Source organism: Pelodiscus sinensis, chromosome 5 (assembly GCF_049634645.1).
Source record: "Pelodiscus sinensis isolate JC-2024 chromosome 5, ASM4963464v1, whole genome shotgun sequence".
In the NCBI taxonomy this organism is placed as follows: domain Eukaryota; kingdom Metazoa; phylum Chordata; order Testudines; family Trionychidae; genus Pelodiscus; species Pelodiscus sinensis.
The window spans coordinates 35,570,862-36,147,577 of NC_134715.1; the positions used below are offsets into that span (position 1 = coordinate 35,570,862).

Consider the following 576,716-nt stretch of genomic DNA (forward strand, 5'->3'; position numbering starts at 1 on the left):
CATGACCCAAGCACACACTAAAAATAAAAAGCACCCCAAATGTCTGGATTTAAAAACATATTTTAATTCAATCGTGATTTGTAAACCAGTCTGATTATTTTTGGGGATGTGACCCATCCTCACTCTTCAATGCTTGGGTTTGGCAATATGGGATTAGTGGAAAGTGGCATGTGCTGAAGTACTTTACTAATAAGAGTCTAATGGAGGACATGCACTGCTTTCATTACATATTTCAAACTTACAAACATTAGAAAGACATTAGAGAGGAAATAAACTCAGCATTAAGTATTACTTTCTATGTGCCAAAGAAATAAATTGCCAATTCTTTATTCCAGTTTATTCAGTCAACTATTTGCATGCCATACGTACCATTTTCCCTTAGTCTTTTGAATACCAGAAAACAATTTGAGAATGCATTGCATTCTTCCTTTGAAGTACAGGCAGTCCCCGAGTTACGCGGATCCGACTTATGTCGGATCCGCACTTACGAACGGGGCTCTCTCGCCCTGGAGCTCGCAGGCAGTGGGACCGCCCAGAGCGCAGTGGTCCCGCCACCTCGACCTCTGGGGCGAGAAAAGCTGCTCTGGGTGCCCCTGGTCTGCTGGGGACTGTCTCAAGCAGACCAGGGACACCTGGAGCAAAGCCAGGGAGGCAGAGGGGTTCCGCGCCTCTAAGGGTTTGCTCTGGCAAAGCCTCAGAGGCGCGGGACTCCGCCGCCACTGCGGCTTTGCTCCCCGTGTCCCTGGTCTGCTGGAGACGGTCCCCAGCAGACCAGAGGCACCGGGAGCAAAGCCGCAGCAGCGGCGGGGTCCCATGCCTCCCCGGCTTTGCCACAGCAAAGCCTCAGAGGCGCGGCACCCCGCCGCCGCTGCGGCTTGCTCCCGGTGCCTCTGGTCTGCTGGGGACTGTCTCCAGCAGACCAGGGACACGGGGAGCAAAGCCGCAGCGGCGGCGGGGTCCCGCGCTTCTGAGGCTTTGCCAGACCAAAGCCTCAGAGGCGCGGCACCCCGCCGCTGCTGCGGCTTTGCTCCCCGTGTCCCTGGTCTGCTGGGGGGGAGGAGCGCAGCTAGTGCGCCCTCCCCCCCAGCAGACCAGGCTTTTGTTGTGGACCCTGGGGTAGAGCAGCTGGGGTGCTGCCGGGTTCTGTCCCAGGCTCGAGATTCAGCCGCTGTTGAAACTGATCAGTGGCTGATTCCAGGAAGCTGGGGGCAGAGCAATTCTGCCTCCAGCTTCCTGTTGTCAGCCCCTGGTCAGTTTCAGCAGCAGCGGCTGAATCTGGAGCCAGTTCCGACTTACATACAAATTCAACTTAAGAACAAACCTATAGTCCCTATCTTGTACGTAACCCGGGGACTGCCTGTATGTCTCTTGCAATACCATGACATCTTACACTGGCAATATTTCAGGCTAAAACTCTCTCAAATTCCCCAGTTTTTCCAACATTGGTAATCTGGCTGTTCTCATCAAAGAGAAGACATTTAAGGCCTTGGCAGAACTCTTAAGAACTTCAGAAACCTTTCTTTGAACTTGCTTTTTCTTGAGTGGAGAAAGGGATAATAACATACCACTAACATGAGGATGAAATTGTTTTAAAAAAGGTAAAGCACATTTACTTCAAAAATTTAAACAGTGTCAGGCGTCTGACTCCTTGAAGGTTTTTGTTTGTTTGTTTGTTTTTTGAGAAGACATCTAGCTGACCTGTTTACTGGGTAAAGGGACTATAAATGAGAGTTCAGTATGATAATACAAGTATCAGTTTCCAAGTGGATGTAGCACAGCCAGGAATACACACAGAACACTTTGCTCCTTTATGAAAAGTTTAAGACCTGTGGTTTCATTCTTTAGGTGCTTCTCCTTCAACCACAGGCAAGCTGTTTATGACACTATGACATGTACCAGTGTCATAAACAGCTCAGTGAATTGTCACATTTTTAACCAAACTGTTCAAAAGCAAATCAAATTTTAAAAAACCTTCTGGCCACCCTTTTCAACTACTGGTCATCTCAAACAGCAATTACATGTATGAAATTCAAGCAGCAGAATAACAGTCAGATTAAGTCACAGGCACCATGGATCTCTGCCTAGGGCCTCAATCCCTGAAGTCATGTGATTATATCAGAATCACAGCTTTCATTTTTTTTAACATGGTACCCACCTGGGTATGAAGGAAATCTTACAAGTATGACATGAGTGTAAGTGATGCAGTGATGTCTACCAGCATCTGCAGAGAACCTGATACAACAGCTCTGAGAAGGGTTGTAAGCAACTACACTCACTACCAGAGCACTCTCTTGCATCTGGGCGTGTCATTGCAGGAGCTTTTGTTCCTATTGCCCTGGCTGACTTTCATTTTGATTCCAGAGTGATCAGGCTGTATATAGAACTCATCCCTCTGGCCCCTCTGGGCTATTCCTTGGCTCATCTTTTAGGCCTCTAGGCTAAATAATTTTTACATGGGGCTCATATGCCCTGCCCTCAGGGAATCCAGGACCACTCTCTGTTCTGGATTCCAGCCCAAAGACTCTGGTTTACAAAGCTAAATCTGCTCCTTCAGACTCACCGGTGTTTCCCTAGGCAACTTGCTACAGCTATACCCCTTGTGCTGCTTCCCTAAATCCTGTGCTTCCCACAGTCCTTCCTCTGGTTCTCAGGCCTCTGGTTTCTCCATCTTGCTCCTTTTCCTTCTTTCTCTGCTGGAACATCCATTCCTGACAACTGCCTCTCTGTGCCTTACACCCTTTCTAAGAACCAGCACATGAATTAATCCATCCCCATAGCTTTCTTCAGTCTGCCTTTCCTAGTGAGTGGAACTAGGGTTTCCCCAAAAATACCAAACACACGTGCTAAAAATCTGCAAAAAAACCAAAACCATAAATACCGAACACACATGCTAAAAATCTGTCGAGCTAAAAAAAACAAAACAAAAAACAAACAAAAAAAACTCCATCACAACTATGCTTAACACTGAATGGGGACTTTATTATAAACAATCAACAGTTTACACCATATATTCTGATGACATGAACCTCCCAGCACGCAGGTTCCCACCTGGCAACCCTATTGCCAGGCTGAGCTAGCCTCTCAGAGCCTTTATTCAGCTGTGGAGGGGAGTAAACGGGGATTCAAGCCTGGCCCATATTCTGGCCATGACAAGAAGTGGATTATATGCCTGAAAATCTGTGGACGAGAAGTGGATTATATGCTTCCTAGAACTGATCGCAGCCCTGCCTCCCCAGCCACTCCCCCCACCCTTGACAGGCTTCCGTCGGGCGCCCAGCCAGAAAAGCAGAAAATACCGGACATTGCATATGTTCAGTATTTTCTGAATTTTTTTTATTGGACAGAGGGCGCAGAAAATGGACTGTCTGGTTGAATACCAGATACCTGGCAATCCTAAGTGGGACGTTCTTGCCTCCTTTTTCCTGGGTCCTTTCTCTAGTTTTTCTAGGCCCTTTCACAGGTGGGATAACTATTTACAATTAAGTTGCCAGATCGGGACAGCTAAGATAAAGCTACTATGCCACAAGCAAGAATAATCCTGACTCCCCCAAAGGTTAAGCAGTCCTATGACCACCTCAGTGCAGGGGGTCCTCACAAACCAGCACAGTGCTGTTGTATTTGGGTTGCATTCAGTGTTGGAGAAGGTTTCACCTGAAAGAAAAAAAAATAAACTCTTTCTCCTTCTTAAAATGTATTTCTAACTTCACATTAGGTTTTATAAATACCCTCTTTATGTTATAAACAAAAAATTATTTTTATAACTAAAACCAGAATTACAGGCCTACATACTGTATGATTTTGCCTCTTACGAAGGAAGAAACCCCCAGATTACTGCTGTCAAAACCAAACCTTTTGTTCAAGTAGGTCACGCTAAATTTGTGTGAGACAAGTGTTCAGATTTTCTAGCAGGTGAGGTATCTGTCAAAGAAAATGCTTCAATATATTAGAGGGAAAATAAACATTGACAAGAGCTGTGAAGGAAAATGTGATAAAGTCTCTGGATAAAACACTGAATTACATAATCAAACAGGAAAAAAATAGGCTTGCTTTGTCAATTTGTTTCTTGACATATGGAAAAGTATCGCTTTCTAAGTATCCGCCTCTATTTACATTAGTTTCACTCCTTATTATGGACAAGTCATGTGACTTTGGCATAACAATACCTATGTGCTGGGGGGGAAGGGGTGAATTATCAGTGGAGGAGTGAATCTGTGCGTCAAACACAGATTTGAGTTTTCCATTTGTGGTTAAAAATTTACCAGTTTCATTGCTGGCACAGGTGGGAGGAAAAACTGAAAAAGAAGACAAGAGTGAACATTTTGTTCTGGAGGGAAGTCTACATGTCCCTTATGCTTATGCTGCCTTTCTGATTTCTCACTTCTTACTTTCCTTTTTATCTTATCTTTTATTTTGCTTTTTTTGGACCATACTACTTAATTTAGACCAGCGGGTCCCAACCTTTTCCAGATGGGGACCCATTCTGGCAATTCAGGAAGACTTGGTGACCCAAGGCAATTCAAAAACAGAGGGAGTAGAGGGAGCACAGCCACCTGGGGAGACACTTGGTGACCCTTTTGAAATGTAATGGCAACCCATATTTGGGACCCGACCAATAGGTTGGGAAACTCTGCTTTAGACTGTAAAACTGAAGACAACTTTAAAAAAATTAACTCAAAACTGAAAGACAAAATGCAAAATCAAGGAACAGTCAAAAATAAAACAAGTAAGTTTGCATTTGTCTTGTCCGTCTGTCTATGATTTTCAGAAAAAAACAACAAGTGGTCTGGTAGCACTTTATAGACTAACAAAACATGTAGATAGTATCATGAGCTTTCGTGGGTACAGCCCATAACTCCAGCCATCTGATGACCCTTGGTTTTTGGATTGTATGAAAAGGTAAATACAACTTCTCTATTTACTTTCTACACATCACTCATGATTGTTTATATCTCTGTCATACTCCAAGACTCTCCTTGTATGGGAGACATTCTATACTCTTGATCAACTTTGTTGACTTGCTCTGAACCTTTCTGAGATGGAAAAATCAGAATTGGACACAGTAATCAAGGTGTGAGTATACCATGGATTTATATAGTGGCACAATGTTATTTTCTGTCTCATTTTTATCCCTTTCCTAATATAGTTCCTACATACTATTAGTCTTTTTTGTCTGCAGCTGTGCATTAAGGAGAAGTTTGCAGAGGATTATCTGCAATAACTCCAGGATCTCTTCCTTTGGTAGTAATAGCTAATTTAGACCACATCACTATAGATCGTGATCTGAGATTATCTTTTCCCATGGGAATTACTTTGCACTTATCAGTGTTGAATTCATCTGTCATTTTTTTATCCAGTCACCCAATATTGTGAGATCCCCATTTTGTGAACTTCTCAGGGACTGCTTTGGACCCAACTGCTTTGAATAATTTTGTATCATCTACAAACTTGCCACAATTCACCCCACCGTTTCCAAATCATTGAGTAATATGTTGAACAGCATAGCTCCCAGTACAGAGACTCTGGGAGACCTGCTGTTCCTCCCACTTCTCTGTGAGATTTGACCATCTTTCAACCTTTTACTGACTCATGAGGAGACCTTTTATCTTATCTCAGGAATACTTTGTTTCGTTGAGAGCCTTTCGTAATAAATGTTGTCAAAGGCTTTCGGAAAATTCAAGGGGTACTGACACAAGCTATGCTCCATACAATCGGACCACCTTCACAGTCCCTCCACCCTCATTCCACCTGCTTTCCAAGCTCCTCTGCTTTCCCCCTTTTCTTCTTTTATGGTGTATAATGATGGTTTGAAAAGGTTTTTTTAAGTGTATGTGCTTGTTTGTTTTGTTTTGTGGAGAGGTTGCTGTTGAGTTTGTGGTTTGTTTTTACCTTTGGAATCTCAAGTATATCAAGTCTGGTCTTCCCAGATTTTGCTGGAGGACTTGGTGAAGATCTCAGAGAAAGAGGGAGTTCTCTGGGTCTTTTATTAAATGGGTAATAGGCATTGAACCATTGGCAAACATTTTTTTTCCTTGAGTGTTTGTTAAGGCATCCTTTTATCAGATGTTTGAATTCTTCATAAAAAAAGCAATTGAATTACTGTTAAGTATACTAGTAGGAGGTTTCTTTGACTCTAACAAGGATTAAAAATGAGCCTCACTCATGGGCAGAGGGAACTACAGTTTGCAAGAGAGGTTTTACAGGGGTCAGCTTCGGAAAAACCAAACTTGAAGAGAAAGCTTAGGTTTATGTTTCTAAATATGTTTGAATTTTATACAGTGTGGGGGGAAGGGGGGAGCTCTTGCTTACAAGGTACTGTATTAACAATTATATATTAGCTTTAAAGAATCTGATTAAAAATCACATCCAAACTCAATTATCCAGATTTCACTTCCTTTGTGCTGTAATTTCATAATGCTACCAGCCCTCTACTGAGTCTTTCAAGGAAGCACGCAATTTCTGATGAAAAAACAAGCAGAAAACAGAATGTCTTTAGAATAAAAGCCCAACAAAAACAAAACCAGAAAAACAGCATCTTAATCTCTTCTCCCTACCATTACAGGTACATTTTGTACACAGAAATGGCAGGAGGAGCACAACCCCAATATTTTCTTTAGCAGGTGGATAAGGTAGGTACTGACCTGGGATACCTGTCATCCTACATATAACACATTTCTAGGATAAAGCTATACAATATTTTGGTATTAATGGATTCTAAATTATTGCAGTTTTATGAAATCAGTTTTAAAAACCATTCTGAAATAAATTATTGTACTGTTTCTTCAGACAAACTGTAGTCTACTGGAAAAGTAGTGTCTTAATAAAAATAACACTGCAAATTTGGGATTTCTTTTTAAGAGTAGGCTTTGTACATCAGTCATCTGCCACTAACTTTAGTCATCAGCTACTATAAAGGCACGGTTTTATCTTTCACTGAAGGATTAAGCCTGTTCTATTCCCATCAAATATAGTCTTTCTTATCCATGTATTTAGCGCCTTATTTTTAAATGCCTTTCCCCTGGCTATGACATGGAGATTATTATTCTTCAAGGTGATGATGGGACAATCTGAACAAGTATGAAGGGAGCATTCCATGAAATCTCCCAATAAGCTCTCGAAGAGATAAACTCTCTTTGTGGTGGGTACAGCGGAATCTTTTCTGTTCTCTTCTTTCGCCAGGAAGATATGACTAGCTGAAGTGTTGTTTCTATATATAGCTAGTTGATGTCAGCTGGATGCCAGTCTCTTTAGAGAGGGTCAGCCCCCAGTTTGTCTTCGTGCTAGGTACCATGCAGACCCAACCAGAAGGATAGAAACCATCCAGGACAGGCAAATCATCCCCATTCATAACAAACTACAGAATCTTCACCAAAAGGGGTTGGGATTGCTTTTTTCTGCACAACAAGGCCTAACAATAGGGTAAGTGTATTGTTTCTTGAAATATTTTAACATTGTTTGTCCTGCAGACTATTGCATAGAAGACATGTAGGTAACATCTTACCTCAGGAATAAAATAAGATGTAAATTTTCAGTGCTGGGAATCTACTTTCTTTTCTTATTTAAAGATGCTTTAGCAACCTCATCAACCTTTTTGCTGTCACTTTAAGAAGTTTGCCAGAATGTACTTATTTTTGAGACTATAGATCAAGAGCTAACAAAATAAAGCATTTGAAATAAACCACAGATTTGTATTTTTTTAAACATAGTGTATGGAAATGAGAAGGCCCAGTCTACTGCCACAGATCTGGCTATAGAATTTGTGTAGCCAACCGACAGTATGCCACTCAGGACTTCTTTTACCTGAGTAGGAGAACATGTCTCTGATGAGATGTCTGTAAGGAATGATTGCCAGTACCTTTGGCAATGTTAATAAGGCAGATTAGCCAAATGAGAAATAAGTATATCCCTCAATCATTCTGAAGACAATGATAGAAATAAAAGTCAACTGGATTCTGCACCCTGACTCAATGTAAAAAATGTGTTTTTTTTTTTCAGTGAGGAAAACACCACCAGATCAATCACAATGTTATCACATTCTGCCATGGTCAAAGAGAGGAAACAACAAGCATCAGACATTATGAAGGAAATCCACAGAAATGGTATAAAACTAAAACCAGTTACTGTATGTCAAAAGTGCTTCTTCCCCATCCTACCATTTCTTTTTAATCTTACAGTTTAACTCTCTTACAGCTCTGTCTCTGGGTATTCTGCCATAAATAATCCTCTGAGTGTATCATGCTGCCTATGGTAACTAATCCTTTTGTAGTTGTCTCTTTTCATTTGAAAGCTATTTTCAGATGAACAACTGTTGTAAAGGAATGAAGTAATCTAACAGCTGATGTACATTCTGTGTGGATAGCCTTTCAGAATATTAATTTGGAGCTAATATTATGACTGGATTCCATGTTATGAGACTATTCATATACAAAACATGATTGTCTGTCCATATCTTTTTTCCTGTTTTTCATTTCTTTTAATATGCATAATCAAAAATATTTGTATCAATTTATTCTCCTTTCCATCAAAGCTAGCAATTGGAATTAATAAACCTTACTTGCTGTTGTCAGATCTCTCCAATACATAGTCAATGGCTGCTCTTTTATGCAGCAATTCAACATTTCTGTTGTCACGGTGAGGGTATTTAAGGTTATGCTCCCAAGGTGAGACTTGCAAAAGTGTTTTGTGATTTAGGAGCAATCTGACTTCCATTGGGATTGTGCTCCTGACTCAGATGCTTTTAAAATCCCACCCACAGAGCTTTATTTAAGTGCCTAAATAAGAGGCATAATATTCAAAATTGCTAAGCGGCTAGCAGTCCCCCTTGAAGTCTGTGGAAGTTGTTTAACTCTCTGCACTTTTGAAAATCAGGCCATTTCTTTAGGTGCCTAAATATGCTTTAAAGACTAATTTTAAAATCTACTTATGAAACGTTTTGGCTTTATTTTCCTGCTCACATGTATAGTGACAACTTAGATAACTTACTGACAAATAACCTGCTTAGAAAATTCATTGACAAACCTGATTCCATGGAATGTAGGATCAGGCCCTTTGTATATGTACAAAAAAGGTTCTCCCAGTGTGAATGCCTGCCCATTCCTTTCAGAATTCCTTGTAAATATACCTTTTAGATTTTTTTAAATGCAGATATATTAAACAGGTTAGTATCTAAGTGACATTTGCAATATTTTTGTAGATGCCATTTCTGGATTCCATGTGTATGTATGTAAAGACTATGTGAAACAAACTATACTGAAGCCAACTAAGGATTATTTACATGCTCCACATATGATATAATTGTCTTTGAAGTATCTTATAATTAGATAACTCATTTATCAAAGTTGATAGCAGCGATCAGTTAAATCATCCAATGGATCATTTAGGCATTTGCTGTGGACTACATCCAGTTTTAATTCAGAATTCGTTAAGGGGCCATATTTTTAAATATAGAGAATTAAGATCCATGCTCAGAAATGTGTATGCCTACCTTCACGTGTATTGACTACAGATCAGAAATTTCTGCATGCAAAGGCATGTGTAAATACCAGTTACAAATGATCACATTTTCACACACACCACTGAAACTCTCTTTTTAACAATTGACTCTAGATTAGACATGGGGAACTGCTATAAAAAAACAACCAGTGCCTCTACCTGAAACTGGAATTGATTCCATAGATGGATTAAGACCAGTGTTATTGGAACTGGGAAGTAGGACTTGCAACAGGAGAAGGCCTGAACAAGGCAGAGGCAGAGTAAAAGGCAGCAGGAGTGGGAGAACAACTGTCTGTGGGAGGAATCTAGACTAGGGAAGTAAAAAGTTGTTTTTTTAAAAAATGTAACCATGTAACTTAAAAATATTAGCAGTTACATGTGCTGCAGGCTCTTCAGTATAAGGCTTATACTGCACCAGCTCCCAGCTGCTGGCCCTGCTCCTAAGGGAGTCTTATACTGCAGAGCCCTCAACTCAGGGTGGCAGCTGGTGCAAGCTGGCAGAAGAGTTTATCTAGAACAACTAGAACAGATAAGCTGGTGCTTATCGGTTAAATGGTTAAACACTTACATACCTAATCTAGGATAGCTTGTGCATCCTTCTCACTGAATATGTGGAGGAAAAATAGGCTAGGAGAAAGATATTCTTTAGAGGGTGCTGAAAATTTTGGGGGACAGGACACAAAATGATGTTATTACTGAACATGTTGTGCATTCATACAGCTTGAACTGAATTCAGGATTTTTTCTTTTGACATTCAAAGAAGTTTAGTTAACATATTTTACACACTTCTGCCTCTCCGCCTGTTTTCAGCTTGGAATATAAACTGAAAGACCAAAACACTATGGAAAGCTGCCCTCTTGGCTCAGCCCAAATCTGGTAATACTAGCAATCTTGTGAAGTCTTCTGTCATGAGATTTCCAGCATTTCATCCAAACCAGTGATGTTCAGACAAGTTTTGCAGAAGCAATCAAATTATCTTAAGATTCACTGGTCAATATTTTAATTAATAATAACTTTTAAATCCTGGACATTTTCTAGACATCTGGGGAAAATTGGGTTTGAATGTGAATTTTAAATCCTCTAGCTCAGATCCATGGATTTGTACTGGGTGCTGGGATCTTGATTTGGCCTATCTTTTTGCCCTAATTGCTGGCCTGCAACCTTAACCTGAAATCTTAAAAGCTAAGATGTTTTCTTTTTGTTTTTTGTAATAATGATTCTGCAATGGAATTTAGCTAACAATTCAATTAATTTGCTTGAGCCACAAAAGAATCCCACTCATTCTCCAAAAAACAGTGTTGTCTCTGTATTATTAACTGGAGTAAAAACCAATAAAAATATATTTTACTGAATAAAGTTAGTTATGGCTTGGACTAGTACACATGAACCATTGCATAAAGAGGACCCATTTTTGTTCAATCACTTTTCAATAACCCTGTAAAGTAAGTACAGCTGCTCTCCGAGTTATGAACAAGTTACGGACCAACACTTGGTCTGTAACTCTAACTGTTCGTAACTCAGACCCCATTGAGTTACACGCGACCACACTCTTCATAAGCACAGGTCGCGTCCGTAACTCGGGGACCGCCTTTACAACCACTCCATGGGAGCTTTGGTCGTAAGTGCGAACGGTTGTAACTCGACCGTTCGCAACTTGGGGAGCGGCTGTATTGAGACAAACTCTCTGTAAACAGAGTCATACCTAGACACATGGGGTGTGTCTAGACTACATGGCTCCATTGACGGAGCCATGTAGATGAGTTTACTAGACATAGCAAAATGAAGTGGCGATTTAAATAATCGCTGCTTCATTTACATCAAAATGGCCGCAGCGCTGTGCCGAGCAGCTGTTTGAAACGAGGCTTATAGGATCTGACAACAAAGGGTGCTGGGGTTGGCTGATCCCCGTCTAGACTACCGCGCTGTGCCGACAAACAGCTGCTCGGCATAGCGCGGCGGCCATTTTGATGTAAATGAAGCAGCGATTATTTAAATCGCCACTTCATTTTGCTACGTCTAGTAAACTCATCTACATGGCTCCATCGACAGAGCCATGTAGTCTAGACACACCCTTATATCTGATAATACAATACAAAGCCACTAGCTCTCCATCACTGTTTCAAATCTGGGTCATCTTGTCAGAGGCTGAAACCTGTTACCACTCACCAATCTTTAGTGGTTTGTGTGAAATCACTTTGGGTTGTTATTCCCGTTCCTAGCGGGCTGGGTCTACATCAGGAAAACACTACAAACATAGGAACTAATAGGCATCTCTTCTGTTCTCTCAAGAGAGAGTCCAGGTATTAAATGGGTGAATGTTAACTCTCACTCACCTTTTCTGGCTCTGCAGTTAAGGATGGAGGGTATGGGCAGAATGATGGTGAAAGACTTGCTCTATGCTAAGCCTATTTTGTAGAGGGCTTTACTTTCCGGGCCTGGCAATCTTCATCTTTCACAAATGCTGATTTCACTGTAAAAGGTATAAATGAGAGTAGAAAATGAATTCAAAATGTTTTCCAGACAGGCTGCAATCTAGTTTACTTTTAAAAATATGAAAAAAATCCTTGGCTCATTAATTTTTTGAAAAATACATTTTTTGTAAAGGAAACCCATGATATCTGTTAATTACTCTTTGCTCACCTTTTAAAATCTAGTTTCCAGTTCTATATACAGTAAACTTCCGATAATCCGGCACTTTTAGGACCCAGGGAGTGATGGATTATCAGATATGCCGGAGTACCGGAAGGGGGGCTATAATGGGTCGGGGGAGGGGGGGGGAGTTAGCAGGGAACTGCGCAGCGTGGGAGACGGCGGCGCTGCGGGACCAACCCAGCAGCACCCCAGCTGCTCTGCCCCCGGCTTCCCAAAGTCCACTACCGGTCAGCAGTGGCTGACTTGTAGAAGCTGGGGGCAGAGCAGCTGGGGTGCTGCCGGGTTGGTCCCGCAGTGCCGGTCAGGCGAGAGGCGGTGCTGCAGGATCAACCCGGCAGCACCCCGGCTGCTCTGCCCCAGGGCTTCCCGAAGTCCACCGCTGCTGAAACTGACCAGTGGCGGATTTGGGGAAGCCGGGGGCAGAGCAGCTCCAATTGTCTGGTTGGCCGGAGCACTTCCGGGTTCCAGTTGGTGCCGGACTATCAGGAGTGCTGGACCACTGGATGCTAGACAATTGGAGTTTTACTGTAACATCTTCAATGCATACTTCAGCAGTTACATGTTCAACTTTTTGTGGATGCTTATAGTTTCTTATTTCTGGTTATGTGACAAACATATATTATCTAATATTCATGATTAAAATTTATAATCTACAAGAAGATATTTAGAAGACTTTAAACTGGAAGATTAAAAGAGATTAGGGGTGGATGACGGAGAAAATACGCAAATCATATTTAAAATTAAAGCTGTTATGATTTTAAGGGAGGACTAGACAGGAACAGAGAAAGAACTGAAGCTAAAAGGTTAAGATCAGGATTAAAAGCATAAAGCTGCAGATTTAAGTGCCCATTTATGAATTTTTAACTTTTTCATTTGGAGATGATGCTTTTATCTTCCTCCAGGCACCTCTTTTTCCCCCTTCTCATTACCCTCATTGCATGGACACCAAAGCAATCCCAATGTACATCATTAAATCAGGCAGATTAGATTTTAATTTGCAGAATACTAGAGTAAAAATCTCACATTTTCATTTCCCAGAAGCTGCCTAGATGTACCACAAAATACACCATTGGTTACAGAGAACTTTGAATCCTAGCTCTGCAGGATTCAGATCAAGGACAATGTGTGTCTGAGGGAACAGCGGGGCCCAAAATATTTAACATTCAGAATGGAGCAGATGATTGACAGAGGATCAGATGAACTGAACTGAATTTTCTCCACTTTATTCCCCCAAAATTTCAACATGGGCCAAGTTCTAGGCAGTAGACTAAAAGGTGAGCAAAGGCAGTTTTGCTTTACATGCAAATATTGATAGACTAAGAGGTAAAATTGTTAACTCTAACCATTCAAGATGCCTGCTGAGATATGCCCCAGATTCAGATACCTTTGACCTGGGCTGTGGGGGAATTTTCTCTCTGTGTGAGTTAAAGGGAAATCCAGATTTCCAATAGCCTAGGATAAATATTTCATGTGCCTGCGTCATTTACAAGAGATTGATATTTGCCAGAATATCAAGAATTCATGTTGTTTATATTCACTAAGCTTCCAGGAGGTATTACACAATTAATTAAAAATGACAAACTATAGAAATTCTGAAAATAAATATTATCATCTCCATTATTTTTTTTCAATTCTTTATTTAGTACCAAATGTTACCATACCTTTTACTGGGCCCCTATTGCAATCAGAAATGCAAAATTAAATTGTATTCTTCTGTGTAATGTCTTGGAAGAAATGTACAAATTCCTACACATAAATTGATTTTTAGTTCATTTTACTATATTGCATACATTTACAGACTAACTGAATCCTAGATATTCTTTAGTTCATAAAAATAGTGAAAGAATTGGGGCTTATTTCAAACACATACCAAAATGCCACTTTGAATAAGCAGAGGAATGATTCGCATTGGAGCCTCAATGCAATTTTGAATAGCATGATATTACTTCACATTTTGTCCTGAAGCTTATAAACACACACAGAGACTAATTCAATTATTAAAATGATGAGCATAGGTAAGTGTAAATGACAAAGGAGAAGAAGATGCTAAACAATCTTATTTTTACTGGGTGATCTAATCACAGCCACATCTGATAAGGGCTACTTTCCAAGTTTTGGCAGAATGAAATTAATAAATAGTTTGTTAAGCATCAAAGTTATCATGTTTTAAAGAGTAAACAAGGGCTTTAAATTGAAAGCACCAGACAACAGAGTTCTTCAAATCAATGTCAGCATACCCAGTACCACCCACTTCCCCCTCTACCACCATGCATGTATGCAAATTCATTATCAAAGTGCTCCAGAAGTACAATATAAAGCCAAGGAAGTGGTCTTTTTTTCCAAGCAGAGATCTAAGCAACATCAACAGTGGTAATTAGATTTCTAGCACTTGTTAAATCTTGCATGTAATTTTTCTATTAATGAGAATTTTTACACAATAGCTGTGGAAAAATAGATAAGGAATCATATAAAAAGGTTTAGAATCATATTTTAATTCACTGTTAAGTCATTTCCAGAAACTGGATCTTTATTCTGAAATTCTCTAAATAAAACTGTTATCTCGGTTACAGAACATTTCTAAAAAATCTGAATGTGAGTGAAAAACTATTGCAAGCAATCAAAAATAGCAAGATATATGTAAAACAGGCTGAGGAGTTCTTTATCCCTGCAGTCTAGGGATATAACACTGATTTATGAAATGTCCAGGACCAAACTGCTGAGCTCAAGGGGAATTGTGGCACAGACTTCAGGGAAAGTAGGATTTTACTAACCACTAGTAAATTATATCGTAAGATATCAAGGTTCTGATTTTTGAAGGAGCTCAGCTCCTACAACTCTAATGGAAGTCAAAAGGATCTGTAGGTGCTCAGCACCCCTGTAAATCAAATTGTAAGTAGTTTAGAACAGGGTGGGCAATAATTTTTAGGGGAGGGAGGGAATTCACACATTTTTGAAGTGGCCCCAGGCCGCCCCGGAAGAGACAGGGGCTCAGGCAGATGGGACAGGGCTAGGATATTTCAATGCACCCTTGCCCAGAGACCCTGATTGGCCTAGGATCTGGGGGCGAGTGTGTAAAGTCTTTGCCCCCCGCCCTCCGCCCGCACCTAGAAAGAACCGTCAGCTGTTTTGAGCAGATGGCGGTTCCCTCTAGGCGCCATGCACAGGAGGAGACTTTGCAGAGGAGTGCGTGAAGTCTCATTCCCTGCCTCCACCCTGCAAGGAGCGCGCGGCATTTAGAGTGGACCACCCATTCAAAACAGCTGGCAATTCACCCAAAGCACTGTACACTGGGAGGAGACATCACTTTCTCCTCTGTCCCCAGGTCTTGACTGGCCTGGGGGCAGGGGAGCAGCAGAGCGTCCGCAGGCCGGATCAGCCCACCTGGGTGGCCGGATCCAGCCCACAGAGGCTCTCTTGCCTACCCCGGTTTAGAAGCTCATTCCAGGCTATGGTGGACTTCATAACTCCATGAAAAAATAACAGATTTCACTAATACAGCACGAAGCATGAGGCTATGTGTCACTGAGGGACTAGGATGCTTTTCTTGTTGGACTACAGATATAGAGAATATATCAATATTGAGCAAACCAGCTGAGCTTGTCTGATGTGTTGCAGAGTCAGATGGCCTAGACCTTGGAAAGAAAATCAGCATCCCCAGAGACATCATGGTGGAGGAACTATCAATGCTCAGCAACAGAGGTGCAAGACTATTTAAGATGCGTCAAAGGAGATCTGACAAGTACACCTATGAAAACTATCATTATTTAGCAAATAAGCAAAGGAATGTGAGTATTTTGTATTACAAGTTTCTAAATAAAGTACAATGAGACCAGTGTGAAATTAACTATGATTTGCATGATACTGCTTGCAAGAATTATCAATAATTTTAGGAAAAGATGTGAACTCAATGATGACCTGGAACAAGGCCAGTCATTGGAGCTGTGTCATTTGAGATTTTCTAGACAAATTAAAAAGGCTCAGATCAGGGTGCTGCTTTTAGTCTGGCCCATCCTGGGAGCAGTGGGACAGCCAACACAGGCTGCCCTAGGGATGGAGCTGGCTCCCGCATTAGGAAGGCAGGATTAGGGACCCTCTACGGGTGGAGTGGGTTCTTGAGTGGCCTAGAGGATAGGGCATTTTCTGGGGAGCACAGGGTTGTTCCGCAGAATGGAACAACAAGGTTCCAGGGCCTTACATGGAAAGGATTCACATCGAAATCTGATTAAGGTCAGCAGTGACCAAAAGTCATTACCATGTGACAGCTAAGTGATGATTTAGGAATGGGCAAGGATTGCAGCTGAGATCTTTAAAGATACAAAGTTCTGTATAAACAGCAAGTATTAATATTATTATTGTTATTATTACTATTTGGTGGCTTTATTCCAATTTGTAGTCAGTAACAACACCTGTGCAATTGGCACTAATAGACTTCCTTGCTGGCATTCTCAGAAAAGGGATAAAGGATTAAATGAGCCATGGGGACAGACCTGCCTCTTCAAGTGGCCCTTAAGAAACAACGTTGAGGCACATTGGTAGGGTGGTGGGAATTGCAGAGTAGGAATTAGATGCTCCTATGTTCTAATACTGGCTTTGACATTCATTCCTTCTGTGGCCCTGGGTAATACACCTAATCTTTCTGCCTCATTTTCTGCATTTGTAGAAATAGCGATAATTATATTTATAGATTCATCTAGCTCTCAGGTGAGTTGTGAAGTTTAATTAGGGCTCTGTCCTGCAAGGTTCTGAGCATTTCAATCCCAATCTAGGAAAACACTTAAATGCATGCTTCACTATGAGTGAATAGCCCCACTAACTCAGTTCCAGCCATACTTCCCCAGTGATTTCAGTTATGAAAGCATGTGACAAAGGATCAGAATTTGTCCCAGCATCTTTAAACTGCTTTGAAGATGAAGAGAGCTGTATCAGTATACAGAAGTATAATTATTAAAAATTAACCTAGAAAACATTTATTGGTAAACAGAAATGCCCATCCATCAACAGATTTTAAAACTTAATTTAAAAGACTGGCTCTAATGCTTTAGTGGCCAGTCCAATTGTTATTAAATCAAGACTTCCATTGCCTTCACTAGGAGCTGGATCTGATTCTTCATTTGGGACAAGTAAAATTATATATATGCTATTGGTGTGATGTAGTATAGTATTTTCATTGGCATGAGTATGAGAGGAGCTGCACATTACTCAGGAATTTCAGAGGGGTAGCTAAGTTAGTCTGTAATAGGAAAAACTTAAACAACTAATAGTCTAGTAGCACCTTAAAGACTAACAAAACAAGAGTGGCAAAGCATCAACTATCCAGGAAAACTCTATATTGTACCTCAGCATGTATTTTGTTCTGAGAAGCTATTTTAGCAATTCTTTTAAAGTTGTAATCATGGGGGGAGAGTTGGGTTCTACAGTGAAGCCAGGACTATGAACTGGTCTCAGAGTAACAGAATTATTAGTACTAATAATTCATCAGAAAAAAATGCAATAAAAAACAGTATCATCTGCTGGATTCCAACAATCTTTTGACCAGTTCATAATAAAGAACTTTGGGTAGCAGACCAGTAGAAAAGCCTTTCCTATTTTCCACTGCCCATATTAATCAGAATGCTTAAGTAGCCCATGGCAAAAAGATAGTTTAAGGTTATATTAATGTTCAGGAGTTGAAATCTTCAATATCATGCCTGAACTCCCCACGATCTTGCTTTGTTACCTCTTCAAGGAAGAAATCTTAGCTCTGTGATGGGTTGTTGCTCCTGTCTTTTTAACTCAATAAATGGACTTTGCCCAGAGATAAGAATCTGTTTCAATATCCTGTCATATACAGAAAGATAAGATTTTATATACATTTTTGTGATGAGTAGAAGGAAAACAGCTGGTAACTGGAGCCTCCCAATTTTAATTCACTCAGTCAAAATTAAAATGAGCATTAGGGCCAAGTTTCGATGTACCAGAAGTGCTGATTTCCAAACTTACTGAATGCTCAGCATCCCTGAAAATGAGGTAATTTATTTACATCTTAAATATAGATACAGATGGGAGTTTCAAGGGCACTCACCAGTGTCCTAGCTGATTCTACTAACCTCAATAGTAGCAAAGTTATCTGAAAGCTGAACACTTTAAGAAATCCTACCCTAAAGTGTCTGATTTTAATATTGACCTCCCATAAGTGTCTGTTTGGCCAGCAGTTACGTTGCCTTGATCCACTCCATGCCTTACACTGGAGTGGATGATTTTATCTGTTATGATTAAAGTGATCTTTCCAATGTACCGTAAGAGCATTCTAAAACATACTAATATGATCAAAATATTTCCTTTGTTTCAAGTTTACAAAAAAGTATGTGTTTGTTTTTTTCTATCTTAAGGAAATCCTATTCCAACACACTCTATATTTAAGCTTCTTGTAGACTGTGTCATTGCTAAAATAAGTTACTGTTTTTTTTATAAGCCTCTGATTCCGTAGTTAAAGAAAAACAACAATTAAAGCTCTGGATGTTTTCTTAAAAGTCATGATCTGATGAGTATGTGGATAACTCCAGCCTATCAAAAATCCCTAAGATGGCTTGCAATGAGGTTGTTGTGACTGCTACAAAACAAAACAAAAAATCAGTCCCACAAAGGAGTACAGACTTTTTGCGTGGCTGATGCATTTTCAATTAGCATACAAAAAGTATCTCCAGAGAATCAATGGCTTTTACATTATCTTACCAGATTGCTTGAATCCTAGGATAGGAAGGATGATGTAGAGCAGTATTTCTCATTCAGTGGGGTTGTGACCTGTAGGGAAAGGAAGGTGTAATGAAAGACAATAGGAGGGCAGGGGTCCTAAGGCATTTAAATTTGTATTGCACTCTAAAGCAAAGAAAATCTTGCTCCTCCACCCCCATACACTCTTACCCTTCTTCAAGGTCTAGTATTCTCTGTCAGCCTCTTGAAACACAGACACGTCTAAATTGTACTTTTCATTGTTCTTATTGATAATTTTTGCTGTTACTTTCATAATTCACATGGAGTCTTTCGCAAACATTTTTGCATTTGAATAAAAGGTCACCAACATGAAAATTTTGAGATATACTGATGTAGTACAGTGAAAGCTGTGTTATCTGGCAATCTGTTAACCAGAAAACGTTGTTAACCAGCATTGTCCCCAGTCACAATACACATCTTCAGGTGTGTGTGCCCAACTCCCTCCTGTCCAGCCAGCTGTTGAGGCGCTTCTGAAAGCTTACTCTCCTGGATGACCTCATCAGCTGGCACCTCCTTCCCCCTCAGCTTGCCTTTTTGCTCTGCTCCCTCTACTCCCCTCAAATCTGCTGAGGAAGTAGAGGAGGCAGAGCAAAAAGTGGTTGTGTGTGTGTGTGTGTGTTTTTATCCTGCACATTCAATTACCTGGCAATCCCCTTTCTCCATAAGTGCCAGATAACAAAGATTTCACTGTATTTAGGTCTTAGACTAGTAGATGAGTTCAGTTCTAAGCTCTACACAGACTTCCTGTGTGACTATGGGCAAATCACTAAGGATGTGTCTAGACTGGCCAGTTTTTCCGAAAATCAGCCGCTTTTCCGGAAAAACTTGCCAGCTGTCTTCACTGGCTGCTTGAATTTCTGCAAAAGCACTGACTTCCTACTGTAAGAAATCAGTGCTTTTTGCGGAAATACTATGCTGCTCCCATTTGGGCAAAAGTCCCTTTTGCGCAAAATTTTTGCGCAAAAGGGCCAGTGTAGACAGCTGAGATTTGTTTTGCGCAAAAAAGCCCCGATCGCAAAAATGGCAATCGGGGCTTTTTTGCGGAAAAGCGCATCTAGATTGGCCACGGACACTTTTCCGCAAAAAGTGCTTTCCGTTAAAAGCATTTCTGGAAAATCATGCCAGTCTAGACGTAGCTTTACTGTATACCCTACATCAGTTTTCCATCTGTATATTATGAAGATAATACTTCCCTACTTCAGAGTCACATAACATCTTTTGGCACGCACATACCATCAATAGTATCTGTTTCTATTCTAATGCAGCGCAGTGAACCCATGCAAATTCTTAAAATGGAAACTAGAAATGCTGAAGTCAGCCAACAGCATGCACCAATGACACCTCCTAATACACCTGACCCACGGAGCCCACCAAATCCTGAAAGCATTGCACCAGGTAAAGTACAAATTACTGTAAATTGTGCGTGTAGCGAGTACTCAGCTATTTCACAGAACAAAAAACAGCAGCACATTTTTTTTTACATTATCATTACTAGGATATTTATTAGGGGTCTGCAAATTTATTGAAATGAGGTTAGAAATAGAGAATTTATATGAATCTTCATCTGAAAAGCAAATCAGAGTACTGAGCTTGCTTCAGTGTGGTTTATAAAAATTTTCACACACCTCTGTAGTGTCTCATGTCACACACAAGTAGAAATACTTAAGATACGTTGAAAGAAATTATTCTCTAGGCATCTATGACCATAAGAATGCCACAAAACAATAGAAATCCCATATGATGTTTAGTTTTATTAAATGTTTAGTCTTATTAAATCCTGATATCCAGCCCAAAGTATTTTTGATAATTTTGTATTACCATCTGGGGCCAGATCATCAGACTCGAAATCTGCATAACCCCATTGATCTGATCCTGTCAAGGTTAATTATTTATCCTCACCAAACTTTTCTGCCATATGAGATTCAGCATCACTAGTGGACTACTGCTTTTAAATGTGAATCTGAAGTCACTGCAGGTTCTCAATGACCCCTTTATTTGGGAATAAAGAGGAAAATTTGTCTCTCTGGCTACAGTGATACTTTTCTATTTTAAAGACCTTGGTTGCAAGGATCCCATTTTCTTTACTTAAAACCCTAAGCTACATGGAAGCCTTGCTGGTCAAATAATTTGTGACAAATATTTTGTTCAGAAAATATAGCTTATTCCTGGTTGTGAATTATTGATAAGCAGTCTGTGTTTTTTACAAAGTCAGTCTTTGGTCAGCATTATTTAGTGCATGCATGTTTTGAGTAGACTTTTTCCAGCCAACATAAACTGGATCAATGCCACTCTATCAGTGATTTCCAAAAGTACTAGGAGCTTTAGTACACTGTGTATCCACAAGCCCAATACAATGTGAATGAGTGCAAGCTCTGTTTCCAAAGCTGAAGGGTGATATACGAGCTCTTTGTCTGCAGAAAATATTTCTCTGAATTCTGATTTTCTTTCTGATTTGGAAACAAAGCAGTGTTTTTATGCAAAAATGAAGCAATAACTACACTTAGGGTACATCTACACTGTGGAGCTATTTTGGGATACCGGAAGTATCCCAAAATAGCTATTCCGTGTCTATTGAAGCAGCCCATTATTTCAAAATAAATTTCAAAATAACGGGTGGCTTATTTCGACATCCCGGTAACCTTTGTTCCACAAAAGTTAAGGGAAATTTCAGAATAGCGAGTTATTTTGAAATTTGGTGCTGTGTAGACAGCGTCAAATTATGAAATAAGATATTTCAAAGTAGCACTGAAATAAGCTACACAATTTGCTTAATGCAAGTTGCATAGCTTATTTTGAGGTAAGGGTGTGGTGTAGATGCACCCTAAGGGTACTTCTACACTGCATGCTTATTTTGAAATATGCTATTCCAAAAGAAATAGTCCAAATAGCTTATTTTGAAATAGCACTTCTACACTGCAGGGAAGCCTCAAAATGAGTCCGATGCAGGCTTCCCTTATGTAGATGTGCTATCTCAATTTTGAGCCCTAGAAGGCACTGGGGAGGAATAACTTAGAATGGCCCTGGTGAAGAGCTATTTTGAAATAGCAGCAGTGGAGCATCTACACATGCCTTATTTCAATATCGTTTTTTCGGAATAGGTGTTATTCCTTGTAGAATGAGGTTTATGGATTTTGGAATAAGCCATATGTTGTTTTGATTTTTTTTCAAAATAATGGAATGGCTGTGTAGATGGTCACATTGTTATTTTGAAATAACGTTAGTCTCAAAATAGTGGTGCAGTGTAGACACACCCCGAGAGAATTAGAAACTTAGTAAGATAAAAAATTAGAAATAATTTTCTCTCTTCTTCCAACAAATAGTTTGGTTCAAAATTTAGGACAACCCCTCGTCGTTTTGAAAACTTTCAACTATATATTAAGGGCTAGATTCTGCCACCCTTACTCCTGTTCTGTAGTCCCTTCTTATAGAAGTAATTCCACTAAAGTAAATGGAACTACTTATGTAATAAGGTACTGATCATCAGGAGTAAGAATTAGTCTAAATCTAAAGAATGGATTCTATAATAACCCTCACTGGTAAGGGAGAGAATGGTTCTGATTCTTCACTTGCTTGCATGGTGCAAAACAATGGAGAACCAGACATACGCTAGATTTTCAAAAGTGGATCAGGAGCATAATCTCACTGAAAGACAATGGGACTTGTGCTCCTAACTCTGTTTTAGGGCTTTTCTAATGCCCCCAAAGACTAGCCTACAAACAGAACTGAACTGTTTTAACTAAAGGTTTGATTTTAAACTCATTTTAGCTAAGCTAGTGCAAGCTGTGTGGACACTCATATTTTGGTTTAAACCAGCTTAAACCAACAAGAAACAGTTTCAAGCAAAACCAAAATAAACCATTCTTATACCTAAGTAAGAGCACCTACAAAGTGCTCTTTTTCACTGGTTTAACTAAACTGGTACAAATCCCCTATGTTTGGTTCATATTTCTAAGTAGTCTTGGGCAAATAACTTAATCCTCTCTGTTGTTCAGCTTAATCTTCTATAAAATGTGTGTACAATATTTCTTATCTAGTACATAGACCAGTAGTGAAAATTAATTAGTGTGTGTAATTGCCCCTTGAAATATTTGGATGAAAATGCTATAAAATGCAATGCACGATTTATAATTATTGACCCTTGAATTATTTCCATGTAGGATATTCTGGACCACTAAAGGAAATTCCTCCTGAGAGGTTCAACACTACTTCTGTGCCAAAATATTATCAGTCCCCCTGGATAGAAGCCATCAGCAATGACCCAGAGTTGTTGGAGGCTTTATACCCTAAACTCTTTAAGCCTGAAGCAAAGCCAGAGCTACCTGACTACAGGAGCTTTAACAGGTAATTTAGGGAGCAGGATGAATTTTAGGTAAAAATACATATGTGAAGTGGATTTTTTAAACCAAGCTCTAGGGAAAGAAACTAGTTCATATGTGTGCACATGCACACAAGCACACACACACACACGGATGATTTTTAAAGAGGAAAGCACAATTAGTCTAAATCTAAAGAATGGATTCTATAATAATCTCTAGTATAAACACCACAAGAGGAAGGTCATAGTAAGAAACTAAGAAACAATTAAAGAAAGAAAAGGATAAAAACCCAATATCCATTTAAATGATTAATTTGAATAGCTGTTGGAATTACAGATGCTGAGGATGTTTATGTACCTGTGGCTCCTGGCCTGAAGTGGTTTCTGTCATACATTGGGTATACAGTTTGGTTCAGTGGCTTTCATCACTATACAAATTATCCCAGAACCCCTGACTTGATGGAATAAATAGGCTGAAGCAAGGACATGATCCAAAGCTTGTTAGATCTTTCCAATGACTTCAATAACCACTGGATCCGGCCAGTGAGCATTGGTTAGAGTTTTTTTCATAAGCACTATCACAGGAACCATCAATTTTTGTTTCTTTATATTACAATCCATAGTCGACAGATTTGTGTTTTTGGGTCTGATCCTGCAAAGAGCTGAGAGCCCTTAGTCCTCACAGGGGCTATTCAGCTATCTGAAGCATCAGGCCCTCCATCATGTTTAACAGGCCATTGCAAACTCTATGAACATCTTAAACTAAAAGATTTCAGTTTTAAAACTGCAAAATAGGGTCACAAAAACAAAAGCTAGGCAGCAAATATAAAATGCTGTGTGTGAAGCCAGCAGGGAGCTGAATGAGAAATTATTTACACAGTAGCTGGTGGACTGTGGTTTTAATTCGAACCTCTTGTTATGTTGACATTGGTTGGCGCTTGGAACTATTTTGGGAGCTTTAGAAAACATCTAGATGGTGCCTCCCACCTTTATTCATATTGTACACAATATCTTCTTTTATTCCACAAACTTATTTTTCTTAAATGGCTCCTGTTTCGCTCCAGCTGACTAAGCCATGCCAAAAAAAACCACACCAAAAATAAAAACAAACTCGGCTGTGTGGCAATCTACTTCCACATAAAATGGCAGATACTGGCAATGTAGATCTGTAGGAAATTGTCAAGATCAACAACTCCATTCAGAAGCATGGAGGTGAGCAGGTACATCTAAATTATGGTGGCGAGGAGAGGAAACATGGCTGTCTTATCATGGCACTGCATAGTCTCCCCTGAATCTGTTTCACAACAACTGTGCATCACCGCCGGATGAGCAAGCAGTTATAGCTACTGACCTGGAGGAAGAGCTGGGAAGTTGTATGCCATGTTCCCCTCAGAAAAAGATGCAACAGACACTGACTGGAGAGCTCATGTGAGCACATGTGCCACTGTGAGAACAATAGCAGCACAGTTTAGCTACTATGGTCACTAGTACTACAGAAAACCTGACAGACACTTTTTTAAGTTTATGCTGTACAGACTAACTCGGCTACTCCTCTGAAACTTAGATATCAAACATCCTGCTATTGTTAGGAAAGGGAAGAACTAGGGGCTGCACTAAAGCAGAATTAATATAAACATGGGTTCTGAGGCTTGGCTGATATCCAGTGGTGTCTGCTGTAAATTTTCAGCCTTCTCAGGGAGATTAGACTTTGCTCACTGCCCACTTCTTATTACTATCTGTCTTATTTTTCTATGAGGAAAACTGCATCTTTTGGGATATATACTCCTATTTTGTGCATTTCTCCATCGGAATATCATTGAAACCTGCCACTTACATTCAGGGTTTGGTCTTAGACTTGATCCAGAAAGTTTTAAATGGTGAAACTGGTAAATACAATATACAAGGCCTTGCCCCATCTGGAAAAAGCACCAAGTTATACTCAGCCTAGAAAGGCTGTTGGACATGTACACTACATCTATATTTATGACATCTAGTCATTATTAGGGCAGAAAGTGTCTAGATAATTGCTTTGTTTCATTACAATCCTGAAAACAGGCAATTGATAAAATATTGAATATATGAGTTGTGATGTCATAATGACATCACTGAGTTAGCTAGTATCAGTCAGGTTTTCCAGTCTGACTGTGTCACTCCAGGAAGAACCACTTTCAGGATTTGGTAATTCCAAGTACATGCAACACATAGATACATTCACCATTAATCATTGGGAGAAGGTTTGATGGCATCCTTGATGCATGGGACTCCGAACATGGTGTTCAGATTGTATTTTGTGAATTCAGATATCTTTGTTTAAATGACAATCTTTGATTTTAGAGACCAAACTTAGGATCCTTTCAGATCTGAGCACCACTATCAATGAGATCAGTGGGAGTTTTTCCTGACTGAGAAGTGAGTTAGATTTGCTAAATAAGACTTGGACAAGGGTAACTTTAAAAAAGGACAATTTTAGAGGTGTACTGAGGCAAGAAAAGGATTCAGAACTTTTTTGTGAAAAAAATGTATCATTTGTCTCTTTTAAATACAGGGCCCAATCGTGACCACATGTAAATTGATTCTATCAATTCTCAGGCAATTATACAGTTAGTGGCCTTATTTGGGGTTAGGTTTCCACAACAGGAATGAGGAAGCACCAGTAAGTCCACCAAGAAGGAGGCTGTAGCAGCAAAAAGCAACTAAACTTGCCTCCCTTTTAAGGGATTATAGATAGCCAATGCAATCTGACAGATATGGAGTTGAGTGGATAGTCAGGGGGGACCAGAATTCACTGGCTCCAAGGAAACCACCAGCAGAGTATTGGTAAAGATTTTGTGGAGCTGCTGGTGAAAATTAGAAGGACCCTACTCTAATTGACACTAGATGGGAAACAGCAAAAATCACTTGCTTTCCTTTAGAGATGAGTCTCAAGTGGAACACAAGGAGAATTAACTAGCACAAAGGTAAGAATGCCATCTTAGAAGAATCTATATGGAAAAACCAGTGTGAATTATTTTTGCTAATTAGTCTATAATAGGAAATTAACTTAACCCCTCCTTCCACTCTGTTTCCAGTGGAAAATGTCAACATTAGAATTATAGATGACCAATAAAGCACTGCAGCATGCCTGCATCTAACAATAAGCAGGTTTGACTGGTTCTTCCTCTCCAACTAGATCAGGTCTTGCTCAGGCCTCTCCCTTCCCAATCTATTGCTTCCAAAACACTAAGGAATCCCGTCCATCTGGCTAGTGCTTTGCTTTACTGATTTACAAACCCTGGATCTGATCCTGCAAAATGCTAAGTGTCTCCTGCCAAGTGTCAAGTGCCCTCAACTTGCGGGAGGCAGGCACACTCTTAGCACTGTCTAGCAGACAGCCTGTGTTCCAAAGAGCATACAATTTAAACAAACAAGACAGACACAGAATAGGGGAAAGTGTGTAACACACAAGCAGACAGCCCTAAACATAATATCAGTGCCATGATTTATCTATTTTTGTGACTGGGTTTAGTTAGGAGGGAAACAGTTAAATTAAAGGGAAAGTAAAGGGAGAGGGGCAATGAAGAAAAGGGGTTGAGAAGTGTGTACAGGGACTAGGAGAAGAAAGTAAGAGGAAATAAAGCGGAGGTGAAGAGATTGTGAGGAGGGGAGGTCAGGAACAAACAGCTAATCAGCACATACATGAGAAAGTCCAGTGGAAACTGTAGAAAGATCTTTGGAATATCAAAAGCTTTGGCTGCTTCTTCAGCTGGTCCTACCCTACCATGTCTCTCCATGATTCCCCTCTGGTTTTTCACTGAGACTTTCTGGTGGCATTGGGGTATAACCAGAGTCCTACTTTCTCCAGAGTGTGCATAGGTGTATCAGGGGCAGGTCTCCACTGCACAGCTCTAGGCAGAATGTTCAGCAAATGTTTACATTTTTAAAGAACTCTGGGCAAATTAAATTTTTTGTTACTACTTTAATTATACATCTTTGGTAGCTAAGTCAGCATAGTTAAAACTTTCTGTCTCAATCTTATAACTCCCCAAAAATTCAGATAAAAATCCTCTCCTTTATAGGAACAATTTAAGAATGATTTTAAATTGATCAAATAAATAATGTGCACATATATAGCAGGGGCCAAAATAAAAAATACAGGTATGCACTATGTTTTTACATTAGCCATCAACTTTTTTGGAATATTCCAAGTGAATATTAATCTACCCCTAACTTCTTGGTGCCACTACCTAGAACCAGCATTTTCTCGCCTATAATATATGATGACTATCTGGAATTTTTTAGGCACAGATTTTGGGTTATGAACAATTAATCAGAGCTCAGGTTATTTGCTCCGTTTCCAGACAGTGTAGCACATTACAGCACCTTGTCATGATACAGTCTGTTGCTCACAAGAAAATACATTGATGCCCTGAAGGACAAATTAATATTCATTAGCTAATTACTGTACTCTCTTTTATGCATATCATCATGTATTTCTGCATAGCACATGAGTACATGTTAATGTATAATCTAGCTAGGCCAATTTTTATATAGCTGTTATTCATTTTTGTAAGTTCAAAAGAAGTTTAGTGAATTTTCATAAAACATGCACACTTGAATATATTATCTATACTTATGTGCTCTAAATATAGCTAGAATTATAACGGAAAATAATTATTTCAAGAAATTCAAAGCACAAATGCAAAATTAACATTGCTTATCCTTTTGTTAATTTACAAATCCATAAACATTAAAGATTGCATGAACACTGCCACTACATCTTAATTAGGGCAGCAATTAAAATGATTATTATTTTCAAGATCATGTATGTCACAGCACTCACTCAGTGCTGATTTAAAGATAATTATTTTTAATCCATAAGGTTAGTATAGAATTTGTCATTTGGAACCTGGAAGAAAATTTCCAGACTTGCATAGACCATCAGTGAGTGTGAAAAACTCCTATTGATCTCAAAGGGTATGTCTACACTACCACCCTAGTTCGAACTAGGGTGGTAATGTAGGCAACCGGAGTTGCAAATGAAGCCCGGAATTTGAATTTCCCGGGCTTCATTTGCATCTTGCCGGGCGCCACCATTTTTAAATGTCCGCTAGTGCGGACTCCGTGCCGCGCGGCTACACGCGGCACGGACTAGGTAGTTCGGACTAGGCTTCCTAGTGGAACGAGGAGTAACGGTAGTTCAGAATAGGAAGCCTAGTCCAAACTACCTAGTCCGTGCCACGTGTAGCCACGTGGCACGGAGTCCGCACTAGCGGACATTTAAAAATGGCGGCGCCCAGCAAGATGCAAATGAAGCCTAGGAAATTCAAATCCCGGGCTTCATTTGCAATTCCGGTTGCCTACATTACCACCCTAGTTCGAACTAGGGTGGTAGTGTAGACATACCCAAAGAGACTCTGATGCATGGAGTGGCTGCTGCTACTAAATCTGATCCTTTATGTATCAAAAGATGTAGTTTTGGAGCCTGATCCAAAAAACACCCTCCATTTTTCCAAGTGTGGGTGGTTAGAACCTTTCACTAGGCACTTGCCATCTTTCTAGGATCAATTTTTTGAAGCAGAGTTAGCTATTTGGGAGACGCACCTAATTGAAAAATTTCAGTGAGCAATTTCTATGCACCACAAAGAGCCATCTAGTAGTCTAGATCTAGAAAAGTAGATCTTTTCCTTTGATTTTTGTTTTGTTTTGTTTTAATCTTGGGGTTTGCACAGTTGGTAGTGAGTTTTGTTTTACCATGTATAACCTGCTAAAAATACCAGTAAAGTCTTCCATACTTCTCTCTTGGTTTCTGCTGGTGTTCAATTATTTATTATGGTCTGCACTGGACCAGTAACCACAGGAACTTTAGACAATGGATCCATTACCTTATTCTGTATCAAATTCAGAAAACCAATGGGGCCAACTTAAAGCTCTCTGTTTTTAGATGGAATTAACTTGGGTGTGCCACTCTTTATGTTGGTTTTGTGGCAACTAAGAATCAAAGTCCAGTTAACAAATCTTAATTGCTTCTTTACTTGTGATTATCTAAATATACCTCAGGAAACTATTTGTAGAGCCCTGCAAATCCACTGATACCTGCTTTATATCTGAGGGTATACACATCCACAGATGAGGATATAGATCCAGATATCCTCAGCTCATTTTTGCAGATATGGATGTGGATTCAGATACAAGTTTTGTATCTAGTAGTCTGCAAATTTGCAAATATTCACTTTATATCTGCAGGTATTCACATCCGTATTTGTGGCTCATTTTGGCAGATACACATGTAGCTACGGATACAAAATTTTGTATCCATGCAGGACTCTAGCTACTTGATTTACCAACAATTATGGCTACATTTGGTATAATTTATTTCTGTTTGTTCAGATTTGTTTACATCTGTGGTTCTGGAACCACTAACGGAAAACTCTGTGCCCAGGAGTCTGCCAGTACAGGTTGGACCAAACTGGTCCAACACCCTCAGGAACTGACTGATACCGGATGATGGATTTTGCTTGACCAAAGGAAGTCATTTCTGGCCCCTCTGCCGCCAGCCCCCTCCAGCCTACTGCGTGTGGGGCTTCCACTGCCCTTTCAGGAAACCCCACTTTTGTGTGTTGGGCTCCTGCTGCCCAGCTAGCCTGCAAGGCTCACAGGTGCTAGCTCTCCACTGGAACTTTCTGGTCCTGGAACATCCATGGTCCCAGCAGCAGATAATGGGCTTGGTTCAGTCTGTGTTTCTTCAAGTCCCCACCAAAAGAAACCTAGGCAGGCCCTTGAGGCACAAAGCCTGCTTCAGAGAGTAGGTTTCAGCTGCAGCATTGTTTTCACCAATTTAACAAAGCCAGTTTCTAAACAAACTGAGTTAAATCAGTACACCTCCTGTGAGTAGATAAGGTCATACATTGTTAATCTGCTGACTTTAACCACAGTACCTCTGATTAATAGCAGTGTGAGATCAGAATCAGATTCTTAATGCTTTAACCCACCTTCTTGAGGTCTGTCACACACATCGGGAACTAGAACATGCCCTTAGTATGTCTAGAAAACAACATGTTCTGACTCTCAAAATATGAGGGGAAGAGGCTGGAGCATACAGAGTCATCCTTACCCATGGGCAGAATATGCAGTTCCTAATAATGGGTGATTATGATTATGAGAAGCTGCGACTAAGCAGGAACAAAAAGAGGAACAAAAGACAGGTATTGAAGAGAATTTTCTAGAAAAATAATTAACGTATAATTCCTAGCTTTCTGAAAAACTTTTGGAAAAATCATATTACAGTAAACTTCCGAAAATCCGGCACCTTTAGGACCCATGGGGTGCCGGATTATCAAATATGCCAGACTATTGGAAGGGGGGGGGGGGGGGCTATGAGGGATCTGGGGTGGAGTGGGGGGGATGCGCCCCTCAGCGCTGCAGGACCAACCCGGCAGCACCCCAGCTGCTCTGCCCCGGGCTTCCCCGAGTCAGCCGCTGGTCAGTTTCAGCAGCGTCGAGGGGTGGCGCTAGGGGATCAAGCAGCACCCCAGCTGCTCTGCCCCAGGCTTCCTGGAGTCAGCCGCTGGTAAGTTTCAGCAGCAGCTGAATCCGGGAAGCTGGGGGCAGAGCAGCTCCAATAGTCCGGCTGCCTGGAGCACTTCCGGGTTCCAGATGGTGCCGGACCATCAGTAGTGCCGGACCATTTGATGCTGGACCACTGGAGTTTTACTGTACTATACTGAAAAAAATCATAAAAATCAAACCCAATTAAAACAAAACTACATCATTCTTTTTCAGCTCTTGCAGCAAAAGAAAAATGGGTATTGTTAAAATCAAATTTCACTTTTATTTTTCCCACCATCTACAGAGTTGCGACTCCATTTGGTGGTTTTGAGAGAGCATCAAAGCTGGTTAAATTCAAGGTACCAGATTTTAATCTACTTCTGCTAAATGATCCCAGGTTCATGATCCTCGCTAACCCTCTTTCTACAAGGAGGTCCTTTAACAGGACCCCTAAGGGATGGACGTCTGAGAATATTCCCATAGTGTTCATCCAGCCTTCGGATTCCAACACTGTTCCAGAAACGGATGACCTGTGAAAGGGAAGCTGTTGTTTTATATTTGATACAAAATGCTGAAAGCTGACCATAAAAATCAGCATGTTATTATTTTGACTTTAATAGAACCTACTTGCCACAGCCTCCCCGGTAGCTGGAATCTAACTACTAACTTCTGATACAGTAACCTTTTTCGTGACTTTAATTTCATCTACAGACCTAATATAAATAAAATAATTTGGCAACTATTCATTGAAACTTTTTTGATTTTTGTCTGTCTATGCATTTTATTTTTTTCACTTGTATTCTTTAATAAAAACTAGATGTTGTTTCAAACCTTTGCACTGCAACATTAAAAGCAGTTGTGATAAGGAAAAAGTGACTCTGACCACATGGCATTTCATGTCTATTCTAGTCCTAGCATGTCAGATTGATTCAATATCCTTGCTGCTTTATCCTGGGATTTGGAAATAAAGTTTGGGCTCCGATTTTCCCCCCTCTAATGTTAAAACCAGTTTTGCTATTGGCATTAGTGAGAGCAGGCTTATCGCTTACGTTTTTGCTGTCTCTTGTGTCACCACCAAAAGTAAATTTAGCTGACCAAAGAAAGACCATATTTAAAGACAGCATTCCATGGCAGAGCTTTCAAGCCAGACTCTGTCTCTCCTCTAAGACTTTCTCTCTTATATTTTACATTGCATTAACATTAAGGGGAGAAGGGTTTCCATGGAACATTCTTTTTTGTCATATTAAAAAGAAATAAAATGAATACATGTGGTCACTGAAACTTAATTTGTGATTATTTGACTTGACACCTCAAGAACACAAGCCACCAGGAACTCAGGCTGTTCTGACCCACCCTCAAGAGTGAGGGCAACTTGAACTGGCCTCAGAATTTAGATCAATACTAATGTTCTAAGCTGATATCTCTTCTCAGAGAGAGCTAATGGCAAATTCGGCTGCAAATGCATAACATTTCCTATATACAGCAGTGTGGCAGTGCCCAATTCTCCTCAGTGATTCTTCCTATGGTGTGGTTGGTGCCTGGAGTACATACAGGTTGGACCTCCTTGGTCCAGCACCCTGAGGACCCGACCAGTCTTGAATGAGGGAATTTGCCTGATCAGGGAAGGTTCCCTGCCACCGGCCTCCCAGGACTCTGACCCTCCTTCCTGCTCACTCTGCTCCAGCCCTGCTGCTACAGGGCTTGGGGCTTGGCTCTGGACCACTTCTACCAGCTGGCTGGAGTTCTCCAGGAATGGATCTCCTCAGCCACCATGGCCCAGCTTCTGTCCCATCTGGACGGGGCTTCCCATAGACAGGGCTCTGCAGCTGCCCCACTGCTGCCATGCTCAGCTGGGGCTCCCCAGGATGGGGCTCACCAGTCTGGATGGTGGGGCTCTCCTATCGCTGGACTCCCGACCGGCTCGCACTCCCAGGTGCCAGGGCTCTCTGGTCCAGCAACATCCATGATCCTGATAAACCATGAATGTTGCTGGACCAGAGAGTCCCGGATTTAGGAGGTTCACCCTGGAGGAGTTCTCCAATGGTTTCTAATTATTAACTGTAGTTAATTTACAATCTTCACAAGGCAGACCTCAGGGTTAGCCTGAGTGATTTTCCTAAGGAAACCCCCCAGCATATGCAAACACAAAAAACACATTTCATTGCTCCCATCATTGCTCCCATCACTGCCCTTTATTAGGCTGGTTCCTGGTTGCCAGTCTCTGCTCAAACAGCAGTAAAAACTCAATATTTCACATATAAAAAGAACAGCTCTCCCCTTAGGGGAAACCTTTTCCCCTTTCTGTCTCTTACCTTCTGCAACATCTTTCTTGTCCCTCCTCTCCTTTTTCTTTTTCTCATCAGAAGAGGGTTTTAAAGGTTATCATCAGTCCTTATTTGGGCTCTGGTGTTCCTAACTAGCCTGAGGCCACATTTTAACTCATAGGAACAAGGGCTTTAATGTCTCTAAGGCTGATACACTTGCCTTCAATGTACATGGCCTTCAATAATCATGACTGGTATGGAAAAAGTGAATAAGGAGAAGTTTTTTACTTATTCCCACAATATAAGAACTAGGAATCACCAAATGAAATTAATAGGCAGTGGGTTTAAAACAAACAAAAGGAAGTTTTTCTTCACTCAGCGCACACTCAACCTGTGGAACTCCTTGCCAGAGGATGTGGTGAAGGCTAGATCTTTAACAGAATTCATAAAAGAGCTAGATAGATTTGTGGAGGTTAGGTCCATCAATGGCTATTAGCCAGCATGGGTAGGAAAGGTGTCCCTAACGTCTGTTTCTCTGGAGGTGGGTGACAGGGGAGGGATCATGTGAGGATTACCTGTTGTGATCTCTCCCTCTGGGACATCTAGTATAGGCCACCGTCAGCAGACAGGATATTGGGCTAGATGGACCTTTTGTCTGACCCAATATGGCCAGTCTTATGTTCTTAAGGTCCCGTAACTGTCTGGTTCAACTTTGCTGAGCAGTCATAATTTTAATATTGCCGATTCCCATTTTTCAATGTTGTTTAACTTCTTAGATCTCAAGGAGATCTAGAAATCAAGTCCAGTCTGGTGTTTTCAGCTATACTGGGAGTTATCCCCATCCAAATTAACTAATCAGAACATATTGAAAAAGATATGTGGATTTTTACAGACATGCATGGCTCAGTTAAAAAAAAAAAAATCACCTTTGAGCTGACAGAAAGAATGTAAAATTTCAGCCCAGGAGGAAGGACTGTGACAAATGTATGAGCAACTGAAAGAGATGGTTAGAATAGAATTCTGATTTAATTATAGGAAGCACCACTTGTGCAATATAGACACGTGTAGAAAGCATATAGGAGATATAGTTATAAGAAAGAGACTATGTAATGGTCTGGAGGAACAAAGGTTATACCTGCATGAGTTTCAGGTGGCTCTGTTATTCACAACTGCAAAGACATGAATGAGTGAAGTACTCACCATGTACTAATAAAACGAGATAGGTCATTATCTCAAATGAATATCCTGCTTGAGGAATCCTTCCCTAGCTCTTCCACAGCCATAATGTATATTTGCATAATTGGTTTTTCTATTCTTTCCAGTGTACAAATTAGAATTGGAGCTTATTATAGCGTGTAAGAATTTTCTTGCATGTTGCAATAGAAAGCCTCGATGTATTAGAAAAATGAAGAACTGGGATGAAAAGAGGTTGATATGATTCAGATACAGACAGTGCAAATTGAGTAAGAAGGTGCCATATTTACTGTGTCATTTTTCAAATTACAACTGCATTTTAATGAGGCAAAACATCAATTTAATAACTTTTTTTAATTAATATCTTTTGTTTGAGAAGGATACAACATTGGCATGTTATATTTTTAAATACACAATCTGGTAACTTTATATTTTGATACAGAATAAGAATGTGAGTTTTACTGAACAGACTATAAATGTTAGCTATTAAAGCTCTCTTTTAATATGTATTGAATCCATTCTTAATGGGTTTATTGGCGTTTGAGAGGAGTTGTTATAGAAAGATCCTGAGAATAGGATGGATGCAGAAGGTCACCAACGAGGAATTATACAGGAAGATACAGCCAAAAGAGAACCTTCTGCAGAAGGTTATACAACGGAAGTTACAACTGTTCGGGCATATCTGCAGAATGAACGACGAGCGAAAATTTAAGACCGTGGTATTCGGCATAATGGATAGGAATAGGAGAAGCAGACTCCACAGAGAATGGGTAGATGATATAGTAGATTGGTGTGGAGCTAGTCTACAGAAACTAAGCCACTCTGCACTGGACAGGGAAAGATGGAAGGAAATAGTGAGGGAGGCATTGGACATAAATGGGCGTTGAGCCCATGGTTGTTGATGATGATGATGATGAACTCACATTAACTTTCTGATCAAAAATATACAGGTTCACATCATGTTTTTCTTGGGAAATGAGCTGATGTGTATAAAGTTTTACAAGATCCACAACTATACACAGTCCCAAACTTTAGATCAGAATTAAGCCCACCCTATGGCTATGGCTACTTTAGAGAGTGTACAGTAGTGCAACTGCACAAATGCTGCTCTGCTGCTGTAAACTCTGCAGTGTCACTGCTCTAAGCCAACAGGAAATCTCCCATTGGTTTAATTACCGCAGTCGCTGTGAGTGGCCATAGCTTCTCCAGCCAACATAGCACTGTCCACACAAGCGCTTAAATCGGCATAAGTTATATTGGCTAACTCACACCCCTGAGCAACATAACTTATGTTGACTAAAGCTGTAGTGTAACCATAGTCTATATGATGTAGCAATAGCTAGGCAAATGTAACTTTTCCAAATAGTGCTGATCCATAATCGGTTCAGCTATAAAAGTGAGTGATTCAGCGAGAATCAAATGTGACTCAGGTAAAGAGTCGTGGAATAAGAAGTAAAATGGAGAGATTGGAAGGCTTAAGAGAGTCAAAGAGTATCCACAGGTGGTTAACATTGGGAAAAGATCATGGACATGCATTTCCAGATGAGTTGAAGCCCACCCTCCACTTTCATGCTTGTAATTTGTACCTGAAAACATTCAGGCATTTCAATTGTGGCGTCAAGTCAGGTATCTTGGGGCACAAATACCCTGATTTTTCAACTGCAATAGATTTTGTGGCACAACAGTGAACACGACATTTACAGGTGTCAATTGTGCCTACCAAATCGAGGATGGGCCTTAGCTCATTTGAAAATTTAATCCTATCCAGCCCAGGAGTTAGTTTTAGGACAGTTTATTGTTAACATGTAAAATGATATGGACAATGATACTATATATGTGCTTCCTAATTCTGCAAGAGTCACAAAGAGACTAAAAGTAAAGTAAATAATAAGGAACATTACAACCAGATTCAAAGTGATCAGGATTGATAAATGATTAGACCAACATATGACAAATATATTTCAATGCATAACATTGCAAAAAAGAAAAGTCTGTGTGCATGGGTCAAGTCAGGGAAATGTAAGCTAAAAAAAGACTGATCCAGCATCTTGATGAGTCAAAGGATTTGCAAATTAGTCTTAGTCTACACTACAAATTTATGTCAGTATAACTAGCCACACCCGAGTGGTGTATATATCTGGTGGCTTCTCCTGTTGATATGGAGTTGGGGTTCCTACACTGACAGAAGAAGCTCTCCCATTGGCATAAGTAGAGTCTTCACTAAACATTATGGCAGTGCATGCAAGTGCTGTAGGCATAGGGTTGAAAGTCACTGAAATCACCAATTCAATATACCACTGCATTTGTTAACTGTCATATTCCCCCTCCCATCCAAAATCATGTTATGATAATCTCAAATGTGAAAAATAGTCCATCTATACTGTGTAGAGTTCCAATAAAGTAAACAAAACTTCATACCTACGTAAAGGTCCATTCAGGAGCTTCAATTTGTCCATTCAGGAGGTTAGGACCTTTCAATAGGGGCTTGTCCTTGCTGATAAAGAACTGGCCTTAAGGTGACGGAGTAAAAGTATGCAGGTACTGTCAAAGTCAAGAGAAACTTTTTTTTTTTACATCAAGTCTTCTAAAGCTAAGGAACATGGCTGACAAAATGGATTAAATGAGGACCTGAAGTACAGCTGCTTTATGTGTAGGTAAACAACCTTAAGGAATATTTTACCAGCAAAGGTAACTTAAGCAGAGTACAAATGAGTCCATGGGACACTTATATTTGTTTCCAGAAAAGGAGACAATAGTAGGATATGGTAAAAATGCAGGAAGATAGAGGAAGTAAGGACACATTTTGAAAAAGACTAGAAGGCCATTTCTTGTGTCTGAAATATTTTGTGATTTTTTTTTTCTCATTTATCCCAGGCATCTTTACACTGCCAGAGTAGTGTAAAGGAGCTTAGTTTAAATAAGAATCAGGTTCCCTATTTTTCAAATTATGCAATACATGCAATATATTTTCTGTGATATTCTCCTACTAGCATATACAAAATCAAGGGGAGGGAGAGTACTGGCATGAAAAATTCCTTAGAGTAAAAGTCCTCAGTCATAAATGCAGCATATTTCTATTTATCCGGAACAGCTGTCACGAAAAGTCAGTGTTCATAGTCTCCAATGGCTATACCAGGCTGAGGATATGTTGGTATCAGCTGTAACTATAATGTTATTTGTACAGAGATAGAGTCAGAGATAGCAATAGATATGTTTTGGAAAGAAAACATGAAAGCTAGCCTTAAATCCATGCAGCAATTTTCTTCCCTGTTTCAATAAGATTTTTAGCCAATTTTTTCTTCTCATGGCTGCCTAAAAAGTACCTTTGATAACTGGTTCTAGGAAATGAGAATGTGCCTCCCATATTACTGTCTTAAGTTACCAAATATCTGCCTTTACATTTTCAAGAAATGTTAGACTGGAGTTCTCGTATTTATACCTAATTCTGTATTTTGATGTATAGTTCCCCAATTACATATTCAGTTTTCAGAAGTCCTGACTATATCGCTTTGTCTGATGTGTCTTCCTTTTTAATCCAAATATCTCACTACCTATATTTTGGAAATAAATCCAGATTATATTGGCCATAGAAATGTGTGCTTGAATTCATTTAATAGGATTATGCTTTGAGCAAATCTTAGAGGCAGAAATTACCTGGTTAATCTGAAGATAAAACAAAATATCAAGGATTGAACTTCTGGCCCCATTAAAGTTAAGTGGAATTTTGCCACTTATTTCAGCGGAGCCAGGATTTCATTCTACCTGTGGTTTATTTTTATCAGATCAGAAAGTATGTCAAACAAATATTTCTAAGTGAAGTTTATGCCACTATTTAATCCAGTATGTACCTAAAATCAGAACTAATATTGCAAGAATAGAGGACAGGGCTAATCATATTGGTAGCTGTACAGGCAGTCCCCGGGTTACGTACAAGATAGGGACTGTAGGTTTGTTCTTAAGTTGAATCTGTATGTAAGTCGGAACTGGCGTCCAGATTCAGCCGCTGCTGAAACTGACCGCCAGTTCTGACTTACATACAGATTCAACTTAAGAACCCCAAGTCAGCTGCTGCTGAAACTGATCAGCAGCTGATTCCAGGAAGCCCGGGGCAGAGCAACTGTGCCTCGGGCTTCCTGTAGTCAGCGCTGGTCAGTTTCAGCAACGGCTGACTTGGGGACGTCTGGGGCAGAGCAGCTGGGGTGCTGCTGGGTTGGAGCAACCCAGCAGCATCCCAGCTGCTCTGCCCCAGGCGTCCTGATTCAGCCGCTGCTGAAACTGACCAGCAGCGGCTGAATCAGGACGCCTGGGGCAGAGCAGTTGGGGTGCTGCCGGGTTGGTCCAGTAGTGCCCAGAGCGGCGCTGCGGGACCAACCGGCAGTGCCCCAGCTGCTCTGCCCCAGGGTCCACAACAAAAGCCTGGTCTGCTGGGGGTGGCACACTAGCTGCGCCCCCCCCCAGCAGACCAGGGACACAGGGAGCAAAGCGGCAGCGGGGGGGGGGGGGAGAGGGGTGCCTCGCCTCCGAGGCTTTGCTCTGGCGCCGGACCGCTTTGCTCCCAGTGCCCCTGGTTTGCTGGAGACAGTCCCCAGCAGACCAGGGGCACCGGGAGCAAACCCGCAGCCGCGGCGGGGTCCCCGCGCTGCTGCGGGTTCGCTCGCGGTGTCCCTGGTCTGCTGGAGACGGTCCCCAGCAGACCAGGGGCACCGCGAGCGAACCCGCAGCAGCGGCAGGTTCCCGCGCTTCTGAGGCTTTGCTCTGGCAAAGCCTCAGAAGCGCGGGAACCCGCCACTGCTGCGGGTTTGCTCCCGATGCCCCTGGTCTGCTGGAGATGGTCCCCAGCAGACCAGGGGCACCGGGAGCAGCTTTTCTCGCCCTGGAGCTCGAGGTGGCTGACCGCTGCCTGTGAGCTCCGGGGCGAGAAAGCCCCGTTCGTAAGTCGGGGACGGCCTGTACTGGAGTAGTACATTAGTAAAGACGGGACTATAAACCTTCCTGATTCTTCCTCTAAAAATCAGTTAGACTGACTGAAACCGGAATAAAAACCAGAATTCTACAACAAAAAGAGGAATATGATATGACAGAGACAAATTCACCAACAGAGATTAGAAAGAAACTTGCTTAATAGGCCGGTTATTCCATAATTGTCCACATTTGTGGGTTTTGCACCTTCCTCTGAAGCAGCCAATACTAGCCACTGTCACAGAAAGAACTATGAATTAGATGGACAATGAGACTGAATCAGTACAGACATGTTTTGGTACTTGAGAAGTTTTACTGTTTCCAGCTCCGCTGCTGTACACCCAAGAAGCTACTGACCAGCTGCTGCCATTCCTGAGACACCATAGTAACCTGCACAGAGTATTCTAAGACAAGACATAGGACATGAAGATAACTGTCCTCTCAAGGAATAATAAAAGCTGTATATGGAAAATTAAATATTATGTAAGCTAAGGCAGTACTACTCAAACAGTGGTCCATAGGTCACAACCAGTCCATGCAGCACCTATTGGAAGCCCCCAGAGAGTTGGATGGTATGGGCTCCCCATTATTTCCAGAGGTTTGTTGAAAGGCATCTACAATATACTAAGTCATTTCCTAATATTACTTTCCATATCTGTAATTGTCTGTAATTGTTGTAGATGCCACCGAGATATTATATGATTGTGAGGGAGATGGAAAGGGCTCCAGTCAGAAGATAATTTCTATATTAAAATGTACTCAACACTGATAAAGTTTGGGAAGAATGGTGTTAAAGTGTCATTGGCCATCTATGAAATGTTGTTTACATGGCATACTCTCTTATGCCAAACTCACATAAAAATACATGCCAGAAGTCCAATTTTCAGTTAAGGATACCTCCATACAACTGCAAATCCTTCATTTGGATGAGGGTATTTTGGAACATACATTATAAACATACATAGCTAAGTGTTACAATGAACATCCAAATGTGGAATTTGGACATTGTATTAAGTATCCTTCTACATTATGGATGTGATTCTGACCAATATAAAGTCAACAGCAAAACTTCCAGGGTGAGATCCACAAAGAGAAGTTGACATTGCAACCCTGAGCATTGCAGCACCAATATTTTAGGCACCTAGAAAAATTAGAAAAATAACATTTTAATTCACAAAGCCTAAGGGTGCGGACTCTGATGACATGAATGGGGAGAGAGAGGCACATCCGAATGCAGTTCACAAACCCAGCAAATTAGGTGAGAGCTTCCCCATGCCAATGGAAGACACTGACCAGAGGGATGTGTACTAAGGACCCAGAACGCTCAGCTGCAGCTGCGGTGGAGGATGGAGCCCTAGGCCCTTTTAATTGTCACTGAGGGCAGTCTGAGGGTTGACGGGGGAGGGAGTAGGGGCATTCCCAATCCCATCCCTTTTGCCAGATTCTCCTCCCCTTCCAGAAGCATGAAGCTGTCCCACCTTGCCCCGGGGTTTGGAAAGTCTGTCTGCTCCCCATCTGTGTGCTAGGTGAAATGTGATAAAGGACATTCTCCTCCTCCTCTCCCCACTCCTACCTGTTTTGCATGATCCTACCAGAGAAGACCAATGTAGTAGGTAGTGTCTGACCACACCAGCTTGACTGGGCCACTGCATATTACTTAGATGGTTGAATGCCTGTCTTTTCTGGTTTGTGAACTGCTCTGAGGCTTAGGCAGGAGATATGTATCCAAAAACCTTCTTGAATGAGGCACCAGTGTGCATTCTAAGAGGCATTCACATAGGAGCCTTGGGAACTTTTACTACAAAAACTTAGGCACCAAGTGAGTTAAAGCACCTACAGGGCTAGGTGACATTCAAGCAGTAGTTTTGTGGACTGTAGTGGTACCTAAAAATGGGACTTAGACACCTAAGTACCTTTGCAAATTGCAACCCTAATGATTACAATGGGACAGATTTCTACTCTCATTGTCCACACCTACTGACTATAAATTACAGAAATTAAATTAGAAATTAGCTTACTTTGAGTGAAAGGCCCTGTTTATTTATTGATATGAATGTTACATTTACTCCACAACATTTACAGAAAATGGAACTAAAAATACAAAAAAGCTCTTGTGTGACTAAATGGCAAGGCTTGGAGTAAGGAAATCAGGGTTCTGTCATAGGATGATTTGGGGGAAGACATTTAATTTTTATGTCCCTCAATTCCCTCATTAGCAATAGAGGGGTTATGCTTTTTCCCTAACTCATATGGAGAGTACATTCAATAATATTTGTGAAATCATTGTAAGAGCATTAGTAGCAGAGAAAGAAGTGAGCCAGCTATTCTTTCAAAAACAAGTAGAGATCAAAATGTTCAATAGGGGTTGCAGAAAGAACATTCTGAACTCTGCCAAGTTTGAGATGATTGTACCAGCAGACTTATTAATGCAGGAATTTTTTCACACTGCTGTTTCTGAAAGACAGAATTTAGTGCATTTTCTGGAATGGTTACTTGTTCTTGTTTAATCTCCAACGGTAATACTTTAAATATCCTTTTTCTTAAAAATGAAAAAAAGATACAAATAAACTATAACCAAAGTAGCTACAAATCTTTCCTTTCTATGGGTGTAGAAGCACTCTTTGGACAGAATTAGTGTATTTTTTCTGAGATAGGAAGGGATAAAAGAACTAACAGGATTCAAGGGGATTATGCAGGGAGTAAGAAATCCCTATATGGCACAGAGACCAAGTCCCAATGATGTCTCTGTGTGCTGCCACCCTACATCTGTGTATATTCAGTCCTTTCAAATCCCATAGTGGATAATCAATGGCTGTGGAGTAGCCAGGGAGACTCATTTTCTTTTCTGACTGTAGATTTCCCCTATACAACTAATGTGCTGTCATAATCAAGATGATTGGCAATCCACTATAAAAGAATTTCAAACGAGTAGAAATAATGTGTAAGCCATAAACAATGTCTGAAGTATGTCAGAATCTTCCAAAGCTTGGCGATTGTAAGCCAGGAAGATTCACAGATGCTACCTCATTAGGGGAGATCATACTAATAATGACAGTGTTTAACTGTCCTTCTGACAGCTAAATTCCAGCACTTGGTCATCCCTTGTTTTTAATCTAAGTATTTTAGATATTTTCAGGAACACAGAAAAACAAGAATACTGTACTTAGTTTAAATAGGCAAAAGGTAAGCAAGCAGACCACTTACAGCTGGTGTTTGTTTCTGAACTAAACTGGAACATGCTTATTTTGTGCGTTAGCTTTGTAACGTCTGAAATATATTTCACTGCCTGGGAGATGACAGGGAGAAAACAATGCTGAAGCCAGAATGTGAGGGAAAACACTGAGAGTCTGAAGAAGAAGAAGAAAAAAAAAAACCCCATGGCTTATCATTTTTCATGGTACTTCAATCTATCATTCTACCAGATAGTTTTTCATGAACAATAACAATGGTGAAGGGAGAAGCAGCAAGGGAAGGAAGGAAGGTGGAAAGCAGCAGAATAGAAAAGGGAGGATACTTTCGGTTTGAGAATGAAAACATGAGGGAAGAAATTGCCGTAAGCTGGATACCACAGGAAAATTCCAGTGGTCCAGCATCCAATGGTCCGGCACTCCTGATGGTCCAGCACCATCTGGAATCCGAAAGTACTCTGGGCAGCCGGACAATTGGAGCTGCTCTGCCCCTAGCTTCCCCGATTCAGCCGCTGCTGAAACTGACCAGCGGCTGACTCGGGGAAGCTGGGGGCAGAACAGCTGGGGCGCTGCTGGGTTGGTCCCGTAGCATCGCCCCTCAGCGCTGCAGGACCAAACCGGCAGCACCCCAGCTGCTCTGCCCCAGACTTCTCCAAGTCAGCCACTGCTGAAACTGACCAGCGGCTGACTCCAGGAAGCCCGGAGCAGAGCAGCTGGGGTGCTGCCAGGTTGGTCTTGCAGCGTCGAGGGGCACATCCCCCCCACTCCACCCCAGACCCCGCATAGCCCCCCCTTCCTATAGTCTGGCATATCTGATAATCCGGCACCCCATGGGTCCTAAAGGTGCTGGATTATCGGAAGTTTACTGTATTGAGTTTCTCTGATAAAAGGGAACATAAACCATACAGTACTTGATATAAGTCTGGAAACTTCTGAGTACTACAAGGCAGCAGCACTCACAGGCTGCGTCTAGATTGGCATGATTTTCCGGAAATGCTTTTAATGGAAAAGTTTTCCGTTAAAAGCATTTTCAGAACAGAGCGTCTAGATTGGCACGGATGCTTTTCCGCAAAAGCACTTTTTGCGGAAAAGCGTCCGTGCCAATCTAGACGTGCTTTTCCACGAAAATGGCGATCGAGGCTTTTTTGTGATCAGGGCTTTTTTGCGGAAAACAAATCTGAGCTGTCTACAATGGCCCTTTTGCGCAAAAGGGACTTTTGCCTGAACGGAAGCAGAATAGTATTTCCGCAAAAAGCACTGATTTCTTACAATAGGAAGTCAGTGCTTTTATGGAAATTCAAGCGGCCAGTGTAGACAGCTGGCTAGTTTTTCCAGAAAAGCGGCTGATTTTCTGGAAAAACTGGCCAGTCTAGACACAGCCATATTCTCTTCTTATAGCACAGTGCATCTATCATCCCTCCCTAGGACATCAGTTTGAGATTAACTCAGTGAGCGTGTATTTGATGTCCATGAGTGCATGCATTTACCACAGGTTATTGAAACCAAACAGAATAGGAAAATTTTCCTGCAAAAAAAAAAAAAAAAAAAAACCCTTGTGGCTAAGGGATTTAAAAAATGGGTCCCTAGAGTTTGATTGTTAACTTTTATTTCAGTTTCTAAAGAAAGGGCTGATGAGCACTCAGCAGTCCATGGGTACTGCTGGCTGCTCAGAACCTTTAAAAAAATCAAACTGTTTATTTAGAGGCCCAAATATAGATTTAGGAGTCTAACTTTAGGGATCTATATTTGAAAATCTTGGCTTAAGGTCCTTAAAAATAGTAAATTAATAAACTTTAGATGACTTCAGGGAAATGGCTCCTGGCACAATGGTTAGCATTTTCAGGGAAGTTAGCGCTGTTGATAAATAAACTGGAGAAATATTAACAATCAGGTAGTGTAACATGAAACAAATAAAGGAAAAAAAAGTTTACTGTGTGTGGTTGCAGTTATGTCTAGAAGGAAGTGAGGAAGAAGAAAAAAGGAAATACGTGTTTATGCTCTGTGAAAGCTCTCCTAATGAAATAACTCCTGTGATTCTTCATGGCTTACAGAAGCCCAGCAGTTTACAGTGAAGACATACTTCAAACATTGTTTATAACTAACACACTATTTCCACTCATTTGACATTATCTTTCATAGTGATTTACCATTAATTTTGAGTGTGCTGGTACATTAACTGTATTGAGAAAATCTGCATTAGGAAAGGAAGAAGTCTACTCCACAGCCACTGGAGTCTCCACTATGGGATTCAGAACATTCAGGGTACATCTACACTGCATCTCTAGTTCGAACTAGGGATGCAAATGGAGACAACCGAAGTAGTTAATGAAGCGGGGATTTAAATATCCCGCGCTCCATTAACATGATCTCGCCGGCGCGCTAGTTCGAATCACAGCTGATTCGAACCAGGAAGTGCGCGCCGGGACGCGTTAGTTCGGACTAAAGCCCTTAGTCCGAACTAATGTTACTCCTCAAAAAATGAATAAGTAGATGCAATCTTTATGGATTAAGTATTTGAGATGGTACCTCGTTAACACTACTTATAAAATTAATTTAGATTAGTGTGGAAGAGAACAATGTCATACACAATGAAACTTTATAGGCACAAATTAATGGAAAAAAATGATTCATGTATCAATTTAGTGTCTAATAGTACACTCTAAAGCAGGAACCTCACACTGAATTTACTTTAGAGCCAGTCCTCAAATCCTTCTTGCAGGCCAGAATGTACCCTTCTCTGACAGGGTCCCAGCAGTGTGACTGTACATCTCCTAGCCTCATCTGCTGGCCCACATGCTCCCCCCCCCCCCCCCCCGTCTCCCAGGCCCACCTGCCACTCTCTGGTTGATTTAGCACAGTTTGGTGAAGTGGAGTGATTAGGCAAGCCTGGAAGATGGCAGCGGAGTGGAGCTGCTGTGTTGCTCTGTTTCCTCATGGTTCCTGCCCCCGTGGGGAGTGCATGGAGGCTAGACTTCTGCTATCATCCCATCCCTAGCACTTTAAGGCTGTGTCCCTTTAGGGAGGAGACTTGAGGGAAACAGTGCAGTGGCGGGGGAGGAGGGCAAAACAGGGGTGAAAAGAGGTAGAGTGGGTGTGGAGCAGAGGCTGGGCTTGGGGGAAGGGGAAGAACATCACACCAAGGCTTCAGGGACTCAAGTGCCAGCAGTTATGTGCAGGGCAGATTGTGGAACTGCTTGGGCCACACGTGGCCTCCGGGATGTGAGTCTAAGACCCCAGCTCTGAAGGATCGGTGTTGGGTGTGATTATATTTAAAATATTACTTAATTATTTAGAAGATGGAGTGAACAGCATGATAATTAAATATGCTTATGATACTAAACTGGGAGATGTTCCAAATATTAACCTAGAGAAATATAGCAACTAGAAATATGGAAAGATAACAAAATTAAAATTTTGAAAACACACCAACCAGACTGAGGGAGGAAATCCAAACCACAGATAGGTCAACAGAACAAAACTGGAAAACAGTAATGCTAAAAGTAAAGAGCTAGGAGTCTTTTTTGGACCATACATTAGAAAGGAGCATTCAAGTCCAATGAAATTTTGTTTATTTTGTTCCATGTATTCTGAACAATCCATTATGGGTCAAAGTAAAAGTTATTTGACTTCACTTAGATTACTGATTATTTCTGAGTATCACACTTACAGGATAGTTACTAAAAGATTGAGCTAAATTCTACTGCCGTCAATGGGAAGATCCCCCTTCATTGCAATGGGATTTTATATTAATCACTAAGTAAAAAAAAATACATGAAGCTCAAAAACATGACCTTATATTAGTGTCTGCCTGAGTGGGTAGATACCTTGAAACAATACCTGAGTAATGTAAAGCGGGCTGGCTTCCACCAAAACTTTCTCAACAGAGGCTTTTGTGGCTATGTCGAGGAACTCAAACAGGATTTGGCCAGGCTTGAATTTACAAACACATTAGTTAATTGCAGGGGCGGCCCGTGAGCCTAGGCGAGCTAGGCAGCTGCCTAGGGCGCCGCTGGCCCGGGCGGCCGATGATGACGTCACGGCCATTAACTGCCATGCAGGCAGGGGCACCGATTGCACCGCCCCGCCTAGGGCGCCAGCTGCTGCAGCCGGCCTCTGGCAGCTCCTGATTAATTGATAATCAATGACTTAGGGCTGGATCACCAACTCTGGTGGGTGGGGTAGGGTAAGTGTTTTGGGGCTGGGGGACAGGGTCTCTCATTGCTACAACCCTATCATCATGACTCCTTTAGTTCCCCCACCCCCTTACATCCTGTGCTGAAAGTTGTCCTGGTATTTTCTGTTGGCCTAGTTTGGGGGCAGGGAGTAGAGGGTAGTGACCCTTCTCTCCCTTTCCCTTCCTCTACTCCGCTTTTGTTTCCTCCCTCCCAGTGATTATTCCTGTCCTTTCCTCTTGATGGCAAATGATTGGGGGAGGGGAAAACCCCTACCATTTCTCCTCTCCTGTTCTCTTGTTCACCTCAGCCACCTCAGGGCCTACTAAGGTGCTATTTGGAAACCATGGGAGGGGTGGGCAGATGCAGCCTGCGCACTTCTCAAAGTCCTTCCCCTAGCCCTGCAGGAGGGACGACTAGACCCAAAGTCCAACTCATTTCTGGGGACAAATAATGTCAAAAAGGATCAAGGTGTGGGGGTCACAGGTTTAAAACAAGAGAACTGGACAGAGAACCCCAGACAGTGCTCACTACTCTTCAAAGCTGTTGATGGAGCCAGTGGACAGGGCCTACGGAGACTACTGGGCTGCCCATCCTTGAGGTGGCAGTGGGCACAAGTGGAGACTCCATTTAATAATAATGGAGATTGCCTATCTCTTAGAGCTGGAAGGGACCTTGAAAGGTCATCAAGTCCAGCCCCCTACCTTCACAGCAGGACCAAGTACCATCCCTGATGAACTTTTGCCCCAAATTTCTACACAGCCTCTGCAAGGATTGAACTCACAACCCTGAGTTTAGCAGGCCAATGCTCAAACCACTGAGCCATCCCTGCCCCTACCACGCCAGTGGTGCCTTCAGTTCCCTCCACCTCTGCCAAGCATCCCCTATGGGCAGGAAGGAACAGGGACCCAAGCAGGGCAAGAGCTCCGCCCAGAAGACAAAGTCCCTCGGCAGTGGCTCTCCCCCGCCATACCCTCCCCCCCAGCCCCGCGGCCCCTCCGTCGTCTCTGGGGAAAAGAAAAAAAACAAGAAAACCATGACTCCTTTAGGGGGCGCATGCCCAGTTAACAGGGCCCTCTCCACGCCAGACTCTTGCCCCGAGGCCCCAGCCTGGCTTAACAGACAGGGAGCAGGCAGGGAACGCTGCCAGCGCTTGTGAGTTTATCCCTCTCCAGCAAACCTCTCGGCGCCCCACAGGTTGTACTCACAACAGGTACTAACCGCGCATGCGCCTTTCCGCGGCGCCCGCCCAGCTCTCTCCGGCTGAGGTGGTGCCCGACGTTGTTTTTGGTTGGGCGTGTTCTACGTCACTGTCCTGCTCCACCAATCGCCTTCAGGAAGCTTTCAAGTCCCCTCCTCTCCCCCCTAGTCGCGCAGGCTGTGTCTTTCCCCACCTGCTTCGCGTGCTGGAGGTCGCTGCGGTGTCGGCAGATCCGGGCCACAGAAAGAAGGCGCGCGAGACGCCTTCGCCTCCGCTCCCCCGCCCTTCCCTCACGACGCCGGCTCTCGGGCACGCGCCGCCTCCCTCCCTCAGCGGTCACGCGCCAGCCGCGGAGCATTGGAAGAAAGTTGCCAGCCGAGGGCGGGGTAGAGACGCGGCCGGGCGCTGCGCGAGGGGCTGCCCGGGGCTGGAGGTGAGTCCGTTGGAGCCGTTGGCGGGGGTCGCTCTGCAGCCGGGAGCGCGGGCGAGCGGCCACTTCGCTAGCCCAGCCGGCGGAGGGGTGCCGGTTGCGGGGCCCGGAGCTGCGGGGGGAGCGCTGGCCCTGGGATGGAGCTGGGCGGCAGAAGGGGTAGGGCGATGCCGGAGCGGGGGAGATCAGCCCGGGCGCTGGGCCGCGGCACGGTCCGTCTGCCCCGGACACTCACCCCTGGCGCTGCGGGGCTCCGGCGGTGCGTGCGGGCCAGCTCTGCCCTGGGGTGGCGGCTGTGTCTCTGGCCGGGGGGAAGGGGCGACCTGCCTGTCGCGGTGTTAAGCGGACCCCGGAGCTTCCCCACCTGTTTGGCAACTCGCGTTGGCTTCAGACTTTTCCCGCCCGTCCCCTTCTCCCACCGCCACGGCTTGATCCCTCCTCGCTCAAATGTCTCTGAGTCACTCGTGCCAGCCCGGCTGTAAACAGATGCGAAGGTTTCGGGCTACGGATTTGGCATAGTAGCCTCTCCATGTTTCGGCTAAGAGGCATGGATGGGGTGGGGGGAGGTGGCCTTGTGGTGCGACTCGGGGTTAAATGTTACTCTGCCCCTGTAACTTGAGAACAGGGGTTTCTTGATATTCTGTTTAGACGGATCCTAGAAGGAAGCTTATTGGTTTAGATCCCCTCCTAATGTGATGGACTGTACTATTCAATCACTGCACGCGCATATTTATGTATGTAAATGTATAATGTAAAGTTAATGGGCATGTGACCGGTTAAATATTAAATAGTATTTTATGGATCTCTTGTAAACATTCTTTGGAAACAGGAAATGCAAGTACGAGTACAATAGGGTGGATTTCCACCTCTTGAAATTTGATCACTTGTAGCATAATACAGGGCTCCTCAATGTTTTTCTTTTTTCCAAGAATGTTTCAGAAGCAATGCCTGAACTGCACGCTCAGTGCCTGAGATGTGGAAGTTATGTAAATTTATTCCTTAATTTGACATACTAGTTTACTTTTATTGTCTGAGGAGCTTTTCAGACTCTTAAGAACAAACATTTAAAAATTAGTTGTATTGTCCATTCTCTCTCTCAAGCATCATTTTCCTGCTGTGGTTAGTAAAAGAATACATGCAGCATCTGCTAGATATATTTACTTAGACTATAATCACATAAAAACATACACATTTACTTAACTTTCAAGCCAGTGGGACCAGGCAAAAAGTAAAGCACAAATCTTTTGCATGATTAGGTCCTCTTCCCTTCTCCACCCCCACCACCCTGCCACTCTGGATTATTGAAATTACTATACATTTGTGAATCTAAATATGGCTGATTTATTTTTGTGTTACTTTTCTAATGTTGCAGAATAAAAGCAAAACTTGAGAGAATAAGAGGGTGAGAGTTGATATGTTTTGAAAAGTAACGTTTTCCAGCTTCTTAACAAAGTGGTGCTATTTGGTACCAATGAAGTTTGTTATAATAAAAGTAAGCAGTATTATTATTAAAGTCACAGTATTTTATCAACAAAATTTTTTGTTTTATAAATGTGTATTGTGGGCAATAAAAATCCTTTTAGGGATACATTCCCCCTCACATTCAGTGAAGTGTGCACAGTTTTTAAATGTGTGGTATATAAACATTTTAAACAGAATTCTGTAGAAAGCCTCCTAATGAGATTGCATTTAGTATTCCCATCATAAAGCATCTCAAGCTTCACAAGAAGTTAAAAATTGATGGCACCTAATGCAGAAGAACCTTTTGCATTGTTACTTAAGGAAATGAGAAATTGTTTATACTAATATCTGATTAGTTGAACTGTTTTCCTCAATTTTGCAAAAAAAATCTTTTTCCTGAGGAGCTCAAAATATTGTATAAAGCAGATAAACACTAAAATGTGCAAATTTCCATTACTTGGGGTATGTTTACACTTTCGCCCTCCTTTGAGAGAGGGATGCAAATGCAGCTGAGCGAAATTGCAAATGAAGTGCGGATTTGAATTTCCCACCTTTCATTTGAATATTTGAGTTATTGCACTATTTCATTGTAGCACTATTTCGAAACAACTGTGTCTACACAGCATTTGTTATTTCGAAAGAAAACCCTTCTTCTGAAATAACCCTTATTCCTCCTACAATTAGGTTTACCAGTTATTTCAGAAGAAAGGTTTTCTTTCGAAATAACCGCATCTACACAGCATTTGTTATTTCCAAATAGCGCCATAACACAAATATGCAAATGAAGCGCGGGAAATTCAAATCCGCACTTCATTCGCAATTTTGCAAAGCTGCATTTGCATCACTCTCTTGAAAGAAGGTGAAAGTGTAGACATACCCTTGGAGAATGGTGTTTGAGCAACTAATGCATAATACATGGGGAATGGAACTCTCAGCCTTAGACACTGAAGCCTTTTCTTACTGATATTTGTGAGTGTGCTCCCTGTCTTACGTATAGTATATTTATTAATTAATGGTGCTTAAACAGGAATAAGCCATTTCTGGTCTTGTCTTCTACTAGAATGGAATCTGCTTTCTGAAGGTTATATGGCAGGCATATCCAAAGTCCGGCCCGCGGGCCAATTGCGGCCCGTGTTCCGGTTTAATACGGCCCCCGCTTCCTCCCCCTCTCCTGGCTCCCTGGTGCTCTTTTGAACTGGCGTGCCCAGCGCGCCGCTTCCAGCCGCGCTGCCGCCGCCGCCCATGGCCTCCGCGGTCCTAGAGCCTGCCCTGTAGGGCACGTCCGCAGCCCCGCTCCCCTGCTCGGCTGCGGGTTCGCCCTGCCCCCCGGGCCGCCGTGAGGCCGGCATGCCCTGCGCTCTTCGCCCACCTCAGACCCCGCGGGCCCTCCGCCTTGGGGCTGAGAGTGCGGGGACGGCCCTCACGCATGTTCACTTCTTCAAATCTGGCCCTCTTTGAAAAAAGTTTGGACATCCCTGTTATATGGCATCATGAGCTGATAACACATTTCTCAGGAATCCTTCTAAATATCATTAAACATCTTCATATGATTAAATAGTCAACTTTTATGTAAAATTAACCTTTAAAAAATCTTTAGCAGAAAAAGATCTTGCATGTATAGTAGTGGTCAGTGATTACGATGCAAACTATTTGAATTAACTTATTTGGAGACATGAGATTAATAATATCACCTTAAATTAGATTGTGTTGATGAGTTCTGTTGAACAATGTAGCACATTCTTAGTCTAGGGAACTCTTGAAGTTCTTGTTTCAACGTTATTTGGAGTAATATCTAGAGGCAGAGCCCTGCAAATTGATGGATATCTGCTTTATATCCTCATCTGGGGATGTCAGTGCCAGTCTCAGTGGCTCATTTTTGTAGATGCGGATACAGTTTTTTTTGTATCCCTGAAGGTAGGTTCTACTTACCTAGGGGATACCAGTCATGGATCAGGATTTCTTTGATCAAGGCACCGTACAAATTAGGAATGTAAAAAGGTGTTTAAAAATGTAACCGTGTAACCACTAAAAAATCCTAGCAGTTATACAGTTATATACACTGCAGTCTAGGGATGTAAGCAACTACTCGATTAGTTTAGGCTTATTGGGTAGTTAAGTCACTAGTGTGGCGGGGAGGGGAAGGCAGAGCTGCAGCAGTTCCGTGGGCTCTGCAGGACTTGAGTAGCCTCCTGCCCAGGGCAGGTGGGAATTGCTCTAGCCCCTACCAATTAATCTCAACCTTGCCGAAAAGAATAAAAGAGGCAACAAGTTAAAACAACTAACAGCCATGGATAGCACAAAATAACAGTGAAACTATTCAGATTAGTGTAATAAACAGCAAACTGGTTTGTCATGCCAAATGTTGTGAGCATCATAATGTGAGTTTTAAGGTGGAGATGCCAGGGTTGGGAGAATGCATAAAGTGCTTGTTGGAAAACTTGGCAGGTATTACTTGTCAAACAGAGGGTTTTTTGTGTCTCTCTAACATACTCTATAAATAATTTGTTCAGCAGGACAAAGCTTTGTAGGATTTTACAATGAAGGCAAATAGTTTGTCCTTGATTCAGTGGAGATATGCAAATTGTGGGGGGATGCTGTGCGTTTTTTTTTTTTTTTTTTCAGATATGGTTTGAATGAATGGGGAGCAAGATTGCATTTGTCAAAATCAAAAAAGGGGATATTATAGTACTGAAGCTGTAAGATCAGGATTTGGACCAGAGATATAGCTGTATGGATAGAGAAGAAAGATTGGATCATAAATCTGTCATGCATGAAGAAGTGACAACATTTACACTTCCACACTCAAGTCCATGTTGAGAAAGTGGTTTGAGTGAAAGATGGATTCCCAGATTACAAACCTGAGTAGGGTTGATGGCATAAGCAGGGAGAGTTGGTTAGAGGGAAGATGAAGATCTCAGTTCTGACTGTGTTGAGCTTACCCAGATAGCTGGGCATCAAAAAGGATATGTCAGACAGGCTTGTGAATCATCAATGTAAAGGCTATAGCTAAAGGCATGACTTTGAATAGGATCCGCAAAAGAGGATGTGGTATGAGAAGAGGAAGGGGCCAAGAATGGAGCTTGGTAGATGTGCACTGAAAGCTGGAATAAGGATTCTGAGACCAAAATGCTGATTAGAGAGGCAAGAAGATAGAAGAGTCTTGGCAAGAATTTTTTTTTCAAATGAGAGCATGGCTGACTGTGCTGAATGTAATTGACAAGTCAAGGAAGGCAAAGAATGCCTGTTCTGAGACTTGAACAGAAAGAAGTTAAGAGACTTAGGTGAAAGCTGTTATATTAAACTGCATGCTGATATTTTGAAGGTGACCTGTTGCTGTGAGGAAGTTTTGCTCAGCATTCCAATGATGGGTATTTCTAAATTGGAGTCCTAATGAAATGTTACACTAATTTATAAATCATAGAGCAGTATACAAATGAGAAATAGGTGTTAAAGTATTAGTTAAGAGTAGACTATTGGGACATATATGAGAATTATTGTACTTTATAATAGAGATATAAAATCCCATTTAATTGGCTAACTGGTTGAACATACTGTTTGTTTGGCTAACTGATCAAAAGGGGGTGAGTGATGAGGTTGCTCCAGCTCTGCTGCAATGTCCCCTCCTCTTCCCCTCCGCCCCAGCTGGGCTGGAACATGTATTGTCCCCTCTCTTTCCCTCCACCGCAGGCAGGGGCTGCTCCAGGCTGGGGATGTTAAATTTTGATTAATTAACTCATTAAATAATTAATGAAATTTCCATTGACCATTCATTTAGTCGATAAGGGCTAGCGCAGCGTTCCACCTTTAAAATGTACAAGCGCCCTGGTGGGGACTCTTGTACATTTCAAAGTTGGACTGTTGCCACTGCACCCCTGCCCACTCCCACAGAGCAGCAGGGAACCAGCTTTTAAGTCGGCTCCCCCCAGCACTTCCTCCTCTTCCTTCCCCTTCCTGCTTCTTTCTGATAGAGGCAGCAAAGGGGGCCAGGGGGGAAAGCAACTAGTCGATTAGTGCATCAGCTGTCCGATAAGCTTTTGTTTATTGGATAGTTGACTAGTCAATTCGTCACTTAAAATCACTACTCCAGCCTGGCCAGAGTAGCCCTTGCCTGTGGCCTCTTCCCCTTCACCTGTGGTAGGGAGCTGCTCCCTCCCCATCAGTTAACCTTAACCAGTAAGCCTCATCCATTAAGGGTCCAGAGTGATCTTGAATAACTGGAGAATTGGGTCAAAAGAAATTTGATGAGGTTTAACAAGGACAAGTGCACTTAGGACAGAAGAATACCATGCACTGCTATAGGCTGGGAACCAACTGGCCAAGCAGTAGTTCTGCAGAAAAGGACCTGGGGATTATAGTAGACAAGAAGCTGGATATGACTCAACGGTGTGTTGTCTTTGCCAAGATTGCTAATGACATATTGGGCTGCATTAGTAGTAGCTAAGCAGGTTGACGGAAGTGATTATGCTCCTGTATTCGGCACTGGTGAGATCACATCCAGAGTATTGTAGGGATGTTAGCATGTAATTGAATAGTTGTGTAACTGCATCAAATTTTAGTGGTTACACGACTATTCAATAGTCCCCAGGGGTGGGCCAGCAGCCCCACCCTTGGTGAGCTCCCTGCTACCATGTGCTGCTGCCTCTAATACAGAGGCAGCAGTGTGGGGGAGAGGTGGCAGATGGGAGCTGCCCATGTAGCTCCCCATGCGGACCTCTGCTGCCCCGCATTGCTGCCCCTGTTAGAGGCAGCAGTGTGGGGCGGCAGCAGCCCTTGTCCACAAGGGGCCCAAGCTCCCCACGGACAGAGGGTGTGCTGGCATCCACGGAGCAGCCTCCGTCCATGGTGAGCCCAAGCCTGCTGCAGACAGAGGTTGCTCTGTGGCACCCTGCCCTGTACTGCTGAGGGGGATAGGTAGGAGCCGGTGCTTAGGGGGAGCCAGCTTTTAAGCTGGCTCCTGCCTGTGATGCCATCTACCCTCCCCCGCTGCCACTGTGGGAGTGTATACCTTCAGGCAGCAGGCTTCAAACCTGGATTTCCATGTGTACCAGCTCCTCCCTGCCTCCCTCACCCTCCATGCTCCATGGCCTCTGGTGCTTGTGAGGAGCCAGCGGGGAACCAACTGGCCAAACCCAGCTCCTTGCTGTAGACTTACCCTTAGTGACTGTGCTTAAATGGAGTATTTCTTTATTACTGTTACAAATCAGAACAGTTGTTAAGGCAAACTTAATGTAGTTCAAAAGCAGACTGAATCTGCACCTCGCATGGAACTTAAACCTTTTCACTATACTCAAGAGTTGAGATGAATGCATGAGGTTTATACAGCCAGAACAAATGGTTTCAGTCTCCTTCTGTAGTTTCAAGATGAGGCCTCACTCAGTTGTTTCATATTTGCAAAGAGATTAGATTGGGGTTTTGAGCACTACCACTGTACAAAGACCAAATAACCAGTCTCATTTTTTTTTAATGACAGTTTATATGCTGCAGGGAACACTGAAGTTTGGTCTGTTTTGGATTGCATGATTTGTGTCATTTCCTTCTAGTAGAAAAAATGACAGTATCTGCTATTACGTAGTTAAATCGCTAGCCAAAATTCCAGTAGCATTTCCCCACTTCAAATTAAACTCATTTAATTTATTTTCTTTCCTACTCTTCTTCTAATAATGCATTTATTTGGTGGTTGTGTCTTTTTATTCCTTGTACTATCAATAATCTTAAAACATGGACTTAGTTAAATAAAAAACAACAAATAGTCTGGTAGCACTTTATTGACTAAATCAGTTTAGAAACTGATAAAATGCACCCTCTTGTGCTAACACTTATTTTTGTGTCATTTCAATCTATCCTTGTTGAGAGAAACTAAGTTGATATTAGGCATTCCTAAACTGAAATGAGTATCTGCAAGAGTGGGTGTACTGAATTAATAAAATCTGTTTTTTAAATCTATTTAATTAGTGGAACAGATTTTCTTTTGTAGACAGTAGGCTTCATTGTCACATCATCACTAAAGCTTTCCCCACCTGTACCCACCAGCAGATAGCCCACTGTATGTCTGGAATTCAGTCCGGACGCGGGAAAGGCAAGTGCTAGCACTATGCAAATGAGATTCAGATGAGACTTGTCCTTTGCTATGTGTGACCTTACCACTACCAGTAGGATGGTTTAGTGCTTGGAAAAGGTTAGCTTGTAGAAAGGATAGATGGTTGAATCTGAATCCAGTACAGGATATTCACTAAAAAGATGTTTAATATTTAATCCACTTAATGCTTAACACAGTATTAACAAAAAGAGTGAAGGCTTTTGTGCCAAAATAGGGGAACAACAGGTTAAATGATATTTACGTAAGTTTATATATATTTAAGTCTGATGAAATTCACCCTACAGCATTTAAGGAACTAGCCAAAGCAACAACTAGTGTTTATCTTGAAGGTAAACAGATAATATTCAGACTAAAGATGGGTGAGGTCTCAGAGGACTGGAGTGTGCAAAAAAACATAGCTCTGCCTTCAAAAAGGAGACTAAAAAGGAACTGAGCAATTAAAGACTAATTGAATTAACTTTGTTTCCCCTGATGAATACTGGAACAACATTATAAAAGTTTGTTCAGCCTGGAGGGTAATAAGGTCATAAGTATTATCCAGCATTGATTTGTCAGAAACAAATTCTGCCAAACCAACTATAGTGGATGGGGAAAGCAATAAACATGGCCTGTCTGGACATTGTAAAGCTTTTGACACCGTCTTATAAGCAGACTAGGGAAATATTTCATTCTAGACTGTTACAGAAAGTAAGTATACACCTGATTGAAATGCTATACTGAAAGACTAGGTATTAATGTTTCTCTATTAAACTGTGAGGGGCCTGCCGTGGGTCTGCTACTATTCAGTATTTTACTTAACTGCTTGGATGATGGAGTGAAGAGTGTATATAATATTTGCACATTCCACCAAGATAGGAGGGGTTGCCAGGGTTTGGAGGACAGAATTAGAATTCAGAATCATCTTGATAAAGTAGAAAAATGGCCTGACATAAATAAGATGAAATTATTAGACAGGTTTAACGTACTATGTTTAGGAAGAAAAATAATCAAGTACAGAACTATCTTCTAGACCATAGTACTTCAGGAGGTTGCAATGGATCATAAATTGAATGTTAACAATGTGGCGCGTGTGTGTGCGCGCGCAACAGAACCAATGTCATTCTGTATTCACATACTACAAGGCATGGACTAATGGAGGAGACAGAATAGACTTGCTTTCTTGGAGATGGTGTATGGCATGGGGAATTTGATCAAGGGGTGCTGACATGGTGTACGGCATGGGGAGCTTGATCACGGGGTACTGACATCAGGATGCCCTTCTCATCTGTCCCTGCTTAGCATCCTTGCCCCCTCCGCATTTTCCTTCATCCCCCTCATGCCCCCACATCCTTGTGCCCCCAGGGTTGGCCTGCTAAACCCAGGATTCTGAGTTCAATCCTTGCGGAGGCCATTTGGGGCAAAAATTTGTCAGGAGTTGGTACTTGGTCCTTCTGTGAAGGCAGGGGACTGGACTTGATGACCTTTCAAGGTCCCTTCCAGTTCTAGGAGATAGGCAATCTCCGTTAATTAATTAAATTCACCGGCAGGGAAGCAGTGCTGGGACTTGCAGCCACCCAGAAGCAGTGTTGAGATGGGGAGAGTCTCTTCCATGCCTGCCCAGCCCTTTGCCTGCAGACTGCAGCTCCAGGGCTGGGGCAGGCAGAGCCTGGGGCTGTCCAGATGCAGAGGGGCGCAGGGAAAGGGGCTCCCCAACCCTGCACACAGCCCACGGGGAACAGCCTGGGCCTCAGCACGTCACATGTTCTGGCTGCCTAGCCCAGGCTCTGCAGAGCAGGCTGGGCTCTGCCCCCTTCTGAAGCAAGAAGCTTGTAGCTATGAAGGGAGGGGGGAGATTAACCCCTATGAAGGGAGGGGGGAGATTAACCCCTTAGCTCCTCAGAGCTGCACACCCAAGCTGGGCAGGGAAGCCCCAATGATGCATGCATGCCTCTCCCCCTCTAAACAGGAAGCTGGAGCTAGTGATCCAGCCTGCAGCTGCACGGCTGAGGCTGGAGCTGCAGCAGCAGCTCCCAGCTGTGTGTGGGGAGGGGTGGAGATGAGCTCCTGCCCCACGGGAAATCAGCTCTCATGCTGCTTGTGGCATGTGTGCTGCAGGTTGCTGGCCCCTTGTGTAGTCAGTAGGAGAGGAAGCCTCAGTCTTGGCTCGCGCCCTGTCCGAGAGCTACCCCCACTGTGGCTTTGCGGTTTAAATGTAGTAAAAGCCGGACAGACAGGCAGCACAACTCCTACTACTTTTAAACTGCAGAGCCACAGGAGGGGTAGGTACCTGAGCCAGGACTGAGATAGTTCTAGCAGCCCCTGTCTGCAGGGGGTCCCAGCGGGGAGCTCGGACACCCCATGGCCAGGACTGCTCCGCAGGATGCTGAGCAGCACCTGCCTGCGGCAAGCCTGGGCTCACTGTGGGAAGAGGCTGCTTCATGACAGTTTCCCCTGACCCTCTCCCCTGTGCTGCTTCCTCTGAGAACTGTGGAGAACTGGCTTTTAAATCAGCTCCCCCCCCACACCAGCTCCTGCTTCCCCAGCCTCTGCTGCCTCTGATAGACAGGCAGTAGGGGGGGATGCGAGTAGTCGACTACTCACTTCCATCTCTAGTAGTTTTCTCCCCCTTAGGGACAGTAATAAGATAAATGAGAGCAGGGAGACCCTGGTGTAAGAGGTGGGAGGGTGCTTAATGGGAGAGTCCAGTGTTTGTGTTAGAATTTCAGTGGGTTTCTGCACCCGCCTCTCAAATCACCTACACAGGGCCAATAACCCCACCCCCCAACCAAATATCTTTTCCTCCACATCTCTTCCAACATACCTATTTGGTCCCCATTTGATGCCACAAATGTCTTTGTGGCCTGCTCGTTCTGCACCCCACTAGGGATGTTAAATTTAGATGAATCAAGTAGTCAATGGATTAGAAAATAAAGGGAGTGCTCGCTATCCTGCTGCAACTCCTGCGTTTGAAATGTACAAGGGCTGCCTGTTGCCCTTGTGCATGTCAAAGGAAGAGACACAGCGGAGAACACGCGCTAGCAGGGACGAAACAATGCTGCGCCTCTCCCTTTGAAATGTACAAGAGCCGCCCACAGCTCTTGTACCTGTGATTCTTGTGCATTTCAAAGGGAGAGGTTCAGCAGTAGGGATGCCTCTGCCTCCCCTGTCCCCCTATGGAGATAGTGGTGGGGGAAACAGGCTTTTAAACTGGCTCCCCTCCCCCCCAGCACCGGCTCCTGCTTTCCCCACTTTGCTCCCCCTCTCTGAAAGAGGCAGCAAGGGGGTGGGAAGCGACTAGTTGAGTCACTACCCAACAAGCATATGCTTATTGGGTAGTTGACTAGTCGCTTACATTCCTACCCCTGCCTCCACACTTGTTCTCCCACTGGAAGCAGAAGGTGATGGATACAGGAGAGAACTGTGGGAAGTGTGTACTGCAGGGAAACAGTCTTTGAAGGGCTTCCCTGGCACTATTGCATCTGCTTTCCAACATACAGAAGCAGCAGCAGTATGGAAATATTCTCTCTCAGGTTTGAACTATAGGTTCATCGGGGGAAATCTTTGCTCTGAACTGCTACCTTAGGCTGTGTCTACATTGGTGCGATCTTGCGCAAAAGCAGCCTCTTTTATGCCAAAACTTGCTGCCTGTCAAAACTGGCCACGAGTTCTTGCACAAGAACACTGACGTTCTAATGTATGAAATCAGTGCTTCTTGCGCAAGAACTCTGATGCTCCTGCTCAGGAATAAGCCCTCTTTCGCAACTGTTCTTGCGCAAGAAATCAGTGTAGACAGGCAACATGAATTTTTTGCGCAAGAAAGCCCTATGGTTAAAATGGCCATCAGAGCTTTCTTGCTCAAGAGAGCATCTACACTGGCAAGGATGCTCTTGCGCAAAAGCACATCTCTTATGCAAAGGCACATGCTAGTGTAGACTCTCTTGTGGAAGAGTTTTTGCACAAGAACTCTTCTGCAAAAGAGTTCTTGCACACAATCGTGCCAGTGTAGACATAGCACTTGAAGTGCTGATTTCTTGGAGTAGTGAGGTTGGTCTCCCAAGCATGGATGTCCCTGCTCACTTTGACTTTCTTTACATCCTTAGTGCAGTGTTCCATTATTTGCTATTTATATATAACAGTAAAGTTTCCAACTGTAGCAAAAATACTTGAGAGATTTTACTTTAATAATGATGTGCATATTTGTCACTCTTGCATGCTTTAGCTTTGCAAGTCCTTTTTCATGTTGATTTGTACCATGCAGTTACCTTCTCCTCTGTCGTCTTTTACTTCCATTTCACTTGCTCCTTTTTGGAAGAATGGCAGTTACATAACAAAGGACACATTTTTCACTATAATTCTAAGGCCATGATGTCCTACATGCTAGCCACTAACTGTTTGGTCAGCTGAGTGTGGCTACTGCTTCAGGACTGGTTGGACACCACTGCTCTAAGGGGAGAGTCTTTTCTCACATTGAGATACTTTGTTTTAATAATTTTCTTAAACTGATATGTATATACAATATAATAAAAATTGTAGCTTTTTCTTTTGGCTATATTTAAATAATCTTAAGGAAAATGAAATCATCACTTTAATAATCTATTGCAATAGATTTTGATGCTGGTTTTAAATAGAGATTTAATTTTCATCTTTAAATCTCTAACAAGTTCTTTGCTCAATGTAAATGTGGATCATACATCTTGTTGTCTGCATTTTTAAGATCCAATTACTTATGATTGAGTTACAGTAACATCAGTAAACAAAAAGCATGGGGTTATGCACTGGTCAACACAGACTTTTGATGGGAAGTTCCAGTTATTGATTCTTACTAATATAGAGCATCAGTGTGTCCTTTAAAAGATGGGACATCGGAGGGGAGGATCTTTAGGCATTAAAAGGAAGATAATTTTAGGGGTGCAAAGATTTTTCTTATTAGGGATGTTTTTAATAGGCATATTTTAGTTCTATATGAGGTCTCATTTCTTTACAGTTTAGCTAAAGAATTCAGCTTTTAAAAATGTTTGTTGGGGCTACATAATTGGATGACAACTTTGTGTTCTTTACAGCATTCTAAACAAAAATTGTAATCCTCAATTGGCACATGACTTTTACATTGCCACGCTAGAGGGGAAAAGATGATTATAGGGATGAAGCTGCTTTTTTCAAACCCTTTAGTGCAGGGCTACTCAACATGCGGCCCGTTTGTTTGCGGCCCACTGTGTGCTTTGGGTTTACGTGGGGCTCCACATGTGGCCCACGGTTAGGATCCTTTGAACATGGTCTCCACTGGGAACATGCTCCACAATAGCGAGGCGTCTCCCAGGTGGGTTGAGCACTGAAATATGCAAGCATACAGGCTCGCTGGAACAGGCAGATACAGGGTGTTGGTCTTTCTAGCCCCAAGGGAGGAGGTGCTAGGAGCACTGTGTCATTGTGGGAAGTGCTTTGTATTCATGCCCATCAGTGTGACATAAGCTATTTGCATATATTTGCATGTATATGCAACCACACTTAGATTGCAGCCCTCGGCATGTGCTGTGAGTATCACTGTGGACCCTGGGGCTTCCACAGTTGAGTAGCCCTGCTTTAGTGTGTAATTTTTAGTAGCTCATTTATGTGCACTTCAACATCTGGGGGAAAATTCTGGACTTCTGGTGCCACTGCTATCTCCAGGTTCTTTGCACTTTCTGTGCCTAACTTTTCTTGCCTAGTAGATAATCTTTGGGTTTGTTTTGGGCTAATATATGAAATAAGTAAGTTGTAGTGTGCAAATGGATTTTGCAGATCTAAATGGATAATCCAGTATTTTGAGTTTAAAATTTTGGCTCTGAATTAGGGATATAATCAATTAGTTGACAAGCATTTGCTTATCAGATAGTTGAGTAGGAACTCAACTAGTTGTTTTCCCTGTCCTTGCTGCCTCTATCAGAAAGAGGCAGCAAGGGGGAGGAGCAGGATTGGTGCTGGAGGGAGCTGGCTGAAAAGCTGGCTCCCCTCAGCACTGTCTCTGCAGAGAACAGGGGAGGCAGAGGGCAGCGGGGAAATGGCGTGAGCTGGTCCCGACTGCTGCTCCTCTCCCTTTAAAATGTACAAGAGCTGCTTTCAGCTCTTGTAATTTTCAAAGGAAGAGGCACAGAAGGGAACCTGCACCAGCGGGGACTGCTTTGGTCCCTGCTAGCACAGGTTCCCACTGCCTCTCCTTTTGAAATGTACAAGAGCTGCCCACGGGAGGTATCCCAGAAAAACTCTGCCGTGTCCAGGGAATGCAGCTGGTCTTCAGAATTTTTTTTTTGGAAGAGCAGATGCACTCTTTCGGAAGCCCTGTAAATCTCATTTCACGAGGAAGAAGGGCTCTTCTGAAGGAGGAGGTTTTTCCGAAATTTGGTCCAGTGTAGATGGACCAAATTTCAGAAAAGCCTCTTCTGGAAAAAAGATTTGGAAAAAGATACCCGAATTGCAAAGTGCAATTTGCATACCTTTTTCCGAAAAATAAGTGTAGTGTAGACATAGCCTCCCCTTTGTAAAGTACAAGAACCCTCCTGTTTTTCCCTTTGTAATGTACAGGAGCTGTGTGTGTCTCTTGTACATTTCAAAGGGAGAGTCACAGCAGTATAGCAAGTGCCCCGCTTATCAACTAATCGAGTAGTCAGTGGAAATTCCATTGATTACTTGATTAGCTGATTAATCAAAATTTAACATCCCTCCTCTAAATATGTAACATTGACAACATTCTTACCATCATGTAATACATGACAACTTTAGTGGCTGGAATTATGATCTGTCTAGTTTTCTTTAAAAACAGAGAAATATTTCATACATATACAAACATTGGAACTATCCTATCAAAACATTTGAGTAGTGATGAAGTACAATTTATCTAAGGCAAGCCAGTATTCTCCTTTGAGAACCTAAATGAGAATAAAACAGATTTCCTTCATCTGTTCTATATGGTTTTATACAAGCACTCTTTTAAGTACAGGCAGTCCCTGGGTTACATACAAGATAGGGACTGTAGGTTTGTTCTTAAGTTGAATTTGTATGTAAGTCGGAACTGGTACATATTGTAGGGGAAACTCTAGCCAAACATTTCTCCAGAGCTCAGTTTTATTCTCCCACACCTCACTTCCCTCAGTCCTTTATTCTCAAGCTGAGGTGTCTGCTGAGAAAAGCCACTCCACGTCTCCCTGGTCTGCTGGGGGGAAGCAGCTAATGCGGGGTGCCTCCCCCACTGTCGCCTTCAAACTCCAAGTATAAAGAGGTGTCAAATTGCCAGTAGTTTTCTTTTTCCTTTCTTTCCTGTTTTTTTTTAAAGGGATCCATCAAATGTAAAGAGATGATGCAAAGTAATTTATATAGGATCATATTAACTATGTACATGACTTTAATGCAAAAATGAAAGCCCATTTCTCTTGTGTGTTTTCATACAGAGATACTTATGGATGGATTCTGTGATTTTGACAGCATATTAGGTACTGAGGTAAAAGCACAAGGAAAACGCGGTTATTTTATTCATTTATATTTTTTCTAAGTATGTGCTCTCTCGTACAGGAATTACTTGAAAACGTGGATGAACCAGCTTTCTGCTAAAAAGCAATTTTACTGGAGGAGGTTTCAGATTTGTTAGCCAACCTTTTGATTATTTGATTTTAATTGTATTTATTTATTTAGTAAGGTTAAACAACAGGGGCTCTCAAATATTCTGTTCCTATTCAGAACAAAACTCCACAATTTCAAAACTCTCCATAAAAAGCATTGAACCATGCCTCTGGGGCGTTCTGCATGGTGGGCTGCCCCCGAACCTTTAAGCAGTCCACCTGACAAGCTGCTGGGGATTCGCCGTGGAGGATGCGGGCAGCGGGACTGCCGAGACGCGCCGCGGTCCCGCCGCCCGCATCCTCCGCGGTGAGAAAAGCCTGGTTTGCTGGGGGGGGGGGGTTAGCTCCGCGTCTCCCTGGTCTGCTGGGGGTGCGCAGCTAGTGCGCCTCCCCCCCAGCAGACCAGGCTTTTCTCACCGCGGAGGACGCGGGTGGCGGGACCGCCGAGAAGCGCCGCGGTCCTGCCACCCGCATCCTCCGCGGCAAGAAAAGCCTGGTCTGCTGGGGGGAGTGGGGGGAGGCGCACTATCTGCACCCCCCGCCAGCAAACCAGGGAGATGCGGAGCGCCTTTTCTCGCCACGGAGGATGCGGGCGGCGGGACCGCGGCGCGTCTCGGCGGTCCCACCGCCTGCGTCCTCCGCGGCGAGAAAAGCCTCTCCGCGTCTCCCTGGTCTGCTGGGGGGGGGGGGGGAGACGCTAGCTCCGCGTCTCCCTGGTCTGCTGGGGGGAAGCACCCCCTGTGCCGCCGGAGGTGGTGACAGTGGGGGAGGCACCCCGCACTAGCTGTACCCCCTCCCCCCCGTTCGTAACTAGGGATCCGACGTAAGTCAGATTGACATAACCCGGGCTCTTCCTGTAATCCCATTATGGTCTCTGATTGAATAACAAACTGGACTATGATGAATACTGAACTATTTGAAATTTGACTTATCTATCTTAACACTTTTTCCCTTTAATAATGTTATAAAGGGCTTATTTTAAAACTTTTTTCCTGTTGCAGATTTACTGACAAAATAATGAAATAAAATATGGAGTCTTCTATCCTGGAATATATTTCATGGACCATGGGGGAGAGAGCCTGTGTTAAAAGGAAAAGGAAGACTCAAGGAAACGAGAGAACAGCAATATAACATCAGAAAATAATTTTCTATTTTTGTATTGTATTATGGCCATAGTATTCAAGAATTATCTTCCAATATATCTTCTAATACTTTGATTCAAAAACATCTTTAGAAGGAAAAATCAGATACTGTGGCTTGCTCAGCAAGACTTTCATTCCAACAAATCTGGATCTTCAAAATAGTTTAATTTGAAGGGGACCTCATCATTTTGATGGGTTTTTCATTTTCTTTTTTTTTTTTCTTCTTTTTTTTTTAAGTCTTCAAAGTTACAAAACTTTTTGTGTGGTTCTAAGTTTAGTTGACAAGACTGTTCCTGATAAAGAATTTTTCGACAACAGCTGTTGGCTATACAAGTGGAAGCCACATTATACTATCTGAAAGTATGCCATGAGTTTAAGGCACTTCTCATAAGTCCTCCTCCTTTGCCTTGTACTTGTCATATCCTTAAAAATATTAAATTGAGCTATTTGCACTCTTGTATAATTAAAAAAAAATGGCGTGGGTAAAGTTCTTGCGGAAGCCTGCAGGTAACCTTGGAAAAGTATATCAGCCTGGAAGTATGTTGTCTTTGGCCCCTACCAAAGGCTTGTTAAATGAACCAGGGCAAAACAGTTGCTTTCTTAACAGTGCTGTACAGGTAAGGAAAATGGTCCTCACTTTTACACTTGTTTTACCAAAAAAAAAAAAAAATCAAGTTGATGTTTATAGCAGCTTAATTGCATAATGAACATATACCTATTTTTTAAAGGATATTCTTAAAGCTGTCCTATAATTAATGAGTTTTGCACTGTAGAAGTACAGTAAGATTTTCATTTAATGGTTTTGACTGTGTTGATGCTTTTCTTAATCTGTTTGATAATGATGCTGCAATTCTGCTAAAACTAAAAGATTGGATTAGCATGATTATAAATCTTTTGCTAACAAAGTAGATTGTGGAAGATTGAACAAATGAAAGAAACAAGATACTATGATAGTGGTTGGTGTTCTATGGATTTCTCTTAAACAGCCTAGATTTATCTCAGATCTAGTCTTCTCAAGTTGTAATGAACAGTCACACTCAAACATCTATTCTGCCATTTTATGTGCAAGATTTACGAACAGGCATTTGTCTTTCAAATGAGAGAGCTATTTATATGCACATACTGAACCTTTAAAACTTGTATGATGGCAGAAAATGTTTGTAGTGTTCCTGTGTGGATAAAGAGTTTATCTTTATTATTTTTTTAACTTAAACTAATATCACTTGAGAATTTAGTACATAAATCTATAGTACTCAATCCAAATTCGTTTTGTTGGTACCTTGGTCTGAATTCTGTCTTATTATGCATGATTTTATCAAAGATCTGATTCTAATCTCATTTATGTATATAGCAACTTCTCTGTATAGTACAACCTCTTCCTGATTTACAAACCGGTTACAGACCAAGAAATTGGTCGTAACTTGGTTCATTCGTAAGTCGGACCCCATAGAGTTACATGCGACTGCGCTGTTCGTAAGCACGGATCGCGTTCGTAACTCAGGGTCCGCCATTTATAACAGCTTTGTTCATAACTGTGAATGGTCGTAAGTTGACCGATGGCAACTCGGGGACCAGCTGTATCTATGATCAGAAACTTGTTCCATTTTGTCAAAGAAATAAAACCCAGATTTGTTTTTACTGTATAAAAGCATATATTTCAAAAAGCTATTTTTTACATATGTATATCTTGTTATAAACTGCCATGTTTATCAATTAACTATAGATCTAAAACAACATGTTCTGAAGGTCATTGTAGGTTCCAAAATTGACCTTGAATTAAACTTAGACATTCTCCTGGGATGCTGTATGGTAAAAAACTTCCTTTCAGAGTGCACCTGAAAGGAATATAAATATAGGGGGCTTTTTATATAGTGTAGGCTAGTCCCCCAAGTACACATTTTTCTCCTATAGAGGAATGCCAGTCCAATTTTTTTTTAAAAAGCCCATGGTAGGGTGGGAAAAACATACTTTCATAGTAGAAGATAACATTTCCTGTCTTGAGAATACCAATACAACTAATTTCAAAATAGTGTTGGAGCTCAAAAAGTTTTGATGTCAAATAAAATTTTTGGTTAGATTCAATTTTTAACATGCCTGTTGTTGTGTGTTCTGTTTTTCCTTCATTATCCTGCTGTGGGGCATCTTTCCTATTCTTGATATTACATTTAACTTTTAAAAGAATGAAGGGGAACATCTCTCTTATTGCACTACTATGCTTTAGTGAGATCTGCTATACAACAGTTTCATACAAAAATCTAAAACACAAACACAAAGGTGTATAAATATATTGCAGTTCTTCTTTGAGAGATATCCCCGTGGGTGCTCCACATTAGGTGCACCGCAGAACCATCGAATAAAGATTTTAGAGCAGTGTCCCTGGAGCCATGCATGCATGCATCTTCAGCCATACACTCCTAGGTGGCAGGCATCGTGCATGCGCAATCTCCCCCCCTTCCCCTCAGTTCCTTCTTTACTGCCTCCGGCCAGAGACAATAAATCAGCAGCACTCCCTGTCTTGTTCGTGTTTTTAGATACTAATCACTTTTAAAACCAGGTTTTTTCTTGCTGGTTGATCAGTTTTCGGTAGCTTACTTTAGTTCATTTAAAAAAAACCCCAACAACCTGTTTTTTCTCCCAGTCTATCCCCTTCTTGTAGTTAGATAGCCGGGCATGGTGCTGAAAACCAAGCAGCAGCAATTCCGGTCCATCCCATTGGACTGTGAAAGCAAGAGACTTGATTCATTTGGACATACGTTTTATATGTCTTCCACCTTACAATTCCGTATTTCCAATTATGCTGCTTTATTATGTAAATATGGTGTAATTTCTGTAGTCAAACTCAGTGATTTTATTGCGGACATTCCTGAGGAAAAAAGACAGCGGTTAAGACCAATGTTTTTCACCAGCCATTGTAATAAAGAAGATGCACACTATAGAATAGTCTGTGAGTACAGCTGGTCCCTGACTTATGAATGCATCGTTTTACGACCATCCACACTTACGACCAATTACAGCCGGTCCTCAACTTACAAACGCACGATCTGCACTTCTGAACAGTGCGGCTGTATGTAAAAGCATGTATTTCCAATTTACAAACAAATCGAGTTACGACCAGGTGTTTGGAACATAACCCATTCGTAAGTCAGGGACCGGCTGTATATGAACAGTGTTCATCATACGTAACTATTTTTTTTATTGTCATCACTTCATTCTCCATTTGAAAGAGTGCATTGGGAGGGTGGAATAAATTAAAAAGTCAGAGGAAGACTTCTACCTTTTTTGTGCATTTTCTCTAATATTTACTTTTAATCTGCCATCTGTTTGCCATAATGTTTGCCATAATGCCTGTGACCCTGCCTGTATCTGCCACTTACTTTAAAAATGTGTGTTGTCATTTATTCAGTAATTACAGATATTACGTACACCCCTTTCCATATGTGCAATATCTGGGATCATTGTTCTTAAAATTAAAAAATCTGAACATGTTTTCATATATGTATGGGAGGCAATAAATGCTGGTACCAAATTAATGGGGCGGGGAAGGAAGGACTGTAATTTTTAGTAATTAACATGCTAACGCTGAACTTGCCACAAAGTTTAAAAAAGTCTAGTAAGTGTGGTTAAATTAACCTCATGTTTTTAGATAAAAATCTTTATACTAAATTCCTTATTTTCTGTTCACATTTATTTTTCTTGTAGGTTTTATGGCAGCTTGATATATTCCGAAGGAGCTTCAGAGGCTTAACTGGACATGTCTGTCAGGGTGATGCCTGCATATTTTGTGCTTTAAAGGTAAATATTGAACATTTGAAATGTTCTTGAATCAGTTTGTATTTCCAGATTTTCTATCCATTTTATGACATGGGGACATCACATTTCATTAGAATAAAATAATACTTTTCAGACATTAATTGTTGGTACAGGTTGCTCCTCCCTTAACTGGGACACCCGGGCCTGGCAACATCCGTGGTCTAGCATGGACCATGGATATTTCTGGACCACAGAGCCCAGGAAGAGGGAGGTCTGGCAGCGAGCAGGAAGGCCGTAAGGGGCACTATTGACTCAGTTGAGGAGCCCAGTGTGTGTGGGTGGGGGTGGGGGTGGGTGGGTGGGTGAGAGGAGGACGGACAGCATAGCAGGGACCTCCGGCCCCAGCAGCGGCCGGGGAGCTCTGATCTCACCTGTGGAGCCAGGCAGCAGCGGAGCTCTACCCCGGCTGCGCAGCTCGGGCCATGGCAATCTGGCCCTGGCAATAGTGGGGCTACAGAGAACCCCGGGGGGCTGAGGCAGCAGCGGGGGCAGGCTGGAGTCCTAGCCTGGTGGCACCATGGCTATGAGGGGAGGGACCTTCCCTGGTCTGGCAAATCCCCCCCATTTTGGACCAATCAGGTCCTAAGGGTACTAGGCCAGCGAGGTCCAACCTGTACACATATTCAGTCTGCTGTAGAAAGAGACCTTAATCATAAGGTGTTGATATCTAGGGGTATTTCACGAGGCATAATGGAGTGGTCGACAAAAGCTTCCCTTGTCGATTGCGGCGAGTCCAGACTGCCCCACTGTGCCACCAAAACAGCTGATCGGCACAGCGCAGCAGCCATTTTGATGTAAATGAAGCAGCGATTATTTAAATCGCTGCTTCATTTTCCTATGGCTAGTAAACTCATCTACGTGGCTCCGTCAACGGAGCCATGTAGTCTAGACATACCCCAAGGTGTGTGAATATTGCAGCCAGTGTTTCCAAATCTTATTCACATCTGCATTGCAGAGGCATATTTATTTCTTCTCTGAGGAATGTCCCTGTGGGTGCTCCAGTGTCTGGTTTGCTATTGCACCTGTAGTCGGAGAATTTAAGTAGCAGTACCCTCGGTGGGCTATGCACGTGGAGCAGCCGGCAAGTGCCACTGCAGCTACTCCGCATGCACAGCCAGTTGTTCCTTCAGTTCATTCTCTGCTGCCACCAGCTTCAGTTGGCACTGAGAGCTTCCCTCTGAATAGTTTGTAAATCTCATTAGAGTTAGTCTTTGTAGCTTTTTGTAGTTATTACTGTTAGTTGTTAAGCCGTTGTAGTTAGTATAATTTTTTTTTTCCTTTTCTCTTGTTGAGACCCCTTTCCTAGTTTGCCGTTTTTTCTTCCTCGGATGCCTGGTTCCCGGAGTTTTAAGCACGACCTGTCTTTCAGGCTTTCAGTTCTAGTGTCCGACAGACATTCACAGTGCTTTTAGTGCCTGGGGCAAGCTCATGCTACCTGCCAGTGTCAGCACTGCAAGCACTTACGGCATGCACGAGAGAGGCTAGAGAACTTCAACTGAAGTTGCTGTTACTAGAAAATACCGTGCATCCGGCATCAGATCGTGAGCGTTTGATACTGCCGAGGCAACCGTCCTCAGTGGCAGAGTCTGATAAAGGTGCCCCTTCAGCCTCCAGCTCTAAGGACTCTGCTTAAGACTAGCAGTCCAGGAAGCGAGTCCATTCAGCAGCTAGAGGTGAATCCTCTTCAAAGAAATGGGCAGCACCTCATGAAATCCCTCTGGCACCAGCTGCAACTAAGGCACTGGAGAAAGAGGTGCCGGGACTGTCAGGTACCAACGGGTCCTGAGTGTCTAAAGGCTTCCCTAAGACTAGCTCTAAGTCACTGAGCAAGTCAAAATCTAAGTTGGCACTGCTGGCACCATCCGACTTGATGTTGGCACTGAAGAAGCTATGACCTTCATCATTGACCAAGCCCCTTTCACCCGACACTGAAGAAACGTATACATATGACACCAACAGCACCACAGATCCCTGCCAGCACCGACAGCTATGGCACTGCAACCTTGTGACTTCTGAAGAGCTGGGAATCACCTTGGTACTGACAGTACACCATTCTCAGCCATATGTAGCCTCTCCATGCCAGCAGGCTCAGTGATGAGGCTCTCCAGTGATAAGGATGAAGAGCCTGTAGTGGGTACTCATACCCCTAGGCACTCTTCCCCTAAGCAATCCCAACCACCACCTCAATGGCAACTACCGTAATAGCTGTCGCCTTCTGTTCTAATGCCCACCATCTGGCCCTATTGGGATCACTGAACGATATATAGCACAGCAGCAACAACAGCCTCAGCCACCCCACCCCCCGGTACATCTCAGGCTCCATCTCTGTCCTCCCTCGACAGGTCTGTATTCCAAGAGGAGGAAGAGTTGGCTTAAAATGAGGAGATTTCTGCTTCCTCACCACCTCCCACTCATATTTCATCCTCGTCACCTGATGACCCTATAATGCCTCCTCCACCCCCATCAGGAGATGACTTCAAGTTGTTTCAGGAACTATACAAGTGGGTGGCGGACAGGCTAGAGGTCTCCCATGTGAGCTTGTCTGAGACTCAGCACAAGTTAACTAGCATCCTGCATGTTTCTACCTCAGCAAAATTGGCATTGTCAATGTACCCAGACCTGATGGACCTTGCCAAAGCCATCTGGCAGACACCTGTCACTACCCTGCCAGTCTGTAAAAGATCAGACAGGGAATACTAAGTGGCACCGCAAGAGGCTGATTTTTCTGTGCTGCTTTGGGTGATGTCTCTGTGCGTGCTCCACTGTTGGTGATGGGTGATCCCCGGAGCTGCAGTTTGGAGCTTTTCGTAGCAGTTAACAGTTGGGCTGCACACGCGCAGGAAGCTCCTCACACTGCTTGACAAGTTGGCGCCTTGCACGGCAGCCTGACTCTCTCCCGCCCCCCCAAGTTCCTCTTCAACCGCCCTCTGGTCACAGACGGAGCTCTGATCGCTCTTGCCTCAGGCATTGTTTCGTCATACTTGCTACTTAATTGCTTTTCCTTATGGGCTATCTCCCTTAATTAATAAAGTGATACAACTTCAGAGAGAAAAATGGCAGAGAGAGAACACGCTGTTCCAGCTGACAGATGATCTCAGTGGCAGCAGCTTTGATTCCCCTCACTCCCCGCTTCACTCCCTCACTCCTCTTTACTTTTTTTTTTTTTTTTTAAAGACGACAAAACAAGGCACCCAAGTCTTAACAAGACCCAATCATGAGACATCTACCCGACTCCAAGAGGCCAATTCTCAAGGTGATCATTCATGAGGGACACACCATCGCCTGCATTGCTCTATTAGCACCCATAGATGTTGTGGATACAGTGGCCAGAATGATGGTGTTGAGAAGATCTTCCTGGCTACATGCAGCAGGGGTGCCTAAAGAGTGACAGACGAAAGTAGAAGATCTCTCTTTTGATAAACAAAAGCTCTTTGCAGTGAACACAGATGAGATCCTGCATAGTAGCAAGGAATCTTGTACCACGCTTGGCATGTACACACCACCATACTGGAGAAAGAGATGCACTCCTTATAACAGAAATAGGGACAACTATTTCAACCGTCTCCAGCAAAAACCATACGAGTATAACTGACCCAGGCAGTGACCCCAGGGAAGTGCCCACCTCAAGCACGCTCCTTCGGATTGCAGACCAAACAGTAAATTTGAGGAATTGGTCAAGGGTTTGCCCGACCTCTAAAACCATGCAGTGGCAGTAAGCCAGGAATGCCTCTTTACTCACAGATTGCGCCCCTTTTTCCATCTTTGGGCCTCAGTAACATCAGATCTCTGGGTATTGGAGATCATTCACATGGGATACCCCATCCCCTTCACATCACTTCCTCCATTTTCCCCCCTGTCCCTCTTCTGGGACCCCCTCTCATGAGACCCTTCTTGGGTAAGAAATCCATTGCCTCCTCCAGAAAGGCACAGTAGAGAGAGTACCCAAACACTATAAAGAAAGGGGGTTCTATTCAACCTATTTTCTCACCCAAAAGTGGATGGGGTTGGAGGCTGAATTTTTTTTTGCTCTTCGCAGGCTAAACAAATTCTGACACAAGCAGCATTTTAAGATGGTCACGCTGGCTTCAATAATTCCAGCACTGGACAAAGGAGACTGGTTTGTAGTCCTCAACCTACAATATGTGAACTTGCACATCACGATACATTCTTTGCACAGGTGTTACCTCCGTTTCACGGTCGGAGATGACCACTTTCAGTACACAGTCCTACCCTTCAGATTTTCTTCAGCCCCCTGCATTTTCTCGAAGGCTGCTGCTACTGTGAGTACCTATCTTCAACAGCAGGGGGTCATCTTTTTTCTGTATCTTGATGATTGCCTCATCAAGAGGCCATCACGAGCAGAGACATCCAAGATAGTAGCCAAGTCCAGAAGGTTATTCAATTATCTCGGACTCATCATAAACATGAGTCAACTTGCGAACCAACTCAAGACATCGAATTCATCAGAGCTCGCCTCAATTCTATATCAGCCAGAATATACTTACCAAACCAATGATTCAACGCACTCTGGGACTTAGCGACTTCTCTAATCATGAACCCACCGTCGACTGTACATATGTCTTCAATTGCTAAGCCACGTGGCAGCCACTACGTATGTTGTACAGTATGTGCATCTCCATTTCCGTGTGATGCAACGTTGGCTGACTTCTGTCTACAAACCTTCCCAACATCCTATTGGGAAGCGAGTCGTCATTCCAGCATGTGTACTAGACTTCCTGAAATGGTGGACTTCGCACCACAACCACCTTGCCGGAGTTGCCTTCCTACAGCCTGAACCATTAGTACAAATTACCACAGATGCCTCACTAATAGGATGGGGAGTGCATATGCAATGGCACAAAGTTCAGGGAAGACGGTCATCACACAAAGCTATGTTGCACATCCTCCTCGAGCTTCAAGTGGTCAGAAACATGTGCAGACACTTTGCTCCTGTCATTACGAACCGCGTTGTACGGATCCTAACAGACAACACAATGACTATGTTCTACATAAACAGGCAGGGGGGCGCTCATTCTCAATCCCTCTGTGTGGAAGCTATCTGGCTCTGGAACTGGTGCATCTGGCATGGGGTTGTCCTCAAGGCATCTTACCTACCTGGAGTCTGCCATGATGTTGTTGACACTTTGAGTTGCAGTTTTACCAGAGACCACGAATGGGAACTACGCCCAGTGGTTACGGAGTCTATCTTCCACACGCGGGGCTATCTAGCAATAGACTTTCTTGCAACCCAGAGGTAATTCCAAGTGTTGCCGAGTTTGCTCTCAAGCAGGACAGGGCGAGGAATCTATGGGTGATGCCTTCCTAATCATTTGGAACAAACCTGCACACTATGCATTTTCCCCAGTCCCACTAATCCCCAGGATCCTGCGGAAAATTCAATATGACATGGCTCGAGTCATCTTAATAGCCCCATCATGGTCTAGACAGACTTGGTTCCTGTACCTTCAGCGCATGTCAGTCGAACCATCTCTCCCACTACCAGCTCAACGCGACCTTCTGTCTCGAAACAGGGACAAACTACTTCACCTCCAACCCCACACCTTACATCTTCACACCTGGCTTCTTTATGGTTCCAGGGTGCCGAATCTCAATGTTCAGAGCAAGTGAGAACCATCCTCTTTCATAGTAGGAGGCCGTCCACTTGAAGGACCTACCTGCCCAAGTGGACATGGTTCATGTCCTGGTGCCAACAGGTACCGATGGACCCCTGTATGGCCTCCCTCGATCTCATCCTAGACTATGTATGCCATCTGAAAAATGGGGGCCTATCCATCTTGTCTATCAAGGTTCACTTAGCAGCGATCACCGCATTCCATGAGCACAGCAATGGAGCATCTGTGTTTGCCCACCCAATCACAAAAGAGATTCCTGAAAGGCCTCCACAACTTTTACCCCCCTTGCAGGAAACCAGCACCTTCCTAGGAGCTAAATCTAGTCTTGGACTGTCTCATGAGGCCTCCCTTTAAACCTATGGCCACCTGCCCACTCCCATTCCTAACTATGAAGGTGCTGTTGTTGGTGGCCGTCACCTCTGTGAGTTAGTGATATAGGGGCTCTCATGGTGGGCCCTCCATATACTATATTCACAAAAGACAAAGTTACTTTAAGACCGCACCCATCGTTCATGTCTAAGATCAGCCCCTCCTTCCATATTAGCGAGCCCATAGTCCTGCCTACATTCTGCCTGAAGCCTCGTGCATCCCACAGAGATGCTACCCTGCACAACTTAGGCGTTCAGCGGGCTCTAGCCTTTTACATCGATAGAACACAGCAGTTCTGTAAATATCTGCGTCTTTTCTTGTCCCTCGAAAACCACTCCAAGGGCACTCCCATTTCAACGCAACGTATGTCTAAGTTGATGATAGTCTGTATGCTACATTGCTACTCTCTTCAGAATAAACACTTATCAGCTCTGCCTAGAGCACATTCCACTCATGCCACTGCGACATCCACCGCCTTTCTGAACAGTGTCCCCTGAAGGACATATACCAGGCGGCCACATTGTCATCTGACCACTCCATTGCTAGACATTATGCTATCATGCCTCAAATAGCAACTGATACAGCAGTGAAAGATAGCACCACTGTAGCCACTGCTCAGCTGTAACTCCAAGACCCACCATCCTTACGGAATTCTGCTCTGTAGTCACCAACAGTAGAGCATCTCATGGGGACATCACCTGAAGAAAAGGAAGTTACTCGCCTTGTACAGTAATGACTGTTCTTCAAAGTGTGTGCCCACGTGGGTGCTCCACCACCCTTACTTACCTTAACCCTCCCCTCTACTCGGTGTCTTAGTAGCTCGGGCGTAGATGAAGAACTGGATGGGAGGAGGTCAGGCTGCTGCATCAGGTGCCAACTGTCAGCGGTGAGAAGTACCTCTTGTGAATGTGTAGCCCAATTGTAAACTGCTACAAAAAGCTCTGTACTGCAGCTCTGGGAATCACCCATCACCAACAGTGGAGCACCCATGGGAACACACACATTGAAGAACAGTCGTTACTGCACAAGGTGAGTAACTTCTTTTTTTCCTCACCCTCTCCCCGAACTCTTTGGTTATAGATGCTGTTAACCAGAAGGGAAAGTAAACTGCCACCAGGACCACCCCATATGACAAGGAGTGGAAACACTTGGACTTAATGGGCAGAAAGGCCTACTCCTCTCCATCCCTGCAGTTACAGATCACAAACTATACTGCCCTCCTAGCAGTAAGGTTGTGTCTCAACTTGATAGGAGTAAACTGTATATTGGATCATGTCTCAACCAAAATGCAGAAATGGGATAGTTTCCTTCCAAACCAATCCGTTAATTTCAAAATATACAAATGCAATATGTTACTGAAAGTGTTGTGTATGTATATTCCCGTAGTATTTACAGTAGTTTTATTTTTAGGAAGGGTAATGGCATTTTTTTACTTGCCTAAAGTGAATAACACAGTTTTGCAAGGTTAATATGAAAAAAAAATGCCAGTGATACCATCAGTCATTTCATTTTCTTTCAGACAATATTTGCACTGTTTCAGCACAGTCGAGAAAAGGCACTCCCGTCAGATAATATGAGGCATGCCTTGGCTGAAAGCTTTAAAGATGAACAGCGTTTTCAACTTGGCTTCATGGATGATGCAGCAGAATGCTTTGTGAGTATTTACAATTGTTATTTTGTCTCTTAGGCGTTTTTCTTAGGTTTGTTTTGTACATTGCAAAATTGGCTCCTTACATTAAGCTCTGACAGTTTACTCTTGTAGAGTGGTAGAATAGAACCTGAAGGATGTATTGTATGTAGTTAGAAGAGTCTTTATACAACACAGTGTTTGGGGGTTGTTTTTTTTTAAACTGAGTGGACATCATGCTTTCCCAGTGACTTTTTCCCCCCCTCAAGCTCCAGTTCACAGTGCCATCATACACAAAAAAATTTCAAAATAACCTGTTAAAAACAGAGAGAGCATTGATCCCAGCCAGCAGTTCTAAGACTTGAACTATGCTCTTCAGTCTACCCAACTGAGTTGCTATTTTAATGTAATGAAATAACCTCTTGATCAATGAAATGTGCTTGACACAGGGAAAGAAACTAACATTTTCATTATGTTTAATGACTGTGTCATAGTTCATCCATGAATTACAAACAGAAATGGCTAAAAAATGGCTAAGAAATATTTCACTGGCCACATCAAATAGTCAGCTGTCCTGTGTTTAATTCATTCAATATGTGAGGGTTGTCCACCAAAGATAATTACTTAAAATATTACATAACATGAAATGCTGCTTGCTGATCATAGATTTGAAGTATGAGAGTATATGTCTGAGGGATGTAAAAGCGACTAGTCAAATAGTGACTCAATTAGTTGCTTCCCCCTTGTTGCCTTTATCGGAGAGAGGCAGGAAGGGCAGGGGGGAGGGAAGCTTCTAGTTGAGTCACTATTTGACTGTCCAATTAAGCTTATGCTATCAGAGAGAGGCAGCAAAGGTGGGGAGGGGGAATAGGAGCCACAGGCAGGGGCTGCTCTGGTCTTTTCTGCTGGATTAAGCGTGAGCTGGGACCAAGCAGTCCTGGCTCACACTGATCTAGGAACTGCACCTCTGCATTTTAAACGTAAGAGCCTGGCTGCTCTTGCTACATTTGAAATGCAGAGCCGCAGCGCGAGTGGCTCCTGTAGCCAGCACGAGCCAAGAATGCTTATTCCCGGCTCCAGCTGGGTTCTGGAGCTGCAGCTCTGCAGAGCTGTCCTATTGACTAATCATATAGTCAATACAAATTGTATCAACTATATGATTAGCTAGGTAACCACAATTTAACATCCTTAATATGTCTGTCTTTGGACTTACCTACATTGACCCTTTTCTGAAACCCACTTTTTGTTGGCTTAGTACCAGAGCAGTACCAGCAACAACTATGGGAATGTGAGTGTAGACAGACATGCAGACTTTTTTACCATGGTGTCATCTAAATCTCAGAACGTTGTTGGGAAATCACCGAAAAAATTTTAGTCCTAAGTATTCATGTAGATCCTGTCATCTCTGTTGAGGCACACTAAAATTCCAATAGCTTAAAATTGTTTGTTTCTAATGTAATGTAGAGTCAGTGAATTACTTGCATCTTCATTGTATTTCAACTCCTACGTTTTCCAAATTTGAGAATTGCTGACATATTTTCTACACTTTCTGTTTTTTGTAAATTGACGTAGATTGTAAGCTCCTTAATGAAAATAAATCACATTTTGTCTTATGTAGTGCTATGTGACTGTCCCGATATGGTTAGGATTTTCAGAGCAGCTTTATAACAAATTACTGATTACTTCTTTTAAGTTGTCACCACTGCTTCATATTCCATAATGAAATTGATGGCACTAGACATTTTGAAACTTTGGGAGCCAAGTTCTTGTGTAAATTGGCACACCGCCATTGAATTTTAAGGAATTGGCCATGTTTCTCATGCTCTGAAAAACAATGAAAAGATGGCTTAGAAAAGCTTCCTTGTGTTTAATCCATTGATTTGGTATCTGATTGCATGAAAGAAAGTGATCTAGTAACTTATTATAGTTACTGATTGCTGAGATGCTGTTTGTGTCGATTAACACAATTGGTATCAAGCTTAAAATCATTTTGATTAATGTGATGGCCTACTGGAATTAAATTTTTTTTTCTGCAAGGAGCATTCCCAATCTGTAACTGGACTACCATTCCTCTTGTTTGTAGCTTGACTAGCTCTACCTCCTAGTTGTTAGACAACTTGAGCATTGACCCTTCTTGCTGAAAAGTTTGTGATATTTCCTCAGTTTCTAGCTATTTCGCAGCTGATTAATAAGCACCTTTCTGGAGAAGAGCATTGCCATGAAGCAACATTTTCAGCTAGTTACTTGTGGTAATAACTACCCTGGCCTCATCCACAGGTGTTTAAGCTCTGGAATAGGCTTCCCAGGATGGTCATGATGTCCCATTGTTGGAGTCTTTTAAAACAAATTGGACAAACACCTGTTAAGGGTGGTCTAGGTTTACTTGGTCCTTGTCACAGCTCAGGGGCTAGACTTGATTTTTGAGGTCCTTTCAGCCCCATATTTCTATGATTGTGGGATACTTTTGAGAGATTTCTGGAACTCAAATTGAGGGATCTTTGTCTACATGACAAAGCAGTAGAGCTTGAACCCTGGTTGCTGGCTTGACTGGCTCAGACCCAACATCATTGAAGGATTCTAGCACATTTGGGCTGAGTCCTGGAGATCTGCATGTAAGTGGAATGGAGGTTGGACTCAAGCCTGAGTCTGAGTATTGGTCTACATTGCAGTGTAGGCATATCCTTAAGATACTTCTTGCAGAAAGGTGAACTTTGATTCCAGCTTAATTGACTTTCTACAAAGGAGACGGCATGTCTGAAGGCCACTTGTTAGCTCTCATTCTATTTTGTTAATATTAGAAACTGTCTGAGAAGAGAATATAGGCTGCCATTAACTGGGACGGTGATAAATACATATTTCCTGCCAACAGTTAGGAAGTAAATTTCCTGAAGCCATTAGGAGAATTGGCCAGAGTAACACACTATTGGTAGTATTTACAGAAAGTGAATTGATAAGAGATGAAAATCCATCTATTTAAAAATGTCGTCATTTTGTTTAGGAAAATATACTTGAGCGAATTCATTTCCACATCGTGCCAAGCAGTGAAACAGACATGTGCACTTCTAAATCCTGCATCACTCATCAGAAGTTTGCTATGACACTATATGAACAGGTCAGATCTTTGTGAATCAGCTTTTTCTGCTGTTTTATTGCCAATTTCGTGAAGTAGTGAAAATGAAAAAAATCTTGTTTATTTGCAGTGTGTATGCCGTAGTTGTGGAGCATCATCTGATCCCTTGCCTTTTACAGAATTTGTGCGCTATATTTCTACAACAGCCTTGTGGTAAGTTCCTTTTTATCATTTCTCTGTCCAATTTCTCCCTCCACATAAAATGCAATAAATGTTCCTATTTGTTTCTTTGCTAAAATTGACATATGACAAATTTTCCAAATATGTATACAAATTTTAGATAGTAAAGAACATAGAAAGGACTTGATTGGTATTGATTGGCTTCTGCTTAGCCTATCAATGAAAAAGGAAGTAATCTAAATTGACTGTCCCTTAATTTTCAAGTAGTATACAAAATACTTCATGCTGTGCTTATTCCATCTGTCATTGACTGCTGCTAGGGTTGCCAGATGGTTGAAAAAAAAATACTGAACCCCCCTCCCCACTCCCATCCCCTCAAAAAAAAAAAAAAAAAAAAAAACACCCACCAGAAAAAATTCTGTTGAAGGGGGGGAAAAAAAGGGGGGGGGGAGGAGACCAAAGTTGTTGAGCCACCCTCCCCACCCCCCAAAAAATTAAAACAAAACAGCATGTTCCCTTTAAGAGTGAGTGCAGGGATAGGAACAGGGGAGAGCTTGAGCACTAAGATCCAGGGGAAGCCTTGGTCAGCAGCCTTTTTGTGCCGGCAGCCTTGCGGAACCAGGAAAGCATGGGGGCTGGGGGTGTTGGGAGGCAGAGGCCGGGCGCTGTGTGTTGGTAGGGTTGCCAGGTGCCCGGCATTTTTGCCTCCTGGCCGGGGAAAAAAAATCAGAAAATATCAGACATTTTAGGTGTCCGGTATTCTCTGAATTTTTTTACCGGACAGGAGGCAAAAATGGCAGACTGTCCGGGTGAATACTGGACACCTGGCAAACCTAACTGCTGCAGAAGGATCAATCGCGTAATAGAATTAGCTTTCTGAGAAGGATGGAAAAATTATGGTAACTAAAATAAGAATAGTAATGCAAAAAATTCCTCTGCTCTACCACGAATTACTGTATCTCTTTCAAATTCTTTATTGATAATTGTACAGGTTGTACATCTATATGCCAGGACTCTCTGGTCTGTCAACATGTACCAGGATCAGAGAGTCCTTGCATGCTCCAGGGAGGAGGGGACTGAAGTCGGAGGTGATGCAGGAGTAGGGGGGCAGGAGGCCAGTGTGCAGCCCACCTGGGCTGCTCATAGGACTGGGAGCTGGAAAGCTGCTGGTGTGCAGCTCAGCTGAGCGGGTGTTGGTGATGGGAACTGGGAAGGCCGACATGCGGCTCAGTTGGGTTGTGCAGGGAGAGCCGGTCTGCGGGAGGGAGGGAGGGGGCATGGGAAGCCCAGCGTGTGACCCAGCTGGGCTATCTGGGGAGCTGGGAAGCCCCATGGGGCAGCAGGGCAGGGGGTGGAGATGGCAGCAGGAGCCAGGGAAGCTCATTTCTGGCCCCCAGTAATATCCCTCATCTGGGACCAGTCAGGTCCCAAGAGTGCCAGACCAGGAAGCTCCAACCTGCGTACGTGTTTCGATATATTTGTTAGAACAACAGACAAGCTGGTCTGCTAGCAACAATTGGATGTATTCTGGGATATTACAGAAAAGGCAGGAAGGTAATATAAGAGAAGCATGTTTCAGTAGTTTGAAGAGTGAGATGAGCGGGACGAGACAAAGTTTTAGTCATGATAATAGAAAGTAAACTGATGGATTTTTGGAGAAGTTATAAATGGGGGAGGGAGGGAAGTAACCAGATTTACTTTTGTGAAGAAAGGAGCTGAAAATAACTAGGTTGTGAGCTCAGGTGAAAAGGAAAGATGGTGGATTCTTAAGTGAAATTGTGTTTTTATATATATATATATATATATATAGATAGATAGTATTTATATAGATAGATAGATAGTTTGCATGCCAGATCGAAAGTTTGTCGTATTTTTTTTTCTTCTTTTGCTTTTCCTTGAGGTATGAGAACTTTTTTTTCTGACTTTTAGCTTTAGAAATATCAACACATTTGTCAAGTCTGGTCTCCTTTGTTTTGCAGAAGTATCTCCAGCATGTCTCTGTGTTGGTTTATTTTGGTCAACTTTTGTGATTTATCTGAAAGTGGGGCTGTTTAATTGTGGGGGTTTTTTGTTTTGTTTTTTGTTTTTTAGTTTTTTGAGGGAGAGAGCTTTCTTGAGGTTTTTATAATATAAGGAATCCCTCAACAAACAATAAAAATAAACTCTTCCAGCCTTCTCCGTACATCAATAAAACCGTACATAGGTCACATCATTTTTTTAAATGTTCTCCAGGTGTACTAGGAACTCATTGTTGTGCGGAAATGAGATGAAAACTTGAGCAAACTCCCTGCATTATCTTCCTTTCATGATTGAAAACAATTAATGTTAACTCACTTTTTGCTTCTATCAAGGCCGACAGTAACTTTAACCTGTTACTGAAATTCAGTACAAAAATTCTGCTATTCCACAGTCTCTTTACCATGAAATGAGTTGATCTAACTATCGTTCCTAACAGATTGATAACATCAGAGTACCCATGTTTTGCATCTGATAATCTAGCAATTTAACTGCCCTTTTACTAGTAATATAATCATTCTAGTCAGGTTTGAGGCACATAGCAGTGCCATTGTGGGGAAACTTGCTTGTCTGCAGTCCACATTATAACCTTCTCTGGGTAGAGGGCTTTCAGGGTTGATAAGCTACCATTTCAGGAGAACTAAATTCACTAAAGAAAAAAAGGGTAAATATCAGTTAAGAAAACTGGGCAATCATTCATTACATTTTAGGTATACATTGCCATGCTAAATTTTTGAGAGATTTCTTGTGAGCGCTTAAATCTGTTTACTATTAAAGTGGGTGATTTCTAGTTAAATGTATTCCTATTTCATATTTACAGCAACGAAGTTGACAGAATGATGGAAAGGCATGAGCGTTTCAAGCCGGAAATGTTTGCAGAATTGCTACAGGCTGCAAATACTACTGATGACTTTAGGAAGTGTCCTGTAAGTAGACAGAATAAACAGTTACTATATTTCTATGATTTGTATATAGGGGATAATTTCCTAGTATTCAGAGTCTGTCATATTTTGAACAGCATTTGTGTGCAGCTCAGGTTTGAACATACAAATACTTGCATCTACTCTTAGATCAACAGCTGGGTTTTGTTAGCTAAAACTCTTCACTTACTAACAAATCGTATAATTTGGTTGAACTTGATAAAGCTCAATGACTAAATGCAACTTCCTTTTAATGTGTTTAGTATTGATATGATTTGACAAAATAGGCTGTCTTCCATCTGGTTCTTCATGTACATTTTCCTCTTATTTCTTGCTTATGCCTGCCTTCCTTTCTCTCTCTGTCTTGTGTTTGCCTTCTTGTTCTAGTACTGTTTGTTTCAGAGCTACTGAGAAATATTCCAGAAGAATCCAAGATATTGACAAAGCAGCACGGATCAGAGAGAAGAAAATTATAATAAAGTCAAAGCCCTCCATCTCAGAAATTTGCCATAGCGGGAGGGTGTATGAAGTCTGTCTGACTTTGGAGATGACATGGTCAAGATGTATCTTGTGTTTTTATAATAAAATGTGATTGCTACTGTCAGTTTAGAAATAACTAAATTTAAACTTGAGGTTTAGAAGGAATTGTGAAACTGCTTTATTTTTACTCTGGTCACCCAGTAACTCTAATTTTCTTAATTTTTGGCATGCTCCATCTTTTCTCTCTTTTTTTTCTTCTAGAGTAACTGTGGTCAAAAAATAAAAATCCGTCGTGTTCTCATGAATTGTCCTGAGATTGTGACAATCGGTTTAGTCTGGGATTCAGAACATTCTGACCTGACAGAAGATGTCATACGGAATCTGGCAACACAACTTTATCTTCCTGGGGTATCTGAATTAAAACGGTCTTGTTCAAAATTTCAGTCCAAATAGCAAATGCCCCATGGTCATGCCCTTCTTCATATCTTTTGTTACTTGAAATAACTTTATATACAACTAACTTTAGAATTACAATTAACACTTAAATATATTCCCTGATCTATTTTGTGTGAGCTAATCTATTAATTTTCACAAAACACCTATGGGATGAAGTGGTGATAGCTCCATTTTATGGCTGGGGAACTGAGGTGTTGAGTGTAATGGCAAGATTGTCAAGTGTCTGCTAACTTGAGATGGTGAGGGCCTGTTTTTCAGACAAGTTGGTGCATTTTATAGCACTGTATATGTTGAAGGCACAGGTCTAATGAGCATTGAGTACCCAGGAAATGAACACTTAAGTGGCTGCTTGTGAAAAGCTTGGTTTAAGTGATTCCAATGTATCACGTAGGTACTCTTTGGGAGAGTTTTTGAGGGGTGGCATTCAGCTGCCTTAACCATGAGACCATCCTTTTTTATGTAGATAAAACTTCTGCAATAAATGAAGATGCTCCTGCAGATTTCCATGTCTCATTACACAAGAGATTAATCAGTTCCCTGAGCACGGGTCGTCATGTACACAGAATGAGGCTGAGATTTAGACATTACATGTTTATGTAACTCCTGTCATAATACAGACAAACACAAGAAAACATGAATGCAACCTTAACTCTGACATTTCTTAACTTTTGAGTGCTTGACTTTGGAACCTAAACTTTAAATCATTTATATGTATTATTTATATAAAGGACTTTGTCTCTAAGAATTGTGCATACAGATTCTCCACTGAAAATACCTTCTTTAAAAATGGAAAGTAGCAGCAGCCAGATAGATAAATGATACACAGCATGCTATACAAATGTAAAAGTAAATTTTGATAAAGGCATTAGAGCATAGCTCTTTCCTTATCAAAAGTGTCATGGAGTCTTGAATGCCCACACAAAGCATATATTCCCTTTTCAAATACTCCCCAGAGATTCTCCAATACTATAATGGAATTTTCTTTTGGAAAGTTGAAGGGCTGGCTTGTTTACCAGGATTTGAATCTATAGTCTGTCAAATCTGGTTTTTAGAATTTGTGGTGAAGGGAAGGAAGTAGTTAAAAGGTTCTTGTATAACTTTTGCCTATCTGTTTGCCTTCAGTGTTGTAGCACAGGTCCCCGTAGTGGTCACTAGCCAGCATTCCTGTTTGACCAGCATTTCATCCATGTGAGAGAAACCTAACAAAATTGTGTTCATTAATCAGTTTTAACTGAGACCTTTTTCACACAGTATACTTAGGAAGTGACAGTATTGAATAACTTCCTATACCAACAAAATCTTACCCAGCTTCTCCACTAAGCTACAAAATTCCTAGAATGTTGATGTATTTGTTCACAAAGCATTGTCCTACTAAACAAACCTACATATTTGGGAAGTATTTTTGAATATTTAAAATATTGCTTTGGAACTGTGTATATACATATTTTAGTGATAAAATGTGAGTATTAAAATCCTAAGTATTGGTAAAATTGGTTAAATTCTAAATCTTCAGTATTGTAGATTATTAATTTGAAACTTAATATTCATGGAATTGCTTTCAGACAAATAGTGGCTATGGAATATTAGTGTTAACTGAATCTAACTTTATCCTTTCATGTATTTTTCTTTAATCTATACATAATCACTTTTACAGCTATTCTATAGAGTTACAGATGAACAGGCCAAAAATAGTGAACTTTTTCTCGTGGGGATGATTTGCTACACAAGCCGACACTATTGTGCCTTTGCCTTTCATACCAAGAGCTGCAAGTGGGTGCTGTTTGATGATGCTAATGTCAAAGAGGTAGGCTTTGCATTACTGCTAGTAGATTTAAGTACCTTGATTTTTTTTTAAATGGTCTATTGTGCCCAAAATATATTGTTTCCTACATTTTAGGCCTAATTCATTCTTTTCTTGCCAAACTTAAAACACAAACCAAATTTCCTTAGTTTAACAAAAATAGTCTGACAAGTCAATTTTAAGTAAAAAATATATGCACAACTTCACTCTTCTAAAATGAACATTAATTTCATTGAACATACTAAGAAAATCATATTAATAGATTTAATAATTAATATGATGAACTCTTGATGGCTATATTTGTAGTGTATTGATGATTAGCTTGCAAATGTTTGCTTTTCTCCTCTAACTTGCATAAATTTAAAATGAGTATTACTTCTATAATTGTGTTTCTAGGATGAGATATTCAGTTTGTGTAATGTCTTCAGTTTATTTATGATGCTTATAATGGAGTTGAAGTATTAGATATTTTTATATTTGCAAAAATATGGACTTTTTCTTATTAGATTGGAACAAAATGGAAAGATGTGGTCTCCAAGTGCATTCGGTGTCACTTTCAGCCATTGCTGTTGTTTTATGCTAACCCAGATGGTACAGCTGTATCCACAGAGGATGCCCCTAAACATACCATTCACTGGTCTCATTACAAAGCAGCTGGAGGAAATGCAGATGATTTGGGTAATGAAGTCTTGACTAATATCATTAACATGACCAGCATCAGGAGTTAATTAGCTGTCAAGTTCTGAAGTGCCTTGATGAAAAATTATCTAAACGTCTTTGATAGCGTGTGTGTGTATACTTTACACATAATGTTTTGTTGTAAATGTGAATTGAGACATGAATAAAGGATTCCTAACTAGAAAAATTTTTTAACTATGAAAACACTAATGGCTAAAACACACTAAAATTACACAGAAGGGTAGCCATGTTAGTCTGTAACTGAAAAAAATTAAAAAACAACATGGTCCTGCAGCATCTTAGAGACTAATAAAGAATGTTGATAGTATCATGAGCTTTTGTGGTCCCAACCCACTTCTTCAGATAAACGGAACAAAGGGTCCAGAGTTACAAATAAATAGCAGAAAAAGAGGGGAATGGGAGAGGGAAGGGGGGAGGGGGAGAAATCTTGTCAACTAGAGTGTGCTAAATGAGGCTAATAGAGTGGTCTGTTTAAGTTGGGGGCTGTAGGTGATGCTTAGTAGTGTTCGGTTACTTTGTTAGTTGGTCCTGTCTTGAAGAAACTGATGCCTGGGTACTCGTCTGGCTCTGCCAATCTCTTTCTTTCCTCACTTCCCTGAGAGGGTATTTAAGTTTTAAAAATGCCTGATAGAGATCCTGTAGGTGTTTGTCTCGGTCTGTGGGATTGGAGCACATCCAGTTGTATGTTAGGGCCTGGCTGTAAAAAACTGATTGGGAAATGTGTTTTGGGTGGAAGCTAGAGGCATGTAGATAAGTCTAACAGTCAGTAGGTTTCCAGTATAAGATGGTGGAACTGTGGTCATCGTTTAAGAACATAAAGTCCCTAATGGTTCAGACCAAAGGTCCATCTAGCTTAAGGATGTTAATTAGCGGTTAATTGACTAGTCGATGGAATTTCCATCGACCAGTAGATAGACACTTCTGCATTCTTCCTTTTGAAACGTACAAGAGCCCCTTTGTACATTTCAAAGGAGGAATGTGGAACTCCGTGTGCAGCCCAGGGCCAGCAGGAAGTCCCACTGACTCGACTGCATGCAAGTGCCAATTTTGAAATGCACAAAGAGACCCCAGTGGGGGCTCTTGTGCATTTCAGATTGGCAACGCAGCATGGAGCCTGGGGTTAGTGGGGGACTCAGAGTCCCCCGCTGATCCCAGACTCCATGCTGCTCTGCTGCTTTGAAATGCCATGCAGAGCCAGGGACAGCTGAGGGCTCCCCAACTGATCCCGGGCTCTACGCATGCAGCGCCGCACAGCTGATCCTGGGCTCAGCTGTGTGGCGCTGTCGCTTTCAAATGCCTTCTTTGCCCCCTCCCCCTTTGCTGCCTGTATCTGCAAAATTAGATTTGGCCTGTTTCCATTTGTTTCATGAACTGCTACCTGATTGTCTCAAGGAAGACAATCAGAAATGAACATCATCACCATGTTTATACTGGGAAATTGAATGTGTAACATGTTACAAAAAATCTTAAGTAAACTGTTATATAACATTTAAAGTAATCCAAAACTATACTTTTTAATTCTTGAAATTAAAAATAAATGTGGTCAAGATGTAAATGAGCAATAATTTCATTTATGAAGATTGTGTAATTTTATAGGATTTGAGAAGCCAGCTGTTCCAAAATCAGATCTCACAAAAGAGAATGGATTTGGAGAGAGTGCTAGTCAAAAGAGCAATACAAAATTTCAGACAGACAATTCACCATTTAGTAGAAGCCATATTCAAGCAAGTAGTGGTAGAGGGCCAGGTATGTACCTACTTAAATATCCAATTTACTAACTTTTTTTTCTCAGCTGTGTAAGTTTGGCTACATTTTCTTTGGTTGCAAAGCTTGTTCTGAAAAAGTTCCATCATAGGTGGAGAATTCAGTACCAATCACAAAGGATGATTAAGTGACATACGAAAAATGATATTTGAATGTAATCACTTTCTGACTATACACACATACCAGTTCTCCACTGCTTTCTCCCCTATAAAATCTCCTATTATAGTATGTTGGCCTGTAGTTGTTGTATGTAATTCTTTGCTTTTTAATCTTTTCTTATCATGTGTTTGAAAGCATAAGTAGTAATAGTCACTTCCTTTTCATAGTGTCTTTCTACTGCATTTGTTAAAACATCAGTCCATTTTCATATATAAATCAGATTTTCAAGTTAAGACAGATTACAAAATTCTCATATCAGGATGTCAACATTGGATGATGCCAATGCAGGAAAGACACAACTTGCCCTCACTTCCACCTCTTTTTCCCTTGTTGAGTTACAGGCAGTTTTCCCCTTGCCAATGTGGCTTACACCTTAAAGTCCAGTAAGAGAAGGAAAGATCTAGCTAGGAGAAACTGGTACTGCTTAATTGAGATTTATTTCTCTTCTGTGCTAATTACCCCCGCTTGTCTACTAGCGTCTAGAAGATATAGATATTAGCTAAAATTATTTTCTTCATATATCTTGAAGCCTGACTTGTTAGCTGCTGCTATTGTTGTTGTTTAATTTTAAAAATGTTCAACTTGCTACTAACTCACTTGAGACTAATGGTGACATAAAAATGGACACTGCTCTTTGATTGGGAAGCATCAATTTCAATGAAACAGATTCTTTATTGAAACTCAGTTGCATTCTCAAAAACAGAGCCTTGCTTTAGATGCAATAATTAGTATTTAAACTCTCTCTTCAGTGTTTTCGTGTTAACCCTAAAGGTTAATTCTTTAGATCTAAAGGAAAATGTGTAATATGTTCACACCTACAAATAAACCTTGTTTTCATGAAGCATAATGTACACATTTTGTCAATTAAATGTTATACCTTGTCATTTGTAAGGATTCCTTTCAGGCAAGTATTATATTTAAATCCATTAAGGTTTTCTCTGTGCAGAATGTTCTGGGCTTCTAAAATTTGAGATAAATAAAAGATGGTATAATATTTGTATGTAATTCTGTTACTAGTATCTGAAAAATGAAGGTATAATAAACAACTGTTTAAGATGTAATAATGACTATTTTTGCAGTTAAGTTAGGATACAGTGATCAAAAGGACAAATTGAAGGACATTTCCAGAGAGTGTGCTCAGAAGGCAATTGATATGAAAAACGTTCCATCCTACCTAAGAAAAGATGCAGAGAGAGGACCAAGAAGAGACTCTGGGAGACACAGAGGTACACTTAGACTGTCATATCTAAAGCTTGATTTTTTTTAAATATCAATTTGTCTAGATTAAAAATGTCAGTTGTATGCTAAATTTGCCACTTTTGACAAAGGAAGAACCTAAAATCAAAGTCTCTACTTTTACAGACCTTTTTCAAGTATATGGCATTTGAGGTGTAGTTTCTTCAATTGTAATGGCATAGCAGGAATACATAGCTGTCTTAGGCAAAAAAAAGTCAGACAGGGACGTTTTTATTAAAAGAATGTACTGGAAGGAGAACTTATTTAGAGGTTTTTGTTTTGTTTTGTTTTTCATTTACAAGATCTAATAGGGGATGACCACCCTCACTTTAAGTCAGGATCCCCTCCTGCCGGAAATGGATATAGACCCTATGCTGATCAACGCCAGTATGGTAGCCAGGGAAGAGGACCTTATAAACATGAAAGAGTACTGACCCAAACAAGGCCTACTGCACAGGTGTTAGGGTCAAATAAAACAGAAGCTTTTCCTGCTGGGGAGAAAATGATGAGCAGGACTAGGGCTGACAGTGCCACTGGCTATGATACAGACTGCAGCCAAGACTCTAGGGACAAAGGAAGTGTCACCAGAAGCAGAAACAGAGGTTGGAAACCTATGCGAGAGACCCTGAATGTGGACAGCATTTTCAGTGAAACTGAGAAGCAGCAGCATAGCCCACGACATAAGGCAAATCCAGGCAGTAAACCTAAACATGAAAAGGAGCAGAGCTTTAACGTTTGGCCAAAAGAGAACCAGACCCAGAAAGGGTTAATGACTATCTATGAAGATGAAACAAAACAGGAGACAGGGAGCCGGAGTTCCTTGGATTCAGAAGGAAAAGGAAATACTGAGAAAAGTAAAGGATTTACAGAGAGAAGAGTCCATACTGATAATTGGCAGATGCAAAGAACTGAATCTGGATACGAAAGTAGTGATTATATCAGCAATGGATCTGCCAGTCTGGATTCACCTGTTGTTGAAGGAACCAGCCCGCTGGACATCAAGGTTATTAAAGAAAATGTTTCCCTCAGGTAATGCTAAAAATACTCTTTAACATACAAAAGAGCCTTTGCCAGTATAAATTGTCTTAATGTTATGTGGTGTTTTCTGGATTGTGGGTTAAGTTTACTATGTGAAACGTTCCATCTTTTATTGTAGACAGAATCTGTAAAAACACTAAGAAAAGCTGAAGTTTGTTCCTGGAGGGTCGGAAGGGTTGAGTAGGAAACAAATGCAAAATCAAATGAACTTTTTAATTATGAATTTTATATATAAGTGCAATGAACACTGTTCAAAATTCTCATTAAATTCTCGAGTCTTGTAAGGACTGCAGAATCGAGCCCTTAGTGAATAGAATTTGAGAAGATTAATAGACAAATCTGTGAGATTGGTATGAAATCAATGTTGCATATAATCTAGAATGAAATATTTTATTTATGTAGAACTCTAGATGTACATTTTGCAGTTCACTGTGTAAAGTGCACCAAATACATCTGTGCCTGAAAGATCTTATAATGTAAATGCACAGGCATTTTAAGCAATTTTTGTTCCCAAATAACATAAGATGTGATTGACAATCACCTTTCACATTCACATCATTTGTTTAATCACTGATAACATGGAGAACCAACTGTGTATTCTGCTCATCAATAGAATATTCTGCTTACACAGTAAGACTTGTACATTTTGTAAGGAGACATGCTCTAAATTAGTGTTTGTAAAGCAAATGTTTTGTACTATATGGGTACGTCTACACTACAACGTTAATTCGAACTAACTTAGTCCGAATTAGTTAATTCGAACTAACTTAGTTCGAACTAACGCGTCTAGAACTAAAAACTAGTTCGAATTAGCGTTTTGCTAATTCAAACTAGCAAGTCCACATTGAGTGGACTCTGAACAGGGCTTAAGGATGGCCGGAAGCAGTGCCGGCAGGGAATCAGAGGAGGACTTAGAGCATGGAGATGCTGTCTCAGGCTAGCCGAGGGCTGCGCTTAAAGGGTCCCGACCCCCACCCCGGACAGACAGTTCTCAGGGGTGCCCTGCTTGCAAAGCAGTCCTGGCTTGGATTGCCCGGAGTACCCACACTGGGCACATCACAGCACTCGGCCATCAGCCCGGCTGCACTTGTCTCAGGCTGCCATCTGGGGAGAGGGGGCAATTGGGGGGCTGCAGGAGAGCTTCCACCCCCAGAAGCCCGCAGAGCCAGCCCAGTCCTCCCCATCAGGGGCTCGTACCCCATTCCTCCCTCACCTCCTTCCACTTACCCTTCCCTAGCCCCCCTTCTTATTGATGTACAAAATAAAGATAACGTTTCTTCCAACATTGACTCTGTCTTTATTGAACAAAACTGGGGGAGACTGGGAAAAGGAGGTGGGAGAGGGGAAGAGAAAGGCTGGGAGAGGGGAGGGCAACTAACATGATCAGGGGTTGGGAACAGGTCCCAGATGAAGAGAGGCTACAGAGACTGGGACTGTTCAGCTTAGAAAAGAGGAGACGGAGGGGGGACAGGATAGAGGTCTCTAAAAGCAGGAGTTGGGTGGAGAGGGTGCATTCAGAAAAGTTCTTCCTGAGTTCCCATAAAGAAGGACTAGAGGACACCAAAGGAAAGGAATGGGTAGCAGGCTTGAAACTAGTAAGAGAAAGTTGTTCTTGCCAAAGCAAATAGTTAACCTGTGGAACTCCTTGCTGCAGGAGGCTGTGAAGGCTACAACTAGAACAGAGTTTAAAGGGAAGTGAGATCAAGTCATGGAGGTTGGGTCCATGGAGTAGTCTTAGCCAGGGGGTAGGAGTGGTGTCCTTGCCCAAAGTTTGTGGAAGGCTAGAGAGGGATGGCACAAGACAAATGGCTTGGTCACGGTCTTCGGTCCATCCCCTCCAGGGTCCCTAGGGTTGGCCGCTGTCGGCAGACAGGCTACTGGGCTAGATGGACCTTTGGTCTGACCCAGGACGGCCATTGTAAGCTCAGGGCTCAGGGTCGGGGGTCTCAGTGGACCCCCTTGATTTTCATGCACACCTGCTCCTGGGTGGCGAGGCTGGCAGCTCTCCTGCCCTAGCCGGCCACTTTCCTGTGCCTAGTGCGGAGATCGTGGACGAGGTCCACGATGTCCGCACTAGCCCAGGAAGGTGCCCGCCTCTTGCGGTCCAGGGCAAGCTCCCGGGAGCCGCCAGCCTGGTCCCGGGAAGAGGGGGTGGGCTGGGGGACATCGGGTGGGTGGCTCTGTGCCGTGCCAGGTGCAGGGTCTGCTGGCTGGGTGCTGGCAGGCTTGCACCTGGCACGGGCACCGTAGCCAGCCCGTGCCCCTTTAAGGAGTCCGGGGCCGGGAGGGGGGCATAGAGTTTCCCTAGTGTTGGCCAGAGTGGCCACCAGGGAAACCTGGGGAGGGCTAGCCTCCCACTAGTTCGAATTAAGGGGCAACAGACCCCTTAATTCAAACTAGTAAGTTCGAACTAGACTTAATCCTCGTAAAATGAGGTTTTCCTAGTTCGAACTAAGCGCTCCGCTAGTTCGATTCAAATTCGAACTAGCGGAGCGCTAGTGTAGCGGCTATGAATGTTAGTTCGAACTAACGTCCGTTAGTTCGAACTAACATTGTAGTGTAGACATACCCTATAATATTTTATACTTACATATATGGGCAGCAGTGATTGTGCAGTAATATTTAAGTGTTTAAACTACAAGGTCTGTTTTATTTTTCAGCGACCAGAATGTATCAATCAAATGTGCTGAAAGTGGTTTGCCATCTACCTTCCAGCAAAACAGAAGCTATTTTGATGGTGAGGATTTTAACGTTTATATCTCCTACAAACTTTTCTAAAGAATCTCTAGATTTGCAGTTTTGCAAAACTTTTAATAACATGTAAAATGTTGAAAAGTTGGAGATTTTACATAGTTAACTTCTCATTTTGCAGAGCCCTCCTTTATTATGATTTTTTTTTAAATAAATGAAAACCCCTCAAGTATGTTGGTACAGTTCTTGTTTTCTCCATAATCAGGGCTTGACAAGCGGCGGCGAAAACCGCTCGCCAGCCCCGTACTGCGCATGTGCAAGACCCACATTGAGCATGCGCGCGCCGCCGGTAAACAGGGTGTGCGGCTGAAATCTACTCTCCATGGGCGAGTAAATTCTATAGTTTGTTGAGCCCTGTCCATAATGTTAGCCAAATATGCAACTAAAATAAGCTTGGGAGACCTCTTTCACCCCAATCTGGTCATGAGGATCATCAGACTATAAGGCACCCATATATTAATTATCACTTAAATCCATGTTTCATTGTAAATCTGAGTTGATGGTTACATAATTCAGATTGCAATGCATTAGTGCAGTTTTTTGGTTACCCATGCCTTTCAGTATGCTGAATTAGACTGTGTGTTTCGGTACTTAGTTAGCTTTCATACCTTGATTTTCACTGGTAGAGCCCACTAGCATTTTTCTATAGATGGGGAAAATGAGGTATAGAGAGGAAGGGACTTGCTGAAGGTCACCCTGCAGACCAGTGACATAACTGGAAATAGATCACAAGTCTTCCGAATCTCAGCCCAGTGCTCTAATAACTAGGTCACACAAACAACTTCCCTTCCTTGAGTATACTATACAAAGGTATGGCTGAATTCAGTTTTATATATTTTAAAAATTGGAGCTTTTGAATTTTTATGCATTTAAATGTTCATAGCTATGGAAAATCATGCGTGGGGGTGGGGAAGAGAGGGTGGAGTTTGAATCTCAACAGAAAGTTACTGATCAAAGAGTTAAAGCAGGAGTGGGGAGCCTTGCCTGGATCCAGCCCTCGAAGCTGACCCCTCTCCCTGCTTCTCAAGGGGGGCACAAAATATATTGAGCTGAGGCCCCCCTAGGTTCTGGTGTGCAAGGTGAATGTGAGAAGTCGCTCTCAGTTGGGGGCCATGTCAATGAGGGTTGGGGTTTGTGGGTATGTGTGTGTTTCTTTTTTTCTTCTCACTTCTATACATTCCCCGACTGATTTTTTTTTTCTTTTGTGGCGTAGTGGTGCCCCACCCCTGAATTAAAGCTTCATAACTGTTTAAGAAAAGGTCACCATCATGTCAGAATATACAAATTATCCTTAAACTCTTAGGTTTTCACGCAGTATTATTCTGTGACTATCTGTAAATTTCAGTTATTGCTGAAAATATTTGAGGGGGGGTTGGGCATGGCTGTTGGTTATGCTTCCTGGGGTTGTGAGGCGCCTTACTGCTGCTTATCCTTAATATCATAGAATACTAGAACTAGAAGGGACCTCGAGAGGTCAAGTCCAGTCCTCTGCCCTAATGGCAGGACCTAGTACCATCTAGACCATCCCTGATAGATGTCTGTCTAACCTGCTGCTAAATATCTCCAGAGATGGAGATTCTACAACCTCCTTAGGCAATTTATTCAAGTGTTTAACCACCCTGACAGGATGTTTTTCCTAGTGTCCAACCTAAACCTCCCTTGCTGCAGTTTAAGCCCATTGCTTCTTGTCCTATACTCAGAGGCTAAGGAGAACAATTTTTCTCCCTCCTCCCTTTTAGATACCTGAAAACCACTATCATGTCCCCTCTGTCTTCTCCTTTCCAAACTGAACAAGCCCAGTTCTTTCACACTTCCTTGGTAGGTCATGTTCTCTAGACCTTTAATCATTCTTGTTGCTCTTCTCTGGACCTTCTCCAATTTTTTCACAACTGTCTTGAAATATGGTGCCCAGAACTGGACACAATACTCCAACTGAGTTCTAATCAGCCCAAAGTAAAACGGAAGAATGACGTCTTGTGTCTTGCTCACAACATTCCTGTTAATGCATCCCAGAATCATGTTTGCGCTTTTTTTGTTTTTGTTTTTTGTTGTTTTAGTTTTTGCACAACAGTGTCACACTGACTCATTTAGCTTTTGTGGTCCACTATGACCCCTAGATCCCTTTCTGCTGTACTCCTTCCTAGAAAGTCGCTTTCCATTCTGTATGTATGAGACTGATTGTTCCTTCCTAAGTGAAGCACTTTGCATTTGTCCTTATTAAACTTCATCCTATTTACCTCAGACCATTTCTCTAGTTTGTCCAGATCATTTTGAATTATGACCCTATCCGCCAAAGCAGTTGCAGTCCCTCCCAGCTTTATATCATCTACAAATTTAATAAGTGTACTCTTTATACCAATATCTAAATTGTTGATGAAGATATTGAACAGAACTGGTCCCAAAACTGACTCCTGCGGAACCCCACTTGTTATGTCCTTCCAGCAGGATTGTGAACCGTTAATAACTGCTCTCTGAGAATGGTTATCCAGTCAGTTATGCAACTCAACTTATAGTAGCCCCATCTAAGTTATAGTTGCCTAGTTTATTGATAAGAATATCATGCAAGACTGTATCAAATACCTTACTAATGTCTAGGTATACCATGTCCACTGCTTTTCCCTTATCCACAAGACACTTTATTGTATCAAAGAAAGCTATTAGATTGGTTTGACATGATTTGTTCTTTACAAATCCATGCTGGCTGTTACCTATCCCCTTATTTGCAGAGGATTTCCTTAATTACTTGCTGCATTATCTTTCCTGGCACAGAATTTAAACTGACTAGTCTGTAGTTTCCTGGGTTGTTCTTATTTCCCATTTTATAGATGGGCACTATATTAGCCCTTTTCCAATCTTCTGAAGTCTCTCCTGTCTTCTGTGATTTTTTTTCCCCCCAAAGATAACTCCTTGAGTATTCTAGGATGCATTTCATCAGGCCCTGGTGACTTTTCTAAGTGATTTTTAACTTGTTCTTTTTTTTTATTTTATCTTCTAAACCTACGTCCTTCCCACTAGCATTTAATGTTAGGCATTCCTTCATCAAGAGACTTTTAGGTGAAGACTGAAACAAAGAAGTCATTAAGCACCTCTGCCATTTCCAAGTTTCCTGTTGCTGTTTTTCCCTCCTCACTGAGCAGTGGGCCTACCCGGTCCTTAGTCTTCCTCTTGCTTCTCATATATTTATAGAAACTCTTCTTGTATGAAGCTGCCCTGTCTGTGTGGCTATGGATGAGTTTCCCAACACCACCAGCAAGGTTCCTGTGAACTGTGCCACAGCACCACCCCACAACTGCTCAGGGCTGCCATGCAGAAAGCTGCCTGGCTAGGGGAGGGGCACTTCTCCTTCTCCCTCTCCTACAGCAGCACCTCCCTGCTGAGAACAGAGCAGGGAGTCTCTCCCAGCTGGTGCTGCTGCTCACTGTTCTGTCCTTAGCACAGAGTTGCAGCTGTAGCTGAGGAAGAAGTGCAGGGCTCATTAAGCAGCTGTGATGCCATGCAGCTTACAGGGAACCTTGACCAATAGTGTCTGGCAACCCAAGAACTCCTTTCCAGGCCTCCCTCTTTCATTACAGGTTAATGAGGTACACTCCAACCCCTAAATCTTTTAGTTGTCTCTTTGGAGTGCCCAGCCCCAGTCCAGTGTGCACTCTCAGAATTCCCAGATCTCTGTACCCAAAGGAACAATACATCTCTGCTTGCCAGTTACTCCATAGAACACAGCTCTGCTTAATACACAAGAACTTAGATTTGTTTGTAGAGATAACAAGTTTATGTAACATAGAACAGTCACATGATCACATGTAGAAATATAGGAAACAGATATATATGAATGAAATAAAATCATTGCATGCATACTAGAGGCTAAACGTAATTAAAAAGAGATTTTTGTGGGTCAGAGCATAACCTCACCTAAAATTCTTCCACTACATTACAGCCAGGTCTGGCTGAGATCTTCTTTCATGAAACAAGCATGCTGTTGTCTTGCCTTCTCAGTGGAAAGATTGAGGGGTTTTTTTTCTTGTCCCTATAGTTATACTTCATTTTCTACACTTGCAGGCAGGATAACTCTCACGGCATGTACTTATCTCCATTGGAAACTTCATAATCACTTAGAATTTTTGATTACACTGTAAATGGGTGTCCATTGTAAACCATACAATACACAATTTACATTGCCAGATGGATAAACATAAACCTGTGTTACCACCTCTGATGACCAGCCCCAAGACTGAGAATTTAAGAATTATAATTTTCAGTATGACACATACTTAACTCCTTACATATTATCCATGTATGTGTTTCACTATCATTGAGTACCTGTATGAGGCCAATGTTCACTAGAAACTTTATATGGCTTATTTTGAACTTGTAAGTAAATACCAGAGCCTGAGATGCCTGTAGACTTGATGTACTGGTGCCCCCCTTCCCTCCCCACTCCCTGTTGACACCAAGAGGCCCTTTGGTCACAGATATGAAATCAACATTTACCAATTAAAAGTCTGGTTCTTCAAAGCTTAGTCCGTAAACTGGGGTGGCTGAATCTAAGTGACCCTGTGAGCTCTATATGACAATTTTAAGAAATTGAAGAATCAGGGCATACCTCCTTTGGCACAGGTCTTCAGCCCCATCCCAAGGCTGGGTTGATTAATCACTTGTGAAGTTTGTGAACAGGTGAGTGCTAACAGGGAGTTTAGAGAGGGAGTTTGGAAGGGGAGAGGGAAGGGCGTGAGGTTCTCTTGCCTTTCTTTTAAAGTCTCTCTCCAGGACAGCAGGGATGGATGATGATGGGTCTACTGCTGCTGTTACCTGCACAGCATGTGCCATGTTAGTCTTCCTCCCAGAAGAAAGAACGGATTTCATCTGCACTAAGTGCAAGTAGGTCACCATTTTGAAGAAAAAATTAGAGGGTTGGAGGCCCAAGTGTTGACCCTATGCTTGATCCAGAGAGGATGAAGACTCCCTCGATAGAAGGCAGCGTTTAATACTGCAAGCACGGCAGGCAGAAGAGCCAGAGAGGGCAGTACGGGACCAGGAAGAGTACTGGCAGCATGTAACTTCTAGAAGGGGAAAAAGGCCAGCACGGGAATCCCCCAGTGCTATAGAAGTAAGTAATCACTTTCAGGCTTTCTCCACAGGCTCTGCAGTGGTGAATGCTTTGGAAGGGACGTCACAAGGAAGAAACTGCAAGGGTATGTCTACACTACCCTCCTAGTTCGAACTAGGAGGGTAATGTAGGCATACCGCACTTGCAAATGAAGCCCGGGATTTGAATTTCCCGGGCTTCATTTGCATAAGCGGGGAGCCGCCATTTTTAAATCCCCGCTTGTTCGAACCCCGTGTAGCGCGGCTACACGGGGCTCGAACTAGGTAGTTCGGACTAGGGTTCGTGGAACGAGGTGTACCGGTAGTTCGGAATAGGAACCCTAGTCCGAATTACCTAGTTCGAGCACCGGGGATTTAAAAATGGCGGCTCCCCGCTTATGCAAATGAAGCCCGGGAAATTCAAATCCCGGGCTTCATTTGCAAGTGCGGTATGCCTACATTACCCCGTTAGTTTGAACTAGTGGGGTAGTGTAGACATACCCGAAGGGAACGCCATCTACTGGAAGGCATGGGATGCATAGTCCTAGGGATGGGGGTTCCACGACCACTACCCCCAAAAGAAGACACCCTAAGAGGGACTGGACCATCTGCCATCCAGACCTGGAATCTCGAGAGGTGTGCTGATTACTGGGAGTTTGAATTCAGGATGTGACTGAGAGGCTTACCAAACTGATCAAACCTTCGGATCGCTATCCCTTCCTGCTTCTCCACATGGGAACTAACGATACAGCCAAGAATGACCTCGAGTGGGTTACTGCGGATTATGTAGCGCTGGGAAGAAGGATCAAAGAATTCGGCGCACAAGTGGTGTTCTCGTTCATCCTCCCTGTTGAAGGGGAAGGACTGGGTAGGGATCGTTGAATTGAGGAAGTAAATGCATGGTTGCGCAGGTGGTGTCGCCGTGAGGGCTTTGGTTTCTTCGACCATGGGATTCTGTTCCAGGCACAAGGATTGGTTAGGAAGAGATGGGATCCACCTAACCAAGAGAGAAAGGAGCATCTTTGTGGACAGGCTTGCAAACCTAGTGAGGAGGGCTTTAAACTAGGTTTGTCGGGGGATGGTGACCAAAACCCTGAGGGGAGTGCGAAGTCGGATACCGGGAAGAAATGCAAAGAGGAACGAGCAAGAAAGGAGGACCCCTGATTCAAATGGAGAAGATAGAGTGATAAACTGCTTATCTGAGGTATTTGTACAGGAAGCCTGGGCAACAAACAGGAAGAACTGGAGGCACTGGCCCAGTCCACGAAATATGATTTAACTGGGATAACAGAGACTTGGTGGGATGACTTGCATGAATGGAGCGCTGTCATGGAAGGGTATAGACTCTTCAGGAAGAAAAGGAAGGGGAGAAAAGGAGGAGGAGTTGCACTACACGTAAGAGAGCACTAAGATTGCTCAGAACTCCAGTATATAGAGGTAGAAAAACCTGTTGAGAATCTATGGGTTAAGTTTAGAGGTGCAGACAGCAGCAGTGATGTTGTGGTTGGTGTCTACTACAGGCCACCGAATCAGGTGGATGAGGTCGATGAGGCTTTCTTCGGGCAACTGAGAGAAGCTTCCAGATTGCAGGCCCTGGTTCTCGTGGGGCACTTTAATCACCCTGACATCTGTTGGTAAACAAATACGGCAGTACACAGGCAATCCAGGAAGTTTTTGGAGAATGTTGGGGATAACTTCTTGGTACACGTGCTGAAGGATCCGACCAGGGGCCATGCCAGCTTGGCCTTCTGCTCACAAACATGGAGGAACTAATAGGGGAAGTAGAGGTGGGTGACAGCCTTGGAAGCAGTGATCATGAGAGAGTAGATTTCAGGATCCTGACCAAAGGAAGAAAAAATAGTAGTAAAATACACACCTTGGACTTCAGAAAAGTAGATTTTGACTCCCTCAGAGACCTGATGGGCAGAATCCCCTGGGATGCTAACATGAAGGGGAAAGGAGTCCAGGACAGCTGGCAGTATTTTAAAGAAGCCTTATTGAAGGCACAGAAAGAAACCATCCTGATGAATAGCAAGAGAGGCAAACATGGTAGGTAACTGGATTGGCTTACAGGGGAAATCGTTGGTCAACTTAAGCACAAAAAGGAAGCTTACAAAAAGTGGAAACTTGGACAAATGACCAGGGAGGGATTCAAATGTATAGCTCAAGAATGCCGAGGGGTTATCAGGAAGCATTTGGAATTGCGACTGGCAAAGGATGTGAAAGGTAATAAGACAGGTTTCTACAGGCATGTTAACAAGAAGAAGGTGATCAGAGAGGGATGAAGGAGGTAACCTAGTGACAGATGATGTGGGGAAAGCTGAAGTACTCAATGCTTTCTTTGTCCGTGAAGACAGAGGCAAAGTCAGCTCCCAGACTAATGTGCTAAGTGATGCAAGATGGGATGAAGGAGGATAGCCCTTGGTGCGTAAAGAACAGGTTAGGAACTATTTAGAAAAGCTAAACGTACACACATCCATGGGTCCAGACTTAATGCATCCGAGGGTACTGAAGGAGTTGGCAAATGTCATTGAGGAGCCCTTGGCCATTATCTTTGAAAAGTCATGGAGATTGGGAGAGATCCCGGATGATTTGGAAAAAAGCAAATGTAGTGCCCATCTTCAAAAAAGGGAAAAAGGACAATCCAGGGAACTATAGGCTGGTCAGTCTTACCTCCGTTCCTGGAAAAATCATGGAAGGGATCCTTAAGGACTCCATTTTGAGGCACTTGGAAGAGAGGAAAGTGATAAGGAATAGTCAGCATGGATTCACAAAGGGCAAGTCATGCCTGACCAATATGATTAGCTTCTATGATGAGGTAATTGGCTTTGTGGACATGGGAAAGTCAGTGGATGTGATATACCTTGACTTTAGCAAGGCTTTTGATATGGTCTCCCACAATATTCTTGCCAGCAAGTTAAGTGAATGTGGATTGGATAAATGGATGGTAAGATGGATAGAAATCTGGCTAGAAGGCTGGGCCTAGTGCGTGGTGATCAACAGCTCGATGCGAAGATGGCGGTCGTGCCCCAAGGTTCGGTTCTAGGACCGGTTTTGTTCAATATCTTTATTAATGACCTGGATGAGGGGATGGATTGCACCCTTGGCAAGTTTGCAGATGACACTAAGCTAGGGGGAGAGGTAGATACACTTGAGGGCAGAGATAGGGTCCAGAGTGACTTAGACAAATTGAAGGATTGGGCCACAAGAAATCTGCTAAGGTTCAACAAAGACAAGTGCAGAGTTCTGCACTTGGGACGGAAGAATTCCAAGCATTGTTACAGGCTGGGGACCAACCAGCTAAGTACCAGTTCTGCAGAAAAGGACCTGGGGGTTACACTGGATGAGAAGATGGATATGAGTCAACAGTGTGCCCTTGTAGTCAAGAAGGCTAATGGCATATTAGGTTGCATTAAGAGGAGAATTGACAGCAGATCCAGAGAAGTGATTATTCCCCTTTATTCAGCTCTGGTGAGGCCACATCTGGAGTCTTGTGTCCAGTTCTGGGCCTCCCACTACATAAAGGATGTGGACGCATTGCAGAGGGTCCAGCGGAGGGCAACCAAAATGATTAGAAGGCTGGAGCATATGACCCATGAGGAGAGGCTGAGGGAGTTGGGATTGTTTAGTCTGCAGAAGCGAAGTGTGAGGGAGATTTGATAGCAGCCTTCAACTTCCCGAAGGGAGCTTCCAAAGAGGAAGGAGAGAGGCTGTTCTCAGTTGTGACAAATGGCAGAACAAGGAGGAATGGTCTCAAGTTGGGGTGGGAAAGGTCCAGGTTGGATATTAGGAAAAACTATTTCACTAGGAGAGTGGTGAAGTACTGGAATGGGTTACCTAGGGAAGTAGTGGAGTCTCCATCCCTAGAGGTGTTTAAGTCTCGGCTTGACAAAGCCCTGGCCGGGTTGATTTAGTTGGGATTGGTCCTACCTAGAGCAGGGGGATGGACTTGATGACCTTCTGAGGTCTCTTCCAGCTCTATAGTTCTATGATTCTAAGTTATGCTGCTGTGCAGAGTAGAGGGAACACTGAGCATGACTCAAGTGGGAGGTGGAGTGGGGGGTTGACTTGAAATTCTCCCCCAAGCAGGCATCAGTTACCTCTGGCAGAAGCACGGAGCCCATCACCCTGCTACAGAGCATAAGACAGGAAATTCCCCCTCTTAGCTATGGGTCGTCTGCTCCTTATAAACTCAGTATTAATTCAGTCTTAAATAGCTTTAGTTGGGATTGGTCCTGCTTTGGGCAGGGGAGTGCTAAGCAGGACCAATCCCAACGAAAGCTATTTAAGACTGACTTAATACTGAGTTTATGACCTCCTGAGGTCTCTTCCAGCCCTATGATTCTAGCTGTTCACATCGCTCAGAAGCGCTTTTGTTTTCATCAGATATGTAGCATTATTAGGAGGAAATACTTATGATAAGGAGCTTCCTGTACATATTAAAATGTCTGGATTTTTATAAATCTGATAAATGCCTTGGTGCATAACTATTACAGGAAATAGTATAAGGTCAGCCAAAATTGCAACCTAATGTCAGTGAAACAATTTACATTTTTTGTACTTGTCAAAAATAATTTTCCAGGGCTGATGGCAATGAACATGAGGTCACTTGCTCAGGAGGTACTTGATTGTTATAGTTATCTAGCTATTTTTTAAATTTTCTGTTCAACTGGAATGGATTTTGTTTTTAACTTTAAATCTAAATCTATGGTATCTTCCATTTGTCATTATTCTAATTGGATATACATTCTTTTTAAGTCTGGTTTCCTTGTCACATGAAGTGAAATAACATAAATTGCCAGGTATTGTGTGGGATACCTAGAATATACTTGCCTTTGACATTTTATGCTATAGCAAATTTTTGTTGTATTGCCTTTGTGTACTAGTGGGAGAAGGGTTGTTGTTGGTGCTCACTGGCAGTAGGAATAAGCTAGTGACAGTGTATCATAGGATACCTCCAATACTGTCCTAAGGCAAGTGAGATGTAACTAAACAATAGTTGAAATTTTCAGTTGCTGAAGTATTATTCAAAGGTTATAAATTGTTCAAATACTGCTAAATTTAAAAATATTTGTATGGCAGCATTTTTTTCAAAATACATCAGTTGCAAATTATTCTGAGGTCAGATTTGCTGATGGTTTGTATACAGAATCCTAAATATTCCACTTCAGTAACTAAACATTTACTCAAGTATCAGAGGGGTAGCCGTGTTAGTCTGAATCCGTGTTAGACATGCATCTGACGAAGTGGGTCTTTGCCCACGAAAGCTTATGCTCCTACACTTCAGTTAGTCTATAAGGTGCCACAGGACTCCTCGTCGCTTAAACATTTACTGCTAAAGTACTGAGGAACTTTTTTGGGTAGGGAACTGCTGAACCAGAGAAGAATTAGTTGTGGGACACACACAAACCACCACCACCCTCACTGACATGGCCCTTGACTGAAAAGGAGAAAGATGCTCCTCACATTGCATGCCAGAACTTAGGGGGGCCCAGCTTAGTAAATTTTGGGTGCTCGTGCCTCACAGTAAAAAGGCTGACATGCCAGCGCAGGCTCTCCAATGCTATGGGGAGCCCTGAGCCTTGGGGACTAGATCCGCTCCCCCCAGGCCTGAGGTTCCCCACCTCTGTATTAAACTATTCAGAGTCCATATACTCTCTGAGCTCAAAATGGGTGTTTACACATTACAACAGATTTGTTACTTTTAAAAGCAAGTGTAATTATGTAAAGTGTAATTAAGGGGTATTGTGCATTCTAACTGCTCAATTGGGGGAGTAATGTTGGGATAATAGCAGTTGGGGAACAACTGAGCTTGGCATATTGTCATTCATATATAGGTGTGTGTAACCACAAACATGCTGGATTGTGAGGGACTAGTTGAGGTTTTGTGTGTGTGCGTGTGAGAGAGAGGCAGGCATGCAGGCGTTACCACCAAAACTGGGGAAATATGGGTGCCTTCGTCTTTTTAAAGGAACTTGTTAATTTTAAATTGTCATTTAAAGAAACTTGTTAATTTTAAATTGTCATTGTCAAAGATTCTATTTAGATTTCGTAAAAATATTCATAACGATGTCTGTGTGGCACTTCATGTACATTTGTGAATTAGGCTAAGAAAACAAGTAGTCAAACTAAACCAGCCACCTCCTCCCATCAGTTATTACGTGAACCTCTTGGGGATAGGGTGTATAAGAAATAGACATTTAGAAAGCTACATGTACTCTGTACAGAAAAACAGAATTCAATCTAGTTGAGATTCCAGCTTTCACTATTTGTTTCAATTTGGGCAAATCACATGTTTGTCTTCCGCCTCTGCGTGCCCCCCCATCTTTATAATGAAATGATCTTTGGTTTAATTCTACTATCAGTTAGACAAGTGTTGAATAATTTTAAAAAGCCCACCTTTGACTCACAAAAGTGTTAACTGATCAGTTTTAATATAGTAATTTCAAGGTATTTTGTACTTACTAAATAATATGAATTACTGTGTGGTGAATTGAGCGTTCATGAAATTTGCCAGCCTGACTCCCAAGAAATTGAAGTCTTTTTATTTCACAAGGGAGAGATAGCATAAGAAGTGGCAATGCAAGCCTCCCAGTTTGTCCTTACAGTATTCCTCAAACTTCTAAGCTGAAGAGACATCCTTTGGGGGTATGGGTGTAACATTTTGATTAACTGGCTAATCAAACAGTCGGTGCAGTTTGCATCGACTATTCAATTAGTTGATAATGGCGCCTCAGCCTTTGAAGTGTAGCAACAGACCTAGGACTGTTGCTACACTTCAAAGGTGAAAGCGCTGCAGGGAGCACGGAGCCAGCGGGGGACTCAGGCAGTCCCCCGCTGGCTCCATGCTCCCCGCAATGTTTCAAAGCAGCAGCACCGCATGGAGCCTGGGGTCAGCTGGGAACTCAATGCGGTGCTGCTGCTTTGAAACACCACATGCAGCCTGGGCCTGCTGGGAGTGCCCCTTTGAAGCACCCTCCTCTTCTGCTCCCCCCCCCCCGCCTCTTTCTGTTAGAGGCGGGGAGGGAGGGAGAGGAGAGCTACTAGTCAACTAACATGTTGACTATCCGATAAGCATTTGCAGAGCACCCAGAGGGACATCACATCACCCGAAGAAGAAAAGGAAGTTACTCACTTTGTGTAGTAACAACTGTTCTTCGAGGTGTGTTTCCCTGTGGATGCTCCATGACCCTCCCTTGTACTCTTAAGTCTTGGCTACTGGAAGGAGAAGAGGAGCTGAAGGGAGAGGGTGGGCCACACACACAAGGCGCCAAGCTGAACGCAGCGCAAGGCCCGCTGACAACTGCTAATAAAGCTCTGCTCCGTGGCTCCATGACGTTACGTTCCTACACCATATGTTGAGCACCCATGGGGACACATCTCGAAGAACAGTTGTTACTGCAGAGTGAGTAACTTCCTTGTCTCCACCTGAATCCTGGGGGATGAGTATCCATGGAATAACTGCTCCTTCAACAGTCTTGTGGCAGATGCTAAGGACTGAAGAATGGAATTACCTTGTCATCCTTGATTCTGCCCTTCTTAGAATGGGGTTTTGAGGCTATAACAGGGTTCATTACTCTCTGTTGGCATTCCTCCTCGGGGCTTATCTTGGGAATAGCTCACACCTGGTCAGACGCACCTTCCTATGGTTGCTCAGCTGTTGTCATAGTCTCATCCTCCAAGACTCAGGGTAGCAGTCTTCTCTGAGACTCAGGCTGCTTCCTTTTTATGATGTGGCCCTCTGGCTAGGTCACAGACCCTTTCCAGGGTCTGTAAAGTCCCTCTGGACTGACTCCTTGCCTTTCCTAGCAATTCTCAGTTCTATGTCCAAGAGTGTGCTGTTTCCCCACTTATTGGAGGGAGTGTGTAGGTCCACCCTATACTCCACATTCTAGGTATAGGGACCATGTGTTCTGCAACTATGGTCTGCTTTCTCCCAGACCTGCTTGCTATTTTCCTTGGCTCTGTCCTGCTTCCTCCTGCTCTCTGGCGCCACGGGGCATCCAAACTTCCTCTGCTCTCCATGGCTCCTTCCCCATCTGGCTTGTTGCCAGACCCTGTAACCTCCACCACTCTTCTCTCTTATCACAGAGTGACTACAGATGACTTGCATCTTACAGTCCCCTCCTGCTCACAGCCTCTTAGCTTTAAAGATATGACTTTTCTAGCCCAAGTGAACATCACTCTTAATTAAGCAGTATTGAGCCCTCTTCAGGTGCAACCTGTGTAGTTAATTGACCCATCTAGCCTATTCAGGACTGGTGTGGGGTAACAAGCAGTCTCACTGCTACTATAAGGAAATGTGAATTTCTATGCCTATTTGTACTTTTAATTTCCAGGGTTTTTTTGTTTGCGCTTTTTTGAGTACAGTAATGTGCTTTTAAAAAATCTTGGTTTATTAATCACTTTGTCCTTTACCTCCTTCTGATGGCATAGGTTACTGCAGAAATTATACCAACTCACATTGTCACAGGACATTATGGAGTAGTTAAAATCCAAACTTGATCTGACCATGCTTCTCTAAACTGTTATAACGTGACAAAATTCTGGATTGTAGGTATTTTGTGGGTTTTTAATCTGCCATTTCCACCATTAATTTTAACTTTATTGAGAATAGAAAGGGTTGTGGAGCATTTCTTTATCCTTTCGGCTTTGTATCCACAGTTGACAAGTATCTAAAATGCATTTTTGCTCTATTTTCATGGTAGTATGAAACTCTTTCTCCGCTGCACCTTACAAAAGTTCATAATCTTTTCACTATTTGATTTAAAATGTTAATTAGTAGGTCCTATCAAATTCACAGCCATGAAAAACATGTCACAAAGTGTGAAATCTGGTCTTTTATGTGCTCTTCCCCTATGCTGTACAGATTTCATGGAAACCAGCGTTTCTTAGATTAAGGGTTGTGAAACTTCCGACCACCACCTCCACAGCTCCCTTTTGGGGCTGAATGTTATTTTAGAGGGGATTGCCACCCTTACTCCTGCGCTGACTTGAGAGCTAGGCTCTGGAGAACAGCGCTGCTGGGAATGGAAGCCCAGCTCTGAAAGCAGCTCCCCACGAGCAGGAGTGTAGAAGTAGGAGTGGCAATAACATACCATGCCAACCTACAATAACCTTGAGATTTTCCCCCTCCCCCAACTCCTTTTTGGGCAAGACTTTTATAAGTACAACATTGACCTTTAAAGTCATAAATAAAATCCTATGATTGTAAAATGGACCAAAATAGACTGTAAATTTGGTAGGGTCCTGCATAATAAGATCTGTCATTCTCTACTAATATAGATCTGTCTTCTGTGAATTTGTAGCCAGGAATAGCAAGCAAACGACAACTAAAAAAACCCAGCATTTTTATACATATGTCATTATAAAGTATTTCATCCTCAACTGGTATTTACCCTTCAGATAATGGTCTTTAAATTTATTTTTATTTAAATAACAAGTTCCAGACCCTTTGAAGAAAAGGTTCAGGGAATAAAACCATAATTCTTAATCAACTGAAGGTCTCTTATTTGACGTTCACAGTAGTATACACAGAACATAGCACCACTTTATTCCAGGATCTTGAAGGGAAGTGCTGCAAGCTCTACAAATGAATGAAGAGAGTTAAGGGTAAAAAACTAATAACACAGATCTTCAATTTTTGGCTCCCAAATATGTTCTCTTTAAGAATTACCTACTAATTCCTTGAATTACTATAGCCCGCAGTGCTTATTAAATAAAATGTTAGCTCTGTCATGCTGCAAGTATAGTGTCTCATCTATTGTAAACAGTTTTAACAGCATTGGACAACCCCAGTTGTTTGTTTGAAACCCAGTTGAACTATAAGTGAGGAAAAAAATGAATCTAAATATATGGCTTAAATTGTTTCTGTTCATTTGAGGATAGGTATAGCCTCAAAACCATTTTTTACTCAGGGGAGATATGTCTCATTTCCCTAGAGAAAATTCCAGTGGAAATAAATTTACATAGAAATCATAAATTTACAAAGGAAGAAAGGAGTTTAAAATTTTGTCCAAATGAACCTTACATGTTAATCTTTGTTTCTTTAATGAGTTCCAGTTACTGCCTGTAAGCACACAGTATATGTATATGACAGTCTGCCACCTTTTATATCCACAGATCTTTGCACTGAAACGTACAGCTATTTATTTGCATAATGTGAAACATAGACTATAAAAAGGATATTTGTTTAGAGTGGCTTCAGTTGTGACTTACTCCATATTTAATTGACTAAAGTTTTCCATCTAGACAAATATAGTTAAGAGGATAAAACATGTCTAGTGATGATAAATGTGATTATCTGTTAAAAGCCTTTTTTATACAGTTACATCAGTGCAAGTAAGTGTGAAATTATATCCAAATCTCTAATTTTGAATAACAAAAGAACAAGATTTTAATGTATCCCTTAGTTTTTGTAGCGGGCAAGAAAGATGTAGTCTATCTGGTAACATTTATAAGAAACACCAGTTTAAAATCCAATTTCAGAGTCATTGGAAGACACCCCTCCATACATACTTTTATCCATTATTCTGTCTACATATGTACTTAATTTCTTACTTTTGTTTATCCCTTTTTTTCAGCCAGGCTGCTATTTGAACCCTTCCCCTCTCCTCCCCCCCTCCCCCCCCCCCCACACAGTCCTGCTGTTATGTAGTTGGATTTGCTTGAGAAGGAGGAGATGAAACCTTTCAGGAGTGTGCAAACCTGGGGTTGTAAAGAAACAATGTATCCTTCTTCTGCATATAGGAAAAGCTCAATGAAAAGAGGATCAGTTCTCTCCTTTTTTCCCCTTCTATGGAGAGTGGAGAAAAGTAGAACTTAGAACGGCTCCAGGTGAGAGAAGCAATAGAGCCAACACTCTTCTCCATCCTTTTTCCTATCCTACCCCACCCTGCCCCACCCCAAATGAAGAGGAGCTATTTTAATCTAATACATGCCAGTTACAAATTTTAACTATTTAGGGGGCTTTAAAAATCATACTCTCAGAAGCCTATTTAAAGATTGGGACTTGCATTTTTTTTTAAGGTCTCTTTTTTGGTTCTTTTAAACTTGAAAAGAGCAATTAATAAATTCCCAAAGATATTTTGTAGTATATTTTCTAGTATGAAGATAAATGGGAGAAGCTGCTCACTAGGGAAGTCAACAAGTAGTCGACTAGATGATTAACCAATAAGCCTATCAGAGGCAACAGTGGGGGTGGGGCCGGAGGAGGCTGTCGCGAAGCAGCCTCTGTCTGTGGGGGCTGCGAGCTCCCTGCGGACTGTGGCTGTTCCGCATCTCCCAGAGCAGCCCCTGCCTGCAGCGAGCCTGGGCCTGTCGCGGGCAGAGGCTGCTTTGCGGTAGCAGTCCCTGTCAGCATGGTTCTGAGCTCCCTGTGCACAGGGATGCTGCCACTTCACCCCACTGTCTCGGATAGGCTTATCAGCACAGAGGGGCAGCACAGCGTGGCAAGGAGCTCCTCGGAAGTGGGGCTGGGAGTGCACTGGGTGCTGGCCCTGCCCTTGAGGATTATCAAATAGCTGTGTAACAGCAAAGATTTCATGCAGTTACTTGAGTGTTCAGTTACCTGATAGTGAACATCCCTACAGCCTACTAGAACCCATCTACTCTAGCTAATGCCCACTGGAGAAAGTGGTGGGAGAAGGTAAAAATAATTTCTGGAAATTATTATTAAATAAAAAATGTGTATATGTAGTGGAGGTAAGGAAACCTTTAATTTACAGCTTTCTGAGAGGTCATGGAGTATGTGCAAATGGATTACTTGTAAAATTAAAAATACTTTGATATTTTAATTGGGGGTTGAGTAGAATGAAAAGTGTGAAAGCACTGTAAAACCTAGCATGGATCATGCAGGGGCAAGATTAAACTAATTCTGATATATTAAGCCTTATCAGATCTTTTTATAAACAATGATTTCTAAAAGAACATAAAACAATCGTGATGTACATTTCCTAGTGAAGGAAGGACATATAACAGGTGTGGATATCTGTAAATTACAAAGGTCCATCATTTCATTTCTATTATTGAAACATCCATGACAGTAGTCAAGGCTCATTCTCAAATTAATCCTCAAACATAACCTTAAAAAATAACCTGAACCTCATTTATCACACAGAAAATACTGCAGTCGTTATACTTTGGCTTCTTACTAGTAGCTCTACGTTTACTCTAAAAATGTATAATCAGATCTTAGCTGTTGAACACACAGCTAATAAACATTCTAGGAATCCTCACATAGAAAAATGAAGGTTTTTTTTGTGCTGAAAATGGACTTTGTATATCTGCAATATGTTGACAGTACCATAGAAAATGTATTTCTACGTGTTTCAGAAAATCTTCATCTTTTGTGGATGAGTGGAGTTAGATTACTCAGTGGATAGAAGAATGGCTGTTGTAGTCTTGTAAACAATGTTGTCTGTTCAGATTCATCTTAAGTGATAGGGTCAGTTCCAAAAATCTGACCAGCTATCATTTGAGAAATGCCAAAATTATTATTGTTTGAGGTTTTTCTTATGGTGATGAGGTGTCTGCTGTGCAGTATGCTAACATATACCATATTTAGGTTTGCAAAGAACCTGGAGCCAAAATTCCCAGTAGACTCTCTGGTTTTAACCATGCATGGATCTCCATGTCAGCAGAAGAGAAAAATAACACATCTATTTTTAAATTAGCTGGAATTCCAAAGGCACAAACTTCCAGTGCCTATGAATGTCTGTGATTGAATGCCTGCCCTGGTGACATTCAAGTAATTGCTTGCAAATCTCTGCTGCCTCCTTGTGTCCAGTTTCTGTAGCAGTTTCACAGAAGGACTTCACAGCTCATGAAACAAAATTCAGTAAAGTAATTTATTGAATTGTTGAGGTTGGTACTGAAGTTTACATTAGCCATTTTATGGGGCGTAAGGAGCAATTGTGTGGAAACATAACTAGACAAAAAATAAGAACTAAAGGACTTATAGGTAAGCTATGAATCCAGTTTGCATGTTGAAATGGAAAAAAACCTAGTAGCAACGCATAGACTAAAATGTATGCTAGCATATTATTTTTAAAAGATAAAACTACTTCCATGCCTATATCCTAACTTTGGATCTAAACTTTTCAATGTATTGACTTGAAAATATGAGATTAAGGGGGAAATCTTAATGAATTCAAGACACAATTTCCACTTTTTTTGTATTGAACCAACATTAAGGCATTTGTGGCTGTGAATGTCTTTTAAAGAATTTTTTTCCCTCTTTGGACCCATATTCCTGCTCCAAGAAGAAAGTGCAAATGTGAGTAGCCATCTTTCGGCCAGCATTCCTGTACCTGGTGTTACTCAGATAAAAGAAAACATCAGATCAGGTAAAGAAGACATTCAGTTGTAGGCAGTCCTCTTCTGTTTCCTCTCTTTTTTTTGCTTTTCAGTCTGGGGCTGTCATCAGGCAACACATTTGATGGAAGCCTGTCGAAAGCCTGAATTACAATTTTTTAAATATCTTGGCCTCCTATTGGCAGGCACCTCTTATTTTCAGAAATCTAGGGCTGGGATTACCTTGGACTGTGTCTTGGAAATTATAGATGAGGCATTGTATTCAGTTCTGATCCCTTTTCACCCCTTCACCATTCCTTTTTAGCTGACCCCTTTTCACAATAGACAAGTAGATTCCCTTTTGCAAATGGGAGTAGAGGAGGTGATGCCTCTGGAGTTATGGGTCAGGAGTTTTCATTGTCATTACTTTCTTATCCCAAATAAGGAAAGGGATTGATGACCCATTCTGGACCCAACATCTTCATGTGCTAGAGTCATCATCCTGAACTTTAGCCTTCCTAATCCCCTCATTAGACTGGTTCACAGCTTTTTATCTGAAAAACACCTTTTTCCCAGAGCAGTTGATCCATCCCAAGTGAAAACATGCCTGGCTTCTGGGACATATGGCTTAAAGCAACTGCAGGACATCTTTTGCCAGATTTCACTTATGATCCGTGTCAGTGTTGAAATCAGCGTATCTACAGTAGACACTATTTGCACACAATGATTGTGGTCCCACAAGAAGTCATCTCTTGAAATTTAATAGAAAGACTGTCTTATTTAGAATGCACCTCCTAGATCAGCACTTTCACAGCTTTTAGAACATCTTAGCTGAAAGCTCTTGGACAATCAGGAGTGGCCTGTGAAAAATTGAGTCCTATAGAGAATTTTTGCTAGTGAGGTTTTATAGAAACGCCTGCCACAGACCAGGTCAACGAGTGACAGATATTTTGTTCCAAAGGAGAGGGAGATTGAGCCCAGTTTCATTAGCAGATGCCTTTCATCTTCTGGATGCCTAGACTGACATGTGCCTTTCTTCCAAATCACTGATATACCTAGGATTCTGAAGAGGTTGAAGCAAGAAACAGGACAGAACATTTGATAGCTCTAGCATAGGATAGGCAGTCCCTTATTTGCAACTGATGAACCTTTCAAGATAGACTGATTTGGGGGAAGCCTCCTGTTGTCCTACAGAATAGTGCTTATCCTGTACCCGAACACAGTGTCATTACATCTGTCAGCCTGGATACTGTCATGTGGAACTCAAATCTATCTGCTTCCTAGTTTTCTGTCCCAAACAGAAAACCCCTGGAGAAGCTAAATTTCACACACAATTCATGTAGCAAGGGGAACTATCTTCCTATATCAACTGGGCATATTCTTGAATGATTTTTACTCAATCTAGTCATAGTCTTTAATGATAGTAAACTCATACGCTCACAGATGTTATGTGAGTGGGATCTCCAGCTTCAAGAGGATTAGTTATGAATTAGCAAGGTTATTCACCTTTCTCCATTCGAGCTCATGTATCCTCTACTGCTTTTTTGAACAGTAGTGTTCTCTCTGCAATCTGGTATGCAGGTATGTGGAGTTTGGCCCACACCTTACACTGTGCCTTGATAAAGGCTTCCAGAAGGGATACCCATTTTGGTAGGGCTATCCTGTAGTTATTGATTAAGTAGGAACTTCAGTATTCCTTTTCCCGCACACAGGCAATTGCTTGGGTAGTTACTGAGTGACCATGTAAACAATTGCTTTAAAAAATAGTTGCTTACCTAAAGGAACTGATTCTCGAAGATGTGTTGTCCATGTGGACTCCTCAGCACTCTTTCCTTCTTTGCTGTCCATCTTTCTATGATTCTCTATTTGTGAAGGAACTGTCAGCAATTGAGCATGCTCTCCTTTTTATGCCATTGGACATCTGGGGCACAGGCATGGTCCCAGTTAGGGATGTTAAATTACGGGTAATCAGCTAATCGTTGGAATTTCCATCAACTACTCAATTAGTTGATAAGGGGGAACTGTAGTGCTGCAGTGAATTAGCTCCTGGGCTGGGAGCTAACCCCACTGCAGCTCTGCCTTTTAAATGTATTAATAGCAGCCAGACTGAATCAGCTGATTCCCAGCTTGTGCTCGGTTCCCCACTACACCTCTACCTCTTTTGCCCCCATGGAGATGGTGCTGGGGGAACCAGCTTTTAAGCCGGCTCACCCCAGCATAGGTTCCTGATAAAGGCAGTGCTGGAGGAAGCGACAAGTTGAGTCACTACTCGACTACCTAATAAGCATATGCTTATCGGGTAGTCAACTAGTTGCTTACATTCCTAGACCCAGTAGATACGGATGGCCAAAAGAATCTGACCTTATGCACAAGGGGAACCTCTCTATGGAGCCACAACATCTAAAATCTCAAAAATGAAATGTATCCATCACTTGCTTGGTGTTTAAGTTTGTGGTGGTGATCAGAAAAAACTTAAAAACCAACAAATAGTCTAGTAGCACTTTAAAGACTAACAAAACATGTAGATAATATCTTGGATCTGGACTTCCAACATTCTGGTCACTTGAAAAAGTGGGTTGTGCCCATGAAAGCTCATGGTACCATCTACATGTTTTGTTAGTCTTTAAAGTGCTAGACTAGACTATTCAATGTTTAACTCTGAAGCAGAAAAATCAGAGTACATTTTTAGTAACTAAGCTATTCGGTATTTAGATATTTTAACATCTTTCTTATTAAAACACCTTTTTAAATAAATTCCACTTATGAATAAAGATGTGGAGGATTTTTAACTGTAATTTACTTTTGCTGACTCGTATCCTTTTCATTGTAATTTTGAAAATAAATGAGGCTTGTTTTGTTAGTGTAACTTATAAAGACCATCTAAGAAAGAAGAAACGTTTTATTGAAACTGGGATGTGTTTTTTTTTTCTAGACTTGCGGAAAGACCAAATTAATATGCAAGCTAATTACAGACCACACACTGACTTTTCTTCAGAATCTCAATTGCAGATGCACAGTCTGCTACTAAAGAGGTAATTTAACTATTTTTTTTACTATAAAACTTGCTTATCTGAAATACAATGCCTATGTTAAGTCCCATTGTTAACTGGAAAATTATATATAATATGTCCAAATACTTTTCAAATACAGTCTTCTGACAATGCTTTAATTTTGTACCTGGTATATCAAAATTATTTAGCTGACAAATTTGTTTTGAAAAACATGAAAACTTGATCGTTTAAAGACAAGCCAACAAATAATTTTTAGTCGGATTTTTAAGATATGTAGGTGCCTAAAGAGTCATACAGACATCTAACTAGCATTTAATAATCTGGCCTTTAACTTGGTTAAGAATTTAAAGTGATCTAACTTATCCATTCATACAACAAATAATTATTTGTCAAACTGCCTTCTGAAAACTCTAGTTAAAAACAGGATAGCAGTTACCTACCACCTAGAGCTGCCTTTCTGAAGTGATGATGTGTGCCCACAGCTCCAGCTAAAGTTACTGGGAACTGCAGGTGCCTAGCATCTGAAACTCAGGATCTGGAGTGTCAAACTAGGCACTCAGAAGTAGTGGACACTTTTTCAAATTGTTTACATATCTGACTTGCCTAAACATCAGTCTGGTAGGACTAGGAAAAGAACCTAGAGCTGACTCCATTCAATGTTTTAACAAGATTCTTTCCTTATTGGGCGGGGGAAGGGGTGAATCTTTTGAAGAGCTTTGTTAATCCTTCAAACTTCTTATGGAAGAAAATCTGCAGTGATTTGATATACCTGTTTTTGAGCTTAAAAGAAAAGTTAAATAAGGCTCTGAATCCTTCAGTCAGATCAAGGGTAAATGTGATATTTAAAGTGTCTCCAAGAACACCATTTAAAAAAACATCCACAGTACTTGGAATTAATGGATGGTTTTATGATTTTAAAAATATATGTAAACATTTGTGAGAAAATGCCTTCTGACTAGTCCCCCAATACCTGTGCATGTTTATATTTTAGAACAGAGATGCCAGACAAGAAATGTTTTCCTTCATCAACTCTACAGCCAAGTTTTAAGGACCATGTTAAGAGAGAAACAAAGTTCAGCAATTTAAATCAGCAGACCTCATCAGAATGGCTTAATCTAGATAAATTTGAGAAGATTAGTATGCCAGTATATAGTGTTGACAGTTCAACCCGCCCGTACAGCACTGAACACTTAATTGTGAGTGCAAAAAGAGTGAACAACAATGAATTTCTCTCATCTCAGCCGCCTCATACAAAAACTACTGGATCAAGGTCAGAGCTTGCATTTTTAGTACAACAGAATCTGTTAGATCCATGTGGGACTGTTCAGTCCTCATCTGGTGAACATGCTGTTCAGTCATTTGGTAGGACTAATAATCTTCCGATTCCAGAAGTAGTTTACCAAAATCTTCCTCCTCCTTTACCACCAAAGAAATATGCTCTGAATGTGTTGCTAGGATCAAAAAGTGATTCCACAAGTGAGGTAAAATTGTCAGAAGTGTTTCAGAATAATCCTTCAAGTTTCGAAAGGCACACTACAGCTACCGCTTCAAAATCTGCATCAGAAGGTGCATTTACAAATGAAGAAAGATTTAAAGAAACGTTTCAAGAGAATGAGCACACTTTTCGCAAACTGGATTCAGCACCTAGCTCATCAGCTAATGACTTTCAGACTGTATCTGGCAGTATATTTAATAAAGGATCTCAGCACACAGGACAAAGTGTTATCTCTCCTGATGCAAATGATAGCGTATCTCTAACAACCTATTTTTCAGTGGATAGCTGCATGACGGATACGTACAGGATGAAATACCATCAAAAACCCAAAATGTATTATGCAGATGGTGGTGGCTTCCACAAAGAAAAGCATCTCCCACCAACTGGAATAGAACTGAGCACTGTATACCATGGTACTCTTGATTCTAGTCATCCCACATCTGAACAGAGATACAAATCTAACATGGAAGGCATACATTGCAATAGGTAGACAGTCAAATCAATTATCTTCTGACGCATTTCACATGGGCTGCTTATTGGCAGGAAGCATGGAAATCTCTGTGGTGAGATGTCTAATTGAGGATGACACAACTACTACACTGCATACTTTGGAATCCTGCCCACTATGCTTTTAAGAATATAACTTCAATTAATTTTGCAAATATAGGTGAGCAGGGGAATAGGTGCTAAGATTTTGGCCCTATGTTCATGAATTTGTCATTTTTGCCTTAACAATGTTTACCTCCATGTGATGATACAAACGTATTCAACAAGTCTGTTACAAATGGTCCTTTTAAAAGTGTGTGCTTTTAATACCTAGGAAGATCACCATATGGGATAAATACAGGTTGTTCAGAACTTAATACACTTGTTCACAAACTGGATTTTGTGCTCTCAGACTGAGAAGATATAAATTAACCTGTAATCTCTTTAAATTTAGCTAGTGATATGCTGACAAGTACAGTCCCAATACATAGCATGGTACACTAATTAGAACAGTATCTGTTTTATGGAACCATTGTTCCTAGTGGGTAACAATAGGTGTTACCTATTTTTTCATCTGACTTCTGTGAAAGTCTAACAATTTCCTTTTAAGTGTCTTTAATGAAATTTTATCCAGAGAATTGGATTTTTAGTACTTAGAATGATGCCTTAATGAATGACTTCACATATAGACTTGAGTAATTTGTAAACTACAAACAGAACACTGTTTGAGATTTTTAAATTACCTGCAAACTCCAATTCCATATTGTGCACTTTAATCCAACTGTTAAGGAGCAAACTTAAATTATGTGTTCCACAAGCAAGGCTGTGATAAACTTATTACTGCAATTTAATTTAGCTATGTATGTAAGTAACAAATTAATAGAGTAGACTGCAATATGCTTTAAGATATGCAGTTGTTACAAGTAAACTGCAAGGGTACGTCTACACAGCAGGGTTCAATTGTATACTTTAAGTTGAAATAGCTTAACTCGACTTTTGGCACTGTACGCAGCAGGAAGTCGAAAGAAGAACACTTCCTTCAACTACCCTTACTCCTTGTAAAATGAGGATTACCATGAGTTGGAATAAGCATCCTCCAGCTCACCATTATTTTGAATAATGGCTTACTATGTAGACACACACTTTGTATTTTGGAATGTCAGTTATTCCAAAATAATGCTACTATGTAGACATAGTCTAAAAGGTTAAATTTAAGAAACAGTACACTTACATTCAAGACCTTATTCAGATCAGATTAATTTTTTTCAGCTATATCTAAGCTCAACTGTCTGTGTACTGAACTGTGTTTTGAAAATACATCACTTTGGCTCACATAAACCTGAGCAAATGTATGGGATCAGTCACTCTGATTTACTGTTACAGAACTTTGTCCCTAGCTAGCAGTCTCCCACTCAAACTTCTAGACAGTGTTTTCAATGAAAGGGTAATCTACATCCTCTTTGGATAGGATTTTAATTCAACTTCACTGGCATCTGTAAATGCTTTGTACCATGTTAGTCATTGAAAAAATGTAACTTGTAATAATGTAACACTACCAAATCAGGACTGCGTAAAATGAATAGTTGAAACTCATGGCTTTCTTAAATTTAAAGGAAAGTGCTTAGATGTGTTTAAATTGGGTGATATTGGTTACAGTTAAGTATAAATGCCTTTAAATTCTGAGTTTAATGCTACAAATGTATGTTGTGCTTGCGGTGTGGTCAAACAAGTTTAAATGTTTATGTACATTATGTGTATTACAGTGCTTTGACCAAATTGTGACAATCATGCGTAATAGTTTTCCAAGGTAAAAACAGAAGTTGTGGTTATTTTGCCAATGTCTTAACATGAAATCAAACTAAGATCTGTCATTTTTAATAACAAACATGATAGGCAGCAGACCAAATATGTCAGACCAGTGTCTTTACACTTTTTAGTAACCCAGTAGCATTTGAATGAATAAATTCTGGACTTGGTATTGTTACATTTAAAGCAAATACATTCAAGGTGTATGGATCTGAATGCAAATGGAACTTAAGAGTACTAGAACTTGTCAAGCTTTTCTAGAAATCTTGTATTTAAATGGAAGTATTTCAGTGTATAAACAGTACCACAATGTTCTTATATGTGCATAGCAAACATTCATATTACTTCCCAAAGGAACGATGTGAATACCTATTAACATAAACAAGTGAACTCAGTTTCCAGAAAGCTACTGAGCACAATTGGTAAGCTTGTTTAAGAATGTCTACTTAAGTTCTTCCAGAGATCTGAAATGCAACAATCTTCATTTGAGTCCCTTAGATTAACTTAGGTCTTTTCTTGCTTTGCTTGATTGTGTCTTTCCAGGCAAAACCTTTTGTATATGACTTGTTTACCTGATGAGTTGTATGTGCACTATTTATATAAATAACTGACACCTTCAGTTTTTATATTTGCTCTACAGGCTCTATGTTCAATATTTAATGTGTGATCTGCCATTGATTTTAGCTAGAGTGCCTATTTATTTTTTTATAAATGTTCTCTTCTGGTTATAGATTTGTACAAGAACAGACATTTTGTAATGTTTAAATGCATTTAACAGGTATTGTAACTATTTTCTGGTCTTCAGAATTTTATTTTCATGCAACGTTGCATTTTTCTGCTTGTTCAGACCATTAGATTAAAAATTAACTACTTTTGTGGCTGCTACTTTATTCCTTTGTATTTTATACAGGTAGTCATTTGATTGGTATTCCAGAGTTTTGTTTAACTATTTTAAAAAGTATTTGCAGATTAGCCAGATTATGGGTTCAAGTCCCATCTAGGGTAAAGAGCAGCCCTTCCAGGATGAGTTCTCTGTCTAGCCAGCTGACTTTTTAGCTCAAGCTGTAGAGGCTAATGCATTAAGCTCCAGAGGTCCCAGGTTTGGTTCTTACTGTCAGTGTTACACTACCTGGCAAACAATTGAAACTACTCCTTTCTAAAAGCCAGCTGGCTCCTACACTAAACTCCAGAGGTCCCAGGTTCAAATCCACCTGGTGGTGGTTACACTGAGATTGGTCATCAAACAACAGAGAAGTAAAATTAGTGGTGCTTAAGAGTAGTTCTCACCTATTTAACTTGAATGGATGAAACATGTTAATACCTTGTTTTAAAAAAAGTTTAATTACTTAACATTGCAGAGCATAAATATTGAAGTTTCTCAGATCTTTCATGATCTCTTAATCCAAGTGAATGATGATTGAACCATCAGTTTTGCTATAATTGCGAAAGTGGAATTTGCTTTCTCTTAGTTGCATTCAGAAGCTTTCCAGCTACAAGGCAATCTCTGTTCCTCACTTTAAGATATCAGCTCTTGACCATTTTAAAAAATCTGTATTAAAAAAATACCATTAGCATTCTACTATTTTGTATGGGGTTCAAAAGTAAGGTTTATTTCTGCTTACCTTTATAGTTTACTAAAGGGTGACTACACTAGCAGGAAGCACACTAGTGTAAAACTTTCATGCATAAAGACAGCTGCTTTGGTTGACATCTGTTTGTACAGCTGCTGGTACTACCAAAATAGAATATAATGCAGTTAAATATTTCAGCTCAACTTTGTTTAAAAAGGTTTAGTGACCAATGACTGAATTATACTTGAGATTTTCTTCTATAGTAGAACTAGTTGTTCTGTACCTGTGCCATGTCCCATGATGCTCTTAGGCAGTTATAAAAAAAATAATCACCAAAAACAGTTCAATGAGGTGAGCTACAGTTCCTACTGTTTTTCCCATAGGTTCCTTCTGCTGGTCCTAGGTCACTTGAACTCAGAGGAAGCAGCCACATCTAGCCCCTTGTCTTTTTTCACTCCTCTAGATCCCCTTAAGCCTACATGCATTCTTTTAAAGCTCAGCTGTTAAAGGACTAGTGTAGTCCTGCAGCACTTCCCTTAATTATTTCAGCTAGCCTAGAGATAGGTGTGTCTCATTTAGTGTTCAGTGCATGTAGAGGCTGGGATACAAATACAGTGAAGATACTGTAGGAGCATGCACACGTTTGGTCCCTATCTCTCTAATTGCAGGGCAGCAGCAATGAATTGGTCTAGTCTTGTCCGTACAAACCACTGAGGCTTAGGTGGTTAGTAAACTGACATAGGTTGACTTTAAAAAAATGTTAACATGGGCCACTGTCTCCCCTAACCCTGGCTACTGCCTCTTATGCCATCAGGAAAAGATCCTCCCTTTGGTGTAGGTAGCACCTTCACTGAAGCACTACAGCAGTGGTCTCCAACCTTTTTACACCCAACATCACTTTTTAAATCTCAGAACAAGTGAAGATCTACTGCCCCTTCCCTTCCTTGAAGCCCCGCCCTCTCTATTCTCCTCCTTTCCATCAATTGCTATCCCCAGCTCTTATACACTCTACACTGCCACTTTTTCCCCTCCCCCCCAATTCTTATGTAGGAAGAGGTTTTTCCAACATTTGGCAGGGCTAGACTGGACCAAATGTTAAAAAAAACCTTCTTTTGGAATCCCCCTTACTCCTCATGGAATAAAGAACATAGGGGTTACTGAAAGAGCATGTTTGCTCTTCTACTAAAAAAAGTGGAAGAACATCCCTGGATGCAGAAGAGTTTTTCTGGGATATCTCTGGAATCCTGGAAAGGCTCCTGCAATCTAGCTGTACCCTCAGTGGGTTGAGACAGGATGTGTGGGCTCGGGTGTGGGAAGGGTGAGCGGTGCAAGCTCTGGGAGGAAATTTGGATTCAGGAGGAGTTGGAGAAGGAGACACTGGCTTGGGGAGAGGGCTCCAGGCTGGGGAGTGTGGGGGTCAGATGGAGGGTTGCAGTACTAAGCTCTGAGGATGCAGGAATTTCAGTTGGGGTATGAGAGGGGCTTAGGGCAGGGGATTTCAATGTGTGAGGGGCTCAGATCTAGGATCGGAGGGGAACAGGAGTGTTATATGCTGCAGCTAGTTGGGTGCTTGGCCCCAATTGGGGGTTTGTTGGCTAGACTTCATTTTTAAATAAAATACTATGTTCAAGTTTTTGCATTGCCTTTCTTTATAAGGACAGGTAACCTGTTTTTAGTCAGGGAGTCACTGACCCACAGAAAAGTCAGTTGGGCCATACAAGGGAGATGACCAAAAAAACCCACCTCCCACAAAACCCCCAAGCCTCACTACTGTGGCCCCACCTGTGCTGGTGGGAGCAGGGTGAAGAGAGAAGAGGGAGTCCCCATCCCTCCTCCCCTGTAGAGGAGGGAAACCCCCCTCCTGCAAAGCACCCAGCCTACCACAGACCTAGTGGAGGGGAGCAGCCAGTGCACTTCCGGAACCCCCACAACTGGTGTGAAGCTGCAGGACTTCCATCCACGCTGCAGGAAGCCAGCACTGCTGCCATTGTTGCTGGAGGTAGGTCATGGTGCTTCTCAGGGATGGGGGGAAAATGGGAGGGCCTGAATACCTCGCCATCGACCAGTTGGTGACTGCAGCACTACAGTGAGTTATGAGGGGCTTTAGTGTAGAGGTGGGGAACCACAGGCCTAGGAGCCAGATTCAATTGCCAGGTTGCCTGGATCTGGCTCCCTGAAGTTCAGTGCTCCCCCTTCCTCCCCCAGCAGGGGGGAGCCTGTGCTTGCAGTCCAGTCCCCTACCTGGGCTAGAATATACAAAATCTACTAGCCTGGGCACCTCTAAACTAATGTTCAAGGGAGAAGTGGGGAGTTTTTTTCCTCCTCAGCTGGAGGCCATGTCATCAAGGAGGTTTTTTTCCTCCTTTTTCTAAATCTCCCCTGAGTGATTTTTCTGTGGGGCAGCAGTCCCCCCAACCCTTGCCCCTGCTTTAGAGATTAACAGATGAAAACCCTTCAAAATACAGTCCTGTGTACCTACAGCACTACAGTATCAGGTAATTTGACACCAGTAAAACCTTACCTGTTTCTGGGCAGAACTCCTCTAAACAGCCTTAAAGATAGGGGGAGATGGAAGTGTGCAAGAAGGAACTGATCTGCCAAGAAAAGTATGTCAATCACCTGACCTAACAAGAAACCAGGCAATCCTACAAGATTGTTTAAATGCATCTCTTAAAGAGACAGGGCTCTTCAACCACCCATCCTGTTTTTTGTGTCTTTATTCAACCACTTAACATATTACATGAGAGAGAATCCATTCTACTACCCTGGCAACTCAAATTTTAAGTAAGCAAGCGTAAGGCACAATTTACATCATCATTGAAGTAAACTGGTTATAGATGAACCAGACCCCCTCAGTCAGTACATCCAGGAATGGAGCAATAGGTATCCCCAGCACTCAGTGGCTTAACAGTTTGGAGACTCATTTCCAGTTGTTGTGCTTCATATAAAGTCTTCCTCTTCCAAAGCGTGCTTTCACAAAGTTCATCATCTTGAATAGGAACTACCACTGTGGAATGGAAACATCAAGTTATTTTCAGCAGTAGGAGGGGATGAAATAGGTACAGGGTCAACACACACATACTACATCACTCCAGGTTATGAAAAATGTTGCACCCTGAACACCAGTGGCAGGTCAACCTCTGTGATGATGGGGCCAAAATTACTGCTTCTTAATTCACTACTTAAACTACACTGATAGTTAAATCCCTTCCCATCAATGTAGGAAACAGCTATAGTACAGGTTGAACCTCCCAAATCCGGGACTCCATGGTCCAGAAGAAAAGACCATGGATGTTGCTGGACAAGAGAGCCCCGGAGGCAAGGCGCATGAGTCCTGCAGGTGCTGGGGAGCCAGGGTTGGTCCTTCAGTAAGTGGGGAGTTCAGCCCTGGTGTGCCCCTGCAGTAGCTGAAAGGACTCCCCAAACCCAGCAGGGAATCCAGGCAGCAGCTGAGCTGGCAGTGGGTGTGGGAAAACCTCAGCCAGGAACCCCAATGGAAGAGGGGCCTGTGGCATCTGGGGGGATTCCCAGCCTCAGTCCAGAACCCCAGCAGAGAGGGGCCAGCAATGGCTGGAGGGAAATCCCACCCTGAGGAGGCTGACCCTGGGAGCCCCAGCATGGGACCAGCAGTGGAAAGGGAAGCCCAAGCTACACAGATGCCCGCAGCACAGAGAGGAGCCTTGACCTTCCCTGGTCCAGCAAACTCCATGGTGTAGGACTACTCAGATCCTGAGGATGCCGGAACAGGGAGGCCCAACCTGAATGATGCTGTACCAGATGCACCCAGACACAGTACTGTTTTCTTCAACACAAATGTACCTCAGACTTAGGGTACGTCTAGACTACATGCCTCTGTCGCCAGAGGCATGTAGATTAGGCTACCAGACATAGTAAAATGAAGCAGCAATTTAAATAATCGCCGCTTCATTTAAATTTACATGGCTGCCACGCTGAGCCGACAAACAGCTGATCAGTGTAGATGTACCCTTATTGAGCAACTATTTTTCATGTTCTCATTGTTGGATGTCCAGTCTCATGCCTTATTTCCTGCACCTTAATCAAATCCTACTTTAAAGACAGCTTCATTAAATTGTCATGGGCTTCTCATAGCTATAGTATCAGAGTTTTCACAGTATTTTATCATCTTAGTACTGCCTCATTTCATAGAATGGTATGATCTCCTTTTTACAGATAAGAAACGGAAGCACAAAGATTAAGATAAAAAATATCCACTAATTTTCAGTGCCCAGTGTGAGGTGCCTAGGACAGGACTACTCAACAGGCAGTCCGTGGTGCAATTTGGGTTTATGCGGGATTCAACACGTGGCCCGCAGGTGGGAGCTCAAACAAAGTAGTCAATACAGTGGTCTTCTGTTGATATGCATTTTGGTAGTTAAATTCCTGGACTGTCATTGCTCATTAGAAGGGCTGCCATATGGGTGGAAATCAGATAAATATTGCATTTTATTAATACCAACAGAACTGACTTAAATGGGGCCTGTGTGTTGTGTAGTCTTTCCTTCATCTTTGTATTCATGTTGTCAGTGTGAAAAACTATTTGCATGTACATGCAACCACACCTAAGTTGCAGCCCTTGGCATAGGGCCGGATATCTCTGGGTACATAGCATTACGTAGCCCAGCTCCCACTGACTTCAGTTCTGAGTGCTCAGTACTTCCACAAGTCAGAGTGCAGGGATTTTAAAATCAGGCACCTTGCCTAGTATCATACAGGAATTCTGATAGAAGTCAGTTCTCCAGAACAACATTCAGATGCCTTAACCAAGAGACCTTCCTACAGTCTCTCCTACATCATTCACTACACACCTTCCAGCCTCTGTCAGTACAAAACTGTGATTCATCCCCAAAGCAGGTTGAGCCACTGCAATGAGTTATATAGTATGGGATCATATAATTACACACTATTATTGCATATGCACCAATATTTCCTGTAATTTGTCCATCTGCAGAATGAATTTTGTTACATGCACCAATATGGAGATGTGAGACACACCACCTCCATACTGGTACACATAGCAAAATTCATTCTGCAGATGAATGATCTGTGTCAGGACTAAAGCCAAGTAATTTGAAGTCACACACACAAAGGCTCAGAGCCATGGGTCTCCTCCAGCTGCAGCAGCTCCCTGCTAGAGCTAGAGGAACTTGCTTCTTCCCCAGCCAAGGCTTGCTCCTCCACCCCAGCAGCAAGATTGAATTAAAAAGGGGGCTTTAGGAGCTGCAGCCTGGGACTCCAAACTGCACCTCTTAAAGCCCAAATCCTGGGCCAGCCCTTCCTGGTGGGCTGGGAGGAGCCACAGGTATCCACATCTGTGAATGTGGATACCCACAAATATAAAGTGGGTCTCTGGAAGCGTTCAGGGATCTAGATACAAACATATCTTCAAAACTGAGCTGAGCATATCCACATCTGCATATTCCCATGGAGTTGCAAGCTCTACAATTTGACTCCCCCTCTAATTCCTGTCCTGTATTCCTTTCCCAATAAACTCTCACCCCTGCAATTCTGGCTCTTGTTCCCACTGTATTCCTCCCAGCTGTCTGGGCATAGCAAGAAGCTACTGAGAGTAAAAAGAGGGAGTCTCTTAGCTCTCAGGTCTGGTACCTGGATCCTCAATAGACTGTGGCAGCCCAAAACTACAACTGCAAGAAAAAACAACAAATGGTCTGGTACCACTTTATAGACTTATGAAACATGTAGATCAGTGGTCCCCAACACTGTGCCCACGGGCCCTATGGTGCTGGCTAGGGCATTTATGTGCGCCTGCCTAGTGACCAGGGCAGCCTGAGCCATTCTTGCACCCTGGTCGCCCAGTGCATGCACGGCCCCCGCCCCGGGCGCGCGGCACATGCGCAGTGCTGCTCCCGGGCGTGCGGCGCATGTGCGGCCCCAACCCCGGGCACCTGGCAACCCCAAAAGGTTGGGGACCACTGATGCAGATGGTATCATGAGCTTTCATGGGCACAGCCCACTTCTTCAGATGACCGGAGTTATGAGTTGGGGATATGAAAACTAGAAATAAACAGGAGGGGAGAGGGGAGAGAAAGAAAAAGGGAGGGGGTGGGAGACAGAGCATCATTAAGTATCTGGAGAATGGGTACTTAAACCTAAGCAGATAAAAATCAAAGTCAATAGATAGATTCCTAAAACAGGAAGGATACCATTAAGGTGAGGTACGCTCAGAACCTTCCCAAACCTTAGCTGCAAGCTGATAACAAGCCTCTACTGCCCAAACTGCAGTGTTTCAAAAGTTTATAATGCGGGGGCATTTTACCACCACAAGGCCGTTATCGGACCCCTGGCTGCCCCGTCCTAGCCTTCGAGTCCTTGCTCCAAAGCCTGACCACTCGTGAGACAAGAAAAAGCAACCCGATTGTTTTTAACCTGGGCAAGGCAATACACAGCGTCCCCCAGCCTCCTTCCCAGCCTCAGATGAGCCAGGCTGGCGGCCGCTTGCCATGGAAAGGTAGCCTGAGGCACCGCGCAGTTTACACGGTACGGACAACGCCGCTGGGCAACCTCCCAGCAGGGCCGGGGCTCACTCACCGGCCGACTCAGGGCAGCAGGTAGATGAAGACAAGCAGCGCCAGGTCGAAGAGGATGAAGAGCCACACGTCCAGCCAGTAGGACTGCCCTGAGAGCGACACGGGGCGGCTGCAGTCGCCATTGGCTCTGGCCCGGGCTGGGCCCTGCTCCCCGCCTCTCTGCTGCTGCTCCGGCCCCTCTGCCTCCATGGCTCGCTCTCCGCCTCACTTCCGGCTTCCGCCTACCGGGACGGAAGCGGCCGGGCGTGGAGCTGGCCCAATCGCGCATGCGCAGCTATCACGCGCCAAGCCCGCCAGCGGGGCGGGGCCGGTGGGCGCCTCTACCTGTCACGTAGCGCATCTGCCCAACGGCCGGAGCTCGCGGCTCGAGCTGCCAGCCCCTGGGGAGGGCGGGGCTGCTGCAGCCTCCGCTCGGGCTGGACCCGGCCTGCCCCGCCCTCCACGTGGGGGCGTGGTCAAAGAAAGACTGAGTCAGGAGCTGCCCCTGCAGTAGCTGCGGAAAACATCTCCCACGTGCTTCAGGCGTCCACTCAGTGGGGCCTGCATCGTTCTCCTGGGCTGAGCCTGTCATTCCACCTGATTAGGCCCCTGGGCATAGGTGACTCCTAGTAACACTCGGGAGGTGCACAGCCCCCCAGGCTCCCGCCAACATTTTAATTGCAAAGTGGGGTGCCCCCAGTTGTCCCTCTGGCGGTCCCTGCACTTCATTCCCCCAGCATGAACCAGTCACGCCTGCTTCTGGGACAATGCATACAGGCCTTTGCCAGACTGGAGAATGGACTAGAGGAGGGATGACAGCTGTTATCTGATAAATAGATGCTTTATGTTATCATTAATATTTTTAAAAGAAATTGCCAGCTAAAATATGCAATATCAGTGAAATATTGCTTGTCTTCCATCTCTCCCACCTTCCAAGATGTGACCATGATAGAAGGTGGATTTAAGAACAATGATCCCCAGCCCATGAAAGGAATTATGTTAGCCCAAAATAGATCATAGATAGAATCATAGAGCTGGAAAAGACCTCAGAAGGTCATCAAGTCCACCCCCTGCTCTAGGACCAATCCCAACTAAATCAATCCGGCCAGGGCTCTGTCACTTAAACACTTCTAGGGATGGAGACTCCGTTACTTCCCTAGGTAACCCATTCCAGTGCTTCTCCACCCTTCTAGTGAAATAGATTTTTTCCTAATATCCAACCTGGACCTCTCCCACCACAACTTGAGACCATTGCTCCTTGTTCTGCCATCTGTCGCCACAGAGAACAGCCTTTCTCCATCCTCTTTGGAAGCTCCCTTCGGGAAGTTGAAGGCTGCTATCAAATCCCTCCTCACTCTTCGCTTCTGCAGACTAAACAGACCCAACTCCCACAGCCTCTCCTTGTAGGTCATATGTCCAGCCCCCTAATCATGTTGGTTGCCCTCGGCTGGACCCTCTCCAATGCGTCCACATCCTTTTTGTAGTGTGGGGCCCAGAACTGGACAAAATACTCCAGATGTGGCCTCACCAGAGCTGAATAAAGGGGAATAATGACATCTCTGGATCTGCTGGCAATGCTCCTCTTACTGCAACCTAATATTCCATTAGCCTTCTTGACTACAAGGGCACACTGTTGACTCATATCCATCTTCTCATCCACTGTAATCCCCAGGTCCTTTTCTGCAGAACTACTACTTAGCTGGTTGATCCCCAGCCTGTAACAATGCTTGGGATTCTTCCATCCCAAGTCCAGGACTCTGCTCTTGTCCTTGTTGAACCTCATCAGATTTCTTGTGGCCCAATCCTCCAATTTGTCTAAGTCACTCTGGACCCTATCTCTGCCCTCCAGCATATCTACCTCTCCCCCTAGCTTAGTGTCATCTGCAAACTTGCTGAGGTTGCAGTCCGTCCCCTCATCCAGGTAATTAATAAAGATATTGAACAAAACCGGTCCTAGAACCAAACCTTGCTTTTTAACCTTTTAAACATGGTTTAGTTTTGGTCTCTTCTAGCCCAGGAAACTGCATCAGCACCTTTCCAGGAAGAGCCATATTTATAACTGTGTCTAACAGTTTTCCTTGAGGACAGGACTCTCAAGAAATAAACTTTCATAATATTTCAACTGTCAAGCACATGCTTGTATCAACAGAAGTTCATGGAATCTGAGATGCTTTACAAATGTCTTCATGTAGCTGAAGCTCGGTGTGACTTCTACACTATAAAAAAACCATCAGTTGTCTGCACCTCTCCAGTAAAATTACTGCTAAAACTATGTTTACAATCCAACCTGTTCTACCATATGGTAACAAAGTTAGGTTCAGTTTAGACATAAATCCTGGTTGTCACCTAGCAAACTACACCACAGTGAAATGTGCAAACCTGAGGTGCACTCTTACCAAATATAGACTAAGGCCTTGTCCACACTAGAACTTTACATCAAATTTAGCTGCATATAATCGATATTCTAAACAATGCATCCACACTACTAAACCTGTTGCATCAACTGTCAGGGCAGCTGAAGTAGGAGGAGTAACGCTATTCCCAACCTTGTATGGTTGAGTTTATGGTAGTGCAGACACAGCTGAAGTGATCACAGATTAGAGAGTGGAAAGAGGCACATACCAAACACAATAAACAAAGAGAAGAAACACTATGAAGCCAATGTGAGGGAGGAATTCTGAGATGAAACGTTTTCTATAATTGTATGAAAAGAGCAAAGAAATTGTTCACAATGTTAGGAATTAGAAGACTTTGAACAAAAAAGTTACAATGAAAAATTGTGCTTGATCATCAGAGAAAGGAACAAGAGTTGGCAGAAATGGTATTATGCTGCTTAGAATAATAGAATACTAGAATTGACAGGGACTTGAAAGATCGAGTCCAGTCCCTTGCCCTCACGGCAGGACCAGGCACCCACCTAGACCAGGGCTACTCAATTTTGGGAGCTCCAGGAGCCACAATGATACTCACAGCACAGGCCGAGGGCCGCAACTTAAGTGTGGTTGCATATACATGCAAATACATATGCAAATATTTGCAAATAGCTTATTTCACACTGACTAGCATAAATACAAAAAATAAGGCAAAACTACACAACACGCAGGCCCCATTTATGTCAGTTTTGTTGATTTTAATAAAATGCAATATTTACCCGATTTCTACCCATCATACAGCACTTTTAATGAGCAATGACAATCCAGTAATTCAACTACTAAAATACATATCAGAAAACCATTATATTGACTACTTTTTTATTTTGGCTTCCACCCACGGGCCATGTATTGAGCCCCACCAAAACCAAAACTGTACCGTGGGCCACAAACAAACAAACCTCTTGCACAATGCCGTTACGTCAATTACTTTTCAGGAAGAACAGCATTGCGCAAGAGGGTTTTTGTTGTGCAAGAAGGGGCAGTGTAGACAGCTCCTTCTGGTGCAAGAGCCTCTTCTGTAAAAATGGCGGCTCATTAGGTATGCAAATGAGGCTCGGCAATATTCCACGCTTAGCCTCATTTGCATATTTCTGGAGCAAGAAGCCACAAGTGTAGACATAGCCATGAAGGGGAAACCCACCATGGGCCAGGAGCTTAGTTACAAAGGAGAGCAAAACCCATTTTAAATGCACAGACATCAGATCCCATTTCCCAAACCATAAAACAATAAAACCTAGATTTATCTAAACTTTAGATTTATCTAAACTTTACCCTACTTACAGAAGAGTGAAGAGTCTATTCTTGGAGGGAGACATTCTGTCTGACTCCCTCAGTAGCTGGAGAGAAACTGCCCAGGGACAAAGGAGAGGGAAAAACCAAAAATTCCTTTGTCCCAGTTTGAAATACCTACCTACATTCCTATTGGCCAACTCTACCCCGGTTAGGTATAGTTAACCCTTTAGTTCCCAGGCTGCTGGCTAACCCTCATGATCATGATCAGAGTAGAGTGGAAGAATGACTTCTGTTGTCTTGCTCACAACACTCCTGTTAATGCATCCCAGAATGCATCCAAGAATCTCTGGCCCCTGGCTAAAATCCCCCCGACCTCTGGTCAGACAGCCTGCCCACTGGGCGGGCACCCCCTGGCCTCTAGCCAAGTAGCCTTCTCCCAGCCTGCTCCTGCCCCTTGCCCAGGCAGCCTCCCCCCTGGCCAGACCTCGCACCCTCACCCCCTCTTTGCCCCACCTCCTGCCCAGATCCTACACTCCCATCCCTATCCCATTCACTGGTAGCCCTGTCCTACACACTTCATGCCTCATTTTTGGCCCCAACCCAGAGCCTCGGGGGGGTCCCACAAAATCCTGCTTAACAACCTGCTGTTAGATTAGGAATTAGGATTGTCCTAGAGTCTAGGAATTAAAGATTAATATTTAATTAAAATTAATCTTTAATTAAAAATTAAGTCATAATGAAGCTTCCAGGAATCCATCTAATCAAAACTGGTAAGTCTATTAAGAATGGACATTAATAATAAACTGACTCAAGGTTAAAATCCAAATATTGTGTCTAATCATCACCTGATAGATTTTTTTTCCCTTGCACTTGAACTAGACAAGTATTGTCAGTATTGTCAATGAAGTCTCAAAGAAATGAACTAATATTTCTCTCAGTTAAACCCACTCACTCTCCAAAAAGGCAATGGTAACACAGATCTACCTATGACAGAAAGCTCAAACTGACTTTTCACCAAATTGTGCTGAAAGGCTTTTAGAGAAATGTGCCAAAGGGGAGGAGCAGGGTCTGAGCTCTTTGCAATGCCCCCCTGGCTGTGGCACCCTGGGGTTGGACCCAGATTGCCCAGTCCAAAGGGTAGCCCTGTGTAGGCTTGGCTTCTCATCAGCCTTGCTCTGTGACTTGTGGAGATGTTAAATATCAGTTAATTGAATAGTTGAGTAACCTCATGAATTCTTATCAGTTAGTTGACTATTCTATAGTCCCCAGGGGTGGGGCTGGCAGCAGTGTGGGGTGCCAGGTGGGAGCTAGTCCGTGAGGGGAGCCAGTTTAAAAACCAGCCCCTCTTGCAACCAGCCCCGGCTGCTTGTTGCTCTGTGCTGCTGCCTCTGATAAAGAGTCAGCGGTGTGGGGTGGCAGCAGCCCCTGTTTGAGGGGGCGGGTCTGAGCTCCCAGACCCAGTGCAAACCAGAATTGAGCTAGGCTTCCTGCCTGCCCGGCTCCTAATACACTTTAAATGCAGAGTCACAGTGGGGATAGGTCCTGGATCCGGTGTGAGCCAGAACTGAGCTGGGCTGCTGGACAGCTTGCTAAAAAATTTACTGTTTGGAGGGGAGGGAAATGCGTGTAGTCTATAGCATTAACCTATAAGCTTTTGCTTATCCGTTAATCGGTTAATCAACAACACTATTACATCTCTAGTGACTTGTCACATTAGTGGTAGCTCAGGGGTTGGCAACCTATGGCTCACTAGGGAGCCTTCTGGAGCTACAACTCAGCCTCCCCCTTGCTCTCCCCACAGCAGGGAGCCAGCGTTGGCTCTACAGCCTTACTGTCCCCTGCAAGATTGGAGCGTCAGAGCCAGTTTCCTGCATGGGGTGGGGTGGGGTTGGGGTTAGAGTTGGGGGGGCAGAAAGCCCCAGATGAAATCTGCAAGGACCAAGCAAAGCTAAACATGGATCAGAGCGACAGTGTTTTCCTTCCCTCTGCGTGGGGGAAACCAGGAACCAAAAATAGCTCCCTGCTTACTGCCATTTCCTTCCCAGGGGAGACACTTCCTGCAGACCTCCCCTGCAGTCCTTCCTGGAAGCTTCCTGTCAGCGAGAGGGAGCAGCAGGTGTGTTACATGGTGTCTGCCGAGCAGCACGAAAACAAGTAAGTGCCCCCCATCCCCTCATGCCCAGACCTGCACCTCTTTACTCATCCCCTCCCCCAGCCAGACAGCCTGCCCCAGGCCAGACAACCTGCCCCCCGGCTAAAATCCCTTCTGCCCTCTGCCCCCTGACCAGACACTCCCTACCTCTTGGCCAAAATCCCCCCTGCCCTTTGGCCAAAGAGCCTCTGCCCTCTTCCCTCTGGCCATGCACCCTCTGGCCCCTGGCTAGGTAGCACCACACCTGACACCGGGCTCCCCACAGTGTTTCAAAGTGGCAGCACCGCACAAGCCCAGGGTCAGCTAGGGAGTCCCCAGCTGATCCTGAGTGCCACACAGCACTGCCTCTTTGAAACGCTGTGAGAAGCCTGACGCTGGGCTCTCCACAGCGTTTCAAAGCAGCACCACCCATGTTGCCCAGGTCAGTGGGGGAGTCCCCAGCTAACCCCGTGGACTTTCACCTTTGAACAGCCACTAGGGCTGTTGCTACACTTCAAAGGCCCTATCGAATAGTCAATGAAAAATGTATTGAATATTCAATTAGTTAATGACTTGATATTTAACATCCCTACTCAAAAGGGATTAGGGCTCTGGCTGCCAGTGCTGCTGCAGTAGCAACAATGTCAGCCAGAGCTCTGGGCCCTTTAAATTGCCTCCAGAGCACTGCACAGCATGCTTCAGGTGCCTCTGAGGGCTGGATGGAGAGTGGCACACTCTGGGTGGCATGAAAGGCTGGATGCCTCTGGCTCACCCCTTCCACCTGAGGCCCTGTTCTTCTGGGAGTACGGAGCCGGTCTTCCCCACATACCTTGCTTAGGGGACCCTGGAAGGTGTCAGCAGCCTTGACTTTGGTTCTCCCCAATCCACCTCCCCAAGCAAGAAGCAGTAGCATTGTCTACACAGGTTCTTAGGTCATCTTAATTATGCTGCACAGGCTATGGATTTTTCATACCCCTTATAACAGCTCAAGTTCCTTGTTTAAATCGAGGTATGCCCATTGAAAAGGGGGTCCAATTATGTTTGTTAGATGTGATAACCATTTTGTTTGATTATCACTACAAAAGTCCGCCATGTTGTGCAAGATTCTTTTTCCTCTCAGAGGAGAAAAAAGGCAGGAAGGCCAGAAAGAGAAGGAAAGGCAAAGCAGGAGTTGCTAGGAAACGGAAATGCATATAAGGGGACTCTTTCTCTCACTCAGGGTTTTTCTAGATTGTTTCTCAGAGGAAGTGGGCTCACGGTAGCTAACTCCTTGAGGCAAACTGTCTTTCTCTCTTTATGGTAGCTGTCAGCCTGAAGCAGCTGCTCATTAGTTGAAGTGGAACATCTCGTTGTTATTTTACCAGGAACACACTCACACTTGCAGATTTATTCTGGTTAGGTAGGAGTCACCCGCACATAGGGCAGCTCAAAGGGGGATATCCTGATCCACCACTGTTCCAGTAAACCTCAGTATCATCGTCCCAGAGGAGGTGGTGATCACTGGCAGTCCACGACACCAACATCCATGAGGCAAAGTAGAAATTTTTAATCATTTCTCCATTTACCTACCTGTGTGTTTGATGAGGGACAGTTTTATCTCTCCGTTTTCATCCTCCCTTCCCTTTCTGCCTCGGTTCCTTGTATTCGTCCATCCCCTTCCTCCTAGTAAATAAAGAGATGTTGTTTCAACATCTGATGTGGCTTATTTTGTTTACTAGGTCGGCTCTGAGAGATGGGCTAAAAGAGGGAACCTTAGAAGGAGGCTGTAAAACTTGACAGTCTTCTGATCTGAGCCTTGACCTCAACCTTTACACCCTGACTGATGGAGTTATGTGGACCTAATTTTTAGTGTAGACTAGGCCTCCATTTGGATCTATGGCCATGTGTACACTTGCACTTTTAACAGCGCATTTTTTGTGCCTCAGAAGAAGAAAAACAGACCCCCAAGTGACATGTTTTGCCAGCATAAGTGCTCATGTGCACAGTGGGAAATGCTCTCCCATCAGTATAAGTACTGACCCTCATTGTGCTGGTTTTATTATGTCAACAGGAGAACTCTTTCCTGTCAGAGTAATGTGGGAAACATGACTTTTTGTACAGCTGTACCATTGCAAGTTTGTAAGTGTAGACATGGCTTAAGACATTGTTAACTGAGATTTTATTAATTAAGTGGAATGCCTTCTAGACAAATGAAAACTACAACATCAATATATGTGTTACTCAAAAATTAAACTATAGATCTAGTACAGAGTCTTTTTGTGGATAAAGCCTTTCCTGAGGTAAATCATTTTTTGAATGAGTTCTGAAATTATGGATCTCTGGCTTATTCTGTATAGAACACCAGAAGGGAACAGAGTTCCCTAACCAAATAGATGATGTTACTCATTCAGTTATTATGAATATGGGGAGAACTGCTTTATTGCTCATATAATACTTCATTGTCACATATCGGCTTGAGCATGTGATTGTATTGTCTTTTTTGGCTTTCAAAATGCTTGTCTGTGCTAATGGAGAGTCTCAGCTCAGGTGCTAGAAATTTGGAGGTTTGAAGCTGAAAGATCAGGATTTGGGGATTTTATTTGACACCACAATATACAGCCTACAAGCATAGGTGGCTGACTGCTTTACTAAATTTGTTACATAGTTTCCAGTGAATATTTATGATAATACCTCATATTCTGTCTCACTTATTACCTGAGGATTTCATATATAATATGTATAAATCCAGTGATACACAGTCTTCTTTCCCTGGGTGTTCAGTCGCAGTAAAGCAGTGTCCCTAGCAATCACACCTCACGTGACAACACTTTCAGAAACACTTTCCAAACAAACAGACAAGTCCAAACAAACAGATCCTCTATCCTAGTGGTAATATTTTGCACTGCCATGTAGTAGATACTTATGTAACAGTCCTGTGTGTAGTACAAATAATTAGGTCAGTAGAAGTGCTCTATGTAGCTCAGAAGTTAATTTTTTTCGCCAACAGAAGTTGATTCAATGTAAGATATTACCTCACCTACTTTGGGTCTCTAGATCAGTACACTGTGTGGGTTGGAGTTCTATTGCCATTCTCCCACTTCCGTAGTCAGAAAGGTCTCTGGCTGGAGTGGCAGCATGCTCAATTCAAGAGGAAAGGAACAGGGATAGCAAGAGAATCAGGATTTCTCTCTTAGTCAATGAGGGGAGAGTTTGTGGGCTCAAAAAACCCATATTTAGTCGGAATCCTTGAAAATCTTAAAGCCTGCTAATCTGTTCTGTTTTTTACACTACAGTAGTGATATTGACAGCATGCCATGCATCACAGGTTAAACTCTGCAACAAGTTTTTGTGATTAGAGTTCCAATCTTACAATTGGTAGGAAGGCTCCCATACCTCCATAGATCCCCATTGAAATTAATAAGGTTTGTATAGGCACAGGAGTTAGACCAGGGGTTCCCAAACTTTTTGACACAGGAACCAGTAAATCCATTTATGAGCTTTCGGAGGACCGGTAACATTCATTTGCATATTTGCATATTCATTAAGCAAATTGCAAATATGGTGGTTTTGGTCCTCCCAAAGCCCCCAGAGCCAGCTTTAGCAAAACTTTTGATATGGCCATCCACAATATTCTTACCAGAAAGTTAAGGGAATATAGATTGGAAAAATGGACTGTAATCCAATAAAACCCTGCACCACCACATCATGTACTGAAAAGGGGCTCATTTATTTTCAGAAAGTTGACACCATCTTTGGAATTTTTTATCCATATTCTCATTCCGGATGGTGAATGCACCAGGTTCTCTCCATTCTGACACATTGTAGTGCCTTTAAACCTCACTGTCAGCAGTGGGGATATTTAAAAGGCACTGCTTTTAAATTTTATTTAGGATCTGCGTGCGCCCTGAACTGTTCTGCTCACCGCTGGCCGATTCTCCCTCTCCCCCCCACCAGCCCGGCTGTCCCCGCCAGCCGATTCTCTCCCGATCTCTCCTGGCAAGCCCTGCTGCCCCCACAAGCTGGTTCCCCCCCCCCCTCCACCCCATGATCTCCCCTGGCCCAGCCAGTTCCCCAGCCAACCTCACTGCCCCCGCAAGCCAGTTCCCACCCCTGCGATCTCCCCTGGCCAGCCCCACTGCCCCCACCCACCAACCCTGCTTCCGCCAGCCAGTTCCCCAGCCAGCCTCACTGCCCCCGCAAGCCAGTTCCCACCCCTGCGATCTCCCCGGCCAGTCCCACTGCTCCCACCCTCCTGGCTAGCCCTGCTTCTGCCAACCGGTTCTCCCCCAGCCCCCCTCTCCCGCGCGATCTCCCCTGGCCAGCCCCACTGCTCCCGCCCCCCGGCCAGTCCTGCTTTTGCCAGCCAGTCCCCCCGCGATCTCCCCTGGCCAGCCCCACTGCCTCCCTCCTCCCCCTGGCCAGCCCTGCCCCGTGATCTCCCCCAGCCAGCTTCACTGTCCGCACTAGGCAGTTCCCACCCTTGCAATCTCCCCTGGCCAGCCCTGCTTCTGCTAGCTGGTTCCCCTCCCTGTCTCCCCTGGGCACCTCCACTGCCTGTGGCCCATATCCAACCCCTCCTCCCCCCTCCACAGCCAGCAATAAGAGCTCGCCTAGTAACCCTCAATATGCGTCTGCCGGGAGCCTGAAACATACTGCTGCATCCACCCAGCCCGGCTGAGGGCTTGGGGAACCCAGCACTGCACGGACAGTCCGGGAGCCCGGAACACACTGGCAGCCATGCTGAGGCCTGGTATTTTTTTTCCCGCTGCCCAGTACCGGGCTGCGCCCCATAGTTTGGAAAATGCTGAATTAGACTATTCATCAGAATCTCATTGCCAAATGAAGACCTTAATTCTTTACTCCTCATTTTTCTTTAAAGGACATTACATTTTACCTATGAGTGTACACAGTTCCATCATATTCAGTTTTGGTCTTGTAGATGGATTTGAACCAGGGATGAACTTTGTTTAGTTCTACATACTTTCAGTATCTAGTCTTACATATTTCTATACATGTGATAAGTCCCATTTAAATTAACATCACCACCTTCGTAATGTATACTACTCCAAAATGCATATTTTTGTCTGGTCTGTCCATCAATTTGGATACAAAACAGTCACCCAAACCCAACTCTGTGTTAGCCTTCCTAGGGTACCTCTACACTGCAGCGCTATTTTGGGATACTTCTGGTATCCCGAAATAGCGTATTCTGCGTCTTAACAGCGTGCCCATTATTTTGAAATAGCTTTTCCAATGTCCCTGTAAACCTCATTCCATGAGAATTAAGGGACGTTTTGGAATAGTGGTTTATTTCAAAATTGGGTGTTGTGTAGACACACTCGAAATAAGCTGTGCAATTGTGTAGTTTATTTCAAGCTAAGGGTGCAGTGTAGACACTCCCCTACAGCGGGTCTTTTATTCCCCTGTTACACAAAGATAGGATATATGAAAAGTAACAAAAAGTAAAGTTCTGACCTGGATTGATACTGAAGTTCCTTCACTCCCTAGTTGCTTAAGTTTTACAGTTATCTTTAGCATCAGGGCAGACCAATCCTTTGATATTACTCAAAAAAGTTTTCTTTCCCGCTCTCTCTTGGGAACCTTGACGCTCTTATGGTTTGGTATCAGAGCCAATCACTAGCTGCTGCCAGTTGGATCAGCTGATATCCAAGAACACCTGCCTGCTGAGCTTCTGCTTAGGTCAAGGCTTGTTGTTCACTCATCCCACAAGCCCTTAAAGAGGCAAGCTACCCTGTTATATACCTGTATTTGTATGATTAAATAATTGATCTCCATTAGTATATTAAAAGAAATTTTATGTCAGCATATGGAAATAAATTTAGCTAATCCTTAATATAGATGTGTGTGTCCTTTATGGCATATCCGTCTGTAAACTAGTTAATGAATCTGACTTACTATTTTTAAAAATGTTTAATCTAACCAGCAGATGGAACTCTCAGATTCTTTGGAAAATAATAGCTAGAGCCCTGAGTGGATACAAAATTTGTATCTGCAAAAATAAGCCACAGATATCTGCATTGACATCCGTGGCTGCAGATACCCACGAATATAAAGCAGATATCCACAAATTTGCAGGGTTCTAGATACAAAATTTGTATCCACATCAGTATCCATAGCTGCAAAAATGAACTTTGGACAGTCACATCCACATTCTCAGATGCATATATCCACAGATATAAAGCAGATATTGGTGGATTTGCAGAGCTCTCATAATAGCGCTGGGTAAGTGAAGTTACAGGAACTGCCAAAATATTACCTAATGATTTTTTTTATTAATTCCCAGACGGAAGAAAGTCTAGGAGGTCTCCAAAATAAATAGCCAGAATAGTTACTGTGTAATAGATATTCCAAAATTCATTAACCTTATCATAGGTGATTTAAATGTACCTTTTCTGGAAAGTATTCTTGGAGAATCCTTGGAATTTGGAGGATCTTAGAAACTTTAAGATGCAAGTAGTACAATACATAGCGGAATGTTGGCTAGTCACCTACTGCCATCGTAATGCTTAGGGAGTAGATGCATCTAGAATCCAACATGTTCACCAGAATCCTAAGGAAATGCTGTGAACCAATGGAAGTGGGGCATGTTCATAATAGCTAGGAGGCAAGCAACTCAAGAGTGAATAGCACACAGAGGTTGCTACCATGGTAGGTGGTAAAAGTTTGTGGAGCCACTTCTAGTTTGGTCTTAATACACCTTTTAGCTTTTTTTAAAGAGATGGATGACTCAAATTCAGTATCTTTATCAGTGGTGTAGGAAAATCATAAAATCATTATTGCTAAAGTTTGTACATGACACAGATTAATGAAGTAGACAATTTTGTTGAACACAGGTCACTGATACAAGGAAATCTAGATCTTTTGAAAAACTGGGAACACCAGATAAGTGTGTTTTAATACAAATGCAAGGTCATATATTAGGAACAAGAATATAGGCCATATCTATGAGATGGGTGATTTAATCCTGCAAATCAGTGACTCTGAGAAGATTTTAGAGACCCTTGTAGGGATCCAACTGAATATGAACTTGTGGTGTAATGTTGTGCCTATAAAGACTAATATGATCTGTAAATGTAAACAGAGGGAATATTGAGTAGAATTTGGGAGTTCTACTTATATTTGCATGTGCATTTGTAGATAGCATTGGTTAGACTGGAATACTGTATCCAGCTCAGGGGTCAACACTTCTAGAAAATTGTGGAAACATTATAGAGGATTCTGAGAAGAGCTACAAGAATGATCTAAGGCCTTAAACAACTGCCTAAATAAATGTGTTATTGCCTTTAATAAATGTGTTATTAAATAGAAAAAGCTAAGAGAGGTCTTGATCATGAAATATAAACACTTATGTAGGGAGAAGATAGTTATCTGTCAGTAGAGAGCTTTTCAAATACCAAACAAAAACATAATAAGATTCAGTGGATGGAAGCTGACATTAGAAAAATTTAGATGCAACATTTTAGCAATAAGGAGACTTAACCATTTCAACTGCTTATCAAAGACTTTGGTAAATTCATCACCACTTGGAACGTTTATGTAGATTTTGGATGCCTTTCTGAAAGAAGTACTCTAGCTCAACCACAAATTTCTGGGTTTGATTGTGAGTCTCAAAGGGGTTACCATGTTAATCTGTAACTTTAAAAACAACAAATAATCCTGTGGCACCTAAGAGACTACCAAAAAATAGATATGATCATCAGATGAGCATTGGGATCATTCACTTACAAAGTAGGGAAGAATTATTTCTCAACTGCCGGAATTACTAGGTTAAATACTATAGTCTGAGGCCAGACAAGATGATCACAGTGTTCTTTTCTGGTTTTAAAATTTTAAAATATATAAACATTGCAAATAGTTGCCTAACTTATCCATATTCATGTTCCTTGAGCATTTAACCAGCCATTTCACATCTGCAGATGTCAGAAGTGCTCAGGGGCCTGTGCTAGAAGAGATAATCAGCTAGTTTTACAACCTGGTCAACAGAAACCTCAATACTTTCCTAAAAATCCTGCTGGAAGAGAGGATATGTCCCAGCTCTCTCCTCCGTGGTCTCAGCCTGAAGAAAGCAAAGTTTGTCTTCTGTCAGGTCTAATTCCTTAGAGTTCTCAGAGGGTAAGGAAGATATTTACTGGTGCATCAGTTTCCCAGGGCTCCTTGGCCTCTGATTCCTGGACAGTCCAGGGGAAGAAAATGTTGACTTGTGCCAAGACACAATCTTCTCCCATAAACTTCTCTAGGGATCAGTCTATGGACATGTTTCCCCTATTCTGATTCTTTAGGGAGCCAGTCTGGTATGGCTGCTCTCCTCAACACTAGATTCGAGCATTTACTGAATCTGAACAGCCTCCCTTTCACTGAGTTCTTCTGCAGCAGGACATAAAGCTAACTTCTAGGTCTTGCAGTGGGGACTGCTGTCTTTTTTTTTTTTTTAGTCTCAGAGGGTATGTCTACACTACCCTCCTAGTTCGAACCCTAGCTGACCCTGGGTTCTGTGCAGTCCTGCCCCTTTGAAATGCTGTGACAGTCTTTCAAAGGGTCAGAACCACACAGCTCATCCCGGGCTCCGCTCGCACTGCAGCTGCAGCGTTTCAAAGGGCTGCATGGAGCCTGGGGTTAGCTATGGCGGCATTTCAAAGGGGCAGCACAACACAGAGCCTGAGGTCAGCTGGAGTCTTATTATTGTTTAACCACGTGATTAATTGTGATTTTTTTATTCACTTGACAGTCCTACAAATTACAGATATGGTGTATACAGCCTGCTCCAGAATATTGTAGTAAAAATATTAGAAAAGAAACTACGTAGAAACTACGTAGAGTCCCCAACACGGTGCCCGCGGGCGCCATGGCACCCGTGGGGGCATTTGCATGCACCCGCCAGGTGCTCGGGGCTGGCCTGGCCCCGGGCACATGGCGCACAGTGAGCGCCGGCCCTGGGCACGCGGCGCTTGGCGGGGGGAGCGCCGGCCCCGGGCGCGCGGCGCTTGGCGGGGGGAGCGCCGGCCCCGGGAGCGCGGCGCTTGGCGGGGGGGAGCGCCGGCCCCGGGTGCGCGGCGCTTGGCGGGGGGGAGCGTTGGCCCCGGGCACGCGGCACTTGGCAGGGGGAGCGTCGGCCCCGGGCGCGCGGCGCTTGGTGGGGGGGAGCGTCGGCCCTGGGCGCGCGGCGCTTGGCGGGGGGAGCGCCGGCCCCGGGCGCGCGGCGCTTGAGGGTGGGGGCGCCGGCCTCGGGCGCGGGGCTATGGGGGGGCCCTGCCCTCGGGCATGCAGCTATGGGGGGGGCCGCCCCCGGGCGCGCAAGTGTCCCCGCCCCCTGGCACCCGGCAGGCGAACGGCCACGCCCCCTGGCGCCTGACAATCTCAAAAGGTTGGGGACCACTGACGTAGAGATATGGGCCTCATAGACCTCTATTGTTTGCTATTGCATGATTTGTATGAAAAAACAGATCAGGTCTGTAAATGTAGAGTAAGGGCCTGATGCAACTTCAGTTGACATCAGGAGTTGGATTCATTTATCTGAGGGATGAACTAGTATCAATCTTTACGGTTACAGACACATAAACGTCCGGATGTTATACACATGAAAGGGCAGCAGGGTGTCTGGTATTTTGTTTTTTGTTTTTTGGTTTTTTTTGTATGAGGAAAGGTTATTTTGTTTTGTTGATTGGTTGCATAATTTTAAACAATGTGATTCAGTGAACAATACACAGAGAAACATTATAACCACAAACATCTTTTATGATTTTAAAGCAACTTGCCACTTGAAAATCAGTGCAGAATCAATATTTATTTTCATTTACAAAATGTAAATAGTCTTCACAGCCCTTAATAATGCTAATAAAACAGTTATTGACATACAATACAAATATGTAATATTGGGAAACTGGAAATGCAAAGGTTGAATGATCCATCAGTAACTTGGTACTTGTTGGGAAAGGAAAACAGATGCAACATAATTCTTCTCCATAAGATTTCTTTCTGGGCTTGAAGTTTAAGCTCTTTTAAAGAATCTCTTGGCTTCAACTCCTTCATATATATAAGTCTAAAAGAGATTAATGAAGAGGAAAAGGCTTTTATCACTGACCATTTCCACTGAGATTTATTTTACAGATCCCATTCACAAAGTACTTATTATCCATCACAAGTTTACAACCTAAGGTCTCAGTCCAACTACCACTACATCAGTAACCCTCACTCATATGAGTAGTTCTATCAAAATCAATGAGAAAGATTAAACTCAGGACTGTGGATTTTTAAAATCTTATACTCCCAGATCTATACTCCCTTACTTAGGCCTGATCTAAACTAAAAGTTAGGTTCTCAAGGTTATGTTGCTTAAGAATGTTAAAGATCAACAGGTCTGAGCAATATAGGTAAACTGATTTAACTCCTAGCATAAACAGAGCGAGGTCAACAGAAGAGTTCTTCTATCAACCTCAATACCGCCTTTCAGGCTATGTCTAGACTTCATCATTTTTGCGGAAGAGGAAATGCAAATAAAGCGCTCGCCATCATTTCTCACGCTCACATTTGCATAGTCTCTTCTGGTCCTTTTTGTGGAAGAAGTTTTTGCGGAAAAAAACACAGTATACATGGGGCCATTTTTCACAAAAAAAACCTTTTGCGCAAGATCCTTATTCCTAAAAAAATGAGGTTTACAGGATCTTGTGCAAAAGGGTTTTTTGCGAAAAATGGCTCCGTCTACAAAGTTTTTTTCTGCAAAAACCTCTTCCGCAAAAAGGATCGGAAGATACTATGCAAATGAGAACGTGAGAAATGCTAATGAGCACTTCATTTGCGTTTCCTCTTCCGCAAAAACGATGCAGCCTAGATGTAGCCTCTGAGAAACAGATTATCTACATTGATCTATACTGCTGGTGTATACTGATGTGTTACAGTGGCACAGCTTCAGCACTGCAGCTATGCCATTGTCAGGTTCAAATGTGGACAAACCCTCAATCTAGGCTTGAAGGTTAACGTGGAGTTCGTGCTTATAACATAGGAGCAGATCTCAAAATATCAGCGTTCAATGTGCAGCTCTGCCATAGACATCTTGTGTGATTTTTGGATGTCATTTAATAGAACAGTTTTTCAACTTCCTCTCTCTACCTCACAGAGGCATGTGAAGATCTATTCATTACTGGTTGTGAGGAACTCAAGGCTCTTCCCACATTAGGATCTATTAGCATCTAACAGACAAAACCGTGGTTTTCAAGCCTTTGGTCAGAATGAGCTTGGACCCAGCAGGAGGTTCCTTTAGACATAGCTCAGGCTTCACTCAGATAGCTGAAATGAATGCAAGTGGGCATGAAAACAGAAAGATTAGAGCAGGTCAGAAAAGTTCAGTATTTGAAAGTTGATGCTTTTTTCAATTTCAAATTTCAATTTCAAATGTTGACTAAAATGTAGGATTAAAAAAATAAATAATGAATATGCTTCCCAGTTTCATGCAGCTGTTCTAGAGGACTCAGTTCTTTATAGTTTGATACTGTGCATAAAGGGAAATGACTTTTTAGCTCACCTGAATCATTTCATCTCCTACAACTTCTCTGAAAGCTTTGAGCTCTTTCCCATTATCTTTCCGGTTGAATTTTCCTATAAGCTTATTTCCTTCCAGTGTCCAATTTCCCTGAAGCATAAAGAGAGAAAAAAATCCAAAGTATTTATGGCAGGCAATGTTGATACTGTATATGTACTGTCTGGCTTTTTTAAAAAAATGCCAAAGAGCAAAGAGGTAAATACTTATCAGGTTTGCATTCTGTCAGCAGCCCTGTAAAATGACAGGTACAGTAAAGAAGTACACACTTCTAATTTTGAATATACATATAAAACTACTTAGCTTGTCACTTTGACTATGTCACCTCTCCTTACATTTCTTCAGTGGCTCCCCCTTCTCCTTTACATCAAACATAAACTGCTTGTCTTCATTTTCAAGGCCCTTCACAGTCAATGTCCACTCTCTATATCATCATCTTAGTCACTGTCAAGCTGTCTGCGCTTGCCTCTGATCAACCCATGATGCAGCCTCCACTGCCTACTTGTTAAATTTCCAGACAAAGCTTGCACACATGGGATCCTATGTGCTATTCCTAAACCATCGCAAAGCCACTTCATTATCCATCTTCAAATCCCTCCTCAAATTTGTTTTGCCTTATGGATACCTAAAGTGGTCAGGCTGCTAGACTGCTCAGACCACTGCCTATCATGCAGACCAATATTGTCTCATTGTTTTCTTGTATCTTCCCACTTCTCTGTATCCATCTGGTTTTTTTCTTGTATTGTTGTTATATTGTAAGCCTCCTTGGGCAAAGGACATGTTTTTGTTCTGCATTTTATACCCTTTGGCACAACAGGTTTGTGCTCCAGGACTACGGCTCCTAACTGCTACAGCACTATAAATAAAAAATATTTATTGGGTGGATATCATTCTTTTCACAGAGCTCAGGGCCCATCCACAATTAAATGAAAACATGAATCTCTGTCTCTTTCTCTGACATAGAAAGAATAGTTCCTCATAAATAACCAATTGCATTTCATTCTCTATCAGACCCTGCTATGGACTTTAATTCTCCCTACTTTTCATATGCCCGAGAGAGAAAATGCACTCAGAGGGTATGTCTACACTACCCCCCTAGTTCGAACTAGGGGGGGTAATGTAGTCATACGAAGTTGCAAATGAAGCCCGGGATTTGAATTTCCCGGGCTTCATTTGCATAAAGCCGGCCGGCGCCATTTTTAAATGCCGGCTAGTTCGGACTGCGTGCCGCGCGGCTACACGCGGCACAAATTAGCTAGTTCGGATTAGGCTTCCGAACTGGCTAGTCCTTGCCACGTGTAGCCGCGCGGCACGGGGTCCGAACTAGCCGGCATTTAAAAATGGCGCCGGCCGGCTTTATGCAAATGAAGCCCGGGAAATTCAAATCCTGGGCTTCATTTGCAACTCCGTATGACTACATTACCCCCCCTAGTTCGAACTAGGGGGTAGTGTAGACATACCCAGAGAGACAAAAACTCCTTGCTTCACCAGACCAGCTTGTATAGAACAAGTGAATATTCTATTATTCAGTCTTTTTAAACATTAGGCCAGATTCTGCTCTCTGCTATACGGGTTCACGTTCCCTAGACAGAGTCAAATTTAAAATTAAATCAGAATAAAACATCCCAGCAATAATCGTATTAAATACAGGCTTATCATATGAAAATGGATTTCTTACATTGAGTTCAGTCCCATCAGCCAGGCTATATTCAAAATTGACTCCCAGAGTGAATACTATTTCAATAGAGCGGAAAGTACTTGTTTCCTTGATAGTGAATTTCTCTCCCTCCTGCTGAATAATGATCTTCAGATTGTCGTGAGCTCCTAGCTTTCTCTTCATTACGTTAATACCTAAAAAAGCAATTGGACATCAAGCAACTTAAATTGCAGTATCAGATTTGTACCTTTTCCAGTGAATGTTTTGGGGCAAGTGAATGTAATAAGTTAGGGGCCTTATTAGAGCTCTCTGGTCCAAGTTTTTCACTTTTGTCTGTCATTGTATGTAGTCATTTTCACCTGGGCAAAGTTGGTCCAAGACACTGCCAAAAAGACTGTTTCCCACCCACTTTGTCTAGGCTTAAATGACTACACAAGATGTGAGGCAATGACGAATCAGTTCCTTTGTTGGACTTGTCATGTGTGCAGAACTTAATCTCTGCTTTTCTTTTCCTGTTTTAGCTCCAGGTTCCTCATCTTTCAGTCTTGTGCTTGTGTGTGCACTTTGAGTTGCATGGATCAAACTTGTTATAGGCATAAGTGAGCCTAACTTTAGTGGGATTTGCTTCTTTAGTCTTGTGGCCAAAAAAAGCAGGAAAATTCTCACCCTCTCTTTTTTTCTTCAGAGCTCTTAAATTCATCAGAAATAAATTAGACACCAGAAAACATAAATGATTGCTTGATATATAATGTCTTCCCTATTTCCAAAACTGCAAATGAAAACTCTTTTTCACTCTTCCAGATGCTGAAGCCATCAGGCATAATTGGGAACATTTTCAAAAGCTTTTTCAAAAACATTTTCTAAAGTGAGGAGCACAGTTTTAGGCTCCTAAGTTACAGCTCTTTTCCAGTTGGTATGTTATTCACAGAACTTTACATTTCAATGAATATGTAGTTTTCTGAAATTACTAATTTCTGAATTACTGAATTTTTGCAGTAATCTACCTTGCTCTCTTTCTGAAATTATGGAAAAATCCTATAGAATTTAATGGGGATGGAAACAAATGCAGTTTATAGGAAACAAATAGGTTGTCTAGCAATTGGTCTAAAACTTGTAGATTTTAAGAGAGAATGATCTTTCCTTTTAAAATGTAATAGAAATCATATCCTTGCTATAGAATTATACAGAAAGAGTATAATTCTTCCAATTCTCTACAACTTTTCCATAATGAGGGAAAACCTCAGTGAAATGGGAAACATTTTCTCAGTTATGGCATTAAGAGAATTAATCGAGAGATCAGAATCTGCCCCTGTGTCACGATGAGGTTTCTGCAGTGAAAAAAAATATTCTGTAAGAAAATATGAGGCAATCAACAGGATAGCAGAAAGACAGTTAACAGAAGGAAGAGGGCAGCACTAGCATTTAGTGAGTGCTCTTAGGCAAGAACGAGGCACTGGAAAAGTAAAACTTACCCATCTGCTCCATGAACTTTTCATAGTTTTCACTTTTGTCTACCTTCCAGCTGCCATCTAATGCCATTTTTCTGACTGAAAGGGAAGTTTCCTTGAAGAAGCTTCTTGTCAACCTGAGATGTAGCTCAGCTTTGCAGAGGGAATTTATAATCTGGTTTATCTTCACAGAATGATGTGGCTGGCTAAAGCTCAAATCATCATGTGACCTCTTCAAGGTCAAGTTATTGGATATTCAGCTGACCTGTCTTTTCTCCTCCATCTTGTCAAACCCCCTTTCTCCCAAGTTATGAAATGCTTGAATACTCTGTCTTAAAGATACAATAGTTGCTATGTAATGTCACATATACTATGAACAATGGTGGTGAAAAGTGGCAATTCACTGGAGCAACGATCTGACACTTTCAATATATGGCAGCTTTTGCTTCTGGGAATGTCTTTCTATTACTTGTTTAGCCAAACACAAAATTCAACTCAGCCTTGCAAAACTTCTTGTGATAGAAAACTGTTCTATTATATTGCAAGCAGGGGCTGAACTACTGCTTATCATCAGCCAGCTAAAAGGAGAGAACAGCCCTGGGCAGTGGGTATGCTCACTCCGTTTGTTTGGCTCTGCAAGATATTTAACTGTTAACTGTTGATATGTAAATACAGCTCATGCCAGGAGGGGGAAGGAATCCGAGGTGTGGCTATGTAAATCTAGTTCAGCCAGGGCTGATGGAAGATCAGTGTTGGAGTGGAATGTGGTGTACTGTAAATAATTTGGGGCTGTTGTGGGGGTCACAAATCATGCTACCCCTAAATGTGGGAACTGTAAACCATGACACCAGTGCTTTCAGGAGAGACACCATCATTGTAAGAGGTCTCCGAGGAACAAGCCTCCCCACTTCCAGAGTTGAGTGGACTAAGCTGGGAAGAAGGGTTTGAGTCAGAAAAGTTTTTGCAGAAGAGCTCTTCCACAAAAGAGTTTTTGTGTGAGAATGTGCCAGTGTAGATGTAGCCATAGGGAAAGGGGCAGGTTGGGCCAGTCTTACAGCTCACATATGGATACCTTATTACCGTAAATATGTATAAAGGACAGCAATCAAGTACCTATCTCACTGTGGACTTACACTCTATATGTCAGGAAAAATATTCTTCAAGGCTATGTCTAGACTGGCATGATTTTCCGGAAATGCTTTTAATGGAAAAGTTTTCCGTTAAAAGCATTTTTGGAAAAGAAAGAGCGTCTAGATTGGCACGGACGCTTTTCCGCAAAAGCACTTTTTGCAGAAAAGCGTCCATGGCCAATCAAGATGCGCTTTTGTGCAAAAAAGCCCCGATCGCCATTTTCGCGATTGGAGCTTTTTTGCACAAAACAAATCTCAGCTGTCTACACTGGCCCTTTTGTGCAAAAGTTTTGCGCAAAAGGGACTTTTGACCGAATGGGAGCAGCATAGTATTTCCGCAAAAAGCACTGATTTCTTACAGTAGGAAGTCAGTGCTTTTGCGGAAATTCATGCGGCCAGTATAGACAGCTGGCAAGTTTTTCCGGAAAAGCGGCTGATTTTTCGGAAAAACTGGCCAGTCTAGACACAGCCCAAGAGATTATGATAAGTTTACCAGCCATCCAGGACTGTCAAGATACTCTCTCTCTGAGCTATTTTATCTGTAAAGTGAGTGAATGGTAGTTGCCTTGATTACAGTGAGAGAATGAGGCTATGGCTAATAGAGGTTGTGAATAGCATAGAAACATTAACATGAATTAGTGGAAGAGCTCAGCACACATTCCTCTTTATTGTGAGTTGTTTCTACACACACACAAAATGTGTGTGGATGTGTTTGTCTAATGTGTGTCACGCAACATGCATGACATTTGACACATCTCTGAATGCGAGGAGGGAAAGGAACACTCATACTAAGCAAGAAAGTCACAACATTTTGGATCAAAGTTACTATCCGGCTCAGATGACTTGTGTCAGATGGCTGAGTATTAACTCCAGGACTAGCTAGATTGGACTTTGGCCGATACACTGCATGATTGATTGCTCCCTACACAGTGAATTATAACAGTGCCAGATGTCATTGCAATAGTTCAAGCTCCTCTACCTTTACAGAATGCAAGACAGAAGGTAAGTTTTCATTAAAAGTGTAACTTCAAAATCAATTAAGATAATCTTTGGATGGTTATACCATATAAGGTAGAATGGCTGTTCCCTCCAACAAGTTTCTGTGTATTTATTTAGCTAACATACCAGAGAAGCAAAATAAAATAGCACAACTCACATAGTCCTTCTTTTACACTAAAAATAAAATGTGAACCACTTTGAGGAAAAGAAATACAAAATATGGAGCAAACCCACCCTATTCTATCTAGAAGGATGGTGGGAGCTTAACATGCAAGTATCTATAGTAATGTCTACATGCATATTATTGTTACATAACACTCATGGAAAAGTTCCAAACAAATTTGCAGAAAGCAACAACACCAAAAAGCAGACACTTTTGGGATAGAAAATATTGTTTCCAGCACTGATCAATGCAACACTTTTTGCATGAAGGACAAAATTAAGACTGTACAGCTCATGAGTAAGGCAGTTAGTCTATTAGGTCTTAGCAGATGGAAATCAGTCTCCCCTTCTCCTCACCCCCCATGCTGGCTTTGTTGTGATGCCTGGAGCACTGGGGTTAGAGGCTTACTATTTTATGTGCTGTGTTTACAAGGCCTCAACAATGAATTACTCTTCTTTTGCAAGCAGATATACTAATTATCTTTTTATTATACTGGAATTTATCTTTGACTTACAAAGTTATCAGTCTCCCTATATGTCAAATGCTATAGGTTATGTTTATAGATGCTTCGTGTCCGGTTATAGTTCATAGAAGTTTAGTGATAATTAATAAATTATTAACTTTATTTTCTTCAGAGTTTTTGTGGTGGTGAGCCTATTGCCACTGGCTAATGCAACTTCTGAATAATGTATATTTTCTATTCAACCCCAAAATATAGAAAGCTTCTGCAATGCTTCTTCTGCAATCTCAAATTCAAGTCCAACACAATACATCACTTCTTTATTGTTACCAACTAGCAAAATTGAAAATGTTCCATAGAAACAGTGGAAAGAAACCTTTAGTTTACATGATTTGGAAGCATATGAAGTCCAGCAAATAGGCATACTATTACCATTTCTTTGAGGCATTCTTGAGAGACACAGCCTACTTCTTGGTTACATCCTGCTGTGTGAAAAACAGCCCACTGATTTCACAGTGTCCCAGCCTCCCAAGGAAGTAAAATGTGAAGCTAAAACAAAGAAATGTTTGTTTTGCCATTTAGTACTTCTTTGTGCTGGATAAAGATGACTTCCTGCATTTTTAAAAGGTTTAATTACACTTATTTTTTTCACATCAGAGGTATCTGTCAGATTCCCCCTTTTCTTTTTCTTGCTGGAAGGACTTGTTGGTATCTTTGGAAGACCTAAATATTGATGTCACATGTGGTTGTAACTTGAGCTGCATCTAATAGAATTTCACTTTGACAAAAACCTGCACAAATCAGATCATGGAGCACTTGGCAGAATTGCTTGAGGGGCTGTACACTGAATTTGCTTCAATCCCATTTCTCCACTTTCCCAAGTAATCAATGGCAAAAATATATTTTAGGAAATATCGATCTGAGCATGATAAATATGCCATTGTTCAATTTTCGTTTTGTACATTATTGCTGCTTGACAGACCTACCTCATTACTATTAATCACAGCTCAGTCAGTAAAACATCACGGTAATGTGGTTTAAAGTAAAGGGTTCAGAAATGTGGCTAGTCCCAGGAAGGCGCAGAAACAGGCAAACTATTACTAAATATCTTTTAAACTTTTATTAGAATACTTCCAATTATAGTTTTTCTTTATTAGTCTCTTACATGCGTGGCCGCCAAATAACTATTAGTAGGAGCAATAAGAAAAGTGCAATACAATAAATGAAAATTCCCTGAGCTTTTTCTAAGTCCCAATAGTTGTCAATAAGGCTATGTCTAGACTGCAGGCTTCTTTCGAAAGAGCCTCTTTCGAAAGATCGCGTCTAGACTGCAGGCGGATCTTTCGAAAGAGAAATCCGCTTTTTCGAAAGAGAGCACCCAGCGAGTCTGGATGCTCTCTTTCGAAGACGGCCTCTTTACATTGAAGAACGCCTTCTTTCAAAAGAGGAACTTTCGAAAGAAGGCGTTCTTCCTCGTGAAACGAGGTTTACCGCCATCGAAAGAAAAGCCGCGTTCTTTCAAAATAATTTCGAAAGAACGCGGCTTGAGTCTGGACGCAGGGGAAGTTTTTTCGGGAAAAGGCTACTTTTCCCGAAAAAACCCCTGAGTCTGGACACGGCCTAAGGGACCAGAGATTATCAACAGTTATGTTTACATTAATCTTACTCATAAGTCTAATTACTTATCTAAAACTCTTAACAATACTACTTAACAAAACTTTTAACTAAGTTTAGATAGCAATACTCACACTTAGAAAAAACACAAAGTACAACAGCATAGTTGGTATACGTTACGCTCTACAGGAACTCTGGTTTGGTGAGCGGGAGGTGGCCTTCGGGTGATCAGTCCTTGGGCCTGGCTCGTATTCTGCCATCCAATGTTTATTCGGGATTCCTCAATTTGATATAGGAGGGGTAGCTGTTTTATAGAGAGCTTTTGCGCACTTTTTGTGATAGGCTAGCAGACCCTGTCTGCTAAGTGACAGGGGTAAGGGGGTGAGATGGTTTCCTGTTTTTCCTTTTCTGCCTTATTGGGCATGGCACAGTCAGCACAACCAGCATGAACTTTACATGAACTTTTTAGGTCTGGTTTTGGTTCCTGTTCGTCGCTGACCTTTAAGTTACATAGTGTAAGGGTTTTCATCAAGGGGAAGTTGACCTTTTGCATGGATGACAATACGCGCGAGAGGCCTGGCCAGCAAAGAGCCTGCTTCCACAGGTAAGTGAATTATTAAGAAAGGGATAGAAAATAAGACCTAGAATATCTTACTGCCCCTGTATAAAACTATGGTACGCCCACATCTTGAATACTGTGTACAGATGTGCTCTCCTCACCTCAAAAAAGATATTTTGGCCTTGGAAAGGGTTCAGAAAAGGGCAACTAAAATGTGTGCCCAGAACTCCAGTTGAGGCCTAATCAGCACAAGTAGAGGGGAAGAATTACTTCTTGTTTCTTACTTACATTATTCCTGCTAATACACCCCATAATGGTGTTCCCCAGTTTGTACAGATCATTTTGAATTGTAACCCTGTCCTCTAACATATTTGCACCCCTCCCAGTATGGTATCAGTCTCAAATTTTGTAAATGTACTCTATGCCATTGTCTAAATAATTGATGAAAATATTGAACAGAGCCAGACCCAGAACTGATCCCTGCAAAGCCCTTCCAGCACGACTATGAACCATTGATAACTACTCTCTGGGGTTATGTCTACACTTGCCCCCTAGTTCGGACTAAGGAGGCAAATGAAGCATACCTAAGTTGCTAATGAAGCACGGGATTTAAATATCCCGCACTTGATTAGCATATTTGCGGCCGGTCGCCATTTTAAAATGCCGGTCGCCCGATTTAACTTGCCGTGTGTAGACACGGTAGTATGATCCAAAACCCTTCTCTTGAATTAACTGTTACTCCTCGTGCAAGTTAAATCGGGCGACCGGCATTTTAAAATGGCGACCGGCCGCGAATATGCTAATCAAGTGTGATATATTTAAATCCCGCACTTCGTTAGCAACTTTTGTATGCTTCATTTGCCTCCCTAGTCCGAACTAGGGGGCAAGTGTAGACATACCCTAGGAATGGTTATCCAACCAGTTATGCATCCACCTAATAGTAACTCCATCTTGGTTGTAGTTCCCTAGTTTGTTAATGAGGTCATGTATCAAAAGCCTTACTAAAGCCTATACCACATCTACTATTTCCCCCACCCCCATCCACAAAGCTTGTTACCCTGTCAAAGAAAGCTATCAGTTTGGTTTGACATGATTTGTTCTTGACAAATCCATACTGACTATTTCTTATTTTATCTTCTAGATGTTTGCAAATTGATTCCTTAATTATTTGTTCTATTATTTCTCCTGGTGTTGATGTTAAGCTGACTCATCTGTAATTCCCTGGGTTGTGTTTATTTCCCTTTTTTATGGACATGATATATTCCCTTTTCCAGTGTTCTGGAATATCTCTTGTATTCCAAGATTTTTCAAAGATTATTCAAATGTCTCTTCATTTGACATTTCCTTAAGCATTGTCAGCTCCTTAAGCATTCTAGGATGCATTTCATTAAGTCGTGGTGATTTGAAGACGTCTAACTTGTCTATGTAATTTTTGACTTTTTCTTCCCCTATTTTAACTTCTGATCCTACCTCATTTTCTCTTGCTTTCACTATGTTAGGTGACTAATCACCACCAACTTTCTTGTGAAAACTGAAACATAGTAGTCACTGTGCACTTCGGCCATTTCCGCATTTTCTGTTATTATTTTCCCATTTTCTTTGAGTAACAACCCTGCCCTGTCCTTAGTCTTCCTCTTTCTTCTTGTAGAATGTTTTCTTGTTGCTCTTTATGCCCTGGTCTACACAGGGGAGTTATTTCAAAATAACTCACCTTATTTCAAAATAACAAGTGGAACATCAACACTACCAAACCCGTTATTTCAAAATAAGGGGCTGGTTATTTCAAAATAACAACTCCTGCTTTTCTTAGGGAATAAGCTTATTTCAAAATACTTATTTTGGGAGTTACTATTTCAAAATAAGTTATTTCAAAATAATTTCCTAGTGTAGACATGCCCATTATGTCTCTAGTTAGTCTAATCTCAAGTTGTGCCTCGGTCTTTCTAATTTTGCCCTAACATTCTTGTATTATTTATTTATATTCATCCTTTGTAATTTGACCTTTTTTCCATATTTTGTAGGACTCTTTTTTGATTTGTAGATCATTGAAGATCTTCAGGTTAAGCCTGGTAGGTATCTTGCCATACATCCTGTCTTTCATACCTAGCTGAATAGTTTTCCCTTGCACCCTTAATAATGAAAAACTGGCAGCTATCTTCAGTTGTTTTTCCTCTTAGACTTGCTTCCCATGAGATCTTACCTACTAAGAGTTTGCTAAAATCTGCCTTCTTGAAATCCATTGTCTTTATTGTGCTCTTCTCACTCCTACCATTCCTTAAAATCGTGAACTCTACCATTTCATGATCACTTTCATCCAAGATGTCTTCCTCTTTTACATTCTCAACCAGTTCCACCCTATTTCTCAAAATCATATAGGCTGTGTCTACTCTGGGCTCTTATTCCGGAAAATCAGCCGCTTTTCCGGAATAAGCTGCGAGCTGTCTACACTGGCCCTTGAATTTCCGGAAAAGCAACGATGCTCTACTGTACAAAATCAGCCGCTATTCCGGAAAAACTATTCTGCTCCTGCTCGGGCATAAGTCCTTATTCCGGAACACTGTTCCGGAAAAGGGCCAGTGTAGACAGCCCAGTAGTCTTTTCCGGAAAAAAGCCCCGATCGCGAAAATGGCGATCGGGGCTCTTTTCCGGAAAAGCGCGTCTACGTTGGCCACAGACGCTTTTCCGGGAAAAGGGCTTTTCCGGAAAAGCAGCCTGCCAATGTAGACGCTCCTTTTCTGGAAAAACTGAAAACGGAATAGTATTCCGTTTTAAGCATTTCCGGAAATTCATGCCAGTGCAGACACAGCCATATTGAATAGCCTCTCCCCTGGTAGTTTTCTCCACCTTCCAAAATAAAAAAATTGTCTCCAATACAATACACCCAATATATAAGAGCTGCCATAGGGCCTATATTTGTGGTGTTCTGTGGTGTCTGTATACCCGCGTAGCACTAATGGCCATAAATAGCCATTCACTGTTGCTCCGAGGACTAGTGGTCTTTCAGCACTAGAACATGCTGTATTTTCTCCCCTCACACTTTACCTACTCAATTCAAGAAATTTTATACAGTAAAATCTGGTCTTGATTTTCTCACAGGTAAAAATTATACCAGCTTTATTAATCTTAAAAGATTTTCTAGTGTGGCTCTTATAAAAGTTGCTTTTTGTTTGTTTCACCCCCAAGGAGGCCTCAGACAGGCCTTTCTTGTTATGCCAGTAGTCCCATGGTTGAAGTGTTGCATATGCTTTTTTGTCATCTAAAAGGTTGCCTGTGCAATTTTTGGACACCAGTGTTTTTGAATGTGAAACCAGTTTTCGAGGATACTATTGAAATATCTGCCCCACAGCATGGCTCATTACATTATATTTTGTAGCACAGAGTCCTAACTAGTTGAATTTGGGGCTTCTGGGTGAGGCTTCCGATACAATAACTTTTGCTCTGATCTGTATCAATTTTAAAGTGTAGAAAATAGACTACATAACATTTTAACTTTGAAGTTTGATCTGTATTGCTAGGCACTGACCTCTAATTGAGGTTGGTGGAAAGAAATGATTAACTAGCACAGCCATCTAATCATGCCATCGCTGATAGTCAAGAACATATCATAAAGCTGTACTATGGAAATGGAATGACATTCCAAAGATCAGGGGGACATGCACATGTTTACAATAGCTGACATTCTGCTATCCCACTGTTGGGCATGCAGCATCTCTCTCCTTATCTTATCTGCACAGGTGGCAGGTATCTTAGGCAGGGGAAGGCAATGCCATCTATGCTCTATTGGAATCTTCTATGCTTCTTTCTCCAGCCTACTCTTGCATAGAAGATTCCACCAATCTCAGAGACTGAGGCAGGCAGGCTGGGGAACTGCACTGTGCCTCCAGTCCTCCCAGCACTAGGACAGCTGTCCCGGCTAGAGGGAGGGAGGCCTTTCTGTAGGAGTCCAACAGGCATGGCATGGGGAGGCTGAGGCCGTGCGTCTCGGCTCTCATTTCCCCAAGTTGTAGGGTCACCCACCACCCTTGCTTGTCAGTCCTAAAATATGCTACCATTGTTGAATGCAATCTAATCAGAGAAAGTATAATCTGCAATGCTACTTTTCCAACAAGTGGATCTAAGAACCTATGACTATAAGAATCATTTGGATAAATTGTTCAATGGCTGTGGGATTTGCTTGTGGGTTAAACATTTCTGTTGAACTGGTTGGTTCTTCTCAGTGTTATTCTCTTTTTCAGTAGACTTTACATTTTTGTCTACATTGCCCCTTTATTTCTATGTGAAATTGGCTATTCTTACCTAGATAGCCACTACCCTAATATCCATGGTTTGTTTGGAAGGCTCTTGGTTACTTCTTGTCCAACCACTATTTTGCTTTATGAATCACAGTTGCTAAGATGTGTGCTGTAAGAACACATGCAGATTTAAGAGGTAGACATAAGTTGGGTCACTGTTACCACAGTGAGGATAAGCTGTGAAATAATGCTTTGGCCCACCAACATCCCTGTCACTACCTTAGTCAATCCTTTGCAAGGAAAGGACTGATTGGTCAAAAAAGACAGTTACCTGTTGTATAATGGGTGTTCTTTGAGATGTGTTGCTCATGTCCATTCCAGATTGGGGTGTGTGTGTGTGTGTGCTCGGCAGTATCCGTAGGGGCGCAGTTCTGGAAAGTTGGAAAGTTCTGGAAAGTCTGCTGGAGTGGTGCCCCCATGGCTCAATTCTAATGCTTCTGAGGGTGCTGAGAGAGTTGGCTGATGTGATTGCAGAGCCATTATCATTGAAAACTCATGGTGATCAGGGAAGATCCTGGACAATTAGAAAAAGTCAAATGTAGTACCCATCAGTGTTCCCTCAAATTTTTTCCATCATGAGCAGAATAAATTTTATGATGTGCACCAACGCATGTGCAGATATGCACCACCAGTAAAACACATGCTACTATCTGTGGGTGCTCTGCTAATTAGCTGGGCAGCATTTTAATGTCTCCTCAGTGGTTGTCCATGTACTTAGTTTACAGGGAACACAGGTCTGCCCATCTTTTAAAAAGGGAAGAAAAAGAATCTATGGAACTACAGACCAGTTAGCCTTACCTCAGGCCCTGGAAAAATTATGGAGCAGATCCTCTGTCAGAAATTCATTTTGAAACACTTGGAAGAGAGGAAAGTGATCAGGAACAGTCAACAATGACTCACCTGATTGCCTTCTATGATGATATAACTGGCTCTGAGGATATGGGCAAAGTGGTGGACATGGTATAACTTGACTTTAGCAAAGTTTTTGATATAATTTCTCATAGTATTCTTGCCAGCAAGTTAAAGAAGTATGGCTTGGATGAATGGACCACAATGTGGATAGAAAGCTGGTTGGATCATCAGGTTCAGCAGGTGGTGATCAACAGCTCAATGTCTAGTTGGCAGCCAAGTATTAAGCAGAGTTCCCCAGGGGTTGATTCTAGGGCCAGTTTTGTTCAATATTTTAATTACTGTAATGATCTGGATGAGGGGATGGATTGCATCCTTAGCAAGTTTGCAGATGATACTAAGATGGGGAGATGTGAATACGCTGAAGGACAGGGATAGAGTACAGCGTGAACAGGACAAATTGGAGGATTGGGCCAAAAGAAATCTGATGATGTTCAAGAAGGACAAGTGCAGACTCCTGCACTTCGGATGGAAAAATTGCACTTAGGATGAAAGAATCCCATGCACTCTGCAATCTGGGGACCTACTGGTTAAGCATGAGACCTGCAAAAAAGGACTGGGGATTACAGTGGACAAGAAGTTGGATATGAGTCAACAGTGTGCCCTTCCTTACAAGAATGGGCTGCATTAGTAGAAGTATTGCCAGCAGATCGAGGGAACTGATTATTCCCTTTTACTCAGCACTGGTGAGGTCACATCTGGAGTATTGTGTCCAATATTGCCCCTATAGAAAGGATGTGGACAAATTGGAGCGAGTCCAGTGGAGGGCAATGAAAATGATTAGGGGGCTGAGACATATGCCTTCTGGGGAGATGTTGAAGAAAGTGGTCTTATAGCAGCCTTCAACTACCAGAAGGGGGATTACAAAGAGGATCGATCCAGGCTATTCTCAGTGGTGGCAGCTGACAGAACAAGGAGCAGTGGTCTCAAGTTGCAGGAGGGGAGGACTAGGTTGGATATAAGGAAAAACTATTTCACTGGGGTGGGAGGTGATGCACTGGAATGGATTGCCTAATCTCCCATCCTTAGAGTTTTTTATGGGCAGGTTTGACAAAGCCCTGACTCCTGGCTAGAATGATATAATTGGGGTTGGTCCTGCTTTGAAAAGGGAGTTGGACTGGATGACTTCCTGAGGTCTCATCCAACCCTAATCTTCTATGAGCACCACCGGGGGAATGGTTACTGTCTTTTTCAGCTGATCCCTGGACTTGGAATATATTAAAACCAGCCATTGTTGAAGAAGTCATATATGAAATCTAATGCTGGACCATGTATGTGCATGTCACCCCATACCCCGACAGGCCCAAGTACACCGTGGCCATGATGCCCAATAGTGGTTTAGTGGTTTGACCTCTTTCATCCACACAGACTTGGGGGATTATCTCCTGCGAGGATTCAGGCACTTGAGGGGGATGAGCTGCTGAGGCCTCCAGCCTATCTGAAACTCCCAATGCTAAGCAGACAATTTGGGAGGGCCAAGTGAATCCCATAGCGTCCAGGGATACCACAGGGATGGCCAGTGGGCTTGGGGCCACTGTGCAGTTGTTGGTGCCATCGATGTAGACAGTGCTGAGTCCCTGGGAGGCTGAGCCACTGAGAAAGAGCCTTACTCCATACTGGAACTATATCCAGAATGGTTGGCACCCAGTGACCAGGATATGCTGGAGCATCAAGTTTTCATGCAGCGATGCCCTCAGGAGAAGAGGTTGGAACAGGACACATGCCTCTTTAGGGACCTCTGTCACCAGTGGCACTTGGCAGATCTTCAGTGGGAACTTGGCAATCCATGTCTTGTGCTCCGAGACTGGTATTGGGACAAGGATTGAATCTGGGAGGTATTGCAGGCCAATTTTCAGAGGGACTGTTTGGCATGTGATTATGCCCATTTCAGGGACCAGCAGAGCATCCCAAGGTTCCTGTCCTCCCACCAATCTTGGGAACTGTAATGTCAACCTGGTGATTAATGAAGTTAGTCCTGAGAGCCATAAACTTCCAAGGGTCTGTGCCAGATAACCAGCGAAACGCATCTCAGCTTCTGCCAGTGCCCAAGATGCAGTGGCTCCAAAGGGCTCTTCTGTGACTATCTAATCAAGTCTGAGGCATGTTGACTTCTTGTGGGTGATTTGTCCTTGGACATCCCCACAAAGGGAATCATGCTGCCAGAGTGAGGGAGGATGGAAGGATCCCAAGGGAGGCTTATCCTGAGGTCTGATCACCTACGGGGCTGGTGTGGACAGCACTGAGAGTGACAGGATCTCCTGCACAGCCTGGAGAGCTTCACCTGTCGACAGCACTTGATGCTGTTAGAGGGCCTCCTTTGTATCTGGGCTTTCAGGCTCACACCAATGGGATCGGCTGCGCCACTCAGCATGAGCTCAGCCCAACTTCCTGAATGGGGAGATAAGCTGCCCAAAACGGGTCTTAGCTTGCCTCTGGCCCTGTTGGTCCCCTCATGGGCAGTGGGAGACTGACCCCTAACAGCCTTACTGGTTTTCCTGGCCAGAACTGCAGATGGGCATCAGTGCCAGCTCAAGGAAGGCACTAGTGGGGCACTGCTTACTGACATCATGGTGCTGAGTGACAAATTGGACCTGTGCTCTGGTGCCAGGGCGAGCTCTGACTCCATCAGTAGTGCTCTAAGCAGATCCGTCCCATCCATGGGATGGTTTGGTGTAGCTGCCCAAGGCCCTGGCGGGGGGTGGGTGCATGGTTGCCGTCTCAACCATCCTATGCTCGGGATGGACTTGTGGCAGCAGCAGGAGTCACCTCTGGGTGCGCCGCTTCTTGCCGCTGAGGAGAAGCTGGGCACAGCAGGACAGGAGAGGATGGCGGTGGAGCAGAGCAGACTGCCAGGCTACTTCAGCTCCCGCTGCCATGGTGAATGCGGGGGGGGACTCCTGCTGCCACCTGGCCCCTGGTAATCCCCCTGGCTCACATTGCTTGGGTGAGAGGGGCCAGGGGACAGAGCAGGGTGGAGTTTGGGGGAAGGGGTGGAGGCAGGAGCAGGGCAGGGGTGGAGCAATAGTGAGGTGAGACCCATGCGGGGGTTGCCCTGGGCCCTACACCCCACAAAGGACAGCCCTGGTTCTATCTGATTTCTAGCTCCTTAGTCCTTGGCTTAAAGAATTTACAAATGCAATATTTGTTGCTTGTGTGTCCTTCACCCACACACCCAACTACTATGCAGGTCACGAATGGGCATAGGGCATTTACAGTGGTCAGAGAGCTTAAAGCCTGGGGACTGGGGCATGTCCTGTCCCCCAGCTATGTCCCAGGTGGGATTAATGCACTGACTACTGCTACAGTACTAACATTAAAAGTAACTCTTTTTCACAGCAACTTTATAAAGCAGGAGAAGTTCCATTTTACAGTCACTGGCAACAAGAGGGAACTGAGGGTTGTGGGAGCACACCTGTATGCCATGAAGGTGCCACTCTGGGGGATTCCAGAGCTGTTCCCCTATGGATAATGCTGAGGAAAAATCTTCCAGTACTGATGCATGTGGCAAGCACACACACATAGAATAGACATGAGCAAACACTTGAAGAACTTGGAGTTTTCCTTCCCTGGAGATTCTCAATTAAAAAAAAATTGTTCCATTTTGGAACTAAAAGGAATTTAGAAATTTCACACAGAAGGGACATTTCCCAAAAAATTAATTTAAAAAGAATTACAGTAAACTTCCGATAATCCGGCACCTTTGGGACCCAGGGGGTGCCGGATTATCAGATATGCCGGACTATTGGAAGGGGGGGCTATGAGGGGTCTGGAGTGGGGGGATTGCCACCCGAGACCCCTTATAGCCCCCCCTTCTGATAGTCTGGCTCTTCCCCAGGCGTCCCTGATTCAGCCGCTGCTGAAACTGACCAGCAGCGGCTGAATCGGAGACGCCTGGGGCAGAGCAGCTGGAGTGCTGCCGGGTTGGTCGGGGTAGCGCCGATCCTTGGCGCAGCGAGACCAACCAGGCAGCACCCCAGCTGCTCTTGGGGAAGCCTGGGGCAGAGCAGCTGGGGTGCTGCTGGGTTGGTCCTGCAGCGCCGCTCCTTGGCGCTACTGGATCAACCTGGCAGCACCCCAGCTGCTCTGCCTCAGGCATCCCCAAGTCAGATGTTGCTGATACTGATCAGCAGCTAACTCCAGGAAGCCCGAAGCAGAGCTGCTCTGCCCCGGGCTTCCCGGAGTCAGCCGCTGGTCAATTTCAGCAGCAGCTGACTTGGGGACGCCTGGGGCAGAGCAGCTGGGGTGCTGGCGGGTTGATCCAGTAGCGCCAAGGAGCGGCGTTGCGGGACCAACCCAGCAGCGCCCCAGCGTCCCCAAGTCAGCCGCTGCTGAAATTGACCAAGAGCTGACTCCAGGAAGCCTGAGGCAGAGCAGCTCTGCCTCGGGCTTCCTGGAATCAGCCGCTGGTCAATTTCAGCAGCGGCTGAATCAGGATGCCTGAGGTGCTGCTGGGTTGGTTCCGCAGCCCCCAGGGACAGCGCTTGGGGACCTACCCGGCAGTGCCCCAGCTGCTCTGTCTCCGGCTTCCCCGATTCAGCCGCTGGTCAGTTTTAGCAGCGGCTGAATAGGAGAAGCTGGGGGCAGAGCAGCTCCAATGCTCCGGCTGCGGAGCACTTCCGGGTTCCTGATGGTGCCGGACCATCAGGAGTGCCGGACCATCAGATGCCGGACCATTGGAGTTTTACTGTAGTTCCAAAAATTGAAAGTGAAATTCTGAAAAAAAAAAAATCTAAACATCTCAGAAAGTTAGAAACCTTGGGACACCAGATTGAGCCAGGAGCCAACACTCTTAAATTTAGCAGATTTAAACAGGTTTCTCCTGTACAACTTTATATAGTAGTAGGAGCTTAATATGTACATTATCCCTACGAAGTAAACTGGTGTTCCGACAGGACAAGTTTATCTCTTTTTCCGTTCCCATCAGATATTCTATATTCTTCTGTGCCTAGCTGTAGTATTAAAATCTTACATTTATTTTTAAATGCTAATAAAATTTAACAGCCAAATATTCCATATGTAGGGCATTGTACTTGGATATTTGTTGGAATTCAATTAAAAAAATTCAAGGTTGCACATTATCGGTTATAGATAAAAGAAGGAATATCCATCTATTACTCATAATAAACTCTCGATAATGCATTTAAGGATTAAGATTTCATGGGAGCAGTTTCCTGATAGCAAGTTAGTGATTAGATTAGTCGTATGTAACATGAGATTTTTAAAGAAGATAACTTGTCATCATTCAAACTTGTTTGGAATACACACAAGTAATTTGTTTATTGAAAAAACAACAACCCAAAACAGACTAAACTGAAGACCCTGACATCCTTTCCTTTTTTCTCCCCATCAGTAATAAACTTTCATAAGGATTGTAAAACTGGGCCCCTTACTGGATCAGGCAGTAACAAACTTGCATTTCAAGAACTAGAAGTAATTCTTTGTTGATAAGAGGAATGTGTTTGATGACTGTACAGGTCTTTTGCACTGATAATGTATGGCCTATTTTCTCCTTGTTATCAAGAAGAATTTCCACAGTTTTCAGGCTGTGGTCCCATAGAATGATTCAGTAAATTATCTTCTACACAGCTATTATTCTTGCACACGGCTTAAAATAGGTGTGTGTATCTTTTCTTGTTGTTTTCAGTGCCCTTCTGCAGGGATGGAGACTCTGGGGTCCAGCCTGGAAAGGCCATAAGTGCCCTCTGGGGGGAAAAAAGCCTCCACATACTGCAGCTCCATTTTTTTCCCTCCTCTGTTATGGCCTTCCACCATAAGCACTTGGCTTCTTCCTTGTTTTGGAGATGCTTAACCCCTGCTCCTGCCCAGGCCTCACCTCCACTGCTGTGCTGGCCCCCACCATTTCCCACCCGACTCCATCCCTTCCCAGCCAGTTCTGCCCATTCCTGAGCACATTCCATCCACACCCCTTTCCCTCCCTCCAATGCCTCTGGCATGCCACGGAACAGCTAATCACAGCAGGCAGCAGGCGCTGGGAGGAGTTGATTGACAGCAGCAGGCTGCCCGTGGGTACTAAGCATCTGCCGATTTTTTTTCTGAGTGTTCCAGCCCTGGCCCACCACAATCCACCACTATCTATTGCACCCACCTTTTATGAGGGGGACTCACCTGCAGTCTTTTACCCTCCCCTTATATCAGAGTAATCTTGTGTCCACATTCCCCTCCCTCACCTTGTAACATGGTGCACCACTCGCTGCTAGAGCAACTCTCCTCCCAACTGTTCTGTGGATTAGCTTCCCACAATTGCATGACATCTCTCCGCCTCTCTCCAGGGGAACTGACAGCCCCCAGGATCCTGGGCAACTTGGGGAGCTGGCTCTGTGCTCCCAGAAGGAGCAGGGCCACTGCTGGAACGGGTGGAGACCCAGGTAGCCATCCCTTAGCACTGCCCAGACCACAGTGTCCACCGTCCAGGGAAATACTTCCTGGAGTGCATGGCAGTTTCCTGAGAGGTGCCTGGAGTGTGCCATGTGGTGCTCTGACACTGATTTAAAGGGCGTGAGGACCTTTTAAATCATGAGGCCCAGGGCAATTGTCCCCATTGTCCTCCCCACCTGTTGGCACACTTGCCTCTCAGGGTTTACAGCCCCTATCTTGCACCATGAACTCCTGCTTCCTTTATGTGAGTTGGCCCTCTAGCCAGGTCGTTCAGCAGCTTCCCCTACCTACCAGTGTACTGAAGTCCCCTCTTAATAATGACCAGCTGACACCACTTTCCCAGTGCCTGGCAGGGGAACCCAGGCCTGCCATTGTGTCCACATTCTCTAAGCATCTGCTAGTCAGCAGCTAAATTCTGTTTCCTCTTAAGCTTTTCCTCTGTACCCTTTTCTTACCTTCTGGGTCTCCCAGAGGTGCCAGCCTTATATTTCCATCATCCCAGAGAGGCTATCGCCTATTTCCCAGTAACCAGTAGAGGCAGAAGCTCCCCCCCCCAAAAGGGGGAAGGCCACCAGCACTCAAACTGTGTCCCCACCTTCCCAGGATACCCCTTCTTTACCCCTTACATGCAAAGGTATGTTTCTGTGGAGCTTTCTCTGGAACTTGTCAACACTGCTGTTGAATGGACTGTTAGGCTGTGTCTAGACTGGCCAGTTTTTCTGGAAAATCGGCCGCTTTTCCGGAAAAACTTGCCAGCTGTCTATACTCGCCTCTTGAATTTCCGCAAAAGCACTGACTTCCTACTGTAATAAATCAGTGCTTTTTGCGGAAATACTATGCTGCTCCCGTTCGGGCAAAAGTCCCTTTTGCGCAAAATTTTTGCACAAAAGGGCCAGTGTAGACAGCTGAGATTTGTTTTGCGCAAAAGCGCATCTAGATTGGTCACAGACGCTTTTCTGCAAAAAGTGCTTTTGCGGAAAAGCGTCCATGCCAATCTAGATGCTCTGTTCCGAAAATGCTTTTAATAGAAAACTTTTCCGTTAAAAGCATTTCCGGAAAATCATGCCAGTCTAGACGTAGCCTTAGTGCAGTGGTCCCCAACCTTTCAAGGTTGTCGGGCGCCAGGGGGCGTGGCCGTTCGCCCACCGGGCGCCAGGGGGCGGGGACACTTGCGCCCCGGGGGCGGCCCCCCCCATAGCCGCATGCCCGGGGGCAGCGCTCCCCCTGCCTTGCGCCGCGCGCCCGGGGCCGGCGCTCCCCCCGCCATGCGCCCGGGGCCGGCGCTCCCCCCGCCAGGGCTGTGCCCCCGGGGCCGGCGCTCCCCCCGCCAGCGCTGCGCGCCCAGGGCCGGCGCTCCCCCCGCCAGCGCCGTGCGCCCGGGGCCGGCGCTCCCCCCGCCATGCGCCCGGTGCCAGGCCAGCCCCGAGCACCTAGCGGGCGCATGGAAATGCCCCCGCGGGCACCGTGTTGGGGACCACGGCCTTAGTGTATTATGATATGCTCCTTCAGTCTTCTGCTTCATAGAGGCCAGCCTGCACAGTTCAACCTATCAAACTGTAGGAGTAGCAGTAGAGACCACAGCACACGCTGGGTATTTCATTTAGTTTCACACTGTACAAATTGTAATTGGGAGTTATGGAAAGGAAACTCTCTTCTATCCCTTATATCAGTGTTTCTCAACTTTTTTTATAAAGAACCCCCCTTTCAAAAAAAATTACAAGTAACCCCTTTAAAAAAAAAATTATAAGTACACCCAGTACCTACAGTTTTCAGACACACACAATTTTTTTTTACCATTGCAACACATTTGTTTAAACAACTTAATCGTAGCTGGGCAGTCGATGAAATTTTTGGGTGTAAAAAGTACAAAAGTAATAAATCACTGTAAAACTTAAAACAAGAATTTAGTTTCCTCCAAATTTCAGTTGTGTTGATGTATCCCCCCAGACTTCTCTCGAGTACCCCTACGGGTACTCGTACTAGTGGTTGAGAAACACTGCCCTATATAACCAGAGCCATCTGGTGGCTGTCAGGTGTATGTAACACCAGTACTGACAAACAAAAATAGTGGAGCTGTTTGGAACATGGAATTTTTATCCCACAGGAAATTTTGAAATTAAAGTCCGTTCCAAAATAGAACTGAAGTTTGAAATATTAAAACATCTCAACAAAAACATTCTGAAAACTTTTGAATCAGAAATGTTGACATGAAAAACTTTGACATCATTAACTGAAACAAAACAAAGAAAAAACAGTTTCTTGTCATTTCAACCAGAAAGGACATTGTCTTAACAACTTGATTACAGGCAGTCCCCGGGTTACGTACAAGATAGGGACTGTAGGTTTGTTCTTAAGTTGAATCTGTATGTAAGTCGGAACTGGCGTCCAGATTCAGCTGCTGCTGAAACTGATCAGTTTCAACAGCGGCTGAATCTGGACGCCAGTTCTGACTTACATACAGATTCAACTTAAGAACCCCAGGCATCCCCAAGTCAGCTGCTGCTGAAACTGATCAGCGGCTGATTCCAGGAAGCCCGGGGCAGGAGCTTCCTGTAGTCAGCCACTGGTCAGTTTCAGCAGCGGCTGACTTGGGACGCCTGGCGCAGAGCAGCTGGGGTGCTGCTGGGTTGGTCCAGTAGCGCCGCCGCTCCTCGGCGCTACTGGACCAACCCAGCAGCACCCAAGCTGCTCTGCCCCAGGCTTCCTGATTCAGCCGCTGCTGAAACTGACCAGCAGTGGCTGAATCAGGACGCCTGGGGCAGAGCAGCTGGGGTGCTGCCGGGTTGGTCCAGTAGCGCCCAGAGCGGCGCTACGGGACCAACCGGCAGCGCCCCAGCTGCTGTACCACAGGCGTCCGGAGCAAAGCCGTGGAGCACGGGGGCAGCGGGACAGCCCAGACGCGCCGTGGCTGTCCTGCTGCCCTCGGGCTCCGTGGCTTTGCTCTGCTTTGCTCCCCGTCCCCCTGGTCTGCAGACCAGGGGGACGAGGAGCAAAGCGGCGGAACACGCGGGCAGCGGACAGCCCTGTCCGCTGCCCGCGTGTTCCGCCGCTTTGCTTCCTCTCCCTGGTCTGCTGGAGACCAGGGAGAGGAAGGGCCCCGTTTGTAACTGCGGATCCGACATAAGTCGGATCCGCGTAACTCGGGGACTGCCTGTACCTGCATCCTGCTTCAAAGACCTTTTCAGACCACACTTGAAAGAGAATCCTCTGAACTGTCATTCATGCTTAAATTCGACACTTTACACTTAGGTTTAAACAAAGACATTAATTATCTTACCCATTACAAAGATAGATTCCCCAATTATCACCTCTAATATCATTAGCTCACAGACATTTACCTTCCCCCCATCCCCCTTCTGTTCTGAAATTGATTTGTCCTTTTCACGTGTTCATTTTTTTAAATTGTATCCTTTAGTATATATGGTTGTGACAATTTTCTTCCACTATTTGATCTGAGGAAGTGGGTCTGGCCCACGAAAGCTCATCACCTAATAAACCATCTTGTTAGTCTTTAAAAGTGCTACATAGTCCTGTTTTTTGTTCCTGAACAAAAATGGTCATTCTATATCCACTTTTTGACCTAAAATGAAAGTTTCCTTATCTTTACCCATTACAAAGATAGCTTCCCCAATTATCACCTCTAATACCATTAGCTCACAGACATTTACCTTTCCCCACCTCTAATATCATTAACTCACAGACATTTACCTTCCTTCCCCCCTCCTTCATCCCCCTTCTGTTCTCAAATGTGATTTGTCCTTTTCATATGTGTTCATTTTTTTTAATTGTATCCTTTAGTATATATGATTGTGACAATTTTCTTCCACTATTTGATCTGAGGAAGTGGGTCTGGCCCACGAAAGCTCATCATCTAATAAACCATCTTGTTAGTCTTTAAAGTGCTACATAGTCCTGTATTTTGTTTAAGATATCTTGTGACAGCCCTGGTATGTGTAACTGCAGTGCTCTCTAGTGGGAAATAACAGCCAGTTTTCTTTTTTCTTTCTAGTTTTGTTTGTTTTTGTTTTTAATGAAGGGGTAGGAGAGGAAATAATGTGCCACTTATGTTTAGGGAATTTTCTAATACTAAAGCAAAAATTCTCTAATGTGCCAAAGCAGGATCTTCAGACTCTCAACAGAGTTTAATAAACAGATGCAATTACTTACAATACCCAAATTATTAGAGGCAATTTCTTGGATCAGGATGATGACATTGCTTTGAAAATGTATCCACAATAAAATTAATGACCAAACAGCAAAACATAGCTGACATCTTCCTTTTTATTTTACAAAGCATGAAAAACAATACAAAGAGAATGAGCAGTAGTTGAGTAGCAGTTAGATCATAGAAAATTAATTAGCTGTATACTCTTTGTTTTATCAACTATACAGTAACAAAGACAAACAATTCTGTTAACTAGCTGAAGAGAATTATGTCGAATAACTGTGTAGTAGGGAAAATTGAAGAAGCAAGAACAAGCCAACATTCAAAAGACTTTAACGCTACTTAAAAACTGAACCTAATATACACTGTAACCCTGTTAGCCTAGTACAAAAATACTGTGCTCAGAAACTAGATTTTTGTTAAAATATTTGAAAATGTAGAAGAATACAAATAGACATGCTCAGTGGCAAGTGACAATTCATTACGATTCCTTTTATTAAACTATAATAGAAATTTATTTTTAAACTATGTACAGTGCTTTTCACACTACATTCTTTAACAGACACATGCATGTGTCTAACATGTTTATACATAGAGGGCTCAAATTCTAACTTCAGTTACACCTGTATGGTACCATTGAAGTCAGTGGAGGCTGGTTGAATGAACTATATATATAGTCTATGCAGGTGTCACTGAGGGCAAGAATTTGGTCCAGGGTCTTCATAGGTATAGGCAAGAATAAAGGTAAATTTGGCCCACTCAACAACTCTCATGGGGCCCCGTCCAACTTCCACTGAAGTTAATAGGAATCATTCCATTTACTTCAGGTCGGTATTTGATCATTCCTATATCATGGAACTGACAAACTCATGGTGCAGCAGTTAGCAAAAGTCAGCTACTGTTTAGCACACTTAATTAATATACATTTACAAATGGTGCTTAGATATGAATTTTACCATGGAAACCAACCTCTCTCTGTGGAAAACAAGACTTTCCATGCAATTTTCATTCAGCTAGTGATCCTGAAAACAGAAAGAACCTGATGTCACAATTTGCTGTATCTAGCAAAATGTCACCGATACCCAGATCTGACTCAGATGATGACTCTCAATTTTATGAGTGTCCAAACAAAAAGCCTCAGACCCATGTTTTAAAGCAATGCAGGCATCTGGAGAGTTCTTATAAGGGCTCCTTCTGTCTAGGAAGGAGCATGGCGGAAAGGGATCTAGGGGTCATAGTGGACCACAAGTTGAATATGAGTCAACAGTGTGATGCTGTTGCAAAAAAAGCAAATATGATTCTAGGTTGTATCAACAGGTGTGTTGTAAGCAAAACTCGTGAAGTCATTCTGCCGCTCTACTCTGCACTAGTTAGGCCTCAGCTGGAGTACTGTGTCCAGTTCTGGGCGCCACATTTCAAGAAAGATGTAGAGAAATTGGAAAGGGTACAGAGAAGAGCGACAAGAATGATTAAAGGTTTAGAGAACATGACCTATGAAGCCAGGCTTCATGAACTGGGCTTGTTTAGTTTGGAAAAAAGAAGATTAAGGGGGGACATGATAGCGGTTTTCAAATATCTAAAAGGGTGTCACAAGGAGGAAGGAGAAAATTTGTTCCTCTTGGTTTCTGAGGACAGGACAAGGAGTAATGGGCTTAAAGTGCAGCAGGGGAGGTTTAGATTGGACATTAGGAAAAAATTCCTAACTGTCAGGGTGGTCAAATATTGGAATAAATTGCCAAGGGAGGTGGTGGAATCTCCCTCTCTGGAGATATTTAAGAACAGGTTAGATAGACATCTGTCAGGGATGGTGTAGACGGAGCTTGGTCCTGCCTTGAGGGCGGGGGGCTGGACTCGATGACCTCTCGAGGTCCCTTCCAGTCCTATGATTCTATGATTCTATGATTGTTACAGGCCAGGGATTTTAGAAATAGCAGGGTGCTTGCGGAAAGTAGACTACATGATTAGTTATATAAGAATATTCTAAATCCACACATATGCCAAGCTCCCAATTATAGTTAATGAAAATTCTACCCACAGGACCAGGCCTTTAAGAGATACTGCGTTACAATATCATAATGTATTGCATGAATCAGCACTTTCTACATTGATGCTGGTTCACAGTTGTGATGAGATCAAACCAAAACACTGATTCAGTGCCCCATACATTTTTAAGATCTACATTTGACTTGACTTCAGGCTTCTCTATATAATGGACTGAACTAGAATAGTAGGACCAAATGCCCCTTGAAACTGAAGCATCTTAGATCCAGATTAGATTCCACACCTGAACTCAGCATCTCAGAGCTATCCCCAAATGAAGTACAGGTTGAACCTCTCTATTCTGGCACCCATGGGACTTGAACAGTGCCAAACCAGAGAACAGGCCGATCATGGGAGGTCAATATTGTCTAGCAACATTTTCAGCTGCTTACTGGGATGTTGGAAGAAGAATACTGAGAGCCAGGACTGGTGGCTATCAAACTTTATGGGACCATGGGAAAGGAGGCCTTAGCTATGATAAGTGGACATCCAGCTAACTAAAATCGTGCCAGTCCACTGATGTTGACTGACCCAAAAGTACCAGGTTAGAGAGGTTCAACCTATATATTGAGCTGGCTTTTCAATAGCTTGCTTTTGTATGCACTTGAGTTGCACGTGCACTAGGCAAAAGTAGGGTTCTGAAAAATCAAACCCATTATTGTAAAGAGATAGTCCTGCCACTATTTAAAGTTTCACACAAAGAAAGAACTCACTATCAATATCTTGTCAGCATCCCAACAAACTGAATGCAGCATGTGTTGACCCACTTAGCTACAAATTGGTGGGGGAGGGGGAATTAGAGAATAGTTAACGGAGATGCTATTGATTTATAATCAACAGTACAAATAAGTAGCTATTAAAAATCTGTGTGTGATTTTTCCTTAACTGCTTTTACTGGATGCAAAAATAACAGGAAGCCTGTTTGTTCTCCAGTTAATATTACAGAGGTGGTATCTTGCTGAATAGACAAGTTTTATTCTTCCTGCTTAAGATCCTTCCTCTTTTTTTAAGAAAAAGAAAAGAAAAAACAAAGGTCTATATTAAGGGACTAAATTTTGTCCTAGAATTATGAGAATATTCAGTGAGAATATTCATGTACATATGAGGGCAAAATTTGGCCTCACTTTGATCTCTTTTGGTGTCTTAATTCAAAGCAATAGGAAGAACACAGTGAGCCCAATCCTGATCCCAAAAATATTAATGTCAAAATTCCTGAACACTCCAATGGGAGCAGGATTGGATACAAGGGTTAAATTCTATCCCAATTTATGTCTTGTACAATTCTCATTGACTCAACTGGACGCACAGGATGTTAATCGGGGCAGAATTTGGCATACAGCTTACTAAGGCATTTAGACACAACTCCTGATCAAAATAAGGAAAGCTGTGTAGCTAAACAAAGTTAGCTTTGAAAATTTCCATCTGCAAGTACAACATATTTCAGGCACAGAACCATTACATTTCCTACATGGTCACCTATGTTACCAAAGGCAAAAAGTATCTGTTATCTGCACACAAACCAATCATGCTAAAGCCATAAAACAAAAATTGCAATCATGAATTGGCTTTCAGGCAGACAAACACACTATAATGCTCTGATCATTCTCTGAATTAGCCTAAAATATGTAACAGAAGGCCTAAATAATTACTTTTAAAAAGTTTGTACAGTAAAACTCCATTAGTCCGGCATCCAATGCTCCGGGACTCCTGATGGTCCGGCACCATCAGGAACCCGGAAGTGCTGGGGCAGCCGGACAGGCTTCCTACATTCAGCTGCTGCTGAAACTGACCAGCAGCTGAATCGGGGAAGCCGGGAGCAGAGCAGCTGGGGGACTGCCAGGTTGATCCCGTAGCGCCGCCCCTCGGGGCTGCGGGACCAACCCGGCAGTACCCCAGCTGCTCTGCCCCAGGGGTCCCCGATTCAGCCGCTGCTGAAACAGATCAGCGGCTGATTCCAGGAAGCCCGAAGTAGGAATAAGAGATCCTCCGGAATAGGGCTTTATTCCGGAGGATCGGGCCAGTCTAGACGCTTTTTTCCAGCTTTTCCCCAAGCCGGAAAAAAGCGGCAGACATCTTTATTTAAATCCCGCGGGGGATATTTAAATCCCCCGCGGATTTCCCTATTCTGAAGTTGAAAATTAGCATGCCCTTTTCGAAAAAGGGGCCAGTGTAGACGTAGCCTATGTGTTTTTTTTTAAATACAGATACAGGTATGTTAAGACAACATTTTGACAGACAGCTTATGTAGAACACAATGCTATTTTTGTTCCAATATATATATGCTTTCCTCTATAGGGAGAGATTTTGTGGGAATACCTTAAATATATGACAATACTAGTAATCGTCTATATTTCAGTGGAAGTAAAAAGTGATGTCTATATGTTATTTAACAAAGATATCACTCCACCATTCTTTTGCATTATTTAAAAATATAAATCAAGCCATGAAAAAAACCCCTATGTTGTACACACACAGAGATTACAGCAAATAAGATACATAATAGTTGGGCTCTAATTATTAATGCCACATCACTAACAGTAATGTTATTATGGTTCATTTGTTGTGTCATCCCCAATTAAGTTTTGCTCTCAATTACGCTAGCAAGAATAAACCTATACTTTATCCACTCACATATAAAATTGTCTTAGATAAGAAAATAATTTTATTTCAGTAACTGCAGAATGCTAATTCCTATAATAAAAAGAACACAGAAATACTGCACATTGTGAGGTAAATCTTAGCTATTTATCTAAAGAATAATGACAAGTCTTAAGGATGATGATTGTGTTTGTGCCTGTATATAAAATATATATTATGTATACACACAGCTCATATTATGTATGCATAGACACGCAGAGTACTGCATATCATAATACTCAAAGAATTCTTCATTATTAAAATTATACATTAGACTTATGGAAACTCAAGTTGACAAACAGCTTAGAAAATATTTTTTCATAGGAAATATTTTCAAATTTGGCTGCAATAACAATGTACTGATGTTCACAGGGAACCTTAAAATAGAGTTAAATCCATTTAATTGGATTGGTTGAAATGCTGCAGAAAACAATAAGAACAACCTCCTACATTTCCTTATTTCTAGAACTAAACTTAATATTTTGGAACAGTCTGAAACATTTACTTAACCTTTCCTCTATTATTTCTTATACTTGAGTGACTTTGTCTCTTTTTTTCCTTCTAAGACCAGAATCAGCAGGGATGGCAAAGAGAGGCTGTTTTCACAGCATTAAAGATTAATTGTAAGCCCATGGTACTGACAATCTCATGGGTGGAGGGGAGAGGGATATTTCTTTCAGTTTCCAACTAAAATTGCATGAACTTGAATGATTCAGGTAAACAAAATGCACACTCAGATATATCAGGTTTGGCCATCTCAATAGCTGGTATGTAATATAAAATATTCTTATAGATATGAAAATCAGCAGCATCTTTGTGGTTTTCTACACAGCAAATGCTATATCTGCATTATTGAGAAATTTTATGAGCCCCTCTCTCATTTAATCTTCTCATCATGGCTACACATGGCAATTGTGCTTCCTTAATTCTAGAGTTTTGGGGACTGTCTTGTCCAGACGTTTTCTCGGGTTCATGCCCAGTGGCTCATTAAAAATAATTTATTAGGCATTTCCTAGTAAAAAAAGAAAAACAATAAATTGAAAGAATGAATTCCTCCATATCTGCTGCAAACCCACTGTCTCTTAATGCTTGTTTTATCTTGTTTAATAATTTTAAGTTCCTGCAGTATGCTCACTTGCTTTTTCTTTCAGTCTTCCTTTACTTTTTGTTTTAAGATTTCATCTAGATATAAACTATTTCTATCAGAGTAAGTGCTAATAATATTTTTTTTTAAATAAAAGCATTCTAGTTTCCTAAGTTAACTTATAAAAACCATCTTCAATTACAAGCAAGTCTTCAAAGTGGTCACGGTCATTGCTTAGTGCTACTAGTCTAACAAATCAGAGACTCACTAACAACCACCAGAAATATACCCTTTTCCAGATCATATTCTTGACTCGGCCAGTTTTTTCATCACATGCTTCCACTATCACATTCTCCTGAGCCTTGCTTCTCTTGTGTCAATCAGTTGGTTATAACAACAATCAGTTCATTTGCAGTATGACGATATTATCAGCAGCTCAATAATGATCCTGGTTAGCTCATTTTACTTCTCTTTACATCCATTCTGTTTCTTCCATCTCTGCATCTGTCAAGTTCTTCCAGACACCCTGCTAGCTACACTGTGGCTGCGTCTAGACTGGCAAGTTTTTCCGCAAAAGCGGCTGCTTTTCTGGAAAAACTTGCCAGCTGTCTACACTGGCTGCTTTGAATTTGTGCAAGAACACTGACGATTTAATGTAAGATTGTCAGTGTTCTTCCGCAAATACAATGACTCTCCCGTTTTGCGCAAGAGAGCCAGTGTAGACAGCTGAGAACCGTTTTGCGCAAAAAAGCCCCGATGGCGAAAATGGTGACCAGGGCTTTCTTGCGCAAAACCGCGTCTAGATTGGCACGGACGCTTTTCCGCAAAAAGTGCTTTTGCGCAAAAGTGTCTGTGCCAATCTAGACGCTCTTTTCCACAAATGCTTTTAACGGAAAAACTTTTCCGTTAAAAGCATTTGTGGAAAATCATGCCAGTCTAGACGCAGCCTGTGAGTTGTGGTATCTTACCATCTCATTGAGCAGCTTTCACCATCTCTGTGTAATTTCTTGACACTTCCACTGAAAATCTCACTTAAGGTCCCTGATTGTCTAGTAATTCACAGTATTTTTTAAATACTTCTCAAAAAGGTATGACCATTTTGTTGAGAAACTCTTATACTGTACCAATGTCTTTTGCTTTTATATCTCACAAGTCCCTGTATTTTGTCAACTGGGACCCAATCCTGCATTCCCATATAAATGAGGCTCTCCCAGATTTCAATGAGAGTTTTTTCTTCACAACAATTGTTGATTAGGCTTTTAGAGTGAATTTTAACCCCCAAGCTCCTTTTTGCCTTCAGACTTCTTGCAAAAGAATAAACAACATTGCTTATTACTTACAGTTACATAACAAAAAATAACAGACAAAGTGCCATATATGGTAATCTTTAAGGTACTGGCCACTCATCAAATACTAAACAACTATGTACACCTGTAAAGTAAAATGCTTTCAAAGACAGTCTGGTAACTGTATTCGTACCTCTGTGTAGAACTGATCAGAGAAAACTCTGCAATTCTAATTTTCTACTTCACCTAAATGAAATATAAGAAGTATACATTCATTATACATCAATCAAATAAAAATGGTCATGCTATGCGCCGGGAAAATACATATATGTTTTTAAATACAATAGTGGCAAATAATACTCTAAATCCCTACAGTGTATAGCAAAATGTAGTATCCTCACATTACTGTATCTTCCATGTAAACTCAAAATTATATTTGCTGAATCAGAATCTCAGTTCCGCTTGGGCTGATTGCTTTCTCCATTAATCAGATTCTTCTCCTGTTGTTCAGCTAAGGACTGCCATTTTTGCCTATTCTTTCTACAGCCATCCAGAAGAGGGTAGCAGGCTTCAGATACATGTGTCAGGGCCTGGAAGAAATAAAACAAAGCAGACTAGTAATGCATAATAAAAGACACAGTTTTCCTGTGCTCCTTAAGATGTGCCTGTTGGAGGCACTAGAATATGTTTGAAACACAGAACTTGGTTATACTAATAGATAGTGGAATTGTGTTGGAAAAACTGATTTTAAGCAAAGCTCCCTCTCACTCCAAATCCAAAATGAACTCAATTATTTGACACATACGAATGTCCATTTTTATTACTGAAGCAATTACTGATTTAACAGAATTACACAAGGGTCATTTGGCTCCTAAGTATTCTGCAGCTGATTAAGAAAGGTCTAGCGAATAGCTGTGTTTAATAACCATTCTCAATTATTTTTCATCTTCTAGTATAGACCAGGCAATAGTGAGTTACTGGACTAATGAAAGTAAAGCAGAGAACAAGTTTGGAAACAGAATTGAATTCCACTGTTTGGATTAGGATAGAATGGATAAATACAAGAAAAGGTCAAGTAATTTCCACTGAAACTACATTTTAATGAAAAATGTAAAATCCATGAGCATTTTTGTGATTTTTTTTTGCTTCATCTGCAGTCACATATAATGAACACACAGCCCTTTACTTCTATTATCCTCTGGAATTCAGTGGAACTACTCACATGAGTAATCACAAAACCCACTGTCTGTCAGACTTATTAATGACTGACCACACAAAAAACAAGGGCTGAAGTTAATGAAGAAGAAATCAGTTAGGATTTCACTCATGAAACTTAATTCTCATTCAAATAGTAAAAGATGGTGATGCCAAATTCTCCTTTTTCTTCTGATAGTTTTACAACAATATAACACCACTGGGCCATATCCTGGTGTAAATCAGTATAGTTCCATTGACACCAGTAAAACTGAGGAACTGGCCTACTGTCTTCGTTGGAATTATTCTGATTTATATCACTGAGAGAAAAATCAGGCCCATTAAGTACAATTCACTGGAATTATACCATTTAATTTTCTGTATATGTTTAAATGGTTTAAAACGCTAGAACAGTTTAATTAAATGTCAGCATTGAAATCAGTGAGATGAATGAAACAGTTGTGCTGTTATTTATAGATTCATAGATTTTTTTTAAGGTCTGAAAAGACCATTATGACCAGCTAGTCTGACATTCTGCATAACACAGGCCACAGAATTTCACCCAGTGATTTCTGCCTCAAGCCCATTCACTTGGACTTGATAGATTTTTGGTAAAATGGAAAGCCAAACTTTCAATCCTGCCTGCAGCATGTGTGAGATACTCTTAGGGACAGGAAGAAAGGTTATGAAAAAGCCAATGAATGGGCAGGCCAAACTAACAGTTGTGCTTATTGATTATTTTTAAAGGGCTAGCACACTGGAGAATGAACAGGTCGTTTGTTCTTTTTCCAAGTGACTTAATCTGAAATGATTCATTGTTTCATTACGTGTTACTCATTAAAGAAAGCAGGCAGAGTTCCCACCCTGCTCCAAACAGAATATATCTAACATGGATCTGCTCCAAAGTTAGCTTTTTCATGGGGCTTGTATCTATTGTTAACCTGAATGACAACACCAAAGCAAATGTCCCAGCTTAAGCTTTCTCCCAAACTGGGCTGTTTTAGCGATGTGAATGACTAGTTGACTATCTGATAAGCAAATGCTTATTGGATCGTTGACAGGCTAGTCGACTGGTCACTCCCTCCCTCCCCCTACTTGCTGCCTCTATCAGAAAGAGGCAGTGAGGAGGGGGTGCTTCAAAGGAGCAGCGCTACATGGAGCCTGGGGATAGACCCCAGGCTCCATGCAGCGCTGCTGCTTTCAAATACTGCATGCAGCCTGGGGACACTCAAGCTTGCCCTGGGCTCCATGTGGCATTTCAAAGCAGCAGTGCCACATGGCGCCTGGAATCAGCTGGGCACTCCCCCGCTGATCCCGGGCTTCGTGTGGCGCTGCCGCTTTGAAACGCTGTGTGGAGCCTGATGCTGGGTTCCCTGTGGTGTTTCAAAATGGCAGTGCTGCAAGGAGCCCGGGGTCAGCCGGGGAGTCCCCAGCTGACCCCGGGCTCCATGCAACACTGCCGCTTTGAAACACTGTGGTGAGTATGTGGCCAGCGGGGCACTGCCCTGCTAGCCCCATGCTCCCTGCAGCGCTTTCACCTTTGAAGTGTAGCAACTGCGCTAGGGTGGTTGCTGCACTTCAAAGGCAGAGGTGCCCTATTGACTAATAAAATAGTCAATGCACATTCCATCAACTATTCGATTAGTTAATTAATCAAAATTTAACATCCCTAGGCTGTTTTATGCATATTTACCTCTAGGATCTTAGTGCTCTCGTTTTCTCTGCTCCATAGAGATAGGCCAAACCCTCTTTTAACCTGGGGGACAGTTAATAGGACCCACCTGCCAGCATGAATCAGCAGAAATAACTCTTCTCTTGTGTGGTCCTGCATTCCTAAATAGGATCCTAGAAGCTGCCAGTCTGTTAGTTTCAGTTCCTATTATATGAAGTTCAGTGGTTTAGTTGAGTATTTCTCTCACAGCACAGAGCAACACTGCTCCAAGGGACGCACAAGGTGGCACTGTGTCTCAAGTAACATCTCCCAGAGCTCTTGCGAAATGCAGCACGCTCATAAAGAGTGGAGTGTGAACTCTCCTTGGATCTTGATCAGTGCAGGGGAGGTTGTTGTGCACATCATCCTGGTGGCTACTGCCACTAGCTAGCAGCAGACCTTGTTCTCAGGAATACTCAACAATGCAATTTTGTTATGAAGTGTGGGTACAAGAAGGACATACCTTATACTCCCCATACACTTGCATACCCACACAAGGATTGGGCACAGTCTACCCTTTGATAAGTAGTTGACATGAGACCCAGTGACCCTTTGGTAGTTTCTCTCTAGATTTCCCTAAAATTCTTGTGTTGGAGGTTGGGTTGTCTCCCCCCTTTGGGAAAATGCCAGCTATTCAGTCCCATAAACCTATGGACTCCAAGATCTGTATGGATCATAATGCATCTGCAGAAATAACAGGTCTTCTGGAGAGAGGGTCTATAGGACACAGCCACTCTGTCCACTACAGCCGCCTGCCTTCCACTGGAAGTAGTTGTCTGGGGTTCTCCAAGAACAACTGCCACTATATTTCACTGCTGTTGATTTCCGAAGCACAGAATGGGAAGATTCACATGACTGCTGACTCTGTGCTCAGTCACTTGATCATTTGTGCTGTGGTATTTCAGTGGTGAAAGAGAACAGCCATCCCTGCCTCCTCTCAACCTGCAGATGGGCATTCACGCAGAGTGCCTTTGAAGTGGAATACAAGTTGAGGAATGAATGTGTGAAATCATCTTGCTCACATTTCCCATGGATAGATTTTGGGGGCTACGTTCCTATTTGCTCCCCAAGTTTCAGTTCTTAATAACTGCCTCCAGAATACATGACACACTCTGTGGAGACACTCAACTAGTCTCAAAGACAGGAAATTAGCTATGTTTTCATACACAACATAAACTGATTAAGCACCTAGTTAAGCAGTGCACAGTTTGTGGCTAAGATGCAAAAAACATCAGTAGGTTCTGTTGTGTTTTGTAGTTATAATTTGAAACTTGGTGCATATATACGTTAACATAATAATGGTTTGCACTTGTGCAGCATCTCTCACCCAAAGATTTCAAAGTACTTTACAACCCTTAATTAAGCCACAAAAACTTCTACTGTGAGACAGATGGGTACTATGAATTTTATCAATGGGTATAGCGAGGCACAGAGAGGTTGTCTCAAAAGTACATGGCAACTCGGTGGCAGAGCCAGGAATAGAATTTAGGGATCCAACACCTATTCTCCAGGTGCAATCATGAGACCACACTGCCTCTTGCCCCGCTTTTGCAATGATTATAAGAAACCCCTTCAATCATCTAAGTAAGCAGTTAATGATAAACACTGAAATAGTCTTTTGCCCAGATGGACTATTGAATAACAAACAACAAAGGATTTCTCATCTATTATTCAACAACTGAACAATAGCAAACTTGGTTCTAATGACAGCCTCTGCACTTGTTGCAGGCTACAATGCTCTTCTCTGGTTTTGTTAGTTGTACAATCTATGAAAAGAGTTCCCTCTCAAATAGAGTACCTCATAGAGTTGTAAACAAATGGCATCTATGAATCCAACCTGCATGCTGGGAATTTTATTTTTCTTTTCTCTGTTCATTAAATCCTGAAAATACAAAAAGAAGTACTCAGTTTTCACAGCAAACATGCACAGTGGATCAGTTACATATTAAAATAAGTTTAAAAAAAAGCCAAGTGTTAATCTAGACTGCTGTGTCTAGACTGGCAAGTTTTTCTGCAAAATCATCTGCTTTTGCGGAAAAACTTGCCAGCTGTCTACACTGGCTGCTTGAATTTCCGGAAAAGCACTGACGATCTCATGTAAGATCGTCAGTGCTTTTCCGGAAATACTATGCTGCTCCCGTTTAGGCAAAAGTCTTTTTCCGAAAGACTTTTGCGCAAAAGGGCCAGTGTAGACAGCACAGTACTGTTTTCCGCAAAAAAGCCCCGATCGCGAAAATGGCTACGTCTACACAGGCATGATTTTCCGAAAATACTTTTAACGGAAAACTTTTCCGTTAAAACCATTTTGCGGAAAATCGCGTTTAGATTGGCCACGGACACTTTTCCGCAAAAAGTGCTTTTGCGGAAAAGCATCCTGCCAATCTAGACGTGCTTTTCCGAAAATGCTTTTAACGGAAAAGTTTTCCGTTAAAAGCATTTTCGGAAAATCATACCAGTGTAGACGTAGCCGAACTGTGTAGCAACGCCTTAGAAAGCATAGAAGAGTAGCAGCACAATGTGTTGTCAAGTAGGTAACTTGGCTGCCTGAACAATTTCTGGGGTCTTTTACCTGGACTGGCAGGGTACAGATCATCAGTGGAAGCTGAAGCCCACATTAGGAGGGTGAAATTATGTTTGCACTACTTTTTAAGAACTCTCTTCCTTTATCATTTAGAAGCACTACCAGCTACCTTGGAGAAATTCACGCTCTTTGCTCTATTGCAATGGTCAGCTTCAGATGTTTGGGAACAATAAAATGAAACTAGGTATCAGGTGTCAGATTGGGAAGAAGCTCGTTCCATACTCTGGTACCCAAAACCAACATCATTTTAAAAAAAGAAAGTCTTGCTGGCAGTAATTATTTGGAAAGAGGTGCTCCCACACATGGCTTTCTTACTTACTATTGGTTCTATGTTGAGTTCCTTTCTTTCTTTATCTCCTTGGTCAAAAAATTCTGTAGCAACAAGTTCAGCTATCTGTAAGAAATGTCACATGCTGTTCATTAATTTTAAAGGCCTATAGTCAATACAGAAAGTGTTATTGCTGGGTGTCTGCCCTGAGTGAATAAGGAAGAAGGCCCTGATCCTGAAAAGAGTTCTGTACACCAATATGAAGTCCCAGGTGGTTTAAATGAGCCTACATGCAAAATCTCGAATAGTGAGGTAGGCCCACTAAGCTGTCTCAGTCAAACAACACAATGTCAAATTAAACATTTTTAGCAGTAAACAAACTCAAACTAGATATGTTTGAATTCTTGAGTACCAAGATTCATTACATAAAAGAACACAACAAACAACTAGCATTTCATGGGCTGCAGCTCACTTCGTCAGATGCATGATGTTTTTGCTGAAACAGACTAACACAGCTACTTCTCTGAAACTAGCATTTGTTGAACATTAGTTCTGAAAAAACCCAAGAGTATTAATACATGCATTTCAGCTGTCTAACTGCACTGACTAGAGTGGAGTTGCCTGGGTTAGCAATTAAGGCCAAATCAGACCCAGTACATGTTTTAGAGACTCTTACCATATAAATACATTGCACTTGTACAGACCCTATTCCAAAACGTGTTCTCTGTATGTTGATAAATTCAACTCACAACAATTCAGTGACGTAAAAATTAATTTGCTGATGGGTACAGTGAAGCACAAAAATGATCAGAAGTAATAGAAGTTAAACCTACAATTTTCAAAAATATCTAGTGATTTTGGGCACTTCAGGTGGTGGGTGTCCATCTTGAAATAACTGATCTTTGGGCACAAAAGTGCACTTGCCAGCTATTCATAATCAAAATTATGATAAATACACTTATAAACAAAGGTGATCTATCTTCTGAGGACTGCTTCCAAAGGTTGTGCCTTCCAACAATATCTTTGCAAAGTGGAAGGTGAGGTTTAGGAAGCAGAAGTTATAAAGGACAGAAACCCTTAGAAAGTCTTAAATTAAAAATTTAATGTATACCCGTTGTTGAATTGGCCATGGCTTTGTTATTGCTGACAAATCACAAGCAGTCATCAGCATTGCTCTGTAAAAACAAGGAAAATTCATGGTTTGTTGAAATATGAAATTCATGTAGCTGTTCAGTCTAGAAGCTAATAAATATGGGTATGTCTACACTACCCCCCTAGTTCGAACTGGGGGGGTAATGTAGTCATACGGAGTTGCAAATGAAGCCCGGGATTTGAATTTCCCGGGCTTTATTTGCATAAAGCTGGCCGGCGCCATTTTTAAATGCCGGCTAGTTCGGACCCCGTGCCGCGCAGCTACACGCGGCACGGACTAGCTAGTTCGGATTAGGCTTCCTAATCCGAACTAGCTGTACGCCTAATCCAAACTAGCTACACGCGGCACGGGGTTCGAACTAGCTGGCATTTAAAAATGGCGCCGGCCGGCTTTATGCAAATGAAGCCCGGGAAATTCAAATCCCGGGCTTCATTTGCAACTTCGTATGACTACATTACCCCCCCTAGTTCGAACTAGGGGGGTAATGTAGACATACCCTATGATACCCAAATAAAAACAAAGCCAAGCTAACTGATGAAATCACAGTAAGATGATACAAATATCCTTTAACAGGGGACTAGATGACTGAAGAATGGTAGTGTGGCAGGTATTGTGACAGGTATTGTGCCTGTCAGTTGTGTCATGTGGCCTGAGCAAATCCGGATCAGATCAGTTGAGATCAAATCCATTACCACAGGAAAGGCCCATGTGCAAAGAGTTGGCTTCAGTCTGTTTGCTAATGGACAAGCCATATTACAAAATTACGTAAAATAATTACAAAAACAACCTTTGCTGGCTGTTTCGGGAGAAAGAGCAAGGTCTGAATGAGCCACTGGGTATGAATCTTAACTGAACTAGTCTGCCCCAAGAGGCAGTGCCTCCAAAATGGGCTGGTAGCACACTGATAAGTCATCCTGGGGAATCTTGCAGTGCTGCTGGTGTGTCTGTTTTCTGTCCCTCATGTCTCTATCCTTAAGTCTCTTTCCTTATGAAGCAAATTCATTTCTCATGAAACAAGCAGCCTTCCCTGCATCTTTCAGCTACAACAGTTCAGTGCTTTAAGACAATGTACCTACAAGCAAAAGAACAACATAGCATTCTGTCAGGAGTCCTACACACTTTAGGAATAATAGAAATGCTAGTGGGCAGGTGCCACATTATAAAAATCACTGTCACCACTAACAATCACTGGCAATTTTGTTGACTGTTTCAGGAGGAAGGCCACAAGAAGTCATTCATCATACAACCCCTGCAGCTTTCTGAACAATATTCAGGTCCAGGTGTCTATTAACTGACCCATTTGACTTGAGACAGCTTGAACAGGCCCAGATTAAACAGATTTATATTGGCTTTACTGAAAGTAACAGCAGTGTGAATTAGAAAACCTGATAATCGGTAATACAGTTTGGTGGTTAACATCTGCCATATACTTACAAAAATAGCTCCTTCTGCAGAGGATCTTCCCAGTTAAATTGCTGCTTTCGTAGAAGTTCAAAAAACTCTCCCCTTCTCCTTAAATGAATAAACACAAGATTCATAATCAGTCTGACACAATCCAAACACCTGTCAGCAGCTGTTCAGCCAGATGTACCGCCAACTTACTTAATGTACAGTGCTAAGTCTGTGGCAAGAATGGCTTGCTTTATCATTTTCAGCGTGACCTTATATTCATCTATGGAAAGGTTGCTGAGAATCTGGTTTCCCTTTCCAAAACAAAACAAAAAAACGAAAAAGCAGTGTTAGCAATAAAGCTTGGAATGTGTCACCGAATTATTCCATCCCATCCAAAATCACTGAGCATTGTCTTGTAACTGATGGTTTCTTCCTACGCTGCTTTTGTTTGCATTCTCCTGCCTATGTACCCAATAAAAACATACTGCAGTATTCCTGAATAAAGGCCCAATGCGCTGTAGAAGCTCTGTAGTAAATGGCTGCTCATTAGAATGCTATAGTATTTTTATAAGGGTATACACAAGAGACAGAGCAATCAGGAAGCAAAGACCCTTCCAAGTCTTTAGTTCATCCCAAAGAGTTCATTTTCCACAAGCCATATTCTGGAGGTGCTTCTTTTTCTCTCCAGTAAAAAGACTGTAACAGACAAATATATTGCTTAGGAACTTGCCAAGTTACCTAACACAATGTAAAAATCTTATAAGAGTCACTCACTTACAAACAGCATCAAAAATGTCATTCCAGTGACCACTCCTAAATAAACCAAAGCATATTAGGCATGACATGAGGAGATCACAGCTATAGTGTTTCCAAGATTTTGTCAAGTGAATCAAGGTGAATCACTTGTACTGTAAGGTGTACCAACATTACCATGTCTTGATATTAAATGAATAGTGTAAACATGCTATTTCAAAATTATTGTGTATGCTGAATAACTGGTCTTCACGTTAGTTAATAATGGAGCAGTAGATAAAGAATGTGATCATTTTATTTACATATTTATTCCAGTTAGATTTGCACTCACTTGTGAATGTCAATATTTGGCTTCTGGAGTTTGGTTCATGCCCATCAGTAGCCAAAGGGTACTTAATTTATTTTTCAGAACTGTTGTGCGTATGCAGGGATGTACCTTACAAGGCAAGAAACACTGCCAATTCAAACAAGAGTTCACAAGAGGTCACAGGAATGGTAACAAAGCTTTTTGTTTTCTTTGGTCCAAGGAAGCAGGTGATCAAAATGAGAGTAGCAAGGATTCCCTTATCAGGAAACATTTGGAAAGGTTTGGTGACTCAGAAGTGGGGCTATGTATTTGCCTTCTTTACCGAAAAAGGAATAAAGATCATTTAAGAATGTATAATACTGGGAATTGATCCAGAAACTAAAAATATAAGTGAAATAGGCTAGGGCTTCTTTCAGTGCACACGCAGAAATGAGGCATTTACCGGAGTATTCAGGATCATCAGGCACTGATCAAAATGGTGATGCTCCATGATTGAGTGGCAATAGAGCTGAGCCAATGGATGTTCACTTCTGAGGAGTTAAAACATATGGAAAAAATGAGAAAGCAACGTAAAGGCACCAATTGCCCAGCAGCAGCAACAGCATCCAATACAATTTATTCTCCTGCCCCACCACTTCCTTGCCTGTTGGTTCTCTTTTCCCCCTCTTCCACGTGACTGGTCAAACAAAATGCATTTAGGGAGAGATCAACAGGGGAGCACGAATGTAGAAACAATGTAACTACTTTTTCAAAACACTGATTGCTCCAAAGTTCAGGTTTTGATTTAAACTGTAGAGGCCACTAACACACAAGCAATGAGAAAATAATACAAGATTCTAAAAGCAACCAGAGTCTAAAAGTGAAAAAGGAATGGCAATGAGAAAGGGCACTGAGACTGAAAACTTCGAAAGAGGAGAATAACTATCCAGAGAGGATGCTCTTCTGCAACTACTGAGCTTGCAAGCAGCAAATGGCATTAAGGCACAATCAATCCAAAGCCCACTAAAGTCAATGAAAAAGCTCATAGTGAATTCAGGAGGCTTTGGATCAGATCTTAGAGGAATTAATGCCAGCCATACCCTACTTTGCTTGTGACCCTACTGACTGCACTAATCTTGTTCATTCTGTTCCAAAATAAATACTTTGATTTACAAGGAACAAGATACTGAGCTACCATCACTTCTCCTGAACTAACAAAATAGCCAAAGAAAAATTATGTGTGACTTGTGCTTCATTATTGTGCCATTGATAGAAAAAACAGCATGAAACTAACTGCATGGATGTGAAGTTTTAATCCTATAACGTAATATAGGATGTTGAACTTATTGTGCTTACTTAATTTTGGATGAAAAAGGGAAACTTATCTGAAGATTTCTATGTTTTGTCCTTCTTTCTCATTGCATAATGGAGTTCTTTCCTTTTATTAGATAGCCTTGCAAATCTCCTGTTTTTAACCATTTAAACCTTGGCCTCTACATCACTGCCCTGATTCCTTCAATTCAGAACTAGTCGGGAATTGCTCAGAAGCTTGTTTCATTTTTGACTCTGTAGCAGGAACTGTAGTCACCTGTAACCCGATCCTCCAAATCCTTACCCATGTGAGTAATCCTTATTTAAACATACAGCACTAGTGGGCTACTTCATAAGGAAGATTTACTCATAGGAGGACCTGGAATTGCAAAATTGTGCCCTTCCTAGGAGACTAGTGCAATGATTATTGGGCAGAGTGAGAGAGAGAGAGAGAGAGTGTGTGGTGGGGGGGGCGTCCGGGGGGGGGGGGGGGGTATCAGGAATTCTTCCTGATCACAGACACACATGTTGAATGAAAGACACAAGTTACATTGCTAGCTATGGTACTGGGACCAAGAGTGTTGCCTTCTCAGCATGCACAGCCCCTGCTACTCTCGGAAGAAATATACTCATGGGCTGTGTCTACACTGGGCCACTTATTCCAGAAAATCAGCCGCTTTTCCGGAATAAGCTGCGAGCTGTCTACACTGGCCCTTGAATTTCCGGAAAAGCAACGACGCTCTACTGTACAAAATCAGCCGCTATTCTGGAAAAGCTACGCTGCTCCCGCTCGGGCATAAGTCCTTATTCCGGAACACTGTTCCGGAAAAGGGCCAGTGTAGACAGCCCAGTAGTCTTTTCCGGAAAAAAGCCCTGATCGCGAAAATGACGATCGGAGCTCTTTTCCGGAAAAGCGCGTCTACATTGGCCACAGACGCTTTTCCGGAAAAAGGGCTTTTCCGGAAAAGCAGCCTGCCAATGTAGACGCTCCTTTTCTGGAAAAACTGAAAACGGAATAGTATTCCATTTTAAGCATTTCCGGAAATTCATGCCAGTGTAGACACAGCCATGGTGGGAATTCATTATCAGTTCCCAGCATGACTGATGTATGGCATTTCTTCTAGGTCCCCAGACCCAGTCAAAAGACATCATTTCTTTCTGAATACAGTGATCTGATTGTACAACCATCTCTCATTGCTTTTGCCTTTTTACATATATGTTTGGAGAAAAAAACTGTCTATCTGCCAAGAGATCCTAAAACAAAGTCTATTTCCTGTAATATGTGCTAAGCAGAAATTCCACCCCCACCCTCCCTTTTTAAACCTATTGCTCAATAAAAGAATCTTGTATCATCCCCCTTGTCCAACTGAAAAAAAAAAAGATTCATCTCTGGAAAACTATTTTAATTTGGTTTCTACTAGCCTGAGGAATTTAAAAACAAAGTCCTTGGAACTATGATCAGTGAAAAAAATGTTAAGTCGTAATTGACTCTGCTTGTGGCATGTGTGAATGTTAGGTTTTGCTGTCTATGACTTTTTCCCAGGACATTTTTGAAGAGCAGATGACGCATCTCCAGATGTTTTCCAGGAAATTTATTTTTAAATGAATGAAGGAAAAACATAGCTAACTGGTTCCAATTACTGTTTATCTATGGGTTATTGGGTTCCCCATTGGCAGGACAACTTTTTAGTTTTCTTTTTCCTCTCATCATACTTGGAACAATTCTGAGCCCCAGTATTTGAGTGTAGATAAACAGACCTGAGAGACAAGAATTTACTGAGTTTGTTTTTATTTAACAATATTTTTCCTATTACTCCTTCATACATGCACTCTTTTCTTCCTCTGTGGGCTATCCCAGGTCTGGTCAGAACCACACTGCTGTGATATCACAGAAATTCTTTTAGAATTTTTTTTCCAAACTATTAATTAAATCAAAGCAGTAATTAAAAGACTCTTTTGTCAGCACAATGGCAAAGCTCCCTCTTACTTCAATGGTGCTGAATAAAGCCCTAAATGTTTAGACATTGAGTGGGTAAAATGTTCATAGTGCCTAAGACATTTAGGAGTGTAAGTCTCATTGACTTTCAAGGAGACTTAAGTTTTTGAAAAAGTAACTCATACCACGGTATTCCCTGTAGTGTAGACATGGCCCAGCTACAACTCTGTACCTATGTCACTATAACCCTGTAGTGTAGATAGGGGCTATAGAAGGTTTTTTTTATTGCTGAGTGCCAGTAGCTAGGCAACTGCATCTACACCAAGAGTTACGTCAGTGTACCTGTAGATTCAGTGCCCAGGGGTATGTAGTGGCATAAGAATGGTTGGGTAAGGATGGTTTTTAATTTAGAACATACTGTCAGCAATATTTTATCTGTGTAGTTTTAGAGTTTGAATTCTTTTTAAAAATGTGCCTTTCAGGGCCAGTTTTTGAAAGGTCACTCTCCCACAGCATCTGCAAATGTTGAATGTATGACTGAGTGCAGAGCAAATTCAAAATAACTGAGCACAGTTTTAAGTGACCTATTAAAAATTTGGGCTCCACTGAAATCAACGGGAACTGTATCTTTGACTTAAATGGGGCCAGGATTGCATTCACATCCTTTAAAGGAGATTATACTAAAGATTCCCTTTACCAAAAGAACATCAGTTCCAATTCAGCCCAAGGTTTGGTGTTACACCATGACAGCAGATGCATTATGAAGGTTGACTGCTTTTTCTCTGAAGCAATGAGCACAGGCTACTGACATAAACTGGACAGCAGAATATGTCCATTGTCCATTTTGGTAGGGCAGTTCCTATTTTGAAAAAGGTAACTCAAAATAATATTTATTTCACCATGTCCTTAAATGTCAAATATTGAGACATTGGAATCATATACCACAGCAGAACCTTGCTAATCTACACATAAAATAGTGGTCTCTTTGAGGATGTCAATGGGATTTAAGTGGTCAATGGGCCTTATTCTGGTCAACTGCAAAAGGGTGAACTTTACCCAAAAGTCTTAGGTTGTTGTCAGTGTATGATATTTATGTGTTCATCGTTTAGCAATGAATTACTATTATATCTGCAAAAGCAATTTTCAATTGGACTGACATTTCTGTAATTACAATTCTAATTTTTCAATTATACTGATTTAATTGTCACCGACAGTACTATAATTAATTTAAAGTTGATGGGCACGTTGATAAGGACATGTATGAAGGATCAAGAGATCCATCTTGGTACTAAAAGCAACACCACACAGTAGTGTGGCAATAGAATGCATTTAGCATTGTAAGACTTGAAATTTAATAAGAAGTGACAAAATGAGCATTCTGTGTTGAGTTAATTCATTTAAACTTCCTGCATACTACTTAATGAACAGCTTTATTTTATTTATTGTAACTTCTCATTTAGTTTCTGTTTTGATTTATTAAACATTCATGTTTAAGAAATCTTAAATATGTATTTTAGCGTAAACAACTCAGCATTCAATGAATTCATAAGAAACATGGGTAGCTGATCGGTTAACATTATTTAATCACGTTGCATTTACCCTAAGGTTCTCAGATTTATTGATTTGCAAATCAATTCACAAAGTTCTCCCTGTCATTAGAGAATATTAGCAAGATTCTACTCTGTTAATTTTTATTAGTTTCAGTAAAAAAAAAAAAAAAAAAAAAAAAAAAAGCATACGTCCCCATCACAGACTTGCTTACCTCTGTATATAAGAGTTGTTCACTCCTCTGTGATCCAAATCATGGCTCAGGGCTGCTATCAGCAAAGCAAGTATTTCTAAGTCAGTCAGCTTGTTCTGAATGTAATGAGAAATACAAATGTCATTTCTTAGCTTTGTAGTACAGATTTGATACTAAATGCATTATATCTCTTTTCTTGTCTTCTAGGACTCTGAAATGTTTATGTGATTTTAGTCATAATAGGACAATTAGTTTTCTCAACAGTGTTAGACTTTAAAGGAATAGGTTGGTATATTAAAAATAATGAGTTAGATCCCCCCCAAGTTCTTATATATTTTCTTTTACTTTTCAATCTTAAAGTACTTTAAAAGGAGATCACTATTCTCCCCACCTTTTTAATCAATGGGGAAACGGAGGTATGGGGAGGGGAAGGGATTTCCCCAAGGTCATCCAGCAAACCAGTGACAGGGCTGGAAACTGAACCCTTCTCTCCTGAGTGCCTTATCCATTAGGGTGTGTCTACACTGCAGGGCTTAACTCGAAATAAGGTATGCAAATTGAGCTACATCAATTGTATAGCTTATTTGGAAATAGGGAGCATCTACACAGCACTTATTTTGAAATGGAGCACGCTTCCTCTGACTTCCCTTATTCCTCGTACAATGAGGGTTATAGGAGTCTGAGTAAGAAGTCCTCCAGCTTGACAGTATTTTGACTCTATTTCAAAATAACTGCCTGCTGTATAGATGTGGACTAACTTATTTTGAAATAGTGTTGCTGTGCAGACATACCCTTAGAGCACACTGCCTCAATGGAGCTATACCACTTTGTATTAGCTGAGAAACAGTCTCATTTTCAGTCAAAACCTTATTGTATAATTATCTTTGGAGTTTGAGCTAATCAGGCAATAGGGTCAGTACAAATGATCCATTAATTGGTGGGCCAATAAAGGGACAGTAGTTTAAGAATCACAGAAAACAAAGTCAAACACAGCCTGGCTAATTTTTAATATAAATGTTTCCAGAACCCCAAAGAGAACCATCTTGCCAAGAAATGAGGGAAGATGAGAGGTCATCATGGCTACTTCTCCCTGACTATTTCATAACTCCAACATAGTATAATACCATTTGATAGAAAGTTTATTTACATCTGGCCATGGAAAAACTGAAGCTGGGAAAATCTACAAAAACACACAATATCGTCTGGCTGTGAGAAGAATACTGAATCACAATAAGGGGAGGAACAGAAAATGTGAGAAAGGTTCCTAAAACATTTGGCTCCCCAACCTATTAGGATAATCAGATATCTCTCATCTGTGGGAGCTAAGCACAAAATGAAAGTGATATGTTCAAATTTTGCTATGAAATGAGGGATCCTGTCTCTCAAGAGCTTTGCTTCTATTCGTTATTTGTGCTCCCTTTGGCTTTAGATAGAAACATTTATCCCAACAGAAGTTGCTGTAAGATGAAATAAACTGATTAGCAACAAGGCTTCCTGACTTTTAAAAAGGCCACATTTGATATTTGTGAAGAAAAATTGTAGTAAGTTGTTTCTTTTCTCCTGCACCTTCCAGACCAGTGTACAATATAAACATGAAACTCAGAAATTCCCAATTAATTTAAAATTAAAGGGCATGATCCTGTAGATGTCTGATTTGTACCATTCCCATTACAAGCACCTACCTGAATAGGCCTAAAGAAGTGATAACTGTAGGATTTATAAACTGCATATGCTGCAGCAATAATTTAGCAACTCAAACTTCTATGTCAGAAGGTAGAGGAAATAACTTGGGGGGGAGCCATTTTAGACTTGATCCAGGTTAACAGGGAGGAATTGGTTGTGAATGTGAAAGCTAGAGGCAATCTGAGTACAAGTGATTGTGATTCTAAGCAAACAAAAAAGTGAGAGGGCCATAATATGTGCAATACACTTCAAAACACAGACTTTAACAAGAGTCAGAGAACTGGAAGTAAAATTTTCTTCCCATGAGACCTAAGGGAAAAAGAAACTGCCTGTTTCTCAAAGAGACAAATTAAAGCTACAACAGCAAACAGCCTAGTACAAAGGAAAGAGATGAAGACTGGTGTGATGTGAGGCAATTACGAAAAAGGCTAATATCACTCTAGAGTATATTAACATAAGTATCATATATAAGACCCTGGAGGTAACTGGCCCATTCTACTCGGCACTGCTGAGGGCTCATCTATTCTAGAGCATGTTACTCAGTTCTGGGTGCCACATGTTAATATGGAGTCTGCCTCAGTCTTTTTTGCTCTGCCAACCCGGAGCGGTAGGCAGTAAGTGTTGCCAAGAGGGAGCCCACATTTCATTCCCCCCAGCCCTTTTCCAGAGCTAGCTCCCCCCCACCCCGCATCCTGTCCGAGCCCTAACTCTTTCTGTCAGCAGCCCATACATCCTGCATCCCAAGCACCTGCCCCAGGCCCTGACCCCCTCTCAGAGCCAGTATCCCATACCCCTTTTGCACTGCAAGATCCAGCCCTGACCCTCCTCCCAGAGACAGAGCCCCTCCTGCACCCTGAACCCCCTCCTGCACCTCAACCCTCATGTTCCACCCCTGAATCCTGTCCCAGAGCCAGCACACATACTCCCTCCTGGACCCCAAGCACCTACCCCAGCCCAGTAAAAGTGAGCAAGCATGGGGAAAAGTGAACAATGGGGGGTGGGATGGAGTGAGTGGGGTGGGACTTTGGGGAAGGGGTGAAGCCTTGGGAAGGGTGGGGGCAAGTTAAATCTTGGGTTGTCCTTAAATTCTAAAAGTGATCTTGGACAGATAAAGGTTGGGGACCACTGATGTGGATTTATTAGAGAGAGTCCAGGAAACAGCAACAAATATGATAAAGGGTTTAAAAATCCTGACCTATTAGGAAAGGTTAAAAAACCAGTAGACATGTTTATTCTTGAGAAAAGAAGACCGAGGGGAGACCTGATAAGTCTTCAAATATGCTAAGGGCTGTTTAAAGAGGATGGTGATCAGTTGTCGACTGAAGGGGAGATTTGGGGGAGATGTTAGGAAAAGCTTTCTAACTATAACTGTAGTTAAGTTTTGGTATAGTCTTCCAAGGGAGTTTGTGGAATCCCTGCCATTAGAGGTTTTTAAGAACAGATTAGACAAACACCTGTCACTGGTGGTCTAGGTATATTTGGTTCTTCCTCTGCACAAGAGGCTAGATTAGATGACCTCTCAAGGTCCTTTCCAGCCCTACATTTCTCTGATTTTAAGGTCAAGTTCTGAAGTCTTCAGAGAAAATGCACTGACTTAAGTGGAAATATTCCAGACTGAAATAGGTTTACTGAAATCAAAACTGGGTTGGTGCAAGTATAACAGTACAGGCAGTCCCCGGGTTACGTACAAGATAGGGACTGTAGGTTTGTTCTTAAGTTGAATCTGTATGTAAGTCGGAACTGGCGTCAGCCACTGCTGAAACTGATCAGTTTCAACCGCGGCTGAATCTGGACGCCAGTTCTGACTTACATACAGATTCAACTTAAGAAACCCAGGCGTCCCCAAATCAGCTGCTGCTGAAACTGATCAGCGGCTGATTCCAGGAAGCCTGGGGCACAGCAACTCTGCCTCGGGCTTCCTGTAGTCAGCCGCTGGTCAGTTTCAGCAGCGGCTGACTTGGGGACGCCTGGGGCAGAGCAGCTGGGGTGCTGCTGGGTTGCTCCAGTAGCGCGGCTCCTCGGCGTAACTCGGGGACTGCCTGTACTTAGTTAATAAAAAGACTCTTAGGATGAAAACAGGCCAACATACCTGAAGTTTACCCGATTTTAAAGCAGCAAACATACATTGGGCTGTGTTAAAGGCATGTCTCCAATTGTGATATGCAACATTTTTTCGATAATTTTTCTTCACACTCAAAATCCATCTGCAAAGAACCTTTAATAAAGAACGTCATTCAGTTAAGTTCAGCAAAATATATTTCAAGTTTAGTCTTTTCACACACAAAAATAAAATAAAGAAAATTCTACTGTAGATTTAATGTGGAAAGATTCGAGTTTTTATTTGTCTTGAGTAAACTTTAGTATTAACACTTTTTTGTAAAATATGGATAATCTTAGGTTCCTCACTTCCTAAACCTACAGCAGAGGTGGAGAACCTCTGGCCTGGATCTGGTCCCCTCCTTAGTTTGATCTGACCTATAGTAAGTATGCTCCGCAGCTGGCTGGTAACACAGCAATCCCAGTAATCCAAGCTGAGGTTTTTAAGTTTTTTTTTCCTTTTTACTTGTTTGTGGCTCCCAACTGATTTTTCTGTGGGTCAGTGGCCCCAGACTGAAAAAGGTTCCCCACCCCTGGCCTAGGGATTGCTGAACAGTTTATAGGCAATTATAGTTTTTTAAATTTACTACAGGGACATGTATTCTGTAGAGTTACCAGTCCATGACATGAACCAACAACTCAACTATGATCCCAGGTACACTAGTGTAGACCCAACATTTTGAGGTATGCTGATTTAACTGAATGAAAAGCTTTTTCCACAGTATTTACGTGTTCACCAGAATCTATTTCATTTTGAATTAAAAGGATCCCAACAGGCGTTTGGAAATGTGAATTTGAAAGTGAACATCAGCTCTTGCCTAACACAGGATGGGATCAAAGCATAAGAGACAGATGGACCTTGCAAAGCAAATCATATTAGATACCCTAGTGGTCCCTTCTAATATTAGAATTTAAGAATCTTAAAATATAGATTCTATGAACTGATGAGCTAGTTGAAAGATCATCCATATTTCACACCAATCACTGCAGCTAACCAGTCCACCAATCTTTCATCCTAAAACTGAGGTTGGAAGTATGTGAAAGACTATATAAAAGATTCAGACACACAAACATTTTTTAAATGAAGTTGTCTGATGTTTTACCCTTCACATTTAAATAACATTCTGCAACTTCCGTACCTCATGTTTCATTTGGAAATTCTGCATCAGGTTGAGATCCGTGAACATTCGAATTGAACAGAGTGTTGTCTCCATATCAGAAAGCTCAAAGTCGCTGAAGTAGAAGTCGGTGAGCTTGAGAGACTGTGCTGATGGCACAACAGCTGACTGGGAGAAAATAAAAGAGAACTAAGCAGTCGCAGTTAGAAAGTCTGGAAAAAAAATCAAAGCTTTTTGCATCAGGAAAATAGCAACATTCTGCTAAAGTGCAAGGTACTGAAAGGAGATGACTACATTGCCTGATTTGTCCTGTTCATTGTTTGTGCAATGTTAATCTTGTTTGGTTCTTAGAATTAATGTAAATTTATCCATGACCCAATATTATAAAAAGGATTACCTGGATCTCCTTCTGTCATCTAAATTACCCACAATATAATGCTATTAATTTTTAAGCAGATTTTAGTTGCAACTTTCTAACATGCTCTACTGAAAAATGTGCAAATGGTAATGTTCAGAGGCTTCTGAATTAGGGATAGCAAAAGACACTACTCTGACCAGAGGGCCTGCCAAATTTTGAGCTCCTGCTCTAAATCCTGGAAGCACTAGACCTAAACAAAGAAACAGCTGGAAACTGCTTTAAAGTGGATCAAACTACATATTTCCCTCTAATCTCATTCTCAGAAATGTCTGAAACTGTACAGTTGAAATGTTTTTTAAAAGTCACAAAGGCAGACCTTGGGCATTGGAAAATTTCAGTTCCACCCATGACAGCTTAACTTTCAAAATCAGACACTACATTTAGCATGAACTATTCCAAAGTCTTTATGTATCACAGTTTCAGTTTCTGTATACAGCTGTGAAATTCATTATAGAATGCCCCCTGAAGCCTCTTTGGGATCTTTACATTAAAGATGTTAGAAATAAATATCAAGATGAATGAAGCAGAGTCTGGCACTATGATCCAAAAGCTCCTATCAGTTCTTTGCATAAGAAAAGCAGGATTCACGAATGTAGTTCCCTCATAGCTGTTTCAACCATGTATCTAGTTAAAATCAGATACAAATCAAGAGAGAGAAGGATAAAAAGGAGACATATGTTTTATCGTTTGCCTTTGTCCTTTCTGAAGTCCAGGTATATTTCTATTAACAGTAGTACTACTACTTGTAATCATGATGCTCAGCTCTCTTGGTAGAAATGACATCCTGCTTTCATAGCCACATTTCTTTTCTCACTTTTATTGTTGTGTACTACTTACATACAGAATGGGAAGCGACTGTTTAGGAAATAGTATGGCAGAAAGGGATGTATGGGGTTATAGTGGACCACAAGCTAAATATGAGTCAACAGTGTGATGCTGTTGCAAAAAAAGCAAACATGATTCTGGGATGCATTAACAGGTGTGCTGTGAGCAAGACACGAGAAGTCATTCTTCTGCTCTACTCTGCGCTGGTTAGGCCTCAGTTGGAGTATTGTGTCCAGTTCTGGGCACCGCATTTCAAGAAATATGTGGAGAACAAGAATGATTAAAGGTCTAGAGAACATGACCTATGAAAGAATTGGGTTTATTTAGTTTGGAAAAGAGAATATTGAGGGGGGACATGATAACAGTTTTCAGGTATCTAAAAGGGTGTCATAAGGAAGAGAGAGGAAACGTGTTCATCTTGGCCTCTGAGGATAGAACAAGAAGCAATGGGCTTAAACTGCAGCAAGGGAGGTTTAGGTTGGACGTTAAGAAAAAGTTCCTAACTGTCAGGGTGGTTAAACACTGGAATAAATTGTCCAGGGAAGGTGTGGAATCTCTATCTGTGGAGATATTTAAGAGTAGGTTAGATAAATGTCTATCAGGGATGGTCTAGACAGTACTGGATCCTGGCATGAGAGCAGGGGACTGGACTTGATGACCTCTCGAGGTCCCTTCTAGTCCTAGTATTCTATGATTCTATACATCAGAAAATCATGAAAATGATTTGGAGAATCATGAAAATGAGGTTATGGAAACTGGAATTCAAGAAGGAATCCTATGTTACTATAAACCCTTTTCCCTAATAGTTTTACCTCTCATTTTGGGTTCACCCAGTATCCCACATTTGGGCCTTGATAGGTGAAGGGGCCTTCCTACCAATATTCTTGATAGGAAATAATACAACCACTTGGGAAATCTAATGACCATTGAAAAGGTAACTCCAAATGCTGCATTTTTCACATAGTTTCTCAGTGCGAACATAATGATTTAGTGAAGTAGGACTATTTTACTTTCTCTCTCTCGAACTGTCAATCTCTTCCACTTCTAAAACATTGAGAATAAATACATTACATCACAAGAGTCATTACATCTCATTCAAAATAGTTAAGGGGGGAGGAATGCTTCTGCGGTCAGTGTAATTTTGTGATTCTGATCTTTTCCCCAATAAGTTAACATCCCCTCCAGTGAGAGATTGCAACTGTCTCGAGGCACATTAAATACAGACAATAAGAGCCTGGCTGACTTGGGGGGCAGCACACGCAGGATTTTAAAATGCAGAGTGCAATGGCTTGCTAGATTATCACCATTCTTTTAGCTGTGTATTAACTCTCTCCCTCGTTATGCAAAATGACACTAACACAAGGCTTTTGCAAACAGATCTTTCCTGAAGCAAAAGGATGTACACAGCAGGAGCACAGCAGGACATTTTCTCATGCCTGCATTCTGACCTCTTCTATAATTTATATCATTCTATTCACTGATCTCCTGCCTTTGATGCCCACGTGGGAAGAAGAGCAACAAGCTTTTCCCCAGCTGAGAGATGAAATCACAACTTTCCTGCTATACATTCAACTTAACTGTGGCTCCGTCATTTTTCCTTTCAGTAGTTCCTCGTGACAACAGAACTCCTTTTCTTCTGTGTCGCTGCTTGAAAGCCATTTTAACTATTGTTCCTAGTCCTATTGACTGCACCTTCTGTAGTATTAATCTCCCAAACAACCACTTCTTTCATCCAAAATGTTCACTTTTTCTACCTCAGCCAAATTACAAACCAGGACAGCACAGAGAGGAGAGCAGTAACCATTAACTTTCTCTGAGGTACAATGAGCTGGTCTATAACTACTGTTGCTTACTGTATGTATTTTGATCATGTGTGGAGGCCCCAATTAGGGACTCCAATCATAAGCTGCTTGTGAACGTATTATTTGAATGGAGTTGAATGAAACATTCTAGCTCTGGTCTCCAGTATGCATAGAAGTCACTCTCTACTCTTGCCTACTGTGGAGGAGAGGCTCCAGTGAGTGTGTACCTCAAGGACTTCTTGATGCCAAACTGGAAGAGAGCACAAGAGTACATAAGGGTTACAGAAATTCCCGGGGTTTGGTATCTACATACTAGTCTGCCAAAGAATGTCATGGTACAGTCTCTAATGAAAGCCTGTGCCATGGTCATGGAGCTATGGATACTACAAATAATGTTCTCTAGGTCTGTAATTTAAGGCAGGTCACCAAAAGATGACCCACACACTCCTGTCAGGAAGGGGGAAAGAAGGAGGACTCTGGCAAGTCATGTGAAAACTGAGAATTATATGAGTACCTAGGACCGCCACTTTACAGTCTGAGCAAAATGCTAATCAATAGATTGTGGGGGCTTTAGGAACCAAAAGAACAGCACCGCCTGTTAAGGAGAAAAGCTAATAAACTTTTGGAACTATACCTGGGATGCAAATGAATCCCCAGCCTTTGTTCAGTCTGTGAGAACAGGCTACCAACAGATGTTCTCATAAAAGAGGGATCTCGCACAACACAGTTGACAATACTGGGAAAAAGAGATGGGGTAAACTAATCTGTAGGAGTTAAGTTTAGGCTCTAAAAAGCGTGTTATGATTTTGCAATGAAATACATTCTATGAGCATTTGTTTTCAATATTCTTACTTTCCATCACTTGAATCCCTGTTTTTTTTATGATAAGCTTTTTCTTGTTTTTGCTCTAAAAATATGTAAGTGCTACGTGTTAAGCATGAATGATTTGAAGTTAAAACTAATAAGTTAAAACTAATAAACTATTCCTTTGGGAGTGGTGAAATCTGAGAGTCCTGGAAGTGTTTAGTGAAACTGAGGTATGACACACCACAAGAACATATGGAGGGTCCAAGTATTGGTGTGTGTTTATTGTTTGTCTGCAGAGGGACAGCAGAGACCATTGGGCTGTGAAAAAAGTACTTGTGCGGCCTGTGGCTGGAATTGTCAGGGAATAGATCCATGGCAGGTCCCTTTCATATCTAGGGAGCCTTAGGGAATAACCATTGATGGAGGAAGGTATGTGCGGCTTTGGGGAATGGAGGGAGGGTTCAGGCACGGTAATATTTCATGGCGGTATTGATTGGGGGGTTGTGTGACATGGTGGATTTATTTAGGGAGATGAGGGTTGATGTAATGTGAAGTAAGGAAGAGAGAATGCTGTGGCAGGAGAATGTATTTGTGGTATTTGGGTTTATTTGGTGGCAGAATAGGGATGAGAGATGGTTGTGGGCCCAATCATCTCTCCTCCTGTCTCATCTTCTACTCTCTCCCTCTCTGGCACCAAGCCCAGCTCTGCCAGAAGGGAAGAAACAGGACTAGTTTGCTGGACACGCTCAGGAAGGAATCTGGCCACTGCTCCATGTCAGGGCCTGTAGACCCATCTCACTGTCTGCCACTTGGGTCTAGGGACTCTCCTTGCTTGTTCTATTGCTAGGCCACCAGATAGTGGCACCAACGTTCATATTTCATGGGCTGCGCCCCTTCCACTCCTAATTACCTGCCACCTATAATGCCAGTGTGCTAAATTCTCAGCATGGGATAGTGTCTATTTTCCAATGATCATTTGTATTCTGTTTCAGAGAAATAACCCTATTTAGGACAGCACTCAAGCATGGGCTTAAGTACAAACCTAAATTGGGATAGACTTATGCCCGTGGTTTCCTAGATCAGAATCTTAATCAGGTTAAAAGTAGGAACAGAGCCTTTTTTTCCGAGCCAGAGATAAAAATACACATTTCTAATGCAGAGTGTAAGTTCAGATTTAGGAACAAATATTTACCCTGTATTTAAGTTAAAACTGGGCTGAGGAGCACCGATTTCTAAGCAACTTAAAATGACCCATTTGATCTTGAGAGTTGTTTTACCAATGTCATCAATATACAGAAACACTAGATGCTTCAGAAAAATATAATAAACATGATAATAGCTCATTTTTTTGCCATTTCCAAGTGTTTTATTTTATTGTTAAAATGTAAACTAAGAAAAATGCTTTCATGAATGTATATAAGGAAAGATTAAAAAGCCGGGAATTTTTCAGATTGGAAAAAAGATGACTAAGGGTATGTCTACACTGAAGCTTATTTTGGAAAAAGCTATTCTGGAAGATATCTTCTGGAAGAGCTTATTTCAAAATAGAGCATCTACGCTACAGGGAAGCCTCAAAATTAGTCCGAGGCAGGCTCCCCTAATGTGGACATGCTATCTCAACTTAGAGCCCCAGGAGACACTGGGGAGAAATAACTTTAGAATGGCCCCGGTGAGGAGCTATTTCAACATAGCAGCAGTGGAGCATCCATACTCACCCTCTTCCGAAAGAGCTTTTTCAGAAAAAGCGTTTTTCCTCAAGGAATGAAGTTTACCAATATCAGAAAAAGCCCGCAGTTATTTTGATTTTCTTTCAAAATAGTGCAGTTGCTTTGTGGATGCTAGTATTGTTTTTCTGGAATAATGGCTGTTATTCTGGAAAAACAGTACATGCATCCTAAGAGGGGATATGACAGAGGTCTATAAAATCATGACTGGTGTGGAGAAAGTAAATAAATCAGTTATTTACTCCTTCCCATAACACGAGAACTAGAGGTCATCAAATGAAATTAACAGGTAGCAGGTTCAAAACAAACAAAAGGAAGTACTTCTTCATACAACACAGTCAACCCATGGAACTCCTTGCCAGAGGATGTTGTGAAGGCCATGACTATAACAAGGTTAAAAAAAGAGCTAGATAAATTCATTGACAATAGGTCAATGAATGGCTATTAGCCAGCATTGGCAGGGATGCTGACCTTAACCTCTGTTTGTCGGAAGCTGAGAATCGGTGACGGGACGGACAACCTGTTCTATTCCTTCCTTCCAGGGCACCTGACATTGGTCACTGTCAGAAGACAGAATACTAGGCTAGATGGACCCTTGGTCTGACCCAGTATGGGTGTTCTGATATTCTTATATCAGAAATGGGTATTGTTGATTATAGATTTTTAAAGATTTGTTAAAGATCAGCTTCTTATCCTGGTTTTAGGAACAAAGATTCTATTGATACATCATGTAATGCATTGTAATACCACACGCAGGTCAACTGTTTGAATATTACTGAATGGATATTAGGGGCTCTACAGTAATTTTAAATGAAAACACCCACCTGGCAATTTATTCTAATGTCAGATTTAATTTTAGATTCACAGTTGTAGTTTGTATCATCAATGCACTTCCTTGCTCACTTGAAAATTACAATGGGCATGTCTATGCTATGAAATTATTTCAAAATAACTTATTCAAAACAACTATTTCAAAATAAGCTTATTCCCTGAGGAAAGCTGGAATACAAATTTTGAAATAACCAGCTTGTTATTTCAAAATAATGGGTTTGGTAGTGTGGACACACTGCTTATTTTTTTGAAATAAGGGGGATTATTTTGAAGGCACTTCCTAGTATAGAGCAGGGCAGTAAGAGTAGAAGGGAGGGTAATTCCTCCATGGCTTCATTCATTTCTGAGAGGTCTCAGAATATAGTTTTGTACAACGATTCTTCTAAGTCTAGGATTTTCTCATGTGGTGTTTCCTGGTAACCCCTCTTGTTGAATGTGTATGTTCAGTCACTGGAAGAATTAATGCTGAGGCTTGGGCTGGTGACACTCAGCTCTTTTTCCTACCTAAATGCTGCCAAATGCCTTCCCTGGTGTCCTTAAATCAACCGAGGCAGACTCATATAGCTGGTTTTAATGTACCTTCGAACAGTATTAAGATAAAAGTGATTCTGGTGAAATGGGTAAGCAACTGAAGGGAGGACAAAGACAGTGTGAGCCCCCTGTTTGTATTCTAAAGATCTTGGGTGATCATGTAACTGCAGTGACTAGGAGAGCTTCTTTGCCCCTATGCACCTGGCCAAGAGACTGAGACCATTTCTTTTGATTGTGAAGCTTTTAAAAAAGAGGAAGCTGCTGGCATGGCCTTCTCTGTCAAGAACCCTGCCCTCTGCAGTCAACCCTCATCTTAGCTCAAAATAGCACAAGCCTGCTGACCTCCAGCACATGCAAAAAAATCTGATCACTTTTCCAGGCTTTTGGAGAGGGAAGGTGAATGCTCTGTGGGCTGGAGTCTGTGGTAGGCGTGTCTTATGTTTTTCTCATTTGTGGTTTTAGGGAGGCTACAGTTATTCTTGTGTGCATTGTTTTGACAGTATTTTTAACATATGGCAGAGGTACCAGAGCCTTTGTTTATAAAAACAGAATAGAAAGTTTTCTTTTTTACAAAATGTAAGCAAACAAACATCGGCATGCTCAGTAGTGCTCATCACATTGTGAATTATGACTAGCGGAAAGTCTATTGATTTGGCTTGGGGTCTTTTCTCTTAAACATAATAGTTCCTCCAAGAAGATGTTACAGGCAATAAAAAGAGAGATTCTTTAAATTTGTTATTCAAACTCTGAATGATAAAACACAAAACAGAACACAAGTTTTCTTTCTGATGTCATCCACCACTATCATGTGCAGTTGAATTCTTCTATTGACTTAAAGGAGGATCACTGAAAATAAAGGTCTGTTTCACAAAGTATCAAGACTGACAAAGGCTATGTCTAGACTGCAGGCTTCTTTCGAAAGAGGCTCTTTCGAAAGCATCTTTCGAAAGAGCCTCTTTCGAAAGAGAGCGTCTAGACTGCACGGAGAAATTTCGAAAAAGCGGCTTGCTTTTTCGAAAGAAAGCATCCAGTGAGTCTGGATGCTCTCTTTTGAAGAAGCCCTATTTACATTGAAGAACAAAGAGGAACTTTCGAAAGAAGGCGTTCTTCATCGTGAAATGAGGTTTACCGCCATCGAAAGAAAAGCCGCGTTCTTTTGAATTAATTTCGAAAGAACGCGGCTTGAGTCTGGACGCAGGGGAAGTTTTTTCGAAAAAAGGCTATTTTTTTCGAAAAAACCCCTGAGTCTGGACACAGCCAAAGTCTATTGCTCTCTATAGTAGGAAAGGCTGTTCATGGTCCTACAAATTCTATAGAGAGGAAACAGTAAACTAGCCATCTCTGAATCCTGAGATAGCCATTAGATGATTAGGAGGAAACTAGCCACTGGCAACCTATTCAGAAGATCTCTGCTGTGGTGTGGCTTGTTAAGCTACCCATGTGTTCCTATTTTACATTCTCCAGATCAGAGGTGGACAAAAGGGCCTCCGTGGGTTGGATCCAGCCCACCAAGCGAGTTGATCTGGCCCATGGAGGCTCTGCCGTTCCCCCTACCCCCAGGCCACATAAGGCCTGGTGGGGGCGGGGGAAAGAAGCGGGGAAAGCATGCGAAGCCTTCTCCACCCTGCAAGGAGCACACGGCACTTCTAAAACTAAAAGCTGTTTGAATTTTGTCCTCAGAATAAGAACCAGAGATCAGCAGTACAATCAGTGATCAAGAAGCAAGCCCTGAATGGAAACCACAGAAGTACACAATGAGCAAATGGGGAGGGGGAATACAGTAATTACAGTATCCCAGGATTAATATTTAGGTAGAGCTGATAGAAAAACAAAAATTTCTGTCCTGCGGAGATGCTGATATTTCAACATTTGTCTTCATCCCAAAGCACATGAAGATCTGAAATATTTAAACAACAGTAAAAAAAAATGCAATTACCGCTGTTACCTGCAGCTCCCTTGTTTCCTCCTCAGTGGCTGAAGCATGATATGAGAGGACCTATGGGACAAGGAATGCAGAAACCTAAGTACAAATAAAAGCACACAATGTAAAAAAAGAAAAAGGTTCAGATTTTGCCTCCAATGCTGTAATGTACTGACTTTAATGGAGCTCTGCATGAGCATGGGGATGCTCATCATAGTGGTTCTTGATATAATCAGGACAAGAAAATCTATAAATGAGCAAGTGATCAAAATATTTTTGTTATATGGATTAGCTATGAGACTAAAAGGAGAATGCTACCATGTTGGGCATCTTTAAACATACATGAAATTAAGAGACAATTCTGGTTTAAGAAAAAGAAAGACTTTGTAATAGCCTAAATAGAATTTTATTTTTAAAATGACAAACCAGCAAAGTTACTAATATGAGATGTAATTAGCCTCCCAACCTTATTTTTAAAAAGCACTGAAATGACTTAGCTGTATAGTTATCATCTCCCCCACTTAAAAGCAATTAACTGCAGGTTTACATGAGAGTTGTAATGTTTCCTTTAGAAACTTGGGTATATAATCCACATTTTAGAATTTTTGCAAACATTCTTATTTACCCGTTAGACAGATTCAAAGCCTACAAAATTTAATTTTCAGGCTTACAGTTATCTAGGGTTGGCAGATGGTTTAACCAAAAATACCAAACACCTCCTCTTCCCCTCCCCCTCAAAAAAAAACCACTAGGGAAAACATTATTTTGAGGGGAAAAAAAGGGGGGAGACCAAAGTTGTTGAGAAAAAAAAGGACCCCAAGAGTTATTAAACAAAAAAATAAATACATAAAATAAAACAGCATGGCCCCTTTAAGTGCATGCAGAGTCAGAATAGGGATAGGAAGATGAGAGGTTGAGCACTAAGACTCAGAGAAGGCATTGCTTCCCCTTGCTCAGGTCTTTAGGCTTTTTTGCCGGCAGCCCTCTTGTTTTCTTTGTCGAGCCAGAAGGGAGCTTCCCTGCGGAACCAGGTAAGCAGGGGGTCCAGAGGCAGGCAGAGGGGGGCCTGAGGGGAGGGGATGGGGACTGGGCCCAGTTGCTGAGTGTGTCATAGGGTTGCCAAGTGTCTGATATTTTTGCCTCTTGGCAGGGGAAAACCCCTCAGAAAATTCTGAATATTTTAGGTGTCCGGTATTTTCTGAATTTTTTACTGGATAGGAAGTGAAAATACTGGACTGTCCGGGTCAATACCGGACACCTAGCAACCCTACATCATCTTCCAAGTATTTTAGCATATCATGTTAGAACCTCCTTTAACACCACGGTCATTAAATCTAACCGTAAACAACTGAAAGGCTAGGACCAGATGACATTCATGCTTGATATACTTTGATGGAGTTAGAGGAAGTCACAGAAAGCCTACAGTAATCCTGCTGTTATTGCATTTACTGGTTTATTTAAAGGACTGAGCCAAAATCATCACAGAAAACATTAGACAAGATGATATCCTTAATCCTCCAAACCATTTCCGCTTTCTGTGCAGTTGGACAAACCAACTGTGTCGATCAGGGAAAACAGCATTCGTGTCTAACACTGGATCTCATGAGTGCAGTAAAAAACACTCAACAAATAAAATATTGTGCATGCAAATATGGAATCAAGCAGCAAATAAGTATCACTCCTGTTAATGAGTTGGCCAGACTCCGCTCACTTTACTTATATTAATAGTTTTAGGTTGTGAGTAGGGAAAGCAGAAGTTTGGCCAAAACTAGATGACATACAGATATAAGTATTGCCTAGATTTTGAGCTCACCTCTAATGTCACCATCTGCTTGGCCATGGCTCTCTCCACAGCTTCGTACATCTGTGTATTCTGAATCCCCAAGCCACAAAAGATGACAAAGGCTTCCAGAAACTGTTCGTCATTTCTGTTGAAAGCCTTGATTTTGCCTAAGTTTTCTTCCATCTTATTTACAAGCTGACAAACCCCTACGTCAGGTCACAGGAATGAAAAGAAGTAATATAGCAATTGCTAAAATACCACACTGTTATGTGAAACAAAACAAAAAAAATGAGCTCTCTGAATTATTATAGTCAATAAAACAAAATATCAGTATATTTTAAAGCAAACAGATACAGAACACAAATTAGAATGCTATAAAAGGACTAAAATGGAATTAATTTAATATGCCAAAGAATAAAAACTATAGTACTATATCTTGTACGGTGGATTTACAAGTACTCATTAAGATGTAAAAAGCAGATATATAGCTCTGCGTAGCCTGCATTATTTTTCAAAATTCTAAAGGGTAGTTTTCTTCTTGACTTATTATTAAAAGTACTTACTTTAGATTGACTTAATCCCCAAAGACAATTTGTCCTTCAAAAGCTAATTAGATTTTTGTAACCATGCCAAAAGAACAGTTTTGAATGTCAGGATAGTGGCACATAAAGTTTGCACTTCCTTATTTGAAACAGTACCAGAAAGTTAAAAAAATATTAAACATAATAAACTTCAAGTTTAGGCTCAAAGTTCAAGTGTGCTTGCTATGATTCTATGAAGCTGTGGTCTTTTCAAGGAAGGGCCCGATCAATGCCCTTTTAAGTCACTGGAAAGCCTCCTATTGACTTCAGTTGGATTTGGATCAAGCCCTAACTACAGATGACTTATTATTAAAAATAAACAGCTACAGATGTTATCACCAGGTTCTGCTGACATTGTTCAGTAACAGACATATAGTGTGTATATGCCTCTAACATTTCTGACTGTGAGGGCAAACTCTTGTGTGATCAAATGTAAATAATTATGCCATTAGAAAGTTGCAGACTAACAATTAAAAATTATAATGAGTTAGGAATTGCAAAAATTATGTTTGAAGATATATTTTTGTCATAGTGCATATTCTGTGTTTTTTATGCCACACATTTAATACTATAATCAATTATGTATTTAACTATATATTTAACCAGTTATACAGAAATGCAAAACATTATTTTGGGTGACACCCAACTAACATTGCTATTAGAACTGTAACTTAACATTTCCTTGCTTCAGGATTTACACCACTATAAATGGGAACAGAATTTTGATCCCTGACTTTTTGATACTTATAACGTGCAGCTTTATGAACAAAGCCTCTACAATGCCAGAGCTGTTCTCAGCTTCTGAAAAGGGGAGTTGGGGGTAGGGTGAGAATTTTACTGGAAACTATGTGCAATCATATCAAGCGTGGGTGTAATCAGAACCTATTTTAAGGCCTTGTCTACATTATGGAATGTTTACAGAAAATTCCCTCCATTGCTAGCAATCTACACTTCTAGCCTAAAATCACTGATTTTAGATTAAGAAAAACCTTATGTGCAAGCATAATGCATCCATGACTTCTTTGTAAGGACATGCCTGCAGTGCACACTTATTTCAGAAACAGTGCATCTACACAGCAAATGCCCATCGAAATAGTTCTGAGCTATTTCAAAATAGAGCATCTACACTCACTGGACAAGGAATTGCATTCAAGGACACCTGGAAGCACTTCAGGTTAGGCATCAGGACAGCTACTTCAGAATAGCCGTTATTCCTCATAGAATGAGGGTAACAGGCATCCGGAATAAGATGACCGTTATTTTGATATTATTTCGAAATAACGGGCTTGCTGTGTAGAGCTTTCAAAGTTATTCCAGAATAATGTGCTGTGTAGATATGCCCTTACAGTCTAGACTACTCTGAGAACAAAATGATTACTGCACTCTCGTATGGAGGAGGCTTTGAAATGTAAAGGTTCTGTATGTGGAAGAGTTTCCAATCTGCATATATCACAGTAAGGCTACATCTACACTGCACAGTTATTTTGGAATAAGATATTCCAGAATAGTTATTCTGAAATAACTTATTTTGAAATAGCATATCTACACTGCAGGGAAGCCTCAAAATTAGTTCGAGGCAAGCTTCCCTAGTGCAGACTTACTATCTTGATTTATAGCCCTAGGAGGAATAACTTAAAATGGCCCTGGTGAGGGGCTATTTCGAAATAGCAGCAGTGGAGCGTCTACACAGTCCCTATTCCAAAATAGCTGTTTCGGAATAAGCATTATTCTTCGTAGAATGAGGATTACAGAAGTCGGAATAAGCTTCCAGTTATTTTGAAATTGTTTTGAAATAACGCTGTTGCTGTGTAGATGCTCGGATAGTTATTTCGGAATAACAGTTGTTGTTCCAAAATAACTTTGCTGTGTAACAATTTCCCTTTTTTGCCATATTGGGTGTGTCTAGACTACATGCCTCCGTCGACAGAGGCATGCAGATTAGCCAGATCGGCAGAGGGAAATGAAGCCGCGATTAAAATAATTGCGGCTTCATTTAAATTTAAATGGCTGCCCCGCTCTGCCGATCAGCTGTTTGTCGGCAGATCGGGGCAGTCTGGACGCGACGCGCCGACAAAGAAGCCTTTCTTGATCGGCACAGGTAAACCTGGTTTCACGAGGCATACCTGTGCCGATCAAGAAAGGCTTCTTTGTCGGCGCGTCGCGTCCAGACTGCCCCGATCTGCCGACAAACAGCTGATCGGCAGAGCGGGGCAGCCATTTAAATTTAAATGAAGCCGCGATTATTTTAATCGCAGTTTCATTTCCCTCTGCCGATCTGGCTAATCTACATGCCTCCGTCGACGGAGGCATGTAGTTTAGACGTACCCATTATGCCCTATTTTGGGAAATTCTCCAAGGACCAGATCCTGCTCTTCCTGAATTAATAGGAATGCTGCAATTGAATTGTAAGCTCCTTGGGGCAAAAATCTGTCTTTTTGTCAGATATGAGTATGGTGCCAACGCAATGGTTGCCTGATTCCTCATTGGGACCTTTCAGTGCTACAGCAAAAGAGATAATACACAACAATGAATAAGAATGGATTTGCTCCCTCTGTAGAAGGGGAACGGATCTATCATTAGACTCTGTTGAGGTTGTGGGACAATTTCATGGACTTTCAACTCTGTTTAGTGCTGTTTATGAAATTATAATTATTTCCATAGCAACTGTGATGTAATGAATAGTGAATTAGGACTTCCAGCAGTGAATAAGCCAGAAGATCATATGAACTCTGAAAAATGTAGATTCTGTTTTCATGTAAATGACTCTATTAATAAAATCAGGGAGAGAATTACAGTAAATATACTGCATGATATAGATTATTTTTCAAGCACTCATGAAATAGATTATTTTTCAAAAGTTTTCCATGAGCCATCAGTGGGCCCATACACATCAGAATTAAAGGAGTCCAAATTATTTTTCAGGGCATACACTGGAAACCCTTTTCCACTAAACAATACACATTTGGGATTTGGTAGAGAGTGATGCTGAGTGTGGTTGGGAGGTAGGAAAGCTGGCTAGCAACTGCTGTCAGAAACCAACAGATGATAGTTCCTAAGGGACTCCATTTTATAGTATTGTGCTACTTCTTGCTGCTGGAAAAGGCGCATATATCTGGTTTCTAACCCTGAAAATCTACAGACTATGGATAACATTTTCAAAAGCTGCAAAGTGACTTTATGGTATATCCACACTTTTGAGCTGAGGTAGAATTTCCAGCTGAGACATTGTATGTGCACTCAGATCAAATCAGCATGCCAAAACCAGAAGTGTAACTATGGTGATGGAGTGGTGAGACAAGCTAGTTGGCTCGAATATGTCCCCTACATACTTACGCTGGTGGAACCCATCCTGCTACAGCTACACTGCTACTTTTCAATCAAAACTAACGTGGGTATGTCTGCCTGAGCTGAAAGTTACTCCTCCAGCTCAAAGCACAGATGCACTTTTGAAAGTGAAATGTTAGTTCATAACATGACTTACATCTGAGAACTCTTGTAATCCCATTTGAGGGTCAACAGGCCTTAAGCTCCAAGGGTATGTCTACACTACAGCATTATTTCGAAATATCTAATTTCAAAATAAGATATTTCAAAATAACACATCTACACACGAAATGAATTTTGAAATAGCATTTGGCTATTTCGAAATAGTGCGTCCACACTGAGTGGATGCTGAATCTCATTTAAGGCCAGCCAGAACCAGGTCCTGCAGGGCATCAGGTCAGGAGTTACTTTATGTGGCTGCTGCCTGAGGCTATCTGAGGCCTGTGCTTAAAGGGACCCCCATTCCGGGCAGCCGGTTCTCAGGTTTCCCTGCTTGCTTGCCTAACTTGATGAGGGACAGCAAAGCATTTTGTCTCTGTGTGCTGTGGTTGCCCTCACTCGGGACACCACAGCACTCTGCAACATGGAGCCAGAAATGCCTGGTGCTTCTTGTGGACGCATTGCCGCGAGCCTGGCTACACTTTCTGCAGGCTGCCATCCAGGAGGTCCATCGGGGGGCTGTCAGTATCCAGGAGGCCCTGCGGGAAAGCTCCACCCTGAGGAGCACTAAGAGCCTCCCTGGTCTGCCCCACAGGTCGCTTGTGCCTCATTCCTCCCTCACGTCCTTCCACTTCCCTAACCCCCCTTCCTGATGTAAAATAAAATACATGTATTTTCATTAACACAAACTCTCTTATTTAACAAAACCGGGGAAGAGGGAAAATGAAACTCTGGTGAGACTGGAGAAAGGAGGTGGGAGAGGGGAGAAGAAAGAGTGGGAGAGGGGAGGGGGAAACCTGGGAGGACGGCACTGGAAGGTGGAAGCAAGGGGAAGAAGGGGGAGGGGAAGCTCAGGGCTCAGGTTTGGGGGTCTTGCTGGACCAACTTGATTTTCTTACAAACCTGCTCTGGGTTCGCATGGGCCTTTGGTGGCCAGGCTGGCAGCCATCCTACCATAGATGGCCGCGTTCCCGCATCTAGTGCGGAGATCATGGATATTGGGGACATGTCTAATTCGAATTAACTGTTAAACCTCATTCCAGGAGGAATAACAGCTAATTCGAGTTAGGGCTTTACTTTGAACTCCCGTTTCACTGCCGCGTGTAGACGCGGGCAGTTATTCCGGGCTTCATTTGCAATTTCGGTCACCCTCATTAGCCTCCCTAGTTCAAAGTAGGGGGCTAGTGTAGACATACTCTTAGTGAAAAATTCAGTGGGAAATGGAAGGTGGCAGGAGATGAATGCTTTTTAAAATAATTTTAGTTTAAATCACCAAACCACCTTTTCCTGGTGCTTGCTCCTTTACCAATACTATGAAACATTATGACCTCCATTGTGAAATGCAACAAAAATTATAAAAAAAACTCTTATTTTTGTTCCCATTTCAGTTTTTAAAAAAGAAAATTAACTGCTCACTTGTGGAATCAGTGGCTGACCTACAGCAATAATGGAGATGCTTACTCTAAATAGGAGAGATAGCATTAAGAAATAAGACACAATCTAGAGCTATCTGGATCTCATGAAAGCATTATGCAGTTGAACTTACCAAGCAAAACACAGTACCAACCATCCCACATTATAGTGATTGAAACCACTGATTTCTCAAATAAATATCTCATAACTGCATGAAATGTAAATATTGGTGTAACTTTACAAGACCATACATTTACTATATTTACCCACCTGCAGGCACTATTCTGTACTTTGAGGCTGAATCACAGCTTTACTTACATAAGTTACATAAGTGTGACTCCAGCGATTTCAATAGTTACTCTAGATTTACACAAATGTAATGGGGAGTAGAAGTAACGTTTTGTGCAAGCAACAAACAAGACATTATAATAAAACAGACTATATTAAAAGAATACATCAACAGTAAATGAAACATGTGACAAGGTGACATTTATTACCTTGAGGTTGTCCCACCAGCTAAAGAATATAGATGCTGAATTATTCTGACATAGTGATAACACCTAGCTGCTGGGCAAGAGTTTCATGCGCTTGTACTGCGTGTGAAGAGTGACTTAGCACTGTCTATTCACTATATCACTCATTAGATGCACTTTGTATCCTCCTAGATATTTCTCCTTTTTTATTTGCTTTTCTTTTTACAGAATTTTCACTGAAAACATTTTTAAACTTCTATAACATAAAGACTGTAATGACTAAGAATACATAGGGTGAGGTTCTCATCCAGGCCCTGAGCCCTGGACTCTGGCTAAAAGATCTGGAGTGGTATTTATTTTACACCCAGATCTGACCAGGGAGGATTCTTCTAACGCAATAACTAAGGAAGACAGCTCTTGGAGAACCCCCTTGTTAGCTCTGAAGTAGAGAGATGGATAGGGCTGGGGGCAGGAGGGGCATGTCAGGGGCAGGGTCACCACATGTAGGGCTTCGGCTCCAAGGAAAGCTGTCATAACTTATATAGGCCCCCAATGCAAACTACATTATAGTAAGACCCATGATGTGGCTTAAAGCCTCTATAGCTTCCCATATCCCTAGGGCTGTAAGTTCTGTGCTGCCCTCTTAGAGGTACCACCCAGAATCCCATCCATTATTTTCCCATGTTCATGTATACTTCACACAAAACTCTTTACAAAAGGCTTCCTAACTACCTAAATTCCAATATGCACTGCCAGGTGTATTTTAAACAGGTGTGTTAGTCAAGACGAACCCCAAGCTGTCTGGGGGTACGTCTAGACTACATGCCTCTGTCGCCAGAGGCATGTAGATTAGGCTACCAGACATAGTAAAATGAAGCGGCGATTTAAATAATCGCCGCTTCATTTAAATTTACATGGCTGCCGCGCTGAGCCGACAAACAGCTGATCAGCTGTTTGTCGGCTCAGCGCGATAGTCTGGATGTGTGGGTGTCGACATCAAAGGTATCTGTCCCAGGAGGTTTACCTCGGTGGTCAACAAATACCATTGATGTCGACACCCGTGCGTCCAGACTATCGCGCTGAGCCGACTAACAGCTGATCAGCAGCCATGTAAATTTAAATGAAGCAGCGATTATGTAAATCGCCGCTTCATTTTACTATGTCTGGTAGCCTAATCTACATGCCTCTGGCGACAGAGGCATGTAGTCTAGACGTACCCCTAGAGTCTACCATGACGTGTTACAATGACGGTCTCAATGGCCACATTAAAGTTTTAAAATGTGTTAGTTATTTTCAAAATACATCTTTACTCCTAGTCTAGACTAGCACTATGTGAAATACCTATGGAGGAGATCCTGAGGCCCTTCCTTAGTTTTGGCACAGTCTTTACCCAAGTGAATTCCCACTGACATCAATCAGTCCACACTCCCAATGAGGACAATGGGAATTCTTCTATGTAAGGACTTAATAGAAATTCATATTTGACCCTTAGGGTTCCACTCTGGCAATTGAACTCTGCTTCCTGCTCGAGGTGAAGGGGCTTCCTCAGGACTGTTTCCAGATCAGTAATCAGGCCAGCCATACCCCTATGACAAATGGAGCATTTCCAATTTGCACCACTGATGTTTAATGGGTGCAGATCCACCATGATCACTCCTTGTCCAGAAATGCCCTCGTGCCAGAGGAGTTGTTTGACAAGTGAAGATTTCAACATGAGCGCACTTAAACCTCCTGGGCGTTCCCCTCCAACAGGGGGATTTTCTGCTGACCAGATGTGATCAGGTCTGACCACTTTACACCATCTGAGTGGTACAAATGAGCTGGATATGATTAGAGAGTACATCCCATAGACTACTGTCTTTCCTATTCCTCAAAACAATATAATATTTTAATATACTACATTTGTTGCATTAATTGAGCGTGTTTGAATGTTAAAAAGTCATTATCAACATAAAATCTAAACAACATAAAAGAAGAGTTAGAAGTAGTTGCAGGTGCTTCTTCTCCCCCTTAATCTATATGCCAGGTGTCTCAAATTTTTATATTTTCCAATTAAAAAAAAAAGAAAAGCTTTTCTCTTACTTATTACCAGGCATAAGACCCATAGAAATAACAACTGACTCCAACTGCATATAAGAGATACTATTAAAATAATTATTAACAAAATGTTGTTAAGTGCACAAAGGAAGTAAACAGAAAAAGTAGAGGAAAAATAATTTGAGGTCTTATTGGTATTTTTTCACCTTTAGTAGGTAAAACAATGACAGACAGCAGTATGATGGTGCCTTGAATTAGAAATATGACAACTATTTCATTGTGTTTAAGAATTTTCTCCTGTGATATCAGATGTCAAGTTGCTGAGATTATATTTTGTAATACAGGCAGTCCCCGAGTTACGTGGATCCGACTTACGTCGGATCCCCTACATACGAACGGGGCTTTTCTCGCCGCGGAGGACGGAGGCGGCGGAACCTCCCAGACGCACCGCGGTCCCACCGCCCGCCACCCCCGTGGCGAGAAAAGCCACTCCGCGTCTTCCTGGTCTGCTGGGGGTCCCCCCCCAGTCCAGGCTTTTCTCGCCGACGCCTGGGGTAGAGCAGCTGGGGTGCTGCCGGGTTGGTCCCCGCAGCGCCGAGGTGCGGCGCTGCGGGGACCTACCCGGCAGCGCCCCAGCTGCTCTGTCCCAGGGGTCCAGATTCAGACACTGTTGAAACTGATCAGCGGCTGATTCCAGGAAGCCCAGGGCAGAGCAGCTCTGCCTCGGGCTTCCTGTAGTCAGCTGCTGGTCAGTTTCAACAGCTGCTGAATCTGGACACCAGTTCCGACTTACATACAAATTCAACTTAAGAACAAACCTACAGTCCCTATCTTGTACATAACCCGGGGACTGCTTGTACAGGAAGACTACTGTATAGCAATTATACACATGTATAAAAAATACTATTAGTACAACTAGTAGTATAATATACATTTTATCTCATATAAAAACATCAGTCAAACAAAATATAACATGCATCTAATGACTGGACATGCAGTGTATAAGTATAAAGAAATCAAAATTGTAATACCTATTACTTTATTCTTCTTCCCATTTTTTATTGGTGTACAAAGCAAACTTTTTATGTGCTGGTTCACATTTTCTGCATTTTCATTCTATTAAGCAAATAGAGAATACAGTTACAAATTTACAGAGAGATCTGCACCATGCAAGGAAGGCAGAATATAAAACTAATTTTTATATTATACATTTTTTGGGGGAGAGACCATATCTTCATTTGTGTTCATGCAGCATCTAGTATAATGGGGACTAGGGAATAAAGCATAAATGAATGAGTAATAGCAAGGTTTCTAGATGAATTTCATTTGGGTCCACTTTCATTTTACTGTTATTCCTTTCATTAGAATGAAAATGACTATATTGTATAGTAGGGACAGATTTACAACTCAGAGTGGCTGAGGAGAAATTCATGGGGCTCAAAGATACCTTCTCCACTTCACCTGTTGTGCAGATATTTAAGTAATGAAAGAAAATTGACTTAATTCTGCTTTTACCCCCAGTATTGGTGTCTCATAGGGATAACTGAGAGCAAAGTATAGTCCAAGGTCTGATTCCATATAAGGGAAGGAAAAAATATTAGCATGTTAATATTTCAGCTCTGAAGTTTCTTTGATTCTTGGCTGCCTGATGTAGTTTCTCTTTAGCCTAACAGGCATGATCACTTCATAAACTATTCTGCTATTTGAAATAGGAATCCAGAAGAGTGTTACAAGGAGGAGGGAGAAAAATTGTTCTCCTTGGTCTCTAATGATAGAACAAGAAGCAACAGGCTTAAATTGCAGCAAGGGAGATTTAAGTTGGACATCAGGAAGAACTTCCCAACTGTCCAAGTGGTTAAGCACTGGAATAATTGCCTAGGAAGGTTGTGGAATCTCCACCACTTGAGAGATTTAAGAACAGGTTGGATAGGCATCTATCTGGGATGATCTAGATGGTGCTTGGTCCTGCGAGGGTAGGGGACTGGACATGATGATCTCTCAAGGTCCCTTCCAGTTCTAGTATTCTATGAGTGCATAAATAAACAAAAATTTTGCCTACAGTGTAGGGGAGCATTCGTTATTCTTTTTAGAAAACATTCAAAAGGGTATGTCATGATTCATGTTTTATATGACTCCAGCCACTTCTTTGCAATTTAGAACCTCAATACCTGTGAAATTAACTAGAAATAAGGAGAAATGCCAGAGTTTGGAACACAGTGACCTATTCTGCGTTGCTCTTGTCTGCAACACTTTAATTTACACTAGTATCAACTACTGTGTCAACTCTCATCTCAGGTACACACAAATGTATCTTTAAAGATCTGCTGCTGCACTTTATACACTTGCTTAGTAATCTAATTACACAGGTATGAGGATGTCCATCTGAATACTCAAGGGCAAGTTCAATCATAAGTGCAACAACTCGCAACAGTTCTAGGGTGAGGTGAGAAACTGATAATGTTTTGGGGGTTATCAAGAGTCAGAAAGCCCAAACTGAGAGGAAGAGAAAAGAAACTAGCACACAGCCTTGATTTTACGGTTCATCTCTCATCCCCATAAACCAATTCTCCATGTTTGAACATTAACATTCAACCAAAGATTTACTTGCTTTCCTCAAAACGACACACAGACATTAGTTATTTTCTATGGCACTGTGGACTGGAGTGTGACCTTGCATGCTGCCCTCCTAATATGTTTTAGCCATGGAAAAGGTTCCTGCTTGGTTAGCTGACAAGGAAAATGTTTCAGTTACATAGTGAAAATTATTCTATCAGCTCTATGAAGATCTGTTTTCTATTCTTTGTATTCTTCTCTCTTCATGCACCTACTTCCCTTCTGTATACACTGTCATTTTTATCATTTTCACTTCATTTTTCCTTCCCACTTTCTCCTCTTTTGTCCCTCACTAATATTGCCTTCTGTTCTTGCTGCTCTTGTTTCCTTTTCTTCTGTCTTCCCATTGATTCCCCTATTGTTGAATGTTTAAACCATTAACCTTTTTTCCAAGCTGCAACCATCATTTGTCCCAAATGTTCTTTCCCTTTTAAGGCTAAGTCTAGACTACAGGCTTCTTTCGGAAGAAGGTTTCCGGAAGAGATCTTCCGAAAAATCTTTCGAAAGAAAGCGTCCCCACTGAATGGACAGTAGCTGGCATTTAAGCTGTTATTACTATGGATGAAGTGGCTACCAGGGCAGCTGTGCTTTCTCCTCTTTCCTCTTCTTCTGAAAGAACTCCCTCTTCCCTGTCCACACATGCCTTTTTCTGAAAGCGCTCTTTCGGAAAAAAGCTTTTTCCTCATAGAAAGAGGTTTACCAATGTCAGAAAAACCCTCTGTTCTTTCGATATTTTTTCAAAAGAACACGATTGCAGTGTGGACGTAAGCGAAGTTTTTTTCGGAAAAAACTCTGTAGTGGAGAAACAGTCTAACCCTCCAGCAAGTGCAGTGGAGAGACGCTGAAGGAGGGCTTTCATGAAAGCTAGTTACATGTTTGGTGGAGGAAAGGAACCAATGACCCCAAAGTAATGTTCATATGTGGCCTAATCCAAAGACACTTGAGAATCTCCACAATGCGAATTGCTTAGAGAAAACAGACCAATGGTCAAATGTATGGAGAGATGGCAGGAGGGAGGAAGGGAGAACAGATATAAAAGCAGTATAAAGACTCAATGTCATTATGCTAAAAAAAATAGCTTATCCATAATTCCTCTCCAGCAGTAGTATTGTTTCCTCTTTATCCATGTATGCCCATGTACAAAAAAGTAGCCTTTTTTCGAAAAAACATCACCTGCGTCTAGACTACAGCTGCATTCTTTCAAAATTAAATCGAAAGAACGTGGCTTTTCTTTCGACGGCGGTACTCCTCATTTCACGAGGAAGAACGCCTTTTTTCGAAAGTGCTCTTTCGAAAAAAGTCATTCTTGAATGAAAACAGGGCTTTTTCGAATGAGAGCATCCAGACTGCATGGGTGCTCTCTTTCGAAAAAGCGGCTTGCTTTTTTGAAAGTACTGCTTGCATGTACTAGACGCTTTTTTTCGAAAGAGGCTTTCGAAAGTATGTCTAGACGCTTTTTTTCGAAAGAGGCTTGCAGTCTAGACATAGCCCAAAAGTAAATGCATGTCAATGTTTTTCTCAGGCATAATAAATCTTTCAGATTCCATGGAACAATGAATTTCTGCATGAGCAGAAAATTCTAATTCTGCTGCCAAATCAAAGGCCTTGTCCTAACAAACAGCTGTTTAAAATTGTTCCCTAGGTAATTTTTTTATGTATTTTAAATTTTCTGCCAAATATTCACCTATTTCTTTGTCTGCCTAAATACAGGACATACATTTTGTCTCTCCCCCCTAAGCGCCCCCTCAGGAGCTAGACACACAATTAATTCTGCAAAATGCACTCTGAGCTCCTAATGTGAATAAACCATCCACAGCTGAAAGTAGAATCACAGCAACCCCTACTATACAGTAACAGGAAAAATCTTATTGGACACTGTATTTCTGCCATGCCTACTTCTTGACCTCAGAAGGGAGAGATTATAGTCGAAGGCTGTCTTCTGACAACAATACACTCCAACCTTCCCCCCTCCACTATTTCCCTCATCCACTAAGAGGCTCCCTACAAATGTATTATGTAATAATAAACCAATCTGGTTTTGCAAAAGAGTAATAAGGGGTATGGGTGGCTTTTCAGACACAGTGACAGGTTTGCTTTGTGCTATAGGGATGACAAGGCACTAGATCTGTTGCATGAATACTACACCACACCGGTCTGTTTGTTATCAATTGTTCCTTCCTTCCTTAATCTCCAGCTTCTATCCAAGTGGTCTCTGGGACACGTTGACACAAGCTGGGTCTTCCTTATGCTGCTTTGCAGACTGGGAAGCATGAAGTGTTGAGAAGTGCACTTGTGCCTTCCTCATAACAGCAAATAGTTCATGTCTATATCATGCCTAACCTTTACTAGACCAAAAGTGGGGGAAAGAATTTCTGAGTCTATTCCAGAAAACTGTGGTGGCCAGTCCTCAGGACTGAAGTGAAAAGCCTCCATCCTGTCTTCCTTTACACTTCCGTTAGAACATACTTCTTTTCTTGACCTAAGAACATGTATTATCTAGTAAATAAGTATAGTTAGATTTATTTTAATGATAATTTTCTTTGTGATGAATCCATCTTCCAGCTACCCTGACTCAGTCTGTGTTAGAACTGTATAATTTGTAAACTCTAGGGGGCAGGGACTGTATCTTCCTCTATGTTTAAACAGTTCTGAGTGTCAGTAGACAATACATGCAGCAATGGTAGTGGTAATAAGTATAGCACACACAAGACCTGATCATACATGAAAGGTAAACAAAAATCATCTGTTTTTTACTACTGGATTCTAAAACCCAGTTTCAATTTACTTACTGTCCATGGAAATCTTCTGTCTTTGCAGACATCTGGTATGTTAAGAGGCTCCATGGTATTCTTGACATATTGAGCATACATATAATTTATTTTGTTTGCATCATAGTCCCTGAAGGAACAACAAGGGCAGGCAGGCATTATTCATGGCATTCTTTGTATGACATCGGGTCATGCAATAATGCTAAGGAAATGTAAACTATATCATGTGTAAATCAAAGTGAAAGGTAAGTTCCTACGCACAGATCTACCACCATCTCCCACACACCACAAAATTGTGCCCTGTGCTATAGTTAAATGACTCAGACAGCCCCATTTTTGTATTCATTTAAATTAAACCAACAGAGATGAAAAGGTCCAACCATTCCATACTGTGCACAAGTAGCGAGGCCACTGACCCACTGACCCAGATGGGGAGGAATCTCTCCTTGTGCCCTGATGAGCAGAGTCTTGCCCCACCCTACCGCCCTGCCAGAAGTCAAGAGGTGGGACAGGAAATGTAAAAGGCAGAGCCAAGAGAACAGTGGAAGCCCAGCTACTGGAGGAGCCAGATGCCTACCCTGAACTCCCAAACTGGGAAGCTTCTTCAGACCTAAAAGAAGCCGAAGACTGCCAAACCCACAGACAGACCTCAACCCAGACAAGCTGCCAACCCTGAGGAAGGTTCCATTCTGCAATGACCCAGACAACTTACTACTGAGTGAGGTACACCTTGGGAGGAGGAGGGCAGCCCAGGGATAGCTGACCCTGGTGTGGCTGAGTCAGTGCCCATGAATGAGTCAATGTGTTGCGGTCAGGATCCCACTGATTCAGTGGCAAATTGGTATGCCACTGTTAGGGCTCTGTTGGGACGCAGTGGGCTGGGTGGGCCTGTGTCCCTCCCGCCCCCGCCACTCCAACCCGTGGCTGGTAGTCTCCCTTCATTTCTCTAAGCAAAATGCCTGTGCTTGTTGGCTCTCCACCAGAGCTAGGACACCCATTTGCTGCCCTGCCGTGAGCTAGGGCCTATGCTCACTGACTATGCCCTCAGCCTGAGCATAGGCTTGAGCTCTTTAACTATTTGTTGCCCCGTCCTGAGCTAGGGCCTGGGCTCACTCATTGTTTGCTCAGCCTGAGTCTAGGCCTGAGACCCAGGAACTGGCTGCGGCCCTGCCCTGGACAGGGCTGGGCCAGGTCATACTGAATGTATTGGTGGAGTGGGCTACAGGACTGCACTTACAACACTAAGTCAGCTGGCTGATTTCCCATGTGCTAATGAGCATGGTGGGTAATGAGGCAGAGTGGCTGCCCAATGACCCAGAGCTCTGGTAGGCAGAGACCCACCTTCAACTGGACTATGGCACATCACTACATAAAACCAAGCAGTTAACAATAATCTGAGAGTAACATTAGTCTTATCTCTGATGCTTTGTATTTATTTTGTTTAATCAATTACAATGAAAAGAAGAAGGAAATGTGTGGGTGTATTTAGTTCTCCAAGCACGCAAGTGATGTCTATTAAAAGCCATACAAGTTCTCTCTACATACTTGTGGTTTTGCTAAGACCTTGTCTACATGAGAAAGCTGCACCAGTATAACTCAAGTTTAAAAATTAACCATTTTAGTTAAACCGGTGAAAACCTCACGAGCACACATTTCCATTTAAGTTTAAATCTGTACCTAACTCATTTAAGCTCAGCTGAAATAAGCCTGATTTCAAATGAAATATAAGCATCCACACAAGGGTTTGCACCAATTTCAGTAAATTGGTTTTAAAACTTATTTAAGATCAGCCAGTGCAATTTTCTGATGTTGATAAACCCTAAGACTTAGTTATGCCTTGTGTTAGCATCCAGAGGAAATTATATTCTTACATGTTAGGAAAGTTACAAATGTATTAAAAATGCTAAACTTAGAAAATAAATTAATGCGATCTACAAGAATGGAGGATAAAAAAATGAATGACAGATAGATATACACAGCATAGTTTTAGCCACATCAGTCCCAGAATAATATATGACATTGGCCGAATGTGTGTTCACAGAAATAGAACCCTTCAAAAATACTATGCATCTAGAAAGCTGACACATTTGAAAAATCAATAATAGATGAAATTCACATTTTTAAATGGAGAGCAGATGGCCACATTTCTGATTTTCTGCTTTTAAGTTCATGTAAAATATGCTTTTAGAATGAATGAACAATTAATTACATTGGGATTGCATTATTGACACAGAACATCTGTTTCCGCTAAAATAACTTTACAAAAATAAATTTACTTTACAAAAATCAATCATCTCTTTTTTTAATTGCTTGGTGCTATATAATTAAGGCACTTCAGCTCTTGTTCTATCCCTTTCCCTCCCATTCTGGGGGAGCACCCATCTCCTATCGATATACCTGTTCCCATCTGGCTTCTGCATTTTCTCTTTGACTTGTGAGTAGGATTCTGTTATTTTTCAGCTGTAAAAGGCACATGTCAAAACATCCATGCGCAACACTACAAACAGAAAAGAGTTCTTTTCTGTGTAACAAATTCTTTTAGGGACAAACTGCACTTCTGAAGATTGGTATGATTTTGGCTTGACTCAGCTCACAGATTATGCAATGAGTATCATAGTGTACCTCATGTAGTAATTTATTCTACCTAAGGCATGTCACAGTGCCTTTTATGTCCCCTTCAGTAGGCTGCATGGATCATACTAATGGCTAAAACTATGTTTACTACCTGCTCTACAACTGAGCATAGGTCTTCACATTTCTTATGAATGTCCTTGTGGGTAAATTCTCGAACAGAGATTTGTGCCTATCTGAACTGCATTTCTGCTTTTTTTACATCAGCACAAACCTACTGGATAGTCCAGGGGTGGGCAAAAGGGCCTCCATGGGCCGAATCCGGCCCGCTGAGTGGGTTGATCCAGCCCACATAGGCTCTACTGCTCCCCTGCCCCTAGGCCAATCAGGGCCTAGAGACCGAGGAATATGCGGCGCTTAGAGTTAACCCTGGCGGTTGACTCTAAGACCCACACGCTGGAGGGCAGGGAGCAGGAGGCTTCATGCGCCTCCCTGCCCTCTGGCCAATCAGGGCTTGGGGACGAGGGGGAAGTGTGTGAAGTCTCCTCCCTCCCTGCTCCCATCCTGCAGGAATATTTTCAGTGTAAAATCACGTCCCAAAATCTCAGGTTTTTCTCTAAGATTCCAATACCTGCCCTGTTTGACACGTAAGCTAGCAAGGCATCCCATTAAAGTGCCAAGTTGGCAATGTTCTGCCAAGGCTCTGCAATAGGAGAGTGGCATTGTATGCATGCAGGATAGGGTGATAGACAATGGTGCGATGTACTGTGGCTCACATACTGCTGCTTACTTCCAATGACCCTTCTATTGGTCACAACGGGGCAGGACAAGCAACAGGTAGCTGGGGAGAGCCAGGTATGCTCCTCTTGGTTCCCAAGCCTGCTAAATCCACAGAAAAAGGCTTAGGAAGGTACAATTCTGTGAGCCACATATAGGGGGGCTATAGGAGCCATGCATTAGAAGCCACTGAAAGTTGGCTGTGCTGGCTTATTATCAAGATCATCTCACCTGAGGAAGTGGGTTTTGCCTGCGAAAGCTCATGATACTAAATATATTTTTTGTTAGTCTCCAAGGTGCCACAGGACTACTCGTTGTTTTTAAAGTCACAGACTAACACAGCTACCTCTGTGAGACTATTAAAAATTAAGGGTAACAAGCCTTTGGGGTGTTAACTAATAGAACAGTGTAGGAAAAAGAGCACACATTGTGCAGGGGTATTTAACTTTGAAAACACTGCAAGGAGACAGCTGTCCTTAGATACAGTTGTGAGAGCAACTCCGCTGAAACCAGTGGGAATGGTACATGCATCTTTCAGTGTAAAAGCCTAGCCTACAGTAGATGATAATGCACTGCCCCATTCTGTTTATTGAAGTTATTTGTCATGAACAGTTATTAAAAGCAAAGTCTCTTTAGTCATTTCCATTTGCCTGAGATGAACAAAAATTGAGAATAAATTGTTTTACCTCTTCAGGACATCAGCTGAATCATCTAATTCCTCAAACTCCATGTGAAACACGCTAGAAAATGATTCCTACAAATACAAAAATGATTCTTATTGGATAGAAATTAGTAATAATCCTCATGAATGGTAACAATAGCAATATGGAGAAAGTCAGCTGCAATTATTTATACTGAGTCTGCCTTAAGGCAGAAAGATAAATATTTAATTGTATTTTGTACTCCTGTATCCCATGACAATTCTGGCCCAGAACAGGGAAATTTAACTTCCCTGAGTCACTGAAGTCCCTTGCATCTCCGGGGAAATATTGACCCCAAGTGAGGGAAGACATGTTTACCTCTGGAGCGAACTGTCAGCAAAGAGTCTATTTTAATATTCACCCAGCTCCGGATCAACCTCAGTTATGTTACTTTGCTTGTATGTAGTCAGTCCTAGAGCATTAATACTCCTTAAATATATTAATAGATTTCCTTATAGCTTCTTATTGCTGTAGTCTCTGAGCATTTTGCAAACAGCAATGAATTTACTGTTGCACACCCCTATGAGGCAGGGAGTTATCATTATCCCTACTGTACAGATGAGAAATTGGGGCAGAGAGGAACTGGGCAATATCCTGGGTTTCGATTTATGCTCTGCAGGGCAGTTTCTCCTCAAGTGATGCTCTAACTTATGTCAGAGCAGGTGGTCTTGGCCATGTCATTCTTCCTCTAGCCACTCCCCTTTTCTCTGCTACAGCAGCTGCAAAGCAAATAAGTGATGTTACAGCCTACCTCAGCTCTCTGTTATGGGAGGAATGTACTTACCTCAAGGGTGATCCTTTCTGGGATAATTAAGATGGCCTTAGAGACAGATTACACCAGCTGGTAGTGCAAAATGGCTGCATCAAACTACAGAATCTTATTTAGAGAGAGGTCATGCTCCTAAGAACGGACAATTACACTGAATGGATGTCATATAGAGATGAGGAGGCATGAGAATGGGAGCAGAAAATTTCATAGGGATCAGTGATGGAAGGCTAATAAAAAGTGTGAACAGAAGATACCTGCTACTGCAAACAAAGAGTACACTGCAACCATTTCCTTTTTGTCTTCCCTCTTCTTTACAGTGGAGGCCTAATTCTCCAGTTTCTTGCACTTGTGTAGTAATTTACATTGTGCAAAGTGGGTGTAAAATGTAACCAGATCAGAATGTAAGAATAAAGTGGAGGATCTGACCCAGGGGGCCAATAAAGAATAAAACTACACTGGATACTCACAGTGCAATCTTCATCTACTATGAAAATGGTGCATCTCTGCACCTGCATGAAAGAGATTATTGTCGCAGCTATCTTCTTCAAAATTACTTCCAAAGATTGTTGCTCTTCAAAAATTAAGCTAGCAAGATCAAGAAGCACCTAGACAAAAAATGAAAGCCTTTGTGAAAATTCAAATAGCTATGAATTAAACTATAAATATATTTGCTACTCTTGAATTTTTTTCCCAGTCTGATAAATTAAAATGTATTTATATGACCAAAGTCAAGTTTTTGCAAGGCAGCAGTCTATGTGTGATGTCATTAATGGCATCCATTGTGAATATCTTTGATGGGAGAGGCAAAGGAAACAAATAAATAACATAAACAAGGAACATCTACCGTATGACGAAAATCAAAAGTTGTAGATAACAAACACTACTACCTGCCTGTCACAATTCCCATGTTCCAGGCTAGATTAAACCTGTTGGTCATACCTGGTTACGCCTGTTTTCAAGCAGTGATGTCTCATATAGCTGAGCATTGTGAAGAACGATTCCACAAAATGCCAAATAAGCAGCAAAATCCTGAAAACAGATCATTAAACATCAAGACTTAATTAAGAGGATGTCTACAAACACCTATGCTTCTCTGTCTTATCTCCAGTATTTACTAGGGACAGAATCCTATGTGGGATGGAGGTGTAGACCTAAAATGATTTCACAACATGTGAGAGCTGACAAATTGTTATTTACACCCAGAAAAGTTCTTATTTTTTTGTTTCTAATAATACTGTTTGTCACACCCAAAATGCCCTCTGAGTGTATCTGAAAGTTTTTATTATGTTCTGTTTCCAAGCTTTCAGCTTCAATATAAATGTTTGTTTAAATCTTTTATTAAAAGTCCATCAACTCAAATTGGCTATGGTTAGAATTCAGGCACTACTGTTTTATGGACAACTTGTAAATACATAGAAAGAAAAAAAATAATTTTCAATATATGCCTTATTTGTGGAATAGGTCCCCTTTCTTCGGTCCATGTATTTAAGCAGTATACTCCCACTTAAAACTAATCACTGCAAAAACCAAAACAAATCCCTGAAATCCACTCAGCTATAGACTCTACAGGTTTGCTTTGGTATGTTGAAGATTATTTTTGTTAATTGCACACAGTTTTTTTCTTGTTTGGTCTTAATCTCTTATTGCCATCTTACTAGGAATCTCCCATCTTTTTTGTAGACAAATGATTGAGTTTCATATTTTATCCTGGTGAAACTACATTGGAATAAGAAGCAGTTTTGGGGACCCAACCCAACCCTGCCAATACAAATCTTGCCATTAAAAACTGAACACACAAAATAAGCATCTATTATCCAAGGAATTAAGTATTTTTAAAAGTGGAAATCGAATCTTGCTTAGAGAAGCCAAGAGCTGTTTCTGTTGAGGAAAGGGATTAATTCTGAGCTCCTGCAGATGTTCATTATGCATTCCACTGGAACAGGGAAGGAGTAAATTCTTACTTTGTTATTGCCAAGGCTTGAGTCAACTTCTTCGGCCTCACTTCAACCTTTCGTGGTGCACCACAGTTTGCATGTGAAGTCTGAGAGCATTCTGAAAGTGGCTGCAATGTGACAGTTTCAGAATCTATGTGCTTTCTGCACTACTGATTATGTCAGACATGACTGTAATTTATCCGGTGCTTTATTTCTTTGTACTACTAGGGTACACAGAAATTAAATTATATAGTAATTTTAAAAGTTGCTTGGCAAGCTTTAGTTTCAATGTTAAGCTGATATTGAGTGCCCATTGGGACATTCCTTTGAGATAAGGTGACTTTCAGATATTAGCTGTTAGGCCTACACCCCTTTACAATACATTCAATAAAGCATGGAAACATTTTGAGTCTTAACAGGAGAGAGAAACCAAACTGACCCAGAAATTAAAATGACTCACATGGCCATTTCTGCAGAATCTCAAAAAGAAACAATTACTGTTTCATCAAACTATTTTTTACTTATTTAAGGATTAATTCAGTTTGTTTAATTTCAAGATTTCTAGTTGTCATAAAAGAAAAAAGCCACACACACACACCCTATCCTTTATACCTTTTCATCTTGCTCTGTGAATATCCCACCAACTCCAGATTTCTTATTGATAGCTTGAGCTACGCCAACAACCTAATACAATGAAAATAAAATAAAGAACAGTTAGGTAACCAGAAGGAATCTACCTCTGCACTGTCTTCAAAGTAATGTTTACAGAAGATTATAAACCCTGATTACAGGTACTTTTATACTCAACATTTGCTTAGTTAGAGATTTTGTCTATGGTTTTCATGTATGTATTTTTACAAATTACAGACTAATTTTTAATACTGGGTGTTGTCAACTAAAAAATCGTATTGCTGATGGAATGTTTTTATCTATTATTGTTATTGACACCTAACCTATTATAACAGAAAGACTGTAGATATTTCCCCCACCTTGCCATTCTCTTTACTTTGAGCACTTGATGACATTTTCCATACTCAGTCAGCTAGCTGGTTTCCCTTGTTTGTAGGGGGTCTTTCAGATAAGAGAGTGGGAACATCTTTTTGTTCTGTGTTTATACGGCACTTAGCACAATGGAGTCCTAGTCCATGACAGACATACAGACAGAAAAAAAGGAAGTGGGTTGTGCCCACGAAAGCTCATGATACTATCTACATTATTTTGTGTTACAGGACTGTTCGCTGTTTTTAAAGTTTTTGATAGATAGATAGATTAGATAGATGTAATATTCTTAACAGATTCACATGTATTCATCAGACACTAAGGAATTATTGAAATGTTATGGTGTTTCTAAAAGCACATTAAGTATGCACCATAACAAAGGCATGTTTCCTCTATTAACATGTGAATATTGCACTCTATCTATGTATTTATACAGCCCTTGCCACCATAGTACCTGGGCATATCACAATCAATGTATTACATCCTTGTAGCTTCTGTGGGAGGTGGGGTAGTAGGGATGTAATAGTGTAGTCAATTAACCAAAAGCTTATAGGTTAATGCTATAGACTACACGCATTCCCCCTGCCCCCCGCCACCAGTATGTTTTTTAGCGGACTGGCCAGCAGCCCAGGTCAGTTCTGGCTTGCACCAGGTCCAGAACCTACCCTCACTGCAGCTCTGCATTTAAAGTGTATTAGGAGCCTGGTGAGCAGGCAGCCCAGATCAGTCCCAGCTTGCATCCGGCCCAGGAGGTCTGAGCCCCTCCCCCCACCTCCCTCCAAAAAGGGGCTGCTGCCATCCTGTATCAGAGGCAGCAGCACAGAGCGATAGGCACCCGGTCCACGAGGGGAGCTGTTTTTTAAACTGGCTCCCCTCACATACTAGCTCCCGCCTGGCACCCTGAGCAGGGGGCTCCTCGGGAGTGGGGCTGGAGCGCACTGGCTGCTGGCCCCACCTTCAGAGACTATAGAATAGTCAATTAACCGTTAAGAATTCATGAGGTTAATCGCCTATTCAATTAACTGATATTTAACATCACTATGGGGAAGCACTCCATTTTGAAGATGTGGAACTGAGGCACAGGATAAAGTGACAGACTTAAGGTCATAGAGAAAGTGTGACTTACCTAGGAATTGAGCCTAGGTTGCCTGAGTCCACATTTAATGCCCTTATTTATTACAGCTCTGGACAAATCCAACATCTTTCAGATGTTTTTGTTGTCTTCCCATAGACATTGGAATGAACATCAAAAGGCTCATATAAAGATCCTCGACATATTGGGTAATCTGCATATATCAAATCACTTTCCCGATAGCAAAAACCCCTTGGCTGTGTCTACACTGCACCGCTTTTCCAGAAAAGGGATGCAGATTAGACACTCTGGAATAGGCAAATCCGCGGGGGATTTAAATATCCCCCGCGGCATTTGCATTAACATGGCTGCCGCTTTTTTCCGGCTTGGGGATGAGCCGGAGAAAAGCGCCAGTCTAGACGTGATTCTCCGGAAAATAAACTTTCAAGTAGGAATAAGAGATCCTCCGGAAAAGGGTTTATTTTCTGGAGAATCACGTCTAGACTGGCGCTTTTCTCTGGCTTATCCCCAAGCCGGAAAAAAGCGTCAGCCATGTTAATGCAAATGCCGCGGGGGATATTTAAATCCCCCGCGGATTTGCCTATTCCAAAGTGTCTAATCTGCATCCCTTTTCCGGAAAAGGGGTGCAGTGTAGACACAGCCCTTGTCGCATTAACCAGAAAAATACTTTCTGCTGTAATCTGTGAAATGATTAGAGAAATCAACAGACCATAAGTATTTCCCTCTAGGACAAATGCTTATAAAAGCTTGTTTAACTTCAAGTTACTTTACATTCCTAACTGAATCTTTTTTGTATACAAAAGTGTTGTGGAGAACTTTTGATTTCAAGTTTCCTGACATAATGTTCTCTATTGTAAGATGAAAATGTTGCTTCTTAGAATACAGAAAATAATCCTACAAGAGAGGTCAATTAAGATCTGAATTTCTCACATTCTAGGCCCTGGTCTACTCTAGGGAATTATTTAGAGATAGTTCGTAATCATTAATTAGTCCACACTACCAAACCCATTATTTCAAAATAAGAGGCTGGTTAATTTGAAGTAATAACCCTGCTTTTCATGACAAATGATGCTTATTTCAAAATAGTTATTTCAAAACAGTGGTAGTGTAGATGCTCCACTGCTGCTGTTTCAAAGTACAGTAAACTTCCGATAATACGGCCCCTTTAGGACCCAGGGGGTGCCAGATTATCGGCTATGCCGGACTATCAGAAGTGGGGGCTATGAGGGGTCCGGGGTGGGGTGGGGAATGCTACCCCAGACTCCCTCATAGCCCTCCCTTCTGATAGTCCGGCTCTGCCCCAGGAGTCCCCGATTCAGCCGCTGCTGGTCAGTTTCAGCAGCAGCTGAATCGGGACGCCTGGGACAGAGCAGCTGGAAGGCTGCTGGGTTGGTCTGGTAGCGCCAAACCTCGGCGCTGCGGGGACCAACCCAGCAGCACCCCAGCTGCTCTGTCCCAGGTGTACCCAAGTCAGCTGCTGCTGAAACTGACCAGCGGCTGATTCCAGGAAGCTGGGGCAGAGCAGCTCTGTCTCGGGCTTCCTGGAGTCAGCTGCTAGTCAATTTCAGCAGTGGCTGAATCCGGGACAGCTGGGGTGCTGCTGGGTTGGTCCCGCAGCCCGGAGGGGCAGCGCTACTGGACCTACCCAGCAGCACTCCAGCTGTTCTGCCCCCTGCTTCTCGGATTCAGCGCTGGTCAGTTTTAGCGACTGAATCGGGGAAGCTGGGGGCAGAGCAGCTCCAATGGTCCGGCTGCCCGGACCATCAGGAGTGCCGGACTGTCAGATGCTGGACCATCGGAGTTTTACTGTAACTACTTCCCAGAGTCATTCAGAGTAATTACTTCCTAGTGCTTCCTGGAGCTCTAAGTCAAGGTAGCACATCCACATTAAGGAAGGCTGCCTTGGACTAATTTCGAGGCTTCCCTGTAGTTTGGACACACAATTTTGAAACAGATATTTTGGGAGTTATTATTTCAAATTAAGTTATTTTGAAATAAGTTCCTAGTGTAGACATGCCCTAGGAGATCTACTGCAGAGAAGAAATTCAGACAAAAAAGTGATCCTTCAATGTAGTGTAGCTGATTTTGATAAAAGGTGCAGAATAAACCTGGAAGAGCAATGTTTGCTCAAAATATGGTTGAAATTGACTTGCTAAATAATTTGACAAGCTGCAGCATGCCTCCTGCAGGTGCTGAATTCTTTCACCTCCCAGGGCACCTTAGGATAGTCTGACTTAACAGCATTCTATAGATAGCACTAAAGAATTCTCAGTGCTAATGCAATGTGTATCTATTAATGCAGGTAGCCAACTGAACACTGAATAATGTTTCTCATAGTATGGGTCAATGTGGTCCCATTTGAATAAACTACCTTAAAGAAAGGGTAAAAAAAAAGGAACAGTAATTTTGTTTTGCCATCATCTACTTGTAGGGGATACTTGTTGGATCAGATTTATAATCAGCACAGAGCTGCTGTGAGCCTGAGGCTGGCAAAGGTGGAAGGACAACACCTTTGGTCCCCCATCCTGAGATCTGTGCCAGAGGAATTCTGAGAGAAGCTAAACTGGGATTTTGGTTGCTTTGAACCAACAGACCAGTGATAAAGCAAACACTGAAGGGTCCAGGATCTGATCTATTATTTCTTATCATGTCTCAGGAGACTGAGGGCCCTTCCGGAATAACAACATTTAATCATGCAGACCTTTTACACGTGCAACTGATAGATCAAGGCTTACATTTCTGTTTTTGTCTTGGAGCAGGAACCCCTGTCTCCCTCCCCCCACCTCCCACCCCATACACACGTATTTTGAAGAGAAGGTGAGGATTCAAAAGGCCGGGGGAGGGAAAATTCAAAAGTGTGCATTCAAAAATGTCTGACAATTCCATTTACCAACCTATCCATCACTAAATAGATTAGTACTCAAAGGAAACTCAGATATAATCCCCACCTTACAATTTAGCAATCCATTTTGAGTTTTAATCTTCTGGCCAAGGTTCATTGCCTACCCCCAGCCTGGATTTTGTAATGATTCCCCTGCTGATTTTACTTGCTTTTGTTTATTTGTTCACCACTCTGTGTGTATCCTCTGATCACAGAAAGCTGTTTCTCAGCAGCCAGCCACACATGGGTTCTCTAACTCCTCCTAACCACCAAAAATACATGTGGCCAGCAACTGGCTGAACTGCTCACATGGATGAGGGTGGAAATGAGACCACTGCTTTAGCATCGACTCCAGTGCTCTACTGCAGGGAGGGATTCTGCTGCCTGAGCAGAAATGAAATTGCAGGGCTGCTCTGAAATTGTTTAGTCCTCATCTTGTGACCAATTTAGAGTCCGTCTTTTCAGAGTAAGGATATGCTCATCCTTTTTAGAAAGTGGGGTCTGTGACAGAAGCCAACGAAAACAACAGATTTTAACCACAGACTTTCACTGGAGCAAATGTGAGGCTAGGAAATACTTGTCCAAAGAAATCATTCACTTGGACAGTATTTATGTGTGCTCCCCTTGCAGTTATTACAACTGTGTGCTGACAAAGAGCATCCCATCCCATACACTAGCTTAGCTTCTTCTTGAACCTATGCTTATTATTATACTTATGAGTGCATGATCTTTTGTCACATGAGTGATGGAAGTGTCATAAATTTAACTTAGTGATTTCATGGCAGGCTCCAATAGGAAGGAAAAATGGGATCTGAAGACAGGAAAACTTGATTTCAGTGGGGTATTCTCATGATTTACCCTGTAAATGAGAGGAAAATCAGGCACAGAGGTTGTTATACTTAATGGTTCTGCCATTCCAGTATTAAAAATTCCTTTGATTCATATTATATTTATTACTATTGCAAATACAAAATATAGATTGATGTATCTTTCCTACATCCTTTCACCATCCCTATATTTAACATGCCACTGTGATCAATTATTATGTCTCTTTTATATAGCACCTAACAATAGACAGATACAGTTGGAATCTGAGTCGTTAGCTGGTATAAATTGGCATAGATCGACTGCCTTCTAGGAGGCTTTGCCAACTGACAGCAACTAAGAATTGTGACCTAAAAGGACTGGCAAAAGTAACATTTGCTTTGGCCTTTGCTAAACAATAAAATTTTATAGCTGTAAAATCAACAATGAAACAGTTCCTCCAGTGAGAACAAATTGAACAAGAGTGAAAGCTGAAGAGGATAGGATCCAGGAACTTTATCACTGTTTAATCTAATCCTATTTAAAGACTTGGTAAAGCAGCTGGATCACATTTGAAGTGGAGCTGCACTGGTGGCAAATTATGATTATGTAATCTCACCAGTGTAAAAGGCGCCCAAGTTATTTAGCATGAAAATCTGTAAAGTTACATAGTGAGAAGCATCATGGTTTATTTGAAACTATTATTTTAAATTAAATTATTTTTGGCACATTTGCAGCAAATCATGGCCATGCTCCAGAGAAATGGCATTATTTGGGGCACTTGCAGTGTAAAGTCCAGTGAATGGTTAAAACAAAAGTATATTGCACCTTGGTTTTAGTACAGACAAAATCAAAAGAACATTTTTGTGCCTATGTCTGAAGAACTGTATTTAACTGTTATTTATTGAAGTTATAACTGTTAAGCCAGTATTCAAGGAAGATGGAAAAAATAGTTTTCTCTTAATGGGACTGAAGATAATTTACAATCCCTCACATGATCCTTCCCAAAGTATCAATGTTACAATTCAGGTCATTGTTTTAAAAGATAGGTCATTACCAGCTATAGGGTTAAATATCTCCATTTTAAATAAAGACTTTTTTTGATGAGGACCATACTGTTCAATTCTCCAGACAGCATAACTCCCATCGATTTCAATGGAACAGTAGTGTGCATACGGTTAGTACACAATGAATCTATGCACATTCACATTCCTGTACAGAGGTGCAGTTTTCCTTAAGTACTGCAAAAACCTCTGAACAGTAAGTAGATTGTCTAGCCTCCTCACATGCTCTTGCCATAACCTACTGGCACACTGGCTGATGCTTAGGTCTTTATTCATACCACTGGCCTTCTTCTATTTTTATTAGCTTTGAGCCACAGAAGCTAAGACAATTTTAATGAGCTCATAGGCTCTCTGAGGCATCCGAAAGGTGAGCACTTTCATCCTGTGTAAACACCTTTCCTCTATGAAAGGAGAGCTTGTGGTGCTTAAAGAGCCATGAGGAAACAGTAAAACGACTATGTTAGCATATACTAAAAAGACTGCTTAGTCTCTCCTCATTAGCACTGCAGATTTCTCTTTCACAGAGAGAAGGATGCATACCAAATGAACTTGCACTCTTTTTAGATCCCTGCAAAGCGCTTCATCAATAGGTATTTTAAAAAAAAGAAAAAAATTATTAGGGTACGTCTACACTAGCCTCCTAGTTTGAACTAGGGAGGCTAATGAGGGCGACTGAAATTGCAAATGAAGCATGGGATATTTAAATGTCCCGTGCTTCATTAGCATGTTCGCAGGCGGTCGCCATTTTGGAAACTAACTGGCCCGGAATAACTGCCCGCGTCTACATGCGGCAGTGAAACGGGAGTTCGAAGTAAACCCCTTAACTCGAATTAGCTGTTAAACCTCATTCCACAATGACTAACAGCTAATTCGAGTTAGGAGTTTACTTCGAACTTCCGTTTCACTGCCGCGTGTAGACATGGGCAGTTATTCCGGGCTAGTCAGTTTACAAAATGGTGACCGCCTGGGAACATGCTAATGAAGCGTGGGATATTAAATCCTGTGCTTCATTTGCAATTTTGGTTGCCCATATTAGCCTCCCTAGTTCGAACTCGAGGGCTAGTGTAGATGTACCCTAAGTAAGTCATGACTTTTCTTATGGTGATAAACATTCCAAGTGGATGACAAACCTTAGCAATTTTTGGTTCAGTTGACATTAAAGATGTCACTTTCAAAGATGTTTTAGAGGTGTTTGACATTTCTACATTCAAGATAAACAGAATGTGACCTCACGGACATTAGTACAAATTCCAACCAACCCCGGTCTATACTAGGGGATAAGTTCAAATTAAGATATGCAACTTCAGCTACATTAATTGTGCAGCTTAAGTCGAAGTATCTTAACTCAAATTTTGGCACTGTCCACACTGTGGGAAGTTGAAGGGAGCACACTCTCCCTTCGACTTCCCTTATTCCTAGAAGCAGGAATACGGCATCAATGGGAGTACCCTCTCTGTCCGAATTAGCGTATCTTTGTTAGACCCGCTAATTCGAACCCTGGAAGATCAAATGCAGCTGCTTCAATCTTATCTGTACTGTAGACATGGCCCAACTGTATTGATTTCTTGAGATTTAGCCCAGTGACAATAATGAGAAAAAATTCAGATGGATATATAGTTGTACAAACTATAGGAAATATTCCTAATGTCAGACACTTAGGAAGAGACATAATAAAGACATTAAGAAGTGGGTAACTGATTAATCATATACTCGATACAATTTGTATTGACTACATGATTAGACAATAAGGGGCCCCACTGCAGCTCTTCAGTTTAAACGGTAGTAAGAGCTGCTCGGCTTTTAGTACATTTAAAAGGCAAGGTACAGCGGTCAGGGACCTGGCACGAGCTGGGACTGTTGTGTCCCAGCTTGTGCCGGGTCCTGGGCCTTCCCCGCTGCGGCTCTGCCTTTTAAATGTAAGAGTTGGGCTGCCTGCCAGCTGGTCCCTAACTACTGCGCATCTGCCTCCCCTGCTCCGAGACAGTGCTAGGGGGAACTGGCTTTTAAAGCCAGCTCCTGTTCCTCCCACCCCCGCTGCCTCTGATATAGAGGCAGTGGGGGTGCGAGGGAGAGTAGTCGACTCGACTACTCTTTTAGGGTACGTCTACACTACAGCGCTAATTCGAACTAACGGATCCAGACTAAAAAACTAGTTCGAATTACCTTTTTGCTAATTCGAACTAGCATGTCCACATTAAGTGGACCCTGAACCCGGGTTAAGGATGTCCGGAAGCAGTGCCGGCAGGGCATCAGATGAGGACTTAGAGCGTGGAGCTGCTGCCTCAGGCTAGCTGAGGGCTGTGCTTAAAGGGTCCCGACCCCCACCCCGGACAGACAGTTCTCAGGGGTTCCCCGCTTGCAAAGCAGTCCTGGCTTGGAGTGCCCTGAGTGCCCACACTGGGCACATCACAGCACTTGGCCATCAGACCGGCTGCACTTGCCGCAGGCTGCCATCTGGGGAGAGGGAGTAATTGGGGGGCTGCAGGAGAGCTTCCACCCCCAGAAGCCCGCAGAGCCAGCCCAGTCCTCCCCATCGGGGGCTCGTACCCCATTCCTCCCTCACCTCCTTCCACTTACCCTTCCCTAGCCCCCCTTCCTGATGTACAAAATAAAGAAAACGTGTGGAAAAAAATAGAATCTCTCTTTATTGAACAAAACTCAGGGAGACTGGGAAAAGGAGGTGGGAGAGGGGAAGAGAGAGGGTGGGAGAGGGGAGGGCAACTAAAATGATCACAGGTTTGGAAGAGGTCCCATATGAAGAGAGGCTAAAGAGACTGGGACTTTTCAGTTTAGAAAAGAGGAGATGGAGGGGGGATAGGATAGAGGTCTATAAAAGCAGGAGTGGGGTGGAGAGGGTGCATCAAGAAAAGTTCTTCATTAGTTCTCATAATAGAAGGACTAGAGGACACCAAAGGAAAGGAATGGGTAGTAGGCTTCAAACTAGTAACAGAAAGTTGTTCTTCACAAAGCAAATAGTCAATCTGTGGAACTCCTTGCTGCAGGAGGCTGTGAAGGCTACAACTAGAACAGAGTTTAAAGAGAAGTGAGATCAAGTCATGGAGGTTGGGTCCATGGAGTGCTATTAGCCAGAGGGTAGGAGTGGTGTCCCTGCCCAAAGTTTGTGGAAGGCTGGAGAGGGATGGCACGAGACAAATGGCTTGGTCACTGTCTTCGGTCCATCCCCTCCAGGGTCCCTAGGGTTGGCCGCTGTCGGCAGACAGGCTACGGGGCTAGATGGACCTTTGGTCTGACCCAGTACGGCCATTGTAAGCTCAGGGCTCAGGGTTGGGGGTCTCAGTGGACCACCTTGATTTTCATGCACACCTGTTCCTGGGTGGCCAGGCTAGCAGCTCTCCTGCCCTAGACGGCCGCTCTCCTGTGCCTAGTGCGGAGGTCGTGGACGAGGTCCACAATGTCCGCACTAGACCAGGCGGGTGCCCGCCTCTTGCGGTCCCGGGCAAGCTCCCGGGAGCCGCCAGCCTGGTCCCGGGAAGAGGGGGAGGGCTGGAGGGCATCGGGTGGCTGGCTCGAGCCGTGCCAGGTGCAGGGTCTGCTACCTGGGTGCTGGCAGGCTTGCACCTGGCACGGGCACCGTAGCCAGCCCATGCCCCTTTAAGGGGTCCGGGGCCGGGAGGGGGGCAATAGAGTTTCCCTGGTGTTGGCCACAGTGGCCACTAGGGAAGCTGGGGAGGGCTAGCCTCCCACTAGTTCGAATTAAGGGGCTACACACCCCTTAATTCGAACTAGTAAGTTCGAACTAGGCTTAGTCCTCGTAGAATGATGTTTACCTAGTTCGAACTAAGTGCTCCGCTAGTTCGAATTAAGTTCAAACTAGCGGAGCGTTAGTGTAGCGCCTATCAAAGTTAATTCGAACTAATGTCCGTTAGTTCGAATTAACTTTGTAGTGTAGACATCGCTAAGACATAAGACTCAAGAGTCAAGATTAACTAGGACAACAGTGCTTCATCTGACAGTACACAGGTCATGACGATTATGGGAACTGTATTTTAGAAATCTTTTGAGCATAGTATAAAATCAAAACACCTCAAAAATTTCTTGCAATGCATCATAAATAAAAATAGATCAGATCTTCAGCTGGTGTAATTTGGTTTTGCTGCATTGACTTCAAAGGAGCGAGGCTAAACCTACGGGAAATCTGGCCTCAAACTGATTGTAATAGTGATGCTGGATATACTGCCTAAAGATCTGTTCTAGGAATTATTTTGGAAAGTCCTATGTCCTGTATTCTACAGGAGGCCAGACTAGACGGTCACAATGATCTCCTCTGGCCTTCAGATTTATGCATCTATGAACACAAAAATGTAGGAAGCCTTCCTAAATTGTAATGTATATTGTCAGAATGGAATCTCCAGGGCACCCACCAAAAGGTACGTCTACACTAGCCCCCTAGATTGATCTAGGGAGGCTGATGAGGGTGACTGGAATTGCAAATCAAGCCCGGGATTTAAATACCCCGCGCTTGATTTTCATGTTCCCGGCCCGTCGCTATTTTAGAAATTGACTAGCCCGAAGTAACTGCCCGCATCTACACGCGGCAGTGAAACGGGATTCTGATTTAAAGCCCCTAATTCGAATTAGCTGGTAAACCTCATTGCAGGAGGAATACCAGCTAACACAGTTTAAGAAACACTGAACTAAAGCATGGAAAATGGTGTGGGGAAGCTTCTGTTGTTGGTACTTGTCCTGGTAATAGAAGATCTTTTGGCTCTAGTGTCAGTTTATCCCCTTCCATAAGGCCTGATTCAACTGAGAGAGAGAGAGAGAGAGAGAGAGAGAGAGAAATCCTTTAATTGTCAGAGGCCACCTCCTCAGAATTTTATGGAACACAGCAAACATTTCTTCACTGCTAATGGCTGTGTTCTGAGTTTTATCTGGATTGCTTCTTACTGAATGTTTGCACATTCAGTGAAAGCTATTTCAAAGAGAGCCAGTGCCCCTTTTCACACTCATTTCCTTTTCACTCACTTGAAAAACATTCTTTTGCCTTCTGAGATTTAATGAGTCAATAAAGCCAGTACTGGAAGAAAGATGATTCACTAAACTGAAAATGGTGAAAGAAGGAAGAAACAACACTATCTCATTTTAAAAAAGAAGGGGCCCAACCCATATGAAATTATGGCCTGTATGATGTTTAGATTTATTTTGCTTCCTCATTCCTGCAGAGGAAGAGCGTGATTCATGGCCACAGAAGTATGCATTACTGCTCACATATTTATTTAGATTCAAGCTTTTAACTAACACTTTCCTTCTAATGCTCTTCGCCATAATGTGTCTTAGCTAACTGCTGGAGTTTCAAGGTGTACAGATGCTCATTAGGCAATGTCAACATCAGTATAAGCATAAGTCAACTATGTCTACATTGCAGGGAGGAGGTAAGAGCCACTTTCCCACGCTGATTATCACGAATGCCTGTAGCTAAGTCTTACAAAATAAAAGTCAGCAGGACAGCAGCAACAACAACAACAAAAAGTTGTGATGAAGAAAGCACAGCATCCTTGATGTGTTGCAAAGTGCTTCCTGGTGACAGAAGACCAGACAACACTAAAAATGAAATTAAATAAATCAAAAACAATTGTAGTGATTGCTGCCAGAATGAAACATTCACCTAGTAGGCCAGCGAGAGGTTCACTCTCACACACATCTGCTCAGAGTTTTGTGGTGGGGCCTCAGTTAAGTCAACTCAAAACTGGCAAATTGGAAAATCCTATATACAGTTAATAAGGGAGAAACCAAAATAGATTTTATACAAGTTACTCTAGATAGTCTATAGACTTTAATAAAGAATTGTCTCCTTTCTAAATCACCTATGAATTTAACTTGGAATTCTGTCCACAAAATTCCACAAAAACATCATTTACTCTGCTACAACATGTTTCCACAAGGAATGGTTTTATAATGGTCATAATCAAGTCTGAAGAATTAGATGGAGAAATGCTGAGAAGTGGAGATAACAATTTACAGCAATTTCAGTAGTCCATTTTCAGGTCTATAAATCCATCCAAAACCAAGTGCTATTGCAACCTGTTCACTTCCACATGAAGGTGTTGGAGGCCAAATCAGTGACATTCCTGTGTTTCTTGGGCATCCATGAATCGCTTCAGATGACCAAAGCTGTACCTCAAGGATGAAAAACATCTTCTAGAGACTCAGTCTATGAAGTCAGTAGAGATCAAGGTTCTCAGCTACCCTGCTGCTAGTCTCTCTTGCTGATAATAATGATATCTCAGGCTACAACGTATTTGTTTGCCTGTCCACTGCAGTTAGTTTCTGTTAAGTCATACTTTGCATGTACAATACATAGGGAGCCTTTGATCTGAAGCTGTCAGAGCACTTTTCAAATATCAGCAAATTAAAAAACTTGCAACACCCTTCTGAAGTAAGGTGCTATTATATCTATTTTAAAGCTGAGGATCAAAAAGGAGAAGTGATTAGGTCCAAAGTTACCTGTGAAATGTGCATTTATCCCATATTCCCTTCCTGGGACCAGAACATCAAGGGTATGTCTAGACTACATGGCTCCGTCGACGGAGCCATGTAGATGAGTTTACTAGACATAGAAAAATGAAGCGGTGATTTAAGTAATCACTGCTTCATTTACATCAAAATGGCCGCCATGCTGTGCCGATCAGTTGTTTGGTGGCACAGCTGGGCAGTCTGGACGCGCCGCAATCAACAATGGCTTCCCTTGTCAACCAGACTGCCCCGCTGTGCCGCCAAACAGGTGATTAGGGCAGCCATTTTGATGTAAATGAAGCGGCGATTATTTAAATCGCCGCTTCATTTTCCTGTGTCTAATAAACTCATCTACATGGCTCCATCAACGGAGCCATGTAGTCTAGACATACCCGAAGGGTCCCATTATGCTGTCCTTACTCATGTTGGGTAGTACCTTAATTCACTGAACTAAATGAGGGTACTTGCAGAGAAAGATCCTGCTGGTTCCTCAATCTAACAGGCCCTCAATCTAACAAAACACTTAAACACATGCTGAACTTTAAGCAGGTGAGTATTCTTACTGGCTTCAAAGTTAAGTATGTATTTAAGTTATTTGCTAGATCATGGCTGATGTGGAACAACACACGTACCAAGGAATATGCAGGGTGGAAATTCAGCTGGAGCTGTCCGGAGCAATGCTCCGGTAAATAATTTTCAACTCCCCTAGAGTTTTAGAGCTTGTTGGGTCATGGGAATACGCTAAGAATTCAAGCTTGGGAAATATATAGGTGTAGGCTTCTCTTCTGCAGTGATGAGTGGCCTTGATACACTGGTTGGAAGGCTGCACACTATGGCTCTCCTAGCCAAAATGAATAAGCTATCTTCTCAACAGAAGGAAAGTGCTTTTAAAAATCCTGCTTCCTGAAAATGCATGGTAGCACTGAGCTGGTAATAATCAAGGCCCAAAGCTACAGTTGTGGCCAACAAATACCACAGTTTGTCCTTATAAATAAAACAATAAATAACCATAATAATTGTATGATAATAGTTGGCAAATACTAACTTTTTTCTAGTGGTCACCGTACCATTGACAAGAATTCAGTCAATTTTAGTTGTCTGTGTTCTCTTTTACATTTCATAGTCAGAGTGGTTGGTTTCATACACTTAGGCTGTGTCCAGACTCAGGGTTTTTTTCGGGAAAAGTAGCCTTTTTCTGAAAAAAAACTTCACCTGCGTCTAGACTGCAGCCGCGTTCTTTCGAAATTAAATCGAAAGAACGCGGCTTTTCTTTCGACGGCGGTAAACCTCATTTCACGAGGAAGAACGCCTTCTTTCGAAAGTGCTTCTTTCGAAAGAAGGCGTTCTTGAATGTAAATAGGGCTTCTTTGAAAGAGAGCATCCAGACTCACTGGGTGCTTTCTTTTGAAAAAGCGGCTTGCTCTTTTGAAAGTTCCGCGTGCAGTCTAGACGCTCTCTTTCGAAAGAGGCTCTTTCGAAAGAGGCTTGCAGTCTAGACATAGCCTAAGAGGGTATGGAGTTATTAATTAGGGAACTACCAGAAGGAAAAGCCCAGAAGGAACCAAATGGCATGTTTCTAACAGCTTTGAATGACGGTTTTGAATACAAAAATAGTTTGAAACAGATTCTCTCATGATCATTTTGTTCTTCTCTTTGTAGAGTAAGAGTCAAGTTTCTCATTTTTCTTTCTTCTTGATTTTTTAAATAGTTATAAGCATCAGATGTCATATCCTGGAATGCCAAAGCAAACTATGGGGCAATGTTTTTGTGTAGGATGGGACAGAGACTCCATTTAGTTACGGGAGATTGTGCAGCAGTGGCCTGCAGATATCAGAACTTGATTCAAATCCCTTCAAGTCCTACTTAAAGAGAAGCCAACTTGCATCTGTAATTCTTCATGGGGAAAACAGCTTGTCACAAACAGAGCTAGCACTGTGTAAATATGAAGAGTACATACAACAGTGCTATCCAATCATGGGCCTGATATGCCTAGTTTCTATTGGCTCTTTCAGCAACAATTAATAAGTAGAAAAGAAGCTTTGTAAGTTTCCTTTTTGTTATTAACATATCTACTTCCATTCTTTGTGTGTCTAAGGGTATGTCTACACTGCAACCCTAGTTCGAACTAGGGTGGCTAATGTAGTCATTCGAACTTGCAAATGAAGCCTGGGATTTAAATATCCCAGGCTTTAATTGCATGTTCCCGGATGCCGCCATTTTTAAATGCCCCGTAGTTCGAACTACCTGCCCGCAGCTACACGCGGCACGGGCTAGGTAGTTCGAATTAAAGCTCCTAATTCGAACTACCTTCACTCCTCATTGCAGGAGGAGATTCTTGCTCTTGCATATTGGTGCTGTTGGTTGGTTAAAACCACAACAGATTCATTAGTCTTTCTCAGTGGGATCTGCTTCTTGAAGAGCTTACTCCTCTTTGGGTGTTAAGGCTCCTCAGCTCAGGTTCCACATGAAAGTGTAGACAAAATCTGAGCCTATTTTTAATCTCTGCTTCAGGAGTCTCAAAGTCCCAACCCTGGGCCATGCCCAGATGGAGCGATTGTGCAATCTGGCCCTGGACTCCTGGCAGGCAGATGGGGGTTTGTCCGTTAATAGCCCCAAGCTGTGTCCCTTACTGCCATTGCTCCACCCTCTCCTCTCTATGGCACCCCATACCTGAGGATGTAGCTTCAGGAATCATTGGGGGGAGGCGCTGGTGTGGGACAAAGGCTGTAGTCACATCCTCTGCACTCCCCGTGGTGTCAGGAGCTGTAGGGATGGTGCACTAGCTCCACTGCATTGTGCTCCGCTTCCCCGCTGCTCTTGCAACCATGCTGCACCAGGCGCTCTCCAAAACTGTGCCCTCAGGGACCAGATTCCATGGGGGGAGAGGGCAAAACAAGAGCAGGAAGGGGCAGCCCCCAGGAGTCCCAGGTCAGATTGCACAATCTGGGGATGGCTCATGAGCTGGCAGTTTGAGACCCCCCTACTCTACTTCATTCCCTAGATGGTCCAAAGGTTCGATATTTAACCATGATATTTCTGCAAATCCAACACTGACTTTTTTACTTTAAAAATAACAGAAATGTAAAACAACAAATGTATCATATTTATTTTCTAGGGGCTAAATTTTAAGGAGAAGAGACCTGCTTCTCTTTCTAAGTATTTACTTTCAGATGTGTGTCTGACATTTTTGGCTATATATTTGGATTCTGACCAGTGAAATTCTGGATTAGGGCAGGTTTTCCTTAGCTGTTGGATACAGTATTATTGCAAAGGCTTGGTCTGTGTTTTGTTTTTTAGGTTGGGGAGGCATGGTGAAACCATGGTGAGTTTTTTGTTGGTATGTGGGGTTGCTTTAAAAAAAAACTAGCTGAAAGCCAATGATAATGTAGGGGTTGACTCACTGAATTAAATCTTATTCCAGAAAAGTGTCAGCAGAGCATTACACTTAGGGCGATGAGAACATTCTGGTAAGAGACTTTAAAATAACAAAAGAGTGCTCTAAGAGAAATTCCATAGTTTAGATCCTCCAGTTTACAATACATACGAGTAACACATCCTTTCCACCCTCCCTCTTTAGCCTTTGCCAATTTGTTAATTTCCTAGTTTGTTTTCTATTTTTATAATAAAAAGGTGCCTGCTTTATTTCACCTAGAACTCCTCTTGCACTTACATGGAGAAACCCAGTTAAAAAATTTTTCAGGATCTGCAAATTGCCTACTACAGGTTCATTCAGCCTAATAAGTCTGTGCTGGTGTATATGAGCAGAGGATACATGTACTTAATTCTTTCTCGTGTCTGACCAGAGTAAGACACACCCATGTATTGTGTCCAGCTGAATTTTGTCATGAATTTATGATTCCAAGTTCTTGGCTTAGAGCATTCTTGTGTTTTTCCAATGCACATACAGAAAGCAAGTGACCTGGACAAAACATAGACCCTCCATTTTGCATCAATCATACACCCATCACTGTTCCACAGCCAGACATCACTGCACACAGTGTTCTGCTTGCTCACTGATTGGCTCATGGCCAGCTGTAGCTACAGCCAACTGACACGGGGAGGCACTTTGACGTGGGAGCAATGTCTGACTGGGAGAACAGTATCATCAGCATAATCAGTGTGAGATGGTGGGTTATAAATTTGAAACGTTCCTTACGAGACGGGAGCAGTGAAAAAAAATGAAAGAAAGTCAGATGGAGGAGAAGCAAGAGATAGATCCCACATTTTATCACTGGGTCAGCCAGGACAATCAGAACCAAATGGATGAGATACATCAAAGTAAACATGAGAACTGGGGTTAAGTATGAGAGATTGATATCTCCCGCCCACCCCAAACAGGATCAGAAGAATAGAGGATTAGAAAGAAGGGGAAATGGTATTTTCAAATCAGGTTTTGCAGCAATTTTTAATAGTATAAGCTGTGAACTCTGCTGAAAAAGGAAGAATTGATGGACAACAAATCCCTGACTGAAAATTTTGGGGCATTGTTGTTCAGTCTATGCTGTGCCAACATCCTGAAAAGCATGGACAGTAAGAGGCTGAGTCTTATTCCTTCCACCTTCAAGAAACTCATCGGCTGTGTCTACATGGGCATGAATTTCCGGAAATGCTTAAAACGGAATACTATTCCGTTTTCAGTTTTTCCGGAAAAGGAGTGTCTACATTGGCAGGTTGCTTTTCCGGAAAAGCCCTTTTCCGGAAAAGCATCTGTGGCCAACGTAGATGCGCTTTTCCGGAAAAGAGCCCATTTTCGCGATCAGGGCTTTTTTCCGGAAAAGACTACTGGGCTGTCTACACTGGCCCTTTTCCGAAACAGTTTTCCGGAATAAGGACTTATGCCCGAGCGGGAACAGAATAGTTTTTCTGGAATAGTGGCTGATTTTGTACAGTAGAGCATCGTTGCTTTTCCGGAAATTCAAGGGCCAGTGTAGACAGCTCGCAGTTTATTCCGGAAAAGCGGCTGATTTTCCGGAATAAGTGGCCCAGCGTAGACACAGCCATCCAGTTATTGGCAAAACATAAAAACACAACAAGCCCAATCTTCTGTTCACTTACACTAATTCTACACTGGTGTAATTGCACTGTTTTTAATTGGAGTCACTCCTAAATTACACCAGTGTCAGAAGGAAGCCAAACTTACTATACTCAGATGGGTGATGATGTTTGTCTTCAGTATGATGTCATTCCTCACTAAATTTCTCATTTTTGAATTTCCTCTTGCCACCCAGCATGCTTTGAAGTCCATGGCAAAACTCCTTTGATTCTAGTTGTAGCAGGATCAGACCATAAAGAAGTATTGCTATGAAAAGTGACAATAGGATTGGAAGGGAGAGCTGTGCACAGAACTTGAGGACCTAATTCTAATCACATTCACTCTAGTATAGATCAGTTAGGGGTAATGTGGGCAGGGGATGATCAAATTCTCTGAATCACATCATTTTAATTTAGGTATCAAAATGTGAATACAGGTGACTAACATCAGGTACATAATTTTTAAAATGTTACCCTGGATCCATGAAAGGGAGCCTCCACTTGGTAACTTAAACTTGCAAGGTGTTTGGTAGAATGTCGTGGTTATTTTATATAGTGGTAAAGACTGAAAAAGTGTCATTTAAAGATAAGATATGTATGCATTGTGAAAAACCATAGTAAAACATTTGAGGAACATCTTAAATTCAGAAAAGAGGGAAAAGGAGGATCATCTTTCACTCAAAATAAGATAATCATAAGTTTCTGCAGGAAAAAGTTCTTTCTCGTGACTTATTTCAATGGATGTAACAATCAGTCAGACTGTAATTAGGTCTGAAGTTACTGGGCATTACTGGCATGTATTATATGTGTTTAAAGATACCTGTTTATCATGTATGCTACAATAGTTTGGAAAAATCTCTTTTTTATTTTTACTCTTGTTCCTGTTTCTTTTCCACATGCAAAACTCCTAAAGATTTTACTGAATGAACTCTGGAGTTTTTGGTATAGAAGAAAAGCAGAATCCTTTTTGTAATGGGAAATAGAAACATCATTTTTTTAAAAAAATAGGTAGGTATAAGCTGTTCTTAACTCTGGTCAACATCAGTGAAGTAGAAAAGATAAAATTACACTTCATGGAATGATATACAGAGAAAACATTTAATTTTTTTTCTCTACTGTGAAATGATTTACAGCTGAAAACAGTTTAAAGAAATTAACAGTCACAAACACTACTGAATAAGACGATCCAGATACTGCAGCTTACCTCTTCCCTGTGGTTCTTTATTGGCATACAAAGAATACTCTGTGTCTTGTACCCTGTGATTTGGTCAACTTCTGCATTGAATCGGGGATCCTAGTAGGAGGGAAAAAGTGAAATTAAGTATCCTTCACACAAAGAATGTCTTTTTTAATTCCCCAGTTTATAGGCCCATAGAGGAATTACAGCATTTGTCTTAACTGTTACTCACACAATGTTTCCATTATGAGCCAATGACTATGTAAATGTAAGTTATTACTGACAGTGAATTTCTAGCAAGACTGTCCAAAACAAACTGCTTATGAGGATTATAAACACTTTTAGATAAATGCAAATATAAGAAAATGCAATCAGCTTAGGAAAAACTGTTTGGCCAGGCATATTCCCACATAACATTTTTTATACATCTTTAGTCCTCAGAGGAAATTTCCAAAACACACGAAAAGACAGAAAGGCATGACTATGTACATTTTATTTATAAGAAAATAATTTCCATGTTGGGGTTGAAATGAACAACATCTGAGAATATATACCCAAAACATCTGAAATGTACTTTTTTCTTTTCGGTGTTGAAAAGTATTTACAGGAGGAGTCTGACAGGCTCCCAATGCTTTCCTGCAGCTCTCACCCATCTCAGTGAAAGCAGCTTAAATGCAAAAATAACCATTTTCTAAAAACAGACTGTTGCTCCTATAAGACTTATTCATCAGATACCTAAAAATTGTCACTGACAAACAAAACAAATTATCACCACTAATTTGATTAATCGTTCAGTGCAATTGGACCATTAGGGAGCTGGCAATCTTTAAGCATTACGGCATTTGTAGGAATATGCACTAGGACGGGAACTAAAAAAAAAGAGCTTTTGGTGCTGGGTTTCTCTGCCAACACAACTTTGTGTTAGGCTAGTTATTGTGCAGGAAGAATGGTCTTGAATGTGAGGCATGGGGCAGGTGGCCAGAAGAAAAAGAAAACCTGCATATTAAAGCTGATTTGTACTATGTATAAAAAAGCTTTTAGTACCTCAAAAAGACAGAAACATTGAAAATGACTCCACTGGTAATGTAAACATCTTTGCTATAGCCAAAAAGGTACAGTGACCTAGGTTGGGATTTTCATAGGAGTACAAGGGAGTTAGGCAGCCAAATCCCATTACAACTCAATGAAGCTCCTTTGAATCCCAGCCTTAATCCTAATTTCACATTTGGTAACATAATTACGTTAAAGTGTACACTCACTGATATTATAGGTCTGCGACTATGTATCATGGTCGAAAAAACATTCCCCTTCTATTTACATACAGAACAATGGGAATTAGCAGAGACTGTCAAAATATTCCAAGTATAAATTGTAGAATGATATTCTCTTTCCTTTTCATTTTGAGTTTGTGTTGAGTTTGTCTTTTTTCTTAAATGGTATATCATTCTGGAACACTAGTTTTACTTTTTTTTCTTACCAAAGTGTGGCAAAATGTTCTCAAAAAGGAAAATTTTGGATTCACCAATATTCTGTTTTAAACTCAGTATAAAGAGCCTGATATAGGAAAGCATTTAAGTACATGAACACAACCACAGAGCTCATGTGCTTAAAGCAAAACATATACAGGCAGTCCCCGACTTACTCACGGGGCTTTCTCGCCCCGGAGCTCGCAGGCAGTGATCCGCCACCTCGACCTCCGGGGCGAGAAAAGCTGCTCCCGGTGCCCCTGGTCTGCTGGAGACCGTCTCCAGCAGACCAGGGGCACCGGGAGCGAAGCCACAGCAGCGGCGGATTCCTGCACTTCTGAGGCTTTGCTCTGGCAAAGCCTCAGAGGCGCGGGACCCCCCGCGGCTGCGGCTTCGCTCCCGGTGTCCCTGGTCTGCTGGAGACCGTCCCCAGCAGACCAGAGACACCGGGAGCAAAGCCACAGCGGTGGCGGGTTCCCGCGCTTCTGAGGCTTTGCTCTGGCAAAGCCTCAGAGGCGCGGGACCCCCCGCGGCTGCGGCTTCGCTCCCGGTGTCCCTGGTCTGCTGGAGACCGTCCCCAGCAGACCAGAGACACCGGGAGCAAAGCCACAGCGGTGGCGGGTTCCCGCGCTTCTGAGGCTTTGCTCTGGCAAAGCCTCAGAAGCGCAGGAACCCGCCGTGGCTGCGGCTTCGCTCCCGGTGTCCCTGGTCTGCTGGAGACGGTCCCCAGCAGACCAGAGGCACCGGGAGCGAAGCCTCAGCAGCGGCGGGTTCCCACGCTTCTGAGGCTTTGCTCTGGCAAAGCCTCAGAAGCGCAGGAACCCGCCGCTGCTGCGGCTTCGCTCCCGGTGCCCCTGGTCTGCTGGAGACGGTCTCCAGCAGACCAGGGACACCGGGAGCGAAGCCGCAGCCGCGGCGGGGTCCCGCGCCTCTGAGGCTTTGCTCTGGCACCCCGCTGCCGCTGTGGCTTCGCTCCCCGTGTCCCTGGTCTGCTGGGGGGGGCACAGCTAGTGCGCCCCCCCCCCAGCAGACCAGGCTTTTGTTGTGGACCCTGGGGCAGAGCAGCTGGGGCGCTGCCGGTTGGTCCTGCAGCACCGCTTTGGACACTACTGGACCAACCCGGCAGCACCCCAGCTGCTCTGCCCCAGGCGTCCTGATTCAGCCGCTGCTGGTCAGTTTCAGCAGCGGCTGAGTCAGGACGCCTGGGGCAGAGCAGCTGGGGTGCTGCTGGGTTGGTCCAGTAGCGCCGAGGAGCGGTGCAGGAAGCCCGAGGCAGAGTTGCTCTACCCCAGGCTTCCTGGAATCAGCCGCTGATCAGTTTCAGCAGCAGCTGACTTGGGGACGCTTGGGGTTCTTAACTTGAATCTGTATGTAAGTCAGAACTGGTGGTCAGTTTCAGCAGCGGCTGAATCTGGACGCCAGTTCCGACTTACATATAGATTCAACTTAAGAACAAACCTACAGTCCCTATCTTGTACGTAACCCGGGGACTGCCTGAATTTACGTATCTGCTGGATTTGGATCTATCAGAGTCTTCATGTATGATGTCCATTAAAGCAGACTATATCACCCTTACAAATATTGCTGCTGAAAAACATTATTTAGAAATATCACACAACTTCAAAAAATCCACTCAGGAGGGAGGATTAGATGACCAATTAGCAATAGTAATTTGCAAGTAAAAAATTCTAGTATCTGTTCCACATGAGAACTTTTCCCTTATCCCTAACTTTGAATATACAAAATGGGCTTTATTTATCAGGGAGGGTTGTTTCTTACAAGATATACTCCAGGTTGTCCAGTCTAGGCTTAAATTATTAAAGTAACGGGTGGTTTACATATCTAGTTGGAAAACTTTTCCCAGTCCAATGTATATGTTAATACGGAGTTTTTCCTGACATTCAACCTACAGTTTCCTTTGCTCAGTATAATCCCATTGTGCTCATTTATGCACCTTTCGGGTACATCTACACAGCAAGGCTAAAGTCGAATTAAGCTACGCAACTTCAGCTACATCAATTGCATAGCTTAAGTCAAAATAGCTTAATTTGGCTTTGGGGGCTGTCTACACAGAAGAAAATAGAAGAAAGAACACTCTTCCTTTGACTTTCCTTACTCCTCATGAAATGAGGGATACCATGAGTCAGAGTAAGAAGTCCTCCAGCTTGCCATTATTTCGAAATAATGGCTTTTAGTATAGAGGAGTAGGCACTGTCATAGAACACTAGAACTAGAATGGATGTTGAGAGGTCATCAAGTCCAGTCCCCTGCCCTCGTGGCAGGACCAAGCACCTTCTAGACCATCCCTGATAGATGTCTATCTAACCTGCTCTTAAATATCTCCAGTGATGGAGATTCCACAACCTCCCTAGGCAGTTTATTCCAGTGTTTAACCACCCTGACAGTGAGGAAGTTTTTCCTTTTAGATTTCCTAAACCTCCCTTGCTTCCTGTCCTATCATCAGAGGCCATGGAGAACAATTCTTCTCCCTCCTCCTTATGACACCCTTTTAGATTGAAAATCTAATCTAGACTTGAAAATCGCTATCGTATCCCCTTTCAGTCTTCGCCTTTCCAAACTAAATGAGCCCAATTCTTTCAGTCTTCCTTCATAGGTCATGTTCTCTAGACCTTTAAATCATTCTCGTTGCTCTTCTCTGGACCTTCTCCAAATTCTCCATATTTTCTTGAGATGTGGTGCCCAGAACTGGACACAATACTCCAAGTGAGACCTAATCTGCGCAGAGTAAAGTGGAAGAATGACTTATTGTGTCTTGCTCACAACACTCCTATTAATGCATCCCAGAATGATGTGTTTTTGCAACAGTGTCACACTGTTGACTCATAATTAGCTTGTGGTCCACTATGACCCCTAGATCCCTTTCTGCAACACTCCTTCCTAGACAGTTGCTTCCCATTCTGTATGTGTGAGACTGATTGTTCCTTCCAAAGTGGAGTACTTTACATTTGTCCTTATTAAACTTCATTCTATTTACCTCAGACCATTTCTCCAGTTTTGCCAGATCATTTTGAATTATGACCCATTCCTCCAAAGCAGTTGCAATCCCTCCCAGCTTTGTATCATCTGCAAACTTTATAAACGTACTGTCTATGCCAATATCTAACAGAACTGGTCTCAAAACAGACCCATGCGGAACCCTACTTGTTATGCCTTTCCAGCAGGATTGTGAACCGTTAATTACTACTCTTTGATAACGATTATCCAGACAGTTATGCACCACTTTAAGGTAGCCCCATCTAAGTTGCATTTGCCTAGTTTATTGATAAGAATATCATGCGAGACCATATCAAATGCCTTACTAAAGTCTAGGTATACCACGTCCACCGCTTCTCCCTTATCCACAAGACTCGTTATCCTATCAAAGAAAGCTATCAGATTGGCTTGACATGATTTGTTCTTTACAAATCTATGCTGGCTGTTACCTATCACCTTATTTGCAGATGATTTCCTTAATTACTTGCTCCATTATCTTTTCTGGCACAGAAGTTAAACTGACTGGTCTGTAGTTTCCTAGATTGTTCTTATTTTCCTTTTTATAAATGGGCACTATATTAGCCCTTTTCCAGTCTTCTGGGATCTTTCCCATCTTCCATGATTTTCCAAAGATGATAGCTAAAGGCTCAGATACCTTCTCTATCAGCTCCTTGAATATTCTAGGATGCATTTCATCAGGACCTGGTGACTTGCAGACATCTAACTTTTCTAAGTGATTTTTAATTTAATTTTTTATTTTATCTTCTAAACCTATCCCCTTCCCACTAGCATTCACTATGTTAGGTATTCCTTCATCATCGGACTTCTTGGTGAAGACCGAAACAAAGAAGTCATTAAGCATCTCTGCCATTTCCAAGTTTCCTGTTACTATTTCTTCCTCCTCACTGAGCAGTGGGCCTACCCTGTCCTTGGTCTTCCTCTTGCTTCTAGTATATTTATAGAATGTCTTCTTGTTTCCTTTTATGCCTGTGGCTAGTTTTGAGCTCGTTTTATGCCTTTGCCTTTCTAATCTTGCCTCTGCATACCTGTATTGTTTGCTTATATTCATCCTTTGTGATTTGTCCTAGTTTCCACTTTTTATATGACTCCTTTTTTATTTTTAGATCATGCAAGATCTCTTGATTAAGCTAAGGCGATCTTTTGCCATACTTTCTATCTTCTCTACGCAGCGCAATAGCTTGCTTTTGGGCCCTTAATAATGTCCCTTTGAAAAACTGCCAACTCTCTTCAGTTGTTTTTCCCCCTAGTCTTGCTTCCCATGGGACCTTATCTATCAGCTCTTTGACCACCAGTTCTGACTTACATACAGATTCAAGTTAAGAACCCCAAGCGTCCCCAAGTCAGCTGCTGCTGAAACTGATCAGCGGCTGATTCCAGGAAGCCTGGGGTAGAGCAACTCTGCCTCGGGCTTCCTGCACCGCTCCTCGGCGCTACTGGACCAACCCAGCAGCACCCCAGCTGCTCTGCCCCAGGAGTCCTGATTCAGCCGCTGCTGAAACTGACCAGCAGCGGCTGAATCAGGACGCCTGGGGCAGAGCAGCTGGGTGCTGCCAGGTTGGTCCAGTAGTGCCCAGAGCGGCGCTGCGGGACCAACCAGCAGCGCCCCAGCTGCTCTGCCCCAGGGTCCACAACAAAAGCCTGGTCTGCTGGGGGGGGGGGGGCACACTAGCTGCGCCCCCCCCCCCCCCAGCAGACCAGGGACACAGGGAGCAAAGCGGCAGCGTGGGTGCCTCGCCTCTGAGGCTTTGCTCTGGCGCCGGACCGCTTTGCTCCCGGTGCCCCTGGTTTGCTGGAGACGGTCCCCAGCAGACCACGGGCACCGGGAGCAAACCCGCAGCTGTGGCGGGGTCCCCGTGCTTCTGAGGCTTTGCCAGAGCAAAGCCTCAGAAGCGCGGGAACCCGCCATGGCTGCGGGTTTGCTCGTGGTGCCCCATGTCTGCTGGGGACCGTCTCCAGCAGACCAGAGGCACCGCGAGCAAACCTGCCGGGGCTGCGGCTTTGCTCCCGATGCCCCTGGTCTGCTGGAGACGGTCCCCAGCAGATCAGGGGCACCGGGAGCAGCTTTTCTCGCCCCGGAGGTCGAGGTGGCTGACCGCTGCCTGCGAGCTCCGGGGCAAGAGAGCCCCGTTCGTAAGTGGACATAAGTCGGATCCGCGTAAGTCGGGGACTGCCTGTATATATACCACATTTCTTAGTATAATCAAAATCATACATTTTTAAGTGACCTGAATTGCAACTCCAAATTAAGATGGGAAGAATGGAAACCCAGTTAAGGCCATGATGAAAACTTAACCCTTACCCTCAAATGTCCATTCCTCAAACATTATATGTAGCCAAATGTGCATCTATTTTACACAGAGATACTGAAGGTCAGATCCACAGTTAGTGTAAATCCATCTGGCTCCACTGAATTGGGTGAGGATCTGGCCTTTTTTATAATTACATAAAATTTCCATATTTACCTCGTATGCATTCTTGATGTTCAAAGGCTGGCCAAAAGCTGCTACATGTCCCACAATCCCCTTGTTCCATTCCAAGCGAATGCAGTTGTTTGAAGCTTCTTCCAAGGTGGAGCCTTCTGCAACATCGAAGAGCCTGCTGACAAGAAACTTCTCATTGGAGCTATCCTCACAGACCAGGAAAAGGGAATAACGATCAGCAGCTATAAGCTCGTGGATGTGCAGGAAAATTTTGTGGCAAAGGGCTGTGACATCCAAGTGGCTGGAAATATCTTTCACTAGTTCTAAGAGCCGTGAGCACTGATCCCCTGCATCAGTCCCAATCCTTGGAGATTGCAGAGGCATCTGCTCCTTTTTTCCAGAGTCAGAGAGAAAACTCACAGTTCCAACAGCGTCCTTGACAATGATGGGTCTTAGAGGTCTATCAAATTCAGAAGCAGAGATTTTCCTTGCTGGTGTCCCAGGGTTGGGGCTCTCAGCTCGAGCAGTCAGATGAGCAGGACAAGAGCAATCTTCACTGTGGTTTTTAGTTCCTTCCTTGCAGATCGGGATGGTATGAACTCTCTCAGCAAACCATGCATTGACCATTTCTCTATAAAGCAGAAGTGAAAGGTAAAAATACTATGAATTAACAATCCCCAAGTGATGATAATTAGTTAAAGGGACCAACACTTTTATGCAATACAGTTTGAACCTCTGTGGTCCAGGACTCTCTGGTCTGGCAACATCTGTGGTCCAGAGGTTGCTGGGAGCTGGGAGCAGAGCCAGGTCAGCGGTAGTAGCAGAGCCCATGGGGCACCAAAGCCTGCATCCAGCTGTCCTGGGAAGCCATTGGGGACACAGACCCCGCAGGCTGAGGTTGGGTACAGCAGAAGTCACAGCAGGCTGGGAAGCCAGTAGTGCTGCTAGAGTCTGGGGACGGGGGAGACGCTGGGCCAGGGGTTGGGTGGGAGCGTTGCAAAGCTGACAGCTTGTGGGGCTGCTAGCACTGACAGGCCAGCTGTGGACCTGCAGAGCTCATGGGGTGGCAGAGCCCACAGGACTGCCACAGCCGTGGGGTCAAGAGCAGTGATGCCAGGTAGGCAGGGGAGAGGAGCCCAGTGGAGAGACTAGCACGCCCCTCCCTGACCTTCTCTGGTCCAGAAAACAACCTAGTCTGGGACCGGTCTGATCCCGAGGGAGCTGGACTAGGGATATCCAACCTGTAGTACACAAAATAATACATAAGTGAAACACCTGCTTCTCTTTAACTTGATGTTGTTCATTTTCAGCCACCTGGAACTGAGACTAACTTAAGCACTAACATCTTGTGTCTTATAAAAAAGAAATATGTCTGGTTAAATAAATGTTGCTGAATAAGTTAGAAAATTATAACTCATGACAGCTTTCAGTGCATAAAAACTGAAAGCTATGACAACACTAATCTCAAATGCTTCAGCCTTAATCATGTCATAGAGTTTTAAGGCCACAAGGAACCACCAGACCATATGGTCTAATTTCCTATCACAGGCCACCAACATTTCCAACCAAACCCAGAAACTTAAATTAGACCAAAGTATTACTGCCTACAGAAGACTAGACTACTATTTGTCACTGGGAGGGAATGGAAGGAATTGAGGTGTACCAAGGCCCCTGCAAAGGCAGAGAATTATTAATTGAAATATATATGCAAATAATCCTGGCAAATAACTCCTATGCAGCATAGAGAAATGGAAGGCAATCCCCACACAAGGTCTCTTACAATCGAACCTGGGGAGAAATTCCTTCACAATCTCCACATATGACAACAGATAGACCTTGAGCATGTGAGCAAGAACCAGCCAGCCAACTACAAAGGAAAGGGAATCCTCAGTGCCAACTCAAAGCCCTGGCCCATCTACCCACTCAATATCCTGTCTTCAAATGTGGCCGTCCCTGATGCTTCTGAGAAAGGCAGAACAACTCCCCCGACATACAACCCCCCCACCAACAAATCCCCAAACCCAAACAAGCCACACAGCTCTTTTCTCCACATACACCATACAGAATACACTGTGTGGAGAAGTGGGGAGGGAATCCTTCATTTTGTACGTAACAGTTCTGATCATCATTAATCCTAAATGCTAGAAATCTTTTTACGCAAAAGAAAACATTCTTTTTCACCATTTTCTGGGGGGAGGAGGGAATCCAGGTTTTCAATCAAAAAATGAGAAAAATTCAACCTGTGAAAATGTTCATTTAAAGAAAAGGCCATTTTTCAACAAAAAGAGTTTTCAACCAAGAAAGCTTGACCAGTTATAATTCTGCCCAATACATTTAAAATTTCACATCCAACTTTGGTTGGATAATCAATATTCAAAATTTGAGCTTCACCGTTTTATTTATTTTTATCCCAAAATAAGGAGAAGTCATGTTGAAGAAAAACCAGAAACCTAAGGAGTAAGACTCCGCTATAGCTCCTATTGCTGTGAATGACAAAACTTCCATCAATTGCAACATGGCCTGATTAGCTGCTAAGTGTTCAGACTGTTACTCCCCTGAGTGGCCCCTACTGATGCAAGCATTGTCACTGAAGCTTGAACAGTTATATACTCAAAGGTAGATAAAGTTTAGGTTGAATATGCCACCTTAATTTTGCCCCTTGAGCATATGCATTTTATACAGTCTGTAACTGCATACCCATATGCCACTTCCAAGGGAGCCGACAGCCATGCCAGGTCCCTGGGCAAAAAGTGTGTGGTAGGGCTTCATGCTCCAGAAAGGCATGTGGCTTTGGGTTGAAAGGGCAGGGCCAGGGGTTGCCAGTTCTTGGCACACCACACCCTTCCCCGGCCTTCAAGCCATCCGGAGCACACCACATGGCACTCCAGTGGCAGTTTAAAGGGCTCAGGGCTCTACGTGCCACTGTTGGCACAGTAGCAGCGGCAACACCAAGAAGCACTGGGCCCTTTAGAATTGCTGGACCCTGGGAAAGTTACTCCCTTTGCCCCACTCCCAGTCGATGGGCCTGGCCACTTGTCAAATATATAATGAACTTCCAATACATGCATGTTCTTTAGTCACTAAAATCAGGCACTTACAAACATTATAAACCTGTGTGATTCGACTCCTGTGATTAGTGCCATTATTTTTAATGGAGCAACAGTTTGGGGTGTAACATTTGGGACCCATGCACCATACACACTGGTATTTTAATTAGAGTCTCCCTTCCCTACACTCTATAAATGAGAAGAAATACATGCTGTTGGCACATTACACAGTGTCTCTGTTTCTAAAAGAACTGCTTTTGGAATTCAGTAACAGTGTTACAAGGTCCAGTTTGTACAGAACTTTATCCCATACAGATGGTACAGCAGTGACTGCCAATGTGCCAGAATACAGTGGGAAGCTTCCTTGGAAACTGAAAATCTGACAGAATAAACAACATGCTGGAAAGAGAACTTGAGGTACTGGGCAGAGATAGCAATGAAAACTTGGAATAGATAAGACGGGGATCCTCAGAAGAGAGTTACGCACAAAGGCCCATTCCTGCAAGGAACCAAGAACCTAAACTCCCAGGTAGCAGGATTGGACCTTGAGATAGCTCTCTTTAATTGGTTTTCCACTTTTGTAATGATGATGAAAAACAAGCATTACATACAAGAGTTTTATCAAACAATGTCAATTATATTATAGAGGAACTGATTCAAAAATATTCTTGCAAAAATGTATTTATCTCAAGTTAAGTGCAGTATGTCCTTCAGATAGAGGAGGCGATCAGAGTTGGATTGTGGGGCACTTGCTTTCCCTTTGCAAGCTCTGACTCTTAAATGTGGTGAAACTATTTAGATTTATCACTTTAACAGAAAGGTCATGGCTGCCACATGGCTGCCCTTTGGCTTCAGTGGATCCCCAAGGTACATACAAAGTAAGACATAGTCACTTAGACCCTTTCCTTATAAAAACATGCAACATCTTTGAAATTAAAATAATTTTTTAAATCATGTACCCAATGAACGTTTATTGAAACATCCTTGGCTAAAATCTGAAACACAGAACAGCTAGTCTTCATTTTTCTAAAGTGGAGGCATCGTATTGCATATGACCAGGTCATAGAAGAAATTAATATAATTTTTGCAAATCACGTAATGTGTGGGCACCTGAACAACTGAAAACCAGTAAAAGTGTTTGGTAGCTTTGATGGAAAAGTCAGAGTCATATCTCAAATTTGAATTTTTTTATTTTCTCAGCATACCATATAACCAGCATACCAAATTTCAAAAGTGCAGCTGACTGAGAGCATAGTGAATCCTGCTAGCTGGTCAGTGATCTGTTATAAGTAAGGCTGGCTGGAAAACAAGAATGCGGTTCCTAAAACCATTTTGATGTTTATGAATATGGTTTTGCTCCACATTAGGATGAAACCAAGACGTCTTGAAAAATGTTATGAATACAAGAGACAACAAGAGATCATCCATGACTACTCCAGGGTGGAACTTTCCCTCAATACTCCATCCTGGGCCTAAGAAATCTTTTGGATGCAGAAAGATTCCTAGAAAAGTATTGAATCAGCTCTAGTGACAAGTATTTTCATACATTAGATATTAATAACAACTCTCTTATATATATTCCATTTTTAATGGATGGTTTCAATTGCATTGTAATATGCAAAGCACTAAGGGGCTGTTGAAAATGACAAAGGAAAGCTAAAGGGATTGATTATTGCTTTGAAGTATAGTTGATAAGCATGACTTTAGGAACTAGATATTATTGCTGTTACATAGCAAGCCATAACTTGTAAAAGAAGTACCGTAATTTAGCAAATATAACCCGCGGGCTATATTCATTTTTACAAACCCCGCACCTCCCCCCGCGGGGTATACTCAGGTGCGGGGTATACAAAATCTTTTTTACACACTTCCCGGTTCCTGCAGCCTCCAGCCTCTGGGCGGTGAGCACTCCCCCGCCCGGTTCCTGTGCAGCCTCCAGGCTGAGGAGCGCTCACCGCCCGGTTCCTCCTCAGTCATACGAAGGGGTAGGGGGAGTGCTCATCCGGCTGCGCAGGAACCGGGCGGTGAGTGGCTTGCTAATTCCCCCCCCCCCACTCCCGCCCCATAAATATACCCCCAGCACAGCCTTGTATACCCCGTGGGTTATACTCGTGTGCGGGGCATACAAGATTTTTTTAACGCAAAAAAAAAAACTGCGGGGTATATTCGGGTGCGAGGTATATTCGCTAAAAGACAGTATACACATCTTCATTTGTGAATGTCTGAGCAGTGACATATGACTTGGAGTCCTGACTAACAACAACACAGATGTGGTGTTAAAAACGTATTCACTGAATGAGGGTAAATTTAAAATGTGGTGGGTCTATGAGTGAATTCTTGTCCAAGAAAAGGAGCGATGTGACTGCAGATTACACATCAGTAACGATTTCAGTATCATATGTAAGAGTATTTTTTCCCTTAAGACTGTGGTTTGTTAAAAGCAGCTGGATCAATCTCAGTTCTTAATCACACAAATGTATTTCCATATAAATAGAGTTGAACCAACATAACTGAAAGTAGAATCTGATCTTCATCTGGGCCTCTCAATTACAATATTTTGGTCCTAATCTTACAAATACCTACTATACATGTACTTAATATTCACACTCTGTGAGATAATTCTATCAAGGTCAAAGGGACTAACAGTTTACACTGTTAAGCAAATTGTAAGTCTTTTGCAGAATCAGGGCCTTAGACTGCATGCTCTTTTGGATAGGTATTCTGGATGAAATGCTGGCTGCATTAAAGTCAGTGGGAGTGTTGCTATTGAGTTTAGTGGGGACCAGATTTCATCCCGTGCGTTTCTACTTCTTCTGTGAAGTGCCTAGCACGCTTTTGGGTAAATTATTATTACTGTGTTCATCAACATCTGTTATAAAGCACTTATGAATATTTAACCTAGTCTGATTGCTGGGAAAATGTCAGATAAAAAAATGCAGCAGAATGACCAATAATTGATTCCACTGTTGCTGTGGTAGAAAGAGGAGGTTGCTCTTAATTATTTTAAAAATATATTAGGAAGTAAAGCTGGGGCTTATTTAATATAGTAATAAATATTCATAATGGTCTGTCTTCATTAGTTTCATCATAATTCCTCTTCAAAGAGATCTGATCTCACACAAATGGCTTATGAAATGACACTTTCATATGAAAAACGGGAGGAATGATTAGTATGCTATCATAATTCTGACTTTTAACAAGGACTTCTTTATACCACTTAATATGCTGAGCTCCCAGACATGATGTTAAAATGTGGGAGAGGAGTATTTGTACCATAGAAATACACGTAATCATACTTTGCAAGAGGCATGTCAGCAAACTCACGCTGCAAGCTGTTTGAGTAAAAGACAAAATAAGAAGCCAACATCTAATCATTCTCTTGATCGAAGGAAGAAAGGGAAATTTTTAGAAGGAAAAAATGATGGAAATAGCCAAATTATGCCCTGAGGAAATAAACAGGTGATTATTAAATAAATAGTTATATAAGACGACTCTATGACTGTCCCACAATTAAAGACGTTGTTCCCAGCTCATGTGATTTTAGCATGAGACTTGCAGTATTTGATATTTTTCTTTAAGTTTTAGCTCCAGATAAGCAATCACTTAAAACCCTCAGATTTCATTAACAAAAATAAGCTTTTAGCCCTCCTGGCTGCAAAGAAAAGTTTTAAAATGTGATTTGAGTACACCCTAAAGTCTCAGAATGCAAGTAAAAAATCCCCAATTTATTATGTTCAAAACTCATGATTTTTAATCCAGCCTTGGCTTGTGTAGAACCTGAGTCATGATTTTTGACCATTTGGGGTTAGAAATACTTTAAAATCAGATTTAAACTCATGTATATAAGCAAAGAACAAGATATAACAGCCTTCTTAACCTGCTCATTAATCACCCAAATGTATCCACATACTTATTTATAAGTCTATGATACATTTGTATTCACCTAAGCTACATCTACACTGCAAAGCTATTTCCATATACCAGAGTATCCTGAAATAGCTATCCCGCGTCTTTATAGCAATCCTGTTATTTTGAAATATAATGAGGAGTAAGGGACATTTCAGAACAGCGCTAAATTACAAAATAAATTATTTCAAAATAAGATTGAAATAAGATATGCAATTTGTGTAGCTCAAATTGCATATCTTATTTTGAGCTATGGTGCAGTGAAGATGCACCCCCTATGGTGCTTTATTGGAGGAGACACACTGATCCTGATTCTCACTACCTTGCATCTGTGTGATCATTTACATGCGGGCTACGTCTACACTGGCCCCTTTTCTGAAAGGGGCATGTTAATTTCACAGGTCGTAATAGGGAAATCCGCGGGGGATTTAAATATCCCCCGCGGCATTTAAATAAAAATGTCCGCCGCTTTTTTCCGGCTTTTAGAAAAGTAGGAATAAAAAGCCGGAAAAAAGCCAGAAAAAAAGCAGGAATAAGATCCTCCGGAAAAGGGCTTTTTTTCCGGAGGATCGGGGCCAGTGTAGACGCTCTTTTCCGGCTTTTCTAAAAGCCGGAAAAAAGCGGCGGACATTTTTATTTAAATGCCGCGGGGGATATTTAAATCCCCCGCGGATTTCCCTATTACGACCTGTGAAATTAACATGCCCCTTTCGGAAAAGGGGCCAGTGTAGACGAGGCCGCGATGAAAGGAAGAGTAAAATGTTATCATTCTGACCAGGTAGTATGTCACACGCAATTTGTACAAGTGTAAGTGACTGTATGAAATGTAAGACAACGGAGGTGCACATGGTGTACTGGTTAGAGCAAGGACTTGGTATTTTTCAGGGAAGAGATGTAAAGTGCCATAGCACAGGTTTGCCAGTGTAATAAAAACAACAAATCCCAGCTCTGACTCCATTTCACCCTCTCCATTTGTAGAGGTAGGGATTTCAAAATTTCTTTACCTGCCTAACATGGATGGTGGAAGGATTGAGAACATGACTGTGAAAGCCCTTTCTCATGCAAATAGTCACACTGCCTTTGAATAAGGACCTTCTTGTCATTAGAAAGAGTATTTTTTGTATTAGACCCTATGTTTGTGGGTGGACCGAAGACAATGATCAAGCGATTTGTCTCCTGCCATCTCTCTCCAGCCTCTCACAAACAGAGGCCAAGGACACCATTTTATCCCCTGGCTAATAGCCTTTTATGGACCTAACCTCCATGAAATTATCTAGCTTCTCTTTAAACTCTGTTATAGTCCTAGCCTTCACAGCCTCCTCTGGCAAGGAGTTCCACAGGTTGACTACACGCTGTGTGAAGAACTTTCTTTTATTCGTTTTAAACCTGCTACCCATTAATTTCATTTGGTGTCCTCTAGTTCTTCTATTTAGGGAACTAATAAATAACTTTTCTTTATCGGCCCTCTCCACACCACTCATGATTTTATAGACCTCTATCATATCCCCCCTCAGTCTCCTCTTTTCTAAACTGAAAAGTCTCAGTCGCTTTAACCTCTCCTCATATGGGACCCATTCCAAACCCCTAATCATTTTAGTTGCCCTTTTCTGAACCCTTTCCAAGGTCAAAATATCTTTTTTGAGGTGAGGAGACCACATCTGTACACAGTATTCCAGATGTGGGTGTACCATAGTTTTATACAGGGGCAGTAAGATATTCTGGGTCTTATTTTCTATCCCTTTCCTAATAATTCCTAGCATCCTATTTGCCTTTTTGACCGCCGCTGCACACTGCGTGGAAGTTTTCAGAGAACTGTCCACAATAACGCCAAGATCTTTTTCCTGATTTGTCGTAGCCAAATTAGTCCCCATCATACTGTACGTATAGTTGGGGTTATTTTTCCCGATGTGCATTACTTTACACTTATCCACACTGAATTTCATTTGCCATTTTGTTGCCCAATCACTCAGTTTTGGTGAGATCTTCTTGGAGTCCCTCACATTGTTAGCATCACTGTAGAAATGCATAGTTAGAAAAACCTATCTTCACCCCAAAGGTATCTTTGATGATGGTCTAGTAATCTGCTAAAAGGTTAGTGTGTGATTTTTATGAAATTGCATAGATTAAGGAGAGAAAAATATCCAATAGCTATAGCTCTCCTAAACCAAAAGCTATAGCTCTTATATTTAAAACCGATTTGGCATTTGCACAATTTACGCAAAAGTAAAGTTGTTTAAATTTAGTGGGAATAAGAACAATTTTGTTGATTTGTTCTGAACAACACTTCTTACAAGGAAATGATTCCGTTCCATTTTCTGACAGAGCTGTGATTCTTGGGGCCAGAGAACTAGTACAAGGAAGGAGAAGTTGTAGCAGTGTTAACAGAGTTTAGATTTGTATAAAACTGGAACTACTAACAGTTGCAGCAAGAAACATGCTCACTAAAGACATTTTCAGAACTGTCATATGCTGTTCCCCCAGGGAACTCTTTAAACATTGCTTGGTGTGCAGCTAAATCCACACACACGCTGTACTGATTGCTTACAATCAGTATTGTGTTCGGTTCTGGGGCCCCCACTATAGAAAGGATATGGACGCACTGGAGGGGATCCAGTGGAGGGCAACCAAAATGATTAGGGGGCTGGAGCACATGACTTATGAGGAGAGACTGAGGGACTTGGGTCTGTTTAGTCTGCAGAAGAGAAGAGTGAGGGGGGATTTGATAGCAGCCTTCAACTTCCTGAAGGGAGGTTCTAAAGAGGATGGAGAAAGGCTGTTCTCAGTAGTGATGGATGGCAGAACAAGGAGCAATGGTCTCAAGTTACAGTGGGGGAGGTCTAGGTTGGATATTAGGAAAAACTATTTCACTAGGAGAGTGGTAAAGTACTGGAATGGGTTACCTAGAGAAGTGGTGGAATCTCCATCCCTAGAGGTTTTTAAGTCTTGGCTTGACAAAGCCCTGGCTGGGTTGATTTAGTTGGGATTGGTCCTGCCTTGGGCAGGGTGCTGTTCTTGATGACCTCCTGAGGTCTCTTCCAGCTCTATGATTCTATGATCCTTTTCTTCCAGTGAACCTGCACTAGGGCAGCCATAATTGAACCCAGAGTTCATGAAGGGAAGTAGGGGATGGCTATTTTACAGTCATTTGAATGAAGTCACACCATGTCCTCCCTCTCATTACAAGATGTTGAATGTCATAGTACAATGAGAACAGTTTGCCAGGTGACACTTTCCAACAGAAAACATTTTGAGAAGTTTTTTTGGGGGGGAAGGGGTAAGACAGGCTGAGGATTTTTCCTTTAGAAAATGAAGAATAAAAGATTTGGGTGGAAATGGTATCCTTCTCTATATGTATGTTCACTTGTACAGAGCTACATAACCCCAGCTCTTGTTATTATTTGGTCTCATCTGAAATCAGAGCCCCCCTTTGTTAGGTGCTGTACAATGAGAGACAGACTGTATGCCAAAGAGCTTATGAGGGCAGAAAGTCAGGGAAAGGGGAAACAGAGGCACAGAGAATTGACTTGCCACAGGTGAGAGGGAGATCTGCGAGTAGAGCTGAGCTCTCCTGACTCCTGTTCAAGTGTGTTCAATTCCACAGATGATATTGCTCTCTACTAATAGCTCTTATCCATATAATTCACTTAGTAACCTTAGATAAGTGACCTCACCATCAGGCATTTCATTTTGCTCATCTGCAAAACAGATATTATACATATCTACACCCTAAAAAAACCAATATGAGTTAAGGAGAAATTAGGATTGCCTTCCTCACATTGGCAGTGATACTAGCTATGTTATTAAGACTCACACAGTGATTGCCTTAACATTTAAAAAAAGGCTTTGTGATCCTCAGAAGAAAGTCACTCAAACCTGAATTTGTCTGGATACAGAATGCCAACATTCAATTGCTTACATTTTTAGGGTCTGATCCTACTGCTGTTGAGGTCATCAATTTTTCAAGATAGGCCTAATAATTAGGCCTGGTCTACACTATGCAAGAAAGTCGACCTAAGATACACAACTCCAGCTAAGTGAATAGAATAGCTGGAGTCAATGTAACTGAAATAAAATTTATGCAGCATTCTCCATGCAGGAGGTCGATGGGAGAAACTCTCCAGTTGACTTACCTTGCGCTTTGCAACCCTGTGGAGTACTGGGGTGACGGGGGTGCCATCAGCTGTCAACTTAGTGGGTCCTTACTATATCCACTATATTCAACCCTGGAAGATCAATCTGGAGCATCAATCTCGGAGTAAGTGTAGACCTGGCCTTAGTTTTTATCATTTGTTTTCAGAATAATCACTAGACACCAACACTAGGTATGTAAAACTCCAGTTAAAAAATTAACTGGTTCAATCCCTCCATCTCCCACCCACAGTGGGCTCAGCTGAGCTAGAGCAGCCCCCTACCCACGGTTTTCACATATTCATACACTAGAAGATTTACCCAACATTCCTCAGTTAATTTTTGGTTTTGGAAAATAAAATGAAAATGTACAGGAGACCCTAGACTGACGAGGGAGAACAGCCAGCGATGTTCCTACATGAACTGGGGGCAGTGTTTGTGGGGGAGCTCCAGCCCCCCACCCTCCATATAAGGCACCTGGGGGGGGAGCTCAGTGCTGGAGCAGTCTCGGATGGGAGGGGACTGCCTCCCGCCAGCCCCTTTCACTTGCCTGGTGATTTCCTCTCTTTTCCGTTTGATTTTATGGAAAGCAATCCCATTCCAGGCACATCCCATTTTCCAGGCACAACCAAACCCTTACCTTGCGTTAAGTTATGATAAGAGGAAGTTGTGTACCAAATTTGGTGGGCCTATCTCTTACCATTTAGGAGTTTTTGAACAAACAAACTCTCTCACATATATAGTAGATAGTTTGATTAGCTGGCTGAAGTAAGAATGCCAAAAAGTGCATGTCATCGTAATTATTTGTTATTTTTGGCTCCTTACAAAAGTCATATGTTGCAGCTCAACTGTAGGCCCAGCATTTTTTCAAAAGCCATCCAGCCCTAGACTTTCTATTCACCATACAAAAAGGGCACATACTGTTACAAAACTACAGTGATCTGAAGATCAAAGTTTTAAATAATAAAATGGGATCTTTTATTTTTTCTCATAATATACAGTAAAACTCCAATTGTCTGAGATCCAGTGGTCCAGCACGCCCGATAGTCTGGCACCAACTGGAACCCGGAAATGCTCCAGTCAGCCACTCTCACAGCTGGGCTGCTGTGAGCTGCATGTGCACGTGCGGCCTGCGCCGTTCTGCTCATGGTCCCCAGAGCACACAGCGTCCAGCCTGCATGTGCTAGCAGCTGGCCGCTGAGCATAGGCAGCTGCTTTAGGACCCAGAAATAAGGTTGGGGGAGAAGAGGGACTGGGTTACAGCAAGGAGGGGCGGTGTTTGGCTCTGGGGGAAGGAAGGGGAGGGAGATTGGGTTGGGAGTATGCCCCCTTATAGTACCTCCTGGTACTCCAGCATATCCCATAATCCAGCACCACTTAGGTCCCAAAGGTGCCAGATTATCATAAGTGTACTATATTTGTTTCTTGTCCCAGCCTCAAAATAACTATGGGAGTCATTCACTCTCCTATGAGGCCAAAAGCAGTTTTGCTATTGATTCAAATTGAAATAGGTTTATACAAAGGTGAAATTCACCCCTAGGTACTACTAAAAGCCCACTTAAATTCCCAAAATAGGACTTACAAAAGATTTAAGCAGTGCAGAGGGTTTGGGATGACCCTCTGCATAGGAGTGAATTCACCCATAGCACATAAATAAATGTGATTTTTTTTTTACTTAGTAAATATGTTTTGTGAGTGGTATCAGGCTTAATGTGAAATGAAAACCATTGAATTACTCACAAGGACCATTTGAACAAGTCCTCCACCCCATCTGGAACTCTGTAAATGGAGTCTAGAATCTAATGCTGCCTTCTGATCAATTCATATAAATCATAGAATCATAGAACACTAGAACTGGAAGGGCCTCAAGAGGTCATCATGTCCAATCCCCTACCCTCATAGTAGGACCAAGCACCATCTAAGATAGATGTCTATCTAACCTGCTCTTAAATATCTCCAGTGGTAGAGATTCCACAACCTCCCTAGGGCATTTATTCCAGTGCTTAACCTCCCTGACAGTGAGGAAGTTTTTCCTAATGTCCAACCTAAACCTCCCTTGCTGCAATTTACGCCCGTTGCTTCTTGTCCTATCATCAGAGGTCATAGAGAAGAATCTTCCTCCCCCCACGCCCTCCATATCACCCTTTTAGGTACCTGAAAGCTGCTATCACATCTCCCCCTCTCAGATCCATATAAAATATGTGTCTTGGGGTGTGTCTAGACTACATGCCTCCTTCGACGGAGGCATGTAGATTAGCCAGATCGGAAGAGGGAAATGAAGCCGCGATTAAAATAATCGCGGCTTCATTTAAATTTAAATGGCTGCCCCGATCTGCCGATCAGCTGTTTGTCGGCAGATCGGGGGAGTCTGGACGCGATGCCCCGACAAAGAAGCCTTTCTTCATCGACACAGGTAAGCCTGGTTTCACGAGGCTTACCTGTGTCGATGAAGAAAGGCTTCTTTGTCGGGGCATCGCGTCCAGACTCCCCCGATCTGCCGACAAACAGCTGATCGGCAGATCGGGGCAGCCATTTAAATTTAAATGAAGCCGCGATTATTTTAATCGCGGCTTCATTTCCCTCTTCCGATCTGGCTAATCTACATGCCTCCGTCGAAGGAGGCATGTAGTCTAGACACACCCTTGGACACTGAAGAAGAGGGAGACTTACATTGTGTGACTTAGGTAATTATATTTGTCTGTGACAAAACAAAATACATTCTCATTAATTTAATATTCAAAATGAAATAGGTTGCACAGTATTAATCTGACTCAGGAAACATCTTGTATAAGTTTGGGCTGTGCTGTTTGCAATACAGGCAGTCCCCGAGTTACATACAAGATAGGGACTGTAGGTTTGTTCTTAAGTTGAATTTGTATGTAAGTCGGAACTGGTGTCCAGATTCAGCCGCTGTTGAAACTGACCAGCGGCTGACTACAAGAAACCTGAGGCAAAGCTGCTCTGCCCCGGGCTTCCTGGAATCAGCCGCTTATCAGTTTCAACAGCAGCTGAATCTGGACGCCTGGGACAGAGCAGCTGGGGCGCTGCCGGGTAGGTCCCCACAGCGCCACACCTCGGCGCTGTGGGGACCAACCCGGCAGCACCCCAGCTGCTCTACCCCAGGTGTCCCCAAGTCAGCTGCTGCTGAAACTGATCAGCTGCTGATTCCAGGAAGCCCGGGGCAGAGCTGCTCTGCCCCAGGCTTCCTGGAATCAGCCGCTGATCAGTTTCAACAGCGGCTGAGTCTGGACACCTGGGACAGAGCAGCTGGAGCGCTGCCGGGTTGGTCCCGCAGTGCGTCTGGGCGGTCCGCCGCCTGAGTCCTCTGCGGCGAGAAAAGCCCTGTTCGTATCTAGGGATCCGACGTAAGTCGGATCCATGTAAGTCGGGGACTGCCTGTACTTGACCTGAATCCTACATTTGCCACACAATTAACCTTTATACAAACATTCAAAAAACATACAAATACACTACGAAAATATGAACATGAACTCTGTAGCCTGAAGACATTCTGAACAACAGTCTAAATTTCATCATTGTTGAGAAGGCCAGCACAATGTCTATGCAACACTTAAATCCCATTTTAGTCTCAAAATCAGGCTCAAGTGTGATTTAAACAGTGATAGCCTTGTGACAGCCTGCTGCACAGGGAGTGAATTTACTTCATAGAAAACAGAATCCAAAGTTTTTTGTCAGTTCCTATGGCTTAGAAATACTAGCCAACAGTAAAGATTCCTGATTATCCATCACATCTTGCCACTTCCTTCAAATAGAATCTATACTCCTCTCCCCATTCTTTATTTTCTTGTATTGTCTCACCCTGATGCACACAAAGCTCCCAGCAAAGTCAAAGAGGGAATTGCCTGCACTTGCACCGTAGAGTCATGCTCCTGTGAACTGAGAAACCAGTCCAAATGGAATACTTGGAGTTGCCATTAAGAGAAATAATATTTGCTTGTCCTTTCACATATCATTGATATATTCAACCTGTGTTATCACTGAATTCTAAGCAAGATGTCCTTTTCTCTGGAATCCTCAGCAAAGAGCAATAAAGTACCAAAGTATTAAGGAAATGTATTCTTCCTAAAACAACTCTCCTTTAAATAATTTGTAATCATGGCTTCCAGCCATGCCTAATAACCCAGGATCGTTATAGCAAAGAGCCCTATTTTCACTAGGGCAAATGCAAAGCTTGGTTAAATAATTTAATCTATCACACTATACATTTATTAAGAAGCCAGGGAAAATCAGTATAGAATAATGAAGTGGCCTATAGCTGGAGCATGTTTTTCATGAGCCGAATAAATCAGCAGTGAACAGTGATTTTGCCTGTAAGAGCAACGGGGACACAGGACAAAATCACATCAATCACACAATAAAGGAAACCAGAAATACTGGTTTCTTGAAGAGAGTTTTAAGTAAGGGTGCAGACTGAGGGACAAAAATAATATGTCAAACCACCAAGATAATAGTTTTATGTAATACAAGAAGTATACTATCAGTAAGCTTATATTGATGATAAACATTTCTAACTACAACAGAAGTTGATAAGTACCAGGATTGCAAGGTTATTCTAATATACATTCACACTTGTATACCATTCTAACATCTGAAGAATGATTTTTACTAACAAGTATGAAAAGGCTACAAGAATGGTATGGGTAATCAAAAGATACAGTCTATAGAACCTCCATATGCCATACTAGAATGAGAATAATTAAATGTGAATGCCATTTCCTCCATGTTTCTGAAAAGCCACTTTTACAAATACAATTCTAAAATTTTGAGAGGGAAAAACATCACAAAAGATTAATTTTAGTAGGGGAATTCTTAAAAAAATAGCTTAATTTTTGTAGGAACTAAAGACATAATAACTTGAATAAGTGGTGCGACAAACTAATACACGTTCAATATGAACTATTCTCACTAAAAATTTTGTGTCTAAGAAAGCCAAAATTTAACAAGCCTAAATAAACTGAGCCATATTTGTCCTGACACAACTTCATTAAGTGTTCGGGGAAGCAAATAACGAACCATTGTTCTGCCCCTTCATCAGAACTATCATAAAAAACTCACATTTAATATATATTTATATGCTTCCTTATATATTTCTAGTGCCTCATACAAAACAAAGTAATAAAATATCTGTGGGTATCTGATACTGTAAACCATTATTAAGTGATGAATCCCTACTCTCATTTAGTCAATGAAAATGATTATGTGGATAAAAGCTTCTCATTTGAGTAAGTGTTTGTAGGATCAAGCCCAGGTTTGTAGGATCAAGCGCACTTTCATATCAGAATATAACATACTGCTGCATCACAGAATTCATCTTCCACCTAATTAGCATGAACTGTGGAACAGAAGTAACACAACCTACATTATGCATCTTCTGAAAAGCGCAGAGCAGCCTACATGAAATGGTGCCTCACCTTGCAGGATTAGATCCATAGCCTATAGCCATAACTGCTATAAGGTTTAAACTGTTGCTATACAATTAACTTTTATAAAAGGAAAACAATATGCAAATTTAGTACATAGGTGGCCCAGTCCTGCATCCCATATTGCAATTGGCCCAAAATACTGACTAGCAAAGCTTTCATAGCTTTTATAGATTAAAAATAATTATAAATTAATTGAAATACATATTTTATTTTAAAGTGTTGCTTTCTAGGAAATATGTTCTCTCTGTAAACCAGGCACAGAAATCCATTAATGAAAATGTGATCTGTACAAAATAGAGAAATATCCCCTATAATTTAGAGACTATGTATAATGCTGTGGCTCTAATTTATAAAACACTTAGAATAAAACTACTTAAACTAATATTTTCTTTTTTTTTCTTTATTCATGTGAGTACTCCTATTGAAATCAGTGAAATTACTCTATGAGTAAGGGACTGCACAAATTAACCCATGAAGGGAGAAAGAATAATTTGTATAATTGATTTTAATGTTACAAACAGAGTAGCTCAGGTAGACCGTGATGCAAAACCCATTGAAATAAATGGAAAGAGTTTTTGAATCACACTGCCAATGTTTTTTCTCAGTTTTTATTCTTAAACTTGCAATAAATGATGGAGCTCAGTTCTTGGTTTCTCATAATTTATATTCATATGTTAAAAGTTCTGATGCCTTCAGCAAAATAAAGGTAATTATACATAGCAATATGAATTCCGACTGAAATACAATGAGCCTATTTCATGAGTTACCAAATTAATTCAAGGTCCACTTATATAATTACTGATGACATAAACCAAAAAGGTACAGGGCTAAATTAGGGTTTAAAAATACAGGTTAAAAACTCTCAGAAAAATCCCATTTATCAGACAGAACAAGTACAACACTAAGCAATCAAAACATAAAAAGTAAACCACAATCACCTCTGTTCAGAGTAATTATTATTGTAGCAAAATTATGCAATTTAAGACAACAACCACCACAACCCATGGAATCAAGTTCTGAGTTTTCTGTCAAGCCATAATCCAAAATAAATCTACAATGTAGAAAGCTATACCCTTTTACCAAGTACACAGATTGCTTCAAATTCTTAAGGTTTATGAATCATTGGATAGCATACAAAAAGAACCAGACAGGCCAACAAATAATTGAAAAGTTGCCTTTTCAACTACCAAGTGACATATACATGGACTCCATGTAAACCATGGACTCCGTTATATATTTGTATAGACTCCTATTTATAAAGTAAGTTCAAAACAAGCAACAACAACAAAAAAAGCCATTATACCTAAGTCAGACAGTTCTGAAAATAATGTGATGTCTCCATCATTATAAAAAACCCAGCAACAGCAACAAGATAGTTGTCAAAGAAGCATTCAAAGCTGACAGTTTTCGGTAGACATCTTCTAAAAATGTAAGGGTATTTCAGTTAGCCACATGTACCTGATTAATCTGTATTTTGTGAACCACTGCCTTTTTCAGACCTTTACAAACAAACATTTCTGAGTTTTTTTTTAAAGGCCAGCCAACTACTCCGTGGGGAAAACAAAGCAACATAATGGTTACTATTGATTATCATTGGCATTTGTTCACTGCTTCTTCCAGTTTCCCAAGAAAGGGTGGCAGACTGACCTGATAAAATGCTACTTTTCAAGCTGGATAAAATGCTACAATGCTATTTTTCATGGCTAAACTATCCTTCATTCATATACCATACACCAATGTTCCCTCAAAATATAAAAACTAATCACACATGTCAATTCTCCCCATTCAGCTCTTACTTTTTAAAAAAGCTATTTAACTTATTTTAGGGGGGTTAGCACATTTTGACTGTTTTAGGGGGGTTAGCACATTTTAGCTGTTTTCCAGAAGGATGAATCTAAAAGCCTGTCTGATATGAAAGCAGCAGGAGGGGAGGAGAAGGGACCTAGCACAGATGGTCACAGGGAAGCAGGTGACTGACCCCTGATGCCGTCTCGCTCGCTGCAAGTCAATAATTAATGGGGCTCTCTCGTCTTACCGCCCCATCCCAAGCAGAGAGGGGCAGCCGCAAAACGCTTTCAGAACCCATCCATTCCTGTTAAGTGACTTGGGAGGTAAGTCAATCAGCAGCGGTAGCAGATGGTGCAAGAAGCCCAGGAACAGGAGTGACTCCGCAGAGATGATGCGCGCACTCCAAGGACCGAGTTCCAGGACTGGCTGGCCAGCCCTGCACGCCGATATGCCGTGGGAGCTGCAGACCGCCTGCACTCTGCATCCCCGCGGCTTTGTTTATAGGAAAATATTTAAAATGGAAACCCGACTCCACGTCTAAAAATAGTTGCGTTTACTCCCTTTCAACCAGCAAGCCCGCCGCGGAAGTGCAAATGACAACGGTACCTCGTCTTGTCGCCAAACGGCAGCATGACAGGCCAGGGAAGGGCGTCGGCTCGGCCGAGCGGCTCTGATCGCTACATTAAATCTTTGCAAGACAAGTCAACACACAGGATCAAAGCCAGCCCGCCACGCCGCCAATAACAGGTCACAGGGAAACTTCTTGGCGCTGGCCAGGTCCCCGGGCTGCTGCTTACGGAGTGTGGCGCAGCGCTGCCCCCTGGCGGGGAGTAGCCCGCGCGCTGCCTCCCCAGCGGGCAGCGTCCGAGCCTCACAGGCAACTTCTCTCCATCGCCTGCACCCTGCTGCGCTCCTCCACAGACACCCCCAGGCCGCTTCCGGACGCTTCCCCACGACGCGCCTGTCCACGTGGACACCCCCCCCCCCGCTTCCGGACCCCTCCTTAACTCTACCGACACCCCCAGGCCCTTCACCTTCCCGCCCCCGCTGCCTGGGCTCGCCCCGCGGCCGCAGGCACCCGCACGTGTTGAGTCTTCGCTCCGCTCCCCGAATGCGGCGCCCAGCCACCTCCAGCGCCACTCCCTGAACCCCCCACTCCCCCCTCCGGCTGCAGAAGCAGCCGCGGCGCCTCGTCCCGAACTGGCGAGACCCTCCCCCCCCCCCCACTCTAGCCCTCTCCCCTCAAACGCAGCGCCCCGCCGGCTCACCGCCAGCCGCAACCCACCCGGCCCGTAGCGCGCGCGGCCCCTCTCCCGCCTCGCCTCGCCAAGCGCGGCGCACACGCGGCCGCTGAGCTGTCAAGCCCATGAGCAGCGGCAGTTTGGGAGTCAGCGAGTGACCCGGCCCCGGGAGAGCTCAGAGGTTAGCGGGGCCCGACCTGTTGCCGGTGGGGGTTTGGGGTGGGGGTGAGGGGCTGCTCCTGAAAAGCGCCCCGTGCAGGTCTGCAGCTCTGTGGACACGGGGCGCGCAGGGGCTTTCCGCTCGGGACAGCCAGCGGCGCGCGGCGGGACGCGCTCCCACTGGCCCGGAGACGCTTGGGGGCTGGGACAGCGTGTCCATGGGGCTGCGAGCCACGCGCAAGCCTGTGGCCACTGGGAACCGCGCCGAGGGGTGAGGCAGCAGCTCCCCCGCCCCCCCCCCACACACTCCCCCTGCAGCCGTGCGCCGCGCTGCTCCGCTGGGGGTCGGGCCGGGGAGGCAGAGCCGGGGCGCGTCCGCTGCTGGGAACTTGGGTGGCAGCGGCACAGGAGCTGCTGCGTGTTGGTTTCGCTTTTGCCAGCTGTCGGGAGGGGAAAGTTGCAGGAAAGGGGGGAGGGGGTGAAGGGGAGGCAGCTCCCGGGGATCGTCTGTGGGGAGGGGGGCTCCGCCTCCTCGCTGCCCTTACCTCGTAGCTTTCCGAACAAAATACGAGCGGGTGAAGTCCGAGTGATCGTCCAGCCAGGCTTCCACCGCTTCCTGCTGCGGCAGGGGCGGGCAGCTGCGCTCCATGGTCCGAGCCGCCTGCTGCCGTCCCCGCTCGGACTGTCGCCGCGCCGCTTGTTGTTGATTTCACCCCCCCCCCTCCCCCTCCGGCCTCTAGTCTAATCAGCGCCAGGAGAGCCCGGGAGACCCTCCTCCTGCTCCGCGCGGAGCTTGGACCCTGGCGCGCAGCCAGCGCCCCACCCAGCGCTCTGCCTCTCTCCTGCTCCCAGGTGTTTGCCCGGGGCAGCCAGCCAGCTCCGCTACCGCGCCGGCCCCTCAGCACATCGGCAGCACCCCCGGGAGCCGCTGGCCTCAGAGTACCTCGCGGCGGCTGCAGGCGAGCCCTGGCCTGGCGGCTCCTCTCCCTCCTCGTGCACGGGAGGGGAGCCCGTGGCGCCCCGCTTCACACCGGGGAAAGGCGCGAGGGACCTGGCTCTATGGCCAGGGAAGGGGGAAGCGCCCAGCAGGAGCCAGCCTGCGCTGGGCGCAGCGTTCCCTCAGCTGCAGCCCGGAACACTGCCAGGAGAGCCCTTGATTAAATGACTGGGGGCCAAGAGGAGACATTTATATGCGGGCCATGCGCTGGAGCTGCTGCTTCTTGGGAAGGTGAAGCCTGGTAGAGCTCATGCCCCAGGAGGCCCTAGAAAGAAAGAAAAGTAAGTTGGAAAATCAGAAGTGTGCATCCTGAGGGGCTTTTCAGGGCCTTGGCTTTGCTGTGCCATTCTTTTTTGTGGCAGAGCATCCCTGCTATGAATGGCACACCTGGCAGTTGGCCACTACTGGAAGACATGATACTGGGCTAGATAGTCTGGTCTAATATGTCCTTTCTTAGGTGTATAAGGTGTCATATTTTACTGGAACATCATTCTAGGCATAGGATACTATGTCTCCCATTTTCCATATCCTGTTCCTACAATTAGGTTCCTTAATCCATATGTGGGTACTGAAACAGCAGTAGCTTGGTTTTCAAAGGTGCCCAGCATTCATAGCTCCTATTTTCTCTAACTTTAAACCTCCACATTTGAAAATTGTAGGCTAAATGCCTGACCTCAGTAAGATTCATACAGCTCTCTAATCTTAGGGTGCGCCTAGACAGCTCCCTTCTGTCAGAATAAGCTACGCAATTTGTGCTACGCAAATTGCATAGCTTATTCTGAGTCTAGGTCGAAAGAGCTTATTTGGAAATTTGGAGCTGTCTGCACAGTGCCAAATTTCAAAATAAGGCACAATTGCGACAATCCCTTAACCCTGTTACAGGAATGCCGGAATGGTGCACCCGCAGTCTTCCAGTATCCCAAAATAGTGCTGCAGTCTAGACATACCCTTAGATTCTCTCTCTGGAGAGCCATCATGATATTGAAGGCTAGACTGATAAATTTAAGATTTAGGGGCTTTACATTTGTGACAAAAACTCAGGTATGAGAGACTGTAGATGAAGTGCAATTATTAACATACCTACTTGTTTGTTTCCAGTTTTAGCATTTCTTATGGCAACATCTCCCATAAAGAGTCAGGTTTTATGAAAAGGGGAAAAGAGGAGATTAAAAGGAGTGGCCTATTTTCTAATCAAGTCGGTTTGAGAGATATCATTTAGGGTGGAAATTATCTCATTGCATAAGGCCAATAAGGTATTTTCAGCAGCTCATAAACTTATGATGGTGCCTGGAAGACTGCAGAGAGAGCAATACCCAGGAACACTTCAGCAAGTTCTTGTGTGCTGTTTAAGTGCACGCCACTGCAGTCCCAAATAGGTTGATGCAGAGCTTGGGAGTATGGACTGGAAGTAATGGTAACTGGCCCAGCTCATAAACCGGCTTTACAACTATGCAGCCTGAGGGAACAGATTCTCTGTAATTCTCAGGCAATTCTCAGAAAATCCAAATGTCTGGGCTCCGTGTACGATTCATGAATTTCGTCTGTAATTATAATAAAGTGGTGCAAACAGAAAAGGAAACAACATGAACTTTCCTAATTTGTTTCATAATTGCCTCAGAAGGCAGGTTTACAGCTGCAGAGAAAGGGAAGTAGGAAGGTCAAGAGTAAACCAATATGGCTAAATGGGAAGATTCAAGAGGTTGTTCAACCTAAATAAAAATCCATCAAAATTTGGAAATCTGACCGTAGCAAAGTGAATAAATAGGAGCATAAATTACAGCACATAAGTAGGAGGGAAATTAGTCTGGTGAGATCTTTTTGAAGCTCTTCACAGTCTGCTTTGGTCGTAACTATCTTGAGCAGTTTTGTATCATCTGCAAATTTTGCCACCTCACTACTTACCCCTTTCTCCAGATCATTTATAAATATGTTGAATAAGACAGGACAGACCCTTGGGGTACACTACTAGTTACCTCTCTCCACTCAGAAAATATACCATTTATTTCTACCCTTTGTTTCCTGTCTTTCAATCAGTTATCAGTTGATGAAAGGACCTTCCCTCTTATTCCATTACAATTTACTTTACTTAAGAGCCTTTGATGAGGGACCTTGTCAAAGGCTTTCTGGAAATCTAAGTATACTATATCCCCTGGATCCCCTTGTCGAAATGTTTGTTGACCCACTCAAAGAACTCTAGTAGATTAGTAAGGCATGATTTCCCTTTACAGAAACCATGTTAACTTTTCCCCACAAATTATGTTCATCTATGTTTCTGACAATTCTGTTCTTTACTATAGTTTCAACTACAGTAAACCTCCAATTGTCCGGCATACAGTGGTCTGACACTCCCGATAGTCTGGCACCAACTGGAACCCGGAAGTGCTCCAGCCAGCCGGACAATTGGATCTGCTGTGAGCCCCATGGGCGCTCCCGGCTGGAAAAGGGAATGGGAGAAGAAGGGAAGGGGATTATACCCCTGCCGTACCTGCACTGTGACTGGCCAGGGGGTTGGGGGTGGGCGGGGAACGGCATGGCGAGGGGCGAACCCTCCGCCGTTTTGCAGGAAGGTGGGGGAAGCCCTGCGCCGCTGCCAAGAGTTTCCAGGAGGGGAGCGGGCTCCCCACCCCCAGACTGCAGTACTGTAGTTATCGCCGAGCAGGGGGGTGAGGGGCTGTGGGACCAACCCGGTAGTACCCCAGCTGCTCTGCTCTGCCACTTCCCCAAGTCCGCTGCTCGTCAGTTTCAGCAGTGGCGGACTTGGGGAAGCGGCGCAGAGCAGAGCAGCTGGGGTGCTGCCAGGTTGGTGCCGCAGCGCTGTCCCTCACCCCCCTGCTTTGTGCCCGGTAGCACCCCAGCTGCTCTGCTCCGTGTGCCGCTTCCCCAAGTCCTCGGCTGCTGAAACTGACGAGCGGCGGACTTGGGGAAGCGGCGGAGCAGCACAGCTGGGGTGCTACCAGGCGCCGAGCAGGGGGGTGAGGGACGGCACTGTGGGACCAACACGGCAGCACCTTAGCTGCTCTGCTCCGTGTGCCGCTTCCCCAAGTCCACTGCTGCTAAAACTGACGAGCAGCGGACTTGGGGAAGCTGCAGAGCAGAGCAGCTGGGGTGCTGCCGGGTTGGTCCCACACCCCTGCTCGGCAATAACTACAGTACTGCACTCTGGGGGGTGAGAAGCCCACTCCCCTCCCGGAAACTCTCGGCGGCGGCGCAGGGCTTCCCCCACCTTCCTGCAAAATGGCAGAGGGTTCGCCCCTCACCGTGCCATTCCCCGCCCACCTCTGGATGCAGTGCAGGTCCTGGTAGACCCGTCAAAGCCCCCTGCCAGAGTACCTCCCAATACTCAGGCATATCCTATAATCCAGCACCACCTAGGTCCCAAAGGTGCCGGATTATTGGAAGTCTACTGTAATTTGCCTGGTACTGATGTTAGATTTACTGGTCTGTAATTGCCAGGATCACCTCTAGAGCTCTTTTTAAATATTGGCATCATGTTAGCTATCTTCCAGTCAATAGGTACGGAAGCTGATTTACAGGATAGTTACAAACCATAGTTAATACTTCCGCAATTTCCCATTTGAGTTCTTTCAGAATTCTTGAGTGAATTCCCTCTGGTTCCAGTGACTTGTTACTGTTAAGTTTAGCAATTTGTTCCAAAACCTCCTCTAATAACACCTCTCTGGGGCAATTCATCAGATTTGTCACCTAAAAAGAATGGCTCAGTTTGGGTGTCTCCCTAACATCCTCAGCCATGAAGACCAGAGCAAAGAATTCATTAAGTTTCTTCGCAATGACTTCATCATCTTTGAGTGCTCCTTTAGCATCTCGATCATTCAAGGGCCTCATTGGGTGTTTAGCAGGCTTCCCACTTCTCTTATACTTAAAAATATTTTGCAATTACTTTTTGATTTTTTGGCTAGCTGTTCTTCAAACTCTTTTTTGGCTTTTCTTATTATATTTTTATACTTAATTTAACAGAGTTTATGCTCCTTTCTATTTTCCTCACTAGGATTTGACTTCCACTTTTAAAATGATGCCTTTTTATCTCTCACTGCTTCTTTTACTTGATTGTTAAGCCATGGTGGCACTTTTTTGGTTTTCTTACTGCGTTTTTAAATTTGGGGTATACATTAAAGTTGTGCCTCTACTATGATATCTTTGAAGAGTTTCCATGAAGCTTGCAGGGCTTTTACTTTTGTCACTGTATCTTTTAATTTCTGTTTAACTAACCTCCTCGTTTTTGTGTAATTCCCCTTTTTTAAATTAAATGCCACAGTGTTGGGCTGCTGAAATGCTTTTCCCACCACAAGGATGTTAAATTTTATTACATTATGGTCACTATTTCCAAGCATTCCAGTTATATTTACCTCTTGGACCAGATCCTGCACTCCACTTAGAGCTAAATCAAGAATTGCCTCTTTCCTTGTGGGTTCCAGAATGAGCTGCTCCAAGAAGCAGTCATTTAAGGTGTCATGACATTTATCTCTGCATCCCGTCCTGTGGTATTGACATTAAAAAAATGTTACCATGTGTGGACACGAAAAATATAAAATAATGAACAGTATGGAAAAGATAGGTCAGGAACTGCTATTCTGCCTGTCTCATAACACAAGAAAAAGGGTTCAATTAAATGTTAGAAAATTTAAAAGGAAATACTGTTTACACAACTCACAATTAAACTGTGGAACTCATGGCCAAATCATTGAGGCCAAGAATTTAATGTGTTTCATAAAGGAATTAGATAGTTTTAGGGTTACAAGTATATCCAGAGTTGTCACAGTTAACACTAACACTAATACATTTCGGAAGAAATCTAATGTTTCTAAATTTAAATTAATCTCTGAATATTAGATTAGGTTGAGACCTAATGTGGGTTCAGATTATCTAACAACTGTATAATGAGAGTTACTTAACATTTGCTGTGAAAGCATCTGGCACTGGCTACTGCCAGAGACAGGACACTGGACTAGCTTGAGGCTGGGTCTGGTCCATGAAAATTCATATGTTATTATGATGTCTACACATATGTTTCCAGTCTGTCATTTGATAAGAAATATGAGCATTCGCTTATAGTCAAGTTGTTTAAATATTTTGGATTATTTCACAAAACAAACAGAAAAATACATGAAAATACTGATATTCTTTTATCTTCTCTATATAATTCATTCAGTTTTCTTCCTATTATCTAAATAATTATTTTTTAAAATTCTTCTTCATAAAGTCTGATGATCTTAGAATCTAGGAAAAATTTCCCTCTGAAGTCTCAGGTCTTCACAATCATAGGGTAACATTTCAGAATAGGTAGCTCAAATTGCGTATCTTATTTCGAGTTACGGTGCAATATAGATGCACCCTAAATGTAAAGGTGTCTTAGGGTCTTGTGTATATAGGTTGAAACACATGCTCTCCCACATCTCAGATGATGACTAGTAGAAGTTGCACCAGTAGTAATAAACATTTATATTATAGTAGCACCCCACACAGGTCCTAGTTGAGAATGCGTTCCCATTGTAGTAAAGCATGGCTCAGCGAGCACAGCCACATAGGAGCAATGGAGTATAAATTGGAATGATCGGCTTACCTGCACCAGGTAGGAGAGCTGTTCATTGCATTATCTTATACACAATGCAAGGGGAAATCCAGCAGGCAGATTCTGGTTCCGGCTTGTCACAAAGCCAAGATTTAGCCCATAGATAAGAGACAATGCAGCTAGTACAGGATATTATTTCCTGCATTCACTCAGTAAGACATTAGTGGCTGAGAATTATGCTGTCAAACAAAGATTAGAATACCCTTTCCCACAACAAGTACAAATTGTCACAGTATATTTATATGAATATACTATTTGTACTATCCTGGGCATACTGTTTTCATTTTTAAGGTGACAAGTGGGTATAAAACCCAAATACAACAAAGCTGTGAAAGCTAAAGGTGGAAAAAGCCTTCCTAAACTCTGGCCTGCAAAGCATATGGGAAAGTGTTCTGTATCTCGGCTCACATGGAGGCTTTTCAGTTTGTTCCCAGGGCTCAGGTGACAGCATTAATATGTAATTGCTGTGAGCTTCAAACGGATTCTGGGTAATGATCTATGAATAAATAAACCCTATTCAAGTTTAAAAACTACTTGTGAAACAGCAGGACATTTGTGTGTTCAGTGTCACAGTTTCAGGGTAACTGAACCCATATTCTTCCTTCACAGTCCACTCCAGGAGGTCCACTCCAATCAGGTCTCAGGACTCCAGTGGTTGTCTGACTCAGGCCAGGGACCCATGTCCCACTTCCTTCTGGCCAGGGGTATAAAGACTGCACAGTTCCCTGTCTTATACTGATATTCTTAGCAAACCAGCTTGCCTAATGGTCAGTGCCTTTCCTCCCAGGTCTATGAAGTCTGTGTTTTCAGCATTTACAAGTTATCTTGAAGCTGTTTCTAAGCAGCACATGCGTGCTTAAGGAAGGCGTTTTTTGAGAAAACAGAATAAAAAATAAGCAGATTTAACACACACATTAACACACCAGAAGTCACCCACCCATAAGTCTTTTTGGAGTCCTAGTAGGCTAAAGTCTTTCCAGCCCTTCCTCAATGGCTGAATGAGGATTTCTGCGTGGACAGAAGGGCCTATTTGTTTGCTCAAACAGAAAGAAAGTTATGAGTCAGTTCAAGTTTATGTTTTTATGCCAAAAACTTTTTCTTTGTTTCTTAGTGTCTGGGAAATGCCTCCTGAACCAGTCTATGCAAACGCCCATTGAGTGAAACATCTCTAGAGTTGTTTACAGTTTCTGAGGTAAGCACCCCATACTGTTTTAGCTTCTAGGGGAACTATGGTAATCTTACTCCATAAAGTAAAACACAATTATACATAAACTATTCATAAATGTAACACTATTGTCTCCAAATGTACTAAATGGGGGAGGCAATAACTGTCACATTCAGTATAATAGCCAGAATGCTTTTCCAGTACAAACAATAAATGCGAATGTTTTATTTCTGGAGTCATAGTAGGGTGTACAACTGCTTTGAGAGGTACTGAATTTTTGCTTGATAAGCTTTGCAAATAACATAAAGCAGGGAGACAATTACAAGAAAAGAATATGATTTTGCCTGTTTGACATGTAAATTAGAGAATGTGATAACTCATCGTTGGCAGTAATAACAAATAAGAAAGTATATAGTTTAGAGACTGATTTATTCATATGCTATGTTATTCATAAAGAGAGTCTGTGTTTATTGTTTGTTCATTCTTATTTGAAATAATAAGACATTCTTACATATTTCCTCATAAAAGGGAATAAACACATTCTTCTACATATTTTAGTCTTTTGCTTTAGCTACAGCAAAGGCATCCAGTGATCTCACTTTCTGCAAATCCGCTTCTCAAAACCTATGATTGCCACCTGACCTGTAGCACAGCAGCTGTACACCGTCATCAAACATAGTTCTATGTGCAGTTCCTGCAGAGTTTGTTCCCATTGCTGAAAATTGCCATCTAAAATCCTTGTACTGAAGTGACCTGTACATGTCAACATCACTGCCAAAATTAAATTCTGCTTCCATCTACATGCAGTACAACATGCAGTCATTTATCAAAATTTAAACAGTGCTATTCTCTGATTTTGGCACAAAAAGACCTGCTGCTAAAATCATTCTCCATTAGTGAATTGTTCTTCACACAGAGCCATATCCTCAAACTTAGATAAGCTTACTTTGCATTGCTCCACTGGTGCATTACAGACTTAAAACTGCTTTAATCATGCAGAACAGGGGAATGCTGCTCAGCTGGTAAAAAAGCCAACGTAGCCCACTTTATGCCACTAACACTCTCCCTAGTCACATGGAGGGTGTTCCAGAGCAAGGAGGAGGCATGTTGGGGGCATGAGGGAAGACAGTTGGAACAAAATGTATCCTGACAGTCATGAGTGGTAGAACTCTGAGGGAGTCTTCCAGTGCTGCTAGTCAGAGCAACCGAATGGCTGCTCTAACTTGGGTGGGGGAGCTGGTTCCCTGTCTGCCCCAAGTCCGCAGCATCAGTGGAGGAGGAAAAGAGGTTTAGTTTCCTTGGCTTCCCTTCTCTCATCTGTCTAAAAGATTTAACTGAAAATCCAACCAAGACTATTTATGCCGATTTTTGTATGTGTGTTTGTGTTTGTGTTTATATGTGTGATAGTGTTCCATTTATTTATGTAACTTACAATGGGAATCCCATGCAATGGAATCAGCTTTAGGGTATAACTAGCATTAAACAGATTAAAAGAAAGATGATAGTTTCACATCTGTGTGCCAACTATGATCTTATCGCATCTGGCCACTGGGCCTTAGGTTCCCCATCCCTGATCTAGTGTCTTTCAGGAGCACATGATTCACTAAAATAGTTCATTTTTTAAAAAAGCTACAAGGAGTCATATTTAAAACTGTGAAAATAAAGGCTGCAATCTTACTACATCCATACAACTGAAAAATGTTAGAGCAGAATTAAGTCATATTAAATTAATTCTCTTAAAACTTTCCGGATCCCAATGTGGAGCCCAAAAATTAAGTTCTTATTTGTTTCTGTTACATTCTCAAAACTAGTTTCTGGCAAGTTTGGATGAGGGTGCAATTTGACAAATACACCAATAGGCTTTTCTTTTTAAAACCTTATATTTAAACTGGGAATTTCTTCCTACCTTCTTTTAGCCTTGAAAGGCTGCTGATGACTGTCAGTTTGTACCTGGAATATATGGGTTGTATGGCTTATCACTGTGATTCTGGTTTTAGAATTTAATATGATATTCAGGATCTGCTTTGAGTTGCACTGGAAAGGCTGGTATAGAGATGCAGCTACTGGGGCACACACAGCTGATACTTTGCTTTGCTATCACACAGACAGTTATCGTCAAACACCTGCACTCCACCATTTAATGCTCTTTATTGATTGGTAGCCACAATGGTTCCATCATTGGTGTCCCCACTGCACAAATAAAAGTGCTCAGAAGAGTCAAAAGATGGCAGTTTTTCTACCGTAACAGTAGTCGTCATGTGACAGGATTATTGACCTTAGTCACCATGGCCAAAATCATTTGACAGACACCAAGAAATAAAATCCACTTTCTTAGCAGCACTCTGAGGCTGTGTCACAGGAGGGTTGTTTCGGAATAACATAGTCTGCGTCTACATAGCAAGCAGATATTTCAATCTAATGTCGAAATGATGTCAAGCTGGAAGACTTCTTACTCCAACTCCTGTAACTCTCATTTTCCGTGGAGTAAGGGAAGTCGGAGGAAGAGTATTCTAACTTGGACTTCCTGTTCTGTAGACTGCACCAAAAGCTGAAATAAGCTATTTCGACTTAATCTATGCAATTGACATAGCTGCAGTTGTGTAGCTTAATTCAACTTTTGCCCTGTTATCTAGATGTACCCTTAGGCATTAGGTCCTTATTAGGGATGTAAAATACCATCTAATCAGTTAACCAGTTAAATGTTATGTTTAACTGGTTAACAGCTTACACAGGGAAAATTAGGAGGAGCTGGCTGAGCTGGAGTGGCCTGCTCTGGCTGCACTGGAGCACCTCCTGCCTGCAGTGCAGCAGGCTACTCTGGCCAGGCCAGGAAACTGGTGAGGAACTGCTCCAGCTCAACTGGGCTGGAGTGGCCCTCGCCCATCGGCCAGTCTACTGGTTAAGTGTAACCGGTAAGCATCACCCAGTAAGGTTAACCGTTCACATCCTTAGTCCTCATTTTATCCCTCTCTCCCCTCAGTGTCAGCTGCAGGTAGAGAAAAATCCACTTTAATGGAACTGAAGACAATCAGAAGAAAGTTTAGGAGTCTTTCATGAATGTATGGATTTAGTTTAGAGCACATACACTCCCTGGCTTCTGAAAACCAAGCTTTTTGCTATGTTTCAGGTTGGCACCCAATAATTCAGACACATAAAGACTGCTAGCCACTTTGAAAATTTAGAACATACACAGGAAGTGTTTTAGTGTCAGCAAGGAAACCAACCCTTGAATGGACCTGCAGACTGAGCTATTTTCTCTTTCCCTTGGTTTCTTCAGATCAGGAGTGAGGCATAGCACAATAGGAAACTGGTCCAGGACTGAGTCTCCTAAGACCTACAACTATGCAAAAAAAGAATAATTAATATTGGTGGGACAGAATGGGAATAATGACATATCTGCAGTGTCTAAGGCTGATCATCTAGCGCAGGGGTGGGGCACCTTTTTCGGGTTGGGGGCTGAAGACCCACAGAAAAATCAGCTGGGAACCACACACAAGCGAGAAGCAAAAAAACCAACCAACCAAACCCTCATTGATGTGGCCTCCAACTGAGAAGCAGAAAGACACTGCCCACATTCACTTCACACACCAGAGCCTGGAGGGGGGGGGGCGGGGTCAGGCTAGTAGATTTTGTGTGCTCCAGCCCAGTGGTGGAGCAGTGGGGGGGGCGGAAGGGAGGGGGCAGAAGTTTCAGCTCGGGTTCCCTGATGCTGGGGAAATAGGGGGAGCCTTGAGCTTTGGGGGCCAGATCCAGGGAAGCTGGGGGCCACATCTGGCTCCTGGGCCTTAGGGTTCCCCACCTTTGAGCTAGCGTCTTTCAGGAGCACACAATTCACTAAAATAATTCCTTCTTTTAAAGTTATAAGGAGTCAAATTTAAGACTATGGAAATAAAGGCTGCAATCTTACTGCAGCCACACAACTGAAAAATGTTAGAGCAGAATTAAGTCATATTAAATTGATTCTCTTAACTTTTTTGTGTGTGTTAAGTTTTGGTGCATTAGTCAAGTTGCTTGGACATATACCCACATTCCTTGAATTCTGCAAGGAGTTTGTGTTAAGTGAAAGAGTTTTATTCTACTAACCTAACAAGTATTTTAATGTGTATGATGAAGTTTTTATTTCCAACCCAGTTTCAAATGTGTAAAGGAGATGCACCTAGAAATAGATAAACACTTAAAAATTCATTTTGAGATGGGCAAAATATTCAGTATAGGTTGAAACGCTGTAATCCGGAATTCTCTGATCCGGCATCGTTGGGTGACCCTCGTGAGAGCATTCATGGGGATAAGAATTTGGGCTGGGGCCAGGAGCATTGCCAAACTAGGGGAGCAAGATGGAGCCCCAGGGGCAGCGGAGCCATCAGGAGGAACATAGAGCCCCTTGGTGCCTGGGGGGTGGGGGTGGAGGGCATAGCTTCCTGTCCTGGTGGAGATCAGGAGCATGGCTGGGCCATAGTGGCATGATGGATGGGGAGGGGAGCAGAGAAATGTTAAGAGGAGCAGAGAACCCCTCAAGTGGTAGCAGAGCTGCTTGGTTGAGTGCAGACCCGCTAGGCAGCAGCAGGGCAGCTGGGAAAAGTGTGGAGCCACCGGGCAGTAGCGGAGCCCCCACGAGGCGGCAGAGCCGCTTGGGATGAAGAGGAGCCCTTGGCCACCAGTGGGAGCACAGAGCCCCAGGTGGCAGTGAAGCCACCAAGGGGAGAATGGAGCTCCAGAAGACTGTGGCGTCCCCGGCCACTGCGGGGAGAGTGGAGTCCTGGCGGGTGAGTGAAGACCCGAGCAGTAGCTAATCCATGCGTGGGGGAAAGTAGAGCTCCCTTTCACCAGCACTGTGGGGAAAACAGAGTCCTGAGCGGCAGTGGAGCTGCCTAGGGAAAAGCAGAACTCCTGCAGGGCCAGGGGAAAGTGATCCCGCTCCCACTGCATTGACCTCCCATGGTCCAGCAAATTCTCTTGTTCGGGACCAGTCAGGCCCCACGGGTGCCAAACCAGGAAGTTACAACCTGTATAATATACCAGAAAACATGAAAGTAGTTATCTACTGTTGAAAACCTTTATTATATGTGTTTCGTACCCAAACATAGACAAAAGAAAGAAACAGAATACCAATGCTAGGAGAGAGAAGAGACTAGTTTAGGGTATGTCTACACTACCCTCCTAGTTCGAACTAGGAGGGTAATGTATGCATACCGCACTTGCTAATGAAGCCCGGGATTTGAATTTCCCGGGCTTCATTAGCATAAGCGGGGAGCCGCCATTTTTAAATCCCCGCTGCTTCGAACCCCGTGTAGCGCGGCTACACGGGGCTCGAACTAGGTAGTTCGGACTAGGGTGCCTATTCCGAACTACCGGTACACCTCGTTTCACGAGGAGTACCGGTAGTTCGGAATAGGCACCCTAGTCCGAACTACCTAGTTCGAGCCCCGTGTAGCCGCGCTACACGGGGTTCGAAGCAGCGGGGATTTAAAAATGGCGGCTCCCCGCTTATGCTAATGAAGCCCGGGAAATTCAAATCCCGGGCTTCATTAGCAAGTGCGGTATGCATACATTACCCCGCTAGTTCGAACTAGCGGGGTAGTGTAGACATACCCTTAGAGATTATGTTGTTATTTGTGTGTTTCTGTCTTTTAAAATCATAAACAGAGCTGTTCCACAGTACAGGCAGTCTCCGACTTACGCTGATCCAACTTACGCCAGATCCGCACTTACGAACGGGGCTTTCTCGCCCCAGAGCTCGCAGGCAGCGGGACTGCCCAGAGCGCAGTGGTCCCGCCACCTCGACCTCCAGGGAGAGAAAAGCTGCTCCGGGTGCCCCTGGTCTGCTGGGGACCGTCTCCAGCAGACCAGGGACACCTGGAGCAAAGCCAGGGAGGCGGAGGGGTCCCGCGCCTCTGAGGCTTTGCTCTGGCAAAGCCTCAGAGGCGCGGGACTCCGCCACTGCTGCAGCTTTGCTCCCGGTGTCCCTGGTCTGCTGGAGATGGTCCCCAGCAGACCAGAGGCACCGGGAGCAAAGCCGCAGCGGCGGCGGGGTCCCGCACCTCTGAGGGCTTTGCCTGTGGCTTTGCTCCCCGTGTCCCTGGTCTGCTGGGGGGAGGGCGCAGCTAGTGCATCCCCCCCATCCCCAGCAGACCAGGCTTTTGTTGTGGACCCTGGGGTAGAGCAGCTGGGGTGCTGCCGGGTTGGTCCTGCAGGGACCTACCTGGCAGCCCAGCTGTTCTGTCCCAGGCTCGAGATTCAGCCGCTGTTGAAACTGATCAATGGCTGATTCCAGGAAGCTGGGGGCAGAGCAATTCTGCCTCCAGCTTCCTGTAGTCAGCCCCTGGTCAGTTTCAGCAGCAGCGGCTGAATCTGGAGCCAGTTCCGACTTATATACAAATTCAACTTAAGAACAAAACTATAGTCCCTATCTTGTACGTAACCCGGGGACTGCCTGTATTGAATCCATTTCAGTAATAGCATTGGTGTTACTGGATTCCATCCTCAGATGCATTGGAGCAGAGTTTGGCAGAACTGGGAGGCCAAGATAGATTTTCACCACTTTTCTGCCATTGCCTGATCCTGGGGCTGTCCAGTGATTGGTTTATTTTGGTTCCTGACACAATTAAAAGTAATCTCAAGGCTGTTCTCATCTACCAGAGGTGGGGAAGAAGCTGTGATCTACATCAGCAAGAGGTTTTCCACTCAGGGGGCGAATCTCTAGCTGGCTATTTGTGCAAGGTTTCTGAAGTGATAAAAAGGGGCCAGAGTGGGAGCCAGAATCTGACTCCTTGCAATTGAAGAGCATGTTTTAAATGTTAGACTCTCATGAGAATGTCTTGCAAGTTTATTCCTCCAACCCCTTCCAAACAATTACTGGAAATGCTTCCCAAATAACCACAACTTCACAGAACTGCCACCGAGCTACCTACACTGCTTTTTCCTTTGGGATAACATGGCATATATCTTACAGGAAGTCATGGAAAGTAGTAGTTTCCTCCTGTTTTGATTTGATCATGATACAGTATTTTGCCTCCATCAAAGCAGCAGACATTTCTCTCACCCTCAGGAACCTAGCAACTTCTCAAATTGTTTGTAATATATCGATTATCAGATGGATCATAATTGCCTCTCCTGTTTCACTGTCTGGGAAGAATCATGTGGACTTTGAGCTCAAAGTTTAACTTATTAGTTGTTGTTTACTGTTCAGTTTTTCTCTCTTCTGCTTTACACTAAAAATCTGAGGAGAAATATTTTAGATCTTGCTGGGTTGTTTAAAGCAAGATTGTAAATTCACTGGGGGTAGGGAACAGTTCTAATGCCCTGATCTTTGCAGATTCATGGAGGATGAAGCTAGTGAAGGAAATTCAGTGATATTTCCAATAAGATTATTAGATATTGGGTAATTGAATAGTCGTGTAACCACATGAATTCTTATCAGTTACACGACTAATGATAGTGCCCAAGGGTGGGGCCAGCAGCCAGTGCACTCCAGCCCCACTCCCAGGGATCCCTCTGCAACTCTGTGCTTCTGCCTCTCTATCAGGTGCCAGGTAGGAGCAGGTCTGTGAGGGGAGCCAGTTTAAAAGCCAGCTCCCTGCAGAGACGGGCTGCCTGCAGCCCCATGCTGCTGCATCAGAGGCAGCAGTGCAGGGTAGCAGCAGCTCCTATCTGCAGGGGCCCGAGCTCCCCATCGACAGAGGCTAATGTGGAAGTAGGGTTGCCAGATGGTTTCAACAAAAATACCGGACACACTTGACATGACATCACAATCTACACTACATCTTATTTAGAAAATACCCGACATTTATAGTTTCTCATTTATATTTTCGCAATTTGTTTCCCGAACAGAAAGCTCAAATACTGGGCTGTCCGGTTCAAAACTGGACACCTGGCAACCCTATTTGGAAGGGGAGGGGGAAGCTGCTGTGAAGCAGCCTCTGTCCGCAGCAGCCGGGGCTGGATGCAGACAGAGGCTGGTTCGGCATCAGCCCTTGTCCACAAGGGGGCCGAGTTCCCCACAGACAGAGGCTGCTCTGCCTCCCACAGAACAGCCTTTGTCTGCGGCAAGCCTGGGCTGCTGCTGGGGGCCAGCCTCTGTCTGTGGCAGGCCCAGGCTTGTCGTGGACAAAGGCTTCTCTGTGGGAGGCAGAGCAGCCTCTGTCCGTGGGGAGGTCAGGCCTGTGGTCAACAGAGGCTGCTTCACAGCACCCTCCCTTCCTCTCTCCACCCCCTTGTGCTGCTGCCTCTCAGAGAGACAGCATCATGGGGAGGGGGAAGGTGGCACTGCAGAGCCGGTGCTTGGGGGAACCAACTTTTAAGCCAGCTCTCGCTCATCACTGGCTTCTGCTCCCCCCCCTTGCTTCCTCTGATACAGGAATGCATGTAGTTGACAAGATTAATCGATAAGCCTATGCTTAGCAGTTAATGGTATAGTTGACGACATGTGGATATCCCTAATTTCCAACTCAGCATAGAATATGCAATGGAAATGTTGCCAGACACAGATAAAACATGTAAAAGTGACGTGGGGGCTAAATTCAGATTTGAGGTAGCTGAGCACAATTCCATAGAAGTTTAACTGTGGTCTGAATTAAACTCCTTACAGAGCTCCACACATTTACGTTACAGGACTGTCAAAGGCCAAGATAGTGCTCTTAGTTTGCTTTGGGAGTACTGAATGAAGTGTGTAGGGGTCAGGGTGTAGCTGTAGTCACTGGGAAGAATGATAGTTTGTTAGCCAGAACTGTTCCCGGGGCGTGGATGCCAGAACAGTGAAGCCTTTTGGGCTGTTCCCGAGGGGTGCAGAGATATGGAGGAAGGACTTCCTCTTCCCACTACCTTTGAACAAGCAACATCAAAGGTGCCAGGAGGCAGCAGACACTACACTCCCTTGTGAGATTCTGGCCAGCCCAAAGTTGGCACATGATGTATGTGGCACTTTGCATCAACTTTGCAATGAAGCTTACCATATGTGATAACAATAATATTTGGGTTTTTCTCAGAAACTCTTGTAATCACCTAATTTGCCTTGGATAATTGATAGGAAATCATTTCATGCACACATAACAAGGCTCTCAAGCTGCTGATCAAAAATTTCTCAGCTTTCTTTTTGCTGTACATATGCACACACAGCCTTCCACACAACTGAACCAATGCGATGAGGCAAATGACCCAGCCACTCCACTGTGTGATGCACACAGGTTCTGGCGAGAGAGATTGTTCTTTGTCTCCTGGTCCTACTCACCTGACTTGGGTCACAGATATATGGCTCAGACAGGATTAATATCCCTATCGAAAGGCTGTAGTCGGTATGCACTGTTGAATACGGAATCAGGATTGCATTGGATATAAACAAGGATTAAAATGCAGAGTCCATTGAAATCAATAGAAAAACTCCCATAGATTCAATGAGGTAGAATTTCATCCATGTTATACGTATCATGAGCTGCAGGGTTTGTAGAAAATTTCACCCTCACCCAAACTCCCTCCCCCTCCACCTGCACAAGAATCTGGGAAGGAACTTGGGTTGGGGAGAGAGTCAGGGGTATAGGCTCTGGGATGGAGTCTGGGTGCAGAAGGGATGAGGAGTCGGGCTCTGAGAGGGAATTTCGGTATTGGGCACAGGCTCTAGACTGGGACAGGGAATTGGGGTGCAGGAGAGGGTGCACAGTGCAGGCTCTGGGAGGAAATTTGAGTGTAAAAGGGGTGAGGGGTTGACTTTGGGAGGGAGTTTGGGCGTGGGACAGGGTTTGAGTGCAGGCTCTGGGACAGAGTTTGGGCACTGGGTGCAGGCTCTGGACTGAGGCCAGGGGTAGGGATACAAAAGGGACTGAGGGGTGCAGTCTCTGGGACGGAGTTTGGGTGTAGGAGGAGATCTGGGGTGCAGGCTCTCTGCTGGAGTCTGGGTGCTGGGTGCAGGCTCTGGGCTGGGGCAGGGGTGCAGGAGGGTGTGAGATGCAGGTGCTGGGAGGGACTGTGGGGGGAGGGATGGGAGTGCAGGATTCTGGGTGGAAGATGCAGCGCTTACCTGGGGCACCCTCCTTTGGAAGCGGCTCTGAGGCGGGGGGATTGGCTGGGTCACCGTGCATTGCTCTCTGCAGGCACAGCCCCCTGCCCCACAACCCCATTGGCTGCTGGAGTGCTCAGGGTGTGCAATATGTACAGAGTAACCCCCCCTACCTCCACTCTGGGGCTGCAGGAACATACTGGTAGCCATGCAGACCAAGTGGACAAGAAGCATCTCTAGCTGTGCTGTATTGCAGGTGGTGGCGACGGGCTGGCAGGTAGGCCAGGAGACACACTAGGGTGAGTGTACTGGGGCAACAGACAGGGATGGGGCAGAGACCCAGCCCCAGACTTTGCTGGAGCAGGGCTCTTGGGCCAGGAATATTCCTGTCGCCCAGGCACCATAGGCCCATATAACTTGCAGCCCCTGGTATGGGTGGAGGAACGGGGGAGTGGACTGCACACTCTTAGCTGTCACCTGCCACCTCACACTGGAATCCACACGGGGTATCAGACAATTAGAACCCACTTGATGAGGACCACATCCTGAAATAAATCTTTCCCAAACCTCCTTACTAGCCTTCAGACCACCCCCAATCTCATCAGACTCATCATCTGACGCAAGCTTCCCCCACCCGGGCCAGGGCACATCAACTCAAAGTGACACCAGACCCTGCCATAACAGGTGCAGAACCCGCAGACCTATCTCTACTGCTACCATGATCATTACTCCCTACCTTTCAAGATCCATGGGTGCTACAGATACCTGGCACAATATGTACATCATCCAGTGTACCAAATATCCCAGTAACAACTGTGTGGGTGAAATGAAACAACCCCTCTGTTCTCAAATGAACTCACACAGGAACAACTTAAAAAACAACAAATCCTCTGGTAGCACTTTATAGACTAACAAAACATGTAGATGGTATCATGAGCTTTCGTGGGCACCACCCACTTCTTAAGACAACTGGAGTTTTGAGTTTCGGATGTGCAGACCCAAAATAAATAGGGGAGAAGGGAGAGAGGGGAAGGAAAAAAATTGAAGGGGGCGGGAAACAAGCAGAGGGTGATAAAAGATGAAAACATCACATCATCTGTGGACAAACACTTTTCACAAAATTATCTCACTGTATCTGACCTGTCAGTTCTTAGCCTTAAAGGAAACCTAAACACTTTCAAAAGATGAGCCAGGGATCCTAAATTAATAGGCACTAAAAATCCTGAACTCAATAAACAAATTGACTGGAAGGATTCATCTCTCCGTGTAGGTAATCTGTCTCCCTGAAAAGTTGTTGCTAGGTTGATGAAACAATTATTTCACCAAACTAGCGTTGTCAATGCAGGAATTTAGTTTGAATTAGCTATGCCACTCATGGATGTGGCTTATTCACATTCCTAATTTTCTAGACCAGAACTCAGTGTTTCAGAAAATACTAGCTGGACCATTGGTTCAAAAAAGGAGTGAACACGTATTGTAAAAGACCACTCAAGGGAAAGGCAGCAATTAACACCTGTGAACTCATAGGACAAAAGAAGTTTAGTAGGTTATAGATGATTGTAATGAGCTATAATCCAGTTTGTTTATTGAGTTCAGGATTTTTAGTGACTATTAATTTAGGATCCCTGGGTCTTCTTAACATCCCTAGTTCATCCTTCAACATGCCTGCCGGATGTAATTTGTAGATGTTTTTGTACTCATAGTATTTAACTGTAGTCCATTACTGATAACAAATCAGTTCAGAATATAACATGATATCCTTTGACTTTATTTACTTATGGTATTACAGTAAAACTCCAATAGTCCGGCACTCCTGATAGTCCGGCATCAAAATGGCAAGAGCTTAGTGAGTGGGCTTCGGCAAAAAATGAGTCACAAGGTAACAGCGGCAGCAGCTAAACTGAGCAAAAGGGTAAAAAAGGCTTAAAAAACCGAAAACATTACAGTATACTGTATACAGTATGTACAATAAAAAGGGTTAAGAACACTTTATATACAGTATATAATGTGTACAGTATATATATAACACCATCTTATAATACCTCCTGATAGTCCGGCATATCTGATAATCTGGCACCACCTAGGTTCCATAGGTTCTAGATCTATCTAGAAGACAGTTTTGAGTGATGAAATGTTCCCTTGACCAAATCTGCACTATAGTTACATTTTAAAAAGATTTAAATATATTTAGTTAAACCATTGGGAGTATATATACTTCAGAAAAATGACATTCAGGTTTGGTAAGATCATTAAGTAATGCTGCAGTGTCGGTCATGGATTCAGGGAAAATAATAATTATTAATAATTATTACAATACTGTGTAAAGGCTCTCTGATCCATTATGCTATACCATGAAATACTTCTTGCTAGTCTGGGCACATTATCAAATACTCAAGCACTTTCTTAATCAAAATGGAAAAAACCCACAAGGAGCTTAAACTTAAACACACAGTTTCACCGCACAAGTATGATGAGTGGAGGTAAAAATTGTTATCAATTTAGTTTACAGCATGGAGTGAAAGACTCAGATAAATAAGTAATGTACTAACTTGTGATTCCTAAAACATCTGTGAAAACACTTCCACTTAGCAATGGGAATAAAACAGTAAACAAAGTAAACAGCCAGACTACTTAATCATAATGTTGTGATAGATAAACTAAAAGAATGACTGGTTTTGAACTTAAATCTCCACTATTCTGAAGATATATAGGCAAAATATTTTAAGAAATGAGTTTTTCAGCTAATACTAGGCACAGCGCTGCTAAGTGTATGCACGGGGTTGTGTGATATTTTTAATTATACTCGATAAAATTTACAAGAAGAGTTCAGATGGAAAGAGGTTGTTCCTGCTAATATGTCTATTTCTGAATCCTGTTTGATTTTTTTGGAAAGGGTATGGCATGTTCTGTTCAGGTTCCTTCCATTTTCCCCTTCAGCTCTCATGTCCCATCCCTAAAGACTTCTGTGGTGTAGACATTTGTTCAGCCAAGGGAATCTGAATGGGACTATTCAGAGCCCACCATCGCTGTTCCTAGATCAACTGCAAGCTGATGAGAGGTGTTCCCCATAGTGACTGTGAATTCTGCTGCCTCATTTTTTTATCCAGATTTGAAGGATAGGGAGTGGGACTCAAGAGCTTGAATAGTTCTGACAGGTCTTTTCAAAAATTGAGATCCAAATTGCTTGATCAACGCATAGTCAAGATCCACACTCCAGAGGAAATAATAATATAACAACAATGATAATGATGATAAGTAAATAAAAAGATTTTGAGGTGTGATCAAAAGTGTATGGCAGCCTATATTTGGCCCATGATTTGCCTACTGACTACCCCTGGTTTAGTGCATCATGGTGAGTAACAGAGCCTTTTGCTATTAAATTACTAATTAAAACCACTCCAGATCATGAGGACAAAGTTGCTGGCATTATGATTTTGAAGAGGGTTGGGGAGGTGGGTTTTTGGCCCCTCCCATCAAATAACTTGGACCACCACCAGTCTTCTTTGCTGCAGAAGTGCTGAACCTGAGACGCTTGTGCTGGGATCTGTGCATAGTTACTGACATTTTTCAATTAATTCTCTAATTAAGGCAGTGTTTGGGGGGCAAACAGGCTCCAGCTGCTAGGGAATTTTCTATGTATGTTTTTAATTGTAGGTAATATTCTTTGGGATGAAATCGGTAAATTCAGAGCACCTGCCATTCCTGCTGACTTTGATCCTCTTGAATTTTTCTGACATTATATTTAGGTAGAGAATCTAGGGGAGACAGAACTATTTGTACAGGTGGTACCTCCCTTGTCTGGCACCCTTGGGACCTGATCAGTTCCAAAAAAGGGAATTTGCCAGACCAAGATTGGTCCCTCGTCATTGGCCTCCCAAACCCTCCCTATAGCCTGCTACTTCCATCCTGCTCCTGGCTCTTCTGCCCCAACTTGTGCTTGGGCTCCAGCACTAGCCTCACTGCAACCAACCCAGCCATGGCTCCCTGAGACTGACGCTCCCAGTTGCCCGGTCTGGAGCTCCCTTCTGCGCCCTCTGCCTTCCCCCTTCTCCTCCCACCATGGGTCTCCTGCCGAGTCACTGGCACTCTTGCTGCACTCCCAGCCTTGCCGCCAGACCCCCCTATGCCTGGGCTCTGAGATCCAGCAACATCCATGGTCCTTTCAGACTAGAAGTTACCAGACCAGAGAGTTCCGGTTTAGGGAGTTACTACCTGTACAGTGTAAGGGCACATAAAAGCCATCCCCTAACGGTAGCAGAGATATAGGTTGCCTGCCAAGGAAATACAATGAAATACAGATATAGATAGACATTACATTGATTTACCTAAAGATTGCATGTGCGCCTTTCCATGCTTATTCTCTTCTTCCATTCTTTGATTTTCTATTTACCTTCCATCTCTGACCCATGCTAAATTGTTAGCTTCTTGGGGCAGGGCTGTTCTTGATATTTGTTTCTATAGTGAATAGTGCAAAGAGGCCCCAATCTGTTTGAGGTCTTTGAATATTGTTGTGTAATACACATACTTTAAAATGACAAGATAAAAATGATTTTCACTGGGAGTAAGGCATCTAAATGTCATTTGTGCCTTTGAAAAGCTCACCATATTTATCATAACATTATCTCTGTAAGAAATGCAAGTAGTTATTATTAGTCTTGTTTTACAGATGGGTGAATTATAGTAGAAATGTTAAGTGATTAGACCAACGCTACAGAAAGAATCTGTCAGAGTTGAAACTATAACACAAAAGTCAGTTGCTGCCAGTTCCACTTAACGCCTTTCACAATGGCTGGACTGGTTTAAATCTAGCACAGGCCATCTGTAATGTTGGTGGTATCTTTTGGTAATCTGCACATAATGTCAAATAACAGGATAATCCTTCACTCGATCCCATGTTACATCTTTCTTAAAATGGAGCATTGCACAAGATTTTTAAGCACATCTTTCCAGTAACCGCAAGCACTAATATAAAGAAGGGACTGTACCAATGACTTGATATACTTAGTCGCCATCTAAAATCTGAGTTGACTGTGTTAGACTGATGCATTCCTTGAACATTGTAATGCGAAATTCTTGTTTGGAGAATGAAATACTATTAGTCAGCTTGATTCAGTAGAAATCAAATTCAGACTTATGCAATTGCTTAAAGAGAGACAAGATGGATGAGGTACTCTCTTTATTAGATCAACTTTGGAAGTTGATATAATGCAAGATATTACCTTATCCACTTTGTCTCACTAATAGTCTGGCACCAGCATGGCTATAACACTACATAGAACAATGGTAGCTTGAAGAAATAAGCTGTACCCAATACAGAAGAAACAATTGATTATATATAAACTGATTTGTGGAATTCAAGGGATATTATGATCAGGCTATTTAGGGCAAAAAAAGATTCTGAGGAACAGCTAGCCAAAAACTCAAAAAGAAATAACAAAATGTTTTTTAAGTACATTAGAAGCAGGAAGCCTGGTAAAAAACCTGTGGGTCCCCTAGATGATCATAGAATCATAGGACTGGAAGGGACCTCGAGAGGTCATCGAGTCCAGCCCCCTGCCCTCAAGGCAGGATCAAGCTCCGTCTACACCATCCCTGACAGATGTCTATCTAACCTGTTCTTAAATATCTCCAGAGAAGGAGATTCCACCACCTCCCTTGGCAATTTATTCCAATATTTGACCACCCTGACAGTTAGGAATTTTTTCCTAATGTCCAATCTAAACCTCCCTTGCTGCACTTTAAGCCCATTACTCCTTGTCCTGTCCTCAGAAACCAAGGGGAACAAATTTTCTCCTTCCTCCTTGTGACACCCTTTTAGATATTTGAAAACCGCTATCATGTGCCCCCTTAATCTTCTTTTTTCCAAACTAAACAAGCCCAGTTCATGAAGCCTGGCTTCATAGGTCATGTTCTCTAAACCTTTAATCATTCTTGTCGCTCTTCTCTGTACCCTTTCCAATTTCTCCACATCTTTCTTGAAATGTGGCGCCCAGAACTGGACACAGTACTCCAGCTGAGGCCTAACTAGTGCAGAGTAGAGCGGCAGAATGACTTCACGAGTTTTGCTTACAACACACCTGTTGATACAACCTAGAATCATATTTGCTTTTTTTGCAGCAGCATCACACTGTTGACTTATATTCAACTTGTGGTCCACTATGACCCCTAGATCTCTTTCCGCCATGCTCCTTCCTAGACAGTCGCTTCCCATCTTGTATGTATGGAACTGATTGTTCCTTCCTAAGTGGAGCACTTTGCATTTCTCTTTATTAAACTTCATCCTGTTTACCTCTGACCATTTCTCTAACTTGCTAAGGTCATTTTGAATTATGTCCCTATCCTCCAAAGAAGTTGCAACCCCACCCAGTTTGGTATCATCTGCAAACTTAATAAGCGTACTCTCTATCCCAATATCTACATCATTGATGAAGATATTGAACAGTACGGGTCCCAAAACAGACCCTTGCGGAACTCCACTTGTTATCCCTTTCCAGCAGGATTTAGCACCGTTAACAACAACTCTCTGACTACGGTTATCCAGCCAATTATGCACCCACCTTATCGTGGCCCTATCTAAGTTATATTTGCCTAGGTTATCAATAAGAATATCATGCGAGACCATATCAAATGCCTTACTAATGTCTAGGTATATGACATCCACCGCTTCTCCCTTATCCACAAGGCTCGTTATCCTATCAAAGAAAGCTATCAGATTAGTTTGGCATGACTTGTTCTTCACAAACCCATGCTGGCTATTCCCTATCACTTTATTACCTTCCAAGTCCGGTGATTTCCTTAATTACCTGCTCCATTATCTTTAACAGACGTTAAACTGACTGGTCTGTAGTTTCCTGGGTTGTTCTTATTCCCCTTTTTATAGATGCCCTTTTGCCCTCTTCTGGAATCTCCCCTGTCTTCCATGATTTTTCAAAGATCATAGCTAAAGGCTCAGATACCTCCTCTATCAGCTCCTTGAGTATCCTGGGATGCATTTCATCAGGACCTGGTGACTTGCTGACATCTAACTTTCCTAAGTGATTTTTAACTTGTTCTTTGTGTATCCTATCTTCTAAACTTACCCTCTCTCTGCTTGTATTCACTACATTAGGCACACCTCCAGACTTCTCGGTGAAGACCGAAACAAAGAAGTCATTGAGCATCTCCGTCATTTCCAAGTTTCCTGTTACTGCTTCTCCCTCCTCACTGAGCAGTGGGCCTACCCTGTCCTTGGTCTTCCTCTTGCTTTTAATGTATTTATAAAAGGTCTTCTTGTTTCCCTTTATGCCTGTAGCTAGTTTGATCTCATTTTGTGCCTTTGCCTTTCTAATCTTGCCCCTGCATTCCCGTGTTGTTTGCCTATATTCATCCTTTGTTATTTGTCCTAGTTTCCATTTTTTATATGACTCCTTTTTTATTTTGAGATCATGCAAAATCTCCTTGTTAAGCCAAGCTGGTCTTTTGCCATATTTTCTATCTTTCCTACACAGCGGAATTGTTTGCTTTTGGGCCCTTAACAACGTCCCTTTGAAATACTTCCAACTTTCCTCAGTTGTTTTTCCCTTCAGTCTTGCTTCCCATGGGACCTTACCTACAAGTTCTCTGAGCTTATCAAAATCTGCCTTCCTGAAATCCATTACCTCAATTGCGCTGGTCTCCCTTCTACCTTTCCTTAAGATCATGAACTCTATTATTTCATGATCACTGTCCCCCATACTGTCTTCCACTTTCAGGTTCTCAACTAGTTCCTCCCTATTTGTTAAAATCAAATCCAGAACAGCTTCTCCTCTGGTAGCTTTTTCAACCTTCTGAAACAGAAAGTTGTCTCCAATGCAGTCCAGAAACTTATTGGATAGCCTGTGCCCCGCTGTGTTAGTTTCCCAACATATGTCTGGATAGTTGAAGTCCCCCATCACCACCAAATCTTGGGCTTTGGATAGTTTTGTTAATTGTTTAAAAAAGGCCTCATTCACCTCTTCCACCTGGCTAGGTGGCCTGTAGTAGACTATAGATCAAACTATAAAAGGAGCAATCAAAGACAATAAAGCCATTGCGGAGAAACTAAATGATTTCTTTGCTTCAGTCTTCACGGCTGAGGACGTTGGGGAGATTCCCAAATCTGCACCGTCCTTTGTGGGTGATGAATCTGAGGAACTGTCCCGGATTGAAGTGTCATTAGAGGAGGTTTTGGAACAAATAGAAAAACTTAATGTTAACAAATCTCCGGGACCGGATGGCATTCATCCAAGGGTTCTAAAAGAACTCAAATGGGAAATTGGTCAACTATTATCTGTGGTTTGCAACCTATCCCTTAAATCGGCTTCCGTACCTAATGACTGGAAGGTAGCCAACGTGACACCAATATTTAAAAAGGGCTCTAGAGGCGATCCTGGCAATTACAGACCGGTAAGTCTAACTTCAGTACCGGGCAAATTATTCGAAACAATAGTAAAGAATAAAATTGTGAAGCATGTAGAAGAACATGATTTGTTGGACAAAAGTCAACATGGTTTCTGTAAAGGGAAATCCTGTTTTACTAATCTGTTAGGGTATGTCTACACTACCCCGCTAATTTGAACTAGCGGGGTAATGTAGGCGTACCGCACTTGCAAATGAAGCCCGGGATTTGAATTTCCCGGGCGCCGCCATTTTTAAATCCCGGCTAGTTCGAACCCCGTGCCGCGCGGCTACACGCGGCACGGAGTAGCTAGTTCGGATTAGGTTTCCTAATCCGAACTAGCTGTACTCCTCGTGGAATGAGGAGTACAGCTAGTTCGGATTAGGAAGCCTAATCCGAACTAGCTACTCCGTGCCGCGTGTAGCCGCGCGGCACGGGGTTCGAACTAGCCGGGATTTAAAAATGGCGGCGCCCTGTTTATGCAAATGAAGCCCGGGAAATTCAGATTCTGGGCTTCATTTGCAAGTGCGGTATGCCTACATTACCCCGCTAGTTCGAATTAGTGGGGTAGTGTAGACATACCCTTAGAGTTCTTTAAAGGGGTTAACAAACATGCGGACAAGGGGGATCCAGTAGATATAGTATACTGTACTTAGATTTTCAGAAAGCCTTTGACAAGGTCCCTCACCAAAAGCTCTTGTGTAAATTACATGGCCATGGGATAAGAGGGAAGGTCCTTTCTTGGATTGAGAACTGGTTAAAAGACAGGAAATAAAGGGTAGGAATAAATAGTAAATTTTCAGAATGGAGAAGGGTAACTAGTGGTGTCCCCCAAGGGTCAGTCCTGGGACCAATCCTGTTCAATTTATTCATAAATGATCTGGAGAAAGGGGAAAGCAGTGAGGTGGTAAAGTTTGCAGATGATACCAAACTGTTTAGGATAGTCAAGACAGAAGCAGACTGTAAGGGACTCCAAGAAGATCTCACCAAACTGAGTGATTGGGCAACAAAATGGCAAATGAAATTTAATGTGGATAAGTATAAAGTAATGCACATCGGGGCTGTGTCCAGACTCAGGGTTTTTTTTGAAAAAAGTAGCCTTTTTTCGAAAAAACTTCACCTGCATCTAGACTGCAGCCGCGTTCTTTCAAAATTAAATCAAAAGAATGCGGCTTTTCTTTCGACGGTGGTAAACCTAATTCCACGAGGAAGAACGCCTTCTTTCGAAAGTGCTCTTTCGAAAGAAGGCGTTCTTGAAAGCAAACAGGCTTTTTAGAAAGAGAGCATCCAGACTCACTGGGTGCTTTCTTTCGAAAAAGCGGCTTGCTTTTTCGAAATTCTGTGTGCAGTCTAGACGCTCTCTTTCGAAAGAGGCTCTTTCGAAAGTATCTTTCGAAAGAGCCTCTTTCGAAAGAGGCTTGCAGTCTAGACATAGCCCGGGAAAAATAACCACAACTATACGTACAGTATGATGGGGGCTAATTTGGCTACGACAAATCAGGAAAGAGATCTTGGCATTATCGTGGACAGTTCTCTGAAAACTTCCACACAGTGTGCAGCGGCGGTCAAAAAGGCAAATAGGATGCTAGGAATTATTAGGAAAGGGATAGAAAATAAGACCCAGAATATCTTACTGCCCCTGTATAAAACTATAGTACGCCCACATCTTGAATACTGTGTACAGATGTGGTCTCCTCACCTCAAAAAAGATATTTTGGCCTTGGAAAGGGTTCAGAAAAGGGCAACTAAAATGATTAGGGGTTTGGAACGGGTCCCATATGAGGAGAGGTTAAAGCGACTGGGACTTTTCAGTTTAGAAAAGAGGAGACTGAGGGGGATATGATAGAGGTATATACAATCATGAGTGGTGTGGAGAGGACAGATAAAGAAAAGTTATTTATTAGTTCCCTAAATAGAAGAACTAGAGGACACCAAATGAAATTAATGGGTAGCAGGTTTAAAACGAATAAAAGAAAGTTCTTCTTCACACAGTGTGTAGTCAACCTGTGGAACTCCTTGCCAGAGGAGGCTGTGAAGGCTAGGACTATAATAGATTTTAAAGAGAAGCTAGATAATTTCATGGAGGTTAGGTCCATAAAAGGCTATTAGCCAGGGGATAAAATGGTGTCCTTGGCCTCTGTTTGTGAGAGGCTGGAGAGGGATGGCAGGAGACAAATCGCTTGATCTCTGGGGCACCTGGTGCTGGCCATTGTCGGCAGACAGGATACCGGGCTAGATGGACCTTTGGTCTGACCCAGTACGGCCGTTCTTATGTTCTTATCTGATGTAAAGCATGGTCAATTCCCATTGACTGCACTGGGAATTGAAAGTACTCAGCACCTTGCAGGACTGTCTTGGTGATGCTTGGATCATTAAGAAAAAAAATCAGCCATCTCTTACAATGGTGAAATTAACTGTGTTGTAATAGAGAGAACTAAACATTTTCTTCCAGCACATTACTAGCCACACTTCAGTTGGCGTAAATCACTAGTTTCATTAGCTATAGTTTAGTGATTTGCAACAGCTAAAATATTGCCCTGCTTCTCATCACTAACATATAATATATTATTTAAGTTGAAACACTTCCTTGCTGTGAGGCATTACAACTAATTTTGAAAATCTGGCACAAGGATGCACTCCTTAAGTGAAATACTCTAATGGTTTATATATATATATATATATATATATATATATATATATATATATATATAAACTAGTTTTATACATTGATCACATGGGACTCTCAGGAGAGTGTTGAAAGCTGAATACATTTCCTTTTTAAATTTAATTTTATCGGTGTTGATAGCTTTGCAGCTTTATCAGATGGGCACAGGCTTAGCAGCAGCGAGCACTAAATGGCTTAAAGGGCACAATTTGGCATGAATGCTTTAAAGCAAACTAATAACACCTGTGAAAAATGTAGTAGAATCATGCATAGGAAAACACGTGGAGAGATGTTATGTCAGAGCCTTATATTTAGGCTGAAAATGCTTTTGATGAATAGTTCAACATAGTACCCAACAAAGGATGCAATTGATAGGAAAATGTTATTTAGCATGAATAGCACACATCCAGAAGGAGCAAAGTTCAGACAAGCAAAGTCCATTCAAGAATAAAGCAGAAATAGTTTCTCAGCAAGTTCATCAGACCAAAACTTACACATTACGCTAACAATTGGTATTTACTTATGGCCAAATCCTCAAAGGTATTTAGGCTGCTAATTCCCATTGATTTTAAATCAATGGAAATTAGGCACCGAAATACTTTTGAGGACTGGGGCATAGTGCCCACAGGAGTCCATAAAACTCCCCAGACTGTGGACCTAATCCTGAAAAATGGTAAGGGCTTTCTGAGAAGTAATGTGCTCCCTCAGATCCCATTTATATCATTCACGTATTAGTGATGTTAATGGGTAAGTGGTTAACCAGTAAGCATTGACCAGTTAACCAGCAGCCTGGCTTGGCGGGAGCAGTCCTGTGGCATGGGTGAAGAGCTACTCCAGTGTGGTCGGGCCCACTGTGCCACCGGTAGTGAGCAACTCCAGCCTGGCCAGAGCCACTGTGATATGAGCAGGATGCTGCTCTAGCCCAGTTGGGCCCGTGGTGACGTGGGCTGGGCCCGGCCTAGCTGGAGCAGCCCACAGTGAGACAGGCTTGACTAGGCTGGAGGAGTTCGTCCGGGTCCACAAATGGACTTGCACCATGCATAGCTAGTGGAACTCTCTCTTACCATGTGCATGGACAGCACCTACCATATTGGAACCCCCTGCTCAGAAGGCACCTCTAGATACTACTCTGTTTGAAATAATAAACCATAACAAAGTTAATAGTATGAGCTCAAGCAGACCCAAGCAGAGCAAATAGAAAGAAATGGGTACACTTGGACAGTGATATGACAAGAATTAAGCATATTTTTCTTGAAACTGGTGTTTTGAACAGGACTGTCAGAGAGACTCTTCAAAAGCCTGGACTTCCCCCCAGCTGTGCCAAAGATGCTGACTGCCTCAGACATTTTTTTGTAGAAAATATCTGCTAAGTATTTTTCCATTTTATCCAGAAATTTGGTTGAAAAAAAGTATATAATTTTAGTTTTAACCAAATCTTAAGCAAGAAGGTGGCTGTGAGTCCCTTGCAAATTGGAGTGCATGCTGCGCCTAACTTGTTCCAGTAGTTACATGAGCAGAGTGAAAAAATAAAATATGACACTGTCACTATTCACAAAGGGTGTGTCTACATTGGCACCCCTTTCCGGAAAATGCTAATGAGACCAGTTGGAATTGCAAATGCCGCGGGGGATTTTGCCGGAGAAAAGCGCCAGTCTAGACAGGATTTTGCGGAAAATAAGCCCTTTCCGGAAGATCCCTTATTCCTACTTTCAAGTAGGAATGCTAGAGGGGACAAGGGAGAGTAAAGAAAAAGAGCAGCTTTTTGGCTTGTCAGTAAAGTTGAAGTGAAAACTAAAAGAAAGCTGAAGTGCCCTCGCACCTTTAGAATATGGATTGTGCTCAGATCTACTGAGCTCTCAGCTGAAATACATTGTTGTTCTTCTTTAACAGCAGCACTGAATTGCTACCACTCTACATGGGGGTTCAGCAGTTTCTCACTGAAAGTGGCTCAAGGCATTAGGACAGTTGGATTGCTTTCTGTCACAGCAGGGAAACTTCAGATCACAACAGCCTGTCCTACACAAAAATAAAGCTTTTATTTGAGCTTTTCGGGGCTCCTGCTGATCTGCAAGAGCTGCCCTAGTGAATGGAGCAGTACAATAGTTCTTGGAAGACTTTGATATTCTAGCAAAAAGAAATGGAAGTAAAATGACTTTTTTCTTCAAGGTGAAGTTTGGTTGTACACTCCCTCTTGTAACACTGGTCTCAAATATTTTATACCTGCTGTGACGGGGCGGCCCCGCCCCGCACTCAAGCCCAGGGAAACCACCTGGTGCCGGGGGCGGAGAGGGCCCCACCCACACAGCCCTACTGGGCATGCTCCAAGGGGAGCGCAGGTACAAAAGGCTGCTGGCCTGCTCAGAAGGGGCAGACTGTGGCCCGAGCTGGAGCTAGCGCCCAACCACCAGAGAGGGAGTCGCCAAGAGAGCTGAATGCGCCGTGGCCGGGCCTCAGCCGGGCTCGGCCCCAACGCCGGAGCCGCCGACTGACCCCCCGTGACCCGAGCACCGGACTGGACCCTGCCAACGCCGACGGGCCGGGGGTAGGAAGCGACCCAGGGCAGGGAGCTGCAAAAGCCCCAGAGGGCTCGGGGCGTTGCGGGGAGGAGCCCCCCCGAGCCAGTGGTGGGAGCCTCCCGCCACTACCAGGGCCCTGGGTCGGGGCCCGGTGGAGAGGGAGGGCCCGGGCCCCCCTACCCCTGCTGCCCGCGACCCCGGCGAGTGGGGGCTGGGATAACGAACTTTGGACTAGGCCTCTGGGCCTGCGAACTGTGGACTAGGCCGGGAGCCGTATTGCCCCTATTGCGGGGGCAGTGAACTTTGGGGGCTAGGCCATGAGGCCGTATTTCCCCTAAAAAGGGGCACCACGCTTCGGGCAGAGGCCCAAGCGGATTGGATGATGCCCCGGAGGAGGGTGGCAATACCCGTCAAGGGGGGGAGGGGGGGGGAGACACCTGCCTTTCCAAAATCACTTCCTTTATTCCCATAGCCCGATATCTCAGAATCCTGGTTTCTCAACTGTCCTCCCTATTACCCAACTTAGTCACTTTCAGAAAGAGGCTGCATTTTTCTTCCTGCCCAACACTCCTATCATAAAATTCAAAGCCCGTGCACTTGCTAAAAAACTTAAGGTTCTTGTCTGCCTCTTGAAGGTTTTGCACATCTCCAAGCCATTTCTTCTCTGTTGTTGCACCACATTCCTTTACTTTATCAGTGGTGTCAGATTCAATGTCTTCACTTCCTTCTCTAACTCTTATTATTTACTTTCGAAGCCTGAAGAAGTCTCATACACTAGGTCCTATCTTCTCTAACTGAAATTCCTCTTGAAAAAATACCTTTTCCATTAGGCTCACAAACACTAACATCCGTATTACGCCATCAGCATTCATATATTAATGCTAGTAATCACCTGTCTCTTGATTTCACCATGTGGTCTTGTCAGACATTGTATTGTCAGTGTTTCAAAAATTGTGGCCGTGTCTTTCTGTTATATACCTACTCATGTTTCTGGTCATTGTCTGAATGACTTGCCTTTTTAAAAATAAATCTCTGATTCTTGCAGAATAAACTTTGTAAATCAAGAAATAAATTAGGAGATAAAGAATCTCTGCTATGGGCCTGAAATTCGCTCTGTCCTTTCATTTGCACCAATAAAAGTTAGCTCACACAAACATCCATGAAAGTGAAATTAAAAAAAGCTGCAAACTTAAATGCAAAAGCTTTAGTTGTAGTCACAAATAATTCTCATTATTTGCCCTTCTTTATTACTTGTCTAAAAAGGCAATTAGGTTTCAGGTTAACCTTGGATTTAGAGCCAAAATGGAAAGAAAACTATTGTTGATGTTTCATTTCTCAATAGGGCAGATTAATTACCAAGTTTAGTATAACAAAATGAAATAAAACCGTTTAAGGAAAACAATTCAGGAATAGAATATCTCTAAACTAAACAATGTTCTCTTCTGAAAAATACATAATTGGTCATAGACAAGCTAGTTGCAGTGCAGATGATATTGCTTATAAATCAGTGGAAGAGCAGAACAGAAATACTTTGTTTGCATGAGTACTCCTGGATTAATACTCAGAGGTAGTTAGATAATCTGAAAAAGTGTGTGATGGTACATTCAATACCCAAAGAATCTCTTCAAAATAAATACATGGGGCTGCACTTATGGTTTTGTTCATTTTCGCCATCACTAATCTCATATGATGGAGGAGAAATAATTGAAGCAATATGAAGAAACATATACAAAAAGAGGAGTGGTAAGAAAAAATGCTTTTGAATTGTACCATGCATAGCCTTTCTTGAATAGTCTCTCATGGATCTCCCTTCCAATTCATCCTCTCAAACAGTTGGCATGTAGTGTGTTCCTCTGACGGATCAACACAGTCACTCATACAGCTGAGCTATCTGGAACACGGATGCATTCACTTGCACCTGCTTTCTAGCCAACTGCCAAAGTTTTTGAGAGATCATCGTGATATACAGAGATGAAATAGATGTTCACTTCAAAGGGATCCAGAGTTAATAAATACAATTGTCTTATTGTCTTCTGAATCAGACATACGGGGACCTGGAGAATAGTACCCATGTAACTGTTGGAAAATAAGTTTTGTATTTTGTGCTCTCTGGTGTAACTAGAAGACCTTTCATAAGACACTAGGGCTGACAATTGGAGATAAGAGGTAAGGTAGGAGATCAGCATCAAGCCTGATATTTTATGTGTGTGTGAATTTGTAGTGCCTTTGAAGCCCTCTACACACCTTCAGAACAGATATAGCAAATTGTGTCAGTGGGGACATCTGCACTGCAAACTAACCAATTTGTGACAGTTTGAGTCTTGGAGTCTAGGTCAACTGATTTGGGCTCACAGGACTTATGCTACAAGGCAAAAAATAGAAGTGTGGACATTCTCCTTGGACTGGTGTTCTAGTTTAGAAACCTGGAGGTGGGTCTCAGAGCCTATCTACGCTCTCACTTTTTATCCGCATAGCATGAGCCCTATTAGTCTCTGAGACTCACTATCGCAGGGATTTTTTTACAGTGTAGATGTATCCCACATGTCATAACAATGGCCTGGATGCACTAATTATATTAGTGAAAGGAGAGTTCAGTGTCCAGGTCTATCCAAATCCTTGCTGTCCCTAAAGATGATGAAAAAATTGCCCAATTAATGACATTTACGATGGAGAGTGAACAGCAGTCACAACTCATTTTCTATATGCTATCAAACTGCCTTCAGATGGCAACAAGTTTTAATTACAATCAACCTGCATTCGCACTGGACACAGAGGCACCAAAGAGATGGTGCTATTACACTGTTGCTTGGTCTTCCATTAGCCATGAGCAATGGGCAACATCCATACTCATTGCACTGGATCATTCTGCAGCCTCTTATACTGCTGAGGAATAGCAGAGACCAAGCAGGGGGTATCAGTGGCACACTACAATGGCTCAAGCCATTCCATTCTTAATAACACCAGCTGCTTGTGATGGACAACTGTACCTCCAGCTCCACAGATTACTCTCCTGCACCATCCTATTCAGTGTTTGCATGAAAGCACTAGAAGAGACACTGTGGAGTTACTTTGGATTCATGGCAGTGTGAAAGCAAAATTGAGATCAAAGACTATTCTGATTATCCTGAAAGACTATACCAGACTTCTGTTGATGTTAGCGGGCAAACTCCTATTGATCACGCCTACTGTGTACATTTACGGGAGGAAGAAGCAATGATATGTTGTAAATATTTTAAATGGATCCGTGTTTGTTTTCCTTTTTACCCTGTGTTACACAACATGCAGAGAGGTGTGTGTGTGCTGGCAGAAGAAAGGAGTCTGGGGAATCTATTCATACCCCCCCCCCCCCCCGCCCCATTTGAACAAACACTTTCTCATAACCATAACCAAGAAAGGAAGCAAAAGTATTCAGCAAAGTTATATTAAGTGCATTAGCTACATGTTTATACTTTGTTTCTGAAAAATATACTGGCTGTATTGATAACTTGAAAGTATTCAGCTTTGCAATTAGACACAGGAGAGGGCTTATGGAAACCTTCTATGGAAACCTAATGTTGTTTTGAAAATACCTGCCACTTGGTATGTTCCAAAGCAAAAATAGCACTCTTCAAAGAAATACTGTATGAAACCTGCAGAATAATTTTCTCGGTAGGAGTGATCTAACAGTACACAGAGAGAGTCTGACACTTTCATAGGAATCCTTGCCTTCCATTTGGCAGTGGAACTTTAAGAAGGGGCTCTTGCAAACCTGACTTCTAGGAAGATGACTTGCCATTTTATCCAGAAGGGAATCTTGGAAAGGGTTACATATAAATTTTACTACTGGATACTAACCTGCTTATGTAATGCTCAGTTACATGCCATTGATAGCTAAGATGCAATAGCTTCACATTTTAAACATACTAGCTACGTCTAGACTGGCATGATTTTGCGGAAATACTTTTAACGGAAAAGTTTTTCCATTAAAAGTATTTCAGCAAAAGCGCGTCTGGATTGGCACGGATGCTTTTGCGCAAAAAGTGCTTTTGAGCAAAAGCATCCATGGTCAGTCTAGATGCGATTTTGCGCAAGAAAGCCCCGATTGCCATTTTAGCCATCGGGGCTTTTTTGCGCAAACCAGTTCTTCCCTGTCTACACTGGCCTTCTTCCGCAAGTGTTCTTGCGCAAGAAGGCTTTTTCCCGAGCAGGAGCGTGAAAGTATTTGCGCAAGAAGCACTGATTGTGTACATTACAAAGTCAGTGCTCTTGCGCAAATTCAAGCGGCAAGTGTAGACAGCTGGCAAGTTTTTGCGCAAAAGCAGCTGCTTTTGCGCAAAACCTTGCCATTCTAGATGCACCCACTGGGTCCAACTGTGATTGTCACATTTAGAGACATGTAAATCTGCAAGTTATGCACCAGTGTAATTGTGATAAGAATCTACCCCCCCCAATATTAAGTTAAATCATATGAGTCTGTATTCTCATGTGCTGTACACAAAGTTCTCTCACACTGGGAATTAAAACCAGATGTCATATTTGTATGACTGAAAACAGAATTTGGTCCTGAGAGCGCAAAAGCATTTATATTGTTAGTTTACTATTTGCACTTTATTCAGCCTAGGCATCTCATATCACAGTACCATTTTATTTCGAATAAACAACTTTCACTTCTTAAGGTAAGTATGACCTGCAGCTTCTAGATACCAACTCCAAAACAAAAGGAAAAACATAATCAAGGGCAATATTTCTTTAAAAAAAATACAGCTGAGAGATTTTGCCTTCCATCACAACTTTAAAATCCTAATTATCACAGTAACAGCCCTTCCTGCCATTAAGCAGCTAAGTCACTGACAGGCGGCCCCTGACTTGCGATGCGATCGGTTCCTAGGGAAGCGTCGCAAATCAGGGGCGTTGTAACTTGAACCCTCATTTACAATAGGCGTCGTGCGCCGTCGGACCGAGGACGTAAGTCGGGGGTTTTCGGCCCCTTCTGCACTTACAAAAATAGTTGTAGGTGTGCGGGTTTGCAACTCAGGAGGTCGCATCTCGGGGATTTCCTGTATTGGGTTGCTTGCATGCTTTGCAAAAGTTTTAGTGTGTAGTGTTGTCAGTATGGCTATGTCTACACTGCACATTTATTTCAGAATAAGATATTCCAGAATAAGCTATTTCAGAATAACTATTTCGAAATAGCATATCTACACTGCAGGAAATCCTCAAAATTAATCCAAGGCAGGCTTCCCTAATGTAGACATGCTATCTTGATTTAGAGCCCCAGGAGGAATAACTTAAATGGCCCTGGTGAGGGGCTGTTTCAAAATAGCAGAAGTGGAGCATTTACACATGCCTTATTTCAAAATAGCTATTTTGGAATAGGTGTTATTCTTCATAGAATGAGATTTACAGAATTTCGAATAAGTCGTCCATTATTTTGAAATTATTTTGAAATAATGAAATTGCTGTGTAGATGCTGCATAGTTATTTCGGAATAACAACTGTTCTGAAATAACTCTGCTGTGTAGACACACCTATGTGACCTGGTTTTCTCCAAGGATTAAGCAAGTTTCTTTTCTGAAGAAATGCTGCACATCTCTTGCCAAGTCAGACCATAAATAGTATTTTTTAATATTATTGGATGCCCGGTGATAACTGAGATTAATAGAACTGAACGGACCAAGCAAAGAAGCAGACATCCATTGGCTAACTTTTAGAGAGGCATGACCCTCTAAAGTTTTGGAGGTTGGGCTCTGATAAACGCATCCATAGTTTGGGTACTTATCAGAACATTATCTGAACTATGTAAAGTTCAAAACCTCCTGGGTTGAAAATTAGGTTGGAAATATCACAATAGCAAACTTGTATATGTCAATCTGGTGTCTCATCTTGACTTTATAGAAGTCAATGGTAGTTTTGTCATTTTCACTTCTTCCTAGAAGTCAGATTTGTAAAAGCTCCTTCTTGAAGTGTGTCCTGTATATAATCCTTTCTAAGATTCCATTCTAGATGCAATGACAAGTCTTCTGAGAAGGCAGGTTTGCCAGGGTCCCTTCTTAAAGTACCACAGTCAAATGAAAGGCAAGGTTTCTGATAGTGTCATTTTTAAACTCATGTAACTTAGAGTCCTGCTTTTAGTGGTCATTTAGCCATCTGCTGTGCTGCTTTGTGAGCCGTATACATCATACTGTGTAACACATTAAGACTAATGGCTGGATGTGATGCTTAATTATATACACCTCAATGTGAATTTGGAAAAGAAATGGCCTCAAAAATGCCTGGACTAATCACTGCAATCAACATTACAATCATCCTTTCAGCCACTGTCTAGTGACAGCTAAAGGAACTGGACCCTATAAACATCTGCACTCAAAGGGTCAAATTCTACACTCTGTTAACTGGGTGTAAATTTGGAGTAGTTGCTTTGATGTTATCAGGGTTACCCCAGTATGACACCAGTGTAGCAGAACACAGAAGTTGACTCATAATGCCTGTTTAGTTTCACTGTGTATTATGCACCTAGATTGTGTGAAGATTAAAACCCTCAACAAGTGACAAGTCCATCTGATAATGCCATCATTTTATATCATTTTGACAGTCTTATGGAATTATTATTTGTGTTTTTATTTATACAAAAATTCAGCTTTCAACAAATAATTTTCTAGGTTTTGTCTACTTAGGCAGGGTGCAGGACTTGTTCTGTCATTACTCTAATTAGGGATTTAAGTGTGTAATTCAGGGGTGGCCAACGCATTAAACGAAGAGAGCCAAAACACTGGCGGAAAAAATGCGAAGAGCCACACCAGAATTGTTAAGGAGAAAAAAAAAAAAAAGGAAGAGCTCCCTACCAACCAGAGTTGTTGAGCAAAAAAAAAAAAAAGGAAGCTGCCCCTTTAAAAACTGTAGGTTAGGCTTTCTGGCCACATCAGGCTCCTGCCAGCCGACACCATCTTACCAACGCCATTTTGCCACGCTGGACTGTTCTCCTGCACCTGGTGAGCACAGGGAGCCAGGGGCAGTTTGTAGGGGCATATGGGGCTGCTTCACAAGCTCCGGGGACGGCTTCGTGAGCCGCACTTTCAGGGGTGAAGAGCTGCATGCAGCTTGTGAGCTGTGGGTTGGCCACCACTGGTGTAATTCATTAATCGTGCGGTCAACAACAATTTTTGTCAACTACACGATTAATTGAAAAGGGTTAGTACTGTAGCTAGTCAGTCTTGGCTCATACCAGGTCCTGGTAAGTAGCCCCACTGCGGCTGCGCACTAGAAGCACCTTAAGAGATGGTGTATGGGCAGGCTCAGTCCCAGCTTGTGCTGGATCCCAGCAACTATCACTGCTGCGGCTCAGTACTGGAAGCACTTTAAGAGCTGGCACTCAGGCAGAGTTGCAACAGAGTAGTTGCTGGGACCTGGCACAAGGCAACACTGGGCCAGCCTGTTAAAAAATTTACTTGCAGAGTGGGGAAGTGGTTGCATGTAGCTGATAGCATTAACCAATAAGCACCCGCTTACTTTAGTTGGAACCCGGGTTTTTTTAGTACAGTTTTTTGCAGCCCAAAAATATGAACGCATATTAAAAAAAAAAAGAATGAAAAATGAATAAATTTTCAGCGTTTCACCTGGCTGCATCCTCCATCCAGCCTGGGCCAGGGCTTGGGGGACCCGGCACCGCATGAGCACTCCAGGAGGCAGGAGCAGGAGCAGATTGGGGGTGTGGTATCTGGCTAGGAGGGAGGGTGCAAGGAAGGGTAGGGTTGCCAAGTGTCCAGTTTTGTACTGGACAGTCTGATATTTGAAGGTTTTGTCCAGGAAACAAATTGGTAAAATGTCTGGTATTTTCTAATTCGGTAAGTTTTATTATAATTAGGTGTATCAGTCCTTAGCTGCGAACTGCCTGGCTGGTAGATGTGCTCATGCTGCGTGAGTGTGTCTACCAGCCAGGCAGTTCGCAACTACTCGAGGGAGGATATGTGTGTGGGGAAGGGGATGGGGGGGCAAAATGGAATCCTCGGGGCCGGACTCACTCGTGTGCCTGGGTCTGCATGTGCCCAGGTCAGTCCCGCTCCCTCCCCTTCTCCTCCTGATCTCCCCAGTCCAGCCCCACTGCCCCCATCCAGCCCTGCTTCCAGCAGCTGGTTCTCCCGTCCTCCTCCTTCTGATCCCCCCCCGCCTTCCCCTTCCGGCCAGCCCTGGTTCCGCCGCCAGCCCTCCCCGATCTCCCATAGCACAGCCCATAGTTTGGGAAACACTGAACTATATCGTTACATCCCTAATTCTAATACCAGTGCAACTCCACTTGTGCTTGCTCTAGAGGAAGAGCTAGCAGAGTTGTAACTAGCTAATTTGGCGCCTGAGGCAAGACCATCCTCAGTGTGGTCTTGATGTGGCATAAGGCACAAGTGAAGACAGTGTAGTAGTTGTCTTTTCTTCGCCTGAGGCAAGTACCTCACTCCCTCGTCCTTGTTACGGCCCTGAGAGCTAGTATCCCTGATGTGAGATCTGTGTCATCTTGCTCTGCCCTGATCAAGTCTAGACGACACATTGGTTAAAAAAACTGGCTAGACTCGGGGCTTATCTGCTATAACTCTCTGCTACTGCTGTCATGTGTGGTGCTGCAGAAACTGTGGGGAGGGGAGAGGATCAAAGGAAGAAAAAAATTAGTGTAGTGACCCCATCTTTGTGTGTGATCAAATAAAGTATATGGATATACTGTGGGATGAGTACATTTGTTTTCTGCTTTAAGGGCCTGATTCTCTTTACACTGGTGTCTACACCAGTAACTCCATGAACTCAGTCCAGATGTACACTAGTAAGAGTAGCGTGCCAAACCCTTTTCATTAAAAAATAAGAGATATAAGGAAGAAAAGAAAAAAGGGACTTGTGATTTATTGCTTAGCAGGTTCCAACTTCCCCTTGGAAGTAAACACTCACTCTTACAAAATTAGGCCAACGTCTCTTCATGTCCATAGCCTGGGAAGAAACAGATGGACTCAAAACATGAGAGAAAAACAACAAGCAATCATTTTAGAAAGGAAAAACATTATTTTGATATTTTGAGGCTGTTAGTTTTGGGTGCACACACGCACTCCCTCAGGGTATGTCTACACTTGCTCCCTAGTTCAAACTAGGGATGCAAATGTAGCCGACTGAAATTGCTAATGAAGCGGAGATTTAAATATCCCACGCTTTATTAGCATAATCTTGCCCGCGCATTATTCCACTCAACAACTGATTGGAACCAGGAAGTATACGCCGGGACACGTTAGTTCGAATCAAACCCCTTGGTTTGAACTAACGTTACTCCTCATATTTTGTAGGAGGCGCGGGCAGTTACTTCAGGCTAGTCAATTTTTAAATGGCAACCGGCTGGGAACATTCTAATGAAGCGCGAGCTATTTAAATCCCGCGCTTCATTTGCAATTTTGGTTGCCCTCATTAGCCTCCCTAGATCAATCTAGGGGGCTAGTGTAGATGTACCCTAACAGAGTTTCATACACAGGGATCTCCATGTTGCAGTTCTCTCACAGCACAGGAATGGCGTGGTAGTGATAGTTCCGTTTGATATGCTCCCATTATTGCCTAATGTTTAAGGGTAGATCTACACTAGCCACCCTAGTTCGAACTGCAATGCAGGAGGAGTAACAGTAGTTCGAATTAGGAGCTTTAATTCGAACTACTTAGCCCGTGCCACATGTAGCCGCGGGCAGGTAGTTCGAGCTACCGGGCATTTAAAAATGGTGGCGCCTGGGAACATGCAAATGAAGCCCGGGATATTTAAATCCCAGGCTTCATTTGCAAGTTCAAATGACTACATTAGCCACCCTAGTTCGAACTAGGGTGGCTAGTGTAGATCTACCCTTAAACATTAGGCAACAATGGGAGCAAATCAAATGGAACTATCACTAACATTGCAGGATATCACTAACTATCCTGATAGCAGGATATCACTGTCCTGATAGAAGGATATCACTAACTATCACTCCTCGTTGCAGGAGGAGTAACGGTAGTTCAAATTAGGAGCTCTAATTCGAACTACATAGCCCTTGCTGAATGTAGCCACGGGCAGGTAGTTCGAACTACCGGGCATTTAAAAATGGCGGTGTCCGGGAACATGCAAATGAAGCCCGAGATATTTAAATCCCAAGCTTCATTTGCAAGTTCGAATGACTACATTAGCCACCCTAGTTCGAACTAGGGTGGCAGTGTAGACATACCTTGTGGCAGCAGGAAGACAGGGTGGTCTCACAAGCCTTCTGGCATCTTACCTTAGCACAGCTGCTTCCTGAGCAAGCTTTGTCATTCATTATTTTTGTAACTTATTATTTGTTAAGCAACAACCATCATATAGACAAGATTTTTTTTAAAATAGGCCCTGCCCTAAGGAATTGATCATTTAAAATGCACTGGGGCAAGTAATATACCTTGTGTCTGTGTTTCAGTTTAGTCAGCAGGATAACAGGTATACTAATATTTACCTTCCTGTTAGACTTAAACTATTAATGTTGATAAAGTGATTTGAGATCATTGCAGGCACCGTGCTGTATTTTCACAAATTAATATTAATAAAGAGATGGACCACCCTAATACAGCATAACTCTTCAGAAGCTCATACACAAGTGCAGTTATCACAGGCTACAGATCCCATCATGAGCTTATCCGCCTTGGTCTAATTTGCCTTGGCCATGAGTTACATTTCATCACCACAGGCTCCATCCATCTGTAGGTCACACTTCACCTGCCCCCGTTCTAGTGCCTGTGGTTTTTCATCTCCTTTCAAATATACATGTCTCTGAACATTAATTACCATTAGCCCATATGCTGATAATTACTCTGTTCAGTCTGTGAAATTATGTTGGTGACAGGAAATAGAGAAGGTTTTGCCAATTTATCTGAGATTTTCTAGGGAACATCCAGATAACAGCATCCTGCCAAATTAGAGCTGTACTCCCACTATCACAGTCTGCAGCAATGTGTTGCCTGCTTTTACAATCCATATTTGATGATTCAACAGAAGAAGGGCAAAATAACTAAAAGACTACTTTCCGCACACAAATTGCAGTGAACAAATTCCTTTCTTTGGAATGCTGTACGCTGTAAGCAATTTCAGACAGTTCTATGGGTTCATCAGTGTAAGGCTGATCAGAGGAAAAGAGACAGAGGGTTCTGATTTTTATCAGTAACAGACAATGGAGGAAGAAAGGCTATTGTTGCTTCACTCAAGTCCACCATTAGAGGCTATTAAATATGGTCACTGCAATATGTACCTAAAGCCAGTTTTCTATTCAAATGGGAAAACTTATGTATATATCAAATGTCTTCATATGTCAAAAAATATAATGCAAACTTCAGATTCAGTTTAACTCTTCAAGGATAAAATTGTCAACTCAAGCCTTGTCTGTTATTAATAGAAAATAATATTAATTATTTTAAAAAAATCCATTAAAATGTTTTCGGGCAGAATTGTTTTCTCTATAAATAAACAAACAAATGTGGGCTAGGGAAAACATTTATTTAAAAAACTTCAATTTCCAAAGTTGTAACATGATTACATAGCAGTCATTTTGTTCTAATGAATGCATGTGAGTATAGTCTTTTGAAAGACAAAACAGCAGTCATTGTTTAGCTTTGATTGTATCAACTATAGTCAAAAAGGCATTAGTCATTACTTAACACTCTATACTTGGAGGCAGACAGACTTTTCTACAAACTATACAGAAGTGTATAACTTGTATAAAGAAATAGAAGATATTCCCACTCACTTATTGAGTTTATCAAACTATAGCAACATATGTGCTTTCAATTTCAGGATCCCATGGAAACACATTTGTATCATTCCTTATTTGTATAATCTCTTTTCCTTCTCCACCAGTTCCCCCTTTAGATCTCGGAAGAGTTGTGTTTATTCTTTTGTTCATTTGTCTTACTTTACCATATTTTTCTAACACTAGTTCCTGAGTTTGATTTTCGAGTTGGATGCTGTTTTGCTAGCCCTCAGTGCACCTATCTGCAAAGAGCTGCCTTTGGAAAGCATAACAGAAATTGTTTTGATTAACTTTCTTCAATGTACACTGTAACAGTGAATTTACAAATAGTTCCACTACATGATGGATTTCCTGGAGCATTCTAAGTAACCATTTGCTTCTTTAGAAAAGGACACGTTTTGCTATCCATTTAATCAAGTGACAGAGCAATCTTAAGTGAAAGCCACGAGAAACAACTAAGTAGACGGACAAATTTGAAGGTGTTCAAAACTTCATGATTACCCCTACAGTGCTGAACAGCACAATTTTAGAATCATAGAATCCTAGGGCTGGAAGAGACCTCAGGAGGTCATCGAGTCCAGCCCCCTGCCCAAAGCAGGACCAACCCTAACTAAATCAACCCTTCCAGGGCTTTGTCAAGCCGAGACTTAAAAATCTCTAGGGATGGAAATTCCACCACCTCTCTAGGTAACCCATTCCAGTGCTTCACCACCCTCCTAGTAAAATAATTTTTCCTAATATCCAACCTAGACCTTCCTTATTGTAACTTGAGACCATTGCTCCCTGTAATGTAGGAGATGGTATCAAAAGCTTTGGTAGAATCAGGGTATATCACATCCACTGACTTCCCCATGTCCACAGAAAGAATTAGAAATATGAATAAGAAGTCACTATGAATTAGAAACAGTGCAAAATTACTCAATAGTCATTTCCACTTGGAAAACTCCAGCTTTTCAGGTTAGATTTACTAAAGATCCTGGGCTAGATATTTTGTTTCTATTCCAGACCCTTTGTTTCTATACAATAAAAAGATAGAAACCTTTATCAGGCAGAGAGCTAGAGTTCATGAGTCTCACAGACAATGTGCTGAAAAACTGCTTTGAAAGATTAATAGAAATAGTTGTTGGTAAAGCAGAAGAAAATATAGCCGCATCCAGCCATTCATCTTGTGTACAGGTGATGAGAAACACCTTAAACACCCTTGTTAAAATTAACAAAAGGGAATAATGTGACTCATTAGTAGCAATCAGAAAAATTAGAGGGGTACTTTTTTCCACATTACCAGTTTGAAATATACTCCTAAAAAGTTTACTAAATGAAAATGATATAAAGTCTGAGAAGACAGCAGCTATGGAAAGAGTTATTTTAATAAAAGCATTTGTGGTCATAAGGCCCTTAATTTTAGCTGTGCATGGTGTGAAGAAAGGCAAAACTAACAGAGTTAGATATACTTTGTTGTTTCTTTAAACTAAGGGAGCTTCACTTGTTCCAGTCTTGTAGGTGTATAGTGATACTAAAGCAGATTGTACCTGCAGCTGTTGGGTGCAAGGGTGGAGTTTTGGGAGGGTAGAGGGGGCAGCTGCCATGTGCTCCAGGACACGGCTTGCTTTTCATCCCGTTCCCTGGAGTATCAGGGAGTGAGGGGAAAGTACTTGCATTCTGTGCATGGATCTCACACCTGGTTGGTGAGCTCCCTTCACCAGCCAGGAATGAGAGGCATGCACAAAATGCAAGTACTTTCCCCTCGCTCCCTGATAGTCCAGGAACAGGATAAAAAGCAAACCGTATCCCAGAGTGAATGGCTGCAATCCCAGATCCCAGAGTGAACCTTGATTGGGTGATGGGTATTCTCCTGTCTAGACTACAGAGAAGATCAATGCTGCAGCCATTTGATTTTTAGCAGGTATAGTAAAGATCCACTAAACCAAACACTGAAGCCACCCCAGTAACACTGGAACTCTACTCCTTGTGAGGAGTAAAGGGAAGTTCATGGAACATTTCTCCCATTTACCTCCTGCTGTGAGGATGGTGCTTTTTACATAGCTGGGATTGTATACCTTAAGCTGACCTTCATCTGTAGTGTAGACCTGGCTGATGCAACTGAGTGTAGTGAGGGGGTTGCTGGGCTTTGCAAGATGCCGAGCATCCTCCATTTCCATTAACTTTCAGGAGAACTACGGAATCTCAACACCACCTAAGAATGTGCAAAGCCCTTTGTTCCATTGGGCCTTTTTTCCTTTTCCTCTTAGCTCTGATCCTGAAAAGCTCTGGGAGTTGAAGGTGCCCACATGGCCCTTTTTAGGATCCATCCCCAGGGAACAGCTTTGAGGATTTCATAAAGTGCCCTCTACTTTTTACAGCCATTGAAATTTAATGCATTACATCAGCCTGAATAAAATAATTCTTTGACTAAATAATTTCATTGTTTGCTTTTCAAATAAAATATTTTTTAAAATCCTCTTGGTGAGGATAGGTATGTTACTGGCAGGGAAATGGCTATGTTAATGAAGGGATTAATGTTAGTATCGAACTGAGTATGAAAATTGTGTTTAAACTCCAACTACTGTGTTAAAAATGCTCACACGAGTCAGAGGTTGAACAGGCTCACTAAGGGTATGTCTACACTACCCCACTAGTTTGAACTAGCGGGGGTAATGTAGTCATCCGCACTTGCAAATGAAGCCCGGGATTTGAATTTCCCGGGCTTCATTTGCATGAAGCCGGCCGGCGCCATTTTTAAATGCCGGCTAGTTCGGACTCCGTGCCGCGCGGCTACACGTGGCACGGACTAGCTAGTTTGGATTAGGAGGTGTACAGCTAGTTCGGATTAGGAAGCCTAATCCGAACTAGCTAGTCCGTGCCGCATGTAGCCGCGTGGCACGGAGTCCGATCTAGCCGGCATTTAAAAATGGCGTCGGTCGGCTTCATGCAAATGAAGCCCGGGAAATTCAAATCCCGGGCTTCATTTGCAAGTGCGGATGACTACATTACCCCCGCTAGTTCGAACTAGCGGGGTAGTGTAGACATACCCTAAGAGTCTATACAGGGGCTGTTCCTTGTCTCCAGTCAATCTGCCTCTCAAGCACTTATGCTCCTGAATAATACCGACTAGAATTTTATTTCCTTTAGGGGAGGCTCATTTTTAGCACAATGACCTGTGATTGTTAATTTGTTACTATAGCTGGGAGAATCCAGAATATCTGGCCTAATCGGCAGTGTTGTTGAAGACATCTTGGTCCAAGGATAATAGAGGCAAGATGGGATAGATAATATCTTTTGTTATCTCTTTGTTCTGAAGCTGCTAACAAAAATACACAACCTCTCATTAAAAACAGCCTTTAGTTCAGCTATTTGGAAGATATTAAGAGAGCTTAGGGGCATTTTACTTCAATAAGTCTTTCATCTGTACCTGGCAAAATGGTTGAAACAAACATTACAACTATGACAACAAAACTTGCAAGGTTTCTGAAAAAAGGAAATATCTCAAATTCAAAGAATTCAGTCAATAAAATAATACATTATTCTTTATTTAGACTCCCAATAGGTCTTTGACGACTTCCTATACAAAGGGCTACTAAAGAAGCTGAGTAGTTGTGCAGTGAGATACAGAGTATTGTTTTGGATTAAAAAAAAGGCTAGGAGACAGAAAGCAAAATAAGATGAAATGTTCAAAATAAGATGAAATGTTCAGTTATCATGGTAAAAGATCAATAGCAGGAGTGCCTCAAAGATCTGTACGACATCCTATGTTGATTAATATATTTATTAACTAGAAGTCTTACAAGGCAGGGGGCTGGGGTTTGGGGAGTGCAGAAGTCAGGGCAGGAGCTTGGGGATGTGGGCATCGCAGGGTAGGAGGCTGGAGGGCGTGGGGGTGCAGGATTGGAGGGTGAGGAGGGGCTCAGGGAATAGGGGTGTGTGCTGGAGTCAGAGCAGGGGTTGAGGGTGCAGGAGTGAGGGCAGAGGGTTGGGAAGTGTGGGGGGGCTCAGGAAAGGCATGGGGGGCTCAGGGCAGGGGGTAGGGGAACTCAGGGCAGGGGGTCATGGGCTGGCTTTCTCCTGGGGCTGACAGGACCACGGGAACTCCATGGCCTGCTCATTGCCATCTTCCCCAGGGTGTCCAAGGCGGCAGGGGCTGGGTGGCCCGCCAGCTGCTGCTCCCTGATGCTGGGGCACTTGCTACCACCCAGTGGTCATTCTGTGGTATAACTGTCCCCCATGCCCTCCTGTGGTCATTTCTGAGTATAACTGTCGCTGCTATCACACCCTTCCCTTTCCATTTGATGAAAAACTCTCATTCTATGCACATTCCATGGTTCTGGCATAACCAAACCCTGGCCTTGCTTTAATTTATTATAGGAGGAAACTGCATACCAAATGTGGTGGTCCTAGCTTTTACTGTTTAGGAGTTCTTGAACAAATGGACTCACGGATGAATGGACACACAGACAGACAGATGCACAAATGCTCTCAAATATATAGTAGACAAGAAGACTTACCTGCCATTGCTCTGCTCCTTCAGGGCACGGGGCTAGGGTTGTGGGGAGTGCTAGAGTCAAGATAGGGTGTGGGGAACTCAGGGCAGGATGTGGAGAATCTGAGTTCCTCCCTGGGGCTGCTGGACTCAGCGTGAGCCGGGACTGAGCAAGCCCGGCTCAGTCCTGGCTCGCACTGGATCCAGGAGCTACCCCCGCTGTGGCTCTGCAGTTTCAACGTACTAAGAGCCAGGTGGGCAAGCAGCCCAGCTCTTAGTACATTGAAACTGCAGAGCTGCAGCAGAGGTAGCACCTTCCCTTATCTAATCATGTAGTTGATTGTATCGATTACATGATTACCCAGTTACCTGCCTTTTAACATCCTTAGCCAGGACTCTGAGGGTAAGTCTACACTAGCCCCCTAGCTCGAACTAGGGAGGCTAATGTAGGCATTCGAACTTGCAAATGAAGCCCGGGATTTAAATATCCCAGGCTTTATTTGCATGTTCCCGTCCAGTCCCCATTTTTAAATGCCACTAATCTGGACTAACTGCCCGCGGTTACACGCGGCAGTTAAATGGTAATTCAAACTACGTCCTTAGCTTGAATAACCTGTTACTCCTCCTGGAGTGAGGTGTAACAAGTAATTTGAACTAAGGACTTAGTTTGAATTACTGTTTAACTGCCGCGTGTAGCCATGGGCAGTTAGTCCGGACTAGTGGCATTTAAAAATGGGGACCGGACGGGAACATGCAAATAAAGCCTGGGATATTTAAATCCCGGGCTTCATTTACAAGTTCGAATACCTACATTAGCCTCCCTAGTTCAAGCTAGGGGGCTAGTGTAGACATACCCTGTGAGACATATTTTCAAATCTGGCTTTTTAGGGAGAGTTTACACTATAGCTGGAGGGAGTAATTTCCTCTTTGAGCAGACTTACCCATACTAGCTTCAGTCCAGGCAGCGTGCTAAAAATGGAAGAGTAGCTGCTATAGCCTGAGCCACAGGAGGAGCTAGCCTAAAACTATATTGCTATTTTTATCTCACTACCTTGATCAGAGCTAGTGCAGATATGTTTACGTGAGCTGAACATTGAACCTCGTGGTACAATACAGACACCCCTTTAGACTGCATTTGGCTAGGTGTTTGTGGGCACAGATTGTGGTTTGTAGAGACTGAAGTACACAGTCTATAACTCAGAAGAGCAATAAGAGGGCAATTTAGACTATCATTTTTTTTTAATCTACAATATAATCAGCAACGGGAATCTGAACATAGAGAGGAAAGGAAGGATATTATGAGCTGCCATATTACATTATGCATGTTTCAGTGAAGCAAAAGCAAGCATATTTTAATATGGTTGCAAGTCATTCTAAAATTATGCACTGTGTTGGTGTCTTTCAACTCTTGGATTTATTGTTTAAAAGAATTTAGTGGCATCTTGTGGGTTTTTCCTCTGGAGTCAGCTAGAGGCACACATTTATTTGGTCAAAACTTCCTGTGAATAAATAAAACACCAAACTATCTTCATGGAGTACAGAAAACCTTGCAATGATTTTTATTATATTGTACACACAGTGTTCTTAGAACTGGACAAAATTTCTAGAGCACGCTCACAAACCAGATGAAATTCTGTGGTGTTATAATACCTAAACCTTTCAATGAAGCTGGACTCTTTCATCTAAGATTAGACTCAGCTATGAGTGAAAATAGGCACATTTATTGTTCAGAGACCTAGGATGCCAGGGAGAGATTTATGGTTGATTACTGAGGTTAAATAAAATTCATGGATCGATTTGCAGCATCATGTTCTGAGTTTATGGATTCACACCACTCACTATGCAATAATTCAACTTTTGATATCTATGCCTATAAAGTGTTTATACCCTAATACACCATCATGTACTTTCTCAGCTTAATTAGTTCTACATCACTGAGTTCAATGACTTACAGTTTACTCTAGAGGAAGAAAGTAGAAAATCAGGTTCATGTATGGGTCAGATCTCCAGGTGGTGGAATTCCGTGTGGTTCCATCAGACATCTAGGGTAACATCCATTTGAATTCATGCAGTCTAATACATAGAGTGAAGTCAAGGAAATATTCCAGACTTAAAACATCAACTCTGTGGCCTGACATGCAGGTGCCCTGAAACAAAGACTCTTCCCCGCCCCCATCTGCCTGTGCTTTAATTATTCATAGACACTTAATTGAAAGGATTTAGCTGAGTTGAAATTTTATCTTGTGAGTCATCCCTGAGCCAGAGAGTGAGACAAATCAGAAGCAAATACTTGCAGGTCTTGTAATAGGTCCTATGCCAAATGCCATTCAACCAGTGTTCAGCTAATCCTCTGAGAAGGACCCATCCAGATGATCCCAAAACAGGTATATAGGCTTCTAAATGAAGCAGTCTCTCCTTGCCTCTAGCCCTAGCTCATTTCCACACTAACTAGTCCCTGCTCCAGCTTGCATCTACTCCTGTCTTAGGTGGCTGCCTGGTGATTCTGATACTTGAGGCCTCTGTTAACATTAAAGCTACAGTCTCTTCAGTGCATGTCAGGAATCAACATGCAGCTTATTTTAAAAAACAAACAAACAAATGTTTTAATCAGATTCAGGCTGGTAAATCTACTGAACCAATTTCTAATTTTCAACCTGCTGGCGGTGTGGTGGGGGGGGAGGGAGGAAGAGAGAGGATTTCTGTTACAGAAGAGGGTGGTGAAAACTGTGACGTGTCCTCTCAAAACCCTTGTGAAAGAAGAAACATCCTGAGATCCCAGGGAGCTCAAATCATCGCCAAAGAATTCTCTTCCAGCATGAAGGAGGTCACATTCCACACACATGGTACTAGAAAGTGAACAATAAATAGTCCTTCCAATCTGTCCTTGGCTCACTGTTCCCCGTGTTGACCTACTGAACATCCTCTACAGCTGCAGATTTGATAGTGTTGTCTCAACTGGCTCTGTACTGACTTTCCATCAGTGAAATCTGTTAAAGGGAAGCATCTTGCATTGTGTCAGAGAGAGCTCCTCTCCTCATTGTCATTCAGATTGTAGGTATTAGTGGGAAGTAATAGCTCCTTCAGCTATTTTGAAAACTCTAACCCATCAATGCCAATGGATTTATATGTCTTTATACCCTTAACTAGAAGATTTGCCTGGTGTTGCTTGGGTTCTTAATTAATTTTTGCTTTTCTTCATTTAAATCAATGCTTTGGGGTGGTGCTGGCGTTGACGGGTTCAGTATGCAGGTTGCCCTGGGATAGAAGATAACACTGGCCCTCTCATCAGCTTGGGGTCAAGTGAGAAGTGCCTGTCCAGCTGGCATAGCTGGGGGGCAGGTACCCACCAGCCAGAGGACAGACAGACAAACAGACACACAAGCTTTCTAAAATATATAGTAAATACCTGTCCCTTTCTGCTCCCTTGCTTCCTGGTGGCCCAATGTAGTTATAGCTGTCTGGTATAACTTCCCTCCTACCAGAACCAGCAGTCATGAGAACCAATCAAATTCCAGGCACATCCCATTGTCCTGACACAATGAAACGCTGGCCTTGCTTTAAGTTATAAGAGGAAGCTGCATACCAGATTTGGTGACCCAACTCTTACCAGTTAGGAGGAGTTCTTGATCAAATGGACTCACAAATGGAAAGACAGACAGACACACATTCTAAAAAAAATATTAAAAAAAGAAGATTACTACTCCACTTCTTCATGCCCTGCAGTATGCAGGCAAGCACAGTAGATGTAGGTCATGGAAAGTTCCCTTTTTTTGTTTTAAAAGGTCTGTACATACCTTACTGTTTCTTTCTGCAGTATATCTTTGTGTGAAAAGAATGATAAATCCCTAAACATTCACCGGTCTCCTTCAAATCCCATGTTTAGCTCCCGCCTTCATTTCTAATAATTGAGATATTGATTTCAAGGCCTTAACAATTCAAATTAAGAGATGAGAACATTGTCCTTCATCTTTGCTCCTAGAAGGACTTCTGTTAATATTGAAACTATCACAATAACATTGTTGGCAACAGGCCAGGAAAGGACTGCCAACTCTCCTCACCAGACTGACGGGATGCCATTTGCAGTAATGGTGTCTAGTCCATCCAGTCCAGAAAAGTTGGTGACCCTCAGTGGGGGTCCAGTATGGCAGAAGTCTAGACTTCCATTCCACCTGGAGACAGTTGACAGTAGAACCCTGTCTGCTGAGGAAGGTGCACCCAGAGAGGACAGCAAGTGGATATCAGGCATTGTTTGTCCTTTAACCATGTCAGAAGGGTGCAAATAGGTGTTGTAGCCTGGTGAGCCAGTCTAAAGTGAGGTGAATGTAGAATTCTGTACAGGTGGAAGCATGTCACCTGGAAAGAGTGCCTCTAAGGGAAAAGATCACGAGCAACTCACCACTGAACCATCACTGTTCTTACACAGAAAATAATATTAATCTCAGACTGATTTTAATCAAAATACAAATGCTTTGAAGTCACTAGTGGAAAAAGAAAATACATATGGCCAACATGTGTATGAAAGGCTGTAATTTTCCATTTATATTCAAACTTGCTATAATATCAATATCTCAGAGAAGATTGTGCTAGATATTTTTGTATATTGTTAAAAAAACCTATTACAGAATGCCTACCTAAGATCAAAACATAAATAAATAGTGAAGTACAAATAGATCCAATGTCCTAATGCTCTGTCCAGTCCACCAATACAAGACTCATTCACCCTAAGCTGGGGAAAAGAAAAACCCTGATTAAATGGCCTCAAAAATTCTTTATTATCGGGTATCTTCTTCCTGATTCCAAATGTGGTGATCAGTCTAACTCTGCGCATGAGTAAATAGCCAGTCCCCTTTTCCTGACTCCAATATACAGTACTTTTGGTGCTCCAGAGCTACTGAAATGTTTTAGCTAATCGTGAATTTAGCATATGGTGATAGTTACAGATGTTTTCTAACTCTGACAGTATTTAACAAAACATGCTTAGGGTTCATTTGTCCTTAGTACAGAATGGTGGCTAGATTCCAAGGCCTGTTTATACTGTACCTAAACAAAACAAAGTAGAGCAAATGCTTTTGTTTTACAGCACAAGAGTGAAGTCTGTTAAATTCTGACATTTAACAATAAAACAGAAATATGTAGGCATTAAAAATGCAAACTCTGACCCCCAAAGAAAGACTTATTCTTCACTATAAATTATAAATGTGGATTTACTAATTACAACACTTTGAAAAGTGAAGTCAGTCATTCATGAACTGGGGAAAAAGGTGGTGTTCTGAATCTGTACTCAGCTATAGTAGTGTAAATCTATAGTAGCTCTCATTAACTTTAATGGTGGGAGAGCACAGTATAGAACAGCCCTTTTAACAGTGAAGTCCAATCATGTCTCACATGTGATTTGCAAACACTGCTGGCTGGTCAGAGGCAGAGGCAGATCCTCAGCTAGTATACATTTTTTATCTCAATTGACATAATGATCATGCTAAAAATTTACACCAATAGAGGATCTGCTCCAGGTTTTAATCCACAGGATAATTACTGCACTGGGACTTGACTACCTTAACAACCACAATTCCCCAAGACAACTGTGCACCATATGGATTTTGCAGCTGGATAGACCCAGGCTCCAGCTATTAGGGACAGGGAATCGAGCATGGTAAGCTGCAGTACTCGAGATGTGCAACATAGCTTGCCAGAAAAATCAAGCTGAGCCCAAAGCAAACAGCCTTTTTATTATAGTGTGGAACACCCCTTTTCTATTTAGCTGTCATGAACTGGCACCTGGGTGGTCAGAGCCAGAATCAGACACCAAGCAAGCAGGACCGGAGCAGACTAGGAATAAAGCAGACACAGGAGAGATCATAGCTGTAGGCATATATGTTAAGCAGCTAGAGATCAGTTGATGCTGCTGGATTTAAGAGCAGGTTTGCTGACTTCCTCAGCAAGTTAGGTAGAGTGGTCAATCAGGTCGCCCGCCTGTGGCTTAGCTGTGCTCGCAGGCTGCTTGGAGAATGGGCAGGCATAGCTGTAAGGCAGGGGTGGGCAAGATGTGGTCCATGGGCCAGATTGGCCCGCTGGCTGCCCCACCTGGATCCTCAGACACAGAAGCAGCTCCATGCCACTTGAAGCAGCTGGCTGCTCCCTGTGACTCTCAAGTGCTGAAGGGAGGGGGAGGCAACCAGCCAATGAAAGCTGAGAGATTTTGCTGGGAGATTTTGCTGAGAGATTTTGTGTGAACTCTTCACCCCCTGCGCCTGGATCAAAGAGGCACCTGGAAAAAGCAGGCTTGGGCTGCTGGCAAGCAGGGAAGCCTGCTTCAGGATCCTACAGTACTGCTGACTGGGAGCCGCCTAGGTAAGTGCCTCCTGGCAGAGCTTGCCTCTGGCACCCCCTACATCATCCCTTCCCCCAACTCCCTGCCTCCGGTCACCACCCAAACCCTCTCCATCCCCTCATACAAGGTCACAACTTCTTCCCAGATCCTGCAGCCTCTCTTACACCCATCCCACAAGCCAGAATCCTCTCTAACACCCATACTCCTTCCCAACCCTGCATCCCATTTCTCTGACCCAGGTCACCATTAGGGATGTGAAGACTAGTCGACTAATCAATTATTCAACAAGCAAATTCTTATTGGACAGTCGACATGCTAGTTGACTAGTCATTCCCTCCTCCCTCCTTCCCCCCCGTTAGCTGCCTCTATCAGAGGTGCCCTTATCGACTATTCGATTAGCCAATTAATTGAAATTTTACATCCCTAGTCACCATCCAAACCCTCTGCACCCTCCTCCCCCCCAAGGCCACAACGCCTCCCAGACTCTGAATCCCTCTCCTGCACCCATACCACTTCTTGGACACTGCATAGCATTCCTCTACCCCAGATTACAACCCCCTCCTTCACCCAAACACCCTCTCAAATCCCACACCCTCTCCTGCACCCCAGGCTCTTACCCCAAGCTGCCTTCTGCTCCCTACCTCTGTCCCAGATCTGGCACGCCATCCATAATCAAACGCAACCCTTGACCACTTACCAAATTCTTGGAGTGGCCCCCCAGCAAAAATTATTGCCCACTCCTGCTGTAAGGCCTCATTCCTGACAATCCTAGAGGACAATAGGGTGATAAGGAATAGCCAATATAGATATGTCAAGAACAATTCTTGCCAATCCATCCTAATTTCTTTTGACAGGACTGTTTACCTAATAGACAGAGAAAAGCAGTAGATCTGATTTACCTTGATTTTAGTAAAGCTTTTGACGTTGTCTCACATGACATTTTCATAAGCAAACTAGGGAAATGTGGACTAGATAAAATTACTGTAAAGTGGGTGCATAATTGGTTGAAAAAATATACTCAGAGAGTAATTGTCAATGGTCAAATGGGGAGGATATATCTAGTGGGGTCCCACAGGCTTGGCTTCAATATTTAATGACTTGGCTAAGGGGGTGGAAAATATTCTCACAAAATTTGCAGATGACACCGAAGTAGGAGCATTTTGGAGAACAGAATCACAATTCAAAATGACTTTGATAAATTAGAGAAATGGTTTGAAATCAATGAGATGAAATTCAGTTAAGGCAACTGTAAAGTGCTACAGTTTTGAAGGAAAAATCAAATGCACAACTGCAAAATGGGGAATAACTAGCAAGTTGGTAGTACTGCTGAAGAGACTGCAGGTTATATAGTAGATCACAAATTCATGTAGTTGCAAAACAGGCTAATATCACTCTGTGGTGAATTAATGAGTGTCATATCTTCACTGGTCTACACTAAGAGTTTAGGTCAAATTTAGCCAAATTAGGTCGATTTTCTGAGGCAGGAGAGGTGAATGTTCCATTCTACTCAGCACAGGGGAGGTCTCAGCTAGAATAGTGATCCCAGGTTTGGGTGCCACACTTTAAGAAAGATGTGGACAAATTAGAGTCCGGAGGAGAGCAACAAAAATGTAAAAGGCTTAGAAAACTTGACCTGTGAGGAAAGTTTTACAAAAATGGTTATGTTTGGACTTGAGAAAAGAAGGCTGAGAGGGGAATATAATGATAGTTTTCCAGCATGTTGAGGCTGGTCTTAAGGAAGATAGAAATCAATTGCTCTCTATGCCCACTGGTTGTAGGACAAGAAATAATTAACTTACTCTTCAGCAAGGGAGATTTAGGTTAGATATTAAGAAAAATGTATGAACTCTAGGAATAGTTAAGCACTATATTGGGTCAGTAAGGCTATGTCTACACGGAAACATACTGTTCTCTCTCTTTCTCAAAACTAAGAAACAAAACAAATCAAAACAAAAAACCCTATACTATCCTAGGGTATGTCTACACTACCATCCTAGTTCGAACTAGGGTGGTAATGTAGGCAACCGGAGTTGCAAATGAAGCCCGGGATTTGAATTTCCCAGGCTTCATTTGCATAAAGCCAGGAGCCGCCATTTTTAAATGTCCACTAGTGCGGACTCCGTGTCGCGCGGCTACACACAGCATGGAGTCCGCACTAGCGGACATTTAAAAATGGCGGCGCCCGACTTTATACAAATGAAGCCCGGGAAATTCAAATCCCGGGCTTCATTTGCAATTCCGGTTGCCTACATTACCACCCTAGTTCGAACTAGGGTGGTAGTGTAGACATACCCCTACATATTAAGAACTAAATCAGATCCTCCATTTTCTGCTTATTTGAAACACAAAACAAGTGGAAAGCCACCTTACCCAGCTGGTTTGGGATTGCTACCTACTGGTCATGCTGAAACTGTGTGCCAGGGATGATTCTGAGAGAAAAACTGCACTCCAGAAATCCCTGACTGTGGAACAGCTTCTTGGGAACTATTGCAGCAGGTGTAATTTACAGCTGCCTTTAGGCTACTTTAAATTATGCCAGAGGCCAGATTTTCCCCCAGCCAGACCCACAAGCAAAGGAGAACAAAGATATCTTAAAGCTACCTTTGCAAGCTCCTTTCCATTGAAGAAAGAAGAGTAAAACACTTTTTGTTTCTTTGGTTAGCTGGTTTGTTTTGTTTTGGGTATCATGTAACCCAAAGCTGGGCCTCTTCTTCCTGACTTGATTGGTCTCTTAGGCTGGCAAGCTGTGTTCTATAGATGGAACCAGAAAAAGATATAATACAGCAGACAGTACTCTGGCAATTCAGCAGGACACTTATACTAACCAGGAATCAATGGCAATAGAAGAAAATCAGGCCCAAAGCCAGGATTCCTCGGGAGGAATCAAAGAAATCCAACAGGTAGGACTTGTACACATAGAAACAGAGGGTCTCAACATTGATCAGCTTTCTTGGTAACTGTTCTAGTGAATACAAAGTTCATATTATTTTACATACAAGATACTTTTTATTAAAGTTGCATTTTGTATTTCAGTGATACATTGCCAAAAGTTATAACCCCTATAAATGCGAATTGTAAACTCAACTTCATTTGGTGGTTCTGTGAATTTTGAAACTGAGATCTGTTGCTCAACCTATGAAATAAGAGTTGTTTTGACAATTTTATTTTTTCTCTGGGGGAACTGTTGCTTTAAAGGAATGAACGCATTCTCCCAACAAAGTCTCTTTTTCTTTTTCTTTTAAACAATGCTGTATTTTTATATAAGCAGTAAGCATGCCAGACACTTGTATGAAAAATGTGATGTGCACAACACACTTGATTTATTTCTTAACATAAGTTGAAAAAGACAGTGGTTTATATGAATTAAGTTATGACATAAAACAGAATATTTATGTCAAGAGAAGAATAAGGGGACCATTTTTCAATTAAAAACAAGGAACATGGGCATGTTACACAGACCATGCAAATTTACTTGAATTGTATAAACATATTGAAAGGGTCTAATTATGGTTTCATGCCAAAATACAGGGTGTTTTGTCAGGACAGATTACTTTAAAATATGGAATTAATGTTACATTATGAAAGAGAATCAATACAAAAGTCAGTAAGAATCGAAGGAAATTTTGTTTACAGAGGGCCTCATCCTGAAAATTGCTGAGCGCCTTTTCTGATATGATGATCATGAAAGGTTACTGAGCTCTCATGGGCAGCAATCAACATCTTGTGTGATCAGTGCTACTAGGAATGAAATCACTTACCTTTTATTTTCAGCAAACACCAAGATCAATCGTCATAGAGTGTAAAACAATGCAACTAGTTTGCCACATTACAATACATCTCCAAGGGAATTGTACTTGAATGAGATCAAAATCTAAGGCAATTAGCCCATAGCAATGCATGATAGTTAAACATTACATTTTGTTTTCCCGTTAACACTATTCAAACATATATTCTAACCTAGCTTAGCAGAGCAGTCAGAGTCTACATTTTTGTGCCATTGAAGCCAGAACTTGCTTATAATGTAACTATCGAAACAGTATGCGCTTATTATTACTGCTATAGGTTTCATTCCAGCTCCTTGTGTAACAAAAATACTGTAATTTTCTTCAGTGGTATTTAATAAGCCTTATTCACATTATATAATAAATATCAATGACAAGGGACTCAGGTTTGGGGGATTTTTATATAAATGGCCTCCACTACATTTTTTTGCCTGGACATCAGCCAAGCCCCTGTGTAACTGGTTGGCATTTTATGTTGTTTTCTTTGACAGAATTAATATATTCAGACCAAACCAAACACACACTGATATTTTTTCACAGCCTTCACATTTTTGGCCAACTCTTTGCCCACATTGCATATCTAAGATGTCATATGCATTGCATCTTACTAGACTTTTTGGACTCTCCCCCCATATCAGCTTGGTATGGTTTGATCTTTGATAGAGTTTACTCCATGTAAGTGTTCCTTACCATACCTATGAATGGAGCTGCATGGGGAATGTAAACAAAAACAAAATGGCAATGAATATTTTTGAAATATTTCACAAATTTCCTCGCCTTGCCCCCTTTTTCACACAGCTGTACATAAGAATTAAGAGGTACCCACCATTTCCAAGGTTGGTTGGTTAGGAAGGTTACATAAGTGTCCCTAACAACTTTTATCTGCCACTTCAGACAGAGCTGTGCAAATTGTTTAAAGCTGTATAGCTTGCAAAGTGTTTGCACTGAGATTTTCCAAGGAACATCTAATACATTGTCCATTAATCTGAGTGGGTGTTGTGTGACAAAATCCCCTAACCTGCACTGAGGTGTGATCCTGCAATGTACTGAGCATTGTGAACCCAATCCAACAAAGAACGTAAGCATGGGATTTACTCTACAGTTGTTTGAAGTCAATGGGGCTACTCATATGCTAGCATGTGGAGAATTAGAAAAGCTCTTTCGCTGGCTGCCTCCAAGAATTTCACAACAGTGAACACCATGTCCCCAGGCCCACTGATGGAGTGTGGGGGGAAAGGGGACAGCTGCCCCACAGCCAGTGATTTAAAAGGGCTTGTAGCTCTTGGCTACCACTGCAGCTACTGCAACAATGGCTGGAGCCCCAGGCCCTTTAAATTGCTGCCGGAGCCCCGGGCGGCACACTCCCAAGGATACTTAAGTGCTGGATTGGGAAGGCTAGCCCTAGCCTCTCCCCTTCTGTCTGAGGCCCTCTCTTCGTGGGGGCACAGAGCTGACCCTCTTATCTTACCCAAGGGCCCAGCAAGCTGCCCTGCATGTCCCAATCTATAGTCATAAGAACTCCCCTCTTCTGGCCTGCGAAGAACCCAACATCCTCACTAAGCTCATCATCAGAAGCAAACACTTTACTGATCAGGACACACCAACTCAAAAGCAGCACCAGACTCTGCCATAACAACAGATGCAAAACCTGTAAACATCTCTCCACTGCTGCAATTATCTATACATCTACAATGCGTTTTTCAAGATCCATAGGATCCTGCACATATCTATCACAACCAATGTACTTTATCCAGTGCCCCAGCTGCCCCAATTAAAACTCTGTGGGTAAAGGGAGACAATTTGTGATGCCCTCAAATGAACTCACACAGCAAAATAGTTGACAAATGACAAAAACCACTATATCATCTCTGGCTGAACACATTTCCCAAACGGGATCATACCATATCTTACCTCTCCATCCTCATTCTCAAAGGGACCCGGCACAACATCTTCAAAAGGCAAGGCTGGGAATGTAAATTAATAATTCTGCTAGACACTAAACATCTTGGATTTAATAAAGACACTGGATTGATGGCTTATTACAACCAACTATAACTCACTAATCCCCCATTTTTGTTTTATGACTGTGTAGGTGTTAACTGGTTATGTCATTTTAAAAGGTCTCTTACAACATGTGTTAACAACCTATGCTAAACTATCTGTTTCATCTGGTATTTAGCTCTGAGACTGAGTAACTTTGGCAGACCCGAAGAAGAGCTCTGTGTAAGCTCAAGAGCTTGTGTTTCTCAGCAACAGAAGTTGATCCAATAAAAGTTATTATCTCCCACACCTTGTCTCTCTAATGTCAATCAAATAACTTTGGCAGTGAAATCCTGGGCTGAGTGAAAACAATGAGGAGTTCCACCCTGGAAAAGCAAGAAGCAAATCGATTAGAGGCAGTGCTAAGTACCGTTCAGATCAAATTAGTGATATAAGGTGGATGCTGTCGAATAGTAAACTGTATAGTGTATGAAGATTATTCAAAATAAAACAAAACAAGACAGAATAGACACAGAAAGCAAGTGCTAAATATTTAAGACTTATTTTGTAACTATTTTTTCCCTTTTCAGGTATGCATTGTTGTAACAAAGGTCACCTTACTAAGAAGTTGAGGCCAGTTTTGACTTCTCAGCACTATGACTTTTTTAACTAGACAGTGAAAAAGTAGCATCTTCCTGGAGACAAAAATTATACTCCATGAAGAGCTAAGATTCCCTGCAGAGAACAATTTTGTACATCTGAAAAGTTTGGCTTGGCAAACACAACTATGAGAGTATCCTTGAAAATAAAAATTATTAAATGAAAATCCCATTTTTATTTATATATTTATTTAGAGTTATACAGATTTTTACACAAGTTCTCCTGTCAAAACCTAGAAGTCCACATTTTTAAGGCTGTGGAATTAAAAGGATTTGCATCCAAAAATGCCATACATTATTCTAAAAACATCAGAGGCCAAATTAGGATTTAAATATCCTGAAAGTTTGTGGATGTTTGAATTTGGTGTTTGCTATAGCTTTTACTTTGATATATATACCTCTTGGAACTGTATAGCATTCAAGAAAAGGGATGGTGTGGAGTTGGGATGTTAATTAGATATGTATATAAAACCCTAAAATGATGGTAAAAGTGAGTATCTGAAGCCACAACAAGCTAGTTCAAAACAGATCCAGATGGGCTTGGATTGTGAATTTGTAATGTCTTTCTCTTGCTCACTTTCTGGTGGTGGTGTACAAGTGCTTATTTTTAGTTTACACTTGTATTCAGAAACACAGAACAGTCTGATTCCTAATTTAGAATGTTCATACCAAGCACTTTCAAAGTCCAAGTATGAAAACAAAGGCAGATCACCCAGGAATTTCTGATTAGGAAAGGCTGTTTCCCTTCACTGCTGAATCACCATTTGTTTACAAATCTGTATTTCCTGTGTAACAGTTACCTAAATGTCCAGGATAAAAAGCAATGTATTTAGAAGTGGAATCATTACCCTACTTTTCTTCTTTTAAGCTAAGAAAGTAGGGAGAAAATGGTCCAGCTGGAACCCAAAAATGTAAAGAATTTATTGGGGAGAGACTGCATAGAATGGGCTCATTGGTTACAGTACATATAAGGTACTGTGTGAAATGCATCAGTCTGCATATTATTGTGAAATAATATCAACATTTGGGTATAAAAGCCATTTTTTATTACAAAAATAATTGCTTTTGAGTAACAGTATAAACAAGTAGTTGACTAGCTGACTACCTGATAAGCCTAGGCTTATCGGGTAGTCAAGTCAATTACTCACATTTCCCCCTTCTTGCTGCCTTTGATACAGAGGCAGCAAGGAGGGGTGAGCAGGAGCCAGTGCTGGGGGAAGATGGATTAAAAGCCGGTTCCCCCCAGCACCAGCTCTGCAGTGATGCCTTCTCCTCCACCCCGCTCTGCAGCAGCGTGGGGTAGGAGCAGGGGAGGCTGCCACAAAGCAGCCTCTGCTTACGATGAGCCCAAGCTTACTGTGGGCAGAAGCTGGTCTGGCAGTAGCCAGAAGCTGGTGTGGGGGGAGGGTAATCCCAACTCCCAACTGGGACCTCCCCCCCCCCACGGACATGGGCTGCTGGACCTGGTGCGAGTCAGGACTGAGCAAGCCTGGCTCACCTACCCCAGCTATGCCTCTGCAGTTTAAGTGTAGTAGGAGCTGGGCTGCCTGCACGCCTGGCTTTGACTACATTTAAACTGCAGTGCCATAGCAGGGGTAGCTCCCGAACTTAGGGCAAGATGGGACTGAGTGCTTCCTCCCTTTTCGACTAATCATGTGGTTGATAAAAATTCTATTGACTACATAATTAGCCAATTACCCGTCTCTTATCATCCTTACTTTTGAGGGATAGGAATCTGATGTGATCATAAAGAATGAAATCATATATATAGTAGCCTAGTGTCTGAGAGTCTGTAACGCCAAAATGCTGACTGTTCCCTCTGGGGGGCGCTGTTGCCTGAAATGCTGGCTGTTCCCTCTGGGCGGCGCTGTTGCTGAAATGCTGGTTGTTCCCTCTGGGCGGCCTGTGCTGCATGGGGAGTGCGGGGCCCAAACGGCTGCTTGCGCCACTTGCTTCCCCACAGTGGCGCAGCTGAGCGGCGCAGAAGTCAGCCGAGTGCTATGATGGAAGGGAAAAGGGGGCGGGGCGGTGACGTACATGCCCAGGGGTTGGGGCATGGCCATGTACATCACTGCCTCGCCCCCCTTCGCCTCCTGCCGTGGCGCTTGGCTGACTTCTGCGCTGCTCAGCTGGGCCGCCACGGGGAAGCCAAAACGGCTCCTTGCTGTCCTGCGGCGGCCTGGCTGAGCAGCGCAGAAGTCAGCCGAACTCCGCGGCGGGAGGCGAAGGGGGGTGGGGCGGTGACATGCGGCGTGACAGCGGCTCCAGGCCCTGCCCCCTGGCCGTGAACATCACTGCCCCCCTTCACCTCCCGCCATGGCACTCAGCTGACTTCTGCACAGCTCAGCCAGGCCGCCGCATGGGATCAAGTGGTGCAAGTGACAGTTTGGACTCCACAGTCCCCCCGAGTGAGAGGCAGGAGGGGGAGGAGAAGAGAAAGAGACAGAGAGAGAGGCAGGAGGCAGAGGAAAGCTGAGGGGGGGGGGAGGTAGTAGGAGGAGGAGAGAGAGAGAGAAAGAGACACGGAGCGAGAGACTGGAGGCTCAGGAGAGAAAACCAACATGGAGGAGAGACCTGAAAATCCCGTCTTATGACGGGCTAATTGGCTAGTAATGAGAGAATAGAGGACACCTCAGGAATGCTAAAAGCACATGGTAGAAGCCAAAGTGTTCTCAACCATTTATCAAATGTGAAAAATCCTATATAATTATCGTGCCTTCCTCCTCAGGCTCTCAAAATTCTTTACAAACATCAATGAGCTAAAGCCTCACAACACTCTTGAGAAAGGAGGAAGCATTAGCCTCTGTCTATTTCACAGATGTGGACACTGTGTTTAGAGAGGTTAAATGACTTGCCAAGATCACACAGGAAATTTGTGACACAGCCAAGAATAGAAAACAGCCTGCCTGACTCCTATGGCTGAATCTCAGCCACAAGCCTGACCCACCATAAAATTAAAATTGTGCCCTAATAGTCTGGATCAGAGATTTTTACACAAAAAATTAGGCAAATAATGTGACCTGTCCCAACACTATACAAAACAGCTTCAGTGACTGGACTGAGCATTAACACGGGAAAGACCAAGACAATGAGGATCAACCAGTCCAACAACAACACCATCACACTGAGAGGTGATGATCTGGAAGATGTGGAGCAGTTCACCTATTTGGGGAGTATTATGGGCAGAGACTGAGGAACCGACAAGGATATCAATGCTAGGATAGAGAAAGCAACAGCTGCATTTAAGAGTCTTCGTCCCATATGGAGCTCACAAATAATATCTGTGAAGACGAAACTGTGGATTTTCAACACAAATGTGAAGTGTGTGCTCTTGTATGGATGTGAGACCTGGTTTACTAAAAAGTCTTTAAATCACAAGTTACAGACATTCATAAACAGATGCCTGAGGTACATTCTTCGCATCAAATGGCAAGACTTTGTCACAAATGAGGAGCTTTGGAACAGAGCAGGACAAGAACCACTTGACGTTCAAATCAAGAGAAGAAAGTGGGGATGGGTAGGCCACATTCTCAGAAAACCATCTTCCAGTATCGTCCATCAAGCTCTCACATGGAACCCGCAAGGAAAACGCGAAAGAAGACAACCTCGACAACGTGGAAAAGATCTACTGAGATTGAAGGACGACAACTGGGGTATTCCTGGAGTCAGCTAGAAGTTTTGTCTCGAGACAGAGTGAAGTGGAGGAGACTTGTAGATGACCCATGCTCCACTTGGAGTACAGGGCTACGTCTACATTGTGCATTCTTGTGCAAGAAGATATGCAAATGAGGTGCGGCGAATACCGCCATGCCTCATTTGCATACCTAACGAGCCACCATTTTTGCGCAAGGGGCTTTTGCGCAAGAGCCATTCTGCCGCTTATTTTCAGACAGAACGGCTCTTGCGCAGGAGGGGGGTTTTGCACTAAAAGGAGCAGTGTAGACTGCTCCTTCTTGTGCAAAAGCCCCTTACACAAAAATGGTGGCTCATTAGGTATGTCTCATTTGCATATCTTCTTGCACAAGAATGTGCAATGTAGACATAGCCTAAGGGTTTAGTAGTAGTAGGCAAATAGTATTTTAAAATATTTAGAGGGTGCTGTTTTAATTTAGACGAGTATTTCTCCTTATTTTAATTTTAAATTCATCATTAACTAAAGCACTAGCAAAATTAGGACCACTGGGAGAATTTAGTGCCCAATCCTTCAAGGTGCTGAGCACTCTCAGAGGCCATAAAAACTGACAGAAGTGAAGGGCTTTTAGTCCATTGTATAAACAGGCCTTTAAAGGCAATCACTTGCTTTCAGTCTTAGGGTGTGTCTAGACTACATGCCTCCTTCGACGGAGGCATGTAGATTAGCCAGATCGGAAGAGGGAAATGAAGCCGCGATTAAAATAATCGCGGCTTCATTTAAATTTAAATGGCTGCCCCGATCTGCCGATCAGCTGTTTGTCGGCAGATCGGGGGAGTCTGGACGCGATGCGCCGACAAAGAAGCCTTTCTTCATCGGCACAGGTAAACCTGGTTTCACGAGGCTTACCTGTGCCGATGAAGAAAGGCTTCTTTGTCGGCGCATCGCGTCCAGACTCCCCCGATCTGCCGACAAACAGCTGATCGGCAGATCGGGGCAGCCATTTAAATTTAAATGAAGCCGCGATTATTTTAATCGCTGCTTCATTTCCCTCTTCCGATCTGGCTAATCTACATGCCTCCGTCGAAGGAGGCATGTAGTCTAGACACACCCTTAGGGATAGATCCTGAGCTGGTGTAAACTGGCATACTGCCATTGACTTCAGTGCAGGTATGCTGATTTATACTGTTCAAGATTTGGCTCATTGACTTTCTAATGGACATATTTTCACTTATAATTTCATCAGGCTTAATTAATACCCTTTGTTGCTCAAGACAGATGTAAATTAATGGAGCTTTCCACTCTCCGCCATTTCCCAACAGATCTCGCAAGCTATGCTAGTGATGCTTTTTGAACTGGGGATGGAGCAGGCATCATGGCCACTGCCATCCTTCCTTAAATGTCCTACCAGAGAAGAGCAACTTTAATACCATACTTGCTCTTGCCACATCTCCTGCTGCAGCTAACTCCAGGGGCTGTGCAAGGAGCTTCCACACTTTTCCTCTGCTTACCTCTGCAAAAGCCTTCTGAATCAACTTGCCCCGACTGGCATCCTTTGCACCCTGAGCTATGGTGGCAAAACCCAAGTCTAAATCCAGCCTGACTTTTAGTTTCTTCAGTTAACTGTGATTTGCTTAGTAGCATAAAACATCTGTACTGCTCTTTGTCAATATTAGTATACCTAGTTCTAGTTACAAATGGGGGTTTGGTTTGGTTCTAATATACTCTGAGAGCCTAAGGGCCTAAAAGCATAATCCAGATATAAAAACTGAATCTTCTGAGATTTTCATTTTTCTGTTTTCCATTGGCATAGTTTGACTCCTGTATTTGGAGGGGTCAACTCCAGTCAGGCCAATGGGACCACATGTGGGAGTAAATTCATGTCTACCCTAGGCTTGCAGTTTTTGGGGGCTGTGCTCCCTCTCTTCTCCCCCCCCCCCCCCCAGCTACACTCATGCATGGTTTCAGATAATAGAATATGTGCAAGTGTACATAGCTTGATATGAGAAATATCATCCTTTATTTTGGAGTTAAAAATGAGGACTGCTAATGTGGTTTGACTAAAACAACACCATCCAGCTTTATTACCTTATTATTGCTAGAATGTTTTGAAATCTGATTGAATCTTTCTAGTCCGGGATGCTCTGGTTTGACAACAACTGTGGCCCATCAGGACAATAGATGTTGCTAGACCAGAGAGCTCCTGGACTAGAGAGACCCAGTGACAGAGGTTGCCGGAGGGCCAGGAGCGGAGACAGTCTGGCGGGTTGGCAGCCCATGGGGCTGGTAGCCAGGAGCAGAGCCCTGCCGGTAGCTCCAGGGGTCAGGGAGCCCAGCCAGCAGCCTGGGGGCCATGAAGCCTGTAGGCCAGGACTGGCAGCCAGTAGGGGAGCCCGGCTAGGAGGCTGGCAGCTCCTGGGAGAGCTTGGAGGCCTGACCTCCCCTGGTCTGGCAAACTCCCTTGTTCAGGACTGGTCAGGTCCTGAGGTTGCTGGGCCAGAGAGGTCCAATCTGTACACAAAGAAGAATGCAAAGTATGAATAGAGATGAACAAATAATGAGAAGAAATATTCACAAACTTTGTATTTGTATTTGCATTGTGTGTATGTGTTATATCGGAGGAGGGTAAAACGTAAGTTGCAGCTGAGATTCAATTATTAAATTAAATTAAATGTATTTCATGATGAAATAGAAGCTATTTCAGGCAGCAGTGGATATGGTTTCTAAAGGTTTCCCAGTCTGGGTACAGAAACAATATTGTGTGTCTTAGGTAAGGCAATAGCTGAAATATAGAATTGTGCATATAGGATACTGAAATACAGGCAGTCCCCGGGTTACGTACAAGATAGGGACTGTAGGTTTGTTCTTAAGTTGAATCTGTATGTAAGTCGGAACTGGCGTCCAGATTCAGCCGCTGCTGAAACTGACCGCCAGTTCTGACTTACATACAGATTCAACTTAAGAACCCCAAGCGTCCCCAAGTCAGCTGCTGCTGAAACTGATCAGCGGCTGATTCCAGGAAGCCCGGGGCAGAGCAACTCTCCTTCGGGCTTCCTGTAGTCAGCGCTGGTCAGTTTCAGCAGCGGCTGACTTGGGGACGCCTGGGGCAGAGCAGCTGGGGACCGTCTCCAGAAGACCAGGGGCACCGGGAGCAGCTTTTCTCGCCCCGGAGGTCGAGGTGGCGGGACCGCTGCCTGCGAGCTCCGGGGCGAGAAAGCCCCATTCGTAAGTGCGGATCCAACGTAAGTCGGATCTGCGTAAGTCGGGGACTGCCTGTATAACAAACGTCTCACTAGTAGTTTATAGCTTGTTATATTGCTTTTCCTGCCAAAAACTGTTGAACAACTTCATATGGTGCAAAAAATTAGTTAAAATTATAGTGTGGCCAGACACAGTTCACAAGCAGGAAACTAGCTGGTGGGTCTGATTCTGATATACTCATGCTGAATGGTACCATGCTTCACAAATAGTTCCACTGAAGTCAACTGAACTAATTACAAAATAAGGAGCTACGCAGCATGAATAAAGATATCAGAATCTAGCCCTTGAATGTCTTTTTCCTATGCATTGTTCACCCAACACTAGTTGTAGCAGTATAAGTTTGTTAAACACTAGTTTGTTTTTTAAAAAGTTCAAGAAGTTCAAGCAAACAGCATATATGCTGCCTATTCCCCTGTTCTGCTTTGGAAACAAATAATTTGTGCCTCACTTTTCCATCAAAAGGAATGTAGAATACTATCTACTTTTAAGTTTGTAATTCATGCCTCATGTCAAGGCTACAAAACCAGTAAAATACTGGAATGTTTTAAAAAACATATTATGTATTCCAGGAAAACATTTTTGTTAGGAATGTTTCTGGAACAGATCTTCAACGTTAGCTATTTGAAGTTCACATAGCGGTGATGGAATGCCTACTGGCACCAGGATGTACCATGGAATTGTTCTGTAGGGCAATGCTTTCCTTCACTATTTTTAAAGGTGTCTTTTTCAGTTTCTTCTTGTAACAGCCCATCATTAATCAGCTCGTGGAAACTAAACAAAGCTTATTCCAAAAAAGAAAATGTTGATATCTATCACCCCAGTGTGAACCATGGCAAACTGCTTTTGGTGTGTGTTTCTTTTCAGATGCATAACTCATTCTCGTGGAAAAGGTCTTGAGTCTTGTGGAAGGTTTGTACACCTGCAAAAATAGAGCCATCCTTTATCCATCCTGCACAACCTGTAACTCAGAACTCCCAAGAAGGAGTATCATTGCAAAGAGATATTTTTCCTGCAACTGAGCGGTGGAGACCTATGTGGATGGTTTGCTACACTTTGGGGCTGTGTCTACACTGGGCCACTTATTCTGGAAAATCAGCCGCTTTTCCGGAATAAGCTGCTAGCTGTCTACACTGGTCCTTGAATTTCCAGAAAAGCAACGATGCTCTACTGTACAAAATCAGCCGCTATTCTGGAAAAACTATTCTGCTCCCGCTCGGACATAAGTCCTTATTCCGGAACACTGTTCCGGAAAAGGGCCAGTGTAGACAGCCCAGTAGTCTTTTCCGGAAAAAAGCCCCGATCGCGAAAATGGCGATCGGGGCTCTTTTCCGGAAAAGCGCATCTACATTGGCCACAGATGCCTTTCCGGAAAAAGGGCTTTTCTAGAAAAGCAGCCTGCCAATGTAGACGCTCCTTTTCTGGAAAAACTGAAAACGGAATAGTATTCCGTTTTAAGCAGTTCCGGAAATTCATGCCAGTGTAGACGTAGTCTGACTGAATAGAGATTGCTGTTGAGTGGATAAACAGAAGAGAATATTTTAGAGCTTCTGTTCATCCTTTGCAACAAAGGACAGACAACAACCATCAATCTTAATAATCTAGACCTGAATGGTAGATCTTGCACTCAGGGATTTCCCAACACTCCAGCTAGAGCAGGTCAGAGGCCTTGCTGGGTGCAAGGCAGAAACAGGAGGAACAAGGTATCACAGAAGCAAGTGCAGTGGAGTGTATAAGCATTGAGAAGCCTGCCTGGAGTGTCTGCTGTGGGTTTGAGCCAGTCTGCTAGTCTTTGCAGCCAATCAGGTGGTATGGCTAATCAGGCAGCCTGCTGCAGGCCAGCTGTACTGATCAGACTGCTTGAAGATGAGGTCTGCTTCTGGCCCTGATTCCTGACAGTACCCCTCTTGAGGCTGCCATGTAGTGGCCTATAGCTGGTTTTTCAGGGTAGGCATGAAACTCGGGAGTTTTGGGGGATTCCAGTGTTCTCCAGGCTTCCATGAATCCTATTCTGGGCTACATCCATATTAGTGAATGAGATACTGTAGTTTTCATCAGAGCAGACAGTTCTAGAATCTGCTGAACCATATAATTCTTTTTGGACCCAAATGGTTATAGGCAGATGAGGGGGCGTACTACAAACTGGAAGAGGTTCTTGACTAAAGATTTTAGAAGACAGACATGAAAGTCTGGGTGAATCTTGAGGGAATCTGCTGGCTGTAACTAGAATATAATCTGAAAAGGCACTAGGTACTTATTGTCCAGCTTCATAGAGAGGGGCAAGTCAATCACATAGTCTAGGTGGACAGCGACACCGTATCCCCTGCTCTGAAGCCAAGTATTGGCTAGCAGGACCAGTGGGCATATCATTTGAAGTCTGATATAGTATCTTCTAACTGCCTCTGTTGTTCTTGTTGTATAGGCTCAAGGTGGGCTGTGGGTTTGGTAAGAGTGGGAATCGATTATTCAAAGATAGAAACCATTGTTATCTAGGAAGAGAGTCTACTTAGCGGAAATGTGTGTGACACTGTTGTAAGCAAACTCGTCATGAGGGATCTGGAACACCCCATCATCTTGATGACAGTTATTTTAGGAAGCAACATAAGCATTGTTCAAGGACCTGAATGGTTCACTCAGCCTACCCATTGGTGTGTGAGTGATAGACTGTTGAGGTTAGGCACTCAATATTCAGATACATAGAAATTCTTGACAAAAGCAGGAAATAATCTGAGGTCTGCAGTAGGGATGTGAACGAAGCAAATGCTTATTGCATAGTTGACAGACTAGTCTATTAAGTCCCTCTCCCCCCCCCCCCTTGGTGCCTCTATAAGAAAGAGGCAGCAAAGCGGGGAGAGGGTGCTTCAAAGGAGCAGGGCTGCGTGGAGCCCGGGGTTAGCTGGGGACTCCCCCGCTGACCCCAGGCTCCATGTGGCGTTGCCACTTTGAAATGCCACAGGAAGGATGGGGCCAGCACTTTCGCCTTTGAAGTGATGCTACACTTCAAAGGCAGAGATACCCTTATTGACTAATCAAATAGTCGATGCAAATTGCGTTGACTATTCAATTAGCCCATTAATCTAAATTTAACATCCTTAGGATTCTACAGTCAGATATCATGCCAGAAGGCAAGCTGAGAGACAAAAGGTATTGCATAACACTTTCAAAAAATGACCCAAGGAGATTAAATTCACAACTTTGCTGAACACTACAAATCATGGAGTGAACAGAGGCACTTGATTTATGGCTTCTACAACAGTCTGTAAGCCACAAGCAACATCCCCTGCCCAGCTACTTCCCCTCACTCCTACTTTTCTCCCTGTCACTGGAGGGCTATTAACAGGACACTTCATCTGGAATGGTCTCTTGAGATAGGTGTGAACTTTTTATGGTAAACAATCTGTTCAAACTTTGTATTTTGCTGTGGAACTAAAGAAGTGCTTGTTTAAAAATTTTGTCTTTCTATTAGTAAAAGAAATTGGTCCAATAAAACATATTACCTCCCCCACATTGTCTCTATAAAATAAAGAGACCTTTATGCAGGAGAGGCGCATTGATGACTAAACTCGTATGGCTTCAAAACAGAATGATCAAAACCTAGTATATACCCTGCTGTCATTGACTTGGTACAATCTCATGTGACCTTATTGCTCCATTGTCCTGACTGTATATACTTATTCTCACTGGTAGAAAGGTCTTTGATATGTGGAAAGTGAACTATTCCCACACTCAATGAATTACATGTCCAGCTGTTCCTGATATTCATTTTTCCTATTTCTTCTCTCATGTAACCCAGTGTAAATCAGGAAATAATGGAGTGACCAGAATATAAAATTGAATAATTTGGGATATAATAAGACCTCTCTTGCGATTACATTTTCTTTTCCTTTGCAGTTATTAATATTTTATGTATATATTCATTACCATCAGGGTGTATAATATACAAGAGAATATTGCTTGAGTCTGATCTTACTTACATAAGTTTCATATTCATAAATTCCTCAACTTCAAGGGAGAAATCCATGATTTATATCTGTGTGGGATTAAAATAAGGCACATGATCCATAATCCAAGCAATCTGTACTCTGAGACAAATGAGTCAATGCAGATATTTAGTGAGCCAGAGCCCCAATCCAAAGGCCACTAAAGTGAATGGGAATCTCCCAAAGAATGTCTTTGGATCAAGCTGCAAATGACTAGAAGATTATTTTTTCTCCTTCTCTCCTTTAGGTTTTCTTTAGCACGTATCTCCATAGAATTTAAGTGGTAAATTTTGCTTGAAGGAGTGTAAATAATTGATGCTATTTTCTTTTTATAATATTTATTTCATTGGTTTAACATTTATAGGCTTCTCACTAGGGAAACAGACTTTGTGAATTCATTTTAGGTTGTTCATAATTTACTAGATGAGTAGGATGTAAGCTAATGCTGGTCATGTCACATAGAATGATAAGCATAAAAAAAAGTTATACAAATAAAGTTCTAAACATTCAGTATGCATTCATGCACACACACATAATTCATCATGAACTAGAAAGATCAGAGCTCTTTTCCATAATCTGCCTACAATATGATTTATGAAGGACTTAGTGTTGCTCGTACCATGTTATCATTGGAAAAATCTTATGAGTGAAGGGCCAGGATTAAACTGTTTAAAGCTGAGTTGCTCTTTTTTATAATTTAAGCTGATGCTTCGTTTTGTTTTTTAATTCATTTTCCTTTCATATTTCTTCCACTGGCGTCCTTATCCATCTTGTTGGTTCTTTGGTGCTGGTGCCAGTTTGCTGCACCAAAACAAATATCTGCATGAAAGGTCTTTGCTCGTTGAAGTATTTATAAGGCACCATTGCAAGGTCACTTTTAGTCTCTTCCTCTAAAAAACAACCAAAAAAACCCCCACCTCTCCATATCAGGAGACACTAAGTATCAAAGCCAGCCCCTTTTCGATTAAGCTGGAAATATATGTTCATTTATTTAAAAAAAAATTAACCTGTCTGGTGACATCCAGACTCTAGTCAACTGTTAAGTACAGCAGAATTAAGCTGCCCACTTGTTTACTCTGCTAGAACGTAACTTATTATTAACAGATTGCTTTGTTCATCATGCCTTTTAGTAATCGCAGCTTGAGACCTTGCAAGCTGTATGGAACTAAGTGTATTTCATGGTTTGTTTGGGTTTTTTTTCACCTGGCAGCTGATAAGAATTGGATTTATTATTTCATGCTGAATGCTCACTTCTCTAGCCTTGGGCACAGATTTAATGTCTCAGGTATATGAAATGCTAAAAAATGAATGCACAGCAGAAAACATCATTAGCCAGGTGGCTCTTAACAAATGTTCTATTCTGTAATTCTTTCCTCAGCTCTTCCCTTTACATAGCTGACTTAAATAACCATATGATAGTGGGAATCCTAGGATAATTCTGTAATGTATTATTATAGTAAAATATTTCTGCTTTGTTTAAACTGGGACTTCTGAATGATGATCAGTTTTAAGCCACATCACCTAATCTTTCCTTAGCCACAAGGAGCTTCAGTTAGTTTTTACAAAGTTAGACCACCAGCAAAAATCTAATGAAAATAATAACATGGAGATGGCACTAATGAAATTATTTTTCCTGTCCACCTGGAAGGAAGCCATTCTTCCAGGGCTATCCTATAATACGTTCGAACCTCTATACTGACTATGTACCAATTGCTAACATCAATTTGCTTTACCAAAACAAATATCTGCATGAAAGGTCTTTGTTATTTGGAGTACTTATAAGGCACCATTGCAAGGTCACATTGTCTACTGTAATAGTATTGTTAGTTTTAATTATAAAACTGTATAGCAATAATGTGTAAAACAAGAATTTCTTTATGGTGCTTTTTCTTATTAATAGCTATTAATTGTTTACTGTCATGCTGGAAATTTGCAGATGATACCAAGCTGGGAGGGGTTGCAACTGCTTTGGAGGATAGGATCATAATTCAAAATGATCTGGACTAACTGGAGAAATAGTCTGAGGTAAATAGGATGAAGTTTAATAAGGACAAATGCAAAGTACTCCACTTAGGAAGGAAGAATCCATTTTACACATACAGAATGAGAAGTGACTGTCTAGTGACTGTCTAGGACTGCAGAAAGGGATCTAGGGGTCACAGTGGACCACAAGCTAAATATGAGTCAACAGTGTGACACTGTTGCAAAAATACCAAATATGATTCTAGGATGCATTAACAACAGTGTTATGAGCAAGACACGATAAGTCATTCTTTCGCTCTACTCTGCACTGATTAGGCCTCAGTTGGAGCAATGTGTCCAGTTCTGGGCACCACATTTTAAGAAAGATGTGGAGAAATTGGAGAAGGTCCAGAGAAGAGCAACAAGAATGATTAAAGGTCTAGAGAACATGAGCTATGAGGGAAGACTGAAAGAATTGGGCTTGTTTAGTTTGAAAAAGAGAAGACTAAGAGGAGACATGATAGTGATTTTCAAGTATCTAAAAGGGTGTCACAAGGAGGAGGGAGAAAAATTGTTCTCCTTGGCCTCTGATGATAGGACAAGAGGCAATGGGCTTGAACTTCAGCAAGAGAGGTTTAGGTTGAACATTAGGAAAAACTTCCTCACTGTCAGGGTGGCTAAACACTGGAATAAATTACCCAGGGAGGTTGTGGAATCCCCATCACTGGAGATATATAAGAGCAGGTTATATAACAGGGATGGTCTCAGTGGTTCCCAACCTTTTCTAGATGGGGACCCATTTTGACAATTCGGGAAGATTTGGTGACCCAGGGCAATTCAAAAAATGTGTGAATGGCTCCTTAAGAGCCACCTGGGGAGATACCTGGCGACCCTTTTGAAATGTAATTGCAACCCATATTTGGGTCCCAACCCATAGGTTAGGAAACGCTGGTCTAGACAGTGCTTGGTCCTGCTGTGAGGACAGGGGACTGGACTCGATGACCTCTCAGTGTCCCCTTCCAGTTCTAATGTTCTATGATTTATTGATTCTTCTGATTAATCTATTACCTTATCAGCTTTTAAAATTAGGGTGTTGAATGGCCCAAGATAGTTTTGGTGTTGCTGATCAAACTAATAGGAATATGTTCCTAGAGCAAGAAATGTATTGTCGCTCAACTACTCTAGTTCAAGCCAATATATAATTCTGCTTTGCGCATTTAGGAAAATACAAAGTGTTTTCTATGCATCTTTCTAGGAGAATAAACTATTTTTAATAATCCAAGAAAAATGCTTATAAACCAGAAACAAGCACAAATGGTTCTTTTTTCCAAACTGAGCTCACTATCTGAACTTCAAACCCCTGCATTTAGAACCCATTATAATTCTCAGACAGGACACGGTGCTACTGATATCTGAAGTTTTCCATTGTCTCTCCACACATTCCAGTCACTAATGCTTTTAAAATTAACAAACAGTTTGAACATGGAATGTGAACTTCCCTAATGCACTTGCTATTTTTTTAGAACATTGCCCATAGACTCGGGAACTAAAGGTGCGGGGGGAAGGAGGGAGGGTGGTGCAGCACCCATAAGCTCCCGGCCTAACACCCAGGGTGCCAGCTGACTGGGTGCCTCTATGCACCGGGGACTCTGTGGCTAGCCCCTGCCTGAGGACCCAACTGCTACCCGATGTGCCAGGGCTCTGCTGCTGGCCCTGCCCCAGGATCCTGGCTGCTGCTCTGCTACCAGCCTGTGTGCTGGGGACTCTGCTTCAATCCTGTGCGCTGCGGGCTGCCAGCCCCATACCCCAGGTCCCGGCTTACGGTCCCACATGCGGGGGCTTTTCTCCCGGCCTCATCTGTGTGTGTGGGGAGGACAGGGGTAAGCAAAGGTGTCAGCACTCTTAAAAATGTTCCCGTGTCATGACATTGCCTCCACCAAAAATGTGGCCCCCTTGACCATTAAGTTTTTGAGTCACCTTTAAGGAATTCCACCAGGATCCATCATCAGTCAGGTATCAAGTGAAGCATGTAGAAATTAGCTAGGAACAGGGATGGGGAGAGACTTCACCAGGGCCTGGACAATATGTGTGGGGGAGGAGAGTGGGGTGGGGCTCAGCCCTGTGCGTGGAAGGGGCGGGGCTAAGGGTGAGTAGCCCTCAGCACTGCCCAGACCATGCCATGTGGGGAACTAGCAGTGATTTGAAGGACCCAGGGCTCTGGTTGCGCCTGCCCGTGCAGTAGCAGGGGCAGTGGCTCAGAACTCAGGCTTTTTTAAATCTCCAGGCTCTGTTAAATCTTTTCCTCCGTCCCAGCCCCTGTCAGTGATCTGGGCTATAAAACAAACCTCTGTAGGTGATTATCTCTTGCTGTTGGTATCTTTTTACTTTTCCCGTCATTGACCCTGCCCCCCTCCATACATTTTTCTTCATGAAGATACCTGATGTGGACATGGAAACAATGAGGGTGTGTCTAGACTACAGGGTTTTGTCAACAAACGTGGACTTTTGTCGACAAAACTATACCTGCGTCCACACTGCCTTTGAGTTATGTCAACATAATGTCGACAAAACCCAGCAGTTTTGTTGACGTATGTAAACCTCATTCTACGAGGAATAATGCCTTTTGTTGACAGAGTTCTGTCGATAGAAGGCATTATTGCATCTACACTGTCCTTTGCGTCCACACTGTTATGTCGACAAAGCGGCTTGCTTTGTCGACAGAACTGGAAGTAGTCTAGATGATCTTTGTCGACAGAAGCTTTGTCGACAGTATCTGTCGACAAAACTTCTGTCGACAAAACCCTGTAGTCTAGACGTACCCTGAGACACAGGCACCATAATATGGTGAAATGCAGAGACTGTGACTATTTAAAACTATTGTCGACTTGAGTAACCAGCCCAGTCTACTCAGCAGCCTTATTCCCGTGAAGCTCTTAGATAGAACCAATGGACTTTGACTGTAGGCCAGAGTCTTAACTCACTTCTCTCCCCTACACCGGAAGTAGGAGAGCTAATGTGAGGGGAGCCTAAAGCTGTGTGAGACATAAAGGCCTACCCCTCACTATGAATTGCACCCATTCCCAGGCATTTCACGGAATTACTGAGATTGTGTGTCCAACTCTTCTAACCCACCAGCCACCTAAGAACCTGCCAAAGCTGTGACAGTTTGCTTTTAAATCTCCCTACACCAGACCTCCCAGATGGAAGGCAAAAAAATCTACACAGCAGTTTGCCAATTTTTTCATGTGGGAAGGCTCTCTTCTGGATGCCGGAATTGATGATCAGCCTAGCCCCTGAGAGATCTGACAGCTAGATTGGGAGGGGAGGGCTGAAATACGAAGCCAACAATGGCAGCCGGTCAGGGATTAAGCTTCATAGGTACTACATCAAAGGAGCTATGCCAGTGAGACTTAAGCTGTAGGGTGGGCTCCTCCAGGGGGGCATTGAGGAATATTTGGTTGAGTGTGCACCAGGGCTTGGGCCAGCCCTCCTCAGGGGGTGGGGAGGGAGTGCAATGCTTCCAGACCAGCTCCATTCCCTTATCTTGCTCCACCTAAAGGCTCAGGCCTATATACAGTCCAGATCTGCCCCCCCCCCAGGCCCAGTCTATCCCCAGCCCTCCTCTGCCCTTAATTCTAGCTCAACTCTACCTCCACTCTAGCTCTGCCTTTATTCCATTTCTGCCTCCAGACCAGCTCTACTTCTAGCCCCAGCTCCTCCCTGATCCCCCAGTTCCACCCTCACTCTGCCTTCACCACAAGTTCCACTACTGAGGAAGCCTTGGCTGTGCAGTAATGGAGGGAAATGGACAGATTTAGATAATGATAAGGGGGAGGGGGACGTGACTGGAAAAGTTTGCATGCTACGGAGTGATGCCAGTTTCTACCCCATATCATATGAGGATTGATTCTCCTCCGCCGTCATTCTTGGTGGCCCATTTACACCTTGGCAAAGGAGATAGGAAATGGTCCCAAACCAGAATGATTGTATTTTACACTACTTTGCCCTTGACGTTGCACAGGTGTCAATGATTATATAAGGTGTAGGGAGCTAAAGGTTCGTGGTAGATCCGTAGAAATTGAATGTGTCATGTACGTACCACATACTTTGTATTTCATGTTAATATATGTATTCAGATAGCAGCACATTGATAATCATCTGATATTGAGGCAAATCCTCTGCTAGCATCAGTGTAACTTCTTAGAATCAGTGTAACTTCTAAGGATGTTAGATATTGGGTAATTGAATAGTCGTGTAATTGCATGAAATCTTAGCAGTTACATGACTATTCAATAGTCCTCAGGGGCAAGGCTATTTGCCAGTGCGCTCTGGCCCACCTCCCGGGGAGCCCCCTGCCACTCCACACTGTTGCCTCTGTACCAGGTGGGAGCCAGTCCGTGAGGGAAGCCAGTTTAAAAAGCTCCCCGTGCAGACCAGCTGCCTGCTGCCCACCCTGCTGCCTCTGATACAGAGGCAGCAGTGCGGGGTGGCAGCAGCCCTTGTTGGTGGTGTTCTGGGGCTGGCCGTGGACAGAGGCTGATCCAGTAGCAGCTCCTGTCAGTGGGAGGTCAAAGCCCCCACGGATTAAGGCAGCAGTATGGGAGGGAAGACAGGCGGCAGCACGGATCCGGTGCTGGGTGGAACTGACTTTTAAGCTGGCTCCTCCCAGCACTAGCTCCTGGTTCCCCCCTCCCTTGCTGCCTCTTATACGGAGGCAGCAAGGGGGGGGGGGGGGAAGAGTATGTGTGCAGTCGACAAGATTAACCAAACCTTAGTAACTTCATTGACTTAGGTGGAACTGCTGATTTTATAAAAGCTGATGATCTGTCTCATGATCAATTATTTTATCATAGGCCCGTATCACCACTATCTTAGTCTGGTTTTATGCTGCATTCCACCACTGAAATCAATGGAATTAAGATGGTGTAGAATTGTTGGTCATAATAAATCAGACCTATTGTATACACTAAAAAAACCTTGAACTCATTTTTTACAGTTTTGAGTCGCAGTTACCTTTTCTGTCTCTTCAATGAAAAGAAGCGATGGGGTCAAACAATGATAGTTGTCTTTCTTAATATTAGTCATTTTTTCCATTGTTAATTCCTCCCAGACATCGTATTTCCTGCTTAGGAGCTGAAGAGCTCACCAGTCAATAGCTACAGCCATACAGGCTTTCAGAAGAAGAGACTAAAGAAATGAATATATTTATTTTTTAGTGGAGTTGAATTTCATGCATGAATTTCACTGCTGGAATTTAGAACAGTGAGTTCAGCCAAGATGGCCTTATGTTGTGGGACTGCTGCTCTCAAAATAAATGTAATGTGGGGTCAAGTCCCTCTAAGGATGGTGTGTAGTGGGGAGTTAAAAGTCAGGTAGTGACTTCCAGTGTTCTGTTAGCCCTTTCAATGCACCAGGTCCAAAAAGTACAGTTAATTCATTCAGATCATCTTGGTATGAATATCTAAATGTTCAGAAACAGGACTACTTCGAAGTAGGAATAAGAGATCCTCCGGAAAAGGGCTTTTTTCCGGAGGATCGGGGCCAGTGTAGATGTTCTTTTCCGGCTTTTAGAAAAGCCGGAAAAAAGCGGCGGACATTTTTATTTAAATGCCGCGGGGGATATTTAAATCCCCCGCGGATTTCCCTATTACGATCTGAAAAATTAGCATGCCCCTTCCGGAAAAGGGGCCAATGTAGACGAGCCCATAGTGTGTTTTTGGTTTTTATTTGTTCCCCTAACAGATTTACAATTTGGTGCTACCTTGGAATCTTTGGGCAACATCTTACTAGAGACAACTTTGCTGGTATATCATATCTTCTTGTTTCTCTCTTCCCTTTTTATTGTTAAAGGCATATGAATGCATTCAGGAGTTTTCCTATTCCTCCAGTTTATTGCCCATCTTGAGTCACAATCCCTAGTGACAAAGTCACTCACGTTCCAACAAGGCAGATTTGTACTGACACTACTAAAAGAACTCAGATGGTATGAAAATAAATCATTAGTGTAAACACTGCTACAAACTATCAGTGACTCCTTTTTTGATGCCTTCTTGAGAGAAAAGTAAAAATATTGCTCTTTCCTTCTCTTTCCTTGCTGAATCCAGCTAAAAGTAAAAGGTAAAAATTTGTCCTAATTTTGAATGCTCCTTAGTTTCCTGGTGCCAAATTCGGCAAAGAAATGGGACCGCCTGCCATGCATTGAATGCCATGGTTATGTGATCAGAGAGGCTTAGAGTGGGCCATCACAAAAATGTACAAACAAATCAAAAGTCTCAGAAAAAAACTTTAAAATCAGTGAATGGTCCTGCAGCACCCTAGAGACTAATAAAAAAGGTAGATAGTATCATGAGCTTTCATGGGTACAACCCACTTCTTCAGATGAGTGGAATAAGGGGTCCAGAGGTACAAATAAATAGCAGAAAAAGAGGGGGGAGAGAGTGGAAAAGGGAAAAAAATCTTGTCAGTTAGAGTGCCCTTGCTAAATGAAGCCAATAGAGATGCTGGAAGTGCCCCATTCTTAGCTTTTGATGTCATTTGGGTGTTGACTATAACGGCCCGTCCAGTTCAAATCTTTGTTCAAAACAGTTGGTCAAATGTGTCAAATTTGTATATGAAAGCAAATTCTGCTGTTTCTCTCTCCAGCTGGTTTTTGAACAAATCAAAGTGAGTCAAACATGGATCTAGTTAATGAAAAGTTACCTATGGCTGTCTTTTTTTCCTCAATGGATTTTGCCGCAAGTATTGGCCTATCACTCCCACATAGCAATAATTATGATATGGACTGTGTCGTGGGGTTTACATTTATAGTAGGCAAACTATAAGAGGAATAATGGAGGAGAATTTTAGAAAATATATGGCATACAGTATACACAGTTTTTCTTTAAATGAAATGTTTGTCCAAGTTTGAGGTTTGAGAAGCTCTTTAAAACTATTTTCCTTTTCAAAATTATTGCTTGATTTTTCATTTTTACAAAGTAGGTTTTATGCACCAGATCTTCACCTGATGTAAAGAAACATAGCTCTGCTGAAGTCAGCTGAGGACCTTGCCTCATAACTTCAAATAATACAGGAGCTGTAGCTTCAGTCTCCACGGACCATAGCAAACTTTGGTTCTGGATCCAGGTCACACAGATTTGCACCACTGGGTCAAAACTGCACAGCTGTAGGCAGCATCCTTGGGAATGGCAGGTGTTGACTTAAGGCTTGGTGCAGGTTTTTGTGAAGGAGTTGTAACAAATCCTGATGCCATGGAAGGGTCACCTGGTTTCTGGATTTGTTATGACATTTCTACAGATTTGTTCCATGAGTTTGCAAAGTTCTATAGCCCCAAAATTACTGCCATTGTTGTCAGTAGAAAAGCTGTTGTTGTTTTCAGGAATGAAAGGTAAAGCCATGTGAGGTCTTTGAAACATTGTTAATTCTTTCCTATAGTCATTCTGCTTATAAAGTTCTGTGTATCTGTCTTTTTATGGTTAACTAATTTCTAGACACTTTTAATCTTTCTGTGAACTTAACGTGTTTTCCATACCTGCTTTTGCTTCCTTTCTCACTTATTTTCCAGAGGATTTGACTGGTGCTATGGCAGATTAAGAGCTGCCCTAGCAACATTACAAACACACATTTCCCTGGAAATGCATCTCTGTGGATTAAAGCACTTAAATCATGACCTTAAGCTTCAGCGTGTTCCGAGATTAATTAGGAAAATCATAAAAAAAGCCCTCACAAAGATAAACATACAGTTTAGCACATTCTTTGTCCCACTGAAAACTTAGCAAAAATGTCATGATTGCATCTGTTTTTCCCACTATTTACTGTGGGCCACATCCTGACCTTAGTAACACCAGGAATCTCACTTGAGCTACATCTACACTAATGTAAATTAAAGTAGAACTGTCGCTATCTGCTGGGACTTTACAGTTAGCAGTACTAATCTGGTCTTTATTCACTCTTTTATTCAATGGGCTGCCATAGAAAATAAAGACTACTGATGCCTACATAGTATGTTTATAGCAGACACGACTTTTATTTTTACTTCCTTTCACAGTCAGGCTTTGCAAAGTAATTACACTTATCAGACACAGATGCTTATGTGTAATGGACAGGAATTCCAAGCTTTCTGAAGTTCACCCACATTTAGGTAAAATGAAACATAATGAAGAAAGTGACTTGACATTAAAGCTCTTTTTGAGTATGCTGCATACCCTTTCCAAAGGCAGAGAGCGAACTTGTGTGCTGAATCTTTATCTAGAAGTTCATCTCCTACCCTTTGTGAAACTGCTGGTTTTTTTCTTAGACTTAGTTGAAACATTTTAATATTTTACAATGTTATTAAAAACCTGCCACAAAAATAAAGAGGTGGAGAGAAAGAAAAGATATATCCAAATGGGGATATTTTTCTTTTGTTATAAATCACTGAAAATTGCCCTGTTCACTCCTCCTGAATCATCGGGCTACTGTTGGAAGAGAGGATACTGAGCTAAATGGACACAGTGCAGCCATTCTTATAAAAAAATAGTAGTTTTAAAGAGAAATTTTCAGTAAAAGGCCAAAGACTAACAACTTAGCTACTTTCACATTTGAAAGAAGAATTTTTAGCAGGATGGCTTTATTATTTTCATGCAGATCTGAGTCAGAGATGTTTACACCAGTTTAGGTTGGACATTAGGAAAAACTTCCTAACTGTCAGGGTGGTTAAGCGCTGGAATAAATTGTCTAGGGAGTTGTGGAACCTTTTAAGAGTAGGTTAGATGAACACCTGTCAGGAATGATCAATAACACTTACTCCTGCCATGAGTGCTGGAGACTAGATGACCTCTTGAGTTTCCTTCCAGTCCAACGATTCTATGATTCTGTGAAAACTTGCATTGATTTCAGGATGAGGTTCAGCAATTGGCAGAACATAAGACTGACCATACTGGGTCGGACCAAAGGTCCATCTAGCCCACTCTCTTGTCTGCCGACAGTGGCTAATGACAACTGCTTCAGATGGATCAAACAGAATAGATAATCCTCAAGTGATCCATCCTGTGTCACCCATTCCCAGCTTCTGGCAACAGAGAGGCACCGTTCCTATCCATCCTGGCTAACCGCCATTAACGGACCTAACCTCTATGAATTTATCGAGACAAGTAAAATGTTTGTTCACCACGATGATGGAATTATAAAAATGTGTGACACTCAACCGTGCCAGGGCAGGGAAGAGAAACAATTTAGAAAAGAATATTGATTACTCTTCCTTTTGTTTTCCTTCTTTCTTTATCAGTTGGCCATCACTGCCAAATAGCCTGGAGTATTACCTATCTCTGATTTATGCCTATGATACAGCAGTTGTTTATGACATCAATGAGCGTTTATGACATGAATGAGCTGGTCAAATATAGTAAAATAAATGGTTTCTTTACATGTTCTTGTGAACAAAGTCTGCAAATTTGATTGGCTGATATTCTGTGGCCTTGCCCCCAGAGCAATTAAAGAAGATTTACTGTGTGATTTAGGAGACCAATGTATAGCACAAGTATCAATGAGTGAATACTCCTAGTGATCTTATCAAGCTTGTTGAAGGATTGCAGATAACTAAGAAATCAGTAAAAATCAAGAAGCGATTGCTGGTAACATGTGAACAGAAAAGTAGTTAATTTATGCTTGCAAATTGAAGTTGAGGATAGTACAGTGATTACATGTGCATGAGGTTACGCATGCAAGTGTGTGAGCTTAAATGGAAAAGCCACTTGGATTGTATGGAAAATATAGTCTGTTATTTTTCAAGGAGAGGTATGCAGAACTCAAGACCTTTTTTTTAAAAAGGCTACAAATTAGTGCCAACTATACCAGATACCTGCTGACTTCCAGACACTAATTCACTTCATAAAGGCTACCACAAAATAACAACTTTTGATCAAGGCCAGCCTGGAAGGGAATCAAACTAATGACATAGCTGTGGAAAGGCTTCATAAACCAGTTATTATCTCTCTCATGACTAATACTGACTGCATTTATTTCTATCCTGTTAATAGCATTTACTTTAGAATAAATTGATCAGTAAATGTTGTGGCAGAAATTTGATGGTAATGGAGGGTGAATCCCGGTGACGATAGAACCCAGGGCTAATTTAAACAAAAGAAGCTCTTGACCATGCTGGTAGCTGTTTCCATTACTTCACACTGATTCAGAAATTTTATGCCTCAGAGTGACACACAGAGGAACAATCCTGGAATCTTATTGTTATACATATTTGGAGAGCGGGAAGGAGAGAAATGAATATATATTTGTTTTCTTGGATTGTCCCTTACCTCAATCTATTCTTTTAGTAATGAAATAACCTGCTTTTCTAACTACATGTTTTCCATATTAGGGATGTTATCGTGTAGACGGCTACATGATTAACCAATAAGCCTAGACTTATCAGCTGATCTTGTTGACTAAGTGCAATTCTCCCCCCCCTCCGCCCCCTTTCTGCTTCTGTATCAGGGAGTTAGTGCCTGTGATGAGCTTGCTTAAAAGCTGGCTCCCCATGAGCACCGGATCCACATCCCCCCCCACCATTGGGCCACTGCCTCTGATAGAGAGGCAGTAGCGGGGAGGATGAGGGAGGCAGACTAGAGACAATACGAGTGGGGAGCCAGCTTTCAAGCCAGCTACCCACGCGTGCCAGCTCTGTGGACCCACCTGCTGCCTTCTATAGAAACAGAAGGGCGAGAGGGGGCAGGCAGGAGTCAGTTCTGGGGGGGAGCCAGCTTAAAAGCCAGTTCCCCCCAGCAGCAGCTCTGCGGTGCTGGCCCCTTCCACCCGCCCCACACACACACACACTCTGCTGTCTCAGTCAGCCTGGGCCCGGTGTGGACAGAAGCTGCTTTGTGGCAGCAGCCCTTGTTTGTAGGGAATCCAACTCCCCATGGAGCAGCCTCTGTCCATGGGGAGCTCAGAGCCCCCACAGATAGGGGCTGCTGCCACCCCATTTGCGCCAGGAGCAGTTTTTTAAAGATAGAGGCAACAGTGCGAGGTTTCAGGGGGCTCTCCAGGAGTGGGGCCAGGAGCGCACAGCTGCCAGCCTCATCCTCAGGGACCAGTGAATAGTCATGTAACTGCTAAGTTTTCATGCCGTTACACGACTATTCAATCACACTATATCTAACATCCCTATTTCATATACAAAACTATGTGGAACAAAATAATTTTTCAATAGGTGATACTGAGATACACTAGTGAGTTCCTGGCTCTAAACAAGTAGGTTTGCTTCTGCTCCTGGGCACATTCTGTCTTGTATAGGACTTCAGTTTAATGATGTTTCAAATTAATATGCAATTAGAGAAGCAGGCTATTTCCTTACTAAAAGAGTAAATGAGGTGAGGCACAATTCAAAAAAGAATAATTCCAGGAGAGGAAGCAAAAACAGGCTGCTCTCTTATAGCCAGATATGCTTATCTGTAGCTCTCTCTGTTTGTTTTAATCTTGTCCAGCATTTTGCCTTGTTTTGGGGGTTGTGTGATTTCATGTACATAATCTCCAAAAAAAGTAAGGCAGAAAGATATGTGCATCCATTTTACATTTTAGAAAGATTAGCTGGAGATCTAATACCAAGAGAAAATGTGCCATGCTGTTTTATGTGGGTCAGTGCTTTCATTCTTTGTTTGGTTTTTGTTTGTTTGTTTGAATTTTTAATATATAACAGTAGTGGCCTGGCTGCAAGCATTTCCCAGCTGAAAATGAGATATTCTATCAAAGGTTGTCAGAATGAATGTATGAATGATTAGACAGACTAAGAGATCTTGTACTATCATCCACTCCCTGGAATTATGCATGAAATGAAGTAATTATTAACATATTTGGGGTATTTTAATCATAGCCCAACATTGACAGTTATCCACTAAGTACTTGAGACTATCAGACTTTCAGATGTGAGTTAGGGGCCTATCACGGGATGGTTTCCCAGAGAGACCTTTCCAACCCCAACTAACCACAATCACTCCACTCCACAGCTCCTTAACTACCACCATGATTATTATTTGTTCTATTTCTATTTATTCTATTATTTGTTCAGTTAGCCCCCATGCTTTATTTCCACTCAGTTAACTGGCCTCCTCTATCTGCCTACTTTCCAGTCAGAGCCCAATTAACCTGGTGAGGATCTGAGTGACAGGCTGCTGAATTAATTTCCATTTAAATTTTACAGCCTTTTTACAAATGATCAGCCTATCAGAGTACTGTGCTGATATGGCTCACTTATCATTGGATCTGAGCTCCTTACAAGTGTCTCTGCATTTATCCTCCCAACATCCTTGTGATGTAAAGAAATATAATTACCCTTGTGACAGGGCCAGACTAGAGATCTTAAGGGGAGAGAGGCAGCTCTAAAAAGTAGAAAAGCCCTGGCTAATTAGGAGAGGATTACTTCAGAGGTGGAGTGGGAGCAACTGAGACAGAGCAGCTAAAAATCAATTAAGGGCCAGCTGATCATACTTCAGGCTGCCATGGGGCCTTTTAAAAGGCCCCGGGGGAAAGGAAAAAGTGGAAGAGGAGTGAAATTATAGCTGATAAGGAGAACAGTATCTCCAGAGACAGTGGAGGGGTTCTAGCAGGGAGTGTTTGGGTGCCTTTCCCCAAGTAGCCTGAGAGTTTTGACTGGTGGCTGGGGAGGACTGTTTACCCAGCCTAGGCAACCAGGGGGCACCTACCCCAAAGCCCTTGTAGGTGAGGGACAGAAGCCCAAACCCCTGCAAGGGCAAGAGGAGCCAGTGTCACAGTACCTAAGCTATCAGTGAGATTGTAGGTTAAACTGGGGCCTAGAAGTGGAACTGACTTGCCACCCTCTGGCTGTGTCTACACTGGTGGGTTATTGTGCAAGAATAGCTGTTCTTCTAGAAAGTGTCCACTAGCTCATGTGCAAGAAGATTTACAGTACAGTGTGGTAAGAGAGGGCTTCTTGCGCAAGAGCTATGCTCTTTAACAGGTGTAAGCTCTCTTGCACAGGAACTCTTGCACAAGAGGGCAGTGTGGATGCTTGGCAGGGATTTCTTGTGCAAGAAAGCCCTGTGGTTAAAACAGCCATCAGAGCTTTCTTGTGCAAGAGAGCGTTCACACTGCCATGGGTGCTCTTGTGCAAAAGCACAGCTTGCACATGGCAGTGTGAACATTATCTTGCTCTAGACTTCTTGCACAGGAACCCTTGCGCAAGATGTTCTTGCACAAGAAGCTGCCAGTGTAGACATAGCCCCTGGGGGACTGAATCATAGAGAGATGGCCTAACCTTCAGAGGCCCCGAACAATCCCCGTTCCCACTGATGACAATAGGATCTGCATGAACTAAGCACCTGTGAAAATTGGGCCATTTATAACTTGCGTAAGATCATACATAAAGTTGGTGGATGAAGTGGGAATTGAATATGGATCTCCTTAGTGCTTGCCCACTGCTTTAACCACAGGACTTTTTCCCTAGACCTATGGGCTGTGCCTAGACTGGCAAGTATTTCCGCAAAATCATCTGCTTTTGCGGAAAAACTTGCCAGCTGTCTACACTGGCTGCTTGAATTTCCGCAAAAGCACTGACGATCTCATGTAAGATTGTCAGTGCTTTTGCGGAAATACTATGCTGCTCCAAAGTCTTTTTCCAAAAAACTTTTGTGCAAAAGGGCCAGTGTAGACAGCAGAGATTTGTTTTCCACAAAAAAGCCCCGATCGTGAAAATGGCGATCGGGGCTTTTTTGCGGAAAAGTGTGTCTAGTTTGGCCACGGACGCTTATCCGCAAAAAGTGCTTTTGCGGAAAAGCATCCTGCCAATCTAGATGCGCTTTTCCGAAAATGCTTTTAACGAAAACTTTTCCGTTAAAAGCATTTCTGGAAAATCATGCCAGTGTAGACGTAGCCATGCTGTGGAAGTAGGGTTGCCAGGTGTCCAGTATTCACCTGGTCAGTCTGGTATTTTTGCCTCCTGTCTGGTAAAAAAATTTAGAGAATACCAGACACCTGAGATGTCTGGTATTTTCTGAATTTTTCCCCAGCCAGGAGGCGAAAAGGCCAGGCACCTGGCAACCCTACAAACACTCAGCGCCCGGCATCCCTGAGCCCCTCCCTGGCCTCCAACACTCCCAGCCCCCTGGCCCCAGCCCCCATGCTTACCTGGTTCCACAAGGCTGCTGGCCAAAAGACCTAGGGGAAGCAATACTCAACTGCTCCCCTTTTCCTATCCCTGCACTCACTCTTAAAGGCGACATGCTGTTTTAATGCTTTTTTATTTAAAAAAAAAATTTGGCTTAAGTCCTTGGAGTCTCCTTCAACAGAATTTTTTCTGGGTGGTTTTTTTTGGGGGGTGGGTTGGGAGGGTGTTCGGTATTTTTGTTTCAACCTATGTGGAAGAGTGTTACAAGAAAGAGAAACGATGTGAATATTTTCTTTGAAAAAATGTTACAATTCATTTTGCTCACATCTGTCTAGCTCAGCGGTTCCCAGCGTTTTCCAGATTGGGATCCATTTTGACAATTCAGGAAGATTTGGTGACCCAGGGCGATTCAAAAAATGTGTGAATGGCTCCTTAAGAACAACCTGGGGAGACACCTGGTGACTCTTTTGAAATGGAATGGCAACCCATATTTGGGTCCCGACCCATAGGTTGGGAAACCCTGACTCTAGCTCTGTGTGTGTGTGTGTGTGTGTGTGTGTGTGTGTGTGTGTAAAACAAACTATTTACCCACCTCTGTAATGTGAGCGAATAATGATATTTTCAACTATGTTTCCCATGGGATCAATAGGGCATTTAGTTAGTACTCTCGCACAGTTCTGTGAAAAATTGTCCCCTGGGACTTCAGTCCCCTGACTCTGAGATGCCCATTGAATAACACTAAAATCAGACAATCCCTTCCCCTTCTCCTCTTTCCCCTGCCTTCACAATTTAATTTAAGAGTTTTGGTATGTGCAGGGTCTGCTACAAATGAAGGATAAGGGATGATGGGAGGAGGGGGGAATACACCTTCCAGCTACTTAGCAGCATAGTCTCTATTTCAAGAGACTAGTCCCAGGACAGATCCGGAAAAAGTGCTGGAGCCCATGGGTTAGAATGAAGTGGAATAGACTTCAACAAGAGTTCTAGCGGACTAAAAAGTGAATAAGGAGTCGAACCTCAGATGTAGGTAATGGCCTCAGAGACAAGCCTGACCAAAGCTCAAAATCCAAACATTGTGGAGATATGGGAACATTCTGATTTGAATGTGGATCTGACTTGTGTATCTTGGGCCCATCCCGGCTAGTTAGTTTATTTGTGCCCTGTGGGCTCAGCATTCAACTGTGGATAATGAACTGGAGGAACTGAATGGCCATTAACAATGGGAATTGTTTCACACCTGGTAGTAGTGAGCCCAGAGTGATGAAATGCCCTGAAGACCTATCAGTAGGAAGAACAACTAGAAATCCTAAAAAAAAAATTCTTTAGTTCAATTTTAGAGGCTTAAATGGTTTGAATATCTGAATAAAGTTTGGACAAGGATCCAATTAAGTGTGTCCTGAAATGAACCCAGATTTCATCATAACCAAAAATTTCATCTGATGTAAATCAGAGAAGAGTTAACATGAATGGAGTTACTGGGATTTTAGCAGATGAGGACCTGACCCCATATTGTTTTTAAGGGTTACTTCTTGTGCTTTAATTTGTCAACAGTGCTCATCACACAGCAACATGCACTGCCGATGAACTACACAGAGCTTTCATTTCTTCCTGAGAAATTGAATCCATTTTTATATGACTTAAACAGACTATAATTAAAAATAGTGAGGCTAATTACATTGCAATGGCATGAAAGACATGTTAATATAATACAGACAGGAGCAGTTATGCACATTGTTCCTGTAATCTTTCATCTTCAGTTCAGAGCAGCCCGATAATGTGTCAGAATAGACTTTGCATTATGTCAGTAGTAGCAAACTGGATTATATGTTATTGCTTTCATCACATAGCTGATTCATTGGGTGAATTGGAAAGTGAAACAGCATCCTCTTTCTATAAAGCTTGTATAACCTTATTTGAATAACATACAGCTGTATGAAATCTCATGCCCTTATAAATACAGGGCCAAATTTATCTTTGGTGAAAGCCCAATAGAAGTCAATGGAACTGAAAGGCTCCAAACAATGGCAGAAAACTCTCATTTCAATGCCAAAAGCTGTTTTTGCTGCTAACCTGGCAAATTCTAGGTCCGGGGCAAATGTGTAATTTTACTCTGAAGAAGGAACTTAATTTCTACTAAGAAATTAAGCTGGTGGAGCTGCGAGCACTGCTGGGGCTGCTAGAGCTCTCGGCTGGCAGGGCCATGAGAGTTTGTGGAGCTGGCCGGACTGCCACAGCCAGATGGTCGGGGCAGCGGTGCTAGGTGTCTGGTTCCCGTGAAGAAGCTGGCACCCCCTTTTCCAGACCTTCCCTGGTCCAGAAAACTCCCTTGTCTGGGACCGGTCAGGTCCCAAGGAGACCAGATCAGAGAGGTGCAACCTTGAGTTTTAAATGTGCTAATGAGAGCCATTACTGGTAACCAACCTCCCCCCACTCCAGCCTTAACGACTTGGTGATCAACTTAACGACTTGTAAACAGCCTTGTTTGTCATGTAAGCACAAAGGACAAATAAGTCATGTGACCACACAACCTGGTACTTGGATTTCATTTTGACCAGTGTAGTTTTCCATAGAATGGGGGATATAAAATAAAATGTTGCTGCCCTAGAGGAAAGACTATTTAAGCAATGGAAAGCTATCAGCCCTTGGTCTTCAGATGGTCTGGAAAACCCTGAGAGAATACCTAAAACAAGAACAGCTCATTAGGATAAGAATCTGTTTGCAAGAAGGTGTTTTTTTTTGTTTTGTTTTTTGAGAATTAGAACTAGCTATGCATTTTCTTTTCATTTTAACTTTGTAACTTATTTTGATCTGTCTTTTAATTTGCAACTACTTAAATCCTACTGTTTGTTTTGTTTACTATCAGGCCCAGTGTAAATAATTGTTACCTGGGGGAAATGACCAATGTTCATATCTCTCTTTCATTGATAAAGAGGATGAACATCCTCATGAGCTTTCCCTGTGGAAAACTTTTCCATCAGAGAAAGATGGATTTATTTGGGGCTTTTGATCTCTTTTGAGAGTTGGTTTCCTGAGTGCTGTGCTCTAGAACTGCATTCTCCCAGACCTGAAGTGGTTCAGTGTCTGCATTGCTCTTCAGGAGGTTGGTAACCCCAACTTTGTGCCTTATCTGGGAGTGACCAGAGGACCTTGCCCAGGAGGACAAGGTGGTGGAGAGACCCAGAGTGCAAGAAGGCAGGTGTCAGAGGTGTGATCGGCACACTGGGGAACAATCCCCTGGGTCTTCTGTGACTGTTCCCTGTCATAGTTCCACCTGCCTCACAGATGGCAGAACTGTCTTTCTCTTCAGCTTTGGTGTTGTAGCATCTACCTCATTTATTGGAAACCTATGTCTCTGGCACCTTACCATAGGTATAGGAAATGGTCAAACTTTAAACTAATAGATCTTGATGAGTACTGCATAGCTGATAAAACGGTGGCACAGAGTGCAACACTGGACTACATTATCATTTCTAGGATAGCCCATTTTTTAGCTGTCCATATCAATACAACGTTAGGTGCTAGAAAGGTTCTGAAAATACAATCGGAGGTCACTAATTCATATACTTCGCTAATCTACTAGAAATGTGAATGGTCAACCACCTCACCTTTAATAGCTTCCAGTTAATGGGTGGGGGCTGGAACTGCTCCAGTCCCGTGGGGCTTGCCACAGGCAGGGGCTGCTCTGGCTGACCTTGGTGGGACCAGCCCCTCTCGTCAGTGGGCTCAGCCCTGGTACACTGTAGATGGAGCACTTCAGCCTGGTCTTTGACTGGGGGGGTGGTGCTCCAGCTTGGCCATGTTGGGTAGGAGAGCTGGGCTAGAACAGCACCCCTGGCCAACTCCCCTTTAATAGTTAACCAGTTAAACATTATGCTTACCTGGTTAACTGATTAAACGGGATTTTACATCCATATACTCTATGTAACCTATCATTTGCACACACAAAGTCTTCTTTTCTTAATCAACAGCAGTTTCTGTAGTGAAGTCTCGTTGATAAGCTTTTGCTACTTTTATGACTGATGCAACAAAACACTTATTGGAGTATATGGAAGTAATGTAAAGAAATGACACATGTCAAACAAAGGAACACTGTATGAATTACTATGTGAAGCACTCAATTCTGTATTTGTGAATTGAGAGCTCACACTGTAGTTTATGGGCGCTTTAAGTGCAAGTGGTATACTGGATTAAACCTCAAACTCCTAAAAATAATTGCTGCCAGAAAAATCTGTGCAAGGTTTTTCTTTTACCAGCGTCTCTTATCTTAGTGCCTGATTCTGCACTGCAGATGCATCTTTCTCTCCACCTCACAATTAATTTATACCTGTGCAAAATGGGTGTAAAATGCAGCCATATCAGAATGGATCCAGCTTGCTCACATGGCGATGACAACAGAAATCAGTTCAGCTCATCTCAGGCTCATCTCAACTTTAAGACTATTCTAAGGTACTGCAGCTGCAATGGTCACCAAAGGATTGTCTCAGCATTGTCTGTCCCCTCACACTCTTCCGGGCATTCTCATTCTCCCCAGGCAAGGTTGCAGTGTTTTGTACACCAGAGCTGAGAACCTAGCAGATATGAAGCTGTCCACACCATTGAAGGACTTTTCCATGATCAGAGAATGTTCCACCTTCTTTCACTCCACATCTTAGACCACCTGGTCTGTTTTGCACAGAAACAATCTTGAAGAGGGGCAGGTCTGGCCTACTGTGTAGGAGAGCTAATCCCTCGTTATTATTTTTCAGTAGAAGCTCACTAATTCTCATCGCTGTCTGAAAGAACCACTGCAAAATGGCGATTTTCTTTTTTTGGTAAGTTGGCAGTGGCTGAGTCCCAATGAATATCCCAATGAATGTCCACTGGTGGGAATGTGAATGGACTCAGCACACTGTTGTAGTGCCATATTAAACGTGTTTATAATAAAGGTCTTTAAGGGCCTTGAATTAATTCTCTCTCTAATGACATGTTTGACATCACTCCAAGTGGTACATTTTAGCCAGGTACATTTTGTGATGCAGTACCCTGGATTTTCTTTTGTTTTAATTGGGGACCTAAGAGACACAGTTAGATGGAGCCAATTAGCTACTCAGCTGTGTTAAATGAATGAAAATAACCCCATCCTTAAACTGGGACAGGCAGGACAAGGGAGGGAACCAAATAACCAAGCTATCTTAGTCTGCCAGCAGTAAGTGGGAGGGAAAGCTGGCTCCTGCCTGTAAATAGTAATAATACTCTAGGATAGAAAAGCCACCTGGATTTCTGGTGGTCACTCACTCTGATGGTGGCAAAGACTCTCAGAAGATCACCCTATGATAGGCACAACCATGCCGTGATTTACTATTGAAAATGTTTTGTTTCTATGCTAATGTTTAGCAGGGAACAATGAAAGAGGTTTCAAAGATGTCACCAGTTGATGCAGCTACAAAATGTTGCTAAGTGCAAGCAGCCTGATCCTTGATAGATAGTGGGCTTCCTGCCCGTCATGGAATGGGCTTGCTCTTCTGGACCATAATTTGCTGCTGCTGTAAGTACCAGTGCAGTTTGTTGAGGGGAGATTTATAAATACAGATATGACATTCAATTTTTGCCACATTCATCTTAAAAAAAAAAAAGATTTTCCTGCTTGTTTGGTCTTTGTGTTCAGTTGCAGTTTTGAGGCAGAGGAAAGCATATTCATTATGGCTAGCTAGTGAGATGGAAGTCACGAGAGGGACGCTGAGGGATGGTGATGTGGCAGGCAAGACCAATCACAAGCTTTCCATCCGTCTGTTGGGTCCACATTCTGCTTATCCTCATCTCCACTTATCTTGCCTAAATCTCTCTAACAGGCGTCTTCTGTCCTATATAAATGCCATCCTTCCCTTGAATAATGACTTGAAAGTAGAGAGGTCTGATGCAAGAGAGAACATTTTTTTCTTGTGTATTTTGAGATCACTGATCCACACCACATTTATTTCCTGCTCTAATATTTTTTTTCTTCAGAATTATCCATTAACTTTTCTTCATCTTGTAAGACAAGTGAACTTAAAGAAGTTGTAACAAGTTTGGCAGGCTTGTTTGCCTCATGGGTTTTTCTGATTCTCTCAATTATAGTTTCATTCTACTAGTGCATGCAGATGAAAACTGTCATATGAATAGCCTGGGAGAATGGAAAAGAGCTCATACAATAGAACAAAACCACAAAGCTAACTACGACCCTGAGAGTGTACCACAATGTAAAGAAGTGCACTTCTGACAAGTCACAGGAGAGGATGATGGGAAAATGAAATATGAGGGAAACAACGACACTATAATGCAATGTATATTATAAAATGGATGGACTAGATGATCTAAAAGATTTCCTTAGCTTTAGGGCTAATCTCAGTTACATTGGTGTAAAGTAGGAGTAGTAACATTGACATCGGTGACTTTGACAGTAACACTCTGGATTTACATTAGTGTGAGTGATGTTAAAATCTGGTCGGTAAATTTTATGGGCCCAGTTCTGCTCAATATGAGTATGTGTGGTAGAATCAACTCTATGAATTAATTCTTCTCAAGGTGCACGTGTTCAATTCACATATTTACAGTTTCTTTTTAGCTATCATTATACCTATTTAAACGGCTGATCTTATTCCCTGAACTATTCAATACAGTGGCGTAGCGAGGGGAGGGCAGAGGGGCAGTTGCCCCCAAGTGCCATGCTAGGGGGTTGCCAATTTAGTCCCCATCTGTTCCCCCTGTCATCCCTCGGCTTGCCTACTCCTCCTCCACCCGCGGCTGCTGGCTGGAGCCTCTTCCCCACCCCCAGCCTGGCCCCAAACTGGAGATGGCAGGGGAAGATGCAGTACAAGCTCCCTCCCTCTTCCCAGGTTCAGGGCCCCACTGCGCGGTGGCAGCAGCAGGGGGCACAAATTTTGCCTTTGCTCCCAGGCACATAACACCCTTGCTACGCCTCTGATTCAATAGGTCATTCTGATGTGCAGTAGAGAATAGGCAATATAGCAAAACTGAGAGATGGTGGGCTTTGTAGGATGTGGTTTTTGTGAAATTATGCTCTCTCATGTGGATGTCTAAATTTGAATTCTTCAAATTCGTGGGCAGAGAATGAAGACCATTGTAAAGCACAACTACAATTGTTTTTAACATTTTCCGTTTGTTTTCTTCCTGCACTTTAATTGTTAAAGTGACTGTGCCATGCCTTGAGTAGAAATGAGTATCAAGTTCTGGGAAAGGAAATGATAGTGGATTTGTTTTTAATGACTGAGGAACTTCTTAAAGAACAAATGTATGCATCAGATAATGATTCAAGTAAAGACTTAAATTCAGGTTATTGTGGTTGGAACAGCTTGGGGTTTCTTTCCTGACTGAAAACACACGAATTCCCAGGAATCTCAGAGGAACAGCCAGCCGTGTTAGTCTCATGGAAATACAGGGGTGTTGTACATCAGAAAGAAAATGCCTGGTGAAGGAAGTTTGCAATTGTGTGACTGGTGGTGTTCTGGGAGCAGCAGAAAGATAAGAAGGCTTTTGTGGGTGCACAGTGTGTAACACAGAGTACAGTAGAAACTCTAAACCAGTGGTCTCCAACCTTTTTAAGCACAATATCACTTTTTGAATTTAAGTACAATCCAGGATCTACCTCAAACCAAATGCCCTGACCCCACCTCCTTTTGTGCCCCTTCTCTGAGGCCCTGGACCTGCTCACCCTTGTCCTCCCTCCCTCCCTTCCCCCATCCTTCCTCCCTTTCACCAGGTGGAGCAGAGGGTTGGGGCACAGGCTTTGGTCTTGGGCTAAGGGATTTGCAATGTAAGAGGGGCTCTAAGTGGAGCCTGGGGCAGGGGTTTGGGGTGCAGGAAGGGGTTCATGACTAGGGCAGGGGATTGGCGCTGGCTCCAGCTGGGCACTGCTTACCTCAGGTAGCTCCTGGGTGGTGGTGCAATGGGGCTAAGGCAGGCTCACCCCTGCACCACTCCCAAAAGCATCCAGCAAACTCCCTCCATCCCAAGCCCTGCTGTGCCTCCCCGCTCCGTTCAGTTGAGACAGAATACAGGATGGGAGAGGGGGCACCCTGACATCAGTGCCCCCTCCTCTCCCTTCCCTGCTCTGCACAGCAAGTGCAGGGGATGCTCTAAGGCAAAGTGTGGGGGGAAGTGCGGGGGGAAGCTCTAAGGCAAAGTGCAGGAGATGCGCAGCAGTGGGGGGAGGAGCAGCTGAAGTGCGGGCAGGGGCAGATGACCATTTTGTGGGGCCCAGGGCAGCACAATTTCGCGGGGCCCCCCTTTGCCATGGCGCACGCGCGGGGCTTCTTGAAGTGCGGGATCCAGGGCGGCCACCCCGCTCGCCCTATCCTATATCCGCCCCTGAGTGTGGGCTCTTGATAGCCTCTTGGCCAAACCAGTCAGGATCACCTGTCAGGGGCTCCAAGAGCTACCAGTAGATCCCGAACTACTGGTTGGCAATCACTGCCCTAAACAATATCTATGTCCCTGTTAGATGTAATGAATACACGTAGCCAATAGATGGCAATGTGATGTGGCATCTGTAACTGGAGATTTGGGAGTAGATGTGATGAAACATTGAAGATGCTCTTGTTGAGTAAGAAACGAGAAGCCATGTTTTAATTAATTAGTTCATGGAGACATATTTTGCAATCTACCTGATGCCTAGCACATTGACAGGGATTTTAGCCATCTTTATTAAAAATCAATCTTCATTAATCTTTCCCACCTGTCTGTTTCAAATAACTGACGCCAATGTATGTTGTGTAGTGTCGGTTTTAATGTATGTCTTCTGCTGAGAAACTGTATGCTGCCTTTGGAGAGGATGGGTTGATGGTTTAACAGAGCAGTGATATTTAAAATAGACCAGTTGCTTTAGGTTAGCAAACTCAGTCCTGATTGTATTCAAAATACTTACTATAGGAAGCAAAAGGAAGTACAAGGGAATGCTCAGTAACACCGTGAAGTGCAGCCAATATTTTAACACGGGGCTGTCCTCAAAATGTTCCCTGGTAGCCTATGCCAAACCTCATGAACCGGGGGTGTGAGCTCACAGACAAGTGATGATGAGAATTCTGTTCATTTTTTCTCTATTTAAACAAAAAAAAACCCTTTACTCATAACCAAGGAGGTAGCAATATTCAGCCAATAAACTTCTATTAAGTTGCATTGTGCTGGGAATATATTGAGTGCATACAGTGGCAGCCCATCAATACAGGCGACCTAGGTGGTCGCCTAGGGTGCCAAGATAAATGGCCATTGAGGGCTTTGGAGGCGGGGGCGCTAATCGCACGTTTCGCCTAGAGTGCCAGTTGCCGGCAGCTCATCTAGGGCCGCTCCTGAGTGCATAAATAATAGAGTACATCATCCTCCTAGAAGAAGCTAAAACTTAAAATTTGTATAATTCTACAGGGATTTTCTAGCACAGATTATGCCCCCCTCCATCAATTAGTGCAAGCTAGCCCATTCCAAAAGCAAAATATTTGTTCTAGCATTTTATGAGAGTCAAGAGTAAAGCATCTTTAAAACACTTGATTTTATAGTGTCCACCGAATGGGTGATTTCACCAGAAGAGAAATCATATCATACTTTCCTTCAGTGATATTATTTTAAGCACACTATTGAGGTAATCTTTATTTCAGTAAATCTGATAGCCATTTCAGTAAAGCTGTCAGTACCACCACTGGAGGTATTTTTGATCTCTAAAGATAGACTTTAGTCATAGCTATGAATTAGAACACCCCTGAACTTTATCTAATGTACATGTTTCTCTCTAATATAGCTAAGTGTTTCTAAGATACTTATTATCTTGATATCAAAACCCCTAAAATTGGGAAGGAGATGTTTAGACTCTGAATAAAGATTTGTATTTGTGCACTTGACCCCAGTTTTTATATAATGGACCAAAGAAATCTAAAAGACCCCAGAATTCTGGTAGGTTTAAAATAAGGATCAAGCTCCATGCATTGTGAATTGAAGGCCGGGTCTACATTAAAATGGAAGGTTGAATCAAGATGTGCAAGTCCAGAGCTGTTAAGTACATACTGGAGTTGACATACATTGTTTTGAGTTTCCCTGCTGTCCACACAGTGAGAGGCAGGTGGAAGCAAACATCAGGGCACGATAGGAACCTTCAACCAAACTCCTCAAAGTGCTTTCTCCACACACCCGCATCACCCAGGTCTTGTTCAGATTCAGCTTCAAACAACTCTGTACATGCACACATAGTAAGAAGAGTCCTAACAGTTAAAATTTCCACAAGTAAAGACAATAAAATAAAACAACCCAAGAGGACAGGGAAACAGCTTAATTAAGAGCAAGGTAACAGCAAAATATATTTCTTATAAGAAGCAGCAGTTGCATACTCGCTGCACTGCGTACCTTAGCTAATGTAAACCACAATATATTACAAAATAAATATATAATAGGATCCTCTGGTTCTATAGCTATGATGACATGAACATTATTTTATTTTAACCTTAGGGATAGAATAACTAATCTGTGGGGATCTGATGGATTCTCATTAGCTATTGAAACATAAGCAAATGGAAGATTACAAAATGTTATATACATGTCTAAAAATCAGCCACCAAGCATCTGTCTTCTGATTCAGCAATTATTTGGAACGTATGTGTTGAGAACTGAACCTAAACACAACATCTGGAAGTCATTGAAATGCTGGTGGTTTTTCTACTGCCAAGTTTTCCATCTGAGTTGATAGAGACACAAGGAGGACAAGACACTTGCTAAAGAGCAGAGTGAATGTGTAGCTCAAATTTGAGCTATATTCTTTTGTCTTAAATACTAAATGAAGAGCATCTAATAATTTCACTCATCTGTAATATAACTTCTAGAAAAATAAAAAAATCTTGTTTTTTCATTGTTGAGATCCTTTTTAATTTTTAACAATATCAATATTTTTGCTTTGCTTACATTAATGCTATTTTTTAAAAATCATTGTTCTAATCTGTTTTCTTGTTAAGGAGACCATAAAGGGAAAAGGCTTATGACTTTTAAGGAAATCTAGGCCAGAACTCCTCTGGTTCCTGGATCTTTGTTTTCACTGTCAGACCACTGTGCCCCCACATTGTCTAGGAACACGCTGTACTCCAGTCTTAGACCACAATGCTGCTATTTATAATGTGTGGGCATATCCCTACATCCACAAACAGTCTTCTTAACTTCAGTAGTTTTTTTGTATGGGTGCCAGGTGGCTTGCATGTTGAAAATTGGCACTCGTGGATTGAAAAGGGCTGTTATGGATATAGTGGATATGGAAAAAGGCTCATGGGCATCAAAGATGAACAGAGGTATGTGATGATTCCATATAAGGAGAGAAGATTCAGCTTAGAAAAGGGATGATTAAGCAGGGATGTGATAGACATAGTTAAACTCATGAATGGGGTCGAAAAAGTGAAGAGAAGTATTATTTATTTTTTCCCACAATCCAAAAGCTAGGGGTCACCCAATGAAATTAGTAGGCAATAGGTTTAATACAAATAAAAGGGAGAATTCTTTCACACCATGAATAATTAACCTGTAGAACTCTTTGTCATGTGATATTGTGATGACCAAAAGTATAACTGGGTTAAATCAAGATTGTTAGTGATGTAACACTATGCTTTGGGTGACCCTAAACCTCTGACTGCCAGAAGCTAGGAAGAATGCAGATAAAAAAAGCTCTTTGCAACAGTAGTTGATCCAATATAATATATTATTTCACGTACTTTGTCCCTCTAGATGCTGAAAAGGCAAGACAGATGTCGACCTCTCTCAGATTATCCTGTTCAATACACATCCCTGAAGCTCTGGTACTGCCCATTGCTGGAGAGAAGATAGTGGACTAGATGGACAATTGGTGTGACCCAGGATGGCAGTTACGTTCCTAAACAGAACCTTCTGTATATTAAAGGTAATTAATGCTGACAGCTATTCATTAGTAGTTAATACAAGTAGACTAACAATGGCAAAATTGCTGCTGGTGGCAACAGCATGTCGTTTCTGTATTGTGTGTGTATGTGTCTTTTTTGTTGTACCTTTCAACCTCTATGCCTGCTGACAAACGGCTGTTCCCATTTGAAAGAGAATTTGCTTGTAAAACTGAAATCAAGGACTCTGAGGGCACATTTATGCTAAAGAGGAAGGTTAACTTAAGATACAGAACTCCAGCTACATTAATTACATAGCTAGAGTTGACGTATCGTAAATCACCATCCACACAGTGGGAGGTTGACAGGAGCAAACGCTTCACTTACTCCTTGTGAGGAGTAGGAGTACTGGTGCCGATGCGGGGAGGGAATCTTTGAGTTTGGTCTAACAGATCTATACTACACCCACTAAATCGAGCTCCAAAAGACCAACTGCAGCAGCATTGATCTTCCGCATAGTGGAAGGCCACATGGCCTTAGAATGTAATCATTCTCTACTTTATTAGTCTCTCCTTCCAATTTCCACTCATTGCAGGACGATATTACAATTCTTCCCACATGTTTCATGTTTTCATAGAATCATAGAACACTAGAACTGGAAGGGACCTCAAGAGGTCATAGAATCCAGTACCTTGCCCTCACAGCAGGACCCAGTACTGTCTACACCATCCCTGATAGATGTCTATCTAACCTGCTCTTAAATATCTACAAAGATGGAGATTCCACAACCTCCCTAGACAACTTATTCCAGTGTTTAACCACCCTGACAGTTGGGAAGTTTTTCCTAATGTCCAACCTACCTCCCTTGCTCCAGTTTAATCCCATTGCTTCTTGTCCTATCCTCAGAGGCCAAGGAGAACAATTTGTCTCCCTCCTCTTTGTGACATCCTTTTAGATACTTGAAAACCGCTATCATGTCCCCTCTCAGTCTTCTCCTTTCCAAACTAAACAAGCCCAATTCTTTGTCTTCCTTCATATTTTCCTTTAATATCAAACTGTGCCACAGAACTTACTGTAATTGAGAAGTTCGATGGGGAAGGGGGATAATCAAATTCTCTCTGTTTCTGGAAAATTAGGGAAATGCAAATACAAAACTCCACTTGTTGCAATCCACCTGCAGACCACTAAGGTTTTGCTAAGGCAATTTGTATTTAAGCAAGATGCTTAATGTAAAAAAAAAAATCCCTTTCAGGTTATGTCTACATACAAGTAAAAACCTGCAGCTGTCCCAGGTCAGCTGACTGTGGAGCTTTTTCATTGCAGTGCAGACTTTGGCCTACCACCCGGGACCCTTCCTGGGTCCAAGAGCCTCAGGTTCAGTCTGAGCCCAGAAGTCTACCCTGCAATAAAACATCCCCACAGTCTGAGCCCAAGTCAACTGGCGCAAGCCACCTGCAGGGTTGTCATTGCAGATTAGACATATCCTCTCTTATTTAAACATCTGGATGTCTTCTGGCTCATTCCTGTTAGACACTAGCAAAAACCAAAGCCATTTTGGTCTTCTGTAGATAATATATTCTGGAATGGTATATGGCCCAGCCAGATCATTTCAGTAGGAAAGAAATACCTCAGGGACAGAGAGAGAAAAAATTATACTACAAGTAATTCTCAATACAAACAAATTTTTTAATAACAAATGTAAAGAGGACTCTTGAGATAGTAAATAATAATGTAATGAATCAGACTTGGAAGGGTAACTGGTCTTTAGATTTTGCTACTCATTGCCCACAGCTCTATTTACTGCTATATAAATTAAAGAGTGAAAAACAAGATAAGTTTGGCAAAATTCAGATGCTGCCCAGTCCATATTTTCTGTGGTTTTTAATTCTGAGATGTCTTCATAAAAATATGCAGGTAATTCTGTCCTACATTAGATTAGACTGGATTTTTCTATTGGTCCCTTCAGGCCTTAAAATACATTCATCTAGCTCAGAGGGGAAATATTGGTTCTTATAGTAGATGAGCATACCCTATGTCAGTAAATCTACATGTATCGGTACCAAACATTAAAATATATGTTCTGTTGAAAAGACATTCTACTAAGTGTTAAAATATGAGGATATTGGCAAGTAAGAGTGCGCAGATTGGACCTCTGTGTGCTGAGAGCAATGTGTCTCCTTATTCTTATTTCCTTGGTTTTGTGATAAGATGTAATGGAATGTTGATATTTTATAATGGGAGATCTCTAGGGGAAAAAAGAAAAATAAGTTTAATGTACAGTGTTCAACTTCAGATGTTTTGAAAACATTCACTTACATATGAAAAAAAGTTTTGGTGGTATTTACTATACAACTTTCACAAGTCTTTCCACTTTCCCATGAATCTTTTAATTTAAAATAATCATCTGATAGCGTACATGCACAGTTTTGAATCTCCACAGTACATTGAAAAAAGCACTTGAAAAGTAGCTGTTACCCCAGTAGTGTTAGCCAAATGCATGGAAGCAGTAATTGGAGCAGAATAAATTTCTTCTGTCATCTTCACACTTGGTACTCTCTCCAAAACTTCCCAAAGAGCAAATCATTTAGCCACTCATTTGGAAAAAGAGATATCTGAGACAGCCTGGGGAAAGGTTAACTTTACCTGATAGCTGCCTGACCTTTTGACCCTGTTGCCCTTGTTGAAAGGAATTATTTTGGTTCTCAACCACTACACCTAGCAAAGCTGGGATTGCATGAACGATCTTCATATCTGAAAAAGGGCCACTGAAATAGATGCTAGCTTTAGGGGTGGATTTTCAGAGGAGCCTAGTTCCCATTTAGGCACCAAAATAAATGGCCAGATTTTCAAAAGCGCTCTGCATATTGATCGCTGGGGTCTTTGAAAATCTGGCTTTGGGTATAAAAAAAATGTGGCTGGAGCCTAAGTATGTTTGAAAATCTGTCTCTTATTTATGTGTCCAAATGAAAGCTCATTGAGAAAACCAGACCTTAAAGACAGTCCTCTACTTTTGTTCAATGAGTGGAATGCCCATGTATACCAAAAGAAGTTCTGAGCAAAGATTAGACTGTGGTATTAGTCCGTAAGAAGCATGAGTTAGTTAAATGGTGTACATCAATAAATTCAAATAATGAATTCTAATATTCTTTACCTTGTCTCTAAATGGGGAAGAGAATATAGTGCTTTGTATTGAATTCATAAGGAATATCTAACTAAGTTGCCTGACTGGGATAATTTACTTGGGATTTGTTCTGCTTTTAGCGGAGGGCTGGGCTCAATGACCTCCTGAGATCTCTTCCAACCCTATGATTGGATGATTCTATAAAAGAAGCTGTCCCTCATACAACTTACATTTATAAATTGTGCAAAAATGAAGGAATCCATGATTAGTTGCTTTCCCAGAAATGAGTGGCTGAGTTGCATTCTTTTATCCTGAGTGACTCTTAAGAACAAACAAACAAACAAAACAAAAAATATTCATTATAGAGTCGACTATTGGAAGTTTTAAATTAGAATGTGACTTTTTTGTAATTCACAAATTATATAATTCTTTATCATTCGGACACATACTGTATCACAAATATAACATTTATATTCCCTTAGGAAAGGAAAGGAAAATTATGACATTCTTGTTGCGGTCGTAAGGCCATATATGGTAGTGCCCTATATTCATGGGCACAGTTCCCATTGTCCTCAGTAGAAGCTCCATCAGGGATCAAAAGCTGTATGTGGCTCTTAATGTGTTCTTTTTGGATAACATGCCAAAACACATACATTATTTAGGACATTATGTATGTAACTGTTTTAAAATGTTCTGTAACCAGATGTATATCAAGACCTAATGCTGCAGCATGTGGCCAACAATAATACCTCAGTAGGAGTATAAATGAATCAATATAACGGCAACAAAAAGTATAAGGAAGAAACTGCACCAGTAACAAAAATGATTATTGACCTTAAAAAGACATTAAAGCAAGTTATGTTGTTCAATGACTGGACATTACACTGCTGCTGATATTTTTCTGGCATACAACTTCAAATAACATTTTTTCCAATGATGTGTCTCACTATTGTAGATCTAGCAGGAGGAATAGGGCTTTAATCTTGAATCAGTGAGACAGGAGTCATGAAAAGTATAGTAAATCCAGCATAAAACTGTCTTTCCCCAAAACCCGCCTTAGAAAAACTCTGGAAAAGCAGAGCATTTTCATTTGAGTTGTGTACGCACGGAGACGACAGAAAATAATAGCTTTTCATGTGGCAATAAGAACACAAATCACCAAATTCATACAAGATTGTTAACATCTCACATGCACTTATCAGTATGTAACATACTCCAAGCACTACACGTCACCTTGTATTTGGCCCCAGTGAGCCTGACTTTCAAGGAAATCTAGGAAATTGAAGCAGCATACAAAAAGTACTCTTTCTCTGGGTGTTCGTCTTTGAGTCCAAGTTTTATGGGTCTGACTCAATTCTCAGGATGAAAAGCTATGCCCTTTCTTTAGCACAGTAATATTCATCTTAAGTTGCAGCATTATTCAATTAAGCCAAAACAATGATGAAACAGTGCAGAGATTCCATTTAGATAAGGACCAAAAAGGGTGCATGCATGCCTGCCCTATTTACTGAAACCTTTTATCTGCAAAATTAGGCTGAAAGTCTCACATGAACATGCTTCTTCCCAATATTTCTTTTACTGTCTGTTTCTGGGTAGGCTGAAAATACAACAGGAAGGAGTCTTCCTTCAGAAAGTATTTTGCTTCTGGTTACCCACAATGCAATAGCACATGTGAAACGAAGGGGATAAAGTTAATCAGACTTTTGAAATGTGTAAAAAAGTGTGTTCAGATAAGAAGCATGGGAGAAAGATGGAGTCTACTTTTATTTCAGTTACATTGGTGGTCATGGAAGGTGCTGTAGTAATGGCTCGAGACATTGAAGTGTTTTGCCTCCACTCCCTATTAAATAAAGCACAAAGATCAGCAGCAATGCAAGCCACCCTAGGCTGCCTTGGCAATATATTTCAGAACAAGAAAGAATCAATGAGTGTTCCATGCCCCACAAATCCCTGGTCTCTCTGCTGAGACTGTGAACAGAAACACCAATTTGTACATATTACAGTGGTGGGTTTTTGAGGTGGAAGGAGAGGGGCTCATTTAACTGGACAATGAAAAGGCAATAGACAGTGTGTGTATATTTCATTCAAACCCTCTTAGAGCCATTCAGTCTTAGAAATGTCAGAACTAGTTCACCAACAACTAACTAGTAAAAACTGTGCCTATTATTTGAATTATTTCTAGTTATAAAAAGGAAGAAGAAAAGAAATAATCAGGGACCTGATTTTGTCCACAATGGCAAATATCTTATTTTGGGAGAAGTCCTGTCAACTTTAGTGGGTCTGCTCGTGTGAGTTTCTTCTCAGCCTGAGAGTGTTTATATAATACTTCAGCAAAGCTATTTAATGTTCCTACTAATTCCTGTGAATTAACCCTTGAACATATGTGCTGTGAGGAGAATGGCCCTTGAATACACTGTTCTGTGGAACCGGAAGGATTTGTCTAGCTTTTTCTGTGTCTGTGTATTTTAAGAATCAACAAAAATGAATTCACAGTGAATATTTCCAGTTGTTCTCGGCTCCCCAGAGTGAACAGTCTGGGAATGGCATGCCAGTTGGTGCACTGCTGCTCTGAAGCAATGCAGTAGGAATGGCTCCCCAGAGATGCTGAATGGTTCTGCCCTACATTGCAAGAGGCAGCAATGCTTCCCTAACAAGGATGCCTGTTAGCAGTGCAGGGTCCTAACTGGACAGACACCAATCCTTTTACTCACGCACACAGTAGTGCCTTGCTCCTTGAATAGTTCCACTGACGTCAAGGAATAAGGGACTACTCAACATGAGTCAAGGTAGCAAAATCTGCCACTAACAAATGAACCTATGTATAGGCAGTGGTAGCGGGTTTCCTGTGCAGGGCCTTCTATCTGACTTTTCTGTTCATATTGCAATGCAGCTGATGACACCTGCAGGCAGCTGACGTGTGGCAGTGTTCCTCTTTCCCAGCAGGAGCCAGCAGAACACTTGAAAATAATTAATTGAGAGCCCATAGCCATCCTTTTTCATCTTGCCAACCATCTTGATGGAACTGCAGAAACCGGAATGAAGAATAATTGGGCCTAAGTTAAATGTATTCTAAATAAAAACATTAGAAAATGTGTGAGTAAAGCGGAACAGCAGGTTTCATTAGTGGCTTATAAACAACACTGAAACCTGGAAGTGACAATTAACAGCCACCCACAGCTTGTTAAGTCCATAATAAAAGGTTACAATTCATACAGCACCATCTGGAAGGGAAAATGAAATCATTACCCAATAATACATACTTTTATTAATAACTTTCTAATAGAACCTCTCTAGCAATTACAACAGAGAAGAGCATTTCTTCATCTCAAACTTGAAATAATTCAAGCTTTCCCTTCCTTTGGCTTGGTGACCCTACCAGAAAATTGCTTCCTGGATTAAAGATCTTGCTCTGAATCTGTATGGTAGAATTGATCCTGGGCACTATTGATGGCCCACAAACAGCAGTCCAGCTGCAGCTTGACAAAGGGCAGCAAGAGAGATTAGCAGTTAAAGGACAGTTGAAGAGTTTGTTTTAGGAGATAACAGCAGATGCCCTCAAGGATCCTTGTTTACAGCTGTGATGTGGCAGCCCATATTCTTCACAGAGTTATGTCATAATTATATCATCATAATGTCTTTTATGTGAGGTAGGTCATGTAACATATCATTGGAAAAGTTATGATTTACCGAATGTGATTATACTGTGTGTTAGCATGTATTATTTTTTGTGTCTGCACTCAGGAATATTGTCTAATGTATCAATTACAAGTGTGTACATGCAAGAAATGTTCACTAGGCAATGTCTGTTTAGATGGCCAGCTGGGAAAGACCCATTCAAGTCAATGGACTATTATGAGAAACCAGGAGGTCTTAGAAGATGCTTATCTCCCACTGGGAAACTTTCTTGAGGATGCCTCTGACTCATGGCTGCTGTGCCCTACAGAGACATGTGACCATGTCACTTGATAATGGACTCCATCTTGGAATACCAAGTGTTTTTCCACAGTCTGAGTGTCAGAACTGGGACACAAAGGGTTCCCACAATATGCCAAAGCTATTTAAGGCAAAGGAGAGACATCACTCGTGGTTCTTCACTTCTGCATCCAAAAAGACTCCTAAAAAAACCTGAGGAATAAAGACTTAACTTGGGGGAAGAGCTGAACCCAGGACAGAGGGATCTTTAGCGTATGAAAGGAATATCTGGAGTTTTTCAGTTGCAAGCAAGGGTAGCTGGCCCCTCAAGAAACTCTGTAAACTGCCTAAATCAACAACGAGGTTGAGAATCTGTTACACATAGCTGATCTCCTTAGTACATTAAGCGTAGAATGCATTTTTGTTTATTTGCTAGGTAATCTGCTATGATCTGTTTGTTGTCACTTATAATTACTTAAAATTCATCATGTGTAGTTAATAAACTTATTTTTGTTTTGCCAGTGTGTGGAAATCCTAAATCCTAACTTGAGTCAGAAAGCTGTTGCATGGCTTCTTCCACATTTGGAGAGAGAGCAGAGAGGTGGCGGTTGAACTTCATGAGTTTATGCTATACAATTCTCCGTGCAATGAAAGATTTGATTTGGCATAATTTGGGCTTTGCACTATGTGTGTGTCTTAGGAACTGTGAGGTGCCTTAGCCATGCCTTCCCATGCAGGGGCTGGTTAAGGAACCTGTGTGTAGGTATCTGCAGCTGGGTTTGTCAATGACTATATGCTGGAGAGAGTGCAGGCTGAAGCATTTGTCACAGTAGTATAGTGAGAGTGGAAACCCAGCCTGGTGCATCTGGAGGGCTCAGTGGTACCTGTGGGGAACCCGTCAAAACCATATCTTTGTAATTTATTGTGGACAGATCTACATGCCAGCAGTGTTTTTAGGACTGAAAAGGACTGAGCAATCTTTGGGCATTCTGTGAAAACAGGAGGTGGACAGACTGTCCAAGACTGCAGGACCAGTGGCAACAGCAGAACACATCCAACAAAGAAGAAGCAGGAATGGGGAGGACAGAGAAGAGGCTGAGGGGAAAGAGATTGGGGTAGGTACTCAGAAATTAGGTGCAGAATAAATGCCTAGATAAACAGATTGGACTAGAGAGGTAGAAATGATTTGAGGATTAGGGAATAGGGACAGAGAAATTCTCACATGAACATCAGAGGCATAGCTATTGAAGTCCTTAATACAGATGAAGAGCCTTTCAGGTTAGGAATAATCTGTGGATATGTTGTGCATGAGAAGGTGTGCTGTGACTTGGGACTGTAAAATCCCATTTAATTGGTTAACCGGTTAAACATATTATAGGGGTGGTGGGCAGGGTTTCAGCCCAACTGGAGAGCCCTCCCACCGTCCACTCCTGGTCTGGAGCAGACCCCACCCCCACGCAAGCAGCAGCTGTACTGTCTGGGCTTAGAGCCTCCCCTGTCTACAGTGCCATGATGGGGGCTGTTTCAGCTGGCCCTCTGTGAAGCTGGAGCAACCCACCTACCCTTCAGCAGGCAGGGAGCTGCTCCAGCTCTTACCAGTTAAACATTTACATCCCTAGCTGTGACAATTTGAGCAGGCTGTGATTTCAACATGACACACAAGAGGATTTGGCATTAAGGATCATCAAAATTCCAGATAAGAGAGGTGAAAATTAGTTAAGGAAAGCCATGAATAGCTATGTGTTAGGTATTTAGATGGGACAGAAGGTAGAAGGCTGTTTGTCTTGGTCACTTTCAATTGCAGGAAATTAAGAGGGAGTCAAATGTTGACATGTTTGCATTGGAGAATAAGAGGGGGAGGATTTTAGTGAGAGGCAGGGTTGGGTGAAAGTTTTAGAGGTAGTTGAGACTGAAGAGTGAAATGTAAACCTAAGAAGCCAAAGAAAGCAAAGGGGATTGAGATTAGAGTTTTGGGGAGGAATTCCTTATAGAGAATCTTTTGGGACAAACAGACAAAATTAGAGACATATAGACAAAAGCATCTGAGGAGGGAGCCAAAAATATCAGCATAGCTCTTGAAACATTCAAGAAACCCTGACTTGAGGTGGGATTTTTAAAAGTACAGGAAGGCCATATTTACAAAGCTGAGGGAGCAACAGGTTTAATAGCAAATTAGTGCACCTGAAATTGCCTCCAGGCCAGAGGGGATGGAGTTAACTAAGGATCATTAGGAACCAGGTCTTTTAAGCAAGCTAAGGGAATTCTGAGGGGAAGACTATAGAGAAGGTAGGACTCTTTTATGAAGAGAAACCCACAGAGAGTAGGTTGGACTCTTATAGGAGGGGAGGAGGAAGGCCTTATGGCGGAAACGGGCAGATTCCAGGTAGGAGAATGTATGGAGAGTAAGTCTGGCTCCTGAGAGGGAAACCCTGAGTAAGGGACTGTAGGAGTGTTTCAGTGAAGCAAGGGAGGGAAGAGTGGTTTGTTCAGATGATAAAAGTGATGCTAGAAGCCTGAGACCCAGACTTAAAGCCAGACTGGGGAAAACCAGCAGCAGGGTGTTTGGAAGCAGGAGGCAGTGCAAGGAAACCACAGTATGTCTAAAAAAGACCTTGGTGTGGGTAGTGGGTGGGCCTGGGTTCCCATACTAGCCTTGGATGAAGGGGTATGCAGACCCAGCAAAAAGATTAATGAGCCCAGGATGGGCCTGAAGAGTAATTCAAATGATGAGCTAAGGACAGTCCAAAGTGAGGTCAGGGGACTGAAGGTGCTGTTGTGTCAGAACACTTTGTGATCTTTTAGTCACATCTTTTTATTGCTCTGGACAGAGGACTGAACTTTGACTTGCTCAAAGGACAGCCACAAAAGACCTGGTCGGAGGCAAACGGCCTGCAGGAGGTGCTGGCGATGAGGGCTCCTTGCAGCATTACCACCTGACACAAGGGGGATGCTTGGGTGAATACATGATTTTACAGGTGCCTACAGACACAGCTACTCACCTAAGTGAGTTAGTTGTCTAGTCTCCACGGACACCTGAAAATTCCACCAGGCACCATTGGGGGTCTTTAGACACCTCAATGCTTTTGAAAATATGATGTTCAGTTCCCATTGACTTTTCCCAATGAGACTTATGCTCCAAAGTCACTTAGAAGCTCTTCAAAGTTCTAGCCTTAAACAATAAGTTTGTCATGAAATGATCCTCTTGAAGGGACTGAGGCAGTGCTTAGAGTACTTGTCAGTATAGGCCAATAATGGATCTGATTTGCATAATATAAATTATGTTTACAGTACTAGTCTGAGTAGCTGTAGTCAGTAATTTGGATCCTCTATATATTCAGTCTTCCATGCTGACTTCAGTGACAAAAATAAAAGGGGTTTTCCCCCACTGTTATTTGTTAAAGCCAACACTGGGGGGAAAAAGGGGAGAAGGGGAAGTGTAGTCTATTTCTTCTTGTAGAGCAGTGGAATTGTTTGCTACATTCTAAGCAGTTACAACTACATGAACACCTAAAGGAAAGGGCACACATAGGTGTCACTAATGGTGTATCCACACTTCAGCTAGAAACCTGAGGCTTGCCCATGTCAGCTGACTCAGGCTAAGGGGCTGTCTAATTGTGGTTTAAACATTCAGGCTCAGGCTGCAACCTGAGCTCTGTGAACCTCTGACTTTGTAGAGTTGTGGTGGGGTTGCATGGATTTAATTGAACCTCTAATGGGGCCTACAGAACCTTTATTACTAAACTTAGCACTAGCAGCTATACTTAAAAATGGTTAGCTTAACTCAATATTCAGCACTCTCCACAGTCAAGTGATTGAGTATTAAATTAAACTTTCAAAAGCAGTTCTGATAAACTTCCACAGCACATAAGAAACCTAAATTGAAGCTAGTAGTATTCTGCAGATGGAATAAACCCTGTTTATTTACCAAGTCACAGCCCTTAAATGAGATTACTGAACATGTCACTGACAAGCAGCAACATGGGGAAAATTTAATTGCAAAAAGTAATTGTTTAAAAATCAGACTTGTCAACCACTGAATTTTCATTTCTTGCTAGGCAGAGCTTAAAAATGAGTAGAGGGCTGAAGAACACAATTCAGTTGTTAAACAGTAAGGAATAGTTGATCTTATATAATGTTTGTTTAGTCAAATGCCCGTTACAATGTGGAACTATATATTAATCAACCACTACAGAAATTTAAGACTTGCCTTGGCATTATGTGTTGCCATGAACACACACAGAGTTCATTCTGTTTTTCAGATGGGTTTTTATGTGCAGTGTATAATTTTGCATATCCACAATGCTGAATTCATGTGAGTTATTTCTGTGCACAGTCTTCTCTGTGAAGGAGCCATTGTCCGCTTGCCGTTTAAGAGATCCATTCAACAATACAAGAGATCAATTTTTATACCGTAATTTTCCATAATCTCCATTTTTACTATGGCTGTCTACAAAGAGGTATACTGAGTTGAAATTGGTGCTATCGATCATTCAGTCACTCATGGCGATGGCTATGGCCCTGAGTACACGCACCATGTCCTTGAGCCATTTTTATCTCTATTTGAATAGCTCTGTTTACAGTGCTGGACTAAAATTGCTGGGCGTTGTTATTGCAAAGTATTTTCATAAAAACCTTGAGGTTTTTGTAAAACTTTGATTAACTCTATTTTCCCCCATTAAGAAGCTGACTGTGCCTGTCTAATGGTAGATCTTACATTGTTGAGCTTGCTATCCCCTGAAATAACATTAAAGTTGGGTTTTAAATAATCCCTTTCAAACTTCCCTTTGGACCCTGTACTTATTACCTTCCTTTCAAATGTTTTTCACTTTTTTTTTAAACATTATCTCCCCATATATTTATATATATAAAATGTAATAGGCGGTAGTTTATTCCGTAGTTATTGGAAATGACATTTTTTCTATTGTATACAATCTCAGATCCCTTTTATAAAAACTAATAAAATATCACACAATAAATCCTTTTTAATAGGTATTTTATCTATCCCATAGAATACAATATTTTACTAAATTCCACAAGATTTCTGTGGGGCTTTTTTATAAGGAACATCTATTTAGGATTCAGAGATGTTTGATTAACTTCTGTCCCTTTTTCCCCTTTTCTCTGTAGCTTTAGCATTTTCTGGTTTCAGTAAGGACAGAAAGTAAAACTGCTAAAGTACTATGAGAGAGGTTATTCTCATGAGAGTAACAACACAGTTTAGTAGAACCAACAGGTTTGGATAGTTCAAAAAAAATTAGAATATGCATCTAAGTCTTCAATTGCATTTGAAAACAAACTTCTTGAGCTTTGTTTGCAACAGTTTTGCAGATAAAAATTCTTAAGTCCTATGATGTAAGTGATCAATGTAATTATTTGATCCCTTATTAATTCAAACTTTGTCCACATTGACAATATACATCAAATTAACTTTTATGCTTGCGTAATCCCTCTGAAGTCAATGGGTCTGTGAAAGTGCAGATGAGTTGGTAACAGAGTCTATAAAAACAACATTATTCTGTTTTTATTACAGAATTCAGTTTTCCAATTTGAAATCAGTGGTACCTGCGTGCACAAACAGTCCATTGCAAAAGCAGAAATAACATTTCTGATCAAGAAACTTTCAATCTGCAATGAAAACAACACATTTTAACATTTTACCAACCATCTTTAATTGCACAAATAATGACTGTGTCTCTGGCTGACATCCTTATTGCCCCCATCTTTCTATTTAAGATCGCTTCAACAGAGTTGAAGACCAGGCTGAATACACAATTTGAAAGGACAAATTCTCTAGTGACTCTCTGTTCAGTTCAAACTTGCTAATTTGACTGGGTGACAAAAGGGCAGATGAAATTTGATGTTGATAAATGCAAAGTAAAGCACATTGGAAAACAAGATCCCAACTATACATACAAAATGATGGGTTCTAAATTAACTGTTACCACTCAAGAAAGATTTTGAAGTCATTGTGAATAGTTCTCTGAAAACATCTGTTTCTGTGCCGTGGCAGTCTTAATAGTTCCTACAGTGTTAGGAACTATTAGGAAAGGAATATTGTAGATAGTAAGAATGAAAATATAATAATGCCACTGTATAGCTTATGGGTATGGGCCAGATTGTGAAAGGGGCTTTAGAGGCTGCATCTACTAAAGCCCCTGCATGTTGTAGCTCTGCCTGGTGGATTGGGGAAATGGCTCTGTGCATTGTTGTTTCCTCTGTACCCCCCATCCAGCTGGAGCAGTGTGAGCCTGCAGAATATACCTCCACAAATTGTGGCCAATGGGAGTGGTGGATGGTGGTACTTGCAAGTGCAAAGGGCTATGCAGAGCCACTTGGTTCCCCCCCCCCCCAGGAGATGTGCCAAGTAAGCACCCCAATCCTGTGCCACCTCCCACACTTGTCAAGACCCTTCACCACCCCTACCCCCATCTTGCTTGTAATCCCATCCTCCCAGACCGCACACTCCCACTCCTGCATCTTTTGCTTAGACTCCACATCATCTCCCCCCTCCCTGGCAGCCCCCTCCTGCACAATGAACCCCTAATTTTGGTCCCACCCCAGAGACTAGGGAGCCCCCCAAAATCTACTAGCCATGGGCCTCCAGAAGAGTTTAATCCGGCGCTGTATGGAACAGCTTCCATATGAATAAAGATTAAAAAGACTGGGATGCTCAGCTTGGAAAAGAGATGAATATGATAAGCCTACACAATCATGAATGGTGTGAAGTGAATAAGGAAGTGTTGTTAAACTATTCACATAACAAAAAAACCATAGTCACCCAATGAAATGAATAAGGAGCTAGTTTAAGACATGGATAATGAGGTATTTCCTCACATAATGCACAGTAAACTTGTGGCACTTGTTGCCAAATGATGTTGTGGTGGCCAAACGTGTAACTGGGTTCAAAAAAGAATTAGATGAGTTCATAGAAGACTAGGTCCACTCCTGGTTATTAGCCAAGATGGTCCGGAATACTGCCTCGTGATTTGGCTCTTCATAAGCCTCTGGCTGCAAGAAGCAGGGATTGGGCAGCATGGGACAGATCATTCACTGTTCTCCTTCCCTCTGAAGCATCTGGCACTGGCCACTGTCAGAAGACAGGAGACTTGGATAAAAGGACCATTGATCTGACCGTGTGTGGTCAATCTTAAAAGACCCTCAGTGACTGGGACTCTCATTTGCTTACTATGCAAAATATAAACGCTATAGAAATGTGTGTGGCATAACAAAATGTTGCTATCTGATGGATTTTCCCTATTTGTAGCCATGTTTCTTCATGAGGAAAAATACTTAAATCACTTAATTATGTTTCCATATCGGCAAAAGAATTTTGTTAGCAGATGCTAACTGAATCTATTCTTCTGTGCAATTGGGTTTATGATTCTGTGAGTACAAATATAGCGCTGCCAAGTTATTAAATGCTTGAGACAGAAGCTGAGTGTGAATAAAGGATTTTATTACTTTCAGTATGACATTTTAGCTCAAATTCACTTGCTTGCTCATGCATGGATATAAATGACTTGTTACCTATATGTAGATATAATATCTGTCAGGTAGAATGAAACAGAATGAGTAATACTTTCTTGTCCTTCGGATACATTTTATATTCCACCACTCAGCTTTTTCTTTCTCCTTGATGTACATTTATTGTTTGCATAACCACCTTCTAAAACACAAGCTAAAAGCACAAGACACTTTGGTTTTCTTCATGTTTTTATTGCACATGAGTAAATAGAGCTGTTGTCTCGATCTTCAAAAAATTAAGGAGCTAGGTTTCTCAAAGCTGTACCAATGGCCCAGGGCCCACATCAAATTCGGCTGTATATCTACATCATGATGCTCCTTGCATGCAAAACAGATGGGAGTGCCACAGGCAGCCCTGGACAAAAGCATTAACAATTTAGTACAAATATTTTCCATTTTTAGTTCAAATACTTTCAGATGGAAAAATATTTAACCAGCCATAAAAAAAGGACACACCCCACCCCCGAAAAACAAAATTTTGCATAGCTTTTTCCTCGCCCATTTAAATATTTTTTTTTTGGGGGGGGAGAATACTTTTTACAGCCACCTCCACTGATATCTAGTCTCTAAATTAAATATCTCATTAAATTTGTATATAGTCAACTTTGTAGTTATAGGTTCAGCCATTTTCATTGCTTGAGTGTAGGGGGATTTTTTAATTATATTTATTATTAAATTTTCTGGTCTTTGACAATGTAGTATTTTCACACCATGCGCTCATAGTCTCTCATCCTCAGTGTCAAATGGCTTTTCTAGGCCTGTCAGAGTGGCTTGATTGCAGAGGTCAGGCTAATACCAATGTGTCAGTGCTGGAATAGTAGTTACCCTGATGGTACAAACATATGTTTTATCCTAATCTGGACTAAGAATTTATACATGGGCTATATAAAGCCTTCTAAACCACTGCCCTTGACTTAGTACCGCCCACTCTTGTGAGAGAGGGAGTATACTGTAAAGACGGCAGAGTGTGACTGAACATTGGCATTGGTAATACTTGTAGGGAAACGACTGTTCGCCTAATGAATAATAGCAAAATCAGTCATCTTTTCCTTTGCTTGCCTCTATTGCGCTCTTCACTGTAAAGTTGTAGCCCATTAGAATATATTCTTTCCCCATACACATGTTGCTGAAGGATAAGCTAGGGGTGTAATAGGAACAGGAATGTCTGCTGTTGTCACTTATTCATTCTTCTTTTGCCTTTCCCTTCAAAGAGGAAAACTTTGGGTCCTTTGGTTCTAAAGCCAGGACCCTGTACTTGTGTTAAGCTTGTATCAGAAGGAAGCAAGTCAGTGGCTGAGAGAGAGAGAGAGAGATGAGAACCGAGAAGCAATGAGGTGGCTCAAACGAACAAAGCCCCCAAAAAGGGTTTTAGAAAGGAGGGAAAAAAGAGGTCAAGGTTAGTAGACTGGAGTGACCAGATGGTGAAGTAGATAAATATGAAACTAAGAGTGTGCTTTAGGCTGTAATGAGTGATCAGAGCCTGAAACTTAGAGGGGAAATCTCTGATTAGGAAGCCTGCATGACTTCTATTGTTACAAATGATAGCCATTTTCAGTCTATAGTCAAACAATTCAACAATAACATTTCTGTCTGGTCTGTAGAGTTCTCTCAGAGAATCCACATGGAAGAGAAAAGGGCAATGTTCTCAGATTTTTTTATTTTGGTAGAAGATTGTCATAAAGATTGTTTTTTCTCAGAAAAGTGATTGCGTAAGAATAGCATCTTACCCGAGTCCATGTCTACACAGCAGCATTATTTTGGAATAACTGACATTATTCCAAACTAAATAAAGAGAGTGTCTACATAGCAAGCCATTATTTTGAAATAATGGCAAGCTGGAGGACTTCTTACTTAAACTCCTGTAACCCTCATTTTATGAGGAGTAAAGGATGCTGAAGGAAGAGTGTTCCTCCTTTGATTTTCTGCTGTCAACAGTGCCAAAAGTTGAATTAAGTTATTTTGACTTCAGTTACACAGTTGACATAGCTGAAGTTACATAGTTTAATTTGACTTTTGCCCTGCTGTGTAGATGTGCCCCTACAGAGCTACTTTCTCCAAAATAACACAGTCACATCTACACAGCAAGCAGTTATTTTGACATAATGTCAAGCTGGAGAACTTCTTACTCCAACTCCTGTAACTCTCATTGTATGAGGAGTAATGGATGTCGGAGGAAGAGTGCTCTTTCTAAGACTTCCTACTGTGTAGATAGTGCCAAAAGCTGAAATAAGTTATTTCAAATTAAGCTACACAATTGGCGTAGTTCAAATTGCATAGCTTAATTTGACTTTAGCCCTGCTGTGTAGACATGCTATACTGACTTTTGAGAGGTGGCCCACCTTTTGGGATCTTATAGTAAATCTCACTGTCTAAATTATCAGTACTCCTAGCAGTCATTCTGTATACAAATCAAATGACTCTCTGAAGATGAAATTAGACTTCCAGCTAAATATGAATTGGGGTTGGGTATGGGGATATCCCACCAAATAAACAACTTTCTATGCCATAAACAGGCTTCAAATAAATATATAAGCATCTTACTTGATTGTTCTAGCATTTTAATCTGGGAGCTTGCTAAGTGTTATATATTGCTGTAGAAATAGTCACTCTGAAATGCAACTTCTACATATGCTGAGCTTTTATGAAACTTAACTAGTATTTATGTTAGTCTCTTATTATGGAACTACTATTAAAATAATCCTTCTGATTATCAAAATGCTAGCAGGCTAAATAAGACCTCATTGGCACTGACTATAGGACAAAGTCTGGCGACCTCATTTTTTCCTATTGTAGTGCCAAATCTATTTAAAAGCTGCACCTGAGAGAAACAGTTTTCAATAGGCAATGCTTCTTTGGCCTCACTATAAGAAAGATAAGCTCCTATTCCCAGGGCTTGTTTAGCGATTATTATTTTTAATTGAAAATGAATGTTTGACTTGCACATTCTAACAGGAAGGCTGAGTTGGAACCTGGTTTTTGTGGTCTGTATTTAGAACAAAAGGCAGAGGGGGAAATAAAATTGGTTTTAAAGGATAGTTTTTTCAGCTAGATTATGATTTTTGACTGAAGGGCAATAGAATAGATTCTTACCATCTGATGATTTAAATATTTAAAGGCTATTTTTGTATCAGTTTGCTGTATTTTGAATTAATTTTTTGTTTAAATACATTCCTAACTATATGTGCATGGACAGTTAGGTGTTCCGGGACATGAATCCTTGAAATATAATCAATTCAAATATTATGCCTCGGGGTCTATAGTTAACCAAAGGCAATAGAAAAAGAGATGGTAACATTACAGTTTAATGCCAATGGATAGACTGAGATCAAGGTCCAGTTTCTTGTGAGTGAACCAAGAAAGGTCTAGAGATTTGGTTCTGCCTAGATAGGCACCCAAAACTTTTCCTTTTGAACTTGAAATTGGGCTGGAAATCTCTTACAGGCTTTCTCATGAGATTTCCAGAATGCTTTTGTTATGGCCATGCAGAAAGCTAAGTAAGAAAAACCACTTCAGAACTTCCATCTGTAGCCAAAACCAACAAATGCTAAAATGCACAAAAAATAAGATTAGGCAGCTAAACACTTTTTCAGCATTGAAAAAGAATTTCAGATGTGGTTCAGACCTACTTTTAAGTGAAGAATTAGATCACTTAAGTTTTTCTGCACTGTGGCTCATCCCCAATACACTTCATGCATTAAATAAATATTCCCATCAAATGAGTGAGCAGCTGAAAGAATCGGTCTTTTTTATTTTAAGCAATTGCAGCATTTATACCAATGTGAGTTTTGCAGAGCAATCAAGTACAAACATTAAAACTGAGATCCATGGAGGTGAAGTATCTGAAATCAGTGAAGGCTCATTAAAAAAATTGCAGAGGTGTTATTTCATGTGTCTTGTGGATGTTGATCTAATTAATCAAGAAGACATCAGTGTTATACACAGAAGTTTGTAATATGCAAGCAAGTTTCAGTCTTCCTCTGAAAGTGAAATATAATCAATGTTGACTTATAATTGCATTTATACTTAATTAATATTTTCAAATTAATCAATTACTTTACACAGATCCATCTAGCCATAGTGGTCAAGAGTACCTCATGAACAGAGCTGGTAAATTTTTTCAGCAATGGTGGCACAATTCAAAGGAAAGCTGTAGAAATTAATGTACCATGGACCACCTCTTTCGTTAAACTAGATCTTAATCAAAGGGTGTCAAACATTACTTTGCAATACTGTAAGCTAATGATGTCACATCCTCTGTGAGAGGTTCAGGGAATGGAATGGGAAGTCAGAGTTGCAAAGGAAGAGAACATACATTTGGGCCATTTTAGGGTTAGTGATAATGTCAAACAGAAAGTGTTGATAAGAGCCCATCTATCACAACTGAATATATTGAATTATGAGTCCTTGATTACAATTCTAGCTAAGCTCTGCTCAAGCAGATAGGACCTGATGGGGCTATAAGAGTGGCCTTACCCATAACTTGAACATCCTGTACTCAGAGGTTGGTCATTCCTATTTTAGAGCAATCTAAAGGCTGTTCTAAACTGCACCTCCAGTGTTGCAGCTGCCAAGGATACCAAAATAGACTGATTGTACCCTCTTCCCTGGGCCTAGCATGGGGCTGCAAGGGAGGGTCACATTACTAGACTTTCCGGGGTAACAGGGCCATTCCCTAAGGGACAAATCTGGCCACGCTTGTTTTCTTTATTTCTGGTGTAAAAGAGTTGTTTTAGATTCATGGACTGGGCTTTTAAATTTTGCACAACTCTTTGAACATGTAAAACACTGTACTTATGAAATAGTATGGCAGATCACATTTCTGAAAAATGTTTTTAAAAAATAAAATAGTTATTTACTACCCTGAGCATCTACCATGGGTGGCTGCAGTAAAGTTATTAAAGGTGTGGGAGGCAATCATTAAAAACAGGGATTTTAAGTTCCATCTGAGAAGTAGCAGATGGCATTAGGACTACCTCCAGAGGACAGCGGTTGCTTGGAAGCAGCAGACTTGTAAATCTCTATAGTTGACAGCACCTAAGATTAATTATGATTGGTGTGTATTATTTCATCTATGTACCCCTAGAGGCGAGACTCCAGCTTGGAGAGAACTAATCTGTAGATTTCATTCAAGTGGCTTAGGGCTCTTGCTACTGGCTTTATTTGCATGGCTTTTCTATTAAGCGCTCTCAGTGAGTAATGTGACATTGACCAATAGCAACCCTTGATTTAAAGTTTGGGATCACTAAATAGAGGTGTTATAATTACACATACAATAGTGCTGCAAAGTGATTCCTATCTTATTTTAAATTATAGGAAACCTATAAACTGAATGAGATCTTAGAGATGATTAAAATGGCTGGCTAATGAATATGGCACTTTTTTCACAAATACTGCACATCTGGCTAAAAAAATTTCTCTTTTTATTTTAATTTTATAACAATAATACTATGAAGTCTTGGTCCAGGATGTTTCCTAGGTCTTAATGACCACTATAGCTAATGGCTTATTAACACCTCCCGCCAGTAATTCATTCTTAGGAAGAGGACATTGTGCTTATATCATTATTGTTAATCAAAATTAACAATTTGCCTGCTTTACCCCATAGACAAATTTGTTCTCATTTACAATGGCTAAGACCTCATTTCAGGTTAAATACATTTTGTAGGAGAAGAAGGAAGTTCAAAGATGTCCTGCAACTTGTTCTTAAAGCTGATCAAGTGATCAGATAACACAAGATCTAATGAAAGAATATCTTGGTGAACTCAACAATTTATAGTAAACATTACAGGGCTACAGTCCCACTTAACTAAGATAGTCGATTCTTCATTCTTTTTCTTATATGCCATCAATTCATTAAACTGTATTTCTCTTGCCTGTAGATTACGACTTGCTTTGTTGTTAGATGTAAGATTCATGAATTGCCTCTTCTACTTTAAGTTGCTAGAGGCTGTGACATACTAAATACACTCTACACATTGTTCTTTAACATCACTAGCAAACCACATTTTGTTTTTCCCTTTATAAATGCAGGCTTGCTTGTGAAAGCAGTATCAGTCCTCCAACAAGCTTCTACAATTTCCCTCTCTTGAATAGTCCTCCTCCCCTTTGCCTAACAGTGTTTTCTTATTATACTTTCTAACTCGTCCTTGTTATCCGGCTCAAACCCTACTTCATAGTTCAGTTCTTTCATTGAAATGTCACGTGACTTCAGAAATGCAACTGCGTTCATTAATCACAGCCATCTATCTCTTCATGATTTTGTTGTAAATTACTGTATATTCAGAAAACACCATAAATATATATTTATTTCCAGTTAGTTTGCTTTTTCTTACTTCTGTACTCACAATATCTTGGTTAAATGTCTTACATGGGCTACTTATCCTGAACACAGGTAGGGTTTTATTGTTTGCTTTGTTAATTTCCTTGCCTTGTAAGCAAGCCAACTTTGGTACAGTCAATATTTAAAAAACTGGTGTATGCCTCTGCACTGCTAAGGTTTTTCTTTAATAAACAAACATGTGGGCTATAATATAGTGATTGTTTTGAATCTGATGTAATGGGAAATAGTGTTGCTTCAGGCAACGTGGAAATTTGCCCAGATACTTTCAAGTTGTTTCTTCCTTGAGTATAATAGCATCTAGTTGAGACTTTTCGCTTGTCTTCTAATGGTTATTCATACTCACCCGTGACCACTTTCCAGGCCAAATATAGCATTCCTAGAGTTAACAAACCCAAGGTATGGTTCTGTTTATAGAGTGTGTTTATTAATCCAAACCAACTCCTTTCTGAAATGCCATGGTCCAACTTATCATAAAATGAGAAGTTCATGGGTCTTTCTCTGCAGATATTTTAAAATGACTCCTTGTGCTTTTAAAGCTATAAAAATAATGCAGAAATGACATGCTTTTCAGCTGTTTGCTATATTTCCCCCCTGTTGGGCTCTTCTTAGGCTGAAGCAAAGTAATCAAGCACATACAACCAAGGCTCCTATTGACAATGCTGATTGTTGATGTATAAGAAATTCAGGTCTGAGCCCTTTGTCAGTCAGGACTACCGTAGCATCCTAGAAAATATTCAGTACCAACTTTAAAATAGTAGATGAAAAGGCATAAGCCTTATTACTGAACACAAAGAAAATCAGTGAATGTAGCTGATGTAACTCAACTGACTAAATACTGCTGATTTATACTACAGGTTGAATCTCTCTAAACCAGGACTCTCTGGTCTGGTTCTGAACCAGAGACCACACCACTGTCAGGTGGGAGTATGGCAGCAGGAGGGCCATAGGCTGAGAGCTCTACTAGGGTCTGGAGTCAAGCCTGATTAGGCCAGCAAAAGAGGAGCGGCCAGGGCCAAGAGCTGACCTGGGCCTGGCATGGGGCCCGTGGTAGAGGGTCCAGAATTGATGTCCCCTGTTCCAGGAAACTCCCTTGTTCGGGATCTGTCAGGTCCCAAGGGTGCTGAACCAGGGAGGTCCAACCTGTAGCTGTGACTCTGGAACACAAATTGTAGTGAATGTAATATGCTGGACCAGCAAGTGAACCTTTCAAACATTAACAGCCTATTAAGAGGTATAAAAGATACTAGTTCAGTATGAAATGCATCTGAGACTGGTTATCCTGCTTTCTCTCTCTTTTTTCTTTTTTTTTCTTATTTTTACTGTTGCTTCAATTGCTCTAAAAACCCCAAAAATCAATGTTGTGTAAAAGAAAGATTATGTGGAGTTCTAGCTCTACACATATTGTATTAATAAAATATAATAAGCTGAGGGGCCTGAATGTGTGAACAGTGCATTTGGAACATTCAGCAAACATATGACAATTTCTGCTTCACACATGCAAATGGATTCTTCCATAGATTATAGCTCAGCGAGTTCAGAATAGATTTTCATGAGGACAGCAAAAGACATTTTTTCTGACTTTAGGATTATCTCTCTAACAAATTATAAGCTCCTGCTGTACACCATTAAAATCCCTAAGATATTTAAAAAAACAGAAAGAAAAAACATGAACATTGGCAAAACTGCCTTATAGCAAGTAGACTCTTTCTTAAAAATAGATGAGCTATTTTCTCTGAATTTTCAAAAAGAAAAAAATCCAAGCTTAGGTAGAGACCAAGGATAGCAAATTTCAACTTGAGTGGTTAAATTTTGTCAATGCTATGGGCAATTTGAAAATAAAGATTTATTAGTGGGCCACTAATAAATGTGGCCACTGTGCCACTTGCTCGCTACACTCGCCAATTCCCCTCTGGCCTATGAGAGGGTAACGATGTCATTCTGTCACTCTCAGAAAAAACTTTTTTATATATAGAGAGAGATAATGTTAGTGTTAGCCATAATTTTGTTAGGCACCATTTTTTATGCTGAGCAGCATGATTAGGTGGTCTGGCTGTGAAGATGGTGTCGCCAGGATGGCTCTGGCTTCCTTGAATATTGGGTTCTGTTTTAGGAAGAAGGACTGCTAAGCAGAGATAGGGTCTACCTATTGAAAAAAGGGAAGGGAGTATTTAGACACAGACTGGCTATCTTAGTAATGAGGGCTTTAAACTAGGTGCGAAGGGGGCAGGTGACCAAAGACCATTGGTAAGTCAGAAACATAAAGACTTAAGAGGTGGGTCAGAAATTGGGAGAAGCATAGGCTGTAATAGCAGGGATCAAAAAGAGACAAGACAGAACTGGGGAGGGGGCAAAATTAAATCTGTATTTTATTTGTCTGTATACAAATTCAAATAGTATGGAGAATAAACAGGAAGAACTTGAAATGCTACTGAATAAACACAACTATAACATAGTGGTATCTCAGAGACTTGGTGGGATAATATGTATAACTAAAATATTGGTATAGAAGTGTACGTCTACACTGTGGGGGTTTTCCCTCTGGTATCCCGGAAAAACTCTGCTGCATCCAAGGAACGCGTTTGCTCTTCCACTTTTTTCTTGCGGAAGAGCAAACGCGTTCTTTAGGGGAGTCCAGTATACTTCGTTCTATGAGGGATAAGGGCTCTGCTGAAAGAGGAGGCTTTTCCACCATTTGGCCTCATCTAGACTGGGCCAAATTGCGGAAAAGCCTCTTCCGGAAAAGTGATTGGAAAAAGCTATGCAAATTGCAGAGCGCAATTTGCGTAGCTTTTTCAGAAAAAAACCTATAGTATAGACCTAGCCGAAGGGTACAGTTGATCAGGAAAGTTGAGCAGGGAAAAAAGTTGAGGCAGTGTTGCTTTATATATTAAAAATATATACACTTGGACTGAGGTTGAGATGTAAATAGAAGACAGACTTGCGGAGAGTCTCTAGGTAAGAGTAAAAGGGGTAAAAAACTAATGGTGATGTCATGGTAGAAGTCTACCATGGTGGAAGAGGTGATGAGGCTTTATTTGAACAATTAACAAAGTTTATCCATAGCACAGAATTTGGTGGTGATGGCGGATTTCAACTATTGATACAGCTAGTGGGAAAGTAACACAGCAGGGCACAGATTATCCAACAAGTTCTTGGAATGTATTGGAGACATTTTTTTATTTCAGAAAGTGGAGAAAGCTACTAGAGGGGAGGGTGTTCTAGATTTGATTTTAATAAATATGGATGAAGTGGTTGAGAATTTGAAAGAGGAAGGCAGCTTCGATTAAAGTGATCATGAAATGGTAGAGTTCATGATTCTAAGGAATGGTAGGAGGGAGAACAGCAAAATAAAGACAATGGATTTCAAGAAGGCGGATGTTATCAAACTCAGAGATGGAAGGTAAGATCCCAGGGAAGCAAGACTAAGAGGAAAAACAACGGAAGACGGCAGTTCTTCAAAGACATAATTAAGGGCACAAGAGAACAATTTCACTGCATAGAAAAGATAGGAAATACAGCAAGGCTTAACCAGGAGATCTTGGAAATGACCTAAGTATCAAAAAAGGAGTCCTACAAAAGTGGAAACTAGGTCAAATCACAACGGGTGAAAATAAAAAAATAACAAGAATATGGGGGCAAAATTAGAAAGGTGAAGATACAAAATGAGCTCAAACTAGCTAGAGACATAAAGAATAACCAAAACATTCTGCAGATATATTAGAAGAAGAGGAAGAAACGTGGACAGGATATGCCCATTACTAAATGAAGAGGGAAATACAATTACAGAAAATGTGGAAATGGCAGAGATGCTTAATTCCTTGTTTGTTTCAGTTTTCACCAAGAAGGTTGGTGGTGATTGGATGCCTAACACAGCAAATGCTTGAGAAAAAGAGAAAGGTTCAGAAGTTAGCATATGAATTGAACAAGTTAAAAATCAGAAAATAAATGTCTTCAAATCACCAGGGCCTGATCAAATGCATCCTAGAATTCTCAATGAGCTGATAGAGGAGATATGTGAGCCATTAGTTGTCTTCTTTGAAAAATCATGGAAGACGGGAGAGATTCCAGAGAACTGGAAAAGGGCAAATATAGTGCCCATCTGTAAAAAAGGGAAATAAGCTGACTGGTCTGTAGTTTCCTGGGTTGCCCTTAACTTCTATTCCATGCAAGATAATGGAACAAATAATTAAGGAATCCATTTGCAAACATAGACTCTATCATAGAATCATAGAACACTAAAACTGGAAGGGACCTTGAGAGGTCATTGAGTCCATTACCCTGCCCTCACGGCAGGACAAAGCACAGCCTACATCATCCCTGACAGATGTCTGTCTAACCTGCTCTTAAATATCTCCAGTGATGGAGATTCCACAACTCCCCTAGGCAATTTATTCCAATGTTTAACCACCCTGACAGGCAGGAAGTTTTTCCTGATGTCCAGCCTAAACCTTCCTTGCTGCAATTTAAGCACATTGCTTCTTGTCCTATCTTCAGAGGCCAAGGAGAACAATTTTCCTCCTCCTTGTAACACCCTTTTAGATACCTGAAAACTGCTATCATGTCGCCTCTTAGTCTTCTCTTTTCCAAAGTAAACAAGCCCAGTTCTTTGTCTTCTCTCGTAGTTCATGTTTTCTAGACCTTTAATCATTATTGTTGCTCTTCTCTGGACCTTCTCCAATTTCTCCACATCTTTCTTGAAATGTGGTGCCCAGAACTGGACACATTATCCAACTGAGGCCTAATTAGTGCAGAGTAGAGCGTAAGAATGACTTCTCGTGTCTTGCTCACAACACTCTTCTTAATGCATCCCAGAATCATGTTTGCTTTTTTTGCAACAGTGTCACACTGTTGACTCATGTTTAACTTGTCATCCACTATGACCCCTTAATCCCTTTCTACAGTACTCCTTCCTAGACAATCACTTCATATTCTGTATGTGTGAAACTGATTGTTCCTTCCTAAGTGGAGAACTTTGCATTCATCCTTATTAAATTTCATCCTGTTAACCTCAGACCATTTCTCTAGTTTTTCCAGATCATTTTGAATTTTTGACCCTAGTCACCAAAGCACTTGCAACCCTTCCCAGTTTGGTATCATCTGATAACTTAATAATTGTACTTTCTATGCTGTTATCTAAATCATCGATGAAGATATGGAACAGAACCAGCCTCAAAACAGACCCCTACAGAATCCCATTTGTTATGCCCTTCCAGCATGATTGTGAACTGTTAATAACTATGCTTTGAGAACAGTTATCTAGCCAGTTATGCGCCCACCTTATAATTGCCCCATCTAGGTTGTAGTTCCCTAGTTTATTGATAAGAAGGTCATGTGAGACTGTGTCAAAAGCCTTACTAAAGTCTATGTATACCACGTCCACTGCTTCTCCCTTATCCACAAGACTTGATATCTAATCAAAGAAAGTTATTAGATTGGTTTGACAGGATTTGTTCTTTACAAATCCATGTTGACTGTTACGTATCACTGTATTTTCTTCCAGATGTTTGTAGATGAATTCCTTAATTACCAGTACTTGCTCCATTATCTTTCCTGGAACAGAAGTTAAACTGATTGATTGGTCTGTAGTTTCCTGAGTTGTTCTTATTTCCCTTTTTAAAGATGGGCACTATATTTGCCCTTTTCCAGTCTTCTGGAATCTCTCCCAACTTCCATGATTTTTCAAAGATAATAGCTAAAGGCTCAGATACCTACTCTGTCAGCTCCTTGAATATTCTAGGATGCATTCCATCAGGCCCTGGTGACTTGCAGACATCTAACTTTTCTAAGTAATTTTTAACTTGTTCTTTTTTTATTTTAACTTCTAAACCTACCCCGTCCCACTAGCATTCACTATGTTAGGCATCCCATCACCTTCGATCTTCTTGACATCTGGAAGATAATAAGTAATAGTCAGAATGGATTTGTAAAGAACAAACTGTACTAAATCAACCCGATAGCTTTCTTTGAGAGGATTACAAGCCTTGTGGATAAGGGGGAATCAGTAGATGTGGAATACCTAGATTTGATAAAGTCTCCTATGATCTTCTTATAAATAAGCTAGGGAAATACAAACTAGAGAGGGCTACCACAAGGTAAGTACATATCTGTCTGGATAACAATTCCCAGAGAGCAGTTATCAATGGTTCACAGTCCTACTTGAAGGGAAAAACACGTAAGGTTCTGAAGAGATCAGTTTTGGGACCCGTTCTGTTAAATATCTTAATCAATGATTTAGATCAGGGGTGGGCAATAATTTTAGATGAGGGGCCACTTCAAAAATTTCTGAAGTGGCTTTGGGGCTCCCCAGAAGGGGTGGGGCCTCAGGCGGAAGGGGTGAAACCAGGACACTTCTGTGCTTCCCTGCCCGCAGACCCTGATTTGCCTTTGCCCGGAGAGAATCTCCAGCTGTTCTGAACAGCTGGCAGTTCCCTCTAGGCGCCTGTGCTCTTGCTGGCAGGAGGAGACATCGTGCACTTCCCCCGGCCCCCAAGTCCTGATTGGCCTGGGGGTGGGGAGAGCACATGAAGTCTCTCACTCCCTGCCCTGCAAGGGGTGTGTGATTGAGTCTAAGCGCTGTGTGCCCCTGGTGAGGCAGGAGACTGCACACTCCTCCATCTCCATACCCTGATTGGCCTGGGGGCGGGGGAGCAGGAGGGCATCTGTGGGCCAGATCAACTTGCTTGGCGGACCAGATCTGGCCCATGGGGTCTCCTTTGTTCACCCCTGATTTAGATAATGGCATAGAAAGTACACTTACAAAGTTTGCAGATGATGATAAACTGGGAGGGGTTGTGAGTGCTTTGGAGGATCGGATTAAAATTCAAAATTACCTAGACAAACTGGAAAAATGGTTTGAGGTAAATAGGATAAAATTTTGACAAATGCAAAGTACTCCACTTAGGAAGAAACAATCATTTTCACACATACAAAATGGGCAATGACTGCAGAAAAAGAAGTACTGCAGAAAGGGATCTAAGAGTCATAGTGGCTCACAAGCTAAATATATGTCAACATTGTGATGCTGGTGCAAAAAAGGCAAATGCCATTCTGGGATGTATTAACAGGAACAAGACACGAGAAGTAATTCTTCTGCTCTATTCTGTGCTGATTAGGTGTCAACTGGAGCAGCGTGGCCAATTCTGGGTGCCATATTTTAGGAATGATGTGGATAAATTGGAGAAGTTCCAGAGAAGAACAACAAAAATGATTTAAGATCTAGAAAACATGACCTGTAAAGGAAGATTGAAAGAATTGGATTTGTTTAGTTTAGAAAAGTGAAGTCAGAGAGGACAAGATAACATCTTTCAAGTACCTAAAACGTTGTTGTTATTCTCCTTAAGCTCTGAGGCTAGGACAAGAAGCAATGGGCTTAAAGACAAGGGAGGTTTAGGTTATACATTAGGAAAAACTTTGTAACTTTCCTGTTTAACTCAATGTGGTTAAACAGTGGAATAATTGCTAGGGAAGCTGCAGAATCTCCATCATTGGAGAATTTTGAAATCGGGTTAGTGAAACATTTATCCAGAGTGGTCTAGATGGTGCTTGGTCCTGCCATGAAGGCAGGGGACTGAACTCAGTGACTTCTTGAGATTCCTTCCAGTTCTAGTATTCTATGATCAGCTCTCCCAGTAATAAGGGTGAAAAGAACCATGTGGAGGTTAGAGTTTGTTGTTATGTAGCTAACATTACATAGTATTACAAAGAAACAAACTCATAAAGTTATTCTGAAATGTTTTCTGAGTCTGAAGGAGGTGGGTTGTTTCAGTGCTTTTTAAATAGCTGTTGATGTTAGTACAGTACATTATACGACACATGCCAGTTATTGGTAGAGCACTAGTTTCTTACATTGCTGTTCAAGGTACATAATAATGGTTTGAGACTTTAAAAATTTTTCAGTTGTAAATAGGACAAGGAAGCTGAATCAATGCTTTTAGTAGTCTGTTTATGTCACTAATGGTTACATCTTGCAAGTGCTAATTATTGGTCTCTGGCACACTGGTGTGGATTGTGCACATGCATAATGTGACTGTTATCAGATGATAGTAGTCATACTCTGTAAGGTGACTTGGTGCTTTTCACTGGCACGCTGAGTGTGGGTTAGCTCAGGGTGCTCTGACTTTGCTAGTCACTATGATTTTTGTGTCTATTAGAAGCAGTGCAACATGATATAAACTGGGTGGCTGAAAAGTTGCAAGCAGGGTGATCACTGTTTGCTTTAAGTCAGCTGTGGAAGCACAGCTGAAGACTAAAAATGTTAATAGTGAAAAAGGGCCAAAATATACAGGTCTTCCTCAGGTAACACTCCCAATGAATGCAGTGAGAGCCTACGAATGCAATATTTTATCAAAAGAGACTAAAAATATCTGAGTAAAATGTACAAGATTTCAGCGTTATCTGAAGTAGTTTGGGCCAGATTGCAGCAGGAAAATAAATAATAATAAAAAAATTACACTTAGAAACAACACCTTTGACCCCTGTTTAAAAGAACATCTTTTATATATACCTTTTGAACGCTGCAGTAATGATGGCAAAGTGTGTTATACATTTTAAAACATTGCAAACCAAACAATAAAAAGGCTCAGAGTAATCCTGAACACACACCTCCATCTGATGGAGGGCTGGAGGGGAAGGGCCTATCATGGTGTGGTCCGGGCAGCGCTGAGGACTGGCTGCCCCTAGCCTTGCTCCGTCCAGAGCCAAGCCCCTCCCCATATTGCAAAGTCTGTCACTAGCCCCAATCAATATTAGCCAGTAATATAATACCGAAAATTTAGTTTGCAGAATAGTTAGTGAAGGGTAATCTTGAATCTGCAGGTTTAGTAAGATAACTTTTGGATAATTATCTGCTTATCTAAAACTTGCCCAAACTTCTGCTTTGAGAAATCATGCAAGAACAGGCTTTCCTGTAGGACTTCCAGTATTTCCGGGTTACAGCCAGGAAAGGAGTAGTGCAAGAGCAGCCTCTCTGAAGTTTCTGGTCCCAGCAAAAACAAGAAATACAGAATGCAAAGGTAAAAATCTTTTTTAACAGACCTCTAATACAGGTTTGGTTCAGTTCAAGTTATGGGTGAAGGTTCCTTTGAACCAATTTTGGTAAATTGTTCGAGTGAAAAAAGAAACGTATTGGAAATGTTGTGAGGAATTTTGTCTTTTCCCTTGGCATTTTCAGCGCTGGATATCCTGTTCATTGAAATATCCTGGTCATCTAAAAAGAGCAGTTGCGGTTCCTGTTTCTTTCTCTTTAACCAGAAGCAGAGGTGATGTGCTAAGTGACATTTCCAAAGACTTAAAGGACTATAAAGCAGAGAAGTTTCCTAATGCAGGAGGATTGTAGCCAGCTGGCAGTGACAGGAGATGCAGCAACTCCCTTCTACTGAGCTATTGCTGCTCCCTACTGCCTGCAGGAGATTGGTTTTTAAAAGCCAGACACGATAAGATTTTGCATGCTACTTTGTCTTTGTATCTGCTGTGTTGGACATAACTAGGTTTTTCTCAGATGGCTATCCCCTTGCAGAGGATCATTCAACTGCCTCTGGAAATAACCTGCAGAGGTGGAGTTATGCATGTGATAGAAATGTCTATGGATTGGACAGATGAATTCAAACTAAGCTGAAACCAGAGGTCTGATCTTTGAAACATTTTCTATGGAGATTTTGTTAATGGATCTAAATAGTGGCACACAAACTTTTCTCCATAAAATCAGGAAGCTTCAGCTGGAGGAAAAAAAGGCTCACCATTGTCAGAAGAGGACCCCAGCAAGTTGGCTAGTGCATCATAGAGAGTGAAGGAAAGTTCATTGGCTTTTGCTCTTTGTAAAAACAAAAACAAAAAACTAAGCTGCAGACATGAACCTCACAGAAGCAATCTTTGAAACATGCTGTTTGCAATGACATGTGAATTGCAAGTAGGTTCCTGCTGCTAATCCATACATGGTGTTTTGCTTAGTTTCATTCAGCTAATCCACAGATGCTGTTGCAAGGTTTGAAATGCAGATGATCAGTTCATATTTGAAAGCATATCAAGTTACCACCTCACTCCACTAACAGATGGCAAAATAACAGGAAAGGCAAGTCTCAGTTTTCAAAGGTCTGGCCTTTTCACTGTCTTGGTCATGGGATAGATGACAAAGCTCATTGTACCACTTTCGTGAAAACATTGCAGATCTTCTGGAAGTGGGGTCTGGATCAGTGATCTGTTGACAGTGGCTTTCGGAGGCAGATCCCAGGAATCCATTGTTAAAACTCTGCCACAGAGCTCAGAATAATTTTGCATCCTATGGCATCACCTCTTTGAGTACAGTTAAATTTTCTCTAAGGGTACATCTACATTAGCCCCCTAGATCGATTTAGGGAGGCTAATGAGGGCGACCGGAATTGCAAATCAAGCCCGGGATTTAAATATCCCGGGCTTGATTTGCATATTTCCAGCCGGTCGCCATTTTAGAAATTGACTAGCCCAAAGTAACTGCCCACATCTACACACAGCAGTGAAACAGGATCGCGGAATAAAGCCATAAATCGAATTAGGTGGTATTCCTCGTGGAATGAGGTTTACCACCTAATTCAATTTAGGGGCTTTATTCCAGAATCCCATTTCACTGCCGCATGTAGATGCGGGCAGTTACTTCGGGCTAGTCAATTTCTAAAATGGTGACCAGCCGGGAACATGCAAATCAAGTGTGGGATATTTAAATCCTGGGCTTGATTTGCAATTCCGGTCACCCTCATTAGCCTCCCTAGATCGATCTAGGGGGCTAGTGTAGACGTACCCTAAGACTCAGAACAACACTGAACGGCAACATATTTTGCTTCTGTAATGGACTGCATTGCACTGGATTGCAGGTATATTTAAAACAATATATAACCCAAAGCAGATTTCTTCTACCTCCACCAGATTTCTTCTAGTCTTCACTCTCAAACCTTTTTTTAAATTCCATAGGCTATGTCTAGATTACATCCCTCTTTTGAAAGAGGGATGTAAATTAGACATATCAAAATTGCAAATGAAGCTGAGATTTGAATTTCCCGTGCTTCATTTGCATAATTGCATCACAGCCTTTTTTTGAAAAAACGCTATTTTGAAAGTGAAACCACAGTCTAGATGTGGTTCTTTCGAAAAGAAAAGCCTTTTTCGAAAGTTCCTGTACTAAGTTTACCAGCAAGGAGACAGGTGCATGGTTCTGCAGTCTTCAGCCAAAGACTGTCTACTTGGCCAACCACAGGAGCAAGTAAACCTCCAACCCCACCCCTGGGATAGAAGGGAGGAGCCTACTCAGAACCCTCACTGAGGTGGGGGAAATTTGGACTCGTGGGGTCATGCCCCAAACTTAAGGATTGTACTCAGATAGTAGGCCGATTTCCTAGGCCTGGGGCACCAGTGGCAGGGGTCTGCACCCCTTTTCCATCTGCTAAACTCAGAGTCCCCAGCTGACCCCAGGCTCCAGGCATGGCAGCACCACACAGCTGATCCTGGGCTCAGCTGTCTGGTGCTGCTGCTTTGAAGTACTCCCTCTCTCCCCCCACTTTGCTGTCTCTATCTGATAGAGGCAGCGGGGGTGGGGGGAGGAATCAAGTCATCGACTGACTATCCGATAAGCATTATACTAGGCCCTGTATAGCCACAGAAGAAAACACAATCCCTGTGCCAAAGAACGTACAATCTAAGTATAAGAGACAGAAGATGGATACAGAACCCGGGGAGTACAAGAAAAGGATGAGACAATATTGGTCAGCAATCATGATATCTAGTGGTCTCTCCACATTTGCAGCCTAGTCCTCAAGTTTTAGGTAGGCATCATGGCAAAGGGGAACCATGGAGGGATTTGAATATGGATAATGAGGAAGCTTTGCAGATGTTTGTGGGGAGAAACAGCCCAGTGGGTGGGACAGCATAGAAGGCATGAAAGAGTGTGTGTGTGTGTGTGTGTGTGTGTGTGTGTGTGTGTGTGTGTGTGTGTGTGAGAGAGAGAGAGAGAGAGAGAGAGAGAAAATGTAACAAGTGGGCATCATGGGCTGTTCAGAGACAAGCATCAACTGTTTGCTAGCTAAACTATGATAGGTAGGATGGGGACTGACTGAAGGGCCTAGGAAGTGAAGACAAGCATTCAAAGAGAGGAGGTGATCTGGTCAGAGCAAAATGCTAGAAAAATAATCTTTGCAGCGGCTTTCTGAATGGATAAAAATCGGGAAAGATTACCTTGGTAGTGAGGAGTGTAAGATGTTGCTGTAAATGAGATGTGAGAGGACGAGAACTTGCATGGCTGGCTAGAAGAGGTTGTATCATAGGTGTTATTCAGGAAAAAAGTAGCAAGACATAGATATAGCCTTGGTTTACAGACTGAGAAAGAATGTCAGATCAAAGGTGATGCCCAGGTCCGTGACAGGCCAGACAGTGGTGCTGTCCATAATGATTGAGAAAAGGAGATAGTGGTGGACTTGAGGGTTAGAAGAGGTCAAATTGTGTTTACTCAGATTTAGCCTGAGAGGACTGCTAGACATCAACAAGGAGATGTCAGAGAGAAGCTGAGTTTTTAGTTTGTAAAGGGAAACAGGTGTGGAGTAGGGAGGTAGATCTTTGAGTCATCAGCGTAGAGATGGTAGTTGAATATGTGTTTGCTGCTCACCCAGAGGTAAGGGGTAGAGGGAAAAGAAAAGGGGACCAAAGACAGAGTCATGATTTGTGACCAAATTGGAATTAAGGTGGATGATGGTAGAATAGGAGAAATGGAATAAAGAGGAATTTGACCAATAAGGAGGCTTTTACTCATTGACTCTATTAGTGTGGAGTAGCCATTTTCTGGTAAGACATACAGATGGGGGAACAATCAGAGAACTGGCAGAGGGAAATGCAAATGTGGTGTCACAGGGACTAGAAGGGCTAACCAGTGTTGAATTTATAAATGAAATGACCCAGAAGATGAGGCTATATGAAGACGAGGACCAAGGTTGGACTCTTGAGGCCTGTTAGATTCCACTGGAAGTTGAAAAGCAGTGATTCAACTATGGATGTTTTCAGGTATATGACTGACATCTTAGCACATACAGCTACTCTGAACTAAGTCCCCTTGGGAGAAGTATCAGGTATATTAGTAGTTTCAATGCTAAAGTAACAGTTGTCATAATTAAAACAAAACTTCAAACAACTCATCTCTTGTTATTTATTGTTTCAATTGGCTTAGCTGGAGACTATAAAGCCGTGAAGTCCAACACACTAGCCACTAGCCACATGTGGCTATTTGGCTGATTAAGTGTGGCTAGTTCACTCACAGAACTGGTTGGATACCGTGGTTATAAAGGGACACTTGTTTCTGGGTCTCACTGGCTGCCTTCTAAATCAGAAGTGGCCACTTGAAATATTATGGCACATTTCTGGAGGCCAGTTATCATGCAGTAAACTATTGAAGTGTTTACTCGGGCATCCCAGCCACAGCACAGAAACCTCTACAACTCTAGTCGAGGTGGTTTAACTAGAGTGCAGCACTGATAGAGTTTGTACACACTGTGGCTGTGTCTACATTGGCCCCTATTCCGTATAGGGATGCAAATGTAGCACTTTGGAATAGGCAAATCCGCGGGGGATTTAAATATCCCCCGCGGCATTTGCATTAACATGGCTGCCGCTTTTTTCCGGCTTGTAGATAAGCCGGAGAAAAGCGCCAGTCTGGACGCGATCCTCCGGAAAATAAGCTCTTTTCCGGAGGATCTCTTATTCATATTTGAATTTTATTCTTGAAAGTAGGAATAAGAGATCCTCCGGAAAAGAGCTTATTTTCCGGAGGATCGCGTCCAGACTGGCGCTTTTCTCCGGCTTATCTACAAGCCGGAAAAAAGCGGCAGCCATGTTAATGCAAATGCTGCGGGGGGTATTTAAATCCCCCGCGGATTTGCCTATTCCAAAGTGCTACATTTGCATCCCTATTACGGAATAGGGGCCAATGTAGACACAGCCCAAGGGCACATCTACAAAGAAGGGCTAAAGCCAAAATAAGCTAAGCAACTTGAGGTATCTCAATTGAATAGCTTAAGCTGAAATAGTTTATTTCAGATTTTGGCACTGTCTACCCCACAGGAAGTCTGAGTTAGAGCACTCTTCCTCCGACTTCCCTTACTCCTTGTAAAATGAGGGTTACAGGAGTCAGAGTAAGAAGTCCTCCAGCTTGCCATTATTTCAACAGTATGGCTGTGTCCAGACTCCATGCCTCCGTCGACGGAGGCATGTAGATTAGCCAGATCGGAAGAGGGAAATGAAGCCGCGATTAAAATAATCGCGGCTTCATTTAAATTTAAATGGCTGCCCCGATCTGCCGATCAGCTGTTTGTCGGCAGATCGGGAGAGTCTGGACGCGATGCCCCGACAAAGAAGCCTTTCTTCATCGACACAGGTAAGCCTCGTGAAACCAGGTTTACCTGTGTCGATGAAGAAAGGCTTCTTTGTCGGGGCATCGCGTCCAGACTCTCCCGATCTGCCGACAAACAGCTGATCGGCAGATCGGGGCAGCCATTTAAATTTAAATGAAGCCGCGATTATTTTAATCGCGGCTTCATTTCCCTCTTCCGATCTGGCTAATCTACATGCCTCCGTCGACGGAGGCATGGAGTCTGGACACAGCCTATGTGAAAATAACTGCTTGTAGTGTAGACGCAGACTGTGTTATTTCAGAATAAGGTCAGTTATTCCGAAATAATGCTAATGTGTAGACATAGCCTTTGTGTCTTGCCAGTGTGAACACCTTGTAAGATACAGTGCTGGAAGCTGATTTACTGCACTGTAACTGGCTACTGCAGATAAGGCCTTAGTTACTCTTTTTTCAGAAGTTACAAGAAAGTAATTCCTGTTAAATGAAAACTCAGGGAGAATGACAAAGAATAGAAAAAAATAGGCAGCTGATTTCAAGTCTAAATAGAGGATCTTTGCTCTCCCTACATTAAAAGAGAAGTCTTTGCAATAATTGGATAACTGGCAAAGAACTTATTTTCTCCAGAAAAGGTCTTGACTTCTTTGCATAACTAGATTGGATCCTGCTGATGGAGAAACAAATACCTTGTTGACCAATTCTGTAGAATTTATCACCAGCTATAAGAAGTTCCCATGATTAAGAATTGCAAATAAATGTATGCTGTCAACCTACCAAAAACATTCAGGGATAAAATCTGACCAAAGATCTCTAAACTATCTTTGAAGGGGGAGACAATTTAATTCTATTAGAGTTGTTCAGAAGGCAGTAATAAAATAACTTCCTGTTTAAATGGACTTTGTCCAGAACTCCGACCAACAACAATAAATATTTTGGATTTCTGCAGAGCCTTTCACCCAAGGAGTTCAAAGAACAAAAGAAAAATTCCTTCTTAGTGATCCAGAACAAAGCAATAGCTTTTTATTTGGTTGGTTTTGTTTGTTTGACAATGAATGGCTAAATGGTATCTTAGAACAAAGTAACGTTCAGAGGAGGCAGTGGTGGCCCATCAATACAGGCGAACTAGGCGGTCGCCTAGGGTGCCAAGATAAACGGCCGTTGAGGGCTTTGGAGGCGGGGGCGCCAATTGCGCGCTGATCATGCGTTTCGCCTAGGGCGTCAGTTGCCGACAGCTCATCTAGGGCCGCTCCTGAGAGGATGTTCATCATTCCAGTAGGAGCTCCTGAAAGCAGTGTGCCCTGATGCAGGGAAAATGCCCTTGGGAACCACCAGGCACAATTTGAAATGGCACTGTATGTGATCCACCCCCTCTGGGCCCAGCTCACCCAAGCTTGTGGGATTGGGAGGAAATGGGGTTTCAGACATGGCATTCTCTCTCTGACCTTACTGGAGGTGTCAAAATAGGACAATACCATGGAGCAGATCTTACATTCCCTGAGTGCAAGAGCTCACCCAAGCTTGTGGGATTGGGAGGAAATGGGGTTTCAGACATGGCATTCTCTCTCTGACCTTACTGGAGGTGTCAAAATAGGACAATACCATGGAGCAGATCTTACATTCCCTGAGTGCAAGAGCTGGGACTGTGTCCATTGCAAGGCCAAGCCAGGCAGAGTCTGGACCTAAGTATGTCTTAGTACTAGAAGATTTATCCAGCTTTGCTCAGGTCCTTAACTCAATTAATTTTTGGTTTTTGGAAAATAAAATGAAAATGTACATGCTTCATTTAAATCATTGTTCTGGGGTGGACTGGAGATAGGGGGTTCTCTCACCGCAACTGCTTAGGGTCAGGTGAAAAGCACCTCTCCATGGCCACTGTAGCTCCATAGCTGGGGGAGGGGTGCATTTCTCCAGCTGAGTCAGGTCCAGGTTCATCTGCCTCCTGCACTTCCCAGCCAGAGTGAGGAATGCAGCAAACTGTGCACTTTCCCCTTGCTCCCTGACAAAAGGGAAAAGCCAGAAACATCTCTGTACAAATTGTGGGGGGAGCTTCAGCCCCCACCACCCTCCCTAAATGGTTCCTGGTAGATGGGAGGCTTGGGGCAGTCCCAGATGAGGAGTGAGGGGGCATGCCCCCAGCTAGCTCCTTTCACCTGCCTGGTAATTCAGTCTCTTTTGTTTGTTTTTATGAGAAGCAATCTCGTTCCAGGCACATCCCATTTTCCTAGCACAACCAAACCCTTACCTTGCTTTGTTATTATAAGAAGCCATATACTAAATTTGGTGGTCTTAGGTCTTACTGTTTAAGAGGATTTCTTGAACAGACAGACAAACTCTCTCAAATATATAGTAGATTTCCTAAACACATCTCTTATTTTGTTTTACTACATTGCCATGTTACTGTATTTAGCATTAACTAAAATTGAAATAATCCTCCCTAGGTAATAGTAAAGGGCCCAAAGTCTAGTAAAACCCATCTTTAGTTTCGTTTAAATATCCTCACCAGGCTCAATATTCCTGTTTAATAGCTAACAGTTCTAATCCCATAAGTGAAGCATCTTTAATCTAGTCTGGAGCTCCTAACTGGTAACAAACAAAAAGAGCTACAGCTAGTAATGTGTGACTTAAGAGGGGAGAATGGGGGGACTTTAAATGCATCAGTTCCTACACGCATCAATGACTTTAGTGCGGAATAGATGTACACCAGGGGCGATTTATAGCAGACACCCCCATACATATGTTTCTGGTTCAACTGGACTACTCAGAACTGCAGAGAAATGTGCTAGCTGGGGAAAAAGTTTGCAGTAGTAGATGGATGTCAAACAGATGGACCTGCTCAAAAGATAAACGACTGAGGTAGACTTTGGACCAGACTGTGGTCAGCCCTACATGGGGATGCAAGAGGCCAGAAGGCAGAAGATGCCATTTCCCCTGCCACCTCCATGGGCATGTGAAATCACTAGTCCCTTTTGATAACCTGGATTTAAAAACTGAGAAACAGAAACTCACCTTACTCTAATGAGTAGTACAGGCAGTCCCTGGGTTACGTACAAGATAGGGACTGTAGGTTTGTTCTTAAGTTGAATTTGTACGTAAGTCGGAACTGGCATCCAGATTCAGCTGCTGCTGAAACTGACCAGCGGCTGACTACAGGAAGCCCGAGGCAGAGTTTCTCTGCCCCGGGCTTCCTGGAATCAGCTGCTGATCAGTTTCAACAGCAGCTGAATCTGGACGCCTGGGACAGAGCAGCTGGGGCGCTGCCAGGTAGGTCCCCGCAACACCACACCACAGAACTGCGGGGACCAACCCGGCAGCACCCCAGCTGCTCTGCCCCAGGCGTCCTGATTCAGCCACTGCTGAAACTGACCAGCAGCGGCTGAATCAGGACGCCTGGGGAAGAGCAGCTGGGGTGCTGCCGGGTTGGTCCAGTAGTGCCGAGGAGCGGCGCTGCAGGACCAACCGGCGGCGCCCCAGCTGCTCTACCACAGGCGTCTGCGAGAAAAGCCTGGTCTGCTGGGGGGGGCGCACTAGCTGCGCCCCCCCCCCCCCCCCAGCAGACCAGGGAGACGCGGGCGGCGGGACCGAGACACGCCGAGACACGCCGTGGTCCAGCCGCCCGGGTCCTCCGCAGCTTTGCTCCGCATCTCCCTGGTCTGCTGGGGGGGGGGGCCCCCAGCAGACCAGGGAGACACGAAGCAAAGCCGCAGAGGACCCGGGCGGCGGGACCGCGGCACGTCTGGGCGATCTCACCATCCGTGTCCTCTGCGGCTTTGCTCCGCGTCTCCCTGGTCTGCTGGGGGCTTCCCCCCCAGCAGACCAGGGAGTCACGGTGTAGTTTTTCTCGCCCCGGAGGATGCGGGCGGCGGGACCGCGGCGTGTCTGGGCGGTCCCCACCGCTCGCGTCCTCCGGAGCGAGAAAAGCCCCGTTTGTAAGTACGGATCCGACATAAGTCGGATCCGCGTAACCCGGGGACTGCCTGTATAATGGACTTTAAGACAGCTAAATGGTTGTAAAATAATTTCTTTTTTTTCTTGAAGTATAATCCCTTACTCCTATTCTATCTGGTGTATTATGTGTTCTTGGCTAGGTAGATCTCTTACCTCTTTTGCTTTGAAGTGTCTCTGCAGCAAGTTGGAAGCCAGGAAAGTTGTATTACAAAAGAAAGCAGAGCTTTTCTGATGCATGCAGAATAGGTGACTGGGTTTGCAAACACGGCAAAAAGGAGAAATAATCAGAAAATACTGTGATGTGTTTCTAGAACTATTTTGAAGGTGTTACATATAAAACATTTGCCCTCCATTTTTAGTACCTTCTCCTTCCTTGTTTTAGGCCACTAATCTCCAAAATATATTTTTTGGGTCTTGTCTCTTTTTTAAAAACTTTATAAAGTCATAAAACCAGAATTTGGACCAAATTATTTGCTTCCATAAATCAGCAATTACATCAAGCCAAGAATTTGAGTGTGTTGAGATCCTGTTTGGCATATGTCCCATAAAAATTCAATTAGTAATTGAAATAAATAAATTTCCATGTTGCTTTCACAGCAACTTTGTTATCTGGCATATTAACTCTGAAAGCAGCATTTCCAGACCTTTGGATGATGCTTGAGAGAGAGAAATAGTTGCATAGAGAAATGATGGCAAATACAGTCAGATACTGAAATACTTAGGTACATATTAAGTTATGTGAGCTCATGATGGCATATGCTGTTCTTTACAAATAAATGTCAGATAATGAGCCTCAGAGCTTAAAATAAAAAGCATGACTATCTGCTAAATGTAGAGATACAAACAGGATGGAAGGTATTGTAGATAGTCTTTAATTCATTTCTCGGTCTGTTGTAAGGAAGACAGAAAGATGGATGGATGTTATATTTTGGAAAGGAAGTGGACAGTAATCAGCTCTCCACATAGTCTTCTAGTGGACATTGAATATAATGAAATTAACATCAAATTGAAAGTGACCCATTCTGAAGAGTGATGACAGTGTTTATTTTGCTGCTTTGAATAGCTCAAATTGCCATGCTAAATACAACAGGGTTGTGTGTGTGCATCTACACAGCAGGGCTTAACCCTAAATAAGCTACACAAATTGAACTACGTCAATTGCATAGTTTATTTTGAAACTGGGAGCAGCTACATAGCACTCATTTTGAAACACAGCACTCTTCCTCCAACTTCCCTTACTTCTCATACAGTGAGGCTTACAGGAGTCGGACTAAGAAGTCCTCCAGCTTGACAGCATTTTGACATTATTTCAAAATAACTGCCTACTGTGTAGACATGGACTAAGTTATTTTGAAATAATAATGTTGCTGTGTAGATGTACCCCAGACACATCCTACAATAAAATATGGGTTACAGTAAGCAGATCTACCACCTTTACCATTTAATGATGATGTTTTTTCTAGTTACTATGAATTATAAATGTATGATCACTCCTGTGTTTGGAAAGACAAACAATGGAAGCCGCACAGGAAATTGACATAATGCCCATATTGTGAGAGAGCATCACTGGAGCACAGGCAACAAAAGAGCCAGCTTTGTAGCACTACAAGAGATACATTTGATAGCACCTCATAAACAATATACTCCCACCTCTGAAGGAGCTAGGGAAATTGGGAAAAATAGCACTCTTACAATACATGATTGTATTTTCCCCTCTAAGTGGGAATTCTCATTTTAAGAGGGAATATAGAAAAGGAGAAATGCTGCTAAGAGAGTCATAGAAGGAAACCAAAGGGAAATGAGAGAGAGAGAATGGGGGGTGGGGTACAGGCTGTCCTCGCTATAAGTCCAAGATACGTTCCAAAAAACTTGGACTTATAGTGAAACAGCTTAAAGCAGAGCATTTTTTTCCCATAGCTGACTTCCATTTGCCCAAATTTTGTGTGTGTGTGTGTGTGTGTGTGACTTAAGAGTGGAGAATTGGGGGACTTTAATGCATCAGTTCCTACAAGTGTCAATGACTTTAGTGTGGAATAGATGTATACTGGGAGCAATTTATAGCAGACGCACCCTGCACATATGTTTGTGGTTCAACTGGACTACTCAGAACTGCAGAGAAATGTGATAGCTGGGAAAAAAGGAGCACTATTAAAAATAGACTGTGCCCCTTTAAGTTTATTTTCTCATCAAGTGGCAAATAGTAGCAGGATTTAGGCCTGCGGAGTTTCCATAGGAGCAGCCATATTAGGTCACAGCAGAGTAGGAACCATAATGCACTTCGATATGTTTGATTTCTTGGGGGGGAGGGAGCAGAGATGTGTGTGTTCTTTTATGCTCATTTTTTATACTCATTGTTTTCTACTGGAACCCAGAAAGTTCAATAATTGCCAAGGTGAGGTTTATTCCCTCCACCCTTTCACAGAGCTCACATTCTTCCTCCTCTTTATCGTCTGTCCTCCCCTTGGTGCATCCTGGGAATTGTAATTCCTGCAGTACACCTAGGAACATAAACTGGGGTAGATATCAGCACCTAACTGGGTACAATAGAATCATAGAAGATTAGAGTTGAAAGAGGTCATCTAATCCAATCCCTTGCTCAAAGCAGGACCAACCCCAACTAAATCATCCCATCTAGGGCTTTGTCAATAAGGCTTTGACAATAGGCTGCTTAGGGCCCCGCTTATACAGGTGCCTTGGGCTTGCATCATAAGATCTGCAAGTCACAGGCTGGCCTATGTTGAACTCCAGAAGAGGAAGGGCAAGAACATCACTCTCTAGCATCATTCTCTAGCATCAGGATTCAAAAGGGTATAATTTAGTTTATGAAGAAATAAAACTATGAGCTACAGTACTTAGAAAAACAAACAAAGGTGCAGAAGTTGAAAGTAGACTTTATTGGCTACGTCTACACTGGCCCCTTTTCCGGAAGGGGCATGTAAATTTCACTAGTCGTCGTAGGGAAATCCGCGGGGGATTTAAATATCCCCCGCGGCATTTAAATAAAAATGTCCGCCGCTTTTTTCCGGCTTTTAAAAAAGCCGGAAAAGAGCGTCTAGACTGGCCCCGATCCTCCGGAAAAAGTGCCCTTTTCCGGAGGCTCTTATTCTTACTTTGAAGAGCCTCCGGAAAAGGGCACTTTTTCCGGAGGATCGGGGCCAGTCTAGACGCTCTTTTCCGGCTTTTTTAAAAGCCGGAAAAAAGCGGCGGACATTTTTATTTAAATGCCGCGGGGGATATTTAAATCCCCCGCGGATTTCCCTACGACGACTAGTGAAATTTACATGCCCCTTCCGGAAAAGGGGCCAGTGTAGACGTAGCCTATATAAACTACTCACAGAAGAGCTAAATGTTCCTGCCCTTTTGCAGAAAAATTATAGTCCGCATTTTATTTTTCAGATCTTTTAAGAACTCTTTTCCAGCCATTTTCCCATCTTCTTAGCAGTGAAAGTCTTCAGAACTTGGTGGGGATTCTAAAAATGAATATTTTGATTTTAGTCTCTCTTCAGAAGCTAGAAAACATAATCCCGGAAACAGTACTAATAGTTTCTGCATTCTTTCATCTCATTCCAGCATAAGGAATAATATTCAATATCTCAGAAAAAACCCCACAAAACACCCATACTTTTAAGATTCCTTTTTAGAACAAATTGTCATTGCATCTTCTTGATGCAAAATTTGACATGGAAATATGATGTCAGGAATGAATTATTTTGCAGGTCCAGATGAAATGTTTGAAACTGAAACTACATAGGGCAAAAATCTCAATAAAGCAACATGAGAAAACACACACACACACACACACACACACACACACACACACACACACACACACACACACACACACACACACACGTTCTAACAGTGTCCTCTGGACTAAATGAGTACATCTACACAGCAACATTATTTTGAAATAATGTCAAAATACTGTCAAGCTGGAGGACTTCTTACTCTGACTCCTATAACCCTCATTGTGCGAGGAGTAAGGAAAGTCAGATGAAGAGTGCTCTATTTCAAAATGAGTGCTGTGTAGATGCTCCCAATTTCAAAATAAGCTATTTCTAAATAAGCTATGCAACTAGCATAGTGTAGTTTGCGTAGCTTATTTCGAGGTAAGCCCTGCTGTGTAGATGCATCCTACGTGGTCTCAGAGCATTTTCTGGTGCTTCAAAGATTTTTGAGGCTCACAGGTTCTGTGTGCCACCCCATTTTCTCAGACATAGAACTAGGATTGCCAACTATCTAATCACACAAACTCATGGACCCTTGCCCTGCCCCTTCCCTGAGACTCTGCTCTGCTCACTCCAGCCCCTGCCCTGTTGCTCACTATTCCCCACCCTCACTCATTTTCACCAGGCAGCAGATTGGGATTCAGAAGTGGGTATGGGTTCTGGGAGGGGCTCAGGGCTGAGTCTGGGGCTTGGGAGGCAGTGAAGGGTGTGAGCTCTGGGAGGGAGGGGTTGGGTGAAAGATGGGGGGTGAGGCAGAGCTGGGGCAGGATGGTTGGGGTGCAGGGAGTGAGGGGTGTGAGTTCCATCTTACACAGTGCTTACCTCGGGCAGCCCCTGGGTGGCAGTGCAGTGGTCCTAAGAGGCGCTCCCTGTATGCCCGGGTTCAGTGCCACTCTCGTAAGTGACTAGTATGTCCCAGTGGCCCTTAGCAGGGTCCAGGTATCTCTGCATGCTTCCCTGGCCTTCAGGCACTGCCTTGCATTTCTCATTGGTTGCAGTTCCCGGCCAGTGGGAGCTGTGAAGCCAGCATGTGGAGTGACCCTGTCCCTTGCCCCAGTGCTTACAGGGACATGCTGGCCACTTCTGCAGGCAGCACAGAGCCAGGGCAAACCGCCTGCCTGCCTCAGCCCTGCTGTGCTATTGGATTCTTAAATCTCCTGGTTTGGCTTCAGTAGCCTCCGAGAGATTCAACCCAATTCCAGGAGACTCTTGTTGAAACTAGGAGGGTTGGCAACCTAGAACTAATGAAAGAGATAAACGTAAAAAACAACAAATAGTCTAGTAGCACTTTAAAATGTTTTGTTTTTAAATTCCTACCCGACTTTTTGTTGTTTTTTAAGTTTATCCTGTACAGACTAACTCGGCTACCCCCCTGAAGCTAATGAAAGAGACATTAAATGAACAGCAAAAGGAGGTAGTGTGATGAGCTTCTCTCACCCACCACTGAAGGACAAAACACATAATATATTCAAGTCCCATGTTACCATTCCTTGTAAGCAATTGCTACGTTTGCATCTGGGAAGTTTCACATCTGTGAATGGAACAAGATAATTTTTCTTTTAAGATCGGGTGCATATTGTAACCGTATTTGAGAACACCCATCGTAAGCCATATTACTGGAGTCTTTGTAACAGCCACAACTGTCTGTGCCTTTGAGAAGAGCATTGTTCTCACTGGCGTCAGATTGAGTTTGGAGTCAACAGAGAAGAACAGATAGTATTTTATTTGAATGTGCAAGTTATAATTAAAAAGTGTTCAGAAATGGGCTCTCCCTACATAAGACATTCATTCCCTTTGTGTCTGTTATTTCACTGACAAAAGTAGCGTTGTCACTGCAGAAATGATACGTCTATGAGACCATATATGGAATTATCTTCTGCATCATCTACAAAACACATGATTGTCTGGACTCACAATATTCATTACTTGTAAGGTTGTCAGGGACAGAAAGAATACAGCTAGATTTTTAGATCCCAGACTGAACTTGCTGAACTGCTGAACTTGCTGAAAAGTTAGAATTGCCACCTTGTGACTGGTAGAATAAGCAGATTTTCATATGGAAGTCATTTTGAGAGAATACATTTCTTTGCAGCCACTTTTCTAACTAAAACTGTACTTTCAGGAAAGATTACTTCGGAAAGGTTAAGTTTTGCATTTGTGTGAAGATAGTCTCTATAGAAACTGAAAAAGCTTAGGCCAAAACTTCCATACTTGCATGCCTAAAGTTAGGTTATGAAAATCAAGTTTTAGACAGCTCTGATTAAAACCAAACGCCATTGTGGATGTTCAGCATAACTGAAAATTAGGTCACTTAATATACCTGTAGGCAGTAAGATTTAAAAATTGGCTTTGTATTAAGTAAAACTTAATGAAACAGTACCGTACAATTTTTTTTCAAGTATCCCATTGTCTGTACGAGGTATGCCATTGATTTCATCAACTGTGTCACAGTAGAAGGAAGAGAAAAGGGAAAATACCTTTTACAAGACCTCAGAAATATAGTTTCTTAGATGTAAATATTTCATTATTATTTATTGATTAGAGTAGGAAGTTTGGGGGTGTTAACTATGAAGCCCTTATCACTACCTACTGAAATCGTGCCATGCAGATTGATAAAATATATAAATATGACCACTGAAATGAACACTTGCTAATATAATAGGCCTATTGAAAGCGAAAGTCTTGCCTGTATTAAACCAAAGTATATACAGAAATATGGCATAACTTTTAAAGGCAAAATTAACAAATTAAAATAATGCAGTTCCTCTGTACAAAATACTAACATACTTTTGAGCACTGATGTGAAAATTAACTGTTAGATGGATGTATTATAAATCAAGTCAATATAAAATTCAATAAAAGAGCAAAACATTCTTTGTTAAGGAACAACACATCTGTTAGTAGAATACCATTTTGTTGCAACAATTTCATTCCCCCCCCCCCGTTATTAACGAGCCAAAATTGCATGAGCAGCTCCTGAATTGTACTGAAACAGTAGTGCCAGATCTCACTGAAAGGGCCTTGGAACTCAAGATAGTGCTTTCATTTTGAGCAGCCTGGCATTGAAAACTGAAATCTCATTTAAGGACACTTCGCATCACGGGATATTGTTTTCTTTGTAAATACTGGATTACTGTTATATTATACTTATTATGCAAGCACTTTTCCATGAATAATAGTTTCACACTGTCTTTTAACTTAAACTTTTTCTCAATGCCAACACGCTCTGTTTACATTTGTAGATTGACTTTATCTTTCACTTTCTGTACTGCACTGATCAATGATTGGCCATAGAAATTAGTACGGTATGGTTTGAAGGAATATCTGTCCCAGAAGCAAGGAAAATAAAATTGTTGAGATTGTTATTCATGTTTATCTTGCACTGAGCAAACAATTTCACTGCTGCCCCTCTACTCCACATCACCTTTCCTATGTGCAGACAGATACATTCTCCCTTAACATAGGAGCAATTATTGTATATGCAGCTTTTTTGGCATGTGTGCATGCTCTTACACAGTGATTTTTTGACTTCTTATTATGCTAACAAGGCTTATTCCCAATCCCATTACAGCCAAAAGTCTCACTGATTTAACTGGGTTTTGGATCAGACTGTATAGATGCCTCTTATGTTCTTATTGTTTTTACAATTTAAGAAGTAGCTCAGAAACATTGTTGAGATTTAGTATGGCAGCATTAAGATTTTGCAAACAAAATTAAAATATTAATTGGGGGAAAGAAGGCAACTAAAGAAATTCTAAACGTAGTTTTCTTTTCCTTTGTAATTTGTCAGTAAATTTAGGACTATTTGGCAACCATGAAAATGGCAACATATCATGCAGTACTGTAGTGGTGCCAGCTACAGATGACATTATGTGAAGATATGATGTCTCAATGTGATCAAATTTGCAGGGGTAATTTAATAAATCTGGAGCTGTAGCATTTTCTGTCATGTCTGTTTATTTTGGTAATTAAAATAAAGCAAATGTCTGCCAGTGTTACGTGAGACATAACAAAAAAGGTACAGGATTTACAGGAACTATTCCCTTCGTGCTTTCCAGACAGTAGACTTGTTACAAGGGTTTTGTTCTTGTCTTAAACCTTATAAAAATGCTAGGATCTGTTTTATCTCATAAAACTCATGGTTATAAAATCATCTCTGCCCTTTAAGTTATGCAAAGATATACAGTTTTTTTTATTACCAAACCAATGGTAATCTGTGATCCTTTATTTTAGACCTATATGTAGACTTTTAATTGTACACTAAAAGCCACATTTTCTAAAGCCTAACATCCACCAGCTTCCATTTAGGCAGCTAAATAAAGTATCCTGTTTCAAAAAACGAGCAACTCCAATGGAAAACAATGGGAGCAACTGAGTCCCAACTGTGACACTGAAGACTTTGAAAGTCCTGCCTATAAGAGAGCTGCATCCAGATCTTCTCCCTGACTCCACTCTATTTTATGCCCATTTCTCTGCATTTGGATTTTTATATGTGTACTGTCCTGATTGAGATGTCTATGTGATACTGTAATATGGGTACATAAATAACTACACTGTCAAAGTTAACAACCTTTTGAAAAATTTCCATAGAGTTTAGTAGATAATATAGTGTTTCTAGTGAGTCACCCTTAATAAAGAATTGTATTCCTGTTTTAGGCGTATTATAAGAATTAAGAAAAACCTATAGAAATAGCACCACTTTTTATTAGACTTGATAGGCTTTTGGAATAAGTACTAGGGACTATTACATCTCTGTACAACCCTACTTGTTTCATTCTTATTAAATTGTATAAGACTTTTCCATAATGGCTTTTTGTTTGGAATGATTAAAAAAAGCAGATTTATCGGGTAAAATTCTGATCCCACTGAAATAAAAATGAGAGTTTTGAAATTGACTTCAATGGGGCCAGGACTTAACTCATTCTATAAAACACAAAAATACTTTGCATAACCCTAATTAGCTTTGATGGCATTATCAGTCTAAAACTGTTGTTGCAGAGTTCTTAAACGCATCATAGTTGTGTCTCATATGCCTCACGACCAGTATTTTGAATGTGAGTGTAATGCATGTACAATTTATTAATCAATTCACTAATTCATTAATCAAATTAATAAAAAATATCTGAGGCTTTCCCAAGTCTGGTCCTTGGAATCGCCTCCTGCCTGCTGCTGCTGCTGTGCTCCATGTGTGGCAGGTCTATAGTAGGGGATCCTAGTTAGCCCAGCATCTCATGCATGTTTCCCTAGGTATGTTGGAAGTCCTGGAAGTTCCTGATTTCCATCACACACCCTGTCTTCTATTGGGCCTAATATGTGTGAATATTATTATTGATGATTATTAACATTGACCAAATCCTAATTCCAGTGAAGTCACTGTGGTTGTGTCTACATTGGCATCCCTTTCTGGAAAAGGGATGCTAATGAGACACTTCGGAATTGCAAATCCGCGGGGGATTTAAATATCCCCCGCGGCATTTGCATTTACATGGCTGCCGCTTTTTCCCGGCTCGGGGTTTTTGCCGGAGAAAAGCGCCAGTCTAGACGAGATTTTCCGGAAAATAAGCCCTTTTCCGGAAGATCCCTTATTCCTTATTGAAACTCACAGCCTGTGAGTTTTCCATTGGCTTTAAAGGGATTAGAATTTGGCCATAAATATATTTCCAAGAGAACTTCTGAAGCACTGCCATGGAAATTGAAACAGTGCCAGATAATAAAATCCTTTCTTCACTTGAAATTGCATCATATTAAAGAATATTCCACAAACAATTATTAACACCATCTCATTTCACGCCAATCAGGCTGTTCACAAAAAAATCATATGACACAGTTTGTCTTAGGTTGGACACTAGGAAAAAGTTCCTAACTGTCAGAGTAGTCAAACACTGGAATAAATTGCCCAGGAAGGTTGTGGAATCTCCATCTGTGGAGATATTTAAGAGTAGGTTAGATAAATGTCTATCAAGGATGGTCTAGACAGTATTTGGTCCTGCCATAGGGGCAGAGGACTGGACTCGATGACCTCTCGAGGTCCCTTCCAGTACTAGTATTCTATGATTCTATGTTACACCTTCTTTGATTAGGTTTTTTTGTTTTTTGAGGTGGAGTTTTTTTTCCGTTAACCACACTTGTTTATAGTGAAGCTTTCCCTGAAATATTTTTTTTAAATCCTATTTATTTATGAATCTGAATCTGGAAATGTTTCCAGGGAAATATTTTTGATGTTACAACCCAAATTATCTTTAAAAGAAAAAATGTCAAGGGATGTACTTTATGAATGAGGGGGGGAAAAATCTTGGTTTGCAAATGAGTTTGGGGGGAAAAAAAAAAGCTTTGCTTACCTTTGCCTTTGTGGCATGGTTATGTTATAAATAATATGCTTTTATAAACCTACTGTTGCAAAGATGAAAACTGTCAAAATGTATGCTGTAACTGGGAATACATACGATGTAACACTTTGTAGACTTTGAATGGATTGTTGTTTATCTTGTTGGAAGTAACAGAAGGGAACAGAAATTCCTGCTTGATCTAGAATAGGTATAATAATTATATCACAGACTTACTACTAGAGCTAGATGAATGCAATGGAATTTGAGTTTTTGTTAGCTTCAGCAATCTGTAAAGATTTTTGTGAACTGCCAAAATGTATCTAGACTTTTTTGTGACTCTTTCCCTCTACCCATCAGCAGAAATCATGGTGTTGTTTATTTCAGAGATTCAGTTGCAGGCAACTTTCCTCTACAATTGGAAGGTGATGATATGCAAACAATGGAGGAAATCACGAAAAATGCTTTTTTATCCAGCTGCTCTTTTATCCAGGGACTTGAGTAATCAAGACAAAACTAGTGAGCAAGTTACATATAAATGAGTTAGTTGTAGGACTGCAAAGCCATTGCTGGGAAATGCATAAGACCAGCTTCTCCAGTGTAGTAATTCTCTTTTGAGACACTATAGAAGTGCAAAATGCCATTAAATTGGACTTACCTGGCCACCATATCAAATCAGCATAGGACAAGCCTCAAGTAACAGACCTGGCAAAGATGGTTTAGTGTCAATTTTACCCCTCCCCTCCATCTACTCTTGTACCAAGTATAGTTCTGTCATTCCAGAGAAACTCCCTTGATGAAGATTACACTGATTATTACTTCTCCTATCTTCAGTGGGCATGGAGAACAGTTGATCATCATCCTCTTTAGAACAGCCTTTAACATATTTGAGGACTATTATCAGGTATTCCAAAGGTCATCTTTCCATCTGATGTTAAATATTGCACTAAAAATACTTCGCAGCAGTTGCTCGTGCTCTTTAATCCAGAACTATCTTACAATCGGCATTGAAAGCAATTTCACTCTTTAGATGGAGATTCTAAACATAGTAATCTTGAGACCTATCAAAAAGGAAACCAAAGTCTCACCTATTTATAACCCCCGCACCTCAGAAACACTACACCCGTGACATTGTTTCATTTGCTCCTGTTTGCTATCTCCAGTATCTGCACATTCCCTTTTGGTAGCTCAGCATTATTAAGCTTTTTTTTCTTTGACAGTGTTGCTTAATTCACAAACTTTTGTCCTTTGCCTCTGTGGCGCTTTTTTGGAGATGATTAACACTCTGCTGAAAAGTTGTCAGGAACATTTTAACGTTTGCCACATCATTGACACTTCTTTACGGAGGATGAAAATGTCTGCAATGTTTAGCCCTGCAAGAAGATGCACAGCCAACAAGTCTGGATTGTGCCTTTACATAGGGTTGCCAGATGGTTTCAACAAAAATACTTGACACGCTTGACATTACATCACAATCTACATTACATATTATTTAGAAAATTCCAGACATTTATATTTTCTCAGTTACATTTTCTCAAAACAGAAAGCTCCAATACTGGACTGTCTGGTTCAAAACTGGACATCTGGCAAACCTACCTTTACAGTTGCTAGTAAATAGGGACATGTTTTGATTCATCTCTCTCTCTCTCTCTGTGACTCAGACTTTAAGGCTATAAGTGACTCTTTTCTTTTTCTTTTTTCTTTTTGTATAATTTTAATGTTACCTAGATACAGAGATGTCCTAGATACACAAGCAGTTATAGGGAAATCTGTCAAGTTACCAATAAAATCCTGTAAAAAGAGGTCTTTTAACAGAGGTGGAACAAAATAGTTAATATATTTGGGGATAGTTTGAGGCAGTCTTCTAAGTCAGCAGATAGCCTAAAAAATAACAGCCTCTTGAAGGTACAGTGAAACCTGTACAAATGTCTAAGTCTTCCACAACAGCCATTTTAAATACTTAATGCATGGTGGGATCTTCACACCTAAGCAACCATACAGTAGAGCAGTGGTCTCCAACCTTTTTACACCCAAGATCACTTTTTAAATGACAGACCAAGCCAAGATCTACCGCCCCTCCCCTTCCTTGAAGCCCCGCCCCTTCCTTGAAGCTCCGCCCTCTCTATTCTCCTCCTCTCCATCACTTGCTATCCCCAATCCTTATACTGCTGCTTTAAAAAAAAATTCTTCTGTAGGAAGACGTTTTTCCAACATTTGGCCTGTCTAGACTGGACCAAATGTCAGAAAAAAAACCCTTCTTTTGGAAGCCACCTTATTCCTTGTGGAAAGAGGAATATAGGGGTGATGAAAAGAGCCTGTTTGCTCTTCCACTAAAAAAGCGGAAGAACAAACACAACCCTGGATGCAGAAGAGTTTTTTCTGGGATATCTCCAGAATCCTGAAAAACTCCTGGGCTGTATCTACACTGGCATGAATTTCTGGAACTGCTTAAAACGGAATACTATTCCGTTTTCAGTTTTTCCGGAAAAGGAGTGTCTACACTGGCAGGCTGCTTTTCCGGAAAAGCCCTTTTTCCAGAAAAGCGTCTGTGGCCAATGTAGATGCCCTTTTCCAGAAAAGAGCCCCGATCGCCATTTTCACGATCGGGGCTTTTTTCCGGAAAAGACTACTGGGCTGTCTATACTGGCCCTTTTCTGGAACAGTGTTCCGGAATAAGGACTTATGCCCGAGCGGGAGCAGAATAGTTTTTCCGGAATAGCAGCTGATTTTGTACAGTAGAGCATCGTTGCTTTTCCGGAAATTCAAGGGCCAGTATAGACAGCTCGCAGGTTATTCCGGAAAAGTGGCTGATTTTCCGGAATAAGTGGCCCAGTGTAGACACAGCCCTGCAGTGTAGCTGGACCCTTGCTGTGTTGAGACCGGATGTGTAGTCTCTGGGGTGGGAATGAGGGATTTGGGTGTGGGAAGGGGTGAGAGGTCCAAGCTCTGGGAGGAAATCTGGATGCAGGAGGAGGTGGAGAAGGGGACACTAGCTTGGGGAGGAGGCTCCAGGCTGGGCAGTGTTGGGATACTAAGCAAGCCACAGGCTTGCGGATGTGAGGGTGCAGGAATTTGGGTTGGGGTATGTGAGGGGCTGAGGGCAGGGGGTTCCAGTGTTTGATAGGCTCAGATCTAGGGTCTGGGGAAGGGGGAATGCAGGAGTGATTGTGGCCAGATGGGGGCTTGGCCCCAATTGGGGGTTTGTTGGCCAGGCTTCATTTTTAAATAAAATACTATGTTAAACACAAGAAGTTTCTGCATTGTCTTTATTTATGAGAATGGCAGGAAACCTGCCTTGAGTCAGGGGTCACTGACCCATAGAAAAGTCATTTGGGAGCAGGGGACACAGTACTGGGGAGGGGTGCTAGTAGGTTCTGGGGCAGGGAACAGGGTGCCAGTGGGGGAACGGGAGAGGGGGCAGGGTGCCAGGACAGGTTTCTGCAGCAGGGGACAGGGTGCTGGGGGGGACAGGTTTCTGCAGAGGGGAGCAGGGGGACAGGTTTCTGTAGTAGGAGACAGGGTGCAAGAAGGAACTGGTTTCTGCAGGGGGGGCAGGGTGCCGGGGAACAAGTTTCTGCAGAGGGGGGGTAGGTTTCTGCAGCGGGGTGGGGGGGGCAAGAGAGAGGGAACAGGGGGCCAGGAGGGCGGGGGACAAGTTTGGGGCAGAGGAGAGGGAACAAGGTTGGGGGCAGGGAGTTTCCTACACCAGCCACGGAGGGAAGCCTCCAACCCGCGCTCCCTCCGGACTGACCGCAGGGCAGCCGGGCTGGAGCGAAGAAAAGCAGCTGCCCGTCCAGCTGTCCATGGCGCTCAGCCAGGGTGCCACCAAGCTCCACGTGGGCAGGCGCAGAGGGGAAGCCGCTGATCAGCTGGAGCGCAGGGCAGCCTCTTTCAGCTGAAAGCCACAGTCAGCTGGCTGGGGTGTTTCAGCCCTCCCGACCTTCCAGCTCCCACCATTCCTCGCAGCTACTCACCTGTACTGTTGCTCGGTGAGTAGCTGCTCCTCAAATGAGGAAATCTAATAAATGTACTGCGCAGGCATGCAGTTCAGAGAGGGCTCAAGAGCTACTCTTAGAGCCCCTGAGATCTACCAGTAGCTCGCGATCTACTGGTTGGTGACCACGGCCGTAGAGGATAATGGGATACTCTCCAGCACTTAGATATAATGAAATACATACCAGAGTACTTTTAATATGTGTTTTCTCCCTAAAATAGGGTATGTCAACACTACCACCCTAGTTCGAACTAGGGTGGTTAATGTAGTCATTCGAAGTTGCAAATGAAGCCCTGGATTTAAATATCCCGGGCTTCATTTGCATCTTGCCGGGCACCGCCATTTTTAAATCCCTTTTAGTGCGGACTTCGTGCCAATGTATGGGACTCCATGAGGAATAATGGTAGTTCGAATGAGAAAGCCTAATTCGAACTACCTACTCGAACTACCTACTCCGTGCCGCGTGTAGCTGCGGGCACGGAGCCTAATTCAAACTACCTACTCGAACTACCTACTCCGTGCCGCGTATAGCTGCGGGCACGGAGTCCGCACTAACGGGGATTTAAAAATGGCGGCGCCCGACAAGATGCAAATGAAGCCCGGGATATTTAAATCCCGGGCTTCATTTGCAACTTCGAATGACTACATTAACCACCCTAGTTCAAAGTAGGGTGGTAGTGTAGACATACCCATACATTGGTTGACTCAAATTCCACTAAGGAGCCACATAGACTGGATTTCTCTTTTAAAACATATATAAAGCATACAAAAAATAAAGTAGCACAACATCTAAATTTAACATCATTTTAATAATAACAATTTATCTTTAAAAATTAAAACTATTACACCATAACAATATCTCTTTCATTCAAAGATTGAACATAAACCAAACTTTTAGCAAAAGTAAAGTTTTGTTTCATCAGGACTAAATACTAAAAATTTAATATAGAAAAATCAGTATGGGTCTTCCATTAATCTGTTTTGTCAAATTGGTTATCTAACTTTATACAGTTGTTATCCCCTGCTATTTGCAGTGTTGGAAAAGCCCCAAATAGAAAGACACATAGCTGCTGTTAAGTTTAAAATTAAGTGTCTGGTAAAATTAAGAGTGTAGTTCTTGTTTATCTATATCAAACTTCCTATTAAATTACTTCTTTGTAAATGTAGGCTTAACACAAATTTATTTCTAAGCAAAAGCTTGTGTGTATGTTCTACATAATAAAGACATAGCACTTTTTATGGGTAGGAAATAACAACAACCCGTAGGCTCTTGACATTTGGGGCCAAATTCTTTCCACTGATACTTACGCAAGGGACAGTCGGGTGGGAAAGCCGATGGAAACTCTGGAACACATGTAGAGTTTCTGCTGCTTACTCCCCTCTAGAAGATGGGATTCAATGTCTTTATATGGTACTTAGATACTCCCACAGGGATGCATGTGGTAAAAATACCTAATTAGGGAGTTTTCAGATGCAGATTTAAACAGGCAGGAGCAGGGCAGAGAGGAAAGGTTGAGCCCAAGGATGTGAGAGCAAATCTTGTGAATTCTAGAGTCTCTTCAATTGCTGCTGAAACCCTCTGCATGTCTCTGTGGTCCCCCTGTTCATATAAAAGTCATGCTCACTTTGTTCTTGCTGATACACCTATCTGAAATGCTTTATGCCCAGTCAGCATGCAGACATAGACCAACAATTGATCCTGCATAGCATTAAATCCCACATGGACATTCTCTAGGGATGAAAGCCATAGGCCCACTGAATTTTAATAGCAAAACTCCCAGCGACTTCAGTGAAACCAGTTTCACTCTTGCTTATATGGAGAAGCTTTCCACAGAGTGCATCCCAGGCTAAGGATATCCCTTCTAGACCCAGCATGGCTCCTTCCAACCAGAAGAGCTCAGAATCCACACAATTGTGATGGAGAGGACTGGATGGGAGGGGGGGAGGGGATTCAATGGACGTACTATTCCCCTCTTGCGTGCCCTCTGATCCAGTTATGTCCGTTTCTTCCCCATTCCTCATGCAAACCCTTAATCTCCTTTTCTGCCGGGTTCTTTGGTGTGTCAGCGACTACAGGACACTGATCTCCTCCAGTTCAAAGAGTTGTTTGTGTGTGTGTGCTGCATCACCTCCTAAGGCAGATACCACCTCTACTGGACTCCTGGAGGATTTGAGGGAAACACCAAGCCGTTTGTAATGGGCACTGTACAATTAAAAGTCAGGAAAATGATTACACAAGCAAACATACAATACAAGGTATAAACCAGATCTGATAAACCCAAATGTTTCAGACAGACTTATAATTGAATGTATCTGATAAAATACATGTAATTTTTGAGCTGCTATGAAGTGTTTTTCTCATTTTTCTGAAAGCTTTTGACAGAGAACACTATAATGAAAATTGCTTTGCTGATGTCTTTTATTAGCTAACTCACAGATTTACCCAGCGTTGCTCAGATTTGTAATTCAGGAATTCCATCAAGTGTATTTTGCTTTCTTATCCCTATAAACTCTTATCATTTGTTATATTTTAACAAAAAAGGGCTATAGTCAAATTGGTTTCCAATAAAATTTTCTAGTTTTCAAACCTTAAGCACTGATTTAGCTGTGCCAAAACAGAGCACTACTCCAAATTACTCTGTTTTATCTCTTTTCTGTGAGGTTTATTGAGAAGCAATCCTGTTTCAGGTTCGTCCTATTTTTCTGGCTTATCTTGGTTTAATCTCTTTCAACATTTGCTCAGTTATGTCAGTTTTGAGGACTGTACTTGATTTGGTGAATCTGTCTCGTATCTGTTTGATTTTATGAGAAGCAATCTCATTTGGAGTACATCCCATTTTCTTGGCACCACCAAACCCTTATGTTTCTTTGTTATGATACAAGGAAGCTGTATGCCGAATTTGGTAGTCCTGGCACTTAGCATTTAGGAGGAGTTCTTCAACAGACAGACAACCAAACTCTCTAAGCCCTGGTCCTCACTAAGGTTTTATTTCAAAATAGGTTGAATTTATGAGCAGAGTATTGACACTATCAAGCTCGTTATTTTGAAATAAGGGGACGCTTATTTCAAAATCTGTATGCCTGCTTTTCTTGGGGAATAATGCTAATTTTGGAATAGCATTAGTGTGAATGCTCAGGTGTCACTATTTTGAAATAACTATTTCCCAGTGTAATTCAAATTAATTACTCCCCAGTGCTTCCTTGGGCTCTAAGTCGAGGTAGCGCGTACACATTAACGGAGCCTGCCTCAGACTAATTTTGAGGCTTCCCCATAGTGGGAACATGCTATTTTGATTTTGTAAAATTGGAAGTTAAGTCGAATTTAGTTATTTCAAGCAAAATGCAGGACTATGTAGCACTTTAAAGACTAACAAGATGGTTTATTAGATGATGAGCTTTCGTGGGCCAGACCCACTTCCTCAGATCAAACAGTGGAAGAAAATAGTCACAACCATATATACCAAAGGATACAATTAAAAAATTAACACATATGAAAAGTATTAGTTATTCTAATTAACTCACAGACACTTACCTTCCTTCCCCCGCATGGGAAGTACTGTCCTCCTGCAGTGGGCACACAGTGCTCAGAGAAGCACATGGCCTCTTCAGGCAATTGCTTTGAGGGTGTTGCCAGGGCCCAACAGGGTTGTGGATTCACTTCAAGGCAGAGTCAATTCGAGATAGTTGCTTATATTAATCTCACAACGAGTACAGGCTTAATACTGCTAAATACACAGCTACTGCAAACTAATCCAAATAATTAGCATAGGCAAAGCAATGCATATAAGTGAGCAATAGGCACTTGGAAATGCTTATGCCTCTTCAGGTCTGCGGAGAGTCCTGTTCCGGTCACCTCACACCAGGCCACAGTGGACATGGCTCCAGCTAGGAGACGCGAGCACCTTCCAAGGTTCAGGTCCCTGGTGGAACTCCCAGAGGGTGGGACCCCCAGCAGGTCTTATATTTTAGCTGTTTACCAAGTGTGCGCAAGTTGGCCTGATGCCACTCTCAACGTTCCCATGGGGCTAAGAGCCGAGGTCATGTTATTTATCCCATACGAGGTTCTCAGCTAGCGAGCAAGGGAGTTTTGGCTGGTGAAGGCCGTCTGATAAAGAACACCTGATGTTTTAGCTAACAGTCCTCAAGGCTGGCCTAGAGGAGCACAAATTTAACCCCTGGAGGCCCCCCTATGGCTCATACTACAGAGGGGTGTGTAGAGGCATGGAAAGGCAGGGAGCCTGCCTGAGGAACCCACTGGGCTGCTGTCTAGGAGCTGCCTAGGTAAGTGACTTCCATTTATAGCTTGTATCTGGCACCCTACCCACTCCTGCACACCAACCCTCTGCCTCTCTGCCCTAGGTCACAATCCAAACCCTCCACACTCCCACTCCTGCACCATACCCCCCCCCCCCCGACTCGGCACCCCAAACACCTGTCCCAATTCACAGCCCCCTCTCAAAGCCTGCAACCTTCTCCAAATCAGAATTCTTTCCTGCATCCATATCCATACCCTCTTCCAGACCCAGCACCCAAATGCTCTGCTCCAGATCACAACCCTCTCCTGCCCTAGGTCACAACCAAAATCCCTGCACCCCTTCCTACACCACTTCCCCATGTCACAACCCCCCTCCCAGACTCTGCACTCTCTCCTCCAAGTCAGAATCCTCTTTTGCATCCAAATTCATATCCTCTCCTAGATAGTGCACCCCTTTCTGCACCCCAATCCCCTGCCCCAGGTCACAACCCCCTCCTTCACCCAAACTCCCTCCCAGACCACACTCCCTCCTGTTCCCTACCATGAGCTCCCTTCTACACCCACCCGCCATCCCAGACCCTGCATCTCCTCCATTAATATCATGGTAGAGTGCAACCCTTGACCACTTATTAAGTTCTTGGAATGGCCCCACATCAAAAATGACTGATCATCCCTGACCTAACACGAAGAGAGGTTATGGATCTAATTCCGCAAATGCTCTGCAGGGAATTTAAGGTTGGGATGTAAATGGTTAACAAGTTCATTGATAAGCCTGTCCTTTAATGGGTGAGGTTTATTGGTTGCAGTTAACTGATAGTTAACTGATAGGGATGTTAAATTTCGATTAATTGACTAATTGAATAGTCAATACAATTTGCATGACTATTCGATTAGTCGATAAGGGCGCCTCCGCCTTTGAAGTTGCTATACTTCAAAGGTGAAAGTGCTGCAGGGAGCACAGGGCCAGCAGGGCAGTCCCCCACTGGCCCCATGCTCCCCATGGTGTTTGAAAGCGGCAGCGCCGCATGGAGCCTGGGATCTGCTGGGGACTCTCCTGCTGACCCTGGGCTCCATGCAGCACTGCCGCTTTCAAACGCCACGGAAAGCCCAGCTTCAGGCTGCATGCAGCATTTCTAAGTGGCAGTGCAGCATGGAGCTCAGGGTCAGTGGGGGAGTCCCCAGCTGTTTCCGGGCTCTATGTGGTGCTGCCACTTTGAAGCACCTCCTCCTCTCCTCCCCCCCCCCCCCCCCGCCCTGCTGCCTCTTTTTGATAGAGACAGCAAGGAGGGGGGAAAACAACTAGTTGACTACTGTGTTGACTATCTGATAAGGATTTGCTTATCAGATAGTCAACTACTGGACTAATCATTCACATCCCTAAGCTGGAGCAGCTTCCTGCCTGCTCTGGGCAGGAGGCTGCTCCAGCCCTACATGGCTCACTGCAGCTAGGGGCTGTTCTGGCTGGATGGCCAGAGCAGCTCCTGTCTGTGGCAGGCCTGACCCAGCACCTCCAATGCAGGCAGGATCTGCTCTGGTAAGCAGCCTACCTGTGCTACCTGTACGCTTACCGCATCCCAGGGGAGATTCACTCCTGAGTGCAGACAGTATTTCCATTTTTGCCATGTGCTAGGCTTCCACCAGGGCTGGCAGGTGACAGCTTTAACTTCCACTGGATTTCCACAGGAATGCCAGTGGCATAAAACTACAAAGAGAGCCACTGAATCTGCACACTGGTCAGCCAATCTACCCAGGCCCCATTTTTCACTGCTGCCCACTTAAACCTGTATTCCTGTATGTCGATTTGCATCTGTTTTGCATTGCAGCAACCTTGAGCAGTTTCCAAAATTGGGGACTTCTGCTGTTGTTTACCATAGTTCTAACAAGCACAAATTCTTTTATCCGTATTTATGGCAGTGCTAGTTCTTTATAGTTTTCGTATACATGTGTGTACATGCAAATGTGCACACACACACTTAGCATGTGTCATTTGATGATTCATATCTTCCAGAAAGCTTGCCAAAAACCAGGGGAAGATTTAGAGAGCAAGAAGATAAATTACAGGAATATGAAAAACAAATATGCATCCAACCAGAGACATTAAAATAGATTAAACTCATGGGAATGAAGGTTTACCCACTAGAAGTTTTTAATAAGATGGCAGTGTTAATTCTCTGAAGGAAATATTTCACACCTCAGTAGCAACAGATGTGGAACCTCTGAAGTGGAAGTAAAAAGCTTTATTCAAGAATAGCTTGAGGAAAGACCTGGAAAAATACAGCTTACTTTTGTAAGTGAAATCAAGACCCAACATGGGAAAACAATTAGACATTGGCAGATAGCATTGTTTTCCAAAGGGCAGGTCTGTCTGACAAACCTGATTAATGTAATTGGGGATGTAAGAATAAGATGCAATCTACCTGGTATTCAAGAAGTTAAAAAAACAAGTATTCAGTGAGGTTTTGCCTTAAGAATGTAAGAATGGCCATACTGGGTCAGACTAAATCATAGAATCATAGGACTGGAAGGGTCCTCGAGAGGTCATCGAGTCCAGCCCCCCGCCCTCAAGGCAGGACCAAGCTCCGTCTACACCATCCCTGACAGATGTCTATCTAACCTGTTCTTAAATATCTCCAGAGAGGGAGATTCCACCACCTCCCTTGGCAATTTATTCCAATATTTGACCACCCTGACAGTTAGGAATTTTTTCCTAATGTCCAATCTAAACCTCCCCTGCTGCACTTTAAGCCCATTACTCCTTGTCCTGTCCTCAGAAACCAAGAGGAACAAATTTTCTCCTTCCTCCTTGTGACACCCTTTTAGATATTTGAAAACCGCTATCATGTCCCCCCTTAATCTTCTTTTTTCCAAACTAAACAAGCCCAGTTCATGAAGCCTGGCTTCATAGGTCATGTTCTCTAGACCTTTAATCATTCTTGTCGCTCTTCTCTGTACCCTTTCCAATTTCTCCACATCTTTCTTGAAATGTGGCGCCCAGAACTGGACACAGTACTCCAGCTGAGGCCTAACTAGTGCAGAGTAGAGTGGCACAATGACTTCACGAGTTTTGCTTACAACACACCTGTTGATACAACCTAGAATCATATTTGCTTTTTTTGCAACAGCATCACACTGTTGACTCATATTCAACTTGTGGTCCACTATGACCCCTAGATCCCTTTCCGCCATGCTCCTTCCTAGACAGTCGCTTCCCATCTTGTATGTATGGAACTGATTGTTCCTTCCTAAGTTGAGCACTTTGCATTTCTCTTTATTAAACCTCATCCTGTTTACCTCTGACCATTTCTCTAACTTGCTAAGGTCATTTTGAATTATGTCCCTATCCTCCAAAGAAGTTGCAACCCCACCCAGTTTGGTATCATCTGCAAACTTAATAAGCGTACTCTCTATCCCAATATCTACGTCATTGATGAAGATATTGAACAGTACGGGTCCCAAATCAGACCCTTTCGGAACTCCACTTGTTATCCCTTTCCAGCAGGATTTAGCACCGTTAACAACAACTCTCTGACTATGGTTATCCAGCCAATTATGCACCCACCTTATCGTGGCCCTATCTAAGTTATATTTGCCTAGTTTATCAATAAGAATATCATGCGAGACCGTATCAAATGCCTTACTAAAGTCTAGTTTATAGTAAGGCATCCACCGCTTCTCCCTTATCCACAAGGCTCGTTATCCTATCAAAGAAAGCTATCAGATTAGTTTGGCATGACTTGTTCTTCACAAACCCATGCTGGCTATTCCCTATCACTTTATTACCTTCCAAGTGTTTGCATATGATTTCCTTAATTACCTGCTCCATTATCTTCCCTGGGACAGACGTTAAACTGACCGGTCTGTAGTTTCCTGGGTTGTTCTTATTCCCCTTTTTATAGATGGGCACAATATTTGCCCTTTTCCAGTCTTCTGGAATCTCCCCTGTCTTCCATGATTTTTCAATGATCATAGCTAAAGGCTCAGATACCTCCTCTATCAGCTCCTTGAGTATCCTGGGATGCATTTCATCAGGACCTGGTGACTTGCTGACATCTAACTTTCCTAAGTGATTTTTAACTTGTTCTTTGTGTATCCTATCTTCTAAACTTACCCTCTCTCTGCTTGTATTCACTACGTTAGGCACACCTCCAGACTTCTCGGTGAAGACCGAAACAAAGAAGTCATTGAGCATCTCTGCCATTTCCAAGTTTCCTGTTACTGCTTCTCCCTCCTCACTGAGCAGTGGGCCTACCCTGTCCTTGGTCTTCCTTTTGCTTCTAATGTATTTATAAAAGGTCTTCTTGTTTCCCTTTATTCCCGTAGCTAGTTTGAGCTCATTTTGTGCCTTTGCCTTTCTAATCTTGCCCCTGCATTCCTGTGTTGCTTGCCTATATTCATCCTTTGTCCTAGTTTCCATTTTTTATAGGACTCCTTTTTTATTTTGAGATCATGCAAGATCTCCTTGTTAAGCCAAGCTGGTCTTTTGACATATTTTCTATCTTTCCTACACAGCGGAATTGTTTGCTTTTGGGCCCTTAACAACGTCCCTTTGAAATACTTCCAACTCTCCTCAGTTGTTTTTCCCTTCAGTCTTGCTTCCCATGGGACCTTACCTACAAGTTCTCTGAGCTTATCAAAATCTGCCTTCCTGAAATCCAGTACCTCAATTGTGCTGGTCTCCCTTCTATCTGACCTTAAGATCATGAACTCTGTTATTTCATGATCACTGTCCCCCATACTGTCTTCCACTTTCAAGTTCTCAACTAGTTCCTCCCTATTTGTTAAAATCAAATCCAGAACAGCTTCTCCTTTGGTAGCTTTTTCAACCCTCTGAAACAGAAAGTTGTCTCAAATGCAGTCCAGAAACTTATTGGATAGCCTGTGCCCCGCTGTGTTAGTTTCCCAACATATGTCTGGATAGTTGAAATGGGCTTTGAAATCTTGGGCTTTGGATAGTTTTGTTAATTGTTTAAAAAAGGCCTCATCCAACTCTTCCACCTGGCTAGGTGGCCTGTAGTAGACTCCTAGCATGACATCACCCTCATTTTTTACCCCTTTTAGCTTAACCCAGAGACTCTCTACACAGCTATCTCCTACATTCATCTCCACTTCAGTCCAAGTGTGTACATTTTTAATATACAAGGCAACCCCTCCTCCCTTTTTTCCCTGTCTGTCCTTCCTGAGCAAGCCATACCCTTCCATACCAACATTCCAATCATGCGTCCCATCCCACCAGGTTTCTGTAATACCACAGAATTGTAATACCAATTCTGTAAAGGTCCATCTAATCCAGTATCCTGTCTTCTGACTGGCCAATGCCAGATGAACCAGAGGGAGTGAACAGAACCCTCTTCTGTCCCCATTCCCAGCCTCTGACAAAGGCTAGGGACATCATTTCTACCCATCCTGGCTAACAGCCATTGATGGACCTAACCTCCATGAACGTATCTAGTTCTTTCTTGAACTCTGTTAAAGTCCTGATCTTCACAATCTCCTCTGGCAAGGAGTTCCATAGGCTGACCATGCGCTATGTGAAGAAGAACTTCCTTTTGTTTGTTTTAAACCTGCTGCCCATTAATTTCACTTGGTGACCATTGTGTTCTTATATTGTGGAAATAAGTAAATAACTTTTCCGTATTCACTTTTTCCACACAAGTCATGATTTTATAGACCTCTATCATATCCCCCCTTAGTCGCCTCTTTTCTAAGCTGAAAAGTCCAAGTCTTTTTCATCTCTCTTCCAAACCCCTAATCACTTTTGTTGCCCTTCTCTGAACCTTTTCCAATGCCATTGTATCTTTTTTGAGATGAGGCAACCACATCTGTATGCAGGAGTGGGTAGAGTGCCAGGTACAGGCTCTGAATGGAAGATGCCTCATAGACAGGTGAGAGATCCCCCCACGGGAGACAGAAGCGTCGCCGTTGGTGCTACAGGTGTGGGGAACTAGGACACATAGTGGGGACAGACAGGGAAGCATATCTGGGGGTGATGGGTAGCCCTAGCCCCTCCCAAGGAGAGGAGGCACAATTGGATCACTCCCCAGAGCAGCCTCCAGAAAAGGAGACATCAACCCTGGATGGAGAAATGAGAGAAACTAAGGCACAGATGGTACTGCATGAAGCGGGGTAGGACCCTTACCTCCCCCCCTCCCACTGCAAGTGAAAGCAGATCAGAGGACGGGCATTAATGGGGGCGTGTTTTGTGTGGCAACTTGCGGGCAAAGGCTGAATTTTATGGGCCAAGCCTCCACCACTGTAATTTTTGCGGGGAGGGAATGAAGGAGCCTCCTGAAGAAGCCCCAAGGGAGCGCTAGGGCACAAGCAGGGTTTTCCCCCAAAGGGACTCCCTTAGGAAGTACCAGAGTGGCCCAGGGAGGGTGGAAGCCCAGAGCAGGGTCCCCAAGGATCGCCCAGCCAAGAGCAAGGGACAGCTCCATAAGAACCCCAAGAAAGAGGGGATGAGTCACCCCCAAGGACAGAGAGTTTTAAGGACTGGCAGGCTGCCTATTATTCTGTGATGCCTATTAGATCAATATTCTCCTTTAACACGAGGCACTCTAGTTCACCCATCGTATTATTTAGACTTCTAGCGTTTGTGTAGAAGCACTTTAAAAATTTGTCACTATTTATCTGTCTGCCATTTTCTGATGTGTTAGAGACGTTTTCATTTGATAGTTTCGCATTTGATCTTACCCATACTTCATCATCTTCCATCCTCTCCTCTTTACCAGAACATAGAAAATTTCTATTAATAGACCCTCCCCTAAGAGATGTCTCTGTCCGATCCATGTGCTCCTCCACATCCGTTGGCTTTCCCTTAGCCCTTAACATTAAAAAGGTAGTCGAGCAGTTTTTAAACTAAGTGCCAGCAATCAGATTCCATTTTGGTTTAGGTAGAGCCCATCCTTCCCAAAAGGCTCCCCCTTTTCCAAAAGTTTCCCGAGTTCCTGATAAATCTAAGCCCCTCCTCTCTACACCATCGTCTCATCCACGCATTGATATTTTGAAGTTCTGCCTACCTACCTGGTCCTGCATGCGGAACTGGAAGCATTTCAGAAAATGCTATCACAGAGGTCCTGGATTTCACTCTCTTTCCCAGCAGCCTAAATTTGTCCTCCAGAGCCTCTCTACTACCCTTCCCTATGTCATTGGTACCTACATGAACCACAACCCCTGGCTCCTCCCCAGCACTACACATAAGTCTATTTAGATGTCTCGAGAGATCTGCAACCATCACACCAGACAGGCAAGTCACCATACGGTTCTCCCTGTCGTCACAAACCCAGCAGTCTATTTCTAATAATCGAATCCCTCGTTACTAACATCTGCATGGAATTCCCTTCCCCAGAAAGGAGGATACCCTTCCCTCAGTATAAGAGGATACCACAACATCATCTGAAAGGAGGGTCCCAACTATAAGATGATTTCCCTCTGCTCCAGATGAATGTTCTCCTTCCCTAGTCTTTCATCCTCTTTAGCAGCACAAGGGCTGTCTGACTGGAGGCCGGACAGTTCTACAGTGTTCTAGAAAGCCTCATCTGTGTACTACTCTGCCTCCCTTAGCTCCTTCAATTCAACCACCTTGGCTCCAAAGCCCGTACATGGTCTCTGAGGGCCAGGAGCTAATGCCACCAAATGCATACATATGACATGCTTCTTTTGTAGACTGAGAACTGGACTGCAAGAAATGTTAAACGGATTGGACCTAGAACAAAAGGAGCTAACAACAAGAGTTCCATGCAGGAAGTTAGGTTGCACTCATTTTTGTGTAACTTGTATATCAGACCTCACAAGAATAGCACACTGTGTGAATTTGCCAGAGCAGCCTCTGTCTGTGGTGGTCCCAGCCTTGCTTGAGCCAGCCATATTGGCTCTCCACTAGCAGTGCCAGCCAGGTCTATTTGTGTGGCACATCAGGTAGGGAGACCAAGTTTCTGTATCTCGTGCCCAGCCCTTGTTCTAGCAAAACCTTCTCCAAAACCCCAACCCACAAACCTTTAAAACAAAAAAGCAGCACCTCAGGGTACATTTGTATTACATTAGTTTCTGGGAAGGGCAATGCACACCCTTCCCTATTCTGCCAGTTTTTTTTTTGGTGTGTCATCTAGTATAGGACACTGATCTCTTCCAGTCATAAGAGGTGTTTATGTTTATTACATGCTGCTACAATGAGATCAGCGTACAACACCTCCTGAGACAGTTGCTTCCTTTACTGGACTCCATTTAATAAACTCTTTTTGTAACTTTTTATCCCACAACAGCATTTCTGTTCATTGGATCAAAACTTAAGAAAACTTTCTTGTATTGTACATCTACAGAAATGGTGGCATATGTATGAAAATGAAATGCAAGATAATAAACATTTATTAAGACAAATTTTACAATATGTTGGCAAAGTATCATCAGTGGAATGTCACAGGAGGGAACACTATGGTTATGTGGATGGGCAACATTACAAATGTACAGTATGTTATGGCAGAATTTTAAGATGGAGAATCAAGGCAATTATAAAAAAAGAAATTCTGAATTCGGGGTACTATATCACTACTTACTTTAGCATAGTCGTTATAACACATATGGTTCTTTATCTGGAACAGTGAGTATTGAACGTACCTATGTGCTGCAATATTTAAACATATCACAGCTGGAGGTTTTAACTATGTTTCCTTACTTTTATTGGTGTTTGTCTTAGCCACGCTGATATTAATTTTAATCAGTGCTGGACAAATACTGCAAAAAAATTTCACAAACATTTGTCTAATAAAAACCACAGATTTACTTTGGCAGTATTCCTGAGCCCTTATACTTATTTTCAACAAACATTCTTACCCATGGATTTTTGTTTGTAGAAAGATAAAGTGACGTTAATACGAGTGCATATATGTGGTCAGACTGAAACTTCTTTGATGGTTTGTTAGATATTCAGACAAACAGCAAACAAAATGCCATGACCAGTGGTAAATTATGAAATGCAAACAAACTGATAGTGGCAGTAAATAGTTCATGAGCCCTTTACATCTGATATGCATTTGGGTAAACCATGTGGCAAATGGCTTCAAATAACAAAAACATCAGTTGACCCTGACATTTGTCCACAGATTTTTCAGAAACAAAAAAGTGGGGATAAATTTTAATATTTTTTCTGGATTTAGAAACGTGAAGAAAATTTAGCTTTTTCAGCTAACTATTAATCTCAATGTAAAACCTCTACCATTGTGATTAAAAGACTTCTCATAGATTCATAGGGGCGGTGTCTAGACTGCACCCCTTTTCCGGAAAAGGGATGCAGATTAGCCATAGCGCAATTGCAAATGAAGCGGGGATTTAAATCTTCCCCGCTTCATTTGCATAAACATGGCTGCCGCTTTTTTCCGGCTCGGGGCTTGCTGCCAGTCTAGACAGGGATCTTTCAGAAAATAAAGCCTTCCCGAGCCAGAAAAAAGCGGCAGCCATGTTTCTGCAAATGAAGCGGGGAAGATTTAAATCCCCGCTTCATTTGCAATTGCGCTGTGGCTAATCTGCATCCCTTTTCCGGAAAAGGGGTGCAGTGTAGACACAGCCAGGATGTAAGGCCAGAAGAGACCTTTAGATTATCTAGTCTGACGTCCATGATGTCATATGCCAGTAAATTTTATCTCTATGGGTACGTCTACACTACAACGTTAATTCGAACTAACTTAGTTCGAATTAGTTAATTTGAACTAAGCTAATTCGAACTAACGGATCTAGACTAAAAAACTAGTTTGAATTAGTGTTTTGCTAATTCGAACTAGCATGTCCACACAGAGTGGACCCTGAACCAGGCTGAAGGATGGCCGGAAACAGTGCCGGCAGGGCATCAGAGGAGGACTTAGAGCGTGGAGATGCTGTCTCAGGCTAGCCGAGGGCTGCGCTTAAAGGGTCCCGACCCCCACCCCGGACAGACAGTTCTCAGGGGTGCCCCGCTTGCAAAGCTGTCCTGGCTTGGAGTGCCTGGAGTACCCACAATGGGCACATCACAGCACTCGGCCATCAGCCCGGCTGCACTTGCCGCAGGCTGCCATCTGGGGAGAGGGGGCAATCGGGGGGCTTCAGGAGAGGTTCCACCCCAAAAGCCTGCAGAGCCAGCCCAGTCCTCCCCATAGGGGGCGCGTACCCCATTCCTCCCTCACCTCCTTCCACTTACCCTTCCCTAGCCCCTTTTCTTGATGTACAAAATAAAGGACAATTGTGTTCAAAAATGGAATCTGTCTTTATTGAACAAAACTGGGGGAGACTGGGAAAAGGAGTGGGAGAGGGGAAGAGAGAGGGTGGGAGAGGGGAGGGCAACTACAATGATCAGGGGTTGGGAACAGGTCCCACATGAAGAGAGGCTAAAGAGACTGGGACTTCTCAGCTTAGAAAAGAGGAGACGGAGGGGAGACAGGATAGAGGTCTCTAAAAGCAGGAGTTGGGTGGAGACGGTGCATACAGAAAAGTTCTTCATTAGTTCCCATAAAGAAGGACTAGAGGACACCAAAGGAAAGGAATGGGTAGCAGGCTTCAAACTAATAACAGAAAGTTGTTCTTCACAAAGCAAAGAGTCAACCTGTGGAACTCCTTGCTGCAGGAGGCTGTGAAGGCTAGAACTAGAACAGAGTTTAAAGGGAAGTGAGATCAAGTCATGGAGGTTGGGTCCATGGAGTGGTATTAGCCAGGGGGTAGGAGTGGTGTCCCTGCCCAAGGTTTGTGGAAGGCTGGAGAGGGATGGCACGAGACAAATGGCTTGGTCACTGTCTTCGGTCCATCCCCTCCAGGGTCCCTAGGGTTGGCCGCTGTCGGCAGACAGGCTACTGGGCTAGATGGACCTTTGGTCTGACCCAGGACAGCCATTGTAAGCTCAGGGCTCAGAGTCAGGGGTCTCACTGGACCCCCTTGATTTTCATGCACACCTGCTCCTGGGTGGCGAGGCTGGCAGCTCTCCTGCCCTAGCCGGCCACCTTCCTATGCCTAGTGTGGAGGTCGTGGACGAGTTCCACGATGTCCGCACTAGCCCAGGCGGGTGCCCGCCTCTTGCGGTCCCGGGCAAGCTCCCGGGAGCTGCCAGCCTGGTCCCGGGAAGAGGGGGAGGGTTAGGGGGCATCGGGAGGGTGGCTCGAGCCGTGCCAGGTGCAGGGTCTGCTAGCTGGGTGCTGGCAGGCTTGCACCTGGCACGGGCACCGTAGCCAGCCCGTGCCCCTTTAAAGCAAGTGCTTTGGTGACTAGGGTCAAAATTCAAAATGATCTGGACAAATTAGAGAAATGATCTGAGGTAAACAGGATAAAGTTTAATAAGTACAAATGCAAAATACTCCACTTAGGAAGGAAGAATCTGTTTCACATGTAAGCAGGGACTGAACTGCTGCTTGCTATCAGCCAGCTAAAAGGAAAGAGCTGCCCTGGGCATGGGTGTGCCCACTACAATTGATTAGCTCTGCAAGATAATTAACTGTTAACTGTTGATATGTAAATACAGCTCATGCCAGGAGGGGGAGGGAATACAAGGTGGGGCTGATGGAGGATCACTGTTGGAATGGAATGTGGCGTATTGTAAATTATATGGCGCTGTTGTGAGGCTCACAAATCATGCTACCCCTAAATGTGGCAACTGTAAACCATGACACCAGTGCTTGCAGGAGAGACACCATCATTGTAAGAGGTCTCCGAGGAACAAGCACTTTTTGCAGAAAAGCGTCGCTGGCCAATCTAGACGTGTTTTTGCGCAAAAAAGCCCTGATCGCCATTTTCGTGATCGGGGCTATTTTGCGCAAAACAAATCTCAGCTTCTACACTGGCCCTTTTTCGCAAAAGTTTTGCACAAAAGGAACTTTTGCCCAAATGGGAGCAGCATAGTATTTCCGCAAAAAGCACTGATTTCTCACAGTAGGAAGTCAGTGCTTTTGCGGAAATTCAAGCGGCCAGTGTAGACAGCTGGCAAGTTTTTCTGGAAAAGCGGCTGATTTTCCGGAAAAACTGGCCAGTCTAGACACAGCCATACAGACTTGGAATTGACTGTCTAGAAAGTACTGCAGCAAGGGATCTAGGGTCATAGTGGACCACAAGCTAAATATGAGTCATTCTTCTACTCTACTCTGCGATGATTAGGCCTCAGTTGGGGTACTGTGTCTAGTTCTGGGCACCACATTTCAAGAAAGAAGTGAAGAAATTGGATAAGGTCAGAGAAGGGCAACAAGAATTATTAAAGGTCTAGAAAACTTGACATGTGAGGGAAGACTGAAAGAATTAGACTTGTTTAGAATGGAGAAGACAGAGTCTGTTTGGGCAAAAATCACATTGGGAAAGAAAACTATCAGATCCTCCCCTGGGATAATGCTTGGGGTGTGTTATAGACCACCAGGATCCAATTTGGATATGCATAGAGACCTCTTTAATGTTTTTAATGAAGTAAATACTCATGGAAACTGTGTAATCATGGGAGATTTCAACTTTCCAGATATAGACTGGAGAACAAGTGCTAGTAATAATAATAGGGCTCAGATTTTCCTAGATGTGATAGCTGATTAATTCCTTCATCAACTAGTTGCTGAACCAACAAGGGGGGATGCTATTTTAGATTTGGTTTTGGTGAGTAACGAGGACCTCATAGATGAAATGGTTGTAGGAGACAACCTTGGCTCGAGTGATCATGAGCTAATTCAGTTCAAATTAAATGGAAGGATAAACAAAAATAAATCTGAGACTAGGGTTTTTGATTTCAAAAGGGCTAACTTTAATAAATTAAGGAAATTAGTTAGGGAACTTGATTGGACTAAAGAAATTATGGACCTTAAAGTGGAGGAGGCCTGGAATTATTTTAAGTTAAAGTTGCAGGAGCTGTCAGAAGCCTGTATCCCTAGAAAAGGGGAAAAAATTATAGGCAGGTGTGTTAGACCAAGCTGGATGAGCAAGCATCTCAGAGAGGTGATTAAGAAAAAGCAGAAAGCATATAAGGAGTGGAAAATGGGAGGGATCAGTAAAGAAAGCTACCTTATTGAGGTTAGAGCATGTAGGGACAAAGTGAGAAAGGCTAAAGGTAGAGTTGGACCTTGCAAAGGGAATTAAAACCAATAGTAAAAGGTTTTATAGCCATATAAATAGGAAAAAAAACAAAAAAAGAAGAAGTAGGACCGCTAATTACTAAGGATGGAGTGGAGGTTAAGGATAATCTAGGAATGGCCCAATATTTGAACAAATACTTTGCTTCAGTCTTTAATGAGGCTAATGAAGAGCTTAGGGATAATGGTAACTTAACAAATGGGACTAAAGATATGGAGGTAGATATTACCATATCCGAGGTAAAAGCCAAACTTGAACAGCTTAATGGGAATAAATTGGGGGGCCCAGATAATATTCATCCAAGAATATTAAAGGAACTGGCACATGAACTTGCAAGTCCATTAGCAAAAATTTTTAATAAATCTCTAAACTCAGGGGTTGTACCATTTGACTGGAGAATTGCTAATATAGTTCCGATTTTTAAGAAAGGGAAAAAAAGCGACCCGGGTAACTATTGGCCTGTTAGTTTGATATCTGTAGTATGTAAGATCCTGGAAAAATTTTTGAAGGAGAAAGTAGTTAGAGACATTGAGGCTAATGGCAATTGGGACAAATTACAACATGGTTTTACAAAAGGTAGATTGTGCCAAACCAACCTGATCTCCTTTTTTGAGAAAGTAACAGATTTTTTTAGATAAAGGAAATGCAGTGGATCTAATCTACCTCGACTTTAGTAAGGCATTTGATACAGTACCACATAGGGAATTATTGGTTAAATTGGAAATGATAGGGATTAATATGAAAGTTGAGAGGTGGATAAGCAACTGGTTAAAGGGGAGACTACAGCGGGTCATATTGAAAGGTGAACTGTCAGGTTGGAGGAAGGTTACTAGCGGAGTTCCTCAGGGATCAGTTTTGGGGCCAATTTTATTTAATCTTTTTATTGCTGATCTTGGCACCAAAAGTGGAAGTGCCCTAATAAAATTTGCGGATGACACAAAGTTGGGAGCTATTGCCAATTCAGAAAAGGATCGGGATATCATACAGGAAGATCTGGATGATCTTGTAAATTGGAGTGATAGCAATAGGATGAAATTTAATAGTGAGAAGTGTAAGGTTATGCATTTAGGGATTAATAACAAGAATTTTAGTTATAAGCTGGGGACACATCAGTTAGAAGTAACGGAGGAGAAGAAGGACCTCGGAGTCCTGGTTGATTATAGAATGACTATGAGCCGCCATTGTGACATGGCCGTGAAAAAGGCTAATACGATCTTGGGATGTATTAGGCGAGGTATTTCTAGTAGGGATAAGGAGGTGTTAGTGCCATTATACAAGGCATTGGTGAGACCCCATTTGGAATACTGTGTGCAGTTCTGGTCTCCCATGTTTAAGAAGGATGAATTCAAACTGGAACAGGTACAAAGAAGGGCCACTAGGATGATCTGAGGAATGGAAAACCTGTCTTATGAAAGGAGACTCAAGGAGGTTGGCTTGTTTACCTTAACCAAAAGAAGGCTGAGGGGGGACATGATTGCACTTTTTAAATATATTAGAAGGATAAATACCAGGGAGGGAGAGGAATTATTTAAGCTTAATACCAATGTGGACACAAGAACAAATGGATATAAGATGGCTAGTAGGAAGTTTAGACTTGAGATTAGACAAAGGTTTCTAACCATTAGAGGGGTGAGGTTCTGGAACGGCCTTCCAAGGGAAGTAGTGGGGGCAAAAGATCTATCTGGCTTCAAGATTAAACTAGATGGGTTTATGAAGGGGATGGTTTGATGAAATAACATGATCTTGGTAACTAATTGACCATTCAGTATCAGTGGGAAATAGGTCAATGGAGGGATGATAGGAATTACTAGAGAACTTTCTGGGTGTCTGGCTGATGAGTCTTGCCCACATGCTCAGGGTTTAGCTGATCACCATATTTGGGGTCGGGAAGGAATTTTCCTCCAGGGTAGTTTGGCAGAGGCCCTGGAGGTTTTTCGCCTTCCTCTGTAGCATGGGGTACAGATCACAGCTAGAGGATTCTCTGCATCTTGGGGTCTTCAAAGTATTTGAAGGCTTCAATATCTGAGATATAGGTGAGAGGATTATTCTGGGAGGGGTGGGTGAGATTCTGTGGCCTGCACTGTGCAGGGGGTCAGACTAGATGATCATAATGGTCCTTTCTGACCTTCAAGTCTATGAGTCTATGAGTTTAGAAGAGAGAAGACTGAGAGGGGATGTGATAGCTGTTTTTCAAGTATCTAAAAGGGTGTTACAAGGAGGAAGGAGAAAAATTGTTCTCCTTGACATCTCGTAATAGGACAAGAAACAATGGGCTTAAATTGCAGCAAGGAAGGTTTAGGTTGGACATTAGGAAAAATTTCCTTACTGTCAGGGTGGTTAAACACTGGAATAAATTCCCTATGTAGGTTGTGGAATCTCCATCACTGGAGATATTTAAGAGCAGGTTGGATCGACATCTATTAGGGACGATCTAGATTAGGGATGGGCAAAGTGCCCTCCATGGGCTGGATTCAGCCTGCCAAGCCAGTGGATCTGGCCCACGGCTGCCCTGCTACTCCCCCACCCCCAGGCCATTCAGGGTGAATGTGAAGTCTCCTCACCCCCGGAAGAGCATGTGGCAGCTAGAGACACCCACAGGTTGTTTTAAAACAGCTGGCATTTCTCTCTAGCTGCTGTGAACCTTTGGCGGGAGGGGGGAAGCTTTGTGCGCTTCCCACCCTCCAGCTAATCAGGTCCTGGGGGTAAGGAGTACACAAAGTCTCTTGCATCCTATCCCTTCCCTGCCAGGGGCACAAAGAGGCTAGAAAGACACGTTGGCTGTTGTAAAATTGCCAGCATGTCTCTCTAGATGCCACGCGCTCTTGGAGGGCCGAGGAGACTTCTTGTGTTCCTCTGCCCACAGGCCCTGATTGGCTTGGGCGTAAGGGAAGCATGCAAGGTCTTCTCCTGCTAGGTGCCTAGAGGGACCTGCCAACTGTTCTAAAATAACAGCTGGCATTTTTCTCTAGAGGGCGGGGTGGGGGGATGGGAAGGGGGAAGGGGAAGACTTCTCACACTGCTGCACTCCAGGCCAATCAGGGTGTGGGGGGTAAGCACAAGAAGTCTCCTGGTTCCGCCCCCTCTGCCCGAGGCCCTGCACCTTCCAGGGCGTCCCCCTTTTAAAAATTATTGCCCATCCCTAATCTAGATGGTGCTTGGTCCTGCCGTGAGGACAGGGGACTGGACTTGATGATTTCTTGAGGTCCCTTCCAGTCCTAGGATTCTATGACTACTGGACTAGTCACTTACACCCCCTCCTCTCTGGCTATGTCTACACTGCAGCGCTATTTCGGGATACCAGAGGTATCGCAAAATAGCTATTCCACGTCTTTTGATCATGCCTGGTATTTCAAAATATAACAGGCTCGCTATTCCGATGTCCCTGTGAACCTCATTCCGTGAGGAGTAAAGAACGATTTGTAATAGCAATTTATTTCTAAATAAGTGCTGTGTAGATAGCACCAAATTTTGAAATAAGCTGTTTCAAAATTGGCTCCAAATAATCTACTTCAATTTGCCTACCTCAAATTGTGTCTCTTATTGCAAGCTACAGGTGCAGTATAGATGCCCCCTCTGAGACTACCTCCCCAGTCCTCTGCAAAAGTGGTCTGTGTCACTCTTCTGTTTAGGGCCTTTAGTGCCTGTAGCTGGAGAGGTGGCAAGATTTGGCCCTAACACATTACAGAGAATTTCTTGGCGAAAACTGTGTTCCCTATCTTACACTTTAGTCTGCTAGACTTTGCAAAGAGATGCAGTTTTCTTGAAATATGCAAATATGAATGTGCTATATCTCTATCCTAATCAGACAGTTGTCACTAAACTACCTTTAGATAAAATAAAACCTTCTAACTAAAACCTTCTCTGCATAAATTAAGAGGCAAAAGTGCTTATATATCCTTTTGATATGCAGTGTTATAGCACTCAGCATCATGGCTTTATTTAGTACTCACCATGGCACATCTTGCATGCTGGTGAGATTGCTCTACTGGGATTCCTATAAAGTTGAAGACTATATCCCTCTTCTCACCTTTTAATTCCCTTCTCTGATCATTATTTCTGCTAAAAAAACCCTGAACTTTTAAAAAGGATTTTGGACAGGGAAGTTTATTGATGACAAATGGGTGCTTGAGAAAGGAATGATGTGTCTTTTGTACTTAGAACAAAGAAAAGGTTATGGGATTATTTGTAGGGAGCAAACACCTTGCATCTCAATCACACTCTTAGGGGAGGAAAAAACTAGGCTTACAAAGAATTATTTTCTTACTTAGAATCTATGTACTGTAAGGGATTAAATGGTCTTGAAATGAAAAAAAAAAGCCTGTCTGTAAGCTATTTTGCACTTTCTGTTATGAGTTAGCTCAAGCTGAGATTTGTTTATTTAACATCCTTGTGTTAACTAAATGGCATATTTAGTTGTATTTATAACTTGAAGGTCCAATTAAAAAGAATATCTAGCAGGAAGCAGAAGTCTCAATTATTAAGTGTGGAAAAGACAGATACTCTGCTGCTAGTGTCTTTCATCTCAACCAGAATTCAATCACTCTTTTCTTTTTAAAATAACAAAGGCATCTTTTTATTTCCATAGCAGTAGAAGAGCACACGGAGACCTCAGGATTCCAGAAATTAATTTATCTGTTATTCTTCTTTTTGTTTTTCTAAAATCTGGATTTTAAAATGTGTGTTACAATCATGACACAAAAGAAGGTTTAGAGGGGTAGCCGAGTTAGTTTAACCAGGATAAACTTAAAAAACAACAAATAGCCTAGTAGCACTTTAAAGATTAATAAAACATGTAGATGGTATCATGAGCTTTCATGGGCACAGCCCACTTCTGTGCCTATGAAAGCTCATGATACCATCTACCTCCGTGGTCCCCAACACGGTGCCCACGGGCGCCATGGTGCCCGCGGGGGCATTCGTGTGCACCCGCCACGTGCTCGGGGCTGGCCTGGCCCTGGGCACGTGGCGCATGCACGGTGCTGGAGCCAGCTCCAGGCGCATGGTGAGCACCGGCCCCGGGGGGCGCCGGCCCCGGGCGCTTGGGGGGGGACCGTCGGCCCCGGGCGCGCAGCGCTTGGGGGGGGGAGGGGGCGCCGGCCCCGGCCCCGGGCGCTTGGAGGAGGGGGGGCGCTGGTCCCGGCGCTTGGAGGAGGGGGGGGGCGCCGACCCCGGCCCCCGGCGCTTGGAGGGGGGGCGCCGACCCCGGTCCCTGGCGCTTGGAGGAGGGGGGGCACCGGCCCCGGGCGCACGGAGCTTGGAGGGGGGGGCGCCGGCCCCAGGCGCACGGCCCTTGGAGGTGGCCCCGGGCACTTGGAGGAGGGGCAGGGGTGCCGGCCCCGGGCGCGGCTATGGGGGGGGCGCGCGGCTATGGGGGGGCCCCGCCTCCGTCCCCGCCCCCTTGCACCCGGCGGGCGAATGGCCACGCCCCCTGGCGCCCGGCAACCTCCACAGGTTGGGGACCACTGATCTACCTGTTTTGTTAGTCTTTAAAGTGCTACCAGACTATTTGTTGTTTTTTAAGTTTACAAAAGAAAGGGTATTTCGTTGTTATAATTTAGAAACATTTTTTTTTCTATTTCAGGATCAGTATTAAAATCTTTTGCAATTAGAAGAATTTACAATTCCTTTATTACAGTCATCTCACTTATGGAAGCACAGATGCCACCACTGTTTTAGCTGTAAATGTCAGGACCATGTTAACAGATGTAAATCTAATGGATTAATGTCCATAATTAAAAACAAACTTTAAAAAGTTTAATTCTAATTTATATAAATAATAACTTTGAATGACAGGAGATGTTTTACTAAGTCAGGAAGGCAAAAATTTGAAAAGATAAGGCAATAATTTGTTTCAGGTCAGTAATCACAAAAGCTTCCATACAATCAAGTTTCTGAGCATGTCAGGTCGAACTAGAGCCAGTTGAAAAAATAAAATAAAATATCAGCAAAAAGCATTTTTAGAATTTTTGACAAAACTTTTCAGTTGAAATGTCAGTTTTGAATGTTGACCAAACTGTAAGCTGGTCAAAAATGGAGGAAATAACATGAATTTTTGAATATTTTTATCAGCGATGGCAAAAAAATAATCATGAGTAATTAATACTCAAGAAAATATTCTTTTTGGATAAACTGTACAAATTTCACAATTTGTGAAGAATTTAGTTACCAGGAAGTTTCAAGGAGATCAGCTGGAAAAAAAGGCTGTACTCTATTAATATAATGAACATATACATAAAGACCAAAGACATAAGCAAAATTTCCATTATCTACAGAAGATCCGGGTTTAGCTCTGGATTTGGATATGCTAAACTATACAAACATAAAATGAACAATTGGGGTCTGTCTGAATTTCCAATCCGTAGACCCATGGATGCTTATGGCCTCATGGTATCAGCTCCCAAGAAATACAAAAACAGCAATTACTTGTAAGTACTATTTATTGCCAGTTCATTACTTTATTACTCAGATATGTTTTTATTTTTAAAGTGAATTACTTAAAACTTTCTAAGTCACTTTTCCTCATTTAAGATTAAAGTTATAAACTAATCAGTTTTTGATTTATCACAGAGCATGAAAGCACTAACTTTGTAAAAGGTACTTTTTATATTTAAATAGCTTAAAACAACTCATTGTTTTCCTTTAAAACTTCTGAAAATTCACCTTTGAGATAAAATAGTTTGAGAAAATTTAGTCTCAAAATAAAACATTTCCAGAAAGCTACCAGGGAGTGAACATGGTTGACATTAATGAAGCTGGCTGATCTGACCCTTAAAATTAAATGATTCTTTTAGGTATGTTTTGGTGAGTCTGAACTAGGAAGACAATTGGTGAGATGATTTGACTCTACAGGTAGCTTGGGTTTGTTGTGTGTTTGTTTAAACATTTTAAGCAAAGTATTAATTACATTTTTAATAAGAAAAATCTGTGCTTTTGTGAGTGAGGGGGAATTCTTTGGAATTGTATATGGTTTTGTTTGTTACATTAAAAAAGACTAAATTACAGTTTACCTTAAATTTTTTCACAGATTATACATTCTATTCAATGTATATTGCTCTCCTGTGGGAGTGTGTGCAAGCTGACTGATGGATTTTGCTGTTTGGTTTGTTTCTGAAGGGTATTTGTACACTTGTGATTGATTCTACGCATTTTCAAAAGATGAATTATTTCATTACTTTAAGAGCTGAAATGATACTAGCTGAAATGCTCATCTTTCCCTAGTGTGAGGCTAGATCACTGAAGCATGGGAGAGAGGGAGGGAGGCATCCAGATACCTAGATGCAGCACTGTGTATGCCCAGAGACATAAACTTAGGTGCTGAGGGAATACCATGAATATTTAGGCCCCAAGTGAGTTTAGGTACCTATGGAATTCAGTAGCTCAAAACTTGTATAGGCACCTAACCTTAGGCATCTAAGTCTGGGGTTTAGGTCACTAAGTACCTTTGTTAATTCCACCATCAGATACTGCAGTGAAAAGGATAATATAAGAATCTATACAGATTAAAATAAAGGCATTTCACCTTCCTTTCCTTTATTTGTATTTCCCATCTTGATACCATCTACATGTTTTGTTAGTCTTTAAAGTGCTACCATACTATTTGTTGTTTTTTTAAGTTTATCGTGTACAGACTAACTTGGTTACCCCCTAAAGCTTTTGTATTTACTAATATTGCATTCACATGCTATCATGCTATTGTCAGTATGTCCATTATAAATCCTAAATGTGGATGAATGCTTAATAATAAAATAATATATTACACTTAATAGTTCCATAATGGCATCTAAACATAATTATAAACCAAATTATTTACAAATATTAATTATGAAGCCTCACAGCAGCTCTAACAAGTATTTATGCTGGTATTCGACTTGCAGTTTGATAATTTGGCACACAACATTCAAAAAGTGGGAGGTGCCAAAAAGGTAATAAGAGCAGCTTCACAAACACGAAAAAGAGGGACGATCTTTCTTCTGTTCCTTCTCTAAACACTTAGGGCATGTATAGACTGCAGAGCTTTTCTGGGATACCAAGGTATCCCAGAAAAGCTCCGCTGCGTCCAAGGAATGTGTCCACTTTTCAAAAAAAAAATGTTGGAAAAGCGGATGCATTTTGTCGGCATCCCGGTAAACCTTGTTTTATGAGGAAGAAGAGATGTTCCGAAAGAGGGTTTATTCCGAAATTTGGCTCCATATAGATGGGCCAAATTTCGGAAAGCCTCTTTCAGAAGTAAATCGGAAAAAGATATGCAATTTGTTTACCGCAAATAGCATTTATTTTTCCAATTTATTTTTCTAGTCTAAGGCTTCATTCATGTGATGAAATCAATGGCGATTCCTTTGGGCAAAAGGGTCGAGTGATGTGGATTTGACTGCTGAATCAGAGCCTTAAATTTGGAGACAGATTGAAGGTAATAATAATGAGAGTGGGAACAGGGGAAGAGAGGGCAAGGGTTGTAAAGATAAGCTTATGTGATCAGTTGGGGAATGTCCATATTGTTGGTATAACCTAGGTCTCCTTATTGTACTTTGTCCACCAGATCATTCCTCCCTTCTCACATGAAACTCATAATAAAATAAAATAAAAGTACCATGTTGACTTAAAAGTTTCTCATGTCGACTAATGAACCCAGCTCCTAATATGAAATTTGACTATTGCTAATTCCCTGTGGAAATGAGCCAAAGATTTATTTTGCCAAGTTCTGATTTAATCTTGGGAACATTCTAATGGGAGGACATGCCTTGTGATCTCAAATTGTACCCATTTTCAGATCTTTTAAGAAGAAAGTTTATATGGCTTGGAAAGAGGCCTGTGAACTGCTCTATACACAAAAACATACCAGTGATTTAATGAAGAAGTAAGCTGGGTGGTCCAAGTCTCCATTTCACAAAAACAACTATTACATGGAGATGGACTAATGCTTAGCAAAAATATTTGGGCAGAAAGTTATAGATAGATGCCTATTTTTTCTTTTCTTTTTTAAAATAAATATTCCTCCTTCTCATTGTGGAATAAAGTAAAAAGTTCAGGAATGGGGCTAGTCCCAGGAAGGTGCAGAAACAGGCAAACTATTACTAATACCTTTTAAACTTTTATTAAAGGACTGCTACGTATAAATTATTATTTTATCAATTTTGTACATATGTAGGCACCAAATAATTATTAGAGTGACTAATAAGCAAAATGCAATACAGTAAAGAAAATTCTTTGAGGTTTCTCTAAATCCCAATAGTTGTAACAAGGGACCAGAGATTATTACAGTTACATTTACATCAGTCTTACTTATAAGACTAATCATTTATCTAAAACTCTTCACACTACTACTTAACAATATCTCTAAACAATTGCAGATAACAATACTTACATTTACAGACACACAAACTACAACAACAACAACATATTTGGTATACATTATGTTTGCTATACGTTACGCTCTACAGGAACTCATTTGGTTCGGTGAGCAGGAGGTGGCCCTTGGGTGATTAGTCCTTGGACCTGGCTCGTATTCTGCCTTCCAATGTTTATTCGGGATTCCTCAATTTGATATAGGAGGGGAAGCTGTTTTATGGAGAAAGCTTTTGCGTGCTTTTTGTGATAAGCTAGCAGACACTGTCTGTTAATTGACAGGAGTAAGGGGATGAGATGGTTTCCTGTTTTTCCCTTTCTGCCTTATCAGGCATGGCACAACCAGCACGAACTTTACATGAACTTCTCATGTTTGGTTTAGGTTCCTGTTCTTCACTGATCTTTAAGTTACGTAGTGTAAGGTTTTTCCATCAAGGGGAAGTTGACCTGTTGCTTGGATGGCAATACGCACGAGAGGCCTGGCCAGCAAAGAGCCTGCTTTCACATTCATGTAGTACACAGTGGGGCTTTCTTGTCAGAAATGCCCACAAATGTATGAGAATGTAGAGAAACTGTTTGGGGCACAGTAGGAAGAATGGAAATGAAATGAGCCCAACTTCAGTGTGTGCTTGTTCCCATCAGAGCAGAATTATCTTGGAGAAGCTCTACTGTTGGATATGATCTCTAAAATGTAAGGTGCAAGACCTTCCCCCCAGGTTATTCAGTTACATAGCTTACTAAAGAAAAATTCAATGTCAATATTGTGTAATAACAGAGTGAAATCCAAGCCCTATTGAAGTTAGTAGCAAAACCTTCATTGATTTCAATGGGGCCAGGATTTCACCCTGAGAAAAGATCCATTTCTATATTACTTGTAATTTTGAATAAGTTTTGAGCTAATAGGCAACACTGAATGTTTGGTTTATGCCTAATTTGATTTAGATTGCCGTTGCAGATGTTTGTAGAGCAGGTTTCAGGAATGATTTAAACTCATCATGGGCAGGGAGGTTTGTCCTAAGTATTTGGAGGGTCCAGCTAATCCACAAGCAAGGGTCTAACCATGTGACCCCCAAAGCAGGTATATAGACTCTTAATAAACACAACCATGCTAGTCTGCTCAGTGCTACCATCTTGTTGGATGCTCCCTGCTAGTTCTAACAGACTACTCCTGCCCTTGCAGCAGCCTGTGCTTGCTTAACCCATGGCCAATTGCTTGGCAGTCCAGAAGCTACTAAAGTTAGTCATTTAATATGAGTAGTTTTGGTTAACTTTTTCAGTATGTCTTGGGATACTGGGGAACCTCCAGAGGACTAACAGAAAGCTAATGTTGTTCCAGCATTGGAAAGAATACACAGGATGACCTGAATAATTATAGCCCTGTGAGCCTAACTTCTATACAAGGCAAAATAATAGCTGATATGGAACTTGATTAATAAATTAAAGGAGGCTATTATAATTAATGTGATTAACATGGATTTATGGAAAATAGATCTTGTCCAACTAACTTTCATAATATTTCACGTTTGAATAATACAGTTAATAGTGGTATAGTAGACCGAGACTTCTTTAAAGCATTTGACTTGATATTACAGGTTATTTTGATTAAGAAACTATTATCAAAGAAAATCAATATGGCACACATTACATGGATTAAAAACTGACTAATTGATAGGTCTCACTGGTATTGTAAATAGGGTATCATCATCAAAGGGGTGTGTCTCTAAGGGCATCATTGCAATAATCTGTTCTTGGTCCCCCAGGATACTTATTTTTATTAATGACCTGGAAGAAATGATAAAATCTTCAATGAAGAAATTTGGAGAAGAGACTAAGATTGGGGGGTTGGAAGGAAGGAAGAGAACAGGTTACTGACCAAGAGCAATTAGTCAGTAATGAGCAATGGGATCATAGGCACTAATTCCATGGATTCTCTGGGGCTGGAGCACCCATCAGGAAAAATTAGCAGTTGCTTTATACTCACCAGCAGTCAACGAGGAGTAACGGTAGTTTGGAATAGGAAGCCTAATCCAAACTACCTTGTCCGTGCCACGTGTAGCCGTGGGGCATGGAGTCCGCACTAGCGGACATTTTAAAATGGCGGCGCTCGGCAATATGCAAATGAAGCCCGGGAAATTCAAATCCCGGGCTTCATTTGCAACTCCGTTTGCCTACATTACCACCCTAGTTCGAACTAGGGTGGTAGTGTAGACATACCCCAGGGCTACGTCTACACTGGCCCCTTTTCCGGAAGGGGCATGTAAATTTCACTAGTCGTCGTAGGAAGTAGGAAGTAGGAATAAGAGCCTCCGGAAAAGGGCACTTTTTCCGGAGGATCGGGGCCAGTCTAGACGCTCTTTTTTTAAAAGCCGGAAAAAAGCGGCGGACATTTTTATTTAAATGCCGCGGGGGATATTTAAATCCCCCGCGGATTTCCCTACGACGACTAGTGAAATTTACATGCCCCTTCCGGAAAAGGGGCCAGTGTAGACATAGCCCCCCAGTTGTTTTGCCATGTTCAGGATGCTCCCAGAGGGAGAGAGTGGAGCAAGGATGCAGTGTGTTTGGGGGAATAGGCGATGTGGGGGCAAAGGTTTAGAGGAAGAGGTAGAGTGGGGTGGGGCCAGAACCAGGAACGGAGGAGAGAGGTCAAGCACCCACGGCTAGAGGAAACATCTGTGCCTGTGATTTGGATAGCTTAATAACCAAGGTGCAAGCAGGTACATGTTTCAGTGTGGTCAAATATAAAGTCATATCTAGGACTAGGTCATACTGAAAGGAAGGAGGCTCTATCCTCTGAAGCAGTGCCTCTGAAAAGAACTTGAGCATCTGGTGCAATGGTGAGGGCTCGTTTCCTTGGATGCATGAACAAGCTAATATTGAGCAGGAGTAGAGCGGTTGTATTACCTCCATACTTGACACTGGTGTAACTTCTACTGAAATGATGTGTTCAGTTCTGGTGTTTACAATTCCAAAAGGATGGTGATAAATTGGATAGAGAAAAGCCACTATAATTACAGGATTATAGTGAAATATTCAAGGAGCTCAATCTATTTAGCTCACATTCTCTAAGTACCCACATAGGGTAATTTGATAATAGATGGGCCTAGTCTAGCATAAAATGATAAAATTAGATCCAATAGCTGGAATCAGAAACTAGGCAAATTCAGACTATGAATAAGGTGCATATTTTCAACAGTAAAGATAACTAATGACCGGAATAATTTACCAAGACTTGTGGTGGCTTACTAATAATTTTTAAATCAAGACATGATATTTTTAAAGATATGCTCTAGTTCAAACAGGAATTAATTCAGAAAGTCCAAATGCCTGCATTAGACAGCAAGTCAGACCAGATTATCTCAGTCATCCCTTCTGGTTTCATAATCTATAAAATCATTTTCAACCTTTTCTTTCATAGAGCAGATAACAGAACTTGCTGTTCTGTTACATCGTCTTATTACTGGATCAGAACCTCCTTTTCTTTCCCTTTGCAATTCTTTTCACCAACATAAAAATGCTATTAACTCTCCTGTTTTTCTAAGACACTTAAGCCTGCCTGTATCTCCTCTCTCTGTTACTTGTATATCTCATTTCACAAATCTGTTAAAAACATACTTTTTCTCCCGGTCTGATATTTGTTTATCCTTTTTCTCCCCTCTATTATATTAATTGTTCTTTAATTATATAACTCAATGGTTTTTAAACTTTTTTTCATTTGCAGACTCCTAAAATATTTCAAAGGGATGTGCAGACCCCATAGAAAATCTTAAACATGGTCTATAGACTCCAGAGGGTTTAGGGACCACAGGTTGAAAAGCACTGTTCTGTGATGACAGCAATATTTTGTGGACCATTTAGACATAGTCTGTGTCAGAGGCAATGTGTGGGTGAGGGGGGGGGGGTATGTGGGGTCACATGGCCCCTCCCAGATTGCTGTCAGATGCTATGGCCAGGCCCACCTCCTTTTGTGGCAGCTGAGATTGTGAATTGTGTTGGACGGGAGGAGACAGCGGCAGGAGCAGAGGAACAGCTGAGAGCTGCATGGAGAGGCTGCTGCTTTCTGAAAAGTGAGTGGCTCTGATGGGGGAGGAGATCTGTGGCGTGGCTTGGGCTTTTTCCATATTGTGCTCCCCTACTGTCAGTAGGTATGAATTGTCTATGGTCTGTGACCCCCAGGGTTCCACAGACTATAGGTTAAAAACCACTGCTCTAACTGTATTACACTGTAAAATGTTTTGGATATAATGTGAAAGGCACTACAAATAACAAAACACTTATTGCACTATATTAAGTTGGTCTTTGTGTCTCCCCTCACTGCAAGAAACCTATCTTAACTATCGTATGCATAAGATAATGCTTGCTATTGGAGGAAAGGTTAAGGACACTAATGGAAAAGTGGATTGGAAATGAATTAATCTCAAGTTCACCCCGTAGGTAAATTTTATCTATTTTAGGGTTTTATACTCTGATCACCTAGTGGTAATAACCAATCACATCACCCAGTAATTGAGTGTTCTTGCATCTTTAAGTGTATGTCTACTCTGCAGAGATATTTCAGAATACTGTGTCTACTGAAGCAGCCCATTATTTCAAAATAGATTTCAAAATAACAAACAGCTTATTCTGATATCCCAGTAACCCTTATTCCATAAGGGTTAAGGGGAATTTTGGAATGGCGAGTTATTTCAAAATTTGGTGCTATGTAGACAGCGCCAAATTACAAAATAAGCTATTTCAAAATAGCATTGAAATAAACTACACAATTTGTGTAGCACAAATTGTGTATCTTATTCTGAGCTAAGGGTGCTGTATAGATGAACTCTAAGGGTGTGTCTAGACTACAGGGTTTTGTTGACAAAAGTGCATCTACACTACCGTCGAGTTCCAGTAAGTCGACAGAACACGGCAGTTTTGTCGACAGCGGTAAACCTAATTCTACGAGGAATAGCGCCTTTATTCGACAGAATTATGTCGAAAAAAGGCACTATTGCATCCACACTGTGCTTTTTCAAAAGAGAGCATCTAGACTCTCTGTCGAAAAAGCGGCTTGCTTTGTTGACAGAATTTGCTGTACTCTAGAGGCTTTGTAGACAGTCTCTGTTGACAAAAGCCTGTAGTCTAGACATACAAGAACAAAGCTATTGAAAACTGGTTCATAGATGTTATGAGCTAGACAAGAAGCACAGAAACATGTCTTGAAGTATACACCTTTTCAGGGTTTAGCAGGGTGAGTCCCAGCCATCCCCTAAGTTGCTGTTATTACTGTTGTGCTCTTTTTCCACTTCACAGAAAGTGGCATAAGCAGGAATACTATCCCTTCTGTAGATGTGCTAGACCTTTGTGACCTTTCTTTGCAATCCCTAGCATCTCTCTGCCCTGCATTTCCCACAAGAAAGGACGTCATTTAAATGACTTTCTGTTCTAACATCAGTTGGATTCCTGTATCATTTTTTTAAACGTTTTCCCTCTAAAACATAGAGATGTTATCAAAGAAAGAGATTACACTTTAATGGCATTGGCAGTAAATGTTTTTTCTTCTCAGTTCTCAAATACGTTTAAAGGACTTGTGTCCCATGTTATCTTTGCTCTTGCAATATGTCCCTGTGGAACCAATGTGGTTTTTTGTTTTGTTTTTTATTTCAGTCATAATTGTTTTCCTTAAGTAAACGTATTACTTTTGTGAAAGATGCCAGATTAAAGATAGTGAAGTCCCCTTTATCTAGTAGAGATAATAGAATAGTAAAACACAGACCAATGAAGCATACGTTTGCCTACAGCAACAGATTGCTATGCCTTCATCCTAACCTGGAGGCAACACTCTGATGAGAAAGTAGTTCAGAGGCCATGCTCAGGTGGACTTTCTAGTGCAAGTGCCAACAAGAATGCCAATTAATTTGCTGCTGGTTTTTATGATGGCATCAGCACTTTAGCAGGAGCTGAGCTGAGACCTTTAATGTGACATACATACACAAAGTTCAAACTTTTTTTTTTTTAGAAAAAAGATTCATAGGAGATTTGCCCTCTGCTTCTCTGCCTACCCAACAAAATATCTGTCTCCCTCAGCTCTAATTAGCTCCCTGTCAACATTCAGCCTTGCACAGAGTGACTGTAGGGACTCATTAGTGATTAGGGCCGTAGTATAGAATAGAATTAATACATTCATAATAAATTCAAAGACTGATGTGCCCATTGCCACTTTTCCTGCTTATCTTGACCGCTAATGAATACTGTTCTCTCTAGTGCTCCTGCTGTCTCTGGAGTGGATACAAGGCAGCAGCAGTGCTAATGAAAACAATGCTCTGACGCACCCTCACTTGTTTGCCCCAGTCCTCTTGTTGCTGCCCTACACTTAGAGTAGGTGATGCTACCAAAGATGCCATCTCACAAATGGCTCTCTAGTTGCATTGTCTCCGCAAATACGTAGCTTGCCCCCATTCACATTCACAGTGGTGGACTAGTTACTTGAAACTCATCAGATGGGTCACTCAACTGACTTTTGATTTTTGACCAATGCTGAAGCCCACTTCATTCGAACTGGTGACCTAGATGGAAAAGGCTCCATATCCAATCCCTGTTCTGTGAGTCATCCAGTTACATAGGAACTAGCATTCTGAGTGTGATGGGGGGAAAATGCTACTGACAAAGTTGTTACTGATGATTTTGTTGCTTTGAATATATATAGTCTGTTGATTTTTAAGTAGAATTTCCGATGCATTCCCCTATTCTATTAAAGATCACAGTTCTCTTCAGAATGGTGTGTTTTCCTGAATAAAATACAATCACTCTTCTGCTTTCCAACAGAGTGACAGATAAAAGCTACATTTAGCAACAGTGGCGTGGAATTTACAGTCTCATGCTTGCATAACACTGCAGCTGTAGCATGATCAGGTCGGCCAACTTTAGCTCCAGTGTGCATTCTGGCAAGAGAAGAAAAACTTTAAGATGGGAGCAGAGGGAAAAAGAAGATGTGAGAAATTTTTAGGAAAAGCAAAAGTGTGGGAAGTTACAGACTGGGGTTACTTAGTGTCCCATATAGAAATATTGGGCCCAATCCTGAGTCTTTAGCTCCAGAGGAGAACAATGGGAATTGAAGAATCTCAAGGTCTTGGAAGGAGATGGGGGAGGGGAGAAAGGCACCCAAGCTTAAAATATTGACTTTAAAGTTTAGTATGGTAACATTTTGGGTTAAGAAAGGATTGAAATGGTTATGAATTATTTCTAATTCCCCCCACACACAAATTTTTGGCTCACTCCACATGATTCTGACATATCACAGCCCTTTACACTGGGTCTGCTAAACATTACAGTAACTTATTTTGTGCTAGATGTTACAATGCACACTGGGTGAACACCCAGTCACATTATTTATAAATCAATCCCATATTTGCTCAAACCAACTGGATTCTTCAATAATCCAGCACAAGTTATACAAAGAAGTGTCACTCCATCACTGGAAACATTATTTGAATTTGATATCAGATAATGAAAATGAACTAGAAGAGAAACCAAGACACGGGAGAGGAAGACACAAGATACTACTATGGTATATCATTCTAAGCAAATGAGAATGTTTTGGAATTAATGGTCTCCATGTGACTCAATCATTACATAACAAACAGAGTAGATGCCTTTTTTTTCCAGTTAAGCTGAGCTGAAGCATACAGGGCAGACAGTCATGAACTTAAAAAGTAGGTCAGATAAGTGGAATGTTTAAAATCTTAACCAACTTATAGTAAGAATTTAAAATAACAGATATAAGGCTTGATGGACATAACACAAACAGCAACAGATTATACAGTTTAACTGGGAGTATTTTTCCTGCTTCACCAACATTTCAGTTGCATATAGAACTACAAAACTGTGTTGTCCAAAGGAATGACTCCCGTCATTGTAATTATTGATGTTTTCATCCCATCCATGAATCAAGATTTCATATAAAACTGTAAATCTGTACTCCTTCCAGTAAATCTGTTTTTTCCCTTTGAAGCAAAAATTTGGCCTGAGACTAAAGAATATATCATATTCTGATGAATAATGCTTTACATCAGTGTAGCATCTGCTTAATGTTAAATTATGGTTTCATAACATGTGCTGTCTAATGTGTCCTGTAAAATGTAGGCTACACAACCTTCTGAAACAATTGGGATAATACAATCAATCAATGAGTCTGTCCTGCTTGGCAGCTGCCCACAAGACATTTATGTAGCTAATTGTTCTTAATTTTTTAATCACATTTAGTGATTTATATATAAATGGTAGACTCACTGAAATCACTGGCAAAACTCCGATTGACTTCAAAAGAAGTAGGAGCTGGCCGTACATTTCTAAAGTTCCTGAACTTAAGCACCAAGGAGCTTATACTGCAGAAATCCAGAGAAACAATGGGGAGAACTAGCAATGAAAATACTTCTCTTTCAAGATTATGCTTGTGATGTGGTTGCAATGAGGACAGCTTTTAACCAAGAAAAACAGTTGACCGGGAAGATATAATTGGCATGTTTTATGAAATACCCAGCAAACTGCATATTAAAAATGGTAAAAAGATAGAACCATTCCGTTCCCTTCAAAAGGCAGAAATATCTCTCAAAAATCTGCAAACTCTTTTCTTGCAAAGGGAAACATGGAATAATCCAAGGCTATGTCTACACTGGCAGCTTCTTGCGCAAGAACAGTCGTTCCTGTGCAAAACCTTGCTGGCTGTCTACACTGCACACACGTTCTTGTGCAAGTAGATTTACAGTATAGCGTTGTAAAACAGGGCTTCTTCTGGAAGAGTTATTCCTCTCCCCATGATGAATAAGCTCTCTTGTGCGAGAGCTCTTCCACAAAACTCTTTCTGACTCTTGTAGAAAACTTTTTGCGCAAGAACTCTTCCGCAAAACAGTTCTTATGCAAGAAACTGCCAGTGTAGACATAGCCAAATTGTATGGAATTTATGTTCTGCTCTCTGAGATCTGATATGGTTTCTCTAAACTTAGTTCCTTTTTCTCTTTTCTTTTCTTTTCTTTTCTTTTCTTTTCTTTTCTTTTCTTTTCTTTTCTTTTCTTTTCTTTTCTTTTCTTTTCTTTTCTTTTCTTTCATTGAGATTAAAGGGTAATTATCAGTTTAGTTCCAATTGCCTTAAACTCATGGGAAGGGTGCATCAATGTAAAATCTATTGTTTGATTAGTAAGTACATTTAAATCTCTATTATCATTGCTTTGTTAAGGGGTGGGCAAATACAGCCTGTGGGCCAGATTCCACCAAATTCTGTCACTGATTGTGGCATTGGTATTCTTGTTATATTTAGCTCCTATACATATGTCTGTTAGGCCTCAAAGGTATGCCCCCCAAACTAATGTGGAGTTTAAATACCTCTCTGCTATTTGATACATAATTTGTTAACTCTGTCCAGCAGGAGTTAGAACTGTTATTTAAAACAAATGCCTCCACTGCTATTGTCATACTTTGGGATACCTTTAAAGTCCTCATCAAAGGCCATATAATCTCTTATGTCACTTTAAAAAAAAGAAACATGGAGAACATTGAATTGATACCCTCGCAAAGGAAATTAAGACCTTGATGTAGTTTGTACATCAGCCCCTTCTCCTGAGAGAAACTCAGAACCTCACCAATCTAAGATATGAAATTAACTAACTTCTGTCCCAAAGGCTGAGTTTGCTTTATTTCGTTAGAAGCAAAACTACTGGGAATCTGGTGAGAGAGCTGGCAAGCTGTTGGCAAACAGACTTAAGCAAAAGACTAAAAAGTAAAATTGCTTTTATTTGTGATAGTAACAATAAATTACAGTATACACAACACAATTAATAAATAATTTCAACAGCTTTATTCAAAACTATATTTAGCCCAAAAAGGAGATGTACTAGATAACATTTTTAGTGGATTGTCTCAGACTCAGATTTCTGATTCTTAAAAGGAACTTTTAGATACCCCTCTAGAAATCATGACATTGATTTAAGCTACACAAGAAATGAAGGCTGGAAAGACTCCTCAGACAGATGGGTTCCCAAATGAATTTTACAAGTAGTTCTTTGAAATTTTAACACCTAGATTATTGAAGTTCAGTGAGGCCAAGAGTGAGCAGACTCTCCTGCCTACAGTAAGGCCTGGTCTACACTAGGACCTTAGTCCGAAATTAGCCCCCAAAGTCAATTTTGTAAGCAATGCGTCTACACTACCAAGCCCGTTATTCCAGAATAAGGAGCTGTGGAATTCAAACTCTGTAGTCCTGCTTTTCATGAGGAATAACACTATTCCAGAACTTGTAAGTCTGAAATAAGACTAGTGTGGATGCTCTGGTGCCGCTAATTCGAACTAATTGGCCCCTGGATGCCTCCTGCAGTTCCCTAGAGTGCTTCATGGGTCTCTGAGTTTGAGGTAGCATGTTCCTATTAATGGAGCCTGCCTCATACTACATTTGATTCTCCCCATAGTGAGGACACAGAACTTCAAATTTGTAAAATCGGGTGCCCAGAAGTCGAATTTAGTAAATTTGAAATAATCTCCTCGTGTAGACATGGCCTAAGGAGAACCTGTAATTTCAGATATCCCTAAACCTTTAAAGACCTTGCAGTATGTAGTAATTACAGTCCAATTTCTTATGCCGATTGTATCATTAAGATTTAAGCTAAAGCTCTTGCTGTGCAATTGGACATATGTTGCACACATAAATCAGGTAGGCATCCTTTGTAACACATGGCTCAGCTAATTTGTGTTAATGTAATTTAATTGATGTGCTTCAAGAAATTCTAAAGACTGCTTAGCTGTCATTTCTGTAGATGCCAAAAAAGGCCATGCAGCATGGAACTGTCTTTTTGATGTGCTAGCAAAATCTGGATTTAGTAACTAATGTATTTTATTGCTTGAATTGAGCTTTTATACTCTAACTAGACTTCTAGGGTGGTTACTAATGGTATTATTTCTGACCCATTTCCTTTATGGAGATGTATGATATAGCGCTGCATTCTCTCTCCTCTTCTGCTTGATTGAGTTCTAAAACCTTTAGCCATTGCTATCTGAGTAAATCAACATATTCATGGTATCAAAGGGCTGAAATAGAGCTCAAAATTATGCTCAGTGTGGATAATGCTCTTGAATTAGTAGTTAAGATTGAGGTTGGCATTCCAAACGTTTGAACCATTGCTAATAATTTTGGAACTACTCTCAGGTAATAAAATTAATTGGTACAAATCAGGAATCTTAGGCTGTGTCTAGACTACATGTCTCTGTCGGCAGAGGCATGTAGATTAGACACATAGGCAAAGGCAAATGAAGCCGCGATTTAAATGATCGCGGCCTCATTTAAATTTACATGGCTGCTGCGCTGAGCCGACAAACAGTTATCAGCTGTTTGTCGGCTCGTGCGCTAGTCTGGACGTTCTCCCTGTCGACATCAAAGCCCTTTGTCAGCAGCCCCGGTAAACGAGGAATAAAGGGGCTGCCATCAAAGGGCTTTAATGTCGACAGGGGGAACGTCCAGACTAGCACGCGAGCCGACAAAAAAGCTGATCAGCTGTTTGTCGGCTCAGCGCGGCAGCCATGTAAATGGAAATGACTACATGCCGACAGAGGCATGTAGTCTAGACACAGCCTTAGGCATTAACAAATATGCTCTCAAAGGGGCTTTTCTCAAATTAGGACTTTCAACAGCAATACTCCTATATGAAATATTTAGGAATACTGGTTCCCCCAAAATTCTCAGGACATCCCTGAATCAATTATTGTCCAAATGGCTAATGAGTTGGAGAGATGGAGTTTATTAAATCCTCAGTTTGTGGAGTAAAATTACTATATTCAAAATGAATGTCCTTCCAATGATTTTGTATGCCCTGAACATATCCTTATTTATATTCCTCAATACTCATTTTGAGAAATTCCGTATTTTCAAACATGTTCTTTTAAAGGGTGAAGGTCAGAAATCTAGACTGGCTCTGAGGAAACCATGGCTTTTCCTATCTCTGGGATGATTTCGTTTTCCAGGTTTCCAGATTTTGTTTTACAGGGCATTATCATAATGCCCTTTTGTTAAGACAGGTGACCTTGTGACTGTTAAATATGACCCCACAGACTCCACTCTGGGTTCTGGGTTCAGGTTGAATGAGAATATACCCTCTTACCTTTTCAGTCATCGAATGGTCAAATTATTTACAGATTTGATGACTCCAGAGCTCCCATAATAATGGCTGCGAGGCAAGTGTGGTAAAACTTGGCTAAAACATTATTCTTTCAGCATTTATTCCATCCTTAAAATCAGTGACTAAACCTTGATATGGAGCATTGGCTAGACAGAGAAATTATGACTATTGCAGCTAGCTGACAATACATATAAACTAATTATAAATCAGCAACAATTTGGTTTGCTCTGCTCTGTGGCATGTAAATATCTTCAGTTAAAGAATTATCACTAAAAAATTAATCCTGCAAAGATGGAAAGTCAGTCCCCATCAGTTATTGATGGCTGAGCAATACGGCTGACTTCACAGTTAAGAAACAACTGGCATTCTATAGAAAGGGTATGCCTGAAAAATTCAAAGCAATTTGGGCTAACATTTTAAGGGTCTGTGATTAATACAGACCTTAAAGATAGGTATGTTGCTTCTTCTCCCCTTCCTTTATCCAAACCTTCTTTATTTACTTTGTGTATTATGATGAATCTGGCATTTTGGTATATTTGTGGTATTTTGAAAAATTAATAAAAAATTACAAATAATCATACAAAATCAGTGTACTCTTGTTATATATATATATATATATATACAGGGCTCAACAATTAGGGCAATCTACTCACCCATGGCGAGTAGATTTTAGCCCGGCACGGCACCACAACGCGATCAACGCATGCATAGCGTGGTCTGCACATGCGCAGCATGCCAAAGCACGCGGCTGGCGAACGGGGCTCGCCGCCACTTGTCAAGCTGTGTGTGTGTGTGTGTGTGTGTATAGTATTGCTACATATCGTGTCTTAAATCCTAATAAAATGCAATAGACCAAACTATTAAGATAAAAGCTTCTCTCACCTTAATTTCAGCTTACTAAGCATAAAAAATGGAAACTAGGCTTACTTTAGGATTAAGGTGTAGGATATATGAGGAAAGTTAGATTGTAGTTCTTTACACTGCAGGAAAAGAAAGCTCACCTGTCAACAGATGTGGGTAAGCACATTAAGGTAGAGCTGATCCCTGTACTTCTTGAGATTCTCTCAGAGTTCTCCCACATCATTCTCAGTTACTGGGAACAGCATAATGAATAGCTCCATGCTGAGGAATGTCAAAGCAGCACAGAAATATCTCCAGCCTTCCTCCTGCAGCAGCAGTCTGCCAGCTGCTGTGTTTCTAGCAGGGCAGAATGAGAGCATTTAAATGATTTGCACTTTTTTTTTAATTCCCCAAATGGAGCAGCTCACTTTGCTGTCAGATACTTCCCTGAGCTTTTAAAGGGGAAGGGAAGAGTGCATGCCTGCAGGGCAGCAGAAATCACAAAATACTGAGCAGAGCCAACAGGACAGGCATTGTGAGATACTGGCGAAGCCAGTTCTCTTGACAAAACAAACAACAGAATCCACACTGGCTCTTTGTCAACAATAAAGAGAGGTGGAAAGATAAAGGTCTCTTGTAGGGGTAGAGGCTTTTTTTTTGCCAAAAAGGGGTGTTTTCATGACAAAAGTTGCATTATAGTGTGTATGAGCTCTCTTTTTTTGTCAACAAAAGGCAGTTTTTGGTGACAAAATATGCCAGTGCAGAGCACTGACTGGCATCATACTCTGTGGTAGCCCCATTGAAATAAAATTTAGCTGCTATGCACTCTGCATACGTTTCTGGTCTCTTCTTAACAGCTCTTACTTAAGTAAATAGTCCTACTGCATTCAGAATTACATTCACTCTGCCTTTATTCATCCTTTACTCAGCTAGGAAACATAGTTTCTTGTTGTTCTCCTTTAGGCTTCATTTTTTCCTTTTGTTTCTCCCAGATTAATTATAATTAACCATTAAAAATGCTAATATATTTTAGAATGGCATCTGTTACATTTCAAAGTGTGTTGATGTTTATTAGCAAAGGCAAAAGAAAATATTCAGAAGTACTTCAAGAAATCAAGCTTTCTTGTACACTGTCCATAAAACAATATCCTTAAAGTCTCTTGTGCTAAACTTTGAAACAGAATTAACCATTATTTCCTTTTAGAAAATTAGTGGCCCATGAATGGAACATGTTAAACCTCGCAGAATGAAGTTTAAAGAATCTATTGTGTAGCTCCAAATGTTACCTTGATAAAGTAAGAGAGAAACTGTAAAGGAAATTGAAGAATAGAAGTATGCTTTAATTTACACCCAGCAGAGTGAAATACTTAATGTGATTAAAATTCTAGTATGGAAACTAATGTTCATCTAACACATCTGAACTTGTCAGGAAAAGAAAGGTGCAAATTAAAACTCCTCATTCTGTTCTAATCCTCTGTTCAGATAAGTGAAAGGTACAGGCAGCTGAATGAATGCTAAATAACAAAACAATTAGTTCCTGCAAGAGGTTAACACTGTCTGATGGTGAAGGTTAAGGGGAGACTTGATGACAGTCTATAAGTACCTACATGGAGAAAAACATTTGCGAATGAGCTCTGCTGTCTTGCAGAGAAAGGTATAATACTATTCAATGTGTGCAAGTTGAAGATATACAAATTCAGACTAGAAAAACAGAGTACATTTTTAACAGTTATGGGTAATTAACCATTGGAAGAATTTACCAAGGTTTGTAGTGGATTGTCAATCATTGTAATTTTATATAGAGATTGGATGTTTTTCTGGAAGTTATGCTTTAGGAACAGTTTTGGGAAACTTTTATGGCTTGGGTGACCCAGGAAGTCAGACTATATCAATAGTTTTAAATCTTTTTTCATTTGCAGATCCATAAAAATATTGAATGGAGGTGAAATCTCCATTGGAAATCTTAAACATGATCTGCAGACACCCAGGGGATCATGAACCACAGGCTGAAAACCACTGTTCAACTATCTTTTGTGGACCCAGACAGTCTTCAGATACCCAGGGATCTTTGGACCACAGGTTGAAAACTACCAGACTAAGTCATCTCAATGGTTCCTTCTAGCCTTGGAATCTAGGAACTTATAATGCTTGTTGTATATACAATTTTCTATGGTACTTTTTGTGAAAATATATTAGCAATATTCATAAAAGAGCAAAAAGCATTTGTATATGTAGCCTCTTCTGGACTGTTATGACCTACTTTACACAGAAAGAGAAATATTGTATAAAAATTGTATACAAAAATATTGTATACAATAGTGCAAAAATTAACATCAGGATTCAAAGGGAGGTGTAAAATCTTTAATGATGTAAACTTTCAACCTGTAAATGATTCAGTTGCGAGTTCTTGGTGTCTATTATATTGCAGTTATATAGGGTGCCCTAAAGGGCTTTGATTGTTGTTGAAGCTGTGTCAGTCCCAGGATATTAGCAGCAAGGTGAGTGAGGTTGTTGGAACAACTTGTGTCAGCGAGACACTAATAAAAGTTGGTTCAATAAGAAAGACTGTCTCAGCCACCTTGTCTCTATGGGTACGTCTAGACTACATGCCTCTGTCGCCAGAGGCATGTAGATTAGGCTACCAGACATAGGAAAATGAAGCGGCGATTTAAATATTCGCCGCTTCATTTAAATTTACATGGCTGCCGCGCTGAGCCGTCAAACAGCTGATAAGCTGTTTGTCGGCTCAGCGCGATAGTCTGGACGCGCGGGTGTCGACATCAAAGGTATTTGTCGACCACCCAGGTATACCTCATCCCAGGAGGGATACCTGGGTGGTCGACAAATACCTTTGATATCGACACCCGCGCGTCCAGACTATCGCGCTGAGCCGACAAACAGCTTATCAGCTGTTTGACGGCTCAGCGCGGCAGCCATGTAAATTTAAATGAAGCCGCGATTATTTAAATCGCCGCTTCATTTTCCTATGCCTGGTAGCCTAATCTACATGCCTCTGGCGACAGAGGCATGTAGTCTAGAAGTACCCTTTGATTATATGAAACAGAAGAGACGTTAATGTTTCCCATGGTTTGGAAAGTATATAGATCAGTGATGACTGTAGCGAAGAGGTACAAAGATGCTGGGGGGAAGGGATGGCAGTTAAATTTTTGACAGATTTTGTGTGATTTTGAAGTAAAAAGGGTGGGAAACACATATTAGTATTTTAATAGCAAAAAGCACCCAATGACTCCAATAGAAGCCCCATGCTGCTTGATACCGTACAAACATATGAGAAGATGCATAGGATCTGCCCTGAAGAACCTACTGTTAATATCATTGTTACATGCATAAGCATCACTCTTTTGTGGAGTCGCCATGCTGGAGTACCAAACCTGCCTGGTAGTTCCTGCACACTGTTCTGGGCATCCCATCATGGCTGAGACAGGCATTGTAGGTACTTCAGCTAATAAGGCTGTTTGGTTCTAACACTTAATAGTTCCCAAAATACACTTCCTGGCCAAATTACTTCCTATACATGTCCCAGGAAATGTGCTTATCTGACTGCTCCCAAAATTGTAAATTCTTGCGAATTTATTCCAACTCTCACAATATTTGGTGCTTTTCTTAAAGCCCCAGCTCCTCGAAGCACATGATTAGGTAAGAATTTCAGCTTTCATTTTTAAAAATTAAGTTTCTATCCCTTGTTATTGGGAAGAAAAGCTAAAAAATGTGATCCAAGTGAATCTTTGAGTCTCCAAAACAGAAGACAAATAAGGATAGTTTATTTCAAAATGTTAACAACGTGCATTTTAAACGAAATGCATGATTTTTTAATGGGTGGGGGCTGACATTCTTTTTGAATGCTTGGGATTTGCCCCACTCAAATTGCCTTCTCAGGTTCCTAGACCTTTTCCCTCCCGACCACTTCTGAGCAGGCAGGTAAAAGAATGGCAGCTGAAGCATGGGTTGATGCCTGGAAGTAGAATCCTCTAGATGTCCAGGCATGTTAGAGCAGTATTTGAGCCTTCTCAGGCAGCTCCTTCTTCCATGAAGATTTTGTCCCAGCCCTCACGAGAGCTGATGTTTTGCAAAGCCTAACACGAGAACCCTCATTTTTGTCACACATAATGGCTATGTCTACATTGGCACCCTTTTCCGGAAATGCTTAAAACGGAACAGTTTTCCGTTATAAGTATTTCCGGAAAAAGAGCGTCTACATTGGCAGGATGCTTTTCTGGAAAAGCCCTTTTTCCGGAAAAGCGTCCGTGGCCAATGTAGACGTGCTTTTCCGGAAAAAAAGCCCCGATCGTCATTTTCGCAATCGGGGCTTTTTTGCGGAAAAGACTACTGGGCTGTCTACAATGGCCCTTTTCCGGAATAGTTTTTCTGGAAAAGGACTTTTGCCCGAACGGGAGCCGCATAGTTTTTCCGGAAAAGCACTGAGAATTTGACAGTACATCATCATTGCTTTTCCGGAAAAGCAAGCGGCCAGTGTAGACAGCTTTCAAGTTATTCCGGAAAAGCGTCTGCTTTTCCGGAATAAGTGGCCCAGTGTAGACACAGCCAAGCAGCGTGTCCCCATTCTCCTGGCTGCAGCAGGGAACAGGGTGACGATGTGGAAACCCACCGGCTCAATACCAGAGGGCAGCTACAGGGACGTCGATTCCCGCCCTCCCCGCATCTTGATGTTGAGCTACTCTGGTGACTTGGGGACCTCAGTCGCGGGGGCGGGGCGGGCACCTCCCAGGGCCCGCGCTGCAGCGCTGCCGCCAGCTACGCCATGCTGCAAGCCTCCAAGCCGACTGCGGAACGCGCTCTCCCTCTCTTAGCTACGTCACAGAACCATAGAGGTGGCAGTCCTCCAGGCCTGAGAGCAAAACCATGGGACGTGTCTATGGTTTTACGGGGAGAGCGAGAGGCTGACAGCCATAGGAGGACGCATGCGCGGTGATAGCGGCTCGTCGGCGTGCGCGGCGCAGGGCTCGTCGGCAAAAGTGGCCGCGTGCGCAGTGACGCAACTCCAGTGGAGACGGCAACATGGCGGAGCCAGAGTAAGTGGTTAATTTGCGAGCGGGGAGGTCCGTTTCCATCTGCGGAGCGGGCGCCGGGGCGCTACCGGTTGCGGGGAACAGGTGCGAGCCCGCGGCGGCTCTGTGTGTGCGCGCGCGCGGGGACCCGTTTGCAGTTGAGGGGACGCACGCACGTGCGCGCGGTGGGTCCCCGCGGCGGTTGGGGGGGGGGGGGGTGGAAAGCGGCGCGAGCCGTCCCGTATCTGCCCAGCGCTGAGGGCGCGCCCTGCCCTGCGGCTCTTCGCTGCGCAGCGCGGTGCTGGGGGGGGGAACCCCGGGCCGGCGTGACGCGTCTCGCTTCTGTTGCGCCAGGCCCAAGAGGAAGATCCCCCTGGTGCCGGAGAACTTGCTGAAGAAGAGGAAGGCCTACCAGGCCCTCAAGGCCACCCAGGCAAAGCAGGCGCTGTTGGACAAGAGGAAGGTAGGGGCCTCGTGACCTGCCTCCCCACCCAGCCCCTAGGGATGTGCCTGGCAGGCTGGGGCATCCCCTTTCCAACGCAAAGTGTAACCAGCGAGGAGTCCTGTGCATGTATCTGACAAAGTGTTGGAGCATAAGCTCTCGTGGGCAAAGACCCACTTCGTCAGATGCATGTATCTGACAAAGTGGGTCTTTGCCCACGAAAGCTTATGCTCCAACACTTCAGTTAGTCTATAAGGTCCCACAGGACTCCTTGCCGCTTTTGCAGATTCACACGGACTAACACGGCTACTCCTCTGAAAGTTTAACCGGTTAATCGACTATACTGGATCCTACATCTTTACCTGCCCCCCCCCCCCCCCCCTTTCCATAGGCTGCTAATGGCACCTGCTCCTTTTCTTATGCCTGTGTGACCTGGAGAGCCAGGCTACCAAAGCAAAGTCTGCACCAGCTGGAGGAGGGATGCCCTTTGCGGAATAGTGCCTGTGGAAAGGTCTCTCCCTGCATTTCTGCAGTTTGATAGTCGAGGTGGGGTTGCCCAGGAGGGAAGTAGCTGTGGGAGGAGGCTCAGTTTTTAACACCGAGGATATGAGATTGTTTTAAGGGAGTTGGGTGTGGTTGTTATAATTGTTATGTATATTAGTGACTTGGGGATTTTATTCTTAGTTAATCTAGTTGTAGCAAGCTACATTGCCAACCAAAAGCCTGTCTACACCTAGTCATTACACTCATACATGGCTAAGTTGTTGCTGACTGATGGTTTTCTCTGCATTGGTCCTGCACTGAATTTAGTAGGGATGTCAGATAATGATTAATTGAATAATCGTGTAACCTCATCAAAACTTAGCAGTTACATGATCACCCATGTATCAGAGGGGTAGCTGTGTTAGTCTGGATCTGCAAAAGCGACAAGGAGTCCTGTAGCACCTTACAGACTAACAGATGTATTGGAGCATAAGCTTTCGTGGGCAAAGACCCACTTGTATCTAATGAAGTGGGTCTTTGCCCATGAAAGCTTATGTTCCAATACATCTGTTAGTCTGTAAGGTGTTACAGGACTCCTTGTCGCTTTTGCATGATCACCTGTGACACCTGAGAGCTGATATCACTAGTATTTAGCAGCTTTGGAACCCTGTTCGCTTTAGGCTACATTGGGCTCTGTTTAGTTTCTCTCTCATGCCGATGTGCACTAGGAATGCAATAGTGTAGTTGATTAACATATAAGCAAAAGCTTACAGGTTAATGCTTCAGACTGCATGCATTTCTTCCCCCCTCCACCTGCCAGTAAATTTTTTAGCAGGCTGGCCAGCAGCCTGTCTCGGTCCTGGCTGCACCAGGTCCGGGACCTACCCCCACTGTGGCTCTGCATTTAAAGTGTATTAGAAGCCAGGAGGTCAGGCAGCTCAGCTCAGTTCCATCCTGTGCCAAAGCAGGATCTCAGCCGCTACCCTTGGATAGGGGCTACTGCCACCTTGTGCTGCCGCCTCCTCTATATCAGAGGCAGCAGTGTGGGGCGACAGGTAGCCGGCCTGTGAGGGGAGCTGGTTTTTAAACTGGCTCCTCTCTCACACCAGCTCCCACGTGGCACCCCATGCTGCTGCTTCTGATAGAGAGGCAGCAGCACAGAGTGGCAAGGGAGCTCCTTGGGAGTGGGGCTAGAGTGCACTGGCTGCCGGCCCCAGCCCCAGGGACAATAGAATAGTCAAGTAATCAAGAAGAATTAATGAGGTTAATCGACTGTTCAATTAACCAATATTTAACATTCCTAAGATGCAATGATATTGAGTGTTGTGAAAAGCAGAACATATTCTTTTATGTATTTTTTCCTAACTTACTCAGGTAAAAAACTCAGTAGGCTGGCTCCTCATGGATTGAAGCTAACAACTGAGGTCATCTTGTTCTATACAACACTGCAAGATTGTCTATTGAGTTTGGCCTCATGCTCTTCAGAATTCTTTCAATCAGGCCCTAAATCTCACTTTCTTCCTCTGACAGCATTTACCCTTCATACGTGTTCTGTTAGGGCTTATCTCTCATCTTTCTGTATTTAGCACCAGAAAGGGAAGCAGATACAGTTCAAACGTATTGAAACATTCGTTCGGGATTCACGTCGCAAACACAGAGATGAGGTCAGGTTGAAGCGCATGGAAAAGAAGCCTGGACAAATGGTTTTACCTCAGGGACACAAGCTGGCCTTCGTTGTTAGGATTGCAGAGTAAGGGTCTTTTTTTTCTCTGTGTATATAAAAAACCCTTTTCCTGGGGGGTGACAGAGTGACATCATCGCATCACTCTGCATCCTGCCTGCTTCCTCCCTCCCTTCCCTCCCCTCCCCCTTTCACCAGTGCTCGAGAGCTTGGGTTGCCTTGTCACAGCCTCAATCCTTTCTCCTCCCCAGTGCTTGCAGGGGAGCCAGGGCTACCGTGCTATGGCTTGCTCCCCCTCCCAGTAGCTGGGGGAGAAAGTGTGGCCTTGGGAGGCCTCAGTCCAACCCCCAGCGTCTGGGGGAAGAGTGCAAGGCATCAACCCGGCCCTGGTGGCTGAACCCGGGCCGGCGCTGTGTGTGTGTGTGTGTGTGTGTGTGTGTGTGGGGGGGGGGGGGGGGGGGGAGCCAGAGCTGCCTACCCCTGGGATGGGAGGAGGGGAAGGTTGATGAGCGTAGTGAGCAGTGGGTGCAGCTCCCTAGTATATCATAATCTTCCTTTTCTTGGTTATGTTTGTAATTGCCCAGGCTCATTTCTTGATCTCTGCTTGCTGCAGTGAAAAGAACAAGGGTGAAGGATATCAAGATAGAGTCCCTTACAAGTGATCATAGGTTGATGCCTGGATAGGACAAGTATAGTTACCAATGTGATTTCTCTTCTTCAGGATTAAAGGGGTGAGTCTAAGGGTGCGGAGGGTGATAGAGATGCTGCGGTTGAGGAAGATTTTCAGTGGCACATTCATTAAACTGACTCCTGGCTCGCTGAAGATGCTGCGCACTGTGGAGCCTTATGTAGCATGGGGGTGAGTGTTCATCTGATTCTGGTAAACTGTAAATATTGATAGTGACTTTCTTGTAGTTATTTTCCTCTTGGTATCAAAATATGGTAAAATCGTTAGTTTGCTAGTTCGGTTCATAATGTTGGTGTCTTGATACCTAAAAATTGTGTTGATCTTTTTCTCTAAATGTATTTCAAATACTTGTGCTGCACTGTTGTTAATCAACTTTTTGTTGCAGATATCCCAATCTGAAATCTATACGCGAGCTCATCCTGAAACGGGGTCAAGCAAAGATCAACAAGAAGAGGGTCCCTCTGACAGACAACACTCTGATAGAGGAGCATCTAGGTGAGGAAGAGGACCTAAAAAGGGGAGTGAACTGAGGGAAGAGGGGACTGTAACTTAAATAGTTTGCGTTCTGATCTGTGAGGAAGACTGCTTCTCGCTGAGAGAAGAGGACAAGAGGAATTGACAAGGGAAGGTTCATGTGGAAATGTGAGGATAGTCTGAGGTGCAGTAGGATTTTAGTCATGTGCATCCCCATGTTTATGTATGTCCTTCCTCCCCTCAGGAAAGTATGATGTCATTTGCCTGGAAGATCTCATTCATGAAATTTATTCAGCTGGGCAGCATTTCCGAGAAATCACTAACTTCTTATGGCCATTTCATCTCTCTGTTGCTCGCCATGCTGCACGTAACAAAGTGGGGTTCCTTAAGGAGATAGGTGAAACTGGGTTCCGCGCCGAGGGAATTAACAAGCTCATACGTCAGCTGAACTAGAGTCAGGTGAGGAGTGGCTATTTCCTTTATGTATCATGATATTGATTGCTGAGGGTTCTGCAGATTGTTCTTTCCATTTTTTTGAAAGTATCTTGCATTGGACTTATAGGTTAGTGGAGGATCATTCATACTTAACTGTGGACTGAACAGAAATGACTTAAAGCAGTGGGAAATTAGGGAGCCTGGAGTGAAAAGCTAGCAACCTGTCAATGTGGAGATACTTAGTTTGCAATAAAGCACTTAAAAATCTTCTTGGTGCTTTTTGTGCTTATCATATTTTTAAAGCTTATATATGTGTTTTCTTTTCATTCCTGTCTTCTAGGATCCATATGAGGATTTTAGGTTGTTTTTCCTTCTCCATGCCTGTACATTTGTTCTCACAGACTATTGAAACTGAGCAACATGATGTTACATCTCCTGTCTGCTAATGTCTGCCTTCAAGAAAAATCATGGATGAGGGAGATGGATTTAGTACTCTTCCTACTCCGGAAAGAAGTCAAATTGCTTTCAAACGTGAGCAAGAAGTGACTTGAACTTGTGGGGAGCCGGGCTTCCCTGTACAGCTGATGAAATAGACATCACTAAAAATCATTTTTAGTATTGTTGGTTTTACATCATCTTCCTTCTGAAGCATCTGTCCTTTGGAATGAACTTGCATCTGCAGACAAGGTGTTGGAAGGTGTGGGTTCCTTCTCCTTTATTTAATCTTCCATTGTAGCTGACTTGTGCCTGAGGATCTTGTGATTCAACCTCCCAAACAGAATCACTTTTTCTCTACTGATACTGCACTTCCCTCTAGCTACAAATTTCCCTCAGTGTAACAGTCACTTGGTAAGATGTTTATCCTTCCTGATGCACACACAAGGTTAACAAGTGTATTGTAAATGCATCCTTTAGTTGTTGTTGCTGGATAAGCTGCTAGCAGCAAACTAATGGATGTTCTAGAATCTCTGAAATATCCAGAGCATGTTTCAACCATTGCAAAAGTGGTAATTTTTTTGCTGCTGGATCACAGGTTGCCTTTCTGATTCTCCTAAAGCAGACTTTATATAGGAATTATCCATTTCCCTGAAAGGAAAACCTATTTGACCTTTACCTTTTCAATTAAAGCTGTGAGGAAGTCCTTTCTTACTCAGTGATTTTCAAATGAATTGTTAATTAACTCTGCTATAGATTAAGGTTTGTGTATGTGTAATAAACTAATCAGGAGAGAAGAGTTCAGGAGAGCAGTTTTTTTCAATAAATCTGAGCGTCTGCTTGTGCTGAACATAAAAACTGACTACCCCTAAACCTAACTGTGGCAGAAGAAATTAGAAAGCGGGACCCTGATTGCAGTGTGAAACTACGTGGGATTATACTTGCTAGAGCAGAGTACCTATGCTAATTTGCAGTCATTTGTAAAGGAAGTGCTTCTGACCTTGGCTTCTTGCTGCAGTTGCTAGCCTGACTCATTGGGAAGGGGAGCAAGTTGTGATCTTAGTATTTGAAAGGGGGTCAGGAGGCCAAGGGAACAAGGGGCAGTTAAGTGACCTATTCACAACTTTGGGACCAACTATTATGACATGGATGGATTTGTCCTAGGCTGAAAACTAAGTAATATTAGTAATACACCTTTTTCAGTTTCTTTCAAAGTGGATATATTCATTTTCTCTCCTAATAGAAGACCGTTTCTTATGCAGATCTTACTGAAACCTAACTGTGGCAGAAGACAAGAGGTCACTCACCTCTGAAGTCTGACCTGTCTTGTAAGATCTTAGGGGACAACATGGACTAGTATATGCTAGACTCAAAATTAGGAAAATCCTCCCTCCATCTCTGGCTGACTTTGGTGCCTCAGTTTCCCAAGCTGTAAAATGAGAATAGTTCTATTTGAGATCTATGGATAAAAACACTGAATTATCGCTATGGATGCCTGATAAGTGAAGGAATCAGATCTTTTTTACAGTATACGTCTATTGTGCAAGTTTCCTGTACTTAGTTTTAAAGATGACCCTTAAATCTTTTGGATCTTTCTAATATCCTCCCCCTTTAGCATGTAACTTGGGTTTTTTTTTTTTTTTTTTTTTTTTTAAATTAATTGTCTTTGTTCTGCACACCTTTTACCTCAGTGCTGTGCAGCCTGTGCTCCATAGGCTGCGTGCAGCCTATCAGGGTAATCTGATTACAGGCCACAAGACATTTTGCTGATGTTGATTGAACACAGGCACCACTATCTGCAGATCTGTGACCACAGTTGTCTGTTCCCTGCAGGTGGGAGCTGTGGGGGTGGTGCTTGCAGGTGAAAGGATAATGCTTTTTTCTTCTTATGCAGATATGAGAGCAGGCCTTACTCAGAACTTCTGTCATAGATTTTCTACCTCTGTCCAATGGAATCCTAGAACAGGCGGCTTGCCTTGATTGAGCCTCCTGCAGCAGGGCAAGATAGCATGGGGGGTTGCCAAGATTCAGTGCCTAGATGCGTGACTTGGGGTAACGGGTATCCCAAACATTGCGGGGTGGATTAAGTTTGGGAGCTTTGCCTGCAGGGGAAGAGGAAGCAGCTCTGTGCTGGAAATCATAGTGCAGGACAGCTTTGTCTACAGCACTGGCTTGCAGATTCCATCCCACCTTGCTCCCATTGGCCAGGATTCCTGGCCAGTGGGATCAGTGGGAGGAACAGAGCCACCAGTGACACTTGAGAGCTGTACGAGGTAGGTGCCTCCATCCCCAGTTCCCTCCTACATCCCACCCCTGCAGCCCAGACCCATGCCCCCAGCACCTGCTCCCCCACTCTGCTCACTGGCAGCTCCTTCCACACACTGAACCCTCATTTTTGGCCCCATCCCAGAGCCAAATTGGCCCCACATAATCTACTAGCTCTGCATCCCCAGAAGAGTTAATCCAGCCCTAAGGAGAAGACTTGGTGACTGCTCTTTCTCCCCCCTCCCGACCCCAAAACCTGGCTGAAGTGCAAGGGGAACCTTGGCACCCTGAGTTGCATGACAGGTGAGTTTCTTTTTTCTTTTTTCCTGCTTATCAGTTGAGGCCATATCTGTGAGGAGTTTTGCAAGTAGCCTCTGACTGATTCTTCTGTGGGTCGGAGGCTCCTGACCCAAAAAAGAATCTGTCCCAGCCCTAGGACAAATATTGAAGCTACTTGAAAAAAAAATCAAAGCAGGGCATTTGACAAATATACCTAGACCCATGAGCAGCGCTTGATGAACGGCGGTGAAAACCGCTCGCCAGCCCTGTACTGTGCATGCGCAAGTGCTGCATTGTGCACACACGCGCCACAAATGAATGGGGCGCGCGGCTGAAATCTACGCGCCATGAGCGAGTAGATTGTATTATTTGTTGAGCCTTGCCCATGAGTATTGTAAACTCGAGTGAGCAAATGCAGTAAAACTTTGCAATAATTTTTGAGTGATTTCAGGGTTCTTGAACTATAAGGCTTTCAGTAAAATTTAGTCTAGAGCAGTGCTTTATAGCCAATTAATGAATACTTAGCTATAATTATATGACACCTCTAGAGAACTCTAATGCAGACACCCAAGTGATAATCTGATTTTTTAGATCATATGTAAATAAAATAACCTAACATTCAAATGTTACTCTGTTAATACAGCTTAATCTCCCATATTTTCATCTACAGGTCCATCAATGTAATTGCTGAAACTACTGCAGAATAACATGTTCTTCGCCATGCAGTGTGTACATAATCTTCATATCTAATTACACCGTAAATGTTCCAATTAATTCAGAACCTAAAGTTCATGTAAACAGGTATGCCAAAACCTTACAAAAGAGGGAAAAATCCCCCAATTCAGATTTGTTCTCGTGGTAACTATTAAAGCTGTCTCATCCTGTAGACTAGTATAAACAGCAGAAGACAAATCTAGCTGATGAAATATCTAAACAGGCCTGGTAGTAGCAGTTAAAAGACTTATAATAAGGTATCAAGCTAAAATACAACAAACTGAGCATAAAATCTCAATCTGGCTGTGATTTCCTGGTATTTAAACAAATCTTCATTTAGGTGTATAGCCTTATAGGGCTAGTTCAAAGTGACTCAGTCACTTTATCGGAAGGAAGAAGAAAAGGAATTCCCATGTCTAGGAATGCAAAGAGCAATTGTCAGCTGACACCAGCAGAACAAATAGTTTGGGCATATATATGTGCAGATGTTCCCCTTTTTTTTTGTTGGCATGGTAGAGCTTTGCGTACAAGTGGTGGAGTCCAAATTTGAATCTCTCCTGCCATTACAGTGCACAGGAGCCGTTCTAGGAGCTGCCAGAACCACATGGATTATATGAATGGTCATTCTAGGTCAGAATAATGGCCCATCTAGCCAAGGTATCCTGTTTCTGATAGTGTCAGCACAAGAAGTTTCAGAAGGAATTAGTGGAATGACAATTATTGAGCAATCCAGCCCTTGTCATCCATTCCTAGCTTTTGACAGTCAAAGATTTAGAGACATCCAAAATGTAGGGTTGCATCTCTGCCCATTTTGAGTAGCCAGTAATGGATGATAAATCCTCCATGAATATATTTCAGGGCCAGCTTCTGACCTGAGCTTGCCAGGAAGGAAGAGAAATCAGTGAGCAACATTGGATGTGGGGGCAGAGAAGTGAGGCAGTGATTCTGGCACTCCTGCTAGAGGGTCTACTCTTTAAAAATTTCAAAGTTAGCAACATTTCAATTTCTTGGACAGTTTTTATGCACCGTTTAAGTCTAAAACAAGAATTTTCTTTTTATAAATTCCAAGGCTAGCTGCTCCGGGAATCAGTCATTAATGGTATGTACAGGCAGTCCCCGGGTTACGTACAAGATAGGCACTGTAGGTTTGTTCTTAAGTTGAATTTGTATGTAAGTCGGAACTGGTACATATTGTAGGGGAAACTCTAGCCAAACATTTTTTTTTTTAGTTTTGGATAGCATAGGGAAAGGTTAACTCCCCTCTAATGTTTGTTTTGCTGTCTGTTCCCCTGTTCAGAAGATTTCACATCTATTTCTGTCCCTGTGACAAACTCAGGACTAAAGGAGTAACTCATCAAATACCAAACAGCTCTGCACCATGCTTTGAGCTAATAGCTTTATTTCCACACACCACCCAGGGTTCTAGGAGGAGGGTCCTTTTTTTGCTAACACAATGAGGCCAGCACTTTGTTTGTTTTGGTGGAGTCTTTGTTTGCCCAGGGAGCCCAGCATGTATAGGGGGAGGAGGGGCGGAGAGGCTGCTTTTGTCTGCTGTTCGGCAGCTTGTTGCTCAGGGGAGGGGGCAGCCTGTTGCTGGCAGGGGGGGAGGGGGGAGGCGTGCAGGATGCGAGGCCGCGGGGGGAGGGGGGGGCAGCGGGCATGGGGAGGCACTTTTCCTCTGCCCAGCAGCTCTGCGGGATCCCTGTCCCTGTGGCCAGCTGCTGCAGGCAGAGGCCAGTTGGAGCCGGCCGAAGAGGAGGAGGAGGTGGATTCTAGGACCCAGGTGAGTGAGCCCCGGGGACGCTGCTGCGCTCCAGGAGCCCGGCATGTATAGAGGGGAGGAGGGGCAGAGAGGCTGCTTTTGTCTGTTCGGCAGCCTGTTGCTCAGGGGAGGGGGCAGCCTGTTGCTGGCAGGGGGGTGGGGGGGGGCAGCGGGCGTGGGGAGGCACTTTTCCTCTGCCTGGCAGTTCTGCGGGACCCCAGTCGGAGCCGGCCCGAGGAGGAGGAGGATCCTAGGACCCAGGTGAGCGAGCCCCGGGAATGCTGATGTGCATGTGCGGGAGTTGCCTCACCCCGTTCGTATCTAGGGATCCGACATAAGTCGGATCCACGTAAGTCGGGGACTGCCTGTAGAAGTTTTATCTGTACCTTCCATCCTTAAGTGACATATACCCAGTCATTATGGAGCTAATTATAGTGGAGAATTTCAGCTAGGTGTTTTGGTTTTGTACTGTCTAATCTCCATGAGTATGCCTCACCAGGATGCTGACTGATTTTGGTAGTCAATAGTATATTCCTACAGCTAGATTCCTTATTCAAATATGGAATTTCTTAGCATAGCACTTCTGTTGTTCAGCATGATTCATTTGAGACTTTCCTCTGCCCCTCTGCTTTTTCACATAGTGACACTTCCTCTTCAGTAGAGCCCTGTGAAGCTACAAATATCTTCTTAGGGATGCAGTTATCTGCTTATAGAAATCTGTATTTGATGATCTGCAGGGCTCTACTCCTAGGAGGTGCTGTCACCAAAAGAGCGTCCTGTGTCAGCATCTCCTGGCTGTGCAGCTGTAACACCCTCCTCCCTGCCCCCAACCATGTCACCTGCCTGAGGTCATGTAGTCCTGCACATGGTGGAGGAGTTGCTGGCGCAAGGCACTGGCTCCTGGGAGCAGTGGCATCATGTTCGTTTCCTTTGGCCACGGTGTCTCCTGGGAGAACCCTGTGCATAAGCAGATATCTATTTCTATCCACAGATATGTGCATCCATGGGTTAACATTTGTATTGGAGCAGAGATCTACTCACCATCACAATCTTCTCAGTCATTCCTGTGCATTTTGTACCATGGTATTACAGTATCCTTTGATTATAATTCCTTATTTGTATCAGGCACTCACATTCACCTTTTTAGTGTTTAGACTTCTAGCTTCTTCTAGTACTTACAAAATATTGCATTTATATAGACTATATACCTTGGAAAATTCTACGTTCTATAGCAATGTTTCCCCCGACCTTGACTGAAAAATCATTTAAATGATGATCCATGCAGAAATAATGCCCAAATGATTTCAAATAGGAATTACCAGTGGACAGATCTGGGACAGTTCATTTGTTCTAATGTCTCGCCGTGACTGTCTTAGGATGTCCCAGAAACCACCCATTGATTAACCTATTTTTAGCTGCCATTTCTTTCCAGATCCCAGTCAGTGTGAAATTTACCTCCTGACATATGAAAAAGTATACACCTAACTTTCTGTAATCCTACAGTAACTATCCATAGACCTGTACTGTATAATTGTTTTTCTAAATCCTAAATTTTTGGCCTCAATAATCCTTTGTGGAAATAAATTCTACAAAATAAAATAATTTCCTGTAAAGAGTTTATCAGCTATTCTTTGTCTAATTTGTGGCTAAATACAAATGCCCGGGACACCTTCTCTATGCCTATCATTATCTGTATACCTCTCCTCTAGCCCCTAACAGTCCTAGTCTTTCAATTGTTCCCCTCTGGAAATTTTCTAATGACTGACTAATCAATCATTTTTATGCCTTCTTAGAACTCCGTAATCCAGCACCTGAAACCCACAGTTAACATTTTCTTAAGAAACAGAAATTTTTCATATCTACATGAAATAGCTGATGGGCGACAAATATAAATTGTGAAGAGCAAAAACTGTTAACCCATTGCTTGGGTCCCTTCAGGGCATGGGGCTGGGAGAATGCAGGAGTTGAGGGGGAGAGGTGAGGAGGTGCTCAGGATAGCAGGCTGAGAGTGTGCAGGAGCCAGGGGGAAAATGAGGAGGGGGTCAGGGCATTCTTCAGCTACATTTTATAGCTTTGATGACCTCTAGTGGAAAATATACAAGCAGTAACAGTGAGTGAGCAAGTCTGTCTACCCATCTGTTTAAAAACTCCTCAAATGGTAAGAGCTAGTATCAGGTATGTAGCTTTCTCTTACCATAATTTAAAATCAAGGTAAGAGCTTGGTTGTACCAGGACAATGGGATGTGCCGGAAAAATGATTGTTTTTTGTAACACAGAAAAGGAGGGGGCTGCAAACAGGGACCACAGTGGGGCAGCAAGGGGTCAGACATGGACCGAGACAACTATAACCCTACTGGAGTAGCAGGGGATAGAGGTGGTGGTAAGCTTCCTGTTCATTGCCAGGGCAGCACAGCCCCTGCCAGTTTCTGCACCTCCATCCCATAAACCATACCCCTGCCCTTCCTTATTTTCCCCCTGGCTCCTGCACACTCTCAGCCCTCTATCCTGAGCACCTCCTCACCTCTCCACAACTCCTGCATTCTTCCAGCCCCATGTCCTGAAGGGACCCAAGCAATGCTGGGTATATCTTTAAGTCTTAATAAACTGCATCATAGGAATCTAAAAGAACCCTACTTTACTGCAATAGGGTTACAAATATAAAACCAAAAGACAAGGAAAATAATTTATTGCAGCTTCCCTAACTCATGCTACCAATGTGACATTCTAAAAGGCTTATTAGAGATAGCCAAATGTAAGTGGTGAATAACTTACAATGAAAGTGTTTTCGCTATTCAAGATAAAGCTATAGAATAGAAAAATGCAGTACATGTAAAATAGAAAAAATAAATAGCCCTGTTCAGGTATGGAGAGGAGTTAATAAGTAACAATTTTTTTCCATTTTTAACTTCTACTTGTTCAAGGCTAGCCTGGGCCATCAGACGGGGGCAGCAGGGGGAGGGTGCAGGTGGCATCGTGGAGACTTTTAAGCCAGTTGCCCCCAGCATGGACTTGTGAGTCCCATACTGACCCCAGACTCCATGCGGTGCTTCCACTTTGAAATGTACAAGAGCCCCAGGAGGGACTCTTGTACTTTTCAAAGTTGGAATGCCACAAGGAGCCCAGGGCCAGTTCCCCACTGACCACAGGCTCCTATTGGGGCTCTTGTATATGTCAAAGGTAGAACGCATGATCCTTATTGACTAATTGAATAGTTGATGGAAATCCCAAAATTTAACATCCCTACCTGGGATCTGTGTACTTAGCATTATTTGGCAATTAATTTGTTCAAAGCATAGCTCCTATTTCAGTTAGCAGATGTGAGTACCTAGCACTTCTGCAACTCAAGAGCCCAGGTTATCAAATGGGACCCCAGAAAATGAGGTACATACATATTTAAAGAGTTCAGTTTAAGTGACTTATCTAGCATCACATAACAGCTTTGAGGCAGAATCCAGTTCCAATAGGCAACATTCAGCCTTAACCATGAAACCAGCTCCTCCTACAATCCCTGCTTCATTTACTGCCTACCTTACAACTTCTGCAGCCAATGAGGGCTGTAGTTCTAAAGACAAGTCTTGTTTACATAACCCCTGATTCAGACCCAGAGCAGCTCAATTGTGTTTACTAAATGAGGGGGAAATGTTGAGGAAAAACAGTATCTGTTCCTATAATTCAAGATCATCATAATGCACATGCATGAGGTGGGAAAAGAGTGCACAAGCATTATTGTAACAATTCCTAACTTTTGCTCCTTTGAGTTTATAACCTCATTGTTTAATACATTTAAAATATCATTTCTTAGGTGTTAATTCCTGTTTTCTTCATCCCATCTGGCATCACACTGACATCCACCTGGGACACTGGTATGTTGGAACCAGCTGATCCAATGCATAACTCATTCAAATAATAGGCTGCTGGCATTAGAGAACCGAGACACACTTTGTCGACTTGCACACAAGCTGACTGAAGAGGAATAGTGACATTGATGGAACAACCTCCATTCTAGGCTCTGGAGGGGAGCGTGCAATGAGCAAACTATTCTGCTGTTCATTTCATTCTTGACCCATTCTGTCCCATTCCCACTCATGGGTTGCCTTGCTCAGCCTGCCCCTTTCCCCTTCCTTCACTAACCGCCAGCTGCATCCCCCAGTCTACACCCTTTTCCCAGAACAGATCAACCTCATAGCTTCTGTACTCAAGCCTTATAAAGAAAGCAAAGGAGAGCCTTCCCTGTTTTCAATGGTGGTTGTCCTGCAGGTTCCAGAAGTTACAGTTACAGGGAAAGTCCTAAGCCAAGCCCTTCCAGCACCTTCAGGTAGGATGTAGGGATGGCATTTGCAGTCCACATAGATGTAGAAATTAGAGGAATTCAATGCATATAGAACCCATAGAATTTTAGCTGTGACGTAAGTTTTTTTCCCCCCCAAGGCCTTATTTTCATAACAGCAGAAAAAACACAACTTGAGGGTCATTAAAGCTTCCAACAAAATATGTAACTTGGTATTAAAAACCCTTATCACCCTCTTCTCAATTCCATTCTCAAACTGGACTGTCAAACTTCCTAAAAAAATGTTCAGTGATTTAAAAGTTTAAGCAATTAGAGACAGCATCTTACAAGAGTCAAGCAACTTCTAAAGGCCTAGAATGTATTTTGTCAATACACAGCTATAAACTTTTTTCCCCCCACTAGCAACTAGGAATGACTAAGGTTTTCCATTAGAAATTTTGTAATTTACACTCTTCATTTTAGTTTCTGGACTTAAAGTCTGAAGTACTTAATGCTTAATTAAAAAAATAGTTAAACCCAAGTTTTTAAAAATAGCAAGAGACCAGAAGATCCTTACATGAGAAGAGCTATTGAGTATTCTTCTGGATTTCTTAGTATCTTAAAATTAGCACTCTACCCATCTAACATGTTTTACACTGTTCTTAAGCTTATAACATTCACGAATGAAGTTACATGGAGCTGTGCAACAAGATTTTCTGGAGGTGTATATCTTAAGTTGTTCAAACTAGAAAGTGACAGTCTGCTTAAAAAGGAATATTGTTGAGTTTAAATAGCTAAAGGCCAAAATAGTACCTGAAAAATTTTCAAAGACCTCACTCAATGTGCTTGTATGAAGAAACATTAGGACTTACACAGGGCAAGGGAATCAATACAAATAAATGGTGAGACTACATCACTAAACATTTTCTTTTTGTGCACTGATCCTGTAAACTTATTGCAGGAGGCTTCCATTACGAAACTAATATTAGGTAAAATAAGTAAAAAGCTATGATAGTAATGTAAAGCCTTTCTGAAGGAAGAGCATTTGACTTCAGGATATTGAGAACTGCATGTTTCGTACTTCCTGGACAAATATTGTACAAAGTTTTCCTATTAAAGATTGGAGCTTTATTCTATAAAACATGAATACAGACCAGACAAATATTAACATGAGTTAACTACACAGACAACGCACACAAAAATATCTGTATTGACCAGAATAGTCATATCCATGCCTAAGAATTATTGATTTGTATAGTTTCTATTATGGAGCAGAGAGGTGGGAAGAATAGATGTGACTTCAAGAGCGTATTTGTAGGATCATCTTCAGTATACCAGTATCCACCTAAATTGGTATTAACAATCTATTTGTCAGAACCATTTTTCTAAAGTAACAGAATATTTTTACAAGTCTGTTACAATCTCATAATCAATACATGCGCTCCAGAGTATTAGATTACGTAACAGCTGCCATTTAAAAAAAATATTCCAGGGAAATCTTATGTCTAGGCAGTCTTTCTAATCCAGGTTTTAGATGGGTTAAGTGTTTGATATTGTTCTGGATGGTCCAAAATAGGATGGATTTGAATGATTTGGCATACTGTTCGGTATAAGGCATTGTCATATTCCTAAGTAAATCCTTTGTCTCAGTAGAAGGATCAAATAGGTCAGCAAGGACTCAGCATAGAGTGTAATGTGAACAAGACAATTCCTTTCTTTTACTTGAGTTTGGATCTAAATAGTAAAATACAGATACACCCACACAAAACACTATTCAGAGTGCAATTAAAGTTCATCGTATCAGTTTTAGAAGGCAGTTCATGGACATTGACTGCATTATTTCTTTTGTCAAGGAAAGGTATCCTTTTTGTAGGCTACCATGCTATTTACTTTATGAATGGTGGTAGTGAAGGAACGAAGACGAACCTCTTCAGAGTTGGCAATAAATTGTGGTCCTGACTCTTCCCATTTTTCTGGAACTGCCAAATCTTTGTCTGTGTAAATAAGTAAGTCAAAGGCACCTGGATGCAAGAGAAAGAGTGGTCAATAGTTATGCATACTTTTCAGAAACATTATGTTGCACAGCTTCCAAACCTTTGACCAACCAAGGCTAAATTAAACAGTGGGCTTTTTTTGAAAACCTAGTATGATTGTGCATATCAATCTTCTGTTTAGTTTCCAAAAGAAGCTCTTTAAATCAACATAACCTGTAACATCAAGTTTACAAAGAAGTGCTTATTCAGTTTTTACTTCATTTAGGCAATTCAACAGCTCTATTGTATTAACAGGACATCCTGTGCAACAGTTACTCATTTATTTGCACCACCAGGGCTTAACTATACATGAAGAATGACTTTTATAAAAGTTAGCTCTCAGTTTATCTTCAAAACAGACTAGTTTGCTATTAAGTCACTTCATAGTTATTTAGATTCTTGCAATACATATCAGGCAAAAAGATTTGTCAAATATATATGCCTAAGCTCAGAGTTTCACAATTCTAATTCAGAAACAGGGTTCAGTCCTTTTTTGAAGAGTGTCACTTTACCAGGAATAGGTTTACAAGTTCTTTAGTGGTGGAAGGAGGAAGAGAAGATATGCTTAGAACTATTAGCACATTTAAGTAAAGGCTTTTCAGTTAGATTCCAAACCAGCAATAGCATATAGTTGTAGACTTACAGTATTGTGTAAGTCTACAACTGGGATTTATTTCCAAAAGCAAACAGCTTACACATAAAGGCTACCTCTACACTGCAGGCCTTTTGCGCAAGAACGACTCTTGCTCCACAAGTTTTTGTGCTAGGTCTACACTACACATGTGTTCTTGTGTAAGTAAATTTACAGTAAAGCGTCAAACGGGGCTTCTTGCACAAGAGTTATTCCTCTCCTCACAAGGAATAAGCCCTCTTGCACAAGAAGGTAGTGTGGACGGGCAACAGGGGTTTCTTGCGCAAGAAACCCATATGGCTAAAATGGCCATCAGAGCTTTCTTGCACAAGAGAGTGTTCACACTGCCATGGATGCTCTTGCGCAAAAGCACATGGCAGCGTGGACATGCTCATGCGCAAAACAGTTCTCATGCAAAAAGCCTGCAGTGTAGATGTAGCCAGAATGTTTTACAAAATTGCAGAAGAAATGGACGTGATTAGGTGTCTTTTTTTAAATCCTTCATTTTGATATAGATTTGTCATTCAAGTCTGCATGAACAGTATACCGTTCATAGTTAAAAAGGTAGCTGTCTCCTTTAGATTAAAGTTCCAATTCAAGTTTAAAAGACATTTTCTTCTAGAGTTGTTAGTGTTCCATTAATCACACAAAAGTCTGGAATACTCACAGGCTGTTTCCAGCAAAGGAAGAAATGTTACAGTGGCAGTTATTTGTCTGATAACAGATCGAATTTCCTCCTGGATAGCTTTCTGAGATTTCTCTCTTGGTACACTACATGAGTAATAAGTTGTCAATATAGAAAAAAGCTTTTGTTATAACAGAAAATTTCTCTGTATCTACATCTCTTCATTAAATTGTTTAAAAGCTGTTCTTGCTATACAATAGAGACAATTTTCCTTCACACACACACACACACCCCCCGCGCTCCCCCCCCCTCTCTCAAATGGACAAATACTATGTAGTGAAATACAAAGTGGATGATCAAGGTTTGGAAAAATATAACCAAAATGACAGCTTATGATTTTGATTCATTGTTCTTCCATGAGACCTCACAATGTTAAGACTACCAGCCTCTGTCTTGATTTCCTTGAGAACTGGTTTATGGGATAATACTGCTACCAAAGTAATTGCTTCTCAATATGAGAAATTTAGGAGAATAGTAGCAATCAATACTACCTTGAAGTCTGAAATAGTTGCTGAAGAAAATAACAGCTTTATACAATAAATTTTTTTAAAAAAGGGGGAAAATTCTATCTTTCATATACAGCTTCTTTTAAAGTAAATGGGAGTTATATATTCAGCTGAGATCAAAAGTTTTTCATTTGATTTAGAATGAAGCACACTAGTTAATTACCAGCAAACTGAAAACTATACAATGCTGTGAAAGATTTCTGCTCTGGTGTATTCTCTCTGCACCTGAGTGTTTTTTAAATGTTGCAGCACAGCCTATAAATACAAAGGGCCTTTAACACTCGCATCTAATCGACTACTAGCATGAACCAACAGGAAGGATTTATAACAGTGTAATTTTGAAAAAAACAAACAAACAATGGTCTTGTAGCACCTTAGAAACTGACAAAAATATATAAATAGTATATTTAGCATTCATGGGCCCAAGTGTAATTTTGAGTGCATTACCTTTCATCCTTTGCAGTCTTGTCACATTCAATATCAAACTGCCACCTTTCAAGAACCTCACTGCTTTCAATGCTAGAGATCACTACAACCAGCCGTTGTACTGAACATTTGTATAACCAATCTGAAATAAGAAAAATAAAAATTTCCCTACAGTCAGATAACGGAGATCACTCTACTACACACACACACACACATATATATATATAAAAAAAAAGAGAGCTGTCATTAAATCTCACATTACTATCTGCACTAGTAGTTTCACTGTGGAAAAGCTGTTAATGTGGAGTCAACATCCTAAATAAGTTAGTGACAAACCTTAAAGTATACGTTCACTTCACAACTAAATAGCGAATTCAGAAATATAAAAACACAACAGACATTGGCTATGTAAATAGGCAAGCTGAACATACATACTAAGAGAATGTAACCTGTTTAAGAAATTCACATTTGAGCACTGAAGGGCAAGAAACTACTTTGCCTTAGTGAGGACTGGATAGAATCATAGAACCATAGAGCTGGAAGAGACCTAGAAGGTCATCAAGTCCAGCCCCTGCTCTAGACAGGACCAATCCCAACTATATCAACCCAGCCAGGGCTTTGTCAAGCCGAGACTTAAACACCTCTAGGGATGGAGATTCCACTACTTCCCTAGGTAACCCATTCCAGTGCTTCACCACCCTCCTAGTGAAATAGTTTTTCCTAATATCCAACTGGACCTCTCCCACCACAACTTGAGACCATTGCTCCTTGTTCTGCCATCTGTCACTACTGAGAACAGCCTCTCTCCATCCTCTTTGGAACCTCTCTTCAGGAAGTTGGAAGGCTGCTATCAAATCCCCCCTCACTCTTCTCTTCTGCAGACTAAACAGACCCAACTCCCTCAGCCTCTCCTCATAAGTCATATGCTCCAGCCCCCTAATCATTTTGGTTGCCCTACGCTGGACCCTCTCCAGGTCTCCCAAAATAAGACTCTCCCCAACATATATAAATAGGATGGGTAAATATAAACAAACATGGACTATCACACAGTTCCTATGCATGTCGCACTCGAGACTCGTGACAGCTTTGACCTATGCCAGGCGCCGAAGATACAGGAGATCAAAGCGAGCGCCCATTTCGGTGGCTTGGCTCTGCGCTACCTTTCAGCTGCTCCACCACGTTGTTGAGGTAGTTTTTCAGGTCCGGGTCTGTGGTTACCAGCAGGGTGAGCCCGTACTTCTGCACGCGCGTGAAGGTCTCCGAGGGGTAGACCCCGCGCTGGTACAAAATGCTGTTGATGCCGAAAGCTGAAAGGCAGGAGAGGCGGCTTCGTCACGGGACTCCCCGAGTAGAGAGCCCGCCCCCGGCATCCCGCCCCGTTACACAAAGCGGAGCGCTCGGCAGAGACGCGGCCCCCAGGCCCCTCCGCGGCCCCCAGGCTCCCTCCCCCCGCGCTCGGTTCATCGCCCCCAGTGCGGCGGCCCGGAGCCGCCCGGCCGCCGACTCACAGAAGAACTCGGCCACGATCTCGGCGCTGCCCCGCAGGGTGATGCCCTGCTCCCGGCTCAGCTGCTTGGCCATGGCGCGGCGGTACCGCGTCCCCGCCGCCCGCTTCAAATCAGGCGCTGCCCGCGCGCCGCCTCATAGGCGCGCGCCGCCCCGAGCGTTCGCGCCGAAGCACAGGCGCTGCCCAATGGCGGCACTTCCCGCAAGCGCCGCCGCTCCTCCCTCCCGGAACCGCCGCCCTTGGGCGCAGGCGCAGTAACTTTCTGTCTTGGCGGGCTTGGCGAAGCGGTCGGGGTTGCGCTGGGACCTGAGCGTTCGCGGGGGCGCCGCGCCGACCAGCTGTGTGGGAAGGGGCAGCGCGTGCCCTGACTCCCCGCCCCCCCCCCCCCCCCGAGCGGGCCGTGCGCTACACCGCGAGGGACGCGGAGGTTCGAAAGTGCAAACACGCCCGGACCCTGCACGGCTGCAATCCCCTGCGCGTGCTGGGGGGGGGGGGGCTGGGACTCGAGTCCCTCCCCACCCCGGGGAATCCCCCATGTTTCTCAAAGCAAACGTTAAGCGCGGGCAGCTGCCGCCTAACGTGTGATCCCCGGCGCTGGGGCCGGTGTTTTCCCCAGGAATTGAAATTAAGGGCGGCTTTCCAGTTTATGGGAGTGTGTGTGTGTGTCAGAGCCAGCCAGCTGAGGCTGTACGGTAAATGAAAAGTAACGCAGCTGGAAAACAATCTCAACGATGCCTGCAAAACCTCGGTGTGTCAATTAGCTGTTACCGCTCAAGAAAGGTTCCCGCAGGACAGGTCCACCAATAGCTATTAGGATGGGCAGAGATTCAACACCATGCTGTGGCTGGGATGCCTTTATTTCTTCCTGGTGTTTCAGTCCATGCAGTCTACACGTGGTTGAAAAGTTTTATCCGCTGGAGGGGGGAAAGGAGCTGTTCGGCATAGAGAAGACGGTGCAATTGGCAGTAATGCAAATGTGCAATGAAAATGAGCAGACCACTCAGGCTGGTGGGGTTGAATTTCTTTAGAGGGACATGTATTGGGCTATAGAAGGAGATTAAAGGAAAGTGATGGTGGAGGGGCTGTTCCTGGCAACTTCCAAACCTTAAATGTTCTAAATGCAAATGTTAACAATATTATTGGTCCTTCGGGGATGGATTAAAACAGTGCTGGGCAACCTAAGCTAGTGAGCGGATTGCATGAGTGATGCTCATTCATCTGAGTGGGTTGCAAGATTGTTTTACCAAGATGGTCCCTTGGAATAGGGTAGATTTGCTATCTGCACTTGTGTACTTAGAATTTGTGGGATGACCTAATTTATAATTTATAGCAGCACTTTGACTGGATGCAAAGGGAGTGCACAGCTCTCTAGTCAATGCTGTGTGCAATAAGCACAAACATCATTTTATGTGCCCTTTATGTGTATGCCACTTCAGTAATACCAATAGGAAAAAAGTGATGCACACATACCACTGGAATCTAGCAACCCTGTGCATGGGCAGCTGTAAACACAATTTCTCATGGGCCATACATATAAACCCCTGTGGGCTGCACAAGGCTCATAGCTACAAGCTGCATTAGAGGAAACAATAGGTCTCTTTCCATCTCCCAAGTGCCTGTCACTGGGTTCTGTAATTGTCACTTTACAGTACAGCCAGAATACATTCAGTTCGTCCCCTTTTTTATATGCAAGATTCATAATTTGTTTCCATAGAGGAAAAGTAAAAGTACAGCTGTTAAAAGGGCAAGAAAATTAAGGAACATGTCTTCAATCCTGTTGGAATACAGTGAACGTACAGCTTCCCCATATGGGGAAAAATTGGTTCAGAAAAAGAAGCAGCAGAAAAAATGGGTTCAGAAAAAGAAGCAGTAGTCTTATCGACCTGCTTACCCAGTAACTGCATAAATGGCCTGTCCAGAGCAGCCCTTTGCCCACAGCAGGACCACAGCTGGACTCTGCCTGTGGCTGCAATAGGCTGGCTGGACCCTAGCTGAAGCAGAGTGGTCCGGAGAAGCCCTCTGCCCACAGCCATTGCAGGATGGGCCGGAGCAGCCCCCCTGCCTGCAGCACACCCACCCTCTGCACAGTGGACAGGAACAGCCCCACATTCCACCCCTGTGGCATAGTAGCTCAACCGGCAGGACCCTATTCATGAAGGCTGCAACAGGTGTCACCTGTGATGCAATGATTAATTGTTTAAGCACTGTAATTTTAATTGTTTAATCAGTTAACTATTTTAATGGGTTTTTACATCCCTAAAATCAGCACCTACTGGAGCAGTTAGGTAACCTCTGGGAAATGGTGTGTTTATTCTAGAATTGTTTGGACTGTGTCCTATACATATCTTGGTTTGAGACAAATAGATATTTGTCCCAATGTATGTCATCAGAAAGGCCAGCGAAGGGGGATGTGTTGCTCATCCCAATACACTGTGTTGCTCATCCCAACCTCCCTCAAATCACATAGTCTGATGCCAAATTGTCTTATCTGAATAAGGAATTTGCCTTGAAGTAAAGTCCAAGTAAGATACTGAATCATCTGCTATTTGAGAGTGAGGAAGGGAGGCCTATCTAGCTTCCTACTGAGTGGCTTGGAATACAGTAAAACCTGTGTTATCTGGCACGCTCATCGGGGATTAGGGTGTTCCGGTTATCTAAAAATTCCAGTTATCTGAGGGTCCCATCAACCTAGGAAAAAACAATGAAAAATAATAATAAAACTCGAGTTTTTAATATTGGTAGTTTTGCAGTATGAGGCAGTTGGTCTCATATTTCTATTTTGAGTTAAAGATTATTAGTACTTCTTAAATAAACAGGCGCATGCAGTTGCGCGTGGTGGTCATTGGAAAAATGTGAAGGTCCCTGATCATTGCCTGCATAGTCTGGAACCTGTGCATGGGCAAGGATGCTGTTCCTGTGGTGGAATCCAGGAACGTTGCTACAAACTCTATAGTCTGGGAGGGGACCATCATGGACTCCTCCTTGTTCAGTATAAGGCCCAACTGCAGGAATAGGCTCCTGGAAACGTGTGTGGCTACCTGGTCCTGAGATGAGCCACGAATCAACCAGTCATCCAGGTAAGGGAAGACTTATACCCCGTGGCGTCTCAATGCAGCTGCCACCGGGACCATACATTTGGTAAAGACCCTTGGCGCTGTGGTGAGTCCGAAGGGTAGGACTGTAAACTGAAAGTGGTCCTGGGCTACTGTGAACCGCAAGAACTTCCTGTGGGAGGGCAACACCATGACGTGGAAATATGCAAATTTCAAATCGAGGGCAGCAAACCAGTCTCCTTTTTGTAGGGAGGGAATAATTGATGCTAGAGTGACCATTTTGAACATTGTCTTCTTTATAAATGTATTTAGTCCTCTGAGGTCTAGAATAGGATGAAATCCCCCTTTTGCCTTTGGTGCAAGGAAATAATGGGAGTAAAACCCCCTCCCCCATAACTCGTCCGGGACGGGCTCCACTGCCCCGAGATTCAGGAGCTTCACCACCTCCTCCCTCAGCAGTGTTTTGTGAGAGGGGGGTCCCTGAAAAGGGAGGAAGGGGAGTGGGGAGGAGATGGGGGCAGAGGGGAAGTAAAGGGGATAGAATAGCCCCATGCCACCAGGCTGAGAATCCACTGGTCTGATGTTATAGATACCCAGGCTTGGTGGAAACGGGATAAATGAAAACCAAAGGGGGGGGAAGAAGACGTGACTGGTATGCTATCCTCGATCGTGCCCTCAAAATGGTGATTTGGGGCACTGACCCGCATACGTAGTGGGGCCCTTATCTTAAGTTGGTCTAGAAGCTCTGCGCCGGTTTGTAGGCGGGTTATTTCTAAAAAAAATTACGGCCCTGCCTTCTGCTGCGGTCATAGGTAAAACCCCGCTGAAATTGCCTTGTAGCAGGCTTGGGGTTGAGGGGTCGCCTAAGTGGACCGGGCGTATGGATTCCCAGAGACTTAAGAGTTGCCCGGGAATCATTCAGACTATGCAGTTTGGAGTCCGTTTGATATGAAAAAAGATCCGCTCCTTCAAAGGGCAAGTCCTGAAGGGAGGTTTGCACATCGGGTGGAATGCCCGACACGTTTAGCCATACAGTCCATCGCATAACAACTGGTGCCATTGTCCATGCAGCTGAATCAGCTACGTCTAAAGCCGCCTGAAAGACCATACGGGCCACCGTCCTGCCTTCGTCTGCCAGGGTCCTAAACTCTTGGCGGTCTTCCTGTGGCAAATGGTCCCAAAATTTGTCCATAGCGGACCAAGTATTATACGCATAGTGTCCCAGCATAGCCTTATGTGGAATAGGCTTACGTCCCAGGAGGTCCAATTTTTTTGGGTCCCTGGCTTTAGAGGTTGACCCGGGGGGACCCTGTCTTTCCTTTTGTCCTGCTGCCTGAACAACCAAGGAACTCGGGGGTGGGTGGGAAAACCAAAAGTCATGCCCATCTTGAGGAACAAAGTATTGTCTCTCCACCCCCTTCTGGGTGGGCGGGACGGAGGCCGGTGTCAGCCAGAGGGGCTTGGCCAACTTATCCACCGTTTTTATCAGGGGCAAGGCCACCCTGCCCGGGGTTGCAGTGGAGAGGATGTCAACCACGGGATCTGTATCCTCCTGGACCTACTCTACCTTTACTGCCAAATTCTTCGCCAGCCTTCGTAGGAGGTCCTGATGGGCCCTTGCATCCATTGACGGCAAAGATGGGGCTGGGGCTGTTAAGGCCTCATCGGGATAGGAAGATGAGGAGTCCTGTGGTACAGCGGTATCCTCCATTTGCACTTCCATTGGTGGCTCTGGCACTGTTGGCAGGGCTACCTGGGGATGTTCCTCAGGAATGGACCTTGGTCAGAGCCTCCTGGGGTCTCTAGGTCGTCGTTGAAATCTGTTTCAGATTCGGGGGCGCTGTGCACTGGTGTTGCCAATGGTGGGGTCTCCCGTCTTAAGGAGCCCGAGACAGATGCTGCAGGAGGCAGACCCTGGGCTTGATGAAAGGCCCAGGGGGTCCAAAAAAGCCATTGCTGGGGAGGTCAGGAATACTGCTGCAGGTCCACGCCAGCAGGTGTGTGCCGGGAACGAGACTGGTGCCTTGATCTAGAACGGAAGGAGGACCTTCCCGACCTCAAGGACTCCGCCCCGGACTCGGAGGAATAGTCCGATAAGCATTGGGGCTGGTGCAGGGGGCAGAAAGGGCTGCGTCCGTACCGCCTGCCCATGAGGACCAGTAGCCCCACAGGGCGGTGCAGCCGATGTCCAGGATAATGGCAGCTCCGGCCGATTGGAAAACACTAACGGCGCCAGTGTTGTGGGCGTCAGGCTCGGAAGTGTCAGCGGTGTTATAATTGGTGTTGGGGTCGGTGCCAGCGTCGGTACCATACGTGGTGCCGTTGAAATAGCATAAGCCGGGAGAAGTGCCGGTGCAGACATCTGTGTCATAGTCCACATCTGTGTCTGCAGCAGTGTGGAGGTTGAAGGCACGAACGCCGCTGGTGCCAGAGGCGCTAGAAGCGCAGCTGCCACGGTCGGGGTTGGAGGCGCTGTAAGCGCCAGTGCTGCTACCTGCACTGGAAGCATCACAAGAGCCAGTGCTGCTGCGTGCACCGGGGGAGCTCCAAGAGTTGGTGCCACTGCCCGCACCGGGGGTGCTCCAAGTGGCAGTGCTACTGCCCGCACCAGGGGTGCTGCAAGCTGTAGTGCCGCTGCCCGCACTGGGGGCGCTCCAAGCTGCGGTGCTGCTTGCACCGGAGGCACTACGTGCGCTGGTGCCACCGGGTGTGCCAGAGGCGTTCCACGCGCCGGAGGTGCTTCAAGCGCCAGTGCTGCTGCCCGCACCAGAAGCGCTTCAGTTGTCGGTGCCGCTGTTGGCTCTAGAGGAGCCATGAGGACCTGTGCCACTTGCCGCACCACATGCACCAGTGATCGCCATTGCTGTTGCCAGCACCGGAGGTGCTGGGAGCCCTGGTGCAGGGGCTAGAGTCAATATCGGTGCCGGAGTCAGGTTTGCGGGCAGGGTTAGGGCCATGGATAGTGCCTGTGGAGTCAGCACAGATGTAGTAGCTGGAGCTCCCGGCACCGCGGACGGGTGATGCCATGCCAATTGTGCTGGTGACAAGTGGACCTGCGGCTGAGGAGGCCAGTGCACTGGTGCCCTGCTCATTGCCGGAAGGGGGAATGCTGACACGTCCGCAGCTGTTAAGGCAATAAGGTCCCTCACCATGTGGAACGTCTCCAGGGTCGTATATCTAACAGGGTTCCCTCCGTCTCTGCTGTAGCGGTAGCATGGCTCTGGCCCACCTCCATACGTGACTGGCTATGGGGTTTAGTGGTCGAGTGCCCCTCCTTAGGGTGCACTTTGCGGCTCGTTTTGTGAGGAGAACAGCCTCTCTGGACCTTAGACACCTTCTCCAAGTTGGATTGTTACCGGTGCCAGGAGGACTTAGACTTAGCCTTGGTCAGTGCAGAGGAGGTTCCACGTGCCGAAGAAGGGGTACTGCGCACCAACTGACTGTCGTCCGGTGCCGGGAGCTGGACAGAGGACTCCATTAGCAGTCTCTTCAAACCAGAGTCCCTCTCTCGCCTCATCCACGGTTTGAAACCTCTGCAGATCTTGCAGGTCTGAGTACAATGTGCCTCTCCTAGGCACTTTAAGCAGGAGACATGAAGATCTCCGCAGGGCATAGGTTTGAGGCAAGACTCACAGAGTTTGAAGCCTTGCGGTCCTGACATCCCCTCCCCATTTGGGGAGAGGAAAAGATGACAACTATTCAACTATATACAAGGTAGCTATTTACAGGGTAAAAACTGAATCTAAAACTATTTACAAACACAGTAAAGAACTAGTAGCTAAGGGAAGACTAAGAGTCTAATGCTCCAACTGCCACACGGGCGGGAAGAAGGAACCGAGGGGATGGAGGGGTTTATATGCGCTGTTATACCGACGCCACTCCAGGGGGCTCCCTGCTGGCCCTAAGGGTACTGCTGAGGGAAAAAGCTCCGAGATCCGTGCACACGGCGTGCACACACCTAATTGGAATGGATATGAGCAAGCACTCAAAGAAGAATCAGTTGCTTTTCATTTCAACCTACCTGGACATAGTCTTAACAACCTTACTACATGCATCTTACTTCAAAGAGACTTTAACACCAGATTACAGAGGGAAGCTTCAGAACTTTCTTTCATGCTTAAATTTGATACCTTACGAATGGGCCTTAACAAAGATGCTAATTACCTTAATCATTACAAAGATAGCTTCCTCACTTATCACCCCTGATTAGCCATTCATTGACTCATAAATAGCTATTCCCTCCCTCCCTTCCTTTCCCTCACCCCACCTTCTGTACTAAATCTGATTTGTCAGTTTAATGATGTGTTCACTTTTTTCATTGTATTCCTTTGGTATATATGGGCATGCCAATTCTCTTCCAGAATATGATCTGAGGAAGTGGGTCTGGCCCACGAAAGCTCATCACCTATTAAACCATCTTGTTAGACTTTCAAGTGCTACATGGTTTTTCCTTTTGTTTTAGCAAGGATTTTTTTATTATTGTGAAATTCTGGACTTCTTGACCTGTGTTATATTATTGATACAGTTCAGCTTAATTCAGTTTCTTTTTTGTTGAAGTCATTTGCTTTTAAAAGGTCCCCTTTGTAGTTTTATATCTCTGTAGTATTGGGTACACAGGATAAATACTAGAACTTATATCTACAATCAAAATAGTTTAAACAATTATTCCTCTTTTGGTTGGCTAAAACCATCTTTAATAATGTAAATTATGGTCTAGTATTCTAACTAATTTAATCCAGTGCTCTTTCACCTATAGTTTTACATTCCCAAAGATTAACTAAAACTTCAGACAAATGATGTAGAATTATAGGAGATAAAAGGAACTTGAAGTAGTTTGTGAGAGTTATTAGGATTTTTTAAAATTAAAATCAGAATGTAGGAACTGTAGGATTTTTAAAATATTTATTCTTCATTTTGAATAATGTAAGTAGTACTGCATGAGTTGTGTAAACTTTACTTATTCAGATGACTATTTATTTTTCGGAAGAAGCCTTGTGGATAAGGGGGAAGTGGTAGACATGGTATACTTAGAGTTTAGTAAAACATTTGATAGAGTCTTGCATGATCTTCTTATCAATAAACTAGGGGAAATAATGTAGATTGGGTTACTATAAAGTGGGTGCATAACTGGTTGGATAACTGTTTTCAGAGAGTAGTTATCCACAGTCATGTTGGAAGGGCATAACAAATGGGGTTCTGCTGGGATCAGTTAGGGGACTGGTTCTGGTCAATGTCTTCATCAGTAAATTTGGATAATGGCATAGAGAGTATGCTTATAAAGTTTGTGGATGATACCAAACTGGGAGGGGTTGGAAGTACTTTGGAGGACAGGGTTATAATTTGAAATGGTGTGAAGTAAATGCAAAGTACTCCACTTTGGGAAGAACAATCAATTTTGCACATACAAAATAAGAAGTGTCTAGGAAGGAGTACAACAGAAAGGAATCCAGGGATCACAAGCTAAATATGAGTCAATGGTGTGACACTGTTGCAAATTAAAAAGCAAACATTATTATGGGATGCATTAATAGGAGTGTTGTAAGCAAGGCACATGAAGTAATTCTTCCACTCTACTCTGTGCTCATTAGTCCTTAACGGGAGTATTGTGTACAGTTGTAGGCTCAACATTTCAAGAAAGACGTGGAGAAATTGGAGAAGGTCCAGAGATTAAAGGTCTAGAAAACATGATCTATTAGGGAAGACTGAAAGAATTGGTTTGTTTATTTTGGAAAAGAGAAGACTGAAAGGGGACATGATAGCAGCTTACAAGTACCTAACAGGGTGTTACAAGGAGGAGGGAATAAAATTATTGTCCTTACCCTCTGATAATAGGACAGGAAGAAATGGGCTTAAATGGCAGCAAAAGAGGTTTAGGTTGGACATTAGGAATAACTTCCTAACTGTCAAGGTGATTAAGCACTGGAGTAAATTGCCTAAGGCAATAGTGTAATTTCCATCACTGGAGATATTTAAGAGCCTTTTATATGTCAGGGATGATCTAGAATGGATGGTGCTTGGTCCTGCCACGAGTGAAGGGGACTGTCCTTGATGATCTCTTGAGGTTCCTTCCAGTTCTAGTATTCCATAAATCTGTAAGAAATGGATTTGGGGTTTGCTATAGCCTTAGAATCATAGAATCATGGAATAATAGGACTGGAAGGGACCTCGAGAGGTCATCGAGTCCAGCCCCCCGCCCTCAAGGCAGGATCAAGCTCCGTCTACAATGTAAGTAAATGGGAAAACTCCCACTGATTTGGATGAGGCAGATGTGTCTTTTTGCATATACAAGAATTTCTTACTAATTTTGAAAAAATAGCAATTATTTATATGGAACAATGATTGGTTAATTTCTTTACAAAGACCCTAAATATTTCAAAATCATATTTACACAAATTAATTAGGGTGGATTTTTATATTATCTTTGCATGTGGACTACCAGAAGATGGCACTGCTTACATATGAAATCTATGCCTTTGCATTTTGCTCTTGAAATACATTTATTTCACTTATCTTCATGTGCTTTAAAAATGTCTAATTCAATCGCAGTTCTAGGTATATTTTTACCAATTTTAAAAATATGATAATGTCAAGGAGATATCTAATTTAAAATTGGAAACTAAAAAATGCATCACAGGGCGAATAATTTATAGAATAAAATTTATAATTATTTAGCTATGTTTTTAAGTCTGTACCTCAAACCACAGCACACATAACCATTACTTTTTTTCTATTTTTAGCAGTATAAATTGTAATTCTAATTTGTTTGTTCTTTCTTCATCCATTCAAATTCAGCTTATTTTGTAAAATGTGTTTACTGCTTCACATAGGTGTCAACATTCTAGCCATTTAACAAGTACACCGGGAACATTGTTCACAGTCTGTTTTTATTGCGAAGTGCAAGAGCCTAGATCAGTGTATAAGTCCATTCTTTGGGCATGTCTACAGTAGGAAATTATTTTGAAATAACTCCTGAAATAACCATTTCAAAATAGGATGCCATACTACAGGGAAGCCTCAAAATTAGTTTGACGTAGGCTCCGTTAATGTGGACATGCTACCTCAACTTAGAGCCCCAGGAAGCACGGGGGAGTAAATACTTTGCATGATTCTGGGAAGTAGTTATTTTGAAATAGTGGAGCGTCCACAGTGCTGCTATTTCAAAATAACTATTTTGAAATAAGCATTAATTCCTCCTGGAAAGCAGGAGTTATTATTTCAAAATTACCAGCCCATTATTTCAAAATAATTGGCTTGATAGTGTTATTTTGAAATAAGGGGAGTTATTTCAAAATAACTCCCTCGTGTACACTAGGACTTTCTGTGGTCTCCCTTAAGTCTGCTGAAAAGAATGCAAGTGTCATGTGTGATATCGGGTTTTACAATTTATAAACTTTAAAAAATATTCCAAAACTCTAATTGTTAACTTTTAGATCAACGATTTTTACTATATGCATTATAAAAACATAACATGTAAATTTCATTTAATGCACACACAAAAATTTGGCAAATTTTTGTAAACTGAGGAACAAAAAAACTGTTAATTGCTTCCTATCCACATCCATGAAGAGGAGACATGCATGTGGTCTTGTCCCCTCAATTTGAACCCTGTGGAAAGGGAGCAAGAATTCTGGATAGGAAGAAACTGGCTCTCTGTGCTCCTTGGATTTTGGGAAAACAAAATATCTAAGCATAAGCAAGAGATCCCCAGCTACTTAGCCTGGGTAATCTCAGAAATATATAGAGCATGCATATTATAACCTCTTCTATTACCTTTTGGAACCTAACTGTGTAGCTCATTTGTGTCTAAACATTTTCTTGCCTTAACTTTATAAACAACTCTCTTATTTCTTTTTCGTAGTTAATTTATTATAGGATTGGCTACAAGCATTGTCCTAGGTGCGTAGGGTTTAAGGTGAAATTGGCCTGAGATAAGTGACTGGTCCTTTGGGAGTTAGGAGTAACCTGAATTTTCTACTTAATAACCACTGAAGGTGCTAACAGCTCCCTGAGTGGTATCCTTCCTGTCTTAGGAATCTATCTATTGACTTTGATTTTTATCTGCTTAGGCTTAAGTACCCATTCTCCAGATACTTAATGATGTTCTGTCTCCCACTCCCCTCCCTTTTTGTTTCTCTCCTCCTCCCCTTCTCCTCTCCTATTTATTCTGAGTTTTCATATCCCCAACTCATAACTCTGGATATCTGAAGAAGTGGGCTGTGCCCACGAATGCTCATGATACCATCTACATGTTTTGTTAGTCTATAAAGTGCTACCAGACCATTTGTTGTTTTTTTCTGTAAGGGTGTGTCTACACTACAGCATTATTTCGAAATAGCTTATTTCTACACACAAAATGCATTTCAAAATAGCTTTTTGCTATTTCGAAATAGCGCGTCCACACTGAGTGGACGCTGAATCGCATTTAAGGCCGGCCGGAACCAGGTCCGGCAGAACATCAGCTCAGGAGTTACTTTACGTGGCTGCTGCATGAGGCTATCTGAGGCCTGTGCTTAAAGGGACCCCCCACCCTGGGCAGCTGATTCTCAGGTTTCCCTGCTTGCTTGCCTACCTCGATGAGGAACAGCAAAGCATTTTGTCTCTGCGTGCTCTGGTTGCCCTCACTCGGGACACCACAGCACTCTGCAACATGGAACCAGAGCTGCTCCTGGGCACTCTGGTGCTTCTCATGGACGCGTTGCTGTGAGCCTGGCTCCACTTTCTGCAGGCTGCCATCCGAGAGGTCCATCAGGGGGCTGTCAGTATCCAGGAGGCCCTGTGGGAGAGTTTCCACTCTGAGGAGCACTAAGAGCCTCCCTGGTCTGCCCGACTGGGGGCTTGTGCCTCATTCCTCCCTCACATCCTTCCACTTACCCTCCCTAATCCCCCTTCCTGGTGTCAAATAAAATACATGTATTTTCATGAACACACTCTCTTTATTTAACAAAACTGGGGGGGGGGGAAGTGGTAGGAAATGAAACTCTGGTGAGACTGGGGAAAGGAGGCAGGAGAGGGGAGGGGGAAACCTGGGAGGAGGGAGCTGGAAGGGGGAAGCTCAGGGCTCAGGGTTGGGGATCTCGCCGGACCAACATGATTGTCATGCAAAACTGCTCCTGGGTTCACATGTGGCCTTTGGTGGCCAGGCTGGCAGCCATCCTGCCATAGACGGCCACCATGTTCCTCCATGTAGTGTGGAGATCATGGCCGTTGGGGGCATCCCCCCCAAACCTGAATAAGGTCCATGATCTCCACCCTGGACCAGGAAGGCGCTCGCCTTCTCCGGACCCTGGCAGGCTCCTGGGAGCTGGCAGACTGCTCCTGGGAGCGATGGAGGGCTGGCTGCCAGTAGCTTGCTGGCTCATGTTTTGGGGCCACTGGGTCAGGGGCAGTGACTGCTGGCTCTGGGCTGGCAGGCTTGGAGCTGGCACAGGCACTGTGGCCACAGTCAACCCCTTTAAGGGCTCCAGGGAGGGGGGTGGGAGAGGAGTGTTCTTGATTGAGGCTGGAGTGGCCACCAGGGCACCCTGGGAAGGCTGGAGGCCCTCTATTTTGTTATAAATGTCTACACAGCACTTATTTCGATATAGCTATTTCGAATTTGGCATTAATTCTCGTGGAATAAGTGCTCCGCTATTTCAAATTAATTTTGAAATAGTGGTTTGGCTGTGTAGACGCTAGGAAAGTTATTTCTAAACAACAGCTGTTATTTCAAAATAACTTTGCTGTGTAAACATACCCTAGCAGACTAACTCGGCTACCACCTGAAGCTCCTGAATGTTGTTGTGAGTTTTGCTGTAAGGGGGTTACCTATCACAGAAGCAAGCTTGTTTAGGTGGCAAGATAGATAGGAGTGCCCAAGGGGATTGTCTGTGACTCTATGTTAAGGCTGTTATAGTACTTCAGGAGTTCACACTTGATACTTGATTGCTGAAATCTAAGTCTAGAACTCACAATCAGTTTGGGGTTTGTGCTCTGTTCTTACAACATGCCATGGGGTTTATATTCACCCTCCTGAGCCACTTTAGACAGCTTGACACTCCCAGTGACTTTAAAAGGAATAAGATTTGAGCCAGGGCAACTGGAGAGGGAGGCTATAGGGGGACTCACATTGGTAGAATTCACATTGGACCAAAAACAGTTTGATTGCCATCAGTCTGCTGATTTAATCAATTATGCGTCAAGTTTCAGGATAAGAGGATTACCCTAAAATCTCGAGTATAATGCGCACTTTTTTCCCGTTTTTTTTAACTTCAAAGTCAGTGTGCACATTATCTATAGGAGGTTTTTTTAAAAAAAGTTTTAAACTCACCCTCGGCAGACACGGGCTGGGCTGGGCTGGAGGGGAGGGGGCCGGTAGGCGTGAGCTCGGTGTGCTAGCAGCTGAGCGGGGGATGCTCCTCCAGTCGGTGCGAGCTTGGCGTGCCAGCATCTGAGTGGGGAAGACCCCCCCGGCAGGCGCGAGCTCAGCACGCACAAGCTCAGCTGGGCAGGGGGACTCCGCGGTAGGCATGAGCTCAGCATGTGCGAGCTCAGCTGGGCAGGGGGCCCCTTCCTTCCTATGCATACCATAACATCTCGAGTATAATGGGGGTGCGCATTATAGATAAGAGTTTAGTTTATTCAAGAATTCTGACCTTTAAAAGGCAGATGCGCATTATACATAGGTGCACATTATATTCAAGATTTTATGGTATTATTTAGCCTGCCAGTATTCTTTGCTCATTCTCAGTGTATTGGGGAATACAGACTGACCATAAGGGCCTGGTCTAACTTAGTACCCATCACCTTTCCTGATCTTACACATTTTTATCTATATCACCACGTTTTACACTTGCATTCTGACCAGAATTCAGTACCCACTGTAGCACTGGTCAGGGTCTGGCATCTATTCTGTTCTCACTGTGATGTGTAGCAGGACAAGAAAGGGGGCACTGAATCCATCTCTCTCCATCCCCACCCCACCCTTACTCCATCCCTCTCTACCTGCCTTTTCCCAGCACTCCCCAGAGCAGTGAGAAGCAGCGCTGCACGGGCTGGAGTCACACAGCCTGTGAGTGACGCACAGAGGGAGGGATCTGGGGGCCACACTGGCCCTCCTGACTCACAGGGTGTGATGTAGTGTCAGTACCTTGCTGGTTGCTATGCTTGGGCTGGGGGATGTGGATGACCCCTACTGGTGGCTATCTGTAAGCACGGCCCAGCAGGGGGGGCACCTTAAGGGCCCCCATGACAGTGACCGAACCGGTCCTACCGGTTAAGAGAAGGCACGGAACAAAGAAAGGACGTGTTGGGGGAAGGGTCAATTTCTGGCTGGAAAACATGAAGGGAACAACCTAAGCTGAGGGTTGGGAAAGGGGACAATGGACCCCCTAACCTCAGGGGTCTGAGACATCCTGGCCTTGACTCTTATAACCACATCATGTCTGTCCTGTGCTATATACAGGAGAAGCAATAAACCCTGTCTATTCTTCTGGCTGGTGGAGTCTGTTCTTGCTTCTACGGGGTTGCAGGATCTAGGGGAACCCCGACGTGCCGTCACACAGGGTCACAGGGGTGCAGGTGCACCAGCCTGCAACTCCCCCTTCCATGCGTCACCTGTGCGTCTTGATAATCTGAGGAGCTCTTCAGGCATTTTTTTACTTAATTTGCCTTCCCATGCTTTTATGGCTCCATGCCTTCCTGCTGAGGAAGCCTTGTGGCCCTGCTACATCCTACCCCAAAAAAGGGCAGTAGAGAGGTCCTAGCAGCCTAGAGAGGCTGTGTTGGAAGCAACCAACCAGGATTCAGCAGGCTAGTATAAGAAGAGCTGCAGGGCCAGACTGAGAGCATTTCCTTACTAGAGCTGGAGGTGTGTGGATGGTGCTTCAGGCTGGCTGCTGGGATTTCACAAGGATAAGGCACTGAGGTAAGGAGGAAGAATGTGCAGGAGCCATTAAGAAGTAGCTGAGGGAATTATAGCAGCAGAACAATTTATTTAAAGGGACATTGCGAATGGTTGCTAACTATGGGGCCTTTGGGCTAGGACCTAGATTAGAAAGTATGCTGAGTCCCCCAAAAACCCTGTTAGTCACTGGGGAAAGTGGCCTGGATGCTGAGGCACCCTCCCCCTGAGGGAAACTGAACTGTAGTGGCCTACTGAGTCATTGCCTGAAAGGATGAAGATGGGTCACCAGAGCCCGGGGGCAGTGCTCTATGTCAGAGCAAGGATAACTTGTGGGTGATATTACAGGGGACACAGACGGAGAAAGGGGACTTGCTTTGCTTTTATCACATAGACAGACTGTGTGTGACTGAACCAGAGGTTGAGGCACCAAAGGCACACCACAGAGTAAGAGTGCAGGCGCCTGCATTGTCCAGAGGGCACTCACGAGAAGTGAGCTCAAGCCTGTTAACAGTACCACGTACACCTTTTTGCTTATGTGGCTGGATGAACACAAATAATGGTGGGGGTTTCTTTTTTGTATTGCTCAGGCCAGACATTCTGAGACGATGAACTGAGTTGTAACTCAGGAAGAGACCGACTTTCATGGAAAATAAATTACAGTTTCACCAGTATTCTCCATCTTCCTGTCCTGTCCTTAATGCAGTTTTGCTGCATCAGGAAATCTAGTCTTATGCGATTAGAAACTTAGTTTTACAAGAGTATTTTATGTTTTTATGCTGTGTAGGTTATTAGAGGAAGAAAGCTTATGGAACATGTGGGAACTGCATGAGTTTGAAATCCTGGGCAAGAAATACTTAGTTTACATCAGTGAGAAACGATGCTGTCTTTATGTCAGGAAAAAGATGGGCTGAATGTGTAGATATACTGTGGAGGGGATGGGATGCAAAAAACCCTCAAAAACTAAAAAAACTCTGTTACCATCTTAACTGATGCAGTGTCTACAACTGCATCATAATTCATCCTCCAACTCAGAGTGAATAAAAATCTTTTAAAGTTTATCTGGTTTTTAATTAGCACTTTTAAAAACAGCACTATACAAGTGAGAAATGATATTTAGTAATATCTTCAGAATTTTCTTGGAATTTAGCTCTTGACACACTTCCAGTTTTTCATGTTATAAGAGAACTTGGGAAGGCTCTTTTGGGGATTTTCTTTTTCCTTTGAAGACCAAAGAGGCAATTAAAGACAATCAATGGAGCCCTTTGCAAGGTAGCCAAGAAAAACAAGTGAAAAAAGAATTTACTAGGACAATTGGATTACCACCACTTCATTAAGTTATAACTGGACCTCAGAACATTCTACTGAAATTTGTTACATAATAGTCAGTGCTGCCAATATTGTTAGGGGCAAAAATTCTTTAATCTTGTCTAATCTTTGAAAGTTCATACAAGGTGCCAGCAACTTCTCTTTGCAATAATAGCATCATCCAAGCCTCCTAATGAGTTATTGCCAGAGGGGAAAAAATTGAAACCAGATGGATCAGTAATGTGAGAAGCAGTTTGATATTAATTGTTCCTCCATTTCCCCCCTTTTTTTAAATCTAATTTGAATAAAAACATGGCATTACATCTCTAGGTGAGGTTTTTTTTTATAACTAAGCTGGTGGGCAAATGGAAGATCAAGAGTAGGTATTTACACTTAATTCTTCAAAGTTAAGATTACTATTAATACCAAGGAAAATTGGTCTATCTAAATCAATATTGCACTTCATTTGTGATTAATCTGACTGATTTGTCACAATTTTGACATGATTATTTCCATTAAGTCTCTTAAATATGTTAAAGACACAGTATCAGAAGGAAAAAGGAGGGGGAACAAAACAAAATAGAAGCCTGAAGCAATGGCAGATTGGCTGTTTTCCTGACCTTAGAATTCACTGTAGATCAGGACAGAAAGGGATCATATTTTGAACCCAGTGGCATTGCTGTTTCTGAAACTATTGCAGAGAATGTAATTGCAATGAGATGATCTATAGTATGACAGAAAGTATACAGACTATCTGCTTAACAAGGGGAAATAATTCAATAAGCACTACATATCCCAGTTAGGGATTGTCTCATTGTTGATTTGTGCTCACTCCCACCATCCTATTTGTTACATCCATCCATTATCTCACTTTATATTTTCATTGTCAACTGTTGGGGGCATGGACCATCTATTTATTATGTTTGTAGAGTGTTTGCTGGAGTGCAGCCCTGATCAATGACCAGGGCCGGCCTGAGCCATTCGTGTGGCACATGCGCGGCCCTGCCCCTGGGCGTGCCATGGCCCCGGGCTCCCAGCACATGCACGGCCCCACCCTGGGCTCCCAGCGCATGCACGGCAGCCCCATGCAGTGCCCCCTACAATGTAGCTTGGGCCGGCTCTGTCAAAGACAACAGCTACTGTAATATTCCATTCAATTTTAAGGAACTTGCCTTTTATTTGTGTCTTCTGGTGCATAGATCAGGGGAATAGGAATCAGAACTTTTGTGTTCTATTCTCATCTCTAGGGGTGACTTGTAATGTGAATTTGAGCTAATTTCTTAACCTTGTCATGTGACCCATCTGAGACGTCACCTCCCATATGAGCCATCTTTCCCTGTGGGCTATATTTTCCATAATTCCCTTTTCCTTGAAGGGTTAAATCCCAATTGCTATTGACAGCAGTGCTTCCCTTAAATTTGGTGTTTGCTGAATTTAGTACCAATAAAGAGGTTGAATTTGAAACGTCCAGATCCTGAAAAGCAGAAGTAAGGGCATGTTAGAGTTACACTCAATACTGAAAATACTTTGCAGCATCCGAAATTCTTTTTCAAAGAGCTGCAATGCATTCTGCTGTGGATAGGTTTTCTTTATATGCCAATGAGTCTTGAACAAAAGATGAATCCAAAGATATGTCCTGGTCTAAATTAAACTAATTTTGTTGTTTTAATCTCCTTTTTTAATCTGTATTTTTTTCTATAAGTAGGTGATACTGTGTATTATGCTATGTTTTCACATCAGTCCCCGAAACTAGGCACTCAAAAATCAGCCACTTTTTTTTCAGAATGACATATGGGCAGAAAATGATGAGCATGCCACTGTTGCAGCAGTAAGAAAGCTTAAGGGTGGTTTGTAAAGGCAGTCCCCGACTTACGTGGATCCGACTTATGTCAGATCCCTACATACGAATGGGGCTTTAATCGCCGCGGAAGACGCGGGCTGCGGGACTGCCCAGACGCGCCGCGGTCCTGCCGCCCGCGTCCTCCACGGCGAGAAAAGCATCTCCATGACCCCGCCGCCCGCATCCTACACCGCTTTGCCCCGCGTCTCCCTGGTCTGCTGGGCCCACCCCCACAGCAGACCAGGGAGACGCGGAGCGGCTTTTCTCGCCCCAGCTTTGCTCCGCGTCTCCCTGGTCTGCTGGGCTCTCCCCTCCCCCCCAGCAGACCAGGGAGACGCGGAGCGGCTTTTCTCGTCACGGAGGACAGGGGCGGCGGGACCACCCGTGTCCTCCGCGGCGAGAAAATCCTGGTCTGCTGGGGGGGAGGGGCGCACTAGCTGCACCCCTCCCCCAGCAGACCAGGGAGATGCGGGCGGCCGGACCGCCGAGAGGCGCCGTGGTCCCTCCGCCCACGTTCTCCGCGGCTTAGCTCCACGTCTCCCTGGTCTGCTGGGGGGGGGGGGCGGGCGCAGCTTGTGTGCCCCCCTTCCAGCAGACCAGGCTTTTCTTGCTGACGCCTGGGGTAGAGCACCTGGGGCGCTGCCGGGTTGGTCCCACAGCGCTGCTCCTCGGTGCTACTGGACCAACCCGGCAGCACCCCAGCTTCTCTGCCCCAGGCGTCCCCAAGTCAGCCGCTGCTGAAACTGACCAGCGGCTGACTACAGGAAGCCCGAGGCAGAGCTGCTCTGCCTCGGGCCTCCTGTAGTCAGCCGCTGGTCAGTTTCAGCAGCAGCTGACTTGGGAACACCTGGGGTAGAGCAGCTGGGATGCTGCCGCGTTGGTCCACGCAGCGCCAAGGTGCGGCGCTGTGGGGACCTACCCGGCAGCGCCCCAGCTGCTTTGTCACTGGCGTCCAGATTCAGCCGCTGTTGAAACTGATCAGCAGCTGGTTCCAGGAAGCCCTGGGCAGAGCAGCTCTGCCTCGGGCTTCCTGTAGTCAGCCGCTGGTCAGTTTCAACAGCGGCTGAATCTGGATGCCAGTTCCGACTTACATACAAATTCAACTTAAGAACAAACCTACAGTCCCTATCTTGTACGTAACCCGGGGACTGCCTGTAATTGGAAACTTTTTTTTTTTTTTTAAACTTAGAGCATTTCTGGAAATGATTCAAGACAATAATTCATTGCACCTCATTTGTGCCTATGTAATAATGACAGAAGTTGTTTTCCAAGAAAAATCTTAAATGTTTGCAACAATGCTAGGTGATAGTAACTGATAGGGTCCTATAGCATATTTTTAGGACTCCTCAACTCTTCAAAAGCTGTGAGCAGCTATTTCCCCTTCTAAGAAATTACCTATCTGATGACCTTCCTCTGCTGAGTGCTTCAGTTCTTGCTGTGAATGCATGTCTCTGATTGCTGTCATACAACTGTTTTACATTAGATTAATGATGTTTAGACTTCATTTCTGTAGCCCCCTTAATTTTAGTTTATCCTTTGTGTGTTTTGATATATCACATGGCCTATAGATTTACAATAATAGCTCTTTGTGATCGTCAGGTTTCTAAAGACTCCTCCAGTTAATTTTTGTTGTTATCTTATCCAGACAAGTATCATAATAATTAATGAAAGGGCAAATACAAATTTAGCCAAGGTTCCATCCAGCCATATGGAATGTACACAGCTTGAAATCAGAACTCCATCTCTAGTGACAACTGAATTGATATTTCCATAAAACACTGTAATACACCAGGTGGCACTAAGGTGAAATTTCATGGATACTGTTTTTTCTCCTGTTTGAAGAGTGCCATTATTTTAGGATGAAAATTAATTTTATTTCATTTGATTAATTTCATTATTAAACAGATCAACAGAAACTTTGCTACTTTCAGAATGTGATAGCCTGTTACAATTGAATTCATTTTTTATAAAGTGAAATAATTATGTCCAGGAAAAAAACAAAAAAACCTTCTCTATCAAATGCCCAGTTCTGTTTGACACATGCATTCCTGCATCTATGGGAAAAGTTCTTTAATCTAGAAATCATGGTTGGTGATTTATGGTCTGCTATTACTGATATTGCTATGATCCTGTGAAAAATGAGATTTTTTTCCTCAATGGACATGTTGGTATGTATGGGTTTTTTTAAAATAAGAAAATGTCAATTAAACACATCTAAAATGGGGCTGTATTTAAATTTTCAATAGCTTGCAGACTTTATAAATCACTAGATTTTTTTATATCTGAGTAAAGTGAAACACAGAAGTGTCCTGTTTAATATAAAGAACAATAAAAGGAATGAAATATATAAATGTAGGTGTGATAGAAATATTGCCACAAGTAAATTAAGGTTTAAATATTATTCATTTAGGGTGTGTCTAGACTACAGGGTTTTGTCGACAAAAGTGGCCTTTTGTCGAAAAAACTATATCCGTGTCTACACTACCGCCGAGTTCAGTTTTGTTGACAGTGATAAACCTCATTTTACGAGGAATAACGCCTTTTGTCGACAGTGCATCTACACTGTCCTGTGCGTCTACATTCTCATGTCGACAAAGCGGCTTGCTTTGTCGACAGAACTGGCTGTAGTCTAGATTCTCTTTGTCAACAGAAGCTTTGTCGACAGTATCTGTCGACAAAGCCTCTGTCAACAAAAGCCTGTAGTCTAGATGTACCCTTAGATTCACCATGCTGTATTTTGCTTATACAAATTCCACTTCACACAGCTTTCTATGTGCCTTGATATATTTGGTCTGCTTTTCCTGTATCATTAGTTGTAGGTAATAGAAGTGTGTGATACATACTCATAATATATTTTTTTCTCACACAAATGCAGAGTTTGATTGAGCAATTATATTACAGGTTGGACCTCTCTTTTCCAGCACCTTTGGGACCTGATGGGTCCCCTAAGAGAGAATTTGCTGGACAAAGGGAGGTCCCCTTTTATACCAGCCACTCAGTCCACTCCCACTCTCTGCTGCTGGCTCCTTCAGCCTAGCTGTGCTGCGTGCGGGCCAACTCCGGCTCCGCTGATGGCCAGCCGAGCAGCTCCAGCCCCACTGTTGGAACAGCATGTTGCCCAGTTGGGCTACCGCAGCTCCAACCCTGCTGCTGGGCGACATGTGGCTCCGGCTGCGCTGATTCTGCTGGGCTGCTGTGCCTGGCTTTCCCTCCTGGCCCCACTGCCATGCAGCAGGCAGCCCCAATCACGCTGCCACTGCCACTTCTACTGCTGCCCAGGTTACTGCGGCCCTACCACCTTCCAGGCTGACATGGCCCAACCAGGCTTCCCCTCTTGGACTGCTGTGGTCTCTGCCCCACTGCAGGGTGGCAGACAGTCCTGATCGCACTCTGTCAAAGCTGCTGTGGCCCTGCTGCAAGCAGACTCGCAGAGTTGCACCAGCCTCCCAACTGCTGGCCCTCCTGCCCCAGATCTCGCTCATCCAGGAACATCTGGGGTCATGTTGGACCATAGATGTTGCCAGATGAGGGAATCCCAGATTTGAGAGTAATATCCAGACACAACCCATCCCCTGTGTAGCCATCCCCCCCACTCCCTCCCAGGAAATCTCTGCAAGAATGGGTCAGCTAACCTGTGAAACCAATATATAGATACTCTAGATTTACATTTCTGTAAATGACAACAAACTTTACTGTAAATGCCAGGTGTCTTTCAACAACTCACAAGTAGCAATAAGACTTGTATTCATAATCTGATGTGTCTCTTTCTTTTATTGAGCTGTCCAAAATGGACTACCTGCTTACACACTTTTATTTTGCAATAATTATTCTGCTTACATTGCTCCTACTTATGAATAACTTATTTGTAGCCCTTTTTAAAAGTGCAACAGTCCAAATACCAGTTTGTTTATTTACAATAAATACTTCCAAAAGCCTCATAATTTTCCTGCAATAGCCGGTTTCTCTTTACTCCTTCATGTTCTGTTATACTATGGCTTCTAAGTGTATTTGATTATACATCTGATCTGCTCATTGGTAAATCTATTTGCCTATTAATGCCTATGATAACAACATGTGCATTCAATTAGGAAAAGTCTGGGATTGCTTTCTATTAATGACTAGCACAAGCTTATGGAACAAACACTGATACCAGAGGTGAAAGTAAGCGGGTGCGCCCTGATGCACAGCTTCATCAAGAGCTGGCTGAGCTGCAGCAAAAGCCACCAGGGAGCTATTTAAAGAGCTAGCAGGGATTCAGATTGCAATAGCACAGTACCTGTAAGAATTTTTAAGTTACTTTCACTGCTGCTCTTAACACACCTAGAAAAGAGGGCAGGGACCATCTTTTTGTCCTGTGTCTGTGGGATCCTGGCCTATGTAGGGATGTAAACTAGTAGTCAAGTATACGATTAACTGATTAGCCGAGGCTTATCGGTTAATCTTCTTGACTGCTTGCATTCCTTTCACCTCCTCCCCCTTGCTGCCTCTGATACTGTTGTCTGAGATACATCTGGTTTTCCCCCAGCACCAGCTCCACAATGCTGACTGCCCCTTCCAAGCTGCTGCCTCTATCAGGTATAACAGCATATTTTAGAGAAGTTTAGCAGGAAAACATGAAAAACTTGGAATAGCCATATTACCAGAATTTAAGTATTAATTTAAAATGAAATACCAGGGTTTTTATTTTTTGGGGCACAATTTTATATTCATTTTTACCAGTTTGATTCAGCAAACTCATAGTTTCCCAAGCAATGAGCAGGAAAACACAAGTGATGGTTCCATCCTTATGTGCCTTTCCATTCTTCATCAATATAACAGGGAGGTTGTTTTTCTATACTTACTCTATATTCCATGAACTACATGCCACTAAATTCAATTAAACATATTTTTCACCTACGCTTGCATGAAATTAACACGTTTTCCCTTGAAGTGACAATTTTATGGCGACATTGTGTCCCATGAAACTTTACAAAAAAAAAATCACATCCACTGGGCATTTATTTGCACATCCAAAAGTGATAGGCTGTGTTACATGCCATTCTCATCAGCATACTTGCTGATCTTACCATTGCTAATTAAAGACTGAATTTAAAGTATTATAAACACTTTGTGTCTGCACTTCATGAAGACAGTTACAATGCCTCCACTTAAAAAAAATAAAGAAAAAAGCATTAATTCTGTGGTTACCTAAGGGAATTCAGCGCATTGCAGGGGTGGGCAAAAGCCATTCAGTAGGCTGGATCCAGTCCAGCCCACATGAGCTATTTAGAGAAGTTTAGCAGGCGCCTGCCTGACAGGCGCAAGGAAGGCGCAAGCCCTTTAAATAGAAGCAGATGAAAGGGCTCACGCTGCTCCAGATCCCAGGTCTCACCCCATAGCACATTGCCTGGGATCTGGAGCAGCGTGAGCCCTTTCATCTGCTTCTATTTAAAGGGCTTGCGCCTTCCCTGCGCCTGTCAGCCAATCCACTAGCAGTGAGGCTGGGAGCAGAGAGCCCTTTTAATAGCAGGAATTGGAAGGGCTTGCAGCTCCTGTCTCCTGCTAATGTGATGCCTGGGAGCTGTAGGGGGGTGGCACGAGTCCTTTCCATTTCAACTATTTAAAGGCTCTGCCCCTTTAGCCCAAGACTCTGCCCCAAGACTCTGTCCGAGAGCCCACTCCTTCCCGGGGTGGCTCGTGACCACTTCAAAAATTATTGCCCATAGTATCAATGTAATGATACTTCTGTGACTCTAGAGGAATAATTTTATGTAAGTATTGCTAAAAAACAGGTCATGCAATAGAGAGGTAGGTTAAGGGTCAAGATATTGATCAAAAGCTAATATAGTAGTTAGTGTTACTTTCATATTTTCAAGAAAATATATAATACTGTATTGAGAACACACTATCCACAATATGTGCTTATATGCCTAGTGGTAGTCTGAGAAATGCCACCAGCTATCTCATCAAAGACAATTAAGCTGAAATAAAAATCTTATGAAAATGGGATGTGAAGATCTATGACTGTATCGGTTCTTACCCATGCTAATTAAACTGACACAATGTAGTTCTGTAACTGTCCAATGTTTTTATTCTACAAGATGAAATTGAAGAACAACTTGGAATGGAATGTAATCTGTAACGCTGAGAATGTTAACAGATTAATACAAAGTAAATGTGTGGTGGGGGAATCCTGATGAAATAAGATATAGACAGCATGACGTGACATTCCTCAGATTTTACATCATTACCTTGGGCCTAAACAAAGACATTCAAGCTATGTCTACACTACAAGGTTTTTGTTGGTTTTGTGCAAAAACCAGTGGAGTGTCCACACCTTAAGCACTTTTTTGTGCAAAAAAAAATCACAGTAAATCGACAGGACAGATGGCTTTTGCCGGTAGAGTTATTCCTCTCCCCATGAGGAAAAACTCCTTTTTGCGCTATAGCTCTTGCACAAAAAGGCATGTGTGGATGCTCCGCAGGGGTTTCTTGTGCAAAAAGAGCCTATCAGAAAAAGCACAGGTGCTCTAATGGCCATTCTGTTAATGGCAATCAAAGTTTTCTTGTGCAAGAGCACATCGCTTTTGCTATGCGCTTTTGAGGTGTTGACACGCTTTTGCGCAAGAAGTTTGTGTGGAAGATCTCTTCCTCAAAAAGCTTCTTGCGCAAAAACCCTGCAGTGTAGACAAAGCCTAACTGTTTTGAACATTACAAAGCCAATTTCTCCTGCCATTAACATCTGCATTTCTACATCAAAAGCCAGGTATGGGATACATCCATCGCACTTAATTAGCCTCATCAACACAAATCCTGCAACTGACAGGTACTTCTGCTGCTATCTGTTTCTTGGTTTCTGTTATTTCCTTTCCAGTCCACTGATATAGTGGGTTTTGCCCACAAAACCTTTTGATTCTACATATTTTGAGTAGTTACTAAGGTGTAACAGGACCAATTGTTTTTAAAATTACAGACTAACACGGCTACTCCTCTGAACTTTTAGTAAATACATTTACTCTCAGCTAAATATATGTGTAGTCACCTTACTAGAGGTGCCTCTGCTTATTTTCTGGGAAGACTCTGTGTGCTGCAATCCAGCCTCCCAGACTACAATTCCCATGGGCCCTTGGGAAAAACAGGAAGGAAGTGACTCTTGTGTGGGAGATGTGGGGTCTCTCCACATGCATGAGAAGAGGCCTAGCAGCCTGGGACTCTGCCTTTGGATTTTGGAAGAGAAGGGGAACCAGGCTGCTGTGGAGGAGTTTGATCCAGTCCAGGGGCTGTTAGAGTGCAGCTACAGACTGGGACTAGATGCCTTTGGAACTGGGATCTAGGAGGCTGCTTCTGATAGGCACAGCATGAGACTGTAAGTAATTAGGAATTTTTGGGAAAGTGCTGCCTGGGACAGAGCTCCTGCCTAGCTTGGACCCACATACATACTGCCTACAGAGAATCTCCATTACAGCTGCAGTTCTTCAAGGGCGCCCACACAAACAAGAGTATGGGACTCTAAGTCCAGGGGTGTGCACACTCTGGGGTGGGATCAATATCAGCAGTTCAAATGCTAGATGTATAAGTTCCAATTATTGTTGTACACTTTGTTAATGTTATTTATTGTTAATCTGTTAAACCCTATTTAATTTAAGTTAAGTAAAGATTGTTTATTTTAATGTATATGATTTGTAGTTGTTGTTCTGGAACTAGATCCAGATTATTGCTGCAATGAGTTTATTCCTGGAGGCTCCCAAGGCACACCGGTAAGTGTGTACAAGGCCAGCCAGGTGGAGGCATCGCTATTGTACATTCTTTATGAGCGAGGGACTGCAGCAAGGGAGGGATAGGGTTTTCCCCAACCAAACAACATCACCACTGGGGTGCTCAGGATCTCCTTTTATGTCAACAATATCAGGTGCCCAGGCACACCTGTGAGTGTGACCTGCTCCCAAGTAACCTGGGGAGGAAAAAGGGGGTTACATATGTATGCATGCTCTCCCAGCCACTCATGAACTACATACAGGGCAACACCTGCAAATTCTTCAGTTCCAGCCTTGTCCTCCAGAAAGGTACATCTTTCCATTGCTTTGTGTTCTCCTGGGCAATACAAGCTCATAAGTCCATCATTCCAATACTATGCACCAACCTTGTTATCTTAAGTAGGGATTTCCAAACACACTGGATTAGATAAATTAATAAAAGAAGTTTAACTAGAGAAAGATAGATTTCAAGTGTTGGTTTCTTGTTTTTCAATACAAATATGGAAAACTTTACACTAAACAGAAAATTTTCCACAACATTTTCATTTTGGTTAAAAGAGCCATTTTTATTGGGGGTATGGAAAACATTTTGCTATATAAAATGTTCATTGGCTCTTGCATATCCTACCAGGCAATGCTTCATCCGCAAATTCAATTCACATGTTAATGGACTCATTTGAGATACTGGCTGGCTAGGATACTACCTACTTCATAACCACTGAGCGTGCTAACAGATCTGTGAGTGGTATCCTTCCTCTCTCAGCATCTGTCTATTTACTTTGATCTGCTTAGGTTTAAGTACCCACTCTCCAGATACTTAATGATGCCCTGTCTCACGCACCCCTTTCTTTTTTCTTTTTCTCCCCCCTCTCCTTCCCTTCTCCTATTTATTTCAAGTTTTCATATCTCCTACTCATAACTCGGGTCATCTGAAGAAGTGGGCTGAGCCCACGAAAGCTCATGATACAATCTACATGTTTTGTTAGTCTATAAAGTGCTACCAGACCATTTGTTGTTTTTTCTACCAGGCAATGATTAGAGAGAGAGGAAAAGAGTCACCTTAGCATTAGTCTGTCACTCCAGACTCAAACAAAGTGGATGTATGAGCTATGTATGAGGTTTGCCGTGACTTGCTCTAGAATCTAAACTGATATATTTAGAATGTGCCATAATGTCTCAATGTATTTACTGTCAAGCTTGGTTTGGGAAATAGAGAAGTTTTATAATGTTTTCATATAGTAAAGGGTCAGATTGTCATTCAAAGAGGAAAATAATATTTCATTAATCCAAATGGAGAGAGAGAAGCCAGTAAGGCTCCCAGATTCCACATAGTGAAATGGAGGTGCCAATAATCTTTCTATCCTGGCCTTTATCTTATTAGATACTTGGGATATTTTTTGTGTCATTAATACTGTTGATGTATTAATGTAATCAAAATAGTATGGTTAAATTGTGTGGAAATCTAGTTACTATATTGTTGGATTTGGTTGATGGCCACTTCATTCTCTCTTGTGGCATTTACTGTGAGTCTTTGTGAGTCTTTGTCCTCCTCTTGTCAGTTTTGACCTGTCTCCAGAGTAGCTATATGATTCCCTTAATACTCAAAGGAACATCCATGCTTCTGTATGTATTAGAGACAGGCAGAATAATGATGGCCCTTTTGTACATTTGTGGCTTGGCCTGATTCCATATGATCACAGAAACATGCCCCCTCCTCCAGTCCACTATTTCTGACTGGCTTAATATTAAGTAAATATTGTTAAGTTCCATATTGTCATGTTCAGAATGTTTTATTTACTGGGCAAAATTAACCAGTAGTGTTGTCAGTGGATTTATATCAGCTGTAAAATTGATTACCTTTTTTGTCACTATGAAAAATTAATTCTTTCAAACAAAAAATTAATCTGTGGAGGACGCTCCTGAATTCCCATTAACAATGTTTTTTTCCCCTCATGGAGCATATTACGCAATATAAAAAACGGTCTACTCCTAATTAACTTCCAACATGCTCTATTTTACACAAAAATGCTTCCACAAAAATGCCTGCAGAAATGGAGTGACAATTCCTATTGAACTATTCCATTTGTTTTCTGTGTTCCTTCATTGAAGCACAAGCCTTCTCATAGTGGTACCCTGTGCAGAGGGAAACTTGCTGGTCAAAAAGTGATAGCTGTGATTCAGACGTGGCTAAAACAGAAACCTGGTGGGTGGTAGAAAATGAATGTTCATCCCCATAAGTATAACAGACCTCTTTGCAGAACACCAATACTTTTGAGTAATTGCTGAAAAAATCAGCTTATAATATAGCCTACATAATGTTGAATTTGAAAATGTTTGTTTCTGCTCCATGTTTATATGTAGAATGAACTTTTGGGCAGGGGAGAGAGAGCAACAAAACCAAACATGCTCGAACTCACATCTCTTTCACCCCCTTTTTTTTTTCTTTGCTCACACCATCCTGTTTGCTGCCTCTTTACTTCATTGTCACTTTCAGTACTGCTACAGCTGTCACTGGTGAGTACCCTTTTACAGAGGCTCAGGAAGGGAATTCACTGTCAAAATAACAGCTGAAATGAAGAGAGAAGAGCAGAAATATTTCACTAAACTTGCGGTAATATTAATCTTATGTAATAGGAACAAGAATAACTTTTACAGAAGGAAATGCAATTTTTCTTGGTGCATGGCCATTTTAAGAGAGAGCAACAAAATGTGTCCATAGGTCAAAGAAATACAAACTGCAAATAGAAGTACACCCTCTGAAACTTGTTAAAAATCATATGTAATATTTCACTGCCATAACTTACATTTTTAAAGTTGTCATTTTAAAATTTCAAGCAAAAATATGTTATGTTGAAAATGAGTCATAATCTGAAACACCAAGCCACCTAGGTAGGAGTAGAAGGTTCAAAAGCTAGATTTTTTGACCAAGCGTATAAATACCTTCAATAGAGAGAAAAATATTTTCAGCTCTCACTTCGCTTTGTAGCCACCCCCATCTCTGGAATAATATAAGAAACAGTAGCATGCCTGTAATTTGCATCTCCTTTGTGTATTACTATTGGAAATTGAATACAGTCTATTTAAAATAAAATTACAGTTTAGATCATATTTCCCTTCCAAACAAAGGCACTTAATATGTTGTTTATTCATTATTTGTCATGCCAAAGGTTGCAGTTGGTATCTGAGAGAGCTTCTGAATATTGATGCTGCTTTTTTCTCCTCTTCAGCAAGTCTGACAAAGATATCAAAATGAGGAAGTATATAGTAAAGTTAAAAGTAGTATACTGTATCACACTGTATCATATACATCTTTTAGTATTTAGTATTAGTATAGTGCCATGCAGAAAAGCTACACAAACCATTACTGTTAAAACAAAATTGATCTTATGCTAACACTGAGTTCATTAAATAATGTTGATTTCGGTAGAACAATGATTGTACATGTGAAAGTGATAACAATACATCATGAATTCATTATAAACAGGGCTACTTTAATCAATACCAGATGAAATTTCTAATGACTGGATGCTTAAAATGCTACCAGGTTTACTTCAGGTTTTCTGTTTCCATGCGTAATTACTACCAGGACCTCTGACTGCTACCTGCTATTTTATAAATGAAACCAAACAGAAAATTAAAAATGGCGTGTTTGCATTTTGCTATAAAAGTAGTAAATGTTTTACATATCAGACTTTATGATGCCTAAAGGCATGAATTATGCTTAGTCAAAATTTGTGTGTTCAGTTTATTTTCTTTAGCATGAAACTAAATAGCCAAAATAGTCCAAGACATTTTTGGGCTAGCTTGGTTACTATATTTTTATTGAAAAAATGACTGATTCATTGTTTATTTATACAAATAGCAAAATATGATACCAAAACTTATTTATGAGATGACTATGAAAATAGAAGATTTTCTCCAAAAACCATTCTTAGGAGGAAAATTAAAGGCAACTTTTCAGTAAAGTAGCAAATCTTTCATTTAAAGCACAAACTTCTATAAAAATCTCACACTATGACACATACAGAAATTTAAAATGTATCTTGAAAAGGACTTTAGATTCAGTTTGGAATGCCAATTACCACTCTGGACCCTGATTCTGATTTCCTGCCATATTTGTACCAGAGTAACATCATAGATTTCAGTTAAATTATCTCAGATTACACATGTATTAGATCAGAATCAGACCCTCATATCTGACACATTCAAGTTTATAGAATTGACTGTTAGCCTTTTTGTCAGTCTGTCACATATGGTTGTTTTTTTCCTCTTGAACACATTTCATCACAACACATATGCTTAATAGGCCAGCGGTGGTTTTTTTTTCACACACTCCCTCAGAAAATACTGTTTTGAGAAGATGCTGAAAATCATCTCCAGTAACTATTTAGTGTATAGGTTCTATGATAATTTCACTCAGATCAAAGTTATGTGATTATTGATTCATTTTAATTTCAAGAACCAAAAAAGGGGCCACAACTGATGGGAAGCCAAGAGGTGAATTGATTAAACTGGTGCAGTGCTCATTTGCTTTTTTTTTTTCTCATGGGCTACGTCTACACTGGCCCCAAATTCCGGAAAAGGAATGCAAAGCAGGTAAGTCAAAATAGGGAAATCCACGGGGGATTTAAATATCCCCCGCGGATTTAAATAAACATGGCCGCTGCTTTTTTTCCGGCTAGGGGAAAGCCGGAAAAAAAACGTCTAGACTGGCGCGATCCTCCGGAATAAAGCCCTTTTCCGCAGGATCTCTTATTCTTACCTGAAAGACGACTTTTTATGCTAAAAAACATTCCCCAAAAATCGGGGGTCGTCTTATACACCGCATATACAGGCAGTCCCCGACTTGCAGGTTCGAACGGGGCTTTTCTCGCCCCGGAGAACACAGACTGCGGGACCTCGTGGTCCCGCCGCTTGTGTACTCCGGGGCGAGAAAAGCTGCTTCGCGTCTCCCTGGTCTGCAGACCAGGAAGACGCGGAGCAAAGCCGCGGAGGGGCTCCGGCAGTGGGGCAGCCCAGGCGCGCCTGGGATGCCCCGCTGCCGGCTTCCCCCGAGGCTTTGCAAAGCCGCGGAGGGGCTCGGGCAGCGGGGCAGCCCAGGCGCGCCTGGGAAGCCCCGCTGCCGGCTTCCCCCGAGGCTTTGCAAAGCCGCAGAGGGGCTCGGGCCGCGGGGCAGCCCAGGCGCGCCTGGGAAGCCCCGCTGTCGGCTTCCCCCGAGGCTTTGCAAAGCCGCAGAGGGGCTCGGGCCGCGGGGCAGCCCAGGCGCGCCTGGGAAGCCCCGCTGTCGGCTTCCCCCGAGGCTTTGCAAAGCCGCGGAGGGGCTCGGGCAGCGGGGCAGCCCAGGTGCACCTGGGAAGCCCCGCTGCCGGCTTCGCCCGAGGCTTTGCAAAGCCGCGGAGGGGCTTTGCAAAGCCTCGGGGGAAGCCGGCAGCGGGGCAGCCCAGACGCACCGCGGCTGTCCCGCTGCCGGCGTCCTCAGAGGCTTTGCTCCCGGTGTCCCTGGTCTGCTGGAGACGGTCCCCAGCCGATCAGAGGCACCGGGAGCAAAGCTGAAGCGGCGGCGGGGTGCCACGCTGCTTCGGCTTTGCTCCTGGTGCCCCTGTTCTGCTGCGGACCATCTCCAGCAGACCAGGGACACCGGGAGCAAAGCCGGGGAGGCGGAGGGGCGCTGGGGCGCTGCTGGTTGGCCTCTTAAGGGGGGGTAGTCTTATACGGCGAGTATAAGACGAAAACCTATCTTTTAACTAGAAAATTAGGGGGTCGTCTTATACGCCCAGTCGCCTTATACGCCGGAAAATACGGTATGTGATTATAGATTGCACAACAAATTCCAGCTTATGAAACAAAACTGTTGGAAATTTTCTGTAATGGGATGAAGCTCTTGTAGAGCCCAGGATGAGGAAGAAAACAGCTGATTGACTAGGTAGACTGTCAACCACTTGGAGAGTTCAGGATTGGATTTCCCTTTTCCCTGAGGGTTCTGGGTAGAGAAACCCTCTATAAATCTCCCTACCTTACCGTTGGAGTTGTGTTGTGGAAGATATTCCCTGTACTACTTTTTTATTTCTTTAAATAAAACTGTACATTATTCTTTATAAAATTCTTCTGAAGTGAGTCTTGTTACTTACAGGACATATTTGCTTCTGTTTTGTGCTTCACCCTCCTTGTTTTGTTGTTAGAATAAAAAAAAAGTAATGAAATACCAAATATGGCATTTTAAAAGAATGCTACACACCAATATTCTAAATTTAGGATTTTTCAGTCAAAGCCACATGTCTACTGACTCTTTGTGTTAATGTTCTGTGGTGCTGAGCACAGTGTAAATCCATACAATAAAGAGGCTTAAAATACACATACAACAGTCAGGGTAAAAAAATTAGGCCAGGGGAAAAAAGGAAACCTCTCTGTGTTTTGATCTTTTTCTGTCAGACTGGGGGAATGAGGTATAGAGTGTTGATTTAATAGTGTTAAGTGCCTTGGTCCTTCAGTTATGTAACCCCTGTTCCACCAATAACATCTGTGTTAAGATTCCATATGCCGATCAGTAGGTAAACCTCCGCTGTAGCTCAAAAATGTTCCTATAGTGCTAGAGATGTAAGTAAGGGTCAAACTTAAGGGCATTTCAAAGAGTAGATCTTTACTGCCTATAGAAACTAATTTTTTTTTAAATTGTGTGTTCCCTGTAAAACCAGTTCCAAATAATATCTAACCTATTAGTGACACGTTATCCCCTAGGGAATGTCAGTTTTGACTATTATAAACAACTGATTCCCTCCCCCAGGCTTTTGGGGCCCCCTGTTGTGATGAAGGAAAATGTTGCTAATAAACGCGTTCTTCAAAGTGACTCTTCCTGCTTAATCAGAGCGAATCCAGTCACTCATTTGATGGAGCTTTAACCAAAACCGTGTTGGACAAATTAAATATGGTTTAGCCTCCTGTTCTGGATTACATCAAGAACCTATAAATGCAAAATGTTTAGTCACAGAAGACCATGCTCTGTAATTAATTATTGTAACTCTCCTCACAAATCAAAAGCAGCCTGGAGTGCAGAGTTCAATATGTCAGGACATGGGTACTAAAAATTTTTAAAGGCATGGAGGGGAAAGAGAAGGGGGTACAAGAGAAAGGTTAATATATATGTAGGTTGGAACCAGGAGGACTGAGCTCCTCAGATTGCATGAGCACATTGCTTTAGAGTATTGGCTGAAACTATGATAGGCCATTTGTCATTCTACTGGTTTCATAAATAAAGAGTAACAGACTCATTGGTTTGCAAAATAGTGATAGCTCAGAAGAGTTGTGCTGTCCAAAGCCATTTCCTTCTTTTGCCCCAATGAAAAATTTATGGTTGAGTTTGTAATACCCAATTCTCTATGGTAGTTTGACAATAGAAAACGGCAGGTCTGATGCCATGCATTGTTATAAGCACACAAGATGACACAGGCAGAGGTGAATAATTTTCCTTGTGGAGAAAAGGATTCTTTTGATCTTAATAGTATCCACAGGAAACTCAAGTTTGTCCAAACAGGAGAACAGCCTCTTGGTAAACAAATATGAAGGCTGGTTTTAGGATTTGGACCAAGATATGAACCCCATCCAAATACACAAGACCTGTATATCAAGCCCTCCTTATGAGAAAAACTTCTGCCTTAAGACCCAGTTCTAAATTATTCCCAAACATATTTGTTTCATTTCCACCACAAGCCCATCACCATTAAACAGCTAACTCCTGTTGGTTGCATGAGTGATTCCGTAGGACAGGTTTCATCATATGAAGCACAAAGGCAATTTCCTACGTCCTTGAATGATTTGACTGTCTGCATGAGCAGGGAATGCCATGCAACCCAAGCTGGAAAGAATATCACCAATTTCTGTGGGGCCTTTATCTCAACCCTTATGAACATTTGAAGTTGTCTGGTAGTCTAGAGAGGCCTCAGAAACCTCAGCCCAAAAGAAAACTTGAAAAGAGGGGGAAAAAACTACCCCGCATTCATCTCTCCTGTCTACCTAGCTTCTTTCAGTCTCATTCTGTCTCATCTGGTAGGTCAGGGCCATCCTTAGCATTTATGGGCTTAGCATCCTTAGCATTTAACATCCTATTCCTGACAGCTGCACCAATTTTATAATCTTCAGCCACACACTAATAAAATATTTTTCAAGCAAATTTTAAACTAAATTAATCTAGACTAACGTTCTGAGTTATATTACAGTTATGGACAACTGTTTTTCTCAGTAAATTCAGAAACTAACAGTATATACATGCAAGTTAGCAAATACCTGTTAATTGGCTTCTTTACTACTTTAATGTCTCTTTAATAGTTTCAGTATTTTGCTAATGGGTCTGGCAGATTGGAAGACTTTTTCAGTTTTAAGTTAAGTAGGTCTCCTCTGGAGGAAGGATTCACCACATTGCAGCAACCACAGAACAGGCATAGGATGAGGTGGATGGGTGGACTTTAAAACCTGGGGTGTCCCAAATTTTCAGAAGCCCTACACAGCTGAGTATTCTGCATATGCATAAGGACGTCCCTGTAGAAGGTATTACTATGATGCCCCTGTGGCTACCTTGGGATTGTAGATAGTTTCTGGCAAACTTCAGTTTATTTACCTAATTATTGGACTTGTACATTCCTAATATTCCTAGACCCCCAAAAGGAGTTCTTTAAAGATGCTCATTATACTAGGGATATCTTTCAGGTATTTTGGATTTAAGTCTAACTTAATGCACATTTTTAACGTGCACATTGTTATAGCAGCAAGATGATCCTGTATATTTCTTATTGTCTAAGGGTATGTCTACACAGCAAAGTTATTTCGAAATAACTTTTGTAAGCGTCTACACAAGCCAACTGCTATTTCAAAATTAATTTGAAATAGCAGAGGGCTTATTTTGAAATTGGTAAAGCTCATTCCACAAGGAATAGCACCAATTTTGAAATTGCTATTTTGAAATAAGCGCTGTGTAGACACTTACTTCGAAATAGGGGGCTTCCAGCCCTTCCCAAGGTACCCAGCTAGCCACCCTGGCCACAAGGTAACTTTTGACCTGATGCCCTGCCGGAATCAGTTCTGGCTGGCTTTAAATGCAATTCAGCGTCCAATCAATGTGGATGCGCTATTTCGAAATAGCAAAAAGCTATTTTGAAATGCATTTTGTGTGTAGACGCGGTATTTCAAAATAAGGTATTTCGAAATAATGCTGTGGTGTAGACATACCCTAAGGTGTTGAAAGTGAAAGTAATCAGGATGTGGTTTTTTCGGCAATCCCCCTTTTTTTGAAAAGCCGCTTTTCCTCAAAAAAGGAGGTTTACGTGGCTTTTTGGAAAAGGGGGAGGGGTGCTTTCCAAAAAAGCCGCAACCTGACTACGTTCACTTTTGAAAGCTCTGCTTTTGAAAGTGAGATCCGAAGAAGATATGCAAATTCCCGGGGAATTTGCATATCCTTTTTCAAATCTTCCACATAGTCTAGACATAGCCCTAAAGTAGAACCATGTACTGCTGGATGTGATACTTGGAGTCCCAGGGAATCCAGCTGAGGTCTCTCAAGTAGGGTGTACTGCAAGTAATAGGATGGCCAACCCCTAAAACTAGTGGGTTTTCCAATATTTATATTTACCAAGCCAGAACAAAACAGTTTCTGTATTACCTTATTGGTGAATCAGAAGGCCAAACAATGCAGTTCCCTTAAGCCCACCCTGAGGCTTCTATCCAGACAAATAAATAAATGCTACCAATCCCAAAGTATCAGACACGTTACCTTCCAAGTCAATAAATATTTCAGGCCTTATCCCAAATACACACCCTAGAGTCAATTCTTACTAACGAAACTAAAATTTATTTTCCAAAATAGAAAATATTGGTTAAAAGATCAATATACATACAGACATGAGTTCAATTCTTGAGGTTCAAGTACATAATAGAGATGGTGAACTTAAAGTTGCAAAAAAATTCTTTTGAATTTAGTCCATGGTTATCGTCCAAAATCCAACATCATATTCAGGGTGTTTCCAGCCAATGGCTGGGATCTCAATCCATATGGCTTAGGTTTCCTCTCTATGGAACATCAAGTAGATCTGAGACCCTAAGACAGTGTCCATTAATGGGGCACCAGGATTCCTGGGATCTCATGTCTTATGGCTTGCAGCTTTCCCCTTCAGAATCCAAGCAGATATAAGATAAAAAGGATTCTGTCCATAGAGACTTTATACATTTTCAGTAGCCGCTTGGTCTGAGAGAACGCAATAGGCTTTTGAAGTAACCTGTCTTCCAAACATGGCAATTAGCACAAGGTATTTTATCCATAAAACAGTTCACATACAGTTTACCATAACCTTCAAAGAGCTATATGAACAATAATACTACTTCACTAAAGATTAATCATAACTATTCATATTTTCTTTTAATCTTGAATGAAAGCTGTAGTAACAGACAGATCGTTCACATCACAAGATCTGAGCAAACACCCACTATTCTACAGCTCAAACAGTGCAAGTTTGCATGTCTACTCTAGCCTAATGTAACAGCCCACTTATCATGTCTGTAAAGGTCAACTGTGGGCCAGTCAGCCTATGAATTGATGATTAACCCTTTCTAGCCATGTGCCACAATTTAATCAGGTATCTAATATTACAATCAGATAACATCACATCGGGGCACAGTTTTTCACTTTATTACATCAGGAGCTTGATCACAGCAGAAATGAATTAGCTTTGCAATATGTTCAGCAAGTTGCAAGTCTCAGGCTTTGCATAATTTCTAGTGGTAGTGAGTTCCACAGCTGGGGACGCTCCCCTGAGACTGCCTCATCTATAGCTTCCATCCTCCAGGATTTTGTGACCTGGGCTCAGTCAACCACAACATCTGTACTGAGTGGAGCTGCCAAACTGGAGTACAGAAAAGCAACTGCAGTCTTTTCAATAGCCAAATGTTAACTTATTGGTACTTTCTGGATAAGAATAGGTACCTCTAAAGGGTTCCAAAATTCCATTGGAAGTTTTTTGTAGAGCATGGAGTGCTATTGTGTGGTGTTCTCCTATCTACTTACTCTACATAGCATGTTCCCAGCTACTTAATCAGTTGTAATTTCTAAATGGTCTTTTAAGTCAGTTCAAGGCCATGCAAACTTCCCTAGCATACAAACAGCAAATCCTCTACCAAAGTCTCTGTTGAAAGAAACATATTGTATCTGCTGTATCTTGGATGAAATGCTGAGGTGACTGTTGGGTGTTCAATTTGGATGTGCTTTCAGGGAATGCAAGCTGTTTAAACATGACTAAGCCATTTCCTGCAGCAACAATTTTAATAGTTGTCACCAGATGCTTCTCCACTTGTTAGATGTATTTTCATAATTCATTTCCTCTGATCTTTTTGTATCTTAGTGAAAACTTGCACATTTCAGTTTTGTGATTTTTATTTTTTTTGCTAGTAGATCCCTAGTAATTCTTTCCCTGCACTGATTTATATAACAGTGATGATTTTTTAAAAAGCAAGCTATTCAATTTGAAGTTAATAGTACATTTGTAGCAATAAAAATGTGCCATTGAGAATGTGCTACTGAAAAATAAAGTGAAAGTTTTAATATCTGAAATTGAACACCTCTTATAGTTTGAACCCTGAACTTTGGAGGCTATAAGCTTCATCTATAAATTTTAAGTACATTTATTACTGCAAAGAAAGCCATCAAATGAGGCACAGTACCAACAGCTTGATATTCCACAAACCTGTTTGATGTATACTGTGTAGAAGCTGGCATAGGCTCTTAGAAGCAGGACATTTGTAACATTATGTCCTCCTTGATCACCTTAATTAACGATACATTTAGAAGGAACTAATGTAGAAGAATTCTTGTTCATATTATGCTACAAAAGGACGGCATGTTATAGTAGAGTCACCAAACAAATATCACTCATGTTCACTTTGTCAGAACTAGTGTCATTCAAAAGATCACAAGATGACCAATAATGATTTTAGCATCAAGTTTATAACAGAACATGAAACTTACTAAGATTCAGTGAATTTCAAATTCTGTTATAAACTTGATGCTAAAATCATTATTGGTCAAAAGCATCATTATGGTTGATACGCCATTCAGACTAACCAGGATCACTGATTTTTTTTAAATTTTATTTTGCATCTAAGTCATGAAAAAGTTGTGGTTTTACCTGGTAGCAATATGAAATGTAGGTAAGACTTGGAAATTTTGACTGGGGTTTTTCTATGTGAACTTGGGATTTGCATATTTAGGTGTCCAACTTCAGACATCTTATTGGACTTGATTTTTTTTAAGAGGACAAACACCCACAGCTTGTTAAAAATCAGAATCCCTCAAGGTGTCTTTAGTTGGGCAGCCAAAAAAAGGCTTTTATTCACTAGCCAGTTTTGAAAAATTAGCTGTGCCTTTTGTAGTGAGTTTATAGTTTATCTCATTCTGGGTGGTATATGCTGTGGTTTATTTTATTGCCCTGGAACGTATTGAATAGGTAAGCTTTAGAAACTACTGCATTGTGTAACAGTGATAACACTGAAGTATTAAAATCCTCAAGGTGAAAACTTGTAACGAGTCGCTTGAGATTTTACACTTGGCTGTATTGCAAGCAGCAGTAAACTGGAAAAAGAAATGATATAATACAGAGCCATACTATGCATAGCGCAGTTTATGGTGGCCACCCTGGACCCCATACTTTAGGGGACCTCCACGCTTGGGGCGGGCATATATTGATGGGAGCTCGCAGGGCCTGGGGAATCACCTGGGCGGGGGCTGGCATGGGGCAGCAGGAGAGGTTGGGGGCCCCCCATTCACTCACTGCAGTGTCAGGAGCCTGGGAAGCAGAGCAAGGCCTGCCTCACTTCACTGCCATTTCCCAACTTCACTATGGCAACAGGAGCCAGAGCACCCCAGCCCACTCTGCTCCTCCAAGTGATGTGAGGCTCAGGGGAGCGAAACGGAGAGGCCTGAGGCCGGGTGGGTGCTCTGCTTCCTGCTGCCGCGGTGAAGTGCAGCAATCTGGCTGACAGATGGCTGCTGCCTCCCCATGCTAGGTCCACCAGTAATTCCCTGGATTGCGTAGCTCCGGGAAGGGGAGCTTCAGGGAAGGAATACAAGGGGCACACCAGGGGAGGGAAGAAGTGGGGCGGGGTGGAACAGGAGCGAGGCTTGGACAGGGGTGGAGTGTGGGCAAGGTGGAGTAGGGGTGGGGTGGGGATGGGTGGGGTTGTGTCTCTGGCCTCATGCTACCCTAGGGATGACCCTCCTATAATATTGAGGCAATTAACTTTTATTTTTATTTCATATATTTACCATTATGAATTCACTGCTTTACAGAATCAGCAGAGGATCTGTGATTGAAACCCCTTGATTCTTCACTCATATTTGTATGTCACTTTATATGGGAACAGTACATGCCAGGGAAGAATTATAACTCTGAGGCTGTAAGCACTCTCTCTAGCAAGGTGCAGAGGCATGGTTTTGTGAGGCTGAGATGATGAAGACCCAAAGGGAAAAATGGCCCCTAAACAATGGATCCCAGGCCAGATGTGTATAGAGGCTCATCCTCTGCCACCTCTCCAGTACCTTTCCTGTGTCCTTTCCTGATTCTGGATATGTCTGGTGTTGTTGCTACCTTAGTAGTTCTGTGACATACACTCATGTCTCCTCTGATTGGGTCACAAGACTTGTAAGGAGGAAGTAAATGCTCCATAGGGTAGAACAAATGTCTGGATATCTTTTAACTATTAGTTTGCCATAGGAACATGCCATATAGAGCTTCTGTTTCTTTGGTTCTCCCCACTTCTACTGGTCCACTTCCCATTTCCCCCATATGGCATAAATTATGCTGTATAATTTGTATGTAGAGATTATTGTGGCTATGGTTTTTGGAGTCATTTATATCCACATGCTTCCCTCCTGTGAAGGCAGTTGGGGGAAGTAAAATACAGCTCTTTGTAATGAACATCAATGACATAAAGGATTCAAGGGCTGAACCTCTTTCCAAATATAAATGGTGCTGCTTTTATGGACAAATTGACTTTGACAACTGGTACTGCTTTGCCCAGTTGTAATCAATCACTATTTTTAACCTTTTTTAATAAGAGAAAAAACGTGTTCAGAAAAAAAATACATATCGCTTGGACCCAGTGCACATTTTTGAAAAAGGGAGAAAAAAACACAAATATCTAAGTGATTGCAGGGCACAGATTCTCAACTGGTTAAAATGGACATAACTCCATTAAAGGCAATGGAACTACTTGGCTTTATACTGCCTGAGGCTCTATCCCTATATAACTAGCAAAAAATGTGCCTTTTAGAACTAAATTTCTGAGAATAAGTGGCAGGCATGTTCTACAAACTCAGATTTAATCCAACAGGAAAAAGTACACTCCTGAGTTCCTTTTATGTCCTTTGTGAATGATCTGCTCACCCTGGAAGCTGTTATATGTTTCACAAAGGCTTTTGAGAGAGAAAAATGGGCTTACAGTTGCCTATTACAGCTGTTTATATATTAGAGTTTATGAACTGTTTATATATTTTGAGACAGCTGGCAACGCTGCTGGTTAGAACCAAAAGTGGGAGCTAAATGTTGGCTTAAGTATATTGATGTTTTTGTGCTGTGTCCAAGGTATATTTTGTTTCAGGATCATTGTATTGGTCTACTTGTGTTTTCCTGACCCTCACAGTGTATTAACAATATCACAATAAAGTGATAGAAATGTAATTTCATTTGCTTGTTAGCCAATATAACAAAGTATATGTAAGAGCATAGAATTATGTGGTGGTGATGTGCACCTGGAGTGTGTAATTATTGTTGCAAACAGTGTCTCAACTGAATAAGAACCAAGAAATGTTGGAATGAGTAGCAAGAGATCTATCTGATTTTAAGGAAACTTTGAGTGCAGGCTTCTCCATGGTGGTGGGAAGCCGAGTGCCCTTGCCCCAGGGATGCTCTGCTTCCTACCACTGCAGAGAAGCAGGGTACAGTGGGCCAGGAGAGGGCAGTGTGGTAGGGTTCCCACTGCCTAAGTGATAAGGGGGATGAGTCCTGCTGCCAACCCAATAGGCCCTCTATAATCCTCAGAGCTGCTTTGCTTGAGAGAGGGGGCAAGGGAGAGGAGCGGGGCAGAACAGGGGCAGGGCTTGGAGAAGGGATGGAACAGGGATGGGGCCAGCAGCAAGGGGGTTGCCCCAAGTCCCACAGCCCCCTTGGGACAGCTCTGGATAGCACCAACTTAAGTCTGAGCCAGCTCATCCCCTGGCTGGCTTCAGAATATGAGATTGTAAAGTTGCTTTTGTCTCTCTTAATTGTTATTGCACTGAGCAAGCCTTGGATAAACCAGAGGATTTGAGCCTGCATATAAAACATATTGAACTGCAATTACCATAGTAGACATTTTAGGAAGCTTGGAAATATATTAGTTTCTATCTTTAACAGTAAGTATTGCAAATGTTGGCTTCCTTATATACATTGTGGTTCACAAGCTATTATATACAGTCACCTTAGGGAGGATGAGCCAGTCAGCACACAAATACTGAGCAACAGAGCACAACTCTGACGGGGAATGTAATTTTCTGTGAGGTAGCTAGGTGCTTACTCTAAAAAGAGCATTGGTGCACTTAAAAACATATAGAGAAGCAGACCTGACTTGCACATGGAGTAGCAAACTGATCATTCAGTATCTGGGAGTGTGCACGTGGACAGCTGTCTAATTGGTCATTTCACGTACCAGCTCCCAGTGTGAAAAGTTGTAGTGATTGTGCATGCTTTTATACTCGCAATTACATGCACATTTTTGTAAATTCTATTAATGTCCACACACAGAGCTTTGGTTGATAAACTCTCGTCTGAAAGATCCTAGAACTTCTGGTTCTGTGCTTACAGTAAAGAAGTGTGTTAACCTGCAGAGCTTGACCATGTTGTTCCCAGAAGTCTAGGTATTCACATCAGCAAGGATGAATATAAAGAGGCACATACTAAAGTCTCATCCATCCCCTGGACCTAGCCATTGATAGCAGGGTCAGTGGGGAAGGAAGAAAGATAAGTTTTCAGTATTTAAAGAAATAACTTGAAAGCTACTGTGATGTGTAAAAGAGAAGTCAAATCCCCCGGAGCTATTGATTCCCCTATGAGGGGCACGTACAATATACATACATTGCTAATGCTTAGATATATTTGCTATTTGTATAGGAGTAAGACATGACAAAGGTCAAGGCCTGTCACAGGTAATAACTTATAATAAGGAGATGAGGGGAAGTGAAACCAGTCTTCTGTTAAGTAGAGATATGGATAGATTCCACATCCTTTAAACTTGTGACCGGCTCAAGCAGGAAAGGGAAAAGGGAAGTATGGCTTGCCCATTGTTCAGCAAAAGTGAATGAATGTAACACAGCTGTAACTGCAAAGTCAGCAAGTAGGCACTATATTTAACCTCATTTGGAAAATTAACCTGACCTATAGGAATGCTAAATGTCAAAGATGAAGTAACCTATCATGTTAAGGCACCTAAACCAGGAAAGATGTGAACCCTATAAAAACCCCTGCCTATGAGATGTTGGGGGTCGGCTCTGCTTTGAACGTTGAGTTCCTTAGCCGTACCTTGGTTGCAACCAATAAACTTGAGTTGGACCCAGCCTGAAAGTGTGACTCTCTTCTTGGGGTAAATCAGACTAGCCTCCAAGGGGACGAAACCTTGCAATTTATGCAACAACTGTGCTGTGGTTAGACTAAACATTACCTATTGAGTACTCAGAACTGTGAAGGATATGTGCTGCTTTGCTACTGTAATTATGACACTGAATTTAAAAATCCAGCCTCCTTAAACCATAGCCATTTTCTGACTCATGTTAAGTGCAGTTATTTGAATGTGGGCATGTGTGGTGTTTCAGTACATGCTCAGCAATTTCTATATTCCACATGATATTTGCTTGTCAATAATGCCAGTTCTGATTCTACACTCACTACTCTGTACATTCCTGTTCCCGCCTGTTGGTACTTGTCAGTTATTGGTTTCTCCTGAGGTTACAACATATGACTTCTATGGATTTCTGGTACTGCTGGCTTCCCCTTGGCTACTTCTACACTGCAGGCTTTTTGTGCAAGAACAAGTGTTCTTGCAGAAAAATTTGCAGAGCGTCTACACTGCATGTGCATTCTGGCACAAGTAAATTTACAGTAAAGCATCGGAACAGAGGGCTTCTTGCACAAGAGTTATTTCTCTCCCCATGAGGAATAAGCCCTCTTGCGCAAGAGTTCTTGTGCAAGAAGGCAGTGTGGATGGGCAACAGGGGTTTCTTGCACAAGAGAGCGTCCACACGGCCATGGACGCTCTTGCGCAAAAGCACATCTCTTGTGCAAAAGCAAATGGCAGTGTGGACATGCTCTTGCGCAAGATCTTTTGCACGAGAACTCTTGCGCAAAACAGTTCTTGCGCAAGAAGTCTGCAGTGTAGACGTAGCCTTGTGTTTTATATGGAGTTGTAAATTACTAGCTTAATTCTAAGGGCTTGTCTACATTTAAAAGGCTACAGTGGCACAGCTACACTGATAACACCTGTGGCATTTTAGTGATGATGTTAGCTACCTACCCCAACAGGAGGGGTTCTCCCATGTAAGGCAGGAATATCAAAATGCAGATTTTATTGAATGTGAGTGTAAAGGTCTAATGTATGTCACCCTGTAAACACCTGTGAAGTGCAAAGGGACTGCATAATGTATTTTGTCAATGTGAATCTATTATAAGTGTCTGTATATTTAGAGATTTGCAATGTCCCAAAATGGAGTCCAAAACTCCATTTTGAATTTGGAATGCCTCTGGTACCATCCATTAAGGTCTAACATTCTGTCACATCCACAGGTGACTGTTAAGGTTTAAACATCATTCGCCTGTCGGTTGCCATTTACATAAATACATGAATATTCAGTAGCATTCCTAACACCCAATCAGTTTGTACCACGCTCAAGGTGCATCATTTGGCAGCCAATTGTTTTAAACCATTGCAGTCTATGCATATTCATGAGGCCAGGCTCTAAAAGTTCTGACCAAATGATGGTTCGTTCTGGTCGTCGGGCTTAACCCGGGATCAGGGCATCGTTCGTTCGTCTGGAATAGGTTTAGATGAGCGAAAGAGAGTGAAAGAGGTCTTGTACAGCCTATAATGCTTATAATGGTACTCTAGGTATTTTTCTTTTCTTCCAGGAGACTGATGGAAGGTCAGTTCTCCTAATTAGATTATTTTAGTTAGTTTAGTGATTAGATAGGTAGATCTCGTCATCGTGTCTGTACGTCAGGCTGCGTCGATCCACGTCTGTTGGCCGTTGTCGAGTCTGTACGTCGGGTGCGTCGAGATTAGTATAGGGTTTTATTTTAGGTTAAGGTTAGGATAGGGTTAGGATAGAGTCTAGCTTCCATCGCCTGTTCCGGTCGCTGCCGAAGAGCGAGAAGAGGACCCGGAGACCAGAGGCTTCACGGAAAGTGAACCGACCGTCACCGAACTCAACCTGTACTTCGAGGGATCACCTTGGCTGTTCCTCTCCTGCGGCTTCCAATTAGCCAAAGGATTGTAGGTCGCCAAGGGACGCCTGGTAGTTCCTCTCTGAAGGCTTTCAATTAGCCCGAGGGTTGTAGGTCGCCAGCATCACATCAATCGGCTCCAGCGCCGCAGACTCTGTTGTAGGTATATGGACCTTGAGAGACTTCCCCTCCTGGTCCATGTATTGTAAAGGGGACTGCCCCCTTGTATGCTCATTAGAGGTATTGTTGTTAAAATTTCTGGTAAACAATATAGTCTTGTGGTTTTCAGTTTTAAAACCAGACTCACGTTTTATTTGACGCGCCTTATTAAGCTAAGATCTGACATTCTCTGGTGATTAGATAAGGAGTAGAGGGTCGCTACCTTAAGTACCATCCCTTGCGGATCGGTTGGGTTATTAAATTAACTCTCAGGAGGCTGTCCTTAAGACATCCTTCCTAATTCTGTCGACATACAGGTAACACCCATCAGGTAATCAACCTCCCTGAGTGGCAGTAGCTGTATGAATCGGAGGAGCCTTCCCACCAACATAGTGCTGTCTGTACTGGGGGGGGGGTTAGGTTGGTATAACTATGTCACACCCCAGAGAGATGACATAGGTCATCATGTAAACCAAGCCTCTGTTTTCCACGAGTAAAAGTTTTAAGGAAATTCTCTCTTCTCTTTTTTTTTCTTCCAGCCTTTTAATTTGAAAGATAGTTGAATATTGACCTTTACCAGGTCTTGTTCTTTGGTATGGGAATTAAATCTTTCCGTCCCCCGGATAGCCTATTTGACTTATGCATAATCTCATTTATTTTGTTCTTATTGATTTCTGGCCAAGGAAACTCTTTTTTCCTTAATGGAGCATTATCACCCTGTTGTTCTGTGCATCTTTTCCTGTTGGCTAGCTTTGTCAGATCTAAGAGATTCTTGTCCCAAGGGTATTCTGAAAGATTAGCAAACAACCCATCTGTCCACTGAACTCCTTTCAATTGGCAAAGAATTGCTTTGCTTAAATACATCTGGGTCTCCTCCATCTGTGTAAGATTATTCCCATTAAAGTTTTTGTATTTTTCTCAGCTATTTTCCGTTAACCAAAATAGAATGTAAAAGGAAGTAAAATTTGGATTATATTTACTGTTACCAACAGTTGTTTAGTTACAAATATCATAGCATAATCTTGCAGGAAAACACAGTATGTGGTAGCTGGCTGTATGTTCTAACTTGAGTTCATACATATTAAATTCTGTGACTTTATATTGTCAAATTCAAAATAGTTGTGGAACTTATTTACAGCATCAAAAATGTTTATGGAAAAAAAAAAGAAAAACAAAAAATCCCCCCCACTAAGAACTATATTGTCCCTCATAAGTAGCCATATTTTTCTTTAAATGTTCACCAGCATTGCTAGACTTTAATCAGTGGTGATGAATTTTTAACTGGCCTGTGTTAAATGCTGCACTCAGTCATCTTTCTAGCTTGGACATATAGTCATGTGAACAAAATAAAACATAAGGGACGTGATTTCGGTGAGCAGTTTTAAGAACTACTCAGTATAAGGGTATAGCAAGCTGACTCTCGGTGACTGAGGAGAAAAGGAAAGAATTTGTGGGGGGCGGCAGGTGGTGTGAATAAGCTGCAAGGGAGAAGGAAAAACAGAGGGTGTATATGTAAATTGAGGATAAAGTACAGTGGAGCAGAAGTCTTCAGTTTGGAAAATTTGATTTAATAATTTCTGATTTTACAAATTCAAAATAGTGTGTCCCCACTATGGGGAAGCCTTGAAATTAGTCCGAGGAAGGCTCCGTTAATGTGGATGCGCCATCTCAATGTAGAGGCCCAGGAAGTACTGGAGAATGATAAGTTCAAATTACTCTGGGGAGTAGTTATTTCGAAATAGCGGCACCAGAGCATCCACACTAATGGTATTTCAAAATAACTATTTCAAAATTAGGGTTATTCCCCAGGAAAGCAGGAGTACAGGTTTTGAACTAAGAAGCCTGTTATTTTGAAATAACTGGCTTGGTAGTGTGGACGCTCCACTTATAAATTCGATCTAAGGGGGGTTATTTTGAAGTAACACCTTATTGTAGACCAAGGTGTACTGTCTGTCATGATAGAACTTCTTATTATCATGTATTACTAAGTTCTCCTTTTTAAATGGCAGATTTCATATTTGTATTAGTTTATGGAATTACAGTTCTTGTACAATTTCAACCAATGGTAAGATAACAAATATTCAATCTTCTTCTAAAAAAGGATGTAATTTCTGGATGATGGACTTGCATGGGCAAATTATTCTGCTATATTCCACAGAGCTGGGCTGTTGTGATGGTTTTAAAGTATTTTTGGTTTGTACCAGAAGTAACCATCTTGCCTTTCTTGGGTCTAATTCTGAACTCTCTCCAGCTTTGCTTTAATTTTATTAGGTTTAATTCTTCTGATTTTTAGCATGATCTCAGGGCCTGATTCCATATGGTGCTTAGGGATATGCCAACATATTTTTTATCTTAGGTTATGTCTACACTACAGTTAATTCGAACTAAGCTCATTCGAATTAGCACATCTAGACCTAAAAACTAGTTCGAATTAGCATTTTGCTAATTCGAACTAGCATGTCCACATTGAGTGGACCCTGAACAGAGGTTAAGGATTGCCAGTAGCAGTGCCGGCAGGGCATCAGAGTAGGACTTAGAGCATGGAGCTGCTGTCTCAGGCTAGCCGAGGGCTGTGCTTAAAGGGACCCGACCCCCACCCCGGACAGACAGTTCTCAGGGGTGCCCCACTTGCAAAGCAGTCCTGGCTTGGAGTGCCCTGAGTGCCCACACTCGGAACATCACAGCACTCGGCCATCAGCCCGGGTGCTCTTGCCGCAGGCTGCCATCTGGGGGGAGGGGACAATCGGGGGGCTGCAGGAGAACTTCCACCCCGAGCAGCCCGCAGATCCAGCCCAGTCCTCCCCATCGGGGGCTCGTACCCCATTCCTCCCTCACCTCCTTCCACTTACCCCTCCCTAGCCCCCCTTCCTGATGTACAAAATAAAGGACACGTGTGTTCAAAAATAGAATCTCTGTTTATTGAACAAAACTGGGGGAGACTGGGAAAAGGAGGTGGGAGAGGGGAAGAGAGAGGCTGGGAGAGGGGAGGGCAACTAAAATGATCAGGGATTTGGAATAGGTCCCATATGAAGAGAGGCTAAAGAGACTGGGACTTCTCAGCTTAGAGAAGAGGAGACGGAGGGGGGATATGATAGAGAACTCAGAGAATGTTCTGCCAGCAGTCCCCAGACATTTAAATGGAAGGTCTGCATCACAAGCATCATCTTCATTGATGGCAATGTCATTAAGGAGAGAGACACAATCCCTCAAGTAGGCAGGTTCCAAACCAAGTTTTTATGGCTATACTGTTACTATTTTAATAGTTTTTTCTATGAAACTACCTGAACGTGACACTTAAGATCCTCAAACATATTTCTAGGGCCAAATTCTCAGCTGATGTAAATCAACATTCCTCTGGAGTCAGTGGAACTATGACTATTTACATTAGCTGGGGATTTGGTCCCTGATTTTAATCTTTATTTTTCACCCAGCCATGAAATGTTGGGACGTGCAACTCACACTTTTAATATTATCCTCCAAGGATTAGTGAGTTGAAAATGTTGTGATTCCATTTTCATTAGTGAAAAATTTCTCAGTCTGGGCTGCTAGTGATACAATACATTTCAGACATTCTTATTCTCTGAATTAATGCACATGGGAGCAGCTAATGTCATTTTTTTCACAAGAAAGAGACAGAGAACCTAAAAAGCAGTCAAACTACAATTAGAACACCACTGGAACACCAGCCCCTGCCAGGGAATCACTGGTGTCAGCAGGGGCAGGGGGCAGCCAGGGAGCTTCCATCCTGGCCAGGGAACCTCAGGCCTCAGCAGGACCAGGTAGCCAGGGAATCCCAGCCCTAGACAGGGAATTCCTGGCTGCAGTGGGGCTGTTGCCCTGCCAGGAACCTAAGGAACCTCTGGCTGAAGCGGGGCTGACAGAGGAGATCATCCCCAACTGGGGAACCCACAGAATCCCCAGCAGCAGCAGCAGAGCAGCCCTAGCAGCGGGACAGGATGGCTGAGCAGCCCCAGCTAGGGAACACACTTCGGCAGCTGGGCCAGCAGCAGCCAAGAGGTCTCCGCAGGGAGCCCCAGGAAACCCTGGGGTAGCGGGCAGGCAGTAGGGCGTGGAGCCCTACCAGGCCAGCATTAGTGGGGCCAGCAATAGGGCAGGGACCCTGGGGGCAGCCAGTAGGGGAGCACTGACCTCCCCTGGTCCGGGGACAACTCAGATCCCGAGGGTGCTAGACGAGGGAAGTCCAACCTGTACTATGAAATGTGCACAGAATTATAGTACTACAATAGACATTCAAGATGCATACGTGAATTTTGAAAATCCCAGACAAAAGCAATTGTAAATAAGGAGGAATTTTTATATTTAGAGTTTAATACATAGAATTTAGATGACACATACAGATATAGGTCAATGAGGAATGAGGCCATGGTTTTGATACATTCTCTGAGTTCCTCAACTTTGGAATTCAGTCTCCTTGTCCGTGGTCCAAGCAGTCCTTGTGATTAACTTTCCTTATTCTATGGTCTTTCAATACTTTTCAGGTCTCTTACTGCCTTACACTGTCACCCTCTATTTATTTATTTATTTATTTTTAACACAAACATTTTACAACTTTGCAAGGCAGTTGACTATAGTGGAGTTATGTCCATTAACACTGTAGGCATATTTTCCCTGAATTTTTATTTTTGGAACTATCCAGCCAATCAGGATCACTGGTTCCTAATTGGCTGGATAGCTTAGGTGGGGTCAGCTATAGACTTGTCAAAGGGTTTGCTTCTTTTACCACTGGGATTAAGTTTGACTTGGAGAGAAGATGCTGATGAAACACAGACCAGAGCTTCATATCAAACTCAAACTGAAATATCTTCCTAGCTGTATGACTGGTATTAAACAATATCTCAAATCACTGAGCTGGTCTTTGGTGTTCTCTCCCTTTAATTTCTAACATTTTCCCCATTTTTCATATAGCTGGTTCACTAAGATGTCAAACAGACTCTGGAAGTTTTTGAAAGTAATTTGTAGCAGGCAGACTGCATTTCTAAGGCCACTTTCAGAAAAGGGAGATTGATCTCTTTTTCCTTGAACCAGTGTGTACTAATGAGAGCGATTAGAAACTCTCATGATGAACCTCCCAAACAAGCTGTATTTCAGGTGCTGCTGGATGCTTGGTTTGCCAGCCCAGGCATAGTTTCATACATGTGATAATGGTATCTCTCTAAGGCTGTGTCCAGACTCAGGGGTTTTTTCGAAAAAAGTAGCCTTTTTTTGAAAAAACTTCACCTGCGTCTAGACTGCAGCCGCGTTCTTTCGGAATTAAATCGAAAGAACGCGGCTTTTCTTTCGACGGCGGTAAACCTAATTTCACGAGGAAGAACGCCTTTTTTCGAAAGTGCTCTTTCGAAAAAAGGCGTTCTTGAATGCAAACGGGTTTTTCGAAAGAGAGCATCCAGACTGCCTGGGTGCTCTCTTTCGAAAAAGTGGCTTGCTTTTTCGTAAGTTCTGCTTGCAGTCTAGACGCTCTTTTTCGAAAGAGGCTTTTTCGTAAGTTCTGCTTGCAGTCTAGACGCTCTTTTTCGAAAGAGGCTTTTTCGAAAGTATCTTTCGAAAAAGCCTCTTTCGAAAGAGGCTTGCAGTCTAGACATAGCCCCAGGGAGCAGGCATTCCCCTCCCTCCCACCAGTTCAAGGAGCAGTAGCATTGCTTTTCAGAGCTGCAATCACTGTCAACTGTCCTAGTAGTATTGTAGGGGCTGATGCCTCCCAGAAGAGACAGTGCAAATGGAGGGCTTTGTTTTCCTTATACTAGCCAGTTAGATGACTTTTTTCCTAGTGTGATCTCCATTTTTAAAAAATATAGAACATATGGCCAGACTCCAGTATGCTTGGTCTCCTCTGTCTCCTTGTACATGGGAAATGTCTATAAAACGGATGATATATAGCAATATGACAGAATTGATATGGTGATTCTGCTGGCTTTTATTTAAGAAGTTTTTGCGATACACAAATTCATCTCCGTAAACATTCATTGTGTATGTATGAACCAAACATTGACAATCTTAAAATTATTTTCATAATTTTATCTATTTCAGAGAATGGTTTGAATTTTTTAAAAACATCTTTTAGTATTACATTACTAAAAGGTCTGATTTCATGTATATTGTGAACTCCAAAATACCCTTCAGTTAATTGGGTGCTAAAAGAATGCAGGATTGGGCCCAAACTCTTACATGTGTATAGGGCTCAGGACTACCACAATGCACACATCTGTGGACTTTGATAGAAGAACTGGTTTCTATCCCCCGCTCTGCCAATAGCCTGCTGGATGACTTCAGGCATGTCACTTTACCTCTCTCTGATTCCATTTCTCATTTGTAAAATGTGGGATCACATGGACATCCTTTGCAAAGAAGTTTGAGACCTACTGGCAGTTAGCTCTTCAATGGGGTTTTATTACTTGGTCCTGGAGCATTGCAACTGTGCACTGTCCTTTCCTCTAGGAGAAAAGGAATCTGTGACCGTCTCTCCCTCTGCACTGGTGGCTGGGGCTCAGGTGTTGAGAGCTCTGCTTTTGACTTCACCCCCTCCCAACTCATCTGCATGAGACTGGGACTCCAATTTTCCAAGGAGGATGATCTATCCTCCCCTGCGGTATGCAGCACAGGTGAGTGATTGTGCATCTCTCTCGCGTTTGCAGGTACAAAGTTACAGTCTAACCCTTCATGCATGTGACCTAGAAATTCTGTGGCCACCCTATAATTGATCCCCTGATTTTGCACTAAGTATTTATTATTATTATTAATAATAATTAATAATTTATTTTATTATATTATTACTTTGTTTTTGGTTAAGCGAAGTGTGCTGTATGAAACACAGTTACTCCTTGTCTTGAAGATCTTACTGTTTGAAAAATCAGACCTAGAGTGTAACTTTAATGGGCAGAAACCTTGATTGAACTGCTGGAGAGTAGGCAATATTCAGAGGGAGAGGGGAGTGCATGACAGCAAGAGGCAAAGTTTGCCCTCCCATGTCCCTCTTCTCCATTGGTCCCCTATTGGCCAGCTAGAGGGACATGAAAGGGGATTGGCTCCTCACTCCCTCCTCATTAATTTAAATCCTTGCCTGGGCGTCTTGGAGCCTCATGTCTCATAAGAACGGCCATACTGGGTCAGGCCAAAGGTCCATCTAGCCCAGTACCCTGTCTGTTGACAGTGGCCAATGCCAGATGCCCCAGAAGGAGGGAGCACAACAGGTAATCATCACATGATCCCTCTCCTGTCATCCATTTCCAAACAAAAAGAGGTAGGGACACCATCCCTACCCATCCTGGCTAATAGCCATTGATGGACCTAACCTCCAAGAACTTATCTAGCTCTCTTTTGAACCCTGTTAAAATTCTATTCTTCACAACATCCTCTGGCAAGGAGTTCCACAGGTTGACTGTGAACTGAGTGAAGAAAAACTTCCTTTTGTTTGTTTTAAACCTGCTACCTAATTTCTTTTAGTGACCCCTAGTTCTTATATTATGGGAACAAGTAAATAACTTTTCCTTATTCACTTTTACCACACTAGTCATGATTTTATAGACCTCTATCATATCCCCCCTTAGTCTCTGGCTCCCATATCAGGAAGGCAAGATAAGGGATCTGCTGAAGGTAGGGAGGTTGCGTGAGCTCTCCAGTGAACTCAGGGATAGGGCATCAGCCTCTGCAGCACATGGAGGTGGGCCCAATCCCACCCCTCTTCACCCACTCAGGCAGCAGCTGGGCAGCCAACACCGGCTACTCTCGGGATGGACCTGGCCCCTGCATTAGGAAAGCAGGATAAGGGACCTTCTGAAGGTAGGGAGGTGGGATGGGTTCTGGAGTGGCCTTAGTCTCTTCTTTTCTAAGATGAAAAGTCCAAGTCTTTTAAATCTCTCTTCATATGAGACCCATTTCAAACCCCTAATCATTTTTGTTGGCCTTCTCTGAACCTTTTCCAATGCCAATATATCGTTTTTGAGATGAGGCAACCACACCTTTATGCAGTATTCAAGATGTGGGTGTACCATGCTTTTATATAGAGGCAATAAGTTATTCTCTGTCTTATTGTGTTTGCTTTTTTGACTGCCGCTGCACACTGAGTGGATGTTTTCAGAGAACTATATGCAATGACTCCAATATCTCTCTTGAGTAGTTATAGCTAAATTAGTCTCTATCATATTGTATATATAGTTGGGATTATTTTTTCCAATGTGCATTACTTTACATTTACCAACATTTAAACTTAATTTGCCATTTTGTTGCTCAATCACTTAGTTTGTTGAGATCTTTTTGAAGCTCTTCACGGTCTGCTTTGGTCTTAACTATCTTGAGCAGTTTAGTATCATCTGCAAATTTTGCCGCCTCACTGTTTACCCCTTTCTTCAGATCATTTATAAATAAGTTGAATAAGATTGGTCTCAGGACAGAGCTTTGGGGGACCCCACTAGTTATCTCTCTCCATTCTGAAAACTTACAGTTTATTCCTACCCTTTGTTAACTGTCTTTTATCCAGTTATCAATCCATAAGAGGACCTTTCCTCTTATCTCATGACAACTTACTTCACTTAAGAGTCTTTGGTGAGGGAACTTGTCAAAGGTTTTCTGAAAAATCTAAGTATAGTACATCCACTGGATCCCCCTTGTCCCCATGTTTGTTGATCCTCTCAAATAACTCTAGTAAGGCATGATTTCCCTTTACAGAAACCATGTTGACTTCTCCCAACAAATTATGTTCATCTATATGTCTAATAATTTTATTTTTTAACTATAGTTTCAACTAATTTGCCCGGCACTGACGTTAAACATACTGGTCTGTAATTGCCAGGATCACCTCTAGAGCCCTTTTTAAATATTGGTGTCACGTTACTTATCTTCCAGTCATTAGGTACACAAGCTGATTTAAAGGATAGGTTGTGAACCACAGTTAATGTCTCATTTCTGGTCACTGGATCTTTTATCTGCTCTGGATACTGGTTACAATTAGAACAGACAGGAAGCATGCACAGTTAAAGCATTCACTATTTGTTTAGAAGACATCTGTGCTATATGGTAGAAGACTCTGGGTTTACACTAGCTACTTCTTCTTTCCAAATCTTCTGAAAGAGGTTAATGTAACAAAAGCATTGGAAAAGTAAGCTTTTCTTCTTCCCCTACTGACTATATCACTGTAGTTCAAGGGATTTTCTGTAGGGATTTTTAAAATCATCTTGGAGATAGTGAACTCCTCTGAAACAACTACTCTTAAAGTAAACAAAGATATGCTAACTACTTCTTTATGCAGGGTAGAATACAGAGAGTCCTTTAGCCAGGGATTATCTTTTGACATATTTGAGGCCATTTCATGATAGTAAACCTTGAAGCTTGATTACACTACAGACTATATGTGATGGTCTATTTGTTTAATAAATTCTTCTATGATTTTTCTGGACAAATTCCCAGCTGATTCATTGCACCTCTTGGAACTGATCCAGCAACAAATTACAAACAGCTTTGTGACTTCCTCCACATGTAAGATTATTCCTTATGCTCGCTGTGTGGAAGAATAACAATAGGGAAAGAAGAATTGCCCTTCTGAAAAAGATACACAAAAATCATTCTTATGCCAGCTCTCTAGAATACAAGAAAATGACACTAAAAATATGCATCCCAGTTCAACTGCCATTTTTATTTTCAGTTGGTGTTGTGGTTTAATGCATTCAGCTTTGCTTCATCTCCAGTGGTTTTCTCTTCTGATGAGATAAGTCTAAGTACTTGTGTAGTTTGGTAACAAAATAAACACCACTTTTAATGGAGTATAATCATGTGAATCATTGTAGTCTCTAGTGGGATGGGGTAATCTTCCCTTTCTATTAGAAGCTTGTCAAATCCCTGGGAAAGCCGAGAGGCGAAGACTCAGAGTGAGAGACATGACCTAACTCACCTAAAGTAAAAGATGTTTTACCATGAAATTTTTTGTTCAGTCATAAGTGAGCTATTATAAACGTAGGAAGCTTTCTTGTTTATAAACTCCAGGTAATTCCCTACCGAGAGAGCTAATATGATTGAGTAGTAATCAGCATAATGGTGTGAGTGTCTGTAAGAATGAATGAATTTTCCTGAAAGAATGTGGGTGGTGTTATCAGATGACCTAACATGCTAAAGATAAAAATGATATCATACCATGCAATGTTAGGAATTATAAAAAGGGTGTTATATGCCCAATCCAACTCCTAGTAAAATAAATAGACTCCCATTGACTTTTAGAGTTGGATCAGGCCTTATGGAAGAATAATCTGATTTGTTGTTACAGCTGTACATACCAGGCACAAATGGTGTACTATCAGTCTGAATTACTTATTTTGAATTAAGACAAACAGAACAAATAAAAGTATTGTGTGGGACAGAAAAAAACATATCAGCATTTGTTATTCTCTCTCTAATAGTTGCATCTGGATAGAAAAAGGAGACACAACTTTGGCAAAAATCTATTTGTGTATCATCAAAGTTTAATACTTTGTCAACATTTTGAAAGTACCTCTCTACTAACGACCATCTGAAATTGATTCAGAGCTTTCCTCCTACTAGTTTCATAGGCTGTGTCACTTAAAGATCCAGCATCGAGTAAACGCTATCTCCTTTTGTGTTTGGATTGTTTCATACACCAAAAGACAAGTTCCACAGTCTGTGAGAATCATCTAAATTGGACTATGACACTGAAAAATATTTCCAGCAAACCATGCCTATTCTCACACCGTTTTCAGAAGCAGTTACTAATGATTCACAAACCTTTATATTAAACATGTTGCCCTTCTGGACCAAATAGGAGACAACTTTAAAGTTGGCATTGAAATCATGTTAAATATGACAGTTACATGAAGCTAGGTGAAATTTAAACTGCATCAGGCTTTAGGGATTTGAGGTGATGTGACCTTAATACTCTGCGGTATTGGAAATGAAGGAAAAGAAATGTTTTAAATTATTTCATTTAGAAAATTTCCTGTACAAAGGTATTAATGTATGTAAAGGAGAATTTCTGAAGAATACTCTTCATAACAAAGTTGACAAAGGTCAGGCAAACGATAAAATGCATGGACAGCTAGTTCTTTGGGGCAAAGACCACTTGTTTGTTCTGATTTTGTACAGCACCTAGCACAATCGGATCCTAGTCCATGATTAGGGCTCCTAAGTGAGCAGTGATTTTATTGCTATCTAATCCAACTGTACCTCCCTTCTCACCTGGTAACCTGCAATGTAAAGAACAAAGTGTAATTTTTTTTAATGCGTTGCTTTGACATTAGCCTTTCTACAGTTATTTAAATTATTTTTAGACATGGGGTAGGGTATAACCTACAGAACTCCTGTTGCCTTTGCAAGAGACACAGAGCTAAAAACCTGAGCTTTATATTGAAAAATTGCTTCCAGGTTACACAACAGTTAGATATATAATTCCCCAAATAGAAAAGACTAGCAATATTTGTGTCAGACCTGTCTTTGTGGTTGAGTCTGATACTTTACCAGTGATCACAGAGTATAATTCCATGAAATCAATGGAATTACTCTGGTATAATAATTGTGTAATCTGAAACTACCTTTTCTCAATCCAGTTAAATCCACTGCATGCTCTAAGGGGCAGAGGCTGGTAGGGGAAGTATTTGAAAATTTTGATTTCTTTTTCTCTTCCCATATTAATATAATCCTGACACAAGTTCCTTTTAACAGAAACCTGCTCATTTATATACTTCTGCCAATAACTTTTGAAACTTATGGACTTTGTAGAAATTATTACATTTTAGAGGGATTATCCAATTATCCACTGGAGGTCTAATACAATAAATCTTATACCCAAAGGCAACTATTAATCAGCAAACCCTGGTTGCAATGACAGCTCTGCACTTTCCAATGTCCAGCAGGCTTAAGTCAATATCCATGTCCTGCAAATGACCAATTATTGTTAACGTTCCAACATAATAACTGGAACTTTATTTAATATTTCTTAGAGTGCCTTCCCCTTCTTAATGTGGATAAACCTCTAACAGGTCACCACTGATTTGTGTAACAGGGTGAATTCTTTTTCCCTCTGATTTGAAATTATTGTGTGTAGATTTTGGTCCTAAGCAAATTTTACTTCCTATTTTCTCTTACTAACTTTATTTAATACACTTTGAATTTTTTTAGTTTATTTTGGATGTCTGTCAGGATTCTATACTACCACAAATAAAAGAAGGTATGATAGAAACATCGTATGGTGACCCAGCGTTTGAGGCCTATTGCTTTGCAGTGTAACCCCAGCCCCACTTGACTCAAGTTCCAGGACTCATCTGGAAGTATTTCAGTTCCATAGGACAACTTCCGTAGTTCTCTTTATCTTGGGCTACTTGACCTTTTACTGCAGAAAATATATGTAAATGGAAAGGCATACATTTAATAATATTCATTGTAAAATGTTGCTTGTTGTCATGGATTTCATAATCTTACCTTCATTTTCACAGCCCTTTTCAAGTACCCTTGAAAAATATTGCTGCAAATTGTTTCCTTTCTGTGAAACTGACATTCCATTAGTAGTACAAATTTTCAAAGCTCTGCTTAGTGATTTCTTACATATGCCTGAACCTAGTAGAAAGCTCCAGTTTTGCAAGGGTTTTTTTAATGCACAAAAGCTTTTCACTTAATTTTTAATCACAAATTTTACAATTTACTGTTTGCTTAATTATCATGTCTACATAGCACATATGGTATTTTTTGGAGAATGAAATATCTAGAAAAACAAGGAAATTTTCCTTTTGAACTAAAGCTACATACTCAGGTTTTTGGGTCATATTTCTGCCTAATGTGTGTCCATAACTGAAGGGATATTCCACAGCCAGAAAAGGACTGACAGTCTTATTCTTCCTCTCTCTGTGGGTGGTGAATATCAGAACCTATACAAAAAGAAGAAAGGCAATCTTATAGATTTATAAAGATCCCAAAGCATATCTCGGCACACATTTGAATGTCAAGAGTAACAACATAAAATAGAAAACCCAATCCTTTTTAAAGATATAAAGTGGAAAGTTTTAGGAGTTGAGCAAATAATTTTAAAATTAGTCCAGGTGCAATGTTATATTGGAAAAACTGAGATAAATGTTCCTTGATGAATGTTTCATTTTTGGATCTTTCAGTATGTTCCCTTTTATTCATTTTCCAGTAGATGGTGCCAGTGTCACATGTTCATTCTCAGTCTGGCTGGAAGACCTTATTTTGGAGTGAATATGTACTGGTAAAATTGAATCCAGAGCTTTCAGAACCGTCAGCGGACATGTATATGTGAGCAAGAAAGAGTTCGGTGCCAGACATATCTCTGCAAATGACTTTCTAATTCACTTTAACTCAGTAGGGGTATGTCTACACTACAGCACTAATTCAAACTAACTTATTTGTTAGTTAGTTAATTAGTTAGTTAGAATTAGTTGATTCTAACTAAGCTAATTCGAATTAGCGCAGCTAGACTTAAAAACTAGTTTGAATTAGTGTTTTGCTAATTCGAACTAGCATGTCCACACTGAGTGGACCCTGAACCGAGGTTAAGGATGGCCAGAAGCAGTGCCGGCAGGGTATCAGATTAGGACTTAGAGCATGGAGCTGCTGTCTCAGGCTAGCCGAGGGCTGTGCTTAAAGGGACCCGACCCCCACCCCAGACAAACAGTTCTCAGGGGTTCCCCTCTTGCAAAGCAGTCCTGGCTTGGAGTGCCCTGAATGCCCACGCTCAGCACATCACAGCACTCGGCCATCAGCCCGGCTGCACTTGCCACAGGCTGCCATACCGGGGGGGGGGGGTCAATCGGGGGGCTGCAGGAAAGCTTCCACCCTGAGGTGCCCGCAGAGCCACCCCAGTCCTCCCCATCGGAGGCTCGTATCCCATTCCTCCCTCACCTCCTTCCACTTACCCCACCCTAGCCCCCCTTCCTGATGTACAAAATATAGGACACGTGTGTTCAAAAATATAAACTCTCTTTATTGAACAAAACTCGGGGAGACTGGGAAAAGGAGGTGGGAGAGGGGAAGAGAGAGGGTGGGAGAGTGGAGGGCAACTAAAATGATCAGGAGTTTGGAATAGGTCCCATATGAAGAGAGGCTAAAGAGGCTGGGACTTCTCAGATTAGAAAAGAGGAGACTGAGGGGGGATATGATAGAGGTCTATAAAAGCACAAGTGGTGTGGAGAGGGTGCATAAAGAAAAGTTCTTCATTAGTTCCCATAATGGAAGGACTAGAGGACACCAAATGAAATGAATGGGTAGCAGGCTTCAAACTAACAACAGAAAGTTCTTCTTCACAAAGCAAATAGTCAATCTGTGGAACTCCTTGCTGCAGGAGGCTGTGAAGGCTAGAACTAGAACAGAGTTTAAAGAGAAGTGAGATAAAGTCATGGACTAGAGGTTTGCATGTGTAGCGCCTATCAAAGTTAATTTGAACTAACATCTGTTAGTTCGAATTAACTTTGTAGTGTAGACATACCCTAGAAGCTTAGATCAGAAAAGAAATAGCTGATATGAAATAATGTAGGAATGTGAAGTATACATGATCACAGAACATTCTAAAAAGGAAGCACTGACTGCTTCTTGGCTTACATCTTGCAGGCATAACTTCTATAAAAATCAAAAGAAATTGACAAGGGCTAATGTTAGTCAACATTCCCACTTTACTATTAAGAACGTGTTACAATTTTAGGGAGGGTTGGTGAGGCGTTGTTGCAACTTACTGTCTTTTTTTTTCCCCACTCAAGCTCATCTGTGTAAGTGGGTTTTGCTCATGACTCTCTCTATAGATATATAGATATTGTTAGTCTTTAAGAGCATGTCTATACTAGGAAATTATTTAGAGATAACTTATTTTAAAATAATAACTCCTGAAATAACTATTTTGAAATAGGGTGCCCACATTACAGGGAAGCCTCGAAATTAGTCTGAGGCAGGCTCCCTAAATATGGACGCGCTACCTCAACTTAGAGCCCCAGGAAGCACTGAGGAGTAATTACTTTGAATGACTCTGGGGAGTAGTTCTTTCAAAATAGCAGCCGTGGCACATCCACAATACCACTATTTCGAAATAAGTGTTATTCCTTGTGGAAAGCAGTAGTTGTTATATTGAAATAATCAGCCCCTTATTTCGAAATAACGGGCTTGGTAGTGTGAATGCTCCACTTGTTGTTTTGAAATAAGGGGAATTATTTCAAAATAACTCCCTAGCATAGACCAGGGCTAGCGTACCACAGGACTACTCACTGTTCTTACTGTCTATATCTGCTTTTTGCTGGGTAGGCACTACTGTTGAAACGAAAAGGATAATCAAATGATGCTTTGTATAGGAAGTTAATGCTGAATGATGTTTTCATAATTGCAGCAATAATACCATAAGACTTCCAAAGCTACTTAACATTATTGTGCTTCAGATTTTACTCATCTCTGTTCCAGTTTATTGAAATATTGTCTCTGAGTTGAAGAAAAGAGGGGGATCAACAGTTCTGTTCAGTGAACTGTAGTGGGAGATTTATTTTTCCTCCAAATAATGGAAATAGTAAGCAAAGCACCTTTTTATTTGGCTCCAGCACTTTACTTGATCATATGTAGAACAATTGCTGCCTACTGAATTTGATGGGCAGCGGAATATTATACGTCTGTCTAGTTGTATACCTACTAACTAAATAAAAATAAGCTTGGGGTGGCTAAAGTGTAGGAATGGTTTACATATTAAGAAAACCTATCAAAGGATTTGAGAGTTAGAAAATGGTAAGCTGCATAGGTCTAAAGTGAGACTTGGAAATTTTTTTTGGAAAAGTATTTCTTCTCTTTAAACAGAAATTCTGCAAATGTTCACTGAAATAAAAAAAATTGAATTTGTCTGATTATGCCATCTGAAGAAGTGGGCTGTGCCTACAAAAGCTCATGATACTATCTACATTTTTTTTTGGTCTTTAAAGTGATACCAGATTATTTGTTGTTTTAAAATTTTTCTTGTTACAGACTAACTTGGCTATCCCTCTGAAGCTTATGCCAGTGTTGTTCACTTTCTGCCAGTATTCCAGTAAGCACATTCACTGACAAATGTTTGGAAAACACAGTGACCATTAAGCATCTTTTAGAAAATAATAGTGGAAAACAAATGTTAAGCTTGTTAATGTCATTATCTGCAGCTGAAAACCAATTTCTGAGAGTTCCCCATCATCTAATCAGCAAATAAAATCATTCTCATGGGAGCTATGTGTCCAATTAAAATAAACCAGGCACTGCTTGGATTATAACTATCGGTGTCTCTCACAAGAAACTGCTTGTGAAAAATCTACTGACCAATGATTAATTGCCAAAGATATTCAGAGACCAATTAAGAAGATTTAGCCATGTTGAGGAAATATTATGAAAACCATCCTGAAGGGGTGGAGTCCACAAATGCTATTCCAGTGCTGAGAGCTTTTCTCCTAAACTACTCTTTCAAAGGGCAGAGAGACAGAGAGCTGGCTAGAAGGGCCAGCTCGAAATCCTCTTTGCACACGGATGTTAGAGCCAGGAAAGCCAACTCTGTGGCACACACTTCTGGTCTCCCATGTGTGGTAATAGCGTGTGGAGCCTGCTGTGCTCTTGAAAAGCTCTCTTGGGCTGGCAGAACAGCGTGTAACTTCAGAGCTGCTCTAACTTTGGGGTCTGAGCAGCCCTCTGGTTGCCCCAGAAATTAGACATGGAAAACCATGGTGGAAAAACCACCAAAGACAATACTCCATCCAGAGTGGCATCCCTGATGATCTGGCCTATGAAGTCTGTTATTTTCTGATGGCTGTGTGATTATCCAGTTAATGGTCTCAACGCTTTTTTGTAGTGGATAGGTAGGGCCCATTACAAACCTCAATTGATGTTAATAGAGATGCCTTTGTTAATCTTCTCAAAGGAAAGACCAATCACTGATGGAAATAGGGAAGCAAATTCACCCTCTATTCTCACAGGAGGGTCCATCATGTAAAGATGGGTGAAGGAATTGACCAAATGCCTCTTGATTGCCATTGTTGTACCTGTCCTGTACGTAAAAAACAGATTTCTCAGGGTGGCAGCACAGTGATCTTCGCAAGCAATAAGAAAACTACACTAAAAATTAAGGAATAAAATAATAAACAGGATGAACCATTAGTGTTAGGGCCAAATTCGCTTGAGGGTCTATGCCAATAGAAATTGGCTAGTTGTCTGGCAGATCATCGGGTGCTGGAAAGTCTAAAAATGTCCTACTGGCCAAAATGGAGGCCCAGACAAATCCCTTTTCTAGATCTCTCAGTGAAGATTAAAGTTGCCATTTAGTGGGAATGTCTGCTGAGTAGGGGCGTAGTGCAAACTTGCCCCTAAATTAATGTCATAACTGCTAATTGATATTCAGATAGACTCATGCCTCAAAGTTTCAGTGTCCAATCTAGGTTTATATAACTAGATTAATGTGCTTCACTACAGGAACACGGGGACAATTGCTGCACCTCAGCCTTTGCTACTGGTCTGCCTTTGAAATTCCTTCTGATGCTTCATTTGCTGCTCTCACTAAATAACACAGAGCTCAGTATTGCTCCTGTATGCTGTTATACCAAAGAGTTGCATCAGAATAACATGTCAGGCTCATACATAGGAATTTCTGGGTGTTTGGGCTTTTTGTGTGTGTGTAAATGTGGATCGTGAGGGTGCGACTGCACCCTGCCATGGTCCCCGAAGAAAGCGTGTTCCGGCTGTTTGGGGGAAGGCTGGGGCTCATTTCCTCTGCCTCCCCAAGAGTGAGGATGGGGGCAGGGCTGAGACTCATTCCTAGCGGGGGCTGGGGGTGGGAATAAGCCCAAGCCTTCCCTCAGGCGGCCAGAGTATGGGCAGGGCAGGCTCAGGCAGTGCGCTGTTCCTGCTTTCCTCCAGCCGGCTGGAGCGTGCTTGCTTGAGGGATTATGGGGTGGGGGTGTTTGCACCCTTTGAATCCCCCAACCCCCTGTGTATGGGCCTGATGTTCAGGTTTAATCAATTACACACAAACAATTCTGTTGTTCTGTTTGTTCCCTTTGGACCTGTCCTGCTCCCTTTGTAATCAACAGGAGTTTTGCTGTTTGCTTTAGTAGGATCAGCTTCAGATTCTATGTTTGATCCAATTATGTTACAAACCTTAAGCCAAAAGGATTAAAAATAAATACAAAACCAATCAAGGAAAAATCAAACAGCAACCTACTCTATATTCCAAGTGAGTGAGGTCACTGCTTTTCTCATGTAGGGGTATAAACATTTGGTACCTCTCCTTTATCCTGTGACGTTCTTTCCAGATGGAGAAAGTCAGTGTGTTAGCTAGGTCAACAGCATTGCTTTGAGCATGTTGACTTTCTGCATGTTCATGATTGCTGTTTGTTTATTTGTATAACCTTGGCAGTGAAACCTTTTGCTTTCCAAGAGTGGTGTGAGGTTGAACTGAGTTAATGGAAAGCAGGACAAGGGGAGGGAAATGGGAGCTGTATCATGCTTTGAACTTTTGGGGCTGGATTTTTGGCCCCAACAGAGGCCTTTTTATGTCACTTTCATGGCACAGTTGAATTAACCCAGTGTGACCCAAGGATCTCTTGATGCCAACTGCAGCGGGTACAGAAGTACATATAGGTATACTCCCATAAGGATCTTATAAAGTCTCTATTGAAAAAGGTGTCACACGGGTGGTTGTAATAATTTTGAGATGTATGTCCAGAAAATATGTGAGGAGTTGTGTGTGTATATATGCTGAAAATTAAGTTCTCTAGGCCTGATAGTTTGCAGATATACACTTCAGGAGACACTCTTCTTCTGAGGGGAGATGGGAGCTACTTCTCTCCCTGGTGAACCACTGTCTGTTGTCTTACAGCACAAGTGTAGTAGCACACTGATGCTAATAAAGGGCTTGCATAGACTTCAGGGGTGCATCTACACTGGGCCACTTATTCCGGAAAATCAGCCGCTTTTCCGGAATAAACTGCGAGCTGTCTACACTGGCCCCTTGAATTTCCGGAAAAGCATCGACGCTGTACTGTACAAAATCAGCTGGTATTCCGGAAACACTATTCTGCTCCCGCTCGGGCATAAGTCCTTATTCCGGAACACTGTTCTGAAAAAGTGCCAGTGTAGACAGCTTTTCCGGAAAAGCAGAAAAAACAGAATAAAGCGGTTTGGACGCCGCGAGACCCCATAGGAGCCGCGGACTTCCTGGTAAGTCCGCGCTGTTAAAGAGCTCTCAGGCTGCTGGGCGCACATGCCAGGAGCCTGCCTGGGTCAGCTCTGCCACCTGCTCGTGCTGCCCAACGGGTCAACTCACCGCGCCATGGCAGCTCCAGCCGGAGAGCCCCCTGAACCCCCAGCGGAGGAGGCCCCCAGGGGCCGCAAAAGGCGGGCCCCATCCTGGACCCCCAGGGAGCTGGAGACTCTCCTGGAGTTATGGAAGGAGGAGGAGGGTCTCCACGACCTCCATTCCCGGCGCCGGAACGCTGATCTGTACACCCGGCTTGCACAGAACCTGGCCCAGCAGGGACACCCCAGCCGCAATTGTGAGCAGGTCCGCTCAAAAGTGAAGGAGCTGCGGCTGGGGTACGTCAGGGCCACTGAGGGCAGGGGGGCAGGACCCGACGCCTGCCCATACTTTGAGGAGCTCCACTCCTTTCTGGGTGAGCCCGCCCCTCAAGCCCCACCGGTCCCCGTGGACACCTGCCAGCGCCCACCCATCAACCGTCCCACCGAGCCGGAGGAGGGAGAAGACAGCGGCAGCGCATCTGGTGAGGAGGCCAGCGTTGCCACCCAGCAGGCCCCCTCCAGCAACTCCTCCGAGGCCGGGGAGGAACCCTCTGGTGAGTCTGTGGAGTTTGCACTCCCAAAGGGTGGGGGGCGGAAGGCGGGGGGGTGGGGAGCCAGGTGCCCGGAGTGGGGAGGGGAAGAGCATGTCACTCAGGCCATGTGAGCTGCACGCTGCATAGCATGAGGCAGCAAGCAGCAGGTGCAACCACGTGCAGCCTGGTGACCGAGCGGCATGTGGCCATGCCAGGCAGCTGCAGGCCACGCCTGGGACCCTGCTGCTCACACACATTCGGCGGGACCAGGGGGAAGGGTGGATGCCGGCTGGAACCGGCCAGGGCCCCAGGGACTCAGCCCAGAGCCCGCAGCTCCGCCAAGGGTGCAGCACAGAGAACGGCACACTGTCCCATGCCTGGCTGTGAGGCACAGCCAGCTTCTAATTGGGTAGACCGCAGCGTCACGGTCCTGTGAACATGGCCCCCACTGAGCCCCTCGCCTGCTCCCGGTGCCTTGGCTGGTTCCCCAAGGGAAGTCCCCACTGGGGCCACACATGTTCCTGGGCTACCGGGCTTGCGGGAGGGATCGTGGGAGGGAGAAGGGCCCCTGAGTTGTGCTGCAAGGATGGGACATCCCCCCCACCCAGTCACTCTTTCTGGTTCCGTCCAGGAGATATCCCACGCGAGGGGATCTGAGAGGCCAGACCGCCTCTGCCAGATGTGCTCCCAGGCACTGCGTGGGGATGCATCTCGCTCCCTGTCAAACACCAGTGATTAACCCAAAGCTTTTCACAGTCTCCACCGGCAGGGAGTTCCACAGGTGAACGCTGCACAAGCACCCTCCCACCCTGCATGGGGCCAGGATACAGACCGGTGCTTACAATACCCTGGAGGGAGGACCCTACTCCAGGGGCAGGCAGGAGGGGAACCGAGTGGGCCCAAGCCACACAACTGTGGGGTCACCTGGGCTCAGGGGTGGAGGGCATGCGGTGTGGGGACAGTGGACGGCCTGCCTGACTGACCCATCCTTTCTTCTGTTCCCTGCAGCGGGACCCAGCACCAGACCCTCTACTGCAGCAGCAGCGGCACCCCCAGCAGGCCAACCCTGGAGGCACAGGCTCCGGCAGAGGGACCAGCTGCTTCGGCGCCACGTCAACGCTGTGGAGGCAATCCAGGCCTCCATCGAGGAGCGGGTGCAGGGGGACCTGCAGTGGCGGCAGGACTCCTGGGCTGCCTTCCTGGACGAATGCAGAGGGATGCGCACCACCATGGACACGCTGACGGCACATATTGTGCATGCTATTCATTATGGCATGGGCGGAGCCCAGGCCCCCGCCATCCCTCCCGTAGCACAGCTCATGCCCCCTCCCATCCCAGCTCCTGGCCCTATTCCTGCCCCTCCTCCTATCCCAGCTCCTGACCCTGTTCCTGCTCCTGACCCTGTTCCTGCCCCTGCCTCTGCCCCTGCTCCTGGCCACCTCCATGTGCAGCCTGCCCCGATGTGGTCTGCCCAGCGTGGGCAGACTGGCCCCCGGAGGAGCGCTCGCAGGGGCCGCCCGTCCCAGTAACTGCCCCCCCTCCTGTCCCAGTTGAAGGTCTCCCCCCCCCTCCTATCCCAGTTGAAGGTCTCCCCCCCCCTCCTGTCCCAGTTGAAGGTCTCCCCCCCCCCCTGTAAATAAACAGGTCTCTATTATGCTGTTCATTCCTGTGTTGGGTATTGTGTAACTCTAGGTAGTGTACGAAATGATGTGAGATGGCAAGTAGGCACTTAAATGTAACATGGTGGCAAACTGTGGAGAACGAAATCTGTACTCTATCATTGGGGGGGCCCTTCGTAAGTGGTCAGTAGTTTGTGGCGCAGAAATAAATGCTGACACTTTTCAGTAACATGTAAACCACAAACTATATTTACATAAGATAACAAACTAGCAAGAACGGTTACAAGATGCACACATCAGATAATTAAACATAGTCTTAGGCGCAGGGAGGACGATTGGTGATGTTGCTGGCCACCTCGATCCTTTGGTCCTTCCGGGTCTCAGGAGAGGAACAGCCAGGAGATCCCTCGACGGACGATGACGGTGTTGCTGGCCATGTCAGTCCTTTGGGCCTTCCGGGCCTCAGGAGAGGAACAGCCAGGAGATCCATCGAAGATGTCACTGATGTGAGCCTTCTGCACAAGTCCCAAATCCTGTTGGCTGTTCTTCAGGACGGCGATGGTGGCCTAAACCCTAGCCTAACTTAAAATAAAAACCCTAACTACGCCCGACGTACCCGACGAACAGACTCGATGACGGCCACAATGTGCTGTGACCCGACGCTTTACTATACTATTGGGGGGGGGAGGTAAGGGGAGGAGGTGGGGAAGGGTAGGAGCTGGGACGGAGTACTCTGGGGTGACCCAAGCGACCCTGCTAGGGGGCTTGGGCAAACATGTCCACCAGGGCCTCTCTAATGCGCACCGCCTCCTGGCGCGCCTGGCGGATGGCAGCTGTGGCGGGCTGGTCCAAGGTCTGTGCCTCAGCTGCCACCCATGCAGGGAGGAAGGCCTCCCCACTGCGCTCCACAATATTGTGGAGCACGCAGCACGCGGCCAGCACCTCCGTTGCATTCTGCTCACCCATGTCGAGACGGGTGAGCAAACAACGGAAGCGGCCTTTTAAGCGTCCAAATGCCAGCTCCACTGGGTTTCGGGCCTGGTTGAGGCGGTCGTTGAACCGGGCCCAGTTCTGGTCCGGCTGCCCTGTGTAGGGCCGCATGAGCCAGGGCATCAGGGGGTAGGCCACGTCCCCGACGATGCAGATGGGCATCGGCACATCCCTGACAGTCAAGTCCCGCCGGGGAAAGTAGGTGCCCGCCTCCAACCTCTGAAACAGTCCTGAGTTCCAGAGGATGCGGGCGTCGTGTGCCCGGCCGGACCAGCCGCCGTAGATGTCCAGGAAGCGGCCCCGGTGATCCACGAGGGCCTGCAGGACGATGGAGCAGTACCCCTTTCTGTTCATAGAGTGGGCTGCTCGATGCTCCGGGGCCCGGATGGTGACGTGGGTGGCATCCAGGGCTCCCCTGCAGTTGGGGAACCCGAGGGCAGCGAAGCCGGCCATGGTCTCATCGACGTCGCGCAGGCGGATGATTCTCAACAGCAGGACGTCATTGATGGCGTGGACAACCTGCAGAAGGGTGCAGAGAAACACAAGGGAACACATTACATACTGCCAGGGGTGAGTGTGCGCTCCCTTGGGTCTCCCCCCTTGATTCCCTCTGTCCACACACACACACACACACACACACACACACACACACACCCCCCAGAGCCCCCCTCGCCCCACGCCCCCCCCCACCAGCGGGCCTGTGCAAGGGAGGGACGGCCGAAACCCTTGGGCGACCCAGCCTGGAGTCTTGGGTGTCCCTGGGCCGGGAGTGGAGCACCCTCCCCCCATACCACTCCCCCTGGGACTTACCTGGATGACGATCACTCCAACGGTGGATCTTCCCACCCCGAACTGGTGTGCCACCGAGCGGTAGCTGTCCGGTGTGGCCAGCTTCCACAGCGTGATGGCAACCCTCTTGTTGACGGGGATGGGTGCCCGCAGCCGGGTGGCGGTTCTCTGCAGCGCGGGGGTGAGCCAGGTGCACAGCGTCAAGAAGGTCCGCTTTCGCATCCGAAAATTCCGGACCCACTGGTGGTCGTCCCATAGTCCGAGGACCACACGGTCCCACCAGTCGGTGCTGATGTCCAAACTCCAGAGTGGCTGGTATACGGTGGGGTGCTGATGAGACAGGGTTGCCAGGGCCCCCCTGGTGAGGGCGTCCAAGGCGATCTCTGCCTCCTGGTCCATGAACAGCATGGCACTGGCCTGCAGCACGAGCTGCAGCCACCTGAACAGCCCCAAGAGGGGCCCGACCAGGCACACGGCCACCCGTGGCTCCATAGTAGACAGAGCAGGGCAGAAAAAAAACCCGCAGGGAAAAGCAGTTGGGGGCCAAAGGGTGGTGTCCCCAAAAGTCAAAGGGCACCCACAGACCTGTGAAGGGTGTCAGTCCCTGGCAGAGGCCCCAAGGCACAGGAGCAGGAGACCAACGGCTGCCCAGCCAGACCCCTTTAACCACGCGTCTGGACGGAGCTCCAGCCCCGCCCCCGGAAAGGTCTGGTGGCCTTTGCTCTCTTCAAAATGGCTCCCGGCTTCTGCTTTTCTGGAAAAGCGCTTCGTTATGACGATAACTCCGGGGCCAATGTAGACGCTCCTTTTCCGGAAAAACTGAAAACGGAATAGTATTCCGTTTTAAGCATTTCCGGAAAAAGGGGCCAGTGTAGACGTAGCCCAGGAGGAAATTAACAGGAAGTGGTAAACAGTAGTTGGGGGAGCCTCCCTGTTTTCAGGGGAATATCAAGGTCTGATATATATGGGGGTGTCAAGAGAACCACTGGAATCTCAATCATTCTATTAGAATATTCTTGGGAAAGAATTTGGGGTAATTATTCTATAAGCGATAGGGGAATGTCTCATTAGTTAAGTTCACACTCTGGAGAGGCGTTATGACTTTTTTATATGTAACTATTTGCTTCTAATATGCTTACTTACTATCATTTGAATGTTCTTTTGATAAACTTGCTTTCATTATGAGCATTTCTGAGTGCTGTGTGTTAAGTGGAGAGTGGTGATCCTGAGTTGAATCTTGTAAACTGGTGTGTACTGTTCCTTTGGGAACATTGCATCTGAGTTTTCTGGCTGCTTAATGGAGCAAGGGCTGGCACGCAGAGGGGTTGGGGATTGATGTGTGTCTATTGCTAACCTGTACAGAGAGCAAAGCCTGGAAGCTGGGAACTGCTTCACAGCGCAAACAGACAAGATTTCCTAATCCTAAAGGCAGGTGGCAGCAAGGTGCCTCACAAGCCTACGTACCCTTGGAAAATGTCACACTTGGTAGTTGAGGACTCCTTCCGTGTGGTATGGCCCCTACTTCAAGATATGCAGATAGTGTGGAACTGGCATCCCTGAAGTATAGGCAGCGTCAGGGGTATGTCCTGAAGAGAGAGGTTGAGGCCAAAATGCTGCTGTGCTATGGCAATCCTCAGCTGGTACGAATTGGAGCAGTCTTGACACTCCACTAACTTCTGTTGGTTGAACTTGACCCTGGCCAGCCTCCGGATCGGAAAGGTGTAAAGCTGGCATTAAGCCACATATCTCCCCCATCTCTCAGGTACTAGGTGGAACACAGCAGGTCTGGATTCAGGGCTCACAAACTTTATATTAGTTCTGTTTTGACTCCTTTACAAATTAGCAGGTGATGACTGAACCCAAATGAGTTTGCAGCATGGGTAGGTGAAGCAGATGCTTTGATTAATCATGAGAGCACAGATATATTCCTTAAAACACCAGACCATGGCCGAAGCTTTAGACAGTTGGGAACCAAGACAGCTTATTAATGTCCACAGAGGAAGTGGTTGATGTTTGCATGTGTCAAATCATTGGGTAAAGATCTGGTAAAAGGCAGGTCATCATGAATCCCATAGTGAAGTTACTTACAAAATAGAACTGTTTTAATTAACCTTTATTTTGATGTGATCAGGAAGCCTTTAAGGTCAGTTTCCTCCAGCAAAATAAAAACCGATTGTGGCAGGCTCTGAAATTTTGTTTGAATAGGTCATCTCTTGATAAACATTCACCATACTAAGAGGGAACAAAAGGAGGTCTGGATTATGGCCAACCTCCAGTTTGTCTAGTACAGGCAATACTTGTCACTCCTAGAGAGAGGACTCACCTGTTTTTAATTCATCAGGATATAGGTATCAGTTTGAAAAATCACTGACAAGATGGTTTATTTGGGTAAAACTTGTAATAGCAGGCTAGGTCACCCATCTTTACAAAACTGCAGTTGCACAATTGATTTTATCGGTGGCTAATTTGAGTGTGATCCAGGTCAGTAGCAATTAAAAGTTGCTACCACTGGCTGGCTCCCTATGCAGCTGATCCAAGCCCCTGGCAATCAGTTGAAGACTTTTTGTTGACTTTAATAAGCATTTGAGCAAGTTTCTAAGGGCCAGATTTACAAAGGTATGTAAAATGATGCAGATATCCCCAGTGGGATTTTAAGAACCCAAATGAGTTAGACACTAAACCCCCATCCACTTAAGTGAATTGATGAGTTGAATTTGGAATCAGATTTTGACTTTAAGATCCAAGTTTGCACTGGGACATAGCATTTGTGAGTTCCCTAGAATGCAAGAGCATACAAATTTCAACGTATTTTAATAATAATAAATAATAATGTCCAACTGTTTCCTCACTTCCTCAGGCAGGTATTGTAGTTTCAAGAATGCTTGGTGAAGATCTTGTAGGTGTTTGTCTCTGAGGGGTTGGAGCAGATGCAGTTGTACCTTAGTGCTTGGCTGTAGACAATGGATTGTGTGGTGTGTCTGGGATGGAAGCTGGAGGCATGAAGATAGGCATAGCGGTCAGTAGGTTTTTGGTATAGGGTGGTGTTTGTGACCATCACTTATTGCACCGTAGTGTCCAGAAAGTGGATCTCTTGTGTAGACTAGTCCAGGCTGAGGTTGATGGTGGGGTGGAAATTGTTGAAATTGCGGTGGAATTCGTCCAGAGCCTCCTTCCCATGGGTCCAGATGATAATGTCATCAATGTAGCGTAAGTAGAGAAGGGGTGCTAGTGGACAAGAGCTGAAGAAGCACTGTTCCAGGTCAGCCATAAAAATGTTGACATATTGTGGGGCCATGCGGGTGCCCATAGTGGAGGTATATATTGTCCCCGAATCTTAAATAGTTGTGTGTGAGGATAAAGTCACAGAGCTCAGCCACCAGTTGTGCTGTGGCATCATCAGGGATACTGTTCCTCACAGCTTGTATTCCATCTATGTGTGGGATGTTGGTATATAGAGCATCTCTACATCCATGGTGGCTAGGATGGTGTTTTCTGGAAGATCACCAATGCATTGTAGTTTTCTCAGGAAGTCAGTGGTGTCTCAGAGATAGCTGGGAGTGCTGGTGGAGTAGGGTCTGAGTAGAGAGTCCACTTATCCAGACAGTCCTGCAGTGAGAGAGCCAATGCCTCAGACGATGGGGAGTCCAGGATTTCCAGGTTTGTGGATCTTGGGGAATAGATAGAATAATCCCAGTTGGAGCTCTAAGGGTGTGTTTGTGTAGATTTGTTCCTGTGCTTGCGTAGCAAGTGTCCTGAGCAGATGGTGCAGTTTCTTAGTGTACAGTTTCAGTGGTATCTGAGGAAAGTGGCCCGTAAAATGTAATTTGGCCAGAGGACAAAGGAATTGCCATTAGGGAATGTCTGAAAGTGGAGGACTGTACCAACAACATAGAGCATGGTGGTTCCTAGAATGTCTCCCATGACACACAAAATTCTATGGTACTGCCCGTGAAATCGTAGTACTAATATTGTGTAATAATCTCCGGCAGACATATAAACAGTCAGTGTGGGTTTGGGGAAAAGTTGATACTGGCATGGGGAAACAGTCAGTAATTTATATATGCACGCCAGTGTGGACAAGGCCTAAATGAATGTGACATCATACAGAGTCCTTTGTAGGTTATGGAGAGAAAATAATATGGTAGGATGGGAAAGAGTGTCACTGGCTATAATTCAAGTGCAACAAAGTGCCCGGGGTTATTCTAGCAGACAGCATGTGTTGATTCAAATTCTGAAATGGCATATGGTATGAAACGTATAGCTGCTTGGACGCTGGTTTTGATTTGTTGTTTGGGAGCTCAGAATAAAGGTGATAACTACAAGTGCTTGGCCAGGAATAGTTGCTAGCTCACCAGAAACACATCTGGAGGATTCACCTCTTTTTCTAGCCAATTTAAGTAACTCTTTAACATACAAGGGTAGTCTTGAGAGGAAAAATGCTAGTTAAGGAATGAGGTGATTGTGGTAAAGCTGGAGCAGTGTTTCCAGTGTTAAATGCTTCCACCCATACATGTTTCTCATTTGGCATGAAATGCTATTTCCAAGTGGGGATGGTTTGTCCATTGGCAGGATCAGAATTTGTCCATAATTTGCTGCCATGTATATTTCTTACTACCTGTTTGTTTATATAACCTTGTTTTGTGGACTTAGAACTCTAGCCCTTACTTCCCTATAATAATATGCCTTTGAGTGGAGTTAATGTAAGGCAGATCAGAGGTAATTGTGTGTGAGACTGCAAATGTTAACATCAGTGTCACTTGCTTTCATTCAAATGGAAGCCTCTAATGTGTTAAGCTACACAGAACTAATATTTCAAATCAGAGATGACCAAATCTACTCCCTTTTAGTCTACATTAAACTACACACACCCAACCTTAAAGAACAATGATTCAGTGGAAAAGGCTAGGAAGCAAACAGATGAGAATTTGTGGTTCCATAGGGTATATATTATTGCTCCCAAACCCTATATTTCTTAGTTATCATTAAAAAACCTTAATGTTGGAGCACTGTTTCAAAAGATACAGTATGCGGATGTTCAGTGTGGGCTCAATTTTTTCCACATAACAAAGTAAGCTTTTAGAGAATCTCTGTAAGTTTGCTGTTATTCCTGATAAACATTTTGGTTTTCAAATTTAAAGGATTGTATATCCTTAGAAAGGATGTTTTGATTATCAATTGTTTTTCATTATTTGCTTTGGTCTTTTCTCCCTGAATGTACACAATGGGAAGGGACAAACTCATGCTAATTTTGAACCCATTTAAATGTAATTGGTATGAAATTTTGCCTCATAGTTGTTGAGCTTACATTCTGCATAGAATGATATGTAGGATGTGTGTGGAGGTGAAGTATTTAAAATGTTAAAGTGAGAAAAATGGAGTTGAGTGAAAAACACAGGTGAAAAAAGAGATACAGGCAGTCCCTGGGTTACGTACAAGATATGGACTGTAGGTTTGTTCTTAAGTTGAATTTGTACGTAAGTCGGAACTGGTACATATTGTACCCCAGGTGTCCCCAATTCAGCCATTGCTGAAACTGACCAGCGGCTGACTACAGGAAGCCCGAGGCAGAGCTGCTTTGCCCCCGGCTTCCTGGAATCAGCCACTGATCAGTTTCAGCAGCAGCTGACTTGGGGACACCTGGGGTAGAGCAGCTGGGGTGCTGCCAGGTTGGTCCCCGCAGCGCCGAGGTGCGGCACTGCGAGGACCAACCCGGCAGCGCCCCAGCTGCTCTGTCCCAGGTGTCCAGATTCAGCCGCTGTTGAAACTGACCAGCAGCAGCTGAATCGGACACGCCTGGGGCAGAGCAGCTGGAGTGCTGCTGGGTTGGTCTGATAGTGCCGACCCTTGGCGCGGTGGGACCAACCCGGCAGCACCCCAGCTGCTCTACCCCAGGCGTTGGTGGGAAAAGCCTGGTCTGCGGGGGGGGGGGGGGGGCGCACTAGCTGCGCCCCCCCCCCCCCAGCAGACCAGGGAGACACGGAGCAGCTTTTCTCGCCGCTGAGGTTGCGGGCGAAGGGACTGCGGCGCGTCTCGGCGGTCCCGCCGCCCACGTCCTCCTCAGCGAGAAAAGCCGCTCCGCGTCTCCCTGGTCTGCTGGGGGGAAGCGCCTCCCACACCGCCGGAGGCGGCGACAGTGGGGGAGGCACCCCGCACTAGCTGTGCCCCCCCCCCGTTCGTAACTAGGGGTCCGACTTACGTTGGATTGATGTAACCCAGGGACTTACTGTAGAAGGGAGTGATAGAAATAGCTTAAAGGAAAATCTGTGTGTGTGTGTGTATATATAAACTTATAGATCTACAAACAATCTTCTTGTGCTGGTTCAGCATTTGGTAGCTTCTTTTACCTCCGATGTAGTACAAACTGTCCTTTAGCTAGAAAATTAGGTTTTTAAAAATTACTTTTACCTAAAAACCCCCAAGGAATGTTGAATTACTGGGGACAAAATGCCGGTAAGCTTAAGCTAGTTTTGTGAATCTTGCCAACCAGTTAATTGTGAGAGGGTCACAAAACTTTAAACTCATTCACATTCATAAGTGCTCTTTTTGTTTGTTCAGTGAAGCATCCTGGAATACAAACTATTCCTTTTAAAAAAAATCAGTTTCCTTCTATATAAAGTTAGAAAACTAATTTTGAAATCTTATTGGAATTCAATTTAACTATATCTAAGGAGGGAAAAAAACATGTTCTGGTAGTACTAGTGCATTATGCCATCTTCCTTGAGTTTTGATTATTTTAGAATATTGTGGTTCATGCTCATTGAAGGTGTTTTTTAAGAAGTGCTAAACTATTTACCTGAGATGGGGTATGTGAATCCCACACTGGATAGCAAGGGATTAAGGAATAGTTCTGGGCCCAGGCTAGCTGTTGGCTGGGCTTTAAAAGGGGAGCAGAGCAGTTCTGAGGCAGACGGTGGAAAGAAAAAGACAGCTTCTCTGATTGGAAGATAATACCCAGGAGCTCATTGCATGGGACCTCTCAAACACACCATGCAAACCCACAAGGTAGAAGGAGGGATCAGAGTCTTTATTGGCGTAGTTTACTATGGAAAACTGAATGATTCAGATGTACGAAGTGGTCCTTGGAAGCAGCACCTTAGCACTGATGTGTTGGGGGTGGAGTCCAAACACTGTAACAACAAGAGCCTCCTTTTCACCGAGAGTCCTCCTGGAAAAGACTGTGACTGTTCAAGAGCTCTGTGCTCAAAGCCCCAGAGTTAAAGAGAGGACTCCAAAACCCTCGGATGGGGTACACTGAGGGACGACTGTACTTTCACAGTGAAACGTCCTGGCAAGCAATGACTGATCACTAGGGAGCACTGTCACTGGTTGTGCACTGTCTATATCACTTTTTAAAAGAAGACAACACATTTTCACGATTTATGCATCTGCCTGTCTGTGAGTCCATCTGTCTGTGCCTCTGTGAGTCTATGTATTTCAAGAACTCCTCCTAAATGGTAAGAGCTAGGACCGCCAAATTTGGTATGCAGTTTCCTTTTATCATAACTTAAAGAAAGGTCTGGTTGTGCCAAGAAAATGGGAAATGCCAGGAATGGGATTGTTTTCCATAACATGGAAAAGGAGAGGCACCGACAGGAAGGATGCGATACTGAGAATGGCTGGCTAGTGGGTTCAGTGAGCCTGCAGGGGAGAGCTATACTGCAGAGACCACTGGGGGCAGCCACACCACCAAGAGAGTGGCCAGCAGGGCTGGAGCTCTGCCTACATCCCTGCCACCAGACTGGGTATCTAGCCCCTCTGCTCCAACCCCCTGCCCCCATCCCTTGGTTGCAGAGCGAAGGCCTCTGGCTGCTGGACGGGAAATGGAGGGGGGTAAGATCAAGGCCCCTGTTGGCTGGGAGGGGGCTGCGGGAAGACAGAAGGTCTCTGATGGCAGAAGGAATGGCGGGAGACAGAAGGCCCATTCTGGCCAGGGAACCTGGGAGGAGACAGAAGGGCTGTGGGGGAGAGAGAATTTCAAACTGGGTGGGATCCCCTGCCCTGAGCCCCTCCTCATCCCCCAACCCTCACTCTCTCACACATACACCCACATCCCCAGCCTCCTGCCCTGCCCTCCCCACATCCCCAAGGCCCTACACTGACTCCTGCCTCTCTGGGCTATGCCAGGTAAGTCTTCTAGTTTTCTATATTTTAAACAGGGGACTTGACAGATTTCAAGGTTCTTGGGAAAGTTTGGGGGCAGGAGGGGTGGGATAGATAGACCTCTCAGCTCTTGAAGGGGAAATTTGAAAGACAGTTGAATATGTGGGTGGGTAATACGTGGTGGGAATTCTACGCTTGGCAGGTAAATATAAATAAAAGTGACTTTTTATTTCCTTTTCTCAACAATATCACATAAAACAGGGGCACAGTTAGTGACAATAAAACCAAATAGTAAATGGAAAAAAAGGAGCACTTCAGTATAATGTTGAACTGAAAAAAATTAAAAAGGACAATTTAATATGAGGGTTTGCATGAAATTATTTTTCATTAAACAATCAAAGCTTGTAATAATGCAAATGAAATCCATTTTTAGCTGCAGGAAATTTCTACAATTTCAGAGGAATAACAAGAAAAATGAGAATAATATCATGATGGTAATTTCCAGTAATTATAGGAAGGGATAATTGCACAACACAAGTTCTAATCAAAGCTCCAAAGAATACTTTGGCAATCATTAAATTTCAGAACATTAGCATTTACCTTTGTCATCGGGCACCACACAAATAGCATTATGAATTTCATGTCACTCTCTAGCATAATTTCCCAGATCAAATATCAATTTATAACCACTAACCATTCAGATTATCTTATCTACATGGATTTTTTAAACGTATTTTTTGAAAAGAACAAGCTGTGCTGAGTGAATACACTTGGATAATTAATTTGTCTTTTGAATATAGGTTACTTAGCAAGGTATTAGGCTTTGTCCTGCAAATCCTAAATGTGCAGATCTTCTGTTGGCTTCAGTTGGACTTCCATGGATGGTGAGTTGGCAGGATCCGACCCTTCGTATTAGCTGTCTGTTTGAATCAGACCCTTTCAATGTTGTCTCTTTTACCCCTGCAAACATGAAAGTCAGTTTGGGTGTAATTTTCTGAGTCAATGTCTGGCATATGCAATTTATATACTCTTGTGCTAATTTAGTACTAATCTACATATTAAAAAATGAAGGTAATTCTATTTACCTGAGTGTTGTTTCATACTGAATATTTCCACATGCATTCACAGTAACTGCATGTACCGGTAAAATGTGCAACTGTTTATAGATAATTTAGAAAATTCAGTCCTTTAGGTTAAATGCATAGTTGCCTAATTTGTTTATAATTCATTGATATATTGATGATACACTAGCTCAAGTAGGGGGAGCTAGGAGCCTCTCTTTATTAGTCTATTACACAGTATGGCTACGTTTACACTGCGAGGTTTTTGCGCAAAAATGGCCATTTTTGTGCAAAAACCTGTGGAGAGTCCACACCTCAAATGCGCTTTTGTGCAAGTAAATCAGCAGTAAAACAGCAGAACAGAGGGCTTTTGCTGGTGTAGGTAAACCTCCTTCTACGAGGCATAACTCCCTTTTGTGCTACAGCTATTGCGCAAAAAGGCAAGTGTGGATGCTCCAGAGGGGAAAAAACACAGGTGCTCTTCTGCATAGAACTTTCTTGTGCAAGAGCATCTATGCAGTGTGGACACTCTCTTGTGCAAAAGCACATCACTTTTGCGATGCACTTTGAGGTGTGGACGTGTTCTTGCGTAAAAGGCTTCTTGCGCAAGAAACCTGCAGTGTAGACGTAGCCTATAGCATTACAGTACCATCACCTTTATTCTGTCTTGTCCCAGGGTCTCTCTTTCTGCCCCACATCCCCCACAAACTGGATACAATTTTGTGGTGACCTTGAGGCTTTTTTTCGCCGCCTCCGCCTCCGAAAATATTTCCAAACCACCAATGAACATCAATCTGACCTACCAGTTCCCCCCATCAACACCAAAGGAAAAAATAATTCTATATGGACTCCCCCTGACGGTCGGAATTACAATCTGGATTTCTATATACAAAGCTTCCGCAACAACGCAGACTGACATTATTCGCAAACGACAACAAACGACACACAATCTTAGCCGCGCTGAACACCATGCCATCCAGAGTCTCAAAAACAACCTGGACATTATAATCAAACCAGCTGACAAAGGGGGTGCTGTGGTCATTATGAATAAAGCCGACTATAACCAGGAGGCAACCAGACAACTCTCGAATACCACATTTTACAAACTTCTCCCCTCTGATCCCACCTTGGAATACCAAAAGAAACTACACTGTCTCCTTAAAAGCCTCCCCACAGCTACTCGGTAACAAATCCACACAGAAACACCTTCTGACCCCCGACCAGGATTGTTCTATCTGCTTCCCAAGATCCATAAACCTGGGCACCCCGGACGTCCCATCATCTCTGGTATTGGCACGCTCACTACTGGTCTATCCAGCTATGTAGACTCTCTTCTCAAACCCTTCACAACCAACACCCCCAGCTATCTCCGAGACACTACTGACTTCCTAAGGAAACTACAAAACATCAATAACCTCCCCAACGACACCATCCTTGCCACCATGGATGTAGAAGCTCTATATACCAACATCCCACATGAAGACGGATTACAAGCAATTACAACACTGCCAACCTGATAGCAGACCTATGTAACTTTGTTCTCACCCACAATTATTTCCAGTTTGAGAACAACTTATACCTCCAGATCAGCCCCACAGTATGCTAACATCTTTATGGCTGACCTAGAACAACGTTTCCTCAACTCCCGTCCACTTTCACCCCTTCTCTACCTACGGTACATCGATGACATCTTTATGATCTGGACGCATGGCCAAGAAACACTGGAGATATTCCACAGAGATTTCAACAACCTACACCCCACCATCAACCTCAGCCTGGACCATTCTACATGAGAGATCCACTTCCTGGACACCATAGTACAAATCAACAATGGAAAATTAGACACCACTCTCTACAGAAAACCCACCGACTCATACAGTTACCTACATGCTTCCAGCTCCCATCCAGAACACACCATACGATCCATCGTCTATAGCCAAGCCCTTCGATACAACCGCATCTGCTCTAATCCCACTGACAGAGACCAGAAGCTTCAGGATCTCTACCAAGCATTTATAAACCTCAACTACCCACCCGGAGAAATAAAAAAGCAAATTGAAAGAGCCAGACGAATACCTAGAAATCATCTACTGCAAGACAGACCGAAGAAAATCAACAATAGAACACCACTTGTCATCACCTACAGCCCCCAACTTAAACCTGTCCAACACATTATCAATAAACTACAGCCTATACTGGAACAGGATACAAAACTCCAAGAGGCTCTGGGAGACAGACCCATAGTCTCCTATAGACAACCACCTAACCTCAAGATGATTCTTACCAACAACCACAGGACATACCACACTAATACCAACCCTGGTACCTTCCCTTGCAACAAACCCCGTTGCCAGCTTTGTCCACATATTCATTCTGCTGATACCATTATTGGACCTAACCAAGTGAGTTATCAGATCAAGAACACATATTCCTGCGCATCCAGAAATATAATTTATGCTATCGTGTGCCGAAAGTGTCCGTCTGCTATGTACATTGGACAAACATCTCAGACACTTCGCCAAAGGATTAATGCCCACAAAACAGATATCAGACAAGATCACAAAGAAAAAACAGTTTCTTGCCATTTCAACCAGAAAGGACACTCTCTCAATGACTTAACCACCTGCATTCTGCTACAAAGACCTTTTACATCTGCACTTGAAAGGGAATCCTCTGAACTGTCATTCATGTTAAAATTCAACACTTTCCGAGAAGGAATGAACAAAGACTCTAACTATCTTACCCATTACCAAGATAGCTTCCCCAATTATCACCTCTAATACCATTAGCTCACAGACATCTAACTCTCCCCACCTCTAATATAATTAATTCACAGACACTTACCTTCCTTCCTCCCCCCCCCCCCCCCGCATCCCTCTTCTGTTCTGAAATGTGATTTGTCCTTTTCATATGTGTTCATTTTTTAAATTGTATCCTTTGGTATATATGGTTGTGACTATTTTCTTCCACTACTTGATCTGAGGAAGTGGGTCTGGCCCACGAAAGCTCATCATCTAATAAACCATCTTGTTAGTCTTTAAAGTGCTACATAGTCCTGCATTTTGCTTTATTTTTGTTTTATGATAAAGGATAGCAAGTTTTGCTGGCTTCTGAGAGAAACACTGTTCAGTAAGTTCATCTCACAATGCATTTAGCTGGAATTTATAGAGCTAGAGACCTGGGTAATCCCAGAAATGATTAGTCCTTAGAAATAAAATATTTTAATTGGCAGAGGTGGGAAAAGGGATGTAATATGATGAGCAAAACTGGGGAGGGACAACTCTTTGCCCAAATGAAAAGTGGTATCACTAAGATTAGCAGCTGAAAAATAATTGAAGTGCATAATTATTTAAAAAAATTACACATATTTTTAGTGAAGAAAGGTTTACCATACGCAGCAGAGGAAAAGTCAGGTGCTTTAATATTATTTGTCTAGTAAGCAGTATTGAAATTAAAAATACCTGTTATAAAATAAAGCAATCAGTTCCATAAACATATTTACCAATCATTTATATGGACCTTCTTAGTTCTTTCCAGCTTCCCATATATACATTCCATCGAGTTTTAAATTTAATATCTCTTACTAATAATTGCTTTTTAATAGTTTCTAATGGGTCTTTAGACTTAACTGTTATTGGGACATTACAAAACACTTTCTGTCAGATAAGAAACTTATTAATTTGGAGTCCATCACATTGAGATGTACTTTACCATGTTGGATCTGGGAGTCTTTTCCCAATGTTGGAGATAGCTGGGATTGAATAATTTTGCCTCATCTCAACTGACTCGCTGCACTTTTCTACTCATTGTTAACAGGATTGTTTTTCTTGTAGCAACTTACTTTTTAAACACACCATTCTGACACCTTGACAGTTCATGCATTAAGTCAAACTTTATAACTACTGGCAGGCAGTTATTAGATGTATTGCACTTAATTAACTTTGCACCTAATTACAAGCAATGCTGGCCGATTACCAAGGGCATAAATATATTAGTGCCCCAACTGTCAAATCATGAAAATGGCTGTTTGAACAACTCAAGCAAAAGCAATTACCGCATTGTGTGTAGTGAAATCTAGCAGAGAGCATTGAGAGGGATGAACTGTTCACTATTGGCAGGAATTTAATTCTACTCTGCATTTCAGATGACCAGGCAGCACAAGGTGTGAGAGAAAATTTTGTTTTATCCACATAAACACAAATATACTGTTTCCTGATTATAGAAGGAAATATAATAAGTATAGGATGAGTGCTGACATACTCCTAGTTATTTAAGAGTAACTTTAATTAGACAACATTCCTGTGTGCCTGGAATTCCCCTATTTAACTGATATGGTTTTAGGATGCCAGTTTTGTTTTTTAAATATTTAACATCCAGCGGGGCCAACAGCCTTGCCAGGCTCCGGGCAAAGAGGGCTGTCCCTGCTCTGTTGCCACCAGAAAAAGAGAAAGGTCTCGGGTGGAAGAAGCAGGGCAGGGACTAGGCAGCTCTCAGTGCTGCATGTAGTGCACCCCGCAGTACTCTGGCAGCAATGTAATAAGCTCAGGGCTCTGGTTGCAATAGCAGTGGCCGGGAGCCCTCGGCCTTGTTGTATTGCTGGGCCTTGGGCAGTTTCCCATTTTCTTCTCCTCTCACCCCATCAGCAGGCCTGTTAACGTCAGGTGTATTTTATTCAGCTCGTAAGCCAAACTATGCTCAAAATTACACTTCTACATCTGTTATGAACTTTTAAGTTGCATGGGTACAGTTGGGAGTGTGGCTGACCAGAATTTCTGGGCCCCTGGCAAGGTGGGAGGAGCTTTGTACTTCTGAAAGGGGTGGGGCCTCAGGCACAAAAGGGAAGGCTCAAGCAGCTGGCCCTCAAAGCTGCCCATACCCCACCGCACCCCACACCCCTACACCATCCCTTAGTCTCCTGGAGCACGTTGCCCAGGGAATGAGAACTCAGAGGTTCTCATAATTTGATAGGCCACTGTATACAAAAGAAAAAGTAGATCACCAAGATTAGTCTAGTTATGATATTCCCAAATGTATCTGTTTTCTATGTCATATAGTTAGGTGTACATTCTCCTCTGAATAGGTTTGTGAAACTTCTGTTTACAAATGCATAATGGGTGTCACATATATCAAGGAGGGCATATTTCCAGTTGTTTCTATATAAAGTTGTCCAAGAGAACTTGATTGTGGAGAAATATTGAGCATTGTAAAGTCTCATAGTTTCTTTCATTGTGTGGCATTGGGATGTCTTAGTCTCTAAAAGAAATGTCTTTACTATTTTAAGCAGCAGAGAGGCCAATGTAGCGGGGAAATGTTTTGTAACAAAGGGAGAATTTTCATCTTCCAACAATACTCAAACCAAATTTATTTTGCCATGCATATGAAGACCTGACAAACAAAACAAGACTCTCCTGGATACTTCCTTAACCAAGGCTGCAGATGGCATCCTTTGCTTTAGACATCTCGGATCCAGATCACATTGAACTAGTGTCCTATATTGTCCAAAAAAAAAAAAAAAGTAATCAGAAATTGACTTTGCTAGAGGCAAGTGTTAAACAGACAGAGGGAGTTTTAATATGGCATTAAATTAGTGGCTTTAGGGCTTGTCTGCTGTTTATAAGCTGTGAATAAACTATGACTATATATGTAAACTTTTCCCAACCTAGATCAGTCATTCACTATTGCTTCACTTCTAAATAAGCTACTTGTATTGTTCTGATAACTCTTGGAATAAGTAAGTGGTCTTTTAACAAAAGTTTCTGGATGCTTCTGATATTGTGCTTGCATGGGAAAGTCAAGTGACTTCTCTGTATGCAACAGTGTAAAACAGAAACTGAGAGATAATGTGTTTTCAAATATAACATTACCTCAGTGCTGAATATAACTGCTTTGTGTATTAAGAACTTGGGTGGTCAGAAATTTTGTCCGATGTAAAATTAGGGACACAATGGCAGAAAAAATAAACCTGAGCAAGAAAAATGACATGATGGCATGATGTCAGGAAAAAAGCACTGTCATTCAACTGGGCTTGGGAGAAGCATTCTGGCTTCTTAACCATGTCATGTTGTGGTAGTCATGAGCTCAGCCCAAGGGAGACATTAACTCCCTGGTATCGACTCAATTAAGATGAATCCACAGATCTTAACCTTCCAAGTCAAGATGTATGTCATTAGCGTATAAATTGTATGGCATGGACCCAAATTGAGCAATAGAATGAAATGTATTACAGTAAGGAAACATGAAGTAATGTGGACTTTTAAATCCTTTGATGTATAAAGTGTAATCTCAATTTCACAATTCAGTACACTGTATCTGACAACTTGCAGTAATAACTCCAGGTTTATGTGGAACTGAGGTAAATTTGTTTATTGAATAAACAATGGACCTTGTATTTGGGCATAGTTAAGAGAGACAGATGACATAATAACGACAAGTAATAGTCTTATTAGTCTATTAGCAGTGTAAATGTACCCCAGGTGCTCAGTTACTATTGTCATATGATGGCCTGCTCTTTATTTTTGATCACTTGCTCTAGGAACTTGGGGTTGCTGTTTTGATTTAGGTGATATCTAAATGGATCACTTTGCTAAATATTTCTTGTTGCAATTCAGATAAGACAGAAAAATTGCATTGCACTCTATCATGTGGAAGGCTTACCCCCAAGACTTACTTTTTTCCATGTTCTCTTGAAAATTATTATGACTGAGCATGGTGGTAGATGGACAGACAGGAAAAAGTGAAGTGAGGTGAAGGTTTCTACTGTTGGCATGGGACTTCACTAAACTGTCTTGGAACCCTGATGTTTTTCCATATTCATAACATTTTCCTTCACAAAAGATTAACTATGAAAAATGGGTTTTTAGCTGTACTTATTGGGGCTTCTTGGTCATTACGTTCAAAGGCTCAAAATGACCGTGTTCTGGTAAAAGCAGGTGGTGAGGGGTAGGGGAGTGGAGGCGAGGCTTCTCAGATCTAAGAAGACTATGACATTTATAGTAAATCCTTTTTGGAAGTCTCCAAAAGAAAAGTGGAAACTCTGGAGATACACAAAATCCAACAGGTATGCGGAAACCCTCTGCCTATACCTTCTTGCTAACCCTTTTTTTGCTGCTGCTAGTACATGCTTGATAGTTTAATATTTTTATTCTTTCCATCTGAGTGCATTGTACTATAGGAAACTAATTGACTTCATCACTTCTGCTCCCACAGGGATAATGCCAGTAATAATTCTTTTATTGATTGTTTAGAGCAATTAGTGGAAAACAAATTTCCCCACAGAACAGATAATTTAGTTCTGTTACTATCTGACATTAAAGCTAAACAACTTGTTATCTTAATTTTTAATAGGAAACACACTCCATCTGTTTATTATCTGAAGCAAAACAGGTTACCTCATCATTAATGTCACCGGTAATTAGCATTCTTGAACTGCCACCATCTGCACCAGGGGTTGGCAATCTGTCAGCAGCTTTGAATGCCAATTCTGATTGTGTCTGTGCCAAACAATGGGCAGACCATATGTGATCCTGAAATTTGTAAACAGTAGTTGGCTAATGTCAGTTAACTAGGCAGTTTTGTTCACTATTGCCTTGGAAGGGCATGAGATTTTAAACCACCATAGCGAGACCCACTCACTGGGTCACCAGTACTAGACCCACAATGTCACTCTCAATTAATCAGGTTTCTGGTGGTCACAGAATGGCTTTTGTTTCTGTTCTGGAAGAGGTTTGGGGTTGAGTATTACTTGGAGACTGGGATTTACTATCTCACATTCCATCAGCATCACTGCAGACCAAGATAAGCAGCAGATAAACTATGACATAGCTCACAAAAGCCTTGTTAATTGGATACCCTTCTTAGAGGTCATATAGTAGATAAACAATTTCTTATTCAGCCTCCAAATTGCAAAAGATGGATTCCATTTTTTCTATCCTGGATAAGATTTTGTTTAAAATAAATGGCCTAAAAAGTAGTTCTGTAATCTCTGTAGACACCGATCATGTGATTTTATTTAATTTTTTAAATTTTTTCTTTGAGAAAATAGTCCATATTTATGTATGCTTGTGCTATTGACTTTTGCTGGAGAACTGGAAAAAAACAAAAACAAACAAACAAAACCACCCAAGACCTAGGCTAGGTAATAAAAATAGGTTATGGAGGGTCAGAAATCTTTATTTGCAGTAATTTAAAACTTAGTTAGGGAGAGATTTTTAAAAAGTAGAGGGCTGAAGTCCATATTTAAGTGTGTATACTCAGTTATAAATCGCCTGATTTCACATACAAGGCTAACAAATTGCCTAACTAGCCGTTTTCATCTGATCGGTGCATCCAGTGACGTCAGTACATATTAATATAGGTCAAAGTGAATAGGTCCTTTTGCATGTGATTTGGAAGTCTCCATTGAAATATGGCCCAGTAGGTGTCATATGGGTCTTTAAGTACACACAGCAGATGAAGCTATATTGTTGGCATCTTTTGCTTGAACGTGGGCAGTCTTTTTCAGTGCTATCAAGGCAGAGAGTAGTTTCCATGTGCTCAAGAATAGACATTATAGACATCCCATGGACATTATAAAGATACTCCTCATTATTATATAGAGTAGTCCAGGACTTTGAAGATATCTGGAGATCTTTGGGTGTATAAAACCGAAGTAAGAGCTGGAGTAATCCCGCCACTCTTAAAACATTTTGAATGCAAAGAAACCATTGAAACGTTTGCTGTGAGTCCTTAAGGGAAATATGACGAGCTATTTGTTACAATGGAAATCCTCCTATGATTTCAAAGCTCTAAAATGAGATGCTGGTAAACAGACTGGTGATTTCAAAGAGCCCAGCTGGAGCTCAAATAGTTCTGGATGAATTAGGCCTTTCAGAATTAACAGGGAAACAGCCAAGGGGACGCAGCAAATTGAGAAAACTATGCGTGAATCTACAAAGTCCTTTTTTTAGAGCTGATATTGTATATTTGGAAAGTGGTTACAATATTGCCCATAATATGCTAATATAAACACACAATAATAATTCATAGTCCAATCCTGCAAAATACTTGTTCACTTGAGCAATCTAATGCAGGGGATTGATCCAACGCTCACTGAAATTACTCTCAGTGACTTCAATGGAATTTGGAGCCAGGCTGTATGCGTGGCCACTGACATGAGCTACTTTATTCACCTCTACACATTTTCTGCAGGAATGGACCCTTAGGGTGTGTCTAGACTACATGCCTCCTTCGACGGAGGCATGTAGATTAGCCAGATCGGCAGAGGGAAATGAAGCCGCGATTAAAATAATCGCGGCTTCATTTAAATTTAAATGGCTGCCCCGCTCTGCCGATCAGCTGTTTGTCGGCAGATCGGGGCAGTCTGGACGCGACGCGCCGACAAAGAAGCCTTTCTTCATCGGCACAGGTATGCCTCGTGAAACCAGGTTTACCTGTGCCGATGAAGAAAGGCTTCTTTGTCGGCGCGTCGCGTCCAGACTGCCCCGATCTGCCGACAAACAGCTGATCGGCAGAGCGGGGCAGCCATTTAAATTTAAATGAAGCCGCGATTATTTTAATCGCGGCTTCATTTCCCTCTGCCGATCTGGCTAATCTACATGCCTCCGTCGAAGGAGGCATTTAGTCTAGACACACCCTCTCAGACAGAAACAGTCTTTCCTGAGGAGCTTATAAATCAACATTATATATGACATGATAAATGGAGAGTTGGCTTCAAACAGGTAGTAAGAGCAAGAGGGAGACAGATACAGTTATAAAGATTTCTTATTTTCATATTATATGCACCATTTTAGTTCAATTTTTATAATATTAATATACATAAACTGCATCTATGTGTGTGTGTGTATATATATAAAATGTTTATTTAAGCAGCTGCCAGAGTGCAGATCTACACTGGAGAGACTGTCAAAAGAAGTTAATTTAGAGAAAGGATTAGAAGGAGGAAAAAAGCTTTTAACAGCACTGAAGGGATGCTTAAATACCTTACTGCAAAGCCTCAGCAGCTTCCCCATGTGTAAAATCCAAAGCCATCAAAATAAATAACAGTAGTTATAAAACTGAATATAATGGCAATATTGTAAAAGTCTAAGCAGGGGATTATTGAATCATTGGGCCATTTTAATTAAGTTAACATATCTTGGCATAGTTTAAGAGTCTTAACTAATTCTAGATCAATTATCTCAGACAACAAAGCCTGTCTTTTCAGGACATACATCATTCAGAGCTCAAGCACTAATTTACCAATAGTAAAAAATACAAATGTTTTGTTATGGCACCGTGAATGAAATTCCTGTGTGCCTCATTAGCATGTACTGTGCTGTACTATGCATGCATTTATTCTCTTTAATTTCTATTTCCAGTGCAGTTATTACACATGCATCAAGGGTCCACATTTAATAAAAATGTTAAATTTATAACCATTTGTTCCCCTTCACCCTTCATATTTTGAAGGAGTATTACAGAGGCAGAGTGAATGATGATGTACGGGAACGAGTAATCCCATAACTCTTGCAAATTCTATTTAGCCAAAGGTGTTAAGGCAGTGCTGAAAAGGTCTACTCCAGTGCCCAGTGAAGTTAATTGGAAAGACTCCTCTTGGTTTTAGGGGACATCAAACTGAGCCCTAATAAAAGCTGTGGGAGGACAGTTGCAAAAACTTGGCAAGAATTCCTTACAGGACAAGTCTGCAAGGCAGATCATAGTGGTCTTTCCTCAAGGGGAAGCTCTTCTGGGTGATCAATGAATGCAGTGCCAAATCTTTTGAATCCGATAGGTAATGCTCTTTATCCCCAGGTCTAAATTGGTTCTGAGTGATCTCCAACAGGTCATTCTGGCCAGTCTGTTTTCAGGTGTCCTTAACATCTGCTGCCCTCTACTTGAACTATATCTGTAAACTTCATATGCACAGATCTTAATTAAAATCATGATGTTTACGTCTACTTACAATATGGAATTCTGAAGCGACAGTGTAAACATATCAACTCCCAGCAATAAATGTCAAGATTTGAATGCTATCAGGACCAGTTACAGGCAGTTACTTAGGGAAGAAAAATAGTCAAAGCCCCCCACCCCCTTTGCTGGCTGTGGGATAGCTGGGTCAAATATCTAGCAATTTACCTGGAGCTAAAGAACTCCCTAGAGCCAAACCTGAGTGTTATCTTTTCATGCAGTATTTATTACATAAAGAAATGTTAAAGTTGAAATAATTAACACTTCATATCTTTAGGCTTGGATTTTCAAGGAGGCAAGGGGTAGGTAGATACCCAGTTCACATAAGCTTGTTTGAAAATATCTATTTGAGGACCCAACACTGCTAAATTTTATACACATGTTTAATTTTATCTCATCGGAGTCAATGGAAATGCATAGTGTGAAGATCAGCAAGTATGTAAGTCTATGTAGAATAAAGACCTAAGTAAATATCAGTAACTATGGGTATGAGATCTAAGTTTGTTTACAGCATCTTCACAACTGCCCGATATATATTTAGCTTAATTGTGTGTTTCTAAAATTATTTTGAATGTGCATGTAAAAGATTTGCTTTTACAATTCAACTCTCAATTTTTTGCAGTAGTTTTGCGAAACTAATTGTTCTTCACAAATTTAATCCTTCTCTCTCTTCACTCAAGCTGCTTTTCCCATGATTTTTTAAAACTGCTGGTTTGCAGGAAGCAGCATGATGTCATTTTTAATCACAACACAAGTTTCCTCCTGCTGTTCCTTTACTGAGAAGAAAATTACTCCATAACCTTGCTGATGGTCTTTGTTTTTACAAATCTAATTTTCATTAAAGACTGAGATCAGAAAAACTGAGTGATTTGTCACAAAATATAACATGTAGTTTTATTTCCTGTTCATAAATATTATACTTTAGAAAATATTAATTGTTAATAGACAAGACCAATTTGAAAAAGGGCATCTTAAATTTTGTTTTTTTCTCTCTCCATGGTTATCTCCCATATGCTTAGTATATTGGTCAAACAAAATGCTGGAAAGTCTCATGAAAGCTAAGCTCCTATTAACATTCTACTGTTTTAACAGGATTACTTGGATCATCATTCGTATTTTTTTTCTAATGAAGCAAGAAAAGCCTAAAACAGTACTGGACCTGATCCCAAACCCACTGAAGTCAATAAGACTCTTTCCATTAAATTTGGATTGCCAAATCAAGGCACAACTGTGAGCAATATCTATACAAGGACACCAGAAGTCCTGCTAAAGTCAGTGGGACTACTCACATGAGTAAGCAATGACTCAGCAATAAATAAGAATTATGCAATTGGATGGGATGAGGAGTAAATAAAAGATGATAAAAAAAAGGATACTGAACTTGTCAGGTATGGGTTGTTTCACACCCTGAATTGATTAGGATATTGTGAAATATTGTAAATAAAAATATTAAAGCTTCATTAACAAGAAATCTCCCTGCAGCACTCTGGTAATGACTCTCACTTAAAAAGTAGAGAGAGCATTTTTGTGTGTCGGGGTTAATGGGTTTGCAGATTAGCAAAGTGAGTATTAGTGAGTATCTGCAGGGGAAAGTTTTCAAGCCAGTTTCATTTGTTTTGCAATGTGATTTCGTTCATAATGATTATGACATGCTGAGCTTCTCCAACAGAAGGAGCACTTCTGAATGATCAAGCTATTCTGTTTTGATACACCACCACCTCCCGTGTATTTAACATAATATACCCAGGAAACTATAATATATGCTGTAATTTTGTTCAAGGGTTTCACTGACATGAACATACCACTCAGGCACTGCAGCCTTAATAATATAGAATTTGAACGTTGCTCTTTATACAATTGTGTATGCAATCTCCTGCCTTTGTATGTGCACACACAATCACAGCACCAGATGTTAAGAGGAATTTTGGTGGCAGGAGGCTTTATTTGCCAGGGTCAGGAATACTGAAACTTTTGGATCATTTTGGCTGACAGTCTCTCTCTCTCTAATTTTGGATGGATTCCCTAGCCTCTGTGGAATATGAGATTAACCATCCTGCATTAGCTAAGAATAGAGTGCTCATAACAAACATCATGCAGTTAAAAAATGATAATGGTAAATCAGTCAGGAACACCACATTTGCTTCCCCCTCTCTCTTCTCAACTCTTCGTTAGTCCATATTGCAGTGGATGGGTGTGTTTAGACTACACCTCTCTGTCGACAGAGAGATGTAGATTAGGCATACCAAAATTGCTAATGAAGCAGGGATTTAAATATCCCATGCCTCATTAGCATAAACATGGCTGCCACTTTTTCCGAAATGGAGTTTTTTGAAA

General features: G+C 42.6%; 6 protein-coding genes and 3 long non-coding RNA genes across 17 annotated transcripts; 4 read left to right on the forward strand and 5 right to left on the reverse strand.

Annotated features, from left to right (window-relative positions):
* Window positions 1-1,150: 1,150 nt before the first annotated feature.
* LOC102457832 (uncharacterized) lies at window positions 1,151-48,032 on the reverse strand. The gene is made up of 4 exons (XR_012904095.1): window positions 47,902-48,032; window positions 18,853-18,921; window positions 11,823-11,959; window positions 1,151-3,651 (listed from the first exon to the last, which is right to left on the reverse strand). It is a non-coding gene; the product is annotated as an uncharacterized LOC102457832 (long non-coding RNA).
* On the forward strand, window positions 7,257-32,005 carry MYOZ2 (myozenin 2). Of its 2 annotated transcripts, XM_006112604.4 has the most exons (6): window positions 7,257-7,416; window positions 7,993-8,096; window positions 15,757-15,926; window positions 20,157-20,286; window positions 23,049-23,232; window positions 31,035-32,005. In XM_006112604.4, the coding sequence occupies exons 2-6, from the start codon at window positions 8,021-8,023 to the stop codon at window positions 31,264-31,266; spliced, it is 792 nt and encodes a 263-aa protein (XP_006112666.1). In that variant the 5' UTR covers window positions 7,257-7,416; window positions 7,993-8,020; the 3' UTR covers window positions 31,267-32,005. The 2 variants fall into 2 exon arrangements, with proteins under 2 accessions (XP_006112666.1, XP_006112667.1); XM_006112605.2 differs by lacking the exons at window positions 7,257-7,416; window positions 7,993-8,096 and adding an exon at window positions 13,216-13,415.
* On the forward strand, window positions 48,002-118,473 carry USP53 (ubiquitin specific peptidase 53). 3 transcript variants are annotated; one of them, XM_006112603.4, is made up of 16 exons: window positions 48,002-48,141; window positions 64,266-65,023; window positions 68,106-68,198; window positions 75,738-75,872; window positions 78,844-78,957; window positions 79,046-79,128; window positions 81,932-82,037; window positions 82,773-82,919; window positions 84,622-84,771; window positions 85,275-85,446; window positions 87,064-87,213; window positions 88,470-88,616; window positions 88,929-89,655; window positions 92,325-92,401; window positions 113,723-113,822; window positions 114,793-118,473. In XM_006112603.4, the coding sequence occupies exons 2-16, from the start codon at window positions 64,880-64,882 to the stop codon at window positions 115,784-115,786; spliced, it is 3,339 nt and encodes a 1,112-aa protein (XP_006112665.2). In that variant the 5' UTR covers window positions 48,002-48,141; window positions 64,266-64,879; the 3' UTR covers window positions 115,787-118,473. The 3 variants fall into 3 exon arrangements, with proteins under 3 accessions (XP_006112665.2, XP_075785930.1, XP_075785929.1); XM_075929815.1 differs by lacking the exon at window positions 48,002-48,141 and adding an exon at window positions 48,166-48,297; XM_075929814.1 differs by lacking the exon at window positions 48,002-48,141 and adding an exon at window positions 62,906-63,146.
* A 3,385-nt stretch (window positions 118,474-121,858) lies between these two features.
* LOC102457403 (uncharacterized) lies at window positions 121,859-126,160 on the reverse strand. Its single transcript, XR_331299.4, has 2 exons — window positions 125,727-126,160; window positions 121,859-122,166 (listed from the first exon to the last, which is right to left on the reverse strand). It is a non-coding gene; the product is annotated as an uncharacterized LOC102457403 (long non-coding RNA).
* A 15,102-nt stretch (window positions 126,161-141,262) lies between these two features.
* On the reverse strand, window positions 141,263-146,353 carry FABP2 (fatty acid binding protein 2). The gene is made up of 4 exons (XM_006112602.4): window positions 146,160-146,353; window positions 144,709-144,881; window positions 143,016-143,123; window positions 141,263-141,536 (listed from the first exon to the last, which is right to left on the reverse strand). The coding sequence occupies exons 1-4, from the start codon at window positions 146,224-146,226 to the stop codon at window positions 141,486-141,488; spliced, it is 399 nt and encodes a 132-aa protein (XP_006112664.2). The 5' UTR covers window positions 146,227-146,353; the 3' UTR covers window positions 141,263-141,485.
* Window positions 146,354-166,920: 20,567 nt separating this feature from the next.
* On the reverse strand, window positions 166,921-271,075 carry PDE5A (phosphodiesterase 5A). 5 transcript variants are annotated; one of them, XM_075929817.1, is made up of 21 exons: window positions 270,538-271,075; window positions 250,322-250,910; window positions 243,406-243,495; window positions 224,468-224,539; window positions 222,861-222,950; window positions 222,389-222,526; window positions 221,138-221,205; window positions 217,125-217,233; window positions 212,754-212,838; window positions 203,766-203,941; window positions 201,977-202,027; window positions 193,115-193,261; window positions 191,968-192,093; window positions 188,217-188,311; window positions 183,671-183,758; window positions 182,379-182,479; window positions 182,211-182,288; window positions 180,735-180,798; window positions 179,675-179,749; window positions 178,573-178,656; window positions 166,921-174,459 (listed from the first exon to the last, which is right to left on the reverse strand). In XM_075929817.1, exons 1-21 carry the CDS (start codon window positions 270,639-270,641, stop codon window positions 174,322-174,324), a joined length of 2,568 nt encoding a protein of 855 aa, XP_075785932.1. In that variant the 5' UTR covers window positions 270,642-271,075; the 3' UTR covers window positions 166,921-174,321. The 5 variants fall into 5 exon arrangements, with proteins under 5 accessions (XP_075785932.1, XP_075785931.1, XP_006112661.1 ...); XM_075929816.1 differs by having other exon boundaries at window positions 201,968-202,027; XM_006112599.4 differs by lacking the exon at window positions 270,538-271,075 and adding an exon at window positions 269,199-269,369 and having other exon boundaries at window positions 201,968-202,027.
* LOC102457035 (uncharacterized) lies at window positions 269,575-464,530 on the forward strand. 2 transcript variants are annotated; one of them, XR_012904098.1, is made up of 4 exons: window positions 269,575-270,014; window positions 277,688-277,768; window positions 368,905-369,076; window positions 463,813-464,530. It is a non-coding gene; the product is annotated as an uncharacterized LOC102457035 (long non-coding RNA). The 2 variants fall into 2 exon arrangements; XR_012904097.1 differs by lacking the exon at window positions 463,813-464,530 and adding an exon at window positions 375,044-380,935.
* Window positions 464,531-466,865: 2,335 nt separating this feature from the next.
* Window positions 466,866-472,357, forward strand: RPL7L1 (ribosomal protein L7 like 1). The gene is made up of 7 exons (XM_006125580.4): window positions 466,866-466,944; window positions 467,275-467,383; window positions 469,432-469,595; window positions 470,248-470,385; window positions 470,600-470,709; window positions 470,933-471,147; window positions 471,464-472,357. The coding sequence occupies exons 1-6, from the start codon at window positions 466,931-466,933 to the stop codon at window positions 471,139-471,141; spliced, it is 744 nt and encodes a 247-aa protein (XP_006125642.1). The 5' UTR covers window positions 466,866-466,930; the 3' UTR covers window positions 471,142-471,147; window positions 471,464-472,357.
* A 9,593-nt stretch (window positions 472,358-481,950) lies between these two features.
* Window positions 481,951-486,855, reverse strand: MAD2L1 (mitotic arrest deficient 2 like 1). The gene is made up of 5 exons (XM_075929818.1): window positions 486,635-486,855; window positions 486,287-486,433; window positions 485,148-485,268; window positions 484,177-484,280; window positions 481,951-482,866 (listed from the first exon to the last, which is right to left on the reverse strand). The coding sequence occupies exons 1-5, from the start codon at window positions 486,705-486,707 to the stop codon at window positions 482,694-482,696; spliced, it is 618 nt and encodes a 205-aa protein (XP_075785933.1). The 5' UTR covers window positions 486,708-486,855; the 3' UTR covers window positions 481,951-482,693.
* Window positions 486,856-576,716: the final 89,861 nt, after the last annotated feature.

Bases quoted from the DNA above. Each gene is read 5' to 3' on its own strand.
- PDE5A (XM_075929816.1), bottom strand. From the start codon at position 270,641: ATGGAGCGCAGCTGCCCGCCCCTGCCGCAGCAGGAAGCGGTGGAAGCC. The intron at 250,911-270,537 runs GTAAGGGCAGCG...TCTGCTTTATAG, and splicing joins TTTGTTCGGAAAGCTACGAG to AGAAATGGTCAATGCATGGT. The intron at 183,759-188,216 runs GTAAGCAAGTCT...TTAACTCCTCAG, and splicing joins AACAACTCTTATATACAGAG to AAGTGAACATCCATTGGCTC.
- USP53 (XM_006112603.4), top strand. From the start codon at position 64,880: ATGGCGTGGGTAAAGTTCTTGCGGAAGCCTGCAGGTAACCTTGGAAAA. The intron at 68,199-75,737 runs GTAAATATTGAA...ATTTTCTTTCAG, and splicing joins GCATATTTTGTGCTTTAAAG to ACAATATTTGCACTGTTTCA. The intron at 85,447-87,063 runs GTAATGAAGTCT...GTAATTTTATAG, and splicing joins AGGAAATGCAGATGATTTGG to GATTTGAGAAGCCAGCTGTT.
- MYOZ2 (XM_006112604.4), top strand. From the start codon at position 8,021: ATGTTATCACATTCTGCCATGGTCAAAGAGAGGAAACAACAAGCATCA. The intron at 8,097-15,756 runs GTATAAAACTAA...GATGTGTTGCAG, and splicing joins GAAGGAAATCCACAGAAATG to AGTCAGATGGCCTAGACCTT. The intron at 23,233-31,034 runs GTAATTTAGGGA...CACCATCTACAG, and splicing joins GACTACAGGAGCTTTAACAG to AGTTGCGACTCCATTTGGTG.
- FABP2 (XM_006112602.4), bottom strand. From the start codon at position 146,226: ATGGCATTAGATGGCAGCTGGAAGGTAGACAAAAGTGAAAACTATGAA. The intron at 144,882-146,159 runs GTAAGTTTTACT...TTGCTTTTTTAG, and splicing joins AAAGTTCATGGAGCAGATGG to GTATTAACGTAATGAAGAGA. The intron at 141,537-143,015 runs GTGAGCTAAAAA...AATCTCTTTTAG, and splicing joins TAGGAGATGAAATGATTCAG to ACTTATATATATGAAGGAGT.
- RPL7L1 (XM_006125580.4), top strand. The intron at 467,384-469,431 runs GTAGGGGCCTCG...TTCTGTATTTAG, and splicing joins CGCTGTTGGACAAGAGGAAG to CACCAGAAAGGGAAGCAGAT. The intron at 470,386-470,599 runs GTGAGTGTTCAT...TTTTTGTTGCAG, and splicing joins GAGCCTTATGTAGCATGGGG to ATATCCCAATCTGAAATCTA.
- MAD2L1 (XM_075929818.1), bottom strand. From the start codon at position 486,707: ATGGCCAAGCAGCTGAGCCGGGAGCAGGGCATCACCCTGCGGGGCAGC. The intron at 485,269-486,286 runs GTAGCGCAGAGC...TTCTTATTTCAG, and splicing joins CGTGGTGGAGCAGCTGAAAG to ATTGGTTATACAAATGTTCA. The intron at 482,867-484,176 runs GTGAGTATTCCA...TCTTGCATCCAG, and splicing joins TCCTTTGCTGGAAACAGCCT to GTGCCTTTGACTTACTTATT.